The sequence below is a fragment of the Leopardus geoffroyi genome, chromosome A1 (assembly GCF_018350155.1).
Source record: "Leopardus geoffroyi isolate Oge1 chromosome A1, O.geoffroyi_Oge1_pat1.0, whole genome shotgun sequence".
NCBI classification, from domain to species: Eukaryota; Metazoa; Chordata; class Mammalia; order Carnivora; family Felidae; genus Leopardus; species Leopardus geoffroyi.
The window spans coordinates 132,174,806-132,597,781 of record NC_059326.1 but is presented as its reverse complement, the minus strand read 5'-3'; the positions used below and the strand labels follow the sequence as shown (position 1 = coordinate 132,597,781).

The 422,976-nt window shown below is 36.2% G+C and overlaps 3 protein-coding genes across 14 annotated transcripts; 2 read left to right on the top strand and 1 right to left on the bottom strand.

Moving 5' to 3' along the window:
- Positions 1-2,331: 2,331 nt before the first annotated feature.
- On the bottom strand, positions 2,332-23,563 carry PPWD1 (peptidylprolyl isomerase domain and WD repeat containing 1). Of its 2 annotated transcripts, XM_045494629.1 has the most exons (11): positions 23,292-23,563; positions 18,327-18,429; positions 17,523-17,623; positions 17,264-17,384; positions 15,026-15,473; positions 11,094-11,284; positions 10,052-10,241; positions 7,152-7,333; positions 5,246-5,327; positions 3,687-3,869; positions 2,332-2,636 (listed from the first exon to the last, which is right to left on the bottom strand). In XM_045494629.1, the coding sequence occupies exons 1-11, from the start codon at positions 23,485-23,487 to the stop codon at positions 2,493-2,495; spliced, it is 1,941 nt and encodes a 646-aa protein (XP_045350585.1). In that variant the 5' UTR covers positions 23,488-23,563; the 3' UTR covers positions 2,332-2,492. The 2 variants fall into 2 exon arrangements, with proteins under 2 accessions (XP_045350585.1, XP_045350595.1); XM_045494639.1 differs by lacking the exon at positions 23,292-23,563 and having other exon boundaries at positions 17,264-17,286; positions 17,598-17,623; positions 18,327-18,378.
- A 69-nt stretch (positions 23,564-23,632) lies between these two features.
- On the top strand, positions 23,633-58,575 carry CENPK (centromere protein K). 2 transcript variants are annotated; one of them, XM_045494780.1, is made up of 10 exons: positions 23,633-23,712; positions 31,090-31,240; positions 33,317-33,373; positions 36,855-36,927; positions 40,306-40,352; positions 50,354-50,436; positions 50,536-50,634; positions 50,976-51,108; positions 56,812-56,865; positions 57,718-58,575. In XM_045494780.1, the coding sequence occupies exons 2-10, from the start codon at positions 31,124-31,126 to the stop codon at positions 57,874-57,876; spliced, it is 822 nt and encodes a 273-aa protein (XP_045350736.1). In that variant the 5' UTR covers positions 23,633-23,712; positions 31,090-31,123; the 3' UTR covers positions 57,877-58,575. The 2 variants fall into 2 exon arrangements, with proteins under 2 accessions (XP_045350736.1, XP_045350747.1); XM_045494791.1 differs by lacking the exon at positions 23,633-23,712 and adding an exon at positions 24,662-24,716.
- Positions 58,576-72,429: 13,854 nt separating this feature from the next.
- Positions 72,430-393,835, top strand: ADAMTS6 (ADAM metallopeptidase with thrombospondin type 1 motif 6). 10 transcript variants are annotated; one of them, XR_006716243.1, is made up of 26 exons: positions 72,434-73,184; positions 80,678-81,053; positions 83,288-83,652; positions 93,128-93,296; positions 102,101-102,312; positions 102,820-102,903; positions 103,403-103,548; positions 200,920-200,963; positions 205,110-205,215; positions 241,447-241,593; positions 249,911-250,052; positions 269,349-269,456; positions 280,792-280,937; positions 283,020-283,083; positions 300,881-300,983; positions 308,658-308,791; positions 310,376-310,499; positions 311,033-311,113; positions 319,522-319,685; positions 320,111-320,249; positions 337,628-337,757; positions 348,190-348,394; positions 357,752-357,928; positions 360,366-360,522; positions 379,781-379,888; positions 393,726-393,835. XR_006716243.1 is itself a non-coding variant. In XM_045494563.1 (26 exons), the coding sequence occupies exons 3-26, from the start codon at positions 80,957-80,959 to the stop codon at positions 373,890-373,892; spliced, it is 3,354 nt and encodes a 1,117-aa protein (XP_045350519.1). In that variant the 5' UTR covers positions 72,436-73,184; positions 77,955-78,045; positions 80,678-80,956; the 3' UTR covers positions 373,893-376,936. The 10 variants fall into 10 exon arrangements, 9 of the variants coding, with proteins under 9 accessions (XP_045350558.1, XP_045350553.1, XP_045350519.1 ...); XM_045494563.1 differs by lacking the exons at positions 379,781-379,888; positions 393,726-393,835 and adding exons at positions 77,955-78,045; positions 373,783-376,936 and having other exon boundaries at positions 72,436-73,184; XM_045494539.1 differs by lacking the exons at positions 379,781-379,888; positions 393,726-393,835 and adding an exon at positions 373,783-376,936 and having other exon boundaries at positions 72,436-73,184.
- The last annotated feature ends 29,141 nt before the right edge of the window (positions 393,836-422,976 follow it).

Below are 422,976 nucleotides of genomic sequence, written 5' to 3'. Positions count from 1 at the left end.
ATGAACTAATTTGCTAAAAGACATTTTATGTATCATTGAGGTACCTTTCAATTTGCAAAGTGGTAAAAAGGAAGATCGTTTCATTTTCCCTAAAAAAATAATGAAGAGGACGAATGTATCAGATGGTATCCTGCTAATAATTTAAAATATGGTTTAAAAAAGACTTCTAGGAAGATATGTTTTTAGGTCTACTGATTATGTTAAACTTGTGACAGGGAATGGAAATATTGATTAATCAAATAATGATTTGCACTTAAGGCAAAATAACTATTTCTGGGGGGCTTGGGGTATCATCACCACTTGGTGGCAGCATTATCAAAAATTTAGGAGTAAGTTTTCAGCAATGATTAATTAAATTGCTAGGGAGATGTCTAGACACAGAAAATAGGAAGAAAAGATAAATGTCACAATGAAAAGTCATTTTATGTCTAAGTTCTACTTTATAAAAGGAGGACATAATGTTGAAGTAGCACAACTTGGCACATTCTTCATCTCACAAGTTTGTAGTACAAAATGGATAAAGGAAGTAGCCTGCTTATCAATAGAAGGAAAAGTTTAAGTTTAGATTTAAATGTAAGAATGTGAATTCCCGGGGCTCCTGGGTGGCTCAGTCACTTAGGCATCCAAATGTTGATTTCGGTTCAAGTCATGATCTCATGGTTTGTGGGATGGAGCCCTGCATCAGGCTCTGTGCTAACAGTGAAGAACCTGCCTGGGATTCTCTCTCCCATGGTCATTGCCCCTCCCCTGCTTGTGCTTTCTCTCCCTCTCAAAATAAATAAACTTAAAAAAAAGAAAAGAAAAAAAAGAATGTGAATTCCCTAAATATGTCTGTTGAGGTGTTCCTCTTTAACTTTTTGAAGAGTCTCTCTGGAAACTAGAGGCAGGGTTTCTTTTTTTATTTTTTAAATTTATTTATATATTTTTATTTTATTTATTTTTTTAGAGAGAGAGAAAGAGCACAAGCAGGAGAGGGGCAGACACACGATCTGAAGCAGGCCTCAGGCTCTGAGCTGTCAGCACAGAGCCTGTTAGAGGGCTCAAACTCCAGCAAGACCATGACCAGAGCAGAAGTCAGATGCTTAATTGACTGAACCACACAGGGGCCCCTAGAAGCAGTGGTTCTTAACAGCTCTGAAGTCAGAGGATGACTGGGTGACTCAGTTGGTTAAACATCTGACTTTGGCTTAGGTCATGATCTTGCAGTTCAGGTGTCTGAGCCCTGCGTTGAGCTCTGTGCTGTAAGCTCAGAGCCTGGAGACTGCTTCAGAATTTGACTCCCTGTCTCTCTGTGCCCCTCCCCCACTCATGCTCTGTCTCTCTCTCTCTCTCAAAAAATAAATGTTAAAAAAAAAAAAATGAAAAAAAAAGTTATGAAGTCAGGAGGGTAAGGGAAGAAAAAATGAAATCAATAGAAGTCTTTGAACTTACACTGTTTTATTGCTCAAATTTCTACTAAATGCTCCATTATTAGCTGTTAAAAGTTTTACTTAATATATACTTTCTTGGGGGCGCCTGGGTGGCGCAGTCGGTTAAGCGTCCGACTTCAGCCAGGTCACGATCTCGTGGTCCGTGAGTTCGAGCCCCGCGTCAGGCTCTGGGCTGATGGCTCAGAGCCTGGAGCCTGTTTCCGATTCTGTGTCTCCCTCTCTCTCTGCCCCTCCCCCGTTCATACTCTGTCTCTCTCTGTCCCAAAAATAAATAAACGTTGAAAAAAAAAATTTTTTTTAAATATATACTTTCTTGATGGAGTATTTAGTAATGTAAAAAAAGATACTATTAACTTCAGGACAGAAAATTGGGATTTAGCTACATTAGGAAAATAATGTGTAAATAATAAATGAACCTGCATATAAAACCAAGGACTAAGTATTCATTTATTCAGATTCTTAAATTTAAATACTAGCTATAATACTCATTTAAATGTGACTTAACATTGCAACTAGAGGATAAGTTATTTCTAAATCTTTAATAAACTACTTCTTATTTATTTACTGAAGTTTTACTTACCCCTGCTTACTATTTTTAACAATGATTAAAAGGCAAAACTATTTGGCATGAAACACAAACCTAAGAAAAGAAAGGAAGTGGTATATTACTATCAGATTCTGATACCCTTTCTTAGTGGATCTAAAGAAACATGAAGGCAGATTATGTGGCATATATTAATATATTAATATAGTAATATATATTAATGCATACAACTCTATTTAATATGGTTTTTGAGTCTCATGAGAAATTACATAGGAGTGCGATTTGCCCAAATTTAGTCCAATTTCAGTTTATCACCTCCTAGGATAAGAAATATTGTGAGAAAAATGAAAGGCAGGGTTTTAAAAAAGGTCCTTTAATGAAAAATATAAAAACATAATATTGCATCCTTGAAACATGATTTGGATGTTTAGCAAGTTCTAAGAGCTTCCTGTGTAAAATAACCCTGTGTTTAATATACGTGTATTTCTATTTACACATACAATGAAACAAACCTTATTTTACTTGACAGTAATATTTATGATGCTGACATCCTCATAGGGCTTATCTGTTTTGGGATTGACTTTGACATTGGAGATCCTCTGTACAACTTCCATTCCTTTAGTCACTCGTCCAAACACTGTGTGCTTATTATCAAGCCAAGGCTGCATTCAAGGAGAAACGGAAAATCTTGGTAAACCCAGATTTCTTAAATTACACCCTCTGGGTAAGAAAATTACAGAGAACTTAAACTTATGCTTCATTTTTAATTTAATAAAAATATATACAGTTAATTTCATCTAGCAGCTTTTAAGAGTGATTTCCATGTTTATCTGAAAAAATATAACAGCATAATATAATGTTTAATTAGCTGCATCTTTCAGACCAAACGGACCTGAAAGATGTTTGCTAAAGGTAAGTTTCTTTGCATGGCTTAAAGAATACTGGCTAAGGCTTTAAAAGTTCTCTGTAGGAATCAGACCTGCAAAATAGGCAGGAATTGTTTGGAATTGTTCAAGTAGCATGTGCTTTTGTAGTAGAGAGATGGGAACTCAAATGTTCACTCTGCTACTTACTTGACCTTTGGCAAGTTGATCATGTCGCACTGTTTGTATAGTCATCTGTTTTTTAAAACTGGGTATAGTGATACTAGAAGTATTGTGAATATTACTTTGTGCCTGATGGGTAGTAGTTACATTTTTCTTCATTATGTGGTGCTTAATTCCAAAAAATAAAGTATAATAATTTTTATAATTTTGTGTAACTGCACAGCAATAGAGCTCAATATTCTTATACTGTATGTCGTCAGATCTACAATGTTGCAATATAAGTTGCATTCTGATATCAGAGATGTTAAAATATAGAAAAAATGTCTTAAAAGATTTGAGAATTAATATACTCTAATCCCCCTCCCCATTCTAAAGGAAACAGGCCCAGAAGTGAAATAATTTGTTTTCTATTGTACAATTAGTAGTGGCAAGGTGACTTAAACTCCAGAGTCCTGAGTTATGCAAGTATTGTTTTACAAAGCAAAATCTGATTTGTTAGGTAATTTTACATTTTCTCATCTAAACTGTTTCATTTTTTATATGCTGGCAGAAATAAATAATAGTAGAGAATAATGCAGCTCTCTTTTACTGAATTCATTCTTAGATCATAACCTATGACAACTTACAGTTTATATGACAGCTTATAGACAATGCTGTTCTACTTACCGTTGGTACTACTGTTATAAAAAACTGGGATCCGTTAGTATTTGATCCAGCATTGGCCATGCTGAGTGTATATGGTCTGTCATGTCGTAATGTTGAATGAAACTCATCTTCAAATTCTCCTCCCCATATGCTTTCTCCTCCCATACCAGTACCAGTTGGATCTCCTGTTTGAATCATGAAGCCCTTAAGAGGAAGTATACAAAAAACATATTACACTGTACTTTTCTATATGTACGTTTTGGAATTTTATGTTTAAGTGTGTTTTATGTTCAGTAAAATGTTTTTTTTTTTTTTTTTAAGTTTGAGAGAGAATGCACCAGTGGGGGAGGGGCAGAGAGAGAGGGAGATCCCAAACAGGCTCCACACCGTCAGCACAGAGCCTGATATGGGGCTCCAATCCATGAAGTGTGAGCTCATGACCTGAGCCAAAATCAAGAGTTGGATGTTTTAAACTGACTGAGCCATGCAGGCACTCCTTTTCTTAATAGTCACTCTATCAAGTGATTTTATTAAAACCTTAGTAAGTTATACTTTAGATGATGTATTTCCACTGCTTAAACACAACCTTATTTCAGTTACTGAAACAAAACTGCAAAGGTCTCCTCATGAATAGTCATGTACTATCTTTCCCAATAATGCAATTAAAACCAATTAATATTGTAAATAAGTTTTAGATCTATAGAGTGTATAAGGTTTTATATAATTGCCCCACTCTTCTCTCTTCCCTTTCCCTAAAATTCTGGATTGCCTGGTGAGTCATTTTTCTAATTCTTTCAGAACCCCCCAAATCTGATTATTCCTCCTGTCATTTCTCCTGCCATTTCTGAACCTATCAGTAACCAAGAACTACACTATTGCCCCATCCATTTTATGGAACAATGCTCAACAAAATCCTGGGACAAGTTCGTTCTGCTCTTCAGGTATTAATGGTGGTTCTCAAAGATTAAGTAGCATGATGTCTTTTCTATTATTTAAAATCTTATTTTCTAGATCTAGACCTTATTTAGTCACTAGGTATGAGTAACCTTAACTATTGGTTTTATCTCAGCATGCCCTTTACTCTGTATCTGACCCTTGGGTTTAGCTGCTGACAAAATACTGGTGCAGTGTTTCTAAAAAGGTACCATGTTACTGTTCCTGCATTTATTCCAGATCTGATATTCATGACTATCCATTCTTCTTTTGGCTTAGAAAGTCCCATTTTTCCTATTCCTTTTTAATAAACTGATAATTGTGAGACAGGAAGATTCCTTATGTTTAAACCTCTGGTTATGGGGCGCCTGGGTGGCTCAGTCGGTTAAGCGTCCGACTTCAGCCCGGGTCACGATCTCGCGGTCCGTGAGTTCAAGCCCCGCATCAGGCTCTGGGCTGATGGCTCAGAGCCTGGAGCCTGTTTCCGATTCTGTGTCTCCCTCTCTCTCTGCCCCTCCCCCGTTCATGCTCTGTCTCTCTCTGTCTCAAAAATAAATGTTAAAAAAAAAAATTAAAAAAAAAATAATAAACCTCTGGTTATGCAAAACACACTATTCCTGAAGTCATATAAATTTTGTATAACTTACCTTAATTATACGGTGAAATGTATGCCCATTATAATAGCCGTTTCTGCTATGAACACAGAAGTTTTCCACTGTCTTAGGGCACCTAGTAAGATATGTTAAAAATATAAAATCCATTCAGAGCATCTTAATATAGTTTTCTTTGCAGTTCTGCTTTCTACTGATACCTGCAATACCTTCTGAATGTTTCAGGACAGTCTTTTTCCATAACCTCTTCTCATCTCAGGACAGAAGAGATGAAAGATCACATAAGCCACAGTATATTGTTTAATATATTATCTTTAGATAAAGAATGCTTATTATATTTGAGTTTGACAGTATTTAAATTTCAAAGTCATTTAGCAGTTAAAAAAAATACAGCTACAGCACCGTAAGATACGTATATTCACTGCATATAGTAGGTTCAGTTCCTGGGAAAGATAATTTTCTTATAAAAACAATGTTATGGTACACTGACACACTTCCTAACCAAGGACCTGCTCTCTCTCAAATGCTATCTCCTAAATCTAATCAACTTTAAATGACAATCACACACTCAAAAGTATGAAGCTTTCTAAATGTTAACTAATCTCATGTGATGATTTAATCTCATGTTACAGCATTTAAAACATTTAAAACACTCATATACAAAATAAAGAAGTACTTTTAAGTAAAAGGGGTTGTAAAAGATGTCACTCTGTTTTTCGTTTTCATTTTTTTGGAGACAGAAGTGGAGAGGGGCAGAGGGAGAGAGAATTCCAAGCAGGCTCCACATTCAGCAAGGAGCCTGATGTGGGGCTCACCCCCATGACCCTGGGATCATGACCTGAGCCAAAATCAACAGTTGGATGCTCAACTGACTGAGTCACCCAGGCGCCCCAAAGATGTCACTCTTTGGATCAAGAATAGCCAAAGATATTCTATTGGATTTGGCATTGCATGTTCATCTTGCAAACTTTTAAACTGTCCAGAATTCCTTTCTGCTTTTTTCAGTACATTTTTTTGTTGGATTGATTGATTGATCAATTATGTATGTATGTATGTATGTATGTATGTATGTATGTATGTATTTATATTAGAGAGAGCACAAGCAGGGGAGAGGGGTAGAGGAAGAGACAGAGAATCTTAGGCAGTGCAGAGCCCAACATGGGGCTCAATCCCATGATTCTGGGATCATGACCTGAGCGGGGATCATGACCTGATTGAAAATCGAGTTGAATACTCAATTGAACGAGCCACTCAGATGCCCCTTGTTGGAATTTTTAAAACCTATAGAAAGAACTAAAGAAGTAGTAGTGGAGGTCTAAGAAATGTAAGGAGGAAAAGGAATTATCCTCCCCTTAAGGATTTGCTTTGAGGGTAAAGCCAGTTATAACAAATGAGCCACAAAATATAGTTGGGATGCACAGTTGGTGTTAATATCCATTTATAAACCACTTTATAGTTTACATTCAGCACTTTCATAGCCATTTGTTTTGTATGCATAATAATAAACCTGTGAAGTGTGTGTGTGTGTGTGTGTGTGTGTGTGTGTGTATATATATATATAATATCCCCATTGTCTAGAGGAACAGTTATCAGAAAGCTAAAGACAGACATTCTTATCAAACCCTTCAGTTCTTTAAAATTCCTCAAGTTGAGGGGTGCCTGGGTGGCTCAGTCGGTTAAGTGGCCGACTTTGGCTCAGATCATGATCTCACGCTTCATGGGTTCGAGTCCCACCTACTTCAAATTCTGTGTCTCCCTCTCTCTGTCCTTCTCCTGCTCATGGTCTGTCTCTGTCTCTCAAAAAATGAATAAAAACATTAAAAATTTTTTTTAAAATAAATAAAAAAATTCCTCAAGTTGAAATAGCAATTTTAAGTTGCACAGTTTCTTCCAGTAAACACATTTACATTGATGTTCATTTCAGACAAAAGACAGTACATACTCAACAGGAAAAAGTTTGATATGAATGTCTCCCATGCTTGTGTGGATAATCGCACTATCTGAAACACGTTTAGGTCCTTCAGCTTGAGTAGCTGCCATGACTTCTTCTTTAGAAGGTTTCTCATTAAAAACATCTCTGTCAGAATCTGCACTTTTTGTATCTTCTGGTTCTCGTTTGGTAAACTCAGAGAAGAATTAAAGAGAGTGAATGAATTAAATTTTTCATCTGGTTAAAATGTTATCAACAGTAAAATTTCATTTCTATCTATGGTATTTGAGCAAAGTAAGAATTCACATCAGAATAAGTCCTTACTGCAGCAATCACTTCCTATCACAGGATGTGTAATACAGTTAAATTATTTTTACACTTGCCTAACATGACAACAATCCATACAGTGAAGGTGTATGGTTTCAAATGGGATTTAATTTCTTTTTGGGTGCACACTGAGCAAGATGCACTTTTATTTGAGGTAGTTTTCTGCCTCTGCCCGCTAGTATGTTCTAACCTGTCAACCAGTGCTTACTTTTCACTATTTAGATTGCCTGGGTTTGAATTCCATTCTGCTACTTACTAGTTACATGATTTTGGCAAAATAAATTCATTTCTTCCATTTCCTCATTCATAAATGGGGATAACTACCTCAAAATTGTACCTATTGTGAAGATTCAATGAAGGGATATAAAATGCTTGGAGAATAGTGCCTAATATGTAAAAGGTACTATATACATATTAATAATTGTTGTTATAGTGAACAGAACCTGGTGCTAGGCAGGTTGAGGATTCAAAGATGAATCAGTAATGCATCTTGGCTAGTTTTTTTTTTTTTTCCTGCAAAGCCCCCATCTGTTCTATCTAAACCCTGAAGCTTGGAAGAAAGAATGTAAATTTTGAGTGAAGTTACAGAAATTTCAGGATACCTCAGGGAATAGGGAAAATTGAGAGAAATCTTTCAGTTGTTAAAACTTTGGACTCCTCTGAGCCTTTTTTTTTTTTTTTTTTAATTTGACTTTCAGGAAGTAGAAATCTTTTCTCCAGAGGAAGCTCTACCTGATTATCAACTGAGTTCCAGGAAAGTAAAGCCAGTGCCCCAGGCCCTGTCTTGCCTAATGTCATTCCGGATCTACTTGGATAAATTCCAAATAAAGAAACAACCAAGCTAGGATGTTGTTGACTTATCATCTTATTCTCCATTTTTCAAAGGAATGACATTATCAGTTGTATGATTGATTTATATGAATTTTTAAATAGGTATTTTAATTTAGCTCACATATTGAACTACCAAAGTTCATATTTTGTCATATTTTGATACTGATTTGAAAAGAGATAAAAAATTTACATATATGTATGTACCATTTTACTTTTGCTTACGGATATGTATGTCTAATAAAATGAAAGATAATTTTATGAACATGTTAGCTGTATAAAGATGAATAGTAACTTTTTTTCTTCAATGTTAACAACACATGTGATTTAATCAACATAAAGTAAACTTTAGGGGAAGAGAATAATTTATTAGTTTTTTGATAAAGAGGATAGAAAATTAGTATGTTTTTAGTGTATATCAAGAGTTAGCTTTTACCTTCAAAACAGTTAAATTACAGGTAAAAACAAAAACTATTTCCCTTTAACCAATATTATTTTTTGTAGCAATGACTTTGAAAGTTCTAAATAAAATTTTCATCTTAAAAGAATGTATCCATTTTTTGGTTAAAAGCTTGTTTGGGATGAACTGCTATTTCCTACATTAATCAAATGCTGGCAACCTGAATAGCATCACAGCTACTTACAAGATATCAGATGAAAAGAATCAGTATACTAGAATGAGCCACACACTTTAACAAACTTGTGAATAGTGAAGAAAATATAATGCCCTGTATTTGAGGATTTTATATTACCTTAAGGAGGAGATGACAGTATCACAGGTATTTAAAAAAAAAAAAAAAAAAAAAGAGAGAAAGTAAACTATTCCAAAAACTGTGACATATAGAGCACAACCAGGCAGATGTAACTCAGACTTGATGTCAAGAGAAGGTTTCCAAGTAGGAACTGATATAAGTAGGAACTGGGGACAGGTATGTGATTGGCAGAAGGAACAGCCTGTGTAAACGCCTTGAGATAAAAAAACAACACTCAGCTATTGCAAACAGGATCAAGTTCAGTCAGAGTAGCAAATGAACTAAAAATGAAGAAAGATAGGTAGAAGAGCCAACTAATATAGATAGTTGAGGAGCCATTAAAGGATTTTAGGCAAATAATCAAATTTGGGACTCAGTCTCTGACTGCAGTGTGAAGGACAGAATGGTAGGGCAGAGGTCTCTACACTTTAGATTTTTCTGCTTGGTTCAACAGTTAGTACACGGCTACTCCTAGATAGTTTAGACAGTTTGATTCTGAGCCCAGTCTTAGTTAACATGTAAAGTACTTGTAGTTCTCTAGGGAAAAAAAAAATTGTCAGGAATATAAACTTTTAAGGTAGCACCATTACAAGAGAGTTAAAAGGTAAAAAAAGAAATGTGCTTAGAGAAGCAAGTGTGCAAGTTCAGGGAAGATAAATTAAGAACAAAAGATGAAAAATAATCTTTTTTAGAACTTTTAAAACCCCATAGCAAAAGCTATTTTGGATGCAATTATTACCATAACCACTTACTTCCTTACATCTTAGACAACATAAATAGTTGTAGAAGCCAGGTCGAAGATTTTTCAGAACAGGAGGGAAATCAGTACAAAATTGAGTCCTAGTTAAAAATTATGCAATATTAATGTTTTAAGATGGTATTCTGGTTGTTTAGAAAGCATGCTATTATTGCCAACATTCTCTTCAGTTGAAAGCACAACCTAAGAAAATAAATCTCCAACCAAATTGGAAGAATTAAGGCCTATTTCCTAGTATTTCCGCATACCATGTAAAATCTATTCTTCTTAAAAGATGTACAAACTATTGTTGGGTCAGCTTGAATATTTTGAAGAACAGGATTTTCAGAAGCTTTCATTTCTATAGTAGTTGCAGCACGATGTTTTTTGGCTATTCCCTGGAACAGAGCCAACTGCATCACTCTAATATTTTCCTGCTTGCCTAAGATGCGCACACACCTGGAAAATACAACAATGTTTTATACAGTAAAATACCAGAATTAATTCCAATTATAAAAATTTTATAGATAAAATCTAGAAATCAACTATCCTTTACCTTTGTATAAAATAATTACTAAAAGTTTTTTAAAAAGTGTTTCTCTACCCCCTTCCCCAGAAAGTTATTTTAAATTGGATGGAATTTTCTGGTTAAAAAAAAAACAAAACACAATCATTCATGCATAATTTTAACCTATCCCTATTATCTTAATCTTTTTGCAAGACTTCAAAGATTCTATACTGTGAAGAACTACAATATAAGTTTGTTTCTATGTGAGAATGTACAGACCTACATTTTTTTCTCTTTAAAATATACTTTTAAGTTCTTTTCATTTACATTCAGTGTTAGTATCTGATTGTAGCTATTTTGTACTAAAACCAAATGGACTGTTTGCACAAAAGGCTTATTGTGGTTTCATGCATTTTAACTTCTGATTTTATGTCTAGCAGGATGTAATGCTGAATTCTGTGGTTAAAATATTTGGCAACATTTAATATGAACCAGGCTAATTTAAATCAATAAGCAAAAGAGAGATTGAAACTTGTTAAAAAAAAAAAACACAAAAAAACAACCTTGAAACTATGCATATCTTTTTTTCCATTTCTTTTACAAACATGAGTGGAAACTTTTTACATAAGATTATAAACAACCAAAAGACCACAAAAAATCCAGTCAAAACATTTGGTTAAGTTTAGACATTTGGGACCATTCCACTTGTCTTGGAACAAACAAAACTCCCTTTGTTTCCCTGAAAGAGGAAATGGTCCCCCATAAATGAATGCACTTTTAAAAAACATCTTATTAAAGCTTACCGGTTTGTTTCTACATTTATAACTTTAATGCCTAGCATTGTTCCATATAGCACGAAGTGTCCAGTTTCATCAAAGACTATGTTAATTAATCTTACTGCATCCACCTTCTCCAACTCACGTTCAACAGCCATTCGTCGGCCAAATTCCATGTCGGGTAGCTGTTGCCTCATCTGCTGCAGTTCAGTAAACATCTAGGGAGTAAACAAAAAAGCTATGTGATAAAGGGAATGAGAATTTAAATAGAAGCACAGTACACGTTAAGAGCCACTGAAAATTTGTGTACTTATAGGTTACCTTAAAGAGGATTCTAAATTCCATAAGCAGGAAATAAAAAGGCATTAGTAAGTTCAATCCTAAAATAATAGTATTTACACTAACTGCTTCTTCTTAATAAAAAAAAAAACAGTTAATATAACTACTGTCTTCTGTACAGAAAAAAGGTATCTGCTGCCTTTTATAAGCCACAGACTAGGGACACCTGGGTGGCTCAGTTGGGTAAGCGTCCGACCCTTGATTTCAGCTCAGGTTATGATCTCATAGTTAGGAGATTGAGCTCCACATCTGGCTCCATGTAGGGCTCCATGCTGGGTGTGGAGCCTTCTTAAGATTCTCTCTCTCTCTCTCTCTCTCTCTCTCTCTCTCTCTCTCTTTCTCCCCCCCCCGCCCCTCCCCTACTGTGCTCTCTCATAAATAAATAAATAAATAAATAAATAAATAAATAAATAAATAAATAAATGCCACAAACTAGTACTTTCCAATAGGAAGATAATGCAAACCAAGCATGTAATTTTAAATTACCTAGTAGCTACTTAAAGTAAAAGAAACAGGTGAAATTAGTCTCAATAAGGTTTTATGCCCCATATATCCAAAATATAATCATTTAAACTTTACTCAATACTTAAAAATTGAGATAGAAGCACCTGGCTGGCTCAGTCTGTGGAACATGTGTCTCTTGATCTCAGGGTTGTAGGTTTGAGCCCCATGATGGGTACAGAGGTTATTTAAATCTTAAAAAAAAATTTGAGATAAATTATATTCTATTTTTTTTTATATTAAGTATTTGAAATCCTGTATTTTATACTTTCATCCTGTCTCAATTTGGACTAGCCACATTTCAAGCACTCAATAGTAACATGTGGCGAGTGGCTACTACACTGGACACTGTAACTACAGAGTGTAAGGTCCCTGTAAAAGGATCATGGACCTGACATGATATAACACTCAATTTTTATTGAATGAACTCTTATTATTTCACTAATTTATAACAATTTCATGGTATTTTAGAAAATGTTTCAAGTTATTTTTATAGAGAGCCCAACACAGATTATCATTAGGTAAATGTCATTTACGGTAGATGAATATTTTTATAAATGCTCTGTAGCTTATTTGGTTTTCTTTTCTTCAGATATTTAACACAATTTTCAGATAAGGTCACATCTCAATTACTATGTATTATCACACTATAAGCTTCTCCCCCATTAAGATCTTTCAGGTTTCCAGACATTTAGGGCATCAAACAGCAGAATTCAACAGCAGGTCTCCACTGGAGATAAAAAGAAGCCAAGCTTATGTCCAGTCTACTTATTTTCATGCTTGTGTTAATTGGAAATCCCATTTTTCTAGATATGGAAAGAACAACAATGTACACAACTCCATAAAAACAAAAGGAGGTATATGCGTTAGGGAACAACATGAAGCAAGGGTCTTACAGGACAGAAAAAAAGCCTGTTGGTCATTAGGTTTTCTTATCTCCAGTCTCTGAGACTACTTGTTTATTCATATGCTAGAAATAGCCTAGCATTTTTATAGAGAGGGACCCCTGATTATTTTACTAGATTAGATTCATTTTCATGACTTAAAGTTTGTAGACAGTTGTCTGCCTGCGTGTAAGTATTTCATAAATGTTAATCCAACCTGATAAATACAGCAGTATCTTTTTACAGTATTCTAGCCTTAATAGCAGGGCCTCTGTGATACACAACTGTGTAACCATATGCATATCTCATTAACTGTGAGATTCCACTGATTTACTACCCATTATCCTTCTAATTAATTTACTTGGCATTTGTTTTAGTTGTTGTTGTTGTTATTGTTTGGACAATCTCTCATTTTGAATCTCACTTCTGTCATAAGTTTTACTACTGACCTCATCTTATTTCAGCCCTCTTCAACACTTGTTGAAGTCAATAATGAAGAAACAGAGTAATCGTGTTAAGAAATTAATATCCAGAGACTGTGTTCTTAAATATTTCTTTTGCTGAGGAATCTTCAAAGAGCTGCAAGTTGGTAAAGGCCTTTAAGTTATATTTAAGTTGAACTAATATCTAGTTACCAGCTGCCATTAATGAAGAAAACATCACAGTTTTCTCCTATTCTTCAAAGTAGAGTGGAAAGCTGTTCTCTTCCAAAAGGAAAATGAGTCAGGAGGATGATCTAACAACCAGATCTTCACATGTGTCTGGATTCATATTACTTCAGGTAGATAATCCACCCAACTTAAAGCCACTTGCCACCAAACAACAGTGTCACTAAGAAGAGTAACAGAATTTAAGACCTTAATGCAAGGAATCTAAACTGGTTACTACCAACAATGTAGAATTATTATACAATAAACAGTACTGCTATGAAGAAGGTTCAACCCACAGACTCTCAGAGGATTCAACATACCATTAGTAGTTAGAGAACACTTGAGGGAAACAGGTGATCAGACCCAATTTCCACAAAAAACTGTTAACTTTGCATGGATAGAAAGTCTTATTCTACAACTACATGCTTTAACAAATTCTTGTTAGCAGTAATTATGTGTCACGTATTGTTGTTAGTGCTGGAGATACAAACATGAGCCAAAACAGATAAGGGAGCATAGATCACATAGAGTTTAGTCTACAAGGGGTTGATATGTAGTAATCAAAAATAAGACCAAGCCAAATGGTCTAAGAGAAAATAAACAGAGTGATATTGAGTCACATAAAAAAAAAAAAAAGTTGTCCTAGGTTAGACAAATAGTGAATTCCCACAGGAAGTGACTCTTTAAATGAGATTTGAAGCTTAAGTTCAACAGGTAATGGAAAGAACGGAGGAGGGGTGACACCAGGCAGCAGGAACAGCATAAGCAAAGGCCCCGTGGTGGAAGACATGTTCAAGAAACTGAAATAAGGCCTAAATGGCTAGTGTTAAGAGGCAGATAGAAAAGTGAGTGACAGTAGGCTAGAGTGGTAGGCAAAGGCCACAATAAGGCAGGTTGTGACTTCGGTCTTGATCCTAAGAACAATAAGAAGTCACTAAAAGGTTCAAAGAATGAAATGATCAAATATGCACTTAAAAAATTTGCTCTGGATGCAGTGTGGATAACTGATTAGGAGGAAGCCCGAATATAGGCAGTAGGCCATGAGACAGTCCAGGCAAAAGATCATGAGCTAGGGTAGTGACAGCTATGCTGAAAAGAAAGGGATAGATTTTAAGCATATTTAGAAACTAAAATTGACAGGATTCATGATGAATTAAATAGAGGGTAAGGAAAAAGAGTTAAAAAGTTAAGGATGACGCAGGTTTGTGGCTTATGCAAGTAAATGGATATTGGTGCCATTCATGAAGACAGCAAAACAAAACAAAACAGATGGCACCATGTGTGTTCACAATAGTAAGATGGAGAAATCAATTTGGGAGTAGTCATATGAATAGGCAGGAGTGAGCAGAGTAAAAGCCACACAAAAGAAGGATGATTGGCTCAGAAGATATCACATCATAAACCCTGGGAAAAGAGTTTTGAAGAACACTGCAAGAGAGCAGACAGATCAATAATATCTTCAATGTGCTAAGAGAAAATAACCATCAATGTAAATATCTATATCCAGAAAAAATATCTTTTAGGAATTGCACAAAATAAAGACACTCAGAAAAGGAAATTCCCATTAAATTTATATTGCACTTACACTTAGTGATTCATCAAAGACTCTCATGAGTTTTCCAGTTAAAAATCTGAAAATTCTAACTTTTCTATCAGAACCAATAGTAGCTATTTTCTTCCCATCAGGTGAAAAACATATGCTGGTTGGATAAGCCTTGCACTTGGCAAACTCATACAAATCGGTGTCAGTTTTATATTCCCAGTTCACATTTTTGGGGAACTTATATTCATGAGGAGGCCCAGTCCAGTATTCAATCATTCCAGATTTATCAGAAGACACTATTGCTTTATAAACTGCATTCAGCCGTATCTGAGTAAGAGGTGATGTATGGAGCTTGTCAAAAATATGAAGCGGCTGGTTATCTCCTCGACCATCATAAATGAAAATCTTTCCTGTGCTCTTCTCAGAAGCAGCAACTGAAGATATGGCATCCCCTGGGCAATAGATCCACTCACATTGTCCAGGAAAATAGCTAAAATAGTGAGGGGAAAAAAGAAGTTAATACAGCAAGTAAGCATCCTTATCCACTCTCACAACCAAAACAATGTCCTGGCCAATGATTTAGTTAGTTTTGGATTCCTTGCTCTAAAGTAGCAGAAATAGAAACTGGGGAGGAACAACTAATTTTCCCTTTCTGACCTCATTAATCTAATGGTAATAACTTCTGAGGATTTATCAGACCACATAGAAAACTTCCTACAGCAGATCATTTACTTCTCTTGGATAGATAAGAAAACCTAATCAGACCAGGGCCTTAAAATATTCCAGGGCATTGCCTTTTGGATCTCTAGGTCTCAGTCTATTTTTAACTTATTTTTAAATAGGTTTATATCTAACAGTATACTTGATAAACTCATTCTTGAAATGTTTAAAATCAAAATATTTTAGTTATGACTATGATCAAAAGGAAAACATTTTGATATCACATTTTCATTATTAGTGACTTAATCTTACAACTATAAAGTTTGAACATGCTACCTGATAAACAAAGTACAAAAGAACTGGGACAGATTTAACCTGGGACAGATTTAACCAAAATACCAAACTTACACACTCAAATGAGTGTTGTCTCCTTCTAAGCAGTCAGTTAAAGAAGTTACACAGTTATTCCAATGTTGGTGCTGATGCTCAAAACTTCTGGAACTCTTCTTTTAGAATTTCTACCAAAACTTAAATAATATCCCCAAAGGTGGCAGAGGTTCAACATTTATGAATAGATTTAATTTGTAAAAACAGCTAAAGTGTAGGTAAACAAAGCAGGGAATAAGACAAGATAACCAATATATATTTCTATTTGTAGTAAAAAAAAAGTTCTGACCATAAGTAATGAGACTAATATCCTTTAGTGGCTCATCAACTGGTTTTGAAGGAAATTCCAAAAGAAGTACTGCTATGTAATGAGCTGTTGTTCTTGTCCCCCCACCATTCATATGTTGCAGTTACCCAAGGTGATTGATCTGGAGATAATTAGGAGGTAATTAAGGTTGAATGATGTCATAAATGTGGGGCCCTAATCCCACAGAAGGGAAAGAGGAAGATACCATTCCTCCTTACATCCTGTCCCCAAAGAGAGCCCTCACCACAAATCAAACCCTACTGGAATCCTGGTCTTGCACTTTCCAGCCTCCGGAACTCTGAGAAAATAAATTTCCTTTGGTTAAGCCACTCAGCCTATGGTCTTTTGTAATGGCAGTCTGAACTAAGACAAGTCCTAAGACTATTTTTGACAATGCTAGATTTTCAAGGTGACATTCATTTAGACGTATACAAATTCAGTATGATGTCTTAAGAAAGACATGCTTAAAACAAAGTATTCATCTCATTTCTGTAGTTCAACCACATGGTGTGGATATCAATATACTTTAAAGTTTAAAGTTACCAACGAATCACCTCAATTCCAAAATGTACATAAGCCTTATAAGACACAATACATATTACTGAAATAAGCAAAGCAAGGAAGTTAATTCTAAGTACCAGCAAATTAGACATGATGGATCCTCATTATTTTATTAAGTAATGTTAAATGGATATAATGAATCCTTGTGATGATGCTATTTAAAAATTTCTGCTGTGATTAACAACAACAACAGCAGAAGCCTCCAAAGAGCATCATAACAAGGATTCCTATCTACTTTTCCTAAGCAAAATTCAAAAGCACAGCTGGCAATGGCAATACATTCTGTTTAGAAATATCTACAAAATGGTGACAGTTTAAAAATTATTTCACTAAGTTAAAAAGTATATACTTTAAAAAAGACTCACCCAAGCTTCAGCATATTGATCATGTCAAAGTTCACTACATCAAACACCTTCATTGCTTTATCATCACCCACAGAACAGAACAATGCTCCCTCAGAGCTAACTGCAATACTCTCAATAACTCCTATTTAAATAAATCAAAACATTCTAGTAAATACCAATGAAACAAATATGCATGTTTCAAAGGAAAAAAAAAACATTTTAAAAGAAACTTTAACCAATACAATTTAAGACTCACACACACACACAGTGAAATTCTTACCCAGGTGACTACGAAAATGTTTAACAAATTCAATTCCCTCTTCTATTTTTTTCCAGAACTTAACATGTCCATCATGACTGGCAGTAATAATAAAGTCTGTCCTGCATACATAAAATTGTAGAAGTTAATTTGTAAAGCAGATCTATGAGTTATTTAGTACCCCCAAAGCAATCATTCACTGAGAATCTTTGGCTCTTTCAAAATATTTTTATTTTAAGCTTTCTTTATAAAGACCACCATATGAGGGTAGATAGAAAATGGCAAATTTTGTAGTTCTTTCCTGGATATCATAATAGTTGATGTGGCACTAACTTTAACCCCAAGAGGTAGGATCAGAGTTGTGCTAGGACTTGACATTAAAAAAAAAGAAATTTCACCAGGAATTTCAGTAGACCTTACAGCCCTTTAATCGTAAAATCACCCTGTAGGCAGTCTTTTCACATGGAAAACGTACTCATCTTCAAAAGGTGATAAATAACCAATGTACATTTGTTTTGTATTGTATCCAAGGTGTCTTGTTAAGTATTAGAAAGATTTTGTACAGAATAGTCTCCCCTTTAAGGTGTATAAAAATAGAAACCATCCGAATACCTACGGTATTGATATTACCTTGAATGCATTCCTTGTAGGAAATTGGAAAGAATATGTAGGACTTCATTTAACTTAAATTATTATAGAATCGGTGGCATTAAATAGAAATCCATGGTATCCTAAAGATACTTTTACAAATCATCTTCAAAACTGAAGCATTTTTATAAAATAAATTTTTCAGAAAAAAAACAAAAAAAGGTGTGTGAGACTTACTTGGTGCATACCACATGGGTGATAACATCTCTATGCATGTAACTGCGCTCATACATAGATGCACTGGGGAGATTTTCAAGATAGACTCTTTCAAACTCTAGAACTGAGGAAAAAAAGGTAAAGAAATACTTATTTTAAACTGCAACTATATACTATTTTGCATTTTCTGTAAGAGTTTTCTACATTCTATTTTCTTTTGGGCACCTGGGTGGCTCAGTCGTTAAGCATCTGACTTTGGCTCAGGTCATGATCTCATGGTTCATGAGTTCGAGTCCCATATTAGGTGAGCTCAAGCTCTGCTTCGAGGGAACACAAGCCCTCTTCAGGTGAGCTTGAGCACTGCTTTGGGTGAGCTTATGCCCCACTTCGGGTGAACATGAACCTCACTTCGGGTTAACACAAGGCCCACTTTGGGTGAGTCCCACTTCTTTCTCTCTGTCTCCCTCTGCCCCTCCCTTGCTCTCAAAAAAAAAAAAATCTATTTTCTATTTTCTTCTATATCTTATTACATTTCTCTCAATTCACATGTAATGAAAAAAAAATCCAGTCTGTTATGTATTTCATAGTAGTGAACAGCACTGTTATTATTTAGTCATGACAGGTTCTCAGGTATTGTACAGATGCTTAACTGCCCTCAGAACTTAACTGAGTGATTCTGGCTTAATATTAAGGTTCCATTAAAAAAGAAAAACTTGGGGTTCCTGGGTGGCTCAATCGGTTAAGCATCCAACTTCGTCTCAGGTCATGATTTCACGGACGGTGGGCTTGAGCTTCATGTTGGACTCTGAGCTGACAGCTCAGAGCCTGGAGCCTGCTTCAGGTTCTGTATCTTCCTTTCTCTCTCTGTCCCTCCCCTGCTTGTGCTGTCCCTCTCTCTCAAAAACAAATAAACACTGAAAAAACAAAACAAAACAAAACAAAACAAAAACCTTAAAAAGTTTCATGAAAGTATCACAACCATCTTTCTAACCATTAGTAGAGCCAATTATTAGTGCTAATTTAAATAATTAACAAGAGACCAGTGGCCACCTATGGGTGTTTATCTTTAAGACACTAATCCTCTTTGAGGTCACTAGTAGTGGGCTTGAAGCAGATAAACATGATAAAATACTAAATAGATTTTTAGAGCTGAGAAAATCCTGGACTTCTCAACTTTTTCCAGGGGCAAAACATTTGAAAAAGTGTTAATCTGAGGAGATATTTTGTTACAAGAGCTATGAACCATATTACTAGCAAAAATTGACATTATATGTGTATCTAATAAAATAATCCAACAAAGGTCAAACATGCCTATAAAAAGTTGCTAGAGCGGAGCCTGGGTAGCTCAGTTGGCTAAGTGACCAACTCTTGATTTTAGCTCAGGTCATGATCTCACAGTTGTGGGATTGATCTCCACATTCGGCTCCACAATGAGTGTGGAGCCTGCCTGGGATTCTCTCTCTCCCTCTGAAAGCACACATGATCTCTCTCAAAAAAAAATTTCCGGGGCGCCTGGGTGGCTCAGTCGGTTGAGCGACTGACTTCGGCTCAGGTCATGATCTCACGGTTTGTGAGTTCGAGCCCCGCGTCGAGCTCTGTGCTGACAGCTCAGAGCCTGGAGCCTGCTTTGGATTCTATGTCTCCGTCTCTCTCTGTCCCTTCCCTGCTCATGCTCTGTCTCTGTCTCAGAAATAAACATAAAAAAAATTTAAAAAAATTCCTACATTAAACATAATGAGATGTTTCATAGTTTTTCATAACTATTGTATAGCAGAGTCAAAGCTGTGCCCAATGAACTCCTTTCCCTTCATTTTTAATAACAGAACCACCATTTTTATATGTGCAAAATGACAGTCAGCTATAAGACAACCTTTTTCATCTTCTCCAGAGTTAGGTGTGACCATGTGCCAATGAAATAGAAGTGTAAGTGTTATGTGACAATCAAGAAGTCTCCTTCAAAAAGTATTCCATTATTCCCTTTCTCAGTCCTATACTTGGGAACTGGGATAAGAGAACTGATTCTAATAACCACTTAGGACAAAGACGAGGGCCATATCTTAGTGATGTTATGGCAGAAAACTGGAAAAAGCCTAGGTCCCTTTGAAGCCTCCATACCAATCCTAGACTGTTTACTTTGGGACTTCTTTTACGCAGCTAATATAATACTGATACACATTCCTTTTGCTGTTTGTTAGTTTACTTGAGCAGGTTATTTACTGAAAACAAAATAGGTTATAAGGCACATGGACATAAAGAAGTGGAACACATAGTTCCTACCTTTGAGAAACCATTTGGTTAATTAAAGGTAGTGTCATATAACAATTTATAATGTCTTTCTGAAAATGCATAGAAAAAAGTCTAGCGTCCAAAGAACATGTTAAAGAGGATAGCTCTTTTTCTAGAAAGCTAAACGCAAGTCACACTCCCGTCTTTTTATTAAAAAAAGTTTTTGCAGTGGCGCCTCAATGGCTCAGTCGGTTAAGCATCCTACTTCGGCTTGGGGCATGATCTCACTTGGGTCAGGATTTCGCAGTTTGTGAGCTCGATCCTCACGGTGGGCTCTCTGCTGACAGCTCACAGCCTGCAGCCTGCTTCAAATTCTGTCTTCCTCTCTCTCTGTCTCTCCCCCATTCACGATTGGTCTGTCTCTCTCTCTGCCTCAAAAATAGACATTAAAAAAATTTTTTTTAAAAATAAATTTTATTATGCTCTAGTGACTGAGCCAGCCAGGTGCCTCAAACTCCTTTTTAGACAAAATCTTCAATGATTATTTTTCTAACATTTCATACATGTTTTTATTTTTTAATTTTTAATGATTTAAAATTTTTTTTTAATGTTTATTTATTATTGAGAGATAGAGACAGGCAGAGCATGAGCATGGGAGGGGCAGAGAGAGGAGGAGACACAGAATTTGAATGAGGCTCCAGGCTCTGAGCTGTTAGCACAGAGCCCGATGCGGGGCTCGAACTCACAAACCGCAAGATCATTACCTGAGCCGAAGTTGAACGCCCAACCGACCGAGCCATCCAGGTGTCCCTAACATTTCAGACATGTTTTTAAACTTCAGTTTTTTTCAGGGTGCCTGGGTGGCTCAGTCAGTTAAGCATCTGACTTTGGCTCAGGTCATGATCTCACAGTGAGTACATTCAAGCACATCAGGCTCTCTGCTGACAGCTCAGAGCCTGGAGCCTGCTTTGGATTCTGGGTCTCCATCTCTCTATGCCCCTCCCCCACTCTCTCAAAAATAAAGAAACATTAAAAAATTATAAATTTCAGTTTTTTTCTTCAAACTGAATACACTATTGACTGGCTTAAATACAATAAGCATCTACTTAATTATAAACATTTTCACACCTAATTATTGCTGTATCTGTCTCAATTGTATTGTTTGTAAGATTTTTGTCTCTTAATACTAATATCAGCACTTTGATATTTTTTATGTTTCCATAAAAAAGGATATGCAAACATATTCTATTACAACTATAAGAGCATTAACTTTGTAATATTCATTCATTCAATAAATACTTATTGAACACTTGCTACGTGCAAAGCAGTGGAGCAAAGCAGTCATGGTCTTTGCTCTTATAAGCTTACAGTCTTAGCAGTGGTGACAAATATTAATCGATCACAGACTTAATACACAATTATAAAATGCAGCAAGTGCAATGAAGAAGTTGCTCTGGAAACATTTAACAGAAAGACCTAACTGTAAAAAAGATAACACTTTACGGGTGTCAATGTACAATGTTCAAAAAAGTAGCTTCTTCAAAATTTGGATACATAAAATTTGAAAGCTACCTGTAAACTCAGGTGTTCAAAATTACCTCGGAGTTATGATCAATGTTCTTTAGAAACCCAGCCCACACTGGAGAAACGACAGGCTTCCCAGAGGAGGCGATAGTTGGAAATGAGTGCTCAACTTGGACAACAGTTAGCCACCGGAAAAGGAGTGTGGGAAATTATTTCAGGTATACACCATACCCTGGCAGGCATCCAAAGAAGAAAAAGAGCATACCCCATTCTCAAGTGTTTTAATATGGCTAGAGTACAGCCTAAGGAAGACAGGGTTAGGAAACAGAAGCAATGGAAATGTGCTGGTGAGGTAAGGAGAGATCACATCGTGAAGGAACTTGTATGCCATGATAGGGAGTTTGGACTTTGTTTTTAAAATGAGAAATCACTGAAGAGTTTGAGGCAGAGAGAGTGATAAAGTAAGATTTGACCTTTCAGAAAAATCGTATTTTAATGGTTTTACACCAAGGAAGACATTTTATAGAACAACTTTTGAAAATAAGAAAAACTTAACTTCCTTCCCTACCCTTTTTATTTAATAAAACTTGGTCACTATTCCACGAAAGTTAGAAAATACTTCAAGCCTTGGCATCTCCTGCGTGTGGTTTGAAAACCACAGCGCGGGTTTTAGACGAAAAATTTGTTATCCAGTAAACTTCTGTAACTTTCCTAGGTCAGAAACTCATTATTGGAAGAGACAGGATTAAAATGATCTTTACCTACTCTTTACGATTCTAAATAGGCACCGCCATCTCGCCCTCGGTCCCCGCGTGCCCCAAGAGACTAAGTGCACTCTTGAAATAAAAGCTTTCAAGAGAACTGGGCTCTTTGACGTTTAATAAACCGGAGACGGAAATTCCAACCTAATGCGCCCGCTATAGGGGTTAAATGAGAGGCGCTTAGCACATAATAGGTAGTAGTATAAGTTAGCTTTAGCATCTATTAGAACACGTTCCTCTAACACATCTATGACTAACATTGTTAGATAGTAGCAAAAAGACGCTGTATTCAGCCCAAATCATTATTTCGGGGAGAACGTGCTAGTAGAGAATGACCAGAAAACAGAAGCTGACCCTCTGTTCTGAGGGCAGAAAACCCCGCAAGCACACACCATCTGATTTTTGAGTCTGGTTTGAAATTTCCCAGTCTGGGGACGCAGATTCCAACTCGCCCTGTGTCTATCGCTGTAGCTACCTTTCCTCTTCTTGGCCAATGTCGCCTCTACAGGTAAGGGCCCAACCCAGCGCTCTTCATTTTCCTCTTCGTTCTCTTGGGCCACAGCCACAACCACTGTCAGCTCTCTTTCGCCGAGTTCTGTTTTTTCCGGCTCCCCCGTGTCCCGGCGCCTTCTTCTTCTCGGCTGTGAATCGCTACCACCTTCCGACGCCATATTGCCAGAGTTGTCAAACAAGGCGCGACACGACACAGCTCCCCTACCAATCCGCAAAGCGGCGCGGCCTGAACGACAGTGACAGAGCGAGTTTCGGGATTGGCTGGGGTGCGTAGGACCAGATCCAATCAGCAAGCAGCGCGCGCTCGGGGCCCTAGGCCGGGAAGTCCTGTCTGAAGCCAGGCTGAGGTGGCCTGCAGTCCGTGGCTGTGTGGTGGTTAAGAGGTGGGTAAAGGAGAGCACCTTAACGGTAGACACTTGGAAAGCTCCCAGGGTATGGAACTGTAGCGCCGATGGTGGGACCCTGAAGCTCACGGGAACTGGATACCGGACGTCCCGCCAGTCCCTGTGACCCGCTCTTCTCCCGCTCTAGAACCCAGCGGGTTAGAGGGAAATGACAGAGGGGCAGGGAACTGAGGGAACTAGCTAACTTGAGGGCCTCCCTTCAGGTGCTGAAGGAACTGTTTTCTTCCCTGAGTTTCTTGGTTCTCCCACACGAGAAAGAGGTGGTGGGCGCTTCTTACTGTTTTCTAGGGAGGGAGAGGGAGAGGGAGAGAGAGAGAGAAAGAACGAAGGAAAGAGAGAAAGAGAACGAACCAACTAGGCAGGCCAAGAAACCCAAGGGTACATGGTAGGATCATTCTCCCTGCTGCCGTCGTCCTGGTCTGCGCTTTCATGTCTTAGCCGCCTTCTCGACAGCTCTCTTCTTTAGAAAAAAAAAAAAAAAAGGTAAAGAAAGAAAGAAAAACTTATTGTGGTAAAAACCACATAACATTTACTGTCTTCCCCCCTCTTTTAAAACTGAGGTATAATTCATATACAACACTATATAGTTGACCTTTGAACAAGGGGTGAGCAGGGTGGTTAGGGGCACATCCCCCCTCTTCATTGGAAAATCAGCCTATAACTTAGGATCCTCCCCAAAGCTTTACTAATAGCCTACTTTTGATATAAAGCCTTACCCATAACGTAAACAGTGTAAACATTTTTGTACATGGCTGAAGGTATTTAACTAGTCTTTTACTAGTTGACTTCAGATTGTTAATAGTAATGTTAATAGCTAATAATGATATAACTTCATATGCTAAGCACAGTTCTAAGAACTTTATATATATTAACTCATTTAATTGTCATAACAACTTTATGGGGTAATGTTATTATCTTCATTTTACAGGTAAGGAAACCGAGGCAGAGACAGTTTAAGTGCCTTGCCCAAGGTCACACAGCTTGTAAGTATTGAAGCCGGGATTTAAACCTAGACAGTTTGATTGTAGAGTTCACACAGTTTTTTTGAGTAATGCTGTAGTATGCATTCCTGTGTAGACTAAAGCAAATATATCTATCTATAGTATTATTCCTAGAAATAGAATTTCTGGGTCAGAAGTTAAATGTATTTAAAATTTTAATGGCTATTGTTTATTATCTTACAAAGTGATTAGTTTATGAACAGTGCATGCCTCTTGTGAATAGTGTATGCCTCTTGTTCTATATTCTTCTCATTATTGATTATTATTAAATTTTTCATTATTGCTAGTCCGGATGAAAAATGACTCTTGTTTAATTTTCATTTTTATGACTTATAAGTAAGGTTAAAAATGCATTTTTCTATATATAAAGGATATTTCTCATTTTTTTAAATTTCCCATTTTTGTCCTTTGCTCATTTCTCTTGGATTGTTTCTGTTATTTAGCTTTTTATTGCAAAGTAAAATATAGATATCAAAAAAACCATATAAAAATAAATGTAAATTCCATAAATTATTATAAGGTGAACACCTTTATCACCATGTAGATCAAGAAATAAAACTTTGATAATCATCTCAAAAGTTTCTCATTTGGCCCAGCCTAATCAAAGTTCTTTCTCCTGTCTCTTCTCTCCCTCCAAAAGCATTGATATCCTGACTTTTATGGTGATCACTTTTTTAAATTAGTTTTCTTTTTTATGGTTGGTTATTGGATTTTTTTTTCATATTTGTAGGCATTCATTATACATTAAGAAAATTAGGTCTTGAGTGCCATGTATGTTACAAATATTTTCTTTAAATTTTGAGGTTTTACGTTTTAGCTTTTTTTGGGGGGTGGGATATTGAAGAACTTGGGTTTATTACTCAGTGCAGTGAGAGAAAATACAGTGTGGTGTCTTAGTAAGGATGTGTTAGATTATTTTTTAATTTTTTAATGATATCTTTGTACCTGCAGAATTTTAAAAAAATTTATGGAGATTTTATTTAGTTTTGTTAGAAATGCTTTCCCAATCCAAGTAAAACAAAATGTCTCCATGTTTTCTTTATGTTCTGCTTTATCATTTCTGTTTCTGGAATTTTTGAGGGATGTAGGGATCATGTAAAGATTGAGGTGTATATCTAGGCTTAACCCACCTTTTCCCTCCCCTCCACCCAAATACTCTGCAGTTAATTAAAAAAAAAAATGAGGAAGTTCTATGAAGGACCAAATTATACCTGGGGGAAAAATGCAATATAGTTTATAAAATATGCTCCTATTTGGATTGTTCTTATATCCCCTTAATTTGCATTGCCACCTGTGTTCTATATCATAGGTCCATAAATGTGTGAATCCAGAAAGGCTTTTATGTGTTTATGTTCCACTGTTCAGTTTGCCTATCCATGTGCTAATTCCACGCTATAAAAATTAGTATAGTTTTTTAATAAGTTTAATGTGTGGTAAGGCAAGTTTTCTCATCTTCTTCATGAGGGTCTTGGCTGTTTTTTGGCCCCTTGCCCTTCCATATAAAGTTTAGAATTTGCTTGTCAAGTGCCACAAAAATAGAAACTTTTAGAACTTTTTTTTTTTTTAAGTTTATTTATTTATTTATTTTGAGAGTGAGAGACAGAGAGAGAGGGAGAGAGAGAATCCCAAGCATGCACTGAGCTGTCAGCACAGATCCCAATGCAGGGCTCAAACTCATGAACCATGAAATCATGACCTGAGCCAAAATCAAGTTAGACACTTAACCAACTGAGCCCATCCAGGCATCCCAAATACTTTTAGAATTTTGATTAAGATTCAATAGATCAACTTAGGAGGAATTAACATCTTTACAGTATGGAGTCATTTAATTTCTGAACATGGTGTATCTCCCCAAGTTTCTTTAAAATCTCTCTTGATGAGACCTTGATTAAGTAGTATAAAACTTAAGTTTCTTATGAATAAAAGTGTTTTGGGGGAGTGGGCTGTTCTGGTTTGCATTTAGTGTTGTGGGGTAGACATCTTTATTCTTTTTTGGTCTGTCTACTTCCTTAAAATTGTCTCAACTTTGCATTTCATGCCATCAGAGTCTACTACTACCTACCACTCCTTGCAGTGGTCATTTAGCAAGATTATATCATGCTCCTTCATTTCTTGAAGATTTTTAGCTTCTGGCTCACTGCAGCCCTCTGCAGCACTACTGTCATACTTCGTGGTGATTTTAATATCCACATATGGCCTCCCTTTTTCTTGACCTCTTTTTCTTTAGTGATTATATTCTCTATCTTCTAGTAGTTACTCATTCCTGTGGTCATACGTCAAAGACTATCATTTTTTCACTTGGTCTTTGTACCTATGCTGCTACACTATAGAAGAAAATATATAACCATGTTCTAATTCCATTTTAAATTAATGACATATTCGCTAGTGGGTATTTAATAGTCTCAAGTGGACATTTAATCTCAAGTTATCCTACTATTTTATCCTCTCCTGTTCTCTTATATATCTATTTCATACATTTAAAAAAATTTTTTTAAATGTTTATGTGTTTATTTTATTTTATTTTATTTTATTTTATTTTATTTTATTTTATTTTTTCAATATATGAAGTTTATTGTCAAATTGGTTTCCATATAACACCCAGTGCTCATCCCAAAAGGCGCCCTCCTCAATACCCATCACCCACCCTCCCCTCCCTCCCACGCCCCATCAACCCTCAGTTTGTTCTCAGTTTTTAAGAGTCTCTTATGCTTTGGCTCTCTTCCACTCTAACCTCTTTTTTTTTTCCCTTCCCCTCCCCCATGGGTTTCTGTTAAGTTTCTCAGGATCCACATAAGAGTGAAGCCATATGGTATCTGTCTTTCTCTGTATGGCTTATTTCACTTAGCATCACACTCTCCAGTTCCATCCGTGTTGCTACAAAGGGCCATATTTCATTCTTTCTCATTGCCACATAGTACTCCATTGTGTATATAAACCACAATTTGTTTTTAAAAATTTTTTTTTTCAACGTTTATTTATTTTTTTTTGGGACAGAGAGAGACAGAGCATGAACGGGGGAGGGGCAGAGAGAGAGGGAGACACAGAATCGGAAACAGGCTCCAGGCTCTGAGCCCATCAGCCCAGAGCCCGACGCGGGGCTCGAACTCACGGACCGCGAGATCGTGACCTGGCTGAAGTCGGACGCTTAACCGACTGCGCCACCCAGGCGCCCCTAAACCACAATTTCTTTATCCATTTATCAGTTGATGGACATTTAGGCTATTTCCATAATTTGGCTATTGTTGAGAGTGCTGCTATAAACATTGAATGTTTATGTATTTTTTGAGAGAGAGAGAGACAGAGCATGAGCTGAGGAGGGGCAGAGAGAGAGGGAGACACAGAATCTGAAGCAGGCTCCAGGCTCTGAGCTGTCAGCACAGAGCCCAATGGGGGCTCGAACTCACGAGCTATGAGATCATGACCTGAGCCAAAGTCAGATGCTTAACCAACTGAGCCACCCAGGTGCCGCTGTTTCATACATTTCTTAATGTATTTCTTTTTTTTTTTTTTTTTAATGTTTTATTTACTTTAAGACAGAGATAGAGACAGAGCATGAGTGGGGATGGGGCAGAGAGAGAGGGGGACACAGTATCTGAAGCAGGCTCCAGGCTTTGAGTTGTGAGCACAGAGCCTGACGTGGGGCTCAATCTCAGGAACTGTGAGATCATGACCTGAGCCGAAGTTGGATGCTTAACCAACTGAGCCACCCAGGCGCCCCTCTTAATGCTTTTCCCCATTCTCATTCACAGCTGATGACCTTAGTTAACATTTCCCTGAGAAAAGAGAAGCAGTCCAAATAGAACTTCCATAAAATCCTATCAACACATCTACTCACCTGCTTGCAATCCTCCTACATTTCCATTAAAATGGATGAACTATGTATACTTCTATCTCTTTTCTTTAATGTTTGTTTTTGAGAGAGAGAGGCAGAGAGAGAGGGAGATACAGAATCCAAAACGGGCTCCAGGCTCTAAGCTGTCAGCACAGAGTCCAATATGGGGCTCAAACCCACGAACTGTGATATCATGACCTGAGCCAAAGTCGGACGCTTAACTGACTGAGCCACCCAGGTACCCCTATATAGACTTCTATCTTAAATCAGTCTCTCTACTTAGGTGTTAAATTCCATTCTTTTTCTCTTGCAACTCCTGCAATATTTCCTTCTGTGTCATTTAAGTGCTCTGTTTTCTCCTGACTTAAAAAAAAGTCTTTCTTGACCCCATATCACCCTCCAGCTGTTTTCCTTTAGAGAAAAAAATTGTTGAAAATATTTTATATTACTAGGTATGTACAGTTCCTTGCCTTCTGTTCTCTCTTGAATACACTCCATTCATGCTTTTACTCCCACCATTCTACTGAAACTCCCTTATAAAGGCCTCCAGTTTTGTGTATTTATTCCATTGAAATTGTGATAAATTATCCTAAGACTTAGAGGTTTATTATGTTCAGCAGTTCTTTGCATCAAGAATTCAGACAGGATATAGTAGGACAACTTGTCAATTGCTCTGCAATGTCTATGCCCTTGTCTAGAAGTCTCAAAGTCTGAGGGGTGAATCATCAGAATGTTCATGTGCATGTCTAATTGTTGATGCTAGCTTTTGGCTGGGAACCTCAGTTCCTTTCTGTGGGCTTCACCATTAGTCTCTTCATTTGTGCCAGTTTGGGGTGACTGGGCGGGTCAGTCAGTTAAGCGTCTGACTTCAACTCAGGTCATGATCTCCCAGTTTGTGAATTCGAGCCCCACTCTGTGCTCTCTGCTGTCGGGGGGAGCCCACTTCAGATCCTCTGTCTGTCTGTCTGTCTGTCTCTCTCTCTCTGCCCCTCCCCATTCACACGTGCTCACTTGCTGTCAAAAACATTAAAAAACAAACAAACAAACAAACAAACATTTGTACCAGGCTTCTTCACAGCACGGTTGCTGGTTTATAAGGGTGAATGTTCTGAGACAGAGGTGTAAGTGCTATGGCCTTTTATGACTTAGTTTTGGAAGTCACTTCCATTATATTCTATTCGTGAAGGCAGTTAGAAAGTCATACTCAGGTTCATGATGAGGATAAATAGTCTCTGCCTCTGGACAGGGAGTAATAACCTGGAATATGGCTGTGACTCTTTTTGGAAAATACAGTCCTCTATCCATATTACTAAGTAAATTGTCAGTTCTCTGTTTTTATCATACTTGTCCTATCTCTGGTATTTGATACTTCATCACTCCTTTCTTTAATACTTTCTTACTTTGAATTTCAGGTTATCATACTCTTAATTTTCTTTTCACCTTATTATTGAGTGCTCCTTCTCAGACTCTTTCAGTGGTTCCTGTTTATTATTCTTTCCAGGTCTGGACCTCTTCTCATTTCTGTCTGTACGCTCTTGCTTTTGTAATCTCACCTAGCCTTGTGGCTTTACATATCTTGTATGGTGATGACTCAAATTCTAGCTCAAAACTTTCCCTTGAACTCCATACATGTACATTCAGTTGCTTAATCAGCATCTGCACTAATAGACACCTTATATTTAGCAAGTACAAAATTGAATTTTTAATCATTACCTTCTCATATCTAGCTGCTTCTGTTTCTTCCACTGTCTTCACTATCTCAGTACCCAACTGGCAGCTCCATCTTTCCATTTGCTTACCTAAACTTTTTTAATAACAAAAGTTGCTTGGATCATTGCAATAGCTTTCTAACTGACTTTCCTGTTTCTGTCCTTATTGCCTGTTGTTAACCAGAGTTGTGCTGTTAAAATATAATTCAATTTATGTCATTTTTCCATTGAAAACCCTTTAATCGTTTATCATCTCAGCTGAAGTCCTTAAAATAGCCTAGAAAGCCCACATAATCTAATTGCTAAATCTCTCAACCTCATCTTGTGTTCTCTGCCTTACTTTGCTCCAATCACACTGGCTGCTTTACTGCTCTAGGAACATGACCATCATACTCCTGCCCCAGGGCCTTTGCACTGGCAATTCCTGCCTGGAGCCTCTTCCTCTAAATATCCCCATGTCTCACTTTCTTATCTCCTTCATGTTTTTTGCTCAATCGTTAACTTCTCAATGACCTTAAATGACCACATTATGTGAAATTACATTACCCCTACCCAAGCATGTCCTATTTTATTCCCTGTCTTGCTTTCCTACATAAAATTATTTCCACTTATAAATTGATATATATATTATATCTATTTCCACTTATATAACTGGTTTATTGTCTCTTTATTTTAACTAGAATATAAGTTCCATGGTAGGGAAGGATTTTTACCCATTTTGTTCACTCTTACATGTTTAGTTCCTAGCTTACTATCTGGCAGGTGATAGGTGTTCAAGAAATTATTGTTAAATGAATAAATATTTTTACTTCAGGTTTTCTTATAAGGCTAAAAAAATCACAAGGCACATGTCAGTGAATCAGCAAGATCTAGACCCAGATAGTAGTACAGATATGGAAGATGTTACAAATGCTGAAGAAGAACTTATTAAGGAATGTGACGAAATGTGGAAAGACATGGAAGAAGTAAGTACCAAGAGGTCAAAGTGATATATATATTAATTACTATAAGATTTCTTTCCATTTCAATAATAGACTTAAGAAAAATAATTATGTTGGGTCCTGAAAGCTGTTATGTTATACAGTAAAAATTTATATAGCTTTTAAACCTGTAAGCATTTATTCAAGAAACTTTATGCCAGGTGAGCTCTAGAAAGAGAAAAAATTATGGCAATCCCTGCCCTCAAGGAGATTGTCATGTAATAGAGACCATTGCTTTTATGTTAGAAGTATTGTGGTGGAAATACAAAGACTACTTAAAACGAGTAGTAAACCTAGATAGAAAGGGTCAAGGATAGCTTTCTAAAGGCAGTAATAACTGAATTAATTTCTAAAGGATAAATAGAAATTAGCTTCTGAAAGTAGGAGAGGTATATAAAGCAGAAGGAACAAAATATGTAAGGTTGGAAGAGTTTAGAGAACTTTAGATAGAATATTATGGCTTTGTAAGTTCGGAGGAGATTGACCTGTGGAGTGAGGCTGGAAATATAATTAGGAGCAAGAACATGAAGGATTTTGTTGAGTTTGTACTGTGGGGAGCAATTAAAGCATTATAAACATGAATCTTTTGGAAAAGATGCAGTTTGGGAAAATTGCTTGGTTGTTTTGAAGACAATGGAATATAGAAGATTGAGACTGCAGATAGAAGAAGTATTTAGGAGGCTCTAGTACTTACTAATCCTGATAAGAAATACTGTAGGGCCATATCCTATCACTGCATATAGAAGGAGGACTTAGGAGATACTAAGGAGATAGGGCCAAAATGAGTGGAACTTAATTGTTGTGAAACAGAGGGAAATTATGAATACTTTCAGGTTTCTGGTTTGGGCCACTAGGAGGTTGGTCAGGTTATTTCCTAAGATAGAGAGTAGAGAAGTGGTGAGGACACATAATTATGGAGTTTGGGTGAAAATATGAATTAATATAGAAAATGTTGTCTTTGAAATGTTGAGTTAGTGAGTATCACTTCTGGTACACTACTGTGTGTTGGAAAAGTTTTTTCTACTCAAAATAGCATAATGTGTGAAACAGGCCGCAAACTTTTCTTATCCCATTCTTTGCAGTAAGATTTTAGATTAAGGCAGGTTATTATTTGTTTTTTGTCCCCTTTTTTCTTTTTTAAAATTATTTTTTCATGTAAATCCTTGGTACTCTGATTATAGTGTATTTTCAAGATAATTTAAATAATTCCTTTTTATGCTTTTGACATTTTTTCAGTATAGAAATTTGAATTTAAAAATAATTTTTTTAAAAGATACTGCAACTAGAAATAAGTACACAAGTAAAATTTAAATTACCCATATTTTCAATCATATAATCACTGTTAATGGTTGTAGATTTTTTTTGAATGGAACAAAAATGATGTCTCCTGAAGGCTTTATTTTCCTATGATCTTAACCATTTTCTTATCTCTTTTGTTGTTTTTCTATGGTGCTTTCCTTCCTGTTCTCTTATTTCCTATTTTCCCATTACCTAGCTTCTAATTTACCCTAGCTATGTTTGTATTTTTTTGTCCTTATTTCTTATGCTCATTATTTCATTCTATACAGAATATAGAATATCTAATATCCCCTTTTACTTTTGATATATTGACCGTGAGACCTGTTTGGATGCCTTCATGATCCTCTTGCCTGTAAAGTCAGGAACTTGAGGTGCCTGGGTGACTCAGTTGGTTAAACCTCGGACTGTTGATATTGGCTTAGGTCATGATACTGCGATTGATCATGACGTTGAGCCCTGATCCTGCTTGGGATTCTCTCTCTTTCTCTGTCTCTGTCTCTGCCTCTGTCTCTCTCTCTCTCTCTCTGTCTCTCTCTCTCTCCTTCCTCTCTCTGGCTCATGCATACAATCTCTCTCAAATAAGTAAGTAAACATTTTTTTTTAAGTGAGGAACTTAAACTCTTCTCTTAAATCAGATATTTGTATAATATTACATTGATATAAAAGAAAGGGAATTGTTTGTTATATATAAAAGGTTATAGTATGTGAATCATTTTTATTTACTTGCTTTGTTTTGTTGTTTTATTTACTTTTTAAATGAAGTGTCAGAAAAAATTATCACTTGTTGGAACTGAGACACTCACTGATTCAAATGCTCAGGTATGAATCCTTTTTTTTCTTCCTAAAAATAGTTAAGTTTAATGTATTGTGTTTTGGATAAGAATATTATTTGTCTATATTAACCCACATATAATAGCTTTGTTGATACCCATATGCTTAATCATTTGGAAAATATTATTTCTGATTTAAGAGAAGTATTGTAAATACTTTTTGAATGAACTATTATAAATATATTGTATTTACTATATATATTTACTCTAAATAAATATATTTAAATAAGGAATATTTTCTTTATTATTTATCTCTTAACAGTTACACATATATTTAACTGTTGAGTGAATAATTGCAATTAAGGTACCTTATTAATAATTAGAACACATGTTGTCCTACTTTGTGTTAGGTACAGTAGCCAGTTTGTTTTCTTTTTTTTTTTTTACTATATGTGTAGAACCTTAACTGACTTCACTGATGCTTAAACAAAGATTAAGATATCTATTTTAATAGAGCCCTAAAGAATTGGTTTAGGAATATACCAAAGGAAGAATGCAACAGATTAAGAATTTAAAATATGACAAAGATGATAGTGCCCATTTGTGGAAAAGGATGAATTGTTAATAAGTAATAGGGGTACAACTAGTTATCTGTTTGGAAGAAAATAAAATTGGAGCTTTGTCTTTCATTACATAAACATATATTCTAGATAGATTGCCATAGAAGTCTTATAAGAAAAGTTAGGAGACTATTTGTGCCGTCTAGGGACAGGAGAAACTTCTTGGCTAAAAGTAGAAACCAAGAAAGTATAAAAGAAAACTTAGATGTATTTGACATTATAAAAAATTAGAAGTTTTAGTGATAATTCTAAAGAACAAAGTCAAATATACAAATGATTCTAAAGAAAGTTTTCTTTTTTTTTTTTTAATTTTTTTTTTCAACGTTTATTTATTTTTGGGACAGAGAGAGACAGAGCATGAACGGGGGAGGGACAGAGAGAGAGGGAGACACAGAATCGGAAACAGGCTCCAGGCTCTGAGCCATCAGCCCAGAGCCTGACGCGGGGCTCGAACTCACGGACCGCGAGATCGTGACCTGGCTGAAGTCAGACGCTTAACCGACTGCGCCACCCAGGCGCCCCTAAAGAAAGTTTTCTAAAACTTGTAGGAGCATGTCAGAAAGTGTAAGAACTAATTGAAAGTACTCCTGAGTTCCAAATCATGCACTTTACTTTTAAAAACCAGTTCATTTTGTTACAAGGGCAGCAGGTGAGGAAGGTGTGTGTGTGTGTGTGTGTGTGTGTGTGTGTGTGTGTGTGCGCGCGCGCGCGCGCGCCTGCCAGCAGTAAGCTGCAGTTGGGGATTCATGCGCTTCATGGCCTATTAGAGCAGCAGACAATTGAAGTCAGAAGCAGAGCCGTTTCACAGAGTGAGATGTAATACAGAAGCTTTTTTGAGGGCCTTTTTCTTCCTACTTATTTTTCATTCAGATTGTAATCAAGCTTACATGTGAACTATTAGTAATTTAAGTTTCTTTTGTGTCATTCAGTGTAAAACTAATTTGAAAAAAATATAGATTATGCAAAATATTTAGGCACTGTTCACAAAACACAAAATATGATATCATTTGAAAAGGAATAATGGCCTTGATTGATTATAACAATAATAAAAATAAAAATCTATGAGCATAATAATACTGAATAATAATGAGAGTAAGAGAGATAGAAAAAGAAGGAAAAACTAATGTGTCACTTTTGGAAGTGCCTATCATATCAGGTCAGGTCTTCCATGTAAAAATGTCTAATCAAGAATTAAGCCATCTTTTATTTTAAAAATGTTGCATTTATCAATAAATGCAGAGTTCTGTTATAAAGTATAAAACTGAATATTGTATTTGAAACAGCATTATACAGTAAATAAGCTATCATCTGGTTTTCTTGGGAAACGTGGTTCTTATATCATAGAAATTGAGACCTAGTGAATCAGAATCACTAGGGATTGGACCTGTAAGTTTCCTGAATAATTTTTTGTGCAGTGAACCAAACAAACACTGATTTAGGTGGAAGTGCTTATATAGTTGTAAAGAATCAGGATCCTGAGATAGTCAATAATAACATTATCTGAGGGATCCACAAAATATCTTCTATTGGGCACCTGGGTGGTTCAGTTGGTTACACGTTCGACTCTTGATTTCGGCTCAGGCCATGATCTCACAATTCGTAAGCTTGAGCCCCGTGTTGGGTTCTACACTGACAGCGTGGAGCCAGCTAGGGATTGTCTCTCCCTCTCTCTCTCTCAAAAATAAATAAATAAACTTAAAAAATATATCTTCTCCTATTGTGTTGAGGGTTCCCCAGATTACTTTCAGGAGTAATTCACAGGACTCACAGTAATTCATAGGAGGACTCACAAAACTTAGTGTGTACTATATTCATGGCTGAGATATACTATGTTAAAAGGATACAGAGTAAAATCAGCAAAGTGAAAAGGACCATGGGGTGAGGTCCAGAGGAAACCAGATACAAGCTTTCAGGAGTCCTTTTTTATTGGAGTCATCCAAGATATGCTTAATTCCCCCAAGGAGTTGTGACTGTGTGAAATGTTTTCTGCCATGGAACCTCATTAGACTCAGCGACCAAGGTGTTTTGTGAGAGCTAGTCACATAGACACCCTCTGCCTAGCAGTTATCAAAATACCAGGCTTCCAGAAGGAAAGCAGGTGTTCAGCTTCAGTCATATTCCTTACAAAAACAGTTTAGACACAATGAGTCACTTAACAGGTTGGTGGGAATGATCTCAAAATACAAGTTCCAGATGCCAGTCAAGAGCCAACTTTGAAAGCAAACCTTTAAATAATCTCAGGCTTGCTTTGTTTACTCTTATCTGCATACCTATTAATTTTAAAGAGCATCTTTAAAGCAAATTTATCTTTTTTAAAGTAAACCCTACTCCCACCATGGGGTTCAAACTCATGACCCCAAGATAAAAGTTGCATGCACTACGGATGGAGCCAGCTAGTGAATAATTGCAATTAAGATACCTTATTAATAATTAGAACACATGTTGTCCTACTTTGTGTTAGGTGCCCCTAAAGCAAGTTTGTCTAAAAATTATTGGCAAGAAATACCATCTTATGTTCTTAAAGATTTTATTTTTAAGTAATCTCTGTACCCAACATGGGGCTCAAATTCACAACCCCAGGGTCAAGAGTTCCATGCTCCACTGACTGAGCCAGACAGGTGCCCCTATATTTTTATAGTAGTATTTAGGAAATAAAAGTAATATGGTTAGGTCCTTTTATTTTAGGTTGAGTGGTAAAGTAGAATTGAAAACTTCTTAAGACTTGAACTATAATTAGTATGGCTTAAAGCAGGATTGTGTTTGGAGTGTCAGTTTTTTATAATTTGGATGGCTCTTATGTTAGCCATTTATGTTAGGAATTTGTGTTAAAGTATTAAGAATGTCTACACTTTCATGAATATCTATAAAAATTCTGTAAGAAATGACTTTGTTTTATGATTTTTTTTATAGCTGTCATTATTAATTATGCAAGTGAAATGTTTGACTGCTGAACTCAGTCAATGGCAGAAAGAAAATCCTGAAAGTAAGGTTCTTATTTTTACGTTTATATTTTTTTAAACAAATTAATGGCAAATTAATTCAAGGATAATTTCAAGGTCTATCTAGCCTTGTTGAAATTGCCTAAACTTTTCTTTCATTTGTATACATTATTTTGTGCTTATTTTGGTATTATAGATGAATATATTTGTTTGATATAATAATCTTAAATTATCATAACCATCATTTGATCATCATAGATACTATGCCACACGCGCAAGAGAAACTGTAAATTGTTTCTTAATGAATGAAACATACCTAGTGGAAGAGAAAAGTTATTTTAGATACTTATTTATATAAGGGCCACATGGATTGTATGTTGCCTTGTGATCTGTCCAATGGGGACCAGCTATATATTTCCCTTTAGTCAAGAAATAGAAAATGGCTTAAATATCTGCAGTTAAAATACCCAGCGAGGAGATCTTTTTTTATTAGGAAAGCTTACTTTTCTCTGTGCCACATATATGTGTGTATTTGGTATTCTATATGGATTGTATCCTCTTTCTTTTAACATCTCCCTTCTTTCTCCTGCCCATTTGCCACCTTTCCTTTAGCTCCTCCCACTTCCCTTTTTAGTCTCCTTTGTAGGCTTACTGTTCTCTATCCCAGTTGTTGGGATTCTTCTATTCATTCTCTTTCGAGATAATTTCATCTACATTCTTGGTTTTAACTACTATATTCATGCCCACCACTGTTCCACATCTTTATTATCACATAGTAGTCTTTTTAATTTTAGCACTTGATATGTACATATATAATCTATTTTTAATTTGTATTAAACTATATTCTATTGCCTCCTCAGCATTATATTGAGCATCTCAAACGCTGTTCATATTCTGCTGTTAAAATTTGCTATTTTTTTGGAGGGCTGTGCTCAGCAGTTTTAACTTCCTACTCTACATGCTACTCCAGGATTATATTTTCTGCTTTTGTTTTTATGTTATACCTGTATTAATGACTTCTGTATAAGTTTGCTAGAGCTGCCATAACAAAGTACTATGGACTGGGTTGCTTACACAAAATAAATTAATTTTTTCACAATTCTGGAGGCTAGAAGTCCAAGATCAAGGTGTTGGCAAGGTTGTTTTCTTCAGAAGCCTCTCTTTTTGGCTTGTAGATGGTCATCTCCCTGTGTCTTCACATGGTCGCCTGTCTGTATCCTAATCTCTTTCTATAAAGATGCCAGTCATAATGGAATAGGGCTCACCCTAATGATCTCATTTTAACAGAATCACATTTTTAAAGACCCAGTTCCAAATACAGGCACATTTTAAGGTACTGAGGATTAGAACTTCAAAATACGAATTTTGGTGGGGAGGAGGAGGACACAATTTTCGTAACAGCTTCCAAATCTATGTATCCAAGCCAGACTTATTTGTAACATCACACTAACGTATCTCTCTACTTTCTTGTTATCTTTTCTAAAATATTCTATAGACACCTGAGATTTATGAATTGATCTCTATTCTCTGATCCATTGAATGGAATTTATTTGATCAGCTATAAACTTAAGAGTCCTTCTAGGTTCTTCTTTTTTCATGTATCGCATATAGCCAATCATGAAATATTGAACCCTACTGCCACACATTTACTTTAGGCCTTCATTACCAATCCACTAGTTTATTATAATAGTCTTTCTTACGTCTTGTTCAAGATTTTTTTTTTAAATGTCTATTTATTTTTGAGAGAGAGAGTGTGAGCAGGTGAGGTGCAGAGAGAGAAGGAGACAGAGGATCGGAAGCAGGCTCCGTGCTGTGCTGCTTTGTAGTTTTGTAGTTTTCATCACAGTCTTTTGCCTCCTAGGTTAAATTTATTCCAAAGTATTTCATTCATTTTGATGCTATATATCAGGGAATTTTCTATTTTTGTTTTTCTTATCATCATCCCTTATGTGCACATTTTGAACTGGTAACACCAAACACACAGGCTGATCCACAGGTCAAATAACCACTTTGCTTAAGGTTGCCAGTCCCATAGACTGCCCCACTGAAAGGATTTAAAATATCTTTATATTCTTAGAAGCTGCTATATATTGTATGGGCTTAAATAATTATGTGAATCAATATTGAGATACTACTCATGGCCACAGTGGACAAGAGGGAGATTATGAACTTTACATTTTTAAAATCCTTCTCATTGCATTTATTGAAATGATTTGGGAGCCATCCTGGGGCTGCCAGTAATCAGTTCTAGTATATGTCCTATGAAGCACGTGTCGTAAGCTCTTTCCTGTCAGAAGACCCTGTAGAATAGTAGATAGATTAGAAAGTTTTCAGTAGCATATCATTAGAGAAATTTTAAATAGTACTTTATTAGGAAAGGTAAACTTAAAGTACAAAGGTTGAACTTTTCTAAATATAAGGATTAAATTTTGCTATACAAAATTAAAATGGAATGTTAGTTGATACTCATGAACTGGCAAAAATTGTAGAAGAGTTTATTGTATCTTTTGCTGTTTCTTATTGCTAATAGTAAGTTTTTAGAAAAGAATTTGGTATTCTATATTAAAATTCAAAATATGCTTTTCCTTCTGTGGAATTCCGTTTCTGAGAATTTATCCTCCCCAAATGAAAGCACTAGTACATAAAGACATAAATTTAGAAATGCTACAGTCATTGTTTTTTGTGGCTGAAAGTTAGGTTCAAAGTTAATGTTTCATCAGTACTGATATTACTCAATACACTTTGTATATTCACCCTGTGGAATATTATGGAGTGATTAAAAATTATGGATTAGACTTACATCAGGATAGAAACAATTTCCATGGGGTTTTTGTTGAGTAAAAATAAGAATAATATGTATGATATCCCCTTCTCATAAAACCAACAATAACAAAATGAATAACCCTTGCATGTGTGTGTGTAGATAATATACATGTACATATACGTGCATAGGATCATATAATTACAGAGAGATATATTTAGGGAAACAGTATAGATTATTAATTTTTTTAAGTTTATTTTGAGAGAGAGAGAGAGAGAGTGAGCCTGAGTGAGGGAGGGGCAGAGAGAGAGCGAGGGGGAGAGAAAATCCCAAGTAGGCTTTGTGCTTTCAGTGCATAGCCTGACATGGGGCATGATCTCAAGAAGCATGAGATCATGACTTGAGCTTAAGTCAAGAGTTGGACGCTTAACCAACTGTTTTTGAGGATTTAGAAAACAAAACCCAAAAATGTATAAATGTCATGTTTGTCTAAAATTATATATTGGTTATATATATTGTCTAAAATTATGTATTGATTATATATGTAAAGGTGTTAATTAAGGAAAGAGAAAGAGATATCTTAGAAGCCACAAAATCAAATTCTTTATATTTGAGAGTTAACTCACCATATATATAATTTTGGCCTGTTTTTTTTCTGCAGTAGTTCCTCTGAATGAAAAAGTTCTAGTAACATTAGGAGAAGAAGAGGTAAGTAACTTAAGGAATTGGTAGTAACCCTAATTAACTTATAACTAGAAGTATTTGGGGTAAGTTCATGACATCAGAAGCAGAATGAAACCACTTTAAAGCCATATTAATTTTTTTATTTTGATTTTAATTATGTCTGTTGAACAGAATATTTGAAATAATTTGAATTTTGTATCACCAATTTGTATATTAGAACTGTGTTTAAAATTAGTGTTTAATATGTAAACTTCATGGTTGTGCTTAATTTTCACTTGATTAAACTCTTCATAATGAAAGTGAAAACATTAAACATAGTTAGATGATCCTAATATATGTATGTCCTCAAAACATAATATACATGTCAATAAAGACTTTAAGTGTAAGTCCATTAAGTCAAAGTATAGGAAAGAAGATAGAAGCAAACAAGAATTTTAAGTAAGGATGTAGTGCATGGAAAGAAATAAGTATCAGTGTGTCTAGAGATAGAAATAGTGATGAAAAAAGAGATTATCTGTAAATAAACATTTTAAAAAAAATTTAAAAAGGAGCACCTGGATGGCTTAGTCAGTTGAGTGGCTGACTTCGGCTCAGGTCATGATCTCATGGTTTGTGAGTTTGAGCCCTGCATCGGGCTCTGTGCTGACAGCTCAGAGCCTGGAGCCTGCTTCAGATGCTGTGTCTCCCTCCCTCTCTCTGCCCCTCCCCCACTTGTGCTCTGTCTCTCTCTCTCTCAATAAATAAAAAAAATTAAATAAACAGTAAAAAAGAAAAGAACCAATCAGAGAACAAGAGCCTTTGTAAATGAAAACATACCTGAAATAAATACAAAAAGGTTGGTGATTATAGGCATGGAAATCTACAGAGTAAGGATGGCAAAAAAAGGAATATTGCAATAATAGAAGAGAACTATCTTATCAACTCAGAAGTACAAAATACAACCAGTAGAAGTTCCAAATTAAAAAAAAAAAAACACAAAAACAAATGGAGGGGGGCGTGCCCAGGTGGCTCAGTCAGCTAAGCTGTAGACTCTTGATTTCAACTCAAGTCATGATCTCCTAGTTCAGGAGTTTGAGCCCCACATTGGGCTCTGTGCTGGTAGTGCAGAGCCTGCTTGGGATTCTCTCTCTCCCTCTCTTTCTCTGCACCTCCCCCACTTGTCTTTGTGCCATCTCTCTCTCTCTCTCTCTCTCTCTCTCTCTCTCAAAAATAAATAATATTTTAAAAAAATGGAAGTGAAGAAATAATAAATAATACATGAACATTTTCCCAGAATGAAAGATAATATTTCTTTTTCATATTGAGAAGAGTCACCAAATTTTCAATATCATGAAAAAAAAAATGACACATGGGCTAATGTTCCACCATAATTTTCCCTTTGGTAGTAGCCCTAAGGCTAGCAGTTCTGGTTTGAACTGACTGAAATACAAACTAGATACAGTACCAGCCTTGGCCTTAACACTCTGCTTTCATTTTAATTGTTACAGATAAAAATAACAAAGGGCTTGAATAATTAGCTTGTTTCTCATTATTTTGTATTTCCTTATACATGCAGTTAGCCAAGTGTCTGAGAATTTTTTCTGTTATTTCTAAATTTCATTGACTACTTCTGCCTGCAGTTATTATTTTTTTAATGTTTATTTATTTTTGAGACAGAGACAGAGTGTGAGTGGGGGAGGGGCAGAGAGAGAGGGAGACAGAGAATCCAAAGCCAGCTCCACACTCTGATCTGTCAGCACAGAGCCTGATGCGGGGCTCGAATTCTCGAACCGTGAGATCATGACCTGAGCCAAAGTTGGACACTTAACCGACCGAGCCACCCAGGCACCCCTGCCTGCAGTTATTGATCACGTTGTGGCTGTTGTCTTCTATCTTTGTTGACTTGGTATAAACATTAGGCATCAGATTCATCATTCCCTGCCCCATTAACCTTCTTTTTCCCACCTAGTGCTTCCATTGTGTTTTGGTGAGCTGGGGTCATTATAGCAAATCCCACTTGTGTTGCCATTCGTGTCAAGGTTTTCCCCCAGACCACTGTCAGGTCTGGTGATTTGCTAAATGGGCTCACAGAACACAGAAAAGCTATTGTAGTCATGGTTACAGTTTATTTCCGTGAGAAGACACAGATTAAAATGAGCAAAGGGAAAACACACATGGACTAAGTTTATAGGAGTCCTTATCTAATGGAGTTGCATGGATGTGTTTAGTTCTCCTTGCAGCTGAATGTGACAAAATGTGCAAAGTGTGGTCAAACAGGGAAGTTCACCTAAGCTTTGTTGTCCAGGGTTTTTTATCCGGAGTCAGTCACTATGCATGTGGGGCTTTCTTGACTGACTTCAGCTACTTGGGCTTCAGCCCTTTAGACCACAATTGCATTCACCATAAATCACATGATTGGAATAGACTCTTTAATAAAACTGGTACCAAGTGACCTAAGGTTCCAGGCATACATAAACCCTTTTTTTAAAAAATAGGCTCCATTCCCAAGTGGGGCTTGAACTCATGACCCTGACATCAAGGGTCACATGCTCTACTGACTGAACCAACCAGACACCCCTACATAAACACTTTTATCAGGTATAATATTACAAGACCTCAGAGGTCATCCTTCAGGAGTCCACCAGGGGCCTATCCTGAAGACAGGCATACTTTGATTACCTCCATTTTATCAGTTTTTTTTTTTTTTAAGGTTTGTGCTTAAATAAATATAAGAAATATTTGCACAACGGCACCTGTCTGGCTCAATAAGAAAAGCATGTGACTCTTGGTGTTGAGGTTGTGAGTTCAAGCCCCATGTTGGGTGTAGAGATTACTTAAAAAATAAAATCTTTTTTTTTTTTCTTTTTAAGTCTATTTTTTTTGAAAGAGAGAGAGAGGGAGACAGAGAGAATGCAAAGCAGGCTCCATGGTCACGATGCAGAGCCCAACACAAGGCTTGATCCCACGACCATGAGATCATGATGAGCCAAAATCAAGAGTCAGATGCTTAACTGAGTGATCCACCCATGGGCCCCAAAAATAAAATCTTAAAAAAAATTTGCCCAACTTAAGGTCAGAAACATTTTTTTTGAATGTTTTAAAATTTTTTAAGTTTCACATTTATGATCCATTTTGTATTCATGTTTTTATATGGAATTAGTTACTGATAAAGTTGTATTTTCTTTCATATGAATACTAATTGTGGGTGTTCTGGAACAAATTGTTAAGAAAATTATATTTTCTTTTTTGAATTTCCTTTGCATGTTTATTGAAAATTAATTGATGGCATATATGTGGATCTATTTCTAGACTCCACATTTATTCTTCATTCTGTGGTTATTTCTCTTCTTTTTTTTCTGTGTGTCTTCTGTCTTTAGGTCAATACCACATTGTTTTAGGGGTGCTTGGGTCAGTCAGTTGAGTGTCATTTCAGGTTTTGATTTCGACTTAGGTCAGGATCCCAGGGTCGTGGGATCGAGCCCAACATTGGGCTCCACCCTGAACAGGGAGCCTGCATGAGATTCTCTCTTTCCCTCTGCCCCTTTTCCCCACTTGTGTGCTCTCTCTCTTTCTCAAAATAAATAAATACAAATTTTTTGAAGATGACGTTGTTTTATTTACTTAAGATTTATAATAAATCTTGAAATAAAATGGGAGTGATTTTCTATCTTTGTTCTTTATCAGAACTGTTTTATATTTTCCTATATATTAGAGTTGGCTGGTCATTCTGTCCCATAATTTTGACTGAGATTTCCCTGATTCTGTAGTTTAATTTGAGGAGCATTGACATCTTTAGCATACTGAGTCTCAATTCAGATCCAGGAGCCCTGTATGATCTCTGCATTTATTTAGGTCTCCATTTGTTTATATTTTTAAGATTTATATCATCAGTGTTTTATAATTCACTATATTAAAAGCTAAAAAAGAAGAAAAGACTTTTAATCATCTCATGAATTCAGAAAGAATGTGACAAATTTCAATATTAATTCTTGATTTTTTTTTTATTTTAATTTTTTTAAGCACCTCTCCTTCAATAGAAGACTTGAACTCATGACCCCAGGATCAAGAGTCTCATGCACTACCGACTGAGTCAGCCAGGTGTCCCAATTCATGATTTTTTTTAATTAAAAAAAAATTATTTTTTAATGTTTATTTATTATTGAGAGACCGAGGGAGACAGAGCGTGAGCAGGGAAGGAGCAGAGAGAGAGGGAGACACAGAATCCGAAGCAGGCTCCAGGCTCCGAGCTGGCAGTACAGAGCCCAATGTGGGGCTCGAACTCACAAACTGCGAGATCATGACCTGAGCCGAAGTCGGACACTCAACCAACTGAGCCACCCAGGTGCCCCATCCCAATTCATAATTTTTAAAAACAATTTAATAAATTGTAACAGAGATGTGCAGGTCTTATGCATTTTTGTCAAATTCATCCCTTTAGAATTTTGTATTTTTAGTGCTATTAAACTGGTATTCTTTTTTCAGTTGTCAATTATTTATTGCTGGTACATACAAATAAAATTAATATTTATATATTGGTCTTCTATTAGTGAGTATGATAAACCCATTTATTCTAGTAGCCTTTTTGTAGGTGCTCTGAGATTTTCTACATAGCTAGTCATGTCATCTGAGATCAGAGGCATGTGTATTTATTCCTTTCCATCTGGATGCCTTTTATGTTTTCCTTGGCTTACTGTACTGCTCTAGGACTTACAGTAATATAACAAAAGTGGTAGGAATGGACATTTTTGCCTTGTTCCTGACCTTAGTGGCTATTATTCTCTTTTTCATCATTAAGTGTGGTGTTAGCAGTAGGTTTTTCATAGATGCCCTTGCAGAAATATCTTCTTTTTTTTTTTTTTGAGAGAGAGAGAGAGAGTGAACACGTTTGTGCATGTTAGCATGAACTTGGAAGGGGCAGAGGGAGAGGGAGAAAGAATCTTAAGCAGACTCAATGGTCGGCACAAAGCCCGACTCAGGGTCTGATCTCATGACAGTGAGTTGGACATTTAAAAGACTGAACCACCCAGGTGCCCCAGAAATTACCTTCTGTTACAAGTTATAAAATCTTTTCTAAAATCATAAATTATTATTGAATTTTGTCATTTATTTTTTCTGAATTCATAGAGAAGATGAATTCTTTTTAGTCTGTTGATATAATAAATTACATTGATTTAAGCATAGGGTATTATATTAGTTTCATGTATACAATATAATGATTCAACAATTCTATACATTTCTTAGGGCTTATCAAAATAAGTGTACCCTTAATCCCTTTTATCTGTTTTCCCTATCCTTCCATCCACCTCCCCTCTGGAAACCCAATCTGTTATCTATATTTGTTATCTATATCCTTGTTTTCTTTGTTCCTTTGTTTTTTAAATTCCACATATGAGTGAAATCATATGGTATAGTCTTTCTCTGTTTGACTTATTTTACTTAGCAGTATACCTCTAGATCCATCCATGTTGTTACAAATGGGAAGATGTCATTCTTTGTTTATGACTAATAGTCCATAGTATAGATTGTACCATGTCTTCTTTTTTGTTTTTTGTTTTTAAATTTTTTTGATGTTTATTTATTTTTCAGAGAGATAGATAGAGACAGAGCATGAGTGGGGGAGGGGCAGAGAGGGAGGGAGACACAGAATCTGAAGCAGGCTCCAGGCTCTGAACTGTCAGCACAGAACCCAACATGGGGCTTGAACCCACGAACCATGAGATCATGACCTGAGCTGAAGTCTGTTGCTTAACTGACTGAGCCACCCAGGCGCCCCATATCTTTTTTATCCAGTTGTCTATTGAAGGGCACTTCAGTTGTTTTCATGTCTTGGCTATTGTAAATAATGCTACAGTAAACATAGGGATGCATGTGTCTTTTCAAATTAATGTTTTTGTTTTCTTTAGGTAAATACCCAGTAGTGGAATTACTGGATTATGTGGCAATTCTAATTTTAATTTTTTGAGGAATTTCCATACTGTTTCCCACAGTGGCTGCATCAATTTGCATTCCTACCAATAGTGCATAAGGGTTTCTTTTTCTCCACATCCTTACCAACATTTGTTATTTCTTGTGTTTTTGATTTTAGCCATTCTGACAGGTGTGTAGTGAATTGTTTTAATTTGCATTTCCCTGATGATTAGTGATATTGAGCATCTTTTCATCTGTCTGTTGGCTATCTGTATGTCCTTTTTGGAAAAATGATTATTCAGGTCCTCTGCTCAGTTTTAATTGGATTATTTATTTTTGTTGACATTGTGTTGTATAAGTTCTTTACATAGTTAGATTTGAACCCCTTATCAGATATATCATTGGCAAATATCTTCTCCCATTCAGTAGGTTGCCTTTTTGTTTTGTTGATGGTTTCTTTGTGCAAAACTTTTTATTTTGGTGTGGTCCCAAGAGTTTAATTTTGTTTTGTTTTTGTTTTTTTAATGTTTATTTACTTATTTATTTTTAATTTTTTTTAATGTTTATTTATTTTTGAGAGAGAACAGAGCACAAGCGGGGGAGGGGCGGGGGGGAGACAGAATCCCAAGTAGGCTCCAGACTCAGCTGTCAGCACCGAGCCCAACCCAGGGCTCAAACCCACGAATCCTGAGATCGTGACCTGAGCCGAAGCCGACGCTTAACCAACTGAGCCACCCAGGCGCCCCTAATTTTGTTTTTCTTCCCTTGCCAGAGGAGACATGTCTAGAAAAATAATTCTATGGCTCATGTCAAAGAAATTACTTACCTGTGTTTTCTTTTAGAAATTTTATGGTTTTAAGTCTCACATTAAGGTCTTTAATCTATTTTGAATTTATTTTTGTGTATGGTATAAGAATATGGTTCAATTTCATTCTTTTGCATGTAGCTTTCCAGTTTTCCCAACACAATTTGTTGGAGAAATGGTCTTTTTCCCATTGTATATTTTTGCCTCCTTTGTCATAGATTAATTGACCATGAAAGTATGGATTCATTTCTGGACTCTATTCTGTTCCATTGATTTTTATCGGTTTTTGTGCCAGTACCATACTGTTTTGGTTACCACAGATTTGTAGTATATTTTGAAATCTGGGATTGTGATATCGCCAGCTTTTATTCTTTTTCAAAATTGCTTTGGCTGTTTAAGGTTTTGGGGGGGTTCTGTACAAATTTTAGGATCATTTGTTCTAATTCTGTGAAAACTGTTGGTATTTTGACGGGGATTGCATAAAATCTGCAGATTGCTTCGGGTAGTATAGACATTTTAACAATATTGGTCTTCCTGTCCATTAGCATGAAGTATCTTTCCGTTTATTTGTGTCTTTTCCAATTTTTTTTCATCAGTGTTTTATAGTTTTCAGAATATAGATCTTTGGTTGGCCTCATTGGTTAAGTTTATTACTAGTATTTTATTCTTTTTGGTGCAGTTATAAATGGGATTGTTTTCTTAATTTCTTTCGGCTACCTCATTATTAGTGTATAGAAATTCAACAGATTTCTGTATATTAATTTTATATCCTGTGGCTATATTGAATTAATTGACTCAGTACATTGATTTTTTTAATTGGTATTAACTGTTTAATTAGCCATGCATTCCTAGGAAAAACCCACTGTGTAATAATGTTTTTTAATTTATTGACGGACTTCATTTGCTAAAATTTTATTAAGGTTTTTGTATCTATGTTAATGAGAGATACCAGTCTGTGGTTTACTTTTCTTGTGACATCTTTGTTAGGCTTTCATATCAAGCCTAATAGAATGAGTTGAGAAGTATTCTTTCTTCAAAAGAGTTTATATAGAATCAGTATTTTTATTACTTTAAATGTTTGTTAGAATACATAGGTAAAGCCATTTGGAACTGGAGTTTTCTTTATGGGAAAATGTTTAGCCGCAAATTTAGGTTTTTTATGACTCATCAGGTTTTCTGTTTTTCTCTGAAGGAGTGGTATAGTTTGTGTCTTTTAAAGAACTTGTACATCTCATCTAATTTGTCCAGTTTATTAAATTTGTTCATAATATTTCCCCATTACCATTTTAATGTTTATAGTAATGTCACCTCTCTTGTAACTAATGTTAATAATTTTTGTTCTTTTTTCTCTTGTAATTAGCATGGGTGATTTTGTTGACCTTCTCAAAATACCAACTTTGGGTTTCTTTGATTTTTTTCCCTCAGTTTTCTTTTTGTTTTTCTATATCATTGATTTAAGGTTTTTTTAGTCATTATTTTTTCTTCAGTTTACTTTTGATTTTATTTGCTCTTTTTCTTATGGTAGAAGTTGTCATTAATTTGAGAGCTTTCATTTTTCTCATATAGGCTTTTAGTTCTGTAAATTCTCATTTGAGTACTGCTTTTGTTTCACCCCAGAAATTTTTATTTTGTTTTTATTTTCAAATAGTTCATAATAATTTCTTATATTCTTACAGATTATTACTTTTTTGATTCATGGATGATTTAGAAGTGTGTTTTTAGTATTCAAACATTTGCAAATTTTTCCTGTTACTTTTCTCTTATTTATTTTTAATTTAATTCTATTGTTAGATCATATTTAACGTAATATCAGTGTGGTTGCTTTGAAATCTTTGTACTTCATTTTTCTTTCCTATGTGGATTACCTTTTCTCTGTTCCTGTTTTCCTCTCTTTCCAATTTCTTGAATTGTGTATTTTTAAAAATAAAACCATTTTATTTACACTATTGATTTATTTGGTTATTTCTCCCCTTTTTGTGGTTTCGCTAAGGTTTATTTTTTTTTATTTTTTTATTTTTTTTAAATTTTCTTTTTCAACGTTTCTTTATTTTGGGGACAGAGAGAGACAGAGCATGAACGGGGGAGGGGCAGAGAGAGAGGGAGACACAGAATCGGAAACAGGCTCCAGGCTCTGAGCCATCAGCCCAGAGCCTGACGCGGGGCTCGAACTCACGGACCGCGAGATCGTGACCTGGCTGAAGCCGGACGCTTAACCGACTGCGCCACCCAGGCGCCCCTCGCTAAGGTTTATAATAGACATCTTTTATTTATTTATTTGTTTGTTTACATTTTTATTTTATTTTTGGGAGAGATAGTGGGAGTGGGAGAGGCAGAGAGAAAGGAGGATAGAGGATCCGAAGTGGGCTCCAGGCCGACAGCAGTGAGCCTGATGTGGGGCTCGAACTCACAAACTGAGAGATACGACCTGAGCCAAAGTTGGATGCTCAACTGACTAAGCCACCCAGATGCCCCTATAATAGACAACTTTAAATTGTCACTGATTTAGATGTATAAAAAGCTCAGGTAAACTCTTGACATCAAGAAAGTGGAATACTAGCTAATATGTTAAAAAAACAAAAAGATACTAGAAAAAAAATCCAGATGTTCTTGTAATTTGCTGTAGCAACACAGAGTTCTTTTGGTGTTCCTCAAATACCTCACACATATTCTTGCCTCATTGCCTTTGTACCTACAATCTTTCTGTGTGGAACATTCTTTTGCTAGATATTGTCAGTGTCATATCTCTTGTCTTTATCTGCTGTGATACTCTTAACCTGATCAGAGAGGTCTCTCCCTATCATATTACCTAAAAGAGCCATTCCTGCTCCTCATTTCTGTGTTCCTATTTTGACTTTTTTTTTTTTTTTTTTTTCATGATACTGATTGCTCTCTGCAGTTATATATTTGCTTGTTTGGATTCTCCTGTTTGTTCATCTTTGAATCCTTGACTCTCTCAACTATGCCTGGTAGTCAATGATCAATAAATATTTGTTAAATGAATGATAATCATTCATGTTTGTTTCTGTATAGTCTTCTTAGAAAAGACACCTAATCTCCCTGATTATTGAAAACTTAATCATTTAATTGGATTTTAGTGTGAAATTCAAATTTATTACTCAAAACCCCTTCTTATATTTTTGAATTTAACAAATGAAATATTACAAAGAACTTAGTATCTGCTGTATTTTTTCCTTTCAAAGACTTTCTGATGGTCTTTTGCTCTTGATTTTTGAGTATTTACCCAAACAAATAATGTAAATCTCACTCTCATTCATAAATATAACTGTTTATGGGATTACAGACTAAGTAATTAATTTGAATTGTTTTGTTCTAGTTCCAAAAATTGAGACATGATCTTGAATTGGTACTCTCTACTCTTCAGTCAAAGAATGAAAAGTTAAAGGAAGACTTGGAAAGGTATATTTATATTATAATTGCCTTTAGTCACAGATATATGTTGAATTGGCATTAATGTTTTATTTGGCTATTGTTGGTTTTGTTTTTCCATGTTTAAAGGGAGCAACAGTGGTTGGAGGAACAACAACAGATATTGGAATCTCTTAATGTAGTGCACAGTGAATTGAAAAATCAGGTTGTGACAATTTCTGAATCAAGGTATTAATTTTGTATTCTAGGTTTTTGAAATAGGAAAAAGTTTTTTAAATGTTAACATGAAATACATAGATGAAAATAGGGGAAACTTTATTAGAAATTGCGAGTTTTACTTTAATTTTTGCCAACTGTTAGTTACATGGCCCTTTATTAATGACTTGACCTGTAGTTTCCTTATACGTTAAATAGAGAATTTTACTTTCATAAAGCTAGTTACTTGGTTTGAACAAATGAAGTTTGAACAAAGTGTTTGATCAACTTTATGAGTAACCAGTTACATATACTCATTATTTTATGTATTTTATCAGTAAAATATTTCTCTTAATTTTTAAAAAACCCATTAGAATCTTAGATGAGCTGAAGACTAAAATGCATGATATAAAAGAATATAAGGAAAAGCTCTTGATTACCTTGGGTGAATTTCTGGAAGATCATTTTCCTCTGCCTGATAGAAATGTTAAAAAGAAAAAGAAAAAGGTAAGTTTTAGAGAACAAATTCATGTAGCTATTTATATATGAGATTGTTTCACATAGGTTCAAATGTAAATTTTCTGATAAATTTTTGTAGTTTATTATACATTTCAAAGACACACAGATACATGTAAAGAAATCTTCCATCATCACATTATAATACTTTTTGAAAAATTAGAAGCAACCTAGTTGTTCAATAAAATAAGATTAAATACATTTTTTTTTCTTTTTTTTTTTTCTTTTTTTTAATGATTTGTATTTATTTTTGAGACAGAGACAGAGCATGAGCAGGGGAGGGGCAGAGAGAGAGGGAGACACAGAATCTGAAGCAGGCTCCAGGCTCCGAGCTGTCAGCACAGAGCCCTACGCGGGGCCTGAACTCACAGACTGTGAGATCATGACCTGAGCTGAAGTCGGACACTTAGCCGACTGAGCCACCCAGGCGCCCCAATACATTTTTTAATATTATATCCGTATAGTGGGGGAAAATATACCTTTTAAAAATAACATATTGAACTACCAAAAGAGTTATTAAAATGCTCACAATTTATTATTAAATTGATTAAAAAAACAGCTAATTAGCGGGCTTTGGGGCACCTGGGTGGCTCAGTCGGTTAAGCGCCTCACTTCAGCTCAGGTCACGATCTCACGGTCAGTGAATTCGAGCCCCACGTTGGGCTCTGGGCTGATGGCTCAGAGCCTGGAGCCTGCTTCCTATTCTGTGTCTCCCTCTCTCTCTGCCCCTCCCCCGTTCATGCTCTGTCTCTCTCTGTCTCAAAAATAAATAAACATTAAAAAAGTTTAAAAAAACAAAACAAAAAAACAGCTAATTAAATTTTATGAGTCTAATTTGTACTAAAAAATGTAATAGTGCCTCTGTATGGAGGCTAGGATTTTAGGTGAGATTTGTTTTTGTTTTTACTCTTTTCAAAATTTTCCATGATGAGCATACGAAACATTTAAAATCAAAAGATATCTGTTAGTTAATGTGAGTTCTTGACTATTTAACTAGTCAAATTTAACTATTTAACAATAGTTCTTGACTATTTATTTAACTAGTAGTTACTATGTAACAGACCTTTTTCACAAAAGCAAATAAATATTTCATTTGGTGACAGAAGATTGGGAATAACTACTTTAATTCCTTTTTCAAAAACAGTGTATACTATAAATAAAGAGAGCTTGTGGAAGTGGGGAAGGCATTGAAACTGGCACCAGAATGATTTTTCTAAAATATATATTTTAATTATTTTTTAACATAAAACTGATAGTTCCCTTCTAGAAGTCTATAAACTCCTTAGAGTAATGAATTTATATTCGGGATTTTGCCTATCTCTTTAGCCTCCTTTCTAACCATTCTTTTTTTATCTCTTGCATGAATCCATCCAACTGTACCCTGTAGTTCCAGCAAGTATGCAATGACCTTTTTGTGTCTTATACGTTCTGTTCCTTCTGCTTACAAAACATTTCCTATCTGATGAAGATAGCAAATTCTTATTTAAGTCACTTCAAACATCATCCTTTAATACTTGTGTGAAGTATTAAATGCAGTTTATGTGTCATTTTATTAGCATTATCACATGATTTTGTAGTAATCATTGATATCTATCTCTCTTTTCACCCACCCTGCACTCTGAGCTCCTTTATGTGTTGAATTCATTTTTGTAGGTCTATTATCTTGCTTATGTATTCTAGTATCTTCTGAGTTCTTATTTATTTGTTTGTTTTTATAAATGTTTTTTAATTTTTGAGATAGAGAACAAGCATAAGTGGGAGAGGGGCAGAGAGAGGGAGACAGAGGATCTGAAACAGGCTCTGAGCTGACAGCAGCAAGCCAGATGTGGGGCTCGAACTATGAACTCTGAGATTATGACCTGAGTCAAAGTTGGATGATCAACTGACAGCCACCCTGGAACCCCCATGAATTTGTATCTGTTGAATGACTGTGACTATATTAGGAAAAGAAGAGGAAGTTTTCTTTGTTTTCTTATAATCTGTGTTTTTTATCCTTATTCTTCCCATTCTTCATTGTAACTATGTGTTTCCCATTCTACCCATTGTTATTTGTATACTTTGTTCATTTCTAAAATTGTTGACAGCCTTCTGTTAACCATTTCATTAAGTTCATGATTCCTTACCTCTTAATGATCATAATCATAGAATAACTCACATTTTCTGATTCTAGTCTTGTTTTGTTTTCACCATTTTCTTTAATCTATCAAGCTTCTCTACCAATAGAACCAGAGTTAAAGGATTCTGAAAGGAATCATTGATCACAGAAGCCATTATGGGTTTGTTAAGTTACATTTGATAAACTCACATTTTTAAAATGAAGTATATGGACCATTAATACATGTTACAAAATGATACTCATTTTTTTTTTTCTCTCCCTTTGTCTGTCAAGCAGTAATACTGGATATATGAGTTAGCTTAAGCTGCTAGAGAAAAATACCATAGATTAGATGGTTTAAACAAAAGAAATATATTTTCTCACTTTTCTGGAGGCTAGAAGTCCAAGATCAAAATGCCATCTGAGTTGGTTTCTGCTGAGGCCTTCTTCGCTGGCTCTGGACAGCCATCTCTTGCTGTGTCCTCACATGGCCTTTTCTCTTTTCGAGTGTAGAGAGAGCTCTCTGGTGTCTCTTTCTCTTCATATAAAGACACCATTCCAGTTGGATTAGGGTCCCACCCTTATGGCCACATTTAACTTCACTTACCTCCATTTCCAAATGTAGTCACCAAGGAGGTTGGGACTTGAACATGTGAATTTTGAGAGAAACAATGCAGCCCATAACACTGTGTTTTGTCATTCAAAAATATGTACAAAAAAGAAAGAAAAAAACCCTGAATCCCTCCACCGTATTGTTAACATGAGGTGAACATCATTTGAGACATCTTCATAAACTCCTACATATATAGAAGCATAAATGGATTGATAGATGTTCAGATCAATGTAGTTTTGTATAGACCAATATAAAATAAGTATTAGATGGGGTACCTGGGTGGCTCAGTCCTTTAAGCATCCAACTATTGATTTTAGCTCGGGTCATGATCTCATGGTTTGTGAGTTCAAGCCCTGCATTGGGCTCCACACTGACAATGTGGAGCCTGCTTGGGATTCTCCCTCTCCCTCTCTCTGCACCCCTCCCCAGCTTGTGCACATGCACGTGTGTGCACACTCTCTCTCTCAAAATAAATTTAAATAAACTTAAAAAAATAAGCATGAGATGTAATTTTACTTAAATTGATAGAAGAGAAATGTTAACTCAGATAAATATTTTTGTGCCTCAAGTTATTTTAGTTCTGGAGAGGTCCCTAATACAGAGAAAAAACAAATTATGAATAATATTATAAAAGATTAAAAGACGTAAAAAATGTTCATCTTTCAATTTTAGGCAGTATTCACTCACTCCCTGCTTACGATGAAGAAATTAGCATTCTTCCTATAACACCATTACAATTTGTTATTTGTTTTAACTTTGGCAGGTTTATAACATTTTTATTCTGTCTCATAACATTATTTATATATGTGTTTCGTGTTCACATTGTATTGGATTCAATGCTTATCATCTTTGACCATTTATTTTTGAGTTTTTAAGTTAAACTAATTGATTTGATTGGTTTCTTTGAGAAGTAATTTGTTCAAGCAGAATTCCTGGGCATTTTATTTTTTGGATTCTTGACTGATAAAAATGCTTGGTTTGCCTTTATATGCAAAGGATATTTTTGGCACATTAAAAAAAAAATCTCAAGACCTGGTAGGGATTGTTCCATTCTTCCGAAATAGGATGTGCTGGGCCATCCTGTAGATAGCTAGGCCAGCCTGTAGATATCTTTCTGCTTCTGAGTATATGTCTGAAGAGTTCTTTATCTTTGACCTTCAGTAATTTAACAGATACCTTACAGTGTTGATCATTCAGTATCATTTTTGTTTTGAAGATGACATTGGTTTTTTTTTTTAATTTTTTTTTTTAACGTTTATTTATTTTTGAGACAGAGAGAGACAGAGCATGAACAGGGGAGGGGCAGAGAGAGAGGGAGACACAGAATCTGAAACAGGCTCCAGGCTCTGAGCTGTCAGCACAGAGCCCGACGTGGGGCTGGAACCCACAGACCGTGAGATCATGACCTGAGCCGAAGTTGGACGCTTAACCGACCAAGCCACCCAGGCGCCCCATAGATGACATTGTTTTTAGGGGCAAATTGAGGTCACATTTCGTTTAGTGGAAATTTTATTTTATTATGGTTTATATTATTATTCATATCCTTATGTTGAAAGTTTTTTTTTCTGCTCTGCTTTCATTATATTTTTCCTCTGCTTTTTCTTTGATTGTCTCAATATGTGCTTTTTTGCTATTTATTTCTGTATCAGTTCTTTAATTCTGTTTCTTTCCTCACTAGTGAATGCTGCTTTTCTAAACCACTCTTTCATTCAATAAGGTATTAGAGGTCAGGAGATTTTGAGGTCTAGCTTTACTATCTTTACTCAGGAATCACATTCATTTTCACTATTTCTTTAAAATATTTGTAGTTATGTAAGACTTTATAGGGGCTCCAAGGTAATCTTTGACTGGTATCAGGAAAGTACAAGCTGTCACTGTGGTAGATGACTTTGCATTTAATTAAATGTCTGAACTCAAAAGCTGCTGATTAGGATTAGTATTATCTTGGAGGGAGATTTCTAGCAGAACCCCTTTAGATGTTGTCCTAGATAGTAAATATATTGAATGATAGAATTAGGACTATATTTTTCAGCTGACTAGACCTGGGCCAAATAAAATATTTAGTGAGGGACATAAAATATCTTTCTTGGGTTTGAAACATTAAAGAATGAAGGAGACATATCTCAGCTAGATGTATGAAAGAGGCTTAGACATTTTTAGATGATGGTATGCTGAGAGGTCAGCAGGGCAAAATTGATATCTAAAAGGTAATGAATAAACTTAATAAAATTCCAGCATCTATACAAGTATGAAAGTGAGTCTTCCTTTTCATCTTTGGTGTTTGAGTCACACTTGTATCATATGGAGACTGGTTTGAAAAAGAAAAAAAGATATTAGAGCACATTTAGAGAGCAACTATGATATTGAGGGGCTGCAAGTCTACAGATTATGAAAAATAATTGAAGGAAGTAATGACAATTAATATGGCCAAGACTTGGGGCTTATAATACCCATCTTCAAATATTTGAGGAATCTTGGGTTGCATTGGAATGGGATTTATTCTCTATCATTCCAAGGGAAAAAGAAGCAATGAATTGAGTTAACATTAAGAACTGTCAGGAACTATAGAAAGTTGAACAAGGCTCCCTGGGAAGTAAGTTTCCTGTCCCGAAGCTGTATAAATAGGGTTTGGAATGCCATTTGTTTGAGATATTTTGATTGGAAGGCTCAAAAATTAGACTGTGTTTTACATGAGTATATCCATTATTTATTTATAGGTAGTCTGAATTGTACCTTCTAGTAATTCACTTTCTTAGAGGTTGTTTGAACTTTGTTTTTATGAACGTGACTGTGTAGTACAAGCAGATTGTTTACTTTCAGAATTCTTTTAAAATCACCTAATTCTAAATATTTGGTTTTGGTATACCTTGTACCATTGCAGGTAAGAAATACTAATTTTTAAAAATTTCGTAATAGATATAGTTTAATATTCTGCCACTGGTAGAACTGAGATGTTAATTCTTTGTTATTCACATTTCTGTCAAAGACAAACATTCAAGAATCAACTGCACAGCTGATAACACTGCATGAAATGTTAGAGGTAAGCATTTTGTGTAGTTGTTTTGTCTTCAAGATTTCTTTTAATTAGTGATTTCTAAACAATTATACACAGGCTTGAAACAGAAAATACTGCTTTAGTTCTTAAACATACCAAATTTTTTTTTTTAATTTTTTTTTTTCAACGTTTATTTATTTTTGGGACAGAGAGAGACAGAGCATGAACGGGGGAGGGGCAGAGAGAGAGGGAGACACAGAATCGGAAACAGGCTCCAGGCTCTGAGCCATCAGCCCAGAGCCCGACGCGGGGCTCGAACTCACGGACCGCGAGATCGTGACCTGGCTGAAGTCGGACGCTTAACCGACTGTGCCACCCAGGCGCCCCAAACATACCAAATTTTATTAAATCAATTTTTATTAATTTATCTTTACTATAAGATAGTTTGTTTTCTATCCATTACTAGAAAGAATATTGTCATTTTTAAAAAAGAACATAGTTAGAGACTAGTCCTTAATCATATTCTTAAGATTAATACTTTAAAAAAAATTTTTATGATGTTATTTATTATTTGCACAGTGAAACCCTATGCTTTTACATTGATGGAATCTTTAGTTGGCACCTCTGTATTCTATCTGAACTACATATGTGAGTTTAAGGATTCTTTCCACATAGTTGCAGAAGTCTGTACACAGTTTTAAACATGTTTCCATTTATTAATATGTAGTTTTTTTAAAAAGGAAGAAAATCGCTTATTTAAGTTAATACATGGAAATTATGACAAGCAATTATTCAAAGAGAAAAGAGATCAACATTCTTTGGTAAACAAATTTTTAATGTTTTATTATAGCTGTATCAGTTTTTTACTAAGGTATTATGAACGGTATTTTTTTCTAGATACTTTTAAATAGATTATTTGATGTTCCACATGATCCATATGTCAAAATTAGTGATTCTTTTTGGCCACCATATATTGAGCTGCTCCTGCGTAATGGAATTGCCTTGAGACATCCAGAAGATCCAACCCAAATAAGATTAGAAGCCTTCCATCAGTAAAAGGATGGTCTCTTTTTTCACACAGTACTTAATGAATCTTGTCATTCAAGGATAATGGAAACACTGAGGATTACTTGGACAAAGAACATTATTTGCAAATCAAAGCACATAGTCCCTCTTCCTTTCATCCATAAAATGACACATGCCACCTACAATTTATAAATGGTCCTTTCACATTCAATTAGTACCTTGGTGTTTTCAACTCGATGGAAAAGAATGCAAGTAAAAAACATTCTAGACTTAATCATAATAAACTTTTGATGTGTCTTACTTCTGCAGTATTCATTGTTAATTTATGATACTGTTACTGTAATGTTTTCCTTTTGAATTTGTGACAGTTTATTTTATGTATTTTGAGTTCCATTTGGAGCTTATATCTCGAAATTTAGCAATTATAATGGAAAGGCCATTTAATTTGTAGATGGCTTTAAAATTGACAATATCTGATATAGAAGGAATCGTAATTTAAAAGCATGTAGTAAATCTGTTCCATGTGTACTGCCTTATTTCTAGATTTAAAAATTGGAACAGAAACTAATGGATAAGTGTAGCATGAAAACTAAATCTTAATATGTATTATATAACAAGTGATATATATTAAACCATGCTGTTTCTGTTTATTATTGCTAACAAAATTGTGTTCATAAATTTTGTTAATTCTCCATGACCTTTCTGTAAATAAAACTCTTTGGTCTAAAAGTCTCTCTACCTTTTTTGGTGATGCGGCATATTTTAATAAATTAAATAGACTTTCATAGGTAGAAAAGTGAGGATATTATAGGACTCATTCAAGATTACATATAATCTAAACTAGAGATTTCCACATGCTTTTAGTACCATTAATTTTCTAAGAGGATGTAGTGTGTACTTTTATATTTGAAAATGTGGTCTGCTGTTTATCCACATTTCTTGCTTACCTTCAATACTTCATCTTTTTTAAAGTAAGCAAATACTCCTCCAAGTATATCTTACACCTTTTAGAGAGAATAGAAATACTGTTAAATTTTAGAGAATGTAAGTTCTTTTACGGGAAGATGACATATAAAGTACCTTGCTAGAATAGTCCAGTTGGGAGTCAAAGGAACGAGCATCTTTTTAGTTCTTGAAGCTACTGGAGAAGGGAGAAATGGTTCAGTCAGTATAACCCTGACAATAATCCTACAAAGTAGATAGTACTGTTGTCCATGAACTTCTTTGTGTTGCAGATTACAGAAATAAAGTAGTAAACATTTTGATTTATTGGGCAAATCTTCATTCACATTTTACTGATAAAGATATTGGTTAGGATTTTTTAAATTTTTTTTTTTTTTTTTTTTTTAACGTTTATTTATTTTTGGGACAGAGAGAGACAGAGCATGAACGGGGGAGGGGCAGAGAGAGAGGGAGACACAGAATCGGAAACAGGCTCCAGGCTCTGAGCCATCAGCCCAGAGCCCGACGCGGGGCTCGAACTCACGGACCGCGAGATCGTGACCTGGCTGAAGTCGGACGCTTAACCGACTGCGCCACCCAGGCGCCCCTGGTTAGGATTTTTTTTAGTGCAATATCTTGTGTAAGACTTTAAGGAAAACTATGATGATTACATCTCACTTTACTTGACCCAGGCTTTTTACCAAGATTATTTGCCCACTTTTGATATCAGTTATAAACAAAGTAAGTTATAGTAGAATTGTCTTGATTTGTATTCCATCTAAACTTACAGCCCTTGTAAGCTGTCTATGGTTTTGAGTATGTTGGAGAAAGTGTTTTAAGTTCTGAAGACCGTTATGTATTTTTACTTTTCACTGCTTTAAGATAATCCCTGGAATCTATTAAGGTTTATAATTTGCTTTAATTTTACTGACTCTTAAATATGATAATGCAAAATATCAGAAAGTAATACCACATTCTAGCTTTCCCACATCAGATGGTGATGTTAGCCTAATTTAAAAACAAAAAAAATTGATGGGGTACCTGGGTGGCTAGTTGGTTAAATATCTGACTTTTGATTTCAGCTGAGGTCATGAGCTCATGGTCCTGAGATCTAGCTTCATGTCTTTGGGAATGTAGCCTGCTTAAGATTCTCTCTCCTCCTCTGCGCTTCCCTGCTCTGTGTGTGCATGTGCCCACACGCCCTCAAAAAAAAAAAAAAAAAGAAAAGAAAAAATTAAAAACAAATTGTTTTAGTCTACCAGAAAATATACTTAACTTTGTTATTGGTTGATGTGTATGCACGGATTGATTTTGGAGAAATTAAATATCTATTCGGTTGAAAATTCAACCCAGTTGAATATGACCCTTTTGAGACTTAAGATAAGTTTTATGTGGTTGTAGGTCTATGTTAACATTTCTGATTCCCTATTTTCCTTAATTTACTTTTTAGTTTATTTAGCTATTAGTTAACTTTTTTTTTCCCCCATAACTTTTTTTTTTTTTAATAGCCTCCACAATTAGTAAGGGGGACAATGCAGGGCTTGAACTCACTATCCTGAGATCAAGACCTGAGCTGAAATCAAGAGTCAGAGGCTTAACCAATTGATGCACCCAGTTGTGCCCCTTCCCCCAGCACATATTATATTTAGATGTCTCTGAATAACATTTATGTACATCAATACTTTGAAGTCAAGATATTTGATCTTATTTATGTATTGATAAATAAGCACATATATTTCTATAACACAGGTTTGTTTTTCAATATATTGACAACTATTTCAATATGATTTTTTAAAGTTTTACTTATTTAAGTAATCTTTACACTCAACATGGGGTTTGAACTCATGACTCCGAGACCAAAAGTCACATGCTCTTCTGAATGAGCCAGCAAGGTGCCCCTCAATATGATTTTTTTTTAATTGAGTTATAGTTGACATATATTTTGTTAGTTTCAGGTGTACAACAAAATGATTTGATGTTTGTGTATATTGTCAAATGATCACCGCAGTAAATCTAGTTATCATCTGTCACCAGGGTTAACAATTTTTTTTTACTTGTGACGAGAACTTTTAATATGCAATACAGTATTATTAACTATAGTCACCATACTGTACATTATATCCCCATGACTTCTTTGTTTTAAAACTGTAAGTTTGTACCTTTTGACACTGTTCACCCATTTTTCCCACTTCACATTCCCTGCCACTGGCAACTACTAATCTGTTCTCTGTATCCATGAGCTTGTTTTGGTTATTGTATTTTTTATGTTTATTTATTTTTGAAAGAGAGAGGGCATGCTCATGAGTGGGGGAGGGGCAGAAAGAGGGGGGAACAGAGGATCCAAAGCAGGCTCTGGACTGACAGCAGATAGCCCAACGCAGGGGTTAAACTCAAAAACTAAAGATCATAACCAAGCTGAAGTCAGACACTTGGCCAACTGAGCCACCCAGGCACCCCTGTTGTTATTGTTTATAGGTTACACATATAGGTGAAATCATGTAGTATTTGTCTTTCTTTTTCTCTCTGACTTATTTCACTTAAAATAATGTCTTCAGGGTCCATCCTCATTGTTGCAAATGGCAAATTCCATTCATTTTTTGGATGAATAATATATATATATATATATATATATATATATATATGCCACCTTTTCTTATTATTTTTTTGTTAATGTTTATTTATTTTGAGAGAGAGGGAGACAGAGGAGAGGCAGAGAGAGAGGGAAACACAGAATCCAAAGCAGGCTCCAGGCTCTAAGCTGTCAGCACAGAGCCTGATGCGGGGCTCAAACTCACAAACCATGAGATCATGACCTGAGCCGAAGTCGGACACAGCTAACTGGGCCACCTAGGCACCCCTATACCATCTTTTCTTTATCCATTCATACATTGATGGACACTTAGGTTGCTTTCATGTCTGGGCCATTATAAATAATGATGCAGTGAACATGGGGTTGCATCTATCTTTTTAAGTTAGTGTTTTCATTAGTTTGCTTCTTTGTTGCTTTTACCAAGAATTGTATTTTTCAATTCTCTAGAACATTCTTTATTTGAAAGTGAAGTTGGGTTAATTGTAAGTGTATATTGCAAACTCTAGGGCAATTGCTAAAAATATTTTAAGTATAATTGATGTGCTAAGACAAGAGAAAAAGTAGAATTGTGTAAAATGTTCAGTTAAAATGAGAGAAGGCAGGAAAATGGAAGACAGAGAGGACAAAAGCAATGCATAGAATACAGTAACAAATATGCAAATATTAATCCAGTATATCAGTAATCACTTTAAATGTGAATGGACTAAATACACCAATCCAGGCAGGACTGTCAAAGTGGATGAAAAAACAAGACTCAGACTCTGTGTTTTCTACAAGAAACTCATTTGATATATAAGGACCCTGATAGATTAAAAGTGAAGGTATGGAGGAAGATACACCATGCTAACACTAATCAAAAGAAACCAGGACTTTATTAATTTAAGACGAAGACTTCTGAGCAAGGAAAATGACCAGGGCTTACAAGGAACATCACATGTTGATAAAACTGCCAATTCTCTGAGAAGACATAATAGTCTTTAATATATATGCACCTAACAACATCATCACAGTGTATGAGGCAAAAACTGATAGAACTGCAAAAAGAAATAGATCATGACCCGAGCTGAAACCAAGAGTCAGATGCTTCACCGACTTAGCCACAAAGGCACCTTCAGAAAAAAATTTTAACAAAAGAACAAAAATTACCTATTTTATAGAGAAAGATATAAATATAACAAAATTCACATAATTTAAAAATATGATAGTGTCTGGGAAGAGCCCCAGTCTTACATTAGAGGCAAGGAATTAACTTCTTACACCTCCATAAATGCTGAAAGTACATGTGATTAAATGTATTAGAGCAAAACAGTTTATTACAGCACTGCAAACAAGAGCATCAGCATTGTTGTACTGGATTTCTTTATCTCCAAGTCCCACAGAGCAATGTGATGGAGCTGGGTGGAGGCTACACCTGCAGTGAGTTTTGCCATAGCTGAGAAGACCTGGAGGAGAATGCTGAGCGTCGTCTGTAGCAAGCCGCAAACAAGGCAGACCTCAATGGAGAGCAAGTACTTAAAGCATTGTCACATTGTGGTTACCTTGACATAGTTAGTTGCATATATGACCAGTTCAGAAAGTACTCAATGTCAAAAGATGGGTAGTTTTGTGGTCAGCAAGAGCATGCAAGAATCATCGATCATGTCCTCGGGAGGACTATCTTTCCTAATACAGATAAGAGACCAAACATAGTAGTCCTAACAGTGAGAATCTCCTTGACTCACAAAGCAGAATTCAACTGCAGTATATAGGAAACATACCTAAAACAAAGTAATTCAGAAGGGCTAAGCATAAAGGAATGGAAAAAAAGTCTATAAAGCGTAGAGAGACTTTTGGCCCATTTTGAAATTGGATTGTCTTTCATCCTACTGAGTTTTGAGATTTTTTTATGTATTCTGGAAACAAGTCCTTTATCAGATACATAATTTACAAGTATTACACAGGCTCCTGGGTGAGAAAAACAGCAATAGTAGAAACGCTGGTGAAATTTGAGTAAAGTCTACAATTTGGTTAATAGTATTATACCAGCAGTAGTTTCCTGGGTTCAGTAATTTTAATGCAGTTATATAAGATGTTAACCTGAGGGAAGCCAGATGAGAGATATATGGGAAATCTCTGTACTATTTTTGCAACTTTAAAATCAGTTTAAAAAGCTAAAAAAATAAGGCTTCAAGTGATAAGAATGAGTTCTCACATTAGTATACTGTTTATTTTAACATGTGACATTGATAAAATTTAGAAGAAAACAAGGAGAAATAGGAAGACTTAAAAACTAGATAAACATTGGAAGATCAGCAATCAGAAGAGAAATAGCTGTGAGTGGAAATGACTCTGGGTTTAGAAGCAACTTAGTGAATATGAGATTTTGGTTCTTTCTTGGAAATGAATACTAAAACTTCTCCATATGAGAAGGAGGACTAGAATCAAGGTCTCTCATTAAAGCTAAGGGCTTGAGTGAGTCTCTTCACAGTCAAAACCTTGTGAAAGGAGATCTAAAACAAAAACTACTGAAGATTATAAAGCTGTGAGTGTGAGAAAGTGAAAGTGGCAACGATGCAGATACAGCTTTATGGCCAGGAAGTAAGTGGGGATATTTAAATACCCAGTGTTGCTTGGATAGGTGTAATAGCCAGTCTCCAAGATAAATGATCCTCCTCTGCTGGTATTCATGTCCTTGGGTGGCCCCACCTCCACATATTGTGTCAGTGTTGGTCTCTGTGACCAATAGAATATGGCAAAGAGACAGTGTGCAGCTTCGAAGGCTAGATCATAAAAGACATCGCCTCTTCTATCTTGATCTCATTTGGATTGCCAAGTTCTTGAAGAAGCTTGACATCATGATATGAGAACACTCAAATAGCTTGTGTTGAGGCTCATAGGAGCAGAAACTGAGGTCTTCTGCGAACAAAGCATCACTCTGTCTCAGCTGTGTAAGTAAACCATTTTCAGCTTTCAGATATCTAACCCTGGCCAAAATCATGACAGCCTCCTCATGAGAGACCCTGAGCCAGAACTCTTCAGCTAAGCTGTTTCTGAATTTCTGAAACACTGAAACTATCAAAAAAATAAATGGTTATTGTTTTAAGCCATTAACTTTTAGATTATTTTATTTTATAGTAATAAATAATTTTATCATGGAGATGCTAAAACACCATAATAACTGCTTATGGACTTGGGGATGGGAGAGACTAAAGCAATTTTAAAACTCCTAGGTAAAAGGGGGTCAAAGTAGAGGGTGAGGAAAAGAATAAAAATGACAAACCATAAACATAACAGTTTTCCTAGTAAAATGACCAAACAAAAATGTTAAATAAATGAAGGAATTTAATGCAAAGAGCCAGAGCAACAGATTTTGTTTTTTGCATCTTCCTACTTTCTAAGGGAACTAAATTTTGTTTGGGTAATCCACTCTTGTCTACAGAGCCATGTATTTAGCTAAACCAAACATGGTTGTCTGTATCCCCTTCTTAGTGATTTATTTAAGAATACATTTGGTGCAATATTGACTTAATATATATGTCTTCTGAGGAACTTTTGGGATAGATATATATATATATATTTTTTTTACTGATTAAAAAAATATACAGGAGGAGATGACTTCTTCTGGTGGATGTTACTGGGTCCGCATGGAACATCTGGAACTGTTTAGCCATTTTGTAACCATAAGTAGAGCTGCCATGGACAAATCTGGCGTATTTAGTATGGCAGAGTCACAAAAGAGAAAGAACAAATTCTGATAATGTTATTGAGCCAGTGAATTAGTTGACCCTAGAGGTGCTTTGCTAGGGAACATGATATATAAGATAATAAATTCTCCTTCTGGTTTAAGTAAGTTGAGACAGATTTTTTTATGTTACTTGAAACTGAAGGTATCCTAGCTAGTAGCAACATCCAACAATGAAACATTGACTCTCAGTGAAATTAATTTTATGGAACAATCTGATGAAGACTTTAAAATGTGTATTTTGAGGTTGTTTGAGAAATTTTTCATCTAAAAAAAAGCTAGAAATTATAACACAAAAATAGGAACAAATGAAAGAACATTTGGCTATGAAAAGGAATTAATTACAAAGTCCCATAACTGATTAATATAATTTAAATATAATTCTATATCTGAGATAAACTCTTAACTGGATTGAGTCAGAGATTGATTTAATAAATTGAAAGATAATTTGAAGAATTCATCCATAAAGATAAAAAGATAAAAATTATGAAGAGCAAATAAGAGATATAGAGGACAAACTGAGGAACTCCACCAACATAAACCTTCTTAAAGAATAGAGAGAATGCTGAATACGTAATATTTGAGTACATAATAGCTGAAAAATCTTCAGTATGCAGAACAACAGAAGCGCTCAGAAAAAGATGCTCACTGAATTCTGTGCAAGATAAATAGAGGTAAAACCACAGCATGAAATCGTTTGCAAAACATGAAGGAGAAAGAGAATACTAAAGGTACTAAAGAGAAAAGATAGTTTAGTAAGATAGAAATAGCAATCATATCTTTCATCTGCAACAACAGATGGTGAAGCTGAGGGGGGTAAAAAGGTCATCAGCCTAGAATTCCATAACAAGCTAAACTATTATTCAAGAATGAGGAAAAAACAAATTTTCTGACATAGAAACTAAAAACCTTCCTACTGCATACTCTCCCTAAAAAAACTCGTAGCAGATAATACTTCAAGAAGAGAAGTTAACTTTGGAGGATGGGGGATAAAAGGACCACATAACTTTATTTAATATCAGCTAATGAAAGGAAGACATGTAGAAAGAAATTGTTTCTGGAAAAGATGTTGCAAGGATTTCAACTTCAGAACATCTGGTTATTCAAACAATAAATACAACCTATGTCTAAAGGAAAAATCCCTACAAGGTACCAAGTTTGTATTAGCATGTTCATGGTGGGAAGAATAGCAGTTTTTCCACATTGTTACCATATACTATATGCACATAAGTTGTGATGTATCTTTAGGAATCAGAAGTAAGGAATGAACTTTTGGTAGAAAGTTAATTTATGCAAAAATACTTAAGGTTTTTTGAAGACAGAGTTGGATTTCCCACTTATTTTAGGGTGTAAAGTGTTCATTTTGACTGGAGCATGTATATATATATTTTTAAGTTTATTTGTTTTGAGAGAAAGCAGAGAGAGAGAGTGAGAGCGGGGCATGGACACAGAATTCCAAGTAGCCTCCACACTGTTAGCAGAGCCCAGTGCGGGGCTCTAGCTCATGAACTGTGAGATCATGACCCGAGCCGAAACCAAGAGCCAGATGCTTAACCGACTGAGCCACCAAGCACCCCCATGATATGTATTCTTATTGTCGAATGGCAGTAAGACAAAGGGCTGTTTTTGCTTCAGGAAAATTGCATGTTATAAAGAAACTATGTTTGCTTTTTTCAAAGAAAAAAAGTGAAGCAAGTAGTCAAAAATCTCTCTAAGAGCATACAAAGAGTCCTAAAAATCAAAGAAAAAAAGTTAAAATAGACTATCTTAGAATTAGGAATTTCTATCTACAAACTCTGTCTTCCTTTAAAGGGTTAGAAGATAATCCATAGAATGGGGAAAGATATTTATACTATCTATATCCAACAAAGGACTTAAATCTGAAATATATAGTGTACCCCCAAAATCAATAAATAGAAGACATTCATCCCAGTTAAAAATTATCCTGGTAAAAAACGTTAACAGACACTTCACAATAGAGAATAAATATTTTGACCATGTTTTAACAATAAAGGAGATAGAATCTGAATCCATTCAGGCTCTGTAACAAAATACCACAAATTGGGCACTTATAAACAACAGAAATTCCTTTGGCGCAGTTCTAGAGGCTGGAAATCTGCTATCAGGGTGCCAGCATGGTCAGGTGAGGGTCTTCTTTCTTGCTCTTAGTGCCTTCTCACTATGTCCTCACATGGTGGAAGGGGGAGGGATCTCTGTAAGGTCTCTTTTATAAGAACACTAATTCTATTTATGAGGATTCTACCCTCCTGACTTAAGCATCTCCCAAAAGTTCTACCTCCTAATATCATCACATTAGGCATTAGGATTTCAACTTGCGAATTTTGAGGGTGACACAAAGATTCAGACTATAGCAGAGAGAAACTCTAGTTTCCAGCTAAGATGAAATAGACACACTTCTCCCTATTTCTCCCACTAAAGCTTGGCACATTTTATGAAGAATACATGTTAAGAAAATTGAAAAGTGGACTGAAAAAAACATACTGGCTAGAGACTTGGTGAATTGTGGTTCCATTTGCTACATGGAAAAGACAGACGAACATGTCTAATTCTGTTTATATCACAAGAAGTTTGTACTGCCTTATAAGACACAGCCAAGTATGCATTTAGCTCTCAGAGTCATTGGCGTATAGATGGTCTTTAAAGTCAAAGAAAAGCATACATTAATCAAAGGAAAAATCAGTTGATAAAGAATAGAATGGGTATCGGGACTGACTCCTGGGCATTTTATATTTAGTAATTGGGAAGAGGAGGAGAAAGTACTATGCAGTCATACAAAAACTAGAAAAGTACAGTATTTCCAGAAGTTGGGAGTGATTGATTCAATTGAATGTTGCTGGGAGTTCAAGAACCACAAAACTGACCACCAGAATAGCAACATGGATGTCAGAAAAATCCTTAGGTGGACTTTACTGAGTTCTCTATCATTTGAAGCTCTATCATTTACGTCACTAAATTATGTAGTGTATTGCATTTTCCCTTATCACACTTTCATATTGTTTCCCAATTTATGAATTTATTGAAGAAAGGAACCTTATATTTCGCTACTTCTTAGCCTTCTGCACAATGCTAAAGAGTGGCACTTATTAGCATATTGGGGTTTTTATTTTTATCTCAGTAATATACTTTAGCTTCATCTTCTCTTTTTTGAATATTAGATATTGTGTAGTATGGTTATAAACCATTGATTATTCTCACTCTTTTCAATCTGTTTTTTTCTTTCTGCTATTGCTCCCATATGCTAATAAAAAAGTAAATAAGTAAGTAAATAATAAGTAGTTAAAGCTGTTTTGCCTCTGAAATTTCAGAAATTGCCAGATTAATTGTAATAACAAATAACAGTAATCTTTCTTTCTTTTTGTAAAATTGTGAATTATTCCCACAATACAGAGATTAAAATAATAGATAATAGAGATTCACATACACTCAATGCATTGAATTAGCTGACATTAACATTTTATGATAATTCCAATTGTTTTATTTTTCAAATAAAATTTTATAGATTTAGTTGATGCCACTTTGTGCTCCTTAATTTTGTTCTTTTCTTTCTCCCCCAGGTTAATTATGATGTTCAAGATACTCTATGTTCTTCCCATGAATGCTTTTGTAAGTCTGACATATATATTTGTTGTACTATTAAGTTTATATAAATTGCACAATATTATGTACATCTTATCCCAATTTGGATCAACATACCCTATTGAAGCATTTCAACTTCCAGTTATATAATTTATTCATGTTGACATTTTTGTAGATTTAATTCAATTTAGTAATTCCAAGCAAGCATAAAATCAGAATTCATCTCATTTTTCTGAAAATACAAGCAAACAGTCTAATTTTAAGAAATGCCTTCGTTTTGGAGAGCTGGCTGGCTCAGTTTGTTGAACGTCTGACTCTTGATTTCAGCTCAGGGGATGATCTCACTATTTGTGAGATCAAGGCTGGAGTCGGGCTCTGCGCACACAGCGCAGAGCTTGCTTGTGATTCTTTCTCTCTCTGTCTCTCTCTCTGTCCCTCCCTGACTTGTGTGCATATGCATGCCTGCACATGCTCTCTCTCTCTCTCAAAATACATAAATAAATAAACAAACTTAAAAAAAAAAAGAGGGGCACCTGGGTGGTTCAGTCAGTTAATCCGACTTTGGCTCAGGTCATGACCTCACAGTTCATGGTTTGAGCTCGCATCCCTCTCTGTGCTGACAGCTGGGAGCATGGAGCCTGCTTCAAATTCTGTGTCTCCCTCTCTCTCTGCCTGTCCCTTGCTCACACTCTGTGTCTCTCTCAAAAATAATTAATAAACATTAAGAAAAACAAAGAAATTCCTTGGTTACTAAGTAAAAAAATTAAATCTAATTTACATGCTAAGACATTAAAAATTGTAAGTTAAAAGTCTGTTCTTACCTCTAAAAGTTTCTTGGTCTCTATTCTTGGGCTCTCAAACTCTTCTGCCTTTGCTCCTATTTTTCAGTCTCTAAAATACATATATACATACATGGTGTGCATCCATCCATCTATCCATACATACATACAAATTACCTTCCTCTCTCAATTTTCTGTTTATTCCTTTTTTGGAATCGTGAGCTCCTGACCTGAGCCAACACCAAGAGTCAGATGCTTAACTGACTGAGCTACCCAGGTTTCCCTAGACTTAACATTTTTCATCAATTTATATATGTATGTACTTTTCTGTGTGAATATTCTACTTCAGTAAAAAGTTTTTAAAAAAGAGACAAAAGAGATAGATTAACTTAATGTAATATGTGGATCCTGATTTCAATACAGCATTTTTAAGCGTTTATTTGCAGTTGAGGGAGGTCATCTGATATTTGCTGAAATTAAGGAATTATTAATGTTTTAAGAGTAAGTGTGGTATAGTAGTGGTTATTTATTTTTTGTCCTTATATTTTAGAAGTACAACTTTATTTAGAAATATTTAATGGATGCAGTGAAATGTTATCTGGGATTGGCTTCAAGATAGTCCAGTGGGATGGAGCAAGTAATGGGAAACAACTGGTCATGTGTTGACAGTTTTTAAAACTGGATTATGTACAATTTGGGGTTCATTATATATTGCTCTACTTATATGTATGTTTGAATTTTCTTTAATGCAGTTAAAATGTACATACATATGGACACACATATAAAGTTAAAGTGACACTTCATTGCTCATGCTAATAATTTTTCTCCCTTACTCATATTTTTCTTATCATTTGGAGGAGAAAAGCGATCTGTTGGAAATTTTTCATTACTCTTTTTAGACGCAGGATGGCACTGTTTGAATAAGTAATTAGCCAATGTCCACTTCTCAATGAATATGCTCCTTTCCTTTACAAGGTTGATACTTTTAGGGCAGTTTGTCTTAGTTGAGAGCAAAAACTTTCCAGATAACTTGTAGAGATAATACTACTCACACATTAACTTTAGTTTCCTGTGCTGGCTGTATCTAATACCTATTTTTTTATTTTTAAGGTTTCGGTTCATAACTATTTAAAAGGTGGTTTCAGGCAAAAACAGCTCCGTGCCCACTCTTAGTTGAGAGCAAAAACTTTCCAGATAACTTCTAGAGATAATACTACGCACACCTTAACTTTAGTTTCCTGTGCTGGTTGTATCTAATACCAGTTTTTTGTTTTGTTTTTCGTTTTTATTAACGTTTAGGTTCACAACTATTTAAGTTAGTTTCATGCAAAAACCGCTCTGTGCCCACTCTTTTTATTTTGTGTGTTTACAATTATTGCTAGGAGATTAGTCATCCATGTATTTTAATGCAAATACATCTATCTATCAATCTTCTATCATCTATCTATCTCCATATGAATCCTCGTTATTTAAAACTGTCAATGCCAAGCACAGAATGTATTTCTACATTTTCAATGGCATTGAGCCAAATACTACTGATTAAGGTCAAGATGAGGACTATTGACTGTGGACAGATGCTTTCCCCTTTCAACCCTCAGAAAAAGAATGGAAATAACTGTATTCTTGGACGTTCTCAGTCTGATTCATGCCTTCTTTTAGCCAACTATTCATGTATTCACCAGAAGAATTACACCTACTACCTCCGGTGTAGGAAGAAAAAAAAAATGTCAAATGAGCAATAATGTTAGCAGAAGCTTGAAACTTAAGAGCGAGTATTCAGAAAGGTCCTCCTCCCCACCCCCTTCCCTCCGGTCCAATTCCCCTTTCTGGTTCTGGCCATCGGAAATTGACTTGGCGGTAACTACCGACTGGAATTTCAAGGCGTCAATACCCCGCTCCCCCGCCCACCGCCCCCTCCAGCCTCGGAAACTCTTAAACCTCTCCCTACCCTACACTCAACCATAGAGACAGATAAATGATGCAGCAGATTACACCGCTGAAAGGCAGCATTTGTCCTGAGCTATTTTCACATTTTTTCCTGTTTCCGATTTGTGTGCCAGACTTTGTTTGCTTGCTTAGGACATGGAAAACATATTTGGGCATTTCCCCCACAGTTTAATGCCAGTGGCTTTCTCCCAGCAAATGAAAGTGAAAGTGCTACGTTGTAGTGGAGTTTTCTCTCTTAAAGTATGGACTGGCAGCTGGTGTGGAGGGTGGTGTGGGGGTGGGTGGGAGGGTGGGATTGGGAAGCTTGAAGAACCAGTTTTGAGGTTTTGTTTGTTTATCTTGAGATCGCAGCAGGGTTCCTGGTTTTTTTTCCCCCTTTTTTGGGGGGTCTGACTTTGGATTTATTTTCATTTGGGCAGTCACTGAGATTTCATTCAATGTACCGACTTAAAAAAATACACTCCACTTGTAGCTTTCCCCGGTTGCACTTTAAAACACCATCCAGTCTCACCCTCATCTGGAAATAATGCAAGCTTCTCTCTTTTCCCCCGCTCCCTCCTCCCCCACTTTTTTTTTTTTCTTCTTTTAAAGCCCCACATAACCTGAAGTCGGTAATCAGATGGAAAATGTGCTGGTCTTAGTTTACTTTAGTCCACTCTCCCTGTTGGTGGCAGTTTTACTTGTTGAGGTATATTGAAAAAACAGGCATTTTATGCACATGTAGCTATTGAGTTTTGAAATCTGCCACTGATCTAAGTGTGCTGTAAGTTTCCTCAAAGACACTCATGTGCAACTTTTAATATTTTTGTTGTGTGCAGTTAAAAAAAAAAAAATTCACGGAGAAGGCAACCAGAGAACTTAACAGTGACACTAATTCATCTAAAGTCATTCATCCTCTCCCTCCCCCTTCCTTTTTCCAAGAAACAACTAGTCACAAACCAGGCTAGAATTTCTTAAAAGAGGAGGAGGAAGAAAAAGAGGCGGAGTGGGGTAGGGGACTGAGTTTAGAAGGGCCAGAATTTCTCTCATTCACAGGGTGGAAAAGTTGACATTGTCTAAGCCCTTCTGAATGGCTGGTAGTTGGTTACCCCGATTGTACCTCTACCTCCCCTCCCCCTCCACGTGACGACCCAGGACACATGCGCACCCGACGCAGCCCGGCACATCTGCAGACTGACGTCAGTGTGCTCTGCCTCCGAGGAAAAGCTGCCAAAATTTTCTCCTGCTGCAATTCAAGTTGGCTGGGGGCCGGTAGTGAGATCTAGGGCTACTTCAACAAAACTTTGCTGCCCTTCCTGCTCCTCTTGTCTTCTTTTCTCTTGATACCTTTTGATGCTCTTCACATGTTATTTGCATAGCAAAGGCACTAAGCTGTCCAGGAAGAGAGGGCACCACTTCCACCCCCAATAAGCCTTTTTTCCCCCTTCCTTCCTTTCTTTTTTTCCTTTCCTTTTTTTGGAGGGGGGGGGGTCGAGAGAGACAGGGGGTTTGCAAAGGCAGCATCTCAGGATGATAGCCTGGATGTGTTGATGGCATCTCTTTTATTGCCAAATCGGAAAGTCCGTTCTCTAAAGCCCGGGTTAGCCAGACTATAGGGTTTTATTCTGGCTGCAGAATAAGTAACTGACTGCTGTGGCTTTGCAAAGGGGGGCAGAAAAAAAAAAAAAAAAAAAAAAAAGAAAGCAGAGAGAGTACGTGAGTCGTCCAGTGCAATCTCTATTGTTTGAAACTTACTTTTTATCAGAATTTGAAGATGAAAACGGTAAGGAAGACTTAACAATATTCAATGAAACCGTTTTTTTTTTTAAATTAAAACTTGTGCTTTGCTTGTCTTCCGAATAGCGCGTAGAAAACTTTTTCTGTGTGTGTGTGTGTGTGTGTGTGTATGTGTGTGTGTGTGTGTGTGTGTGTGTGTGTCTGTTTTTAATGGCAATGAGTGAGCTTGACTGAACTCATTTTACAGATAGAAATCTTTTTAACTCCAGACTAGTCGGGAGTTGGAGAATTCTGGGTCTTGCAAGTATTTTATGATGCCAAAAATACACGTTTATTGTATGGATAGACATGTTTTGTGAAATATGACTTGATTATGATGATCGTGGTCTTTTAACTAATCACCAAATAGTGATTGGGAAAGTAATAATGATGTGTATTTTAAACTGATTTCTAAGAAAAACCTGCATTTTATAGTTTCATGTCAGTGTCTTAAGCAGTCAGACAAGTGCATATTTTATGCCTGGGCTCAGAGAGCAGAATTAATGTGCTAGCTATAGCCCCGATGCTCTAGGATATGTTAAGCTTTTAATAGGCTAATCAAAGAGATGGAAGCGTGTGTTTTTGATTTACTTTTGGCCACTTGGGACGTCGTGCTAGACTCATAATCCTCCGGAGCCTTGAATATCTGGGTATGTCTGTCTATATGGTATATGGGATCAAAGTTCAAGGATTTGGGGGATGCAGTTGGAGTGCTGGAGGGGTTTTTGGAAAGGTGCCTTTTGATAATGTGTACTACAATTCCTGTCTTTGGTAATTTCTTTCCTTGTTGTATTAGAGGCAAAGAGAGTGAAAAAGCGCACTGAGAAGGAACAAGAGAGTGAGTTTCTTACTCTTGTTTTTATTTGAGCTGCCGGTGCAACGCGTTTGGGCCAAATGCCAACTGTCTGGGTCACACGCGTTTTATCCAAATAGATTTAGCGCTGCTGTCTGGAAATGGGCTGCTGAATGTTAACTTTAGGATCAACTCAACCAGGGCAGCTCAGACTGTTACCCTCTGTCTGGGTGAAGTGGGATGGGGATGGGGGTGCAGAATGGACAAGGAAAGGGGAAACTGAACCATTGCTAGGAACTTTTAAAAGGACAGTGGAGTGTGATTTTCAATATTTTCTTTTATATTCAAATTTCTTGTGCTGATTTTCTTTTTTTTCCCTTTTTTTCTTTTTTCTTTTGTTTCTTTCTTTCTGTTTGTAGCTTGTGTTGACTAGACCAAAATGTACGAATGACAGTTTTCTAAATTCATGACAGGGAAAGAAATGTAACATACAACTGGTGTAGTTGAAGGAAATTGAGAAAATTAATTTTGGAAATAATTGTTTTCCTATGTTTCACCAAAGTGGTAACTACATTTCTGGTTTATATTAATTTCATACTTAAAAATGATCATTGGTGTTTTGGATTTTTGTAGAATAGCATATAGAGGGAAATAACTTGATTTCAAACAAATCAAATTCATTCATCTGCCACAAATGGCAGCAAATGAAATCTCTCTTTGTGGTATTAATATTTTGGTGATACTCAAGGGGAAAAACCTCTAACCTCAAGACTTGAAATATTTTAATACTCTTCGTGTCTGGGCCACTATGTTTAAGATTAATTTCTACTCTTGTCTACTCTTACCACTTCCTCTTCATTTCCTTAGCAACCACTAGTAGCTACTAGTGGTTTAAGATGGACCTCTATGCCAAATCCTACCCTGTATATGACTTTTATGAGAAAATAAAGACAGCTAACATATTAAGAAAGTGAATAGCACCTTCTTGGGGGAAGAAGAAAAGGTGGAAAAGGTGGATAGCTCTCTTGGCTCTACCAAAAGACACTTGATTATCAACATTTTGTAATAGCCTCGGAAGAAAAAGTGTTTCTATTTTTCAGGAGAAAAGTTATAATACAGATAATATATATTTAACTTTCCATCTGGAAAAAAACAGTTTGGGACTATATGTGATTTAGGGCTTGATTTTTGTAGAATGATGTTTTGTGTTTTTGCTTTTGGCGCATTTGCTTTTCTTGATAGGTAAGTTTTGAGTGTGTTTAATTATACTTTTGGAAACTAATCTCACAAAGTTTATAAATGATCTGGGAACCTTTGTACTTACAGCTTAGCAGTATCCTTGGCATTCAGTAGATGACACTAAATGTTTGTTGAGAGAATAAATGGCAGATGAGAAGTTAATTTTCACATAGAAAAGTTAAATATGTGAAGGGAGCATAGTATTGTTGGTTCCTCTATGAAGAAATCAGCCTTAAAATAAACAACCAGAGTTAAAATGGATGAAAGAAGTTGCGTAGGATGTTGTACATGTTCTTTAGCTCCATAATAATAGTTCATGAGAGGAAATTATTACCTTGGCTACTCCCAGATCCCTTGAGTAGGAAGCAAAGATGATAGAGGAAAAAGACAAGTAAGTACCCTTCAGCTAGGGAGACTACTAAAGGAGTCACTGTAGAGCAAGTTGTCTGATCTGATTTCTACTTAGCTGGTATAGCTTTGATCTGTGGAAGCAGGTAAGTGATCCCTTAACTTTATTGGCTGGTACATTTGTGTTAGGGAAAAGGACATATGTGAAATCAAAGTAAAACGGAAGTTTTCAAATTTAAAATATTTGTAAGCCCAGTTATCATGACCTAAATTCTTTATTATTTGCTCTAAAAGACAATACAATGGAATTGATTGATTTCTGTCATTATATTTAAGTATTCCACACATTGGTGGGAAAGAGGAACATGAAACTATATTTGAAGGAAAGCCTTTGAAAAGTGATGAGTCAGATAGGGAGGAGAGGGGGCTAATATTTATTTAGCCATTAAAGGGAAGTGTGTGGACAGTTTATATCATGTGTATTCTAATTTAATCTCTTCACAAGTCTTTGTAAAGTAGATACCATTATCATCGCTTTATTGATGAGGAAATAGATCCAGAGAGGTTAAGTAACTTGGAGTCAAGCCAGGACTCAAAGCCTTTGTGCTTTACACAACACAGTAACACTTCTCCTATATAATGTAAAGAGTTAATACATTATGATTTATGACCATTATGTAATATTTTAATGTTTGTGTGAATTTTGGAAACTATGTTTGAAAAAGTCAGTGCTTATCCACATTTGTTGATAACATCCAGATTAACCTCTCCAGCAGGTGTCAGAAAGGAGGTTAACCATTCATTTTTATTGTGTAGGTAACTAAGAGAGGTTGATATGTTAGTTGTTGTTGATATTAGTTGAGCTTGGGCCAATTCATTTATTTACTATTTAAGTTCCTTCACTGGCACCTGAGGTGGGGAGTGAGGGAGCATTTAAGAAAGGAGAAAGAAACTCACATTTATTGGGTGCCCATGTGCCAGATACTGTGGCTAGGGGTGGAAACAAGATTGTCGCTTTGGTTTAACTTTGAAGCTCCTGTTCTTTCTACTATGCACCAAATGTGCTTTTTACTACAAGTCCTTAAATCAAATGTTAGTCTACTTCTGGCCAAGTAGTTACATATTACTTTTTCTCTCATTGCTACTGGCTTACTTAACTTGGGCGTTTACTGGACAGTGCTAATAATTGTAAGAGTGGAGGTTACAAAACTGAAGAGCAGGAAATTTCTCAAGGGCAAAATAGTTGTTCCCTAAACCCAGACAACTCTGTTTCTGAGCCCAGAAAAATGGGAAAAAAGAATGAAGGGTTCATACAAATATATCACCATTAATAGAAAATGAATTCAAATGTGTTAATTATATATTCCTTAAAGAAAAATTAAGGCATATGAAGTTCTCATTTAATGTCAGACATTATTAGGCAACACGCTCTGAAAAAAATTAAAGCCCTGAAGGATGAATCTTGTTCAAGAAGTGACAGTTATACTTCAATATCTCATGGGAAGGTTTGGAGTATGGAAACTGTATTTAAGTAGATTAGGAATCAAGATAACTAGATTCTTTTCTTTACTGCTATTGACTAATGGTGTGACTTAATCTCTCTATAGATTTTTGCTTGAGTAAGCATATGTCTTGCCTAAATCATTGTAGATAAAATTTTGAGATGAAACAATTATTGTGTATAAAGTTGCTTAAAATTATTCACATTAATTAATACCATTTATTATGAATGTATTATTTAACAGTGGTTTTATGGAACTGCTATTGAATATTTAAGTTAGGGTGCCTTAAATTGTACGTATGATATGGTAGAAAGAATTTAGACTTTAGAGACAGATTACCTTCTGTATGACTCTTGCCTCTGCTGTTTTTTCACTATCTGACCACTATGAGCTTCAACTGCTTATCTGTAAGCTGAGAGCTGCATTAGTTATCAATTCTTGCAAAACAAAGCAAAAAAAGTCACCATAAATTTGGTGGCTTAACACAACACACATTTATTATCTCACAGTTTCTGTGGTTCAGGAAACTGGGCATGGCTTAGCTTTGTCCTGTGCTTCAGGATCTTTCAATGAAGCTGCAGTCAAGATGTTGGCAAGGACTCAGATCATCAGAGAATGCTTGACTGGGGAGGAATCTGCTTCTAAACTCACATATTAGTGGGTGGGATTCAGTTTCTCACAGGCTATTACATTGAGGGCCTAAGTTCCTTGCTAGTGGTTATGTAAAGGCCACTCTCAGTGGCTTGCCATGTGAACTGCTCCAAAAGGCAGCTTGCTACATCAAAGCCAATAAGGGAGAGAGTCTATTAGAATGGTAGAATCTAGTCTACTAGATAGTCAGAATCTTTTGTAATATAATCACTGAAGTGATATTTTCTCAACATTCTATTGGTAGGATCAAGTTACTCAAGGGAAGAGGATTACACAAAAGTGGATATCAGGAGGCAGAATCTTTGGGGCCATCTTGCAGGCTGCCTGACATAGTGGTGATAATACCTACTTTATAAGATTGTTGTGATTATTAAAAGTAACATATATTTAAAGTTCTCTTTATTTTTGGTCTGACCTTAAGCTACCTTTCTAGATGATACCTGTTAGTCTTCTCCATAGGAATCAAGCTTGCTATTATTCCTAAAATGCTTTTCCATTTTTTTCTTGCCATCTAGACTTTGTGGAGTCTATTTCTTTAATTTGCAATGACTGCCCCTATCAGTTTCACTTGTGAAATTGTGTTCATCTTCCAGGGTCTATCCCAAATACCACTTTTTAAATAATATTTTCTTGACCCATCCTCCTCTAACTCAGAAATCATTTTCCTCATTTGATCTCCTCTTAACACTTTTTCATAACTTTATTATGGCATATGTCAGTCTGCCTTGAATTTTTTTCTTTGTTGTTTGGGTTATGAATTCCTGAAGGGCAAGGATTGTGTTAATTTATTCTGTGTCCCCATATTTTTATAACATTTTTTAAAAAGTTTATTTATTTTGGGGAAGGGGGAGGACAGAGAAAGAGAAGGAGATAGTGAGCAGGAGAGACAGAATCCCAAACAGGCTCCACCAGCACAGAGCCCAATGAGGGGCTCAATCTCATTCTGAGATCATGACCTGAGCTGAAATCGAGAGTTGGTGCCTTAAAATGAATGAGCCATCCAGGCACCCCTGTTATAACATCACTTAAAAAAAAACAGTAAAGCAATATTTGTTGGTTAATGAATAAGTTTTTCCAAGATTCAGCAATGTAATGACTTGTAGAGACAGATAGAGAGAGTTTTCAATGGTTGTGGTTGTTTTATATGTTTTAATAACCAATATTTCTAGCACCATAGGGAATGAAGTAGCCTACGTAAGTTAATTTTCCAGTTAACTACAAATATCCTTTTATATGCATAAAGTTATTTTCTTTTATTTATTTATTTTATTTATTTATTTATTTATTTTTTTCAACGTTTATTTATTTTTGGGACAGAGAGAGACAGAGCATGAATGGGGGAGGTGCAGAGAGAGAGGGAGACACAGAATCGGAAACAGGCTCCAGGCTCTGAGCCATCAGCCCAGAGCCCGACGCGGGGCTCGAACTCACGGACCGCGAGATCATGACCTGGCTGAAGTCGGACGCCCAACCGACTGCGCCACCCAGGCGCCCCCAAAGTGATTTTCTTTTAATCACTAAATAGTGATTCATTTATTTACTCCTTTTTTAACCAACAAATATGTAAACATTTATTATATAAACCTATAAACTAGGAATTTGGGATGAAAATCTTTCTAATACTTTTTGTGTTCTTCTCTGTACTAGTAGTAAGTTACCTTAGTAAAAGTAATTTACTCTTTAAATCCTGACTCAGACAGTATTTTGAATATCAGATATTGAGCTATAATACAGTCATATACATAATAGGAACTGTTGAACTAGTTAAGGACCATTTGCCTCTACCCCAAAGTGTATTACTTTGGTTGGGGTTCTACAACTAATTTTTAGTTTTCCTTTCTTTTTTTCACTTTTGTGCTGTTAGTGAGCTAGTTTCTTAGTCCCTTTGCTATTTTCTTCTTCTAAACTACTATGTTCTAGGATATCAGGTAGTCACATATACTCATGTTCTGTATAAACTGTAAATTCATGGACTGTGAGTGAGGGTGTGAGTCAAAAGGAAGGTGCATGAGATAGAATAGGACATCTCTTGTGATACCTGAAATGAATTTTTAAAAATTCTTTGCAGAAGATGAATTTCTTTTCTTTTCAGTTACATTCTAGATAGTTGAAGTTGTCTCATATGTGTTGCTTTTTTTTAAAATTTTTTTTTTAACATTTATTTATTATTGAGAGACAGAGACAGAGCATGAGCATGGGAAGGGCAGGGAGAGGAGGAGACACAGAATCTGAAGCAGGGTCTAGGCTCTGAGCTGTTAGTTAGCACAGAAACTGATGCAGGGCTCGAACTCACAAACCATGACATTATGACCTGAGCTGAAGTCGGACATTTAACTGACTCAGCCACACAGGCGCCCCTCATATGTGTTTCTTTTTAAGTCATATAAGACTTCTAGATAAAGTCAAGGGTTATAGTAAATATGTTTCAAATTTTTAGAAATTTAGTTTGTGCTAGTGTCTGAGTGTTCACAGATAGCTGCTACATGTCACTATGTATTTGTGGATCTACTCTAAGAAAAAATGATAAGTGGCTCATAAAGCAACAAATCAATCTCTGAACATGAGTGTGCTAAAAAAGCACATTAAGGAATGGGATCATATACTGTTTATCACTTACATAATGAACTTTGATTTTGAAGTCATGGTACCTTTTATTTTATCAAAAGGATGTTTAGTCACTGTACTCACACGTTGTTTTCTTCAAAGTTCAAAAAAAAAGAATTTTTATGATTCCACTTCACATTCCTTCTTTGATTATTAAGTAGCTTTGGCATTGTTCTGCTTACGATTTAGGTTTCTAATTGTTTAGTCTTGTGAATGTTTATTTAGACTATAAAGAACAACAATGATCTAATTTAACTATATTAAGTCATTTGGTAGTCTTTGTCCTTTGGCAAGCATTCAGCAATATAGTTCTGTCCATACAAGATATTTTTCATTTAACATAATTTTTTTTTGTTTTTCTAGGTTAAAAAATGGCCATACTATAGTAACTAATCAGCCAAATGCTTTGCTTATGAAAATTTTACCATCATTGTTTTTTTCCTTTTGGATTGAGAAAATGAACCCAGATATAGAAGAAAGTACGAGATGTTGGAAAAAAGTACCCGTTAAGCAGTGGAACATCTAATAATTAATTTGCAAGAAATTTTAAAGAAATAAAATTGTTATGCTTCGATTTTGGTATGATATTGACTCTCTAGCACATAGGTAGCCCTCCAAAAAAATCATCCAATTTTCTAAATTATGGAAATTTTGTGGAAGACGTTGACCTGGATTTTGAGCCTCATCATGGCTTCATCGGAATGTCATAGTGACCACAGACTTTCATACAGTTCTCAAGGTAGGAGTCCTGCTTTTGAAAGTGACAAAAAATTTTGCTGTTAATTTGACGAGAAAAGATTCTGAATATTTAGTTTGGGTGAACATTTTCTTTGGGATATATAGTGATAGGAATGGAGGCCTACTGCATCAATTCAGTGCTAGTTTCATAAATCTTAAGGGCTCTAAGTGGACTGTTTATAACTTATACTAGCATTTAGCATTCAGTGTATTTTAGAGTTGACTGGTCTTTCTTAGAAGATAATAGACCCAGGCCTTTTCTCCTTTTGAATCCTAAACTTTAATAAGCTCATTTGTTGCTAGGAGTTACAGGCAAGGTCGTGTTCAAAAGAAATCCAAAGGTTTATGCTATTATAAAAGAGCAAGAAACCAGACATATTCTGATACAAGATCCTTCTAAAATCGACCCTTAGTGGAAAAATGCTTTCCAAACTGAAGAATTATGATATGAGGACTAGAATCTGAGTAAAAGAGTAAAAGTGGTAGGAAGTTCAACTTTTCAAACTCTAATCCATGGATCTCTGATTTTGAATCCATGAAATTGAACTTTATATCATAGAAAAGATCTTAACAGAGGTCCCAGGAATGAATAACATTTTGTTTTCCATCATCACGTCTAATCTTTATAGAATTATTGGCAGAATACCTTTTTGATTCCCCTCCTATAAATCTATAGGAACTGATAATTTTTTGGTACAGATGAGCCAGATTTTCAAGGCTATTTTGGATTGATGTCTGTGTCTAGAAGTCCTATATGTATGTAATGTAGCTTCTCAAAGTATATTAATAAATCCATAACGGTTAGCATGAATTATTATTTATAAGAAGTGAACAATATTGTCTTTTAATTTATTTCTATTTGGTCATAGTCTCATGGGAGTTTATATTTGTTGGGAACTCCATGTATAGACAACGAGGCAACGGACAGACATTTGGTTTTCCTTTGTGGTAAACCTCACTAAAGAAAGATGTAGTTAAAAAGGTAGATTGGAAATATTAAGTACACCTAAATGAGGAAAACATATTTAATATCCTCCAAATTTCTTTTTGTCAATCTGATGAATTTTTAACAGCTTTATTGCAGTACAATAAATATATAATTTACTTATTTAAAGTGCACAATTCAGTGGTTTATAGTATATTCACAGACTCATATAACCAATTCTAGAATCAGTCAATTTTACTACAATCAATTTTAGAATATTTTCAGCACTCCAAAAGAAACCCTGTGCCCATTAATAGTCATTCCCAAACTCTCTTCAAAGTACTCTCCACCCCGGCCCTAAGCAGCCTACTTAGGCTACTTCTGTCTCTAGAGATATTCCACTCTAGATAGATATTCCACTCTAGTATTTGTATGAATACTTCATACAAAAGGAATCATATAATATGTGGTCTTTTGTGACTGGTGCCTTCTACTTAGTATAATATTTTTAGAATGTTAGATAATTAACTTTGATAATGAAGGCAGTCATTATGAAGGTTCATTCATGTCATACTATATGTATCAGTACTATGCAGAATAACATTCCATTGTGTGAATATACCCCATTTTATTTATTCATTCATCAGTTGATGAATATTCAGGTTATTTCTCCCTTTTGGCTATTATGAATAGTGCTGCTATAAACAGTCATGTACAGGTTTTTGTGTGGATATGTTTTCATTTCTCTCGGGTAAATACCTAGGAGTGGAATTGCTGGGTCAGATGGCAGTTCCATGTTCAACCTTCTGAGGAGCTTCCAGACTTGTTTTCCAGAGTGGCTTCTGTATTTTCCAACTGATGATTAAAAAAAAAAAAAAATTCTACAAGGCTGTAGAAATTCAATATTAACTTTTTTGGATAACTTTCACAAACATTTTATCCAGGCTAAATTCTATTCTTTTAAATGTGTGTACTTTTTCACTGTTATTTATTTCAATATAAAATATCCATATTTCCTATAGAATTTAGTTTTTAGAATCCACTAAAAAATAAATAGAAAAAAGAAAAATAGTCCTTCAAACTAATTTTAAAATGATGTTATTTTGAGGAATAAATGGAACTTAATTCATCATTAGATTTTAAACTTCATCTTGTTTAATATAACAGTTTTTGTTCATACCTCTCACATATAATGATGCATAGTTTTGACTGATAGAGTTTTTGTTGTTTATACTGCCACTTCTTTGTTCTGTTAAATTTTCTTTTCTTCCATGTGTTTTTTCTGGATTCTCTGCCTTGTGATTACAAAGAGGAATTCCTGACTTATCTAGAACACTACCAGCTAACTATTCCAATAAGGGTTGATCAAAATGGAGCTTTTCTCAGCTTTACTGTGAAAAATGATAAACACTCCAGGAGAAGACGGAGTATGGACCCTATCGATCCACAGCAGGCAGTATCTAAGTTATTTTTTAAACTTTCAGCCTATGGCAAGCACTTTCACCTAAACTTGACTCTCAACACAGATTTTGTGTCCAAACATTTTACAGTAGAATACTGGGGAAAAGATGGACCCCAGTGGAAACATGATTTTTTAGACAACTGTCATTACACAGGATACTTGCAAGATCAACGTAGTACAACTAAAGTGGCTTTAAGCAACTGTATTGGGTTGGTAAGTAGATGTTATAATTTTTTAGTTTCTGATGGGGAAATAAATTTACAATGTAAATGTCTTTCCTCAGATTAATAATATATAAAGAAATGGTTTAAGTAGAGAAGGTAACAGTCTTATTATTATTATTATTTTTTTTTTTTGTTATTTCTGCTGCCTTTGCTTTTTATAGTCCTTTTGGTAATGTTTGCATTGACCTTTCAAAGTAAGGACAATTTCTAAAACCCTATATTATTTGTAAAATGAATTGAGTACATAGCAGTATTAGGCTTTATATATAAAACAATTTTTTTGAATAAGAATAAGGTATCCAAAATAAATCTGTTTTGAAACTTTTCATATATTAAAATGACACTTGCTATTAAATATGATAGAAAAATGCTGTTCCTAGTTATCAACACTGCTCTCTGTGTTTGGCATCGACACTAAGTATGCCACTGATAGTTTTAACAGCATGGTGAAATGAACCAATTTGAGATTTAGGAAAAAAAAATCAATTCCATTGTGAGACGTGCTGGCAGAGAGTGATGGGGTTATGAAGGGGAGTTAGGACATAGAGAAGATAATGAAGGTCCATGTAAGGACTGTGCCCCTGGGAATACACAGCAAAGAATGAATTTAAACCACATTTTGGAAAGAAAATGCAGAGGATTTGTGTCTTCCTAATGTTTTCTTCCCATACATTAGTATGATTCCTAATAAGACATATAGTACATAGTAGGTATTTAATAATATGTTTAAAAATTGAGATAAAATTGAACTGGGTGTGGGATGAAGGAGTGAAAGTAATTGAAGGTGGTGGAGGCTTCTTTTTTGGGTGACAGGTATATGAATTATACTAGTTAAGAAAGGGAATGCTACTGGGGCGCTGGATTGGAGAGGAGTGTGATATAGTAAATGTGAGGAATCGGAAGAAATAGGGTTGAAGATGTCTAAATGACATTTGGGAAGTACAGCTCTGAAATTTAGGCAAGAATTTAATTCTGGAAGCACGTAATTTGAGAGTCATTAAGTGACTGTGAAATTGTGAAAGATGTTGTTTGAGGAGTCAAAAGGGGGGATAAAGTTGAAAATGGAAATTCTGCTACACTTAAGGGGATAGCAGAGTGTCGCCCATGTATTCTTCATCCTTTAGTAAGACTTTCTGTTTCTCATTCTTTTCCCCTCTATTTGTTAATACCTTTTTTGCTTTACTTTGCTTCCTATTGAAACTGCATGGCCCATGTTGACTAACTTTGATTACTGAAGATGTGATCTGCCAGGTTTGTCCACTGAAGTCACTATTTTCTCCTTGGCAACTAATAAGGAATTTCTGAGCAGATACTTTGAGACTATGTAAATATCTTGTTTCTCATCACACTTTTACCCACCAAACTTAGTAACTCACACCTTCATTCTTATTTTACATTATGTTACATTTTAAATCAAATATAATATGTAAACAGGTTTTTTTTTTTTTTTAAATCCCACTTTTTAAATAAGCTCCACGCCCATGTGGGGCTTGAACTCACATCCCTGAGATCAAGAGTCAGCATGCTGTATTGACTGATCCAGGCAGGGGCCCCGTCAAAAGCCCTTTTAACCAATTCTGTTTTTATTTTTTGATTAAAATTTTTTTTCATGTTTATTAATTTAGAGAGAGAGAGAAAGAGCACACACCTGTGTGTGAGAGGGGAAAGGCAGAGAGAGACCGAGAGAGGAGAGAATCCCAAGAGAACTTCAAGCTGTCAGTGCAGAGCCTGATGCATGGCTCTGTCTCATGACCTGAGCCAAAATCAAGAGCTAGTGCCCCAACTCAGGTGCCCCAACCAATTCTGTTTTTTAATTGTTCTATATAAAATAATATCAATGTAGAGATCATTAGTGTCTTCTAATCATATTTCCTCACCCATTGTTTCATCATTACAATCCTTGCACCATAAAGACAATTCCTAACATTATTGTTTATCAGTTGTTCAAAATATTGTCACATTTAGTTTTCTTTATATATTTGGGCCATGGCTTTCTTTTCTAGCTTTTATATTTCTAGAGTTTCTAACTACTGTTATTTTGTCTTATTGTAAAAAAAAAAATAATGATTTCTTTACCAAATGATCAATATTATCCATTTTATTAGACCTTATATCTATTGCTTGGAATATATCCCATTCTTCTTTGGAGGCATTTTTCTCTTGGAATCTACTGGTTTAATTAATTTTTTGAGCTACTGTACATATCTCATCTTGGGATGCTTCTTTTCTAGTTAGTTCTATGTCTTACTCTTTTTGAGTTTACATCATGATTTTATTGGAGAACATCTTCAAGTAATTACCTCAGAAAATGTGTCTGGGAAGTAAAATTTCTGAGTCCATTTGCCTATTTGAAGGTTACTGTTGCTTTTGTGTTTGGTTAATAATTTAGCTGGATGTGGAATTCTAGTTTCAAAAATCATTTTTCTTTGGAACCATGAATGGTGGAATTGGGAAAGGGAAATATGGGGCATCCAATTTATGATATGACTTTATGTCTTAGGGAAAGATTTAAAGATCTTTAAAAAAAATTAGCATTGATTCATTTTGGGTGATAGACATCTGCTTCTTGTTCTTTTCTTTTTTTTTTTTTCCCTAAGAATTTTCCTCAATGAAGGTGATATGTGATATGATCTTCTCTTTATCCTTTCTATTTCAAGAATTTTATTAATGTGGTAAGCTATGGGTCTTGTTTCCTTATCCTCACTTCATATTTAATGGATGCTTTCAATGTAAAGACAGACACTCCTTCAGCTTAGAGAAATTGAAAAAAAAATTTCCTTAGTATTTTTCTTTTCTTGTTTCCTACCCCCTGCATTTTTGTAGTTGGTTCTTTACTTCCCTTGTCCTTCTCTTTTTCCATGTTTTTCTTTTTTGTGCTAAGTTCTATGTATGAGATTTATCCAGTTTTGCCTTCTTTTCCTTCAGTTGATTTAAAAATTACAAGCAGTCATGGTTCTAATTTTCAAGAGATTTCCCTTTTTGATTGTTCCTTTCTTTACATTTTATTCTTATTTCTTAGCTATGCCCAGAGTTGTTTTTCTGCATTTTCCATTATTCATTCATCCACACACCAAATATTTATAAGTACCTATCATGTATAATAGACACTGTTCTAGGTGCTAGGAGTACGACAGTGAACAAAGGAGAAATCCCTATCATCGCAAAACTTGTATTCTCTTGGAGAAGATACACAGTCAGATAAGTAGATAAAAATCACAGTATGTTGGATAATGATAAGTTCTCAGGTAGAAAAAATAGTGAGTAAAGACCTAAGGAAAATGAGGAAGGGAAGCTGACATCCAAAGAATAGGATTTCCAGGTGGAAATCTTCAAGTACAAAGATTTGATCTAAGAGTGTTTGGGGGACAGCAAGATTGCCCAGGCTGGAACTCAGTGAAAGAGAGGAAGTGTAATGGAAGGTGAGGTTAAAAAGAGAACTAGAGGCCAGATGGTAGGTTTTAGAGGGCACAGTCAGGATAAAATCCATGACTCCAAGCTTGAGGCCTGAGCAACTAGAAGAATAAAGCAGCCATCAGTTGAGATGAGAAAGACTCGGGCATTTACTGAGATGGAAAAGCTGTAGGAGGACAAGATTGTGATATATATCATGAGTTCAGTTGGACATGTTAAACGTGAGGTGTTGTATAAGATGGTGGGTATACAAGCCTGGAATTTGGCAGAGAAATGTGAATTATGGAGTTATAAATTTTGGAGTCATCAATATATAGATGGCATTTAAAGCCAGGAGGTTATATGAAATTGCTTGGGGTGGGGGAATAATATAGATAGAATAAAGAAGAAGTTAAAAAAAAAAAAAGTGGTTTAAGGAAATGAACCTTTGGACACTCCAGGAGGTTAGGGAGCTCAGAAAGATGTGGAGGAGATCAAAAAAGCATAGTGGAGTAAGAAAGTTGAAGGAAAGCCAGGCAAAAATCCTAGAAGCTAAGAGAAGGAAGTATTTCAAGAGAAAAATGCTGCATTGGATTTATCAATGAGGAGGTTGTTGGTGACCTTGACAAAAGCAATGCTGAAGTCATAGTGGCATTTGGAAAACAGAGAAAAGAGTACATACATAATTATTTTAAAGACTTTAGGAAAAGTAAGAAATGATCAGTGACTACAGGTATGAATGAGTTCAGAGGAGGTTACGTTTTGTTTGATAAAGGTGGGAATGATTATGTGGAGAAAAGGAAAATTTCTCTAGTGATGTCCTTGATAGGTGAGAAGGGATGGAATCATGAATAGAATCACTGTCCTTTGTGATTAGGAGAGTAGACAGTTCATCCATAATAAGAGGAAATAAAATAGATTATATGGACATGAGATGCAGGCAGGTGGGTATTTGTGTTGTAGGACTTTGCAGAAGGTTGTATGATGTTTAATGGAATGGAACATGGCAAGATGAGGTATTAGGGGATTAAGAGGTATTAGGGGATTAAGAAAGTATAGAATGTTTATCCAGGTGAGTAGGATACTGAGTGTATTAGAGAAACATAGTATAATTGCCTTGATGCATTAAGAGCACAGTTGAGATTATGGTTATGAATTTAAAGTGAGACTACTCAGCGTCTTGATGTATCTTTCAGTGGGCAAATGAGGCTGCAAGCTTGCAGGCCCAGAGTAGCAAAACTGATCTAATCAGAGTTGTGGTGTAGCCAAATAAATTCTGTGAAGGGAGAAAAGGGCAAGGGAATTGAAGGTGGAACTGAAGATGGATTAAGAGGGAAATGAGGACATTTAGTGGGTGGAGGATAATGAAAAGGTGGTGGGATCATTGGGTTCTGGTGGGTGTAAAAGGACTATCTCTTGGAAGGGAGGTATTAGAGGGACAGTGCTGGAAAGACAGAAGGATGTGATACTTGAAATTGAGATTTGGGCAGGGTTGCAAGTATTGAAAATACTGAATTCTAGGGTTGTACTGTGGGTCCGAATGCCTAAGATAAAGTGAATGACAAGATATTTGTTGAACGGGTTAAGGAATTGAGACAGCAATGGGTGAAGAGACCATCTCTGTCAGTAGCCCTTAACCTGGGGCCCATGAATGGAATTCAAGGGGTTTGTGAACTGGACTGGGGAAAAGTGACATCTTTATCTTTACTAATTCTTCACTGAAGTTTAACATTTCTTTCAATTATGAATATAGGTAACAAACCAATAAAGTAATAGTTCACCTCAATAAAAATTATAGATATTTTCATATCATGTTACAGTTTTTGTAGGTTCTTCAAAGTACTATTTATGTTAATCACTATTATAAAATTATGATAGCCATTAGATCCACTACACATCTTCTTATTTAAAGTCTTACAAAAAGCCATGTGTGTTCCTATAGTACATTTTAAAAATATTTTGATAATGGTATTTTACTACAACTGGTTTTCTTTATAATCCTATATATTTTTTTCGATGCTTACAATTTTATTCTGAGAAGTAACCCCTAGTCTTTACCCCCACTAGACTTCTAAAGTGATCTGGGGCACACACACAGAACTTTTAAGAACTGGTGACTTAAGATACTGAAATCAACGATTATTTCAGGAATGGTATTGCAGAGAGTGATTGATCCAGAAGCTAAAATCTTCAAGAAATGAGGAAAAGTGACTATGGGTCAGTAAGTAGATAACTGCACCTAATGGAGGAAGAAGGTGATGGCATGAGATTGGAAGCTGGTGAGGGGTTTTTTGTTTTGGAGGCGGGAGAGAGCAGGGATTGTTTAGAAATGGCAGTGAATCACAAGGACACTTACCCTAACTCCAAGTCCAGTAGGAGGCAGGTAGGAGAGAAAGCGGAGGATCCACCATTCCAGAGGATTACAGGGAAGAAAGAGTGTCGTTTAGAGAGATTCAGGTGTTTGAGCAAAAAGAAGTGAATATTCACAAATGCAGCTGAGGTTGTTTGAGGAGGCACAGTGGATGTGTTTTAAATGGCGAAAGGGGAGAGTAGGATACGAGATCTGAAAACATGATGCACATAACCATATGGGGACTAGAATCCAGGGGTTGGGTCTTGGGCTTCTTGTAGGGTCTGTGTTGTCAGGGAAAGAGGACATGATGATTTTGATCCTGATGGCCTGAGGCAGACAGTGTAGGGATGAGTGGGGATGCTGAGGGAAGTGAGAGCAGGGCTCTTGCTAGGCACGTGCAAATTACTGGGACCAGCACTTAATTCAGGTCCTCTGTCTTCTACCCTCAAACACCTTTCTAAGTTCAAAATCATTTTTCCCTTTCTTCCCTCTAGCCACAGTAGCTCTTTGCTATATTCTGTATGCATGCTTATATATTGCCTTTGTGTTTGCCATTCCCACTGTCTGATCTGGTCTTTCATAAGATTGCTCCTTTAATTTTGTTCAGTTTCTGTCCAGATATCACCTTATTAGAGAGGATGTCCCTGACCATCTTAAGCAGTATGTATACTTCCTTCACTTCTGATTACTCTCTCTCTTCTTACACTGCTTTATTATTTTTTCTTAACATTTAACACTACCTGATTGGTCATTTATCTGGTGAATGAATTCCTTTTGTCTAGCTCCTTCCACCAAAATGTAAGCTCCATGTAAGTTGAATGGTTGCCCCAGTGAGGCAGTAGAGCCTTGTGTTAATGATGTCAGGTCTCGAATCACAGTAGCCATATCCCAGTCATGGCCAATTATTTACTCAATGATCTTATTCTATATACTTCAATTTCCTTATCCATAAAATGAAGACAATTATGACAAAAGTCTTGTAGGGTTGTTTTGAGGTTTAAGTGGAACACCCACACACATGCACACACACACACACGTGTGTGTGTATGTATAAACTGTATATATGTATTTATATAAATGTGTGTGTGTGTGTGTGTGTGTATGAACTGTGTATTTATAGAGAGAGTAAGAGCAGTATCTGATACATGGTAGGCACTTTAGAATGGTTAGCCATTATTATAATTTTGCTCTCTTATTAGTCACCCTGAAAGGGAAATAAAGATCTGGCTGCTTCTGTGGTGGCTACAAAACAAACAAACAAACAAAAAAACTGCATCCCCACCACGTAGAATAGTACTTGCCTATGTGATAGTCATTCAGATCATCTTTGGTGAAAGAAAGAAAAAGTAAAGTGAGAAACAACTCTCAGAGGGTAAGGGGATTATATTATAATGGCTAAGAATCCAAGCACCGAAGTCAATTGAATGAGTCCGTTACTTAACTTTGTTCAGTCTCTGTTTCTCATCTGCAAAGTCGAGCTGATAGTAGTACTTACTTCAGAGAACTGTTAAGGTTAAATGAGATAATGAGTATAAACATCTCCCAGAGTACGTAACACAAAATCTCTGGATTTTTTTCCAGAGTCTTTCCATTCTTGAAACTAGAGATTTTGTTTACTTACCAGGCTTCTGACTCTGTTTTTCCCCAGCAACCTGAACTTCTTGTCTGGGACCTTTCAACATCCTTCTGCCCACAGTTTAGCATGATATGATTTTAGTGCTCCACCCTTTCTGGGTAGTACTCTCCAACCCCACTTCGTACACTTCTCTCTTATAAAAACTTCTTGAACATGCCCTCTTTTCTGCAGGAACCATGCTTGCTCAGTTTGCTACCACGCTGTTAATCTTCCTAGTAATGTAATTCATGCTCAGGTATTAGAGTTTGTTAATGGCATATTATGTTAGGCCTGTCAGTATTTGCACTTAATTTAGGGACTAATACACTTAAAGTAAAGCAAACAATGGTGAAAATAACATGAAGTACCTAATCCCTGTTTTTTTGTTTTTTGCATTCCTTAGCTCATTTCGTGGGTGCCTGCCAACTTCATCTATAAATTAGAGCAGTTCTGATTATGTCTTATCTTTCTTTCCAAGCATGTGGTACTTAACATGAATTTCCCTAAACACAATCATAGAGGTTTAGATTCAAAGGAACCTTAGAGATTATCTGGACCAGAGATTTCCAGCTTTTTTCTTTTTAAAACAGCAAAACCCTCTCCTCAAAGAAATGTTATGTGGAAACATACTATATAGATTAATAAAAGCACAGCCAATTGCTGAGCCCAGGAATCCAAGCCCTATAGGTCTCCCTTTGTTGTCTGGGGCAATCCCCTGAGGGCACTTTCCTGAAACCCTTAGGGCTCCCCAGAGTGCTGTTTTAAAACCACTAATTTACACCAACCCTTTCATTTTTCCAGCCGAGGAAATACACCCAGAGGGTTTGTGTTTTATCCAGTGTTACAGGATAAATTAGTTGGATTAAGAGCAGTCTTCACATGTGCCATGTTTAAGAAAACACTATTGGACCATTATGGAAGGTCTTATTTCTAATGCAGATAACTTTTTCTATCTCATTTCTTTTAATCAGCCAACTTATATTTGGTGTTCATACTACATAGGAGATACTTTCTATGACTGTAACTGATATAAAGAATTATATCAGTGAGACACAACCCCTGCCTTCAAAAAGCAAATAGTACATTTGGGAAGATAAAATATGCAGTAGAAATGTTATACCAAATTTAAATATAGCTTCAATACTTGAAATGTAGCAAGGAAGTGTGGAATTAATTATAAAGAATGATACCAATAATAAGCTCTTTTGGAGCTCAGAAGTGGGTGCTGCTACTTCATTTGGACTAGAGAAAGTTTTAAAAAGGAGCTGTGGTTGAGCTCTGTACTTGGCTACATAAATAGGTGTAAGGAGTATGTCATATGAACAAGAGCAAATCTTCTGTGAATTGCAGCTCCTACATTTATCTCTATATAATGCTGGGGAGGTTCTTAACCTCTGAGCCTGTTACTTGGTCTGCAAAATGGGGATATATCGGATGTATATCAGTTAAGTACATATTAAGTGGTGTAACATAAATCTTAAAATGTCAGTAGTTTATCACAATAGAGATTAATTTTTCCCCTATATTGGTGTTTATGTTGGACAGCTTTCCATGAAGTCACTCAGTGACCCAGATTGCTTCTCTTTCAGCGTCTGCCTTCTGTGGGTAGTTTTTCAGAAAGAGTAGAGAATTCTCCTGGGGAAGGTTTTCACGGGCTGGGCTTAAAAGTGGTGTATAGTATCTGCCTGTTTTCCATTGGCCAAAACTTGAACGGAGCTATACCTGAACACAGAAGATGTGGTGCACAATTTGGAAGGCAGCTATGCTCACCACTATACCACTAACGCATGGAAAGGAAACAAGTTTTAGTGAACACAAAGAGGTCTTTGCTTCATCAAAGAGTTTTGGGGAAGATTGGAGGAAACATATGTGTCATGTTTAGTACAAGGCATGAGGGCATGTAAAAGAATTTAAATGTCCTTTTTAAAGTATAGGTAAATTTATAGAAGGTCTTGCTAGGTACAGATAATCCACTAAATTTCTATTAACATGCATTGTAACTTCTTTTCGGAGAGATATCAACTTATTTTTGACTCTTGTTAATAAATGATAATTAATATTTAAAATGATCCTTCCTGGTAAATTCTTTGTTTCTTTTTCTTTTAGCATGGTGTAATTGCCACAGAAGATGAAGAATATTTTATTGAACCATTAAAGAATACCACAGAGGATTCCAAACATTTTAGTTATGAAAATGGCCATCCTCATGTTATTTACAAAAAGTCTACCCTCCAGCAACGACATCTGTATGATCACTCTCATTGTGGGGTTTCAGGTGAGTGAGTGTGTGGTTTTTTACAAAGTCTATTGTATTGTATTGCCACTCTCTTTCTTCTGACACTATGGTAAGTGAGGTTAATAATAAGTGTAAATAGGAATTTGGGCAATTAGAATGATAATGCCCAGAGTTCTTTTAAAAGATGTCACCTATCCAAATGCCATAGGATTTCACTCATATTTGGAATTCTCTCTTTCCATCTCTCTCTGCCCCTACCCCACTTGCACTCACACGCACTCTCTCTTGCTCTCTCTCTCTCTCTCTCTCTCTCTCTCTCAAATTAAATAAATAAACATTAAAAAAATAAATTAATAAAATTGAAGAAATGTCTTAAAAGAAAAAAAAAGAAACATACAGCAGGGACATTAGTGGTCAAAAAAGGCTTCATGGAGGAAGTGACTTCTTTTTTTAAAATGTTTTTAATTTACATCCAAATTAGTTAGCATAGGGTGCAACAATGATTTCAGGAATAGAATCCTTAATGCTCCTTACCCATTTAGCCCATCCCCCCTCCCATAACTCCTCCAGTAACCCTCTGTTCTCCATATTTAAGAGTTTCTTATGTTTTGTCCCCCTCCCTATTTTTATATTATTTTTGCTTCCCTTCCCTTGTGTTCATCTGTTCTGTGTTTTAAAGTCCTCATATGAGTGAAGTCATATGATATTTGTCTTGGACTAATTTCACTTAGCATAAGCGAAATTGCATCCATGTAGTTGCAAATGGCAAGATTTCATTCGTTTTGATTGCTGAGCAATACTCCATTGTATATATATATACCACATCTTCTTTATCCATTCATCCATCAATGGACATTTGGGCTCTTTCCATATTTTGGCTATTGTTGATAATGCTGCTATAAACATTGGGGTGCATGTGTCCCTTCCAAACAGCATACCTGTATCCCTTGGGTAGATAACTAGTAGTGCAATTGCTGGGTTGTAGGGCAGTTCTATTTTTAATTTTGGGGGGAACCTCCATACTCTTTTCCAGAGTGGCTGCACCAGTTTGCATTCCCACCAGCAGTGCAAAAGAGAACTTCTTTCTCTGCATCCTCACCAACATCTGTTGTTGCCTGAGTGGTTAATGTTAGCCATTCTGACAGGTGTGAGGTGGTATCTCATTGTGGTTTTGATTTGTATTTGCCTGATGATGAGTGATGTTGAGCATTTTTTCATGTGTCGGTTGGCCATCTGGATGTCTCCTTTGGAGAAGTGTCTTTTCATGTCTTTTGCCCATTTCTTCACTGGATTATTTGTTTTTAGGGTGTTGAGTTTGATAAGTTCTTTATAGATTTTGGATACTAACACTTTATCTGCTGTGTCATTTGCAAATATCTTCCCCCATTCCATCAGTTGCCTTATATTTTTGCTGATTGTTTCCTTCACTGTGCAGAAGCTTTTTATGTTGATGAGGTCCAAGTAGTTCATTTTTGCTTTTGTTAACCTTGCCCCTGGAGACTTGTTGAGTAAAAAGTTGCTGTGGCTGAGGTCAAAGAGGTTTTTGCCTGCTTTCTCCTTGAGGATTCTGATGGCTTCCTGTCTTACATTTCATCTATTTTGAGTTTATTTTTGTGTATGGTATAAGAAAGTGGTCCAGGTTCATTCTTCTGCATGTCGCTGTCCAGTTTCCCCAGCACCACTTGCTGAATAGACTGTCTTTATTCCATTGGATATTCTTTCCTGCTTTGTCAAAGATGAGTTGGCCATACGTTTGTGGGTCCATTTCTGGGTTCTCTATTCTGTTCCATTGATCTGAGTGCCTGTTTTTGTGCCAGGAAGTGAATTCTAAGCTGGGGCCTGAGGGAGAAAGAAGGTAGCTGTGCACAAGTGGAAGAAATGTGGGTAAAGTGTTCCACATAGAGGAAATAGCATTTACAAAGTTTCTGAACCAAAAGAGAGAATGTCACATTGCAGTCATTACCAGTTCCTATAACAGGATACATATTAGAATGTGGGCTGCAGGGATAGGAGTGAATTTCACACTGGGTAAGAAGTGGCAGTGAGAGATGACACTGAAGTGACAAGGAGGGCCCAGACACAAAGGGCTTGTAAACCATGTTAAGGAGTTTGTTTATCTTAAGTGTGCTGGAAACCCATTGAAAGGTGTTAAGCAATAGGAATCACATGATCAGATTTGGGTGTTAGAAATATTATCCTGGCAGTCCTATAGAGACTGAATAAGAGAAGAGCAAGACTAGAGGTAAGGAGTTAGGAGGCTCTTTAGTCTAAAGATTAGAAAACTTACAAAATAGAGGATATTTTGGCTTGGCATGATAGAAAGAATATGGTTTACTCTAGCTTTGGACAAACTACCCAGCCTGTCTGAGTACTTCTTTCAGCACACATTAATCACTCACATGTAATTTTGCTATCATTATTATTGAGATGACTGTTTCTAGCATTTAAAGAACTTTTGTATTAAAAAAAAAGATTAGGAGTGCCTGGCTGGCTCAGTCAGTGGAGCGTGCAACTCTTGATTTCAGGGTTGTGAGTTCAAGACCCATGCTGGGTGTAGAGATTACTTAAAATCTTAAAAAAAAAAAAAAAAAAAGATTAGATTTGTTCTGTGTACTTCTAGTAGCTGAAACCAGAGGCAGAGTATTTCAGAAGCAGGTTTTAGCTTAATACAAAGAAAAGTTCACCAACAAATGATTTTAGGAAAAAATGGTATAGGTTCAACAAGTAGATTTATAGAAAATAGAATGGGTTATCTTATGAATTAGTGGATGCGTCACTCTTTAGTTTATATCCATATGCTTCTTGGGCTCCTTCTGCTTCAAATATAAGTGCTCTTTGGAGTTCTTTCTTCAGCTGAGTGTTCTCTTTTTGCATATTCTCTTCATGAGTAATCTCTGGAAGGTCCTTCTTGATGAAGAATAATTGGTACTAGAAAAAGGCGACTTAAAGTGAATCCACTTAAGACATGAAATAAAATTTCATAGGAAACAGTGAAAGAAAATTCATTGAGTAATGAAACTAAATATTATGGAAATAGTTTAGTTTTTCTTACATTTAGCAAAATTTAGGCTATAATTACAACTGTATATACATTCTTGAAAAACTAGGATTAAAATATTTAGTTGTTTATTGTGAAATAGTTTTTTCATCACTTTTGCTGTAACATGACATCCTTCACTTCATGATCTTAAAGATCACTTTTTGCAAAAATACTTAATGATTTCATAATATTCTGAAAAATATCTCTTGACCCTTAGATATTCAAGTTATCCTCTTTTGAAGTGCCTATCTTATTATTCACTGGCCTTACTGGGGCAGATCCTTCTTTTTCTAAGGTTTAAGCACGAGTCAAATAGTGCAGCAAATCCACTCTAAGTGCCATCATAAAATTCTGCCCTTTTTGGGGAAGATTTTCTTTTTCCACAGTCTCTCCCCCTAGATCACTGTGTTATTAGTGGAAAATAAAGCAGGCCAATGAGATATTCTTGAGTAACTAAAAAATCTTGAGTGGATTACTGTGACTATTTCCTAACTTTTAATCTATTCACCAGTCATTTATGTTACCTTTAACACCAGTCCATTTAGTTCAGACCCCTGTTATCTCTTGCCTATACCACTATAATGACTTTCTAACTGGTCTTCCTGTCTTCAGGTTTGTTGTTCTGTCTTTAGTGTGTTTTCTCTTAAATCTAGTTTAATTATACACCTTCAAACACTTCGCTGGCTTCCCATGAGTGCAAAACATTATAGTAGTTCCATAGGAATATCACTAGAAAAGGTATTTTGTGTTTAATGAGTTTGAGATAGGTCTGGTTAAGAACTACTGATCTTGGGGTGCCTGGGTGGCTCAGTCAGTTAAGTGGCCAACTTTGGCTCAGGTCATGATCTCACAGCTCATGAGTTCGAGTCCCACATCGGGCTCTGTGCTGACAGCTTGGAGCCTGGAGCTTTCTTTGGATTCTTTGATTTGGTCTCTTCCCCTACCCTACTTGTGCTGTCTCTCTCTCTCTCTCTCTCTTTCAAAAATAAATAAACATTAAAAAAAATATTTTAAAAAGAAAAAAAAAGAACTACTGATCTTAATTCTGATACTATTTTGACAGCATAATTCAAATGACATGTGCATTTATGGGTATTAATTGCCAATTAACTGGTTATTGGGAACTCAATTTTGTATCAAAATATAAGTTGGAAAAACCATTTTGAAAGTGGGTATATTTGCCTCATATTCAGATATAAAGTTTCCCATTCTAATTAGATTATGCTATTAATTTTTTTTAAATTATGAAAAATACCTGTTTTTTGTAGAAAATTTAGTAAGTATGTGATAAAAAGAAAAACAAGGAAGTGAAAGAAGTTGCTCCTTTACCATTACCCAGGTATAACTGAATGCTCCTATTATCCATTGTTACAGATATTATTATGTCTCTGTACCTGCATGATTTACTTATGTATTTATTAGATAAATATTCATTTAGCATGTATGTGTCAGGCTAGATATTGGATATGCAGCAATAAATAAAACAGGAAAAGTTTCTGCTCCCATGAAGCTTGTATTCTAGTAAAGAGAGACAGTTAACTAAAAAATCAACCAAGGAAACAAATACATAGCCAAGTACCAAGAAGTGATAGTGCTTTTAGTGAAAAATAAAGCAGGTCAGTGCATTAATTGTGAATGACTGTATGCATTTAAACATATTTTGAGATTGATGAAAAATATAAGATCTTATATCAGGTGGCAAAGAGATCCATGTGTTTGGTTTTGGGGAAAAGTTATTTATTGTATATGTTTATGGAGGAATATTTTCTTTAACATTCTATATTCTATGCAAAATTAAATTGAGCAAAGCATATGTAATGAGTATCATTTGAATATCTACAAATCTTTGTTATGAAATAAAATTAAGTCAATTGCATATCCTATGTTAGACTAAAAAAGATATTAGTACAGATGATTAAACTTAACATTAAACAATTGACAATTACAGAATGTAGATACTGGTTTGTAATGATCTAATCATGCTGGATTGATTTAATTTTTAAAATGAAACCAGAGGAGTGCTGAGGCCTAGGGGTACTTGTACCCCAATGTTTACAGCAGCACTTTCAATAATAGCCAAATTATGGAAAGAGCCTAAATGTCCATCAACTGACAAATGGATAAAGAAGATGTGCTGGCCTTGTAGAGTCGGCTTGGGATTCTCTCTCTCTCCCTCTCTCTCTGTGGCCCCGTCCCATTTGCACATGCTCTCTATCAAAATAAATAAATAAACTTAAAAAAAAAAGAATGTCCATTAAAGACATTATATATACATTTATCTGATGGAGTGATAAGCAAACTAACAATGTAAGTCTGAAATTTATGAAAATGATGATAATAGTAGCTACCTTAATACTGAATGATTTTTAATGAGAAACAGCGTTGCTGTGTTTATTTTGCCCAATAATGTCTAATTCTTTTCATAGTACTTGAAATAAATATAAGGAGAAATTGGATGGATCAGAGAAGTGAAAATGACAAAATAATGGAAATTAAATCCTATATTTAGACATTTAGGCTGTCCATCCAGAGAAAGGGAAAACAAAGCATCATTTGAATACATGAGTGGTTTTAGGATCAAGGAAGACTGAGCAAAAGAAATTGGAATTATGTTAATGCAGAAAGTATTTTGACCATTTCAGCACAATATTACTATAAACTCAGTGGCTTAAGCAATATGTTTTTATTATCTCACAGTTTCTGTGGGCCACAAATTGTACATGAATGAATTATCAACTTAGCCTTAGCCAGGACCGGGTTCTCATCTGGTCTTGACTGGGGAGGAATTCCCACGTTTATTGGCAGCATTCAGTTCCTTGCTACTATAAGACTGAAAACTTTCGTTTGGGGCTGGTTGTCTGCTAGAGGCTATCTGTAGTTCCTCGCCATGTATAGTTCTCTAACTTGATTGCTTGCTTCCTCTAAGCCAGCAAGGGAAGGACTCTAGGAAGAAAAATGCTACAGTATTATGTAACATAATTATGTACTCATTGATATATAATCATGTACATCGCATTATCTTTGCTGTATTATACTGTTTAGAAGCAAGTCACAGGTCTCATCCACACTAAAGGGGAAGAGATCACACAAAGTGTAAACAATAAGAAGTCTTGGTGGCCACCTTGAGTCTTTCTAGAATAGGGGAATACTTATTGGTTATCTGGAAGTTATACTTTTTTTCATGTTTGTTTATTAATTTGGGGGGAGAGAGAGAAAGCGAGCATATGTGTGATTGGGGGAAGGTCAGAGAGAGAGGGAGAGAGAGAGAATTCTAAGAGGCTCTGTGCCATCAGCATGGAGCCCAATGCAGGGCTCGAACTCACGGTGAGTGAGATCATGACCTGAGCCAAAATCAGGAGTCAGAAACTTAACCGACTGAGCCACCCAGGTGCCCCTGGAAGTTATACTTTTAATGTTTATTTCTTTTGGAGAGAGAGAGATACAGAACGCACGCTGGGGAAGGTCAGAGAGAGAGGGAGACACAAAATCTGAAGCAGGCTCCAGGCTCTGAGCTGTTAGCACAGAGCCTGATGCAGGGCTCGAACTCATGAACCTTGAGATCACGACCTGAGCCGAAGTCAGACGCTTAACCAACTGAGCCACCCAGGTGCCCCCTGGAAGTTATACTTTTGAAATAAGAAATACTATGTCTCTGCCTCTCTGGACCTTTAGGAATAAAAATACTTAATTTATATGAGTTTCAAAAATATTTTACTGATACTTTTCATAGTCATTTCCATCTCTTATTGCTTAAAACTTATATCAAAGTAATTTATAAAAGGCAAAGGCTAAAGCAATTAGAAAAATAATAGAGAATACTGCCAATTTCTGTCAAGCGTATTATATAAATTAATCTGATTTTCCTCACTAAGTTTTTCAATAAGTAGAGGTTAGAAAGACTTCTTATTCAACATACAGATATGAAAGTGAAGTATGCAGAGGACCCTTACCTTTTCAAGTTTATTAAATAAAGATGAATATAAATCGGTCAAGTATTTACAGATGCCATCGTACTAAAAGGTTGCCTGTGTACTGAAGGACCAAATGTCTAGAAAATAAAGGATTAAACTGTAATCCACAGTAAAATGTAGTTTAAAGCAAGTTATGCTGGAACCATAATCTTTCAACACTCATTCTAACACCGTTTACCTCTAGGTTTTAGAAGAGGAAAACTTTGGGTTCTCTGTCAGTATAAATACTTGTACACCACGAAATTAAATAAAAAAAAAATTCGGTCTTTTCGAATTGAGATTTCTAGGTATGCCTGTATGGCTCAGTTAATTTAAGCAACCGACTCTTTATTTCGGCTCAGGTCATGATCTCGTGGTTCATGAGGTCAAGCCCTGAGTGGGGCTCTGCACTGACAATATGGAGCCTGCTTATGATTCTTTCTTTCTCTCTCGCTGCCCCTCCCTCAATTATGCTCCCTTCCCGTCTCACAAAATAAATATATAAACCTTAAAAAAGTATTGAGATTTATAGGGCAGAATTCCTCTAATTAAGAGAGTTTAAACGTCAAAAAAATATATATTAAAAAAAAAAGGGGGGGGCGCCTGGGTGGCTCAGTCAGTTAAGAATCTGACTTCGGCTCAGGTCATGATCTCACGGTTGGTGAGTTCAAGCCCTGCATTGGGCTCTGTGCTGACAGCTCAGAGCCTGGAGCCTGCTTTGGATTCTTTGTCTCCCTCTCTGTCTGCTCCTGTCCTGCTCACACTCTGTCTCTGTCTCTCAAAAAGTGAATAAATGTTTTAAAAAAATATATTTAAAAAAGAAAGTTTAATAAAAGCATCCTACTTTAAAATAAATACTGTGAAGGAATAGGATTTTGTGGGGAGTCTGACTGGCTCTGTTGGTAGAACATGTGACTCTTGATCTTGGGGTGGTGAGTTCAAGCCCCACATTGGGTGTAGAGATTACTTAAAGGCATAGGGGCACCTGGGTGGCTCAGTCGTTTGAGCGGCCGACTTCCGCTCAGGTCATGATCTTGCAGTCTCGTCCATGAGTTCGAGCCCACGTTGGGCTCTGTGCTGACAGCTCAGAGCCTGGAGCCTGCTTTGGATTCTGTGTATCCCCCTCTCTCTGCCCCTCCACTACTCGTGCTCTGTCTCACTCTGTCTGTCAAAAATAAATAAATGTTAAAAAAAATTTTTTTAAAGGGAATAGATTTTTGCAGTGTTAATGTTCTTCATCAGAACTATTTTAGAGGGGCTGCTGGGTGGCTCAGTCAGTTGAGCATATGACTTTGGCCTAGGTCCTGATATCACTGTTCCTGAGTTCAAGCCCCATGTTGGGCTCTGTGCTGACAGCTCAGAGCCTGGAGCCTGTTTCAGATTCTGTGTCTCCCTGTCTCTCTGCCCCTCCCTCACTTGTGCCGTCTCTTTCTCTCAAAAAGAAAAAAAAAAAGAAAAAGTATTTGAGAGTGTTTAGAAAGTTAACGCTCTAGTTGTTTTTAGAAAAAAAACTGTATAAAGTACATATTCTATATTTAAAAGTATTATGACATAATCACTGAAATAATTTGAAATGATTATTTAAAAAATATTTTATTATGTAATTCATTGGGCTTATTTTGTTTTGTTTTTATGAGCAGCTATATGTTATTAATGTTTATTTTTTCAGATAAAATGATTGTTTTGATACTTGTAAAAAGTTTAGTTTTCTCACTGCCGCATTTCCTCATCCCTTCTCACTATGAAAAGTCTTACTGCTTTAGATAGTTTATGAGAAGCATGTCTATATGAAAGATCTAAAAATAAGTAAGTTTAATTAGTGAACCTATCTGAATTAATTATTTTTATTGTAGACCTCATAAGAAGTGGCAAACCCTGGTGGCTGAATGACACATCTACTTTTCCTTCTTCACTACCAATTAATGGCACGCATATCCGCCACAGACAGAAGAGATCAGTAAGCATTGAGCGGTTTGTGGAGACATTGGTAGTGGCAGACAAAATGATGGTGGGCTACCATGGCCGCAAAGACATTGAACATTACATTTTGAGTGTGATGAATATTGTAAGTTTGATGCCTCTATATAATATTTTAACTTAATAATGTGTGGTTTTGACTAAGGTCATGGAATTTTAATGTGAATTGATGATTTTAAAAATTTACTTGTCTGAAATGAGAAAAAAATGATATATTAATGTTTCAATTCCATAGGAAATAAATGTAAAGGTGACTTTATTGTTCATTTTCAGATAATATGACAGTTTGAACGGGTCGTACTAAATCTTGTTTAAGAGGTTTTATTTGACTTGGAACATCAGCTCACCCTCTTAATTACTATTTGTAGTTCAGTTTTAGGAGAAAATGTTTCTTGAGGTAGATTTATATAACAAATCTTTTATGGAGGCATCTTGGGGGTAGAGTTCTAAGTGATATGAGATCAAATAATACCTTTTTATATACACAGTGGTTAAATTTATGAACAATTATTTTACCATTCTTTAAAAAAATATTAAACAATCACCCTATGATTTTTGTCTGACTTTGTGTCTTTTCTTATTTTCTGGAGGTCAGGTTGCCAAACTTTACCGTGATTCCAGCCTAGGAAACGTTGTGAATATTATAGTGGCCCGGTTAATTGTTCTTACAGAAGATCAGGTAAGAATAAGTTAGTTTAGAAATCTAAAACTCTTAACAGACAAGCTATAGAATTATGTATTACAAAATAAAATATCTTATTATTGGAAGTTCTAGGAAGTTCTAGTTGAATATGATTTTCACTCCTAAGCATTTAATATTTTAAGCAAATTTTAAATAGTTTATAAGAATATACCTCTTATGTCACGTTAGAACTATATATATGTATATTAGCTATGTGTTTCAGTAGAAAGATGAGTATGGGCGTGGCAGATCTTATAATAGTGGTTTTGGTTGCTGATGATCACATATATTCACATTATCATTAAAGCTGACACTAGAAAGAATGTTCAATAGTACACTAAACTCTAGGTCAGATATTACAGAAATAAAAATTGGCAAGAGATTATTCCTAGAAACCACTGCTTCTAATTATAGTCCCACTTTAGTCTTCAGAAGTTTTAACAACTGACCTTAGTAATTTGTTTGGAACATTTCTGGTATGCATGTTGTATTGCAGCCAAACTTGGAGATAAACCACCATGCAGACAAGTCCCTCGATAGCTTCTGTAAATGGCAGAAATCCATTCTCTCCCACCAAAGTGATGGAAACACCATTCCAGAAAATGGGATTGCCCACCACGATAATGCTGTTCTTATTACTAGGTATGGCTTGTTGCAAATATTTTACCTCTGATTGTTGTGTTTAATATTTTAACTATATTTGGTTCTATCTGAAGCCTCATTCAGGTAATAAGTATGTTGAAAGCAAAATGTTAATGTGTTATTCACCAGTGAGACAATATATTACCCTATTATTGTGTTTGCATCAAATGAATCAGATAAGAAAAAAGAACAGATTTAGAGTTGACTTAGAAATTTAATAAACATCTTTCCTTCTACTGATATCTATTCATAAAGCTTAATTGGAAGCTCATATATGTTTTATTAATTGAAATGCATAGTAAAACAAAGGTTAAACAGTATGAGAAGATTAAATTTTAAAAACAAAAATGAGTCATCACTCTTTTTAGAAAATATATTATAAAATATGTTATAAAATATATTAATTATTCTTATCTCTAAATTATTAAAAGCGAAGACATCAATAGTTGTATAATTTACTTAGATGAATTTTTTATATTAAATATAATTTATTGTCAGATTTGTTTCCATACAACACCTAGTGCTCATCCCAACAGTTGCCCTCCTCAATGCCCTGGATGAATATTTATTTAATTAAAAATATTTTAATTATGGTATAAAGAAGCAGATATATTACATTATATGTTGAATAGCTTGTTTCTCAGCAAAATTGTTATTTGATGATAACCCAATGAATTTTTATATTTCTTTCCAAGTTTAGAAAACTGTGTTCAGATCCTTTTATTCCTTACTCTCCAATAAGAACTCTGTGAGGTAGATATCATGATTATTTTTCCCATGTGAATAATGAGGAAACTAGTTCAAAATACTTAAATAGCTCAAGATCACTCATTTAGCATTATAAAGTTCAGGGCTCAACCCCTGGTGATCCTATCTTCTTTGATTATACGGTGATTATACTATACTTTGATTATAGCTTTCTTAGTTTGTTTATACCCTAATTACGACTGGTGAGAAGCATGCTTAAATCATTTTAAGATGAGCATGTCTTTTGACCTGCTATCAATTTAAAAAAAAAAAAAAGCAATAAACAAAATGGAAGCATTATTCTATCTTGGTGAAATGGAATTGCCTTTGTTATTTTGATCATTTCTTTTAATTCACAAGATAGTATTTAACATGTATTTCATCTGTACTGTGCCCATTGACTCTACATTAAATTCTATGGAGGGAGTATAAAGTTATATGGCATCAGAATCTTGAGATCTCAGAAGATAATGTGAATTTAGCTTTTTAAAAAATATACCTGTTAACTAAGTTGTAGATTTAAAGTTTCAGAGTTTATTTTTTTAACAATTACAATGACTTTAATTGACTTCATCTACCTGGCATCATAAGCCAGAAAATTTTGTTTATGACATGCTTGCTGAATAAAAACAACATTGTATGGGTTCTATATTCATATGTGTTGACATGTCAGTCTGATAAATTCTGCAATTCCTCGGAGTCTTGTGGTCTGGAATGATTCCCAAATATATTTGAGGAGTTAAAAATATACTAAGCATTGTGCAAATATAGAAACCTTTGTGTAAAAATATATATGGATATGATTAGTGTCAATGAAATTACTACAGGAAAATGTCTGTTATATATGGTTAACAAAATGATTACAGATATTTACATTGGCTTCTGTGTTTATATTTATAAAGCCTACCTCTCCCTAAAAGGCAATGCCTAGTGGGCTCCTGGTGCTTTACATTTTTGTTATTGTATGAGCATTCAGTTTTTAACTTTTGCATCAGATGACAGTAGCTATACAAAGAGTGCACATTTATAAGTATTTGAGTAGTGAAATATGTCTGGGCAGTTAGCCATCCTTTCTTTGCACTGGCTACTACATTCAGCTGTCTGACTTGTTCCTCTGAATTGACCCACATATTTTTCTGATCCTCTGCAGAGCTCTTCCTTGTTTCTATAAGCCACTTTGAGTGCCTTTTTGATGCCTGAGGTTTGAACATGAAACTTTTGTTTTAAACTTGTCTCCTAATGGTCACACTAGCCCTAGAAGTGATCTCAGAATTTAATAGAACAGTACTTTGAAGAGTTCATATCTCATATCATTTTAGATTGGTTATGTAGTGGAGCTTAGAAAAGTGTCTCTTTGAAGCAGCATAAAATGCCTTTTGAAATTGTTATAAAGTCCCAAAGTAACTTTTAGCTTATTTAAAAGTCTACTTACATAAAAGTCTAATTATCTTTGAATTATTAGGACCATGCAGTGACATCTAAGTGTGATGAATATAATCTCTAATATTTAGAGTTTTTTATTGGATGTTTTACCATCCTTGATTCTTCCTTATATATTTTTGGTTTGTGAAATTCAATATATCTTTAAATCATACTGTTAGTGAAAATTATTATAAGAATTTTTATAGATGGTTTATATTAACATTTTTCATTGTTTCATGTAACTCACTTATTAACATGTTCAGGGTTGTGACTTCACTATTTATAGATAAGATCTTGATTTATGTTTGCTTGAAATGTCAGCTCACTAGGGAGATGTATAATGTGTTTACTGAGAATTCCAGAGAAAAATTGATAGATAGATTTATCTCCACTAGGACAAATTTTATCTTAGGGATTTAAATGTTTTAAGCAGAAAACCATTTGGAACTATAGTTACTTAGGTAATAATAGTTACTTTTGAAAAAAAATGTAAAAACCCAAAAATACTATCTCCTGTTTGCAAATAATATTTTCTTTTTTTATTTGACATAAATTTAAAGCAAACTGTATTCTACAAAGCTATAAGACCACCATGACTAGACAGAAATCAATAAGTAAAATAAAAAATTTAAAATTCTGTTGTTTTATCTGGTATCAAAAATACTGCATTAACACCAAAGAGTATATTAAAAATTATTTATATATGCACATACATTTTAATTTTATATGTACTTGTTTATTTTTATACATGTTCATATCTATATAATGAACATTTGTTATATACTAGCTAGCTTTATCTAATCTTTTTTTAATATTTGAAGTATAATTGACAGACAACATTGTACATATTTAAGGTGTACAATATGACTTTGTGGACCTGGATGTTCATATATCTCCCCAGATATGGAAAGTTCTCAGCCATTATTTCCTTAAATAAGTTTTTGCCCCTTTCTCTGTCTTTTCTTCTTGTACTCCCATATTGCTAATATTATTTCACATCATGATGTCCCATCATTTAGGTAGGCTTTCTTCACTGCTTTTTGGCTTTTCTTCTTTTAGCGGGTAATATTAAATGACTTGTTTGCAAGTTCACAGTTTCTTTCTTCTGCTTGATCACATCTTCTATTGTTGCTCTCTGTTGCCTTTTTAAATTTCATTCATTTCATTCTTCAGCTTCAGAATTTGGTTTCTTTTCTATATTTTGACCTTTCTTTTGAACCTATTATTTTATTTATATATTCTTTTCTGATATCATTGATATATATTCTCTTTTAGGTTGCTGAACTTTTTAAGAATAATTATTTTGAATTGTCGATTTGTAGATTTCCATTCCTTTGTAGTCACTTATTGGAAAATAATTGTATTCATTTGGTGGTGTCATATTTCCTTGATTTTCCATGTCTCTGTAGCTTTGTGTTGATGTCTGTGCATTTGATGGAAGAGTCACTCCTTCCAAATTTTGTGGAATGGTTTTAGTAGAGAAAGATTTTTATCTGTGGGTGGGCATAAGGGTGCTGGCTGAGTTGAGTATGGCGTTTCTAGCTCTGGAGAAATTCCAGCAATGTAGTCTGTATACAGCTTTGTCAGCTTAGGTTAGCCTTGGTGAAGATTGCAGAGGTACTTAGTGGCCAAGGCTGCATTTGTCTGTAGCAGCAGTAAAGGCTACTAGGGACCACCTGATCTCTTTTTCTTTCATGAGGTATGTATATCACAATGGAGGATTTCTCTTGGAGCTGGGTCCAGCTTGCAAGTACCCATATCAGTGTTGGTAGCACTGGTGTCTAATATGTGGGGGGATTTGGTAACTTTTTAAAAATAATTGAATACGAAACGTATATAACTTGGTCAAGAAATGATTAGTATTTTTTACTTGAAACTCTACAAATAGAATTTAAGAAGATAAAATAGGACTGTATGTATACACTTAAAAAGTTATGCATGTTACAAAACCTTCACATTATTCTTATTAAACTTTGTATTGAGATACTGTAAATTAATGGCTACTAAGGAATACATATCTACAATTTGACAGGTTATTTAAAAAAGATTTATATTTTTAAATGAAGCTAGGAAATTTCCACAAAATTTAAAGTCAAGACAATTTCTAAATTTATTTTGTGGGAAAAGCATTTAAGAAATCTATTTATACTCTGAAAATCAGTAGGAATATAGTGACATAAAGTGTAGTATTTGCATCAATGTTGAGCAATTAACACAAACAGACAAATGGATAAATTTCCTGAATTTTTTCTATCAAATATTAGAATCATGTTTTCCATCTTTAAGATATTAGTATATAACAATATATGTTTGAGATAGGAATTATAACCTAAATTATTTTTGGTAATGGATTTATTGAGATATAATTAATAGACCATAAGTTTGCCCACTTAAATATACAACTCAGTGGCTTTTAGTATATGTGGAGGATTGTACAACCATCACCATAATTAATTTTAGTATATTTCCTTCATTCCTGTAAGAAGTTATTCCCCATTCCCTTATCCTCCCCATCCTAGCCCCAGGCTGAGGCAACCACTAATCTAATTTTAGTCTCTATAGCTTTGCCTATTCAGGACTTTTTGTATGAATGGAATTATACAATATGTAGTCTTTTGTGACTGGCTTTTACTTTGCATAGTGTTTTCAACGTTCATCTATGTTGTGGCCCATTCCAGGACTTTATTCTTTGACTAAATTCTTGAAAATTTAAGATCAAGATGCAGATCTTTTAAGAATGCCTCTATTAATAGGCTCTTCTTTAAAATTATACTTCCTTTTCAGTTTTTCATTATTGAAATGCATAGGACACATAAATACATCTCATAATACAAATGCAAAAGTGCACACCAAGTCACATAATTCAGTCTTTAATTAAAATGAATATATTTATCCTCTTAAGGGATCACGACTATTTGTTTAGTTGCTGCTGGATATTAAAGGGATTAGAATTTCCAAAGTCAACTAATGTTTTCAGATAAGAGATTGAAAATAGCTCTAAAAAATAGTTTCTTGCTAAAACTTGGTCTACAGTGTGTGGATTTAAACAAGTTTTCTTAATTTCTATAGAATGTATCTATCAGAATTACATATTGGCTTTAAGATTATATATTAAAACAGAGGAAAAGGAAATTAAATTTGGTGTATTAACACTTATTTGCTATTCATCTATGGATTTTTTTTTAAGCCTTAAGGAAATGCCTGATGAATTTTTCATGGACTATCACTAAGTTTTTAAGAATTTGTGAGTTTAGGGCCACTTGGCTGGCTCAGTTGGTTGAGCCTCTGACTCTTGATGTCGACTCAGGTCATGATCTCATGGTTCATGGGTTCAAGCCCCATGTTGGGTTCTGCACTGACAGCACAGAGCCTGCTTAGGATTATTTCTCTCTCTCTCTCTCTCTCAAAATAAAATAAATAAACATTAAAAGAAAAGAATTTGTGAGTTTATAGGCAGCAAAGGAATCTTGAATTCAATTTGTGGATGAATTGTTTTTGTTATTTGGACATTTTGAAACATATATTATTCTCTAACAACTTTGGTTCTTTCATTTTTAGTTATCCACACTGCCTATACCCTTCTTCTTTTTTCAGTTTCTGTTCATTTCATTCCTGGTTTGTTGATTCCTTACTCAAGTGTATTTATCTAGATTCAGTTTCCATTCCAATCAAGGATTATGATAGACTTGTGCAACTTTAAATTCCTGTGCAATCTGGGACACTTTTAAGAGTGAAAGAGAGTACCATTGGCAGGTATGCCTAGACAGTAGGCACAAACTAGGATCAGGTAAATCAAGATTATGGTCATCCCAGGCATTATCTATGTTTGCTTCTTAATAAAAAATGGATAAGAGAAGATACTTTTCTCTCGCTGCCTAAGATTGACTAAATACATGCAATTTAATGAACTATCTTTGTACAAACCTTGACTAAAACTGAGGTTGATTTGCAATAGGAATCATTAGTTAAGTTAAAGAAGGGGTATATTATAATAAACACTTAACTCTAAAGAATAGTAAGTTGGGGCACCTCAGTGGCTCAGTCAGTTAAGCGTCCAATTTCGGCTCAGGTCATGATCTCACAGTTTGTGGGTTCAAGCCCTGCATTGGGCTCTGTGCTGACACCTCAGAGCCTGGATGGAGGCTGCTTTGGTTTCTGTGTCTCCCTCTCTCTCTGCTCCTCCCCTGCTCATGTTCTGTCTCTCAAAAATAAATAAACATTAAAAAAAAATCTTAAAAAAAATAAAGAATAGTAAGTTTACTATTTATATTGGTTTTATGGATGTATTTATGCAGTTGTTTATTATGTACCAAATTCTTTTTTTTTTTTTAACATTTGTTGATTTATTTTGAAAGAGAGAGAGACAGAGAGAGAGTACAAACAGAGGACAGGCAGAGAGAGGGAGAATCCCAAGCAGACTCTGCACTGTCAGTGCAGAGCCTGACACAGGGGTCGAACTCACCAACTGTGAGATCATGATCAAGAGCCAAGATCTAGAGTCACATGCTTAACTGACTGAACCACCCAGATGCCCTGAATTATGTACCAAATTCTTAAGTGCCTTGTAGAAGCTTTATCTTTTAAATATCACAATAGCTGAATGAGAGAAGTTCTATTATCTCTATTTTATAGATGAGGAAACTGGGGCACAGAGAAGTGAAATGACTGGCAAGATTATACATTAATTAAAAGACTTATACCAGGTAATCCAGCTGTAGAATCCTTTTGGAGGAATTGTAAGGGTATTCAGCAAAAATAATAATGTAGAGATACTTCAATAATGTTGGTGCCTTTGATAGGCAGACTTCTTTGATGGCCCCCAATAATCTTTGTCTGCTGTTGTTCATGATTTTGTATAATCTGCTTCTATTTAGTTTGTGGTAGACCTAGTGAATTGATGTCTTTATAATGCATATTATTCCTTGCTACAAAAAGGGTATATCTTTTCATTTATTTAGGTCTTTTTAAATTTCTCTCAGCAATGTTTTGTGATTTTCACACCTTTCTTCACTTTTGTTGTTATTGTAAATGGTATTTTAAAAATTTCATTTTATAATCATTCATCACTCATACATAAAAATACAATGGATTGTATCCTACAATTTTGCTAAGTTCATTTATTAGGTTTAGTAGCTTTTAAAAATATTACAATAGATTTTCTGCAAAGATAATCATGTTTTTGAGATTAAAGTTAGTTTTATGTTTCCTTTTAATCATGAATAAATTTTATTTCTTTTTCTTGCCTTATTTCACTGGCTAGAACTCCTAGTACAATGTGGAATAAAGGTGGTGATAGCAGACTTCCTTATCTTGTTCCTGATCTTAGTGAGGAAGAATTCCAACTTTCACCATTAAGTGTGATACTAGCTCTACATTTTTAAAGATGCCCTTTATCAGGCTGACAAAGTTCTATTTTAATCCTAGTCTGTTGAGAGTTTTTATCAGGATTGGATGTTGGATTTGTCAAATGCTTTTTCTGCATTTATTGAGATAATCATATTGTGTTTCCTTTTTTAGTGTATTAATACAGTGAATTGCATTGATTGGTTTAGAATGTTATACCAATCTTGCATTCCTGGGATGAACTCAGTTTGGCCATGATGTATTATCCTTCTAATATATCATTAGATATGATTTGCCAAAATTTTGTTTATTTTTTTGCATCTGTTTCTTATGAGGGAAATTTTTCTGGAATTTTCTTATAATGTTTCTGTCTGGTTTGGGATTAGAGTAATGCTGACCTCCAGAATGAATTAGAAAATATTTCTTCCTTTTCAACATTATGGGAAAGTTCATATAAATTTAGTAATATTTCTTCTGCAAAAATGTTTTTTATGATAAACAAAGTAAAGACATCTGGACCTGGAGTTTTCTTTGTTGGATAATTTTTTTAAAGTTTATTTATAAATTTTGAGGGGGGGTGGGGGAAAGAGAGAGAAATCCCAAGCAGGTTCTGTGCTGACAGTGCAGAGGCTCGAACTCATGAACCATGAGATCATGACATGAGCTAAAATGAAGAGTTGGATTCTTAACCACCTGAGTCACTGAGCCCTCCCCCCTCAACTTTGGGTAATTTTTAATTACCAATTTAAATAGTTCAAGAGATAAAGGGGTGTTAAGTTATTTTATTCAGTGTGCTTTGATAGTTTGAGTCTTTCAAGTAATGCATTTCAGGGGTGCCTGGGTGGCTCAGTTGGGTAAGTGTCCAATCTTGACATTAGCTCAGGTCACATTCTCACAATCATGAGATTGAGCCCTGCATCAGGCTCCATAGGGCATGGAGCCTGATTAAGATTCTCTCTCCCTCTCCCTCTGCTCCTCCCTGGCTCATGTTCTCTCTCTCTGTCTCCCTCTCTCTCTCTCAAAAAAAAAAAAAAAAAAAAAAAGTTGGAGAATGTATTGACATAGTTGTATACAATATCATTTTGTTATCCTTTTAATATCTGCATTATCTCTCTTCTTGATATCAGTAATTTTTGTTCTCTTTTTCCTAGTCACTCTGGCTAGAGGTTTAATGACCTTCTCAAGTTTGGTTTTAGTGGTTTTCTCTGTTGTTTTTGTTTTCTTTTTCCTTTATTTCTGCCATGATTTTTACGGTCTTCATTCCTATACCTTGAGTTTATTGTTGCTCTTCTTTTTGTAGTTGCTTAAGGTAGAATCTGTGGTCATTGATTAGTGACCTTTCTGCTTTTTCTGATATTTCGGTGTTAAAAAATTTCCTTTTAAATGCAGTTTTATCACATCCCACAAATTTGTTTATGTATTATTTCTGGTTCTGTTCACCTCACAATACTTTTTAATTCCCCTGTATTTCTTTTTTTTTTTTTTTTTTTTAATTTTTTTTTTTCAACGTTTTTTATTTATTTTTGGGACAGAGAGAGACAGAGCATGAACGGGGGAGGGGCAGAGAGAGAGGGAGACACAGAATCGGAAACAGGCTCCAGGCTCTGAGCCATCAGCCCAGAGCCTGACGCGGGGCTCGAACTCCCGGACCGCGAGATCGTGACCTGGCTGAAGTCGGACGCTTAACCGACTGCGCCACCCAGGCGCCCCCCTGTATTTCTTTTTTTTTACCCATGCACTCTTTAGAATTGTGTTATTTATTTCCAAATATTTGCCCTCCCAAAGATCATTCTTTTATTTCTAATTTAATCCTATTGCAGTCAGAAAATATACTTTGTATTACTCAAATGATTTTCAGTTTATTGAGAATTGTTTAATGGCCCACAATATGGTCTTTCTTGACATTTGTTTCAAGTGTACTTCAGGTGAAAAGAATGTGTATTCACTGTTGTTGAGTGGAGTATCCTAAAATTTTTAATGAGATTAATTTGGGTATTCATGGTTTTCAACTCTTTACATTGTTACTGATTTAAACAGTTTGATTATGATGTGTTTTGAAATAGTTTTCTTCATGTTTAGGGTTGCTGAGCTACTTATGTCTGATTTTATAAATTTTGAAATTTTTAGTCATTATTTGCTCAAATTTATTTTTTGGTTTTGTTCCCTTTCCTTCTTGGTGACTCCAACTGCACCTACATTTGGCTGATATTACTCCACAGCTCACTGATTTTATGTTTATTATTTTAAAATCTCTCTTCTCTGTGTTTTTCATTTGGGGTAGTTTGTATTGCTGTATCTTCAAGTTCATTAGTTTTTTCCTCCCTCAATGTCCAATCTGTCATTGGTCTTATCTAATTTATATTTTCATCTCACTCAGTATAAGTTTGTTAATTTCTAGTAGTTTAATTTTTTTAATTTTCCACATCTCTTTGGAGATATATAAACTTGGGAACATAGAAAGCTTTGAAAAGTATTAAAGCTATTTTAAAGATATTGTCTGCTGATTTTAGTAACTATGTCAGTTCTGGATCACTTTCAATTAACTAATATATATCTCTTTATTATGTGTTGTGTTTTCCTGCTTCTTTGCATACCTGGTAATCTTTGATTGGATATCACCTTGTAGTGTTTTACCATTTTGGGTATTGGATATTTTTGTTTTCCTATAAATATTCTGATTTCTGGAATGCACTTAGGTTCCTTGGAACTTGATTTTTTGTGTGTGTCTTGCTTTTAAGATTTGTTCAGTATAGAACTAATTAATCACCAGTACTAAGTCCCTTTTGAACACTGCCTATACAAATTCCTATGAATGCTGGGGTTTTCTAGTTGGGATGGGTGGGAATAGTCCCTTTAATCCCATGCTATATGAGTGATGGGCTATGTCTTCTCAAATCCTGTTGGATAATTCTTTCTCTGGACTTGGGTTCTTTCCTCACACCTATGTGTTGATTAGAATTGTCAAGAATTTCCCGAGTGTCTGGGTGGCTTAGTTGGTTAAATGTTCAACTCTTGATTTTGGCTCGGGTCACAATCTCACGTTTTGTGTGATTGAGCCCCATGTCGGGCTCTGTGATGACAACATTGGGCCTGCCTGGGATTCTCTCTCTTTCCCTCTCTCTCTGCTCCTCCACCGCTTGCATGTGCACTTTTTCTCTCTCTCAAAATAAATAAATACACATTTAAAAAAATTACCAAGAGTTTCCTTGTGCAAGTTTCCAGAATTTGCTCTTTGTGTAACTTTCTCTTCTCCTATACTTGGCCCTATAAATTTAAGCTAGTATGGTGCCCCATATTCTGCTCTGTCTCTTCAACTCCAAGACTGCATTGTGTTCTCCTGGCTTTCCCTAGTCTGTACCAGAACCTGGAAATTTTCAAGGTTGTAAGCTGGGGTAATGATAGAGCTTACTTTGTTTGATTGCTGTTTCTCAGGGATCATTGTCTTTCATTTCCTGATGTCTAGTGTATTGCAAAATGATATTTTATATATATTGTTCATTTTTAAAATGGTTTCAGGCAGGAGGGTAAATTTGATCCCTATTACTCCAGCTTGACTGGAAGTGAAAATCCCAAGGCAACCATTTTAAAATTTCTGTGTATCATCTGAAAGTATCTGGAGATACCCCTTTCCTTTACCCCTAAATTTTCAGTTTGTATATTCTAAGAACAAACAAATTTTCTCATGTAACCATCGTACAGTTGTCAAAATCAAGACATTTAACATTGGAACAGAACTATTATTTAATAATATACATTTTATATTCAGAGTTTATCAATTATCCTAATATCCTTTGTAGCTATTTCCCCCCTCTGACCAGTACTTAATCTAGCATCACACATTATATTTATTTCTTTTGTCTTGTTCAAGAGTCTCTTTTAATTTGAAATAGTTCTCAATCTTTTTTATCTTGGATTTGATAATTAAAAAAAATTTTTTTAAATGTTTATTTATTTCTGAGATAGAGACACACACACACAGAGTGTGAGCAGGGGAGGGGCAGAGAGAGAGAGAGAGACACAGAGTCCGAAGCAGGCTCCAGGCTCTGAGCTGTCAGCACAGAGCCCGATGCGGGGCTCGAACCCATGAGCTGTGAGATCATGACCTGAGCTGAAGTTGGGCACCCAACTGACTGAGCCACCCAGCACCCCGGCTTTGATAATTTTAAAGAGTACATGAGTTTTTCATGAAATGTATCTTAATTTTCATTTCCCTGATGTTTCCTCAGAATTAAATTTGACTTATACATACTTTTTAGGAATAACACTGAAGTAATATTTTTTTAAGTATACCATATCAGAAGGCACATGATATAAATTATTTCAAGTATTAATTTTAATCACTTGGTTAAAGTGATGTCCTTAAACATGATGCCCGTCATGTTTCTCCTTTGCATTCCACCCCCCACCATTTTAAAGTAAGCTCTGAAACTTGAAGTCATGACCCTGAGATCAAGAGTCACATGCTCTGACTGAGCCAGTCAGACACACCTGGACTTTTCCCTTTTTAAATTAATAAGTTTTGAAGCGTTACTCTGAGGCTCTGTAAATATTCTATCTGTTAAGAAACTTTTTCCCTCCAGTTTTGTCATCCATTGATCCATTGATGATGTTTTCTCATTCCTTTTAAATTTGTTAGTAGGCCTTCCATTTAAGGATTTTTTTTCTTTCTCTCTCTCTTTCTACCAACAAAGACTCATAGTTCTATCTATCTACAGATGCGTAGATAGATAGATAGATAGATAGATAGACAGACAGATATGGGGGATTTTCTGGGGATTTTATCCCTTTTTTTTAAGCAATACTTCCATGTCTCTGCAGCACTCTGTTCTCTCCTCGAGCCTGTAAGACTGTAACTTTCTACTTCCTATTTTGTTACCCTGCCAGTAATTGATAGCTTGATATATTCCCACAAATGTTTTTGTAAATTACTGGTGAAGTGGCACATGAACTTTAATATTGAAAGTAATAATATAATTTATTATTATATAGCAATAATATAACATATTATATTATATATAATAATATACAATATAACAATAATATAATATATTATATAGCAATATAACAATAATATAATATATAGCAATAATATAATTATTGCAAATAATAAACTCATAAAATTGTTTCACTTGTATTAATTCTATACAAGTCTATTACAATTAAAATATTGCTTTTTAAAAATATTTATTTTTTGAAAAAGGGAGAGAGAAACAGAGTATGAACGGGGGAGGGGCAGAGAGAGAGGGTGGCACAGAATCTGAAACAGGCTCCAGGCCTCACACTGTCAGCACAAAGCCCAATTCAGGGCTTGAACCAGTGAACTGTGAGATTGTGACCTGGGCTGAAGTTGTATGCTTAACTGATTGAACCACCCAGACGCTCCCAAACTAAAATATTGTTAATTAAAAGTTTTATGATTTCTTTTATCTTGCCTCCTCGGTAATGTTTTCTTAATCGGTTTGGCTTATTTTCAGAAATATTTGAATTAGAATAAAGAAATAATGGGTTTTTTCTTAACTTTACATTCCCTAGGTAGTTTTGGGGGGCAACTTTAATTCTGAATATTAATATTATTTAAATATAAGATTTTTTTGTAGTCAGAAGGCATCAGGTAGACTCTGTGGAAATTGAAAGAGTTCACATAAGCCAACATGTAAGTAAAAATATGCGACTCAAAGACTGTATATTACAAGGCAAATGTCAACCAGCAGGTGATTTGCAGCTAATTAACAAGAATATTATATTAAGTGGAATGTTTTCTGCTCACTATAAAAGGCTTTCATAACTATATTTAGCAACTAAACCTTATTTTAATAACAGGTGTATCTTTGAGTTTAGTATTAAAGTACATATTTTATTTTACCTTTAAAGGAAAAGGACTAAATGAATTATTTAAGATAAGCTGTTAGTAAAAATTGAACAATTAAAACCTCCAAATGTACTTAATGTACAAATAAGGGATAAGTGCATACTGAAATATATTCAGCAACAAGAAAAATAAGATCTTATATGTAATAATCATATATTATCTCTCCTTCTTAAAAAATTATTGGGTTTCTAGTATGTGTAAGGCATTATCTTAGATGCTGAGATCTGGTGTGAACTGGAAAAATTCTCTGCTTTCATGGATCTTACTTTCTAATGTATGGAGACAGTAGATGATAAACAGATAAATACTTTCTTGACTGGAAGGTTTGAAATGCATTGTTAATAAAGTTAATGCTATTTCCATGTGGAAGGATTTTTAAACAAAGGAATACAGCTGTCTTTCTGCAATGACTTGGGTAAAGGCTTCCCTTGAAGTTGGGACATTGATACTATTCTTTCAATATTTCTTCCAACTTTAGGTTTCCATACTAAGATAAAATAAGGTACACATTGAAATAAGGTCACAGTTTGCTGATGAGGGAGCAAACTTGACAAGACAAATTTTTGGCCTTTCATCCCTTAATTGGGCTTTTAAAAAAATCTTCAAACTTATTAAATAATATTGGTTTCTAGAGATAACAGTAATAAGGATAATCGACTATTTCATGTGTATGAGTATGTACATTTTTTAAATATTTTTTTATTTTTAAAAATATTTATTTATTTTGAGAGAGAGTGTGTGTGCACGAGTGGGGAAGGGGCATAGAGAGAGGGGGAGAGAGAGAGTCCCAAGCAGGCTTCACGCTGTCAGGATGCAGCTCAATCTCATGAACCAGAGATTATGACCTGAGCTGAAATCAAGAGTTGGACACTTAACTGACTGAGCCACCCAAGTACCATGAGAGTTTTTATTTTTTTAAGTAATCTCTATACCCAACATGGGGCTTGAACTCACAACCCTGAGATTTAGAGTTGCACACTCTACCAGTGAGCCAGCCAGGTGCCCCTATAAATACATACTTTCTTTTGATATTTTATTGTTTTTATTTTAAACATTTTAGTCTTTTTATTTTGGACTAATTATAGAATTACAAAAAAAGCACAGAGTTTATGACCTTCACCTGGCTTCTAATGTTAGTTAGCATCTTATATAACAATAATATAGTTTTCAAAACAGGACATTAACATTGGTATAATATCATTAGCTAATTTACAACATTCCAAAACTGAAGGGTGGCTAGGTGGCTCAATCGGTTGAGCCTCCTAATCTTTTTTTTTTTTTTTAATTTTTTTTTTTTCAACGTTTATTTATTTTTGGGACAGAGAGAGACAGAGCATGAACGGGGGAGGGGCAGAGAGAGAGGGAGACACAGAATCGGAAACAGGCTCCAGGCTCTGAGCCATCAGCCCAGAGCCTGACGCGGGGCTCGAACTCACAGACCGCGAGATCGTGACCTGGCTGAAGTCGGACGCTTAACTGACTGCGCCACCCAGGCGCTCCTAGCCTCCTAATCTTGATTTCAGCTCAGGTCATGATCTCACGGTTCATGGGTTTGAGCCCTGCATTGGGTTCAGCACTGATAGCATGGAGCCTGTTTGGGATTCTCTCTTTCCCTCTTTCCTTGCCCCTCCCTCCCTCTCTGTCTCTTCCTGTCTCTCTCAAGATAAATAAATAAACAAAAAAATTTTAAAAAATTCCAAACTCATAGAAAACACAGAAAATAATATAATAGATACATTGATTTAGCAAATGTAAACTTTTATAATATTTGCTTTGAATTCTTTGAAAAAATAAGCCTTGTTCTTAAAGTTGGAGGCTTTCCTGCACTCCACTTCTATTCCTTCATTTTTTCACCTCAAGTAACTATTGTCTTCAAACTACTGAAGTTTGTGTGGATCCTTCACATACATGTTTTTGTGCTTTTTCTGCATCAGCATATGTATCCAAAGATTATGGTTACATAAAATATTAAAAAACATATAAATGTAAAATGTTATTTTGCATTTGATATTTTAAATTAACTTTGTATTTGATTTTGTGTTTTAATTGCATTGTCTACAAAACTGCAATTATCCCTTTTGTTTTTTAAAACTCATTTATTTTTGTTTTCAGGATTTATCTATTTGATATACATAGGTCTATTTAACTCATTTAAACTACTGTATAGTATGAATATTCACATTTACTAATGAGCGTTTACATTTTTTCCAACTTTTTTACTATAAACTGTACTTCAATCAGTGTCTTTTTATCTGTCTCTTTAAGTATATATGAGAAGTTCTCTAGTGTAAATACATAGTTGTAGAATTGTTAGGTCTTAATGAGTAAGTACTAAGCTCTACTAAGTACTGGCTACCTGCTCTACAATGTGATTTTACCAGTTTACACACACTAAAGCAGTGTGGGGAGAGTTCCAGTTTACTCCAATTTGCCTAATGTAGTGCTTAGCTTTATAATGCTGAATACAGTATAAATGGCAATTAGTGTTTGTTATCAGTAAGTTAGTAATTATTATTGGACCCAAATTCATGTTATTTTAGTATTTTAAAAGTGTTACTAATAAATAACAATGGAGGATTTAGAGAGGTAATTTGTGCATTTATGTATTAAGAACTTGACTTGTCATTTGCTTCTACCTTTAATTAGGGTCTCTTTGTAATATATTTTTTTCTCCCATATCACAGATGAATAAAATCAGGGGTAGATGCAGTTCCATCAGTTTCTTTTTTTTCCCCTTGTAACATTTTTATTGATACATAAGTCATACACCATACATTCACCCATTTAATGTGTAGGATTCAATTGTTTTTTGGTATATTTACAGAGTTATACAGCCATCACCACTGTCTATCTTAGAATACTTCCGTCACCCCAGGGTGCCTGGCTGGCTCAGTTGGTTAAGCGTCTTACTCTTGAGTTCAACTAAGTTCGTGATCTCATGGCCATGAGATCAAGCCCCATGTCAGGCTCCATGCTGAGCGTGGAGCCTGCTTAAGATTCTCTCTCTCTCTCTCGCTCTCGCTCTCGCTCTCGCTCTCTCTCTCTCTCTCAAAAAAAAAAAAAAATTCCATCACCCCAAAATGAAACCTGTACTTATTAGCTCTCACCACCTCCCCCCTTCCCCTAGTCCTAGGAAGCTGCTAACCTACTTGCTGTATAGGTTTGGCTGTTTCGGACATTTCATATAAACAGAATCATATTGTAACTGATTTCTCTGACTCAGACTGTTTTCAAGGTTCATCAATGTTGTAGCATGTATCAGTACTCCATTCTTTTTTATGGCTGAATAATATTCTATTTTATATATATGCCACATTTTACCGCATTTTATTCATCCTTTCATCCTTCATGGGTACTTCCTGGATGGATACTTCTCTTGAGTATCTACCCAGGGTGGAATTGCTGGGTCACATGGTAACTCTGTATTAACCTTTTGAGGAAATGCCAGACTGTTTTCCAAAGTGGGTGCACTATTTATATTCCCACCAGCACTGTATAAGTGTTCAAATCTCTGCATAGCCTGGCCAACACTTTTTATTGTCTGTCTTTTGGGTCACAGTATTTCTAGTGAGTATGAACTAGTAGTTTATTGTGGTTTTGATTTGGGTTTTCTTGAAGGCTCTGTTGAGCATTGTTTCTTGTGCTTAGTAGCTATTTGTCTGTCTCCTTTAAAGAAATATGTACTTTTATTTGACTTAATTGCATTTCTTTTATTCCATTTATATAAAAAGTAAAGATGAACATTTTTTTTTTCTGCAAAATCAGATACTTACTCTGAGGAGTATATTATCCAAGTACTTATTGCATAGATATTCTTGAATAGTGCAAAGTGTGCTTTGGAGTCACACAGACCTTGAATCCACCCCTGATATTACATCAGTTAGTTGGTGACCTGGGGCTGAATACCAAAACTTTCTGAACTTGTAGGATGGTGTGGTATTAATGACATAATGTGAATACTAGGTACAATGCTAGGCACCTGTAGGGAGGCATAATAATAATTTGGAACTATTATTAACTATACGTTAGACACAAATCAGGTTTTGAGAAGACAAAGTATAGTGGAATCGTAGAAGCAGCACCCAATTTTACATGTAGGAGAATCCAAGCATAACTTCATTTAGGGACTTGAAAGTTCTGTAGGAAAGTGGATAAATGATGGGTGCCTGTTCAAGAAAGCATGTGCAGTGATATGGAAAATGTGAGTGAGAAAGTAGTCTAATTTGGGGAACTAAAAGCTCAGTTTTTAGGATGGAAAATGTGGGTGACAAATTATGTGTAATGAGGTTAGACAGAAATTAATTTACTGACTCATTATTCAACCTGTGTTTTTGAATTGATGAAAATATGTCATTGTAAAAAATGTCATTGTGCTGTTAGTTGCTGAGTGTTCAGTTCAGTGGTGAGTAAGTCAAAGAATGAGGTTGTCAGGTTTGAGGGAAAGAAGTGAAATGTAGTGAGCAAAGGGGAGATTGATATCCAATAATATTAGAGAAGTTGCAGGGGCCAGACCATTTTGTGTGCATGCTTATAAGTTTAACATCACGGCATAAAAATAACCATTTCCCCTATTTCTGAGTATTTAAATAGATTTCTTTTGTTTGTTTTTTAGTTAGTAAAAACAATGGGATCCTCTTTGTACACAGGTAAACTATATCCATATTATGCAATGCTAATCAAAAATTTATGGACATGGAGGGGCGCCTGGGTGGCTCAGTCGGTTAAGCGTCCAACTTTGGCTCAGGTCATGATCTTGCAGTTTGTGAGTTGGAGCCCCGCGTCAGGCTCTGTGCTGACAGCTAAGAAGAGCCTGCTTCAAATTCTGTGTCTCTTCTCTCTGCCCATCTCCTGCTCATGCTCTGTCTCTCTCTGTCTCTCAAAAATAAATAAATGTTTAAAAAATAAAAAAAAAAGAATTTATGGACATGGGAAAATTCTTCCAGAAATAAAGTAAAGCAGGCAAAAAAATTACAGATTGATTCATAAAGCATTACTTCCTTTGTGTTAAAAAAGATCAAGAAAACAAGATATAAAAAAGAAAATTAACTTTTATTTTCTTTATTTAAAGGATGACATTGCAAAAATTCAAGTGGAGAAGTGACATGATCAGATTTGAAAAATGCTGCTTGCAAGGTTGTGGAGGATAGTGTGTGTGTGTGTGTGTGTGTGTGTGTGTGTGTGTGTGTGTGAGAGATGAAGTGCTAATATATGCAAAGCAGTGGAAAATGGGTGGAAAAAATTCAATGCCTCTTTTCTCTACAGTTCAAAAAGGCTTTTTAGAACTATTTGAATTAGCATTTCACTTTCTTTTTTAACTTATCCCAAAGAACTGAATGCCAGATGATAATCTGAGCTCAGATGTTGGGAGATGAGGTGTTCTGGATGAATGAGGTAAAAGGGTAAAGGAGAAAGAAAGAGAGAAAAGAGGCTTGAGGAATAAAGAAGAAGCAAACTCATTTAGAGACATTTATTAGAAGTTCTTCTTTTTTGATTAAATTTTCACACTGGATTATTTTAGGAGAGTATTTACTAAATTGACTATATCCCTCCTACCCTACTCCCCCAATTTATCAAAGACTAGCATCCCCTCAAATGATATCTTTCTCATTTCATGAATTCTCAGCACCTTAATAATTGGTCAATGTTAAGGAAATGTTGACAGAAATAGCTGGAAAGTCTTTCCAGAACAATAAAATGTGACATTTGAGTATTTTGCCCACTTCTCTCACAATCTCACAATCCTGTTATGCAAAGCAAAAAAATGTTTCAATTAGGTAGCTAATATCAAGAAATTAATAACTTAGGGACGCCTGGTTGGCTCAGTCGGTTTAGCATCTGACTGCAGCTCAGGTCATGATCTTGCAGTTTGTGAGTTAGAGCTCCACGTTGGGCTCTGTGCTGACAGCTCCAAGCCTGGAGCCTGGAGCCAGCTTCGGATTCTGTGTCTCCCTCTCTCTCTGCTCCTCCCCCACTCTCCTCGCTTACTCTCGCTCTCTCAAAAATAAACATTAAAAAATTTAAAAAAAGATATTAATAACTTAACATTGGGAAATTAATATATACAAGGTTCAGCTTTCCACAAATTGTTTCCTCATTTTACGTTGTTATTTTTTGTTTGCTAATCTCCCATACTTTTAGCCCTGTCTCTTAATTGTTAATTTACATATGTCATGAGCTAAATTAGCAAAACATGCACACTTAAATACAGTATTAAAGGGGAAGAATAGGAATTATAGTTCATGCAAAGCTATGTGAAGTATTTAGGGGATACTGCCTACCACACCATTTCTCTGGAGATCTGGGTTTAACTTTCCAAATGGGCTTGGGGGCCTGAAAGATACAATTAAAATGGTACAGTAATTTTCAAAAGTTCCTTCAAAAAATAAATTGTTTCTGGAACACCTGAGTGGCTCATTTGGTTGAGTGTCCGACTTCGGCTTAGGTCATGATATCACAGTTTGTGGGTTCGAGCCCTGCCTTGGGCTCTGTGCTGATAGCTCACAGCCTGGAGTCTGCTTTGGATTCTGTGTTTCCCTCTCTCTCTCTGCCCCTCTCCCACTCACCTCTGTCTCTCTCTCTGTCAAATATAAACATGTAATAACATTGAAGTATACATACGGTTTTTGTAGTATTGTTTTAAGAGTTTGGTTATAAAAACATTTGCTAAATGCTTTTGTTTTACTCAGTGTACCTATATGAAGTTTATCCTCAAAATGTAAAGTCAAGTCAGAATTCCATTGCTTGGCTGATTACTGTTCTTGATTTTCAGTATTCATGAAATACCGTAAACTGATGACATTATGCCCTATTGAACTGTGCTTTTAGAACTCTTTTATAATTGTTCTGTTTCTCTTCTATCTTTAGTTAATGTATTCACTGCATTATATGATGCTTATTGTCTAAGCAGAAAAGCCAGAACTGTAGATTTCAAGTTTTGTTCTAATAAAAACACAAGACATAAATAAATGAACATAAAAAATAAAATAATAATAAATTGTTTCTCCATTTTCCTGATACCAAAGAATGTTGAGAAAGCAAAGACTAAGACAGTAGTTTAGGGCTTTATAGGACTATAGTGGAAATGCTGGAAGAAAGAGTAGGAAAACTATTAAAAATAATTTTGAGGGATATAGAAATTACAGTCTTCCCCCCAAAATACCACAAATTTGCATGTATTCATTTATTGAGACATTCAACAAACATTTATTGAACACTTACTACATTTAAGTTTTGGGGATCATATAACAGCAAATAAGATAGATGAAAGTCTAAGCTCTTGGCTTTCACTCTAGAGAGTGAAATACTTTTAAAGTATGCCTAAAGTATGTATTTAAAAGTACACTCTAGACAAAGAAATACATAATTTTAATGCATGATATGTATTAGGGTAGAGACAAAGAGAGACAAACTACATAAGGTGGTAGAAAAATCTTTCTGATAAGGTAACTGATATGGTCAATTTGGGGCACACGATCTCGCGGTCCGGGAGTTCGAGCCCCGCGTCAGGCTCTGGGCTGATGGCTCAGAGCCTGGAGCCTGTTTCCGATTCTGTGTCTCCCGGACCGCGAGATCGTGACCTGGCTGAAGTCGGACGCCTAACCGACTGCGCCACCCAGGCGCCCCGTCGTTAGGCATACTTTTAAAAAAATTGAGAACTGAAGGATGAGGAGTCAGCCACCCTGGAGGAGGAGAATGACAATGGCATGAGTTTTAGGCAAAGGGAATAAATAGTACATGCAAATAATAAATAAACACTAATAAGTAAATGAGGTGGGAAAGAATTTGGCTTGTATAAGAATATTTGCTACGAGTGCATACACATTTTTTAACCCCCCTTGGTTGTCTGTTCATATTGAAAAAGTATCAGTTGGGATCCTTATTTACATTGGATAGGACTTTTTGGGAGAATTTCCCTTAGGGTGATTGGAGTTTGGCTGACTTTTTTCTGGGGGAAGCAAAAATGTCACTGTCTACGGGTCTTTCCTTTGTGACTATTCAGTTGTTCCAGAAAATAACCCAATAGTTTCCTGCCTTATTATTTCAAGTGTTCTGAAAGCGAGATAGAGAAGTGGGTGACCAGGTTCCAAGTAAACTTATTGTCATTGTTTTTAGTATTAGGCTTTGCCTTTGCCTACCACTGGGTTAGATATACTCAAAACTAAGCCTCTCTACTTTCATTTCTTTGGAGAACAAAACTGGAGGTCAGGGGTGTGGAGGAGGACTTTTCTGAGTTCGCAGGAGTACCTAACCTTTTGTATACAGACTTTGGACCAATCTCTGTTTTCGGCTTCATGTCTCACCTCTCTCAAAGATGGTTTATTCTTAAATTTCCATTTGCTTTTAGTAAAGATAATTTTAAGTTATTTAAGTTAATTTTGGCTCATTCAGAAGAGTAAACTAATGTTAATAATGATTGCTGAAGTTAGGTATTGTAGTGATAGTTGAAGTTATAAACCGATTTTGATAATGAATTTTGTGGACTAGACAAAATTTTGTTAAACTTAAGACAAATTAGTAAGTATGATTTTGTGACTTTATGGAATGTACCATAGTAATGCCTTAAATGTTGAATGACAGTTGTTAGAATACCTACTGTCTTAAAATATTACCTATAAAATTAGACATGATTGGAGTACATAGTGTGTAATAGTTTATTTTGTTTATAAACTCTTGATAATTCAAATAGAATTATTGTACATTTTTTTCTATGCCAAATGTATTCCTAACTTTCCATATTATTGACTTTCTTTTAAAATGTCTCCAGTTTAATGATTTAAATTTAATGTTACCCTATTACTTAGGGTTGGTTCATTCTTATTAATCAGTCAGTATTATGGTCAATAATATTATATATAAAGTGTATTTATTTTTAATCTCATGTTCACTTTCTTTTTCTCTTTTCCCATTGAACAACCCTACTTCTCCCAATGGCACTTCCTCACTTCCTCATTTTTTTTTCGTTAGTATTTTGGCTGTGATTCTTAGTCTAGCTGGGAAAAAGCTTGGGTTTCCTACTTTTCGTACATGTGGCAATTCCGTATAAACTGAACATACTTTGACCTTCTCACAGGTAACTCTCTAAGAAGTCCTCAGGATGGCCAGATAGCAACAGACTTTTTTTGTGTAGCAAGGTCCTCAGGACAATTCAAATATGTAAAATAAGTTGTTCAATAGTTTTCAGAAAAAAGTAAGCATATTATCTACCCAACTTGAGTGTAGCATGTAAATTAAGGAGTCATTTTGTTGCTTATCGGGCAATACTCCTTGAAGCCCTTCAAATGTGTTCTGGGTTTCCTCCTTCAGCGTGTAAGTACTTCTGTTCCACAGAGTTGTAGAAGAATAATGATTATATATTTATGAGTCTGAATGTTTATTAAGTGAAAGGTGACTAAAAATAATAATACTTTCTCAGTGTAAGTCTATGCTTAGTGAACCTTTCTAGTGGGGAGGGAGGAAACAAAACTAATTTCAAGTCATGTTTTTTTTTTCTTTCAAAGTTTTATTTATTTAGTAATCTCTACACCAAATGTAGGGTTCGAACTCATGACCCTGAGATCAAGAGTTACGTACTTTTCCGACTGAGCCAACCAGGTGCCCTTCAAATCATGGTTTTAAAGTGAACCCGTTATAGTACTTCTTTTTCATAAATAATTTCTTATAGCAAGAAAAATTTGTTGTAAACATTTCTTTTTTTTTTTAATTTTTTTTTAACGTTTATTTATTTTTGAGACAGAGAGAGACAGACAGAGCATGAACAGGGGAGGGTCAGAGAGAGAGGGAGACACAGAATCTGAAACAGGCTCCATGCTCTGAGCTGTCAGCACAGAGTCCGACGCGGGGCTCGAACTCATGGACCATGAGATCATGACCTGAGCCGAAGTCGGACGCCCCTGTTGTAAACATTTCTGCATGAACTTAATTGTGGTTAGAATTTTTATTATTTATTTATTTTTCAAAACATATTTATTTTTAATCTCATGTTCACTTTCTTTTTCTCTTTTCCCATTGACCAACCCTACTTCTTCCAATGGCAGTTCCTCACTTCCTCATTTTTTTTTCTTTAGTATTTTTCTAAAAGCATAGGTTCAAATTAAGGAAAAAATTTATTTCAAATATTGTTCTGAGTCATACTGGCATTTTGACTTTTACCTGCATTTAGCTGAATTTGGTTGTCTATCTACTCTTATTCTAAACTTTGAGTTTGTTTGCACACCAAATATATGTTTGCAGTTTGCTAGCCTCTTCTTTCTACCACTGTTATCTTTGTGCTTTTTGTAAGCCTGTCATGTTGGTCAGTTATTATAATATGTCCCAATTTTAGGTATAAGTGCATTTATAAAGGAAAACAAACCATAGTTGTCTTATTTCTTTTGGGTTGGGTTTTTTGGTAACAATTTTATTTAGATATAATCCATGGACCATACTATTCACCCGTTTAAAGTATACAATTCAGTGTTTTTTTAATATATTCAGAGAGTTGTGTACAACCGTCACCACAATGTATTGATTAAATTGCTTGCCTACTTTTTTTTTTTTTTTTTGCCTCTCTTCTGTTTGCATGAATGTTATACATTTCATTTTTATTCTTTTAATGAGTAATGATGGAATTTCATTAAGGGTACTTAACAAAGTAAAAGCAATTAGTGCTATTCTTTCATGAACAAATTAAAACACATTAAAACATGGAAGTATGACCACTCCTCTGGACTTTTGTGGTATTCTTTTGTATATCATTTAGGGTTCTTTATATCTCCACAAACTAGATACTACCACCACCATGCAACCATCATTAGAACCACCACCATCATCACTGCAATTTTTATATAGACCACAGTTGTTTTTATGTATTTACACATGTAACAATTTGTTTCTTCACCATATTTCCTTGCATACTAGAGATCATTTTCCTTCTCCTTGAAGTACATTTTTTAGAAGTTTCTTTGCAGAAAGTCTGTTTGTAGTAAACTATATTGTTGATCTAGAGGTCCTTTTATTTTGCCCTAGTTTTTCAAAGATAGTTTTACTGGGTTCACAATAGTAGGTTGAGAGTACCATTTGCTCAACATTTCAAAAATAATATTTTATTCGTTTTGATTCCTATCATTGCTGTTAATGTGTGAAGTCAGTGTGATTGTCATTGGGTGTGTGATATATCTCTCCAGCTGCTTTCAATTTCTTCTCTGTTATATTTACTGTTTTGAATTTCTCTTAAGAAATGTATTTCTAGAGGCGCCTGGATGGTTCTGTCGGTTAAGCATCCGACTTGAGCTCAGGTCATGATCTCGCAGTTCATGAGTTCGAGCCCCGCATCGGGTTCTGTGCTGACAGCTCAGAGCCTGGAGTCTGCTTCAGATTCTGTGTCTCCTTCTCTCTCTGCCCCTCCCTGGCTCATGCTCTGTCTCACTCTGTCTAAAAAATAAATAAACATTAAAAAAATGTATTTCTCGGTAATTAACCTTCTTAGTATAAAATTACCTTTTGTGTCTTGTGGATTCATATCTTTCATCAATGCTGGAAATTTCTCAGGCATCCATCAGATTTGCAAGTGTACATTCTCTTCAACTCTTTCTATTCTCTCCTGGGTCTCTTCAGATGTATTTCAGCCTTCTCATTTAGCCTCCTGTTCACTTAATCTTTTTTCCCAATCTTCATCTACTTGTCACTGTCTGCTACAGTATGCATGATGTTTTGTATCTACAAGTTCTTGATTCTCTCTTCAGCTTTGATTAATCTGCCATTTAACTCTGTCACTGAGAAACTCATTCAGTGTTTAAAAATTCTATTTTTTCTTTTTTAGAAGTTCTGCTTTGTTTTTCCCAAGTCTGTGTAGCCATTTTTGACATTTTCTTTTCCCCTACTTTAAAAATATTTTATCCCATTTTTTGTTTTTAACATTTAGCATTCACTTTCATTTTCTTCATGTGTTCAGTTGCCCTGTGTAAAATTAAAGGTAGATTGATCAATACTCTACTTGAATTCAAGTTTTAAATTTGCCTTTACTCTTTCAGATTTATTTTTTACATTATAATAACATAATGATATTTTAGGAAGGTATAAATGATAATGGCTAAATTGGACTGGATATAGAGAGACCAGTTAGAAGGCATCTACATGCCATAAATATACTGCAGAATTAGATAGTGTGAAACAGAAACATCACAGTTTCTGTTCTGGACTATTTTCTGTGGGGAAACAAGACAGTTCTGGACTATTTTCTGTGGAGAACCAAAAAAAGTAGTCATAAATGATACCAAGTTTCAACTTGTAGGATGAGAATGATTTTTGCATTTACAGATATGGAAAAGTGTGGGAAAAGGTATGGGAAAAGTGAGAAAGCTACTGGCTTTAGAATGTGAGAGTGATGGTAGGACACTGAGATTGAAAAAATCATTAGGTGGGAGAAAGTGCAGGTCTAGCATTCAAAAAGTATTAGTTTGCATATCATTAGGAGAAAGAGAGCTGGAAAAAAAAAGGAGAAGAAAAGCATCCAGAGGAATTGTATTTAAAAGGGGCTGAGACTTAGATATAATTCAAATTAGGTCCTAGAAATAGATGTAGAGTCCATTGAACAAGACAAATGGAATATAGTTAAATGTCAAGTTAAATGAAAACAATGAAACAATTGACAAATTCATTGACACTGTATGTTTTGCTTTCTTTTCCTATAGAATTGACTTGAGATTTTTGGGTATGCATGAACTTTTTCCCCTAAAAGGCCAATTTCAAATAAACACAGGAAAAGTTGTTCAGCGTCACTAGCTTTAGGGAAATACAAAATTAAAACTATGATGAGATATGACTACACATCCATTAGAATGGCTAAAATTAAAAAACAAGCAGCTGACAACACCAGGTGTTGACTGGGATGAGGGATCCCTGGAACTCTCATACATTGCTGGTAGGAGCTGAAAATTGTATGGCCACTCTGTATAACAGTTTAGCAGTTTCTTATAAAGTTAAACATACACTTACCAGTGACATGGTCTTGGGTATTTATCACAGGGAAGTGAAACTTGTGTTCATACAAAAACTTGTATATGAATATTTGTAGAAGTTTTAGTCATAATCATCTCAGAGCAGCAGCAACCTAAATGTTCTTCAACAGGTGAATGTTACTCAGCAATCCAAAAGAAAGAGCTATTGTCTCATGGAGCAATTTGGATGAATCTCAAAGACATTGTGCTAGTCTCAAAGGTTATGTACTGTATGATTATGTTTATGTGACTTTTTTGAAAAGGTGAAAATGCAGGTCAGTGGTTGCCAGGGGTTAGAAAGATGGTGTGAGTATAAAGGCAGAGGTAGGAGGGACTTTTTTTTTTTTTTTTTTTGGAGTGATAGGACTGTTTGTGGTAGTGGTTACACATTTATACATGTGCTAAAATTTATAGAATTGTACACAAAAAGTTAATTTTGCTACATGGTAATTGTTAAAAATTTTTAAGTGTCTTTGTAAAAAACAATTTGGCTACAGCCATAAAAATTTAAGCGCATGCTCTTCTAAGCAATTGCACTTCTAGGAATATACATGCCTGTGCTGTCCATATGGTAGCCAATGCCCATATCTGATTACTGAGCATTTGAAAATTGGCTAACGTAAATAGAGTTGTAATTTAAGTGTAAAAAGCACTCTGAATTTCAAAGAATTACTTCAAATGAAAGAATGCACAATATCTCAATAATTTTTCACATAGGTTTCTATGTTGAAATGATAATCATTTGGACATAATAAGTTAAGTATAATATATTTTTAAAATTTAAGAAATAAGCCATTTTGTACCTTAAGGATGCAAAATTAAAGTTTATTTTATCCATTACCATGTTTCAAAATATGCTGTTGTAGATCATTTGCCGAAAGGTTTTCTAGGAACTTTGATCTGAAATGCAACTGTAATATAAATGCCCCTTCCTCCAACTACGCTCATTTAGCAGGGTTAAATTTATCACTGTATAATCATTTACATATTATTCTAAGAGATTTGATATAGTAAGATCAAAGGCTTTGTTTACTTTATGCACCCAAATTCCATTTATTCCCATATTCCATTGACAATATGATAAACTAGTTTTGGGAATTCCTAATTTAAAAACAATGATTTGGTTCATAAGTGAATGATATTAAGTATACTTGTTCTTTATATATAAATTTGTTTTTGTAACTAAAACTGTGTATTTAATTGTCTACTTCATGAGTTCTATAGATCTTTGGGGCGGGGGGGGGCGAAGAGGATTTCGGAAAAGCTTTGATTTATTCTTTTTTTATGATCTCTACTTCAAAGTGAAATTTTCCTTGCTTGATTACACTTAGGGGAAGGGGGTGGACGTGAAGGGGGAAAAATCAAAGTAAGCTATGCTTTAGAATGAAAAGAAAAGAAAAAGCAATCACAGCCTGGAAAACAAATTTGCCTCTTTAGTTTTATATTGTTTTAGCTAAACCCTGTGATGAGGTAATTCATGGTGAACTACTTATTTCTTACAAATGCTGCTCTTGTGTTCCTGTTTGGTATTTAGGAAAGAACAAATTAAGATGCAGAATCAATACATGTTCATTGAATTTGGTGGATTTGTTCATTATTGGTATTGCATTTTAAAAAGATGTAAAATGTGGAAGGGCTCTGAATAATGGGCCTTTAGATTTATTTTTTAAGTGGCAGCTATTAAAGTTTAAAATCGATACTAGGTAAAATGGTATTCATAGTTTCGCATTTTGTAATTTTGTAATTAAAATCGGGCAGGAATCCAAAAAGATGTAATTTCAAATACATTAGTATCATATTTTCTTTGATGATTTTCATCCTCGTATGAATTTGAGATTAGTTTTTCTAGAACAACAATAACAAAACCCAAGAAGAAAATATTTTAACTTAAACAATAGATTTTATATAGGTTTTTGCTTTTGATTGCTGTCGATTATCTGCTAGCCAATGTAACCTTAATTTTAGGAAAGGGGCCTTCCCTTTTAACTTTAACTTTCAAGACTTTGAACTAGCACTGTTAAAGTCTTGCCCTAGAAATAAAAATGTTACATTATCAACTTCTGAAAATAGAAAACTACAATGGGATATAATTTATAAAACTTTCGCCCTCAATTTAAGTAAGAGACACTGAAAGTTAGGTTTGGAATGTTTTGCCCTTTGCAGAAAGCAGTTTGATTTGGGTTTACCTTGATCTAATTAGTTGATGACTTAATTTGAGTTGGGAATATGCATATAGAGATCATATTTATGTATTCTGTTAATACAGAATATTTTTTCAAGTTTAGTTATTTTCCAGTAGAAATGCTTAGAACCTTTTGATTTTTGTGTATACACGCATGTGCGCACACACACACACACACACACACACACACACACACACAGTTTCTAGAAGAAATTTACAATATTTCAAACTAATTCAGAAGTGGGATTAGGGTGGAATTATAGGAACTGTCCCTTACCTTATATATTTCTGTAATATTTTATTGTTTTATGTGTGCCAGGAGGATATTACTTTGGGGAAGAAAGAGAAACAATCAAGATGCTTTTTAAAAAGGAGTAATTTTGGGGGGCACCTGGGTGGCTCAGTCGGTTAAGCATCTGACTTTGGCTCAGGTCATGATTTCATGGTTTGTGAGTTCGAGTCCCGCATCAGGCTCTGTGTTAGCTCAGAGCCTGTAGCCTGCTTCGAATTCTGTGTCTCCCTCTTTCTCTCTCCCTTCCTCACTCTCTCTGCCTCTCTCTCTTTCAAAAATAAATAAGCATTAAATTTTTTTTAAAAAAAGTCGTAATTTTGGGGCACCTGGGTGGCTCAGTTGATTGAGTGTCCCACTCTTGATTTTCACTCAGGTCATGATCTCACGGTTTGTGAGAGCCAGCCCTGTGTCAAGCTCTGCACTGAGTGTGGAGCCTGCTTGGGATTCTCTCTCTCTCTCTTTCTCTCTCTCCCCCTCTCTCTGCCCCTCCCCTGATCACCCTCTTTCTCTCTCAAAAATAAATAAACTTTTTAAATTTTTATTTCATTTAAAAATTTTTTTTAATGTTTATTTATTTTTGAGACAGAGAGAGACAGACCATGAACAGGGGAGGGGCAGAGAGAGAGGGAGACACAGAATCCAAAGCAGTCTCCAGGCTCTGAGCTGTCGGCACAGAGCCTGTTGCGGGGCTCGAACTCACAGACTGTGAGATCATTACCTGAGCCAAAGTCGGACGCTTAACCTACCGAGCCACCCATGCGCCCCTAAATAAACTTTTTGTAAAGAAAAAGAGTGAACTTAAAAGAAAATAAATAAAGTAGTAATTTTTATGCATCTTACACAGATGCCATTCATTTCATTTTTATGGTACTTCTTTAAGGTAAATTTTTCCATTCATTTGATAATAGTATGATCTATATATAGATTCATTACATTTCCTATGTTGGTGCTGTAGGAAAATTGCAACTTACTGTGTATTTCTTGCAGTTTGCTCTGATTTCTCAGATATCATTGTTAAGTGCTTTCATTGTTTTGTAGAATTGACTAACCCATATAAGCAACCTGCAATTATTATATTATCTTTTCCATAGCTTTTATTTTCTAGTTTTTAAATATGTGCTCACATAATTGTAAGCTGCCACTGATCATTTTTGGAAAGATAACATGAATAACAAGTGATTCATAGCTCTCCTGTGAGACTCACACTCTAGGGATATAGAAGTCTTTAAAAAGTATGTAATAAATTTAGGCACTGCTATCCAAGCCAGTATTGACAAGTGAAATGTAAAAATTTATATCTTATGATATTCATATTGACAACTTAGAATGAGAAAGATTTCCGAGTCATCATTCCATTCACAATTATTATTAGTGCTCAAAGTGTGTAATATTGATGTTTATTTACATCTGACCAAAGGATTGACTTACAAAATTATCTTTGAATTTCAGTGATGACAAGTGAACTAAATATTTTTACTTTCCAATATGTCAGAATTACTGCCTAGTAATTTAGACAAGTATTTGTGGAGTGCAAAGTGAAAGATTATTGTTGTGTTTAAACAATATTCAAACTTTTGACTCAAATTCAGTTCAGAATTAGGTAAAAGATTGAATAGTCATTTCTCCAAAGAAGATATACAAATGTCCAATAAACATATGAAAAGATGGTCAACATAATCTTTAGGGAGAAGGAAATCAAACTACAATGAGATACTACTCCACACCCACCAGGACAGAAAATGATGAGTGTTGGTAAAAATGTGAAGAAATTGGAACTCTCATACATTGCTGATATGAATGTAAAATGATACAGTCATTTTGAAATACAATTTGGCAATTCTTCAAGAGTTAGATCCAGAATTACCATATGATTCATTCCATTACTAGGTGTATACTCCAGAGAATTGAAAACATATGTCCATATAAAAACTTGTACATTAATATTAATAAGAGTATCATTGATAATAGCCCCAAAGGAGAAACAACCCAAAAGTCATTTGTGATGAAGGGAAACTACAGCGTGATATAACCATTCAGTGTAATGCTATTCAATCAAAAAAAGAATGAAGTACCGATTCATGCTACAGTATGGATGAACATGGAAACAATATGCTGTGTGAAAAAAGCCAAACACAAAAAGCTATATGCTTTATGGTTCTATTTGTATGAAATGTCTAGAATAGGCAAAACCACAGAAACAGAATGTAGATTAGTGGTCGCCTAAGGCTGTGGACAAATACGGAGTGACTACTAATGTTTACAAGTTTCTTTTTAAGATGATAAAAGTATTCTGTAATTAGTGGTGATTGTTGCACGACTTTGTGAATATACTAAAACTACTGAATTGTACACTTCTAAAAGGAGAATGTTATGGTATATCAGTGTTTTAGATGTTTTTGTTGTTGTTCTTTTTTTTTTTTTTTTAAAGAAGTTTACTTTTAAGGCAATCTGAAATATTAGGTCTAATGGAGGATAAAGATAGAAGGTAAACTAGAGTCAGATGCTAACTTTTTTATTGCTTTGTAGTAGTTCTTTATATATTATGTATACTAGACTCTTATTAAATACATGAATTGCAGATTTTTTTCCCATTCTTTGGATTGTCTTTTTGCATTCTTAATAATATTTTTTGAGGCCCAAAAGTTTGAATATTTAAAGAATTCCAATTTTTGTTTTCAGTTGCTTGTGCTTTTGGTTTTATGTCTAGGAAACCATTTTTTTAATGCAAGGTCATAGAAATTTGATCCCATGTTTCCTTCTAAAATTTTTATAGCTTTAGTTCTTATATTTAGGTCTTTGATCTATTTTGGGTTAATTTTTGTATATGATGTGAGGCAGGGGCAAAGATACCTCTTTTTTAAACTTTTTTTAATGTTTATTTATTTTTGAGAGAGAGAGAGAGAGAGAGAGAGAGAGAGAGAGAGGAAGTGGGGGAGGGGCAGAGAGAGGGGGAGATAGAGAATCCCAAACAGGCTCAGTGCTGTCAGCATGGAACCCAATGTGGGGCTCGAACTCATGAACCATGAGATCATGTCCTGGGCTGAAGTCAGATGCTTAACTGACTGAGCCACCCAGACACCCCTCTTTTTTTCTTAAATATTTATTTTTAAGTAATCCCTACACCCAACATGGAGCCAAAATACACAACCCCAAGTCATTCCACTGACTGAGCTAGCCAGACACCCCAACAAAGGGTACTTCTTATCCTTCTTGTCTACAGAATGAATGTGAATGTTTACAGTTTTTGCCTTTAAATGAAAGTGTTCCTGCATGTGGGCTAGTCTTTCCCTATTCTGAATCATCTCCAAATTGTACCTGTCCTTTATTGTTTACCTGAAATGCCCAGAAATCATTTTAAAATTTCTTTTACCCCAAGAAACTAACAATAATCTTATCTCTCACATGGCTTTATCTATATTCTTCTCACAGCACCTTTGTCACATTCCATCTAGTATTACAGGTATATATGTAAATGTGTAAGCATTCCTTCCCTAGGGGCAAATTCATACTTCAATTTGTTTTCCATAGTATAGATTTAGTATTTATATGTTGATTAAATTCTGATAATAGACTCCTGGTATAGTGGAGGCAAAATGAAATTATAATTGTTTAGAGAAGCAATAAGATTAACCTAAAATACCAATAGAATAGCCATCTTCAATGACTACTATGTAGAATGTATATTTTATTGATTCTTTAATAATTTTATTATCCAAATGTTTAAAAAAAATGGGCTTTTATTGTAAAATGACTTTTCCCCTATGACATCAAGTTATAAATATAACTTTTTGTAGGATTAGAAATGAAAGACATTAGATGAAAACATTCTTTGAGTATAGAGTGGAATACTGCTTTATAAAATATAACTGGCCAATTAGCAATGATTAATAATATTGCTTATATTTTAAGTTTTATTTTAAATAGTAATCTTTCTTTTATAAATGGATGTTTATAAATAATAGTGAAAAAGTTTTCTTTAAAAAAACCCTGCAGTGCTTGTAATTGGAAATGTTTCTGGAAAACCTGAGTAATACATTGCCCTACTAAAGAAAATTGCCTGGGAAAAACTGTGACTGACAGTTTATGTTAAGGTTTGCAATCTTGCACAGGTATCATGCCAAGTTTTCATTTATTCACTTTCTTGAAAGTGGAAAGAGACTTAGAAAAATACAGGCTTACCACAGAGTTCCTTTAGAGAAAAGATTGTCATGTGAGAGGATGTCACACTGAGATTGCCTATAGTGGTAGGCAGTGTTTCTTTAAGATAGGGAGGCCTGTTGCTAGGTCTTATAAGGTCATTTTGAGAGGCTGCAAATTGAGCAAAAAGTCAAGTTCTTTCTTTATTGTTACAGAAAAGTAAACACAGTTCCATGAACTTTGATGTTTGATGTGTGGTTAGGGCTGTTTTTTAGCGAACTACTGAGCAAGTTATAAAGGTTTGCTAGAACTAGATGCTCATAAAATTAAGCAGCATAGTAGAGAGTACTGAGATACACTTGATTTGGGACTTGTAAATTAATATTAAATATTCTCAGCTGCAAAGGGTTATATTTTCAGAAAAACACTTTACCAGTGTTATTTTGAATTAGTATTGTCTTCATTGACTTCACTTGTTGCTTTTTAATCAATTTAGTTTCATTTATTTTGTTATTTGGTATCAAATATATATTTTGCATAAATAACCTTTTCTGTTTGTTTTTGATGTATAATATTCCAATAACTGAACCATTATACATTGTTCCTCCAACATGCATCACCTATAATCTTACTGCTAAAGAAGATGTACACAAAATACTCTCTTCTCCTAATTTATTTCTGTAGGGATGTATTATTGATGATGTGTCTCTATGTATGTGTAACGTGTAAATAGCTTATCACATACTGTCAAGGTACGAGTAATAAGATTATTGTTTTAGAAATATTTTTAGGCATTGTTTTATGATAAAAATCATGTGTATATGGTCATGTAGTATGTGCATGTGTGTGTGTGTGTGTGCTTGCACAAAAGGTACTTATACATATGTGATTTTACAATCCTAATCCACTCTTCCAGTGACTAGTTTTGTAATCCTAATTCATTCTTCAAGGACTAACTTTATTAATAGTAAATCTGTACATTAGTGTTTGTCATTCTACTCTTACAATGTAATTTCTTGTGTCTTAAGGTTTTTAGCATTTGATATTCCTGTTTTCACTTTTTAAAATATACATTGTTCCAGAATATATCACATTTTAAATTATTTATTATGTTAGAGATCTTCCTTTTATCATTATTTTAATCATGTGTCTTTGGGTAAATTACTTCTTTGTGCTTTATTTTCCTCACCTATACGATGGGGATTATAATTATGACCTACCTCATAGAGTGTCAAGATTAAATAATTCTTGTAAATATCTTAGAACAGTGCAAGTTAACACTCAATAAAAGATAGCTATTATTAATATTTAGCACTCTAGTGGGATTAATTGACTTGATAGGAGATTTTTAATTAGTATACATAGTAGGGCATCTCAAATTCCTTACTTCCCCATGCTTAAGGGCGTAGTAAAGTGATTTACAGGATAATCTGCAGGGGAAGTTTAGTTTATAATAATCTTCCACAAATAATTTCTCTTGAGACTTCTTTGTAAATGTTACTTGATAATATATCCATATTTATTTTAATATAAATTATTTCAGTTACCATTTATTTTATTTTTCTCTTTACCCTTCCTCAGTATACCCCTATTTTTAAGTAAAATTGAACCAGCAAAAAGATGTACCACGTTTGTCTTATGGTTTTGCCTACCTTATGGCAACCTGCCAAGCTCATTTAGTTACTCATACTCCAATTTGAGATAACCAGATAGGCAAAGGGAAAGGATTGGCAAGAAAAGGTGAGAGGTTGCTGAAACAAGAAGTAAATGTTGATGAAAGAGAATAGAATGCTATCAGAATGGGCTATTTATGAAAATTCTGGCTTTTAAGTATTTTTTTCTGTATAGATTGTCTTAGTCTATTTAGGCTACAGTAACAAAATACCATATAGACTGGTAGGCTTATACAATAGGAATTTATTTGTCACAGGAGGCAAGGAAGTTTAAGATTTAGGTGCCGGACAATCTGTTCCTTAAAGAGGGTTTTTGTCCTGGTCTATAGATGGTTGTTTGCTGTACCCTCACAGAGTAGAGCAAGAGTGCATTCTGGTCTCTTTCTTTTAAGGATACTAATCCTATCATGGAGACCCATTCTCATGACATTACCTAAGCCTGATTACCTCCCCAAATACCATCACATTAGGGGTTAATGCTTCAATGTATAAATTTTGGGGGAAGGAGTGAGGACACAAACATTCAGTATATAACATGAGAAAAAGAAGGTTAACAACTACTATTCACTATAACTTGTAACCATAATTAATCCAATTTAAGGAATTATGCATAGCTCAATATAAACTAAGTATAACGTGATTGAATTTGTATGAATTTATATAAGAATACATGTTATTTTTTATAATACACAGGCATGTTACATAGTTACCTACAATGTTACTTACAATGTCTGGGACTTGAGCAATTGTGACATGGACAAATTTGTCACTAGGACTCCCAACTTCCCTTGTCAATGGTCTTTCTCACTCTTTCCTTGATTCCAGCATCTTTTGTCTTCTTTTCTTCCTAGCATAAGTGTGTTTGTAGGAAAGCGTATGATAAATTCAGTCAAATGGAATTGTAAGTAACTTTCTGTAATTACAAATACTATGTTTTTCTCTGTTTAGAGTATGTGATTACCATAGAGGCCAAAGCACTAAAGCAACTTACGCTGCTTATGATAAAAAACTAAGTCAAACATATTATCTTAATTTGCGAATGAATGAATGATATCAATACTATAATGTAAAAGTTTATTAGAGTTTTTTCAGGATTTGGTATATCACATGTGGATAATTGACTTGGATGAAGATTCTTAAACGGTGATTTTAAATTGGGAGGATGTATAATAAACATGAATTTATTTTTATTGGGCACTTATGTACTGTGCGTTTTTTTAAAGTTTATTTTTATTTATTTTGAAAGAGAGATAGAGAGTAAGGAGGGGAGGGCCAGAGAGAGAGGGTGGCAGAATCCCAAGCAGGCTCTGTGCTGTTAGCACAGAGCTTGATGTGGGGCTTGAACTCATGAACCATGAGATCATGGCCTTAGCTTAAGTTAAGAGTCAGACGCCTAACCCACTGAGCCACCCTGGGACCCCTGTACTGTGCATTCTAAGTGCTAAAGTATCTCTGTCAACAAATAAAATTCCTGCTGTCTTTTGAAGATATTACATTTTAGTAGGGGACACAGATGAAAAGCAAGATACTTGAATACAGAATAAGTTAGCTAGTGATAAATGCATGAAGATATTAGAGTCTACAGAGTCGTAGTATGTGTTTCTATATATGTATATCAATTTTCTATTTTATATAGGATGGTCAGGAGGCTTCTCATCAGGTGACATTTAGTTTTAGGGACTAAATTGAAGTGATGGAGTAAGCCAAGGAGATATTGGGAAAAGGGCATTCTGGTCAAATGAAACAGAACAAATAATGGCCTTGAAGCAGGAGCAATCTAAAGGGAATGAAAGGAAAAACCAAGAGACCAGTACAGCAGGGGCTGAGTAAATGATTGGGACAGATCAGAGAGGTTCAAGGATCAGATCATGTATAACCTTAGAGAGCATAGTAAAGACAATCTTTAATTCTGAGAAAGAAAATGCATTACAAGTTTATTTTGGCTTCTACATATATACAAGGTGGTAGAAAACCAAGAGTGAAAGTGGAGTTACCAGTTAAAAGTTATTTAGCATTTCCAGTCAGACATGATAGCATCTTGGAGCAGTGTGGTGACAATGGAGTCACATTCTAAGTACGTACTTAGAAGGCAAAGTCAATAGATTTTTGTCAATGTATTGAATGGGGGTATAAGAGAAAGAGTAGTAAATGAAAACTTACTACTAACTGGCTGACTAACTGGTTGAATGGAGTTGCTTTTTACAAGAGATGGGTAAGCATGCCGGGGAAATAGGTTTGGGAAGGTCAAGAGTTGTTAGTCTTGTAAAGTAGGCAACTGGATACATGAGTCTGGTTTTCATTAGGGAGGATGGCACTGTAGTTAACAATTTAAGAAACATCAGTTTACAGATGGTATTTAAAGCCATTGATCTGGGGGCGCCTGGGTGGCTCAGTCGGTTAAGCGTCCGACTTCGGCTCAGGTCATGATCTTGCAGTCCGTGAGTTCGAGCCCCGCGTCGGGCTCTGTGCTGACAGCTCAGAGCCTGGAGCCTGTTTCGGATTCTGTGTCTCCCTCTCTCTCTGACCCTCCCCCATTCATGGTCTGTCTCTCTCTGTCTCAAAAATAAATAAACGTTAAAAAATTTAAAAAAATAAATAAATAAATAAAGCCATTGATCTGGATTAGATCCACCCAGGAAGTAAGTGCATGTAGAGAAAAGAAGAGGTCCAAAGATTGAGTGTGGATTACTTTAATGTTTAGAGGTCAGTAAACAGGAAGAATCAAGAAAGGAGACTTAGAAAAAGCAGCCACTAAAAACAGGAGAACCAGGAGAGTATGGTGTTTGGAAAGAGAAGTGAAGGAAGTATTTCAAGGAGGAGAGCATGGTCCCCTGTATCAAATGCTCCTGATTGAATAAAATGAGGCTAATGGTGATCTTGAAAAGTGTGTTTCAAGGAAGAGTGTGATGAAAGCCTGACTGTAATGAGTTCATGGATGGATGGATGGATGGATGGAAGGAAGGAAGGAAGGAAGGTAGGAAGGAAGGGAGGGATGGAGAAAGGGAAAGAAAGAAAAGAAGTGGAGATTGTGGATATACGTAAGTTTCTTTCAATGAATTTTGCTATAATCAGATGAGATAAGTCAGGCAGTACCTGGAGGGAACATGGAGTTCATGGAGGTTTTGTTTTTAACTTTTTGCTTTCAAGAATGAAGAAATATTACATGTATTGTATGATAGTGAGAATAATCAAAGATAAAAATTGATAGGGTAAGAGAGAGAGTGGAAATCTGCAGTTATAATGCCTTTGCGAAAGCTTCAAGGATGGGATCCAATACTTAATACAAAGCAGTGTCCTTGGATAGGAGCCTGGATAATTTACTTATTGTAATAAGAGGGAAGGCAGAGTATATGCATCAGAATACAGTTTGCCATATTTGGTGTGGGAGCATCTGGAAGTTTTCTTCTTGTTGCTTTTATTTCCTCAGTGAAATAGCAAACAGTCAATTGGAAGTAAATAAGAAGGAGATATTGAAGTTTTGGGGAGAGAGAATTGTGAACTAGTCACTGAGGAGAGTAAGACAGTGACTAGTGAAATATAGTTGCATTATTGGGAGTTACAAGGGGCTTACTTGAGGTTACTTCTTTTTTTGTTTCGTTCTATAATGTATTTATTTTTTATAATTTACATCCAAATTAGTTGGCACATGGTACAACAATAATTTCAGGAGTAGATTCCTTAATGCCCCTTACCCATTTAGCCCATCCCCTTTCCCACAACCCCTCCAGCAGCCCTCTGTTCTCTATATTTAAGAGTCTCTTATGTTTTGTCCCCCTTCCTGTTTTTATATTGTTTTTGTTTCCCTTCCCTTAGGTTCATCTGTTTTGTCTCTTAAAGTCCTCATTTGAGTGAAGTCATATGATATTTGTCTTTCTCTGACTAATTTCACTTAGCATAATACCCTCTAGTTCCATTCACATAGTTGCAAATGGCAAGATTTTATTCGTTTTGATTGCCAAGTAATACTCCATTGTATATATATACCACATCTTCTTTATCCATTCATTCATTGATGGACGTTTGGGCTCTTTCCATACTTTGGCTATTGTTGATAGCACTGCTATAAACATTGGGGTGCATGTGTCTCTTTGAAACAGCATACCTGTATCCCTTGGGTAAATACCTAGTAGTGCAATTGCTGGGTCATAGGGTAGTTCTATTTTTAATTTTTTGAGGAACCTACATACTGTTTTTCAGAATGATTGCACCAGTTTTCATTCCCACCAGCAGTGCAAAAGAGATCCTCTTTCTCCGCATCCTCACCAACATCTGTTGTTGCCTGAGTGGTTAATGTTAGTCATCTGACAGGTGTGAGGTGTTATCTCATTGTGGTTTTGATTTGTATTTCCCAGATGATGAGTGATGTTGAGCATTTTTTCATGTGTCGGTTGGCCATCTGGATGTCTTCTTTGGAGAAGTGTCTTTTCATGACTTTTGCCCGTTTCTTCCCTGGATTTTTTGTTTTTAGGGTGTTGAGTTTGATAAGTTTCTTTATAGATTTTGGATACTCACCTTTTATCTGATACGTCATTTGCAAATATCTTCCCCCATTCCGTCGGTTGCCTTTTAGTTTTACTGATTGTTTCCTTCACTGTGCAGAAACTTTTTATTTTGATGAGGTTCCAACAGTTCATTTTTGTTTTGGTTTCCCTTGCCTCTGGAGATGTGTTGAGTAAGAAGTTGCTGTGGCTGAGGTCAAAGAGGTTTTTGCCTGTTTTCTCCTCGAGGATTTTGATGGCTTCCTGTCTTACATTGAGGTCTTTCATCCATTTTGAGTTTATTTTTGTGTATGGTGTAAGAAAGTGGTCCAGGTTCATTCTTCTGCATGTCGCTGTCCAGTTTTCCCAGCACCACTTGCTGAAGAGACTGTATTCCATTGGATATTCTTTCCTGCTTTGTCAAAGATTAGTTGGCCATACGTTTGTGGGTCCATTTCTGTGTTCTCTATTCTCTTCCATTGATCTGAGTATCTGTTTTTGTGTCAATACAATACTGTCTTGATGAGTACAGCTTTGTAATACAGTTTAAAGTCTGGGTTTATGATGCCTCCAGCTTTGGTTTTCTTTTTCAAGACTGCTTTGGCTATTCAGGGTCTTTTCTGGTTCCATACAAATTTTAGGATTGTTTGTTCTAGCTCTGTGATGAATGCTGGTGTTATTTTGATAGGTATTGCATTGAATATGTAGATTGCTTTGGGTAGTATTGACATTTTAACAATATTTGTTCTTCCTATCCAGGAGGATGGGATCTTTTTCCATTTTTTGTGTCTTCTTCAATTTCTTTCATAAGCTTTCTATAGTTTTCATTGTATAGATTTTTTACCTCTTTGGTTAGATTTATTCCTAGGTATTTTATGGTTTTTGGTGCAATTGTAAATGGGATCAATTCCTTGGTTTCTCTTTCTGTTGCTTCATTATTGGTGTATAGGAATGCAACCGGTTTCTGTGCATTGATTTTATATCCTTCCACTTTGCTGAATTCATGGATCAGTTCTAGCAGTTTTTTGGTGTTATCTTTTGGGTTTTCCATATAGAGTATCATGTTGTCTGCGAAGAGTGAAAGTTTGACCTCCTCCAGGCCAATTTGGATGCCTTTTATTTCTTTGTGTTGTCTGATTGCAGAGGCTAAGACTTCCAATACTATGTTGAATAACAGTGGTGAGAATAGACATCCCTGTCTTGTTCCTGACCTTAGGGGGAAAGCTCTCAGTTTTCCCCATTGAGGATGATATTAGTGGTGGGCTGTTCATATATGACTTTTATGATCTCGAGGTATGATCCTTCTGTCCCTACTTTCTTGAGAGTTTTTGTCAAGAAAGGATGCTGTGTTTTGTCAAATGCTTTCTCTGCATCTATTGAGAGCATCACGTGGTTCTTGTCCTTTCTTTTATTGGTGTGATGTATCACATTGATTGTTTTGCAGATATTGAACCAGCCCTGCATTCCAGGTATAAATCCCACTTGGTTCTGGTGAATAATTTTTTTAATGTATTGTTGGATCCGGTTGGCTAGTATCTTGTTGAAGATTTTTGTGTCCATGTTCTTCAGGGAAATTGGTCTATAGTTCTCCTTTTTAGTGGGGATTTGTCTGATTTTAGAATCAAGGTGATGCTGGCTTCATAGAAAGAGTTTGGAAGTTTTCCTTCCATTTCTATGTTTTGGAACAGCTTCAAGAGAATAGATGTTAACTCCTTAAATGTTTGGTAGAATTCCCCTGGAAAGCCATCTGGCCCTGGACTCTTGTTTTTTGGGAGAGTTTTGATTACTAATTTGATTTCTTTACTGGTTATGGGTCTGTTCAAATTTTCTATTTCTTCCTGTTTCAGTTTTGGTAGCGTATATGTTTCTAGGACTTTTTCAATTTCTTCCTGATTGCCTATTTTATTGGCATATAATTGCTCGGATTGTTACCTTATTATTGTTATTATTTCTGCTGTGTTGGTTGTGATCTCCCTCTTTCATTCTTGATTTTATTTATTTGGTTCCTTTCCTTTTTCTTTTTGATCAAACTGGCTACATGTTTATCATTTTTGTTAACTCTTTCAAAGAACAAGCTTCTGGTTTCATTGGTCTGTTCTAGTGTTTGTTTGGGTTTTTTTTTGCTTTCAATAGCATTGATTTCTGCTCTAATCTTTATTATTTCCTGTATTCTACTGGTTTTGGGGTCTTTTTGCTATTCTTTTTCCAGCTGTTTAAGGTGTAATGTTAGGTTGTGTATCTGTGACCTTTCTTCCTTCTTTAGGAAGGCCTGGATTGCTATATACTTGCTTCCCGCCTGTGCTGCGGTCCCAGAGGTTTTGGGCTGTGGTGTTATCATTTTCATTGGCTTCCATGTACTTTTTAATTTCCTCTTTAACTTCTTGGTTAGACTATTCATTCTTTAGTAGGATGGTGTTTAGTCTACACATATTTGTTATCTTTCCACATTTTGAGGTTACTTCTTAAAGTGAAGTCAGTCAATATGGTAAGGCTTTTTTCATTAGTCACATTCATCTGGTTGGGTACAGGTGTAGGATAAGCGGAGATTTCGATTTTCCTAAAGTTGGGGTTTTGCAAGTGAATACACTGGAAGAAGAAAAGGGAAAGGGACATAAAGGGAATATGCATGGAGGGGTTGATAATGCTTGACCATGATATTTAAGCCTGGTTAAGAGGACAGCAATTACATGAAGATGATGAGGAGCAGTGAAAAGTGGTAAGAAGCTGGGAAGACAGAAGATGGTCAGAGAATGGAATGCTTGAAATTAGTAATAAAAAGGTCTTGGTTACGACTATGGCTAAGGCAGAGGGAAGGCAAGACTATGAAAATTAAGGATGCCATATAAATGAGAGGGCATGGTATGAGGGTGATTTAAATTGGTACTGAAGTCACTGAGAGTTATGACAAGTGATAGTAGAGACAAAAAAAGGGAGGGAGGGAGGAAGGAATGGAAAAGGAAGAAAGAGGTGGAGTAAAGAATGAAGGAAACTGACCTGGAAAGGTGATATCTTCTCTGTGCAAATCATTTTATCATTTTGTTAATATTGTAATGGCTAAGGAAAAACATAAGATAGAAGGATCTAGGCAATGGATTCTTGTATGAAAAATATCTGTTCTGAAAGAGGAGGAAAGATGAAGAATTGGGGTTGTCTTAGAAAGGAATAGAATAAGGGTTGATTTAGTTAATTTTTTAAATGTTTATTTATTTTTGAGAGAGAGAGAGTGCAAGGGAGGGAGGGGTAGAGAGAGAGGGAGACAGAGGATCAGAAGCAGGCTCTGCAGTGACAGCAGACAGTCTGATGTGAGCCTCAAACTCATGAACCGTAAGATCATGACCTGAGCCAAAGTCAGACGCTTAACCAACTGGAGCCACCCAGGCGTCCCAAGAAATATCTTCAATAATGAAAGTAGTATTTCCAAAGAAGGAAAGCCTGAGGCAGATGAATGTCTTTTACAAAGTCCTAGCTTCATCATGGTCAAGTTCCTACAATCTTTTCAGTAATATGGATTGCTAGAAATATTGAAGTGTAAGACAATGGATAACCTGGAAGAACAACTCACCTAATAGAATCCCGTAATTTATGAGAAGTCTTTTTGTTCCTTATGGCATCTTCCTAAAAATGATCTCTACTCATTAAAAAATTTGAAATTAGTTTTGAAGATGATTCAAACACATCAGTTTTTTAGTTCATCTTCACCATAAGCCCTAGCCTTCACCAGTTCATTAGATAATTTCTTCTAATATGCTCAAACAGAAAGAATAGAATAAATCTTTTGTTTTCATAAGTTAATTTTTTTAGTTTTTTTAACGTTTATTTATTTTTGAGACAGAGAGAGACAGAGCATGAATGGGGGAGGGTCAGAGAGAGAGGGAGACACAGAATCTGAAACAGGCTCCAGGCTCTGAGTGGTCAGCACAGAGCCTGACACGGGGCTCAAACTCATGGACCGCGAGATCATGACCTGAGCTGAAGTTGGAGGCTTAACTGACTGAGCCACCCAGGCGCCCCATGTTTTCATAAGTTACTTTTAATCTTTTTCATCTATTCTCATGGGAACTTTATTTTCTCCCTGTGGGAGGAATATTTAACAGCAATTTGCTTAAAATCTCCCCTTTTCATGAAAAGCAAAAGAATAGAAATGCATGCTACTGTGATTTCTTAAAAGTACCATATCTGTACATTAGATCAGAGTTAAAATAATCAGACACCATTCAAAAGCGTTCAACTTTTGATTTCAGCTCAGGTCATGATCTCATGGTTTATGAGATCAAGCCCTGCATCCAGCTCAGTTGTGAGCACGCAGTCTGCTTGGGATTCTGTCTCTCTCTCTCTCTTTCTCTGCTCTTCCCCCCAGCTCAAATAAATAAATGAACATTTAAAGAAAAAAAAAGACATCTCTTTATAGGTGTTTAGTATTAGAAAGGCTCTTAGTTTCTCTAATTGGCAAGTTTTTCATTTTATTGGCAAGGAACTAGGGGAAAAAAGTTTTATTCAGATGTTAATTCAAGGGAGTTGAAACTAATGGAAGTATTTAGACATTATGAAATAAAAAGGTATGTATGAGCTTACAGAACCAAAATAGTCTTTTGAACACTTACAAGGAGCTTCTGAGAAAGAAATTGTCCCAATGATTTCCAGAGATGAGTTATGTAATTACTAGTTAGTATGCTCATCAAATATATAAGAAAATACTAAGCCCTTGGAAAAATTGTGGCAGCATGGATAGTGTAACCTACATACATGTATTAATATGTAGCTATAATTCATATGTGAAAATATATATAATATTAAGGAAGAAAATAATATAAATCTTGAATGGACCTAACGGAGGAGAAAAATAAGTAGAAGAAAGCTGTCAGGGGTTAAACAATAAAACCAAAACAAAAAGAAAAGAAAATTGTAGTTAAATGTTAAGAATGACAGTAGAGGGGTGACTGGGTGGCTCAGTTGGTTAAGCGTCTGACTCTTGGTTTTGCCTCGGGTCATGGTCTCACAGTTTCATGAGTTCCAGCCCCACTTTGGGCTCTGTTCTAACAATGTGGAGCCTGCTTAGGATTCTCTATCTTCCTCTCTCTCTGCCCCTTTCCCATTTGTGCTGTCTCTGTCTCTATCAAAATAAATAAATAAACTTTAACAAAATATTAAAAAAAAAGAATGTAGAACATTACAAACAAACACACACCAGTTTGCATCTAAGATAGACTGATACATCACTTATTTCATAGTTTTAAAATTTATAAATATAAAGGTATTATATATGAAAACAACATATATAAATTGCATGGTTTTTTGTTGTGAAATCTCTATTTAAGAGACGAATAAGGGCAGAAGCAGAGAGGTTGGCCATAGATAGGACATGTCTGTTCCAATCACACAGTATAGCTTTATTTCTTACATCAGGATCAAGCAAGACATTTTAAGCTGAACTGAAGGTTCTATCTGAACTGAAATGTTTGACTTAAAGACTGTTCTTCCATTCCACTTCTTGAAAAGAATTATTAAAATGGCTATGTATATGCATAAAAACAGGGTAATAGAAACTAGAGATGATATCATCTGAACTGTTTAATCACTTCAAAAACGGGGGGGGGAGAAGAAGAAAAATTTTTTAATGTTTATTTATTTATTTTTGAGAGGTGCATGCACGCGTGCAAGTAGGGGAGGGGCAGAGAGAGAGAGGGAGACAATCCCACATAGGCTCCATGCCAACAGTGTAGAACCAGATGTGGGGCTTGATCTCAAGAACTGTGAGATCATGACCTGAGTGAAAATCAAGAGTTGGGCGCTTAACTGACTGAGCCACCCAGGTGCCCCCAAAATGTTTTTAAAGTTCTAGTTTGTTTTCTTGAGATAATTAGTTTACCTTATTAGTTTTTTGTCTCTGTTCACTTTCTAAAGGGAAATAAATCAGCTTAAACTGATTTGGCAGATGACTTTAATTGTATTTATTTATTTTTTAAGCACTGAAGTGCCATTCTTGTGATTAAGCAAGTGCATTGTGGCGTATGGTGGGCTAATGTGACAAGTATGTGGCTCGAAGCCAATACAATACCTCTGTGTTTCCAACCACACTTAGTTGTTTTCAGCTATGTAGTTATCAAAACTGTGCCTGCTATACTGTTAGGTTTGTCTCTATTGTAATAGTACAAATTATTGTTTATGTATTAAAATGTAAGTTGGGTGTTTGTTTGTACCATCAGTTGGGAAGAATTTTTGGTATATCTTTTCGATGTTGCAAAAGGGACCAGGGATTTACAGGGATTTAGAACTACAGAAGCTTTAAAATATTAACAGCCCATTAAGTACAGGATATGGTTCATGAGGTTTAATGGGAAGTTGTTAAAATGAGATGGAACTATTCCAATGATTGGGGAGGGGTGGTTAGTGGCAAAGAACAGGGAATTTAAGAATTTAAAATGCTTGTTTTCCTATAAATACTCAATGTTTAGGCACACTGCACAACAACAATAACAACAAACCTCTTCTATCCTGATAAGCAGTACTTGGAGCTCAACGAGAATACCATTTGGTCCATATGTTAACTTGCCTCTTCAGAGGATATGCTGCAATGTTTTCTTAAAAAAATTTCCTGTGGATTTGAGATGCTTGGCATTCATTAAATCAAACGTTTGGACTTTGAAATAGCACCTACTTTGTTTAACATTTAAAAAATTACAAGACTCCTGAGACTAGTCCTTGGAATAGCCTTTAGTGATTATCCAGAGAATAATAAAAAATGCAAGTTTCTCAGAGGAGGGTATGTTAAAAGCAAAAGAGTGTAACACTTTAAGAGCATAATATTTAATATACACCCGTGTCTTCGTTCCATGAAGTGTGGCACACTTAATAGTGCACACCACATGGTCAGTGACCATTACAGTCTAATATATCGTGTATTTCATGCACAAACTTAAGTCTTGGCTCCCAGGTCAGGGTAGTAGCTCAGTCTTCTGCTTGCCTGGATTAAATACCTTTGTCACCCAGCTCTTCAATCCTGCTCAATTGGTGTAATTTTTATGAATTTCAACATTCTCTGTATGAGGCTCTGCTATGTCATAGGATTATTTATAAGGTCAAATGAAATCATGTACATAAAGGCACTTCATAAATTATTAAGTGATATGCTTAGTATATATAATCTTATTGGATATAATCTTATTAGAAAGGTAAATCAGAAACTGAGACGCTGGAACTTTGTAGATAGGCCCAATTTTGGGAATCGTAGGTCTACTTAGTACTGCTGCTAACTGTTTTCAGCAGACCAAAGTTAGCTTTACCACATGTGCTTCATGATTTTTTTGCTTTGGATTTCATATTAGTCAATGTTATTGAATGAAATGTGAAGAAAACGGAAAGCCCTGTGGAAACTCAAATGAGATTACAATAAACATTCAGTATGACTTACACACCTTTAGTTCCTTACCTGACTTTCTTTTTCAACCCAGTTCATGGTATTATTCAGTATTTGCTGTGTGAAATGCTGACATGTTTCAGTTATCTGTTGCTGCATAACAAATCACCCCAAAAGTTAGTGGCTTACAACAATAGCAATCATTGTTATTGCCCAAGGATTCTCTGGGTCAGGAATTTGGGAAGGCCTCAGCTGGGCAGTGCTGGTTTCGTCTCTAATGTGGTTGCAGTTAGACTGTGACCAGGGCTGATAAAGGGGGCTACAGCAACTGGGGGCTGACTGGACATCTTTCTCTCTTTATGTGGTTTCTACATGTGGTTTAGTTTGGGCTTTCTTACAGCTTGCTGGCCTTAGGGCAGCCAGCCTGCTCACATGGAAGTTCCAAAAGCCAGTGTCTTCAGAGAAAGAAGCAGAAGGTGTAATACCTTTTATGACCTTATCTCTCAGGTCACAAGCCTACATTTCAAGAGGAAAAAACAGAGATCCTCTTGATGAGAGGAATGTCAAAGACCCAGGTGGATGGGAGATGTTATTAGGACCATCTTTGTAAACAAACAAACAAACAAACAATCTGCCACATGAATGATGATTAATCCCATCATTTCTTATATAATTCTTGCTCCCTGTTAGCCTTACTTCTCTAGTGCCACAATATGGAATGGTTTACCTCTTTTTTCTTTTGTAACTACACAATTTCCCTATTCTATATGAAGAAGGAAAAAATAAAGCTAACTAAAATTAGGACTACTCTTTTTATGCCCTTTTAAATATAAAATCAGCCTTATTTTGGAAAGATTATGCAACACACATAAGGAAAAAAACAAACCTGTTTTCCTTGGTAAGTCATACTTACCAAAAGATGTGTTACTAACTGTTGGTTTGGAAAGCACATATGAAAAGAATGCATTGCCACTAACTTGCACTAAACTCCAGAAACTCTTATTTGGAAAACAGTTTGCCCTCTGATGTATGGTGAGCATGTTTATTCTTATTTCTTATGGTACTTTTTTGTATACTCTTCTTATCAAATTTATCACATTAACTCTATATTACAGTTATATGCATGTCATCTCTTTATGGGTAGAATTTGTTGCTGATTCATCAAGACCATAAGTGCTTGGAAAAAGAAAAAAGACCATAAGTGCTTGGTAAATATTTGTTGAACGATTAGAGCCTTTAATGTCCATTATGTGAGAAAATAATCTATATGTTCAGGCTGCTGACAGAGATGGCTTCTGTGATTGAGATGGGCATTCTGGGGGCGCCTGGGTGGCTCAGTCGGTTAAGTGTCCGACTTCGGCTCAGGTCATGATCTCGCAGTCTGTGAGTTCAAGCCCCGCGTCGGGCTCTGTGCTGACCGCTCAGAGCCTGGAGCCTGTTTCAGATTCTGTGTCTCCCTCTCTCTCTGACCCTCCCCTGTTCATGCTCTGTCTCTCTCTGTCTCAAAAATAAATAAACGTTAAAAAAAAATTAAAAAAAAAAAAGAGATGGGCATTCTGATGTGTCAAAATTCCTTTACAGCCCATGACTGGTACCTATAGGTAGTGACAATTATTCAGTATTAAAGAACATTAGTTTTTGGTACATTTCTGATTTTGAAATCTCTCCCAGGTAATTTACCCACCCATACTAAATGAGGCTCATTCCTTTTCCATTCTGTTTCTTTTTTACCCCCAGATTAATTGAGATGTAATTGACATGTAACATTGTGTAGTGTAGGGTGTACAGTTTGACAATTTGATATATGTATTATGATAAAATGATTACCACAGTAAGTTAGTTATCACAACCATCACCTAACTTAGTTACTTTTTTTTTTTTTTTTTTTTTTGGTGGAGAGAACTTTCAAGATCTATTTTCTCAGCAACTTTCAAGTTGACAATATAATGTCATTAACTATAATCATCATGCCCTACATTAGATCCCAGAGCTTATTCATTTTATAACTGGAAATTTGTACTCTTTGACAACTTTCATTTCACTTTCCAAATTTTCCACCCCCACCCCTTCTCCTCTAGCAACCACCAATCTACTCTCTGTTTCTATGAATTTGGTTTTTTTTAGACTTCACACGTAACTGAAATCATATAATATTTGTCTTTTTCTGTGTGCCTCATTTCACTTACATGATGTCTTCAAATTTCATCCATGCTATTGAAAATGGCAAGATTGCCTTTTTCTTAAATAATATTTCATTGTGTGTGTGTATAATATAATATATAATAATATTATATATATAATATTTTATTTATCCATTCTTTAGTCATTGGACACTTAGGTTGTTTCCATGTTTTGGCTATTATAAGTAGTGCTTCAGTAAACATAAGGTGGAGATATCTCTTTGATATAGTGATTTCATTTCCTTCAGGTGTATACCCAGAAGTGGGATTACTGGAGCATATGGTAGTTCCATTTTTGTTGTTTTGAGGAACATCCATAATGTTTTCCATAGTGGATGTACCAATATACATACCCACCAACAGTGCATAAGAGTTCCCTTTTCTCTACATCCTTGCCAGCATTAGGTATCTCTTGTCTTTTTGATACTAGCCATTCTAACAGGTTTGAGGTGATATCTCATTGTGCTTTTGATTTGCATTTCCCTTATGATTAGTGACATTGAACATATTTTCATATGCCATTTAGACATTCAGATGTCCTTGTTGGAAAAATGTATATTTAGTTCTGCCAGTTTAAAAAATTGGATTATTTGTTTTTTGCTATTGAGTTGTATGATTTCTTTATATATTTGAGATATTTGCCTTTATCAGATACATGGTTTGTAAATATTTTTTCCCATTCTGTGTGTTGCTTTTTAATTTTGTTTGTTGTTTGTTCTTTTGCTGTGTGCAAGACTTTTAATTTGATGTAGTCCCACTGTTTATTTGGCTTTTGTTGCTCATATTTTTAGTGTCATATCAAAGAAAAAAATCATTGTTAAGACCAATGTCAAGGAAATTTTCTCTTATGTTTTCTTCTAGAAGTTTTATGGTTTTAGGTTTTGTTTACATCTTTATTCCATTTTGAGTTAATTTTTGTAAGTGGTGTAAGATGAGGGTTTAATTGTATTCTTTTACATGGGATTAGCAAGTTTTCCCAACATCATTTATGGAAGAGACTATATTTTCAACATTGTGTTTCTTGGCTCCCTTGTCAAATGTTAGTTGACTATATATGCATGAGGGTTATCTTAACAAATTGAACTCTTCTCATTCATGAACATGGGATATCTTTCCATTTATTTTTGTCTTAATTTCTTTCATACAAGTCTTGGAATTTTCAGAGTACGGATCTTTCTCTTCATTGGCTAAATTTATTTCTAAGTATTTTATTGTTTTTGATTCTCTTATAAATGGGATTATTTATTACTTTTTCAGAAAACTCATTTTCAGTATATTGAAATGAAACTGATTTTTATATATTGATTTTGTATCCTGCACTTTCCTGAGTTACTTTATTATTTCTAACCATTTTTTGGTAGAGTCTTTAGGATTTTCTATATGCAAGATCATGCCATCTGTAAACAGAGATAATTTTACTTTTTCCTTTCTGATTTGGATGCCTCTTATTTCTTTTTCTTGTCTGATTGGTCTGGCTAGGACTTACAGTGCTGTGTTGAATAGGAATGGTGAGAGAGTAGAAGACACTCTTACCTTGTTCCTGATCTTAGCGGAAAAGCTTCAACTTTTCATTGTTGAGCATAATATAATCATAGGATTATCATATTTGTTACATGAGCCTTTATTATGTTAAGCTTGTTTCTTTTATATATAGGTTGTTGAGAATTTTTGCAATAAAAGGATATTGAATTTTGTCAATGTCCTTTTCTTCATCTACTGAGATGGTCCTATGATTTTCATCTCTCGTTCTATTAATGTGATCTGTCACATTTATTAATTTGTGTATGTTGAACCATCTTTGCATCCCAGAGATGAATCCTACCTGATCTGGCATATGATCCTTTTAATGTGCTGGGGAGTTTTGTTGTTGTTTGCTAACATTTTGTTGAGAGTTATTGCATCTATATTCATCAGGGATATTCAAACAGTTTGAAATTACATTTTTCCTGCAAACTTCTTTAAGTAATCTTGCAAAGTATCAACTCTCCATATGTTCAGTAAACATAACATTTTAAGCCAAGAGAGTAATAGAGAAGACATTCTTTTCATCCTATTACCTATTTGTCTTCTGGAGAAGGAATCATTTGTTAAATACTTTTTGGCTTTAAGGTTTGAATTAATTTTCAAGATTGGCTTTATTTTTTTTAATTTTTTTATTAAAAAATTATTTTTGGTTATTTTTGAGAGAGTCAGAGACAGTATGAGTGGGGGAGTGTCAGAGAGAGAGAGAGGGAGAGAGAGAATCCCAAGCAGGCTCTGCACCACCAGCACAGAGCCTGATGTGGGGCTCAAACTCATGAAACTGAGATCATGACCTGAACTGAAACCAAGAGTTGGATGCCTAACTGACTGAGGCACCCAGGCACGCCTCAAGATTGGCTTTAAATACATGACTATAAAATGATAGATGTAGCAGCACATCTTGAAAATCAGGAAAAATTTTCCATTTCTAACAAGAAAAATAAAGAAAAGCATTGCCAATTTGAAATGTTGAAAAACCTTGGCAGAGTTGGCGGGGAATGTTTAGAGTATACTAGTCACATCTTGAGATTCTAGGTAAGTTATAAAGAAATATGTAATATTTTTAACTTTCATGATGATCATGTCTTGAATAGCTCAAAATTACTTGATAATTAAGATATTTAAAATTTTAAGCAATTGGACAGTTTTTTAAAAATTTTAAATCACCAAGCAGTTTTATAATGTTGGCTTCTCTGGTGTTTCAGAACCTGCTAAGAGGAATCTTTACATTCTAAAAATTAAAAATGTTCTAGGGATGCTTACATGGTTCAGTCAGTTAAGTGTCTGACTCTTAATTTCTGCTCAGGTCATAATCTCACAATTGTGGGATCAAGTCACACGTTGGGTGTAGAGCCTGCTTAGGTTTCTCTCTGCCCCTCTCTCTGCACCTTCCCTGCTCACTCTCTCCCTCAATCATCATCATCATCATCGATAATAATAATTAATACTGTATCTTTGCAAAGAAAAGGAGAACCCAGAGGCTTCTCAGTGAAATGGCTGATTTCAAGAGTAGGTTAGGGCCAGTGGTCCAAAAATTGATGATATCATGTAACAAGACCCCAAGAGTCCGATTGAATGGGTTGGGACTAACTGAGCACCACAATAATTAAGTACAGTAATAAATTATAACTTATTGAAAAACTAGTAATTCATGAGTCCATAAGTAGGAAAGAAAGAGTCTCTTGCTTATAGTGGAAATCTCAGGGTTGATTGGTAAATATAGAAGAGATCTGCAGTTGGAAAATCATCATGATAAAGATTCAATCAGGCAAAGATCATGTGTGGATGCTAAATCTAGTGGGAAATTTTGATGAAGAGCATGATATTTGATTGACTTCAAGTGTCAGGCTGCTTGTCAAGTTGAAAGAGAGCAAAAAAATCCCAGTAATTATGCATGTGAAATCAGCTAACAGCTTGATTAGGTAATAGTCATTTTACAGAATGAATGAAGGACAGGTAGACCTGTGTCTCCAGATGTGATATTCTAGTCAAGAATACCTGACTTCATCCTAACCACATCAGATAGATGCAAAATGAGGATTATTTTATCAAGAGAAAGTTGGGAGGACAATGTCCATTAAAAATGTCTCATAAAAGGGGCGCCTGGGTGGCTCAATTGGTTAAGCGTCTGAATTTGGCTCAGGTCATGATCTCATGGTTTGTGAGTTCGAGCCCCGTGTCCAGGGCTCAGAGCCTGGAGCCTGCCTTGGATTCTGTGTCTCTCTCTCTTTGTTCCTCCATTGCTCACACACACACTCTCTCTCTCTCTCTCTCTCAAAAATAAAGATTAAAAAAATGTTTTTTTAATGTCTCATAAAAGACAAAAAAAAGACTGTGGAAATGTTCACATTAAAAAATACTGAAGAGACATGACAACTAAATATACCTGATCCTAGAATCTTTCCTTTACTGGAGGAGAAAAAAATATATATCTATATTATAAAGTACATTATTAGTTCAATTGGCAAAATTTGAATATGGATAGTAGATTAGATAAAAATATTATTTCATTGTAAATTTATGCTGTTGATACTCTGTGGTTACCTACGAGAATAACCCTGAGTGGATTCCTTAGGAACTTCACACTGAAATTTTATGAATAAAGGGCCATGATGTATGTAATTTACTATCAAATGATTCTGAAAAAAAAAAACAAAACAACTATGTATAGAGAGCACAAGTGCAAATAATAAAGCAAATAGGGTAAAATGTTAACGATAGATGAGTTCAGGTAAAAGGTTTAAAAGAGTTCTTTGTGCTATTTTTGTTTTTGCAACGTTGTGTAAGTTTGAAATTTTCGAATAAGAAGTTGTTTTTTTTTAAAGGGAACTGGGGGCGCCTGTGTGGCGCAGTCGGTTAAGCGTCTGACTTCAGCCAGGTCACGATCTCGCGGTCCGTGAGTTCGAGACCCGCGTCGGGCTCTGGGCTGATGGCTCAGAGCCTGGAGCCTGTTTCCGATTCTGTGTCTCCCTCTCTCTCTGCCCCTCCCCCGTTCATGCTCTGTCTCTCTCTGTCCCAAAAATAAATAAACGTTGCAAAAAAAAAGGGGGGGAACTGAAGATGCCTTTGATTCTAACACCTGATGTCTGAATTAAAAAATAAATTGCAAAACCAAAAACTTCCCAGCACATAATGTCATTATTTAATAAACTAGTAGGAGATTGACTACTTGGAGACATCTGAAACTCAACCTCATTAAGACATGAGGAGATTATTTGATAGGCATCAAAGTGAATAACATGTTGTAATTATCTCTCATGTCTATGATTCTTTCTCTGTGATTTTGGCAACTGGTTTAACTACAGCTATGAGGAAAAGTTGTAGTAAAGATAGAAAAGTAGTGTTGAGTTTATTGATAATGTCCTAACCTACTGTGTCTATTTTTTAGGGGTATTCAGGGGCCTAAATGAAAAGGACCCAAACTGTTATCATTACTTTTAGAATATGTAGAATTAGAGAAGAAACAGCATATATTATTTTAAATGACATGTGCGATTATGAATTTATACTGTTACTCATGAAAACAGTTGCCTGACCTCTGGTAGTACATTAACCATTCCTTTGTTTATGTCTTGCTTTGAAAGCTCCCTTTGCTTCTTTCCTGCAGTTCTGTAATTAGATTCATTAATCCTCAATCTACCCTAGTTTTCACCAACTTTCTGAAGTCTCTGGCAGCCTACTCTGTCAATGCCTTCTTTATTTACTTTCTCCTCTTGTCTTTGACAAGTGATACCTCCTCTTATGAACTACTTAGTTAGGAGGAATCCTGACCAATTCACAGTCTAAAAATGTTTGACTATGGGAGTAAAAGGCACAGCATAGGGAATATAGTCGATGGTACTGTTTTTCAAAAAAAAAATTTTATTTTGAGAGAGAGGGAGAGTACATGAGAATGGGGAGGGACAGAGAGAGCCTGAGAGAGAGAGAAAAAGAGAGAGGGAGAGAGAGAGAGAGAGAGAGAGAGAGAGAGAGAGAGAGAGAGAGAGAATCCCAAGCAGGCTCCACACTGAGTGTGGAGACAGACATAGGGCTCAATTCCATGATCCTGGGATCACGACCTGAGCCAAAACCAAGAGTCAGATGGTCAACCAACTGAGCTACCCTAGGTACCCCTATAGTCAATGATACTGTAATAATGATACTGTCATCTTATGGTGACAGACAGTAGCTACACTTTTGGAGAGCATAGCACAACACATAGAGATGTTGAATCATTATGTTGTATACCTGAAACGAATGTAACATTATATGTCAACTATTCTCAAATTATTAAATTCTAAAAAAGAAAAAAAATTAATAGAAACAGAAGAAAAAAATAAATAAAAACAAAAATGCTTGACTAAGCCAGTTACAACACCAGGAGATCTTTTTTTGCAATAGACCTGCTTTATGATGAAACTTGTCTTTCTGTCACTGTTTATATTAATATGCTTGTATCAAATTCTTCATGGAAAGAGACAGATTATAAGTAAATGAATAAAACTATTTTTAATGACTTCTACTTTCAATGACTTCTACTTCAGAATTATTTGAGAGGGCTGGAATTTCTACATAATCTTTTAGGCCCTAATTCTGCTTCTAAGAAACTTGAGGATTCCAAGCTTAGAGAGTTCTCTTGAACACCTGAAATCCTGTGTCTTCATTACCAAAGGAATATATTTCTAGTGATAAAATTCCAAAAATGACCATTAAAAATGACTCTTTTCACTCAAATGATACCACAGAAGTGATTGCCAAATCTGCCAGTTGATACCCTTTGAATTTCTGCTGTATAAAGCATGAAAACTGAAATAATCATTCCCATCAGACTGCCCTTTCTCACCCTTTGACCATTACTATGAACTGGAAAAAACAAACAAACCTAGCCAAATTCCAGATACCTATGTAAAAATAAATGTGTACATGGGAAGAGATCGGAACTAAATTTTACTAAGACCTTTCTTGGGCTAAATGCTGTGTATACAATATCTCAGTTTCAAAAAGAGAAATGTACAGACTCCTTTTAAAGAAAAAAATATTGTGTCAGACCCTGCAATATTAAATTATTTTATTATCACTGTTACTTAAATATGTACAAATATAAAAACAAAGTTTAAGTTCCTATGCTTATAGTTTTAGTGGAGTTATAAAACCAAAATAAATGATAAATGTAATTACAAGAAAAGTACATAACTAATAAAGGTTACATCACCATTACTATGAAGGCAAAAACCGTTGTTGAAACTAAATTGTTTTCTCAAAGTGAATATGACACAGGTTTCTCTAAGTTCAGCATGCCTGTACTACTCTGTGGTGACTTCTATCATTTTTCTCTATTCAAGCTGCTAGAAACCTTTGATTAAATAGCTTTATGATCTCATTTGGCATTAACTTGGTGCTATTTGGGGGCAGTGGGGTCCAGAACACAAATGCAAAACAGACACTGACACTATACAGCACTAATTTGTTTTTAGTTGTTTTCTCATTTTATATGTTTATTTCTTACCACACTTACATTCCTCATTTTGAAAAAATATTGTTATCAAAGTAATAATCTGAAACTAAAAAAGTTACCAGGAAACCCTTGACCAATAGAGAGTTTGTGGACTCGTAGGATGAGACACCCTGCATTATCAGATTTAATTCTCATAACAGCCTTAGCAGATTGATATTTTTTTTTTACCATCTTAGAGATAAGGAGATTGAGGTTCAGAGAAATTAAATTGTCACAAATCACACAGTAAGTAGATCCAGGTGAACTTTCAAAGGCAGTAGGTTACAGAAGGGTGGTAGAGAAGTGAGAAGGGTTGGGTTGCATGTTTAGTGTAACAGTCTTACAACACTTAAATAAATTCTGTCATTTATTTTCTTTTGGTATCATAACTTAGGTCGGTGTCCTAAGGCAGGAGAATGCTTTGTTATTTAAGTTCACTGTTGTTCCAATTCACTGAATAGTCTTTTGTATATGGCATCATATGGTAATCTACACTTGGTTTTTGTTTGTTCGTTTGGTTTTTAGACAGAAGGTTAACCAACAAACCTCACTGTGGAAACTTCCAGGGTAGTCCATGAAGTGTAATCCATATGAGCTGTCCATCAAATCAGTTGTTGATGCTCTCCTTTTTCACCACCCTCCGAGACCATAAATGTCACTACTATAAAACTCCTGATGATTACCTACTTGGAGAGTAAGAAACTTTTTCATGCAGTATCATGCCCTCTTCCATCATTTGAACATCAGGTTGATTTGACCTAACCATAAATTTAAAGTTTTACAGTGATCTCACTGTCAACCTGTCAGACATTTTAAACCTTTGATTTCAAAAAGCACACGGTAACCGTAGGTAAAGTATGAACTTCTAGTCCTGAGCTGGATAGAAAATTATAAATTTTAAAAAATGTAATATTGATCCCTTAGTTAAAATAGTTTAATGATTGAGGAATGAAAGAATTAGCTGATATACGAGGTACAATTTTAATTCTTGTTTGGATACACTTTAAATGAAATGAATATGAATATATTTTTGTTTAAGGATAATTATATATAGAAAGCTAGTTTTCTAGCTCTCACACCAAAATTCACACTAATAGTGTAGGTTTTGTTTTTTAGTACAGAATTTTTTATTAAAATAAGTAGAACACCTATGCTGACATCCATAAATGTCAGTTATCAAACATGCTTCCTTGTATTTTGGACCAAAGAATGACTATCCTGATGGAATTTCAGGTATCATGGAAGGCCAACATGAGATAATTTTGAAATTGTACAATTTCTAAATAACTAAAATGTAACTTGTCTTGCATTATTGCCATTCCTTCTGTAACAAATCCAGTAAAATCATCACCGTTTTTCCAATAATCATTTTATACTCAGGAAGAAAAAGTTAATAGTCAATACTCATTAAGAAGTTGATTAAAGAAGCTTGTAGTCAATGCTTGCTTGCCCGCTTGAGTGCACATGTGGCACAGGCTTTCTCTCTCTCTCAAAATAAATAAATAAACATTTTTTTAAAACCTCCTAAAAAATGTTTACAGAAAGTGCTAGTTGTTACCTGTTTTGGTCATATAAAAAGTCTCAATATTGCTCCTATGGGATATTTGATTTGAACCACATACTCTCCTGAACAAAAAGAACACTGACTGTACTCACTTGAAACTGGACAAAATAAATCAAAAATTTTTGCCCATAAAATTACCAAAATTTCAGAGTATTTAGTCATGTTTCTAATGTATATTGAATGGTACTCTAAAGTGATCACTATTAGATCTATATATGATAATATGGAATATTTTGCAGGATATATAGCTAAAAAACAAAACAATGGGTGGCTCATCTGGTTGAGGGTCCTACTCTTGATTTGGGCTCAGGTCATGATCTCATGGTTCATGGGATCAAGCTCCTCTGACAGCTCAGAGGCTGCTTGGGATTTTCTCTCTCTGTCTACCCTTACCCTGTTCATGTGCTCTCTCTCTAAATAAATATTTAAAAAAGGAAAACCAAACAAAAACCACCAAGGTGCAGTCCTTGTGTCATATGACCAGTGTGTGTCTGGTAAACAGCTCTCTGTAGGAAAAAAAAAAGTCTGATTCATAGCTAATATTTTCATGGCGTAAATACTCCGGCAGTGGCTTATTTCAAGCTACCCACATGAAGTCACTGAACTTGGAGTTGGGAAGAGATGTACATTATTGGTTCTCATGAGCCACTAAGAGCTGACTCCAGCACACTGCTGAATAGCATAGGAATTCAAAAAAGTAAATGTAAAAAATCCTCATGATTTAATCTTAAGTGAAAAGGTAAGTGTTGTATGTAGTATATATTTATTGTACACATGTACTAATTATGTATAATTAAGTATATAAATACACACGGACAAACACACTTATGTGTGATCCCATTTTTATTTCAAAGATACATACATCTAACTATGTGTATGGGGGGTACTTGGACAGGGATGGGACACTACTATTCATTCATCAGGTGTTGGGGAAATGAGTTCTATCAACTAAAAGAGTTCTTTGCACAAGAATTTAGAAAACAAAGAAAACCGGTTTGTTATTAGGTAAGCATAGTACAATATCTGCATATAGCTAGCCTGCTGGAGACTACAAAATTAGATAACATTTCACACAATTTACATAGCAAAGAGGAGGAAAGAACATTAATGTCTCTAATCACCTAGAGACAGTCTGTGTGCATCTCATGAGAGCCCTGAGCTGATTCAGTAGTACATGTTTACATATCTAGAGGTTATTTGGCTTGCATCCTTGCATATATTTTTTTGCTGTAAAAACGGGGGTAAAGACAGAGGATTATCTGTATCCCCAAGGTTAGAATATGAACTTTGACTTGCTGTGTTTTCTTTCTTTCTTCGTTTCTTCCTTTCTTTCTTTCTTTCTTTCTTTCTTTCTTTCTTTCTTTCTTTCTTTCTTTTTTTAATGTTTATTTATTTTTGAGAAAGACAGAGACAGAATGCAAGTGGGTTAGGGTCAGAGAGAGAGAGGGAGACACAGAATCCAAAGCAGGCTCCAGGCTCTGATCTGTCAGCACAGAGCCCAACGCAGGGCTTGAACCCACGAGCTGTGAGATCCTGACCTGAGCCAAAGTTGGATGCTCAACCGACTGAGCCCCCTCTTTTTTTTAATGTTTGTTAAAACATTAAAGAGGCGCCCCTCTTTTTTTTAATGTTTGTTTATTTTTGAGAGAGAGAGAGTGTGTGAGTAGGGGAGGGATAGAGAGAGAGCAGGACAGAGGATCCAAAGCAGGCTCTGTGTGACAGCAGCAAGCCTGATGCAAGGCTCAAACTCATGAACCATGAGATCATGGCCTAAGCCAAGGTCAGGTGCTCAACAGACTGAGCCACCCAGGCACCCCTAGATTCACTCTGTTTTCAAGGAAATACTCTACCAAATGGGTAGGAGAATATAGTCACTTTGCCCTTTATAAATAGAGAAAATAATTTTCATTTACCCTTACATAGGCTGAAATGAGGACTAGAAGGAATATCTGTAGTGATTATTTGGTGAATTGGTTTTGTTTTTTTAATAATTGTATTATCTAAATATTCCTAATGAACATATATATGTTATAATCAGGAAAAAAATGCTATTAAAAAAAACAGATATTGGGGACTTGATTTTATATTAAGGTGATGTTACTATAATTTATTCTTTTGGTTTTTTTTTTTTTAGTTTCACATTTTTATTTAAATTCTAGTTAGTTAACATGCAGCGTAATATTAGTTTCAGGTGTAGAATTTATTGATTCATCACTTACATACATGCCGTGCTCATCACAATTGCCCTCCTTACTACCCATCACCCATTTAATCCATCCCCCTGCCCTCCTCCCCTCCAGCAACACTCAGTTTGTTCTCTGTTAAGAGTCTGTTTTATGGTTTGCCTCTCTCTTTTTCCCCTCTATGTTCACTTGTTTTGTTTCTTAAATTTCACTTATGAATGATATCATATAGTCTTTGTCTTTCTCTAACTTATTTCACTTAGCATAATACTCTCTAGCTCCATTCATGTCTTTGCAAATGGTAAGAGTTCATTCTTTTTGATAACTGAGTAATATTCCATTGTATATACTATATACCACCTTTTCTTTATCCATTCATCAATCATTGAACACTTGGGCTCTTTCCATAATTTGGCTATTGTTGACAATGCTGCTATAAACTTTGGGGTGCATGTATCCCTTCAAATAAGTATGTTTGTATTTTGGGTAAATACCTTGTAGTGCAATATATACATAAAAATATACGTGTAGGGTACATTTTTAACTTTTTGAGGAACCTCCACACTGTTTTCCAGAGTGGCTGCACCTGTTTTCATTCCCACCAACAGTTCAAGAGAGTTCCCCTTTCTCCACATCCTTGCCAACATCTTGCATTTCCTGTGTTGTTAATTTTAGCCATTCTGACAGATGTGAGATGGTATTTCATTGTGGTTTTGATTTGCATTTCCCTGATGATGAGTTATATTGAGCATCTTTTCATATGTCTGTTAGCCATCTGTATATATGTCTTCTTTGGAAAAATGTCTATTCATATCTTCTGTCCATTTTTTAACTGGAGTGATGTTTTTTGAGTATTGAGTTATATAAATTCTTTATAGGTTTTTGATACTAATCCTTTATCAGATATGTCATTTGTACATATCTTCTCCCATTGCAAAGGCTGCCTTTTACTTTTGTTGATTCTTTCCTTCACTGTGCAGAAGCTTTTTATTTTATTCTTTTGAGATCTCTTTTTAAAATCTCTGGTTGTAGGGGTGCCTAGGTGGCTTAGTTGGTTAAGCGTCCTACTCTTGACTTTGGCCAGGTCATGATCTCATGGTTCATGGCTTTGAGCCCCTCATCAGGCTCTGCACTGACAGTACAGAGCCTGCTTGGTGTTTTCTCTCTCTCTCTCTCTGCCCACCCCCCGCTCCCTCCCTCTCTCTCTCTCAAAAAATGAATATACTAAAAAAAAAATTTATAAAAAAAAATCTCTGGTTATTTTATTGTTAAGCATTATATGTACAAGTTCATCACTATGTACTTTTTTCTTTTTCTGGGGACTAAAGAAGAAACATGGCCTTGTTTTTAAAGAGCTTATAATATATTTAGAGAGATAAGCTTAACCTGTATGGAATAGCTATGAATGATAGAAGCAAATGATATATAACCAGGGACTACAGTGTATAGTATGGTGCTGTGGCAGTTAAAAGGAGGAAGAAATCAGAGCATTCTTAAGTTTAAGAAAGGTTATTTGGAAGAGGTAATTTGAGATAAGCTTTGAAGTTTGCTTTTTTTTTTTTTTTTAAAGTAGATGAAAATCCCTTCAGACGAGTATAACTTCATAAGCCAGGGTAAGAGGTGAGAATGAACCTGGTGTTTTTTAAGGGAATTCACATACATACAGGGGAGACGTGAAGAAAGTTGTATATATAGAATGGACTGTTTAAGTGGGGAGACCTTGGTAAGTAGGGAGGCCAATTCAGAGACAGTTGGAACAAATCAGACTTGTGGGACTAAATGGAATTAGTGCCATCTTGAAAGAAATTGATAGAATTGATGATTAAGTGAATATCAGAAAAAAATAGAGAAGAATGACTAAAGATTATCCTAGAGGTGTGGGAGTATAATGGTAGCATGGAAAAATTTGTAGGAGAAAATAATGCATTTTATATTTGTTACAGTAGTTCTACATATAATTTGAGATGTCCATTTGTCAGATGCTATATGGGTTTGATTGAATCCCCAAAAAAGGGGAAGTCCTAATCCCCAACACCTCAGAATGTGACATTATTTAGAAATGGTGACATTGAAGATGTAATTTAGTTAAGATGAAGTCATACTGCAGTAGCATGGGCCCTTAATCCAATATGACTTGTGTCCTTGTAAGGAGGAGGAGAGACACTGAGACAGGGACACACAGAAAGAAGATGGCCATGTGGTGACAGAGTCCGATATTGGAGTAATCGGTGTACAAGCTAAAGAACCCCAAGGATTGCCAGCAAATAACAGAGGCTAGAAAAGGCAGGAAAGGATTCTCCTCTACAGGAGTCATAGGAAGCATGGCCCTGCGAATACCTTAATTTCAAATTTCTACCCTCCAGGAATGTGAGGCAATAAATTTCTGTTGTTTTAAGCCACCAAGTCTGTGGTACTTTGGTATGGCAGCCACAGGAAACTAATACAAATGCTGATATCATTCTTTGATTTCTCTTCGTAACCATCCACTTCCCTCAAACTTTCTCTGTTTGAAAAATTTACAAAAATAAAACGCAAATAGGCAGTTGGAGTCAAAAGCAGAGAGAGTAGTTTGCTGAATACTTTTTTTTTTTATTCTCTTATCATCATTCTGAAATGGGATTTTCATACAGACCAAATAATCTCATTAGATTGTGCAGTGTTAGCTCTTTGGAGTGTGTGCTCTGAATATGGTTTTAGGGAATAAAGATAGCAATGTCTTTTCATCTGATCTAGCCATCTAAAATTACATTGCCTATCTTTTCAAGAATATCAGATATCAGAATATAGTGGCAAACTCAGCCATCTGACTTAGGAAGAATATTGGGGTCACGAAGTAAGCAAAGCAAGCATCGGTCACAGAGCATATGAGTAATGGCATGTGCTCAAATGCCTTGAGATCCTGCTGTAATAAAAGGAAATTTAAAAGGCGGGGGGGAGGGGTGGTGGTGAGTAGTAAATGTCTGTGTTACTCTCTCCATAGAGGTCCTGGATAAGAACTTGTATTAATGCTATTGTCTTAACGGACAAATTCAGTATTTTAATTACTGAAATGAGATCAAGGTCATATCTCATTTTAGACACTGTTCCCTTTCTGCTTAATCTGCTTATATGGCTTGGTTTATGGTATATTTATATATTGTAAGTCTTTCACAGAGACCACCTCTACCTATTAATTAATTAATTAATTAATTATGCCTGTTAAGTTTTGAGGACCAGTCAAGTCAGCTACCAAATATTTGACATAATTTGGAAAGTAAGACTGTCTTAAGTGCATATGAACATATGGGTACTTGCAGTGCCCAAGTCACAAATTTTCATTCTTTTTTAAGTGAAAAATGAGGGTCATTGACCTTTGAATATTAGTTCCTTTTCCTAGAAGAGGAACCATTTGGTTCCCATTCAAAACTCTCCCTTGAACATATTGGTAAAGAGCAGTCCTTATTTCCCTAAAAAGTTAGTTCTATTATCAACTGTGAAATCTGAGTGACTCTACACTTTTGCTGGTTCAAATGATTTCTAGAATTGCTATCTTGTGGTAATTGAGAGAGAGAGTGAGAGGGAGAGAGAATGAGTGGGGGAGGGGCAGAGAGAGAGAGAGAGAGGAAGACACAGAATTCAAAGCAGCTTCAGGCTCTGAACTATCAGCACAGAGCCCGATGTGGGGCTCAAACCCATGGACCACAAGATCATGATCTGAGCTTAAGTTGGACATTCAACCGACTGAGCCACCCAGGCGCCCCTAATTTTTAAAAAATGAAGCGTAAAAGTGATTCATGGCTTAGCTGGCTAAGAACATAAGAAATATTTTCCTTAACAAAATAATAATAATAATAATAATAATAATAAAATTTAAAAAAAGTTTTTCTTTATGAATTTCTGTACTTCATAGATTGAACCAAATGAAATTTCCATTTGTGTAGGTCAAATAGACAATTTCCTATGGTTCAACCTGTTACTTAATTTAGAATAATGGAGTCCATGGCCTATCCTGCCCTAGCTACCTCTTTGTAAGACTATAGCATATGGGCTATAAAATAACAATTTATCCCACTTATACATCTTTTGGCATAATCAGAATGGATTTTCAGATTTGAAAGGTAGCTTATTTTTAAAATTGAGTGCTTTAATTATCTTATAGTTTAAGGTCAATTCAGATTATGAAATGACTGTGCCACAGCTGGTGATAGTAGTATTCCATATGTATAAAAGTCACCTTGAGGTGCCTGTCTGGCTTAGTTCGAGGAATATGCAATTTTTGATCTCATAATCGTTGAGTTCAAACCCCACATTGGATGTAGAGATTACCTAAATATTTAAACTTTAGAAAAAAGTCACCTCTTAGTGCTTAAGTAGATATTTGTTTAGTTAAGAGAAACAAAACAATGATAGAAACTAAAAGTGTTATTAGCTTCATTGTAGAATTAGATTATTAAAATAAAACAGCATTCTGGGAATATGATATTAAATAACTTTATTTGAACAGATACAAAAATGCTTTCTAAGGAGGGAAACTCTGGCTTTTCCTATAAGAACTTATACAGTTATCACTACATAAGTGAGTGGTTTTTTAACTACGCAAGACTACATCAGCCTTCAATTTTCATAACAAGACATAAGCTTTTCCTAGTATATTTATAACATAGATCTTTGTTTGATCAGCTATGCAGAACACCTGCACAAATGACATTTCTTAGCAAAACTACTCAGAGTTTTTGAAAGGATTAACTGAAAGGATACATTAACCATTCATCCTTCTAGGATAACCCTTATTTTATATCTAATTAGGTTAAGTCCCCAGAGACTGGCTGAACCTGGCTTTCCAGATTTCACCACAGTGTGGGGGGTATGGCTTGTGAGAGAAAAAAGGGGTGCTTGGAAGCTGCCCGTAGCTTCCTTCCCTGGAGTCACAGGGAGGTTGACAGTGGTAGGGGAGGGGTTGACAAATGGCTTACTTGATGGCCACTTGCAGAATGAGTATACCCCGAGGGTCTGGGAAAGAGGTCAGACCCCATCCCTTAGTCCCCGGGGTCTCTGCTGCCTGCCCTGGCTGGGCTGGGATCTGGGTGAGAATGCTGCTCTCTCCTGCCTCCTTTCCACTGCCCTCTGGGGGTTTGGATTCAGGATTCGCTTCTAGTGTCCAAGACTTTGATAAGAAACTTACAGAGGCGGATGATTATATACAAATCTTGATAGAACAATTAAAGCTTTAAATTTTTTTAAATGTTTATTTTATTTGAGAGAGAGAGAGAGAGAGAGAGAGAGAGCGAGAGGAGGGGCAGAGAACAAGAGGGAGACACAGAATCTGAAACAGGCTCCAGGTTCTTGAGCTGTCAGCACAGAACCCGACACGGGGCTCAAACTCGGAATGGCGAGTTCATGACCTGAGCCAAAGTCGGACACTTGACTGACCAAGCCACACAGGTGCTCCTAACAATTAAAACTTTTTGATGACGAACTTCAAAACTGCAAAGATGGACAGAGAAAGAAAATTGAAACTCTTGAAGAAACAACAAATAGCATGGTGGAATCAGTTAAACACTGCATTGTGTTGCTGAAGATGGTTAAAAGTACTGTCAATTCTGTAGATGCAATATATCAGCCTAGTCCCTTGGAACCTGTGATAAACACAATGCCTACCCAGGCTGTCTTACCTCCAGAACCTGCCCAGTTTTGTAAGAGCAAAGTCTATCTTCCCTACCAGTTGGACCTGTACTAGCTGCCTTGGGACGTCATCAGACTCCAACACCAAATGGTACAGGCAGTAGGCACTTAGTAGCAGTTTGACTTCTTCAAGCCATGTCAACTTGTCTCCAAAGTAATACAGCTTTCAAAGACCCAGTTTATAGCTGTGTTTCTCCTTTCAACTTATCTCTAGATCAATTTACTTTCTTTCCTGTAGTTCCTTCTTCCTTCCTATAATAACTGTAATAATTCTGTAATTATTCTTTTTTAAAAAATATATATATATTCAAGTTATTTAACATATAGTATAGTCTTGGCTTTAGGAGTAGAACTCAGTGATTCATCTCTTACATATGACACCCAGTGTTCTTCCTGAAAAGTGACCTCCTTAATGGCCATTACCCATTCAGCTCACCACCACCCCTGAGAGTTGCTGACCTATCACTGAGCAACTCTCAGGTTGTTCTCTGTATTTAAGAGTCTCTTATGGTTTGCTTCCCTCTCTGTTTTTTTTCTTATTTTTCCTTCCTTTCCTTTATGTTCATCTGTTGAGTTGTTCAAATTCCACATCTGAGTGAGATAGCAGCCATTCTGGTTGGTATGAGGTGGTATCTCACTGTGGTTTTGATTTGTATTTCCCTGTGAGTAGTGATGTTGAGCATTTTTTTATGGTTCTGTTGGACATCTATATGTCCTTCTTGGAAAAATGTGTATTGAGGTCCTCTCCCCATTTTTAAATCAGATTATTTGTTGTTTTGGTATTAAATTGTTTAAGTTCTTTGTGTACTTTGGATATTAACCTCTTATTGGATATTTAATTTGCAAGTTTATTTTCTGATTCAGTCCGTTTCTTATTTTTTTGTCAATGGTTTCCTTTGATGTGCCAAAGTTTTTCAGTTTGATATAGTCCTAATCATTTATTTTTGCTTTTGTTTCCTTTGCCTGAGGAAACATATCCATAAATATATTGCTAGGGATAGTGTCCAAGAGATTACTGCCTATGTTTTCTTTTAGGAGTTTTATGGCCTCAGGTCTCACATTTAGGTCTTGAATCTGCTTTGAGTTTATTTTTGTGTTTGATGTAAAAAAGTGGTCCAGTTTCATTCATTTGCACATAGCTCTCCAGTTTTGCTAATACCATTTTTTGAAGAGACTGTTTTTTTCCCATTGCATATTCTTGCCTCCATTATCGTAAGTTAATTCCTCTGAATGTGAATTTATTTCTTGCGCTCTCTATTTCTTTGATCTTTGTGTCTGTTTTGGTGCCAGTTCCATACTGTTTTGATTACTGTAGTTTTGTCATATATCTTGAAATTTGGGACTGTGATGGCTCTAGCTTTGTTCTTTTTCCAGATTGTTTTCACTATTCAAGGTCTTTTGTGGTTCCATACAAACTGGTATTATTTGTTCTAGTTCTATGAAAAATGCTATTGTTGTTCTGATAGGAATTACATTGAATCTGTAGATGGGTTTGAGTAGTATGGATAGTTTAATGATATTAATTCTTCCACTCTATGAGCATGGTGTATCTTTCCATTTGTTTCTGTTGTCTTCAGTTTCTTTTGTTACTGTCTTATAGTTTTCAGAGTACAGGTCTTTCACTTCCTTGGTTAAATTTATTACTAGATATTTTATTCTTTCTGGTGCTGTTATAAATGAGACTGTTTTCTTAATTTCTCCTTCTGCTACTTCATTATTACCATGTAGAAAAGCACCCAATTTCTGTATATTTTTTATCCTGCAACTTTAGTGAATTCCTTTATTGGTTCTAATAGTTTTTTTGGTGGAATCTTTAGAACTAATGTTCTCATGTACATGATTATCTTTATAATATTTTGAAGGATTCTGATGCCACACATCAGTTTCCTTTCCCTTGTCCTGCCTGCCTCTTATATTAATTGGCCTATATTAAAAGCACCGCCCCCCCCCCCCCCCCATCTTCTTTTTCTTGGACTGGAAGCGTAGGAAGGAGAGAATCTGTCTTGGTTGTTATCCATGCCTTCCTTGCCTTTTGGATAGACTTCTATAATTATTTTCTTTCTTCTTTTTTTTACCCTGAAAGTTATCCAGAAGCAACAGTATTTAAAGAATAGAGTTGCTCTACTACTGGACATGGTAGGGGGTCTGGGGGTAGGAGCTATCCTCTAGAATTTGTATTGACTGCAATAACAGCAGTCAGATGGTTTGAATTTAGATTTTACTGATTTAACACTTAGAATAATCTGCACTTTAAATCCATGAGCAGTTTGTGAGAATATGGGATCATTAAGGTGAAACGTTTAGGAGCATGGATTGTGATGAAAGTAGACTATAATGGACACACTAGTTATATGTGAGTCTCACATATCTTCTATAGCAGAGAGTTTCACACATTTTACATAGCAAGAGTTATAGTTTTTGGATTGTAAATCCACAAGGCCAAAAAAATCAGTAGTGGTTGAAGTATTTTTCTCAGCTGACAGAGTGTTGTGACTAACTTCTTGGTTCATGTACTCTTGGTCTGGATCACTGGTAGATTTTGGTAGAATTTTTATATTAAGCATTTTCTACTTCCCTCTTTCCCTCTTTCTCCTCCTTTTTGGTGATTTTTAAGACATATTCAGAGTGAAAAGGATAGAGATGGTACTTTTATAAGGCCTACCAAACTTTTTACAATTAGCAAGCCCATTGATGTAGGGTTCTCAGCATAATAATCCTCATTTCTGCTTGTTATGTAACCCTGAATGTTTTGTATCCCTTTGTCCCTTAGGAAATTGCATTTACCAGGTTCGCTGCATTCTTTTCAGGTTAGTTTTAGAAGCAAGTTTATCTGAGATCTGACGAAATGATCAGGTTTAAACCTGGAACAAATGGTTTTTTGTTTTTTAAGTTTAGTTGATCACTTTGTGCCTCTGGCATCAAAAGTAATGTTTTGGGTTTTATTTAATAACTATAAATTCAAAAACAGAACCAGAAATGTATCTGCTAGCATTTGATTATATAGGAATGCTCATTCCCTGAAACTGTAGGTGTATTGTATTAAATCTCTAAACTGCTAAAAAGTCTGTACATAAATGAAACAACAGGCAAAGACACTGTTGTGTATTTTAATCTAATAATCTTTATTTTACCTTATAGAAAAAAATTACATTGCATGCCTCTCTAATTCATATCTGAGCTAATATTATATTAAAAAAACATTTTAAAAAAGCCTAAATATGGTCCTTTAAACAAATGGACCCTTAGAAATTCTGTTCCAGATAATTTATTTAGTATTTATTGCTGTGTTCAGTTGATATTGAAAAGACTTCTCCTTTAAAAATTTACCTATTTGCAAATTAATTTTTGCATACTGGGTTTCAGCTTAACGTTTATTTATTTTTGAGACAGAAAGAGACAGAGCATGAACGGGGGAGGGTCAGAGAGAGGGAGACACAGAATCTGAAACAGGCTTCAGGCTCTGAGCTGTCAGCACAGAGCCCGACGCGGGGCTCGATCTCACGGACCGCGAAATCATGACCTGAGCCAAAGTCGGCCACTTAACCGACTGAGCCACCCAGGCGCCCCCGGGTTTCAGCTTATAGAGCACTTTGGAATGTTTTCTGGTAATTATCATAATAACTATGAAATGTTTAAGGCAGTTATATTATTGTCCCTAATCTGTAGATGAGTGATCTGATGCATATAATTAATAAATGGTAGGTCTCCTCACCCCTGTGAGTGATTTTTCTAGTCCATTATGGTATGTATATACCATGGATGGTCAGTGTTTTTATTTCGATAGAAGCTAAGCAGAATTCTCTGTCTCTGCCTTCAGCAAGCAAAATCCCTTTTTAAAAGGCAGGAATAGGTGTTGAAGGTTAGTTATGAGAGTGCAGATCTTTATCAGGCTGGTAAGAACTGTAAATTGGTAAGGTGATCTGATCTGGGCAGCATGTATCTACAATAAGTAGACTATATCAAAATAAGTCCAGATTTCATAAGCAAGAACTTAACAAGGGAGCAAGAAAGCTTTACTGATGATGGCAATCCCAGGGCTAAATTTCAAAACTCCAGGGAGCATACCCTCATTGTATTCTCTGTGAATGTTATCCTCTGGAGTTGTGCAACATGGCGGTACCTTATAATATATTAAGAATACTAAAAGAGAGCAGTTATTGAGTGAACAATCTCTGAAGACTGAGGCCTTTTATTCTGGCTAACTCTGATAATCAGTAAGTCATTTTCCCAGACAGAATCTTTTGGTCTTAAAAGGCTGAGGTCAACTCTCACAGCTGCAGTTTCTCGAGGGAAAAATTGTCCTTATACTTAGCCAAGAGCCTTTCACATCAATATTTGAAGAGTGAGAACCATATCCTGCAGTCAAATGGAGTATGTCTATGCCCCTTAACAAACACAGAGAGATTGGCTTTTAGATGGTGAACTGTGTTTGGCAAGGGGACAGGAGTTCAGAACACCAGACTCCTTATCATATCTTCATGTGATTTCTGCACTTCAGTTTTTCTAAATTCAAAATAGACTGTGAAGGTAGCTCACAGTTGGCTCTGAAAATTTCCAGTTATGGCTTAGATCAAGTTGAAATATCCTGGGATGATTTTTAAATGATTCATAGGTACAAGCTTTTCACAATGTTAACATTTCTATTTGACACAGAAAATCATTCTTTTTGAAGTTGATGATTTATTTTGATTTGAAATTACAAATCCCAAAGATAATTTTCTTACCATGAACATTGTATTGTTTGGCAGGTGGCTTTCCCTAAAGATTACTTAAAAGTCTCTTATCCTTAATTGAATATGTTACAGCATGGAAGTCCACTAAGCAATGCTTCCAAAATTTATTTGCATTTTGTGGATTATGTTTAAACCCCTTTTAGATTTGATGAAAGGAGTCAATAATATTAAAATAAGCTCAAATGCATTTTCAAGATGTTGAAACACTCATTGCCAAAGAGAAGAGCAAGTATTGGTCTGAAATGAAATAAGAATAAACTTTCTATTTTATAGCAGAAAGTATCATTTTGGGGGAAAATATGAGAATTTTAAATGTTCACACTAGTGCTAAAATTTTCTTTTACTTTGCTAATGCTAACTTTAAAACTTGCCAAAATAGCATTATTTGCAGTCTAGGCATAAGGGATATATAATTATCCTAGCATGAAAGAATTTGTGCTGATGAACACTGAGTAATGTATAGATTTGTTGAATCACTATATATTGTATACCTGAAACTAATATAACACTATATGCTAACTATACTGAAATTAAAATTAAAAACCTAAAAAAGAAGAGTTTGGAGCTCTTGTTACAACCTGTTGGCCATAGCTTAAACTATATTAGTATCTTATATTAACTTAAATGTAGAAAAATAGACAAACCAGCATTTGAAGCAGCTTATGTTTAAATTATATTTAATTAAATTAAATTATATTAGAATACTATATATAGTATTCTGTTTTTTTTCCAAAAAGATGGAGTATTAGGTATTTTATTTACATGAGAATTATACTGTTTTAATCCATGTTTTAGTATGTATTCACAGTATTAGACTATAATTAGTATTTAATATGAAAATTACTTTGAATATAATTTAATATATGATGAATCAGAAATTCTGGCAGGCTCCCGCTTTGACTTGGGGACTCTTTATGAAATCCAGATTATACCATACCATGGAAAGATGCTGGCTGTTTTAAACCTTTTGGATTTTGGATAAACTGGGGTTTGTTATGTATTCCTTCTACATTCTTTGATGCCAAATTTACAGAAAAAAAACTTTTTATACAGAGATATTTAAAAGCTTCCTTTTAAAAAAAGCTTCTCTACTGAAATAGGATAGCTTTATTTGGTTTTAAAATCACATTCATAAGTGACTTCTGTCCTGGGGTTAAAAATGTAGACTGAGTTCTATTTGTCTCTCCCCCCGCTGAAGGCAAAAATCTCTTCTGAAGTCAGTGAAAGGTTAGCAAGAGAGAAGAGAAATTGTGATTGGAAGAATTGAGCCTAGTAATTCCTGCTATTATGGCAACTGTCATCTGAAACATAGGGAGTACTCTTCAAGCTCTATTTTTCATTGTTGAGTTAATATACTAAGTATTTATAGAATATGATTTTGAGCCATGTTTACTTTTCTAGATTTATAATTTGGTTTTTAAGGAAACAGTCTCAGAATAGTACTTAGCCTTGGGTAATTTTTTCTGGAAGACAAATAATATTCCTTGAGAGAATTCTCTCTGGGTTAAAAAAAATGAAATTAAATTATTTTATTAATTTTGATTGGTTAATTTATTAAGTTCAGTAAGTACTTTTTTGTTTCTTTGGAATATTTCATCTGGCTCTCCTGGTAATGCCATGAAGTTGCGAGCCAGTGTGGGAAGATTATGGCACAGTGAGGTGACATGCCAAAGAGACTATGATTAGTTACTGGTGGCAGCAGGACTAGAACTCAGATCTGACACACTTGCTTCATGTTCTCTTCATTGATCTCTATTGATCACTATGCAGCCAAAGTTTTAACATGAGAAAAATGAAATCTTCCAAAAATCGACCAGAATGGTTCCTTCAGATACACTAACATTACTTCATACAAAGCAGGGGTTTTTTTTGTTTGTTTGACTGATGAATACAAAATTACCATGGTAAAAATCATTTTTACTCCACAAGATAGAGAATACAAGTAAGGTGATGCGTTGGGTTAAGGCACCAATTTCTAGTACAACTGACTTAGATCTTTATCCTGGCATGAATTTGGTGGCACCTCCTAGTCCCTCATGGACTTTTTTCCACATCAGACAAAACCACTGAATGGTTTTGTGCAGAGTCTGGCAGGGTTGTTAGTTGCAGTGGTGTAGAAACGGAAACAATTTGGGAGTTGTAGGTTGAAACTGAGGTGCCTGGTTCTATGAAGTGGTATTGGTACTGAACTTTGAGTACCAAATTTATGTATATATTTAAAACAATTTTTTTAAGGTGGATGGTAGTAGCTATTTGAGTATCTTTGGAATACTGAGACATTCGGCATAATTGTACATCTTATAAAGAGGAATTTTGGAGTAGGATGGGTTGTAAATCCACTGCAAATTTAGAATCCAAACAAAACTCATTTCATGTTTGTATAAACTATTTTAAGCCATCTTGTTCTTACTAACATTTTTTTTTTCCCTCTAACCCGTAGTCTTTGTTTTTAAGGCTGGCTTCCCCTCTTTCACTAAGAGATATGTATTCATGGGTCAGCTGAATCACTTCTAGATGGTCCCAAAAGAGGTTGTTTCCATTCCATTTTGTTGAATATGTTATAATCTTCTTCTGCAAATCATCACTGAGGATCCACAGAATTCACTAAGTTCTTAGAAGAGCTTACATGGTAGAAAGAAGATATGGTCAACACCTAGCAAAAGGGGCATTAGACCAGCATAATAAACACTTTAAAAATATGTCTTATAAAAGATACAGTATTAAGGGTATATCTTCAGCAATTTTTATATATTAAATAGGTAAATTTGGAATTGTTTTGAGTGAGAGGTCCTACTCTGAACTCTAATGGCATTCACTATCTTTCTTAGGTCTCTGGATTAAAGGACTAAATCACAGTGCTTTGTAATGGTGAACTCTCAGTATATGAATAAAATAAGGAAACTGGTTCTGAATTACAAATACAATATTGCCTTAAATCTGCAATTTCATTAATTTTTTTAGAAAGTCATCTTATCTAATTTCTGCTCAAGTAATTGTAATGCATGGAGTAGTTTTGTACATAGTTTTGAATGCAGTAAATTCCATGAATGATGCTTTTATTTATTTATTTTTTTGACATTCTCCTTTACCTTCACCTGTCCCGCACTCCATAGCAGACTCTATGCCAAACCTAGTTAGTGAGTCCTAATCTGCAGTGCAGACTGTTTTGTTAAAAATCTTAGCGCTCCTGAAGAGTATGTAATATCTTCATTTCTAATAAAAGCTAAATAGAGGCACCTGGATGGCTCAGTCGGTAGAGCATGTGACTCTTCTTCATTTTGGTGTTGTGAGTTCAAGCCCCGTTATAGCTGTAGAGCTTACTTAAAAAAGTATAAAGCTAAATAAAAGTGAGTTGAGACATAGAAGGAAACAAAGATAGAAAGCTGAACACCTTCAATGTTCATTCTCCAAAGCACACAATTTTAACATACCCTAAAACTTCAGGGAGCAGCTGCATCAATATTTGGTTGGAACTTAAAATCCCAAATAAATTCCAGCTTCCCAGCAAGATAGAGTTCGAGCAAAGTGATAAATGTTATTATGGTGTCATTGGCTTGAATGAATTGGAAGAGACTCACACAGAGGGTATCCTTGGAAGGGATAAAAATGCATATAAATAAAAGATATTAAATGCTAAACAAGAAAGGTGCAAAATATTGTCCCTACAACAAGAACTGAGTCAGCTACTCTCTGGGTCTGGAAGGTGGAGTCTTATTGTTTGGTTGTTCTTTTCATACTGTGTGCCTTCCATTCTTAGGGAATATGCTTTTGAAATAAACCAGGGGGAAAGAAGAGCAGTCCTCATTTGACATAATCATAGAGAGGTTCAATGACACACCACAACCAAGAGCAAGATGAGATCTCCTGTTTGCTGAGATCAGGGCTCTTTTGAAGGAGAACAGCTGGTTAGCAAGAAGTCAATAGAAATGTCTTATTTTCAATATAGAATACTTGCAACAGAGGATTTCAGTGGATTATTATTACAAGTGTCTGTGTCTTGCTCTCCATTTGTGTGTGTGTCTGTGTGATTCCTTGTATTTTTCTGGCAGTGAAGTGTGCAAAATAAATATCATTTTAATGAGTTGGATGTATGAAATAAATCGACAAAACCTTCAAATGGTGTGATTTTTTAAAAAGTGTGTGTGCTGTTGGAACAAGCACGAAGTGGCATAAGTTTTTACTCCCTTAAATGTAAGATAAAAATATGTATACTAAAAGTAGGGGCCATGGTACTAAGAAAAAAAACTCCCCTTCACATAAATGGTTTTTTAGCCTCGTTTTATTGTGTACATGTGTGTGTTTGTGTTTGTGTTTGAGCTAGGGGTGAGGAATTAGGAGATAAAAGAAGCACTTTGTAAAATAAACAGAATGAAAATATATAATCCAAGTTTATGACAGCAATTACAGATTCTAGACATATTTTCTTAAATAATATTATACCTGAAGAGTGTGTATTATTAATTTTATTATACATGTTCCTAGTCCTAATGTAATATTGGCACAAACTCCAAAAATTTAGTCAAAATGAAATTGGTAATGCTAATGAAATTAAAACTGCATCTTGGCCATGCTTTAGAGATAGTGTTTGAATTCCCTCATTTATTCTTTGTTTTACTATTTGCTAGGGCAGAGTAAGTCTAATTCTGTTTGTCTAATGTCTTATTTCTTAAGTGGTCACTATTTTGAAATCTACGTGTCTAAATGCCATGACAGGCTAAGGTGGATTTAGAGAAGGTATTTGATTTGAGTGAGAAGAAGACTATTTATACTTTGGTCACTTTTTTTCTTGGTTCACCCAGATGTGGGTGTCACAGTTAAAATTCCCTTTTACTATAATGATTCTTTGGTAAGAGTAAAGTCATGTCCTATATACCATAGGAACTGAGTGAGTTGATAATGAAATTTGAAACCCTAAGTGAAGATAAATTTTTTAACTGTTTCGTTATTTGGAGGGCCATTCTGAATTTGAGAATCTTGCTCTTTGTGTCTAAAAAAAACACAAGAAAACCCTCTAACTTGGATTATTGCCTTGTCTTTGCATAGTTTTAGCATATCATTGTTATCATGTCTTTTAACTATTCATACGATGAGTCATTTTCACATTATATTCATGTTGATGTTCACATCATTATGGGACTATTTTGTGGCAGAACATCTCCACATCACATTGCTACACACCTTTGGATAAATCCCCAAGAGGGGCCATCAGGACTTCTGCTAAAAAAATTTTTTAGCCTTGGAAATAATGTAAGTGGTAAGGAACAAGAGAAATAAATTAGGAGATATACTAGATTTGGCCAAAAAACAGCAAGAGCACTTTGGGGATTTCAAATTTGATTTATAGCCAGTCTAATAAAAAAAAATAAGTTGACTACTTTTACAGTGCTCAGGAAACAAAAAGAATGATTTTTTTCCGGAAGAAAGGATGAGAATTCTGTAAATTGGCAGATGTAGAAAATTTACCAGCCAAATAGGCCTTCATACTTGCCACAAAATCTTTCCTGACACTTCATTTATCTTAAGCTACATTAGGGCTAGTAAGTTTTTAGGTTGGCAAGCTCCAAGGAAACCTTACTGAAGATTCAGAATAAATTGCAAGGTAGTTTCTAGTTTGGTATTAGCTACATTGTAATACTACAAATATCATCTTTCAGTGTCTGCTTTGTGAATTAAATTAAGTGAGAATCTACACAAAGTAGGATATTGCTAACTGCTTTATAATCTTTAATGAAAGTTACTGTTATTTCTAAATTATGCAATTTACTGATGTAAAATTTGGAATTTGCAATTAAGTTTTAATAAAGAGATGAAAGAAAAAGAAACTACTAGTATTATCAAACATAATTGGAAAGACCAATTTCCATTAATCACTGAATGAGACTAACCTAATCAATGAGTTTATACCTATTTATTCTCTTTAACAAAAGCAACAATAATTGAAATATCAATTATATTTATTAAGCACTATTGTGCTATTATGCACAATATATATGCAGTACCCAAGCTTATCCACAAAGCAACTAGGAACTGTAGTTACTATTTTTCCCCAGTCCCCTGTCAGCTCAGAGCTGGATGTGGGGCTCAAACTCACAAACCATGAGATTATGACGTGAGCCAAAACCAAGAGTCAAGGGCTTAACCAACTGAGCCACCCAGGGACAAAGAGAGTCCGAAACAGGCTCCACAGTGTCAATGCAGAGCCCGACATGGGGCTCAAACTCACATACTGAGATCATGACCTGAGCCGAAATCAAGAGTCAGTCACTTAACCAGCTGAGCCATCCAGGCACCCCTCACAGTTTTTTATCGGAGGACATTTACACCTTTTCCAAATGTGAATCACTGGCAGATATCAGAGTCATTTTATTTAGGAATTACAGAATAGTGAGAGTTTATGTTTACCCAAAGTTCAATAGTAATTCAGGACTAGAGACAAGAAACTTCAAATTTTCTGCCTTCCAAAAGTAAAAATTTTCAGTGTGTCACTTTTAACAAATGATAAGGGCACTAGATTGTTTTTCAAAATTGGTGAGTTAAAATCTCACCCTGTTTACTAGTCATTTGGCCTTTGGTAAATTATTTGACTTCTGTAAATCCCAGTTTGCTCAATCATAGAATGAAAGTAATACCTCTTTGCTTTCTACACTGTGATGGTTGTTGTGAAATGGAAAGAGAAAATTCCTATGGGAACTATTAACCCTTTGCACAAATATCATATTATTTCAAGTCATTTCCTTAATACTAACAATATTTCAGGCCAGCACATATCTTGTAGGCAACAACATAATGTTAAGCTTGTTATTACTATGGCACTGATTATGGAATGCAGGAATATACTAATAAGGTAAGTTTCATTCATTCTTATGAAGGTATGGGGAAGAATTCTTAGGTAGAAATAAACCTTGCATGTTTGGGGAAGAATGTAGGTTGGTATGTATAGTTAATATGAGTGCGAAGAAACAGTTCTCAGAGGCAGGGACAGATCATTTAGAATCATATAGGCTAAGATGAGTAGGTTGAATTTTTTGTGAGTGCAATGTTATCATTATGCTTATTTGAAATACAGTATTCTTCAAATGAGGGTGACAGTTTTACTCTACTTTTTAATTAGAAGAAGAATCAAGATAGGAGATCTTAAGTTTCATATATACACAAGTGGATTATGATAGTATGGCAATTATATATATGCCTGGGGGCTCTTGCCCAGTTTTTAGGCTAAAAAACCCGTTAATGGCTCTCTGTGATTATTGAATACTATCATATTAAAATTTATTTGTATTTTTCATCACCTAATATATTCTAAATTTCTTTTGACCATGGACTGTGTTTTAATCAACCTTGTATAGAAAAGGATTTTTTTTTTTTAGTTTGTAAATTCCAGTATAGTTAACACACAGTGTTATATTAGTTTCAGGTATACAATATAGTGATTCAGAAATTCTGTAAATTACATAATGCTCATCATGGTAAGTGTATATAACAGGATTTTTTTGTTAATTTTTTAACTCTAAAATAGTATGTTATTATGGTAATGAAGAATAGTCTCTTGCCACATCCTTTCCCTGATGTTACTTCTAAGAGTTAGTACTCGATCTCTAAATAATATGATTTTACCAGAACTTTCTGATTTGTTAATTTTAGACATTCTCTTTTATTTATTTCTCTTACGGGTAATAATTTTACTGATTTAAACCACTGATTTTAATTTTACTGATAAAACCACTATTTTAGGGGTGCCTCGGTGGCTCAGTTCTTGAGTTCTTGAGTTCTTGAGTTCAAGCTCTGCATTGGGCTCCATGCTGACAGCTCAGAGCCTGGAGCCCGCTTCAGATTCTGTGTCTCCCTCTCTCTCTCTGCCTTTCCCCGGCTCATTCTCTGTCTCTCTCTCAAAAATAAGTAAACATAAATTAAAAAAAAAAAACCCACTATTTTAAATCAATAAAAATACTGATTTAAGTAGGCTCATCTTCCTAATACATTTAATCATTTTTAATTCCTCTTTTGTTTACCATTTTAATTTAAATTTTTTTTAATGTTTATTTATTTTTGACAGAGAGAGAGAGACAGAGCATGAGTGGGGGAGGGGCAGAGAGAGAGGCAGACACAGAATCTGAAGCAGGCTCCAGGCTCTGAGCTGTCAGCACAGAGCCCAAGGCTGGGCTTGAATTCACAGACCACGAGTTCATGACCTGAGCCGAAGTCGGATGCTCAACTGACTGAGTCACCCAGGCGCCCTACCATTTTAATTTTAAACAGTAAATTAACTTCGTTTCTTGTTTTATCACTTACAAATGCCTTTTATTTCTGTAATTTGTAGAGAACAGTGTTAGTGCTCACCAGGTATTTTTACAGGTTTGAAACAGCTTTGTTCAGACAGAACATAGAACACCATGATTTCTTCATGGCAGTTAAGTAGTGGTCCTTGTCTTCCATCTCTTAAGTGCATTTTCTCTTCATCTATGTATGATATGTAATTCATGTTTGTGTGATAGCAATAGATGATTTCATGGATTTTACCTGGCTACCTGTGCTTCCATGTTAGTAAATTGTTTAAATATCTAGCTCCTATGCAGTAGACACGAGGTCAGTTTACATTTTTATTTTATCATTTTATTTTATCTGGCATAGCTCCACATGTACTAAGTTCATTACAAAAGTGCTTTTTATTTTTTTTTATTAATTTTTTTTTTCAACGTTTATTTATTTTTGGGGCAGAGAGAGACAGAGCATGAACGGGGGAGGGGCAGAGAGAGAGGGAGACACAGAATCGGAAACAGGCTCCAGGCTCTGAGCCATCAGCCCAGAGCCTGACACGGGGCTCGAACTCACGGACCGCGAGATCGTGACCTGGCTGAAGTCGGACGCTTAACCGACTGCGCCACCCAGGCGTCCCAAAAGTGCTTTTTAAAAAAATACTTATCAGTAAACTTCTGCAAGAGAAACTGATCCGCATATTGTGAAATTTTAAATTTTAAAGTCTCTGAGACTTTATGAAGTTATGAAAGCATTTTGGTCTTTCACACCTTATATCATCTAGTCTCTAAGGCAGTTAGTGTTGGGCTGGGACCTGAAGGTGAGGAGCTAATGTAACAAGGCCTATGCAATCACAGTTTTTTCAGATGATGATGAGTTCTAGCACTCAAGTTTTTCGAAAACTTAAGTCTCTCTTATAAACAGATAATGATTAGGTGTTGTAATATTCTTTCCTTCAAAGTTTATTTATTTATTTTGAGAGAGAGAGAGTGGGGTGGGGTGCAGAGAGAGGGAGAGAGAGAATACCAAGCAGGCTCAGCCCTGTCAGCACAGAGCAGGACATGGGGCTTGAATTCACATACTCTGAGATCATGACCTGAGCTGAAATCAAGAGATGGACACTTAACCAACTGAGCCACCCAGGCGCCTCAGATGTTGTAATCTTCTTAATAAATTTTTGGCAATTCCAGTTAGAGAGAAACGGAGTAAGAGGAATCAATGCCTTGTATCACTGTAGATAGTAGTGTTAGACTAAATTTAACAAATTGAAATACTGAATAGAAAGTAGGATAATGAAATGTAGCTGGGGACAAATATAAAGCATTACGGTTGGAGAGAAAAAATAGTATATAATCCAGAGGACGGATAACTATGTTTAAGTAGAGTTGGAAACCCCCTTAATAGTAAAGGAATAACAAGATTGGTATGAGTTAACAATGTAGTGTTGTGGTGAAAGCAAACACAACACAAGGTCACATAAATAAGAATTAAGAATGCAGGAAACTTGAGGTTATTTTCCCCTGTAGTACTTGCTGCTGGTCAGGACCTTGTGAGAGCATTGTTTCTAGTTCTGGGCTCTACCACTAAGGAAGGACGTGGAGAACTTGGAAAAAGTTCAGAGAAGGACCACAAAGATGATTAAAGGGTTGAAAGAAACCTAAAAGAAAAATTCTTAAGTAGCAGGGATTATTATTATTCCAGAGAAGAGAAGATTTAGAGGTATTTAACTTATGCATAAAGGATGGAGACCAGATGTTCTCAATCTTCAATGAAGGTCAAACAAAAAGAAATCAATTGAACCTGCAGCATGAAGGATTCGGATTAAATATGAGCTGAGGTTTACATTTAGAAAGTTAGAATAAGTGGCTATGGGACGTGTGAAATTTTTGTAACATTGTATATCCTCACTGATAATATCAAACTGCTCACAAGGCATTTGAACTACTTATTGTTCCAATAGCTCATTAGGTAAACGTGCCTTTTTTTTTTCATTCTTTTTTTTTTCTGACTGAGAAATTCTGACTTAGGATTAGTACTTATGGCAAATGTGTCTAGGTGATTTGACAGAGGTAATGTAATTTGAGTTATACTCAGTTCCTGTTAATAAGAGAGTGTTTGATGTTTCATTAAATCAGAAGGATACTCAATGTGACCTCTTTCTCCTCTTGTAACTACACTTAGAAGAGACATGACAGTTGTTGCTTATTAATTGGTTTGATGGTAAATATCAATAAAAAAAGAAATGATCACATTAAACATATTATTCTATGTACAAGTGGTAAAGTACTGTGGTGATGTTTTTTTTTTTTTTTTTTTTCTAAAAGTAGCCCTTTCATATACTTTTTAAAATGCAGCCAAGCTTTCCAAATCAATATTGTTAAATAGTTTGCCTGGCCATAAATAAAAATTATTTATCTTTGCAAATTGAGTACCAAACTACTGCCTAACAGAACTAGATATTGGTTGCTTGTGGCTAGATTTAAAGACTCATATACTTACAATAGAAATTTTTTTCTTCCTATTGAGCAATGCTTTGCATGTGTATTATGCTTTTCCTTTTTTGCTTTAAATAGCTTCTTTGGTTTTGAGGTTTTTGAGGAAGAAGACAAAATAAGCTGTGTACTTTTTTTTGAGGCAAAGAGCTGTTGTGGTCTACAATGTTCTATAAAACTAAAAAGATGCTATAGTAAAAAATTCAGAAAGTAAAAAATTTAGATGTGTTAAATGGTATAAAGTTATTTGTATAAACTGGCCTTGTATTATAAATAATATAAAATGGACTGATCAAGTTTTCATTGTTTATAAGTCATTTCCATTATATGTTGATGTCAAATATAATTTTTTTCTCAATCCTAGGGAAAGTTGTATTTTTATAGGGATGTAGTTTGTTTTCTAAACAAAGAGAAACCTGTTATTTTATTTTTTAGGAAACAACTTTTTTATTCAAAACTTTTATCCATTTTGTTTTAGGTGCTGTAATGGCTGTAAATATTTTAATGTTAAAAATATATGGCATGTAGGGTCCCTGGGTGGCTTAGTTAGTTAAGTGTTCAATTCTTGGTTTTAGCTCAGGTCGTGATCTCACAGTTCATGGATTCAAGCCCCACATTGGGCTCTGCACTGACAATGCAGAGCCTGCTTGGGATTCTCAATCTCTCTCTCTCTCTCTCTCCCTTTCTCTGCACCCCCCCCCCCAAACTCTTCATGTCTCTTGAAATAAATAAATTTAAAACCTTTAAAAAAATATATGGTACATTTTTTTCATAGAGCTACAATGGAATAATAGGATTCTTGTTATTTACTCCCTAAAGAAGACAATATATCTTTCATGGTGGTATTTATTAATTAGGTAAATTTAGTATACTCTGGAACTTTGATTAATCAGCCCATTTTATATTATTTACAATATAAGGCCTGTTTATAGAAATAACTTTACATCTTTTACTATATCTGGAATGATGTTCAAAATACATTGGTAATTAAAAGGCAGCATTTCAAAATATAATATATTACTTTGGTGAATGTGTGAAAATGTAGTAACAGTTTATTCATTGTAAATAAATATATCACACCTTAGTGACAAGACAGAGAGAAAGTTACTTAATCAAAAGATGGAGGGTTGTCTGGGAGGCTTTCAGTTAAGTGTCTGATTCTTGATTTTGGCTCAGGTCATGATCGTGCAGTTCGTGGGTTCGAGCCTTGTGTCAGGCTCTGTGCTCACAGTGTGGAGCCTGCTTGGGATTCTCTTCCTCCCTCTCTCTGCCCCTCCCTGGTTTGTGAGCATGTGCTCTTACTCTCTCTCAAAATAAAAAAATAAGCATAAAAAAAAAAAAAAAGACGGAAAAGTATTGAGATAATGAGAAATGGCCTAGAGGACAAGTATGATAATCTGTTGAATTGAGACTGTTCATGATTAGAAAGGAGTGAAAATCCTGTATTGGTAGATTTTTATAATTTAGATATGGAAATTTCAATCTTGTCAGGTAGATCAGTATTTTGTAATGATTTCGGGGACAATTTTGGAAGAGCAAACGGTGTTTCTAGCTAATTATCTCTGTGCTTCCCAATAGAAATACCCTATTAGAATGAATGGAAAACTTGTGCTGGCTTTGGCAGCACATATACTAGAATGAATGGAAAACTCATATTATGAGGCAAATAGCTGTAGAAATATTTTATAAACTAATGGTAAATCTTTAATAATTCCATGGGCAAAAACAGTGGCAGCCTCTGACTTATGATAGGAATTAGTAGCTAAAAGTATCTCATATTCATTAGGCAGATAACCATGAGACATCTGTGAGAAATATCATGTAAAATGTTCACATAATAATAATAATAAATGTGTCATTTAATTAAGTAGTATACATATGGTTGGTCTTAGGTTTTAGGCATTCGAAAATACAAGTGAGTAACTTTCTTGAGATAATTCATGTCATTTAGATAAAGGGCTGAATATTATCAAAGGCATAACCTGTGAAAGGAGGTACATAAACCCAACAAATTATTTGTTTATTTGAAATGGTGTTGGAGCGCCTGAGTGGCTCAGTTGGTTAAGCATCTGACTTCAGCTCAGGTCATGATCTCATGATACATGAGTTCGAGCCCCACATCGGGCTCTGTGCTGACAGCTCAGAGCCTGGAGCCTGCTTCGGATTCTGTGTCTCTCTCTCTGTGTCTTCCCCCACTCACGCTCTGTCTCCTTCAAATAAATAAATGTTAAACAATTTTTTTTTTTAAATAACGTAAAGTGGTGTTAAGGGGGTTGCCAGGCAGGCTCAGTTGGTAGAACATGATCTTGGGGTCATGAGTTCAAGCCCTATAGTGGGCATATGGCTTACTTAAAAAAATAGTAAAAATAAAGTGGTGTTATGGGCTGAATATTTGTGTTCCCTTAAAATTCATATGTTGAAACTTTAACTCCCAATGTGATAGCATTAGGAGGTAGATCTTTAGGAGATAATTAGATTTAGATGAGGTGATGAGAGTGGAGCCCCTGTAGTGGGACTACTGTGCTTATAAGACAAGGACAAGGCCAGAGCTCTCTCTCCACCAGGTGAGGTTATAGCAGGAAGATGGCTGCGTGGAAGTTAGGAAGAAGGCTTTCACAGACACCATTTCTGCCAGCTTCTTGATCTTGGGCTTCCCAGCATCCAGAACTATGAGAAATAAATGTTGTATAAGTCACCTGGTCTATGGTATTTTGTTATAGCAGCCCAAGGTGAGCAATTCAGCAGTTAGTACTGAGAAGTGGGATGCTGCTGTAACAAATACCTAAAAATGTGAAAGCTTTAGAACTGGATAGTGATTAGAGGCTGAAAGAATTTTGGAGTGCAGGCTGAAAGAAGCCAAGGTTGCCATGAAGGGACGTTTAAAGGCAATTCTGGTGAGACTTCAGGAGGAAATGAGGAGAGTTGTAAAGGAAGCTTCCATTTTTTAATGGAATACACAAATTATTATGAACAGGTTTTTGGTGGAAATGTAGATGATAAAGGCCATTTTTGTGACATCTGGGTCATAAATGGAGCATATGTTATTGGATAATGGAGAAAAGGTGATCCTTGTTATCAGATAGTGAAGAAGTTAGCTGAATTATGCTCATGTCCTAGTGTTTTGTGGAAGGTGGAACTTGTGGGTGATGAAATTGGGTATTTAGCTGAGGAGATTTCTAAACAGAATGATGAAGGATCAAGTTAGTTCCTCCTTACTGCTTATAGTAAAATGCAAGAAGGGAAAGGAGTTGAAGAAGGAATTGCTAAACAAAAAGGAACTGGAACCTAAATATTTGGAAAATCTCAGCCTGTCTATTTTGCAACAATTGAGGAACATGTTCAGAAGAGAAACTGAGGTATGACTGACTGGCCATTCAATAAGGAGGTTAGTGTGGCTGTGAACTACAGAGTGATCATCCATCTCAAGAGAGCTAGCAATAGATAGAGATCAGTTTATATCAGGAGAAACACTAACAGCTGGGACTAAAGGAAACCAAGAAAATAGGAGGGAACAAAGGAAGCCTATGAACATGCATTATCCTTCAAGAAAAGGGAAGAAGAACCCCAAAGGCAATTCAGAGATCATCTGGGCTGCTACTTCTACCACAAGCCCAGAGTGCATGGCCTGGGTGGCAAGACTGCCTCCATCTTAGTTTCAAAGGAAAGAAAGCACTGCCCTGCAAGAGGTGCATAAGAAGGCCTTCATAGACAGCAGAGTGAGTAGGACCCTTACAGAGAGAGCCTTGTGAACAGCACTCTGCTAAACTAAAGGGGTGGGGCCATGGATGTGAAAACATGGATGATGCTTCCCACCCCAGTGGGTCCAGAGAGTAGAGTCCAAGCCTATATTATTCTCAAGCCTTAAGTCCCCTGGCATGTTCCATGGAAGGTTTTGGGACTCTACTTGGAAACCTACTTGGGATCCACTACCTCTTTCTTTCTTCTGATTTCTCCTTTTTGGAATGGAAACATCTATCCTATGCCTATCTCACCATTGTGTTCTGGCAACACATAGCTTTTCTGATTTCACAGGTTCATAGCTAAAAAGGAGTTTTTCCTCAGGATGAATTATACCTAGAGTCTCACCCGTATCTTCTTTAGATGATATTTAAATGAGAGTCTGGACTTTAGAGTTAATATTGGAATGAGTTAAGACTTTGGGCGTGTTGAGGGAATGAATGTATTTTTTTATTGAGAATGACATTAATTTGGAGGGCATGGTAGGCGTGAAATGTTATGAACTGAATGTTTGTTTTCGCTCCCCCCAAACTCCAGTGTTGATGTCTTAGTCCTCAATTTGTTAGTATGGAGATGTGGCCCTTTGGAGGTCTTTGGGTTGAGATGAGATTATGAGGGTGGGCCCCTCATGATGCTATTAGTTCCCTTATCAGATGGGTAAGAGACACCAGAGCTTTGTTTTCTCTTCATGAGTAAGCATCAGTGAAAGACCATGTGAACACACAAGGAGAAGCTTGCTGTCTACAAGCTAAGAAATGGGATCTCACTGGACACCAGACCTGCCAGTACCTTGATCTTGAACTTTCCAGCCTCCAGAACTGTAAGAAATAAATGTCTGTCATTTAAGCCATCTAGTCTATGGTATTATGTTACAGCAGACCAAAATAAGGCGAGTGATCTTAGAATCTTTTTAATTTATCATCAAGAGTATTAGTACATTCTTGCATATATTGGGTTAAAATCATGTTTTCTCTCCATTATTTTATTATAGTTGTCTTTGTAACTGCAGTCAGTTTTATATTGCTGGTGCCTCAGTGCACGTAAAGAAAGCAGACAAGTGCTGTGTCACTATCACTTGACTTTCACCACCATATCTAAGAGAACGAAGTGAAACAACACAGTACACAGGACATTTTGATTGGAAATAAGTCCATGGTTCAGTGTTAAACAAATGAGACTCAGGGTTTAGATTCTGATTCATTCCATTTTCAAACCTAAATCATTGAAAGGAATGCTTCTTTGCAATGAGTGTTTCTCTTACATAAGAATGGAATGTAGTTTTTGGAAAAAGTTTTAAGAACCCATCCAGGTATTTCCTCATTGTGAGGTAGTGCTATATTTTACAGACCTTAAAGTGGAACTTAATCATATGTTTTGGTCAATTTCTTCTGATAGCCTTGCCTAGCCAAAAGTAATTAGGAGATTAAAGAATTGAAAGTATCCACAGCAGAAAAGTGTACCAGTGTTAGATTAACAGATATTCAGCCAACCTCTCTGGTGTTGATTTTGCTCAGTAAGTCCTCCCTAATGAACATAGGGTAAGGGAATGACAATGTATGCATTCATCTACTCATCCTAGAGCAGGATTTAGGTACCTGGTGTTACATAGACTCCCTAAGATCATGTTTCTTAGTGCTTTTTCATCTGCCCTGAGACCTTTATTATTCTTTTATGAAAAGGAAACAAAACAGGTGCCACAATGATGAGGTGTTGTTATTCTATCCAAATTCAGAATCCAGAGAACATTCTGTAGCCATATTTCTACTTTTCTGTCCCTTTTTAGGATCCCGCTGTACTTCTTAGCCTCACCTGTAGTTTAGACCAAAGACCTAAGTTTAGGGCCTCCTGCTGTTTCTTTGTTGGTTGAGATTTAGTAAAGATTGATTTGTTTAAAGGATGCTGAGAATAGGGAATGGGGAACTCCTTTTCTTTTCCTCAGCCTCTCATTTCTTCACTTTGTCCAGCAGCAAAATGCCTTAAAAAGGACACCAGTTACATCTTTGTGATAAGGCAAGATTCCTTGCATTGTTTTCCTTTGCAGTTTTTCCTGACATGACTCAAATTTGGAGGAAAATAAGGCAAAACCATAGCATGTCAGAGAAGTTGATAGGATATAGAATTAATGCAATGCCTGGTAAAAATGAGAAATCCAGGAGAAAAAAGGGGGTGCAGGGAGAAGTTTATGAGAATTATCATAATATAATGTTGAAAATGATGATAATGGTAATATTTGAGAAGATTGAAATAAGCTGGTTCATACGTGTTCTAGTTTGGCAAATCAGGGTTCAAGTATAATATAGCTTGAATTAGATAACTTTCCAAGATTCTTTTCATCTGTAGAAATATGGGACTGACAGCAAAGAGAATAGTTTGTAGGATGGAAAAGACTCAGACATTTATACATGAAAAAGAAGGGAAAATAGTAATGAGAGAATGGGTGGAATAAGAAATTTTAAAAGGTAAAAGGTAGAATAGTACATTTATAAAAATAAGAAAGTAACTGAATTAATGCAATGTTTAACTTTTTAATGTCTCAAATTATTACCTTGAACTTATGTTGAACATTTTGTTATGTATAGGTAACACAGTGTTGAGCAAGCACATACAATCAAGGTATGGAAAGGTCTATCAATCAATTCTGCATTGAAATGGAAATTCAATATAGTTGAGGAAGTTTACTTTGAATAGAAACTAGGTCTTTTAGATTAACATTCTTGATATTGGTATAAATACAACTTGATACTATACTATGTAATTTGTGGCTAAAACTGTGTAATGTTTTTAATCCACGGCTGAAGTCTTCCTTCTGCTTAAATTATAATAATAGCCTAAAGAAGAGAAATCTTTTAAAAGTATGTATCATGGTGGATATGGCCACATATGAATTATTTTTCTTATTACCATATCACCTCTTCCTCCCATCAGTCATGGGTTTTTATTGTTTCAAACTGGACTTCATATGGTCAGGCACACTCTTATGCTTTGTTGAGTAAGTGTTGTTATCAGTTATAATGAAGGGAAGTTTTAGAGCAAATGCCACTAAGCATACAAATATGTATTAAACAAACAAGGAATTACAAAATAGTTCCTATTCCTTGTTTTATAAGCCTGATTACATTCCAGCTCTCAGTTATTTAGGTGCGCTTATAACCTTTTCCATGAAAAATGCACTCATTTGGTACATAAACCCATTTTAGGGACAGAATTCCACTACCCTTACTGACACCATAATCTTTCAAGCAATGATTAGACACACAACACAAACACCAGGTGCTTTACGTTAAGTGTACAGCCTGCAAAATTTGCTGCATTGTTGTATGTGTTCATGCAGATCAGGGGAGTGTTTCTGAAATATTTTGACCAATGTACGTAATCTGGAACATCACTAATATTTGTTCTTCATTGAAAAACATCTTTTTCAACATTTATTTAACATACATAAAGCTTCTTTTCAGTTATCTCTTGTGTTGGTCATTAGCCATAGGTAGAACACCTTCTGATTAAATGTTAGTTATACAGGGGGTGCCTGGGTGGCTCAGTCGGTTAAGCGGCTGACTTCGGCTCAGGTCATGATCTCGCGGTCAGTGAGTTCGAGCCCCGCGTTGGGCTCTGTGCTGACAGCTCAGAGCCTGGAGCCTGTTTCAGATTCTGTGTCTCCCTCTCTCTGCCCCTCCCCCGTTCATGCTCTGTCTCTCTCTGTCTCAAAAATAAATAAACCTTAAAAAAATTTAAAAAAAAAAATGTGTACAGCAGAGTAAAAATCTTTATAATTTCCCCACTCTCCCATCTCTTCTGTATATACCCACTGTTATCCTCCCAGATTTTTATCTGTAAACACACTTATATAAATATATTTTTTGTACTATGCCAACTATTTTCTAAGTATTTTTTTTTTCTATAGAGAAAAAACTGGTTTGGTATTCAAAGCACTTAATAATCTGTCCCCCCAACAGAAACTCTCTAAACTAATTTTTCGATGTTTTAACCTATATATCCAATGCTTCAGCCTTTCTGAACTTCTGATGGTTTCCTGCATATGCCATACCCTTTCCAGATTCTGTTCCTTTGATTATTCTGTTCTCTGCCTGGAATGGCTTTATTTTTCTATTTTATCTGGTCATATATTTAAAATCTGTTTCAAATGTTATGTCCTATGTGAATCTTTTTTTTTTCTAGCTTTCTATTGTGGAATTCCTCCTTACTCTCTATTTTCATAGTATTTTTATATATAATTTGACTATGGCAGTAGTCATCAGCTATCAAGTATTGGCTCTACTGGGTGAAAGTTTAACTTTTTTTACACTTATTTTATTTAATCATCTTTCCACATTGTTGTAACTTACCTGCTTATATGTCATTTCCCAAATAGACCATAATTAACCTACCCAACTTTATTTAGATCCCATTATGTGGCAATATACTTGGACACAAAATAGGTCCTTAGCAAATCCATGTATGAGAAAATGAAAGTAAAAATGTTGCTTTTCAGCACTTGGTATTAAAGTAAATATATAGATCATAATTGTTCTTGGTGAATATAGACTAGAGAAGGATACAGCATGAAGTGAATGCAAAAGCTACAAGGAAATGGCATGTCTTTTTCCTATATAGAGAATTCTATAGGTATGTTAGAAGATTGGGAAAAGCTGAAGAAAATGCAAATAGAATGATCTTATTCTAAGATGCTTTAGCTTGCATTATTTGTTGATGGCTTTAGCCTTGTGTGGACATTTTGGGCAGTCATGACAGAATGAAATAATTTTCATCATGAGTGTAACATAAAAAGTGTATGCAAAATGAAAGCAATGAGAGGAGATGAGAAAGGACTGCTATGAGGTGGAAATAGAAATTGTATTTGTCTGTGATCTTCAAAAATTTTGCTTAATTTGCCTCGTAAAATAATTTGGAAAAATGACATACCACTTTGCAAATTTCAAAGTTACTATCTAGGGTCACCTCAGTGGCTCTGTCGGTTAAGCGTCCGACTCTTGGTTTCGGCTCAGATCATGATGTCACGGTTCATTAGTTCTAGCCCCACGTCAGGCTCCACCCTGTCAGTGAGGAGCCTGCTTGGGATTCTCTCTCCCTCTGCCTGCCCTTCCCCCACTCACACTCTCTGTCTCTCTCTCTAAATAAATAAATAAACATTAAAAAATAAAAATAAAATAAAATACTTTTTATTATAACTTTAAGTAGCTGCAGAGATTATAGTTAAAAACATGTTAACAGTAACTATTGTCTATTTCACTGAATCATGAAAAATGTTTACCATATGGTTGAATGGGCTAAATCAGCCCTCACTGCCAAACTCCTTAGCTAAGTCAGACTTGTTATCAATCAATATCACACCTGACTTCATTTTTTAGATCAAATTAACATGTTAATACATTCCATGCAAACTGTCTCACTTCTGAATTCAAACTATATCCCCTTCTAATTTTCTTGCTTTATTCATAATGGATGGACCCCAGGATGAATGCATTCTTGAATTATCTCTTTGCATATATTCTTGAGACTTTTACAGCCAGGAGGCAATGCATCATAACAATGTTTGGGATGGGTGAGACGTATGCTTTCTTTTTTGTAAAATAGAAACAGGGCAATTATGAAAGGAAAAAGAGGAAAGGAAAACTGGTTGCTTGCAGGTGCTTGCATTTGTAGACAGGTCAGTTTTAGGAAAGGGAATATATGGAAGTTGAGAATTTGGATATAGATTCCCTATAGATATTTGTATCTGCGTTACTTATGAAAAGTCTTTGTTAACATTTTCTTGAAGACTCCTGGGATGGGTTATGTGTACATAACATAATAGGCATTGGGTAGTATGATCACGAGGTAGACTGTGACACAGAGAATATACTTTCTGGTGCTTTGGTAAATACACCAAGTACCCTTTCTATATCTTACATTCAAGAATGTACAGATAACTGCAATCCCATGGTTTACGAATTACGAGACAAGGGGTGCGGGGATGAGTATGTGAATGATCAGAAGAGAAAGCTATGTTAGAGAAGAAATCCCCTTCCCCAAATGTAAAGCATACAAGATGAAGAGTTTGAAATTCTAAAAATAGGCAAAGGGAATCTCCAGGGTTTTTAATGAGTTCAATGGTAAGGTGGAATGCTATTTATGATATTTGTTTCTTTTTTTTTTTAATATATGAAATTTATTGTCAAATTGGTTTCCGTACAACACCCAGTGCTCATCCCAAAAGTTGCCCTCTTCAATACCCATCACCCTCCTCCCCTCCCTCCCACCCCCCATCAACCCTCAGTTTGTTCTCAGTTTTTAAGAGTCTCTTATGCTTTGGCTCTCTCCCACTCTAACCTCTTTTTTTTTCCTTTCCTCCCCCGTGGGTTTCTGTTAAATTTCTCAGGATCCACATAAGAGTGAAACCATATGGTATCTGTCTTTCTCTGTATGGCTTATTTCACTTAGCATCACACTCTCCAGTTCCATCCACGTTGCTCCAAAGGGCCATATTTCATTCTTTCTCATTGCCACGTAGTACTCCATTGTGTATATAAACCACAATTTCTTTATCCATTCATCAGTTGATGGACATTTAGGCTCTTTCCACATTTTGGCTATTGTTGAGAGTGCTGCTATAAACATTGGGGTACAAGTGCCCCTATGCATCAGTACTCCTGTATCCCTTGGATAAATTCCTAGCAGTGCTACTGCTGGGTCATAGGGTAGGTCTATTTTTAATTTTTTGAGGAACCTCCACCCTGTTTTCCAGAGCGGCTGCAACAGTTTGCATTCCCATGAACAGTGCAAGTAGGTTCCTGTTTCTCCACATCCTCTCCAGCATCTATAGTCTCCTGATTTGTTCATTTTGGCCACTCTGACTAGCGTGAGGTGATACCTGAGTGTGGTTTTGATTTGTGTTTCCCTGATGAGGAGCGACGTTGAGCATCTTTTCATGTGCCTGTTGGCCATCCGGATGTCTTCTTTAGAGAAGTGTCTATTCATGTATTCTGCCCATTTCTTCACTGGATTATTTGTTTTTCGGGTGTGGAGTTTGGTGAGCTCTTTATAGATTTTGGATACTAGCCCTTTGTCCAATATGTCATTTGCAAATATCTTTTCCCATTACGTTGGTTGCCTTTTAGTTCCGTTGATTGTTTTCTTTGCTGTGCAGAAGCTTTTTATCTTCATGAGGTCCCAATAGTTCATTTTTGCTTTTAATTCCCTTGCCCTTGGGGATGTGTCAAGTAAGAAATTGCTGCAGCTGAGGTCAGAGAGGCTTTTTCCTGCTTTCTCCTCTAGGGTTTTGATGGTTTCCTGTCTCACATTCAGGTCCTTTATCCATTTTGAATTTATTTTTGTGAATGGTGTGAGAAAGTGGTCTAGTTTCATTCTTCTGCATGTTGCTGTCCAGTTCTCCCAGCACCATTTGTTAAAGATACTTTCTTTTTTCCATTGGATGTTCTTTCCTGCTTTGTCAAGGATTAATTGGCCATACTTGTGTGGGTCTAGTTCTGGGGTTTCTATTCTATTCCATTGGTCTATGTGTCTGTTTTTGTGCCAATACCATGCTGTCTTGATGATTACAGCTTTATAGTAGAGGCTAAAGTCTGGGATTGTGATGCCTCCTGCTTTGGTCTTCTTCTTCAAAATTACTTTGGCTATTCGGGGCCTTTTGTGGTTCCATATGAGTTTTAGGATTGCTTGTTCTAGCTTCGAGAAGAATGCTGGTGCAATTTTGATTGGGATTGCATTGAATGTGTAGATTTCTTTGGGTAGTATTGACATTTTAACAATATTTATTCTTCCAACCCATGAGCACGGAATGTTTTTCCATTTCTTTATATCTTCTTTGATTACCTTCATAAGCTTTCTATAGTTTTCAGCATACAGATCTTGTACATCTTTGGTTAGGTTTATTCCTAGGTATTTTATGCTTCTTGGTGCAATTGTGAATGGGATCAGTTTCTTTATTTGTCTTTCTGTTGCTTCATTATTAGTGTATAAGAATGCAACTGATTTCTGTACCTTGATTTTGTATCCTGCAACTTTGCTGAATTCATGTATCAGTTCTAGCAGACTTTTGGTGGAGTCTCTCGGATTTTCCATGTATAATATCATGTGAACTGCAAAAAGTGAAAGCTTGACTTCATCTTTGCCAATTTTGATGCCTTTGATTTCCTTTTGTTGTCTGATTGCTGATGCTAGCACTTCCAACACTATGTTAAACAACAGCGGTGAGAGTGAACATCCCTGTCGTGTTCCAGATCTCAGGGGGAAAGCTCTCAGTTTTTCCCCATTGAGGATGATATTAGCTGTGGGCTTTTCATAAATGGCTTTTATGATGTTTAAGTATGTTCCTTCTATCCCAACTTTCTCGAGGGTTTTTATTAAGAAAGGATGCTGAATTTTGTCAAATGCTTTTTCTGCTTTGATTGACAGGATCATATGGTTCTTATCTCTTCTTTTATTAATGTGATGTATCACGTTGATTGATTTGCGAATGTTGAACCAGCCCTGCATCCCAGGAATGAATCCCACTTGATCGTGGTGAATAATTCTTTTTATATGCTGTTGAATTCGATTTGCTAGTATCTTATTGAGAATTTTTGCATCTATATTCATCAGGGATATTGGCCTGTAGTTCTCTTTTTTTACTGGGTCTCTGTCTGGTTTAGGAATCAAAGTAATACTGGCTTCATAGAATGAGTCTGGAAGTTTTCTTTCCCTTTCTATTTTTTGGAATAGCTTGAGAAGGATAGGTATTATCTCTGCTTTAAATGTCTGGTAGAATTCCCCAGGGATGCCATCTGGTCCTGGACTCTTATTTGTTGGGAGATTTTTGATAACTGATTCAATTTCTTCGCTGGTTATGGGTCTGTTCAAGCTTTCTATCTCCTCCAGTTTGAGTTTTGGAAGTGTGTGGGTGTTTAGGAATTTGTCCATTTCTTCCAGGTTGTCCAGTTTGTTGGCACATAATTTTTCATAGTATTCCCTGATAATTGCTTGTATTTCTGAGGGATTGGTTGTAATAATTCCATTTTCATTCATGATTTTATGTATTAGGGTCATCTCCCTTTTCTTTTTGAGAAGCCTGGCTAGAGGTTTATTAATTTTGTTTATTTTTTCAAAAAACCAACTCTTGGTTTCATTGATCTGCTCTACAGTTTTTTTAGATTCTATATTGTTTATTTCTGCTCTGATCTTTGTTATTTCTCTTCTGCTGGGTTTGGGGTGTCTTTGCTGCTCTGCTTCTATTTCCTTTAGGTGTGCTGTTAGATTTTCTTTTTGGGATTTTCCTTGTTGCTTGAGATAGGCCTGGATTGCAATGTATTTTCCTCTCAGAACTGCCTTCACTGCATCCCGAAGCGTTTGGATTGTTGTATTTTCATTTCGTTTGTTTCCATATATTTTTTAATTTCTTCTCTAATTGCCTGGTTGACCCACTCATTCTTTAGTAGGGTGTTCTTTAACCTCCATGCTTTTAAGGTTTTCCAGACTTTTTCCTGTGGTTGATTTCAAGCTTCATAGCATTGTGGTCCGAAAGTATGCATGGTATAATCTCAATTCTTGTAAAGTCATGAAGGGCTGTTTTGTGACCCAGTATGTGATCTATCTTGGAGAATGTTCCATGTACACTCAAGAAGAAAGTATATTCTGTTGCTTTGGGATGCAGAGTTCTAAGTATATCTGTCAAGTCCATCTGATCCAATGTATCATTCAGGGCCCTTGTTTCTTTATTGACCATGTGTCTAGATGATCTCTCTGTTGTTGTAAGTGGGGTATTAAAGTCCCCTGCAATTACCACATTCTTGTCAATAAGGTTGCTTATGTTTGTGAGTAATTGTTTTATATATTTCAGGGCTCCCGTATTCGGCGCATAGACATTCATAATTGTTAGTTTTTCTTGATGGATAGACCCTGTAATTATTATATAATGCCCTTCTTCATCTCTTGTTACAGCCTTTAATTTAAAGTCTAGTTTGTCTGATATAAGTATGGCTACCCCAGATTTCTTTTGACTTCCAGTAGCATGATAAATAGTTCTCCATCCCCTCACTTTCAATCTGAAAGTGTCCTCAGGTCTAAAATGAGTCTCTTGTAGACAACAAATAGATGGGTCTTGTTTTTTTATCCATTCTGATACCCTATGTCTTTGGTTGGCGCATTTAGTCCATTTACATTCAGTGTTATTATAGAAAGATATGGGTTTAGAGTCATTGTGATGTCCGTAGGTTTCATGCTTGTAGCGATGTCTCTGGTACTTTGTCTCACAGGATCCCCCTTAGGATCTCTTGTAGGGCTGGTTTAGTGGTGATGAATTCCTTCAGTTTTTGTTTGTTTGGGAAGACCTTTATCTCTCCTTCTATTCTAAATGATAGATTTGCTGGATAGAGGATTCTCGGCTGCATATTTTTTCTGCTCATCACATTGAAGATTTCCTGCCATTCCTTTCTGGCCTGCCAAGTTTCAGTAGAGAGATCCGTCACTAGTCTCATCGGTCTCCCTTTATATGTTAGAACACGTTTATCCCTAGCTGCTTTCAGAATTTTCTCTTTATCCTTGTATTTTGCCACTTTTACTATGATGTGTCGTTAGGAAGATCGATTCAAGTTGCATCTGAAGGGAGTTCTCTGTGCCTCTTGTATTTCAATGCCTTTTTCCTTCCCCAGATCAGGGAAGTTCTCAGATATTATTTCTTCAAGTACACCTTCAGCACCTTTCCCTCTCTCTTCCTCCTCTGGGATACCAATTATGCGTAGATTATTTCTCTTTAGTGCATCACTTACTTCTCTAATTTTCCCCTCATACTCCTGGATTTTTTTATCTCTCTTTTTCTCAGCTTCTTCTTTTTCCATAATTTTATCTTCTAGTCCACCTATTCTCTCCTCTGCCTCTTCAATCAGAGCTGTGGTCATCTCCATTTTATTTTGCAGCTCATTAATAGCATTTTTTAGCTCCTCCTGGCTGTTCCTTAGTCCCTTGATCTCTGTAGCAATAGATTCTCTGCTGTCCTCTATACTGTTTTCAAGCCCAGTGATTAATTTTATGACTATAGTTCTAAATTCACTTTCTTTTATATTGTTTAAATCGTTTTTGATCAGTTTGTTAGCTGTTGTTATTTCCTGGAGGTTTTTTTGAGGGGGATTCTTCTGTTTCGTCATTTTGGATAGTCCCTGGAGTGGTGCGGGACTGCGGGGCACTTCCCCTGTGCTGTCTTGAATAACTTACATTGGTGGGCGTGGCCGCAGTCAGACCTGATGTCTGCCCCCAGCCCACAGCTGGGGCCATAGTCAGACTGGTTTGTGTCTTCTCTTCCCCTCTCCTAGGGGCGGGATTCACTGTGGGGTGGCGTGGCCCGCCTGGGCTACTTGCACACTGCCAGGCTTGTGTTGCTGGGGATCTGTCGTATTAGATGGGGTGGATCGGCAAGGTGCATAGGGGCAGGAGGGGCAGGCTCAGCTCACTTTTCCTTCAGGGCCCTGCGGCACCGGCAGTGAGTCAGACCCGCCGCCGGAGGGATGGATCCGTAGAAGCACAGCCTTGGGTGTTTGCGTGGTGCAAGCAAGTTCCCCGACAGGAACTGGTTCCCTTTGGGATTTTGGCTTGGGGATGGGCGAGGGAGATGGCGCTGGCGAGCGCCTTTGTTCCCCGCCAAGCTGCGCTCTGTAGTCTGGGGCTAAACAACTCTCCCTCCCATTGTCCTCCAGCCCTCCCTCTCTCCGAGCAGAGCTATTAACTTATAACCTTCCAGATGTTAAGTCCCCCTTGCTGTCCGAACACACTCCGTCTGGCCCCTCCGCTTTTGCCAGCCAGACTCGGGGGCTCTGCTTGGCTCATGGGCTGCCCCTCTGCCCTGGCTCCCTCCCGCCAGTCCGTGTAGCGCGCAATGCCTCTCCACCCATCCTACCCTCTTCTGTGGGCCTCTCTTCTATGCTTGGCTCTGGAGACTCCGTTCTGCTAGTCTTCTCGTGGTTTTCTGGGTTATTTAGGCAGGTGTAGGTGGAATCTAAGTGATCAGCAGGTTGCGGTGAGCCCAGCATCCTCCTACGCTGCCATCTTCCTTCAAAAAAAAAAAAGTGATATTTGTTTCTTGAAAATACATTTTGATCTGGTGAACAAGAAGGGATTAATTATTAATCCCTTTCCTCAGTATTATGGACTATTATTTATGTACAATCAAAGAACTTTTATAACTTGGATTTTCCGGTAGCTTGTGAAATATTATATTTTACCTGAAAAGCTTTCATTTCTAGCATAAAACATAGGCTAATAAAAATGATCAGTGTTTTTAAATTTCTTTTTTATTCTCACTTTAAAATGCAATGCTTTTGGTTTTAAAGATTACAAGAATATATAAAAATGCTTAGAATAGGTTTTCATATCAATATTGATTTAGCTTTCTAAATGTAATGTATTTTAAAATATGCAACATTACCTATGGACTTAATATTTTCTATTTAGTTATAATGCAGTATAGCATTAGAGTAAGCCCAGCCAACATTAGGAAAGCTTCTGTTGAGCTATTTGTTTAACTATTTGCAAATTCACTTAAAAATACTTGTATTTTAAACGTGCTAAATTGATGGTATGCATGTAGGAAAACTATGTGATATCAATTTTATTCCCATTGCTGTATTGGGCTAATTTTTTAAAACAAGAACCTGTGTTAGAGTTGAAGGAACTCCAGATAGTTCTCATAGCTCAGCAGTATAAAACACAATCGTGGCTATAATAAAAAAAATATTCCAGCAGGTTCAAAGAGATTGGGGATAAAAAGCTACTCATTTGCTTTTTTGTAGAAGCAGTAGCAATCTGCAGACAAGCTATTCTAGCTTCAAAACAGTATGGTAGATGGTTTTCTGGAACTTGCAATTACAGAAATCCACTTTAACCTTTCTTTCTTACTGGCAGGTGTCCCATTGGCTTGCAGCCAGAGGCTGCGAGTGTAGTGCAGCCGGTGTGTCCCCCAGAGTGCTGAAAATGCCGACACTCCAGCTGGCTGCTCATAATTGCACTGATTGTGGTCTGACAACCCAGAGCTCCAAGAAAGAAATGTGATGAATATACGAAAATATTTTACAAATTTGATCAGATTACAAATTTCATCTCTCTTTTTTCTCCTCTATAGATATGATATCTGCACTTATAAAAATAAGCCCTGTGGAACATTGGGTAAGTTTTTTATGAAGGGAGGATAGTTCAGATTGTCTTTTTGGTCCAGTGACTTTACTCTTCATCATTAATTTAGTCATTTTCCTTTCTGGCACATCTGAAATTACTCCCATAAATTGTTAAAAATTTAACCTTTGTGGTATGTCACTTACTAGGAAACAAGTGGAATGATGATTAAAAACAATTTAGAAGATGTTTCTAAATCTTCAAACAATCATGTTGAATCAAAAGTTACCACTCTATAATGTATTTTCCAAAAATACCAAGGAATTTGAGAGCAAAGGAAAGCAAACAGCATCTTCAAATATCAGGCTAGGAAAGGAAAGGGGGAAAACTGGGGGGGGGGGGATACTTAAAGGAGAGATGTTGTGTTCTTAATGTACTTCCTTCGGTGCAATTTTGTGGAACATGTATATCCCTATAAATTAGGATATTAGAAATTTTCAGTACCTGAACAACAATAAAATAAGAGAGAGAGAGAGAGAGAGAGACAGGGAGAGAGAGAGGACAGGAGTATTTTTCTTTTGCTCCCCAAATATCATTTGTTTTTTTTGAAAAGCGTTTCTGTAGTATTTTAGAATTTAAAAAATTACATTTTGTTGCAGAGCATAACTTCATTCTGGTTAAAAATTAACTGTAAATATAAATGGAGGGAAATGATAGCTTTCAAATAGACTTAATTGTTAAACAACTAGAGTTATTTTTAAGAACAGGCTTTTTTTTTCTATGATAAATTTTTTAGTGTCATAGAGACTTTATACAGACACAAAAGTTAAGCACCTGAAGGTGAATTTTCTACTGTCTCTATGAAAAGTCTCAATTTTCTTATATGTAAAGGAACAATTGTGAAATCTATTCCTATGCCCCTCAAAAGAATTTTGGGAAGATCAAATTTAAGTAGAAATGGGAGAAAAGATGTTACCCAATTTCCTAGGGAGTTCAGAAAGCCACCTGTTTATAGATACTTGTCTTTATTTTTATCTGCCTTTCCACTCCTCTCCTACCGCATTTCCCTTGGGATTTAAGGGTAAAGAAGAAATCCCAATTAACCAATTTGAGTATTTATAGTGAAGAAGTTTGCTAGTTAAAAAGCATAATGGCAAAAGAGCTGTCTTTCCTTAGAGATCTCACTCCAAAAAGATTTAGGTTTTTAGGTTAGTTAGACAATGTAATTCATTGGAAAGGACCCTAAACTGGAAACTAACAGCTGGCTTTGACAGTTTCATTGCATTAGCCTTTACTCTTCATTTAGGACTTTGTTCCTCAATTTCCTTATCTACGAAGTAGGAGCAGTATCTGCCCTTATGCAGCAGGGATATTGTAAAAATCATTTCAAGAAAGATATTTGGTAAAGAAGTACTATAAAATGCACTGGTATTATTACTTTTTGTAGAAATTATACTGTTTAACCTAACCTCTCTATTATTCAAATTCAATAAAGCATTTACTAAGTGCTTAATCAATTTGAGGTACAATGGACACTAAGCTTCAAAGCTAGAGCTTGTATTTTTCTAGTATATATATATTCTGAGGATATACATATGTGTATATATGTATACATATACATACACTTATTCTATTCTGATTTTTGAAGGTAGATTATTTATATTGAGATATGTTCTTTATTAGGATATTAGTAATAACACTGCCTGTACTTTTCTTGTTATTTTTACCAAAGTAGATTCAAGATATTTTTCTACCCTACATCTCTTTTTTTTCCCCGAGTATGTATTCCAACTTTTATAGTTTATTAATTTCTCAAATGAATACAATAATACTTTAGTACATGTCAATGCATTTTCAAGCTCAGTATAAATTATTTTTCAAATTATAAACCATTGTAAATTATTTTTTGTATTATGTCATGGTGAAAACTGAGTGCATATGTTTACATGTGTTGACCTTCATATGTGGAAAATATATTATCAGTACAGAATTTATCACGTTTTTTTCTTTTTGGGTGGTTATTCTGGCAACTTTCATGTTGGTTTTATGCTAATACTTGCATATTGTACCTTGCTTAGTACTTCTGATGACCAACTGTTACATGGCTAAGTAGATTTAAGGGTGCAAACTGTGGCCATCAAACTGAGGAAATCTAAGTGACCCAAAGAGTAATCAAACCCCTATTAACACAATCACACGTAAGAACTTTGACAACTTCAATTTTATAGAAATACAGAAAGTTGTAGGGGTTGTAAAAATAACATCTAAATTATTTTATTTCACTTAAGATTAAGCTCTGCATTTTCAACTAGTAGTTATTTCCCAAATATGTTCTTTCTAAAGTTGTTCTTTTAGTAGAACAACTAAGTTAATTTTCTATCAGATACAGAAGTAAATCTGTGCTTGCAAATACACCTTGGGGAGTCATTGAGAAAAATACTACCACATGGCATAGACCAAACAACCACAATAACAACAAGCAAAAAGCTAACCGATGGAATAATATATTTTGGAAAATAGAAGAAATGTTAATTTCACAATAATTATTCTTTGTAATTGTTTTTTAGCCAAATTTCATAAAGCTCAAAACAGAAACATTTTTCAGTGTGGCTTTGTTCTTCCAATATCATGGATGATATTGAACTCAATAGCTTAAAGCCAGATAATCTACAGCAAACGTTTTTTGTATTCTTTCTCTCCTTCTCCTCTCTCTTTCTCTTAATGGAATTTGGAAGTAACATTGATTAAATATTTTTGATTAACAAAAAAAAATCAAGTCACCTTGCCCCAACTAGTACCTCTTTTTACTTCCTTTTCTTCAGGTCTCAAGACTTCTAAGTCAGTAGAAGGACACTACAAGATAACACTAGTATTTATAATAACTCAGAGAGGCAGAAATCAACCTCTTTCCCAACTCCTGCTCCTTCCACATAAAACAGTAGGAAAAGCAAACAGTCTATTAGGTAATCTAACACTGACCTCAACTTTGTTCCAGTGTGGCTATTATGTTCATATTTTATATTAGAAGGTACAGAGAAACAATTTCTAGAACTTTCTTGTCAGTAAAAATATTAACTGAATAGCTTTTACTATTCCAAATTAGTGTAGCTGGGAAATTGTACTTAGCATAGAACATTGTTTATTGCAGTCAATAAATATTCATTGAATTGAATTCGAACCACTTTTTGTGGGGAGGTAATTATTACTTGGGTAATGATAGTAGACTACTAACATATAAAATATAAAATGTTTTTTCTACTTTTCCTTCAATTTCTTCTAAATAACTGTCATCCCTATATGTGTTAAATATGATTTGGCATCTGTTTCCTTATGACACATGACATTTTATCTTTCACACACAAATTCTTTTTTCTAAGCACTGTTTTAAAGTTATGTATTAATTCACAGGGCATGATATTTATTTGGAAGTAAATATGAAAGCTTTTACAGGCCAAAATTCCCAAGGGAGGAATACCGTGAAAACATAACATTTCACTAAAATCAGCAAGTTAACACTGTAGTTTTTGCTTTATTAGTAAAACTAAGGCATTGAAGGGGGATGGGAGAGGGATAAATACACTGAGTGCGTGAAAGACTTGCTTTCCATTAAAATACCAAAAGACACTGTTGCATCACTACCAGGACTGATTTCAGAAGATTAAAAAAATGCAAAACCTATTTTTTAACAGTTCTCCTTTTTCTCTTTTGAATCATTCATTTTTGCTTTTATAAAAAAAAGTCATTAAAAAATTATTTGGGATTCCCTTTTTTTGGTAACTAAAAAGTTGCTTGTATATTTTTATGAACCCACTAAACTTAAACAGATCTCTTTAGAAAAATAATGTGGATATATTTTGCTTTCTACAGCCTAAAGAATGTTAAAATAGAAATGCTTTCTTGAATTCCCTCTTCTGGCTCAAGTTACTAGGTGGTCCCAAGTTACCAGAAGTAAAATTTATAAATCTAACCCCTAGTCTAGACATTTTCCAGCACTGACTGCAGTTCAAAAAATATTAATGTCTAGCCGGCAAAGTGAAACTCCCCCCAGTGATTTTGCAAATGACTAGAAAGTTAACCTTTTGCCAACTGCTCCTTCTGTGCATGGAGGTTATTAAAAAGAATCCAGGCATTTATAAGTATGGGCTTTTTAAGACTGAAACACCTTGGCTTGACCCTTTGTGTCTCCTTCTGTTTATTCAGGCTTGGCCTCTGTGGCTGGAATGTGTGAGCCTGAAAGGAGCTGCAGCATTAATGAAGACATTGGCCTGGGTTCAGCTTTTACCATTGCACATGAGATTGGTCACAAGTGAGTGAGTTTAAGAAAATCAAAATAAATTTTAGAACTCCACTCTTTTGAGCAACTCATAACTACTGTGTAGAACGCCTGTGCTCAACCGTATTTTACTGCCTTTTTGTCTGATTTCAATAGAGAATGTTATCATTTGGGGTGTTGAGATAAATCATCTTAAGAACTGGAGACTTGTTAAATAATCTTTATGGTTCAATGACCCATAGTTTTAAAGTGGTGAATGCACCACACTTAAGTTTTGTTACATGTATTTGAAATAATTTACCTTTAGCATGGTCTGCTCATCACCTAGTTCCTCCAAGTTAAATTGTTTAAGTGATCTGTTTTTTCATTAAGTGACAATACCTATATATTTTAAAATCACTATTGACACTGCTACCATAAAGTCTGCTTTGACTTTTCACTCTTCATACAGCTGTGAACATACCTTTTCCAGACATAAAGTTTGTGCAATTGATGCTGTGTAACTTGTGTTTTCAGGTGTACTTGTATGCCACTGAAACACACACACACATACACACACACACACACACACACACACACACAATCAAAAGTGATGTTACAGAGATCAGTGAGACATCATTTTCATCACTTTTTAGGAGGCTCTGGAGTTTTTAATATTTGCTTTAAATAAATCTGTGCCCCAAACTGTCCTATGGCTGTCCCCCCGAATACACACACATAGCAGTAAAATCCTTACTTTATTTCAAGCAACAGGCAGTAGTAAATGTAAAAGCCTGCTCATGTGGAAGAAGAGAAATTTAAAAACTGTAAAAGGATAGTCAAACAGTTTTAAGTAAAACAAGCAGCCTATTTGCAGGAACTCCTGGCATTTGTATGATTTAAGTTTTACAGTCTACTTTTTTGGTAGAGAAATGGATGGGGGAAAAGAAGAACAAATAGAAATGAATGTTTATTATACACTTGCCTCAGAGGTCATTCCTAAGATAAATCTGTAGTTCAGCTATTTTTTTTTTCAAAGTGGAGAGTGAAATTGAGTCAGTCTGTTGCATTATTTTGAAGATTGCAATTTAAATTATACCAAATTAGTGTTGATTTATGTAAATGCAAGTGACTAGCAAGTTTAAACCTAACTTGATTCAGACATGAGGAAAAGTCAGTATTACAGTTTTAATGAAGTCTTAAAAATATTGGTATTCTAGTTTCCATTGCAATAAACAGCAGGAGTACAAAAGGGGAAAGCCTCTGAACCAGTCAGTTTATCTTCAACGCACTTAAAACTCTGGCTCATTAATGACTGTCATAATCTTATGCAACCAGACTGAATTTAATAGGTTCCGTTAGATTCAATTACATCGAAAGGTTAGGACAAGTAACATACAGTGGATAAATTATGTATGTATGGGAGCACCATTTCCACATGCAGTCATAAGTTAGTCAGTGTCAGCATATGCATTGTAAGGCTCATTCTTGTATGTACTTAATAGCTGAAGTGAGGGTTTATCTTTCTTTGTATCTTTTATTAAGATGAAGATTCTAACTGACCTTCTCTGTCAGAATTCCTAGAGTCCTTTTTGTTGTTTTTGGCCTCTTGGGTAATTCCTTCTAATTCTTTGTAAGATGAATGGTTTGTACCTTATGTAGAAGATTATGAAAGAGAAGTAGAGTATCAATATACCTTTTAAGATTTATATGCTCTGGAATAACTTTATTTCGCAACTAATTCTTGTTTGATAATGCAACTGCTAAAAAATGAGGAGGTGGGGAATCTACAAAATGCTTTATGTTGAGAGCCAGAAGAAATTCTTCCATTTAAAAATGTTATTTGACAAACTAAAAATCAGCTATCTTTCCATGTCCAGTTGATTAATGGGTCAGTTTCCTCTATTCCCTTTTCCCCAGACAATGAGGCGGGATATATCTAACATATCTTTTTCAATGTAACAAATTATTATTTGGTCACTTAAGGAAAATCTATTTCATGGATGGAGATCCCTTGACTTGTTTTTAAGATCTTGGGCTTAGCTTTAAGGAACTTAGCAAGTCAACTCTGGCACAACTCATGGCATCACTAAAATACAATCCCCTATTCTTCCTGAAAGAAAGCAACAGCCATGGTAAATATATCAGGTATAGTTTTCAGTTAGAGTGTGCTGAATTTTTATAACTTGTATCATTTAGTAGGATGGATTGTAAGTGATGTGACATTATCTGCAGGTTCATCACAGTGAAGAATATTTGACTATAAATTATTGAGAAGTGCCCTCATTGAATCACTAGACTGAAGATTTTCAATGTATTCTTTACATTGTGTAGAATATGGTTTTGCACCCACTGTATACTTGTGTAGGTATAGAATATCCATTTTAAACAGCTATGGGACAAATTTTTCCTTGAGTAGGCCTTGGTGACCACTTTTATTGGTGGGGGTGGGGGGTGGACCATACAGGAATTGAATTAGTGACCACTTTTTTTTTTTTTTTAACGTTTATTTTATTTTTGGGACAGAGAGAGACAGAGCATGAATGGGGGAGGGGCAGAGAGAGAGGAAGACACAGAATCAGAAACAGGCTCCAGGCTCTGAGCCATCAGCCCAGAGCCTGACACGGGGCTCGAACTCACGGACCGCGAGATCGTGACCTGAGCTGAAGTCGGAGACTTAACCGACTGAGCCACCCAGGCGCCCCATTAGTGACCACTTTTATTTCTCTCCATGGCTTTGTGAAAACAAGAAAGATTGAGGTTTATGCAATATTTAAGTAACATGTCTAGCTGTAATGTAGCTATAAGCCAAAGGCAATTAATGAACCTTATAGAAATGAATGTTCATTGAAATATTTTTTTTGTTAATAAACTAGTTGCCATAGATTTCAGCAATTGAAAAAATTGAAAAAATTTCAGCAATTAAAAAAATTATGATGTTGAAAGGGGGTGGCAAGAATTCAACCAGACTTCTTTATGTTGAGAAAAGTCTGATGTTTCCACATGGTATAAGAATAAATAATCTTAAAAAGATCTTAAAAATTGTCATAGTTATTTGAGATGCATATTTCAATATGCAGGACTGACGTGACAGGATGTCTGAGATTTACTTTGAAAAGAAAATGAAAAAGAGAAAGATAAGGCAAGAATAGCATCTTGAATTTTATCATCTTGAAAATGTATGAATGGGAGTTCATTATGCCACTCTTTCTACTATTGTACATGTCTGATATTTTCTCACAAAAAAGAATAGGTCCTAAGATCATAAATCTTTTAATTAACTTAACTCATTTATTAATTAATCATGATTTAATGAACTATAACTCTGATTTTGAGAGAATTTATGGAAGTGTTAAACGTTTTAGCAAAAGCTGCAGGTGTATATTGGCCTTGCTTTTGGAAATCAGTACCAATGTTTGGTCTTACCGATAGGGATATAGAAGATTGGTTAGGAGATGATTTTTTTTTTTTTTTTTTAGGGAGAAATGTGGCAGACTTCATGACAAAATGGTAAATTAGGCTACCTGTATTAGGAAGCTCTTATTACTATTTTCTTTTATCTGAACTTGCCTTCTCCTGTTGCAAGTACTTAGGTTGTCTCTAAATGCTTGATTAGGGCTCTACTTTCATAATAGAAGGCTAATAATTAACATACACTGAGGGATTCTTAATATTTGAGACTGTATTTGGGACATTAATGCTTTTTGTCTAGTTTTGATGTCAAAATAATGTTAGTCTTATAAATGAGTGAAGAAGTATTCTATTTTCTGGAAGAGTTTGCTTTCCCATGAGTACATTTTAAAACATTATTTTGGTATAATTTACATACAATAAATATGCATACATTTTGAGTATGGATCAGTGAATTTTGGCAAATGTATATTACCGTTTAACCACCACCATAATCAAGATATCAACATTTCCATTATCTGAACAAGTCCCCTTATTCCCTTTTATAGTCAGTCTCCACCTTTTCTCTGGGCCCAGACAGCCACAGATCTACTTTCCATCACTATAGATTAGCCTTGTCTTTTCTATAGTTTCATTTAAGTGGACTTATATAGTGGGTACTCTTTTGTGATTAGTTTCTTTCCCTTAGCATAATGCTTTGGAGATTCACCCATGTTGTGTGTACCAGTAGCTTTGTTGTTGTTGTTGTTTTCTGAATAATATTCCCTATCGATAATGATAGCACCTACCACATTTTAGGTTTTTTCTAGTTTGGGGCTATTATGATGATAGAACTGCTGTGAACATCCATGTACGCGTATTTGTTTGGACATATATTTTCATCTCTCTTGGGTGGTACTGTTGGTAGTATGGTATGTGTTAGGTTCACTGTATCATAAACTGGTTTTCAAAGTGTCTCTATACCATTTTACATTCTCACTAGCAATCTCTGAGAGTTCTGATTACTTCAAGATCCTTGCCAACATTTGTTTTTGTCTTTTTAATTTTAGCCATTATTATGCATTTCAGTGGCATCTCATTGTAATTTTAATTAGTTAAGCAACTATTTTCTGGTAAATAATGATGTTAGTGATGATGAGCATCTTTTCATGTACTTATTTGTCATTCATTATCTTCTTTGAATATCTAGTCAAAATCTTTTTCCCACTTTTTCTTTTTAACTGTGGTGTTTTCTTCTTATTGAGTTGCAAGATTTCTCAATATATCCTGGGTAAAAGTCTTTGTCATATATACATAATGTGACTGTGACTATCTTCTCCAGGTCTGTTGTTTGCCATTCATTTTTTTTATGGTATTTTGTAAAAAAAAAAACAGAATTTAAAAATTTTGATGAAGTGTAATTAAAAAAATTTTTCTTTTATGGCTTGTGTTTTTTGTGTCCTGAAATGTCTTTGCCTACTTCAAAATTGTAAACGTTTTCTTCTGTATTTTTGTCTAGAAGTTTTATACTTTTAGCTTTTTATATTAAGATCTATGATCCATTTTGAGTTAATTTTTTGTGTAGTGTGAGGTAAAAACTCAGGTCCCTTTTTTTCTCATGGATATCTAGTTATTTTAGCACAATCTTTTAAAAAATTGGTTGGTTTGTAGTTTTAATATCTTTGTTGAGTTCTGTATCAGAATAAAGTTAGTCATACAAATTAAATTGAGTTGAGTTTTAGTGTTACAATAAAGTTAGTCATATAAATTGCTCTATTTTCTGGAAGAGTTTGTACACATAAGGTTAATGTTATTTCTTCCTTAAGTGTTTGGTAGAATCCACCAATGAAGCCATCTGAGCCTGGAATTTTCATTATGGGAAGATTATTGATTAATAATTTGGTTTTTAAATTAAATATAGGATAGCACATTATCTAAATCTTTTGAGTTTTTTTTGTTAATTATGTCTTTCAAAGCATTTAGACTATTTTAACTAAATTGTCAATTTATCATGCAGTTTATAATAATCCCTTGTCTTTTTTAATGTCTGTCATATGAATAATGATGTTCCACCATTCATTCTTGATATTTGTAATTTGTGTTTTCTCCTTTTTTCTTTTTTTTCCAGCTTTATTGAGATATAATTGACATATAACATTGTATAAGTTTAAGGTGTACAACGTGATGATTTGATACACATATATATTGTGAAATGATTACCATGATAAGGTTAGTTAACACATCCATCACATCATATAATTAATTACCTTTTCTTGTGTGTGTGGTGAGAGCATTCAAAATCCACTCTCCTAGCAAATTTCAAGTATACAATACAGTATTGTCAACTATAGTCATGATACTCTACACAAGACCTCCAGAATTTATTCATCGGATAACTGGAAGTTGTACACTTTGAATACCTCCATTTTCCTTCACACTCTAGTCCCTGACAACCACTAGTCTACTTACTGTTTCTAGGATTTCAGCTTTTTTAGATTATACATATAAGTGAGATCACACAGTATTTGTCTTCAATCTGACTTATTTCACTTGTAATTCCCTCAAGGTTCATCTTCATTGAACCAAATGACAGGATTTTCTTTCTTTTTATGACTGAACAATATTCGTGTGTGTGTGTGTGTGTGTGTGTGTGTGTGTGTGTGTGTGTGTCTGTGGATCTATATACCACATTTTCTTTATCCATTTATCCCTTGATGGACACTTAGATTGTTTCTATATTGTGGCTATTGTAATTAGTTCTCCAATGAACATCTATTTGAGATAGTCATTTCATTTCCCTTGGCTGTATACCCACAAGTGGGATTTCTGGATCATATGGTAGTTCTACTGTTACTTTTTTGAAGAACCTCCAAACTGTTTTCCATAGTGGCTATACTAATTTACATTCCCATCAACAAGGGTTCCCTTTTCTTCCCTTTCTTACTGACTTTTGTAATCTATTGTCTTTTCCTATTAACCCTTCGAACAGGTGTGATGTGATATCTCATTGTAGTTTTGATATGCATTTCCCAGATGATTGGTGATGTTGAAAACACTTTTCCCCTATAATTTCTTCTAGGTCTTATGCTTAAATCTTTAACTCATTTTGAGTTAATTCTTATGAGTTGTGCAAGATAGGCATCCAGTTTCATTTTTTTGCAGTCCAATTTTTTCCACCCCATTTACTATGGAGGACTATTCTTTTCCCATTGAGTATTCTTGGCACCCTTTTATTTTTTATTTTTATTTATTTACTTATTTTTATTTTTTATTTTTTAAAATTTACATGCAAATTAGTTAGCATATAGTGAAACAATGATTTCAGGAGTAGATTCCTTAGTGCCCCTTACCCATTTAGCCCATCCCCCCTCCCACAACCCCTCCAGTAACCCTGAATTTGTTCTCCATATTTATGAGTCTCTTCTGTTGTGCCCCCCTCCCTGTTTTTATATTATTTTTGTTTCCCTTCCCTTATGTTCATCTCTTTTGTCTCTTAAAGTCCTCATGTGAGTGAAGTCACATGATATTTGTCTTTCTCTGACTAATTTCACTTAGCATAATACCCTCCGGTTTCATCCACGTAGTTGAAAATGGCAAGATTTCATTCTTTTTGATTGCTGAGTGATACTCCATTATGTGTGTGTGTGTGTGTGTGTGTGTGTGTGTGTGTATAAAACACATTTTCTTTATCCATTCATGCATCGATGGACATTTGGCCTCTTTCCATACTTTGGCTATTGTTGATAGTGCTGCTATCAACACGGGGATGCATGTATCCCTTCAAAACAGCATACTTGTATCCTTTGGATAAATACCTAGTAGTACAATTGCTGGGTCGTAGGGTAGTTCTATTTTAAATTTTTTGAGGAACCTCCATACTGTTTTCCAGAGTGGCTGCACCAGCTTGCATTCCCACCAACATTGCAAAAGAGATCCTCTTTCTCCACATCCTTGCCAACATCTGTTGTTGCCTGAGTTGTTAATGTTAGCCATTCTGATAGGTGTGAGGTGGTATCTCATGGTGGTTTTGATTTGTATTTCCCTGATGATGAGTGATATTGAGCATTTTTTCTTGTGTCAGTTGGTCATCTGGATGTCTTCTTTGAAGAAATGTCTATTCATATCTTTTGCCCATTTCTTCACTGGATTATTTGTTTTTTGGGTGTTGAGTTTGATAAGTTCTTTATAGATTTTGGATACTAACCCTTTATCTGATATGTCATTTGCAAATATCTTCTCCCATTCTGTTGGTTGCCTTTTAGTTTTGCTGATTGTTATCTTCACTGTACAGAAGCTTTTTATTTTGATGAGGTCCCAGTAGTTCATTTTTGCTTTTGTTTCCCTTGCCTTCAGAGACATGTTGAGTAAGAAGTTGCTGCGGCTGAGGTCAAAGAGGTTTTTGCCTGCTTTCTCCTTGAGGATTTTGATAGCTTCCTGTCTTACATTTAGGTCTTTCATCTATTTTGAGTTTATTTTTGTGTATGGTGTAAGAAAGTGGTCCAGGTTCATTTTTCTGCATGTCGCTGTCCAGTTTTCCCAGCACCACTTGCTGAAGAGACTGTCTTTATTCCATTGGATATTCTTTCCTGTTTGTCAAAGATTAGTTGGCCATACGTCTGTGGGTCCATTTCTGGGTTTTCTATTCTGTTCCATTGATCTGAGTGTCTGTTTTTGTGCCAGTACCATACTGTCTTGGTGATTACAGCTTTGTAGTATAGCTTGAAGTCTGGGATTGTGATGCCTCCTGCTTTGGTTTTCTTTCTTGGCACCCTTTTAAAATGTTAGTTGACCACATGTGTATGTTTGTGTGTGTGTGTGTGTTTGTGTGTGTGTGTGTGTGTGTGTGTGTGTGTGTGTGTGTTTGGGTTCCCTGTTCTCTTCCATGGCCTCCAGTGTTGTGATGCCACCAGCTTTTTTCTTTTTCAAGATTGCCTTGGCAATCTTTGGGTCTTTTGTCATTTCATACAAATATTAAGATTTCTGTGAAAAATGTCATTGGAATTTTGATAGGAATTGTATTGATCCTATAGATGGTTTTGGCTAGTTTGAACATTTTAACAATATTTCTTCTATCAATCTCTTATTGTCTTCAGTATACAGTTCTTTTACCTCTGTATTTTTAAATTTTAATTTAATTTACCTTTTTATTTTGTGTAAGCTGTAACCCAATGTATAACTTGAATTCATGATCCCAAGGTCAAGAGTCATGAGTTCTACTGACTGAGCCAGCTAGGTGCCCCTGATTAAATTTATTTCTAATTACTTTATAGTTTTGTTTATTTGTTTTTTATTTAAGAAAATTTTAATGTGTTTATTTATTTTTGAGAGACAGAGAGAGAGGCAGAGCACAAGTGAGGAAGGGGCAGAGAGGAAGAGAGACACAGAATCCAAAGCAGGCTCCAGGCTCTGAGCTGTCAGCACAGAGCCTGATGCGGGGCTCGAACTCATGAACCGTGAGATCATGACCTGAGCTGAAGTTGGACACTTAATTGACTGAGCCACCCAAGCACCCCTCTAATTATTTTATAGTTTTTGTTTCTACTGTATATGGGATAGTTTTCTTTATTTCTTTTTCAGATTGTTCATTATTCTGGTGTAGAGAAACACCACTGATTTTTGTATGTTGATTTTTGTAATCTAATTTAGTGAATTTATTAGTTCTAACCATTTTTTGGTGGAGTCTTTTGGATTTTCTGTATTCAAGATCATGTCATCTGTGAACAGAGATAATTTTACTTCTTTATTTCCAATTGGATGTCTTTCTTTTTGTTGCCTGATTGGTCTGGCTAGCACTTACAGTGCTAAGTTGAATAGGAGTGGTGGGAGTATGGCGGATATACTTGTCTTGTTCCTGATTTTAGAGGAAAAGCATAAAACTTTTCACCATTGATTATAATATAGCTGTGGGCCCATTATATATGGCTTTTATGATGTTGAGGTTGGTTCCTTCTATACACCTACTTGGTTAATAGTTTTTATGATGAAAAGGGGGCACCTAGGTAGCTCAGTTGGTTTAGCATCTGACCCTTCATTTCGGCTCGGGTCATGATCTCATAGTTTGTGAGGTTGAGACCCATGTTGGGCTCTGCGCTTATAGCATGGAGCCTGCTTGGGATTCTCTGTCTTCCTCTCTCTCTTCCTGTCCCCTGCTCGCAAGCGCTCTCTCTCTCTCAAAATAAATAAATAAAGTTTTTATGATGAAAAGATGTTGAATTTTGTTAAATGCTTTTTTTAACTGAGATCCTCATGTTTTTTAATTTTCATTCTATTAATGAGATGTATCAAATTTATTGATTTGCATGTGTTGAGCCATGCTTGTATCTTAAGGATGAATCCTACTTGATCATGGTTTGTGAATATTTTAAGGTATTGTTCAATTCATTCTGCTACTATTTTGTTGAACATTTTTGTGTCTATATTCATCAGGGACATTGGCCTCTAATTTCCTTCTTCTGAATGTATTCTTCTGTTCTTACTATCAGGGTAATGCTGGCCTTGTAAAAGAGTTTGGGAGTGTTTGCTGCTGTTCAGTTTTTTGGAAGAGTTTAAGAAGGATTGGCATTTTTTTTTTTTTAAGATTTTATGTTTAAGTAATTGCTACACCCAATATGGGGCTTGAACTCACAACCCTGAAATCAAGAGTCACATCCTCTACTGACTGAGCCAGCCAGGTGCCCTGACATTAATTGTTCTTTAAATGTTCGGTAGAAATCACCAGTGAATTTATCTGTCCCTGGATTTTTCTCTTTTGGGAGGTTTTGGATTATTGATCTATCTCCTTACTTGTTATTGGTCTGTTCAGGATTTCTATTTCTTCATGATTCAGTTTTAGTGGGTTTTTACTTTTTTTAGGAATTTTTCCTTTTCTTCTACCTTATATAATTTATTGGTGTATACTTGTTTGTACTAGTGCCTAATGATTTTTGTATTTCTGTGGTTATCAATTGTAACGTCTTTTCATTCATTTCTGACTATATTTTTCTAAGTTTTATTTTGTTTTTCCTAGTTACTCTAGTTAAAGTTCTGTCAGTTTGGCCTGTCTTTTCAAAAAAGAAGTTCTTGATTTTATTGATATTATCATTGATTTTCTAGTCTCTCACTCATTTATTTCTGCTATGATCTTTGTTATTTTTCCTACAAAATTTGGCCTTATTTTGTTCCCTTTTTTTTCTAGTTTTTTGAGGCACGAAATTAGATTGTTTATTTGTGATCTTTCTTTTTTTGTAAGGTCAGCATTTATCACTGTACTCTTCCCTCTTAGAATTGTTTTTGCTGGGGTGCCTGGGTGGCTCAGTAGGTTGAGCATCTGACTCTTGATTTCAGCTCAGGTCATAATCTCATGGTTCATGAGACTGAACCCTACATCACGCTCTGTGCTGACAGTGAGGAGCCTGCTTGGGATTTTTTCTCTCCTCCTCACTTTCTACCCCACCCCTCACATGTGCACACTCTGTGCACACTCTGTATATAAACATTAAAAAAATTTAAAGAAAGAATTGCTTTTGCTGCTATCACAAGTTTTGGTTGTTGTTTTTCCATTTATGTTTGTCTCAAAGTAGTTTTTTTATTATATTTTTGATTTCTTCTTTGACCCATTTATTGTCCTGCAGTGTGTTGTTGAACTTCCATGTTTTAGTGCATTTTCCTGCCTTATTCTTGTTGATTCTTAGTATCATACTACACTGTGGTCATAAGAGTCTTAACAGGGAGGGAGACAAAACAGAAGAGACTCATAAACATGGAGAACAAACTGAGGGATGCTGGAGGGGTTGTGGGGGGGGGGATGGGCTAAATGGGTAAGGGACATTAAGGAATCTACTCCTGAAATCATTGTTTCACTATATGCTAACTAATTTGGATGTAAATTTTAAAAAATAAAAAATAAAATTTTAAAAAATGATTTCAAAATTAAAAAAAATTTAGGGGATACAGTTTTTATCATAAATACAATCCATACTTAATTTAGTCAATGTTTATCATTGTGCTAAATGTAGAAGCCAAAAATATCAACACCAGTCATGCGCCTGGCTGGCTAAGTCAGAGGAGTGCATGACTCTTGATTTTGCGGTTCTGAGTTAAAGGCCAACGTTGGCTATAGCGATTACATAAATAAATTAATAAACTTAAAAAATATACCAACACTCAACAGTCTCATCATAACTGAAATTAAAATTGTGCTATTCCATCCATTGTTTTTTTTTTTTTGTTAATGGATGTATGCACATGTACTATATACACTATTATTTTTATTAAGTTTTTTATTTTAATTCCAGTATAGTGAACATACAGTGTTATATTAGTTTCAGGGGTACAATATAGTGATTTGACAATTCTGTACATTACTTAGTGCTCATCATGATAAGTGTATCTTTAATCCCTTTCACCTGTTTCACCCATCCCCCCACCCACCTCTCCTCTGGTAACCATCAGTTTGTTCTCTATAGTTAAGAGTCTGTTCTTGGTTTGTCTCTGTTTTTTTGTTTTTTTTCCTTTGCTTGCTTATTTTGTTTCTTAAATTCCACATAGGAGTGAAATCGTATGGTATTTGTCTTTCTCTGACTGACTTACTTCACTTAGCATTATACTCTCTACCTCCATCCATGTTGTTGTAAATGGCAAGATTTCATTCCTTTTTTATGGCTGAATGGCATTCGTGTGTGTGTGTGTGTGTGTGTGTGTGTGTGTGTGTGTATACCACATACTTATCTGTTCATCTATAGATGGACACTTTGGCTGTTTCTATAATTTGGCTATTGTAAATTCAATTTTTTTAAATTTAAGACTTGTGTTGTGACCTATTGTGTGATCTATCCTGGTGAATGTTTTGTGGATGCTTGAGAAGAATGTGTATTTTGCTAATGTTGGATAGAACGATCTGTTTAAGTCTTTTAGGACCATTTGGTCTAAAGTGTAGTTTGAGTCAGATGTTTCTTCATTTTCTGTCTGAGTGATCATTGTTAAAAATGAGGTATTGCAGTCCCCAGCAATTATTGTATTGTTGTTTATTTATTGTTTTAGTTCTGTTTGTATTTGTTTTATATATTTAGCGAATCTAATGTTGAGTGTGTAAACATTTATAATAGTTACATCCTCTTGATAAATTGATGCCTTTGCTATTGTATATGAGCTACTTTGTCTCCTATTACAGCTTTTGAATTAAAGTCTGTTTTGTCTGGTAGAAGTTTAGCTATCTCTATTATCTTTTGGTTAACATTTGCATGGGATGTCTTTTTTCCATCTCTTCACTTTGCACCTATTTCTTTCCTTAAAGCTGACATGAGGGGCGCCTGGGTGGCGCAGTCGGTTAAGCGTCCGACTTCAGCCAGGTCACGATCTCGCGGTCCGTGAGTTCGAGCCCCGCGTCGGGCTCTGGGCTGATGGCTCAGAGCCTGGAGCCTGTTTCCGATTCTGTGTCTCCCTCTCTCTCTGCCCCTCCCCCGTTCATGCTCTGTCTCTCTCTGTCCCAAAAATAAATAAACGTTGAAAAAAAAAATAAAAAAAAATAAATAAATAAAATAAAATACTTCTTAAAAAAAGCTGACATGAGTCTTCTATAGGCAGTGACTAGTTCAGTCTTTTTTTTTTTTTTTTTTTTTTTTTTATCCATTTAGCCACTCCATGTTTTTTGATTGGAGAATTCAATCCATATACATTTAAAGTAACTATCAATATGTAAGACTTAGTAGTGCCATCTTATTATTTGTTTGCTGGTCTTTGGTAATTGCTTTGTTCCTTTCTTTCTCTCTTACTGTCTTCCTTTGTGAATTGGTAATTATCTGTGGTGCTTAGTTTTGATTCCCTTTTATTTATCTTTTGTATATCTACAGTAGGTTTTTGCTTTGTGATTACCATGACCTTTACATAAAACATTATAGGTATAACAGTCTATTGTAAGCTGATAACAACTTAACTTTGATTACATACAAAAACTTTTCTCTCCTTTTATAATCTTTCCACCATATTTTATATATTATGTCACAATTTAAATATTTTTATATGGTATATCAATTAAAATTATTATAGCTGTAGTTATTTTTATACTTTTATTTGTTCTTTAACCTTTATACTAGAGTTAACATACTATCATAATATAATATTTGAATATTCTGAATTTGCCTATATACTTTCCTTTTGTGTGTTTTATATTTTCATTGTGTTCTCATGTTATTTATCCGCATTCTGTCATTTCAGTTTGAAGAATTCCTTTAAGCATTTCTTGTAAAACAGGTCTAGTGATGATGAACTACCTCATCCTTTTTAGGCCTGGAAAGTTTTTATAACTCCTTCATTTCTGAAGGACAGCTTTGCCCGATTAAGTGTTCTTAGTTGGCAGTTTTTTTCTTTCAGCTCTTTGAATATATTCCTGTCTCTCTTGGTTGCAAGGTTTCTCCTGAGAAATGTGCTGATAATTGATGGGACTTCCCTTGTATGTGAGGAATTTTTTTCTCACTGCTTTTAAAATTACCTCTTTGTCTTTGATTTTAGACAGTTTTTTTTAACGTTTATTTATTTCTGAGAGAGAGAGGACACATGCACATAAGCACACGAGAGCTGGAGAAGGTCAGAGTGGGGATGGACAGAGGATCAGAAGCAGGCTTTGCACTGACAGTAGAGAGTCCAGTGCGGGGCTCAAACTCACAAACCATGAATTGCCTGAGCCAAAATCAGATGCTCAATCGAATGAGCCACCCAGGCACCCCTTTAGATGATTTTATTTTGTCTTGGAATAGATATTTTTCAGTTGGAACTATTTGTGCACTTATGAGCGTCATGAAGTTGGATGTCCAAATCTCTCCCCAGATTTGGAAAGTTTCTATAAGTAAGCTTTCTGCCCTTTTCTCCCACTCATCTCTTTTGGGACTTCAGTAATGCATAGACAGTTTCTTTTAATGATTTAACATAATGGTATTTTACAGAATGATATTCTGCTATTCACATAGGCTTTCTTCACAGTTTTTATTTATTTATTTATTTTGCTCCTCTGATGCTACTTCAACTGACTTGTCTTTGAATTCACTCGTCCTTTCTTCTGCTTTGTTGAATCTGGTGTTGAAGTTCTCTATTGAATTCTTCAGTCATGTTCTTTAGCTCGAGGATTTCTGAGTTTTTTGTGTGTTTGTTTTTTAATGGTCTCTATTTTTTGTTATTAAACCCCTCATTTTGTTCATGAGGTGTTTTTCTAATTTCATTTAGTCATCTATCTGTGTTTTCTTGAAGTTCACTGAATTTCTTTAAAAGAATTATTCTGAATTTTCTGTTATACAGTTCATAGATCTCTATTTCTTTAAGGCCAGTTATTAGTGCTTATTAGTGTCCTTTGATTGTAGAAATTTACTTGATTCCTTGTGATCTTTGTATCATTGCATTGGTATCTGTGCATTTGAGGAAGCCATTTCCTTTTCCAATCTTTCACAGCAGTGTTGTGGGGCTACTGATGTGCATTCTTGCCATGGCTGGCTGTGATATGTGCTGCATGGCTCCCTGGCATCACTGTTCAGGCTTCCTGGAAGCTGTGCTCAGCAGTAGTCAGAACCAGTGACTTGCTTACTTGTGCGGGTGTGTCTCTAGAATGGGTCTATGACTGAGACAAGCCAATGGGTGGGAAGCAAATCTAATAGAACTATTGATCAAGTTGCTCAGCCTGAAAAGGCCACTGGCTCTGCTCTGCACTGGACTTGAGCCATTGGTTGGGATCTCTGCTAAGGGGGCATCTCTAGCAGTAATGTGAAGTGCTAATTGCTGTAAACTTGTGTCCTTTCTGTGTCTTTGGCAGATTCCCTCAGTGATCCCTATGAGGCAGCATCTAAGAGGGTCTCGTGGTAAATGCCCTGGCATTCTGGGAAAGGTGGATGGCCACCTTGGGCTCTCTTTTTTCCACTGGAGAAACTAAGCTCAGGGGACCCAATTGGTTCAGTGCTGCATAGGCCTGGGAGAAGGATGATATAATCAAAGTAAAACTGTTCCTCTGACCTCTCTAATGTGTTTTTTCTTATTATTTTTGTTTTCGTTGTTTAAGGGGGTACTTCTGTTTCATCCCTGAGTTCTGAGATGTTCAGAAAGGTATCTTACCTATGTATATTTGCTAGTTGCTTTTTCTGTAAAAGGGACTAAAGTCAGGAATTACCTATTTTTCCATCTTGCTGATGTCACTCCTTTTCTTCTTGATCACTATAGCTTTAGGTTTTTAAATTCTTTTGTTTTCTTTAAAAAGAAACAGATTTTTTATTTCATTGATTTTTTTCTATTGAAAAAATGCTCATATAAAAATTATATTGTTCTACTCTATTTTTTCCCTTTCTTATTTTTACTTTAGGGTTAAATACTTCTTTTTTTGAATCTTTTATTTATTTAAAATTTTTTTCCAATGCTTATTTATATTTGAAAAAGAGAGAGACAGAGTGCAGGCAGGGGAAGGGCAGAGGGAGAGGGAGACACAGAATCTGAAAGATCATGACCTGAGCCAAAGTCGGATGCTTATCCACTGAGCCACCCAGGCCGCTTCATTTTTTTTTTTTTTTTAATCTTTTTAAGGTAGAAGCTTAGTTCATCAATTTTACATCTCCTGACTTTCATAAGAAAGGACTTAAAGCTATAAATTTCTTTTTGGGCTCTCTTCAGCAGTGTATGACATTTCATTATTCTGTGTTTCTATTTTCATATACTTAACACTGTATATTTTGTGTGATTTCTTCTTAGATTATGGTCAAATAATATTGTCCATTATTTTGAGCCTTCTATTTTGAAACTTGCTTTATGGTCCATCATGTTTTCTATCTTGGTGAATGTGTCTTACATCCTTGAAAAGAGAGCATTATTTATTGCTGTTGGGTGGAGTGCTCTAGCATTTTCACTTAGATCCATTTGTTTGATAGTGTTCAAGTTTCCTATATTGTTACAGCTTTTTTTTTATTATTGATCTATCAATTTTTAATAAAGAAGTATTGAAATCTCAACAAATGTATACATTTGTCTATTTCTCCTTTTATTTCTGTCAGTTTTATTTCATATATTTTCAAGTTTTATAAATACATGCATTCACAAATAGATTGTCTTCTTGATTAATCAATTCTTTATCATTATGAAATATCATTTTTTGTCCTTAGTAACATTACTTTTCTGAAACCTTTTTGTCATTAATATGGTGACTGTAGCTTTCATCTTATTGTTTCCATGGTATGTCTTTTTTTATCCTTTTACTATAGATTTACTTATATTTTTATATTTACTTTTTTAATGTTTATTTTATTTTTGAGAGAAATAGAGAGAGAGAGAGACAGAGCATGGGTGGGGGTTAGGGGGGGAGCAGGAGAGAGGGAGACATGGAATCCGAAGCAGGCTCCAGGCTCTGAGTTGTCAGCACAGAGCCCGACACGGGGCTTGAAGTCACAGACTATGAGATCATGACCTAAGCTGAAGTCAGACGTTTAAATGACTGAGCCACCCAGGTGCCCCTACCCCGTGTCTTTATATTTAAAGTGGATTTCTTTTGGACAACTTGTAGTTGGGTTTTGCTTTTTTTATCCAGTTTGACAATTTCCATTTTTTATTTTATTTTTTTGTTCATTTACATTTAATGTAATTAGTGGGTTTTGGTCTTTAATCTAGCTGCTTGTTGCCTAGTTTTTCTATTTGTTTTTGTTTCATTTTTCTCTCTTAATTCATTTTATCTTCACTATTGGCTTATTAATTATACCTCCCTTATCTATCTGTCTGTTGATAGATTTATGGTTTACAATGTTGTTTAATTTATCATAGTTTATATTCAAATAAAATTGTGACACTTCATTGGGGCACCTAGGTGGCTCAGTTGGTTAAGCATCCGACTTTGGCTCAGGTCATGATCTTGCGGTTCATGGGTTCAAGCCCCACGTTGGGCTCTGTGCTGACAGCTTGGAGCCTGGAGACTGGAGACTGCTTCAGATTCTGTGGCTCCCTCTCTCTGTCTACCCCTCCCCTGCTCACATACTCTCTCTCTTTCAAAAATAAATAAACATTAACAAATTTTTTAAAGGAACATGATGCAGCATGATGACTACATGGAGTTTAATGGTGCCAGATGGTGAAATACCTAAACAAGAAATTGTGAGATGAAACTGGTGAGGTAAATAAGAAGGACAGGGCCCTGTATTCATAATAAAGATCTTGCCTATAATCTCTTAGGACAGTGGAAAGGCAATGAGTAATTTTTAACAGAGATAGTATGGCAGATTTCATTTTAGATTAGGTTACTCTAGACACTGCTTGAGATATGATTTTGATAGGGGAAAACATGCTGTTGCAGTTATGTAAATTAATACTACTAATATTATTTTAGATGGTCATTGTCATGTCCCAGAAGTATGTTAGGCACAGTGAATACACACAACCATAAATATTTTCCCCATTATACAGATGAATTAAATGAGACAAAGAAATTAAATGGTTAAGCTCAGGTTGAAGGCAAGCTCTCTGGCTCTAGGTTGACTTCTAAACATTTCTGCTGTACAGTTTACAGATAATGAGGGCTGGAAATAGGATGGTGGCATTTGGTTGGATTAAAAATATATTGAAGAGATAAAATTGGCAGGGTTTGATGCTTGATTGAGTGATTGAATATGAGTGTTGAGAACAGGAAAGTTAAGGATTATTCTTATCTTTCAACCTTAGTGGGTTAGATACATTAGTACCTCCCACTGAAATAAAAGTGGAACCAGTTTAATTGAAGAAGTTATGATTTCAGTTTTTGTATTTCATTGAGCCTGTAGGACATCCAGGTGGAAATGTACAGAGGGCACCTGGATGTTCAAGTCTAAAATTAATGAGATAGTTGTGGTCTAAATATATAAATTTGGAATTCATCTATAAAGGTAAGGTCTTAGAGAACTAACATAAAGTGAAAAGAACAGAAGAATCAGAACTGCATAAGTAATACCTAGTAATCATTTAAAGTTTAAGTTTTGGTAGTGCTATTTAAATTGCTTTCTGTCCCAAGTACTGTTTTTTATAACCTGTTTGTTATCATATGAAAACTGTCACTAAGGAATTGAGCACATAATAAAGCTAATTGAATCAAGGTGTATTTAGATATGATACCTGAACTTTCATACTCTAATTCTTGAAAGATAGAATTTTAGGACAAATAAATTATATTTAGCTTTTCTCACAGTAGTTAAACTTATGAAATTATTTTTGTAAGTTTATTCATTTATTATTTCGGAGAGAGAGAGTACACAAGCAGAGGAGGAGCAGAAAGAGAGAGGGAGATGCAGAATCCAAAGCAGGCTCCAGGCTCTGAGTTCTCATCACAGAGCCCGACACGGAGTTCAAACTCATGAACCACGATATCATGACCCGAGCCGAAGTCAAACACTTAACTGACTGAGCCACGCAAGCGCCCCAAACTTATGAAATTTTTATATTAAGAAGTATTTCAGCATGAAAATGTAAATATATTTAAGACAGTTAGGAACCCTCTACTCTTTTAACATCTGTCTCCTTGAGAATAAGGACCATTACTTACTCATTTTTGCATCCCCAATGTGTACACCAGATACTCAGTCTCTGTATCCGTGGAAAAACAGCTCTTTAAATACTAAATCCAAAAGGAATAGAAACCTCACAGTTGATCTCTGTATACTTAGTCTTTTGAATTAATACCATACTTTTCTGTATATTTACATTTTATTGTTTGTATTTTATTGGTATATATTTTTTTAAATATTTATTTGTTTAGTTTTAGAGAGTGAAGGAAACAAAGAATCCCAAGCAGGCTCCGTGCTGTCAGCACAGAGCCTGACACAGGGCTCTATCCATAACCTGAACTGAAGTAAAGAGTCCAATCCTTAACCAACTGAGCCACATAGGGTCTCCTGGTATTTTTTTTTTTTAACTGAAATATTGGTGATACATTGTTAGTTTAGTTTCAGGTGTACAACATACTATGGTATGTTCACCACAAGTAAAGCTACCCTCTGGCACAATATAAGTCTATCACTACACCATTGATTATATTTCCAATTCTGTACCTTTTATCCTCATGATTTATTCATTCCATAACAGGAAACCTATATCTCCCTCTCCCTTTCACTCATTTTGTCCTCCCTCTCTCCAGCTCCCTCTACTCTGGCAATCATCAGTTTGTTCTCTGTATTTAACATCATACTTAACTTTTTTTTTTTTTTTTCAACGTTTATTTATTTTTGGGACAGAGAGAGCATGAATGGGGGAGGGGCAGAGAGAGAGGGAGACAAGCATCAGACATCATACTTAACTTTTGATGCTACTGTGAATATTGAATTTTGAACTTATATAGAAAATATCTTAAACGTGTATTACATTATAATAAAATATATATAATCATTTTTAAATACTTGGAGAATTGATAAAATAATTATTGAATTCTTTAATTTTATAGCAATATTCCCTTTGATGTTACATCAAGAATGAGGAAATGTCTGTAATTTAAGTGTTAGGTCTAATGGATTTAGAAGTGCCTAATTTAATTTTAAAATCAAATTTTGAACACGATGTTTGAGTGTATGCCGAGGTATGTGTGGAGTAGACTGGTAGGTTATGTAATGTCTGAAATGGAGGAAACACTCTATAATATTACTTTTTAACTCAGCACTTTCTAATATTCAAGTAGATTTTTTCAATTTTTGTTTGATATTTGTGTCATGCATTAAAACATAATGTAATAATTATTGTAATTACTCTACAAGTATGTAATACATATTTACATATTTAGTTTTAAGTATAATACACATTATCTTTATTGTGGTTTGGAACTGAACCTTCAGTATATCTGGTGTATGCCTATATATGAAAAACAGCTTGCTGGCATTTTGACTGAGATTTCATTGAATCTGGAAATTAAGCTGGGAAGAATTGACATCTTCAGTGTTCAATAACAATATTCAGTATCAACAATACTGAGTATTTCATTCCATGAACACAGAATACCTCTCCATATATTTGGATCTTTGCTTTCTTTCATGGAATTTTGTGGTTTCCTGTTTATAGATTCTGTACATATTTTGTTAAATACATAGCTAGATTTTTCTTGGTATTATTGCAGATGATATTGTATTTTAAAATTACAGTAACAATTGTTCTGTGCTGGTATATTGCACAGCAATTGGCTTTTGTACATCAACCTCACATTCTCTGACTGCTATACTTGTGGATTCACTTCAGGAGGGTTTTTTTTGTTGTTGTTTTTTTTGTTTTTTGTCTCTTTGGAATTTTGGACAGAGACAATCCTGTTATCTGTGAACAAAGACAATTTTATTTCTTTCTTCCCAGTCTCTTTATCTTTTCATTCATTAATTCGTTCGTTCATTCATTCATTCATTCATTCTCTTTTGTCTTACTATACTGGCTAAGATTTCTAATATGATATTGAAAAGAATGGTGAGAGGACAAAGTTTCCTTCAAAGTTCTTAGTCTAAGGGCACCTGTGTAGCTCGTGCTTGAGCATTGGACTTCGGGTCAGGTCATGATCTCACGGTTTGTCATTGGAGCCCCGTGTGGAGCCCTGTGTCAGGCTCTGCACTGATGATACAGAGCCTGCTTGGATTCTTTCTCTCCCCTCTTTCTGCCCTCCCCACTTACACTTTTTCTCTCTCAAAATAAATAAATAAACTTAAAAAAAAAGAGATTCATTTCAAAAAAGAAAAAAAATAAATTTCTTAGTCTTAGGGTTAAAGTGTCCAGTTTCTCTCTCTCTTTTTTTTTAATGTTTATTTATTTTTGTGTGAGAGAGAAACAGAGTGCGAGCAGAGGAGGGGCAGAGGGAGAGGGAGACACAGAAACCAAAGCAGGCTTCAGGGTCAACACAGAGCTGTCAACACAGAGCCCAACGCCAGGCTCGAACTCACGAACCGCGATATCATGAGCTGAAGTCCGACGCTTAACCACCTGAGCCACCACCCCTAAGTATCTCATCAGTTTCTCATCATTAAGTGTGGTAACTAGAGGGTTATTTTTTAGATACTATCAAGTTGAGGAAGTTACCTATTAGTTTTTGCTTGTTGAGAGCTTACCATGAATGGGAGTTGGAGTTTGTCAAATGGTTTTTCTGCATCAACTGATATGATTATATGATTTTTTGTCTTCTGCCTGGGGATATGATGGAGCACACTGGTTGCTTTTTGAATGTTAAATCAGCTTTAAATACCTGAAATAAATCCCATTTGGTTGTAGTGGATAGTTTTTTTTTATACATTGCTGGATTTGATTAGTTATTATTTTTTTAAATGATTGTTGCTTAACAAATATTAGTCTTTATTTTCCTTTCTTATAATATCTTTATTTTATTGTGGTATTAGGGCAATGCTGGCCTTCCAGAACAAGTTAGGAATGTTCCCTCTGCTTTTATTTTCTGAAAAATATTGTGTAAAACTGCTATAATTTCTTCCTTAAATGTTAGAACTCACCAGTGAAATCATCTGGGCATAGTGTTTTCTAATTTTGAAGGTTATTAATTATTGATTTAATTTGTTTATACACAGGCCTATTCAGATTACAAATTTCTTGTTGTATGAGTTTTTATAGTTTGTGTCTTTCAGGGAATTGGTGCATTTCAGTTATATTTGTCAACACAGAGATGTTCATGGTATTCCTTTATTATTGCTTTTTTGTGTCTAAAGGATCAGTAATGGTGAACCATCTTTCTGATACTGGTATTCTGTGTCTTCTTGTTTTAGTTGGCTAGCTTGGTTAGAGATATATCCATTTTAATGATCTTTTCAGAGAATCAGCTTTGGTTTTTGTATTTTCAGTTTTGTATCTAATTTTTATTTCTTTTCTTCTACATGTTTTAGGCTTAAATTATCTTCTTTCTTTATTTTCCTAGGGTGGAAGCTTAGATGATTAATTTTAGATCTTTCTTCTTTTCTAATATATGCATTCAGTGCTATCAATTTCCCTTGAAGCTCTGCTTTTGCTGAACCCCACAAATTTTGATAAGTTGTGTTTTCATTTTTGAATTTCTCTTAAGAAAGACTTCCTTGACACATATGTTATTTATAAGTGTGTTCTTTAATCTCCAAATATTTGAGATTTTCCTTTTTCTAGAAAAAAAAAAAGAAATGGATTTCTGTAGGCAGACACCATTATAGTAATTTGCCAGTATGAATTTCAGCTGCCATAAAATAATTCAGTTACCTTTTGCCCGTAGTATAAGGAAGATTATAATGACAAATGTTTCCTTGTTCCAGCTACCTTCCCTATTTTTGCCATGGTGATTATACATGTTCATATAAATGCACACAAATATACACCACACCCAAAATCTATTAAGCTATATAAAACTAAACTAACTGATTAATTAAACTAATATCAAACTATTAAAGATTTTGGTCCAACCTGATAGAACAAGCTTAATAGCATCATCTTTTTCTTTTTAAGCCATACTCCACAGCCACTGTGTTCTTCATCCTTTTGGCCTTAACCTTGTATATTTGCTTGGAGCACAAAGTGTAAGCCTCAAATTCTTAATAAAAGCCCACAAAACCATGAATAAAATAACATGCTAGTATAAAGTAACTGGAATAATGTAACTATGTATTCCTGTGCTATAAGACATATAAGATTTTTTTTTTCCTAAGTGAGTTAGTTGTGTCAATTTTTTAATAAAGTTTATTTATTTATTTTGAGAGAGAGAGAGAAAGAATGAATGGGGGAGGAGCAGAGAGGGAGGGAGAGAGAGAATCTCAAGCAGGTTCCACAATGTCAGTACAGAGCCCGATGTGGGGCTTGATCTTGTGAACTGTGAGAGCATGACCTAAGCTGGAATCAAGAGTCAGATGCTTAACTGACTGAGCCACGTAGATGCCCCTAGTTGGGTTTATTTTATTATATTTTTTACGTTTTTATTTTTAAGTCATCTTTCCACTCAACATGGGTCTTGAACTCACAATCAGGAGATCAAGAGTTGTATGCTCCACCAATTGAGCCAGGCAGGCACCCCAGTTGGGTCTATTTAAAGCAGATTATTTTAACTAATTAATTTAGCACCCTATATATCCAATTCATATTGTGAGGACTTCAGTAGTTTAGTCTGGTAATAGTGCTTAGATGAAAATCAGTAAGGAAATTGTTAATAGCATGAAAGTCTGTGGATAGCTGTATGTATCCCAGAGTGTGGAGAGTAAGGGAACCTGGATTACATACCTAGGACTTTAATACCCCAAATTCAAACGGAATCTCTGCTCAAAAAGAGGTGGAATACTGGTCAGGATCTCAGAGTCTTGGGAGCAGGTGAAATAAACAATGGATTCATTTACTAAGATTTGGGTGTAAGGTAGTGTCTTCTTCGCAAGAAATAGGGAACAGAGCCTAACAATTTCAATTATTTTCAAAACCAGAGAACCAGACCAACAATATGCTATATTTTAATACTGTTCCACAGAGCTATTGGTTTTAATCTCTTTAAATTCTCCGTAACAGTGAACAAAATTGGTCCCAGAACCCATGAACAGAGTTCATTGAGCCTTTCTGTGAGTTATATAATGACAGTTAGGCAATTGCAAGAAAGAGGGACAGAACAAGGCAAAGTTCATTATAGTGAATATGGAACTCATGTCAGATTCTGTGAACCCCATGTTTTAGAAGAAAATGTTTATTAGATATGCGTTTTAACCTTGTGAATCTACCCAGTTTATCCAAATTGAATCTCTGCTGATAGATTTTTCATCCATTTCACTAAGCCTCTAAGCCTTCATCACAATTATTAAAGTCTAATTTTATGCTAAGCCCTGTGAATAAAATGAAATATAAAAAATTCTTTCTGCTTGTTGAAGTAACTAGTAAAAATGGATCCTGGTGTCAAGTCATACTTTGGAAGACAGTTTGGCAGTTTCTTACAAAAGTAAATGTACTCTTACTAAGGATCCACCAATACCTAAAAATGTGCAAATCAAACTATTACAGACTTTAGAACATATTATAAAAGTAAATCCTCATGAGCTTAGGATAAAGAAGGACTTTTGAAAAACAAGACAAAAGAACACTAATCATAAAGTATGTGATTGACCAATTTAACTATAATAAAATTAAAAATCTGATTAAGAAACACCATAAAATGAAAAGACAGGACACAGGTTAGGAAAAGTTGTTTGCAGCACACATGTAGCTGATATAAGCAACTCATGCAAATTAAATATACACAGTACTTGAACATTTCACAGAAGAAGAAATCTAAATGGTCAATATGCATATAAAAAGGTGTTCAACCTAATAATCAAGGACATACAAATTATGTCCACCATGATTAGCACAAATTTAAAAGTCTGACAGTACCATCTGTTGGTGGAGATGTGGTGAAACCAGGGTTCTTACGCACTGCAGGCAAGAATGTTATTTAGTGTAACCACTTTGAAAAGGTGTTTGGCATTATCATGACCCAACAATTTATATTCCACATATATCCTAAAGCAGTAATTCTCAAATTGTGGTTCATGAATCCCTGGGATTTCTGAACCACTTTCAGATCAAACCTATTTTCATGGGGCGCCTGGGTGGCTAAGTCACTTAAGCTTCCTACTCTTGATCTTGGCTTAGGTCACGATCTCACAGTTGGTGAGTTCGAGTTCCCTCATCAGGCTCTGTGCTGACAGTGTGGAGCCTATTTAAGATTCCCTCTCTCTCCCTGTGTCTGCCTCTGCTCTCGTGCTCTCTCTCTGTCTCTCTAAATAAATAAACAAACAAATAAAATAAAAACTATTTTCATAACACTAAGACCTAATGTGCCCTTTTTTTCTTGAAACTGTATTGTTGTTTACAATGATTGTGTAAAATCACCAGTAGGTATAAGTGCTGGTACCCCAGCATAAGTCAAGTCAACCCTACTAATAGTCATTTTATTTGTTACTACCATGTCAGTTTTACTTAAGAATGCTCTTGATAAAGCAGAAGAATTTTTATTTTTATTTTTATTTTTATTGAAGCATGACCCTTACATATATATCTTTTATAAAATATTCTGTATCCCCAAATGGGAAGTATATGAAACACTTTTTGCTCCATATCTTAGTCTGATGGTTGTCACAGGAAAAGCACTTGTGCCATTGTTTGAGATGAACTAGCTGCTTTTTTCCTGGAACAGAATTTTTATTTGAAAGAACAAATGAGAAACTATGGGTAGTTGGCTGAAATTCACTTTGAAAGTAAACAAATGACCTTATTATTCAAGGAAAACAACTTACACTGTTTATTACCAATGATAAAATTTGAACTTTAAGCAAAAATCAGAATTTAGGAAAAGTTATATCTGTCATTATGAACTTGACAGCTTCCTAATATTAAAAGGCTTTTCTTTTTTCTTTTTCTTTTTTTTTAAGACTTTTCTGATGAGGTTTCGTGTTATTAATGAGACCAAATTAAAAAAGATCATTGATATTGTTTCAGAATAAATATTCCAACTAACCTTTTAAAAATTATTTGTCAAGTTTGGCGTGCCTGGGTGGCTCAATCGGTTAACCGTCTGGCTCAGGTCATAATCTCATGATTTGTGAGATGGAGCCCTGGGTGGGGCTCTGCCGAGAGCTCAGAGCTTGCTTGGGATTCTCTCTCTCCCTCTTTGTCTCCCTTCCTCTCCTCCACTCACTGTATCTCTCTCTCTAAAAAATAAATAAGTAAACTTAAAAAAATTATTTGTCAAATTTTAATATAGTATCAAAAAAAAAAAAAAACCCTACCATTATCTGAAAGGGCTATAAAAATACTCTTCCCTTTTTCAACCACATATTAGTGTGAAGCCAAATTTTCATCATACACTTCAACCAAAACGAAATACCACAACAGACGGAATGAAAAGCAGATAAGAGAACCCAGCTATTGTGTAGTAAGCCAGACTCTGAAGAGATTAGCAAAATATAATTAAACAATGCTACTCTTTTCACTGAAATTCTTGTTTTGTAAGATATTTTTAAATAAAATGCTTATGTCCTCACTTTAATTTTTAATATGATGTCACTACATAAAACCTCATAAACAAAAAAGATCTTTTGGATCTCTAATTTTTTTTTAATGTTTATTTTTGAAAGAGCGCAGGTAGGGGAGGAGCAGAGAGAAGGGGACAGAGGATCCAAAGTGGGCTCTGCGCTGACAGCAGCAAGCCTGATGGCGGGCTTGTAAGATCATGACCTGAGCTGAAGTCCGACGCTCAACCCACTGAGCTACCCAGGCACCCTATCTAGTATTTTTAAGAATATAAAAAGATCCTGGGGTGCCTGGGTGGCTCAGTCGGTTAAGCGTCGGACTTCAGCTCAGGTCATGATCTCACGGTCTGTGAGTTTGAGCCCTGTGTCGGGCTCTGTGCTGACAGCTCAGAGCCTGGAGCCTGTTTCAGATTCTGTGTCTCCCTCTCTGTCTGACCCTCCCCCATTCATGCTCTGTCTCTCTCTGTCTCAAAAATAAATAAACATTAAAAAAAATTAAAAAAAAAGAATATAAAAAGATCCTTAGACCAAAAATTTAAAAACCATTCTTAAGATACTCTTACAGATGACCAGGGGATATGTTCAGATGTATTCAAGAATGCTCATAGTGGCATTGTCTATAGTAGCCCCGTAATAAGAACCATCCCAAATTCATCGTCACAGAGTGGATAATTAAATGGTATATTTACAAAGGAAACCTGTAAGTGAAAATGAATGATGTAGTTAGCTCAGCAGAGATGACATTCTCTAAAAAAAATTGTTGAATGAAAGAAGCAAATTATAAAAGAATATCTACAGTGTGATTTCAGTTCTATAGACTTAAAAACCAGGTAAAATTAACATACATTGTTTAGAGATGCCATAAGGGATGTTTACCACAAAAGTCAGGGTAATGGTTCTTTCTTAAGGGAGGAAAAAGAAGATGATTATAAAGTTGAACGCAAGAGGCAAGCTTTTATTATTCTGAAAATGTTATGTTTCTTAAATTTAGTATTAGTAGGGGTTACATGGATGTTTCTTTATAATTATTCTTTAAAATGTAAATATTTTATTATCTTTTAAGTATGCATGATATCATATATCATATAATATGCATGTGAGACTAAAATTAAACTCACAAAACAAAACAACAAATAAGAAAATATCATTAGAAGGTATGACAAGGGAGTTAATCAGACTTGTTACGAATTTTACTTGTGTTGGATGCTCTGCCTTCTGTGAAACGCAAATAGTGTCAATAAGCCATTAAATTTTTATGTTTATTTCAAACCAAGCTGAGGTTTATCTTGTAGCAGTTTTTGTAAGAATGATTCATGAGACCTCTATTCCTTGAGTTTTTGTTCAAAACGATTTTGATACTCAGTTTGGCTGAGTCCAAGTCATTACTCTGTGGTGTGCTGGTGTTAAATGTCACCATGGTGAAATCTGAGGGTAATCTGATTGTTTTACCATTATAGGTAATTTGTTCTTTTGCCCCACTTGCCCAAAATATATCTTAATTTTGTAGTCCATTAAGTTAACTAGAGTGTGGCTGTGTGTGAAGTCATTCTGTGTCAGTTTTTCCTAGGACACCAGATTTTAGCGATTTTGGTTTAAAAAAAATTTTTTTAATGTTTATTTATTTTTGAGAGAGAGAGAGAGACAGAGTGCAAACAGGGGAGGAGCAGAGAGAAAGGAAGACACAGAATCCGAAGCAGACTCCAGTCTCTGAGCTGTCAGCACAGAGCCTGATGCGGGGCTGGAACTCACGAACAGTGATATCATGACCCGAGCCTAAGTCAGACGCTCAACTGACTGAGCCACCCAGGCAGCCCAGATTTTAGCCATTTTTATTTCTCAAAGTTTTCTTGAATTTTTTATAATCACTTTCTGTTTTATTATTTTGGCCCTTTTAGTGGAGACAACAGTGATATATATTGCATTTCTTTCCTTTATCTTTTAAACTGTCAGTTTTCATTTTTCTTGCTTTTCCAATCCTGTGATAAATCTTTTTGGCAGTTGCCTAATTTCATTTTTTGCTACCTCAGCATGGCCTTTTTCCTGTGATACTTTTATTTTGCACCCACCCCCATTTACTTCCTCTGATAGTTCGTGTTTTCATCCCCTGTCTTGCCATATCTCCTTTGATTGCTTGTATTTCTGCATTAAATTCTTGTTTTTATAAAATGATGGCTTCATTAAGTTGGTTTGAATTTATATGTGTACAGTTTTTATCTTTTCGGTACCAGTGTTTTTCTTCTGCTAAGTGTCCTTCATCTCCTATTCGTGTTTTTCTGTTCCAATTATTTATTTTCTAGATACACTTCTTGTTCCTTTTGAATCACGTGTTTGAATGAGTTTGATTTTCTGGAAGAACTATTTGTAGAAACTACAAATAGGGCCAGAGCTCTTTTCTTATCAGGAATTTATTAATGATATAGAGTAGTGCATGTGATTCAAGTTCTTTAACCCTGTATTCCTTTATAAAACTATTAGAATCTCTCTTTCACCCTTCCTTACCGACAGACTGCTTCCTACAAATATGGTTTGTGTGACTCCCATGTAAATAGGCCCAGCCTGGTCTTCTTCTGACAACTGGAGCAGGGTGTATATTCCAACAGTTTGCACTCCTACTTCAGTTGTTCTCAAGAAGGTATTTTTGGTTTTACCGCCCAGATTGTTGCACATAACTATGGAGAAATATGCTTTGCTTGTTTATACTCAGGCCTTCAATTATTGTTGTCTTCTCTCTGTGTCTTGCTGCATTCATCTTTGCTTTTTCTGAATTCAGTCATCCTTTCACACACACGGTTTATAGTTTTAGAGGTTTTTTACATTTCATTAAATGCAAAATTTTTATTTTTCTTGTTTTTTTTTTTTTTTTACTGCTTAACAATATAGAAATAATTGTGTCCTTTCAGCTTTTGAGATAGGAACAGAAACAGTAAGACATGAGAAAGGAAATTTCTGGTGTTTTTCTTGTATCCACTAGGAGATTCAGTTGGAAATCTTCAACATATAATTTATTTCCTAGGATGGAAACAAAACAAAAAGCCTACTTTGTTTTAATAGATATTATTGAGAATTTGGGCTTTAGTTTTTTAAAAGATTAATACTAATATGAAGTATTTTGCTTTCAGAATTACTTAGCTTTTCATAATTGAGTATGTTATCCTAATCAACTACAATCTACTCTCTCATTGGATTTGAGATTTAATTTTACCCTACTTATAATTAATTATAAGTTAGCCCATAGTTGTCATATGGATGCTGACAAAAGACATGAAATTCCTGGATCAGAGACAAAGGATTTTATTCCTTACAGCAAAGTAAATAGCATTAAGCATCAGCGTATTTATTTAATTTCTATTGGCCCCTGATCCCACAGAGGCAACACATATGGCTTAGATGAATGCTTCATACACAGTGGGTTTGCATCAAAACTGAAAAAAAAAATTGAGCTTGGGGAATCAACCACTTTTATAGCAAGTAGTAAATTAACCTGTTTTTTTATCCAGGGGTTGGGGGGGGTTACCTCATTTGTCAAAGTTATCCTGTGAAATGTTCTGGTTAAAGCATAAGCCTTGCAGACTTGGAATACCCAGTAAAATGTGGGGAATCAGAAGAGGCCCAAGGAGACTGTCTCTCCCAATCTCTCTCTCTCTCTCTTTCTCTGTCTGCCTCTGTCTGTCAATCTCTGTTCATAAAACACTCCTCAAATGAGAATCCCTACCTCTATGTGATCTGAAATATTTTATTAAACACATAAAATCAACCAGGAACAGTTACCACTGTTAACTCATCCGAGTGGACCCCATGTTCACCAAACTCTCTTTTGTTCTTATTCTTTTTTTTTTTTAATTATTATTTTTGAACTCAAGAGCAGAGAGTTGAGTTTGTTTTACATTTATTGATCTATCTATCATCTATCTTCTGTCTATCTATCTATCTATCTATGTATCTATCTATCCATCCATCCATCTTTTATCTTTGTATCCTCAGTTCTTAGCACAATATCATTATCATACCCACCAAGGACCCTTCTTGGTTAATATATGTAAATATGTATTTGTTTCTATAATCCTGTTTCCCATTCCAGTTTCTTTTCTTCCATAGGTAACTACTCTAATAAATTTTATGTGTATATTTGAATTCATATGTATCCTTGTAAAATGTCACATGTTTTATATGTGTATGTGTTTATTTTTTAGCCTTTTAACTTTTGAAATAATTTCAAGCTTACAGAAAAATTAATATAATGGAAAGATTTCCCATATGCCCTTCACTCAGATTCAAGTATAATTAATATCTTATTTATTTTATTTATTTATTTATTTATTTTAATATAATTTATTGTCAAATTGGCTTATGTACAACACCCAATGTTTATTCCAACGAGTGCCCTCCTCAATGCCTATCACCCACTTTCCCCACTCCCCCACCTCCCATCTACCTTCAGTTTGTTCTCTGTGTTTAAGAGCCTCCCCCACTCTCTGTAACTAATTTTTTCCCCTTCCCTTCCCACATGGCCTTTTGTTAAGTTTCTCAAGATCCACATATGAGTGAAAACATATGATATCTTTCTCTGATTGACTTATTTCACTTAGCATAATACCCTCCAGTTGCATCCACGTTTCTGCAAATGGCCAGATTTCATTCTTTCTCATTGCCAAGTAGTATTCCATTGTATGTATAAACCACATCTTCTTTATCCATTCATCAGTTGATGGACATTTAGGTTCTTTCCATAATTTGGCTACCGTTGAAAGTGCTGCTATAAACATTGGGGTACAAGTGCCCCTATGCATCAGCACACCTGTATGCCTTGGGTAAATTCCTAGCAGTGCTATTACTGGGTTGTAGGGTGGTTCTATTTTTAATTTTTTGAGGAACCTCCGCACTATTTTCCAAAGCGGCTGCACCAGTTTGCATTCCCACCAACAGTGCAAGAGAGTTCCCATTTCTCCACATTCTCACCAGCATCTATAGTTTCCTGATTTGTTCATTTTAGCCATTCTGACCAGTGTGAGATGGTATCTCAGTGTGGCTTTGATTTGTATTTCCCTGATGAGGAGTGATGTGTGTCTGTTGGCCATCTGGATGTCTTCTTTGGAAGTGTGTCTATTCAGCAACATTTACTTTAAATCTTTCTTTCTGTATATGTACGTGTATTTTTTTTCTGAGGTGTTTGGCAGTAAGTTGTAGACATGCGCCTTTTCCCTTAATATTTCAGTTTGTTTCCTGAGAAGAAAAGATAATCTCTTATATACCACAGTATAATTACCAAACTAGAAATTTTAACATTGATATACTACTATTATTGAATATGCAGTCTGTATTCATATTTCATCAATTGTCCCAGCAATGTGTTTTATAACTCTTTCTCCCATCCAATCCAGTTTCTATTGCATTTAGTTATATTTCTTTAGTCTTTAATTTGGAACAATTCCTTGGCCTTTTGTTGTTATTTGAGAGTGTGTATGTAATTTTTGCTTATATATATGATATAATGCTATCAATCTTTTTCTTAATTTTTTCAGTTTTTAAGATCCACCCATATTTATGTGTAGACATCTATCTTGTTTGCTGCTTCCAATTTCTGCTCAGTATCCCATAATATGCATCAGCCAACGTTTACTTATCCATTCCCTAGTGACAGACACCTAGATTATCTTCAACAACTTGCTGTCATAAATAATTCTGTTATGAACATCTTCCTACATGTTCCCTTTGGGAGTATTCCTGTGATATATAGCCAAGATTAGAATTGTTGGGTCATAATATATCTGCCTATTTAATTTGACAAAGTACTGATGAATTGCTCTCTAGAACAGCCGCCCTGACCATATGCTTTGTTCTAGATAACATTCTAATTTTTGCTATTATGGTGGTTTTAAAGTGGACTCTTGTTTATTCTTTCTGATCACTAATGAGTTTCACTTCTTTTACCAACTCTTCACTGTGATAGACTTTCCTCAGGAGGGAAACTATCTTTACATACGTGTGTGTGTGTGTGTGTGTGTGTGTGTGTGCAGGCACGCTCGTGCGTTATACTCTAGCACAATCAGCCTCTTAGAGGGATCTTTTGAAGTTGATGTCATGAACAGCAGTTGTAAACCCCTATTTTACTTGACATTCTCTTAGACAATTAAACCTAAGTCCTTAAGACAACTATCTGCATCTGACAACTAAAGATTGTTAGTAGAAATAGAACTTGTAAGGTTTCCTCCTTCATGTACTAGAATTCATGAGCTGTTTTTTATTAAGTTTATTTATTTTGAGACAGAGCGTGTGTGAGTAGGGGAGTGGCAGAGATGGAGGGAGAGAGTAGTCCAAGCAGTCTCTGCAGAGCCCAGTGCAGGGCTTGAACTCACAAGCTGTGAGATCATAACCTGAGTGGAAACCAAGAGTCAGATGCCCAACTGACAGAGCCACCCAAGTACCCCTGAATTCATGAGCTTTAAAAAAAATTTTTATTTGAGTATGGTTGGCATACAATGTTACATTAGTTTCAGGTATACAACATAGTATTTTAACAAGTTTGTATGTTATACTGTGCTTGTCACAAGCATAGCTACCCTCTGATACCATACAATGCTATTACAATATGACTGTATAACCCTAAGCTGTGCCTTTCGTTCCTCTGATTTATTCATTCCATAACATGAAGCCTGTATTTCCCACTCTTTCTTCACTCATTTTGCCCATATCCCTAGCCTCCTCCCATCTGACAACTATAATTTTGTTCTCTTTATTTATAGGTCTGATTCTGCTTTTTTTTTGTCTGTTCTTTTGTTTTGTTTTGTTTTTTAGATTCCACACTTGAGTGAAATCAGATTGGTTTTGTCTTTCTCAAGTCTGACTTACTTCACTTAGCATAATACCCTCTAGTTCCATCCATGTTGTCACAAATGGCACAATCTCAAACTTTATTAGAAAATGATAGAATTTCTGGAATACTGTAAATACTAGCATGCAAAAAATAAAATGTTATATACCTCTTTGAAATGTATCAATTGAATCTAAATGCCATTACATTTTGCTAACTTTCATTATGCATTTAAAAACTATGAACAGGGGAATCTGGGTGGCTCAGTCGGACTTCGGCTCAGGTCATGATCTCACAGATTGTGAGTTGGAGCCCCACGTCAGGCTCTGTGCTGACAGCTCAGAGTCTGGAGCCTGCTTCAGATTCTGTGTCTCCCTCTCTTTCTGCCCTTCCCCCTCTTGCACTCTGTCTCTCTAAAAAAATAAACATAAAAAATTTTTTTTAGTGAAAACAATGTGAACATGGTCTTTTTCATAGTCAAAATTTACATCATTTTTTCCACTCCTTTAACTCAATATATATGCTTCATCTTTCCCAACCAGAATATTATCCTGATGTATATTTTAATATTTCTTAATATACCTTAAAATATATTTTCATACTTAAATGTGTTTTAATTATATCAAATATCTTTATCACAAAATGCATATAAATTGCAATTACATTTTAAAAATTTCCTGTGATAATGAAGGAAATTTTTTTTCTGGATTATAGATTCATTACATTACAATCATTATCAGTCAATCATTGATCAGAAACACATATACATGTTACACATTTTAATACATAATTAAATCTAAAGTAAAGTTTTATAGAAAAATATTCCTTTAATTATTTATATTTTTTTCAGTTACTGCATTTGTCTCTCTATTGCTAGAATGAGGCAGAATTTCAACATCAATTCAACTCTGATTTTTTTTTACAGAGGTGAATGCTGACAAAATTTGTTCACATAAATAGGTGAAAGGAATTTATTATAGAAATATCATTCACTTCTTTGAACTCCTTTTGTATTATTTGTCAGAACATAACCATTGGTGATCTAGCATCAAAAAGATTTTTTAATAACCCATCAACTGTTAATTTGATTATATCCTCTCGTAAACCTGATGAAAATAAGTAACTACGTGATATGTTATTCATTTATTAAAGTCATTCTTTTTCTCAACACTAACACCAAATAATTCTGATTATCTCTTTTCTTGACACATTTTTATACCCCAAGGCAATGAACTATTGTAAAATTATGGATAGGTGAAGGATAAGTTTTTCTTTTATAAGGTGGGAGAAATAAGATCTTAAAAGGAGAAGCTTGACTTTTTTTTTTTTTTTTAGAAAAGAGTACATAAGGAAATTGAAGATCTCCAAAATTATTTTCTTACAGCCATCTGTGTCTGCCTACACCTATCTTAACATGTCTCAGGAATATGTATAAGTCTGTTGCTAAAAGGAAATAATTTTTTTTAAGCTATCATCTTTTTAAAAGAATCATAGTAGTATTCACATGGTAACATCAATCTTTGAGAGAAGTATAAATTTTAAGTTTATTGAATTAAAAATTTACATTAAGGAGCTTATTATGTAACTCTGCAGCTGATTGTTTTGACAGAATAATATCTAATTCAATAAACTGTAAACTCTGCCATCATTTTCTTAGAAGACCATTCACAGAGAATGATTCCAGTGTGTTGATGTCAAATAAGAAGACTAAATACTGGTGTTCATGGAAGGTTATTTGGTGTTTTAATTTAGGGCTCTGGATATACAATCTCATATGTTTCTCTTCCTTTGCTTTTGTTAGTTCCTCCACATGAATTCCTAGTTTCTTCTCCTTTCCCCACATATTTTATGTCTTTATTATAGCTCTTTTATGTTGTATTTATGAAGACCAATCCACTCAGCTTCTTAAACATGTCTCACATCTAATCCCACCTGTCTATCTTAGTGCCCTAGTTCAGACCTACATCAGTTCTCTGCCTCATTCTCTTCCCACTGCTTTTTGTTCCATCTGTTTTCCCTGCCTCCATTGTCTTCTCACTCCAATGTCTGGACCATAGAGTTACTGTAATGACCTGTCCAAAATACAAATCAATTCCATATTCTCCTACTCTGAAATATTCACTTGCTCTTACTCACAAACCTTCAGCATCTCTACATGCCAAAAGTATTAATATTTACTTTCATTTATTGTATTCTCTATTCTCAAGTACCTTTCAAATTTTTTCTCCAGCAGCTGTCATCAATATGTTTTATACTCTTGTCACACAAATTACTTATTTCCTTTTATACATATCCTGGTACATTTATTAGGATGTCACAATAGACACATAACTTTATGTTTTCAGTAATCTTCAACATAAACCTTTGACCACCTGTGAAAAAAGACTAAAATTTATTCATATGCAGTGGACATATCCTTTATAGGAAAATTTATGATTTATCATTGAGATATGTTTTTATATCACATTGATGATAGCACTAAACATGGGTATAGGACCCAGGGTAGGGGAATGACAAAGACACGCTTTGAATAATGAAAGGAAACCAAGGTAAAGAAAATCTCTCTAGCCATTATCCTTAAATGTATCAAGATTTTTCAAAAGGTGTTTTGAAAACACATATACAAACATAAATTACATATGTATTTAATTCTCCTTTATATTACTAAGAAAAAAAGATTTTTGGATTTGGCCTTTACCCTAGAACTCAATGGATTATAACCATCTTTTTCTAATTCCCTTTTAGATTCAGCATAGGGAGGAAACATAAACTCTAGGATGTTAAAAGGCAGTTTCTACTAACATTTACTAACTGTATGATCTTTAATAGATCATTTAATTTTACTAAACTTCAGTTTTTCATACCTATAAAGTGAGAATTAATATACATCCCCTATCTATTCAGGGAAAGATTGTATCATATGAGCTACCATTTGAAAGTATATGATCAAATAAAGAGATATAAAAATAAATTGTATCATAGAAATATTCTGTGGTCTCCTTAAATTTAATCTTGTATTTCCTTAGAGGATCTTGATAGAAAGTGTATGTTGGTAAGGCTAATGAAAGATCAAATAAGGAAATAAAGGATACATTGGGGGTTCGTTTATTTATTTATTTTATTTCTTTCTTTCATGTTTCTTATGTTTTTTCCTTGCTAACACAGTTTTGGTATGAACCATGATGGAATTGGAAATTCTTGTGGGACGAAAGGTCATGAAGCAGCAAAACTTATGGCAGCTCACATTACTGCGAATACCAATCCTTTTTCCTGGTCTGCCTGCAGTCGAGACTATATCACCAGCTTTCTAGAGTAAGTAATCTCTAGAGAGTGATGATGAATTGCTCCAGAAGTAAGCCCTTGGTAGAAGCCTAATATGTAGTGCTTAAAACTGCATAATGAGTAACTTTTATAGGGTGATATTTCAGGCTGTTCCCAAAATACTTTAATATATCGCTGTGGCAAATTTTTTCCTTCATACTCAAAAAAGAACTTGGTAGATTAGAGAAACTGGAACAAGGATATAAACGGGGTTGATGATGTGAGTGTCAGAAATGTTCAATCAATGGGAAACAATGTCAGAAAGAATTTAAATTTACACAGTTTAATAGAACGTAGGCCAAACTTTAATTCAGTGATGATATATTTCATTTTGTTGTTGAAAAAACTGAGTTTTTTAGGAATGAATGCTAAAGTATCTAATAGTAACAAACAACAACAACAAAAAACCAAACACCCAAGAAATGAAAATGAGAAAATGAAAATTTAATTTGAAATTTATTAAGTGACTCATCTTTTCCACAGTTTGAGAACTTCTTTCCTAATCTTTTAATGTATATTCCAAGTTTGTGGTTACTTGAATGTGAGATATGTAAATTAGCTCAGGTATAACTGTGTTTATGAAAGCAGATATTCTTTCACATCTCGCCTGTATAGGACTTCAGGACTGGACTTTGGAAACTCATGTAAGACTTAGGTCTCACTTTCTAACTGTGCAACCATTAGCATGTTACTTTACCTTTCCTAATCTTCAGTGACCTCACTTGTTAAATGAGTTACATAATAATACATGCATCATCAGGTTGTTATATATATAGCTATATACAATGTCATAATGTGTATGAAGTACAATAGACATTCATTAAGTGGTAAATATTATTTTAAATAATATTGAGGCTTTAAGCATTATTGCTCTATCATTATCTTCAACCGTTTTGTGCCATTTTTTTCTTGGGTGGGAGAGATTAAATACTCTGTGAAAAAGTGACTCATAGATAAAGCACTTGTGAACAACAGAAATTCTTTTTAAAAATTGTCTTTGTTCAAAGTTCACATTTACATGACTTACTTTGAAGATTCAGAAGAGCTATGTAAGGTAATATTATTCATTATAATCACATTCTGAAAACTTAAAGTTACAAATTTTTAAGCCCCAAACAAGAGATTTTAAATTACCTATCACAGTGCTTTCAACAATCAGAGATCAAAAGGTAAATGTTTAAACTGAGCCTTTTTGAATTAATTAATATAATAATGAAATAGAAGGAATTGGAAATTCATATCAGAATGTAATTCCTCTGAATAATTATGCTATAACCTAAATATCTTTAATTTTAGTAATAAGTAATTATGACACTGCTTGCTTAGTGCCAAAACTGGATTGAATGCTATAAAGATAGACCACAGAGAATTTGTTGCACATCTTTGGGCAGTTTTTAACACAAAGCAGTAGCATTATCATTTTCCAAGATGTTTTTAATGAGATCATATTACCTAAATTTTAAACATTGTTGAAGATCTGCTCTCCCCAGAAATCAAGCCAGATCTGGAATTTCTCCTTTGACTTGGCTCATGTTTTTATAATGGAATCTTAGTGTCTATCACCAGAAAGACAAACTGTATAACATGCTCAATATTCCCGTGAATTTTTGAAGGCTTGTCTCCTCTTTTTTTTTTTTTTTTTTTTTCAAGTACTGTTTTCTTTCTCCCCTATCCTGTTTATTTTGCACAGTTTATTTGCTAGGACCATCTCTGTATACCTAATATAAGCACCAGTTTTGATCTCTTGCCAGACCCTGCGTAGTCAAAACTGTATTAAGACTGTTAAAAAACAATCCCCAAAAGGGAATCCCTAAATTACTAATAAAATACTGTTAAGAAATCACCAATGGTTTGGTGAGAGATGTAAAATTATTACTAGGTACAGGAAAGTGTTCCATTGAATTAATTAAAAGAATTAATCCAAAAAGCATTATTTAAGCCTTATTGCCTCTTTGCATTTTGTATGTAAGCATGATTAGTGTTGACAGTGTTCTAAAGGGCTTATTTATCCTGTATTTTATGAAAATATTTCTGTTGTGCATCCTCATGGGAATGCTCACAAAGTTAAAGCCATCAGTAAAAGATATGAAAGACAATGTGTAGAGACTTGGGGAAAGTTGGCTTTTTTTTTCCTCTTTAATAATAAACTAAACAACTCTGATTATAATCTGACCAAGCAATAAAGGTTTTTTAAACACAGGGCCCTTTAAAAAGGTCAGTTCACTGGAGCACAAAGACATAATAGTAACTTTCTTGAATTTCTTTGTTCCTTTTTATTAATGCAGTTGGCTTAATTGCTTTAACAGCTATGTGTGATATTTTTAAAAATCCAGTGATATTTTGATCAGGGATTGAGGTTACATTTATGTTTTATAGTTGGCTCAAAAAGACTCATAACATTTTATTTTAGTTTCTCTTCTCAAGAAAAAGAAATCTTGAAAGATGAATTGTTTAGGAACTGCAGCCCAGCCAACAAAATGCATACCTTTCTTTACTTAGTGACTGTATAGGCCCAAGATGATGGTGGATTTTAACAATGAGCTTTCTATGATTTATAGACATTCACTATTCACTATGTTCAACTGAAAACAATTCCATGGCCTTTAAATGCCAGTAAAGTAAATTCTCTCGTGTCTTTCTGAAACACTAGGTGCTATTGATCAATCAGGAGATGGTGTTTACCAACTCCCAATATTTTTTTTCAGATTTCTTAAACTCGGTGATTCAATAAGTGGTTCATGAATCGCCCAGAAGCCGTCCTGATTAAATAATAAAGAACCCATTTCCGTTAAAATGGACGTGTTATGCCAGCTTCTGATGTTTTCGACGACGGCTTTGCAGGTAGTGTCCTTCCTATCTGCCTGCGGGACTTATTGACTTATTTATTTAGAAAATAGAGAAAGATGAACCTGGTATCATGGCTCACACTCATTGATGACTATGGGCTAATTTACCAGGCAGTGGAAGACAGCCAGAAGTAGTTTAGGCCAGTTTTTCATACAATTTCCACCACTTAGCGGTAGTACAGAGTAATTTCATATAGTTTTCAAAAATTCCAGAGCCTCTGTGAATCAACTATTGCTCTATTTAAATTAAAGTCTGTTAAATTGTTTGAACTGTCAGAGATCCATAGCAAAATTTCCTACAGTTCCAAATTAAATACAGACTAGCCGTTTTCACAGAAAGGATGGAAGCTGAATAAAGAAAGGCAATATGATTGTTGAAGGTGAACTAGAAAGAAGGATCTACAAGTAAAGTGATATAAGATGAACAGGATGACCAAGACACTCACATTGTCTTGTAGCAATTACCTTTGAAGATCAGTATCAATAATCTTTAAATGGAAACCAATTTCATAGATTGGACCCTCTTTTTATATGGAGCCCAAGAAACAGAAAAACAAGTTTCTCTTCCTTATGTTAATCAGGCACATTTTGGGGACTTCACTCTAACCCCTAAATATCTTTGATAAATCACAGTTACATATCGAGAAAAGAGGATAACTGAGTAAATCATTATCATTACAGTGTTTGTATGTTGGAAGCCTCAAATTCAGTTATATTCAAGCGTCACAGTCATATAGAGGGCAAGAGAGAAAGGTCTAACTTATTTTAGAAGGTAGTTATTATTAATTTTGTGGATATTGATAAAGCAGTTTACAATAACATAGTAGATAAGACACTTGACTTACCACAGATAATGCAATTGATTCATTTAATTTAGGTGTATGAGCACAATTTTGTGTTACAAATAGGAGTTGACATTAAATGTTAACTTTTTGTTGTTGTTGTTACAAGACTGTTAAGATATGTATAGGGTATATAGAATGATTTATTTTTTAGATTGACCCACTGTGTGGCTGAAGGTCTGTACTTTATAGTATAATTGTTTAAGTAAAAAATAAATCTAAAATTGCAATTAAGAGAATGTGCTCATGTGTTCTGGAAACAAAGCCAAGGGTGCATATTTTACATAGGGATCTGTAAATATTAACTGAAGATTCAACTCTGGCTCATGTTCCCATTTCAAGACTAATTTTTGAGCTATGTAAATAAGACTTCTCTAAATTAGAAGTAGAATACATAAAATATGATTTTGCTATCATGCTGCAAGGATTTCTGGAAATGTAAATATATTTTGATTTACTAAGAATTTCATAATCTGGGAAAAAGCGTGTTCTCAAACATGCATTTTTTCTACTAAGAATTTCATAATCTGGGAAAAAGCATGTTCTCAAACATATTTCTTCTGTTTTGTCTTAGGTGCATAAACAAAAGTAGAGTTTATTATTATCTATAATGCTGTAGATATTAACTAAGATTAGGCTTTGTAATGAAATAGATGCTGATAGGAAAATAATCATAGTTCTACTTTTTATGTATATTGTTTTGCTCAGGACAAGTGTTATATCTGCTTAATAATAATAAGTTGTAATAGTATCTCATAGATGGAAAGTAACAGTGCTCATTTCATTTATTAATGAGTGAAGTTTATGTTTTCTGAGTGGATAATTTGCATATGACCAAAGCACAAACCATCTATACTTAAAAGTGCCATTCTTATTTTGATAAAAGTAGCCTAAATAACACTAGATTTAGAATAAGAATTATAGGGTTATATCAGTTAGCTAGAACCCTAGATTTAATACAATATTCATAATTTCCATTTTATTAAATGGAGATAATTACAAAATATAAGAAGATAACTCATCTAATATTTTTGAGAAAGGAAAAACGTTTGTACCAGGAGAACTGTACAAAGATGTTCTTTATCAGCAGAATTTGCAATTTTCAGAAATTAGGAATAATGCAAATGTTTGTTAATAGAAGAATGGATAGTTGTTACATAATCTTAAATGGAATATTAAAGAACAGTATTAATGAACAAGCTACAGGTATACACATCAACATGGGTATATTTCACATTCATAATGTTGAACAAAAGAATAGTCACAAAAGAAAACCTATAGTATGACTCCTTTTATATAGTCCAAAAATAGGCAGATTAATAATTGGGAGATGTATAATTACTAAGACAAGCATGGAAATAATGATTTTAAAAGTCAGAATATTAGTTACTTTTTGTGGAGAATACGAGGGATGTGTTTAGGGTTAAGTGTTTGGGAATTTCCTAAGGGGGGGGGGGGACACTTCTAGGGTTAAATATACATCTCTCAGACCCATATCCTCTACCTGTTATACTTACATCTGTGATATTTCATAATGGCAATTGATGACTCAGATGCATGGAAATATCCAGAATTATTATTTTCTAAGGGTTAATTAAAATAATTGTGATGTTAACTTACTTGAAAGTAGTAGGAAAGTAGCAGACACATTTTAGTAACATTATGCAAAAAATATTTTTATCACTTCATGTCCAGTTAAGAATTAAAATATGAAAACTATCCCCCCCCCCGAATACTTTAATCCAGGTTTTACTGTATATATCAGATATGGTTAGTAGGAAAATAAGTAGTACATTTTCTACCCAAAACATAGAAAAATTTTAGATCAATCTTGGAGATACTCCTACCCTTGCTTTCCCAGAGCCAATAATAGGTAAGATCTTAGTGACTTGTACAGTTCTATAGACAAACCCATTTCAAAAGGACTTTATTGCTGCTGTATTCCTAAATACATGTCCACTTCAAAAAGATCTATACGATTTTTTAATATTTTATTTCATATGGTATTTTATTCTTCTGCAAAGAATAAGATTTGTCTATATATTTAATTAGACCATATTAATACAAAGCTATACATACTTCTAAAGAATGGAAATAAAAATCCACTTTTTAAAAAAAATTTTTTTTTTAACGTTTATTTATTTTTGAGACAGAGAGAGACAGAGCATGAACGGGGGAGGGTCAGAGAGAGAGGGAGACACAGAATCTGAAACAGGCTCCAGGCTCTGAGCTGTCAGCACAGAGCCCGACGCAGGGCTCGAACTCACGGACCGTGAGATCATGACCTGAGCCGAAGTCAGACGCTTAACCGACCAAGCCACCCAGGCGCCCCAAAAATCCACTTTTGAGTAGAAGACTTTGTCCACAGGTCACCACAATGCATGCCTTCTGTATTGTCTGGGGGCCCTTCCATTGATTGGGTGATTTGGTATTTTTTGAACAACATGAACCATGATTAGAAGACCATTGATACCTGGGAACAAGAACTTTAAATGAAACAATAATTTTTGCTTCCTTCTAGGTTAAGCCAAATTTCTGTTTACTTTCAGAAAATAATTTTTTTCCCAGGGTATCTATTCTTAAACTCTTTTGGGGAGGTCCATATAGTACTTCCTCTAGGTTTTTAGGTTAATTTTCTATACCTACAAGTAATTATGTATAACAATTTTTAATAGACTTTTGAGTTAATGCTACTTAGGTGAATATATCTTATACTTTCTTTGTTATGCTATCAGCAAATATTTTTACCTATGGGACTCTGTACTTAAGTACTTCAGTACTTAAAATTTTCCCATTGATTTATAGTAGCACTTGATTTTTTTTTAACATATTTCAATCTTTTCATAAAGACTTGTAACTTTGTTGTAGATGGAGATGAAACTGATATTTTAGAAGAAATATTATGGAATTAAAGTACTAATTCTTTATTTCATGAATATTATGTTTTATCAAAATAGTCCATCTTCATTCAGTAGAGTTTTTACATTTGACCTCTTTTACCATTAATCTTAACATAAAAATTTGAATTTACTGATAGAATTGCATTTGTCTAGAATTTGCATATCTATGTAGATTAAAGATATTTTACATAACAAAATTAAAAAGCTTGCTATTTTAAAAATTCATCTAGAAATAGTTTTCCTTAATGATCTGCATGTCAATTTCCAAAAGTAAAATAAACAGGAAGTAAAAAGCATTCTGTCATGAAAACTGGATAAGCAGGTGAAAAAAAGTTTTCTATTAAGTACTTTGAACAGTGACAAGTGAACTGATTATAATAGCCAATAATAAAACCCATCTGTATTAGTACCACGTTTAATATTCCATCTAAATATTTTTCTTCATTAAAAATTAACCAAGTGGGGCATAAGTGAAAGGAAAGGGTATAAAGAGGACAGTGTTCTGCCCCTTGGGTTTTTGAATCTATCACTAATGAATAACATGGTTCAGTTTTTAAAAGGTATTAATTTCCTGCTGCACAAATACACATTTTTTATATAGCAAATTAACCTTTACATTTTAAGAAATATGACAAAATAGTAAGTAAATATGAAGCTCATTATTATGCATGGCTCTTTGTTACTTATCTATAAATGAAAATTTGTACTGTCCTAAATAATAGTTGAGGAACTTCTACTTGTGAAATTATTTTCCTTTGGCAAAGTGGATGGAAAAGATTTGGAAAAAAAAACACAAGTGCTGGCACAATTGACAGGAATGTTGGAAAAAATTTTTAAATGTTGGCATAGGAATTCTTTAAAAATTCTAAGTTACTCACATGTGAAATGAAAGTAAAAAAGCATCTGTCCTATTTTATGCACACTGACTTAAAAAAATGAACAATTATATTTAGCAAAGTATAAAGCTCTTTAAACTAAGGTATTCTGTCTGGTTTTTGGCGATCTTTATATTATTTGTTCCACTGAATTAAAATATTATGTTTGAGTGCAAGCATACTTTGAAAAGCAGAAATTGCAGAGAGAGGAGAACATTCTCCTTTCCAACTCTGATGACCCTAGATGAAATATGAAATTTTTGAGAGACTAAACACTTCTAATATACTTGAGAGAACTTTGGATTTTGGCCTCCTCTGTCATTCTGCCCATTTATTATTGAAATATTTCAAGAACCTTTGGACATGTCTTACTACAGCATCTATTGTTCTGCCCAAGTTAGGAGTATATAGATTAGGTCTTTAAGAATTACAACCATGGTTTTGTTTTGTTTTGTTTTTTAATTTTCCACATTTTATGTTTTTAATTCTACTACCAGATGTGGTTACATTTTCATGGAAAACAAACAAGAAGCTTAGAGCAATATGAAATTCTGTTTTGATTCCTTTAGAAATTAGTTTAAATCAGTGTTTGAAGGCCAACATGACATTTTCAGATTGTTGTCTGAGATGCTTTTATTGTGTCTTGGTGCTGGAAAAAACTATTGGAACTCTTATTCACATTTCAGTAAATGTATTCTATTTTGCCATGTGACTATTTATTGGTAGAATGTATTGCTTTTCATGCATCAAGTTATTAAAGCAAAGAGTTCAACACATGGTTTCATAATTGTGATGGAAATAGTCCATAGTGTACCTAATTTCCTTTGATCCTTTATGTTGAACAGTTCAGGCCGTGGTACTTGCCTTGATAATGAGCCTCCCAAGCGTGACTTTCTTTATCCAGCTGTGGCCCCAGGTCAGGTGTATGATGCTGATGAGCAATGCCGTTTCCAATATGGAGCAACATCACGCCAATGTAAATATGGGGTAAGAAGTCTTAATCCTTATGTTTAGTCACTTATATGTGTTCTTTCATGACACAAATATTAAGTTGGAATTTTACTGAGTGAAGTATACATTTGGTAACATCTTTAATGCAAATATGGCCTTTGACTCACTGCTTTTTTTCTGATATCATTTATCTAATATCTATTTCTAAATGAGTAATCTTAAATAAGTTTCAGATGTCTTGTGAGGGATGCAGGTAGAATTTTAATAATTTCTAACGTATTTCTTTTAAAGTCCTGAGTTTATAATGCCAACTTTAGTTTGTCTTTTGAAATGTTATGGTTTCGAAAATTTCTCCCTCCCGGCCTTTTCTGGTACTCTAATAATTGTGTTTAAGGGAATTTTCATATTGGCTAAGAGCCTTTATTTTAATTTATACTTTTTAGTACTGAGTCATTTCAAGTTGCTTCATTCACTGCCCACATTCTAACACAACAACTGAGTGGGGACAAGATGACATTAACCCAAATAGAAAAACAAGGAAAATTACTGTGGAAAAAAATGCAGGTTTCATAACTGACTCTTCATGTCTGCCTAAAAATGTGGGCAGTGGATGAAGCAACTTGAAATGACTCAGTATTAGAAAGTATAAGTTAAAATCAAATAAATAATATTATATATGTAAACAATAAAACAATTTTATAGAGAAGGAGATCAGTGACTAGTATAGAGACATGTTCATATACGTACCAGTGTAAACATACTGAATGAAAAAAATAAGGTTTTTAAATGACAAGTTGTTTATAAGAAGAATTCAAGTTTAGAACATAAGTTTAAAGGGTTGGTTTCTGTTTTTATGTAAATAGTGTTTAAAATCACTTAAAAAAATAATAACCGAAAACGAATTCAGTTTTAAGGTAGTAAAGACTAAACAATACACACATTGTACTGTGCCGATTAATCCTCTTGGGTACAGTACAAAGGAAAGTAATTTTCAAAATATCCCTTGGGTGACAAACATATTATTCACGGTAGGCTTTGGCAGCATATTTTATGCACTAGATTTGAAGATTTTGTGCAACTATCTAAATATCTAAAGCCTTGAATGAAACTTTGGTCTTTCTTGTCTTTCTGTAAAGAGTCTTCTTTTATTGTTTCTGTATGATTTTAGCTCCTTTTTTTTCTTGGGTTGCTTTTTCATATAGAAAAAGTTGGTCAAATTTCAGTTACCGACTTCTTATTTATTTGTAGCTTAGTAGGTTGAAATTCATGATTTAATGAGGTTACAGATTTTCTGTTCTTATCTTTGGTATCTCATATCTTTATTAGCAAGTGAAATAGTTAATCTACATTTTAATTTTTTATTGGAAATTGGGCTTTAACTGCACCTATGTATTTTCATATTAGATAATTTATATTATCAGTTTTGCAGAATCTATGGATGCATCTTTTCTTTCTTTAATAATTAATTAAAATTTTCATCTGATTATCCTATCTCTCTATTACAAATATCTCAGACTAGTTGATTTGAAGTGAGATAAATAGTAATTGTAAAATTGTATGCTTTAAGTTTATGTTCCCCATATTTAGCTTTAGATTCTATTTATGTGTTATGTTTATAAAAGCGTTTTTCAAATATTTATTTTGAGAGAGAGAGAGAGAGAGAGAGAGAGAGAGAGCCCACAAACAGGGGAGGGGCAGAGACAGAGAGAGAATCCCAAGCTGGCTGCGCTCTGTTGGTGCAGAGCTCAATGCGGGAGTTAACTCCATGAAATGTGAGATCATGACTTGAGCTGAAATTAAGAGTCAGACTCTTAACTGACTGAGCCAACCAGGTGCCCCTAAAAGCTTTTGTAATAGATATAAAATAACATTAGGAAAACTTGGGGAAAGACATTAGCATCTTACAATCCTATACAATTTCACATATTTTGTCATTAATCTTTTCACTTTGATTTGCAGCAAAATGGTTTTCTTAGACTCATGTACTATACGAAAATGCTTATGCTACCTTTTTATAATGTGCTATATATTGCCAAGAAAGTTTCTTGAGTCATAATAGATTCTGTACAATCACTCTCACTTCTTAAGCTTGTGCTCGAAAAATTGGGTTTACACCATTGGTAGCACCCAAACACACATTGTGTTTTATCTGGTGAATTCCTAAGGTTTTAAATTATTCTAAATACTTTTTTAGAAAACAGTAGCGGCTTTGAAAGTAGGAGTCCAGTCAGGTAAACAAGACATACTTCAGATGGCAGCTGAAGGGAAAACAAACCAGCCCTGATTTAGCTGTCAGGGGGTTATAGCATCCTGAGATGAACACTAGACAAAGTACTGGGGGCTTAGAAGAATACTACTACAGACTTTTAGTGAGGGGATAGCTTGGTGTTGGACATCAGGAAATGATCCCTCTTTCAACTAGCAGATCTCTAATGATGCCAGGGAAGATTTTAAGCAACTACAGAGTAACACATGACTGCAGCAGTGATCAGCTTTCCATCACTTCTGCTTCGGTTATTATGTGACCATTGCTAGGGTTACTTGTGATTATATCTGCAATTACAAAAAATGTCACTGAAATTCATTGTGAGCAGGTTCATTAATATACATGTTATAATTGAGAGTTTACATGAAAATTTTTATTTTTTATTCCACTTCAGGACAGCATCTTGTACCATTATCCTTGTAGATCATCTGTTTATGTTTTCTAGATATTTATCACTTCCAGTAGAAGTAGTGAGGAGATTGTAATGGCTATAAATACAAAGAACAAAACAGTATAGTGTATACAGAGTAAAATAGTTGTATAATGTAGCAATTTATAAATGTTATGTGGTTTGTGGTTTTACGTACTGTCTTTTTCTGGGATACTTCAGACTACTTTGATAAAAATTGTAATTGTTTATTAATATTTTGTAGATGGTGAAACTAAAATACAGAATTTGATTTACCTACCCTAAGGTTAAAACAAAAAATTTAAAAGGTCTAGGGGTGCCTGGGTGCCTCAGTCAGTCAGTTAAGCATCCAACTCTTGATTTCAGCTCAGGTCATGATTTCACAATTCGTGTTTAGTCCCAGCATCCAGCCCCATGCTGACAGGGCAAAGCCTGCTTGAGAATCTGTCTCTCCCTCTCTCTCTGCCCTTCCTCTGCTCAGGTGCATGCTCTTGAAAGAAATAAAGGAAGGAAGGAAGGAAGGAAGGAAGGAAGGAAGGAAGGAAGGAAGGATAGAAGAAAGGGAGGGAGGGAGGAAAAGAAAGAAGGAAAGAAAAGGAAAGAAAGAGAAAGAAAAAGAAAGAAAAAGAAAGTTCCATTTTCTGTTAGATGTAGTAAATATGTTAATAAAGATAGCAAATATATTTTATTTCAGGAGACACTGTTTATCAGTTTTCATCAAATGGTGTCTGTTTCTAAATATCTTCTTAAAACAAAACAAAACTCTCCATTTTATCCCAGTCTTTTTCGGGAGAGGGGTGATCTGGAAATCTGCCCCTAAACATATTTTCAGGTTTATAAATTCTCAGGTATTTGAAACTGTAGGTATGGATATGAGTTTTATTTTCTTTTACTTTATGTAAAAAGTTAGGACCTCTTCAAGGCAAGAGACAAGTACAGATGAGTAGCATATAAAACAAGATGCTACTAGAACACCTAAAAAAAATCTGCTAGCTGTATTAGTAGGTTTCTGAGGGTGACTGTGATGTGTTCTGGATGAAAATTCATCACAAATAAAACAGTATCAGTGTGTCCAAAAAATGTGTTTTTTTCTTTTTTTGCCTGTTTGGAGGAAAATTGCTGCCTGTAAAGCTCTGTAGAATCTATTGTCTCATTTCTCTTCCACTTTCCATTTGTCTCCTTTTTTCCTAGTAGAAAAGAATTATTAAAAGTAGATTAACAAAAACATTTTACATTAATAATAACAAGTTTAAACTTTGGAAGGAACTCACTAATGAGCCTATGTATTGTAGAGGATGTAGGTGATCTTTTGACTGCTTTCTAAAAAGCACAGATTAATTCAAGACTTAGTCTCAGACATAACTCTACATTTCTTTATTTTGTTACTACAAATCATATCCTAAATATTTTTTGCATATATACTTAATGGTTCTGTGTAGTTCAATAATATCCACTACATAATTTACTGGTAACTATCAGTTGGTGATTGCAGTAATCACATGACACTTTTTAACAGAAATAGAAAAACAACCCTAAAATTCACAGGAAACCATTAAAGACCCTGAGCGGCCAAAGTAAATTTGAACAAGAAGACCAAAGCTGGTGGCATTATACTTCCTGATTTCAAAATATATTACACAGCTACAGTAATCAAAATAGTATGGTACTAGTGTAAATACAAACAGACCAATGGAAGAGAAGAGAGACCAGAAATAAAGCCATGTACAGCCTATATGATCAATGACTCTTTGACTAGGGTGCCAACAGTACACAATGGTTATAGTCTCTTCTGTAAACGGTATTGGAAAATTGGACAACCACAGGTAGAAGAATGAATCTGATCCTTATACCATACACAAAAATTAACTCAAAATTGATTAGAGACTTAAATAAGAGACCCAAAACTATACAGCTCCTGAAAACAAACATAAGGGAAAAACTTCTTGATTTTGGCAATGGTTTCTGAGATGTGACACCAAAAGCATAAGCAACAAAAGCAAAAATAGACAATTGGGGCTACATGAAACCAAAAAGCTTCTACACAGCAAAGAAGACAGTCAACAAAATGCAAATACAGCGTATGGAAAGGAAGAAGATATTTGCAAATCATATATCTGATAAATTATTAATGTCCAAAATTTATAATAGCAATACCAAAAGAAAAAAAAAAACAAAAAAAGAGAACAAAAACCAGTAACCCAATTAAAAAATGGTTGAAGAACTGAATAGACATTTCTTAAAAGAAAACGTACAAATGACCTGTAGGTATGTTAAAAGGTGCTGATCATCACTAATCATCAGGGAAATGCAAATCATAACCATGATGAGGTATTACTTTACACCTGTAAAGATGGTTATAATAAAAATAAGTAAATAAAAGCAAATACATAATAAAATAAGTGTTGACAAGAATGTGAAGAAAAGAGATCCCTTGTGCACTTGTGGTGGGAATGTAAACTGGTGCAGCCACTATGGAAAATAGTATGGAAGTTTCTCAAAAAATAGAAAATAGAACTACTATATGATCCAGCAGTCCCACTTCTGAGTGTATATCCAAAAGAATTAAAATCAGCATCTCGAAGAAATATGTGTACGCTCATATTCATTGCAACATTATTCACAGTAGCTGAGACAGGGAAGCAACCTAAATGTCTACTGACAAAGAAATGGGTAAAGAATATCTGGTATGTACATACAATGGAATATTATCTGGGCCTGCAGAGATGGAGATCCCAACATTTGTGACAATGTGGATGAACCTGGAGGACATGCTAAGTGAAGTAAGGTAGACAAGGAAGTACAAATACTATATGATACCACTTATGTGCAGAATCTGAAATAGTCAAACTTATAGAAACAGGGTAGAATGGTGGTGGCCAAGAGACTAGGGAAAATTGAAAATGAGTAGGTACTTGTGGAAGGATACAAAGTTCAGTTATGTAAAATGAATAAGTCCTACAGGTCTACTGTACTGCATAGTACCTATAGTAAACAATACTGAATCGCGTACTTAAAATTTGCTAAGAGGGTAGAACTTATGTTAAGAACTTAAGTTCTGGGGCGCCTGGGTGGCTCAGTTCGTTAAGCATCTAACTTGATTTCAGCTCAAGTCACGATCTCACGGTTCATGGGTTTGAGCCCTGCATCGGGCTCTTTGCTGACAGCTTGGAGTCTGGAGCTTGCTTCAGATTCTGTGTCTGCCTCTCTCTCTGCCCCTCCCCTGTTCGGTCTCCGTCTCTGTCTCTGTCTCTCAAAAATGAATAAATGTTAAAAAAAATTTTTAAAAAAGAACTTATGGGGGCGCCTGGGTGGCTCAGCCAGTTAAGCGGCCGACTTCGGCTCAGGTCATGATCTCACGGTCCGTGAGTTCGAGCCCCGCGTCGGGCTCTGTGCTGACAGCTCAGAGCCTGGAGCCTGTTTCAGATTTTGTGTCTCCCTCTCTCTGCCCCTCCCCCGTTCATGCTCTGTCTCTCTCTGTCTCAAAAATAAATAAATGTTAAAAAAAATAAATAAAAATAAAATAAAAATAAAAATAAAAGAACTTATGTTCTTAGGGCACACACAAAATGAGGAAGCTTTTGGAGGTGATGGGTATATTTAGAGCATAGTTTGTGGTGATGGTTTCATGGATGTATACTTATCTCCAAATTCATCAAATTGTATACATTAACTGTGTAGAGCTTCTTTGTGTGTCAGTCATACATTAATAAAGTGGTTTTAGAAAGAGAGAGAGAGAGAGAGAGAGAGAGGAGTAATTGCTCATGAACAGGTAGATTTAAGGACCAAGATAATACCAGAGAATTTTTTTTTTCTTTTTCTTTAGTTTTTTTTTTTTTTATTTATTTTTGAGAGATGGAGAGGGAGAGACAGAGAGAGGGAAAGAGACAGAAAATCCCAAACAGGATTCACGCTGCCAGCACCAACCCCAACATGGGGCTCCAACCCACGACCTGAGCCGAAACCAAGAGTTGGATGCTTAACTGAGTGAACCACCCAGTGCCCCAACACCAGATAAATTTTATAGATACCATAGCTTTGTTTAATTTATGGAAATTTTTTTATTATCTATGAAGTTTGTCACTGTTCATATAGACTTACAATTTAGCACATAAATGCGTAATAATGTGTTGTACATTATTACTTACATTAGTGTAGAACGGAACAATGTTTTTATCAATGGACCATGTATTCTGAACCATAAAATGGAAACACATGATCTAATACATGGTTTCACAATGCAACAGAATATTTTAAATAAAATTCTTCTCACCATTCACTATTACCTATGACCTCAAATTGATTATTGTTAGATTTTACTCAGATACTGTTTCCAGTGACCAGCAGCCAATTTGTTCTTGTAAGCTTCAGATGGCGAAATGTATGACAAGCATGCAAAGTGTTTTTTTTTATTTATCTGGCACATGGCAGACATTCAATAAACATTTCCCTTTCTTCTATGAATATCTATGTCATCCATGATATCATTACTGTACAGTTGATATGCTGGTCAAAGTGCTGTAGGAGAATCTAAGCCATCTGTATTTGGGGAGCATATGAAGATATTCCAAGGGTCACATTTTGACACATTAACATCCTTCAGTCTCAGCTCAAATACATTTTGTCTTCAGACAGGCCTTCTGTCCAGTCTACCTATAGAAAAAGTCTTCTCCCAGTTTTTCTCTTTCACATTATACTTTTTATTTCCTTCATAGCATTTATTTCAAGCCATACTCATCCTGCTTATTTGATTACTCATTAACTATTTAATTGTGATCTTCTAGGTAAGGCTTTCCCTAACTAATTCCTCTAAAACTGCAGGTGCACATATGCATATCACATACACATGTGCATGTGTGCGCACACACACACACACACACACACACTCCCTGTCATTTTCCTCTATTTTCCTCAAGATTTATTACTTTTGCTAATTCATCTTTATTGCCTGCTTTAACCCCTAGAATAGATTTTACCTGGAGATAGGGATTTCAATCTATTTCATTCCCTGTTCTTTTCCCAGCACTTAGAACAGAGCCTGACACATGGTAGGTGCTCAACAAATATTTGTTGGAAGAATGAGTTGATAATTATAATAGAACATTAAGTTCCACAAGAGTAAGAATTCCACCTACCTTGTTCATGGCTGTTTATATAGTGAGTGGAGCAATGCCTGCTTTTATAATAGGAACTCAAAAAATATTTGTTGGATAAATGAATGAGAAGAATTATTTGCTGAAGAGTTAGTGGGGAGAGGACCTTTGTGACTACTTTGTGTATTTGAAGAGCTGACAGAAGAGTAGTGTTGCTGAAGCTCTCAAAGCAAGCCCTCATAAATGAGATAGGCAAAGAAAATAGGAGCCAAATCTTTTTGCACCTTATAGGCTGTGTTAAGAATTCTAGGTTTTTATCTTAAGAGCACTGGGTAACTATTGAAGGTGTTTTAATGAATGAGACCAAGAGGGATATCAATGTGCAGAAAATCACAGAATTTCTAAGACACATTGTGTTTTAGGAAACAAATGTAATTCTGTAATCTGGGGAAACCATGTTGGAAAATGGAAGACTTTTACAAAGTGGTCCATATGCTCCTCCCTCCCCTTTTCTCTTCCTTCCAAAGCACATTCTACACAGAATACTAAAGCCGCTCTGTCACTGTTGTTACTCCCTGTAGCAATACCCTTGCTTTTGTAGGTAAATGTAAATTTATTCTTTTTATACTGTAGGGTACTGCACTATAACTCAGATGAAATGAGTGAAAATGTTTACGTATAGAAATTCCATAATTTTGGCTTAAAGATTGAAGAATTTTGAGTCTCATGATGGAAACAGAACATACAAATAGAAAGTATGATGTAACTTTGGAAATTTTAAGCCTTCTCATTGATTTTGAATCTTTCCAGGGAAAATGTGTTTGTGTCACACTCTGTATTTTACTTACAGGTCATCAATTAAGTGATTAATGATAAAATAATCTATAAATGGTTAAATACACCATATTTGTTCCACCCGTTCAGCAATGACAGATTTTTAGTATCTAATATTAGAAATGGAAGGTCACAAGGAATATATATGGTTATATATAAAATTGAAGTTATTGATTTGTAAGAAGAAAGTACGGTTGATATTCAGTCAACCCCAGTGAATTGTGCACATTTTCACACCTAAGAAAATCTAACTAGTAGGCCAGTTTGTTATCAAAAGCTATTTGGCAGGGTGCCTGGGTGGCTCAGCTGGTTAAGCATCTGACTTGGTTTCCCCTGGGGTCATGATCTCATTGTTCTTGGTTTGGGGCCCTGCGTCGGGCACTGCGCTGACATTGTGGAGCCTGCTTGGCTTTCTCTCTCTCTCCCTCTTTGTCTGCCCCTCCCTGCTCATGCTTTCTGTCTCTCTCAAAATAAATAAATAAACTTGAATAAAAATAAAATATTTTTTAAAAGTTGTTTGGCAAGCGTAGAATTAAAATAGAGGATGGTATAAAGTATTTATATTAAAAAAAATTTTTTAATGTTGTATTTATTTTTGAGAGAGTGAGAGTGCGAGCAGGGGAGTAAGAGGGGGACAGAGGATCCAAAGCAGGCTCTGCACTGACAGCAGTGATCCTGATTCAGGCTCACGAACTGTGAGATCATGAACAGAGCTAAAGTCTGACACTCAACTGACTGAGCCACCGAGATACCCCTAAATTATTTTTATTAACATGTTAATTAATAACCATAAGAATACCATCAAGCTATATCTGCCTGAAGTATAGCTATTTGCAGACAGGGTGGCCTGCTAAATATAAGATAGTTGAGTTGTCTAATCGGGGTATCCTCCCCCTGGAGGGTACTTAATAAAGCCTGACGTGTTTTGTCTCTCAGACTCAAGTTTTTAATGTTTTAATGCTTACTACCTTTTGTTTATTATTTTATCACCACCAATTAGCTAAGATTCAAGTCATTATTTCTTTCTACTTGAGAATCACTCTAATAAAAAGACTTTATTAGTCTTTTTAAGGAATTGTTGGCTACCTACCAATTCTTTTTTAAGAGATGCAGATAACTTGGGAAAGGATGATAGTGAAATACTTAGAAGTACATATAAGGGAAGTTTAAAGAAATGGAGTTTGAGTAGCCTATAAAAAAGGAAGTTAAATGTTGGTCTTAAAACTGTCTTCAGGCTTTGGAACATTTATTATAGTTTGATTGTTGGTAACAAATTGTTCTCCTTCCCTACCAAGAGCATAAAAAAAACACAGTCATCTTCATTTTTACAGCTGGAAGGTTGTAGATTTGGTAGTAGGAAGAATTTCAAGTTATTAAATATTGGAATGTTGCACTGAGGGAGATTGTAGAACCACTTTCCTTGAAGATGTTAAGGTGGTATAAATATTCTACAGTGTGGTTTGATATGGAAATAAAATTCATGGAATTATTTTAGCACCTCAATATTCTTTTGGAGTCCAAACTTATATACTTAACAAAAAGTTGATTTTATTTTTATTTTTCCTTAAAAGTCAATCCCAAATTTTAGGTCTGTAGTCCCTGGTAATCTTAAAGATCAGGTATTTTTACTTTGTGTTTGCTTCTTATTAAAAAAATAAAAGACAAAAAACAAAACACATTTATTTTATTTTGAGAGAAGGGTGGCACAGGGGCAGAGAAAGAGGGGGGCAGAGAATCCCAAGCAGTCTCCTCACTGTCAGCATAGAGCTTGATCTTGAACCATGAGATCATGACCTGAGCCGAAATCAAGAGTTGGATGCTCAACCAACTGAGCCACCCGGGCAATCCACTTTGTGTTTGCTTCTTAGAGGTAGTTTTTTAAACTATTTAATCATTTTCTTTTAGCCTCTTCATATTAATAATTATTTAACTTGCATTTCTAGATTAGTTCTTTGATATATGTGTGTGTGTGTGTGTGTGTACACACACACACACGCATAGATATATATAAATGTATGCATATATATTTGTATGCATAAATACAACAAAAATATATGTCTTTCTAGGATCTCTTGTTTTTAAATTACCCACACAACAGGATTAACCTATTTAAAGATGAAATAAGGGTACATTATTCTCTTTCTTCAGATAGCTACTAAACACCTGGAGCCAGGCCATGGGGTCACCATATGTTGGTTTTCAATTTTCCTTTGTGTGATACCATGATAAGTAACCTTTCTAATCATTGATGCTCCTTTCTGACCTCTTCAGGCTCTGGTCTCCCCCTTGGCCATCAGGATCCTTTATTGCAAACAGCTGTTGAGAGATGTTACTGATAGGGTAATGAGGACAAAGAAATTGTTTCATATTCAGAACCAAAGACCCAAGATGGCATAGGATTTAGGGTTTCCCAAGGGCAGAAAATGTGTATATCTTTCTTCTATGATCTTTACAATTGTTTACAAAAATTTAAAAACAAAACCAGCTAGCAATAAAGAGGCCATTTTCTCTTTGTTTACTGTTTTACTTCCTTAATGATGTAGTAATTATCAAATGGTTTGATAATTTTATAGTATCTCTTTTTCTCTATGTAAACTGATAATTTAAATTTTCCCAGGTAAATCATAGGGCTCCTCTTCCCATTTTTAAGTATCATTTAACAGCTAGAATTATGAAAACATCCAGTTGTATTGAAAGGGTTTTTGGCTATAAAATAATCAATTATTCTGCTCTGATCAGCAGAGATCCAGTTAAGTTTTTTACAAAGTTGTTTTCTGAATATCAAGTATATTATTTTACATTAGATAATTACTTTAAAATTCTAACCTTTATATGTATTTTTATTATGATTTATGTTTGCTATTTTTTTTATTATTGTTAATGGTTGAAAAAGGTATCATTCATTTGAAAAATCAAATAGACTAGAAGTCTAGGAATTGATATTAAAATTTTAAGTAAGTAAAAATATTTTAAATGTCTTGTCTCATGGAAGATCATGGAATACTTTTGAAGAGTATGGTAACAGTATCTTTTAAAAATCCAAATACAAAGTGTTATTATATTCAGAAGTTCCAATAATAAGAACAACATATAAGTTGATGGCTAAACTCATATAATGAATGTTTATGTTATGAATTGGTAAATAATAGTCTTAATTTGGAGATAGCTTCCTTTAAAATACAGGCAAAGGATAAGAGGGTATTATGAACATTGAGTGATATTTTATATTACATTAGATTACAAGTAAACATTTTCTAATTGGCTAGTGACTTTATTCAACTGTGGTACATTTAAGAGAAATGGGAAAGTAGTTTAGTTGTGTGGAGATATTTTAGGCATTAATATTAGACACCTGATTCAAACCCGATTTAATTTGGATTGAAGCAAATTGCTAAATCTTTCTGAACCTAAAGTTTCTTACACTTTCTGAGAAGATTGTAGTGATGATTGAATAGATACAAATATGAATAGACCTAGCCTGGGTATAGGTATAGACCTATACCCTGAAAAAGTGTTATTGTTAGTTCTTCTTTTCTTTTTTTCCTGCCTACAATATTGCTACTTAGAAGTTGTAAAGTGTAAGCTTAGGATCTTCAGTAATGAGCGATTCAGTTTTATCTCATCATTCTGACTTTTGGAAGAATTTGCTATACACTGAACTCAAATCTCTCCCTTTGGCTTTTATCCATTTATTCAACTGAATTCTCTTCTAAGCTAGCATGTGTATTTTTTTGTTTGTTTATTTTGAGAGAGAGAGAGAGAAAGAGGGAGAGAGAGAGAACCAGAAAGGGAGGGGCAGAGAGAGAGGAGAACAGAGGACTGGAAGTGGTCTCTGTACTGACAGCAGAGAGCCTGATGAGGGGCTTAAACTCACAAAGCCGAAGTCAGATGCTTAACTGGCTGAGCTACCTAGGTGCCCTGGCATGCATATTTTGTCTCCGATTCTTTATATAATTGGCTTTTTAATGTCTAGGAAAAGAGTTTGAGTTTCAAAAACATGACAAACAGTAAATACAATCACTTCTCCAGATATAAAAGCAGAAAATGCCAGAGAAATAAAATGAACAAAGCATAATTAAATATCATTTATTTAGCTACAACATGTGTTTCTGTGATGAGAAGACACATAGGAAAATTGACAGACTGTGGAATGATGCCAGTCTAATGTATAAGTCTTGTTTGTTCATATATGCTTATTTCCTAGTGCGTTAATGATGTGATGCTCAGGTAAGCTTTCCCACAAAGAGAAAATTTGTAGTATTATATATAGTGTCATAGAAAAACAGCCAACTCCAAAGAAGTGTCTTTATTGTCCATAGTAGATAACTTAATGGCTCCATTCCCAAAACTCTATTTAAACAAATCTATTAAAATCATGAGGCCAGATGAAGAACCTGTAAATATATATCCCTTTGTGTTATTATTTTTTTTAATTTTTTTTCAATGTTTATTTATTTTTGGGACAGAGAGAGACAGAGCATGAACGGGGGAGGGGCAGAGAGAGAGGGAGACACAGAATCGGAAACAGGCTCCAGGCTCTGAGCCATCAGCCCAGGGCCTGACGCGGGGCTCGAACTCACGGACCGCGAGATCGTGACCTGGCTGAAGTCGGACGCTTAACCGACTGCGCCACCCAGGCGCCCCAGTGTTATTTTTTTAATGACTGATAAAGAAGCTGTAACTTGAAACCTATTCATAAAAACAATTTTTATGAAAATGGTTTCTGTTGAAGGCAGATACCCTCAAAGACCTACATCTCGAAGGAGAAAGCATCACAAGTCACAGGGTTTAAGGCTACAAAGGATCAATTGATTGGGCTGCTGGGATCAAATGGCAGCAGAGATTTAAGAATGCAAAGTTTTTCATTAGAACTCTTGATGTTTTTGTTTGTTTTCTGGCTACAAAACTACCTAGATTTTCAGTGGTCTGTTCCAACCATATTTTCCCCATAAACCCTGTTTTCTTCATAAGTAATTTTGTATAATGCAAGGGTTTTCACAGAATGCATTTATTACATTTCAGCAGAAAGCTTGTATATATCAGAACCAAGAGAGGAAGGTAAGGGTGTGCCAGAAATGAAGAGGAGTTTTAGTTCAAGTGCCAAGCTGGTGAGCTGATGTTTTCTATGTTAGGATAGGAGACGTCTTGGGCATGACTGAAGGGTCATTTATACTGTGAAGAAATAGGTAAATGGAAATGACAAGTAAGCTTGTCTGCCCTTTGCTTTGGATGGGGAAAAACAGCTCACATGAGAAATTGAAGCTCCTAGGCTTGTGACTCACATAAGAACAGAGTATGACTTTGTACAGTCTACCTATGTAGTGTTGACCAAATAGATCAACGTGAAAAGTGGTGAAACAAAAAACAACTGAAACTTGGGAGTGTATAATAGAAACAAATGTGCAAAGCTACACTTCTACAACTCAGGAAGCACAGGATGTTCCAAGAAAAAACAATATTCCCTGAAGATAAGCTTGAATAGAAAATAGCAAACAGCATGAGGAAACAATCCACCATGAAGTGAAAGATTAACACCCCAATAGAAAAATATATGGTAAATATGAAAAGAATTTAAGAGACATGGCGGTTAGAATGACAATATCCAATGTAAGTTGAATAGAAGTTCCAGAAGAAGGAATGGTGAAGTGTATATTAAAAAAGATAATAACTAGTAATTTTTCAGAATTAAAGAATCATATGAATTTAAAGCATGAACCCCAAGTTGATAAATAAAAGAACACCTAGATAACGGTGGTGAAACTGCGCTACAGCAAAGACAAACTCTCGAAAGCAACTAGAGTTCATCACAAAGAAACAGTGATTAAGACCGAGAAATGATTTTTCATCAGCCTCCATAGGTACAGGTGACAATGAACTTAACACCTTCAAATGCTGAGATAAAATAAATGTTAGCCTAAAATTCTATATACAATTAAAATATCATTTTAAAATTGAAGGCTAAATAAATGTATTTTGAGACCATTAGGAACAAGTGTTCCTTGCTAAATTAACTCTTAAAGGATGCACGTCAACAGGAAAGAAATTGAATTCAGAAGATAGTGGTAAGACATAGGAGACAACTGATTAATAAATACATTGATATGATGAAAAAAATATTGATTATCAAGTTTTGGGCAATGAGTGGTTCACAAGCTTTTAGGTTTTTGTAGGCAAAGAAATTTCTCCCTGAAAATTAGCAAATCAACACAGGGATGCCAATTTTTAATTTTGCCAACATTTTGCAAAGACTGCCATTAGCACCCACACCCTGCCTTCAGGAACCTTACAGTCTATTGTAGCACATAAAAAGTAAAAGGAATAAAACTAATAAATTAGAAGAGGCCATTAAAATAAAAAAATTAGTTTCATGAAAAATCTTACCACATTGACATCATTCTTCTAATTTCGTCACAGAATATCAAAAACTCTAAAGAGCAGTACCAGTCTATAACATTTGAGCTACTGTCTGATTATACCCTACCTTCTCTCTGGTTCCTGTAAATTCTGTGGTAGTGTTATGTTTTCATAACACTAACATAATGCCTGGTGAATGCCAGGTGAATGCCTGGTAGATGTTCTAATAATATTCTTGAATGAATGGGAAATAATGTCATTTTGTCTTACCAGACAAACCTCCTCATTGGTTACAAGTTGAGTCCATGAAATTAGAGAGTCCATTTCTAATTTTCAGTGTTATGTAACAGAGATTCCCTTAATGAACACTGTTGATAACTTCTCTCACCTTCCATGAACTCAAGGGCAAGCACAAAACCCACATTTTTCCTAGAGAGTCTCCCAAAATAAATTTTAGGGTTAGAGAAGGGAACCATCCTAACAAACAGGAAATGGCTTATTAGTTCATAGAAATCATGAGAGTAATCTTAATAAATCTTATCATCTCCTATAAAGGAGGATGTGAAAGAGAACTATGTTCTTCTAGAGCTAAGCTGGTGGGTAGTCAAAAAAATCATCAATCTCTCTCAAAACTGTACTCTATCTTATATATTTTATTTAGGGATATTAATCCATCTACTATGATGGTTTTTTGTGTTTTTTTTTTTTTTAATTTATTTAAGCAGTCTCTACACCCAATGTGGGGCTTGAACTCCTGAACCTGAGATCAAGAGTCACATGATCCACTGACTGAGCCAGCCGGGCAACCCCTACTATGATGGCTGCTATATAAATTCCCCAAGAGCCAAAAAATTTCAGAATACATTTAACTTATTAGTGAACAAGCTTGGGACCTACTTTAGGGTACTTACATGGCAACTGATATACATATGCATATACCTATGCAATAAATATATGCATTCATGTTCTAGGATCCAGCAGTTTAAAGAAGGGTATTTCTGAACATACGAATGTGTTCCTATATTCTTTCATGAGGTGTGCCTCTTGCTATCTTGGTATGAGATAAAATTTTCTTAGTTTTTGTCTTTCGAGTGAGTATTTTTTTTATCTTGGGAAGTCTTAATGGAGATACCACAATCTTTATTACCCAAGTTGACATTCTGGATAAGAGATTTGTCTAAAAACTCTTCAGAGCCTTTTCTGAGAGTAATTTAACATCTTGTAAGTATTTCCTATGCATAGATTTACAGTTGCATACTTTAAACAGTAATTTGTGAGAAGTTAATGCCCTAGCAAAATTTGAATCCCCATGAGCCCGCTTGGTAATATAATCCTGTTAGCAGTGGGAATCTACCTTTCAAAACGTGTCATTCTCTATAGAATAAGGCTCTGTCAAAGGGCTGTGTACTGTGAATCCTTGAGATTAAAGTTTTGGAAATAGTATCTTGAGCACTTGCCATTTTAGGTAGAGATTTTCAAGGCACTTTTGGAAAATAGAGTTTCTGTAAGTTGACTGCATAGTATGTTTTCCTAATAGATGCTATGAACATTGTCCTTTTCAATGATAGGTTTTTCATTTCACAGTTCTATCTAAACTTAGGCTTCTTTTACTTTTGTCTTAAGTAAGATTTAGACATAATAAAAATCATAAAGGTTCAGAAGTATGTATAGTCCAGGATTATGGATAATTTTTTGTAATCTTTTTTTTAATGTTTTTATTTATTTTGAGAGAGAGTGTGTGCGAGCAGCGTAGGGGCAGAGAGAAGGAGGATGGAGCATCTGAAACAGGCTCTGTGCTGACAGCAGTGGCTTGAACTCACTATGAGATCATGACCTGAGCTGAAGTCAGATACTTCACTGACTGAGCCACCCAGGTGTCCCTTTTTGTAATCTTAATACATTTTTCTAGCAATGCTTCTCTGTTTTTGTGAACACATTTTTCTTTGAATATGGTTATTTTTGATGCATGGGACAGTATTTTAAAACCCTAAAATGTTAGTTCTACTGCTTTTCTAATATTAAACTAAAATAATATAATTAAGAACATATATTAGGAAACTGTCTTCTATAGAAAAGGAATACCAAAATAGTATAAATGACCTTCTCATTAAATAGGAACTGAAGGTTTGAAAGAAAGTAGAATTTGTAATACATTGAATTGTAAGAACAGGAAAATTATCCTTATATAATGATCCACAGTACCTGCTGTTTTTCTTTTTTTAATGTTTCAACTCTCTTCTAGTTCAGTAGTTCTCCAAATAGAGTTTAAAGTAGATAAATAAAGTAAAATTTAAGTAGATAAATAAAGAAGACATTGAAGTAGATAAATAAAGTCAGTAAAGTAGGTATAGATTAGATTTATTCAAAAGCATTTTAAAAGTCTAATAGAAATTGTATGTTTCCTTTTGTGCCTGGTGGGAAGGAGCACTGCAAAAAGGAGCCCAAAGAGGTCCCTTCAATATGCTATATGCTCTGGGGCATTTCTCCTTGTAGGAATGGTGAACCAGCGAATTAAATATGTTACTGCTTTATTTCTGAATTGTGTTTATGTGACATAAGTTTTATGTTTGAGAGTTAAAAGAGCAGTTGGGGAGTAATAGCATTAAAGGGAATGTTATACATAAATTTATCTTTGCACTCCAGATTAATATATTTTTATTACATATATATATTATACTAAATAGTCCTAGTTTAACTCAATCACATTTTCTTTTAAATGCTTATTTATTTATTTTGTGGAGAGAGAGCATGAATGTGAGCAGGGGAGGGGCAGATGAGAGAGAACCCCCAAGCAGGCTGTGAGCTGTCATCACAGAGCCCAAGGCAGGGCTCAATTTCATGAATCTTGAGATTATAACTGAGCCGAAATCAAGAGTCAGGTGCTTAACCAACTGAGCCACCCAGGTGTCCCTAAACACTTGTAATATCAGTAATGGTGCTAGCTTTAATGATACATAAAAAGAAACTGAAAATTATGAACACTTTCTTCAAAGTAGGGTTTTTGTTTTTGTTTTTCCTGTTAGTTAAAACAGTTCAGCCAGATATATGTTGGCCAGGTTACTTTAAGTAAGATTTGACAGACTGGGATGCCTGGGTGGCTCAGTCTTTGTTAAGCATCCGACTTCAGCTCAGGTCATGATCTCATGTCTCATGAGTTTGAGCCGCATTCAGGCTCTATGCTGTCAGCACAGAGCCTACTTTGAATCCCGTCTCCCTCTCTCTCTGCCTCTCCCTTGCTCACGCTCTCTTTCCTTCTCTCAAAAATAAATAAACATAATAAATAAAAAAAAAAACAAACATTGACAGATCACTATAGTATGAACAAAATTAAGTATTTTATATATATTGCCAATATTAGAATAAGTTTTGTAATTCTTGGCATGTAATCCATGCTAAGGTAGAATAAGAAATCATAATAAAGAAGACAAGACAGCTCTGAACAACGTCTGAAATACGTCACTTATGAAAATAACACATAAATAGCAGCATTTGTTCAAAACAACATTTCCCTTTCATGCAGGTGGGCTACACTGATGAGCTGCAAATAATATTGCTAGATTAGAAACTACACCCTGCCCATGCCCAGGGTCTCTTTTTTTCTTTTTAAAATGGTCTTTATTTGGGGTGCCTGGGTGGCTTAGTCTGTTAAGCGTCCAACTCTTGATTTCTGCTCAAGTCATGATCTCGGGGTTGGTGAGATTGATCCCCACGTCAGGCTCTGTGTTGACAGGGCAGAACCTACTTGGGATTCTCTCCCACCCTCTCTCTCTGCCCCCTGCCCCTGCTCTTTCTCACTTAAAATAAATAAACATTAAAAAAAATAAAATAAAGTAGTCTTTATTTGAATTCTTTGGTAGGTCAAGGAAGGCATCTACCTGGTAACACTTTATTAATAATTGGTAAGTTTTGCTAGTGTATATTTTTGAGAGCAATAAACATATATCCTTTCTACATTTTCATCCCTTCTCCCTACTCTTCTATAGTAGTGAAATTTCCTTTTTTTTTTAAGAATTTTTAAAAAAGATTTTCTCTTTAAGCAGTATCTACACCAAAAGTGGGGCTCAAACCTGCAACCCTGAGATCAAGAGGCACATGCTCTACCAACTGAGCCATCCAGACACCCCAGTTTATTACTGAAAATTCTGCATGTCCACTAAAATAAGATTATAAAGAAAAATGTTTAAATGACTCTGCAAAATGGGTAACATCTTCCATAAGAACCGCCTTCAAAGTCTTCATCCCTTATGCTTCAACAGCAGAAAAACACCTGGGATGTCTTTTTAAAGTAATGCTGAGTGTACATAGGTATATTTTATGGAAGAAGCAAACATGATTTTAGTCTCTACTTCTGATCAACTTGCTTTTGCCTTCTTTCCCAGGAAGTGTGTAGAGAGCTGTGGTGTCTCAGCAAAAGCAACCGCTGTGTCACCAACAGTATTCCTGCAGCTGAAGGAACACTCTGTCAAACTGGGAATATTGAAAAGGGGGTAAGCTGAAATGATTTATTAGCTCTTTGACAAATAGACTAAACTGATCAATTTCTGGTGTTCGTATTGAACCACTAGGAAATTATGCATACTAATTTAACATGTATTTGAGAAAATAGTAAATACCTAGCCTAAGGAGTTAATTGACACATACTGGTATCTGCACACTTACAGTGTTCAGCAAATTACCGTGCTTGTTTATTTTCTGGCTCAGTTACACTTTTCTGTGTGTATACATATATATTTGTACAGAATACCCAACAACAATCTTATAGTCATATAATACAGTCTCTTCAGTCATATAAGTCTAGGTTTCTTTCTGATAAATAATTCCCAGGAAAATTATGTGATCCAGAAGTAGATTTTTTTTTTAATTTTTTTTTTCAACGTTTATTTTATTTTTGGGACAGAGAGAGACAGAGCATGAACGGGGGAGGGGCAGAGAGAGAGGGAGACACAGAATCGGAAACAGGCTCCAGGCTCTGAGCCATCAGCCCAGAGCCCGACGCCCCACGAGATCGTGACCTGGCTGAAGTCGGACGCTTAACCGACTGCGCCACCCAGGCGCCCCGGGAAGTAGATTTTATAACTAGAGTCAAACTAGAGTTGATTTTAAATTACAATATGAGAGAAAGGGCTGGTATTACAGGAATAATTAAGCATTTTTTCTGCGCATAGAAATTGTAGCTAAATAATTTTAATTTCATCATCTAGTTTTCAAAAAATATCACTACTAAGAATTGTTCAAACAGATAAGAATAGTTTATACTATTTCTGAAAGTGTTTAGGAGTTGCTATATATGTGAATTCTAGAATTTACTGCTACATACTGAATTTACAATAACCACGACTGTCTTCCGTTCTCAGTTCTGAATTCTTCCATGTTGGGGTACTTTCAACAAAGATTACACTGAATTTCAGTTTGCCATCTGATGTTTAAATAAAAAGAATGAAAGCTGTTGGGCAGCTGTCACAGTTTTATTAATCCTTGCTGACGGCTTCATTCAGGACCCGTGACCTAGTGCCATGTTGATGGCTTTTCCATGCTGAGTTTGGAAATGTTGGTAAATTGTGCTAAATGTATGAATTGATAGGGTCATTTTTAAAGGATTAAGGATCTTTTTTTGAGACTTTGTAAGTAGCCAATAAAAATACAGGGACCTTCACACACTACCAAAAATTCTTTCTTTTTTTTTTCACTGAAGTAATAGAAAATAGTAAGAACTGCATTCTTGAAACAACAGTCTAGGTTTATTTTGGAGTCAGCAGCTCTTGTCAATGACAAGTAGCAATTTACATGAGTCTGGACTTAGAAGAAATGCAAAATAGTAAGGGGGGGAATTTACAGTGAGAATCTCTCTCTTTATTGCCATTGATTAATTATTAATCTTGTGATGTAGTCCATGGGCCACATCACTAAGCCTGATGGCTCTTTTTATTTTACTTTATTTTTTAATCCCAAGCATAAAGAATTCATTCTTTTAAACATCTCAGAGTCCTGCTACAAGCATTCGATGAATTATATAATCACTTCAAGTAAGGAAACCATGAATAGTGGCTATCTGAGAACACACAGCTCAATCCCACTATATTTTATATGGTAGAAACATATTTAAACTATCTCAATCATTAACAGTGAATATATGAAGAAATATTCTTGTTAAAAGAACCCCTTGCATACCTCATGACATGCCTCAACAGGATGCCTTGGGCTCCATGAAAAACTGTTTAAGAACTTTGTAAGTGTAGCAAAGTCTGTGTACCAAGAGATCATTCATATTCACAACATCATAGTTTCATATAGTCAATATGTTGGATTTCACCATCTAAAATGAATCTACAAAACAAACATTAGCCATTCTTTCAGAGACATGGAAGATCAATAGCTTTAGAATGGCCCTAACAAATCTTAAATGAATGAATAAAAAGAACAAATACATATGCAGACTCATAGAAAGAAAAAGCACAGAGCGCTATGAGAAGACCCTCAAACTATCTCAATCATTAACAGTGAATTTATGAAGAGGCTTTCAAAGAACTAGATCAACCTACATGTTTAATTAAGTGAAAAAAATACAAAGAACTAGAAAAGGGAACTGAGACATTGTTTATTTTATTTATTTTTTTTTTTTGCTAACTGTACTTGCCAGTTATTTATTTATGAATTTTTACTGTTGATTTCAGTTATTGTTTTTTCCATAAAGGGGAAGCATGTTTACTGTTGCCAAATGCAATTTTTTCTCTAAAGCCTATATCTATTTGGAAATTAAACCAGAAATCAGAAATTTGACCCAGAACAACCATGTAAAAAGCTAGTGAACAGTTAAAGTGGAAATTTCAATCAGTCTGGTCAACTTTGTGTGGCATTAACATATAGTTGGCATTACCAATAATGATGGTAATGATGATAGTAATGGATATTTTTAAAGTATTTACACTGTGTCAGATACTTAATTGTTCTGTTTAATATTGGCAAAAAATCCTATGAGGTGGGTACTGTTTTAGCTCCATTTACAGATGAGGAAAGTTCAGACATGAGAGCCTAAGATTACACAGCAATTTAATAGCAAAGCTGAGCCTCCATACCAGGTCTTTTTTTTTTTTTTCTTTCTTTCTTTCTTTCTTTTTTTTTTTTTTTTTTAAGTTTTATTTATTTAAGTAATCTCTACACCCAATGTGGGTTGAAACTCATGACCAAGAGTCACATGCTCCTCTGACTAAGCCAGTCAGGCACCCCTGGCCGAGGTCTTTCTGATTCGAAAATTGAAAATTTTGTCCCTCTAGACTGCCTCCGATTTTAGTTTACCTTCAGATGGGGAATTTTGCAGAGAAAAAATTTTTTTTTATTGTCACAGGAATAAACTTAGTCACTGAGCTTGAGATCAGTGGTAAGAATATATTTTACCCTTTAATACTAAATGGATTTTTCACTTATCTACCTGTAACAATATGTTTTCTCAGGAATTACAATAAGAAAGAACTGTGGGCAGAACACTGAGATAAGAATATACAATTGTGTTATAACTGGTAAAATAATGAAACTCCACTTTATTTATTTAATTATTATTTTTAGAGAGACAGAGTGTGAGCAGAGGAGGGGCAGGGAGAGAGGGAACAAGAGAATCCCAATCAGGGTCCATGTGGTCAGTGCACAGAGCATGACACGGGGTTAAACTCATGAATCATCATATCATGGCCTGAGCTGAAGTCGGACGCTTAACTGACTGAGCCAACCGGGCGCCCCAGTCACCACTTTAAAATGAGAGAAATCTATTTCCACATTTCGTAGAGATCTTGTGAGGATGGAATAAGATAATATATCAGTAAGCTTTTAGTGGGCTTCTTCAGAGGAAAGGTGCTAGTGTATATTATTAGAGCATCATCATTCATTTCATCATTTTCCAACCTTAGATGATGGTGGGCAGAAAATTCTTCACCACACTGTCTTAACTGGCACTAATGAGCATCAGAGAGTATAAGCATGAGTTTGAGTGTCTGAGAAATATGAATGGAATACCCATGACTGACCTCTGATCTCAACTCTGAATTTTAAAACTACTCTCTTCAGAAGGAACAAGAAAAAAACCTACATCCTGTCTAGCCAGCAGGATAAAACCAAAGCTGCTCATAGTTTTTTGAATAAATCCTTTTTTTCTTAAAAGAAAAAAAAAAGTTTGGGGGAGGGGAAAAATACTGCTCAAGTGATAGCATAGACATATCCAGAGTACTGGATCCACAATGATCTCGTCAAATTCTGGCTGCAAAAGATATGGGATCCCTGCCCGGGGGCGCAGTTCCACAAATGTTCCATGTAAGTATGGGAACTGTTCCATGCACATTTAGCAGATGGAGTAAGAAATATGGCCAAAAAATTAAAAACTGATCTTTGCGTGAGTCCTGGGGGGTCTGACATCGCTATTACAGCCATTGGATGTTTGCCTGAATAAGCCATTCAAGTATTGAATAAGAACCATATGGTCTGAATGGATGTACTCAGGGACAGTAGCATTAACCAAAGGAGGAAATCTGATGAGCCCAGACGGTGCCCTGGTACTGTGTGTCCATGGGTCACACTCCTACAAATCAATCAATATAACTTTCAGGTAAAAGAAATGTCCTTAGGTATGGCATCAACAATAGCCCTTTGGACAGGAATCGGAGGAATGCCATGCATGATAAAATAATAAAGATTTAGACTCTAAAAACTTTGATAGTAGAGTTGGCATTGTTACTGAACAGGATATTAGGAAAACCAAAACTCAATCTTTGCAAACTCTGATGGTGACCAAAAAGGTTTCAAAAACTTGGCTTATAGCCAAAAGATTCATTTATTGATTCTAAAAGACCAATTAGAGATATATCCCAGCATTTAGGCTTATGAATACATGACAATGATTCCTATTATCTTTGCATGAGAAACAGAGGGCTGGATTAGAATAAGATTATTATATGCCCCTTTAAAGCACTAGATATGTAATAGGACATTTGTAGCACTAGATCTTAATTCACTTAGAGTAGAATATAATATGTTTTGACTGGGTCCCAAACTATAAACATAGGAAGTGAAAAAAGAATAGTCCTTTCAATTGCTCTAGAAATTTAAATAGTATGGGATGACAAGTTCTGATTTAGAATTTGGGCTGAAAAAAAGCTTTTTACATTCCCACACCTGCACAGTGGAAAGATAAGGCTTTTAATAGTGCTATGCTCCAATTCTCAACTTTTCTGACTTGGGAAGAATGTTCCATATTGAGTCACAAATATCACTTCCTTCAGAACCTTAGGATTTCCTTAGGGGTCTGTCATTCCAGATGCTGGCTGGACCAAAGTGTTGGCTATGGTACAAGATCTACCATAATCACATTCTAAAGTGGTTCTGATTAAAAAATACATATGTATATATATTTTTAAATACTGTATATACCCATCTTGAAATTTTCCTTCGTTGAATTCTGACAAATTCTCGTTTAGATTGTTTGATTTGTAGTATATCTTGTTTGAACATAATTCCCTGATGTAGATCATGAAATTTAGTGGTCTAATATCAAAAAATGTTATTTAAGGATGGTTAAGTGTTTCTTAATAAAACCTTTAAAGCCTCACTGGAATGATTGTCTTTCTAGATAGTTTTAATAACATATTCATTTTATTTAGAAGGAATGTAAAAAACAAAAATGAGCAATATGATATTTTATTCTTGAAATGTGATAGTTTCACTCCATCACCTTTCCGAATCTGGTTTTACACGCCTGAATTAGCAAAAAGAAGGCCAAATTTACCTAATTTATCTAGAAAATTTAGGCTGAAGGAACACAACTGATAATTTAGAATAGTCCAAAATCACTCGATTGGATATAACCTTTGAGCATAAAGATCTAGTCTCCATCTGAATATTTAACATCTGTAGTTTAAAATGCTATGCCTGTAGAAATAGAGCTTTACAGGTTTAGCATCTTCAGATGAAAAAAAAAAAAAAAAAACAAACAAAGAAGAAGAAAAGTAGAAAATACAACACTCAAAATTCTCAGCTTTATGTGCTTATAGGATTTATATATACTTCAAATTGCTTTATTTTGTGTAATCTAGTTATATTACCTATGAGTTACACACATTAAAATTTTAGTACATATTAATGTAATAATCTGGAAAATTAGCTCAAATAACTTGATCTACATGAAGTTCCATAGTTTTCATAAAGCATTTATTATTAAGTTACATAAGCGCCTTCTCTAAAATTATATACTACATCAAGATATTTACTACTGCTGGAGCAGAGAAATAGCAAGAATTCCAAAGAGATCCTTTACTGTAAGTAAACATCACTGAAAAGTCCTATATTGAACTAAACATAACTCAAAGGACCATTTGCCAGAGATCAAAATCAACCAAATCCTTTGGTAGATTTATAATTTCTTTGAGGGCATATCTGCATAGAACTAACTTCTATAGTTGTCCTAATCCAAACCACATTGGATTTCGAAATTTCAAAAAATTAGTCCCCGTTTTATAGTTAGGGAATCTGAAGAAACAAATGACTTGCTTTGCACCAAAGATATTACTAGAGTAAGAACTCAGATTTGTAACACAGAATGCACACAGACTGTAGTTGTTAACTTGTTAACCAATTAACTAAGTTGTTAACTAGTTATTAAGCTAGACACTAGTCTCTTGTCAACTACTAAATGACTGATACTTATATTGCTATTTTGAGTTCTTCATTTTTTAGCCATTAATATTTGTTATTTAACTTTCTGATACAATTGTCTATTATAACTCCATGGAATAGATACAATTCAATAACATGAATTTATACAGTAAAGGTTCTAGTAAGCCACTTATGAAATACTGTGGCTCTGTAGGTATTAATTAATGATGAGAACTGAGGAGCGTCCAACAAACTGAATATTGTGTTTGTCTTTTACCATAAGAATAAGTTTTAAAAGGAAAACAAGAGACTTTATGTGACTTCTTTCCATGTCCTACATTTTGTGAGCATCCAGGAAATATGAATAACAGTATTATTAAATACTTTGGAACCTACATCTTTTGGTATTCTTGTAGCATTCACAATTTCTCTCTCCTCTGAAGAATACAAAAGATAAAGTTTTTTAAACTATAATTTATAAGAATGCTCAAATAGTTCTGAAAAATAACATGGGTTTGTACACTTGCAGCTGAGAGTGCTTATCTGTAGTTTTTTTGTATTATATGAAGTAAAGATAGTCCAATATTCTTTAATACTATAATATACTTCAAATATGTAATCCTATACCAACAGTTGGGTTTTTTCCCATTGATTTTTGTATATTTTTGAACAGATAATTTCTTATCTGCCCATAAGTGACCATGGGCAAGTCAGCCTCCTTAAGGTTCTAGTTTCCTCATATGAAAAAACTGAAGTGCTTACACATCAATTTCAAAGTCCCTCTGAGCTTTAGATGTAGCTCTGTGATTATATAAAATAAATGCACAGTAAAGTTTGAGTATTATTTGATATCAATAATGCTAAACTTCCAACTTGAAAAATAGGTAAATTTTAAGATTTGGAATTTTTCCATGGGGGAAAAATCAATAATACGTTGCTAGTTATTCTCATAGAAAAATAAATTCAGGCATAAATATTATTACATGGGGTGCCTGGGTGGCTCAGTCAGTTGAGTGTCCATCTGACTCTCTATTTTGGCTTAGGTCATGATTCCAGGGTCATGGGATTGAGCCCCACATTGGGCTTCACACTGAGTGTGGAGCCGGGTTAAGATTCATTCTCTCTCTCCCTCTGCCCCTCTCCCCTGCTGTCTCTTTCTCACTCTGTATACACAACTACTTGTAATAACAAAAATGCAAAACTAGAGATTATTTGGCCCAAATTGTGAATTTTGTATAGGTGAAGGCCTAACACAATTGGTATATCATTATACAAATGGTTGGTCTTCAAAATCAATTAAGCATGCTGTACACTGGCAACTGAAATATTTTCTGTCTCTCAAGTGTACATTATTTTTAGTTGCCCTTCTCCCAGGGTTGGTACTGTATTATCAGCCACTACCTCTGGTTCACCGTTTTGGACCTATGATTTTTTTTTCTTCGTAGCAATTCCCATTGCCCAAAACTAACCATTTTTCTTTATGTCCTACTTTAATATTTATTAGACTTAGGGTCAGAATGTTCTGCCTTCTAGCCAATCAGATTTTTCTCTCTCTTGCCTAATTTTTTTATGGACAAATGAAAATTAATTACCCAGCACTTCTCTCAATGATTCCTTTATGTTATTACAACTACTAAAAATAGACTGAGTGCAATTATCATGGAAAGAAAGATGAAATTGACATTTTTTTATCCGCCAGTATCTCTAGTTCCCTTACTTACATGTAGTAAGGATCTGGACATGTGGTCCAGAATAGGACAAAGAATTCTATAATTTAACTAATGTATTTATTCAATAAATTTTTATTGTATGACTACTACATGCTAGGCACTGTTCTAGACATTCAGCATTTCTAATGGAATATTCTATGATGATAGAAATGCTCTATATCTGCTCTGTCCAACATAGTAGCCACTAGCCATATGTGACTATGGAGCCCTAGAAATGTGGCTGAGGAACTGAAATTTAAATTTTAATTAAATTTAAATAGCATATTTATTGCTATATAATGATATATATTTAATATATATGTATATTTCTTTAAAAACAGGCTCATAGATACAGAGAATAGTTTGGTGTTTGCCAGAGGTAGGGGTCAGGGGTGGGAGATATGGGTCAACTGTTTTTGTTTTTGTCTCTTTAGTTCAAATAATGTTTTCAAATAAAGAATATTAAAAATTCAACAAATTTTTATAAAGCAAATTTATTTTAATTTTTTTAATGTTTATTTATTTTGGAGAGAAAAACAGAGGGAGAGAGCATGAGCAGAGGAGAGGCAGAGAAAGAGGGAGATACAGAATAGAAGCAGGTTCCAGGCTCCATGCTGTCAGTACAGAGCCTGACGCAGGCTCAAACCCATGAACCGTGAGATCATGACCTGAGCCAAAGCCAGTCAGTCAACCAACTGAGCCACTCAGGCACCCTCAACAAATTTTTTAAAAATGCTCAGAGCCATCAACTTTGGAAGAGATAAATGTACATCTGTGGAGAGAAACAAATCTTCCAAAGTGTGCCTGTTGATTTCTTTCTGCATTGTGGAAGATTTGTGTGGCCTTACAAGAATTTAGTATCATCATCAGGGCAGGAACTTAGCTTTCTCTAGGATTTCGGAAGGTTATGAGTGCCATTCACACCACATTTAGATCTCGGCAAGTAGCAAAAACCTCGTTCCTACATGTGAGCACTTCATTTTAACAGTAATATTAGCTAATTTAGCATATTGAAGGTTTGATATGAATTAACCATTACTCTACTCACTTTATGTGCCCTACTAGATAGATGGTGTTATTGTTCGCATTTTACAGATAAGAAAATGGAGATCCAGAGAAATTAAGCAACTTGCCCAGTGGTTACTAGCATTTACAGAACTCTTTCCATGTATCAGATACTTTCTACACCCCATGTACCAGGTTCTTCACATTATCTTTATTTAATCTGCCATGCTATAGGCTTTATTATTATTTACCTTTTTATTTATGAAAAAGCTCAGGTGCAGACAAATGAAATTACTTACTTAGTATCTCAGTTCTTATTCAGGTCTCAGTCCTCAACCATCATGCTATCCTGCCTCTCAGGATATATTTTGCTCAAATAACTTGGTCATTTGTGGGCTTAGATATGTTGCTGAACTTTCCCCTTCAAAGCATAGATGAAAAAAGAAAAAAAAAAAGCATGGATGAATTGCCTAAAATGAATATTATACAATGCTCATATTTTTTTTAAATAAATAAATACCCACATGTGCATTTCCTGGTTTTACATACTAATGACAAAGGAAAAATACTAAAGAAGTAATTTGAAAAATAAAGAGTAATTTAAAATGTGTTAAGTGGTAAGAGGGAACTAAAACAGGAGGCTGTAATCTTTATTACAGTCTGGAGTTGGAGGAGGGGAGGGTGAAAGAGGGTGGGGAGGTACCCCATCTTCAGAATAAAAGTGGTCAAGGAAAGACCTCTCTGATGAAAGGACGCTTGACCTTGAGACCAAATGATGAGAAGACAGCAACATAAGTAATTAGGAGAAGAATATTCCCAGAAGGACCAGCAAATGCAAATGCCCAAAAGAGGGAACAAACTTAGTATATTGAGGAAAATAAAAGATTGCAGTGGTCTGAACCAGTCTGTGCAAGAGAGAATAAGACTGGAGAAGGAGGCAGGAGTCACAAAGGCCACTTCTGACCAGAGTTAAGGGAGGCAGGAAACTAGTGCAATTGTTTAAGCAAAAAGTGACATGATGTGATAACGTTTTGAAAAGAGCTCTCTTGAAGTGCTTACTAGAGAATGGGTTGATTATAGGTACAAAAAAAGTAGAGCCACAGAGACCAGGTAAGAATCTATTCCATTTGCCTATTTCATCTAAGGTGGCAGCCATGGAATGGTGAAAAGTGAAAAAATTCCAGATATATGGAAACAATGTAATAAACTGATTACTTTCTAAGCATTGCATATTATAATACCTTCATATTTTTTTTCTCTTTTTTTTTTTTTTTTTCAACGTTTATTTATTTTTGGGACAGAGAGAGACAGAGCATGAACGGGGGAGGGACAGAGAGAGAGGGAGACACAGAATCGGAAACAGGCTCCAGGCTCTGAGCCATCAGCCCAGAGCCTGATGCGGGGCTCGAACTCCCGGACCGCGAGATCGTGACCTGGCTGAAGTCGGACGCTTAACCGACTGCGCCACCCAGGCGCCCCCTTTCATATTTTAATATAAAGTTGATTTTTTGTGTATCTGATATTACTGATAGTTATTCTAATAATGTTTTTTATCATTCATATAAAAAAAATGACATTCACAGCACCAGGTTGGTTTGTCAAAATTTGATACTTAAGAAAAACGCACCAATAAAAGCCTAGACATGCTTGGCTTAAAAAAAAAGATTTCATTTTTACCATATTCTGCAAATAAGATTTATCATGTTAGAGTTATGAGCTGATTATGTGATGTCTACGTCTCGATAAATTATTCCTGGCTTTCTACTTACATGCAGTATGTGTGGTTTAGTGCAGAGTAAAGCTGAAAGAATTCCAGTACACATGTTCATGCAGTGCTGTATACACATGGCTAGGCAGTGTATGTTAGAGTTTTTTGTACCCTGTCCCTAGTATCTTGGCATTACTTTTATTATGTCTGCAGGACTCATGTAGATGAAATGCCACAACACATTCTTTTACTATTGTAGCCTCAACCAGCCTTTTTTTTTCTTTCTTTTTTTCTTTCTTTCTTTTTTTTTTTTTTTTTTTTTTTTTTTAATGTAAAAGCAATTACCGTCATAAAAATTCCTTACTGGGGAACTTTCCATATTGCGTTATCATTCCATGAGTCTAATAATAGTGGAATAAAAAGAAAAAAAATTTAATACTAAAATATCTTAAAAAAGACTTTTGAGGTCTCTTTAATGAGAAACACTAGGATTCTGGAGGCAGAGAAATAAGGAAAAAGGAAGTAAAGTCAAGTTTTCTAGACTCCTGGTACATGTTAGAGATGTATAAATCATTGCCTAGCTAAAGATAATTTGCAAATCACATGCACCTTTGCCATCGTCTAAACACAGTTAAAGAACTCTCAGTCTGTTATCTATTGGAGAATGCTAATGCCTGTAATTGATCATTGCCGGACCCTTATGTATTTCTAACCTGATAGCTCTATCTGCCTAAAAGCTAATTCTGTGTTTTCTGTGAAATCTTGCAGTGGTGTTATCAGGGAGATTGTGTTCCTTTTGGCACTTGGCCCCAGAGCATAGATGGGGGCTGGGGTCCCTGGTCACTATGGGGAGAGTGCAGCAGAACCTGCGGGGGAGGCGTCTCCTCATCCCTAAGACACTGTGACAGTCCAGCGTAAGTAGCTAAAGTAAGCCGGAGCCAACAAAAAGACACAGTTGGAATTGATTCAAAGCTGTGGTTTCACATGTTATCTGTAAAAACGTTTCACTAGTGAGCCAAGTGTTTGTCTTCTGAACAAGCAATAGGCACAGAGAAGTGGAAGAGCCTTGTTAGACAGACTTTCTTTTTCCCCCCACCCCCTTACTGTGTAACTAAAAATAAAAAAGAATAGCATTGTGTATCTATCCCAGGTATAGCCAGACTTTTAATCTAGTAATAATCAGATAGGTTTCCTCCTCTGAAAACTACTGAATTATGGATGAATCCAGGTCTGGTCTTAGCTACATTACCATTATTCCCAGGAAACCTAAGGTCTTTTCACATGTCACATAAAATTATTACTGCTACATTAGTATTAAAAGGACCAATGAGAGCACTTCAAGGGTTGAAATGCCTTGATTCGCATCACAAATCACAATGAAAAGAATACTGCCCATGTGTTAAAATAGTTTCCATTCACATGCCCCTATTAATCATCTTCCGGAGCTGCCACCACTTTTCTCCCCGTGACTGTTTCATGCAGGTTGGACTGCTCCTCTCCCACCACTCCTTTTCTCCAGTCAGAGTCCCCTGGCGTAAGGCCAGCCCCATCAGTATTCTCTGGTAGCTGAATTGCCTCTCCCTCCCGCTAGTGCCCATTACAGGTGGACTAGAGTCCCCCAGTTGGACTTTCCTGTCCACCCAGAAACTAAACTTCTCCTTAGCTGCTGCATATCAAGTGCTCCCATTTTTGTCTAGAGCTCAGGTTGCAGGCCTCCTTTCCCAACTAACGTTTGGTGCAGCATGGCGTTATATTACTTCTGCTTTTTTCTCCTTCCTGGGGTAAAAGTTGCTTTAATTTTTAATTTTCTCTTTTTACTTCAGGATCCCTCTCTTTGGTTCCTCCTCTGAACGTCTCTTTTCTTCTTTTTTATTCTTTTCAGCTTGAAATTATTTCCTTTTACACTAGTTTCTGTGTTTCCATTCTCCAGCTTTCTTTCCATTATTATCTTCCTGCTAAACAGAGCTCACTGTCACCCACTCATAAATCAGTCATGCTACCACCATCCCCACGCCCTTGTTTTTGTCTGATCAACCTATTTCTCCCAAGCTGATTTAGACGGGGCCATTTCTCTTCTTTCTTAGAGTCAGTATTCTCTGGTATTCAAAATATATTAACATGTAACTTTATTCCATTGATTACCAGTTAGCCAAAATTATAATTATACTTGATCTTTTCTCAAACAAGTACAGAATAATTACCTAAGTTCAACTGCGGGCTACTGTAATTAATAAACAAAACTATCAAATTCTATGATAAAAAGTAATATACTCAGATATTTATAAAAGAAGTTAGCTTTGCCATTCGAAATAGGATTCCTGAATAATAGCATATGGCTTTACCTAATGTTAAATACTTTAAAAATTAATTTATGTAAATCAAATATTGGGCATCTTACTTTTTCATTACTGTGAGTGTCATATGCAGTATTTATATAATGCAAAGCCATCTTGTTTTGAGATGTAATTTTTCAAACTTCATATAGTGAGATAGAAATTCATTTCTGCATTATTTACTTTGAACTACAGCTATTTCCAGAGACTAATTTAGTATGCTCTTGTTTGTAGTTTGGAAAAAATAGTAAACTTACCACTTCCTACGTGGTGAACAAATAGCATCAGATTATATATGGCTTTTGTTGAATAAGATTCAAATGGCTTTTCATTATAAGTGAGTTTTAAACTCACTGTTGAACTGAGCACCTGCTTACTATGATAATTAGAAAATAAATTTATTTAATTGCATTTTCTTCCTAATGTAAATCATGACAATTAAGAGTCCTAAAAAGCTTTTCATAGCAAACTGACTTAAGTTTTATGTTCAACAACCATAATCATCATTGTTAACAATCACCAGCATGACTATTATTTTAATAACTAATAAAATGTCAAATTTTGTATTTTCTTAAAATAAATGCTAATATGTTTTTGTCAAGCAATATATGTACTCTTTCTGTAGACAGATATATTCACATGTTAAACAAAATGTGTTTTCAGACCTTCAGGAGGTGGAAAATATTGCCTTGGGGAAAGGAAACGGTATCGCTCCTGTAACACAGATGTAAGTAAAACCAAACTTTGCTATGAAAAATTAGCTTACATTTCCCCTAGAGCAGGGAAATTTTTAAAACTGGAAGCTATTTGATCATAAATCCATGTGTATGAAGGTCACATGAATTTTTCAAGTTGTTAATAGTGAATGGAACCAACCTCAGGTCCAGCAATTCCATCAACAGGGAACTAGGGAAAGCTCCAGCATGAAGGGCAAATACAATCTTCTCCAATAGGTACTAAGAGAGAGTCATAGGTCCCCCAAAATGTCTTATTCCCCCAACACTCACACCTTTGCTCCCACTATCTTTCCTGAGTCCACCAGGATTAATCTTATTATACCCTTGATCCTACTTTGTGTTTGCCACTTTAAGAAACCCCAGATTCCCACATCATTCCCCATGTCTTGCCCTCCAATTCCAAAAAGTTCTGCATATCACATCTTCTGTTACCTATCTCTGCCCAACTTTTGAAACTTCTGTGCCCTTAGGAATTCAAGATCCATCAGCAGCAAAAGTCCTTACATTCCGATGTCTCTCAATTTTCCTTCTCTTCACTTTGTTGTTCTAATGGAAACTGACTGTCCTCTAAAGATACTTACAATAAACTTTAACCTTTTAAAGTTGTTTTCATCCTTAACTCTTGAATGAGTGAAAGTAGATTGACTATGCTTTTATATTTCATTTCTCCTTTCGGATGATTCTCCCTCCCTCTTATGTGAAAGCCACACCTTTTAATTTCACACCATCAGACTATTGCACACTATTCCTCACTGTCATGCTCTCCAACTCTATTCCTATCTTAATTCTTGGTTATTTCAAAATATGTGGATATTTTTCCAATATCATCTCTTCTGGAATTTTCCATAAACATACAAACACGCTGTTATTTCTCCTGTCTTAAAAGAACAAAAACAAAAAATCTGCCGGTTCTTTAACCATGTTTTTCTTCCTTTTGAAACAATATTCCTTAAAAGAACTATGTACTTCCATATCCAATTCCTCTTCTAATTTTTTCCTAAAATTGTTCTTGTCAGATCTTTGCCTCCATCATTCTACTAAAAATGCTCTTGTCTGGAGTACCTGGGTGGCTCATTCAGTTAAGTGTCCGACTTTGGCTCAGGTCATGATCTCACAGCTTGTGAGTTCGAGCCCCACATCAGGCTCTGTGCTGACAGCTCAGAGTCTGGAGCTTGCTTCAAATTCTGTGTCTCCTTTCTCTGCCCCTCCCCCCACTGGCACTCTCTCTTTCTCTCTCTCAAAAATAAATAAAACATTTTTTAAAATGCTCTGTTCAAGTCACAGATGACTTACATGTTGCTAAATCCAATAGTCAGTCCTCAGTGTTCATCTTACTTGATAGTCACTAGGCTTCCATAACACTACAACTTTTTGGTTGTCCTTTTCTTTTTCTACTTGTTTTTTCTCATTCTCCTTCGCTGGTTCTTACTCTTCTCTGACCTCTTAGGGTATCCAGAATCTAGTCATTGGCCTTTTTTTGTACACTACTAATATTTACCTTGGTGATCTCATCCAGTTTCATTATTTTTGACAGCATTCATACGCCATTTGACCCTCAAATTTCTATTTTTAGCCCAGACTTCTTTTATGGATTCCAGACTCCTATCTTACCGTTGATTAAACTTTTAATAGACATCTAATATTTACCATGCCCAAATGCTCTCTCTAAAACATTTCCACATACCTATACCTCCCCCATCTCAGATGTCAATTCCATCTGCCATTTTTTTCTTTCTTTTCTTTTTTTTTCTTTTTTTCTTTTGAGTCATTCTTGATTCCATTCTCTCACAGCTCATACCCAATCCTTCAGGAAATCGCACTGGCTTTCCCTTCATGATATATCCTAGATCTGACTAGTTCTCACTGCCTCCACTGCTACCACTCTTTTTTGCACTGGATTTCTCTGAAGAGCTTTTTCAGTGGATTTGCCATTGCTACTTTTGTTCCCTACAGTTCTCAATATATAAGAAACTGAGTGAGTTAGATTATATCCTTTACTCAAAACCTTTCAGGGGCTCCCCATTTTACTTAAATGCAAAGTCCTTACAAAGGCCTGCAAAGACTATACAATCTAGCCTTCCATTACTTTTCTAAACTAATCTCTTCCTCCTTCCTCCTCAATAGCTCTGCTCTAGCCACCTTCCTTGTACACACCAGGCATGCTCCCGCCTTTAGTACTTTTGCATTGCTTGTTTCCTTTATCTTATGGACTCTTCTCCCAAAATATCTACATACATGACTCCCTTACCTCACTTTTATTCAACTGTCACCTTCTCAATGAGGCCTAGCCTGAATACCACATTTAAAACTGCATCCTTCCCTGCTCCTTACAACCCTGGGACTCCTAATCTTCCTTACCCTGCTCTATTACCCCTCATACATACTTCCAAAAAAGTAGCTTATTGATCATATTTACTTCTATGTTAAATTTGCATCTTGAAGCAATTACTTGTACCTTCATTTATAATAACCATTTCAAGTTACCAGCATTATTTATTCATTCACTCAACAAGTCATTGAGTGCCCTCTGTATATCAAACTGTTCTAGACTGAGAATGATAATCTGTGCTCTCAAGGGTCTTATAATTTCCTGGCAAATCAGTTAATTGCAGAAAAATCACTTATCTATGATATGATAGAATAATTATGGAATGCTTTAAAAGCACATAGAACTGTCACTAGCCTAATTAAGGATTTAAGGGATTCTTCCCAGAGGAAGGTAAAGGTCTGAAGGGCAGATAGGAGCAGACCAGAAAAGAAGAAAGTGACCATGAGAGCATTCTAGGCAGAAGGAAAAGTAAGTGCAAGGCTTCGAGGTTAAAGAGGTTAAATGATCTTTATCTTGAGGCAATAAGACACCATGCAAAGACTTAGCCTCTGATTTATCCTCTAGATGAGAATAGATTGGAGAAGGTGAGACTACAACAGAGCAATAAACAAGTCAGAAAGAATTTGAGGGCACTGGTGGGAAACGCAGTGGAGTCTAAAGATGGCTAAGAGGAGAAAATTAAGGACCTAACTTCAAAAATCTATAAAAATCAAAGAACCAGTGTAGTAGGAAGAACAGGGGGAGGGAGATAGATGATGTGGGGATCAGAGACTGGAATGCATTTGAATTTCAGATATGAGAAGTGAGACTGTTCTCAATGATGACAACTCTGCCAAGGGATTGCTTACCTAACCTTGGGCAGAGATGAAGGAATTCAAGGATCTTCAAAGCCAGGGAATTTGAGGAGTCTTCTATGCGGATGTTGAGGTCACTCACGATGATGTTAGAACTCGGAGTGTAGTGTGAGACTGCAAAGCAGGTACCAGACCCTTTCATAAATGAAGGAAAATGGCCACGATGGATTAGTAACAATGATGAAGCCAGATAGTGATTTGGATGAATAGCATGAATTTCAGAAGAACAGAGGTTTTACACAAGGGTAGAAAAAAAGAATATCTACTGTCTATCAGACTGTGTCAGGCAGGAGTGAGAAAGCCAAACCCATGTCTCAATTCACATCTGTTTCTGTTACGTGATTGTAGGGGCAGGCACATGTTTTGGCTCTAATAAGATAGTTACTATAATATGAATAATGTACGATAAGTAAGAGAAAAAGGAAAAAACTGTGCCAGACATATTAGGCTTGTTGCTTTTCACCCATAAACTTCCTTTTAAATGCTCAAATTGTTGGGGCACCTGGGTGGCTCAGTCGGTTAAGCATCTGGCTTTGGCTCAGGTCATGATCTCGCAGATCGTGGGTTCAAGCCCCGCATCAGGCTCTGTGCTGACAGCTCAGAGCCTGGAGCCTGCTTCAGATTCTGTGTCTCCCTCTCTGTCTCTGCCCCTCCCCCACTCATGCTCTGCTTCTCTTTCTCAAAAATAAATAAACATGAGATGCTCAAATTGTAGAACCTGCTACTGGTGGCTTGACATTTCTATTATTAGCTTTGTCTTCTGTTTCAGCTTTCAGCAAATGATACAGTTAACATGACTCTATCATGGAAATACAAATAATTTTTTTTTCATAAATCTAAGACTCTGCTAGTTCAGAATATGTGACAATTCACTTACCACACTGAAATTTATTTTCATGCTATCGAAGTTATAAAAGCTATCTGAGCATAAGTTTTTAAGCTGGGGATTTTTAAAGCATAATCTAATATATGAAAATTTAAACTTTCAGAACACATAGCCAGCACTGTCCAAGAGAATTTTCTTTAGTGATGGAAATATTCTATATATGCATTGTGCAGCTTGGTAGCTACTCACCAAAATAGCTATTGGGCATTTGAAATGTGGCTAGTGTAACTGAAAAACAGAACTTTTAAGTTGAATTAATTTATATTTGAAAAGCCATATGTTGCTCATGGCAACTGTACTAGGCAGCACTGAGCTACACAGTCTAGCTATGCAATAGAAAAATAACTGTCACAAAGAAGATTGTAAAAATTATATATAAAATTCTCAAAACAAATCAGTCTTAGATCATTTTGCAAACAAAGGTAGAATATTTCCATTTTTGGTAATGATAGAGTAAGTTATTCTGATGGAACTCTTTTTAAAAAATTATTGAATAAGACTTGTTTAAAACATCACTTTAAAATCCCCAAAGAGCTGACAAGATAGTGAGGGAAATTCCTGAAGGTCTTCTTTGAGAAGGGGGAATTCAAAATGTAAGTGGAGCATCGGAGCACCTAATGTGCTTTTGCCCTGACAATATCCAGAGGAAGAGAAAAGATAAACTGCTCCTGTGTCTCTTTAGTACTTATAAGGAAAGTTTTTCCCAAAGCTCCTCCCGCCCTCCCTCTGATGGACTTTATGTTGTATTGGCCTGGAGGCCTCATGCCCACTTTTGAACCAGTCATGGCCAAAAACAGTGGGATTACCATAATTAGTTTAGACTAATCCAGATTTGCCCCGAACATGAGGTTAAGGTCACCTTTCCTGAGAGGTAGATTCCTGACCAAAAATTAGAATTCTGTTAGCAATAAAGTAGAGAGTGTAGATCCTGGGTACACCACACACGTCTGCCTCAGTGCTCTTTTAGTTTCCATCTTTACTAGTGAAGTAGCAGCAACAGAAGTGGTAGTGGTAGTGGTAGTAGCTGCTGGTAACATTTATTGAGCACTTACTATGTACCAGACCCATTAATTTCACCATATTTTCTTCCCATTCTGAGAGTTCTCCTTTTCCTAGGCAGTGAGTTGGCTTGCTGAGATATTTTGAATTTATTCTTTCAACATAAATCTAGAAAAATATGCTAACTTAAAGTTTTGAGGGGCACCTGGCTGGCTCAGTCAGTAGAGCATATGATTGGATCTCGGGGTTGTAAGTTTCAGTCCCACATTGGGAATAGAAATCACTTAAAAGTAGTCTTTGAAGGGCACCTGGGTGTCTCAGTAAGTTGAGCATGCAACTTCAGCTCAGGTTATGACCTCACGGTTTGTAAATTCAAGCCCCGTATCGGGTCCGCTGCTGTCAGCATGGAGCCCACTTCGGATCCTCTGTCCCCCTCTCTCCCTGCCCCTCCCCCACATGCACTGTCTCAAAAATAAACATTTAGAAATAAGTTAATAAATAAAGTCTTTGAAAAAAATAAAAATAAAAAATGAAGTTTTGGTATACTCTGTTCTGTTACAACTTTGCCTCTGCAATACAAATTAGCTCATAAGTGATTGAGATTTTGTGGCATAGTTTTTGCCACTAAGTGATACAACAGCTAAAGTCAAACTATATTGATACAGCAGAATGGTACAGGCAATTTATACTGTATATGATGACCATTCATCCCACATTCTTCTTTTTGCTCAGTTTGGCCACATGCTCTGTCATGGAACTCCTTATTATGTGTTTCTGCCTGGTCTTTGTACATTGGCCTCTTCTCTTTATAATTTAGCATCCTCAACCCTTTCACATTAACCTATTTCACTTTTTTTTTTTTTCTTTCTAGAAGATAAAGTCCTATGTTTACTTCAGGATTCCTTTGTAAGGAATTTGCCATGCATTTTTTAAACTGTGCTAGTATTTTATTAGAATCTTTATTGTTTTTGTTAGTTTTCTGTCTTTGACTTATCTGCTTCTAACACTATTTTTCTCATATACCTATTATTTTTAGTATGCAAATTTGCAGAAAGATGATTTTTCAAGAATTTATGTGTTATGTTAGAGCAGAAACTTCTATATTTTATTTATTTATTTATTTATTTTTAAATTTTTTTTTCAACGTTTATTTATTTTTGGGACAGAGAGAGACAGAGCATGAACGGGGGAGGGGCAGAGAGAGAGGGAGACACAGAATCGGAAACAGGCTCCAGGCTCTGAGCCATCAGCCCAGAGCCTGATGCGGGGCTCGAACTCACGGACCGCGAGATCATGACCTGGCTGAAGTCGGATGCTTAACCGACTGCGCCACCCAGGCGCCCCAGAAACTTCTATATTTTAAAAAACTGTTCTAAAAGTTTCTATTATATAGACTATAAGAGAATTTCATGATAAATCCTAAAGAGTGAATTGATTGTAGTTAATACTGAGTCACGTAAGCAAGACCTCAGTATGTTCCAGTAAGCATAGAATGGGTGTTACTATGGGGGTATTATAGAGCTATTGTGTTTGTATCCTTTATGTTAACCTTGGTACTTTTCTCTAAATATACAATGGTTTTAATGTTCTTTTTTTTCCCCCTCTATAATGTGGGTGTCTGTTATGTGCGAGCTACCCTATTTTAAGGAATTCCAGAGTATACTTGTCTTTATCAGAACAGCCTCCTACCTTAGTACATATTTAACATAATTGAATACTGGGCACATCAATTTAGTGACATTGTAAGCAATATGAGAGAAATCTTTACAATTAGTTAAAATTAATCTGACAGTCAAGAACTAGGAAACAATTCATAAGCATTTTGGCTTGCCGTTTGTGATCCAAGAGCTCACTTGAGATTTAAATAACGTACAAAGGATAAATTGAAATGATCCTGGAAGAATTTTCAAATCGTTGCCCAAAATGAGATCATATCAGGAGTCAAATGGTAGCAACACCTATTTATGAATCTTTGAAGCTTGCTCTCTGCTGTTTAATTTATGCCCTTTTAAGATCTTACAACCTGTTCCTCATAGCCTATCAGTCTTGCATGTCTTATAACAGTCTTGACCTTCTCATTTCTGTGATTGGCCAGCTAGTATTATAGATTACCACTTAGTTCTTGTGTTTTTACATATCATAATTATTTATCATTATTAGTAATACCTCTGATTAGAGTTGCGTTAGCTTCATTAAAATCATAAGTGAACAGTAAAGTAAATTAGAAAACGCAAGGAAAAGGAAAATAATATTAGGCTGGGATTAGTACCTTAAATATGTACCATAATTCTTTCTATTTATTAATATGGGCCACACATTTTGCTCTGAGTTTCCTAGTGACCTGAATAAAGAGGCTAACACTATCAGTTCTAAGATTCATAATGTCTGGTAACCATGATGAAAGGAGATACATCACAAAGGAACACTTTACTATTTTAAAGTTTTGATACTCCTACAAGGATCTCTACATTAGTGAATCAGATTGAAATATGCATGAAATATGCAAGACTGACAGTCCTCTTTTTTGCTTAGGTTAGAGGAAAAATTAAGACCAAGAACCTCTTTAGGCCAAGCAGTCTTAAAAAGTGGCTAGCATGAAAACAAGATAGCTACAAATTCTCCCCAGTGCTGATTTAATTCCCACCACAGGCATTTGAAGGATAGAGGACTGGTAGAAAGACAAGAGCTCTCCAGTGGAAAAGGAATAATGTTTCCATTATTTCCTGTCCCATTTACCCCAGTTGCAAAGAAAAAGATCCCCAGAGATAGAAAAGGCAATTTGTAAAAAAAAATCTCAATCTTTACAAATTTAAAAATAGGTCAGAAAATTGTATCCAGCTATAAAATTGGCCTGACCAGTTTCAACAGCAACCTAATCAGCTTAGAGACCAAAGGTACTGACACTTTAGACTCTAAGTCTGATTATCTGCATCAAGATGTGTTAGACGGGCATCTACATGATCATCTGTCACCTTCAGAAGCCTTCAGAAGCAGCTAGACAAACATGCTTTCTTTGACATCCATATAAGGCCTCAAGGACAGAATAGTACATGAAGACAATAGCTATAGCAGGAACAAATTAAAATGGTTTTCCTCTTGAAACTACTGAGAAACCAATTTTTATTAAAGACATAGTAGAATTGGATGAAATTGGGTCTCACCATTGTACTAGGAACTGCAGTAGAATATTTGAGATCATAAACTAATCTAAATAGAAAATAGACATGGCCCCTGTGAGACTTGGGTTTGAAGAACAGAATTTTAAGGAGGTCATAATGCCATAAAAAAGGACTTTTCTACATTTCCAAAAAAGAATTTCCTGGTGTTGCTTAGCTGTTCTCCAAAACCAAAAAAAAAAAAAAAAAAAAAAGTGCTTGCTCTTCCTGTTCTATTTTATTTGTGATTTGTGTGTCTGCTTGATAATGTATGTAAATGGCGGGGGGGTGGGGGGGCAACCTGATGAAGTGGAGCCTGGCAGTGCAGGCAGTGAAAGAATTCACCCAAGGCAGAACAAAGAAAATATTACTGAATACACCCCAAGGGAGGTGTGGGCAGGACAGCAAAGCAAATACTGTCTGCCACTAGGCAGTGCTGGGGGGCTCTAGTTCAAGCGGGGAGGTGAGGAGGTATGGAACGTGCGCGATTTTCAGTTTTTTTCTTTTTTTCTTTTTTGGTACCTGTGTCCGGGTGTAAGCAATCCCTAGGTCAGCTAGGGCTTATGGGTATTTTGAGGTAGGTCGCCCATTGGGCTGTTTGTATTCAGCCAGGGGGTTGGGGAGCACTGTGGGCCCTTCTACTTTACACAGGTTTCTGCTGTTCAGGTTGGTTGTCTAAAAGTGGCCTGTACAACCGGAGTAAAACCTCTGGTGAAAAACCTAAGCTTCACGCAGGCTGGGATGGAAAGTTATATTTGTCTTTCATCTTAAACATTGCATTTCCTATATCTTATACATCAAAACTATACAAAATTATGGTGTCAAAAGGGTGGTCTGTGGTCTGTTAAAAAAATGTAAGCATAGTGTGTAGTACCTGTGTATTTTCTCAGCTTTTCTAGAGGGGCATGGTACCATGCAATTTTTTTCTTCTTCAACATATTGCTTATAGTCATTAAACGTGATATTGCTTTGGTTGTGGAAAATATAGCCTATATTTAAACGTAGAATTGTAGTGGGGAAAGTATGGATTGTGGATTCAAATTACCTTAAGCTTGATTGCTCACTGTAACACTTGTTGCTATTTGGTTGAAATACCTAAGCTTCAGGGAATTCTTATAGAAATAGAGCATAATTATACCAAACTTACAGGGTTGTTTGAGAATTAAAAGAAGTAACCCATGTAAAACATCCAGTGCTACTTTCTAATACTTAACCTGTACTCCATACAGTGTAGCTATTAATTATAGACATTTTGTTTCGAAGTAGATTACAAAAATTATTAAGTACTTGCAAATATAATTAAATCTTCAAATCACTTTTATAAAGAGGAAGAATAAGTGTTGTGTTTTTTTTTTGTTTTTTTTTTTTTGTTTTTTTTTTTTTAAGTATTTTGAAATTAGGGGCACTCGGGTGGCTCAGTCGGTCAAGTAGCCAAATTTTGATTTGGCTCAGGTCATGATCCCAGGGTCCTGGGATAGAGTCGGGCTCTGCACTGAGTGTGGAGCCTGCTTAAGATTCTCTCTCTCTCTCTCTCTCTCTCTCTCTCTCTCACTCTCTCTCTCTCTTCCTTTCCCCCTCTCTTTCTCTCTGTCTCCCTCTGCCCCTCTCCACCCCATCTCTAAAACAATTTTTTTTTTTTTTTTTTTTTTTAATGAGGGACTAAAGCTGAGCAATAGTCTAGTTCCAAGGAAGGGATTCAGTGAGGCATAGAATATCTAAGTATTGATCCAGTGCTCTCATAACAAACAGATGGAGCCCTTGGGGGATGGTTGGGCAAGGTAAGCTTCTCTGAAAGAGTTTGGTCACCTTTGACATTGTCTTACTTCCAGTCTAACCTTACCCTGCAGCAGAACCAGATAGCTGAGAACATTCTGAACCTACAGACCTTGCCCCCAGGGAGAGGTGTGGGGTAAGTGATAACAAGGTACAGAGTGGATCCATTAACAGTGTTATAACCATGTCCCAAGTTATAATTAGAAAACAGAGATGTATCAAACACTGCATTTTTTATAAATGTTTTATATAATATTTATTATATTATTATATACATGGCAAAAGAATAACAGGAGCTATGTCATTACTCTTTAGGTTAGTATGAACTTGTGCATCGTGTTTTGAAAAATAAGGACTAGCTTTTAGACACAGAATAGAGCTTGCTTGTTTATTGTGTTTCTAAAAGGGATGTTTTAAAAATTACGAAGTAAATGTTTGTTTCCTAATGATGTGATTAGATGTAAGGGTTCAGGTGCAGACAGATAAGAAAGAATTCTTGAGATGTTTTTGGTGCAAAAAAGGTGGTTTTTAGTAAAGCACGGGGACAGGACCAGTGGGCAGAAAGAGCTGCTCTGGGAATGTGAGGAGCTATTAATTATATACTTTTAAGTTGGGAGGGGTAGAGACAAAGGAGGTTTCCAAAAGGATTTTCATAAGTTAAAAGAAGACTTAGGGGATCCCGGAGGCCTAGGTATTGTTAAGCTAAGGTTGTTTTTTCCTGTAGCCAGGCATTAACATTCAGACGGTTGGGAGTTCCTGCAGAAATGTCAGACTCTGCCTGTCTCCAGTATTTGTCAATGGGCTGCAAGTTAAGGAAATTTAATTTCATCTACATTTCTTTTGCCTTTGCTCTCTGCATCACTAACATTTTAATAGGCTTAAGGGAAAAGGTTATGCTATGTTCAAATAGCATTTTAATTAAATTCAGGCTATACAGAAGAAGCTTTAAGTTTGAAAACTTGTATAGAAGATTATGGTATCAAACATGACAGCTAGACTCTAGTTTGTCTGGACATTATGGGTTTATCGGGCTTTTATTTCTTTTTGCTTAAAAGTAAATACACAGTGAAACTACAAAAAAATCAGAAATCTTTGTGGGAGAAAATATGAGAAGGTTGACTCAAAACTAGTTGAGATGATTCACTGTGTGCATGGGACACTACATTTAGCTTTAGTGAGATAATCATACAGTACTTGATAACCAGGAAATCAGGAATCTTGTTTGCAACCTTTAAGAGAGGGTGTAGAAGCAAGGACTTTGTTAGCCCATGTGACACTGTGTGCTTTAGAAAGGGATGCCTGTTTGGGTGAACAGATAGAAATGTGTTCTTTCTTCACAGTCCCATTGTCAAATACACGACTTGCTAAGTAGAGCAAGGGGCTGGAATCTAAATTGCATGTATTCTCCTGTAACTAATATAGAGTATATAAGAGTATATTGGTATAAATAATAGAGTACTGGTATAGAGTATATTGGTATTGAGGGTATAGAATATATGAGAGTGTATTGCTATCCTGGAGAGGGAGTAGAGAATTAAACTTGGGGAGTGTTGAAGTATGGTCTGGTGTGATAGTGAAGAAGCAAAAGTGCATTTAGTGTGGAAGCAAGAAAGGAAAAAGCAGCAGAAGGTGAGAAGGGCAATAGAGAAAAGAAATAGAAGAATAAAATGCCAATTTTGCTCACGTTGCAATTTTACCTGAGGCTGTAAAAATCCTTGTATCCTGCCAGCCTACTTAACTTCTTTAGGAAGAGGAAAAGAATGGGAAAGGGGTAAAAGAATTTTCATGCTGGGTTTTCTTCTCACACTATATTACCCATAAGATATAACACAGTATTTGCGTATTTTTCTCATTTGCAAGACATTTTAGGATGTATTTCTCTTGAAGTTAAATGGCATTTTGAGTGTATTTTGCAAATGAAAGAGAGAAGGCACAAAGGGCTTCTGGGACTTGCCAAGGTCACCCTATTCTTTGGGACAAAACTGGGATTAGAACCTCAGTAATAGAACTGCCACTATGAAGTTTGTGAGAGGAAGCTGAGATTTCTTTCTATAGCAACTTTTATGGCCCAATGAATTATTTTTTTTTAGATTTATGTACCAATAAAAAGTATTAAGTTTAGTCAAAAAAAAGATGCTTTTAAACAATCAGTATAATTGGAAGCATAAGATAGTCTGTAGAACGTGCTAACACATTCTAACGTTACATATCTCTGTAGAAAGAAAAGTGCTGATAAAGATACTAATATTAATTTTTTTATTTCTTTGAAAATACTAAGATCAAAAATGCTGAGACCTGCAGCTTTGCCCTCTGGATTTATGTGGGGTCCTGCTGGTTGCTTTTTAGAAGGAGAGGATGCCTGATTAGTGTTAGCAACAGGAGGCCGAAAACCTGTCAGGCTTTACATAAAAAATTGGTTGCTTATGCCCACTGTTTTCTGTTAGAGTTTTTGCATGGTGTCAGCATTTATTACCTTTAAGTAATGTAAAAAGCATTACTTCTTAAACGCTTTACTCAAACGCTTTATTAAAAAAACACTTTATTCAAAAAAAAAAAAAAAACAACCAAAAGAATCTACTGTATGTAATTTTTCCTTAAGAAATTACTCTTTTCCTTGATCACTCTGAGTCTTTGGAACAAGAATATACAACTCCTACTGAGCTAATTTCTAATCAACATAAATCCAGATCATTCACTGAAGGAAGCATTGAAATCAGGAAAACAGAACACTAGCTGATATAGTCTAGAAGCAGAAAGGCATGGAATAAAGTCTACTACAGTTTCCTTAAGCCCTTCTGTCCTTGCTGCTATTCTATGAACATCCTTAGTACAGTCTTGCTTTAGGGTCTTTTCATTTACTGTTTATTTTCACTCATGTGTATGTAGGTGACTCCCTCAGTTTCCTTTAACTCTCTGCTCAAGGGCCACCTTGTAAGAGAGAATTTCTCCGACAACACTATTTTAAAACAACTTCCCTCCTACCTCGCTATCAGTCCCTTCACCCTGCTTTATTTTTCTTCTTTCTCACCTCCAACTAGAGTGAGCTCCATGAAAGCAGGGACCTAATCTATTTTGTCTATTGCTTTATCTCTAGAGCTTACATCATGTGTGACACATAATAAGCAAATAAATGTATTTGCTGATTAGGAAAAAGGCATTTAAAGCCAGTTCTTGGTGGCTGGTTTTAAGAGGACTAGTGATAAGGTTATGATGTGCCCATAGGAAAGCCATCAAGGTCTAGATTCCTTTCAGTTAGGGGTAAGATTGTTCCGTGCAGATCCAGGAAAAAGGAGCAAGACCCCTAGGTTATAGGGGGACAGATTTGGGCTAAAAGTAAGAAAGAACCTGATAGTAATTGCAGCTCCTGAAAAGTTTTTTATTTTTCAGTTAGATGCTTATATAGATTGTATGACCACTTTGGGGAATAATTGTAGAGGAGATTTAAGCATGTTAAGCAACATAGTTTATATTCTAACATTTCTCAAAAGTATATGATTCTGTATTGACTCAAAAATAATCACTGAGTTTGGTTATTCTTCAAAGTGCTGCTGGACATATGTATCTATTATGTTAACACCTAAATCAAGGGGTTGACAAATCATACCTTCTGGACCAAAGTTGGCCTGTCCCCTCTTTTTGTAAATAAAATTTTATTGGAACACAGCCCTGACTGTTCGTTTATATATTGTCCATGGCTTCTTTCACACTATAATGGCACAGTTGAGTAGCTGCAACAGAGACCGAATGACACTCAAGAGTCTAAAATATTTAGTATGTGGCCCTTTACCAAAAAAAAAAGTTGGCTAATCTCTGCACTTAACCAACAAATTGCAAAAAATAATACATAGAAACCATCTCTGTTCAGTGTCCCAAATACCTCATCAATATCATCATCGTTGCTATTTTTTATTGTTTTATCAATAAAGATCCAACCATAATAATATAACCACTCTGAATATTTAAATAGAGGGAATTTAATAGAGGGAATTTAATGAAAAGAATTGATGGAAGAGACAGGAAGATGCCACCCATCCTCCCAGGGAGACCAAGGAAGGAAGTAGTTTTATCAGAGTCCAGAGGCTGGGATTATACATTAGAAGGTAGAACAGAAACTGGATGGGGTTGGAGGGTACGGGTGGTGGGGGCGGTAAGTGTGGTGCTGTTACCTGAAGTTGGAGTCACAAAAAGATTCTGCTTTTGCCTACAATGCTGCCTGAGGTGGAGACAGAGAGAAACATTCTGGCTTCTGCCGTAGTGCCTTCCATTGTCTGAACCGTTGTCGGAAATCAGCAGACACAGAAGCCTGAGAAATGGAGTTTTCAGAGTTTGTTCCCCTGAAATACAGAACAGTGTAGAAGAAGGTGAGGAATGCATCTAAGAACGCCCAGAGCCAGGACCAGAACAGCTGCTCATAGTTCTTCAGTGCTACAGTATCTGTACGCCAGGTACAGAGCTAAACAGTTTGTATGAATCCTCACCTGGGAGGTAAATACTAGTAATATCCCCCGTTTATAGATGAGGCTTGCAAAATTAAGTACATTGCAGGTACATTGCTAAATACACCAAGTTAGAATTCACTCCAGGTTGATCATACTCCAAAAGTTTGCTTTTAGTTCTCTTATAAATGAGCAAAAAGTAGTTTGGAGAAGAAAAGAAACTTGCTAGCTGAAATGACGGTTACTCCTGTTAAGTTTTTGTACATCTTAACAGAGCTACAACCTTATGCTGTTACTATAGCATTTAGAGTTCAAGGAAACCCCCACTTAGATGAGGGAGTGTCCTTACACCTTGCAACTATTATTAAGCAGCCTTTGTGTACCCAGTGTACTGGGTAAAAGGGATTATTAATTGTAACTACCTAAGAGTGTTGAGATAGTTTGAATAGGTAACACAGCTAGAGACCTCTGAATAGTGTGCCACAGAATAGGTACCTGCTAAATGCTCAGTAAATGCTAAGTAGCTGTTGTCATTGTTAATATTTTTATTACCGTGACTCTAGGAGTGGTTATCACAGGAAAAGAGTGTAAATTAGAAAGTTTATGAAATATTATCCAAATGCTTTATTAAACCCTCTGTTGGACTTTTTACTTTGCCTGTATTTAGGAGATTCCTTACAACATAGTCAAGAATGGGGTGGTTTTCTTTTGTTTGTTTTTCTGTGAATGGCCCTCATGATGCCTTAGTTTGTTAATTCAGAAATTTTTCATGTGGTTTTCTATGAAATGTCATCTCCTCTTATGATTTCATACATTCCTTTCACCTAGGATGGCCTTTCTCCAACTGTTCCCAACATATGACCTTCGCCTTCCTGTGCCCATGTCTTTACTTGGTTTCATTCTTAATAGTTCCCTCCGCCTAGAAATTTTTTCTCTCTCAGCCAGCTCAATTCCTATAATACTTTATAATATTATGAAGGATAATTATTGGGGCATCTGAGTGGCTCAGTCGACTGAGTGTCCAACTCATGATTTTGGCTCAGGTCATGATCCCAGGGTCGTGGGATTGAACCCTGCATTAGGCTCCACACTGAGCCACTCCCTCTGCCCTTCTCCCTCGCTCATTTGCACTCTCTCTAAAATAATAAAAAATAAAGTACATAACATTTTTTTTAACAAAGGGTAATTATTTTTAATACTTTTATTATAATTATAATATACTTGAGATTTTCCTCCTCCACAAATATTTCCCTAATTAATCACATGACACATGGATCTTTTACTTTTATTACAGCATCTATAGGTCACCTGTACCATGCTGTTGTATATTCACTGCCTGAGACAGTGCTATGTATCTGGTAGAATTTTTTTTTAAGGTTATTCATTTATTTTAAGAGACAGGGAGGGAGTGTCCGCAAGGAGGCAGGCAGGGTCAGAGAGAGAGACGGAGAGAGAATCCCAAGCAAACTCTGTGCTGTCAGCATAGAGCCCAACATGGGGCTCAAACTCACAAACCGTGAGATCAGAACCTGAGCCAAAATCTAGCTCGTTGCATAACTAACTAAGCCACTCAGATGCCTGGGTAGCATTTGTATCTGGTTTCTCCAACTAGATTAAAAGCCATGCTTGAATGAATGTTTAGGTGGTTGGTGCTTTACAAATACTTAAGTATTATATGAAAACTTGTAGTTGGAGTTCAAAGTATTTGTATTATATATATAAAAAAAATCAATGATGTTTGCTTAAAAATCAGTCTTGCTGCATGGCAAAGCCACTGACAACTTTAGTCCTTGTGTCAGATTCCCTGAAAGTAGATAGAATGGATTTTCTTTGATCCAAACATAAGCACACCATGAAACAAAACACCCTGGAAGTGATGCACTAGGTAACCTATAGTACACAATTATTTGCCATTTTTTAAAAGGCAAATAAGAAGGGTGATTGATAAGCACAATCATTAGGTTTGATATTGCAGTGTCATATTTTATTTATTTATTTTAAATGTTTATTTTTTTTAATTTATTTTGAGTGAGAGAGAGAGAGAGAGCACACAAGCATGGGAGGGGCAGCGAAAGAGAATCTCAAGCAGGCTCGTGGAGAGCCTGACGCAGGCTTTGATCCCATGAACCGTGTCATCATGACTTGAGCCAAAATGAAGAGTTGGATGCTTAACTGACTGAGCCATACAGGTGCCCCTGGCCTATTATTTTTATACATTCTTCAAGGGACCATTTACAACATACTGACCTCAGAAAACCTTATAAATGTAGAGATCCAAGGGAGGGTAGTAAAAATGTCAGAATGACCTCTGAGAGTTTAATCTACTCATCATTTATTCACAATTAAGAATTTTATCTACTGACCTGTTTTGTTCTTCCATATGTGAGTGGGTTATTTTCTCCATATTTCAAAAGCAGTAACAGTTTTTTAGGTGCCACAACTGCAGAACTTTAAAAGATAAGTCAAGTTAGGTCAGATTGCTCAAACACTGTGAGATGTTGTACTTTTAATTCTTTGTGAACTTAGAGATTGAATTTAGGGTGCCCTGTGGTATTTGGAATCTAGACCTAACTACATTGGCAAGGTTTTCCTTTTTAAAAAATTCAGGTAGAAGAAGCATTCCAAATGTTTAAAAACAAATAACCCTCTCTTCACCCTCTCAACATCCTTCTCTCTCCCTACCCAACATATGCACATGTTTTGAATCAATTTAGTATTTTACTTTCTGTGATGTTCAGAGATTAAATGTAAATCTTAATAAGTCCAAATTCCTTGAATTTGAAGGTGTTTAGACTTGAGGCATAGCATTTGCCCAGTTCATTCCACATCTTAAAATATGGTTTTTGTCAAGGCTAGACAGTAAACAGCTATAGTAGTGGGGATCCAAACCACAATTAATAGTACTGAATGTTGTCTTACAAACCTGCCTCTTGATTCCTTAAAATAAAGAGCTGGGAGTAGCTGTGGCAAATGGACCTCAAATAATGTTACCAACAGAGATTTTGTGTTTTAGGTTCTTCACATAGTTTTTGTGTGTGTTTATAAGAAGCTACCTGATGGATTGATTGTAAAGTAGACTATGACATGTATCTGAGTGTAAAGTTATACGGAAACTGTCTTAACGCTTAATTTTGTTTAAATTACTTCAGTTATTTCTTCTGTGGCTAAGATTACAATTCAGAATCTTCAGTCTGAATATTGGTTGTAAAACGGTAAAGCAAATACCAGAATTATAGCCATAGCATCAGGCAGTGAACTAATGTGATGAGTTAGGCAATTTTAATTGTAGGGACATTGTCCCTTAGTTTCGGTATTTTTCAGCAATCATACCATTTATGATTTTATTTTATTTTAGCCATGTCCTTTGGGGGCCCGAGATTTTCGAGAGAAACAGTGTGCAGACTTTGACAATATGCCTTTCCGTGGAAAGTATTATAACTGGAAACCCTATACTGGAGGTAATGTATAATCTGGCAGAGCATTCATCATGCTTGAGAGCTTTGCAAATATGAAAGAATATATAAATACATACAAACACACACATACATTCATACACATACTAGTAAAAATTAGTGTTTGCAAATCAAAGCAGGAAAATGCTTACAGTACTATAAAGTTTCCTGTAATAAAGTTTATATGTTAGTAAAAATGATCAGAAATCGTTTTTTAAAACCTAATTCTATTTAACAGCGTTTTTAGAAACCTAATTCTATTCTATTCTATTCAAGTCCTGGAAAGGATATAAATCCAAATAATGTTTTTGAGTTCTTGAGACCTCCTTGGGATATATGGACATTACATTATAATCATTTATAATCATTGCATATTTAGAATTATCACCCTAAAAACAGATTATAACAATATAAACCAACTCAAAAGTGGCCAGGAAAATCTGCATTCTTTCTTGGCCAAAGGCCAAGGATCTTCCCCTAGATTATTGTTATTCTTTTTTTAGTGTTGGGAAACATTTTTACCCTTTAATTTGGCATGTATGAAACACAAATTATTTAGTAAACACAAGAAGTTTTCTTGTACTCTCAAAATATAAATTAAATTTTGTTAGAATTTTCTCTTGGAAGAATTGAATACCCTTTTAAAAAACTTCAATGTTTGTTTTTTCCTAACATCTTACTTTGAAAATTTTCCAGTGGAGCAGTATTAGAAGAATTTTACAGTGACATCTTTATACCCACCACCAAGATTCTACCATTCACATTTTAATATACTTCCTTTATTACATGTCTAGTCATCTCTCTATCCATTAATCTATTTTATTTTTTAGATGAATTTCAAAGTAAGTTGTAGTCATTAATATACTTTCCTCTAAGTACTTCAACACGTATAGCATTAACCACAGTTCAATATTTACTTTTTTTTGAGAGAGAGAAGATTATGTACAATGAAATGCACAAATCTTTTTTTTTTTTTTTTTACGTTTATTTTTTAGGTAGAGAGAGTGAGACAGAGTGTGAGTAAGGGAGGGGCAGAGAAGAGGGAGACACAGAATCCGTGGTAGGCTCCAGGCTCTGAGCTGTCAGCACACAGCCCAACACAGGGCCTCAACTCATGAACTACGAGATCATGATCTGAGCTGAAGTCAGATATTTAACTGGCTGAGTCACCCAGGCACCCCTTAAATGAACAAATCTTAACTGTACTCTCCCTGAGTTTTGACAATTGCATGCACCTGTAAAACCCTATTGACATACAGAACATTACCATACCCCCAAGATTCTCATAGTCCTCATAGTCCTTCCCAGTCAATAGCTGCCTCTACCTATTTCCTCCAAGAGGCAAACCACAGTTCTGATATTTCTGAATCTATTACCATAGATTAGTTTTGTCAGTTCCAGAACTTCATATACGTGAAATCATGTCATATTTACTCTTTTGGGCAAGATTTCCTTAAGCCAAATGTTTTTGAGACCCATCCATGTTATTGCATGTATGAATAGTTTATTCCTTTTTATTGCTGAGCAGCATTGTATTGTAATAAACAGTTTGTTTTCCCTTTCTGTTATTGATGGCCACCTGAGTTGTTTCTAGTTTTCAGCTGTTCTGAATAAGCTGCTGTGAACATTTGTGTACAAGTCTTTTGTGAGCATATGTTTTCATTTCTCTTGGGTGAATACTTAGGAGTGGAATTGCTGGGCAATAGGGTAGGTGTGAGTTTAGTTTTAAAAGTAATTGCCAGATGTTTTTCCAAAATAATGTACCATATTATACTCCCACCAATAGGTATGTTTGTTCCACATCCTTGCCAACATTTGGTATTTTCAATCTTCTGGCGGGTAGAAAATAATGTCTCTATGCAGTTTTAATTTGCACTTTCTGACCAATGATTATGTTACACACATTTTTTTGTGGACATTTTTATGTGCTTGTTGACCATTTATAAGTCTTTTGTAAAGTGTCTGTTCAAATCCTTTGCTTGTTTTTTAATTGTTTTTTTATCTTTTTATTCTTGAGTGGTAGTCATTTATCAGATGAATTTTATAAGTATTTTCTCCCATCTTTGGACCTTCCTGTTACTTTTTTTTAATGTTTTTTTTTTTTTTTTTTTTTTTGAGAGAGAGGGTGAGAAAGAGAGAGAGCTAACAGGGGAGTGGCAGAGAGAGAGGGGGACAGAGGATCTGAAGTGGGTTCCGTGCTGACAACAGAGAACCCAATGTGGGGCCTGAACTCACGAACCGTGAGATCATGACCTGAGCCCAAATCAGTTGCTTAACCGACTGAGCCATCCAGGTGCCCCTCTCCTATTATTTTTTAATGGTGTTTTGGATAAGTATAAGATTTTAATTTTGATGAATGCTAATTTTTCAGTTTTATTTCCTTTTATGGTTATTGTGTTCAGTGTCCTATCTTAGAAATCTTTGCCTTTCTCAACTCAGGAAGATATTTTCTTATGTTTTCTTCTAAAAGCCACATGGTTTTGGGGGTGCCTGGGTGGCTCAGTCGGTTGGGCTTCCGACTTTGGCTCGGGTCATGATCTCACACTCTGTGAGTTTGAGCCCCGCGTTGGGCTCTGTGCTGTCAGCTCAGAGCCTGGAGACTGCTTCGGATTGTGTGTCTCCCTCTCTCTCTGCCCCTCCCCTGCTCATGCTCTGTCTCAAAAATAAATAAAATCATTAAAAAAAACAAATAAATAAAATAAAATAAAAAAATAAAAGCCACGTATTTTGGTCTTTACATTTAGATATACAGTCTAAAAATAATTTGGGTCTATGGTGTGTATTTGTAGTATGGAGTCTATTTTGTTTCTCTGATCTATTTGTCAACAATAGAAATGCACGACGAAATGTGCACAAGGCACAAAGAAATGAAATGGCAGCAATACTATGCTAGTACCACACTGACCTAATTATTATAACTGCATAGTCTTGGACACAGGTAGTGTAAGTTCCTCCAACTTTGATCTTTTTTTCAAGAGTTCTTTGGATATTCTGAATGCTTTGAAGAATTTATATAAAATTTAGAATATATATATAAATATATAAATTATATATATTTATAACTATATATATAAATATATAAAATTTCTATATAAATTTTAGAATTATTATTCATTTTTATAGAAAAACATGCTAGGCTTATGATTGCTATCATGTTGAATCTATAGATCAATTGAGGGAGAACTGATGTTAACAATATTATTTTGACACATTGAGTATTGACTTCAACAGTGAATTTATCAAAATGGTGTATATATATATATATATATATATATATATCCATTTATTTTTATGTTTTCTTTAATTTCTCTCCGTTATGTTTTATAGCTTTAAGTGTTAGTTAAGAAGTGTTGCACTTCTTTTGTTAAACCTATTCCTGAGTAACTTATGGTTTTTGAACCTATTGTAAATAAAAGTTTAAAACATTTTTAATTATTTTCTCTAGTATATAAAATTAAATAGATTTTTATATATTAACTTTTTATTCTGTGACCTTTCTAAATTCCCTTCTTAGTTCTAAGAGTTTGTCTTGTAGATTGTTTAGGATTTTCTTCATAAATAGTCATGTTATCTGGAAGTAGTGACTGTCTATAATAATCTTTACACCTTTTAATTCATGTTCTTGCCTTAATTCACTGGATTGGCCCTTCAGTACAACTGGTACATGTATGATTATATGTGTTTTTCTTTATTCCGTTAATATATGAATTGCTTGATAGATTTTATGTCAAACCAACATTTTATCCCAGGATAAACCCCATGTGGTATTGATTTATTATCTTTTTATATGTTATCAGATATAATTTCTGATATTTTATTAAGGATGTTTGCATCTATGTTTATAAGGAATATTGATTTGTAAATTTTTTTTCTATCATGTCTTTGACAGGTTTGGGTATTAGAGCTACTCCGGTTTCCAGAACTAGAATCCCTATTTATTTTGAAAGAGTTTGTAGGATTGATATTATTTCTTCCTTAGAATATATTTCACTGGTAAAACCACTCAGGCTTGGTATTTTCTTTGTGAAAAAAAAAATTTACTACAAATTCAACTCCTTTAGTAGATAAATGGCTATTTAGATTTTTAAAAATTCTTATGTCTTAAAGGAATTTATTACTTGCATATCCCATTTCTTGATAGAAAACTGATCATAACATTCTCTTACTATCCTGCTTAATATCTGTGGGCTCAGTAGTGATAAATGCTATTTCATTTCGGATATTGATAATATGTGTTTTCTCTCTTTTCCTTGTTCAATCTTACTTGAGGTTTATCAATTTTTTTAATCTTTTCAAAGAATCAACTTTTGACTTTAGTACTTTATTACTTTTTTTTATTAATTTTTGTTCTTATATTTATTATTTTTAAATTTTGGGTTCATTTTGCTTTTCTGCATTCCCAAAACCTGATTAAAAAAAAATTTTTTTAATGTTTATTTATTTCTGATAGAGAGAGAAACAGACTGAGCATGAGCGGGAGAGGGGCAGAGAGAAAGGGAGACACAGAATCTGAAACAGGCTCCAGGCTCTGAGCTGTCATCAGGGCTTGAACTCATGAGCTGTGAGATCATGACCTGAGCTGGAGTCGGATGCTTAACCGACTGAGCCACCCAGGTGCCCCCCGCAAAACCTGATTTTTAAAAAAATTTCCTTTAGTCCAGAATCTTTTCTTATTTACATTGTGATTTCTTCTTTGATCATGAGTTATTTGAAGTATGTTATTTTTATTTCCAAATATTTGATATTTTCTAGATTTTTTTGGGTTATTAATTTATAATATAGTTCTATGATCAGAGAATACTCTGTATTATTTAAATATTTAAAATTAATTGAGATTTATTTTATAGTACAGCTTATTGTTCATGTTGGTAATGTTCATCTATACTTGAAAAGGATTATTTTCTTCAATTGTTGGATACACTGTTCCACAGATATCCATCACATCAAGCTGGTTGATAGTGCTGTTTAAATCTTTTAAATTTGTTCGGACTTCCTCTTTCAGTTACTGAGAGAAGTGTGTTAAAAATCTCCAACTGTTAAAAATATGACTTTGCTTCTTTTTCTGTAAGTTTTTCTTCATGTAATTCAAATTGCTTTTATTAGGTGCATATACAATTGGGATTCTTTCATCTTACTGTAGGAGGGAAAGAAGTGTCTGAAATAATTAACAGATTTAATAATTAGCATCTAGATAATGTAAGCTTAGTAAATTAACCCTAAATTCATAATAAGCTTTCACTGAAGGTAACTGGTAATGATGTGACCTTCCATTTGGAGAATCATCTTAAATCCCTTCTCGAAATAAATGCAGTACATCTTCTGAAAACTCACTGTAGCTTAGGAAGCTAAACACATCTTCAGTAATAAAAAAGGGAGAAATGTATTCTTATTATCATCATCACATAGTGTAATGGTCTAAGGAATACATCCTTGGCATTTATATGTCCTACATATCAAATACAAACTTACATAATTAAATAACATTAAAATTGAGAGAACTCATGTTCTCTTTTTCAAGACAGATACACAAAAGGCTGCCTTAAATTCCAAAGCATTATAATAAAAAATGCGAAAAGAACTATATTGGGTAGTAATGAAAACAATCGCAGTAAAATTCATTAAAATTTAGAGTAATTTTATTAATGAGAATCTTACAAAAATAAATATAAACACCTTGATTATCAGCTCAGGAAGAAATTATTTTATTTATTACTTGTTATTTTTGTGCTCAGTACAGCAAAGGTATCATTACCCTAAGTCGAGTAATAACATTGCAGTTATATAGAAGCTCTATAGCCTGGGGGCGCCTGGGTGGCGCAGTCAGGTTAAGCGTCTGACTTCAGCCAGGTCACGATCTCATGGTCCGTGAGTTCGAGCCCCTCGTCGGGCTCTGGGCTGATGGCTCAGAGCCTGAAGCCTGTTTCCGATTCTGTGCCTCCCTCTCTCTCTGCCCCTCCCCCGTTCATGCTCTGTCTCTCTCTGTCCCAAAAATAAATAAACGTTGAAAAAAAAAAAAAAAAAAAAAAAGAAGTTCTATAGCCTGTAGACATCAAAAATGGAAATAAACACAGAGTTAGGCCAGAGGTTGTCAACTGGCAGTTCAGGAACCAGATTTTACTTATATACATGTTTTAACCTCCACAGTATTTTTGAAAACTTTGAATGAATTACTAAGAAAAGTTTTTATTTTAAAAATTTAGGTTTTCAGATTCTCATGAAAAAAATAGAATTTCTGACAATATTGGGCCATCTTCTTGCATTATACCACAATCAACTTTAACAATGATCTCCTTTAATGAAATGTTCTCTCATTTACCATTGTCTCTACCACTCAGTTGTCTTGTCTCTTTTATTTCACATACTTTCACCCTGCAAAAACCTGGTTTCTATTTTCACTAAGACTAAGCCTGTCATTTTTTCTTTCTGCCTTATTTTCTTTGCTAGAAGTAGTCTTCTTTATTTCAAAGAGGAATCTTATCAGCATAATTAGAATGAAGCCAAGTGTTTTAAATGAAGGTTCAACAAAAGTGTTTTTAAATCATAATTTCAATCAATAGATACATATTTATATGTAGCTTTCTCATGCAGTGTTTTGAATAAAATAAATTCATATATATTGCTACTTTTCCAATATACTATGGGATTATAATATTACTCTGCTTATTTTTTAAATTACTATTATTTATGCCCATTTTTCACATCAACCTTAAAAATACAAATTTCAGTGACAAAATGAAAATGATGACATTATTATATGCATTTATTCACAAAATTAAATTGGGTATTGTTTTATTTGTTCACATTTAATGATCCATGTAATATCTTTGATATAGTAATAAGAATTATTCAAATCTAATGCTATAATTAACTTTACCTTTGATTTGCTTATCTCATAAAAATTTATCTCTATGCTAAAGCCACATTCGTTGAATATGGTATGTTTAAACCAGGTACAAATTCAGAGGTGTTTTTGTTTTTGTTTTTGTTTTCATTTTTGTTTTTGTTTTACAAGTACCATATCCCTGCTTCAAGTAGCAGGGTTTTGTATCAGCTGCAGTTAACAAGGGACATATGTTGTAGAAATTTCCATTTGTTACATGAAGTTATTGTGTCAAGCCTCCTCAAACTTTATTTTCTTAGTTTTTCTTTTAATGTTTATTTATTTATTTTGAGAGAGTGAGCAGAGAAGGGGCAGAGAGAGGGAGAGAGAGAATCCTAAGCAGGTTCCACACTGTGAGCATAAAGACTGAAGTGGCACTCAGTCTCACAAAATTTGAGATTATGATCTGAGCCGAAAGCAAGAGTTGGATGCTTAACCAACTGAGCCACCCAGGCCCCCGTGTTTTCTTAGTTTTTAAAAAATCTTCCATTTCATCCATTTTTTTCAACATTTAGGTACCTTTACTATGATCCCTTTTGATCTAAAATATATTGTTAAATATATATTGGAAATACGTGAACATTTTAAATTTTGAAACTGCTCAATGGATCCTCTGTCAAGTTTCACAAGCAATGAAAATAAGTGTGAAATTTTAGCAAAGAAGGAAAGAAACCTACACATCTGGGTATATAGTGACAGCATTATGTCTGTATAAATTGTAAATTTACTGTGGTTAATATGGAATCACCGTTTCTTACAAGAACCACTCCATTTATTTCTCTTCTGCTGTATTTGTCCAGGTGGGGTAAAACCTTGCGCATTAAACTGCCTGGCTGAAGGTTACAACTTCTACACTGAACGTGCCCCTGCGGTGATTGATGGGACGCAGTGCAATGCGGACTCACTGGATATCTGTATCAATGGGGAATGCAAGGTTGCTCCAATTACGAATTTCACTCCTTTTTGTTGGGGCTTTTGAGACTTTTGTCTTCTTTTCTCAGATATTAGCTCTTAATTAAAACTATGCTCAGTTTTAATAAAAGAGAGCTATATTTTAGAGAAAATCAGATTCCAATTAGGTTGACAGTACATATAGATAAAGGTAGAATAGCCTATTCGTATTCAAACATCATGTAAATGTGATTTATTTTGATGTTCTAGTTACATGTATAGTGATTGCTAAAGTTCTGAATATATTTTGGACTTTAGTTTCTATTATTTTGCTCTGTTTACAAACAGACTGCAAAGATGATAGGAAGAGAGGGAACAAGGATGCAGCTCTTACTCATATGGCTACCATATGTTTTCACTGGAAGATTGTTTGATACATTTCGTAGCGTATTTTTTTCTCAAAGTGTGAAGTAGCTGTGTTCCTCCTACTTTGCCTCTTTTTGAAGCATTTTGAAACACAACGGTTTTCATTATAGAGTTAGTCTTTACCTTATTAAAGCATTTATTTGAGAGAATTATCAAGACTAGTTGAGAGTTATTGGACCAAATCTATGCTATTTTCCTAGACCTGTGTATAAATCTGATCATAATAAGAGAAGTCGCAAATACCACTGTCCTCGTAACTTTTTTTCTTGTTTGTCTTTATTTTATTTTAAAGAGAAGCACAACTCTAAGTCTTAGAAATTGAGAAAGAAGAGAGAAACACATGATCTGTTTTACTTTGTGTCACAATTTCTTACAAAAGTTTCTGTCCTTCTGGCTACTTGCATCCAAATATATCTGATGATCCTGTATGTGTGTGTGATTTCTGACAGTATTAATTTTTTTTTCAGAAAACAAAGACAAAAAGCACAGGTTTTATTCAGAGATCACATGCCTGTTATCAATGGCTATAGGTCATATATACTAATGCAAGTACCAAAATATGTACCAAAAATATATAAAAATCCACATTTCTGTGATTAAATGCAAAACTAAAAGGTAGAATTTCAGCTTCTAAAATCACATGCTTACATCTCCTTGTTTTTTATGACAATTTTAGTTAGCAAGTATAAACAGGTAATTCATTTTTAAAGGTTTACCCAGGTTTGAATTCCACAACTAATCCTTGACACTAACAATTGGGTATCCAAAAGAGCCAGTGATTTAGAAACGTGAAACCATAAAGCTCAGTCAAGACTCCTGCTGTTATTACCTTGTATAGGACAATATGCCATTTTTCTTAATTCTTGCATTTCTTAATCGAAGGTATAAATAAGAGCCCATTGCCAACAAACTATAAAATATTTTAAGATTTGGAGCATGCTATCTATAAATGAAAAAGAAATCTAGGCTAGAAATATAGACATACATTCCTGGGGAATCAAAAAATTTTTTTCTTTAAACTTACATGTTGCAAAATGTTAGCTAAGAACTTGCTCGAGGGTGAAGGAAAAAGTGGAAAGAGGAAAATATTTCCTGTTTTGATTTCCTTTACTGGAAAAACAAATCAGTTATGTTTATTTGGTTAGTTATGGTTCCAAGAAATCCTCTTTATGACATACTGAATATTCTTCTCTGTTTTCAGCATGTAGGTTGTGATAATATTTTGGGATCCGATGCTAGGGAAGATAGATGTCGAGTCTGTGGAGGGGATGGAAGCACATGTGATGCCATTGAAGGGTTCTTCAATGATTCGTTGCCCAGAGGAGGTGAGTGTGTAGAGAGAACTCTTCCTCACACCTCTGATGTACTGGGAATAGCCAAAACACTTGAATTCTTCCCCACTGCCTTCTTTTTAAATTTTTTGTTTAGGCAGACAATGTTTTTTCCCCCAAATTGCTTTCAGTCTCTTAAGTATCAATTATAGATTCATGTAAGATATTTTAAGGAAATATTATTCCCTTTCTACTTGACTTCATTTAGCCATGTTTTCCTAAGATGGAAATTCCCACAGAGCATTGATGGGAGGGCCATGTGTTGAGGAAAAAAAAAAAAAAAAACATGAGCCAATATGATATATCTTGGGGCTTTAAAGATTATCTTGAGATATTTTAGATAAAAAGAAAAATAGATGTGTTCATGAACCCAAAGGGGAATTTTCCCATATTTTGTAATTTTATAAAGTGTCAATCAAGTAAAGATTTGAAGAACAAGGGAACTTATTACTAAATGGTTACTAAACACTCATTTTCTGACCAAGGCTGCACGTGCTGCTTATTACTGCCTATCTTCTATGTTCCAGGCTATATGGAGGTAGTGCAGATACCAAGAGGCTCTGTTCATATTGAAGTCAGAGAAGTTGCCATGTCAAAGAACTATATTGGTAAGTAGCCTATATTGCTAAAATTTTTAAATTACTGAGGAAAAGCAGCACAGTATCCTGCTGTGAAAAGACATATTGCTTGAGTAGGACACTTTCATGCTAAAATGAAGGAAGTTTCAAGTTTTATAAGACCACACATAAGAGCTAAACAAAAAAATTAGGAATTTATAGCTCTTCACTGGGTTGGCTATTTGATTTTTAAAAATCTGTTTCATTGAGGTATTTATATATGATAAAATGCATTTATTATTTTTTATAAGTGTACATTTTGAAGGGTACTGGTAAATGTATACATGTAAATTATAGATATGCAAATAAATATATAGGTAATTGAAGTATTTATATATGATAAAATGCATTTATTATTTTTTATAAGTGTACATTTTGAAGGGTACTGGTAAATGTATACATATAAATTATAGAGATGTAAATAAATATATAGGTAATAATAGAATTATTCATATGAATTATTAATATACATATGTTAATATGTAGTTTATTTTTATTTATTCTGGAATTTCACATGAATGGGATCATAAAGTCTATATACTCTCATGTCTGGTATTTTTCACCCACGATAATGTTTTTGAGATTCATCTATATTTTTGAGTAATAAGTTGAGTGTATCTGAAGTTTTTGTTGTTGTTGTTGTTTTGTTTTTTTGGTTTTTTTTTGCTAAATAACATTTCTTTGTGGGGACATACCATAATTTGTTTACGTACTCACTTATTGGATAATTGGGTCATTTCCAGTCTTTGACTCTTATGAATAAAGCTTCTTTGAGCAGTTATAGGTAAACATTGTGTAGACATATATTTTCATTTCTTCTGGATAAAAACCTAGGAGTAAAATGGCCTGCTCCTATGATAAGTACACGTTTAACTTTATAAGAAATTACTAAACTATTTTCCAAAGTGGTTGTTATCACTTATATTCCCCCAAATGATATAGAGGAGTCTGGTTGCTCTACATTCTTGTCAATACTTGATATTGGTGGCCTTTTAAAATTTACCCGTGGAAATATCTTTTTTGTGGAGTGTCTCAACAAATATTTTGCCTACTTTACATTTTTTTCTTTTAATCAAATTATAAGGATCCTTTGTATATTCTAGATACAAGCCTTTGTTCAACTGTATGTTTTATGACTACTTTTTCCTAGGCAGTGGCTTATTTATTCCTGTTTAATGGGTATTTCAATTTTCATGAAATTTAATTTATTAACTTGTTCATGGATTATGCTTTTGTGTCCTACCTTACAAATTTTGCCACCCTCAAGGTTGCAAATATTGTCTTCAATGTCTCTTCAAGAAATTATAGTTTTAGCTCTTATGTTTAGATATATGGCCCATTTTGAGTTCTTATATAAGATATAAAATAAGTGTTCAATTTTTTTCATATGGATATTCAATTACTATAGATAGCGCCATTTGTTGAAAAGACCATCATTTCTCCTATTGAATTACCTTGACACTTCTGTTAAAGATCAATTGAAAATGAATGTATGCTATTTCTATTCCCTCTCATTGATATATATGTCTGTGTCGATCCTTTCTTTTTAAATTTTTTATAGCACGCAAACCAAGATGGGTTTTTACTTACTTACTTACTTACTTATTTATTTATTTCGAGAGCACATGAGTGGGGGAGGGGCAGAGAGAGAGAGAGAGAGAGAGAGAGAGAGAGAGAGAGAGAAAGAGAATCCCAAGCAAGTTCCATGCTCAGCACGGGGCTTGATCCCACGACTCTGGGATCATGACCTGAGCCCAAACCAAGAGTCAGACACTTAACTGACTGACCCACCCAGGCATCCCTGTGGGTGTCTATCCTTAAAAACTACATTGTATTAATTAATGGAGATTTCCAGTAGAATTTGAAAATTAGGAGCATTAGGTTCTCAAATTTGTTGTTCTTTCTCAAAATAATTTTTGCTTATCTAGGTCCTTTACATTTATGCATGCATTTTAGAATTAATTTGTCAATTTCTACAAAAAGAGATTACATAGAATGTGTAGATCAATTGGGGGAAAATTGACATCTTAAAGATATTATTTTCCAATACATGGAAAGATTTACCTGCATATTTATTTAAATCTTTATATTTGTTCACCAGTGTTTATTTCTCAGTGTACGGGTCTTGCGCCTATTTTTTTTCTTAAATCTACCACTAAATATTTCATGCTTTCTGATATAATAAATAGTATTTATATCATGAACAAATGTGGAATTTTGTCAAATGCTTTTTCTCAATCTCTTGAGTTAATCATATGCTTTTTATTGTAGTGTCTCTTTTTCTTGATCATGCTAATGAGGGGTTTGTTAATTTTATTGATCTTTTCAAAGAACAAGCTGTTGATTTAAATAATTTTTTCTATTATTTCTCCATTTTTCATTACATCGATTCCCACTGTTGTCTTTATTGTTTCCTGTTTTTGGTATTTACTTTGTGTTTGTTATTTTTTAGCTTCTCAAGATAGATTATTGGTTTAAAATTTTTTTCTACTCTAAAATAAGCATTTTACACTATAAATTTACCACTAAGCGCTGCTTTAACTTTACCCCATATATTTTGATACATTGTATATTCATTATCACTCAGTTTAAAATTTTTTATTTACATTGTGATTCATGCTTAGAAGATATTATTTAATTTCTAAATATTTGAGGATTCCCCAGATCTTTTTTGTTACTGATTTCTAGTTTAATTCTCATATGGAGAGAGAACATACTTTGTATGATTTTCATTCTTTTGTTGAGATTTGTTTTATGGCCCAGCATATGGTCTATCATAGTAAATGTTCCGTGTGCACTTGAGAAGAATATATATTCCGGTGTTATCGGGTTTAGCATTCCATAAATGTCAGTTAGATTAAATCAGTTAATAGTTTTGTTGAAGTTTTCTATATTCTTACTTATTTTCTCCCTTGTTTAAGCAGTTATAGAATCATGTTGAAATCTCTTGAAAGAACTGTGAGTTTGCTTATTTCTCACATTAATTTGTAAGACTTCGTGTCATTTATTTTGCAACTTTGTTATTAGGTGTATAGACATTTAAGATTATTATATCTTCTTGATATATTGAGCATTTTATTATTATCAAATGTTCCTCTTTATCCCTGATAATAATCTATTACCCGAAGTCTATTTGTCTGATAATAATATAGCCATCCAGATTTCACCCAAATTAGTGTTTGCATGGCAAATCTTTTTCCATCCATCTATTTTTCACATGTTTCTGAATTTAAAATGTTTCTTGTAGGGACACCTGAGTGGCTCAGTAGGTTAAGCATTCAACTTTGGCTCAGCTCATGATCTCTCAGTTCATGAGTTCAAGCCCTGTATTGGGCTCTATCAGTGTAGAGGGATTCTCTCTCTCCTTCTCTCTCTCTGCCCCTCCCCCACTTGTGTGCACGTGCTCTCCCTCTCTCTCTCTCTCTCAAAATAGAAAACAAAACTTTGAAGAAATGTTTCTTGTAGACCACATGTGGTTGATTTTTATTTTTTTTATTGTGTCTAACAATCTTTGCTTTTTTAATTGCAATTTCTAGATTGGGGGCATGGCGGTCGACCAATTTTCTGTAAAAGGCCAGATAATAAATATTTTCAGCTTTATATGACATGCAGTCTTTCTCAACTATTTACTTCTCCTATTGTAGTGTGAAAGCTGACACAGGTAATACATTAATGAAGGAGTGTGGCCGTGATCCAATAAAGCTTTCTTTACAAAACAGGTGGTGGGTCATACTTTGCCAACCCCTTGTCTGGATCATTTATATTTAATGTAATTATCAATATCATCCAGTTTAAGTCTACCATCTTGCTATTTTTCTATTTGTTTTATGTATTTTTATCCCAATTATTGTTCTTATTTGTCTTTTAGGTTAAGCACGTGTTTTATACCATTCCATTTGATCTGTACCAGTGGTTTATTAGTTATATAGTTTGTTTTATTTAATGGTTATGCTACCATGTAAAAAATTCATCTTTATCACAGTACACCTTCAAATAATGTTACACCATTTTTGTATAATGCAAGACCCTTACAATAGTTTATACCCATTGTCTCCTTCCATCCTTTGTCTTATTCTTTGAATACATTGTATTTCTCTATATGTTATAAACTGCATAATACATTGTCATTATTTTAGTTTTAAAGAGCCAATTACTTTTTTTTTTTAATTTAAAAACAAGAAAAATTATTTTCTGTTTACCTACATAATTACCTTATCTGGCATGGTTCCTTTCTTTGTATAGATTTGAGCATCCGTCTAAATATATCTTCTAGTTTCTTATTACTATATTTGTTTTCCTTTAAAATCCTTGAGTATTTTATAATAGCTGTTTGAAAGTCATTGCTAATTCCATAATTTCTGTCATTTTGGGTCTATTTCTTTTACTTAGCCTTTTCCTTGGTTTGGGCCATATTTTCCTGCTTCTTTCCATTTGTAGTAATTTTTTATTGGATGTTGTACATTATGAATTTTTTTTGAGAGTCTGGATTTTGTTTTCTTCCTTTAAATAGTGTTAAATAACTTGTAGATGAGCTAATCTTTTGAGACTTGTTTTTGAGCTTTGTTTGGGTAAGTGCAGAGGATCTTTTATTCTTGAGTTTGCTCAGCCCTACTAAAAAAAGGCATGATTTTTCTTGGGTCTCTCCTGAATGTCTTAGTAGTTAAAACTGTGAATTCTTGCTCTGGACATTTTTTTGCTGATAGTTCCCTAGTAGGATTTTTTTTTTTTTTTTTTTTTTTTTTGGTCTGGCTTTGTGGAATTTTCTCCTATGCATATGTAGTTTGCTCTTCAGAAACAGATTCCCTCTTTCTGCTCTAGATCCCTGGTCCTGCAAATTCCACCTTTCTTGGCCTTCCCAATTTCTGATCTCTCTCTTCTAGCTCAGTGAGACAACCATGGTTTGCTTGGGTTCTTCCATTCTACACTGACAGAAAGTACCTCTACCACTCACCTTGTTTGTCTTCTTACCTGTGTCACAGTCCTGGGCAACGTCTTAAGAACAGCTGATTCATATGTTTTGTGAGTTTTCCGGTTGTTTATGTTTGGATGGCAAGTCCTGTACCAGTTATCTCAACATGGGAAGAAGTAGAAATTCTATTTATTTGATGTTTGAGCCTTTAAGACAGATTTAAGCTCTTCAGGAACCCCTGGTGAAAACTGGATGGATTCTCATTCCCCTGGAAATATCACCTTTGACTTAAATCTTTGAAAACTAAGACTATATCTAGAATGCTTCTTTAGATAGAACACTAGTATTATCTGGCCATTCCTTTATTTAAGAAAAAGTCTTTATTTTTATACTATAATTTTGGATTATTTTCCATGTTGATAAAACTGAAAAATAAGATTTCTAACATCAAATTTTTCCCTTTAATAATGATCTGTCATAATGCCACATCTCTTATTCAGTAAAATCTTATTCAGTTCTTCTTAAATGCTTGGTATTTTTCTGGACTGTAGAATACTACCAGCAAAAGCAAGTTAGGATCCATTCATTAACTAGTTGAGAAAATGGGAAATGAGAGCTAAAATTGAAGGAGAATTCAAAGATTCTGGCAGTAGGGGGGTTGTTTTTATTTTTATTTTTACTACTTCATATTATACAGTCTCAGATATCTTATATAGTCTAAGTAAAATTGATGTGTTAAATGAGACAAAAACTACTAGAAGAATCAAAAATAAAAATTTCAAAGTACAAGAAAAATTTAAGACTAAATAATTGTTAAAATTGGTTTGTGTGTTCCTATCTCATAAGATCAATTTATTTTCAACAATTAAATGAATTTTCACAACATATATGAAGTCAAGAAAGTACAAGTAATTTGCCAGGCAGATAGGGTTGGAGGAATGGAAATAGTCTATAATATTAAAGACACATGGCAGAGGTCCAGAGACTCAGAGGCTCTGTGCACCAGGACCCTTTTAGTTCCTTTTGGCCTGTTGGTTCATCTGGCCTGATAAAGTTTTTGAAGAAGCTAGCATGCTAACAAAAAATTAAGCTGTCATATTTGTCATTGTCAAATTGTGTAATCATTATCAAAATTATCATCTTATTTATTTATAGGAGTTTTTGTATAGTAGAGCTAATGCCCCTTTTTCCAATCACGTATTTTTTAACTTTTTAATTCATCATTTTTCTATAGAGGTTTAAAAAATTATGCATGCATATTTATTAAACATTCTTTATAGTTTCTGAGGTTTTTGTCATGCTTGAAAAGCTTTCATACCCCAATGTTATTTTTTTAAGTTCTCCCACACTTTCTTTCTAGCATTTTATCATTTAACTCTATTTACATTTAAATACTTACCCATCTGGCATTTATTTTTCTCTCATTTTTTCATTGTTTTTATTGAAGTGAAATTCATGTAAGAATGTAATCATTTTCAAGTGAACAATTTAATGGCATTTAGTGCATTCCAAAACATTTTTGTCGCATCGAAAGGAACCGTGTGTGTCCATCAAGCAATTACTGTCCATTCCTCAGCCCCTGGCAACCACCAGTATGCTTTCTGTCTCTATGGATTTACCTGTTCTGGATATTGCATAAAAATGGAAGCATATAGTATATGACTTTTTCTGCCTAGCCTCTTCGGTTTAGCATAACATTTTTGATAAATATTTTGAAAGATCTTCCATTTAGCATAATATTGAAGCATGTGTTAATACTTCATTCCTTTTTATGGCTGAATAGTATTCCACTGTATTATATATGCCACAATTGGTGGGTATTTGAGTTGTTTCCACATTTGGCTATTGGAAATAGTACTACTATGTACATGTATATACAAATATTTGTTTGGGTATCTGTTTTCATTTCTTTTGGCTGCATACCTAAAAGTGGATTGTGGTATTTATTTGCATGTAAAAAATGAGATATAAATTCAGCAATTCCTTTTTTTCTCCCAAAAGGTTAGTCTTTTGTTTAGTCCCATTTCTTATTATCTTTCCTTTACTAATTTCCCTAATTAATATTTCTTTTGTCATATCATGTCTATTAATGTTTCCTTTGTCATATTCTAATTCCCATATGTACTTGGGTTTATTTCTTTTTTTTTATGTTTCTTTTTTTTATGTCTTTTTATTTATTTATTTATTTTAATTTACATCCAAGTTAATTAGCATATAGTGCTAATTAGCATATAGTGCATGATTTCAGGAGTAGATTCCTTAATGCCCCTTACCCATTTAGCCCATCCCCCTTCCCACAACCTCTCCAGTAACCCTGTTTGTTCCCCATATTTAAAAGTCTCTTGTGTTTTGTCCCTCTCCCTGTTTTTATATTATTTTTGCTTCTCTTCCCTTGTGTTCATCTGTTCTATGTCTTAAAGTCCTCATATGAATGAAGTCAAATGATATTTGTCTTTCTCTCTGACTGACTAATTTCGCTTAGCATAATACCCTCTAGTTCCATCCATGTAGTTGCAAATGGCAAGATTTCATTCTTTTTGATTGCCGACTAATACTCCATTGTATATATATACCACACTGTCTTTATCCATTCATCCATCGATGGACATTTGGGTTCTTTCCATACTTAAGCTATTGTCAATAGTGCTGCTATAAACATTGGGGTGCATGTGCCCCTTTGAAACAGCATACCTGTATCTCTTGGATACATACCTAGTAGTGCAATTGCTGGGTCATAGGGTAGTTCTATTTTTACTTTTTTGAGGAACCTCCGTCCTGTTTTCCAGAGTGGCTGTACCAGTTTGCATTCACTTCGGTTTATTTCTTAACTGTTTGTTTGGCTCCTTGTTCTATCTGTCTGTGTGACAATACCACAAGTTCTCTTTACCTCATATTCACATAATTATCATTTTAAGTTTTAGACAAAAAAGTCTACTTCCTACTCTCACTCTCATCCCCAATTATTCCTTTTGCTATATTTTCTCTTGCTAGTTCCATGTGTTTATTCCAGGTAAACTTTTCCTTTCTTTTCATTGATGACATTATAAATGTCATTAATACCTTCTTGGCATTCACATGGAAAATTATCATGTTAATTTGTACTTAAGAAAATGGTCAAGGGGCACCTGGGTGGCTCAGTGTGTTAAGCATCCAACTTCAGCTCAGGTCATGATCTCATGGTTTGTGAGTTCAAGCTCCACATCAGGCTCTCTGATGTCAGCTAGGAGCCCACTTCAGATCCTCTGTCCCACTCTCTCCCTGCCCCTCCCCTGCTCGTTCTCTCTCTCAAAAATAAAGATAAAAAGAAAGAAAGAGAAAGAAAGGAAGAAAGAAAGAAAGAAAGAAAGAAAGAAAGAAAGAAAGAAAATGGTCAAGAATCCCATCTCTAAAATGGAAATGGCTATTCATTGTACACTCCAGTGCAGTTAATAAGGAGCACTGTGGTAAATGAGGTTTCACATTTTTAGGTAGGCTGTGATTTTTTTTTTAGCTTTGAAATCTGAAGGAGATGATTACTATATTAATGGCGCCTGGACTATTGACTGGCCTAGGAAATTTGATGTTGCTGGGACAGCTTTTCACTACAAGAGACCAACTGATGAACCAGAATCCTTGGAAGCTCTAGGTCCCACCTCAGAAAATCTCATTGTCATGGTAAATGTGTCTTTGCCTCTTAATTTCTACTATTTGTTATTTGCCCTGTGAGATACAGAGGAGCAGGCTTTATTATCTCTGTTTTACAGGTGGTGAAATTAAGGTTAATAAAGATAAAATGGTTTGCCTAAGGATATAAAATTTGTGTAAGGTTAGGCCATATTGCTCTTTCCATATGACTATTTTCTCAGTGCCTGCTTGAATAATATTTTTATAACCAAACAAGGCAGATGAGGGAATTGTCTCTAAATTACCCATGAAAATGGGGGGAGAAAAATTCAATATAAGTGCATGTGTTCTAAAAGTTATCTTAAATTTCCTATGACACTTACTTTATGACATTTTCTTCTTCGAAAGAAATGATAAATATCTGAATGAAGCCTCATTGTATTTTAACTATCTTCACCAGTTGTTTTCAATGGCAGGTTCTGCTTCAGGAACAAAATTTGGGAATTAGGTATAAGTTCAATGTTCCCATCACTCGGACTGGCAGTGGAGACAATGAAGTTGGCTTTACATGGAATCATCAGCCTTGGTCAGAATGCTCAGCTACTTGTGCTGGAGGTAAGACACCCACTAGGCAGCCCACCCAGAGGGCAGGACCGAAAGCACAATATATTCTGAGCTATGCTTTGTGTCTGCTAAAGAAGCTAATTGGAAACATTTCTTGCAGGTTTGCTTCAAGCTGTAATTTAGCAAAAGAAACTTTGCTTTAATTATATTATATTCCGTTTGTTTTTAACCTCGTGTAATTTGTACAGATTTGTTGGTAAAATACATCTTGGCACAATGAGTGTCTCTGCTGGTGCTTCTCCCAAGACTATCTTGAAGGTGGGCTGTTTGCTTTTCGTGAACACATTCTTGGTAAAGAACATCAAGAGTTTTAAATAAGAAAATGAGCAAGATTCAGACGGCACAGATGCAACTTCTTGTAATGGGGGATGAGAATGTATGTCTGTGTGCTAGCGTGTTTGTGTTTGTGTGCTTGTGTGTTTCCCACAAACCTATTCAAACTCCCTTCTCCAGCCATCAAAGTTAAGGGGCTATATACTGGGATACTACGATAATTCCTGGTGTCTGGGTCTCTGGGTTGATGATGTATGCTGACCCCATTATAGTCCCTCAGAGAGGTAGCTGCTAGGCGGTGGTTGGTGATGTGTTGGTTGTCCCATGTGCGTTTTTCATGGGTGCCTTTTCCCCACAATTTACTCTATTCCTAATCCTCCTCCCTCTAGTGGCCACCAATGCAATTCTTTACCTCTGGCTGGGAGAGCAGGACAGTTGGCTTCCTTCAAAGCCAACACCCTTGCTGCTGCATGGACTGGTGAGTAGAAGTGCTGTGCAAGCAGCATCTTCCTTCTCTCTGGAGACTAAATGCATCGCCTCCACCGTACACCTTGGTCCCATTAGACGAGGAAACAACCCTATCCGTCAGGCCTAGGCTGGGTTAGAGTACCTCACCATTCCAAAAAGAAAGACTGATTTTGAATAGTGATATTTAGAATGGGAGGAATCGAAGTAAAGTGAATCACCCCATTTTACCCCATTTCCAATGTATTACCTATGTTCCCTTTCTAAACTTCCCAGAAACATATGATTTAACGTGGACTTTACACTATCTTGTCTGGTACTCACTGAATTTCTAAACACCTCTGATTCTCAAGGCTGGAATCGGAGAAATTATTTTCACAGAAAGATTATTATATAATATGTTCAATATTTTCAGACTCATACAGAATTAAATCATTGATTAGCTATAACTCCAACTTCAGTAGTAAGCAGTATATAAAACATCAAAAAACCCACAAATTAATACTACTACTACTACTAATAATAATTTCTTCTCCTATGTGAGGTGTCATAAAACATGGTTATATATAATTTGTGGCTTATTTTAAAAGATCTCTAGTTCCCACCCATTTTATGTGTGAAATGGCTAGTGATTTATATTGTAAAGTTCTAAAAACGATAAAGCATTACTATGTATTTTAATAAAATAAAGGATATTTGAAATTAGTTGTTAAAGTGAATGCCATTTTATTATATTTTGGTGGCATTTATACAGATATGTTTCTTTGTTCCAAAAAATTCATTTTTATTCAATCTGTAAGCTAACTTATCCCTTTCACATACAAAAAAAAGTCTTTATGATATCAGTATATACATGAGTAAGACCCTGAAGTATAAGGTAGGATAAAGTTGTTAAAGAAGAGTTAGAATAAAGTTTAGGAAATCTAATGAGGAAAGTCTAACTGTTGAAGTTGGTTAGCTCAGAGAAGAAAAGGTTGAAGAAAAGTATATTAGTATCTTCAATTCTGTGACAGAATGTTGAATGAGAAATTCTTAGTGCCTGTTTGTCTTTGTACTGAAAATTGCTATATTTGGGGATGATTTAGACACAGTCTTGTCTGAGGCCAAGGAGGGATTAAGTGAATTCTCAGTGTTCCTTCTAACCCTAGGATTCTTTTGTTCGAAAAGGAGATAGTTCAACAAAAAGGGTGGGGGTTAGGCTCTAAGAACTGAATTTAGAAGAAAAACTTTGTATTCAAGATGTATGAAAAATCTAAAGGAGTTTTATTCTTTTCCATAACACTGGCATCGAGAAATCATAATACAAAAATGATTTCTTGTGGTAGGGGATAAAACAAAAAGAAAAACAAAGAGGGAGAAAAGCCCCTGGAAAGAGAATTTTCTGTTTCTTGAACTTCTTCGTTTTGCTCTGGAGCCACTGGTCCTAGATATTTGAGGTGGTTCTGGCAACTGGAATTCTGCTCACTTGTGTGTGATTATGACAGCAGTCATGAGGCCATTGCCTTCTTTGGAAGAGACACATACAGTACTTGTTGGCAGGGATAGTGTGAAGAGCTGCCATTTGTCTTGCTTGGTAAGTGTGGTTGCTGGACCAGCAGCATCAACATCACCTGAGAATTTATTGGAAAGTGCTAATTTGGGGGCCCCACCTCAGACCTACTGAATAGAAACTCTGAATTGGCCTCCACAGTCTATGTTTTAACGAGCTCTCCAGGTGATTGTGATGCTTGCTCGAGTTTGAGTACTACTAATTTGGTTGACTGAGAAACTGAATCCTAGACACATAGAATCTCTTCCTCCCTCACTGACATCTGTGCATCTCTCTAGACTCACTTTGCACCTAGAATACTATCTGGAATATGCTAGGCAGTCAAGAAAGGTTTGTAGATGAGTGGATGAGCAAAAGGAACTAATTATTCTGGCAATTATTTATTCGTGCTAGTTTTTTCCAGTGTAGGAAATGAGAGTTTGGAATTGTTAATTTTCATAGGAGGTGGCAGTTCTTAATTGGGATGTTTCACTCTGATCTTTCTAGGGTGGTGTTGGGTGTCTTGAGGACACCAAAACCTTTAAACATGGAAAAAAGATTAAACAAGAAAGGTCTCAAAGAACTTTCTATTGCAATCTCACAAGACTCTTGGTGTTCTCACCTATGACTGTCCTGCATATGTTTTATTAGTGGTAAATGACAAACTTTGAATTTGGGAATGATGTTGATAGATTTCTCATATGATATCTTTTAAGATAAGAAGTTTTGAGACTGTTTTTCTCTGTTGCTTAGCAGACCCAGTGACAAATCTAATGCTGTAGGAAACATTGCTGGTGATTCAGTCTAAGTAATGGTCTTTTCTCTGAGTAAATGATGAAACACTTCCTTGGCCTGAATAAGAGCATTGAGATGCTATGGGGTGTTGTCTTCAGGATAAAGGTGATTTTTAAGATACAGTTGTGACTTTTCCTGAGAGAAATCCAAGTCCACTGAATTAAAACGTAACTATCTTCTGAACCACTGTTAACTCCTCCTAGAGTTTTGTTCCTTTATTCCTTATCCAGAGTGTTGCACAGATAAATCTGTGATTTATCTGATTCTCAAATTTATATCTTACCATTATATTCATGATTAATGTGTTAGTTGATAAAGTTGGCTGGGTAGAGAGAATTATATTATTATTATTATCATTATTATTATTAATGTTTTATTCATTTTCTGAGAGAGAGAGAGAGAGAGAGAGAGAGAGAGAGAATCTGAAGCAGGCTCCACGTTGTCAGCATGGAGCCTGATGTGAGGCTTGAACTCATGAACCGTGAGATGATGACCTGAGCTGTAGTCAGACGTTTAACTGACTGAGCCACCCAGGCGCCCCTAGAATTGTATTATTTTTAAATACAGAGATTTAGGGGCTTTCTTTAAAGTAGTAATTTATGCCACTGTATCTTTGCAGTACAGCTCTTAAAGATTAAAATAACAAATATTGTGTATTCATTCTTTGATTTTAGTCATACATATTTGCTTTTTCCTAATATTTGGCTGGATATGTGGTCCTCAGATTTGAACATCAAAATCACCTGGATGTCTTGTTCAAACAAGATTGCTAGGTTCTGCCTCCAATTTCTGAATCAGTAGGTCTGGAATAGACACCAAGAATTTGCACTTGTAATAAGTATCCAGGTGCTACTGATGCTGGTGCTACTGGTTCAGGAACCATACTTTGAGAAACATTGAGCCAGACACGTAGATTTCATAAAGTAAATGCTTATTAAAACAAAGTGACAAATCATTGAGGTGGTAATCCATATTACAGTTGTAATCTACCTTATAGCTAGTCTTTTTAATGATAAATGGTTCCACTGCTCAGCCATGTAATAATAAATAAAATGTTATAGTTTATAAAACATTTTCTGGCACCCTGTTATATTTGATCACAATCAACAGCACCATGAGCCTAGGCATTGCTGTTATTATTCCTATTTTATAGATAAAACCCAAGTGAAGTAACTTCCCCAAATCAAGACTTATAAATTGAATGTCTAGTGATTTTTATTTTTTTAATTTTAATTTTAATTCTTTATTTTTTTGAAAGAGAGTGTGTGTGAATGGGGGGGCGGGGAGCAGAGAGAGAGGGGGACAGAGGATCTGAAGCCTGCTCTGCGTAATAGCAGTGAGCCTGATGCGGGGCTCAAACTCACAAGCCACAAGATCGTGATCTGAGCTGAAGTCAATGTTCAACCAACTGAGCCACCCAGGCACCTGTGTCTAGTGATTATTTAAATGTAACATTCTCTCTTATTAAAGATGGTCCCTTATGTTGAACAGAGCTTTACCACCAGTTGGCCACCTCCATAGAGCAACATGATAGATATATCCCTACTCAAAAAAATCTCCTTCACTAGTTTGAAGTTTTAATTTTTCAAATGCTTTACCTAAAGGAATGGTTCTTAACTTTGGTCCTACCTTCAAATCACCTAGAGAGCATTGAAAATTTTGATGCTCAGGCTTGCCCCCAGAAATTCTGATTTAATTTGTCAGGAGTGTGGCTGGGGCATCAGATTTTCAAAAACTCCCTGGGTAGTTCTAATGTGCAGCCAAGTTTAAGAAATACTGCCATTGAACAAACTACAAGCCACCATGTACACAGACTACATAGTGGGTTGGGTTGGCTTTCCCACAGCCCTTGAGGTATATTGTAAGAGTCCCAGCCATTATCATCCATCTTCCATTATTTTGAAAAAAAATTTTGCACTTTTGGCTACAGCATTTGTGGTAGAATATATTATAATATGAGTCATATCTACTTCTGTATTTATTTATTCATTACTAGACCTCAACCACAGTCTTCTTTTTCCCCCTTCCACCCCTCTGCCTGTAGGTTGCATGTATGTAGTCATATACTTTGTATTAACACATTAGAAATCTACAAATCTCCTCTGTGCTTTTTATACTGTTAGATACTTAAAATTAAAAATTTTACTAGGGTATTAAATAAATTTAGTTTCAGTAGAAAAAAAATACTGCCATTGAGGCTGATGGAAAGTTTATTTAGTATTCAAATAATTTACATTCAGATGCAAATACCATTAGTAACATTAACTCACATCTTTGTTTTTAATGAGCTACTAGTTAAATGCAAACATAATGAGATTTATTTATAAGTATCTGGGGTTGGAAAGTAGAATGGGACATCAGAGGAGAAAGTAAAAATGTAATAGAATTCCAGTTAATTTCATAATTTTCTTTAGTGTGGCTATCAGATTGGATATGCCTTTAGAAAGGTTTTTTTTTCTTCAGTTTATTTATGTGCTTTCTTCTTTACCTGATGGATCATTTATAAGCATCTAATCAATGCTTTTAAAACTAGCTGCAACCGTGCTTCTCAGTCTTTTGGCTAAGATCTAGTGAAATTGTGCTAAGTAGGTTTTCTGAAGTTCTTCCTCTAATTTGAAATTTTTGTGGTACTTATGGAGTTACAGTGAATAAGTGGTTGTATACTCAACCAACTTTAATTTAGACCCATAAGTCAGAGGCATATGGCTCCTGTTTTAACTCAATATTTATGAAAAACAATAACATTCTTTTTTCTCCTTGTGCCATAGTTTTAGAGAAGGTCATCTATTGTTACAGGAAATTTTTGTTTCATTAGGGAATGAATCTTTGCAAAATGCCAACAGACAGTATTCATGATCATTTCCTTCCCTACATTTCTGGATGTGCTCTCATTTCCCATCATTTAAACCATTTTCTTTCTACCCCAAAGTCTCTTTAACCCCCCTCTTATTTGAAGCAACCCTTATGTTTTAAAGCAAAGCCTCCAAAGCCAATTAACTGAGAGTCCATGCTGTATTGTTGCATTCAAGTTTGCACCTGTTCTGTTAGAAAGAAAGTCTTAAGAATGCTTTGTTTGTGATACAAAGAAAAGTCAGAAATACATAAATATTTACATTAATTACATTAATTTTAAATTTATACCCTAAACATACAGTCTTTGACCTCCAATTGGCTCTATTGACACTTCTGACTATTTTCTCTAAATTTGTTTGTCTAGGGTTTTCTTTCTTTCTCTTTATGTGAAAGTACAAAGATTGCATACCAAAGAACTCATTTTGATCAAGTTTCTGCTGACAATCAGAGGCATCTCATTGTTGAACACTGCTTGGCAGGCAGGTCAGGGAGAAAAGATAAGCTAAAGCTATATTAAGATTGAGGAGGAGGTGGAGGGAGACAGGTTTATTTATATAGGCAATTTTTATTTTATTTGGAGATCAAAATAGAGGTTTTTCATATATATACTGTGGGGTTATTCAGGAATGTTTCTGGTCAATTGTTATTGACCATTTAAAATTTTACCATTATTTTTCTTTTACATTTACATAGCCTAATCAAATTTTCTTGTATGTTTCATGCTTATTTTATTTATTTTTCTTTTTCTTCCCTGGATGTCATCTTAAGCCGTGTGTGTGTGTGTGTGTGTGTGTGTGTGTGTGTGTGTATGTGCATGAGTAGCATATAGACTTAGAAAATATTCTATATGTTTCTTCTTTCTCACTAGAACAGTTTTTTTAATTGACCTTTTTTTATGATTTCACCTAATTCATCTGAATTCTTATGCATATAGGACCTGGTTTCTACTCCTTAATATTTTTAAGATGCTTTACATAGTTTCCAACCACTACTATTTTGTATTTTCCTGATGTAGGCCCATATTTTTCAAACTGTGCTATGGTACCCAGAACACTGCAGCAGACTCACAAAAGGCACAGAAAAATATTGTATATTTTCAATGGTAACACAGTGACATTGGGTATATACCACACTGATTATTACTAAGTTGTTTGGACCTAACTACTTAATAAATAAAACTCTTAGATTTTTCTTTTTCTGCGTAGGAGGGTTAGGGTTGTGAAAAAATTACTGAGACATTGGTATCATGAACCAAGAAAGTTTGAGAACTCTTGATTTAAGTTAAAATTTAGTGTCATTAAAGTGGATAAAAATTAGTCATCTCCCATCCTTCCAAATGAGTTGAATTTCATTTTATGAAAGAAAAGGAAATGCATGTAAACTCCTTAATCAGGGTATGATGATGTTCAGTGTTTAAAATTAGAGCCTCTTTCGTACTTCCAGTTAAGGAACTAGAGGTCTTGAATGCTGTGTAAAATTTTCCTTCCTAACTGTATTAAGTTTTCCTTCTGATATGTCCTGAATATGTTTCCTTTCTCTATCTCTGTTAGTTCAGATCAAGATTGGTAGGTGATTAAAGCACAAAGAAAGAAAGAAAGAAAGAAAGAAAGAAAGAAAGAAAGAAAGAAAGAAAAAATTTAAAAAAGAACACACCTAAATATTTAAAAAGACCCTATAGCAAATTCGTCTTTGCAATCTACTACTTAACAAGTTTATGTAAAAATCTACACTATTCCATTTATTAATGACAGACTTTTCAAATTTATTTAATCATGCAGATTTGCCTTGGCCTCTTTAAAAAGTTGGATATTTCTACATTGTTTCTATGTAAGCACTATGTGTTCATGTTATATATTTCATTTTCAAAAATGGCACAACGCAAGCAAAAGGTGCCCTTAAAAGTATACTAATTCCATTATAACATAATAATTTTTAAATTGTCTTTAAAAAGTAATTATTAAAAAAATATATAATACAATATTTATGCTAATACTCATACCTGACTAAAAGAGAACAGCTCTCATAGTACCAAACAGATAAATGCCTTACATTTTCAGCGAGGTTCTTTTAATTTCTTTGCTAATTCTAAGATACCTAACTTTTCTTTTTAAGATTTTATTTTTAAGGGTGCCTGGGTGGCTCACTCAGTTGAACGTCCAACTCATCCAACTCTTGATTTCAGCTCAGGTCATGATCTCAGTTTGGTTGGTGAGTTTCGAATCCTGCATCAGTGTTGCACTGACAGTGCAGAATCTGCTTGGGATTCTCTCTCTGTCCATCCTCAGCTCCGTGCCCTCTCTGTCTCAAAATAAAATAAATAACCTTAAAAAAAATTGTTTTTAAGTAATCCCTACCCCCAACATGGTGTTCGAACTCACAACCCTCAGATCAAGAGTCACATGTTTGGAGTGCCTGGGTGGCTCATTTGGTTGAGCACCTGGCTCTTGATATTGGTTCAGGGCACGATCTCACGGCTATGGGATTGAGCCCAGTGGCAGGCTCTGCCCTGAGCATGGAGCCTGCCTGGGATTGGGATTCTCTCTCTCTCTCTCTCTCTCTCTCTCTCTCTCTCTCTCTGTCCCTCCCCCTCTCCCTCTCCCTCTCTCCCCTGCTCATGCTCTCTCTCTAAAAAAAAAAAAAAAAGAGTCACATGCCCTACTGGCTGAGCCAGCCAGGCACTCCAACATACCAGACATTTTTAACATGTTAACATTTTTAACATTTTAACATAAACTAATAATGGCCAATTCACAGTATTAGTGAGCTAACAGAATGTGCCTCAAACAAACAAGTATTTCCAGCATTGACTTTTATAGACATCATCATAATAATAACTCATATGTGTTAAAGCTTATAAAGGACATCTACGCTGTAACTTTGACACAAACTTAGAGTGGAGAAGTCCCAAAATGGAGTAGAGAGGAAAGCAAAATCCAGTTGTTTCTCAAGATTCAAAGTAGACTTGAGATTGAAATTAAGTATGAAAGACATTAAGAAATTGAATCTTATAACTGAGTTTGCTTCTCTTTGGTTTGGGATTTACCATCCAAAAGTCACTTTCAGAGTTAAGTAAAAGATAACAGATGGAAATTTTAGTTTGAATAATTAAAAGCATTTTATTCATTGCCATTTTATTTCCCTTTTAAGAAATGTAGTTGTATAATTAGTTTTTGAGAAAAATTCCCTGTAATAGATCGTTTCTGCGTGAAGTTACACAATGTACTATTGTTTGAAACTATGAGAGTGATTTTATGTTTGATTTCCGTATATACCAACTTAGACATAAAATAGATCACGGTGATATTTTTAATAATACAAGCCCCTTGTAAAAAGTGACTTGAGTTTAGAAATAATAAAGATGTGCATTCAGCTGTTTGTTGTTCCCAAATTTTCTCTTTGGTCTTTGAAATATAAAATACTTGTGGGTCTAGACAGTAGTCTATCATTGCATTGACCATGGCTTTCCCCTATTCACTTTCTCCTGCCATCCCCTTCTTTTAGGTCATTTTCAATGTCGGGAAGGAAGAGTACCCTATAATATATGGGCTTAGGTGTACCAGGCATCATTGCAGGGCATCTGTGAACATCACAGCTCCTGAAAGCCTAGGCTCTATAGCCATCAATTGCACCTGGCTTGGTTCTCATATAGCATGCCCTTAAGAAGAGTAACTTCTCTAGACAAACTTATGCTCTTGCTTGATTCACAGTTCTGGAAGTTAATATGTTTGCTCATTTATTTATCTATAATAATTATTTCTATTTATCTTTTTACTTAAGCATATGGCTTCCCCTATATAATACACTTAAAGTTGTTTTTTAATTCTTCTGTGTATTTTTAATATTATTTAAAATTTCCAATTTCATGTAAAAAGTCTTACATATAAAAGTTAATTTGATAACCTGACAGTTTTTATTGTTTACTCCGCATTTTCTCTTATGTTATGATGTATAGCTGAAGGCAGGAAGTCTCTGCTAACACAAAACATTTTCCCTAGTACTCTTTTCTTTCTTACTTCATCTCATTTCTATTGCTTTAGAGATTATATTCTTCCCTAACATGATTGGACCTGCATACATGTTAGCTCACTGAAAAACTTGGGGAAGGCTGAAAGCAAAGTTGAAGTACATTCCTATTGTATTAGTGATTTGTGTGTCACAGGTTATGTTTCACTTCACAAAAATTCTGTCCAAAATAACATTTTTAACAGTCATAATATTATACATCTTTACAAGGTATTATGCATAAAATGCTTTTGAAAAAAATTAAGCATTTTTTACTGGTAAACATCATCATCTCAATTTTATTCTATTAATATTACTATTGATTCTGATATTTCTATCCCCATTTTTTCTTTACTTGAGGAAATAAATAGTTTAAAAGTGATACAGCTTTTTTATAACTTAAATCTGAAATATTTACTCTTTGGTTCTAAGAAAGAAAGAGGTGCTATATATAATTAAAAGAAAGTCTTTAAAAGCCTGGCTCAGTTGGTAGAGCATGTGAACCCTTGATCTTGGGGTTTTAAGTTTGATCACCATATTGGGTGTAGAGATTACTTGAAAATAAAATCTTTGGAAAAATAATAGTAAAAGAAAATCTTCTCTGTTGGTAGTAAATCCTCACAGTGTGTAGGAGAAGCTCCAGGTCTTCTTGGACTATCAACATCATTTCTCTAAAATTTTTTTAAATGTTTTTATTTATTTTTGAGAGCGAGACAGAGCATGAGTGGGGGAAGGGCAGAGAGAGAGAGGGAGACAACAGAATCTGAAGCAGGCTCCAGGCTCTGAACTGTTAGCACAGAGCCTGACTTGGGGCTCAAACCCACGAACTGCAAGATCACGACCTGAGCCAAAGTTGGCGCTTAAGACTGAGCCACCCATGCGCCCCTTTTCTCTAAAATTTGTAACAAAATATCAAAAATAAGTCCTACGGATCACAGAGGTTTCTTTTTAGTATAACATGAGTCAGTTCTTCATAGGAAGCTTGCCTGGCACAAGTTTCTATTTCTAGTTAGTGTTCTGCCTCCTGACATGTCTGCCCCTTCCGATGTGTATGTCTACTGGTAAGAACTCAAGCACTGAAACAAGACTACACAAATAAAGGAATCTAACAAATGCCTGTTTTCCAGACTTAATATTCTGTAGAATATGGGGCAGAGTGGGCCTAAAAGGGAATAAAATTAAACAATTGAATTGGGGACGAAGAAAAGAGGAGACAATTTTCGTAGAATTTTGGATGTGGAGCAAACATTAGAAATGACCTAATTTGATGGTCTCATTTTACAAAGGAGAGTGAAAACTTACTTTAGGTTATTTCCCTAAACTACTTAGAACTCACAAATAGGTATAATAAGAAGATAAAGTGAAAAGGGACAAAATTATAGACCTGTGGCTATGAAAAGAGTGCTTAATATCAGTGAAGATCAGAGGAAGAGAAATCAGACAACAATATAACAAAATAGGGAGGCTGTAAAACTAACACCTTTAGACCTGAAAATGCATTATTTTATTAGATAAGGTATTTTCCATAATATAATCATATTGGTTCTTGCCTTATTCTCCCCATTTTAATGTAATCTCATTGAAGTCAAGACTTGTCCCTTGACTAGTTTGCCCTCCTATGATAATGAGAAACCATGCCTTAGACATAGTAGGAATTTGGTGTGTTAAGTTAGACACTTTCCATAGAAGAAATTACTGGTAATAACTAATGAATAATAGAAATTCGCTCCAGGGATAGTATGATTTCAAATAAATGCAATATGTGTATTCCCTACCCTACCTTACCATCACTAAACACAGTTACTGTAGAAAAATACAATATTTTAGGGGCATCTGACTGGCTCAGTGGGTAGAGCATGTGGCCTCTGATCTCGGGATTGTGAGTTCAAGCCCCATGTTGATTGTGGAGATTACTTGAAAATAAAATCTTTCAAAGAAAAATATAATATTTTAGAGTTGTGGGCTTTTTTTTTTTTTTTTCCTGAATAATCCTGTATTTCCCTGGAACATCTAGTCTTGCTTCAGACAGAAGGAAAAGATGAGAAAGGAAGCCTATGAAAAATAAAAACTGGCAGGAAGAACTTCAGAAGGAGAAAGCATATGGGTGGAACTGATTGGTACCCTGGGTGTCAGCTGTTAGATCAAGGCAGGTAGGCTTTACTCTGCCCTGCAAATGCTTGTGTCTGGCCAATAGTCACAGATTCCATCAGTGAGAGGCAGAGCAGAGAGACTTTTTTCCCCTGGTGCTTGTTGTTCTTTGGATGCTATCTAGAGTGAAGATTTAGATTCAATTAATATTGCTGGCCATGTGTATACAGTATTGTCTTGGTTGCTAGCTACTTTATAGATGTTGTGGTTAACTAAATTACTGCCTTAGCCACCAGCCACATTTGTAGTATAAGCTCTAACTTTTTAACATCCCCCCACCCCCTTCCTCTTCAGAAAACTGTTTCTTCTGTTGATATGATGAGTTATGCCACTAGGTTAGATTATCTAGATGTTGGTTAGCCTCTCAATCCCAAGGATACATTTATACCTCTCTTTCCATTATTGACTCATTCACATACGGTTATAGATTGCTCACTTACTGAGTGGGCTAGCTCTGGAATGTTGAGTCTTAAGAGTAGATTTGAAAAGACCTAGAAAATCTTTCTGCTGCATTTAACCTCCCCCATTTATTTCTTAGTTTACCACATGTCATTCTTTCAAGTGAAATTCAGGCGGTAATTTCTGTGCATTGAATGCCCACCTCTCTGCTTTTAAAATGATCAACTGTTCTGTGAAAGGCAATATATTTCCAAATATTGTTACAAAGGAGTTTACAAAATTATTTAATTCTCTAAAAGAAGATCTAGATGGGATATGAGAACATTGAGCAGCTTATAAGGGGAATAGAGAAGGGATTGAAAAGGAGGCGAGGAAATTGAGAGGCACTATGGTCTCTGGAGCCTTTACTCAGGATTGGCCCTAGGAATGTAGCTGCTGAGCCCAAGACCCTATGTTCTTCAGTTGAACTATCAGCATCTCCTAGAGTAAGCACAGTGGATAAAAGATTCCATCCAGGACTCACTTGCAGCTTACTGGACTTCATGATCATTTTCCTGGGGTATATGCTATTTCAAAATACTAAAAACCATTTCCTGATATATAGCTAGAGCAGTGATTAATTTGGGTATTCCTTCCTCTCACTGGGCAAGAGAACCTTTGGTGGGAAAATAGATCATCTGTAATTTTTAACTGTCGGCTAAAAATTAAATATTAAATATAAGACCTGATAAATTTAAACTTACAGACTAAATTAAGGGTTATGTTTCCATGTTAAGAAACTTCATGTTTGGGGGGTGCCTGGGTGGCTCAGTTGGTTGAGCTTCCGACTTCATGATCTCATGTTTTGTGAGTCCAAGCCCCACATCAAGCTCTCTGCTGTCAGTATAGAGCCCACTTTGGATCCTCTGCCCCCTTGCTCTCTGCTCCTCCCCTGCTCATGCTCTCTCTCTCTCTCAAAAATAAATAAAACATTAAAAAAATGAAGAACCATCATATTTTATTCTTTGATAAGCAAAATAAAAATCTATATATAGGATACACCCGTTTTAGAGAGCTTGAAGTAAATATGTATTGATAATGGCATCTTTGTTTTTAAACTTTATGATATGAAAACATTAATTTTTTAAGCATGGGAGAGGGGTGACATTAAATTAAAAAATAGGTATAGAATTCTCATGCCAGTAACTTTAGATGTGTGAAAATAAAATGCAATTAGTGTAGTTTTAAATTTGACCATTATTCTGCAGATCATCTGCATACTCCAGGGATGTGGACGCTAAGTCACTAGAATTTGTTTTTAATTGGACATATACTGACTAGTCATGTGGACATTTTATGTTTTTGCTTATAAACTATAAGTCCTTAGATTTGAAAACACAGTAACTTTGTGTAACTGGATGTAATTATTCCCAACGGGATTTAAATCAACTCCTTAGCAGTGTTTTACAGATTACTTTACTTAAAAAAATTTTTTTTTAATGTTTATTTATTTTTGAGAGAGGGAGAGAGACAGAGTGTAAGCTGGGTAGGGGCAGAGAGAGGGAAACACAGAATCTGAAGCAGGCTCCAGGCTCTGAGCTGTCGGGACAGAGACTGACACAAGGCTCAAAATAACAGAACGCGAGATCATGACCTGAGCTGAAGTGGGATGCTTAACTGTTCCACTTCCGGGGACGGTTATTTCCACATGATCTGTATTTTCTATTTTCTACACCTAAAGGCTGCATTTCCCTTAGGCCCAAAGTGTGTGTTTCAAAATCCATCCTAAATTAGGTACATTGGTTTAGAGTTATCCTATTGCTACTGATTTAAAAAGGAAACAAAGAAAAAAAAAAGATCTCTGAATCTGCCAAGTGTGGGGTTAAAGGTTGGAAGGGGATTCTTATGCTGTTGGAGAAAGATAGTTCAGCATAGTCAGAAGATTTGGAATAGATTACTGGTATAGTCAGTTCTTGAGTGTGAAATACCACACTGTCTGATAGAACATTTTAGAAGAAAATAAAAGATAAATGCAAGGAAAGATGCATCTTCATGAAACAGAGTAATTTCAACTGTTTATTCAAGGACTTTAATTTTTACTTCATAAAAAATAGTGTTCTGAACTCATGAACCTGAAGTGAACCCCACAATACCCTAATTCTCGGTCTTTAAGAAGTCTGGAAGGCATGACCAAAATGAAGTCAATTTGTAATTGTTAGCACTTAGTTCAATATCTCTTAAGAAGCACAGTTCCTTATACTTAGCAACTATTCTCTGTTGAATGAGTGAATGAATGAATGCATGAATGAATGACCTATCAACCACATTTAACTGGCGTGTTTAGTATGTGTACTATGTAATTTTAAACGAATTACTGGATCCCACCAAAGTGCAAAATAGCCTTAAAAATAAAGATCCAGAAAAAAGATATGAGACTGTGGATATTTTTTATTTTGTTGTTTGTGGTTTGTTTCTTTTCCACATTTTCAACAATTAATGTTATGTAGTTAAGTTTTTTCAAGAAACATACTTGGCTAGAATTTATCTTAAGATCAAACATAAATTTCACCTATAATAATGAATGTCTCAACCTGTGATTCAAATTGCAGAGGCCTTTCTTTTACATTAATGGCTACTTTTAAAAACAAATATAATTATAACCACACAACATTTCTAGGCTTAACTTAAAGGAAGTAGAATTTTTTCTTAACCTGTAGAAACTGAATGGATGTTTCTGGCACTGATGCAGAGTAACAGTTCCATTTGGTAGTGTTGAAAACGTTTATTCTTTTCTGAAAACCAGCCAAGGTATTAAATTGAATGACAACTTTCTTGTTGCAAATAAGATTTTTTTTTATTATTACACATAATTATCAAAGTTGGGTAAAGTTGTTTAAGTCCTCCGTGTAAGTGGGTGGTTTGAGTCTCCCCTCTCCAAGTATAATCATATTTGAATGACTTTGAAAAAAATAACCATGATGACTTATAAAAATAATCCCCACTCTTCCTGATAGGAACAACATATTGAACTGGGTGGAAGAACTGTGGCAATTGGAAGTTGACCCTATGACTAATGGTGGAGATTTCTGTCTAGGTGGGTCACATGGACTTAGTTATCTGCCCACTGGAATGACACAATGGGGAGCTAGCTGATGAATATTGTGGAACATCTGTGAATGGATCACAGCTATGCCTGACGTGAATCATTCCTCCCTCAAAAATCTAAAGTTTAATAGTTAAGAAATTCCAAACTGTTGTCACATAAACTGAGATTTGGCCTATTCTAGGAGTTAGGAGGGAATGAATACAGTACATATTCTAAGACATTTTGCCAGTAAGTTGTTGGCTACGTTTTAGGCCCCTAAATTTAGGAAAACCTAAAAAAAAAACCTACTGAAAGAGATTAGTAAGAGGCTTGGGTCACTGCAAACAGTAAAATATACCTTTTTCAACTGCTCACCACCATCACGGAGGGTACAGTACTTGGTAATTTTCCTGATCAGAGACATAGATTTCCCTATCTTGCTTAGTTAGAAGTTTGAATTGCATGATGCCTGAGGCACCTCCACCTGCAAAATTTCCACGACTTTTAAAGGGATCTTGGGGCAAGTATTTGGTGTATGACTCTTCAGGTGACAATTTCCTTCAGTGAATGATCTTATTTCACATTGATTTCCCTAATTTGAGATTAAAGTCTTTTCTTCAGGGTGCTATTAAAAGCAACTGGAAAAAAAATAAAGGCAAAACTGTAGGTTCATGTGGGTCTGGCTAGGTGTGAAGCTGTGGTTTCCTGGATATATTGCTAATGCTGTTTTTACAACTCTTTGCGGGTAATTTAGCTTACCTGGTTATAGAGAAGAGGTCGGGGAGTCGGGAATAGTTTATGCTTTTATTTCCAATTCCAGGAGTAACCTGCGACCTCTATATGATCTGAAATATATAGCATTGTTTTTAGTTTTACTTTTTCTCTGGTATCTTGGTATACCTAGCTTTGCTTCTTTAGATTCTTCGACACTAAAGAGAAAATGAGACTGCATAAGGTCTACTCACCAGGGATGTTTACAAATAAGATTGTGTCTGTGTGTGTCTTTGTATTTTGTGAATTGTGAGCAAGTTGTGGTGGATACCTTTGCCAATAAATAATTAACACATACTTAGAATTTTACAGTTTTATAATGAGAGTGTTTTTAGCTGTGACAAACAGGTCACATAGACTAATAATCTAAGATAATAATCTACTGAGTTACTATTTCAAGGAATATATATATATCTGTTTGACAATGGTATAATCAACAGGGGGCCAGCTCTGTTAAAGCAAACAGACTATTGGGTTGGAGTGCAAAAGAGGCCCACTGCAATCTCTAAATTCTAGACTTTGTGGGCTTTTAGAGAAATAAAACTATAAGTGGAAGAAAAAGAATGAAATGTGTGAATGTGATGTGTTCCTCACAAAGACTAAATTGACGGGATTTGTCCTATAAAATATCAAAAAGTAAATTTGTCCCTATTGCTTTATTTTTAAATAGATGTACAGCCATTGTTTTGCATTGAAATGTATATTCATACATTTTATCTGATTATATTTTGGGAAAATGAAGTTGGGGGGATTTGTTTTTTGTTCTTTTTTTTTTAAGGAAAGCACGAAGAAGAATATACAAATGGGAATATTAATTGTTTACAATTGCCAATAGTTTCTTTTCTGAACTTGAAAACAGTTATGTTTCTAAATATGAGAACAATAATTTTGCCTAAAATTGCAGTATAATGACCAGGACTTCTCTCCTTTTTAGAGAAGCAGTGAAGTGTTTCTGGAACAGATAAGACAGCAGCGATCCAGTGAGGTTGATTCCCCAGAGGAAAGCTATGCATACCTAACTTATTGGAAAGTAAACTACTCTTCAATTAATGATGTCCTCCTTTTCTCAAGGTGTCCAAAGACAGGAGGCAGTCTGTAAAAGATTGGACGACAACTCTATTGTCCAGAACAATTACTGTGACCCTGACAGTAAGCCACCTGAAAATCAAAGAGCCTGCAACACTGAGCCCTGCCCACCTGAGTAAGTAAGAGTAAGAAATGAGAATTATTTTTTTTAAGTGCAAAGAGAAAAGCATTAGCTACTCATATTTGGAAACATATTCATATGTTATGAAAAGGGGAGAAAGCATCACAGAGGGTAGATTTTGATATCCCTTTCACTGAGCTAAGATTTCTATTTATCCATAGGTTTCAGTTATTAATCCTTAAAAGCAGGAACTTCAGTAGGTTGATCTGGCACAGTGCTAGAAATTATCATGTTTCATCAATTCTAAGGCACATATCTTTTCACATTTTAACATCTTGGAAATTGAGATTTATCTTGCAATTGATAGTGTGTTACTTACAATAAAAATCATCATTATTTTTATCTTAATGGTACATAGAATAATGGTATCTTAAATTCAATAAAACCCATTAGATTGGTGTGCAGTCCTATCTTTTCCAGATATTTATCCTAAAGGCCTAAAGACTTTTTTTTTAATGTTTAGTTTTGAGAGAGAGAGAGAGAGAGAGTGGACGTGCAATTGTGTGCATGAGTGGGGGAGGGGCAGAGAGAGAAGGGGGGTGCAGAGAGAGCCAGGGACAGAGGATCCCAAGTGGGCTGTGCCTTGACAGCAGCGATCCCAATGTGGGGCTGGAACTCATGAACAGTGAGATTATGACTTGAGCCGAAGTCAGATGCTCAACCAACTGAACCAACCAGCCGGCCCAAGACTCTTTTTTTAATGTTTATTTATTTATTTTGAGAGAGAGAGAGAGAGTGCAAGTAGGAGAAAGGCAGAGAGAGAATCCCAGGGCAGAGCCTGATGCAGGGCTCAAACTGTGAGATCATGACCTTAGCCGAAATCAAGATTCAGGTGCTTAATCAACTGAGCCACCCGAGTGCCCCTATAGAGCATGCAACTCCTGATCTCAGGGTCATGAGTTCAAGCTCCACATTGGGTACAGAGATTACTTTTTAAAAATTAAAAAAAAAAAAAAAAAAAGGCAATGATTACATGAGAAAAGACAAAGCCACCCAGGCGCCCCAAAGATATTTGATTTTTTTTTTTAATGTTTATTTACTTTTGAGAGAGAGGGAGAAACAGCACGCAAGCAGGGAAGGGGCAGAGAGACAGGGAGACACAGAATCCAAAGCAGGCTCTAGGCTCTGAGCTGTCAGCACACAGCCTGATGCGGGGCTCCAACCCACAAGATGAGATCATGACCTGAGCCAAGGTTGAACTCTTAACTGACTTGACCCACCCAGGCACACCTATACACATTTGATTTTTGAAACTTTTTTCTCTTTTCTGCCAATTATTGTTGTAAATTTAACTCAAAAGAAATGGGGAAACTACACAAGCTATAAAAACTGCTTAAAAACCATGGGCAAAATTTTTTCCCTTCCCATGTTTCTTATAACTTTCAACATTATTTTCATGTAATTGTGCTTCTCAACCCATCAAGTTACTTTCCTGACATTCAGGAATTTGAGTATTATGTTTGACATTTGATCGGCCTTTTAAGACGTCTGAGTGGTCCTGGTCACACCTGTTCTATTTTGGCTTCAGCTTTTTTATTTGTTTAGGCTTAAATGCTATTCGAACCCCTCTTGAGACTTCAGTGGTTTGTCATTCCATCCCATGTATTGTGGGTTTAGATATTACATTGGAGTTGTTTATCTATCTACCTATGTATCTATGTTATATATATAATATAGATCAATGTAATAACTATAATATATAATCTATATGATATATATTTATAGTTAGAGATAGTTGACATTCAAATTAACATACATAATTAAAATTAAGTTTCCTTTCCTTTTGTAATTCTAAAATAAATTTATTTATTGAGGCACCTGGGTGGCTCACTTGGTTAAGCATCTGACTTTGATTTTGGGTTCAGGTCATGATCTCAGGTTTCTTGAGATTGAGCCCCTGCATTGGGCTCAGTGCTGACAGCACAGAGCCTACTTGGGATTGTCTGTCTCTTCCTCTCTCCCTGCCCTCCCCCCACCCCTCAGCTCCTATGCATGCCCACACTCACTCTCTCTTGTGCACTCTCTCGTACACATTCTCTCTCCCAAAATAAATAAATAAATGTAAGTTATTTATTTTATAAGTTATTTATTAACTTCACTAAAGTTATATAATATTTTTTTTTCCTTTTTTCAACGTTTTTATTTATTTTTGGGACAGAGAGAGACAGAGCATGAACGGGGGAGGGGCAGAGAGAGAGGGAGACACAGAATCCTAAACAGGCTCCAGGCTCCGAGCCGTCAGCCCAGAGCCCGACGCGGGGCTCGAACTCATGGACCGCGAGATCGTGACCTGGCTGAAGTTGGACGCTTAACCGACTGCGCCACCTAGGCGCCCCTATAATATTTTTTTTAAGTTTGGAGACAAGAGAATGGAATTGGAAAAAGAAAGATAAAGAGAATATGAAAAAAGAAAATTTTGGCCGACTTCTTTTCAGAAAGAGCTAAAGATATAAAGAGCTTAAAATATTACTCTTAATTAGTCCATATTTTTCTTAGTTCCTTCTTAATTTCTTTTTTATTCCTTTGAATTGAGACTATGAAAAAGAAAATCTCAATTCTTCAGAATGGTTGTTGTATATGATAAAATTCCCAGTAGACCTTGGTATTCTAGAGATAAAAATCATTGAAAGACTAGTGAATTCAATAACACTTTTTTAAAAGTTTGTTTGTTTTTTTGTTTGTTTATTAATTAATTAATTTATTTATTTATTTATTTATTTATTTTGAGAGAGAGAGAGAGCAGGGGAGGGGCAGAAAGGGAGGAGAGAAAGAATCCCAAGCAGTCTCCACGCTGTCAGTGCAGAGCCCAACATAGGGGTTCAACCTCACAAACTCTGAGATCATGACCTGAGCTGAAATCAAGAGTTGGATGCTTGGGGCGCCTGGGTGGCGCAGTCGGTTAAGCGTCCGACTTCAGCCAGGTCAGGATCTCGCGGTCTGTGAGTTCGAGCTCCGCGTCGGGCTCTGGGCTGATGGCTCGGAGCCTAGAGCCTGTTTCTGATTCTGTGTCTCCCTCTCTCTCTGCCCCTCCCCCGTTCATGCTCTGTCTCTCTCTGTCCCAAAAATAAATAAATGTTGAAAAAAAAAAATTAAAAAAAAAAAAAAAAAAAGAGTTGGATGCTTAACTGACTTAGCTACCCAGGCACCCCCAACAATACTTTAAATGAGTATGGAATAAAGGAAAGAAGATAAGTTTTTTTTTTCAGATATGATGTAATAATCATATTTGTTTTTTGTTGTACATATTAAAGCATGAAAATTTTAGAAAACAGGTAAGTAAAAATAAGAAAATTAAAAATACTTGTAATACTTAAACTACCACTGTTAATATTTTGATATATATATATATTTCAGTCTTTTTTCTATGTTTACATTTTCTATGTTTATGTTTTTCTGTTGTTTATGTATATAACAAAATGGTATGATATGATTTATGACGCTTTGTAGTCAGTTTTCAACATATTTTGAACATTAAATATCTTCTAAAATATTCAGTAGATATGTCCCTGTTTACTTAAATTGGTTTTCCACTGTTGAATAACTTTGGCTGTGTCTTAGCTTTTGATCCCTTAACATACCACAGTATTAACATTTTTTGCTACTAAAACTTTGCTCTCTATAATTATGCTGTTATGTTAAATGAATGGGAATAGAATTCCTTGTTCAGATGGAAATATATTTTAGCCTTTGAAACATTGTCAGATTGTTCTCCAGAAATAATATATGAATGTATATTCCCAATAAGAGCATTTTAGAATATCATTTCCCTGAACTGCACAACACTGGATATTATTGTTTTAAAAACAATCTTTGATTATTTTATAGAGAAAAAAGCCTCGGTATCTAACTGCTGTTTTATTTTGTATTTCTTGGATTGCAGATAAGGATGAGCATTGAAAAATTATGTACGGTTGCCATTTGTATTACTTATTTTTGCTTTTCTGATCCATGGCCTATCCTATCCCATTTTTCTATTGAAGTGTTTCTCATTTTGTTACTGATTTCTAGTAACTCTTAATGTATTAAAGATATTTAGTCTTTTACCTTTGTTCCAAATATTTTATCTGAGTTTGTCGTATGTTTTCCATATTTTTATGGTGCTGTTATCTATTTTTACTTATAGAAGTTTTAAAATATTACATAGAAAAGCTATCAAACTTTTATTTCTTTCATAGTTTAGGAAGGCCTCATCCACTCTAAGAATGTACTTTTAAAGTTTCTTTCAAAGTTTCTTTTTTAAAAAAAGTTTATATATTGTTTTGAGATAGAGAGTACATGTGAGTGCAAGCAGTGGAGGAGCAGAGAGACGGAGAGGGAGAGAGAATCCCAAGAAGGTTCCATGCTCAGAGTATAGTCCAATGCAGGGCTTGATGCCACGACCTTGGGATCATGACCTAAGCTGAAATCAAGACTTGGACCTCAACCAACTAAGTCACCCAGGCGCCCCTCTTCTTTATTTTAAATGTAAACTTTGGGGCACCTGGGTGGCTCAGTTGGTTAGGTGTCCGACTTCAGCTCAGGTCATGATGTCACGGTCTGTGAGTTTGAGCCCCACGTCGGGCTCTGTGCTGACAGCTCAGAGCCTGGAGCCTGTTTCGGATTCTGTGTCTCCCTCTCTCTTTGCCCCTCCCCTGCTCATGCTCTATCTCTGTCTAAAAAATAAATTAAAATTTTTTTTTAATTAAAAAAAAATAAATGTAAACTTTAATCTATTTGAAATATACTTTCCTATTTTGAGGAAAGGATCTGTATTTGTTTTCAAATTCCAAGTACCAGGGTACCTGCATGGCTCAGTCAGTTAAGTGTCTGACTCTTGATTTTGGCTCAGGTTGTGATCTCAAGGTTTGTGAGATCAAGTCCCTGTGTTGGACTCTGAGCTGACATCAAAGAGCCTGCTTGGGATTCTCTCTCTGCCCCTCCTCCACTTGTGCACATGCATGTGTGTGCTCACATGTGCACATGCTCTCTTTTTCTCTCAAAATAAATAAATAAATATTTTTAAAAATCTCAAATTCTGAATACTATTAATTTAACATCCTCAATGGTATTTTATATGAGATTCAGTAAATTTATTTATATATTAATTTTTTAAAAGTTTATTTATTTTGAGAGAGAGAGAAAGAGAGAGAGCGCACGAGTAGGTGAGGGACAGAGAGCATGATCTGGGGAGGGGCAGAGAGACAGAGAATCCCAAGCTGACTCTGCAGAGTCAGGACAGAGCCTGACATGGGTCTCGAGCTCACGAAACTATGAGATTATGACCTGAGCCAAAATCACGAGTTGGACTGACTGAGCCACCCAGGTGCCCCTAAATAGTATTTTTTTTAAATGAGAAATTATCCTTTTAACTAATAAAATGTTTCCAATGTCTCTTATTCATATTGAAGACTTTATAAGCAGGGTATGGAAAACTAGAGGGCGATAAAATTTATCTTTGTGTTTTATAAAAAAAATGACAGGGGGCTAGAAGAATAGATGAAAGATGCATTGGTAGAGAAATATTAATAGTGTTTATTTGGAAAAACTTAAAGGGCAGAGGAAACCTTGCAGGAAAAATTAATGTGCTCATAGCAGCAACTCTTTTGTGAGAAAGAGTATAGTAATCAAGATGGTGAGGTGACTAGGGACAGGAAGAAAATAAGAATTCCAGAGGCACTGAGTGAACATGGTGGGATTCCTGACAAAGTCTTAAATAATTGGAAAAGGAAAAGGGAGGGGTTGATATTAAAGTCCATGACTGATAGGAAGCTAGTCCCCCAATCATGAGAAAAGGAAGTAATGCTGAGTTGGAATCCAAAGAGAATGGCCAAGAGTTCAGTTTTCACCATGCTATCTCTCTCTAGCAAGAATGTTTCTATATATGGCCTCCTGTGAAGAATTCTTGGATATTGAATATTATTCCTGTATGACACTTTAGTTTTTAAAGTTGTAAAAATCAGAGGGGTGAAAACAATAGAGTATTATACATTGTGATAATACTGTGACCATGAGTTAAGAAAACATTTTTTAAGCAACTGCAATGTGAAAGGCTCTATGCTTTCAGAAGAATGGCTCACTTGCCTGAGGACAATCTAATCAGATAAATATGTATGAAAATAACTATAGTTAAGGATATGTTAAGTAAAACCAAGAATTTTTAACAAAAGTGCTAAAGGATGCTTGGACTGGGGAGAAATTTTTACTTGCAGGTTAGGTTTTATTTAAAATTGTTTTTAGGGGCGCCTGGGTGGCTCAGTCGGTTAAGCGTCCGACTTCACCCGGGTCACGATCTCGCGGTCCGTGAGTTCGAGCCCCGCGTCAGGCTCTGGGCTGATGGCTCAGAGCCTGGAGCCTGCTTCCGATTCTGTGTCTCCCTCTTTCCCTGCCCTTCCACCATTCACGCTCTGTCTCTCTCTGTCTCAAAAATAAATAAACATTAAAAAAAAATTAAAAAAAAATAAAATTGTTTTTAATGTTTATTTATTTTTGAGAGAGACAGACAGAGACAGAGTGCGAGCAGGGGAGGGGCGGAGAGACAGGGAGACACAGAATCCGAAGCAGGCTCCAGACCCTGAGCTCTCAGCATAGAGCCCGACATGGGGCTTGAACTCACAAACTGCGAGATCATGACCTGAGCCGAAGTCAGGCGCTTAACTGACTGAGCCACCCAGGCACCCCTTCATTTTTTTTTTTTTTTTTTAATTTAGAAAAATCTCACCTGTGAAATGTTTAGGGCATAGAGATTTATGCTTAGTATTAGTTTTACTTTCCAGTTAGTTGAGTAATGAGCAGATTTTCTTTTTACCAACTTAATGTTTAGATTTTTTTTAACCTGTTTTAAAATATAGTAAAGTTCTAGTATCCTAGTAAGTAGTTAATGGGTTACATATTTGAATCTCTCTTTGAGTAAAGATGTTATTGTCAGATTATGAATTTTTTTAAATTTTGCTATGTTGTGTTTATGAGAAGAGTTGATAAGTAGATGCTGGACTCTGGGACAAAGGCTGGGAAATCTCTTTCTCTCTGTCTCTCTTTTAATCTAAACATCAAATATCAGTTTATTTTCATATGCTCTGCCATTTCCCTTTAAGTTAAAAAGCAAAAATAATATTCTAGTTTTATGATTGGTTCTTGCTTGCTTCAAAAATATTCCAATTAACCTAGGTTTGTGAACATATTTTATAGTGTCTCTCTTATTCCCTCTGCCCCCCCATAATATATTGTTTGCCCTATTAATACACAGACACTGTAGGTCAAGATTACACAGATGGCACCACACCATTCTTATTTCAGACAGTTGAACATGAATCCCACTAGTTGTTAGTGTCCAATGGATATGAAGACACTTGTGAGAATGTAGACAATTTGATCCCTGGGTGTTGGGAAGAGCTCAGAAAGAAGCATCCCTGGTATTGTTCAGACTACAACAATTCAGCAGTTGACATTTCCAGAGAGAATTTTTGTGTTTTCTACCACAAAATCTAGAGGAGGAAAAAAGGAGAAATGGGGAGAAGGTCATCAGAGGGTCAAATGCAATGGGGAGAGTGAAGGTGAAAGAAGCCATATGTCTTAAACTGGACAGGGGAATAGAGAAAATGAGATGAGTGGATGCAGTGGCAAAATTGCAAAACAAGTTAAATAACTAGGGTGTGATTTAATCCTGTGGAGAGACATGGGAAGGGATGATTTGGTGAGCAATAAAGATGCAACCGGGACTGAAATCAGAGTTCGAGTCAGAAGGGAAATTGGGAGGGTGGTTAATACTTTTACTTTCATACATTCCAAATAAAATGCTCGACTGATGCATCTAGACTAAGAGATGGTTGGCAATAAAAGAGAGGACAAAGAATAAAAAGATGGAGGTGGCCCTGACCTCATGCAGCAAAGAACAGCAACACCTCCTGAATCACTGCTATTACTCTGGGCACCTGTGTTTAATTTGAAGGACTCCATCCCTCTTACATTATGAGACCTAATGAGATCATGGCTGGAGGTGGTATGACTGGACTTTTTGTGGCTGAGTTATACACATTTCTGTTTTATCCCCTAATCTTGGTGATGAAATCACTGTTGCAAATTGAATCAGAGTTTCACTATGGCTGGCATGCAAGTTATTATTCTCAGTGCACATTTTCCTCTTTACCAAAAATGGTACAACTTGGGATCATGTTCATCTGTGGAAAACAAAATGGAAAGAATATGAAAATTGCTTTAAGTCTCCTCTGGAAAATAACTTAGAAAAAAACCCATTAATATCAGATTCTCAGGATTAAATTATTGTTACTTAAATGAATTTTAGGTTGAAAGTGTTTAAGTTTTGGAAAGATGTATTTTAAGTTTTAGAAACTGGTTAATCGCCATATTTCTAAATACTGGTTTTCCACTCTGTAAGGGACAAAGGCCATGGTTGCTCATTTGGCTAACTACAGGCTCAAATTTGGAAACTAGTATTCTGACTTCACTAAAGTACTATCTTCCACATACAAAACTGGCGCAATCACATAAGCTCACACTCTTCCCTCCGGATAGTCTCTTACCCAAGAGCATTAGCATATCCTGTGAGGATAGTTGTATGATTTATAATCATGGATGGATGAAAATGACTAGTGACCTCATGCTTCTGACCTAGATCCTACTACTTAGCAGGGTTAAAAATGAAATTCAATGGAAATAGTAACTGCTGGGGGATCTAGTCCTAGTTTCAACATTGCTCTTTTCATGACTTTGGATAACTATTTTCGTGACACGAACCTTACTTTCTTCCACAAAACAAAGTGTGATTCCTTGAATATAGTAGGCATTCAACATATATTTATTAAATTCAATGCAATAGTATATTAATCAACACTCTGGTTGGAAATAATACAACTTCCACTTCAGCTATTTTCTGCACAGAAGAGGATTTGTTGGTTTACTTAACAAAACTGGGGGAAGGGCAACCATGGATCTAGCTTTAGGAATGGCTAGAATCCAGGACTGAAACAGAACCAGGGCCCTCTAGCTCCTCTGTATTTTTTCACATCAGCTAATTCCACTTGACAGGGTGCATGGCCACCAGCAGCTCTTACAGCTTTATGCACCTTTGTGACGAGAAGGGAAAGGGCTTTTTTTGCTCTAGTGGAGGTATAAAAATTCCAAAGCCAAATTCTCATTGGTCTAATTTGTATCTTGATTCACATCTTTGGACCAAATAATGTGCCTAAAAGAGTGAGTTCTGTAGACGTATTACACACATACATACATACATGGACACACACATACACACCCTAAAATTACATCTATAAAAGTTCATTTATGACTTCAGGGAAAAAAGAGTGGTTTACTTGCCAACGTGAAACATGTTCGTTTTGTTATTTCAGTTTCTTCCCCCATTAGCTGCATAGATGCTGTTTTCAGGAATAAAGGGGTCACAACAAGGGATCTCTATGTTTTCACAGAGCTGACTCAGGCTCTGCTCTTGGTGCAGGTTTTTAAAGACTTGTATATCTTCAGGCTTTCTCTGCCCCATAAGCATAATAAAGTCCTTCTATCTTCTGCAGAGCCTGACCTTCATCTGGAAATCAAAAAACAAATCCCTAGCTCCTTTCATGTGGTTTTAGCACTAACTTCTTGATTGTAGGAGAACCTGCTTCAATGTGATAATAAATAAAGCTCCTGTTTCTTGTTTGTTGTGTTTAGACACAATGTTAGAAGCTTTCAGTGGTATGCTAAAGCAAGCTAGCACTGGCTCCTGAAATCCTATTATTAGCATATCTTCTTCTTGTGTTCAACATGCCAGGGATGTAGGTTGAAATTGGTGTTAGTGAGTTATTCACCCCACAAAACTGGTAAATTCAACAAATCAAGATCGCTGCCCTCCATAAAGAGCCAGTTGTTAAACACTTAAGCAGCACATGACTGGAAGCTTCATATTTATTACTTTATTTAATCTTCATCACAGTCTCACAATTTATATTTATATTGTTATCTTTATCTTAAAAATTAGTTTAGAGGGGCACCTGGGTGAGTCAGTTGGTTGAGCATCCAGCTCTTGATTTCTTCTCAGGTCATGATCCCAGCACCATGGGATCAAGCCCCACAATGGGCTCGGTGCTGAGCATGGAACCTGGTTAAGATTTTCTCTCTATCTGCCCCCCACCCCTCTCCCCCACTTGCCTTCTCCCTTAAAAAATTAATTTAGAAAAGGGGAAGTATCAATGTGGTTAAAAACATATGGTGCATTACTTGTTTGGACCAGGCTCTGCCTGTTTCAGAGCCCAGGCACTACACTTTGGAAGGCAGCTGACAGTGTATTCTCTTTTCCTTAGCAGCTCTTCCATTTGTCATTTGTCACCTCAACCAACACTGCAATGTCAGCTCTTTTAGGGAGAGAGTGTAGTCCATTGACGAAAATCTCCGGCTGTACTGAGGAAATGTTTTTCTGTGTTTCTTCCCCTTTTTGCTGCAGGTGGTTCATTGGGGATTGGTTGGAGTGTAGCAAGACTTGTGATGGTGGAATGCGCACAAGGGCAGTGCTCTGCATCAGGAAGATTGGACCTTCAGAGGAGGAGACACTGGACTACAGCGGCTGTTTAACACACCGGCCTATTGAAATAGAGTCCTGCAACAACCAGTCATGTCCACCTCAGTGGGTGGCTTTGGACTGGTCAGAAGTAAGGAAATCTGAGGCTGTATGTTTTGAGATGTCTTAACTAATCAATACCAGAGCATTTAATAGAGAGGACACCTGAGTTTGTGAGCACCTTAGAACTCAGCAAGTAAGGACTGCCTAACAGTAAATTTGGCCCTGTTATATTTCATTGCTCCTTGTCAGGAAGTAAGGTTTTTCTGGGTCAGGGAAATCAGTGAGAAACTGGACATCAGTTTGATTAAAAATCAACCTAAAGTGAATTGGAAAGAATAGAATAATGAGTACTCACATAAGTGGTTTTTCTCTTCCTTTGCTATTCTTGAGCAGCAAATAAGCTCAGAATTAGTGATAAATCTTTTTTCCCAAGTCATGTTGCAGCCTAACTACATAATTCATACATTTGAATATTTATCAATTTTTTATCACTTATTATATATCTAAGTATATTTTAATTCCTTCTGTTGCATCTGGGGAAGAAACGTGGAGTTGAGGTTGTAATATACAAAGTCCAATTCAGCTTTTATCATTAACCTCTGCTTACATGATCAGTGAGGAAGACTAAGATAATGTTTTTCTGCCTTACATGTATATAAAAGAGCCTAAAATAATCCATAGAGCTCAGAATAATTGCCTTATGAAAAATGAGGAAAGGGGTAGAGTTAATTCTTGACTCCTCGTTCTTCATGAGACATATAAATGGAAACACCATATCATTCTCCACATTTCCCAAAGAAGAGTTGAAATCTTCTGTAATGTTGGTTAATATTAAAAAGAATAAGTACCTGGCTACATAACTAAAGGCCATTCTTCCAAGTTAGCAAAACAGGATGCATTTCCTGCTGGAAACATTGTGGTACTTGCTTTGGGTATTTCCTGTAGACCTCATAAGTTTGTAAAAAAAAATTAAATAAACAGAAAACATACATTGTTCTTTAGGAACCCTTGGTTGTAACTTTTCCCCCTGTGAATCTTACTGCTGGAGTGGCCTTAATTTGGTAGAGGCCTGAGCCTAAAAGAGGGACTGTGTTTAGGATGGTACATGGAAATGGAGATTCTGACTAGTTGTAGTTATCTATGGAATCTTTGGTGGGAATTGGGAGTGTTCTCCCAAGTTTCCTGGACGTACTCCAGCTTCAGTAATTACATCTGCCTACCTAACTTTTGTGTTTCAATCAAATGTAGAGATATTCGTGGTGAGTGGTTATGGAAAACAGTGTGAACTCTTCTGTTCCCTAGAAGTGAGTGGATTAACTCCTAAATTGATTTGGAAGATAAAATCGACTGATAAAGAATAGACATTCTGTAGAGTTCTACATATGTTGAAAATTATTGTACCTGCATTTCAGTGCCCAAGACCCTCACAGAAGTTCATAAGTAGTCTTTGAAAATGATGACCAATTTATTATTGGAAAATCATAATGGGAGGCCTGATGATTGGCTTCAACAGTTTTAGGGTTTCAGGTCAAGTCCCTAAGTATAATTTAGTACTAAGTAAACACACTGGAATAGGCACTATGAGCAATACAAAGGAATCCTATAAGCTTGGAAAAGTAAATATTTGTGAAGAAAATAGAGAATAACTTTAGACAGTGTTTAATAAAATGGTGGATTGTGAGGTATACATGTATAAATGATATAGAAATTTAGAGCTAAGAAGGTCAGAATAGCTTGGAGTGCAATCAGAAAGCTTTTTCATTGGGGCACCTGAGTGGCTGAGTTGGCTAAGCATTGGACTCTTGATTTCGGCTCAAGGCATGATCTCACAGTTTGTGAGTTCGAGCCCCGTGTCAGGCCCTGTGCTGATAGGGCAGAGACTGTGTGGATTCTCTCTCTCCCTCTATGTCCCTCCCCTGCTCTCTCCCTCCCTCTCTCTCTCTCACTCTCTCTCTCTCTCTCTCAAAATAAATAAATAAACTTTAAAAAAAAGAAGAAAAGCTTTTTAGTTGATGGGAGCTAAACTGTATGTTGGCATATGGGATATGAAATAGGAAGAGAATAGGGAAACTGGAGAAGATATTCCTGATAACAAGATAGTTACTTATTCAGTTACTTATTCAGAGAATATTTTTGAAACAACTGAACAGAAACATAAACATCATGACGTGAAAGTAGGATGAAGAAGAGGGTTTGTTTTAAGGAATAAATGGAAAATAAGATTGCATGAAGTAGTGGTAGATGATAATAAAGATTCAACTTTATATATCATCTTGCTACCAAAGTGGAGAAAAATGGGGGTGCCTGATTGGCTCAGTCGGTTAAGCATCTGACTTTGTCTCAGGTCATGATCTTGTGGTCCATGTGTTTGAACACCGTGTCAGGCTCTATGGTGACAGTTCAGAGCCTGGAACCTGCTTTGGACTTGTGTCTCCCTCTCTCTCTGTCCCTTCTCCGCTCACACTGTCTCTGTCTCTCTTTGTCAAAAATAAATAAACATTAAAAAAAAAAAAAAAACATTTTAAAAGTGGAGAAAAATAGTTAAGTTCATAAGCAGAAACTGGAAAAAATTTCTGCCAACCATGAAAACACTAAAATCACTTGCACAGGTTTATTTCACATTGATCCCTTGATCTACACTCTTCTGTATCATTATATTTGTATTTTAACATAAAACAAATATAATCACCTTGAAAAAAAGGCATGTGTATATTATAGCATGTTTCCATTCCAAATCCCATTTTAAGGTTTTCTTTTGAAATCAACCTCATATATGTTTTAATTACCCTGCTCTGAGAATTTTGATTCTTATCTATCCACTCTTAGAGATAACTTGCTCAAAAAGCTCTGAGAGGCTCTTAGGCACTCCTGGAGGCTGCTTGAAGAAACATGAAAAAAGTTAGGTGGGCTTTTAATCACATTTCTGCTATCTTCTTTAAGATAGCCAAGTCAAGGGACAGCTTGGTGGCTCAGTTGGTTAAGTGTCTGACTCTTGGTTTTGGCTCAGGTCACGATCTCATGGTTCGTGGGTTTGAGCCTAGGATCAGGCTCTGTGCTGATGGCACAGGCATCAGCACAGAGCCTGCTTGGGATTCTCTTTCTCTCCCTCTCTCTCTGCCCCTCCCCTGCTCACACTGTCTCTCTCTGTCTCTGTCTCTCTCTCTCAAAATAAATTAAAAAAAAAAAAAAGATAGCTAAGTCAAAACTTAGGACAAAGATGCAGTGTCTTTCCTGTTTATTTTCCAAAGGAGAGGTACACTCTCACACTTCCTTTTTTTTTTTTTTTTTTTTTTTTTACTTTACTAGGAAGCCCACTTCTTCCCTGGATGGGTTAAAAATAAATGAAAGTAAATAGTATTCAGTGAAATAAACGTCTGAGTAGCTATGGAGAACAAAGTGAGAACAGGAGCCTGTTCTCCCCAGAGGAATGGAATACCTCCCGCTATTGAAAAGAGGAGGTCCTACCAGAACAGCAGGCAATGTTCAATCTCTTTTGGTTAGCTGCTGCAAATATTTCACACATTATTCATTTGACACACCCCTGAAGACTTCCCTTCTCTTTCTGCCCCTTCCCCACTTTCAACCATCAGCTGCGTGAGCTCTGCTAATCACAAGGGTGAGGTTCAACTAGTGAAAACATGTTGCAGCAAGAGGAATGTACCCTTTGCCCTTTTCCTTTTCTTTGCCGGCCTCTCTAATATAAAATTTCCATTGTTGCAAAGCCAGGAACCGTTTTTCGTTTTCTCGAGACATCAGTGAAACCCACCGGGTTATTTTCTTTTGCTTATGGCAAAAGAAAAAAAACAAAACAAAACAAAAAGCCAAATTACCTTGGCGGAAAATGACTCTTCAGCAGCCTTTTGTGAAACTAATGAAGCCACGGCTTTCCCATTTCCTATAATCTAGCCTCACTCTTGGGATCACCCATACTATGTTGGACTTAAATGGTTTTCTGTTTTTGCCCTCTCTTGGCAAGTAACTCTTAGATGCGTTGCTGCATACTGTGGATGGGCTCCAGCAATCCTAAGCCATTCTTTTGATGTATTGGAATAGTTTCTTTTGACTCCCACAGAGTAGCCATTGGAAAAGGTCTGTTTCTTGTACTTACTCTTGGACAAGTGGATGACTGCTGGCAAGAATCTTAATTGATTTGATAGGATTTACATTTAGGTAGCACTAGTTAAGAAGGAATTGGGGGGTGGGGTGGGGTTGGAAAGGGTGCAAAACCTACCTGCAGGGCACTGTGCTTTGTTTTAGAAGACAGTTGTGACATCACCTTGCTTACTTCTAGGTTCTACTCTGGTACTATAACTAAGCAAATTAAACCTGTATCTCCAGAGAGAACTCAGTCTAACCCCAAACTGTTAACATTTCTGTGCTTTATAAGTGAGAGCCAAATTGTTTTCCCTGTTGTGGTTTCAAATACTTTTCTCTGCAAAATACTTTTTTTGCTTTTTAATAGTAGATCATTAAGCTAAAGCATAAATACATCTCTCATAAAAATGACCTCCTATATCTCACTGGGATGAAAACAAACAAATGGTCTGATCAGATTTTAAATAACTGTGAAATTTTGATTATATGAATAAATAGGAAAAAAAGGTATTTACCTGCAATAAAGAAAAATAGTGAAAAATAATTTTACTAAAGAATAGATTGTCCAGGGGCACCTGGGTGGCTCAGTCCATTGAGCATCCAACTTCAGCTCAGGTCATGATCTCACGGTTGGTGAGTTCCAGTCTCATATCAGGCTTATTGCTGTCAGAGAGGAGCCTGCTTCAGATCCTCTGCCCCTCCCCCATTTGTACTCTCCCCGTGGGGGTGGGGTTGGGGTTGGGGGGGTGGTGGAGAATGGATTGTCTACTGAAATAGTATCTTCCACCCAGCTACCTATATAGTTTATTGTGAGAATGAATGGGATGGATTTTGATGTCTATTTATAACTATGTTTTCATCTAAAAAAAAAAAGAGTTTTATTACTCATTCAATATCTAATTATTACTAGTGAATTTTAGGGCGTGGTAAAAAATGTGTACAAATCTACCCTTTATGTGGGTAGAGACCAGTGATTATTTCCGAAGAAGACTCTAAGCATTTACAATGAAGTTAATGCCTATTAATCATATCCATAATCATGGCTACATCTTGCTTTTCTGGAACTTCTTATGTTGTTAGATAGCTAAATAAAACTGAAGCTGTCAGATGAGTAAACGTATTTATTTATCAGAAGTCTCGAGAGGCGGAAAGATGAAATGTAGGCTTAATAAAGCAGAAGGAAGAAGTAAAAATAAAAACAAGCTGAGGGACATCTCTCCTTGAACATCTCTGACCTAACATCAAAAGAATTTGCAAGATAGAGTTCTCTTTGAATAAAACTGGTCTAATTGGCATCCATATGCCTTTTACTTTTTTTTTTACAAGAATTTTTTAAACATTTAAATTTATAATCACTCTTAAGAAGTACAATATTTACAGAGACCAGAGTTGAGGCTTTGGATACAGACATGTAATATTTGTGGCTAGGTCTGCAGGGGTCAGGACTGGTATATTTATTGAATCAGAATATGGCAGAAATATAGTTTTCAGTCATTCGTTATTTCAAGAATTCACTTGACTATCTCTCTACTTCTAGTGTGATGGGATGGAATATCCTTGGCTTATTTAGAGGAGTTTGGGTTGTAATTTTCTAAAATAATTTCTTCAGTAGAAGTCATCACTATATGTTCAGTTTTACATATAATTTCACATTGTCCCACAGAGGGTTTGTGTCTCTGTACATTTGCTTTCAGAGCTCCGTTCTGGTGGAAAGCTGCTATTTGGATTTACCTGTACTTCTTAGTGCCTCCTTTTCTCACCCGCAGAGTGGGTGTGGAAACAATACTTCAGGAGGTTTCTGTGAGGATCAGGTACATTGTGACATGCAAAGTACTCAGGACACTGCCTGACACTTAATCAATAGTAGCACCGCTTTGTCTTTTTATTGTTCTCCTTGTTACTACCATTATTTTCTTTGTTTTGGTTTTGGTTTCCCGGGGACTTCTAGCCACAAACGAATGAATTGTGTGTCATGGCATTGTCTGCCTCCCCCAAGTGTAAGCAGGACTTTGGCATAGGCTCTTAGCCAAGACTGCTGGATATTACTACCTTCTTCAAATAATAGCAGAAACTTCTTGCTACTGGAAAAAGATATTCGAACAAGCAAGGGGCATATGTCCCCAGCTTTAATACACCTATTATGCTTTTAAAATGCAAAGGGAGAGGAGAGTGGCACAAGTGAATTTATTAGCAAATGTTCCCATTATGAGAACTATTCATAACTTAAAATCCCAAAATTGGATGTCCCATATATCCTACATGTTTCTATCTCCTTAAAGTCTTTTTGCATTTTGTCTCAATTTGTTTTTTTAATAATTAATTAGTTAATACTTTTTCTGTGTTCTCATGACTTCCTGCTGATGCTAAGAGCTAAAGTGTGGATCAGAAGATCTGGGATTTACTTCCTGCTCTACCACTTGCTATCTCTTTAGCCTTAAGCTGCTTAAGTTTTCCTTATCTGTACTCATTCTCAAAAACTTGTAAGAATACAGTGTTTGAAAGTGATTCCTGAACTGTGAAGCTCTAATGAAATGTGAAGTTGTAGTGTTATTATCGGTAATAATATTTAGCATTAAAAGAATGGCAGAAATCCTCTAAGGCCTCGGCTTCTAATATTGGTGGATGGTGGAGGAGACTTGGTGTGAAGTCGGGAGGACTAGACACAGGTGGGGCAAGTTCAAAAGACCGGAATCGAGGCTTTATTCGTCATACAGAACACATGATTGCATGTCTTGGTTTCCTGAAATATAAAGTGATAGGATTGTTTTAAGGGTTAATTGAGGTAACAATTGCAAAGGACATAGTGTAAAGCCTAACGTTCAGGAAACAGTAAGAGTTAGCATTACGTCTGCCATTTAATAGCTGCATGACTTTCTACTAACCATTTAGTCTAAGATTGTTTCCTCATTTAAGAAACAGAATAATAATTGCCATCTCATAGGATTTCTGTAAAGACTATATAAATTATAGCACTTAGCACAACCCTTGGTATATATCATGTTTATTAAACGGTAGCTGCTACTATCATTATTATTTTTAGTAGTGGTTAATTAGTAGAAGTGGCAGCATCATTGGCGTTGTGCATGGCCCTGGGCTTGCACTGGAGAATACTGCACGTTAGTGTGGAGAGATTGATCTGAAAAGGTAAACTTAGCCTTCCTATCAGGGGACAGTCAGCATATTTAGAGTTTGAATTTTTATCTTGAGGACAATAATGAGCCATTGAAGGATTTATTTATTTTTTATTTTTTATTTTAAATGTTTATTTATTTTTGAGACAGAGAGAGACAGAGCATGAACGGGGGAGGGTCAGAGAGAGGGAGACACAGAATCTGAAATGGGCTCCAGGCTCTGAGCTGTCAGCACAGAGCCCGACGCGGGGCTCGAACTCACAGACCGTGAGATCACGACCTGAGCCGAAGTCGGACGCTTAACCGACCGAGCCACCCAGGCGCCCCGAAGGATTTATTTTTTAATCACAGGAGAACATAATTGATTTGTGCTTTAGACAGTGGAGCGAGGTAAGAGCAAGAAATACAGAGACCTGTTAGAAAGACAATGTAGTCTTACATGAAGGAAATGATGTTTGTCTGAAACAAGAGTAGTGGCAGTGGAGACAGAGAAAAATCAATAGATGTGAGGGAGATGTGGGAGTTGGATTAACAGGACCCAGTGATGGATTCTATGGGAAGAGAGGAGCAGCAGCTGGAAATAAGGATGTTGATTTGGCTGTGACAAGAAGTAGCAGACATCAGGAATTTGGCCACTTTGACCACTAAGACCCTAACTAAATCTTCTCCTGGAGCCATCTTGGAAAGAACTGGATGTTCTCCTCCTTCAAAATGCATCTTAATGAAATTTTTTCTAAGTTGGAGGATATGTATTCTGTTATTACATTCATGCTGATGAGAAGTTTTCATGAGATCCTTGATTTCACCTGAAAAAAAAAAGTAGTAATTTTCTCTCTATGACATACACCAGGCTCAAAGATTGCCCCGACAGAGCCACGCGGGGTGTATATAGTGTTCATTATGATATCCTCATCCCACAACTAGCACACTTTGATTTACCTGATTGTAAATGAAAACCATCCTACCAGATATACAACAGTATGTGTTTATTGAGTGCATACTCAAAGCTCTGTGCTGAATCCTGAGGGTCAGGACAGGGTGGTGTACAAAGAAAAATTAGAAATGAAATAATTTTAAGGAGCTTATAGTGTGGAAGGGATGAGAAGACATGTAAACATGTAATTACAGATAGGAAGATGGTGATTCTGGGCTCAAGAATATATATATTCTACATCCTCTTTTATGCTACTTAACCTGTGTTCACATATATATCTCCTACATAAAACTATGAGCTCCTGGAAGGTAGAGACCATCTTATTCACTTTGTATTCCCTTCCCCTCAGTCTAATGTAGCTCCTGCAGTAGATCTGGGATCTTTCTTCCTTCTTTCTTTCTTTCTTTCTTTCTTTCTTTCTTTCTTTCTTTCTTTTGAACAAAAGGTATAGAAACAGGGCTTCAAAATGTTGTGGGTAAGGTCCTCACTTGACTCAGAGGAAGAACAGATTTTAAGGAAGGGTTCAAACATACAGGGTAGAAAGTTGGAGGACTTTAGTCAGTCACCATGTTTAATAGATGACTCTAAGAAATAGCATTCCAATGAACCTGGAGAAGAGGTAAATAATTGGAAGAAGAAGCATCTTTTCCTCAGTATGAAGAACAGACTGGTCCAACTAAAGAAGAGTCAAATGCATTATGTTTAGGGAAATTTATTATGTACAAGGAAAAGTCCAGAGATTTTCTGTGCAATAAACTTTGACCAATGGCCATGTATTCTTAGTTACCACCCTCTAAGAATATACATCTCAATCAATCCCTAGCTTGCTTCATAAAGACGAGTTCTTGTTGTCTGCTAATAATAAGGATTCTTTTCAGAAGACTACACCTAGCGAGTAGGAAACCAAGGATTCCACATTCCAAAAATTAGGATTTCTGTAAAGACTGTATAGCTCTTAGCACAACACTTGGTATATATCATGTTTATAAAATGTGGCCAAGGACAGGGAGGTATCGAGGAATAAACCTACCCACAATAAAAGAAAATAAGTTAGCCAAGAAGCAAACTTTGGATTTAACTCTTAAAGTCCTTAGGGGAAAAGTTAAAGGTGCTTCTGCTTAAAAACTTAAGGAGTTTTCATATCCGAACGACTTTGCCCAGAATTTTGTCTATATGCATATTGTATACCCAAAAACATTCACTTTAAGAAAGACCTTCCTCATATTTTCCTCTATCTTTAAACTGCTGTGATTCATTTAAACTGCTGTATTTGTTTTATTTCCAGTGCACTCCCAAATGTGGTCCGGGATTCAAGCATCGGATTGTTCTGTGCAAGAGCAGTGACCTCTCTAAAACATTCCCAGCTGCACAGTGTCCAGAAGAGAACAAACCCCCTGTCCGTATCCGCTGCAGTTTGGGCCGCTGCCCTCCTCCTCGCTGGGTGACTGGAGACTGGGGCCAGGTAAGACAGTGCAGCAAGGGGCTCCTGCTGAAGCAGCACTTTGAGACACTTGAGTTTTCTGATTGGATCATTATAAGGGCTCCAGAGATGAGAAACACGACACAGAAATCTGGATAAAGTATGAAACAGTGCATGAGCAGCAGTCACACATAGACCCACTAGCTGTGTTTCTCCTGCACCCACACGCTTCCTACTTCTACCTACTCCTTGGGGCTTACCAATGTAATTTAAAATTAAAAGAGAAATAGTCTGTATGGCCAGATATTTGAGCAAGCTAACAAAACTTTGGATTCTAGTCCCAACTCTCTCAGCTACTTCAAGAACAAATCTGTTAACCCCAGTGTCTTAACTTTCCTACTTGCAAAAGTAGCTCCTCTTAACTTCACAGAAAAGGTATGGGCGTTCTAATTAGCTTGATAATGTGATTGACAGTCTTTGAAATATTATCAATATCTATTATTCAATGGATTTAGCTGATGGACATCATGAATTGGGAAGCCAGTATAAAGGGCTTTTGGTCTGTATTTTTACATGAGGTTCATTTGCATTTTATGTTCTAATTCCTATTTTTTTCTTTCTTCATTCTCACTTATTTTTAAACTGTGTTATCTTAGTGAAGGCCACCTTAAATCCTTTTACAACAAATCGATATATTTGGATACAAGGAAAATTGACTATTATTCTTTCGAATGTCAAAAAGGAAATCTATTAGGTTACATTAAAAATAATGTTCCAGAAAGGTAATTTCTAGACAATCAATGCCCTTTTCCTGTGGTTTTATAATTAACCTTGTAGCTAGTTGTTTTCTAATATCTGAGACCCAAATAAATCATGGCACATAACTATACCAGTATGATTTTGTGTGATCTCTGGACTGACTGGACCTGTCATTACTTATTAAAAAATGGCATTTCATAGAAGTAGCTAGCAAAATTCTGGACAACCCTCAGTATTTCTACAGTATAGCAGTATCTACCGACCTCTTTTGTTATAGTTGGGAAAGGGCAAAGGTTTTCAGTCTCCATTAATACAAATAAATATATTTGCTCTATACTCAGCCAGCCCTGTGGGGAGACAAAATCAGTGTGATCATAAAATAATTAATATTTGCATGTGTATAACAAATAATTAATAATTTGCATTTGTATAGCATCATTTAATTTATAAAGTACTCAAGTGGAATACACATGATAGGCATTGTAAGCAATTATGTGTTTCACTGTGGAAGTGTAACCATTTCAAAATATGGAATTGATATGGTGTTAAAGAATAAGTACAGACATGCCCTCATAATTTTGATTTAAACCATGGAGGCATTTCCTTCCTTACATATTCTTTGTTACAATGCACTGTCATATAAAGGTCGGTCGAAAGTTTTCACATGTGAGTGATTTCACCAAATTTGCAGTAATCAATTTCAGGTTATTCTTTTAAATGTTGTCAAGTCCTTTTCTTCTCATCTATATTTTAAATTCAGTTTTCTAAAATTAAAATTAACTGGTAAAAATACATTTTCAAAGACACTTTAATACATTTTATGGTGCATTTGTTTGTCATTCTTTATTTAGGAATTTTAAAATAAAAGTGTCTGTCAATATCCTTGCAACTCCTGTAAGTGTTTTGAGAGTTTTTACAGACAAATTCAATAGGGCCTCAGTTTGTTAACCTTGTAAGCATCACCATCGCCTGTCTCAGCACTAGCTCATCTCCTTGATCTCAGATCTCACAGGCTTTGCGGGCATTCTGGGTGGCAGACCCAAAGAAAGATCCAGCTTCATGGTTCAGCCTGGACAGCTGATCGGTCCCCACTGAGACTAAGTCACTCAGAGAGTAACTTCAACTATAAAGTAACTGAATCCCTGAGTAGATGAAAAAGGAGAGGGAGGCATGCTACTTGGCTCACATTTGTGTGACTAACAATACCTTAGAAAACTCAAGGTAATTATTTAAGCTCTTTTATTTTTTTTTTAAACTGGTTCCCATCACAAGCCCACACAGCAGTCACTGCTGTTTTACTGAACTCCTATTTTGATCACATTCACAGCACTCCAGTAGACCATCAGCTTGTTTGCCATAGGACTGTAATAAATAGGGAGCAAAAGTGATGTCCCAGCACTAGAATCCCTAATTACTACTTCCTCATGAGGGTTTTCTTATTACACTCCTGTTATAGTTCACCTAATTGGAAGTGTTAGAAAAATAGCCCAAGAAATCTCTTGTTTTCTAGGAACTATATTGCTTCCATTTTCAAAGGTAATAACATGTTCCTTGAATTTTCAAATGAATTCTACAGTAGAATGACTTAATCATATACCTCTCCAAGATGAACTTCATATGGACTTTAAAAGCTAATATATATGGTATTTGGAAAGATGTAGTATCTTTTTACCTCCTGAAAATTGTTGAATTTTGTTTCTCTCTGTGTCTTTCGGTTCAGTGTTCTGCTCAGTGTGGCCTTGGACAGCAGATGAGGACTGTGCAGTGTCTTTCCTACACTGGACAGGCGTCTAGTGACTGTCCAGAAACTGTTCGGCCTCCTTCGATGCAGCAGTGTGAAAGCAAATGTGACAGTACCCCCATTTCCAATACTGAAGGTGAGTTTCCCATGGACAAAGGGCCTGCGGCCTCTAATGACTCACCTCTGGTGGCTCCCAGGGTTTGAGGAGCCCCATAAAGCCACTGTTGTAGTATAGTTCATGTAGAGCATTTGTGAAAGTTGCATGTGTACTGGATATGTGATAAGGAAACGTATATTTTTTTCCCTGACTACCTGACCTTGTTAAGTCACTTAACCTTTCTGGAGCTAAATTAGCTTATCTTTATAATGAGAGATTGGAGTAAGTAACTTCTAAGGTCTATGTTTGACCTAGCATTCTATGTTTGACTTGTGCCAGAAATACAGAGATGATGTCTAATGAACCACACTTTGAATTTAAAGTTCTGTTTCTTTTCTGTTTCTTTTGGATTTAACAATGGATCTCTACCATCATGAAGATTAAAATTCATGCTTGTTGTACATATAATGAAAGCATATATTTGAAACTATTTATTTCAAATGCTAGTTTTCTTATTGTAGAAAAGAAGAAAAAGATAATTATATAGCTGTTTATAGAGGAACACAAAGGTCTTTATGCTCTGAAATTTTCCTTTCTTTTAATTTTTTTTAATGTTTATTTATTTTTGAGAGTAGAGACAGAGCATGAGCGGGGAAGGGGCAGAGAGAGAGGGAGGCACAGAATCCAAAGCAGGCTCCAGGTTCTGAGCTGTCAGCACAGCTGACGCGGGGCTCAAACCCACGAACCATGAAATCATGACCTGAGCCCAGTTGGACGCTTAACCGACTGAGCTGCCCAGGTGCCCCTGAAATTTCTCTTTCTTATGTATTGGGAAATCTGTTTATTAATAGCAGTTGCCAGCCCAAATCCTGAATTTTCTTATATCTTATTTAAACAAATATACTTTGCTTATTCAGTTAGGCATTCATTTAAAATTTCCTGAATGCCACTATGTAAGAGGCACTACAACAGAAATCATGGGAAATATAGAGACAAATATGACATAGTCAGGAAATTCAGACTGCCTTGCCACACGAAAATAGAGGCATGCCCAAATAAATGCACAAGAACATCTGGAACCACTAATTTAAATTATGTAAGAAACTTGGTTATGGGGCTCTGCTTAAAACAAAAGTAGAGAACTATCCTGAAAATAATTTGTTAATATTTTTCAAATGAAAATTATGTGCTCATGAGCCTATTAAAAAGAGATCTATTCCTTTTGACTAAATTTCTCCAACTTAAAGGATTTTTAAAAAAAATTACATTCGCTATTGGGGCACCTGGGTGGTTCAGTCAGTTAAGCATCCGACTTCGGCTGTGTGTTAACAGCTCAGAGCCTGGAGCCTGCTTTGTATTCTGTGTCTCCCTCTCTCTCTGCCCGTCCCCTATTCACACTCACAAAACTAAATAAACATTGAAAAAATTTTTTTCAATTACATTCACTATTTTAAAATATTTCCTTAGATATTTTATTTTAGGAAGAGTAATCATCTTGTATGACAGGATACAGAGAAATTACTTTGCAAATATACCGGTTTTTATATCTAAGCCTCAACATGAAATCCTTTTTGTATAATTTACTCTTTCAGATAAGTATGGCCTTATTGTACATTAATTCAAAATCATAATTTTAATTTGCAAAATCTGTGGCTCTGATGTCATCTACTTTTTTGTCCCTTCAGTAATGGTCATTCTAGAAATTGAGCTTTTCTTCTCTTGAGAAGGACTCAAAATCCATGATAAACCTAAGTATTTTCCTTAGCAAAACAATCTCTTTTAAATAATCTAAATAAAAATATCTTTCTTGTGTAAGACTGCATCAAACAATTATAAATTGTTTATCCATTATAAATTATTAGCAGTCAATCACATAGGTCTGGAGGTCTATTTTTCTTTCTGAGTTGGAAGATAAAAGGTTGAGGTGGAAAAGAGGATGTAACTATCATATTAAATTACTCTGTATTGGGTATTATGGGTAGGCCCTTTATATTTATTATCCACCTTATATATCTCATATACATAAATACCTCTGTGTGTGTGTATACGCACGCACGCATGTTATAATTATGTCATCAACCGTCCAAGAGTTGGTATTACTGATGAGGAAACTGAGGCACAGAGAGGGATAGTGACTTGCCCAAATGATAAGACTAGGAAGTAGTAGACGCAGGATTTGAACTGAGATTTGGCAGAGCCCAAGGGCATGTCAGTTTCAACTACATTTTTATGCTATTCTTAATTCACTTATTAAGTAGGGTATTTTAACATGAAAACAGAGCTTCTGGTTATGAAGTAGCAACTCTTTCTAGCATGACCATCATCCTGATTCAGTAGATTCAGGCTTAGTCATTGCTGAAAGAATTGGTTTTTTAACATGCTCACAGCAATGTAGATGTTGAAATTATGTATATAACTTTATTTTAGGCATTTTAGTGATTTCTCCAAAAACTTTTCTGTAGTGGTTAGTTATTATACAGAAGCGTCATAGCTGGTGATGCAAAGTTTTCAGAGTGGGCAAAATATCATTTGTAACTGGACTTATTTCTGCCTTAAAGAAATTCTCTTAAAATAGATAGGTGTTAATCTGAGGTTTCTTAAATTATTTGTAGAAGCACCTCATGGTCATTTAATCTGCCTGGCCAAATCACTTTTCATTAATATTAATTTGAAGTAAGCAGTCAAGACAGAATTTTTAGCCCATTTAGTAAAGAAGGAAACTTTTAGGAAATTATTAATCCTGCAAAATATGACTAATCTTAGAACTGTTAGTCCCTAAAGCTGCTGAGTCATTGAAAAGAAAGAGGATCACTCTCTTACAAAATTAAATTTAAAGTGGATATGTCTGTCATAACTTGTTTTGTGTTCTCTTTGGCTTCCCAGTAGCATATGTTGAATACATTTAAATACCTGAAACTATCTGTTCATTTCATCAGCAACTAATTATTGAATGCTTGCTGTGGCCAGCCTCTTCCATTCATTATGGAAAATTCAAATGCATTTGTAAGTTCATAGTCTTACACGGAAGATATTTAAAAAAAAAAAAAAAAAAGAGGGGCGCCTGGGTGGCGCAGTCGGTTAAGCGTCCGACTTCAGCCAGGTCACGATCTCGCGGTCCGTGAGTTCGAGCCCCGCGTCGGGCTCTGGGCTGATGGCTCAGAGCCTGGAGCCTGTTTCCAATTCTGTGTCTCCCTCTCTCTCTGCCCTTCCCCCGTTCATGCTGTGTCTCTCTCTGTCCCAAAAAAAAATAAACGTTGAAAAAAAAAAATTAAAAAAAAAAATAAATAAATAAATAAAAAAAGAAAAGGAAGGAAGGTAGAAAGTGTTATGTGGAGCAGTTGACACGGTGCTAAAAGTTCAAATGGAAGACAAGTGACTTTAACTTTTTAGATCAAGGCAACTTCATAGACTAAGTGATCTGTGAACCTGCTGTAATGTGTACTTGGAAAAATAACCCATATATACCCTGGGAAAAGAGGATGAAACAGTTGCATTAAATCGTAAGTTATCATTAACAGAGATATGAAATGGACAGATAATATGGATTTCAAAAGAGAAGAGGCTCTTACATGAAAGTAATGTAAGAGTAATCTAATATGGCTTCTGGGAATCAGGTCAGGGAGAAAAGAAATGCCTGTTGCTAAGGGAGAGTTGGGAGGGAAATCTGGTAGTAAGGGAAGGAGTAAGCTCTGGTTGCTGCAGGAGGTTGAAAGAGGACTTCCTATTCCCCTTCTCTTGACTCTTAGTGGGAGGCTACTGTGAAACCAGTTCAGGTCTACCCCAAGACAGAATTAGACCAAGGGAGATCCCTTGGGATCTAAAATACAGTTTTTTAGTGGGGTCTCTATGGGTGAAATGGACCATTGATAGAATCTTGAGAATTGTTTTAACAACCACAATTTAGGAATTGGTTCTCCTTCTAACATTTTATTATGAAAATAATAAAACATTTCAAATGTAACAGCAAGGTTGAAAGAATTTTACAATGAACACCCACTATCTGGATTCCAACATTAACATTTTCCTGAGCTGATTTATCACATATATATCTATCTGTCCATCCCTCAAGGTAATGGCTTTTAAATAATGTCCTCCATTCACCCAACCATTATTATTTACTTAGCAAGCCAGGGCCAGCAAGACAAAGGGCCAGGCATTGAGACTATGAAAGAAATATGACACGGTCTTTGTCCTCAAAGGGAGCACAGTTTAGCAGGGGTGGGGACAAATAATTTTCACAGTATAGGCAGTACTCTAACAGGGTAGAAAGAAATTACCATGAGTACACAGAAGAGGGGTAATCAGTAGAAGCATCGTGGAGAAGACAAGCTTGAGTAGGGCACTGGAAGGTATGAAACAATTTGCCAAGAACACATGGAGATGCTGGGATCCCTGGCAGAGGACGTGTGTATTCAGTCATCAGGGCATGGAGGTAGTTCCGTATGGGTGCAGTGGGTTGGCAGATGAGAGGTAGTGGAGATGTGGCTACAAAGAGAGAGAGTCAGGGATTTGGTTTTGGAGGGCCCTGAATGCCGTGGAAGGCAATTAGGACTCTTAAGTTCTAGGGAATAAGCGAAGGAAATTGAAGAGTGACATGCTCAGGGTGGCAGGAGTGTGGAGGGGCAGAGGGAGGTCAACTTTGTGTGGAGGAAGAGTTAGAACGTTATTCTAAGTGTCCAGGCTTGAGATGACGAAGGCTTGAATCAAAGTAGATAGAGTATAAATCAAAAGGGGAGTAATTAATTGGAAAAAAAGAATAAAATGGAAGGGAGAATAAAAAGAACCTGATGAACAGTTAGACACAGGGATAAGAGATTAGGAGGTATCCACTATGACTCCCATGTAGATTTTGGTTTCTGGATACTATAAATCACAATAAGGAAGTTAGGCTTCTATAGGGAAGTTAAAAATACACTCATCCCCAAATGCCATAATAAAATAATGGAATTTGAGTAAGATTTTTAAAAATAAAAATAAAATAAACAATGGAAAGAGATTGAAGAAATGGAGTGAGGTTAAGACAACAAAGAATAATAAGAGAAATTCGGAAGTGGAACATCAAGATATTAAAAGTAAATAGTCAGGGGCACCTGGGTGACTCAGTCAATTAAATGTCCGACTTTGGCTCAGGTTATGATCTCGTGGTTCATGAGTTTGAACCCCACAGCCTCTCTGCTGTCAGCACAGAGCCGACTTCAGATCTTCTGTCTCTCTGCCCCTTGCCTGCTCATGCTCTCTCTCTCTCTCTTCCTCTCTCTCTCAAAAAAAAAAAAAAAAAAAAAGTAAATAGTAAATAGTAAGACGGGACTAGGAGAAGGAAGAAGGGAGATAAAATGTGCCATATCCAACGTCTGCTTTAGTATTTAATGCTTGTAAGGCTTCAGTGAAGGGTTAAAGCATTATAGGCTTGAATTTGACAGACTGCCCATGATGAGGATAACACTGCGTTGCTGCTGGGAGTGAATTTTAGACACACTGGGTATCACTGCATCTGAAGTACCACTCAGAGTAATTTTTTAAAGTACATCTGGCAGCTGGGACTAGCCTACTCAAGCTTACCTGAAATTCTATCCCAAATGCCATTTTATTCATCTTTATGCAGTTTCAGGTTCCCTTGTAGTTTATATGGTGAGTCTTTTCTGTCTCTCAATAGTACAAGGCAATCTGTCAGCTAGTATTTATTGCTGCCAGCTAATAATTCATGGTGTGCCCTGAGCTGGTAACCAACCCAGGAAAGGCGTGGTTAGTGTACATTGGTTTACCAACCTAGGCTAGTAGTGGCTTTGGTTGGTCTCCGTGTCCCTCAAGTGAATGACTTGGAGAAAGCCTGAGCAGCTCCAGAAACCTCATAGGACCTCCAGAACAAAACAACTACTGGACTTGAGATTTAAAGTGGTGCCCATTGTATTAAAACCAGTGAAAGGAACAATGAAGGTCATTTGAAGATTCTGAGTTGAAGGAGGTGAGGAAGAGTAGGTTTTTTTTTTCCCTTTGCCATTTTAAAGAGCTCATAATGCACCTTACCACTCAGGTTCACATTCCTGGCTCTCTGGTTTACAGGGAACCCTGGGATTTGTGCTGGGATTATACCACCTTGAGGATGAATGTGGGTGGCTTTCAGGGAATAAGACTGGGAAAAGAGAAACTGAGGAAGCAAAGAGAAAAAGTAATGGCTTAGCCCATGGTAAAATGACATTGGAATCAAGTTTCGCAGTTGATACCACCTTGTTCAAGGATGAAAAGTTGCTGGACTGTTCCCGTTGCAATGAATAATGTCAGGTTCCCAAATGAAACTTATTATTTCACCCTTTTCCAGTCTGAATATGTAGAATATCAAGGGCAATTTTTTCAGAAGTAATACTGAGTTCACATCCCTCACCCACACATTCACACGTACAGCCTTTGCCATCTCACTTCTCACTAGGCTCTGCATCTTCTGGGCAGTTTGACAAAGGCACAGCTGGTTGTACTTTTGTAATCCAAAAGATAGACCCTAAGGTGCTTAAGTCATAACTGTCTACTTACTGTGTTCCTCTAAATCTCATAAAGAGTTTATGGGCACACAGGGCATGCATTCGCCAAAAAAGGATGCTGAATGGTCCGACCTGGTCATGAAAGGATATGTCCCTGTATACCCCAGGTCACTCCAACGATATAATTTAGCCAGGCTGTGTGACGTTTCAGGAAATAAATGCAAGAGCACAACATTTCAGGAGTTGCTCTTGTGTTCCTTGGACCAAGTGAAGCCTTCAAAGTCACAATGAATCTGAATCCAATTGCATCCTAAATTCATAAGCCTCTGTTCACTGTGAGTGTTTTGAAATCATGTCTTTTGGGTCGAAGATTTGAAAGATTAATGTAAAGCACCTGTGGAAAAACCCACTGGCACATCAATGATAAGTAGATTCATGTGTTGCCATGAAACAGGTTGTCTTATTTTATCATTCAAGTCTACCAAAACCCAGATTACCAGTGAGACCCACTCTTGCATACCTGGCAGGTTACTTATGGGTCTGGCTCATATCGCAGGGCCTAGGGGTTGGCTTTCAGCCCTTAATATATTCCCAAGCGTCCCTGAGAAAAATGTAGGAATACCCCACAAATTGCCTTCCCCACTAGAAATCTTTGGACTTGGGTAAAGTGAAATTTTGTTTTCAGGGACAGGTAGGATGCAAAAAAAGGAGAGACTAGTTAGGCCCACAAAATATTCCCTAGAAGCCACACAGTAAGGACCTCTCACCCTTCCAATGGCCTCACAAGAGAAAAGGTAGAGTGTCTTTTCTTTCTCTTCCCAGGAGAGTACTTAGCTGGTACATGATGAGAGCACAAGAGAAAATTAAGCCTTCACCTTAAAATCCTTGACCCTGCTGGCTTAGATACCACTACTTCAAAAGCAATACATATAGGTGTATCTACATGAAGAAAATACGATAGTCAAGACAAAACCTTCCAAATAGATTAATTTCAGGGTAATCATGTTACAAAAAGATTCTTACTAAAGGATTCCTTTTCATAGTTGTCCTAGTAGAATAGTTTATTTACAGGTTATGTATTACTTAAGTATAGAGAAACTTTTAATTATTAGATATTTTAGAGATTAGCTAGAAATCAGCACATACTGAAGATCATTCAGAAACTAAAACAGAACATTTATTATTGTTTTGATTTCAATGGGAAACTGTGGTTTAATTTATGTACAACTTTTCCAGAATGGTTTTACCACAAATGTGATCTGTACTGTGTATTGGCTCAAGGGTGAGATTATTTCATTGTTTTTCCAAGTTTTTATTTAAATTCCAGTTAGTTAACATACAATGTAATATTAGTTTCGGGTATAGAATTTAGTGACTCATCACTTACATTATTTCATATTTTTAATGGCTTTGAGAATGAAGCAGACTAGTGAATAATTTTTGTAATTAAAGCCTTCTTGACTACATGAGCAGAATGTCAATGAGTCAGTCCAAGAGCTCAACACATCAGTACTCTCTAGGTAAGCTAAAAAAAGTGGCAGATGGGCTGAATGCCCCAGTATAATTTAATACTGCTACTAATATATTTAAGATTATGTTCAGCTTTCTGTAATAGTGGAGCTTTAAAACTCCATGGTGCAACTCAAATCACCTTCCACTCATGTCATTTTACACAATTGAAGGAGGACAGTAAAGCCGAAGAAAAGCATTCATGCCATTTTGAATACCTGTGACCTAGAACTGCTTTTAAAAAACATTTGCCTGGGACACCTGGGTGGCTCAGTCGGTTAAGTGTCTGACTTTGACTCAGGTTGTGATCCCGCAATTTGTGGGTTCTATCCTCGCTTAGGGCTCTGTGCTGACAGCTCAGAGACTGAAGCCTGCTTTGGATTCTGTGTCAACCTCCCTTTCTATCCCTCCCCTACTCGCAGTTTCTCTCTCTCTCTCAAAAATAAATAAACATTAAAAAAAAAAAGTCTCCGGGGCGCCTGGGTGGCTCAGTCGGTTGAGCGTCTGACTTCGGCTCAGGTCATGATCTCACAGTTTGTGGGTTCAGGCCCCACATCAGGCTCTGTGCTGACCGTTAGCTCAGAGCCTGGAGCTTGCTTCAGATTCTGTGTCTCCCTCTCTCTCTGCCCCTCCCCCGCTCACACTTTGTCACTCTGTTTCTCAAAAATAAATAAATATAAAAAAAAATTAAAAAAAAAAAAAGTCACCTTCTCCAGGGGCCTCACTTGATCCAGTTGGTGGAGCATGCTACTCTTGTTTTGGGGGGTTGTGAGTTCGAGCCCCAGGCTGGGTATAGAGATTGCTTAAAAATAAAATATTTGTTAAAAATTCCCCTTTTTCCATGGTGGCAGAGCATGATGATGCTGATCAAAGCGTTTCTGATGATGATGTCACCAAGGGTTGACAAGGGTCTGCCTTACAGGTAGAAATTTTTTTGCAGTTTCATGCCGAGCATCCTAACCCCAGCTCTTAAACCGACTACCTGGGTGACCAGCATGAGTGTCCTAACCTCTGTGAGCTTCAGTCTTGCCATCTCTATAAACCTGATGGTTTATTATACATAAAAGCGTTCAATATATAAATATATAAAACCACGGGCATTTCCTGGTACATGGGAGGCATGTGATACATTATTTTTAACATGATGATTGTTATTGGATTAAGCGCTTGTGGCTTTAAAAGACTAAGAGAATGAAAGACCAGTTATGGTTACCTTCTCTGATAAATAATTTCCGTGAGTCCAAAGGCTGATTCTTCTTATCTAGGCAGTCTTTAGAAGGCAAAACCAAGAAGTAGGAACAGGAGCTTCCACTGGGGCCCTCCTTTGGGAGAGCTCCCCACACTCCAGGCTCTGTGTCCTCACACAGCCCCAGTGTCTCCACTTGAATGTCTCATCAAGGCCCAAGGTCCCAGCCTTGGAGTCCCCAGTGCTGGCTTTTCCCCATCTCTCTCATCATGATTTACCTGCTCTCTGTTTAATATCTTTTTGTTAATTTGCTTATGCATGCCAGTGTGTAACCCTTCCTGAGAGCCTAATGCACATTTTGACAGGGATCCCAGAGAAACAATACATGGTGGTTGATCTCAGAGGCAGATGTGTTGGTGAAAATTGTAACAGAGCTAACAGGCTGAGTGCTTCCTCTGTGCCGGTGCCACGGCCATGCATTTTGTAAGCACCCATGTGAGCCCCACTCACCACATCCTGTGAGCAGGTCTTGTCACAGTCTCTACTTCACAGATGAAGAAACTGAGGCTTAGAGAGGTGATGGAACCTGGCCCAGGACAACCAAATACTGGGAGGTAGCAGCTCCAGAATTTACCCCCCAGGCGCAGCCGACTCCAGATCTGCCACTCGTCACCACTGTCTTATACTTCTGGTGCAGGCGAGTCTGGTGCACTCCTCAAGAGTCACTACCTCCCTAAGCTTGGTTCTGCTCCCAGGACCCACATGACTTCCTGCTTTCAATCAAGCTGAATGGAATCAACTTAATTGACAACAAACTTGAGAGGGGTATTGGAAATTTCAGAGAGGGATACCCTACAGCCGGTTTTTAGCCTACCCCGAGGCTCCACCCTGCTCCTGGCCAAATACTGCGCTCTGGGCCTTGGCATACTGAGGAGAGGAGAGGACCCTCATTTCAAGCACCCACTTAAGTTGCTGAATCCTGACTTAGATTTGTAATAGCCTAAATGGGTGAATGGAGGGGTGATTGGAGGGAGAAACAACTTACGAATATTTTTTATTCATTATTTATTATCTGCTGTTTATAATCAGATTCCCAAGTCTAAATCTAAAAGAAGAATCTGTGAATTTGCTTGTATTTTGCTCATCTCAGAATTTTCCTGGACCAGCAGCAACTCTTCCAAAAATGGAGTGATGAGTCTCCCAATAAAATTGCACCCCAGAAAATACTGACTTGTGTCAATAGGACAGCACCTTCTCACTAGTAATCAAAATATTGCATCCTCATTGAGAAAGTCAGAGGGCAACTTACTGTCATCAGGTGGTAAGAGGTAATAACTACCAGTGGTAACAAAAATAGTTAAGTCACTATCTTACACTTATCAAGTGCTGATATCCTGTACACTGCTCTGAGTGGCATCACAGGATGTACATGTTACATGTGGAAGGGAGAACTCTCATCGTCCCTGTTTAGAGATGGGGCAGCTCCAGCACAGAGAAGCTGAACTATTTGTTCAGAGTCGTAAAGCCAGTAAATGACAAAACTAGGATTAAACCGGGACAGTCTAGCCCCTAATCTTATTTCCTTGTACTATTAAAGCAACCAGTCCTCCTCTATCTGTCTGTCAACCAAATCATCTTTATATTTTGGCAAAGAAGACCAAAGCTAACATTTACTTTGTACTTGAAGCTGTCCCACCAAGCGCTGCTGCAGATTGTGAGGGGGGTGGTCTCTGCTGGCCCGATGCTTCATGAAGACGATTTAGATTAAAGATGAGTGGTACTGTATTAGCTTTTCTCTTTATTTTATTTTATTTTATATCTATTTATTTTAAGAGAAAGAGAGAGAGTGAGCGTGCATGAATGGGGAAGGGGCAGAGAGAGGAGAGACAGAGAGAGAGAGAGAGAGAGAGAGAGAGAGAGAGAATCCCAAGCAGGCTCCACGCTCAGTGCAGAGCCCAGTGCAGGGCTGGAACCCATGAATCATGAGATTATGACCTGAACCAAAATCAAGAGCCAGACACTGAACCTATTGAACCACTCAGGCACCCTTCTCATCATTTTAATAATTGCGTTACCTTGACCCTTGACAAAATCTCGCTCTTGGTAACATGGATAACACTTTTTTTTTCTTTTTACACAATTATGCTTAGTCTAAACCTGTTTTGATTGCTTTTTACTGGTTATGACAGAGAGAAAAAGAAAAAAAATACAAAGTGACCTCCAAATTAAAATATGTGGAGATCTTTTCATCTCAAATTCATTCTTGATTCATCAAAAATCATCTGACTTCTTTTTTTTTAGTGCAGAGTTTAAAGAATTTTTTCTTGTCTTTCTTCCCTTCTTTCAGCCAAAACTTAAATGTATTGAGAATCCTACTGTGGAAATGTTCTACTCAAAATTCTGACTATTACTCTTTGCTAGTCAAATCATGAGTAAGGGAGTTTGATGGTGGCAGAGCTTAGGTTTGCAGATGATTGAGGACTCCAGTTTAAAATTTAAGTCTTTAATATAGACCAATACTTACATTGTCAAGAATAGTGTTTAGTAGAACTAGGCACCCCCAGGAAGATTCCAACAATGTAAGGTTAATTCATGTATGTACAATTATAGATTTGAGGTGAAGCTATATCACTTCTACCCCTTGATTAAGGGGTCTTCTATACATGATACTTTGAAAACAGTCAGTTGTGTGTAATGATAAAATTATAACTTGATAATGATTAAATGAAACACCTGCATGTATCATCAATAAACCACCAGAATTATAAATACAAATAAAATAAAATAAAATAAAATAAAATAAAATAAAATAAAATAAAATAAAATTTAAGTCTTTCCCTGAAAGAGCCTGGAACATGAGGTCTATAACATTATTACCTAACTTTTCAGTAATAAGAACTGAAAGCTTGCCCATTCCTTCGCATGTCACTTCTCAGGTTTATCTTATGGCTTATGTACCACGTATTGATTTCTTACATGTTCAGTGGATTTCTGAAGCCAGGAAAAAACATGAAAATAAACCAGCAAGCAAGCAAGCAAACAAGCAACAACACAACTGTCCTGTTACACTGAATTTCACCCACTGTTCTGCCTGATTCTAATTACCTTCAGTAATTTACCCAGGATGCTTCAGTATAACCACCTGGAAAAGTGAGGGTGGAACTTTGATTCTGGGAGGCATATGGAAATTTAATTACTAGGTTTACAAAGTATTTTAAAATCCCCAGATAAAAGTGACCAGAGGACTACAGAAGAATATCATTATTAGCAGCAGTGGGGTTATGTGGGGGTGAGAGGGGTGCTGAGGATCAAAGGCCGGTGTCCCCTTCTCTACACTGGCCCCTTCGCCCCATCTTCTGCAACCAGTCTCAAGGGGAGATGGAGAAAGAATCATTTATTCACCTTCTGGCTGCAAGAACTGCAGACCTCAACTGTGGCAGTTCTAGCACTGAGGAGAAAATACACATAGGAAAAAAGAAGGCCATGTCTCACTTCCAAATTAAAAAAAGACATTTCTACATGTTTCCATAACCCACAGACTGCTGCCATTTGAGGCCAACCCCTCCAAGTTTTCCTCTTTGTCTAGTGTAGTTGCTGAATCTAGGCCACTGTCAGCAATCCTTTTCATTCACCCAGGCCCATCCCCACGCCTCACAGATGCACAGATTCTCTGGAGACATGTGTACTTTGGTATCAAACAATGCAACTCATGTTTGATTTTGGATAACCTTGCACTGCTGAATAAAATAACCCTTGAGAAAGAAGCAATAAAAGCGCTGTAAGAAAAATGACTCATGTTTCCAAGCTGTCTAAAGTGATCACTTATCCCAACAAATGGTAATTCTTTCAAGACACAGTGGGCATGCACCATACTTGTAAAAGTCTGGGAGAAAAGCCTTGCAACCATTTTTTAAAAAAATTGTGTTAAAATGTATCAAAAGAATGTTGCTGGTAGGCTGTACCATACAGGGTATGCTTAAAAACAAAAACAAAAACCACATGGACGTGGAAGCCAAGGTGGATTGGTGCAAGGGGGTCCTTGCTGGATATGAACGTGGAGCCTCACTGGCCTGTTTCTGCACTTGTTTATGTGCCTCTAATTGTTTTCCATTTTCTGCCCCCATTCGCTAGAGTGCAAAGATGTGAACAAAGTGGCGTATTGCCCGCTGGTGCTCAAGTTCAAGTTCTGTAGTCGAGCATACTTCAGACAGATGTGTTGTAAGACCTGCCAAGGACACTGACCCGTGGAGAGCCAGAGAGGGAGCCTTGTCATTTCATCGTGGAAATGCGTCCATCAAAGAGAGCCACCCAGAGGAAGAGGATTGATGTCCTTGCAAATGCATTACCCTGTGGAAAACGTAACCACTGGTCAGCCCTAGCTGACAGGATTTCAATATTATTTTAACTTCTGTGAAGTGGGATTTATTGATCCAAAGTGCTGGACACGGTATTAGGAGGGAATGCCAGATCGGAGAGATCCAAACAACACAGGGAGACTTGCTTACTGTGGAGCGTTTGTGTTCTTTCGAGTAAATCCAATAGCCTGTTTACCTCCTTGGACCATTAAGATAATTTTTATTATGGACTTAGCAATGACACTGAATCCATTTGTATTTAAAACCGTTTAAAATGTAGCTGTTATGACTTGGTCAACTATGGAAGTAAAGAAGATTCAGAAATCTTAAGTCATAGCTTAAAAATATTTACTATACTTTATCTCAATACAACAGCACCACAATTTAAATTCTAAAACGGGCTTTTAACTGTAATTTAAGGAGCAATTATAAATCAAAAGTAATGAAAGTTTGTATTATTTTTCTTCATTCCACTTAATTTCCTTAGGACTAATCCCCCTGTTCTGAACACTGCTGTGAGCCATATATAAACTATATTAAACCGAACAACAAGGAAGGACTCAGTTTAAGGCAGCGCATCAGTTACTGCGGCCGTGCAAGTCTATAAATTCTGTGCTAAGAGACTGGGGCCAACTTGCCATTGTGCAAGTGAAGCTGAGATTTCCATTAAAACTTTAAGAGAAAAACATTTCAGTTTCATGCAGAAGCCAGACCTGGGGTATGGTAGAGACTGAAGAACCGGGCCCTTTGCTGCCATCACACAGGATGCCTGAGTCCTTATGTGAGTCACCCCAGCTCAGTTGTGTTTACAACCTCACCGGCCACAGGACAGCTTCTGCCCCGTTGGATTTTTGCATGCATGTTGAGCTTACTGAAATGATGCCGTGCAAAAGATAGACTGGCTCGGCAACAACCAGGCAGACCCTTTCGCTGACAATTGTGATGGGTTCCAGATGTCCCTTCTTTGATATGGCAGAAGGGCATTTATTTATATGAGAGCAAGTGTGTGTGTGTGAGCGGGCGCTTTTGAGTGTGTGGGTAGATGAGTGTGCTTGCACATAAATGTGCTATTTCTGTGAGTTTTTAAAGTAGGCAAGGGATAACAACCAAAGAAGAAAAACTCATGAAGCCTAGAGATCATAAAGCATAATTTTAATAGTCACTCAACCAACTATTTTGTATTTTTTATGGATACTCTGAATGGCAATAAAATGTGAAACCAAGTTTCTTGGGCAAGTCAAATTCTAGAATCAAATCCAGAATCCTAAATTAAATTGACTAGCTTATAGTTTCCCTATCCACAAGTTTCATGTCATGCTCATCAAAAGATTCAACAGCGAGATTAAAAGAAAGCAAAAAAGAAGAGGGTACTTATATATATTTTGTACTTGAACACTTGTAGCTTGCAGCAGGTTCTTGATGAATGTGCTTTGTGTCCTACACGATGTGTACACCATGCTACACGAACACCTCAAACTCCAACCAAATGGCTACTTTGTAAAGATGCTACTTGCAGTTAAAGAGTATGTTCGACTTCAATCCATCACTGTGCTCTCATACTACATGTCCAGTGTTTCACCTACACCATGACCTAATGTAGATGATTAGGTTTTTTCAGAAAGGAAAAGAGACTCACAGACTTCAAAAACCAACCTAACCTTCAGGTTTGCTATGGACAGTCAGCACGGGCTGTTGTTCTGCACACTCAGTCATGGTCATCAATATTTTCTCACCTGCTTTCTGTCTCGACACCACAGCTCATGTCCCTGAGCTTTCCAGAGAAAGCTACTGACGATACCCAAAAATTGCCAGGGCCGCTCTCTCTACTGCTCTTAGAAGACCAGCCAGTGTGCTATCTATTCAGTGAAGGGGGAGGCAGCCCATGAGCAGCGCGCCCCCAGCGCTGAATTCACTTGGTCCCTCGTAAAGAGTGGTTAAATTGGTGCTAATGTGCCCTGGTGGAATAAAGAAAGGATGGGTGGTTTCTGTGGCATTTTAGGCATAGGTTTGCCATCAGGACCTGTCTTTCCCCAAATATAAATATCAGCTCATGGTTTTATTCCAAAAAGATTTCTTAATTGACTAACTTGAGTCTATTCTTCACCTCACCTGGAAACTAACATCATGAGGACTGTTGCCTTGGGCCACCTTGACTGGCCCTAGAAGAAGGGGCAGCTAGTGTTCCCTCAGGAGTGTGCACCAGTCCCAAGGCCAGGAGTAGAGAGCTTCCAGGAGCAGCATCGCAGCATCGGATTACTCTGCTAGAAGGAACCAAGCACAGAATGTTTCCCCTGAGTGGGGGAACACATCATATTCTACAGCACATCACAATACCGCTGCTACTCTGTAGTCAACCACGTGGCTACATGATGCTCTCTTCCTAAATAATAGCAATAGGATTGTCAGTGGAGGCTAAGCCACCGTGGCAGGCCCTCCGAAAGTAGCGTGCTATACGGACTACTTAGAGAGACCCAAGGAAATTGGTGCCCTATGGCTGAGAACCGTATCTGCCATCAGCACAATATCCTGCCAAAAAGGAAAGGTAAAATCTACCCAACTGATTAAAGCCCTTGAGATACATATAACTCCCCAAACCGTCCATTTCATTAGGAATTTTATTGGAGTGAATGTCACATAGGTATCCTTAATAATACAGAATGAAATTACCTTTGTATTATTGTGATTATTTGTTGCTTATTATTTTATACTCAGTATTAATGTGGTACACTGTTACTTTTTTTTTGCTTTTGTAAATTATATTCTAATTTATTGCCATGTTTCCTAACACTTGTCCTACATTCATTCTCCTGCTTGTAACGAAAATGAAAAAGTCATTGTAACACTTGATGGAGTGAAATTCCACACCAGGCACAGATTTTTTTTTAACATAGATAATTTAGTGAAAATAAAAATTCAGCTTGTAAGAATGATTCAGATGAAGGTTGTCTATTCCCTGAAAAGCTGGTGTGAAACTTTCAGTAGGAGGATCTTTCCTTTGGAATACCACACTACATTATCCAAATTCTCCAGATAGCATCTAGGATAGAGATAATCTGTTGTATGCATCCTTATTACACTCTTCAGAAATTGCATATATTTGTATTTCAGTAATATTAAATACAAGGGCTTTAGATATTCCTGGTGGAGCTCTGTCCCCAGATGCCACTAGTCAGCTGTTCTAGCACTAGAAAAGAAGTCCAGATTGACCCATGACTCTTTTGCCCCCACCTTCTTTTGCTTTCCATGTAAATGCTTTCACATAGAAGAGGATGCAAGATATTTTATTGTGGAAAAGGTGCTGAACAAAACTATTCATATTTGAAGGATTTTTCTATTCAGATTCAGCAGGGAGCATAGAATCATGAAGGGCATACTTTTCCACCTTCAGACATTTCCTCTTAGGCTGAACTAATGGTTCAGCCATCGCTGAGCTGGGGTATTATTATCATATGCAAAGGTAACTCAGCAGTTTTTGAAACTCAGCAGCTAACATAAAGGTGGCCCTTCTGCATGCTTAGCTATTTGTGTATGTTCATAATGACAGTCTCATCAATTATATAAGAAGATGTGGAATACCTAAGCAGATTGTGCTTTAGTCCACTTCCTTCCTTCCATACCCACCCGCACACACATTCCACCTCACCTGAAGAAATCAGGTGCCGCCATCAGATAGTCTTGGGGAGTATTTCTCCAAGGTCATTCTAGGAGCCAGAAGTGGTTGGAGTATTATGAATCCTCAGTGAATGAGAAGACTCTGGAACCAACTGTTTTAACTTCCCACTGCACTTGCAAAGAGTAGTTTGCTAGGGGCTGGGGAGGGGGAAATACCAAAAAATGAGGTTTGCCTTAGCTTAGATTCCACAGATGCTAGTCTGTCTTCTCATCTACAGTTGTTTTTAAGCTTCTAGTTAATTGTTTTCTCCCACTGAAATATCTAAAGGGTACTACCCTACTTAGGGCACTGACTCGAAGGACAATCTGCTCTCCATGGAGATTCTACCAGTCTCTAGAGAGCACCAGGATCGACTTTCAGCTTTCATGCTCCAAAAGGAGCATTTTTTGACATTTTTCAAGTGAATTAGGAAGAAAAGTCGGATATTGATCTTTGTAACAAAAATGTGAATTTGTGTGGCTAGGACAAGATTCATTACTTTGAAAAGTCAAGGGAAAATGTAATTCAGCAAGAAAAAAAAAGTTACAGCCCAGGAGGACTAGAAAATTCTAAATAACTGGTTGCAAAAAGAGAAAAGATCAGTCACTGAATAAAAAAGTGACAGATAAGCTGCATTTGGAATTCTTTCTCATTCGTATCATCAGAATGTGTGGAATAAACTAACATATGTTTTTGAAAAGAGCAGCTGTTCAAAATGGTTTGTGCCTCAGCCTTGAAAACCTCAAGCTGTAACTTAAAAGGAAAACGGTCTTTTCTCCCATCTTTTTTCTCAGAGGGTTATTTCTAGCATTCCTTGTCCCTCATTTCATCCACAGATGGTATCTGAGGCCCAAAGTCGAACGGCAGTTTGAGGGCTGGCTCCACTCTGTCAGAGAACCAAGGTTAAGCTTGTATTGTCTCTTGGTTGATGGCTCCCCAAACCCCACTGAAAACCTTGAGCTGCATAGATGATGAAAGATAATTTCCAGGGCAATATCTATCTTTGCTAGAACAATGCTGTGTAGTTACACAAGGGCCAAATAGCACCTGATGTCCCAAACCCAAGAATTAGGGAGCCTGAATATTCTTAGTCACCTCAGGGTATGGAACATCATGCCTGACCAGTCAGATTTTATTGCTCCAAACCTTAAGGTTTGTGAAATTCAATCCAGAGATCTCTTCTTGGACCTTGACTTGGATACCTGAACTTGGGTTTCACATAAAAGGGGGCAAGTTATTCCACCAGCTGCAGGCCTCCCAAAAGTCAGACTGCCTTCAGGTCAGTGGCTCAACAGTAGTAGCTTCTACTAGCTCAAGGCCAATGTAATTCTTGGAAGGGTCTGCTTTTTTCCCCCAGCAAGGGCATTTGTGAATAGCAGGCTACCTTATGAGCCCACAGGGCAGTAGTAGAGATGAGGCCCCTAAAATCCCAAGCAAATGTGTCAGCAGGAAGGTCTAGACCAAAGCCAGTCCACTCTGTGTCTAGAGAGTGGCACAAACCAAGGTCACTTATTTATACAACCATTATTTGCTAGGTACCTGTTGTATGCAGGTTCTATGCTAGACACTAAATGTATGTTTTCTCATTGAATGGGTTACAACAAAACTATGAGGACTATACTGCCAATCCCTATTTACAAGCCTTTCTGGGCTCAGAGAGGTTGAATAAGTTGCTAGGGGGTCACAGAACCAGTGAGGGGAGTGTCACCTCTTTGGCACATGAAAGGGAGCTGCCTGGTCTGCATCAAGGACTGGGAAATTTGGAAGGATGCTCCTCTACCAGAGAGAAAATGACTCCCCAGACCAGAGGAAATGGGGTCCTTCTTCCTGGGAAACAGTGGGCCTGAGGCCTTGGGAGGGATTTCAGGGGTCAGGGAAGGGTGAACTTTGGGCTCTTGTCTCTGTCGGTGGTGGTGTTCACTATGAAAATTCCTATGTCTGGTGACAAAATTATATGTGGGGACCCAGAGTGGTTTCTAAGCATGTAGTTAGAGTTCATGGGGAGAGGAGGAAAATGAAGGTCAGAGAAATTCAAGGATGGATGGTGTCTGCAATGGCAGTTAGCAGCCAAACACAAGAGAAAGCTCTCACCTCCCCTGAAATGTCCTGTTTTGAATCACAGAGCCTGTTCCTGTCTGACAGCCCCTCACACCATTTCCAGACATGCCAGATGGCCTCACTGACCTATTTCAACACAACTAGAGCAGAATGATTCCCGTGTTGGCTTCGGGTAAGTTTCAAGAAAGGTGGGTTTCTCTGTTTCAGCCAGAGCTGGACCATCAGGTTGCTGCCAGCAGGCACATTCTTTGACCTTCTGTGGTGGGTCCACAGAGTGGAACCAGGTGTTCTTTCAGCCCATGCCAGAATGTATTGGCCGCCCAACTGGCCACCTGCCTCCACCCCACCGACCGGGCTTTGGCTGGCCCTCTACCAAACAGCTGTGCCGGGAGCCACAGGTGGCCACCCACGCTTGTGCCCAGGCCAGCAGCTGCATTGGCCTGACTCAGCCTGGCAAGATGGACCTTGTGTGCCTCTGCCCCTCTGCCCCAACTTCTCCCCAGCCAACGGCTGGGGAGAAGGACAACTAAAGCTTAAATACCCTAGGAAATGTTTTTGTGGTCTAAAGGCAACTAATAAATATACTGTTCTCTTCCCTATCATCAATTTTGGTATTTTATTTTTAAGGATTCAAATTAATCTGATGTAAATGAATAGACATTTAGTTTCTGTTTTAGGGGGTACATTATTGTAAATATAAAAATCACTGGTGCTATGTATTTATGAATATAAAGACAAAGGAGGGGCACCTAGCTGGCTCAGTCAGTGGAGCATGAGACTCTTGATCTCAGGGTTGTAGGTTCAAGCCCCATGTTGGGTGTAGAGGTTACTTACAAATAAAATCTTAAAAATTTTTTTTAAAAAGATAAAGGAGGAAGACATCTCAACTTCAAAAAAATAGTCTCTGGGAAATCATCCTAGGTATCTAGATAATAAATACACACAAGAATATTCTTTGACACACTGGAAAAACACACACAGAAGTGGCTAAAATAGGAGTTTGAATTAAAGTGGGCAGCAAAACAAAAGATGTTCTCAGCCAAACTAACTGCAATAAGAAATAATTTGATTTATAATTTTATTTTATTTTTTAAAATTTGTTTAATGTTTATTTATTTTTGAGAGAGAGAGAGAGTTGGGGAGGGGAAGGGAGAGAGGGAGACATAGAATCTGAAGCAGGCTCCAGGCTCTGAGCTGTCAGCACAGAGCCTGATGCGGGGCTTGAACTCACAAATAGTGAGATCATGACCTGAGCTGAAGTAGGATGCTTAAGCAACTGAGCTATCCAGGCGCCCCTTATTTTATTTTATTTTTTTTAAGTTTATTTAGAGAGAGAGAGAGAGAGAACCAGTGGGGAAAGGCAGAGAGAGGAGGACAGAGGATCTGAAGTGGGCTCTACACTGACAGCCTAGAGCCCATTGCAGGGCTCAAACTCAGAAACCGCAAGATCATGACCTGAGCTGAAGTCAGACACTCAACCAACTGAGCCACCCAGGCACCCTGATTCATAATTTTAAACTTTCACACAGAAAAAAGGAAAATTGAGAAATTAAATATTTTATTTTGAGATTAAAAAGTGTATACTGAAATTTTGAAACAAGTTATTAACCTATAGTCACATTTAGTTTTGAAGATTTTCTGAATGTAAGCTAGGAAGATGTTATTACCTACTACACTTAGGGTCCAACTTCCCACCAATGTGCCAAACTTTTGCTGCAGGGAAACAGAAGGAGACACACTGTTTTATTTCATGCCACATTTGATGTCAACTAGAGAAAGTACATGTACCAACCGTCTCTTATGTCTGGCTTTTTTTTTTTTTTTTAAGTTTATTTATTCATTTTTAAGTAATCTCTATACCCAACATGGGGCTGGAACTCACGATTCCCAGATCTGGAGTTACAAGCTCTTCTGACTAAGCCAGACAGGCCCCACTGGCTTTTTAAATCAATACATTAGAACTTAACACTCCAGAGGAGTGTTGTACCCTTCAAAGTAATCACTGGAGATCACTCTGTACTCATTGTAAGAGTAAAATCATCATTCAAGACAGTTTTTAAATTGTTTGGGCTATCTCCCAGGGTAGAATGGATTTGAATTTTGCAAAAGCCCAAAACCAAATCTGGTGAGTAATCTGCATATACTCATTTTGGCTACAAATATCTTATGTGTTTTACAAACTGACCCCAGGTGATACCACAAGAGGAACTCCAAATATGCTTTGAGTGACTACTTTAACGGATTTCACTCATTTGCATAGAAAAGTGCTGGTGTTTTGTCTAAAAACTGTGGGCATTGTTTTACAATCCAACTTAAAATTAATATAACATTTCACTAAATGTTTTACTACTGCAAATTCTAAAATTGGCTGAAAGATTGGACCACCTAAATGGCATGTTATCTATTAAGGAGAAGAAAGATCTCTGACCTCCCAGGGTTGAGTAACCCTTCAATTCAGGAAGCCAAGCCACTTCTCAGAGCCTGGAAGATAGCACACAGCTGTCCTTAGAGGATTCTCCTTCCTGGAATCTCTGAAGAAAAAACTAAACCTGATCTTCCAGAGGGCTAATTAACCAGGGTCTGTCAGCAACATTAATGAAGCTGTGGCTGAGTGTGCGGGACTTGGAGCTCGACTTCTTTACCACGGAGTCAGCGACCATACAGATGGGCCCCTACTTACACAGTTCTGCTTCTGTTCCACTTACGTAGCTTGCATCATTTTCCATTTGCTCACATAATTCCGAGAAGAGCCTGGTCTTTAACTGGCTGTGTTGGGCTAACAATCCAGTTTCCAGTGTCTTCCGCCTTGGCCCGTCTTCCTCCTAGAGTTTTCAAGGAAGTTGTTAATGATACGTAAACAGATATGTAAACAGAGACTCTTAAGGAATTCTGAGAGTACGTCTCTTGAAGAGGATAGTTACTCCCTATTCATCAAACTTTGAAGTATGAATTTTCACCCTGGGTTTGTTATAAAACAGATACTCATATATCAAGATCAAAATCAATGTTTTTTTTCCCCAACATTTTTGCTGGAACATGCCTCACAATCCACACTTTTTACATCCCTTATGCTACCCCTCCCCCAACCAAATCATTTTAAATTCACACCCTCTCTCTCTAAACAACTTTAAAAGAGTCTCCTTGGGTGGCAAGGAATTCTTGTTTCTCAAAATTAACTGTGACAGCCATGGTCAGGGACACTGTTGGAGTCCATTGTCACTATGAATCAAGAAAACTTCACTTTAAACTTGTTTATATCCCCCCCACCAATAGTTTAACCAGATTGGTCTTTTTTATCAACTTCATAATAATTCAGTTGCTGATAATTAACTAGGAGAAAAACCCTGATAAGACAGATAGACGGGGCCCCTTCAGGGAGTTCTAATGAAGAAGAGAGTGAGTTATTATGTATATTTATTTTTAAATGTATTATTTATTTTAAGAGAGAGAGAGATTGAGAGCAGGAGAGGAGCAGGGGGTGGAGGAACAGAGAATCCGAAGCGGGCTCTATGCTGTCAGCACAGAGCCCATGCGGGGCTCAAACTCATGCTGTGAGATGATGACCTGATCCTAAGTTGGATGCTTAACTGTCTGAGCCACCCAGGCACCCCTGTTATGTGTTTATTTAATGCAATGTCCTCTACAAGAGCAAGGGCTGCTGAGAAATGAGAGGTGTTTCTTATAGTGTTGAAAATATGCAATTTAATGTCCTTCACTTAGGCAAGAAATCACCAACTTCTGTTTGTCTGTTTTTGTTTTTATTTACTTTGGAAAATGTCACACCTATGCAAAAGTAGAGAGACCAGTTTAATGATTCCTCCGTCACCCAGCCTCCACAATTAGCAACATGAACAGTTTTGTTTCCATCTGCCCTTCTCCTCTACTGTGCCGTATCTGAACAGAAGCAGACATCATATCATTTCACCTTTAAATACTTTGGAATGTTGGGGGGCCTGGGTGGCTCAGTTGGTTGAGTGTCCAACTTCGGCTCAGGTCATGATCTTGCAGTCCCTGAGTTTGAGCCCCACATTGGGCTCTGTGCTGACAGCTCAGAGCCTGGAGCCTGCTTTAGTCTCTGTGTCTCCCTCTCTCTCTGCCCCTCCTCCGCTTGTGCTCTGTCTCTCTTTGTGTCAAAAATTGATAAACTTTAAAAAATATATACTTTGGAATATATCTCTAAAAGATAAAGACTCTTAAAAAAAACAGCTAGCTACTGTTAACAAGATATTTATATTTTCATTGTAAAATTGAATTTGCTCAGTACTGTCACCAAATTTGGGGAAAGTAATCATAATTGTACACACCACTTAATGTGCACCTATTATGGGCTCTACTCCAGGCAGTATTATTATAGGTGCATTCTGTCCCTGATCTTGTCATCATTATTGATTTTCTAGAGGAGGAAATTGGGGCTGGGAGAAGTTGAGAGATGCCTCTTCTGGCAAGTTGAGCCTCGCAGACCTGCAGAAGACCAGGATTTATGAGAAAACAACTCTTACACCACCACTGCCTGTACTGTTTCTCTGCTGCAAATCACATTTGGGAAGAGGAACATCCAGGTCTCTGCTTGTTGGTCCCAGAAGAGTGTTATAAAAACAAGTAACTCATGGAGAAAACAAATTTCCTCTGGCCCTTCTGCCCATGGCTGCTCTGAGCTTTAGTCACATAAGACAGTGTTCCATGGTGTAACTGCCTGGTTGCTGCAAATGACGTCAGCCATACTTTTCTTTACTATCAGCATGTCAAAAGCTACCCTGGTTAATGACACGTCTCTCAAACTTCTCCTTCAGTCTCCAACTCCATTGCAAAATTTCCAGCCGTAACCGTTAGTAAGTATAGCCAGGCTCAAATGTGGATTAAAATACATAATTAAAAGTTATGTTCGTAGGGAAGTGTTGTGATGTTAACAAATTGCTTTCTGAAAACTGATTTTTTTTTTTTAATGGGATAGTGTAGAAAGAGAACAATAAAACAAATAGAGCCAGTGTTAACAACTGGTGAATATAGGTGATGGGTAGGTACATGGTAAGAAGAATTCATCCCCATAGTAAGTGTGTGTGTGCATGTGTCAGCGTATACGGGAAGGGGCATTGGGGTGTGTATGGAGAGTGAAGAGAGAGCAACAGTGTACTGATATCATAGTCAAAAAAGCTAAAGCTTAGGGAACTGTCCTTCCCTTTCCTTTCTCTTCTTTCTAAGCAGGAAACGGAGTGAAGGGCAAGAGTTGGACTCACAAGTCCTGCATGTAAAGAGTGGCCAGAAAGGAAAGCAACTGGGCTAAAAACCAGTTCTGAGTCCCAGTCCAAGAATGAGTTTTTCTCAAGTCAGAACGGTGGTTCCCAGACTTTCAGATTTCATGGACCAGTAAAATTTCAAAACTACTTTGGATTCTGATGTAGAATTGCTAACTTTTTACTTTGCCAAGTAAGGATATTAAAATAAATAAATAAATAAATAAATCTATCAGTTACTATTACCATAAAAGGCACCTTTGTAAAAGAAAGTACATTTTAACTCCAAAAAACTAAATACATTTCACTTAAGTAGAAGTCACTACATTGTCCTTATTTTTGCATTTAACATATTTTCAAATAAGGCTTTCTGCTGCAAATTCACACAACTGAACAAGTGATTTAAGCACTAAAGGCAGGATAGTTCCAGAGTGAAGCCTACTGTTCTACAAGGTCCTGAAGGACCCAAGAGCTCCACTCCCACCTACCCCCTCTCCCTGTCTCTAGGTGTCCATGGCTCCCTGCATCTGTCGGACAGTGACAAGTAAGGCACACATAGAAGGGCCAGCAGCTAGCGAACATGAGAGGCTACTTCTGCTGGTGTGTCAGTTTCAGGGAGGAAGAGTGTTCACAGACCCCCAGCAAATTTGCCGTTAGGACGCAGTGGCCAGAACTGAGCCACACTCCATACCTAGTACCTGTAAGACCGAAACGGCCTGCAGTATTTTTACCTCTCTACTGGAAGCTGCCTCTGCCGCAAGAGGCAGGGATCAGTTGTTTGTAGGTCTAAGGGACTATATCAGGTCTCTGAAAGCCTCACCTGGGGCTACCATGAGTTTGAAGCCCAATATTCGGGAGCTAATCACTTAAAGCTTTCCTTGATGAGGCCTGATGAGCATATATCTACAGTCTAAGAAATGCTTTATTTAGTCTCATCCAAGTTTAGAGCAAAAAATTGTGTAAATAACCATCAAAGTCCTCTTGCATTGCAAGGGAGCCTGAAGAAGCCTGGCCAAATGATATCATAGCTCTGTTGGGAAAAGCGTGAATAATCTCCCATCATTTTACCCCCAATTGCATATGGACAATTACTCATCTTTATTAACTGCCTTCTTGAATTATTCATGAAAGCAAAGGTATTCAAACCCACAGAACCCGCGTTGCCATATAAAGGAAATTGTAACAGCTCCTGGTGAGAGGAGTTAGTGTAATTAAAATGAACTTTTTACTCTGTTGACAAGCCATGAAAAATGTGATAACCCACAAATAATTTTAAAACAATGTTTTAGCCTGAAGTTGCAGTCTCTTTCATGACACGTACCACCTCTGAAATTGTATAGAAGATAAATTACAATTTTAAGCAAAACTGAAGAAACAGATTTCCAGGATAAGATGACAGAGTGAAGCAATAAGGTGGAAGCTCTCTTCCTCCCACCTAACAAAATGAAACAAACAAATAATGACAATAATAATAATAATAAGCTAGCAGCAAACAAATTAGAGAGACAGAATAATTTTCTGCTGCCAGTATTGAAAAATGGTCCCTGAGGAAAAGTCTGGTGCAGCCCACAGTTAGATACAGCTTCTAATGTCTCCCCCACCCATCATAAATGGTAGGTAGAAAAGAAGGTGAGTCAACAAAATCCTGAAATTCGCATTAGTACTCTCCATCATGGAAAAGAAGCAGAGTCAGGGGCTAAATAAGGTGGCTCAGGCAAAAACAGGGAAATTCAAGAGCAGAAGTCCCTGCCTACCACAACTGCAGGGATAGGAAGACCAGTCTCTGAAAAACAGTATGCATGCTCCTCAGCAAGCAAATGTAGGGTTAACCATATGTTCCAGGAATTCTATGTTTGGGTGTATGTTCAAAATAATTGGAAAGAAAAACTCCAAGAGATATTTCTTATACTTTTGTTCATAGAAGCATTATTCACAGTAGTCAAAATGTGGGAGCAAACTAAGTGCTGTGGACAGATAAATAAACAGAATGTGGGAGCGCCTGGGTGGCTCAGTTGGTTAAGGGTCCGACTTCAGCTCAGGTCATGATCTCATGGTTTGTAGAGTCAGGCTATCTGCTGTCAGCATAGAGCCTGCTTCAGATCCTCTGCCCCCTTCTGTCTCTGCTCCTCCCATGCTTGGGCACTCTCTCAAAAATAAATAAACATTAAAAAAATGTGGTTATCATACAGTAGAATATTATTCAGCCTTAAAAAGGAAGGGAATTCTGGGGATGCCTGGGGGGCTCAGTCGGTTAAGTGTCCAACTCTTGATTTCAGCTTGGGTCATGATTTCACAGTTCATGAGATTGAGCCCCACACTGTCAGTGTTTGGGATTCCCTCTCTCTCTCTCTCTCTCTCTTTCTCTCTCTCTCTCCCTCTCTCTCTGCCCCTCCCCTGCTCATGTGCACACATGCGCTCTCTCTCTCTCTCTCTCTCAAAATAAATAAACTTAGAAAGCAAAAAGGAAGGGAATTCTGACATATGCTACCACATGGATGAAACTTGAGGACATTATGCTAAGTGAAATTAAGCCAGTCACAAGAAAGCAAATACTGTGTGATTCCACTTACATGAGGTACCTAGAGTAGTCAAATTCATAGAGACAGAAAGTAGGAGGATGGTTGCTAGGAGCTAGAGGGAAGAGTAGTAAAAAATTAGTTTTAATGGGCACAGAGTTTCTATTGGAGAGAACGAAATGTTCTGGAGATGAATGATGGTGATGCTTGTAAGACATTGGATGTGCTTATGCTACTGAACTGTGTACATAAAAATGGTTAAGCTGTAAATTTTATGTATCTTGGACCGCAATTTCAAAAAGAAAGAAATTCCAGGGGTGCCTGGGTGGCTCAGTTAGTTAAGTGTCCAACTTTGGCTCAGTTCATGATCTCATGGCTTGTGAGTTCGAGCTCCACGTCAGGCTCTGTGCTGATGGCTAAGAGCCTGGAGCCTGCTTCAGAATCTGTGTCTCCCTCTCTTTCTGCCCCTCCTCTGCCCATACTCTGTCTCTCTCTCTCTCTCTCTTTCAAAAATAAATATATATTAAAAAAAGAAGGAAGAAATTCCAGAAGGTCTTGCCATCTTCTAAAGCACTGTACAGATTTTGGGAAAAGATCCTAAGCCCTCAATATAGGGATACACTAGCTAGATAAGTGGATCATGATACAGGGCTGTGATAGAATGTATTGTGGTTCCCAGCTGCTCCCCTGCTTCCCCCATCCTTGCCCTTTGCCATGTGACTTGAAATGGTCCCTGCTATGGAATAGAGTTTGCTTCCCTGCCCCACTGACTTTGGGCTTGGCCATATGACTCACTGTGTTTAGCAAATGGAATGTGAACAAATGTGATATACTTTATATCCTGGTCAGTGGTGGTTGGTTTTTTCTCATTTCCTTCTGCTATGAGATTGTCTTGTCCAACATGGGTACTGCTTGGATGATTTCCATCTTGGATATTCATTTGAGTTCCCTGGAAGGACACATCCACAGTAAGTACAAAGAAATGTTGACGTGTTAGCACATATTGTGTGTAGCAATAGAGTGATCCTCCTGCACTACATTTTCTTGTCTCCATAACCCTCTCCCTCACTTCCTCCATTAGGGGAAACACTTCCTGAAAATGCTCTTAGAATGTTCTTTTCCACCACATGCTTGGCTTCACAATCTTGTGAGCCAGGTTCTAGCTGAAGATGACTATTCTGAGATTGTGTTGTGCAATCTGTCCTCCTCCAAATTTATCTAGAGAAATGAAAAGAGCCCATCCTTATGAGCTCATGGGACAATCCTGGAGCTCTTGCCAGAGCATCAAAAGGAAAAGCCATTGCTTCAAACAGACAGGGGTATCCAAACCTGGCGGGGTAGGGACGTTACTCACCATAGCCCAATCCCTCACCTCTCTTCCTTAGCTCAAATAAATACGCGCTCCATTGTTCTTGGTTTTCTTTTCTATTTCAAAATTAAAAATTTTTTTCTTCCACTTGAGATGTGTAAGTTGTTAAATCTGGGGCAGATCCTTTCTTTCCCGATGTAACTCTACAGGAATTCTCGCCTCTTCCCTCAGTGTCTGCCCAAAATAGGTACAGTTATGAGAGCTGCCGCTGCCCACAAAGTTCAGGCTGCTGTCCCTTGGGCTGCGGAGCAGACAGAGGGAAGGAGAGAGGGTTTTTTGCTAAGAAGGCCTGTGGCAGAAGCCTGGATACATAAACTTGCCAGACAGAAAATAGCCCAAGATGATGATCTCAACTTATTCCTGATTGCTAATTTCTGGTTGCTGTACTGAACACAGAGTTAGAAACAGTGTGTGCTCGGAGGGTTTGCAGTCTAAACTGCCAGTGGTATGCCCTGTGCATGAGGCTGGTCAATAAATATTATTTGATGAGCCGGCAGTCTGTTAGTAGGGAGGGACTGGCTCTCCAAATAGCTCAAGCACTCAGTCCAAGAGGAGAGAAATGAGATTCTGCCAGAAGTTGAAAAGTAGTAACAAAATGATGAATAATCATGCCTATTTATGAGCAGGGAGTTTTTTTATACCACAGGCCCAGGTACTTTTGAACACAGCTCCCAACCCTGCCCAGTGGCCACAGGAAGTATGAGGGACAGAATCATCCCCATTTTTGAGGAGGAGAAATTGAGTTATGAAGACATGAGTCAGCTTTTCCGTGGTCATATGGTACAAATAGTCCCAGAGTTAGGTTTCCTGCCTTCTGGCCAAGGAAGGCATTTTTCAGACCTCTGGCCTCCTTCACAGGACTCTTCTGATACAAGTGTCACCTGCCAAACATCCAAAAAAGGCCCAACATGGCTTTGGCTTTGATTCCAAGCTGGCAAACACTTGGTAATGTGAAATGGAGACCTTCCCCAAAAGGGGCACGGGGAGAGCAGAGCAGGAGTAGGTGCGGCCCAGATCAGCGTCCTGTGCTGGAGGGAAGCATACAGACACCAGACACCTCTGCTGTCTGTGATGTGTGGCCCTCCACAGGTGACAAACAAGAAAGACTTGCCCCACCCCCCGTGATCAGATCACCAACTGAGACACTGGATAACACAGTTGGCAAATAACAGACTCCACATGTGGCTGGCTCAGCTCAGCCCCATCTTTGAAAATGAGCATATGGTTCAAAAAACCCTGTAAGTGCCCACAGGCATTGCTGCCTAACTTCAGCTGGTCTGGGACAGTTTGAAATGCCTCCATCCAGCTTAAAACAAGAAAACCAACCAGCTTCCCCATAGGCATAGTTACCAGGTTGATTATCAGTAAAGGGAAAAACATCAACACACTGAATAATCCTGAAAAAAAAAAAAATGAAATGGGAGCCAACTAGTTTAACTAAAGAAGCAAGATACTTATTAAAAAAAAAAAAAAAAATTAGGGATGTCTGGGTGGCTTAGTCAGTTGAATGTCCCACTTCAGCTCAGGTCATGATCTCAAGGTTTGTGAGTTCAAGCCCCACATCAGGATCTCTGCTGTCAGCCCAGAGCCCACTTCAGATCCTCTGTCCCCCTCTTTCTCTGCACCTCCCCCACTCACCTGCATGCATGTGCACACACTCTCAAAAATAAAAATAAAGCATTAAAAAAATTAAAAACCAAATTTAAAAGCCAATTCACCAAAGAAGACAAAACACAAAGCCAGGAATTGCCATTCGGTAGAGATTTGGCATATTTAGTGTGGTGGACCAGCTGTTGGAAATGACAGGATTGTTGTTGATGGGTCCAGACCTCCGGGGAGATGGATTTTGGATGGTGTTGCTATGGCCTGATAATACTTGTTTACATCTGTTCCTTGTAATACTAAAACAGCATTGTACTCCATGCCCTATGCCTCAGAAACCTAGCTGCTGTCCTCTTGGAAGTACAGACGACCATGTCTTTAAAAGAATCTTCCAAGTACAGGTCAGCCAGAGGGCATAGGTGACACTGGCAGAAAAAGCACTAGATGAGGGGTCAGAAGAGGTGTTTTCTACCTCTGCCTCTATCACCTCTTTGGCTACAGTTTCCTTTAGATAAACTGGAGCTCATACTTACCTAGTACACGTGTTGATGTGAGGCTCAAATGACATCCTCAGTGCAAATGCAAGGTCTTGAGGTTGTTGGTGTCCCAAGGTGTTGGCTTGTGGTAGATCTCAAGGTGGTCCTGTCCTGCCATCTCAGTCACATGTGGGCTTGGCCTGCCACTGCCCCTCGGTCCTTGGAGTATAAATGTGCTGCTCTTTGGATATTCCTGTGGTTGGATCATCATTCCTGTTGGTTGATCATCAACTAGTAACTGCAGTGATACTCCAATGTATGCCCTGTTCCTGGAGCATGTTTGCTAGAATCCAGTGTTGGCTCCAGTTCAAGCAAAGGTACTGAAGACTCTGGAAATGCCTAGACTGTCTTCTAAGCTTGCCCCAAGAATCAATCCTACAGAAGATCATCTGACAAATCCTGAGACTCGACACTATTCTCTCTATATTAAGGGAGAGGACTGAGGAGCCAGGACTAAAAACTGAAATCCAACATTTAATGAGACAAAAATCTTGAGATGATCACAGTGAATGTATGAAAACAAAAGACACACAGAAATCATGAGTTGAAGTTAGATTGTGAAGGACTAGAGTTGATGCCTTTCAGCATATCTGCTTAGCCCCTCTTCATCCTTCAGGTGAGAACCTCACAGCCATATCTGGGTCATATGGCCCTGCTTCCTTGGCTGTAGCCAATAAAGTGGCACCTTGGTGTGGATGGACTGATGGAACTCCCCGGAATGTGGAGCCAAGACTCAAGGATGTAGCCAGTCTCTGGGCATGGCTGGACCAGTGGGACATATAAACTTGTGCTCTGTGGAGTGGACATCTTATGCCACGTACATTGAGGCACAGAGAAAGCTGACCTAAATAGGACAAAAAGCAGACACACAGAGACAGCCAGAGATGTGAGCCCATCAAACCCCAAGGAAGGAGTGGCTGCCTTTGTGTCTGACAGTGTCTCAGGGTTTGATTCTAGTCCGTTGTGAAAGGCACTTCCTTCCCTGCCATTCCGTGGGACGCTTCTGAATGCTTATACCACATCTTCCTTTTTTCACTTACACTAGGGTTGAGTTCACTTTTTTTTTTTAGTTTATTTCTATTATTTGCATTCTAATAACCTTAAGGAACTTGAGAAACTTTGGTCAAATGAAGTCATTTAGACGTTATTCCACAATCTGTGAGAACAGTGCACAGCCAGTAAACCGGTAGCTCCTCAAACGATCACTTAAAGAAAATATTGAAATGTATCTGACACAACACCTTGCACTTAACAGCCACCCAATAAATGGTTCTTGAATTACATGAATTAAGTCATGTGTATGACACTAACTGTAGTTCAGTAAGGGAGAGGAAAACAGTGAGATAGGTCTTACTAACCTTCAAGACAATTAGATGGGGCCGACTGGGTGGCTTAGTCGGTTAAGCCCGACTTCGGCTCAGGTCATGATCTCACGGTTTGTGAGTTTGAGCCCCTTGTTGGGTCTCTGCTATCAGTACGGAACCTGCTTAAGATTCTCTGTACCCCCCACCCCAGCCATGCATGCACCATCTCTCTCTCTCTCTCTCTCTCTCTCTCTCTCTCAAAAATTAAAAAAAATAAATAAAAAATAAATAAGGCAGTTAGATGATCTGGTATTTAGATGTTCATCTCTTTTAGGTAGTCTGTTTTCAGAATTTGTCTCTATATTCTGACATCTAGTAGTATTTAGATGGTACAAGAAAGGCAATATTTATGGAAACGTACAGTAATTACAGGCAATGGAAATATACTTAAAAATATTTATAAGTAGGGGCGCCTGGGTGGCGCAGTCGGTTAAGCGTCCGACTTCAGCCAGGTCACGATCTCGCGGTCCGTGAGTTCGAGCCCCGCGTCGGGCTCTGGGCTGATGGCTCAGAGCCTGGAGCCTGTTTCCGATTCTGTGTCTCCCTCTCTCTCTGCCCCTCCCCTGTTCATGCTCTGTCTCTCTCTGTCCCAAAAATAAATAAAAAAAACGTTGAGAAAAAAAATATTTATAAGTAAAGATCTTGCCCAAATACATATAAATATTAGACAAATACTGGTGGAAGAGGAGACTTAGACATGTCCCTTCCAGTGATACAGTACTTCTCAAACCTGTCATTATGCTCCGCAGGTATCCCCCCACTTTTCAAAAGTTTGCCTTACAACACTTCAATTTTATGAAAGACCTGCATTAATACCTGTTTTCACTAATTGAAAGAAATCCAAAGAGGAATTTTTTGCTTTTACCAAAAAAAAAAAAAAAAAAAAAAAAAAAAAGGTGAGGGGCGCCTGGGTGGCTCAGTTGGTCAAGTGGCCAACTTTGGCTCAGGTCATGATCTCATAGTTTGGGAGTTTGAGCCCTGCATCGGGGTCTGTGCTGACAGCTCATAGCCTGGAGCCTGCTTTGGATTCTATGTTTCCCTAGGTCTCTGCCCTTCCCTCACTCACACTCTGTCTCTGTCTCTATCTCTCTCTCAAAAATAAATAAACATTAAAAAAAATTTTTTTAAAGGTGAAAAGCAAAAATCACATTCAGCATTTTTTAACATTTATTTATTTTTGAGAGACAAAGAGTAACAAAGCGCAAGTGGGAGAGGGGGAGAGAGAGAGAGAGAGAGAGACGGAATCTGAAGCAGGCTCCAGGTTGAGTTGTCAGCACACAGCCCCACGTGGGGCTCAAACCCACGGACCATGAGATCATGACCTGAGCCAAAGTCAGAGGCTTAACCAACTGAGCCACCCAGATGCCCAATATTTAGCATTTGTTTTGCAGCAAGCCTTTATGGAGACACCGAAGCAACGAGAGTGGTACTGCCATAATTCTTCTGGGGAACTACCCTCGGCGTCTCAGCATCAAGCCGCACAGCTTTGAATCTGAGTCTGTGAGTATCCGTGCTTTATCTCTATTTTGTGCATTCATTAGCAAAATGTGTCCTAAGGTATCAGAAAAGCCTAAGAGGGATTGCTCTTTGGGTCTGGGAATGCTCAAAAAATATTCCCTGTAAATTAATGGGAATTACTCCATCACTTTACATCATTTTGGTCTATGAAAGGTTTCATAAGAGCACCCTACTGCCAGATAGTGGGGGTGGGAGTGGGGGGGGGACTTGTACTGAAGACTATGCTAGGATGAGAGAGGAATGGGCACAGACAAACCAGAGAATGAACACATAAATCACCACACGAGAGGATTTACTATTAAAGAATGAGGCCTTTGACCAGAGAATATTTGGCATGGAGATGAATTCTTAGTCTTTATACCTATCTTTAAAAATTTTAAAGATTTTCAGGTTGGAGAGAAAATAGACTTGTCATGGGCTATTCCAGAGAAGGAAACTGCAGGGGTACCTTTTTCATCCAAAACAAGCAATATTGTCCCAATATTATGTAGCTGGTATGTTTTTTCTTCCTCTTCTGTTAACAGCTACTGAGCCTTGCCTCACAGTGGGCCAGTCATGGAATCCGTGCCTTGGCTTTTCCCATTGTTTGGTATGTGACCCAGGAATTTTCCTTTCCATTTGTATCTTAGTATGTTCAGTCTTTGATAACAACATGCCACAGACTGCGTGGTTTATAAACAACAGAAATTTATTTCTCACAGTTTTGGAGGCTAGAAGTTCAAGATCAAGATGTCAGCATATTCACGTTCTGGTGAGTCTTTCTTCCGATTCATAGCTGGGGTCCTCTCCTCGTACCCTCATGTGGTAGAAGGGGCAAGGGCATTTTATGGGGTCCCTTTTATAACTACACTCATCCCATTCATGAGGGTTGTACCCTCATGACCTAAGCACCTCCCAAAGGCCTCACCAACTAAGAAAGTCATCCTCAGGGTGTTAGACTTTCACCATATGAATTTAAGGGGCACACAGACATTCAGACCAGAGCAACTGGGTTCACGTTGCAAGCAGCTGAATGAGTCCTGCCCAGGATCTTTAAGAGCTGCCTGACAAGAAGCAGGCGCTCTATCAACAGTCAGTTCCTAGCATGGGACATGTCCACAGAGGGGCAAGAAGCATCTTAAAGAGAACATTGGAGGAAGATGTCTTTTGCGCTGTGACCCCTCTAGCTTCCTGATCGTTGAAAAATAGTAATATTCTCCCTTCACAAATTATTCACTGGGGATAAAAAATAATGCATAGTACATGCCACATAAAAAATAAAAGGACAGCAAAAGGTTATAAATAAATTAATACTATACCCAATTACAGTGCAAATGTATTACTCAGCTCATTTTATTAACATCTACCTCTCCTAGACTACAAGTTCCTTGAGGACAGAGTCCGCGTCTTTCTGTGTTTTGTTTTGTTTCTATATCCCAGGACCTGGCAAACACTTTTTTAAAGAACTGAAATTTAAGTGGATCTTTGTTTTTAATAGTTTTCAACATTTAAAGGAAACGACTTATTTTAATTCAGGGATTTACCTAAACCGCAGGTGTGCCCTGTCAGCTCAGACTGCCATAACAAAATACCATAGACTGAGTAGCTTAAATAACACATAGGTATTTCTCACAGTTCTGGAGACTGGGAAGTCCAAGATCAAGTTGCCAGCAGATTCACTTCCTGGTGAGGGCCCTCTTCTTGGCTTATAGAGGGCTGCCTCCTCATTGTGTGTTCACAGGGCATAGAAGGAACAAGCAATCTCTGGGGTCTCTTCGTCTTCTTATAAGGTCACCAGTCCCACCATGGGAACCCTACCCTCATGATCTCATCTAAACCTTAGTCACTGCTCAAGGATCCCACTACCAAATACCACACACTGAGGGTTAGGGCTTCAATATATGAATTTCGTGGGGACACAAACATTCAGTCCATAATATATACTTATTAGGAAGGGAAATTCTCCCCAGACGTCCTCTTGGAGGAAGGCTGTGCACTGGGCAGAGCTCTAATTTCCCAATTCCCTGCAGGTAGAAGAGGGTAGCCTCTTGAGGGGTGTTTGAAGCAGGGCTTTGCAAATCATAGGATGAGATTGGCCCTCCTGGTGGGATGTCCTGCTACTGTGAGATTATATTAGCATTATCGTTCTTCCCTTAGCCCTAGACTCGACAAGACATGGCATCTTCCCTCCAGAAGTCAGTCATGGTTAAATAAGCCCCACCAAACCCCAAACACAAAGCGCCATGACTGTCCAAACTGAACGTCCTCAGGCTCAATCCAGTGCAGCAGAAAGTGTTAGAATGTTTAAGCAAGATTTCTTGAGGCTTTGACGGCCATTATTATTGGTGTCTGACCCCCAACTGGCTTTCCTCAAGATCTCTCAGATCACCACGGGGCAAGGGCTTCAGAACTCCCTTCCATAAATTATCGTCAGTCACCATCCAATAGCATCCATTCGATGCCGGGATTACCAAACATATGGAAGCAGTGAGGAATTTTGAGGCTTTGTAATCTTTTTTATGGGCTAGAGGCCTTTACAGGGTGAGGGTGACCAGACAGTACTGTGATCTCCATTCCTGGAGAGAGAGAAAACTTAAAAATCAGTTAAGTATGACATTTGGGCTTACTATTAACAAGCTCAAAAGTTTCCAACACCCTTCCACAAAGCCTCGCAGCCTCCAAATGACTTCAGCTCCTCCGAGACAATCCACTGTGTGTCTGGGGCATCAATTTGATTTACAGAGCATTTCAAAATATTTATATATTTTTTAGGGTTTCCATCACAGCCTCAGCCAGTAACCTGCTGTGTTTGAAAATGTCTGGGCAGTAATTGTCATTGTTTGCAACAGCTATTTTGGACTCCAGTGAGCATTGTGGCATTTTGTAGAATCTAGGAATGCAATTACCAAAGTTGTATACATAATCCAAGTGACCTCTTGGCTTCAGAAGCTCAACCCCTAGGAAAAAAAAGGATAACAACAGCAAAACGTTTGTTTAATTTTTCTTCTGTAGTTGGTCAGTGGTAGGTGGATTATATTATGGCCAATTTGGCAAAAACATGATTAGTGTAACAATTCCTTATAAGTACAAAACAATGTTGAATTAAACATACAAGAGAGAATATGACTGGGATGATGGGCTTCTCTGACCCACTTTCCTACCTAAGTGTTTGTGGAGGAAATTAGATACTGAGGGGATGTCTGGGTCCTGTAATGATTCATCCTTCATGTTGCAAGAGATTGTTTTTTTACCAATTAGAAGAGGGCCCTCTTATGTCATTTAAAAACAAGTTGCTAACAGTCAAGAGGTTTGTGTAAAGCAAAAAAAATGTATTCAATAAGAAAGAGACCATTTAGAGTCAGTAAATGAATTTACAAGTTGCCCTGTGTGTCATTAGGGATTTAGGTTTTTTGGATCTTATCAGCTTCTGACAGGCTCAGGTTACTCCCAAATTATTTTCTCTTCTCCTGCCCTGTGTGTGTGTGTGTGTGTGTGTGTGTGTGTGTTTGGCTTTCGATACTATCTGGAAACTGTACTTCGAAAGTCCTCTCGCAGTGTGAAGCAGACTTGTTAGACCTAAGTAAAGGACAGATAAACACAATCTCTTGATTTCCCAGTAAATCAGTGGTTTGGGTAATTCCTGCAAGAAATACAGAATTGCCAAGAAACAGTGTTGAAATTTCCAGGTTTTCTCTCAGAAAGAACAATAATTCATGAGATGGAAATACCCGTGATCATTTTGCTAACACCTCTCAGGCTTACACAAGAACTCTCCCCTCCTGTCTGTCTGTAAGCATGTGTGGTGCCTGAGGATCTGAACCTGGGTGAGGCTCAAGCCTGGGCCACAGCTTTTTCTCAGACTTAGTGCTCAGTGGCTGACATCGCTCCCCATGCTGCCCAGGACCCCTTGTTGATGGTGGTCTTTGCTTTCCAGTTTGTTTTTAGCCTGCCAAGAAAAAACAAAAACAAAAACACTAGAAAACTAAAATTAAACTGAACTTAAATGTATCCAGTGACTCAAGTCCATAGAAATGGTCACCCAGGTGACCTTGGGCTCTCTCACTGTTTGTGGTCTATTTTTATTTATTCCACTTCTTTACTAACCCCGTCACTTCATCTACTGTTTCCCCACTCTTATAAGGAATTATACTAAGTATAGGCCAACACACCCTTGTCCCTCCTGCACACCCCCAAAACAACACGTATGTTCTGAAGCACTATTCTACACCCTAGGCCCGGCTCCCCCATGTCTGTGAGATTAGCAAACACAGCGCGATAGGAGCACACACAGGCTGTCTCTGAAGAAAAGCATTGCCAGCCAGCCAATCTCAGTGGGGGAAGAGCTGCTTCAAGACAGGCTAATCATTCCCAGTTGAGCTGGGTGCTGCAGGACTGTGTGTAGACAGCTGTCGGCCATGGTTACAGAGAAGGCAGCCGGCCCTAGGAGGCTAGGGAGGGGTCCAGAGCCCAGACTCAGGCGGTACTCAGATAACGGTAATAATAATTATATCTGAAGTGTCCACCACCTAAAGAGGTGACCTCATGCACAGTCTCTTGATAAATCATCCAGAAAGCTCCAGCAGGAAGTTGTCCTCAAGGAGGATCTCTAATTTTTTTCTTTTCAGATTATGCACATGACCAAGATAAAATATCTAGGTGGCTACTGTTTACATAAATTATATGGCTCTGAAATGCCAATTTTGCATCCGGACAGGCAAATGTTTCAGCCTAGGGAGCTTTTATAATGTAAGCTTTACTAGGTACTTCCTCCCTCTTTCATGTATACTCAGTTACCCCGGTTTGTCTTTTATTACTGTAAGCATGGCTTTTGACTAAAGGAAATGAAAGAATTGACATTTTTGTGCATTCATTCATTCATTTTAAAAGGAGACTGATGCTTTTGTGATGTAAAGATGCTCCCTGGGAAGCAATGACAGCCTCTGCTGGAACAGAGGATCTAACAACAAATACATTATTCTTGTAGAATTTTCCTTGTGCCAGGAAAGCAAAGTGATCTGGGCTTCGTGGGGGAAAGCTGCTCCAACCATGCGAATTCAAGGCAGTGGTAAGGGCTCCAGATTCTCCCGTGTTCATTCCAACTGTAGGGTAAAATGCCTTGCACTGCTAGCTGCAAATTAACCCTTTAATATGTCTTTAACTCTATTAGAATCTGGATACCGGAGGCATAGGGAGGCTACAAATTTCTCATCCATCATTTATGCCTGGGTCTGAATGAAAAATTTAAGAGGCAGATTCTGAAAGAAGGGCATCACACAATGTTAGAGTCCAAAGAGTCTTCAGAGAGTATCCAACCCAAACTCCCAGTCCTACTTTATACTTGTAAGTGGTCCTTGAACAATGCCAAGTCAGTCTGTGGGACAGGTCTGTGGGAGGGTTTCTCTCTGGAATTCTTTCGTAAAGCAATATTGGTCCTAATTCTGTTGCTTGGAGCAAAATATAAGATATTCTCTTTTTTATGTAAAGGCCTCCGAATCCTTGAGGATAATCATCATGTTTCCACTCAGTGTCCTGTTCTCGGTTCTGGTCTGTTTCGTCACCCTCTTTTCTTATGGTATGATTTCTGGATCCCTCAGGTCCTAACTGCCATCTGCTCAATACACTCCGGTAGACTGGTGTTTTAAAAATGTGGTGCCCAGAACTGAACACGATATTCCAGGTGTTCTGTGGGTCATGTTCCATGACCCAAACAATACAATTCTCTTTTAAGAGCCCACTCTGATATTGAGCTCAAGCCCAACTTTCTTCCTCATGAAGTGGTATCAAGTTGTGTCCCTCCTGCTATCCTATGCTTATTTTTAATATTGAATTTATGCTTATCTATATTTAATTTCTCCTTGATGCTTCCAGTCTTGGTTGTATCTTGATTCTGGCATCTTTTGTACTTGCTGTTCTGCTTAATTTTGTGTCATTCTCAAATGTGACAAACAGCTCTCCTATATATGTTTACCAAAGTCGTGGATAACAATGTTGAATAAGAGATGGACAAGCCTGAGGTTTGCACATGCCACTAAGGACCTTGCTCCAGATGGAAACAGATCCACTGAATGGCACTTTTGCATTCTGTTCTGTTGTTTGTTTTTTGTGTTTTGAAGTAGGCTCTGCACCCGACATGGGACTTGAACTTAAGACCCTGAGATCAAGAGTTACATGCTCTACCGAATGAGCCAGCTAGGCACCCTTGCATTCTGTTCTTACCCACTTCCAACCATGAATAATCTTTATATGTCTCACAACTAGCACAGTGCCTGGCACAGTGTGACTTAACTGTTTGCTGCATGAATGACATCCACTGTATTTCTCCACTACAACACACAAGAATAGACTTTTTATATATGTCTTGCTAAATGGAATATAAATTCTGTCTGCATTGGCTTCTCTAATGTATTAATATAGTAGCCCATGTAAAAGGAAGTGAATTTGTTTGGAGTAACTAATTCAGAGTTGCATTTTTCCCCATCCAGGACCTCGACCTTGGCATAGCACACCTGCCATAGTTGGAACCTCAGCCTTATTTGGAGGTTGACTACTCTGCTGATTAAGTACTAGTCTTCAGTTTTCTCTGCTATCCTCCAGGAGCGGAGAGCCTTTCTGGGTGATACCTGGGAAGTGCTTTGCTTTCATATGTCATTTTCAATTGCCTGTTATTTGCTCTCAGCCATTTATTATCTTTCCCTAAATGTCCATGGAGCTTAGCAATAGCCACTCAATTCCATTGGCTATAAAGTTACTATTTGCCTCATTTACCTCAAAAGCCTGATACTTTGCTCCAGCTCTTATATACCCTTCCACTGGTATCACATTCCAATTCACCAAAACCGGAGGCTTTAACAATTAGACCTCCATGTTGTGTCACGGGCTATTTGTGCCCCACCTACCACCAACTAGGCTGTAAATGACCCAGCTTCAAAACTGATCTTACAATCTGTGCTACCAGACTTCTTCTGGTACCAGCTTCTCCCGGAAGCAGACTGAGACAGAATTCATCATGCAGGATGTTTGTTAGGGAGTGCCCTTATGATCAACACCTGTGGAAGGTAGGGAAGGAAGTAAGACTGGGAGGAGGGAGAGGTCAAGATGGAGCTAAAAGGGTCAGAGTTCTCCCACCTCGGGCAAAAATAGCTAGGCCTTTTTGACCCTCCTCCATCAGTTATTGGATGTGCCCCACCGCCACCCCTACCTCATCCCTGCCCTCCCCCCACCTTGCAAAAGGTCAAGCCCTTGGGCCAAATGGCTGTCTGCAGCTAAGGCAGTCTCTGAAGAGGCTATCAACCAAAGTCTGTCCCCTAGCAGCCCTCCCAAAACCTAGGACAAGTCCTTCCTTGTCACCATGGGAGTCACTATCAAGATTATGCAATTAGGTAAGATTCTTTTATTAATTATTTAATAGTTAAGAACTTTTGCATGCCTCTTAGATGTTAGTGCTCCCAAAACTGATCTATAGATTCAACACAATCCCAATCAAAATTGCAGTAGACTTTTTCTTTAGAGAGAAAAACAAGCCTTTATACAGTTAATTTTAAATATTTAAAGGTAACTACACAAAGAATAATAAAAAGGAATATAACTTCCACACAAGTGGAAAAGTAAAAAAAAAAAAAAATTTAAAACAAAAACCAAACAAACCCTGGACCAACCCAAAAGAAGGTAGGAAAAGAGATGACACAAAATTAAATGGTAAAAATAAGTTCAAATATATTCCAATATGTGTAAATATTTGTTAAAAAACAGCAATTTTCAGATTGGATTGTAAAAAAAAAAATTCAGCTATTTATGTCTTCAAGAAACAAGTTAAAGCATAAACATACAGAAAGCTAATGGAAAAATTGTACCAGGGGAATTTTTATTTATTAAGAATTATTTTTATTTTTATTTTCAATGTTTATTTATTTCTGAGAGACAGAGAGAGACAGAGCACAAGCTGGGGAGGGGCAGAGAGAAAGGAAGACACAGAATCCAAAATAGGCTCCAGGCTCTGAGCTGTCAGCACAGAGTCCCACACGGGGCTCAAACCCCTGAACAGCGAGATCATGACCTGAGCTGAAGTAGGTCACTGAGCCACCCAGGTGCCCCCAGAAATTTTAAATAAAAGAAAGCTGGTATAGTAAGAATTATATCTGGAAAAAAAAATACATTTTAAGATAAAGAATATTTCATGAATAAAAAGTATATTATAGAAATAACATAGTGATAATACAAAGATAAATTATTTAATAATATGAACAGCTTATTCAGGATGATATGAAAAAATCTGCTTACTTAATGATAATATAAACAATTTACTCAATGAAAATATGAAAATTTTAATTACTGATGTTACCACTCATTTTCTGGGAAAGTGTCACAATCCTGTACCTACATATGCACCTATAGCAGCACTGCATATAAGCAAAACGTGACAAATGTACCACGTGAAACTGGGAAGATAATTAATCCATCACTTACAAGTTGCTAACATTGAGCAGCCTAAAAGTTAGTCTGATAATGGAGATTTGAACCACATAATGAGCAAACTTGACCCAATGGACAGAGCTTACACCATGCATGTGAAAGACAGAGACATACTCTTTTTGTGGACAAAAAAGGACTATTTAGAACTGGGCCCTAACATAAATCTTAATAAATGCCAAATAACTGACATAACACTGATCCTTTTCTCTCACTACACTCAAATGAAATTAGAAATCAATAATAAATTGAAATCTGATTTCCTAAAGTCTAAGAGAAACATTTAACTATGCTCAGTATTATGATTCCACAGATGACTTTATGACTTTCTCTTGAGGTTTTTATAATTTATTTCCCCATCACCAACCAAAGTCTTCTTGGCCAGAATTAAATCTAGCATAGCAGCTTCCTTGTTGTTTACTCCTTTTAAGAGATAAAATTGTAGGTAAGGAAGGCCAAAATTTTATCACATGTTCTGCTTTCAGTCGAATAATACTTTTAACACATGTCTACATGGTTAAAACATTTGACTGCTATTACATCAGTTTAATAATGTGTATTAAGAAAATATTATTGGGGCACCTGGGTGACTCAGCTGGTTGAGCTACCGACTCTTTATTTTGGCTCAGGTCATGATCCCAGGGTCGTGGGATCGAGCCCTGAGTAGGGCTCCACACTGAGCACGGAACCTGCTTATGATTCTCTCTCTCTCTCTCTCTCTTTCTCTCTCCCTCTCTCTCTCCCTCTCCCTCTCCCTTTCCCCCTCCTGAGCTTGCATGTGTGCTCTTTCTCTAAAATAAAAAAAGAAAATATTATTTAAAATTAAAATATTTCTCACATGCTCAGTTTGGTCAAGCCATCTGCAATTTGCTCCTGTGACATTATCATCTCCATTTCTGAATTCTTTTCTTTTTCATCCAGATATTCTTTGTTTTGTCCATGCCCTCAGGTTTATGGATTCCCATATAGATTTGTGCCTTTGCAACTCAAGTCCTACCACCCTAATCTCTACTCTTATCTAAATCTTTTCTTTCAGATTATTTTATTCATTAGAGTATTCCATTTCTTCGTATAAACCGACCATACTTTTTCCGTAATACCCAGAAAAGTGTATGTTTCTAAAAATTTTATTGGAACTGCTAGTTTGCCATATTTGTCTCCATCTTCTGCCCATGGTACACTGATACCACATACAAAAGTTTTTCCTCAGCTTTCTTTCATTTTCTTTTCAACTTCCCACTATGCTTCTTTCCCTAAGGCATCTTAGTGTTTCTCAATATGGTACACTTCTAGAATTTTTTATTTTGATACTTTTTACTCCATTTTTCATCCTGATTTCACTACTTAAGAGCTTTATTTTCTTGAGAAGTACTTAACCTCTTCTGTGCTTCAATTTTCTCATCTATAAAATGAGGAAAATAATAGTACCAATAGCTTAAGACTCTGTTAGAATTAAGTAAGTGAATTCATTCAAATCACCGAGGTCAGCATACACAGAATAGCTGTTGTTAAATAGACTTGCTCTTGAGATTTAGTTTAGAATCCTCTTGATTTCTTTGATGCATCTTCTGCCAAATACATTCTTGTAGGAGCTTCTGTGGCATACTCTGTCTCACATTTTGGGTCACAGTTCAGAAAACTCATCCTCTTCTTTTTTTTTTTTTTTTTTTTTTTAATGTTTTTTTATTTTTGACACAGAGAGAGAGACAGAGCATGAGTGGGGGAGGGGACAGAGAGAGAGAAAGGGAGACACAGAATCAGAAGCAGGCTCCAGGCTCTGTGCTGTCAGCACAGAGCCCGATGCAGGGCTCGAACTCACAGACCGTGAGATCATGACCTGAGCTGAAGTCTGACGCTCAACCGACTGAGCCACCCAGGTGCCCCAAACTCATCCTCTTCTTGACACCACTACTAGCAAAGCTGTTTGCTTACTTTGCATAGTCAGAATCATGAAATGTGGAAAAGATTTTTTTTTTTCTAAATCTGTGTTCCTAAGTCCTTCCATCTCCTACCTGGCATCTCAGTCATTAGAAACACATTTCAGACTTTTTCTGATAACATCTGTTCTTTCCATACAAATCAGCAGATGTGGATGGGCTTAAATAAAAGTTACAGAGCTTGTAAGTAAGGTTGCTTCCATAATCCTTAGAGAAGAATGAATCATCAGCCAGTATAACTTCTGTGTTCTTCCCAGTGCAAAATATTTATATGCATTTCTTTTTTTTTTTTTTTAATTTTTTTTTTCAACGTTTTTTATTTATTTTTGGGACAGAGAGAGACAGAGCATGAACAGGGGAGGGGCAGAGAGAGAGGGAGACACAGAATCGGAAACAGGCTCCAGGCTCTGAGCCATCAGCCCAGAGCCTGACGCAGGACTCGAACTCACGGACCGCGAGATCGTGACCTGGCTGAAGTCGGACGCTTAACCGACTGCGCCACCCAGGCGCCCCTTTATATGCATTTCTATACAATAGCAATGAACAATCCAAAAATAAAATTAAGAAAATAATTTCATTTATAATATTATCAAATAGTATAAAACAATTAGGAATAAATGTAAAGAAGAAGGTACAAGATCTGCCCACTGAAAACTATAAAACATTGTTGAAAGAAGTTAAAGGAGACCTAAATAAATGGAAAATATCCCATGTTAGTGGATTGGAAGATTTAATATTGTTAAGATGGCAATAAACCCACATGGATCTAGAGATTTACTGCAATTCCTATTGCCTTTTTCCAGAAATACATAAATTAATCCTAAAATTCATGTGAAATTACAAGGAACCCCAAATAGCCAAAATAATTTTGAAAGAAAAAAAAAAGAATGAAATTGAAGGATTCATCCTTCCCAATTTCAAAGCGTACTAAAAAGCTACTATAATCAAAACACTGCAGTACTGGTATCAGCATAGATGATATATACATCAAAAGAACAAACATGAGAGTCCAACAATAAACTCATATATCTGTGGTCAATTGACTTTTGACAAGGGTGGAAAGACCATTGAATGAGAAAAGAATAGTGTCTTCAACAAATGATGGTAAAATAAGTGGATAGATAGCACATGCAAAAGAATGTAGCTGAACCTTACCTCACACCCTATACAAAAGTTAACTCAAAAAGATCGAAGAAAACAAAACAAAACAAAACAAAAAATGGATCAAAGATCTAAACATAAAAATTAAAACTATAAAACTCTTCATGTCCTTGGATTTGGCAAGATATGCATTTTTAGGTATGACACCAAAAAGGAAACATCAGGAACAAATAGGAAAATAGATACATCAGATTTCATCAAAATGAAAATCTTTTGTGCATCAAAGGACCCTATCAAGAAATTGAAAAGGCAACTCACAGAATGGAAGAAAATGTTTACAGTCATATAGCTGATAAAAGTCCAGTATCCAGAATATATAAAGGACTCTTACAACTCAACAAAAAATACATATAAACCAATTAAAGAATGGACAAAGGACTCGAATAGATCTTTTTCCAAAGAAGATATATACAAGTGGTCAATAAGCACACAAAAAGATGCTCAACATCCTTAGTCATTTAGTCATAAGGGAGACCCACACATACAGTACTATTTGACATCTACTAGAATGGCTATGATAATTTTTAAACAGAAAAATAAGTGGTGAAAGTGTGGAGAAATTGGAACCCTCATACACTAATAGGAATGTAAAATGGTGCAGCTGCTGTGGAAAATAGTTTAGTGGTTCTTCAAAAAGTTAAACAGAATCACCATATGACACAGCAATTCTACTCCTACATATATACCCACAAATTTAAAAAGAGATGTTCAAAGAAAAACTCGTGAACACATGTTCATAGTATCCAAAAAGTAGAAACACGTGTCCATCAACAAATGAATGGATAAATGAAATGTGGTATATCCATACAAAGGAATATTGTTCAACCACAAAAAGGAATAAAGTGCTGATACAGGCTACAGTATGGATGAGCCTTGAAAATATCATGCTAAGTGAAAGAAGGTGGAAACAAAGACTACATATTTTATTACTCCGTTTATATGAGATGTCCAAAATAGGCAAATTCTCAAAGACAGTAAGCAGGTTAATAATTGCCAGGGGCTGAGATGATGGTAGAATAGGGAGTGACTACTTAACAGGTACTTTTGGGGCTGATGAAAATGTTCTGGAATTAGATAATGGTGATGGTTATACAATATTGTAAATGTACTAAAAGTCACTGAATTGTACACTTTAAAATGGTGTACAATTTTCCCAAATTGGGGGGGAAAAACAACCCTGAAAGCCAGATTCAGGAGGAAATTAAAAGTTAAGAATAAAAGACAAGGGTGACATTTCTTTTTAATCCTAAACATATGTCACGATTGACTGTTAAGCTGATCTTATAAATTTAAAAGATTTTGCTGTAAATCAGATAAAGGTAGGAAACTATATATTCCAAAACTTCTTTTTCTTTTTTTTTTTACCGTAGAAGTAGATTTCTTTAAAAAATTTTTTTAATGTTTATTTTTGAGAGAGAGAGAGCGAGTGAGCATGAACGAGGGTGCGGCAGAGACAGGCAGATAGATCCAAACAAGCTCCAGGCTCTGAGCTGACAGCAGAGAGCCCAATGCAGGGCTTGAACTCACGGACTGTGAGATCATGACCTGAGCCGAACTGAGCCACCCAGGGGCGCCCTAAACTTCTTATAATAATCTTATTTTATTTAATTGCGCTTTTTCCAATAAAATGCCTTATTGCATATAAACCCCCCCCCAAAAAAGGGGGGGACTAGGCAAATAAATAAGTATACTTACAGTTTAAATAGTGGGTGATTCCACTTGCCTACAGGCAAGGCCTCCTGAACCTTGGAAAGGAATTTGAACTTTTAACTCAGGAGTGTCCTGGGAAAGCTCAAGTTCTAGAAAAGTCATGGTAGCCACACTAGCAGAATGACATGGATGGAAATGAGGCTATTTGCAGAAATCAATTAGAAACTGTTTAGTGGCCTGGATGAGACTGATGGTGGTATATTAACAGAGAACATGACCCATTTAATATATTAATTAGAACTCTTTCAAAGAGACACAAATGACCTTGAAGGAGCTCTGTTAAAAGTAGGGAACTGTTGGCTCCAGAAACAAAATCATGGAACGGCAAGGCGGCTACTGACTCTGTGATGTCCGGATGGGGCAAATGGAATGCTGCCATCTCTATTTTTATTCTCATCTCTGCTTATCTCTGAAAGTTAGCTGTTCACTCTTTTAGTCCTGGGAGGGTGCACGACCTGTTGGTGGCTCTGAAATCATGTCTTTACAGCTTCTGATGAAAGGAGACCTGCTCTCTTTGATTCAGAATAGATTCAGAATGTAGTATCCCAGGAAAAGCTGCCTTTGGCCAGGTTTGGATCACGTGCTTATACCTGGACTCATCTCTGTATCCAAGAGGAGAGTTGCTTTGATTGTCTAAGGGATATGATCATGCCAGTGGTCAGGAAGTAAGGAAAGTAGAGGGGGAGATGCAGGCAGTCCTGAGCAGACACAGAGGCACTGCAGAATTAATGGAACTTGGTGATTGACTGATAATGGAGGAAGGACAGAAATGAGCCAAGTATGACACTTAGATTTCCAGCTGTGGTGACTGGGAGGATGTTGAGGCCATGCCCTTAGGCAGGAAATGGAAGAGTAGAAGCAGGTTTGAAAGAGAAGACAGTGAGTTCACATTTGTACCTGGGGAGTATTAAAGAGCGATGGGACACCCTCTTTATCATCTTGAGATGATAAGAGACCTGATCCCTGGAAGAAACAGCTGAGCTGGATGGAGATTTGGGAATCATCAGCATTGAGACGGTCCTTGAAGCCTCAGGACTGGAGGCTGTCTTCCAGAGAGAATGTAGAGTGAGAAAAAAGTGGTTGAGGAGGAACTCTGGGGAGCATCACCATCTGAAGGAAGGACTGAAACCACTAAGGTGGAGCAATAAGGAAGATAAACCAGGAGAGAATCCTGTTATGTGAATTCTGGTTCACAGTGGTTGGAAGAGCTGGCAAAGAGGGATCATAAAGCTGGTGGCAAAGTGGAAGAGAAGCCTCTAGGAAATTCATAACCTCTCTGACAAGATAAGAACACATCACCTAACAAAGCAAGTAGTGTGTGATAGGTGCCAAAATGAGTTCCGGGAGGAAGGGAGAGAGGAAGCTCTATGGATTGGGATGGCCAGAGGAGGCAGGATTTCAGCAAATAGCCCAAAATGGGTAAGACATAGGTGCATGTTGGGAATGCGGGCAGGAATTCCAGATTGGAGGATTTCATGAACAAAGGAGGAACCATACCAGGAACATTCAGGAGGCTTGCTTGTGTTGAGGATTGATAAGAGATAACTTGAGGAAAAATGAGCTTGGGCCAGATGGAGAGGGCTTTGATTGCCAAGCAAAAACATCTGATAATAAACTTCAGTTAGTAGGGAGCCTTCAGAGGTTTTGGATACTCCCTTAAAGAAATTGTCCTGTGGTATTTGTTTAGTTTTTGTTCCTGAGTTTTTTTGTTTTTCTTTTTGTTTTCCCCTTTATGGCATTGCTGTTGGACCAATCCCTGGAATAGAAACCTACTTCTCTTCCATAATGTGGTACCTTTCTCTTTTGGTTTAGAGAACATCAGGTGTGACTGTGACACACCTTCAGTGTCAGAGCTGATCTGGGACTGTTCGGAAGCTTTCTCCAACAGGTAGTTAAGTTTTCTTTTCTTCCGTCCTATTAGTTCTAGTTACATCTCTCAGGGACCACGTGAAACAGTTCCATGTTCTCCTCGTGTTTCTGTTCTGAGGATGCTTATAGAGTTTCCACATTCCCTCTGCTTTGAGCTTAGCCAAGGTATACATGTTTAATTCTTTTAATCTCCCCCCCTCAGTCACTCCCTCTGGCCTCTTAATCATCCTAATTGCTCTTCTCTGAATGGCAGCCAACTCAGTATGTGCATCTTCCTTGTGAGGCCATGAGGAACATAGTATTCCACGTGTGGTCTCACTAGACCCATATATTACCTCCCAGTTTCATCATCTGATGGCTGGACACGCGGGGCCTGCACCCCTCCTGCTCTCCCCCTTCCCACAGTGCAGCCTGGCCTTGGTAAATCCCTCATCCAACAGGTTATCCTTCCATTTCCAGGTGTCCTTTTCCAAAGCTTGGACCCTGTGTTCACCACATGCTCTCTCCCCAGCTCCCGTCCCAGGAGGTCTTTTACTGGAGAAGGTGGCCCAAGACAGGCCCGAGTATCTGTGGAAAATTGCAGCTAAGCTTGCATAAGTAAATCTTGGAAGGGGGCAGGCTATGGAGTGCCCAGAATTAGGGGCTGCTGCGGCCTGCCATGAGCTCCCTGGCCTGCAGGGCTGTGAGCATTCAAGAAGGTGCAACTTGGAGGCTGCTTCTCTGTTTCCAATTATCCTTTTTATCTCTGCTCTGGCCCTTCTCCTTACCTAAGTGTTTTCATAGCTCTCAGCCATTACTGTTCAGCTTTGGGAGGATAAACGTGAAACCAAACAAATTATAAATATCCTGTTTCAAGATGTGTTATCACTCTGTGAATAGAAACCCCCAGAAGCCCGAGTCTTTTGAAAGCTCTAGTTCTTTTCTTTTCTTCTTTTTTTTTAAGCTTTGAAAAAAAAAAAAAAAATCCTCTGCCACTAAGGATGTGGTGGCAGAGGTTAAACTGCCTTTGAGAAAGCCAAATGTTTGGATTTCAGTGAAGGTTGACATGGAAACCCACCTGAGGCTTCCTCTGGTGTCTCGGGAGGAAATAAAACCCGAGATGGATGTTCCCGTTGCACGAGGAGGAGCAGCTCGGTGGGGTGGCAGGTAGGCCTGCCGGGTGTGAGGGGGAAACCGCCCCCGGGGGCACAGACAAGGGAAGTCGAGGGACAGACACCGAAGGCCACAAGGGGCACGACTGTTGCGTGTGTGCCGGCCCCGCGGGGAGATCCCGGCCGTCGTGGAACTTTCCGGGGCCAGGGCTCCTGCGCCGCCCCGCCGCTACTGGAAAGCTGACGTTTTTATTCGAAGCCCTTTAGCCCAGCAGTTTAATAAAGAGCAGGCGCTGGCCGGGGCCGCGTCCCTGTCGAGCGTGGCGGCGGCGTCCCGGCGCCCGGGGCGGGGGCGCGCCCAGCGTGCCCCTCCCTTCGGCCGCCCCGGCCCCGCCGCGGTCCCGGCCCAGACCAGGCCGCAGGGCGGCGGCCGCCGAGCGGGGGCGACGGAGGGGCCGCGGGCGCTCCAGCGCGGGGCCGCCCGCCTCCGCCCCGCCTGGGGCATGCAGACCCCAAGGCAGCTCTGCCCACCACTCACGCCTTAGGCTTCAGTGCTTCAGTCACAGGAAAACTACAGTGAAAAGAAATTTTTGTTATTTGTGGTTTTAGGGGTGGGTGGGGTGGGAAGGGTGGAAAGAGGGGAGAAGAGGGGAGAGTCATGGGGGAGAGAGACCGGAGCAAGAAAGCGAGAGAGGGGAACCTGCAGGAAGAGGAAGGAAGGGGGCAATTATCTGCTTGCTTCCACGTCCTCATGTCTGCTCAGCCGTGGGGCAGGCCTCTGCGGGGGACTAGTCCTTGTCCTCCAGGTGGCTTAAACTCTCCGCTTCTACTTCAGGTGCTTAAGGATGCCCTAGGAATGAAATCGTGGGGGCTTCTCTCTGTGGGATTTTGAGGACCTCCATCTTACGTGGTCAGTGTTTCTTCCAAGTCTGGGGTATCCATTCAGTCTAGTTGCCACATAAAATGCAGGACCCCTGGGGCACCTGAGTGGCTCAGTCGTTTAAGTCGGTTAAGTGTGGGACTTCAGCTCAGGTCACCATCTCAGGGTTCTTGAGTTCCAGCCCTGAGTCCGGCTCTGTGCCGACAGCTCAGAACCTGGAGCCTGCTTCAGATTCTGTGTCTCCCTCTCTCTTTGCCCTCCCCCACTCTCTCTCTCTCAAAAATAAAAAATAAACATTAAAAAATATTTTAAAAAAAGAAACCCTTAAAAAAATACAGGTCTCTTAGTTAAGTCTGAATATCAGATAAACAAGGAATAATTTTTCCTTTCAGTATGTCCCATCCAATATTGTTTGTTTTGCTAAATTTGGTAACTCTGGTTCAGTATGTATTTATGATTCTTCTAGTTCAATTCCTGTCCAGACAGCAGCTCTTGAAAGTGGGAAGAGGGATCCCACACACCATGCCAGCCACCAGGCACCATTTCCAGCCTTCCCTTTGTCCCCTCTAAATTTGGTGCAAGTTCAGCTTTAGACCAAACTGTGAGGTGTTTTCTAGGGCAATTGGTGGAGAGAGTTGAGGGGGCGGCGGAGATCAAGCAGGCTGTAATTTAGGTCACCTAAGATAGCCATTGGAATTTCCAGCGGTGAGATAACATTGCTACTAAGTGCTGTATTCTCCTTTATTGAAGGCATTTACAAGATGTGCTGTGAACATAAGAGTTAAATAGTAATTGCCTTTTGTAAGCAGCAACTCTAACTGGGGTTTACATTTGAGATTAATAGTAAACTCCCCAGGCCTTAGGGACAGAAGAATGTAGTTGCCCAAATAAACAATATTTTGATCAGGGCTGAGCATCAATACTCAGAGCATGTAGCCTTCTCCTAGCAAGGGAGCGTTTCCCAACTCTGAAGTAATTTGTAATGTTCTAGGAAAACATTTTTTAAAAATGGCCATCTTAGATACCATAAAAGGGAAAACAATTCTTTCTTTTGAAGTAACAAATACCATTTGTAGGAGAATTCCTTCAGTTTGCATTTCTGAATTATTTCCTGATAATGTGAGGCTGACAGTGCCTGATGGTGCCTACTGCCTATGGTAAGGAAGAACCTAATGGAAGAGTGTGGGTCTGGGGTTTACTGTGCTCCAAATGTTACATATTCTTCTTGGTATATAAAACTAAGACTGCCTCCCACTTATGGGGCTGGCCGTTCAAACACGGAGTGGAAGACCACTCAGACGGCAGAATTCTGTTATAGTTTCCCAGTCGCCACTGTTCCTTGGGCCTCCCCAACCAAAGTGGGGGAATCCACGAGGAATGCCGACTTTTCTAGCTGACTGCTTTCCTCTCCTTCCCATCCGGACCCCAACACCACAGGTTGGATTTCAGCAAGATACAGCATCTAGACAAAGAAAGACAGCACTTTGACTAGGAGTATGAATGTGCTGAGAAGCACAGAAAACATGTTGTTGTTCTACTGGGAGGTCTCAACTGGCTCCAGGAGGACTTTGTTGGAAAGGCACTGGCTCTGGGTCAGCTCCAAAAGTGCTGCTCACTCTGCCCCCTGGTGCATGTGTGTGTGACTCATCCAGTATGGATTCCTTCCTCCCCACTTCCAGGTGATGTCTGTGAGCAGCTTTGGGAAGATCCTGCCTCCCTGGGGCCAGTGAATGGTGTGTGGGAGCCCTCTTCTCTGTGTGTGTGTGTCCCGCACTCAAGGTTGGGGAAACCAAAAACTTGGATTCCTTTCCAGTTCATTCCTGCAACAAATATTTGTTGATTTCCTGCTGTGTCCACATTGCTTTTCACCAAGCTGTCAAGAGAGGCGGGCTTGTCGATGAAAGTGGGGTGCTGAGTCACTGTGGGAAGGAAGAAGGGGTTGGGGCTGGCAAGGAGAGAGAATGGGCACACAGGTTTAGCAATGGTGTAAAGCCACTTTATGCCCAATGTCTAGCAGTGTGCCTGGCACAAAGCAGATGCTCAGAAAGTATTTGTTGAATCTGTTTGACAATGAAATATCCTGGGTGGTTAACTTTTTCTTATCCCTAAACTAACTCCTTTTCATGTCATTAAATACCTCTTATCAATCCTTCCCTAGTAATAATGTGTATTAAAGAAAGCACTTTTCTTCTTGGGTGGTTACAAACCTTGGAGCATATCAGACTCATTGTTCCAATCTTGGATTGTGTCTGCCTGATATTGAGTCCTGTGGCAAGGCATTGTCAAAGTTGGATGAGTCTGCACTGATTGAGGGACAGGTCAGGCTTTCCTGCAGAAATGTCTTATGTGGGTTTCTTTGTCAAGATGCTGTATCTCACTGAAATTCAGCATATGATGTGTGAGAACAGGATGGGAAGGAGAGGAAAGCAATTAACTAGAAAACTGGTATTGCTGGGGAGCCCTGCTTGTTAATGTACTATATGTATCTATTCCACGGCAATGTGCAGGTGGTTTAGGTTTGTGTGAATGAGATGAATGGACCTCTTCTCAGCCTTGCTAGGTGTGAGAACGTATCTGGGAGACCCCCATCAAACCCACATGTCTGGCTGTTCACGCTGTGTGACACCTTATAGAAAAGTTTGCGGAGGGCTTGACGTGAGAAACAATGTTACTGACTATTCAGTATTTTTAAACAATTAGATGTTTATTGGGTCTAGAATGTGAAAACGTCCCATGGTGCTGGATGTGTTGAAAGATGGAGAAGGAGACGATTCCGTCTCTACCTATTGGGAGCATGTAGTGTCATTGCATATTCAAAGCTAACACACAAAACAATCAAGTGCCAGTATAAGACAAGGAAGATAGAGAAGGCAGAGAAAGGCATGGGTCTCAAGAGTCAGAAAGAGTTGGAAGGCGAGAAGGGCTGATAGAGATAATAATAAGGTCCCAGGCACTGTGCTAAACAGACTGAATGGACTATTTCTGTACCTTTGCAACAGCTCTTTGGTGGTTGTACTATTGTTGTTCCCATTTTCTACATGAGAGAGCTGAGCCTTGTAAACTTTAATTTAGCCCCAGGACATTCAGAAAATGGCAAAGCTGAGATGAAAACATTTGTACAGAAAGCAAGGAGAGTGGATGAAGATTGTAGTTGAGTAAGAAAAACAGCATTTCTTCCCCTACTCCTCTTGAAAGTGCTGACAATAATTCCTACCTTTCAAGATTGTTAGGAGATAAATGAGAGAGTTGGTGAGTGTTCAGAGCAGCCTGGTGCTTAGTGGGAAGTCAGACCATGTTAGGGAACAGACATTGCAGTGAGGAAACTGTGATGTGATGTGACTAATGGGAGCAGTGGGAAAGGAGATCTGGTTAATAGAGGACTTTAAAACCTAAGAGAGGGTGGCAATTGATGTGGCATTACATACGTCAACAAAAGTAATTGTTCTTTTCTGATTTCAAAACTGATACATACTGGGGTGCCTGGGTAACTCAGTCAGTTGAGTGTCCAACTCTTGGTTTCAGCTCAGGTCATGATCTCACAGTGCATGAGATCAAGCCCCACAGTGGGCTCTGAGCTGACGGTACAGAGCCTGCTTGGGATTCTCTCTGTCCCTCTCTCTCTGCCCCTCCCCTGCTCATGCTCTCTCTTTCTCTCTTAAAATAAATAAATAAATAATTTTTTAAATTTTGTTTTAAGTTGTATATACTCATCAATAGTTTGGGGGAAAAACCCGGGAAAATAGAGAGATGAAAATAAAATAATTCCACCACCCGTACATAACCACATAAAATCTTTTTTGTATTATTTAACTTTAATCCTAACTTTATGAAATATGTTATAAAGTACAAAATTATGATCTTAACTGTATGAAATAAAGTGTTCATGTATAATATGTATATCTACTTATAATATTCTTCATGAATATACTGTAAAATAAGTTCTGCTTTTTTCATGCTTTTTGAGAACATTTTCCTCTCCACTAGATAACATTTTTTCAATGTTTATTTATTTTGAGAGAGAAAGAGGGTGTGTGAGCTGGGGAGGGGCAGAGAGAGAGGGAGACAGAGGATACAAAGCAGGCTCTGAGCTGACACCAGAGAGCCTGATGCAGGGCTTGAACCCATGAACTGTGAGATCATGACCTGAGCTGAAGTTGGACACTTAACCACCTGAGCTACCCAGGCACCCCAGATAACATTTTTTCAAAAATATGATTTAAATCCAAGCTAGTTAACTACAGTATAGTAATGGTTTCAGGAGTAGAATTTAGTGTTTCATCACTTTCATATAGTACCCAGTGCTCATTTCAACAAGTGCCCTCCTTAATGCCTATCATCCATTTAGCCCACCCCCCACCCAATACCCCTCCAGCAACCTTCAGTTTGTTCTCTGTATTTAAGAGTCTCATGGTTTGCCTCCCTCTCTGTTTTTATCTTATTCTTGCTTCCTTTCCCCTATGTTCATCTGTTTTGTTTCTTAAATTCCACATATGAGAGAAATTGTATGATATTGATTTTTCTCTGGCTTATTTTGCTTAGCATAATACACTCTAGTTCCATCCATGTTGTTGCAAATGGCAAGATATCTTTCTTTTTGGTCACTGAGTAATATTCCATTGTGTATATATACCACATCTTCTTTATCCATTGTCAGTTGATGAACATTTAGGTTCTTCCATAATTTGGCTATTGTTGATAGTGCTGCTCTAGACATTGGAGTGCATGTGCCCCTTCGAATCAGCATGTTTGTGTCCTTTGGATATATACCTGGATAAATTGCTGGGTCATAGGGTAGTTCTACTTTTAATTTTTTGTGGAAACTCCATACTGTTTCCCAGAGTGGCTGTACCAGTTTGCATTCCCACCAGCAGTGCTAAAGTGTTCTTCCTCTGCATCCTTGCCAACATCTGTTGTTTCCTTTGTTTTTCATTTTAGCCATTCTGACAGGGGTTAGTTGGTATCTCATTGTGGTTTTTATTTGTATTTCCGTGATGATGAGTGATATTGAGCATCTTTTCATGTGTCTGTTAGCTATCTGGATATCTTCTTTGGAAATGTGTCTGTTCATGTCTTTTGCCCATTTCTTCACTGGATTATTTTTTTGGGAGGTGTTGAGTTTGATAAGTTCTTTATCCAATCTTTATCCACTAACCCTTTATCCAATATGTCATTGCAAATACCTTCTCCCATTCCATCAGTTGTTGCCTTGTAGTTTTGTTGTTTCCTTCACTGTGCAGAAGCTTTTTATCTTGATGCAGTCCCAATAGTTCATTTTTGCTTTGGTTTCCCTTGCCTCCAGAGATATCTCTAGTAAGAAGTTGCTGCAGCCGAGGTCAAAGAGGTTACTGCCTCTTTTCTTCTCTAGGATTTTGATGGCTTCCTGTCTTACATTTAGGTCTTTCATCCATTTTGATATAAGAAAGTGGTCCAGGTTCATTCTTCTGCACACCGCCATCCAGTTTTCCCAGCACCATTTGCTGAAGAGACTGTTCCCCCCACCACCCCCCCCACTGCCATTGGATATTCTTTCTTGCTTTATTGAAGATTAGCTGGTCATACATTTGTGCGTCCATTTCTGGGTTCTCTATCCTGTTCCATTGATCTAAGTGTCTGTTTTTGTGCCAGTATCATACTGTCTTGATGAGTACAGCTTTGTAATACAGTTTGAAGTCTGGGTTTGTGATGCCTCCAGCTTTGGTTTTCTTTTTCAAGACCACTTTGGCTATTCAGGGTCTTTTCTGGTTCCATACACATTTTAGGATAGTTTTTTCTAGCTCTGTGAAGAATGCTGGTGTTAATTTCGTAAGGATTGCATTGAATATGTAGATTTCTTTGGGTAGTATCGACATTTTAACAAATTTGTTCTTTCAATCCATGAACATGGAATGTTTTTCCATTTGTTTCTGTCTTCTTTAATTTCTTTCATAAGCTGTCTGTAATTTTCAGTGTACAGAGCTTTTACCTCTTTAGTTAGGTTTATTCCTAGATATTTTATGGTTTTCAGTGTAACTGTAAATGGGATCGATTCCTTGATTTCTCTTTCTGCTGTTTCATTTTTGGTGTATAGAAATGCAACTGATTTCTTTATGTTAGTTTTATATCCTGTGACTTTGATGAATTCATGGATCAGTTCTAGCAGTTTTTGGGTGGAGTCTTTTGGGTTTTCCATGTCAAATATCATGTTGTCTGTGAAGAGTGAAAGTTTGGCTCTTCCTTCCTTTTTCTTCTTTTTGTTGTCTGATTACTGGGGCTAAGACTTCCAACACTGTGTTGAACAACAGAGGTGAGAGTGGACATCCCTGTCATGTTCCTCACCTTGGGGGAAAGCTCTCAATTTTTCCCCATTAAGGATGGTATTAGCTATGTGTCTTTCATATATGGCCTTTATGATCTTGAGGTATGTTCCCTCTCACTAGATAATATTTTAAAAACTACTTAAAGCAATAGAATATTAATACAGGAGGAGTACCATAATATATTTAACAATGTCTCTATTACTGGCTATTTAGATTATTCCCAATATTTCAGTATTAAAAATAGCACAGGGATGAATATCCTTATTTGCATCAAAAAATTATTTCTTTAGGCTGAATTCCTAGAAATAGAGACAGTAGGTCAAAGAGTATAAGTGTTTTTAAGGCTCTTGATTCATTTGCCAAGTGGCTTTCCAGAAAGTTTGAATCAATTTCTATTCCCACCAGCAGTGTATGAGAGTGCCCATTTTAGGAAGCCCTTGCCAACAATGGAGTTTTTCTTTTTAACTGTCAATTTCATAGAAAAAAAAAATAGTATCTTGGCTTAATTTGCATTTCTTAGATTATAAGTAAGGTGGAACAATTTTTCCAGTTTATTGGCCATTTGTATTTCTTCTTTGTGAATTTTCTCTTTGTTTTCTTGACCATTATTCTAGAACAGCACTGTCAGAGACCTAATGTGAGCCCTATATGTGTATTTTTCTAAAGTCCAAACCTGAATGTGACAGGGTGCAGGAAGCCAGAATGAAGTAACACTGTTTTTGCCTTCTCTCAGGCTTCAGTTTGTTCAATTTTAATGACAAAAATATGTCATCATCTGTCACAGAATTTCTCAATTCAGTTTCAAAGATTTTGCATTTAGCAGAATTCCCTCCCAGATTTTAGAAATATATTGTCAATCTTGGTTTTGAGTTTTTCTCCACCCATGGATATGTTAGCTTATGGAAAAAGTTATATTAGGAATTATTAATCAAACACCACATGTTTTACTCTGTGTGAATAATTTTGACCAGGAGTTGAGATCATGAGAGCCATGTTTTAGGAGGACGTTACAGAACCATGTTTTGGAAGAGTTTGAGCTTGGAGGCATGTAGACAGGCTGGGAGGTAGCTGCTACACTCAAGCCTGAGGCAGTGAGACTCTTGATAGGATAGGGACACCAGGAATGGCGCAGAACGTGTCTATCCACAAAGCAGTTCCTGTCAAAGGAAACTTTATGTCTTTGTAAAAAACTGGATGGCCAATGAAGAGAGAGAGAAGAGCTGAAGAGAGAGAGAAGAGCTTTTGGTGTTCTGGTGGATAAAAATATGGTATTGCCTCTATAAAGAAAGGGGAGGGTTGGAAATCTCATAGGAAAATGTCATTTTCATTTGAGATGTGCTGAGTTGCAGGGAAACCGTCAATTTGTGGAAGAAACTCAAGATTGGCTACTTCAACATCCATCCAATCTCCATTCCAGCTAGCCCTATATTATAGGCACTATAAAGCTAACCTAACTAACCTGTTTCTCTTAATCTCCTCAGCAGATAGGTTGTAAGCATGTGACCTAGATCCCACCTTAGTTGCAACTTGAGATTTAATGGTAGAATTGAGCACACAGGCTTGTGGAAGAGGTCATATTTGAGCTAGGATCAGTAATTATGTGCCGAGAATAATGGAGTGGTAGGAAATCGGCTACTCAAAGAGAAAAATGTGTTGGTCAAATGTGTGGGGATTGTATTAAGGAGATACTCTGAAAAACATGAAGGGGTTGATTTTGTGGGCGGTTCAGTTTGAAGGGCATAAAACTGTAAGGGCTGTATCAATTCAGTTTTGTATGTTTCTTCACTGGGAGCCAGAGCATATGTGGCAAGAGCAACATAAGTATTTGCTTTGACTTTGTTATTACTTTTAATCGTACGGCTTCGAGCAAGTTGCTTATAGCCTCTAAATTTCATCTTCCTCGTCTAAAAATGAAGATCATCTTTCATATCGAAGACAGTTTTGCCCGAATTGAAGCACCCTCCATAGTGAATATTTAAATACCTTTTAGAGTGATCATTATATATTTAGAACGATATATATTTTTAATATTTTATTTATTTGTTTGTTGTTTAGAAAGCACATGCACACATAGAGTGGGGGAGGGGCAGAGAGAGCGACAAAATCTTAAGCATGCTTCATGCTCAGCACAGAGCCGGACATGGGACTCGATCCCATGACCTGGGATCATGACCTGAGCCAAAATCAAGAGTTGGCTGCTCAAGTGACTGAGCCACCCAGGCACCCCTAGAGTAGCCATTCTAAACTACATTCATTCCAACATAAGTGATGCAAATTATTCCACATGATTGAAAATTTGTTATTGTTTCCTATACTTAAAACAGTAGTTTCAAGTCCTTCTCACATGGAGTCTTTTTCACGTCAAAACATGTTGTAGATGCCCACGTGAGAGCTATACCCTTAGTGCCTGTTAAGTGAGAAATAACACAAACCAAAAGCTACTTCAAATTTAGCAACAATTTTAAGTTTATTTTGTTATTAATAAATATAGCACTGACATATATTGGCCAATGATATGTATTCAGAAATATAAGACATATCCCATCAAAGTCAATGAATAGTGGATTCTTGGACTCCTTGTAGTAACTATTTTCTACCAGTCAAGAACCACTGCCTTAAAGATGACATTTAAATTAATTAGTAAGCTATACAAGATAGTTTAAACTCTTTTTAAAACAATTTTTTAATGTTAATTTATTTATTTTTGAAAGAGAGAGAGAGAGCAAGCAGGGGAAGGGCAGAGAGAGAGGGAGACAGAATCCCAAGCAGGATCCCTACCAGTCAGCACAGAGCCCGATGAGGGGCTCAAACTCATGAGGCCGTGAGATCATGACCTGAGCCGAAACCAAGAGTTGGATGCTTAACCGACTGAGCCACCCGGGTGCCCCTCTTTTTTTTTTTTTTTTTAATGTTTATTTATATTTGAGAGAGAGACAGAGCGAGAGTGGGGAAAGGGCAGAGAGAGAGGGAGACACAGAATCTGAAGGAGGCTCCAGACTCTGAGCTATCAGCACAGAACTCATGAACCACGAGATCATGACCTGAACTGAAGTCGGACGCTCAACTGACTGAGCCACTCAGGCGCCCCAAGATACTTTAAACTCTTAAAACCAAGGTTTCCAGTCTCATTTCCAGTCACTTTGCTCTCCTTGTCCTCTTCTCATACCATGTTGGCCACAAAAACTACTCCTTTTCCTCCTCGTTCCTCACTCATCACTTTTTCAGGAATGCCCTTCCATCCTTTCCTTTGCCTGAAACACCCTCACCTAGTCCCTTAAGACCCGACAAAAATGTCAGGAGAAATTTTTTAGATTCCTCTTAGTGGTATTTGTTCTTTGATGCAACTCATAACACTTCATACATCATCTTTAGCGAAGCAGTTATTATGTTATACTGGGATGATTTTTACATTTATCTTTTTCACCAGATTCTGGCCTCCCAGGTGGCAGAACCTGGGTCTTATTCATCTTTGTATCCTGGGTTCCCAGAATAGTGCCTGGAACATAGTAAGTGCTATGATATGTTGTAGAGGTTGGTGGATTCACAATGGCTATTAGAGTATTTTTGGCAACCTTAGAGCAGAATCCTGAAAGAAGAAGAAAAGCAAAATAGTCCAGCCCTAAGTGTCCTGCTCTTTCCCTGTAATTACCACTCTATATAGGAACAAATAATGACCAATCTCATATGTAGCCGTGAATTTGAAGAAAGTTACAGCTGGAAAAAACTGCAGCTGCCATCCACTATGAGTTCTTCACATTACAGACTAGGAAACAGTCAGCATTGAGCCTTTCCTTTTTCAGATTCAGCAATACGCTTTTCAGCTTTCTCCATATTCTGGTTCCTGATTCATTTTCTTTCAATCCTGACTTGTCTACATTCCTCCTAAATTGTTGGAATAAGTTGCTCATTTACAGAAGGTGTAAAATTTGTTTTTGTCCCTAGTATATGAATGCCTGCAATCCATAGGTAATTTATATTTTTCAGTGATTTAGAAGTTTTAATCTTCTTCCTGGCCAAGTTCTTCACCGGGCAATATCTAAGGAGGGACACAATTGGCAGATGCAAATTCAAACTTCATTTACTTCTCTTGCCCAGTCTCTGGGGGAAGTGAATGGGCAGCAAAGTGCCAAAGGCAAGCGGCCAAAAGAAGAGTTGCAACCTGGACATTCAACCTCTGGACAAATGCAAATCCACAGGGACCACTCTCATTTCAGAGATTATAACTTACCTGGTTTTTGTAACTTCTAGGTGTTGAGCCTCAAATGCCAGGTGTCAAATAGGAGATGGGTAACTTTGTGGCATCATGGTTGTGTTTGTGTGAGGGAATGATTTGTATGGAACCGTGAAGTAAGTAGCTTGCAGGAGAACATGGAGAAAATTTGTCTTGGGCAAGATGCTGAGTGCTTCAGGGTGCTGTATATAACAAGGAAAAAATTAAACTTTCTTTTTTTTGTAAGTTCATTTATTTATTTTGAAAGAGATAGAGACAGTGTAAGTAGGAGAGGGGCAGAGAGAGAGGGAGAGAGAGAATCTCTCTGCCATCTCAGAACCCGATGCAGGGCTCGAACTCATGAGGCCATGAGATCATGACCTGAGCTAAAACCAAGAGTCAGACGCTTAACCGACTTGAGCCACCCAAGCGCCCCGTAAACTTTCTTCTGTTGCATCCAACTGACTGCATGGTCACTTTGAGAACAATCAAAGTAGTTATTCTTGAAGAAGTGTGTAGAAGAAAATTTAACAAAAGGAAGTTACAATCTAGGACTTCTGAAGAACCACTCAAGATGTAAAATAGATTAATAGATTAATAGATTTCCCTCTCTATGGAGGGAAAGCCCGGGCGTCACTCTGAACTTAAATGAGGTATTACTGTTAGCCATCAAAAATGAAAATTCTCCTATATCTAGTAGCCTGTGGGTGTGCAAGCATCCTTATGAATCTGTATTCCATCTTTTGCCAAGTAAACTCATCTATTTATACTTTATACAGATTCCTAACTCTAAGGATAGAAATTGTCAGGCTCCCAAATTCAAGTCTAGAAAAGTTAGAATCCTGGTTGTTTACAAAGCTTGTCCATCAAGTGAAGCTGGTGTTAATTAACTCTGGCATCCCTCAATTCATTTTGCATATTCAAAGGTGGCTATGAAGGCTGAGTCTGAAATAACAAATGCACAGACAGCACCATTAAGGAGAATGCAGGCATCACATATTTTTCCTTGTCTTGCTTCTGTTACCAATCAAACTTGCAGACGTGAGACTAGAGCTTTTCTGACAATAAGTCCCACAAAAAGATGCTGTTCATTTGTTTTGGCAGTGGGTAGTACTAGTCTAAGAAGTCAGCTGTGTGTGGCAGAGCCCAGCATTATAGCTCAAAATCTGTACTTTCTTAGCACTTGCAGGGCATTGGGTTGATGCATTCAGAAGGAAATGGAACAGGTAGGAGGGCACATTGGGAAACAGCAGTTAATATGCTATGACTTGTGGGGCACCTGGGTGGCTCAGTTGTTTGGACGTCCAACTTTGGCTCAGGTCATGATCTCATGGTCTGTGAGTTCGAGTCCCGCATCAGGCTCTGTGCTGACAGCTCAGAGCCTGGAGCCTGCTTCAGATTCTGTGTTCCCCCTCTCTCTCTGCCCCTCCCCGATTCGTGCTCTATCTCACTCTGTCTCTCAAAAATAAATGGTAAAAAATTTTTTTTAATGTTATGACTTGTAAAATCCCGTGTATAGTACAGT

What these genes read in the sequence shown, in the direction of transcription:
- ADAMTS6 (XM_045494539.1), top strand. Translation starts at nt 80,957, where the DNA reads ATGGAAATTTTGTGGAAGACGTTGACCTGGATTTTGAGCCTCATCATG. An exon ending in CATGTCAAAGAACTATATTG is followed by an intron (nt 311,114 to 319,521) that starts GTAAGTAGCCTA and finishes TTTTTTTTTTAG; the next exon opens with CTTTGAAATCTGAAGGAGAT. An exon ending in CAGAAAATCTCATTGTCATG is followed by an intron (nt 319,686 to 320,110) that starts GTAAATGTGTCT and finishes TTTCAATGGCAG; the next exon opens with GTTCTGCTTCAGGAACAAAA.
- PPWD1 (XM_045494629.1), bottom strand. Translation starts at nt 23,487, where the DNA reads ATGGCGTCGGAAGGTGGTAGCGATTCACAGCCGAGAAGAAGAAGGCGC. An exon ending in ACCCATGTGGTATGCACCAA is followed by an intron (nt 17,624 to 18,326) that starts GTAAGTCTCACA and finishes TTATGTATGCAG; the next exon opens with GACAGACTTTATTATTACTG. An exon ending in ACATTTTCGTAGTCACCTGG is followed by an intron (nt 17,385 to 17,522) that starts GTAAGAATTTCA and finishes TTATTTAAATAG; the next exon opens with GAGTTATTGAGAGTATTGCA.
- CENPK (XM_045494780.1), top strand. Translation starts at nt 31,124, where the DNA reads ATGTCAGTGAATCAGCAAGATCTAGACCCAGATAGTAGTACAGATATG. An exon ending in GCAGAAAGAAAATCCTGAAA is followed by an intron (nt 36,928 to 40,305) that starts GTAAGGTTCTTA and finishes TTTTTTCTGCAG; the next exon opens with TAGTTCCTCTGAATGAAAAA. An exon ending in TTAAAGGAAGACTTGGAAAG is followed by an intron (nt 50,437 to 50,535) that starts GTATATTTATAT and finishes CCATGTTTAAAG; the next exon opens with GGAGCAACAGTGGTTGGAGG.